Below are 576716 nucleotides of genomic sequence, written 5' to 3'. Positions count from 1 at the left end.
TGTTGCAGTTGTACAGGACATTGGTTTGGTCACATTTGGAATACTGCATGCAATCCTGGTCTCCATGCTACAGGATGTTTTGAAACTTCAAAGAGTTCAGAAAACATTTACAAGAATGTTGCCAGGGTTGAATGGTTTGAGCTACAGGGAGACTGAATAGGCTGGTGCTATTTTCTCTGGAGCGTCAGAGGCTGAGGGGTGATCTTACAGAGGTTTAAAAAATCATGAGAGGCATAGCATAGGTAGGGTGAGCAGCCAAGGTCTTTTCCACATGGTGGGGGGGTCCAAAACTAGAGGGCATAGTTTAAGAGGGGAAAGATTTAAGAGGGGAAAGATTTAAAAGGGACCTAAGGGGCAACCTTTTCAGGCAGAGTGTGGTACCTTCATGGAATGAGCTGTCAGAGGAAAGGTGGCGGTTGGTACAATAATAACATTTAAAAGATATCTAGTTGGGTATATGAATAGAAAGGGTTTAGAGGGATATGGGCCAAATGCTGGCAAGTTAATTTAGGATATCTGGTCGGCATGAGCAAGTTGGACCAAAGGGTTTGTCTCCATGCTATACAGCTCTATGACAGCATGACTGAATAAAATAATTATTTTAGCATCAGGGTGGGGAAGGTTTAAATGCTGAAGAATGGTCATGGAAATATTAATTCTGTTGACTTTTATGACTTTCTGTCACTAGGAATGTTTATAGAACTGGAGAGTAGCATTATTGATGGCCTTTCATTTAAGTCACCCATAAACAGGAGATCCAAATGGCACTGAAGGTTTGGTATAACTATACATATTTTCATATATAGGGTGAAGTGATAGCATAGTAGTATTATTGCTAGACTAGTAATCAAGTGATCCAGGTATGTTATGGGGACCATGTTTGAATCCCACTATCTGTTGCTGTAATCATGGATAAACTGGATGAATTTCATATGACTGTTACAGACTGTATAAGTCACAAATGAAGTTTAAAAATCAATTGTTGATCTATATTTGTTTATGTCTGGAACACAAAACATTTAATATTTTCATACCAAGTCTGTTGAATTCTTGGATTTTTTTGTCTTGATTTATGAGATCTTGTGGTTGACTTTGCTTTAATCTTGATATCTACATATACTGGAGCACATTTGTGATATATTAGTAGAATGTTATATTCCTTTTTTGCAGAAGCTTGATTAGAAAGATTATGACATGAAGTTGGCTGAGAAGGAGACACCATGTCCAGGAATTTTGGAAAGGACACAGAGTTGGAGATAAGATGATAGTTTGGTAGGATAAAATGTCCAAGACATTTTTTATGTGAAGTGCTGGACAACAATTTTGAAAGAGAGAGGGATGGTATTGATGAGAAAGAATAATTTAAGGGTGGCAGTGAATTTCAGCAGGAAAATTTATATTATGATCTCAGCCTTTGGTCATTGCTAGTTGTATTACTGAATAGCATCACAAAGGAAAGTATTAGTGTTTCCAAACAGATACCTTTAATAAACAAATTGATTCATTTGTAACTTATTCCATATTGTATCTGTTTGGACTCATACACACAAACTTTGGTACTTACGAATGTGACAATATTTGTAATGGAAGAGAAATAAACACTTGAATTTATATACTTTTCACAGCTTCACTATATCCCAAAACTATTTTACAATCAATGAGGTACTTCATAAATGTAGCTACAGTTGTATTAGAAGAAATGCAACAGCCAATCTGCACAAAGTCCCACACATAGCAATGTGATAATGAGCAAATAATTTATTCTGTGATGTTGATTGAAGGACAGATTTTGGTCAAGATATTGAAATAACTCACCTGTGAAATAGTGCCGTGGAATCTAAGAAAGCAAATGGAGACCTCAGTTTAACATCACTGGAAAGATGGCACTTTTCACAATCTAATATTCTTTCATTGCTGCATGAGAATGTGGCACGTGAACCCACAATTGTACCAACTGAGCTATGGCTGACACACTGAAGAAAACAGCTTAATTTTTCAACATGAAGAAAGTTGCACTTACTTGCTTTGCCAAGTTAAAAATCACACAACACCAGGTTATTTTCCAACAGGTTTATTTGGAAGCACCAGCTTTTGGAGTGCTGCTCCTTCAGCAGGTGGTTGATGAAGCATTCCGAAAACTGGTGCTTCTAGATAAGCCTAGTGTTGTGTGATTTTTAACTTTGTACACCCCAGTCCTACACTGGCACCTCCAAATCATTGCTTTATCAAGATTTTCAAAAAAACTCAAAGCAATTCATATGAAATTATTTATTTTGAAGTGCATTGAACATTGGTATGTAGTGATAAGATATGGGATGCAAGTTCTTTGTATTAAAAATGATCAACTGACTTACCACATAATCCTAAATGTATACAAGGAGGTAAACACTTCTGTCTCGCTGTCTTTCATACTGTATTTACTTTCTGTGTTGAAGTCAGTAGGAAAACAAGCAAAATAAATGTGCTACCACCAAAATACCTCTGACTCACTCATGCATTTAATTTAAGGGTTATTTCTGAAAAGAATATGTTTAGTTCCTATTTGATCTGTTTGTGCTTTTTGTCTGAAAAGATACAACAACTGAAAAAATTACATAAAGATAATTTACACCGTTTTCATATAGACTTCTGCCATCACACTAAACAATAACCAGGTGTAGTTTTAAAATAGATGTTAAGCACAAACTTGCAATAATTTAAATGTATATCTGGCCCTTTAGAAGCCACCAATATAAATTGGTTGAAATACATCAGCTTTCCATCAGATGTGTCCAATTAAAACAAATCCAATGATATCAGATAGATCTCAGTGGTTGATCTGAAATTTGTGACTCATGCTACAATAATTCCTAGTTCTTTCAGTAATAGCAGTTCATGAGATTATACTGTACTGTGGATGGAGAAGACTGAATAATTTTTAAGTGTTAATGATAAATTTGAAATTTATTTCTAATTGAAAATGCAGAATAATTTTTAAATGTAAATGAATAGTTGCACTTAAAATAGAGACATTGAGCTAAAATGTTATATACTTCATGAGATGTGATGCTAGCAAATATGAGAGAAATTGGCATACTATTTGCCAAATTACCAACATGGAGTCTATTTAATCAAATTAGAATTTTGTATTTCCTTTACATCTTGTGAACCCAGGCAATATGTAGAGTTAACCATTACGCTGGAGGCAGAAAATAATAGCAATCGCACTGACTTGTGAAAAGAACCAAACTGTGAAGTTGCCGCTTAAGTAGCAAATAACCTGTGAAATTCAGTGTAAAACTCCTGAAATAGTGTGATATTCGGCAGGTAATTTTGCATGAGATCACTTGGTGTAATCACTCTGGCTGTCATCATAATGAACTTTGTAAAACTCTAATTCTCCAGGTTTTGAATTACATCATGAATTGTTTTGTAAGTCTGGAATTAACAAAATATATTTACTGATGCCAGCAACCAATAATAAATTAATCAAAACTGATTTATGAGTAGAATCCTTTGGTAAAATAAATGTGAATTTGTATGCCGTTCCTCATATTATTAGCCCTCTTCATCTACTAAGAAGGTAGAGATATTTGACCATTTGCTATGTGGACTATTCCTTCACTAATAAATTAACTGAATTTAGAAAACTTCCTATATTCATTTTTGTTCAATTATTGTCCAGATGTAAGTTCAGCATCGAAATTATTGCCTTATATATAGCATTGATAATACTTCTGTGTACATTTGCTTAAACATTATGAAGATACAAGCCATTTCGCCTTTCTCTAGTGCATCAGTATTTCCTGATTTGACCTATTAGGAACTTTCAGTCAGTTTACAGGAATCAGTTTAGCTCAGTTGGCTGGATTGTTGGTTTATAGAGCAATGTGACGCCAACAGCATCAATTCCCATCATCAGTTTGAGGTTACCATGATGGACTCTCCTTCTCAATCTCTTCCCTTGCCTGAGGTTTGGTGGCCCTCAGGTTAAATCACCAACAGTCACTTGTTTTTAATGATAGAGTAGCTCCTATGGTCTGGTAAGACGATGGTGACACAACTTCATGTCAGTTTACAAATTCCATGGATTATATCAGGTATTAATTGCATGTTACAAATCCCTGTTAGCTCTTTCTTAAATAGCTCAAATTTCTAAGTGTACAGACACTGTCTTTAATTATAGATTCCATAAATTTCTATACATTTCACTAATTCACGTGGCAATTTAAAATCAATAACTTATTCCATATTTTCTTTCATCTTTCTCATTAAGAAAATACCTGAACTATGATTGACAGCTTCTAAATTGCAACCATTTTCAGATAATGTGAGCAATCTAATGTCCTGGTAGACATCATGTGTTTTGCAGGATAGGGATTCATAGCTCAATGTAAGATCTGGAATAGGTAATTATTTAATAATTAATTTCTCAAACATTCCTGTGTTAAAACTTGATTCCACATTGTTATTTTAGCTCTTCATATGATAAAATTGTACGTTTACTCTCACAACAAAATATTTACAACATTACCATAGCAACAACCCAACAGAAACTTTGATTGTCAGTAAAAAAGAGCAAAGTCACTTTCTTTGTCTACTGATGCAGTAGGCCACTGATGTCAAATCAAAATATTTATTAACGTGAATTCCAAAATAATCTCTTTGGGTAAGCAATCTATGTTAAAATTAGCACTTGACATGTAGAAGAGATGAGTGATGTAATCATAATTAAACTTTATTTTACTACATTTCTCATTTGTATGAGACAAAACATATAATGAATGTTCTTCATTACTTTTACAGGACCTGTTTAATGCTCTAAATGGCAGCAATGATGATTACCATGACAAAATACAAGACAAAGAGAAAGCCAACACTAAGGTAGTAGCAATGAACATAGGAAACATTAAACTGGAAACTTAAAATGAAAGCTATCTATAGGAATTGGAAGAAAACATGTGGCCTGTTTATTCGTATCACAGTAAAGTTTTAATTGAGTAACAATTCCATTATCTGTTCTTTAAAAAAGTAACTTTTAAGATATGCATTTTGTTTATTTAAAATACTACTGCTTCAAACATTTCAGCTAATCCATACTTGAGTAAAATATTATTGCTAACATTACTGAAGTTTCAGAGGGCAAGTGTAACTGTTAAGTTTAACACTGTGCACAAAGTGTTGATCAATGCCCTCTTGTTATTGTTATTTAAAAGAAGAGTTTTTACAAATCAAAGGAAACAAGCCTTTGTTTCAGTTCAAAAGGAGCAGCTAAAGTTAAATATAGTTAAAAATTGCGTCAAGTGAAATACAGTGTGACCAATTGATTGGGATACATATGAAAACCCCTCATGTCACTTGGATAAAAGGAATGGGCCATTTGTTGTTTTCTGTGATTGATAATCCTTCTTTGTGTTAAGAAGTAGTTGGTATGAAAACTCAGGACTTCTTTTTAAATCTTTAGATTACTGTTGAATAGTAGGAAGAAGATTATGTATCAAATGTATTAAGCATTACAGTATTTAAAAATTTGAATTCTTACAACTGATATAAACTAACTGAACTATAACTGTCAATTTCCCAGTGCCTAATTAGGTAAAGGCAGTAAGAACAGAAAGTGCTGGAAATACTAGGTCTGGCAACATGTGTGGAGTAGCAGAGGTAACTTTTCAATACAAATCTGACACTTCTTCAGAACTCAAACAACATCAGGTTATAGTCCAACAGGTTTATTTGGAAATAATAGCTTTCGGAGCGCTGCTCCTTCATCAGGTAGCTGTGGATCAGGATCATAAGACACAGAATTCTGTACTATAACTAGATCATAACTTGGTGTTGTGTGATTTTTAACTTTGTCCATCCTAGTCCAACACCGGCACCTCCACATCAGAACTTGGATAAAGGCTATATTCAGTGTAACTTCTGTAATTTACCAAATGTCATTGTTGGTGAATTCAGTGCCTAACAAGTAGGTCTCGCACAACTGAGAGTAATGCTGAAGCAAAACTGATGGCTTGAAAGACCTTGTCAGAAGAAGGAAATGAAATGGGAAAAAATGTTTTTTTTAAAGACTATGAACATTAATTTAACACCTATTGTTGAGTCCAGAAAGCAGTAAAGGGCTGAGTTGAAGTTTAAGGAGTTATTCCTGTGTGGTTTCGTTAAGTTTCATTTGAAGATTATAGCAGACCAAGAAAGTTAAGAGTGGGAGTCGGTGCAGAATTGAAATAACAATGACTTTCTAGGAGTGACAAGAATCAGACCTGGACAGACACATCTACGTAGGAGCTGGCTAAACTTGAAAAAAAAATCAAAGAATAGCATCAAAGGTAAACTGTATATTCATTTGTAAGTGAGAAATTACTGTTAGGGAGTGGCTTTAAATAGGCAAAAATTTGAAAAATGTTTTATCTTTAAAATATTAGCTACTTAGATTTAAGTAAACAAAGCCCATAAGCAATTTGAAATTAAATTTAAGTCAGGCAAAGTAAAATAAAGCATTGGAGTAAATCAAATTAAATGAACTTGACATAAGTGAAGTCAATATATAGTGGCACAGTCATGTGAAAATGATGTACTGTAGTATGTGGGAAGTCATAGATGCTAACAATCACTGAGGCAAAAACATAAAGTAAGTCTCACCAGATGCAGAAAATTGTGCTGCAAGTTTCAGAGCTTAATTGGTGACTGGAGTTACTGTGGTGCATCTGTGAGACTGTAGCTATGTGGATAGTACAAGAGGTTCAGAGAGGTGGACACACCAAAGGTTAGGCACTTGGAGTGAGCAAGGTACTGGGTGACTGCCAAGCAGAACAAGAGAACCAGACAGATAGTAGAGGAGTCTGGGGTCCTGCTTGCTAAGTGTTTTTTTTATTTTGCACAATACTGAGGATTTTGCTTCTTTTGAGAAATGCAATCAGAGCTAGGTTTTTGCAACATAGGTGGCTCTACTGTACTGGGGGACTTCAACTATCCTAATATGAGCTGAAATATGAGTAGAAGGAAAAGGACAGAGGGCACAAAATGCTTGAACTGCATTCGAGATAACCTTTTAGCCTGCATGTAACAAGCCCAACAAGTGGGGATGAAACTTTAGATTTAGTCTTAGACAATTAATCTTATGATGGCACAATAGTTAGCGTTGCTGCCTGACAATGCCAGGGACCCAGGTTCAATTCCAGCCTTGCAGACTGTCTGTGTGGAGTTTGCATGTCCTCCCCATGACTGTGTGGGTTTCGATTGGGTGCTCTGCTTTCTTCCCACAGTCCAAAGATGTTCAGATTAGGTGGATTGGCCATGCTAAATTGTCCTCTTGTGTCCAGAGCTGAAAATGTGTTGCTGGAAAAGCGCAGCAGGTCAGGCAGCATCCAAGGAACAGGAAATTCGACGTTTCGGGCATAAGCCCTTCAGCAGGAATGGATTTCCTGTTCCTTGGATGCTGCTCGACCTGCTGCGCTTTTCCAACAACACATTTTCAGCTCTGATCTCCAGCATCTGCAGACCTCACTTTCTCCTCTTGTGTCCAGAGTTACGCAGGCTAGGTGGATTAGCCATGGTAAAATTAGGGGGAGAGGGGAGGGGTGGTGGTGATTACAGGAATAGTGTGGGTGAATGGGTTTGGTCTAAACTCACCAAAATCTTCAAGGCACCCCTCAGAACATAGTGCTAGACCTTGGAATGTGCCAGTTTTCTACATTCGTCGAGGTCAACTCCTTGCTCTGGAAGACCAACAAGTTTTGGGCAGCCCAAAGAGCATTTTTAACTGAGTTGATGGTCCTCCAGAAGCAGTCAATGTTTGTCTCAGTGTGTGTACTGGGGAACAAACTGTAGAGCACAGAATTCTGCCTCATGGTGCTTCTTGGGATTAACCTTGACAAAACCCAGTGTGTCTCTCTTTGCAAAGACATATTCCAGAAAGAGATGTGTAACAGTCACTATCCCATGCAACCACTTACAGAGCAGCGTGCAGTGGCGCAGAGAGTCTGGGTGTACATAAAATGTCTTAAAGGTAGTACCCTTCTCATCACCAGCCAAATGATGTCTTGGTGCTTATTGGAAAGTTCTGGTGATGAGGCATTCTGCCAAAATACTTTAACAATCTGCTCAGGAACCAACCTGACAGGATCCACTCTTTCCTTTTCCCATAAGGTCTCAAGGACTCTACAGACTGACCACCTCCTGATGAATTTGTGGTCAAAGGTGTTTTCTTTGCAAATTTTTCCACTAAGGACAAGTGATACAGAATAGTCCAATTGCTTGGAGCGTTCCACAGCAACAAGTCCAGACCCATACTGCGCAACACGAGGGACTGGTAGAACCTTAGTATATAGTGACACTTGATGCTTTTGTACAAAGAGTTTATGCCCAGCTTGATGCAGCTGCTTACAAGGGTGGCCTTCATGATGAGGGTGGCATTGGATACATTCTTTCTCCACTTATCCAGAGCTTTGTACATGGTGTCCTGTGGACAGTTCATCTTAGGCCTCCAGATGAACTGGAAGATGGCTCAAGTGATTGCAATGGCGCACATTCTGGGAATGGGCCAGACCTGTGCAATGTATGACAACAAAGAGAATAACTCACACCTGATGACTACGTTTTTACCTGCAATGGAGAGGGAGTGGTGCTCACAAAAGTGATACACTCCTCCCAAGTTTTTGTGCATTCCCCAACCCCTCCAAACCATACTCCCAGCACTTCAGGTAATCTGTTCTGACAGTGAAGGAGATAAAGGATTAGTCGGCGTAGTTCCCAAAGAACATGGCCTCGCTTTTGCTTCAATTTACCTTGGCTCCCCAGACAAATTCAATCTTGTTGCTCACAGAACTACGCACTGACAGCAGATCTGAGCAGAAAATAGTAATGTCATCCAAGTAAAAGAAGGCTTTTACCTGCAGGCTTTACTGTCTGGAACAGTCATCCCTCTCAGGCTCGCATCATTCTTTACAGATGCACTACAGTTGATGAAATTCTTCTTCACTTCTTATAATATATCAACAAGGAAAAATGCCTCAGAGAACCAGAAGCTCAAATTGAGTCTAAGGTCATGGTTACTGGCAGAAGTGATCTGATATTGTTCTGGACCAGGCAGGACCCTCCAAAATATTTTGAGAGTAGCAAACCCTAAACCTTTTGTTATTTTAAAGGCAGGTGTGAAGTGGCTAAGTGGCTATTCCAGATGTGATGCAACAGGTCAAAGCACTCGGCTTTAAGCAAACAAAGCAGATTTCTTTTAAGCACTACAGTTGAAACATGAACAAAAGAAAGCAGAATTTAGAATAACTTAACTACTGGAAAACTTAACTGATCTGATACAGTAACTATTACTAATTAACTGTTTCAGTACAGTAACGTCCCATAAACACACCCCTTAGCAAAAACGTAAATTCAAACATAGATTCTTACAGGCAGAAAAGAACTGCATCCAAAGAGATTTCAGAGAGCATCAGAGCAATTCTCCTGGAATCACACATTTGTGATCGCTACAGCTCAGAAAAAACCTGAACTGGGAGAACTGGCCACTCCCCTTCCATTGTTGAACTAGATTCTTCAGCACCTCTGCCTTTATGACCTCACTTCAAAAAAAAAGCACAAAATAACCTTCTTAAAGTGACAGCAGCATAACACCTCCCCCTTAGAAAAAAAACCATCACTGTATAAAAATGGCTTCATTTTGAACCCCTTACTCTTACTCTATTAGGACACTGTAACACACCTATATTATGTTGACTGTAAGCATGCAAACATTCACTACTACATTCTATTTCAGTTCATTTACCCCTGCCGTGAATGCCTCCATTCTTCTTCATCCAAGTCTCAACAACTGGTTGGCAATTGAATTTTCTCATCTTGCCACATGCAATAATTTTCAAATTGAATGGGTGCAATAATTTTCATGGGTTATGATCAGTATATATAATTGTGTCAGACACATTACTGATAATATAAATATGGAAGTGTTGTAACACCAACACCAAGCTCAAGGTCTCCTTCTCAATTGTGGAATATTTCTGTTGATGAATATTAAGTTTCCTTTAGAAGTACCGATAGATCTTTCTATCTTTTCATCGTCTTTTAAGAGTACCAACACCCACATCTCTCGCATTGATAGCCACCTTGACTGGCTTTGCATAATTACGTGTGGCTAATACTGGGGCAGTGGTTAATGCAGCTTTCAGGGCGTCAAATGCCTTCTAACATTTCTCCATCCCACTGAAATTTCCTGCATCTCTTCAATATGTCAGTGAATGGAGCAGCCACAATGCTACAATTTGGCACAAATTTCTGATAAAACCCACTCAATCCCAGGAATCGTAGTACTTCTTACTTCATCTATGGAATGGTAAACTTCCCAAAAACCTTTGTTTTTACATTCTGTGAAGCCATCTGTCCATGTCTGTTAACATAGACCAGGAACATGACTTCAACTTTGGTGAATTCACTCTTAGTCAAGTTAATCACCAAGCCTGCCTCCAGAATTTGATTGAATAATTCTGTTAAATGCCACAAAGTTTCCTTCCATGTGACTAAAAATCACCAGGTTGTTGATGTATGCTACACAATTGAGTAATCTAGAAATGACTTTATTGGTTAGTCTTTGAAGTGTGGCTGGCGCATTTTTCATAACAAATGGCATGACTTAAAATTGATGCAGTCCATTTGGTGTTATAAGAGCTGAAATTGTCTTCACTCTTTCGGACAAAGATACCTGCCGGCATCCTTTGAGTAAGTCCAAATTAGAAATACAAGTTGCTTGTCACACTTTCTCCGTATAGTCTTCCAAATGTGGAATCAGATGTGAATCAGTTTGTAACTTTGCAATAGTCTACACATAATCATTGGGTACTATCTGGTTTTGGCACCATTACTATGGGTGACCTCAGTCGCTGCAACTCACTTTGATTTTGAGCATGAGTTCAATCTCTTTTTAAACGTGTGCCAACAATAGAGGGTTAAGTCTATATGGATGTGCCTTAATTCAACCAGCATTTCCTATATTTACATTATGCATAATTAGATTAGTACTTCCTAGCTTAGTCCCACATATCTCCCCATGCAATATTAATAGCTCTTTTAGATCAGTTCAATTTTCCTCTGGAAGGTAATTCAATAATTTGTCCCAATTTTTGAGAACTTCCTCATTGTCCAATTTAATTTGTGTCATAACCATTCTCCTTTTGCATTCCTTCTCTTTCAAAATAGCTTTTGAGCATATTCACATCACACACTCTGTGAGACATCTTTGATCTCAATTAATCTACTTTCAATTTGATAAGGTCCACTTAACCTTGCTTTTAAAAGTTCACATATCACTGGAAGTAACATTAACACTTTAGTGCTGTTAGCAAAATTGCATGTCATTGGTTTCTTATCTGCTTTCCGTTTCATCATGTACTGTGATATTTTTAAATGCTGTCTAACCAACTCCCATGCTCTGTTTAATCATTTTCTAAAATTTGACACATAGTCCAAATATGAGATCTCTGAATTCTGACTCATCAATATTTCCTTATTAATTTTAGTGGTCCTCTCACCTCATGCCCAAAAACTATTTAAATGGATTGAATTTGGTTGATTCAGTTAATGCATCCCCAATGGCAAAAAGTATAAACAGAATTCCTTTATCCCAATCATCTGGATAGTTTTGACTATAAGACCTTAACATGGTCTTTAAATTTTGATGCCATCTTTCTAACGCTCCTTGTGATTCCAGATGGTGTGCAATGGATTTGAATTATTTTCTTCTTAAGCTATCCTTAACTTCCCTGAATAATTTTGATGTAAAGTTTGACCCTTGATTTGATTGTATTTCTGTAAAAAATTTGAGTAACTCTTCTACAATCCTTTTAGCTGTGGTATTGCATAATGGAATGACTTCTGGAAATCTAGTGGATACATCCATTACTGTTAACAAATACCGATTTCCACTTTTTGTTTTAGGTAGGAGTCCTACATAATCAATTAAGACCCTTGTAGAAGATTCCTCAAATGCAGGTATTGGTATTAAAGATGCTGGTTTTATTATTGCCGGAGGCTTTCAAATTACCTAACATATGTTTGGCAAAAGTCAACCACATCCTTATGCAGTCCAAGCCAATAAAAACGTCTTTGTATTTTGGATCGAGTTTCTCTTACCCCTAAATGAGCTCCTAATGGTAATTCATGTGCAATTCACAACACATTCTTCCTGTAACCTGCTGGTAATACAACTTAATGAACCTCTGCCCATTTCTCATCTGCCTGAATATGTAATGGTTTCCATTTCCCCATTAAGACATCATTTTTAAAGTAGTAACATTCAGGGATACACTCGGATTCTTCTGCTGTGCAGGCCTTTTGATATAATTGCTTCAGTTATTCATCTTTTTGTAACTCAGTTAACTCGGAGCTAAAAATATCCACTTTGTTCCCCATCTATTATTGTTTTGGCTCAACCATTTGATCAAACATGATCTCTGATTATTCTACTTCAACTACTTTATCTGTATTCTTTGATTTCTCCTCCTGTTTCAACCAATGGCTTTGTGATCTTCTTATCACACAGTCAGGAAAAATCCCAGGATATACTTCCTGTAATACCTCAGTGACCTGATTTCCCACTGGCTTTTCAACTACAGTAGGCAACACTCCTACCTGTGATCTAGCTACTTCATTACCAAGGATAAATTGTATTCCCGGAGCTGAGTGTTTCTCCAATACCCCTACCAGCACTTCTCCACATTTCACTGGACACTCCAATCTCACTCTAGATAATGGAGCATTCCTTGGCTCACTGTGAATTCCATGTACTAGCACTTCTTAATGGCAATAGTCCCTCTGAATTACATGCCTCCTCATCTCTCAACTCCAAAAATTGACATGATCCCGTATCTTTTAATATTCTAACTTCTTTATCTACTGCTCTTGGCCTATGCGAGTAAACCTTACCTTCACAAGTAAATGGTTTAGAAAGATCTGACACTTCCTTCTCAAATAACCCCTGAACAGGTTGTGCATTCTGGTCAGCTTTTTAGCCTCCACTGTGCTCTCTTTTTACCACTTTAACAAAATTCACTAGCTTATCTGGTTTCCCTACTTCTGTCTTAGACTTAGACTTAGACTTACAGTGTGGAAACAGGCCCTTCGGCCCAACAAGTCCACACCGACCCGCTGAAGCGCAACCCACCCATACCCCTACATTTACCCCTTACCTAATACTACGGGCAATTTAGCTTGGCCAATTCACCTGACCCGCACATCTTTGGACTGTGGGAGGAAACCGGAGCACCCGGAGGAAACCCACGCAGACACGGGGAGAACATGCAAACTCCACACAGTCAGTCGCCTGAGTCGGGAATTGAACCCGGGTCTACAGGCGCTGTGAGGCAGCAGTGCTAACCACTGTGCCACCGTGCCGCCCACGTCTTCCCAAAAATATGCCTTCATGTGGCGTATTTTACTGCAGTGAAACCAGAGTCATTTAATTTATCTTTTCCCTTCATGAGTTTCCTTTTTACCCTGTGGTAAGCTATTATCTTCATTATCTACTATTTATTATCTTCAATGAGATCTACTTTTCCCTTTCCACACAAGGATTTCTCTTTGCCCCAATTTCTATCCTTCATGGATTGAAATAGACTGCAGAAGCCAAACCGTGTTTTATGGACCAGTTCATAATCATCAGCCACTTCAGCTGCTATTTTTGCTGTTTTAACTTTTTGCTCTTCCACATGAGTTCGTACTACCTCAGGAAGTGAATTTTTGAAATTCTGCAAAATAATCATCCCGCTAAGAGCATCATTTGTTTGGTCTATTTTTAATACCCTTATCCACCTATCAAAATTACTTTGTTTGATCCTTTCAAACTCAATGTATGTTTGACCAGAGAGTCTCCTTAGACTTCTGAAGTGTTTTTATATGCTTTTGCACAAGCTCATATGTACTTAAGATGACTTTCTTCACACTCGCCAAATACCTCCTCTGTCGGTGGTGCAAATACCTCAGTAGCTGTACTATTAGCTTCGTTTGGATCAAAAAGACCCACATAGTCACTGGCCATTTCATTGCTTAGCTACTTTCTCAAATGAAATGAAAAAGGCTTCTATATTCTGCTCATCAAATTTAGGCAATGATTGAATATATTCAAACATATCCCCACCAGGCCTTTGGCGACAATGGGTTTGCTCACCATTACTATCCTCCTCACTAAGCCTATCTTCTACCTTCACCTCCATCCTTTTAAGCCAACTTTCCTGTTTAAGTGCCAACTTCTAAAGTTCAAACTCTTTCTCCCTTTTTTTCAGAAACTAGGGCCTTCCTCTCCTTTTCTTTTTCCTCTGAATTTTACTGTAATTCAAACTGTTTCAGTTCCTTTTCATGTTCAACCTAGTTCATCTGCAATTGCATTCTAGCCATTTCCAGAACATTCTAATGGCATTTCTGGCAAATTTAAGTGTTAAACTATTGCTGCAATTACCTCTCCTTTCCTTACAGATGAAAGCAACCCCAAATCCAGCTTGTCTGCCAATACCAACAATTTTGCCTTGCTCACCTTTTGTCAGCCCCCCCCCCCCATTACTTCTTCCACCCCTAAAAAACTCTTAGTGACTCAAAGAGCCATTATTACACCAAGTAATGTTTAAACCCAGAACAAAGGATTCAAACAATCCAAGACAGAGGACAGGAGAAAATTGTGGCTGTAAGAGCTGCTGCCTTTTTGAGGTATTTTAGGTGTTGAAGGTGATTTCTTTGAATTCCAGGAGCAGTAATTATTGTTTTATAAGTGTTGCATTATTTTGGAACTTTGGAGGAAGAAAGATCAAAACAACAGCACTTTAAAAAGGAGGAAGAGACACCAAGGCAGAGACCACAGTCAGAGAAAGAAACCTACATAACTGAATCTGCACCTACTGCCTTTGCTGTTTGAGTTCAAGTATCTCTGCACATCAGAAATCATCTAAGAAAAATTAACAAACAGTGAAATTCATCAGTAAGGAACATGTGTGGGAGAGCTCACATCACAGGGGAAGCTAAATGCATAGTTTTTAAGCAAAACCTTGCTGTAAATCTACAATAATGAGTGGGTTTTTTTCAATTATACATTTTATTGAGTTCTGTCTCTTGATTAAATTTTAAGGATATAAAACATAGGTACTAAGTTAGCTTGGAGTAATGTTTTATTAGAGCAGTAAGATGGTGCTATTTTCTACATCTGTAGATTGTTAAGGAGCCTTTAGTAGAGTAATGTGCTCTTCCTGTTGCATATGGGAGATTAGGAAGATTTCCATGTTACTGATAATCCTATTTGCCCCAAGTATTTTTGATTGTGAATCCCATTAGATCACATGGATTGGTTGAAGCAGCAGTTAGAGACAATGAGGAATTTTAGAGGAGCTAGAGGGTGTAATGGATGGCATTATAGGAAAGGGAAAAAACACAGATAGTCAGGTAGATGGTCAGGAAAGGTAAGAGAGGGAGGCAGGTAGTGCAGAAGTCTCCTATGGCTATCCCCATCAAACACGTACGCTGTTTTAGAAAAGGTGGCGATGGACTTTTAGGGAATGTAGCACGAGTAGCCAAGTTTCTGGGATCGAGAATGGTTCTAACGTAATGAGGGGGAACGTCAGGTTCCAAGCAATTGTGCTGGTGGACCACCAAGTCAGAGGCACAGACAGACGTTTCTGCAGGTGGCAGTGAGAAATGAGAATGGTGTGTTGCCTACCTGATCCAGATCAAGGATATCTCAAAGAGTGTAGAATATTCACAAATGAGAGAGGGACCAGCAGGTCAATGTGTACATTGAAACCAATGACATAGGAAGGGAAAAGGATAAGATTCTGAAGGGAGAATTATAGACAGGTAGCAGGAATTTAAAAAGGAGGTCCTCAAGGGTAGTAATAGCTGGATTACATCTGGTTCTACAAGTTATGAGGGTAGGAATAGAAGGCTAGAGTAAATGAATGCATGGCTGAGGAGCTGGTGCGCGGAGAAGAGTTCACATTTTTAGCTCATTCAAATCTTTTCAGGTGGAAGTGACCTGAACTGGAAGGGTACTAATATATTGGCAGGGAGATTTGCTAGACCTGCTCAGGAGGATTTAAAATAGAAAGGTGGGGGGAGGGGGTGGAAGCCAGAGGGATATTGAGGAAAGGGATCAATCTGAGATTGGTAAGTTGCAAAAAAGGAGCAAGTAAACAGTCAAGGCAGACATGAACAAAGTAAGATTGATCAATTAAACAGTATCTATTTCGATGCAAGAGGCCTAACAGGGAAGGCAGATGAGCTCAAGACATTGTTAGGAACATGGGACTGGGATATCATAGCAATTACAGAGACATGATACAGGAATGGCAATTTAATGTTCCAGGATGCAAATGTCATTGGTAGGATAGATTGGGGGGTGTGGCGAAAGAAGGGGGCATGTGTACTGTGGACTCCCCAATAGGCAGCAGGAAATTGAGAAACAAATTTGTAAGGAGCTCTCCATTATCTCTGAGAATGATAGAGCGGTTATGGTTGGGGATTTTAACTTTCCAATCATAGACTGGGACTGTTAAGGGTTTGTTTGGAAATAAAATTTGTGAAGTGCATACAAGAAAACTGATTCAATATGTGGATGTATCTACTGGACAAGCTGCAAAACTTGACCTACTGTTGGGAAATAAGGCAGGGCAGGTGACAGAAGTGTCAGTGGGGGAAGCAGTTTGGGGTCAGCAACCATAATTCTATGATGGAAAAGGATGGATCGGTTCTAAAAGTTGAAGTTCTAAATTGGAGAAAGGCTAATTTTGACGGTATTAGGCAAAAACTTTCAAAAGTTGATTGGGGATGGATATTCGCAGATAAAAAGGGACAACTGGAAAATGGGAAGCTTTCAAAAATGAGAGAACCAGAATCCAGAAACAGTAAGTTCCTGTTAGGGTGAAAGGAAAGGCTGGTAGGTGTAGGGAATGCTGGATGACTAGAGAAATTGAGATTTTGGTTTAGACAGCAGAGATCGAGTAAATCCTTAGAAGAATACAAAGGCAGTACAAAGAACAAAAGAAAATTTACAGCCCAGGAACAGGCCCTTCAGCCCTCCAAACCTGAGCTGATCCAAATGTACTGTCTAAACCCGGTCAATTCCTAAGCATCTGTATCCCTCTATTCCCCACCTTCTCCTGCAGTTATCCAGATGCACCTTAAATGAACCTACCATGCCTGTCTCTATCACCTCTGCTGGCAACACATTCCAAACGTCCACCACCTTCTGTGTGAAGTACTTGCCACGTGTATCCCCCTTAAACTTTCCACCTGTCACCTTGAAAGCGTGACCTCTCGTTATTGAATCCTTCACCCTGGGAAAAAGCTTTTTTCTATCCACCCTGTTGACACCCTTCATGATTTTATAAGTCTCAAATCAGGTCTCCCCTCAATCTCCTTTTTTCTAATGAAAATAAACCTAACCTACTCTATATTTCTTCATAGCTAGCACCTTCCATACCAGGCAACATCCTCATAAACCTTCTCTGCACCCTCTCCAAAGTGTCCACATCTTTTTGGTAAAGTGGCGACCAGAACTGTACACAGTATTCTAAGTGCGGCTGAACCAATGTCTTGTACAATGTTAAGATGACTTGCAAGCTCTTATACTCAATACCCCATCCAATGAAGGAAAGCATACTATATGCCTTCTTGACCACTCTATCCACCTGTGCAATAACCTTCAGGGTACAATGGAACTGCACTCCCAGAACTCTCTGCAATATAACTTTTCCCAAGGCTCTTCCGCTCATTGTATAATTCGCTGTAGAATTAGTCTTGCCTAAATGCATCACCTCACATTTGAGAGAGTAAGAGCATATTTAAGAGGAAAGTCTAGAGGGCAAAAAGGGGACATAAGATAGTTTTGGCAAATTGGGTTAAGGAGAATGCAAAGGCATTCTACAAATACACTAATGACAAAAGGGTAACGAGGGAGAGAATACGGCCCCTCAAAGATCAGCAAGGTAGCCTATGTGTGGAACTGCAGGAGTTGGGGGGAGATACTAAATAAGTATTTCGCATCAGTGTATACTGTGGAGAAGGACATGGAAGATATAGAACATGGGGAAATAGATGGTGACATCTTGAAAAATGTCTGCATTACAGAGGTTGTGGTGCTGGATGTTTTAACACAAATTAAAAAGATGGATAAATCCCAAGAATCTGATCAGGTGTATCCTAGAGCTCTGAAAAGCAAGCAAAGTAATTGCTGGGCTCCTTGCTGAGATATTTGTATCAATAGTCACAGGTGAGGGTGCTGGAAGACTGAAGGTTGGCTAATATGATGCCACTACTTAAAGGTAGTGAAGAAAAGCCTGAGAACTATAGACTGGCAAGTCTGACATCTGTGGTGGGCAAGTTGTTGGAGGAAATCCTGAGGGACAGGATTTAAATGTATTTGGAAAGGCAAGGTTAGTCAACATGGTTTTGTGCATTGGAAATCATGTCTCTTTGGGTTTTTGAAGAAGTGATGAAGAATGTGAAAGGGTTAGCAGGTTAGATCACATGGAATACAAGGAGGACTAGCTATTTGGATCCAGTACTGGCTTGAATGTAGAAGATGGAGGGTGGTGGTTGAGGGTTGCTGTTCAGAATGGAGGCATGTGACCAGTGGTGTACCACAAAGATAAGAGCTAGGTGCATGGATTTGGATGTGAACATAGGAGGTATAGTTAGTAAGTTTGCAGATAACACCGAAATTGGAGGTGTTGTGGACAGCAAAGAAGGTACCTCAGATTATATAACAGGATCTTGAGCAGATGGACAATGGGCTGAGAAGTGGCAGATGGAGTTTAATTTAGATAAGTGTGAGGTGCTGCATTTTGGAAAAGCAAATCAGAGCAGTACTCACACACTTAATAGCAAGGTCCTGGGGTCATTGCTGAACAAAGAATCCTTGGAGTGCATGTTCCTTGAAAGTGGAATCACTGATAGATGGGATAGTGAAGACGGCTTTTGGTGTGCTTTGTTATTGATCAAAGCATTGAGTATAACGGTTGTGAGGTCATGTTATGGTTGTAAAGCACATTGGCTAGGCCACTTTGAAATATTGTGTGCAATTCTGGTCTCCCTCCAGTTGGAAAAGTGTTGTGAAACTTGAAAGGGTTCAGAAAAGCTTTAAGAATGTTATGGAGTCAGATGTACAGCATGGAAATAGATCCTTCGGTCCAACCCATCCATGCCAACCAGATATCCCAACCCAAAATAGTCCCACCTGCCAGACCTGGCCCATATACCCATCCAAATGTCTCTTTAATGTTGCAATTGTACCAGCCTCCACCACTTCCTGACAGCTCATTCCATACACATACCATCCTCTACATGAAAAGATTGCCTCTTAGGTCTCTTTTATATCTTTCCCATCTCACACTGAATCTATACCCTGTAGTTCTGGATTCCCCACCCCAGGGGAAAAGACTGTCTATTTATCTTACCCATGCCCCTCAATTTTGGAAACCTCTAAGATCACCCCTCAGCTTCTGACAGTCCAGGGAAAAACAGCGTCAGCCTGTTCAGCTTCTCCCTGTTGCTCAAATTGTCCAACCTTGGCAACAAACTTTTACAACAGCTTTCCAAATGGGAAGGAGACCAGAACTGCACGCAATATTCCAACAGTGGCCTAAGCAATGTCCTGTACAGCCGCACCATGACCTCCCAACTCCTGTACTCAATACTCTGACCAGTAAAGGAAAGCATACCAAACACCTTCTTCAATATCCTACCTACCTGCAACTCCACTTTCAAGGAGCTATGAACCTACACTCATGGTCTTTGTTCAGCAACATGTCCTAAGACCTTATCATTAAGTGTATAAATCCTGCTAAGATCTACTTTTCCAAAATGCAGCACCTCGCATTTATTTGAATTAAACTCCATCTGCCACTTCTCAGCCCATTGGGTCAAGATCCTGTTGTAATCTGAGGTAATCTTCTTTGCTGTCCATTACACCTCCAATTTTGGAGTCATCTGCAAACTTACTAACTGTACTTCTTATGCTCACATCCAAGTCATCTATATAAAATGACAAAAACTAGTGGTCCCAGCACCGATCCTTGTGGCGCTCCACTGGTCACAGGCCTCCAGTCTGAAAAACAACCCTCCACCACCACCCTCTGACTTCTACCTTTGAGTCAGTTCTGTATCCAAATGGCTAGTTCTCCCTGTATTCCATGAGATCTAACCAGTCTCCCATGGGGAACCTTGTCGAATGCCTTACTGAAGTCCATATAGATCACAGCTACTGCTCTGTCCTCAATCCTTTGTTACTTCCTCAAAAAAAATTCTATCAAGTTTGAGACACATGATTTCTCTCACACAAAGCCATGTTGGCTATCCCTAATCAGTCCTTGCCTTTCCAAATACATGTACATCCTGTCCCTCAGGATTCCCCCGAACAACTTGCCCACCATGAACATCAGGCTCACTGGTCTATAGTTCCCTAGCTTATCCTTACCACCCTTCTTAAACAGTGGCACCAACCTCCAGTCTTCCAGCACCTCACCTGTGACTTATCAATGATACAAAATATCTCAGCAAGAAGTCCAGCAATCACTTCCCTAGCTTCCCACAGAGTTCTAGGGTACACCTGATCAGGTCCTGGGGATTTATCCACCTTTAATAGTTTCAAGACGTCCAGCACTTCCTCCTCTAATATGAGCATCCTTCAATATGTCACCATTTATTTCCCCTAAATTCTATATCTTCCATGATGCAAAATACTCATTTAGTACCTCCCCAGTTTTCTGCAGCTCCTGCAGAAGGCCACCTTGCTGATCTTTGAAGGGCCCCATCTTTCCCTAGTTACCCTTTTGTCCTTAATGTATTTGCAAAAATACTTTGGATTCTTCTTAGTTCTATTTGCCAAAGCTATTTCATGTCCCCTTTTTCCCCTCATTTCCTTAAGTATACTCCTACTACCTTTATACTCTTCTAAAAAGGACTAACTCGATCTATTCTGTCTATACCTGGCATATGCTTCCTTATTTTTCTTAAGCAAACCCTCAATTTCTTTAGTTATCCAGCATTCCCTACACCTACCAGCCTTTCCTTTCACCCTAACAGGAATATACTTTCTCTGGATTCTCATTATAGCATTTCTGAAGGCTTCCCATTTTCCAGCCATCTCCTTACCTGTGAACATCTGCATCCAATCAGCTTTCCAGGGTTGGAGGAATTGACCTTTAGGGAGACGTTGAAGCGGTTTTCCCTTGAGCAGAGGCTTAGGGGTGACCTTATAGAGGTTTATCAAATCATGAGGGGTATGGCTAGGTGTGGGGAAGTCCAGACCTGGAGGGTATAGGTTTAGGACGAGGGGGAAAAATTTAAAAGGGGACAAAAGGACCACCTTTTCATGCAGAGGATAGTACATGTACGGAATAAGCTGTCAAAAGGAAGTGCTGGAGGCTAGTATAATTACAGCATGTAAAAGGCATCTGGATATGTATATGAATAAGAAGAAGGGTTGAGAGGGATATGGGACAAGTTCTGGCAAATTGGACTAAGTTAATTTAGGATATCTGGTCGGCCTGGAGGAGTTGGACTGAAGGGTTGGTTTCCATGCTGTACATCACTATGACTCACCAATCACCACATTGGAGTCCGACAACCCTCAAACCAGAGTAGAATGATAGCATCAGTTCTGACAAGAGCCCCAATCTGTTATTGAGCAGGCCAGACCTCCTCAAAATATTTTAAGGTAGCCTAGACCCTAATTTTTCTTAGAGGTAGATATCAAGTGGCTGTTCCATGTGTGATGCAACAGGTCAAACCACTCAGCTTTAAGCAAAACAGAAAATTTAATTGAACACTACATTTGAAACACAAAAGAAAATGGAATTTAGAATGACAACCATCCTGATAAATAATTATTAACAAATTAACTGTTCCAATACAGTATCATAAAAACACACCTTGGCAAAAAGGTAAATTCAAACAGATTCTTACAGAAAGAGGACAGCAACATCCAAAGAGAAATTTCAGAGAGCCTTAGAGGAATTCTTTGGTAATGCCTGCAACTCTCCTGGAATCACACATCTGGAGACTGCAGTGGCTCAAAAAAAAAGACTGGAACTGGGAGAACTAGTCGCTCCCCTTCCATTGTTAAACTAGACTTCATCACCTCTGCCTTTACCAACCTCTCTCCAAAAACAAACCAAAGGATAAAAGTGACAGCATTGTCACAATATAATCATCCTCAATGTGCCACTGACCATATATAGCAGGCACCTTAAAGGACTGGATGAATACCACTAATTGTACCACTGCAAGGTCATCTAAAATGCACAGAAGGACAGTTCAAAAAGCAGCACCATCAGCAAAGTTATTATGCACAGCACAAAAGGCACTAAATCATGCAAATCTAGCTGTTTTGGGACATATATAATGTGTGTGCCAGATAATAATGCAAATGCTCTACTCAATATATCACCATGGTGTCTCAGTGATGATGAAACTGCTCTAGGACTGAACTCAAATCACTGAAGAGGTGAAACATCCTGAAATCACGCAACTCCTGTTTTGTAATTATGCAACACGGGAGAAGTTAATTCGGTTCTTCACTGGATCTATTGAGAAATGTCTTCAGAAACATACAGGGGCAAAGTTGAGGATTTGGAGAATGCACAAGCTTCTCAACCACTTAACTAATTGACTGAGGAAGCACCATGTACATTGCATGTGGCAGAGTTTGCAAGTTTTCAGTTCTGAGTCTTAACAGACTCAATATATTATCAGTTTCTTTCTAGACTGATGCTACCAGACCTGCTGAGTTTCTCCAGCATTCTTTGTTTCAGATTTCCAGCATCTGCATTATTTTGCATTTGTCCATAATATTTATTGACAGTGCTCAAAAGATCCATCTCCATCCAGACTAACTATTTGCATGGACCAATGCAATAAACTGAAGTTACAATTACTAAAAAAAAATTATTGGTTGGCCCAATCCCCTCAGAGCCTAACATTTGTTGACGTAACATTTCCTCAAAAATGAAAAGCCAATGAAAATCTTGTAAAAGATTCAGAATTTGCATAAACATTTTGCCCTTTGTATGTTAATTCCAGGTGTAACTGAGAAATACATTTTAACAGACTATAATTAACCTGGAAGTAGGAGGCCTTGCCACAGTTGTTAGCACCTTACCTCTAAGGCAGAATTGTGCATTGGAGTTCCACCCTGGACTTGATCACCATGGGCTAATGTGGGTTAAAAAAAAAGTTAATTAATAAAATGTTAATCCTTCCAATATGCCAATTACGGGTGGCAAGAATGGTGGGGATGGAGTCTCCTGAGCATCTATGCTTGTTGGGAAGTGGCTGCCTTCAGGTCATAGAGTCTGGCAACCAGCTATTAATCTGTTCCACGAAAACCTAGCCATTGAAACAAACTTAAGCTTATGATTTGCAGCTTAGGGAATGGACTTTGAGCTGGCTGGCCAGCGTACCATGCACAAGTAAATAAAAGGGTGACTTGGACAGATACTGGCCTCTGAAGAGAAAACAAGGTGTAAGCTTAGGTTTTGTGCACTTTAGGTTTAACTAAGATATGGGAAAATGCTGTCCTCCTAATCAGAATTGGAAAAATTAGTACAAGTTAAAATATGGATAGGCTATTATTCAGCTGGCTTTATGAAGGTAAGGTAGGTGTGTGAGAACATGCAACAAAATCATGATAAAATAAATGAGTCAAAGTAGTGTGACAGCCAGATATAGAAGTGGCTACAATGTCATTTAAATTTTAATATTGAATTATTCATGGTAAATTATAAAATGAAATCATTTATACAGCATGAGAAAAAAAAAGTGTTTAATTGACAAAATCAATTCCAGTTGATGCATTACTGTGGAGAACCTGTGCACCAGGGAATTATTGTGCCTAAAAGATTTTGTTTATCCCTACACAATATTTTATTTTCCCCTGGAGAGAGGTCACTCTCTGAATATATAGCTTCTAGCAAGAAGTGAGCCATATTGCAAGTCCGATTGATAAAACTTCTAATTACCAATTTAAAAGTTGACATCATATGCTGCAAACAATCCTAAGTATTTTCTGCTGTCAAGTTAAAGTTCAATTTACCACACAAATGACCAATTTTACATGAATTTGTACAAATGCACTGCTAAGCATATGCACGCCAAGGATTGGTGGATTTGATCAAACAGCACATCATTTCAGCTGTTTAAATTAGCAGAACACTAATTGTCCTCAACCAGACTGCACTTGCAAAATTCAGAATGGAATGTCGAATGTTAAACTTGGTTGTGATTGTACAGCACTAGATTAACTACCAAGAACATTACATTATAATGTTGGAATTTATTGTTTGTACAAATTGTTTTGAAACTTTTGTAGTATGGCGATTGTTCCAAATATGCGCTGTGGAAGGGATCCTCAAATTCTTCAAGACTGTCACAAAATTGTGGAAAATCTGAATGCCTTTTTAAAATAGTACTTCCAGCACATTCAGTTTCTTGCAATCAAAGAGGAGAAGAAAAAGTTATTTTTATAATTAATTACTATTTTAATCAAGCATTCAAATGTTCTGGAATTTCAGAGAATCTAAATGTGAATATAAAGTAACCATACCTGAATGTAATATCTCTGACCATTTCTCAAATTAGAATCATTTTAAATGCTAGATTTAGCTTTACATTCTGCTTCACTTTGAAATCAGAAACATTTGCCAATTAAAAAAGCATACCTCATGGAATTTCTCAAAATTCCCACAAGTGTTGATTTATATGTTGTTTATTGGTAGATTGGATGGCCAAGGTTTCTGGACCTTGGTCCAGCAGCTTTACGTACTGTACATTACGGAGCAGCTTTTGGAAATCCAAATATGCTACATTCACTGGTTCCAAATTAGCTAGTCTAAATGTTACCACCTCAAAAAACATTTCAATTAGATTGTCTCTCAATTTCCCCTTCACACTACCATGCAGAATCTCTTGATTATGGTATGCATTTCTAAAGGCTGTACAATTAGATCACTTTTATAATAGCCTCCATTATAAAAGTGACAGGTCAAATAGCTTGACTTTTGTCATTAACTTTTTTGTTTCCCTTTTTAAATAAGGCAGTTTTGCAGGCCTCTGGAACTTTTCCCAGAGCGTAAAGGATTCTTGAAATATTATCTACTAGTGTATCCACTATCTACATAGCTACTTTGTTCAAAATCTTAGGAGGTAGCCTGCCAGATCTAGGGCATTTATTGGCCTTTAAACTGTACTTAACTTTTCCTCCACTGATTTCTATTTTCCTCAATTCCTTTCCCAATCCCCCATCCACCCTCAAGCTCTTTACCACCCCCCCCCCCCCCGATTTGATATTTTTCAAATGCTACAGTATCCTGTACTGTGAAGACTTGCAAAGTATTGATTCAATCCTTTGCCATTTCCTGGTTCTTTATAATAATTTCCCCAGTCTTAGCTGTAAGGGGTCTATGTTCACCTTGGCCTCTTCCATTTCATATACTTATAAGCTGCTTTAAAAGTTTGGTCTCAGTTCATTTTCTCCTTAAATTCTGGGTCATCTTTCTTTTTCCTTTTCAATTTGATCCTGTTGTTAACATATTTGCTTAACTATGGTTGGTTTGCTTTTCCTTTTGTGCCAGCTCAGCGTAACCCTCAACCCACCAATATTTCAAAAAGCTTAGTGAGTTTTGTGAATGACCTTCCAGCTCAGTGAGCGAACTTCCATCCAGAACCTCAACTTGAGCTGAAAATCTTCATGGAAACAAAACTTCCAGCTCAGTAAATTTACATCCAGAATTTCAAAATAAAAAATGGTCTATCTCCTCTATAAATACTTTATGATCAGGCCTCCACAATTCTCAAAAGATTGAGTGTAATGAATGGCTTGAATTCTTGGAGAATAAATGCCCTCACATTACAGCTTTAAAGTGTCTCCTTATTCTGTAATTACATGCCCTCGTTTGAGACTACCTCACTAATGGAAATATTTATCCTATTGAACCCCGTTGGAATCTTATGTTTCAATGCAATCGCCCCTCATTCGAACAATGAATAAAAAAAAACCTAACCTGTTTAGCTGTCCTTGATAAGTCAACCCCTTCATCCCAGAAAATCAACCCAGTGAATCTCTTTTCAACTCATTTTAAAACCAGTACGTAATTTCTTAATGCGAGGAAAAAAAACTGTACAAGTACTCCAGCTGTATCACTGACACCATACAGCTATGACCAGGCTTTAAAAAAATCTCCAACATATTAGCAATTACCAGAAAACAAACATTCAAGCCTTTGAATGGCAAAACAGGCTCAATGCAATCATAGCTGATCATTCAACTCCATATTCTGTTCCCAATTTCTCCCCATAGCATTTGATCCCTGTAGCCCCAAGAACTATGTCACTTCAAAGACAATGTTTTGACCTTAACTGCTTTCTGTGGCAGAGACTTTCACAGGTTCACTCCTCTGAAAACAAAATTCTCTTCATTTCAGTCCTAACTGAGCTATCCCGTATCCTTGGGCTGTGACACCTTCTTCTGGACTTCTTGATCAGTGGGAACTTACTTCCTGCATTTACCTTGTTATACAAACACGTATATTGCGGTTATCAATTTTAAAAATAATAAACCCCAATACAGTATGACTGCATCAGCACACTCCTGATCAACATTGGTCTTTGCCTGCAGCAGTACAGTATACAGGATTTCTAAACTTCTACTTGTGAATCGTTTAACGTCAGGCTTTTAATCCTTCCCTCCTCAAACGGTAAAGTTCCACAGACTCTAGATATCTCTAGCGCCTTTCAAGTTTCATTATACACGATATGCAAAAAAAATTGCAAATACAGACAAGTCATACCTGTGAAAGACAAAGACTGATTCATATTTCAGGTGTGTATCATTTATCAGAATTTTCAGTTATGCAAGACCTTCTAGATAAACTTGATCCTGTCCTTATCGCATATCCACCCATGTTTAAAACAAAGCCCAACAGACATCAGCATTAGGATACTAGGATAATTTCTCACTTTTGAGATACATTTAAAAGGTATTTGATGGGTATATGAATAGGAAGGGTTTGGAGGGATATGGGCTAGGTGCTGGCAGGTGGGACTAGATTGGGTTGGAATATCTGGTCAGCATGGACGGATTGGACCGAAGGGTCTGTTTCCTTGCTGTACATCTGACTCTAAATACTAAAACCAAGTATACTCAAATTATCAGTTTTATTTAAATTCTATTAGGAGCTCCTAAAACTTGTAATGAGTGATTACTTGTAATTCCTTCAATACAAGTGACATCGATAGTGCTTTTACATGAATTAAAGATTGCAGTATTTCATTTATGATAGCACAGTTATGATGAATTGGTTACGATTTGATCCCAAACATGCACGATAGAAACCAGAATATTCCTGATGAAGGGCTCTGGCCCGAAACGTCGAATTTCCTGTTCCTTGGATGCTGCCTGACCTGCTGTGCTTTAACCAGCAAAACATTTTCAGCTCTGATCTCCAGCATCTGCAGACTTCACTTTTTACTCTACGGATGGAGGGCCTATATCCTTGTGAGAAAGAATAAATTCATACTTTACCTAATCAAGTTAAAAATATATCCACAATTGACCGTTAGTCATGCATTGCTCTACGCTCGCAGCACGTTCGCCCTGAACTTGGAGAATTTGCACCGCAGTGGGCATCAGTCTGGTTGAGCCAAAAGCTTCAAGCCTCTCTTCCGGCCTTCTAACCAAGGATGGTGTGTTTATAACTTAGTTGATATCGAAACTCAAGCTAATATTTTTAAACATAACGGAATATCTTCTGTTCTGGTAGACATGCTGGAAATAAAAGGAGGGCAATAGTACATGTTGCCATAGCGACTCAATCTCCTGGGAAGGGGCGAGACGGGTGCCGGTTAGCTTCGTTGGCTCGATGGCCAGTGTGGATCACAGCCACCTAAAAAAGAATGGTCAGTAGTCTGGCATCCTTTACATTAAAAAAGTGAAATGAATAAATTGCTCAAAAATATAGAAACGTTTCTCCATTCGGAGACTGAAGGGAATTCAGGGCAGGAGGTAGAAAATATTCGTTAGTTGTGGTACAAATTTGTTTCGTTGGTGATTTTACGTTCAACACGAATGCAGCCTACACTATCGTTTCGTGTGCCACTGTACTGAGAAATTCCGCGCAATAAAACTGGCAAGTTCCACAATGGAATCCCAGGTGCACATGGTTATTCAATACGCTCAAATGCCAACGATCTTTTCAAAAACTGTAGCTAAAGTAAATTTTACATTGCCAGCAAGCTCACAGACAGAGGAGGGTAACATTTTTTTCTGCTCAACTTCAAAAGGAAGTTAAGTAGTATTCCTCAGAATAAATGAAAATTAATGACTTCTGCCGTTTTCCATTTCAAAGCGTACAGACAAGTAGATTTACCCGGGCAGTGCGTGCGTTTAAAAACGAGGTTAAACTTCGCCACTGTCATCCTGTTTTCATCGGATGTGTAATCAGCTATTTATTTGAACAAGGAAAAGTAAATGATTAAAGAGACAACTCATGGTTTTAATAGAGTGGCACAAATAAAATCGAATAGCCTGTACCCACTACCAACTGAACCAGTGATCAATTTTGTCATGATAGGATTTCAACATTTAGCATAGAAATGTACAGAACGGAAACAGACAAGTCGGGTCCAACTCGTCCATGTCGACCAGATATCCTAATCTAATCCCATTTGCTAGCACGAGGCTCATCTCTCCAAACTCTTTCTATTCATGTACCAATCCAGATACTCCACCACATCCTCCACCAGCTCATTCCATACACGCACCACCCTCTGCGTGAAAAAGGGTCAGCATTAGGTCCTTTTTGAATCGACTGGAAAAAAAATTAAGACCCAAATTGCACTCATTTGTGAACTAAGCGCCCAGCTATACTCATAACCTCTCTCGCCAGCAGCGAAGTTTCCTGTAATTATAAGTTGGAAGTGTCGTTAGCTACCAATTCTCTCGCCCCCTTGGCAACTGGGCAAGAGTTCACCACCTTCATGTCCTATTTAACTTCTAAAATAAGCTTAAGATGTCCATGTGTATTGGTGCCCATCTAATACAGCTGCTGCTCTAATCCACAGCCAGGTCGCTTTGAACGTTTAGTTATTTCTGCATTCCTGGCTGACACTCCATAACCTCATTCAAAACAACTGCCTATGGCCCGACTTGTACTCATCGTACAATAGCAGAGTGCAGCACCTGTTTAACCCAGAACCGAAAAAGGGAAAAAAAGGTCTCATTTTCAAACACTGGAGCACACCATACTGCCCTGCTTTCCCTCATTAAATAGCATCATGACTGATCAGCACTTTCTTCTCCCTCCATGTGGAGGTGCTGGTGCTGGACTGGGGTAGACGAGATTTAGATTTTAAAAAAAAACACACACCACCAGGTTTATTCGGAAGCCGGAGCTTTCAGAGCGCTGCTCCTTTGTCAGGTAGCCAGCTCCCTCCAGGTCATTTCCAGGAACGTCAAAATTTTTATGGAGCATCCATGGTTCTTAGGGTAGTAGTGAATTCCAGAGATTCACTGGCCTTTGATAAAACTTAATTGTATGCCACTGCACTAGACTTTCCATAAGGGGAAAGCCCTGGCAAACCCCTTCAGAATCTTATTTTTCCAATAATATCACAGTCTTCCAAATTCCTAGGAGCGTACACCCAATTTACTCATTTCTGAAACAAACTTTCTCTCAGACCTCACTAAAATCAGTCCCCGAGATAAATCTCTGATTATCGTCCCACTCTAAATCCATGACAGACCTTCACGTCCGTGATACTTAATTGCCCGATCATTGATGGGGCTTCAGCTGTCGAAGGGAAGCTATAGCGTTCTCCCAACTGTTCCAAGGGGAGAAAACCAAAAACAATACAGGAAGCTTTTGTTCAAAATTTGGAATAACGTGAGCAAGGTATGTCCGCCATCTTACAACCTCCATACCCTCAAGGAAGTGGGCTATAGACGGAAGTTATCCGTTTGACAGTGGCAGAATGAGTACTGTAGTGGTGGAAAGCCTTGTCTTCATCTGCTGCATGGATACTGATGGGATTACAGGCCTCCCTGCTTTTCCTAAACCTCGAGCTCGGGCAGCGCTCCCACTCATCTTGCACACCACTGGGATAGGCCATGATGTCTTAAACCTTCTACCTTCCATCTTCCATCGGAGCCGGAAACACAGAGGGACGCTAGTGCTTGGCGGTTCCCTATATTGGAAAACAGCAATTCACTTCAGCCCCAATCTTTTGCAAGAAAATACATATTCTAGGAAAATGGGAAGTGTAATTTTAAAGATTTAAAACATTGCATGACATTTTGTCTTCCAACCCCATTATATCGATAAAACTAGTTCTATACTAGGACTGGCTCGGTTGAAACTTGCAAGTGATATAATTTAGTTCGAGAAGGTGAAACTTTAAAAATTAAGCTTACAATTGATTAAAAACAACTTTATTGAAATACAAGCCAAATTTAGTTTCGAGACTATATTCCACCCAGTTACATATCCGGTGTAGATAGCTAAACAAAAGGAATGTTTCCCAATATTCAGTCATTACCTTTCTGGCCATATCGTAAACCCGAAAGAGGTGCTTCTAAAAACAAAAACTAGTAAATCGGTCCAGAGGTGGAAAAAGATTCGTTACAGCAATTTCTGATGCTATTATTTATCTAATTTCTTGGAAGTGTCCTTGTGCTCTCTCCATTACAGTGCGAACGTCTTTGATCGGTGCAAAAACAAGGTTATAGAAACATAAGTGCGCAAGAAAAATATAAACGGTGCAGAAAAAAATTCGAATGAAGTCCCACATCCACTTTCATAGAAAGAAACTGCTGGATTCAAATTTACAGCTTAAATGTTAACTAAAATGAAGATTACGAAATGTTATTTTAAATCCTAGGCTAGGTATAATTCAAAAAAAAAGTCCCTGCTTTAAAACTTTCAAAACGAATAATAAAACGTTTGCTTCTAAAATGTTGCGACTGGTGGAGCAGTAAGAGAGTCTGAAAGCAGGCCACAGATTAAGAACGCCTGGAATATAGCAACTTTTAGTTAACGATATAATTGAGGAATAAGTTGCTCAAGTCTTCGACAGATTTTTAAAAAAATCTCAATTTGGAAAAGTTCTGGGCTTACCAATTCTGAGCCCGATTTTTGCGCTTATTGTTGGAAGACCTACTCTTGTCTCGCCGAGAACAATAATGTTTGGTTACGATTTGCTTGCACTGCTCACATCTGACAGTACAACACCAGTGAAATTTGCAATTGCAACTGGTGATAATCTCCGTCTCCCTCTCCTCTGGCCTGAGCCCGCACTCTCCGCACAGTCTTCGGCAGCTCCTTCTCTCCCACTGGGAGAGGTTACCACTTTGGAGACATTCCCTTCCTTCTGTTCCTTGCAACCCCAGAGTAACATTCCGGACGCAATAATCAGGGGAGTCTTCCAGGTAGACCAGTTCCGTCCGCAGCACTGCTCTGAACGCTTCTGCGATCGCCGCACGGTTATCCGCGCTATTCCCTCCTTTCATACGCCTCTTCTCCAAGTCAATCTTTACAGCGTGTTGGTGTTTCACTTTCAAGTAGTTCCCAACGTCTCGAAAATCAACCAACTGGAGCCAGCAAGTCTGGATACTGCAACTTCCTGACACTCCGTGACACTTGCAGGTTCGCTTCATAGTCTCTTTGACAGCCTGGGGAAATCAAAAAGTATAATCCCATTACAATTTACGAACAGCGACTGTAAACAGTGTTCACGTTAGATGAAAGACTTTAGAATTTTGTTAACAAAGGTTTCTGACGGGAAATCCTAAGTGTTAGTTCCTTGTCATTTTGACCAGTTAAATGTTTCGAGTCTAGATGACTCTTCATCGGTGTCATCGAGATTGGAAACGTTTGCTTGCTTTTTGTACAGATCGCATCCAGGCAAGATCACAGATGCAGGCTTCTTGTTTCCTTTCCGGATCGCTCCTAAAGCGGTTCACCAACCCTACTCCCTCATATATCTTTCCTTCAAAAAGGAATTGTTTCGGATAAATTGACCCAACTCCTAAAGGCCTCCATTCAAACGGCTTTCGCCACACACTTAAACAGTACATATCGATCCTAAACGCTCGCTACACCTGTACCTCCATTTCGCTTGAGCTTCTTTTACCAAAATGTTAGGTAGTGTTATTTCACGTCCATTTCCGGCAAGAGATTGTTCCCTTTCTTAAAAAAGCTGGATTTGAAAAAGGCAATGGACAGATTTTTTTTTGGCGTGATCCAGACTAGAGTGCTATTGCATTTTGCAGGGACACTCTCTCCCGGAAAATTAAAATTAAAAGCTGAAAAGGACAATACTATTCCGCCCAACTCTCAAACGCCTTACTTTAGCATAGTTTAAATGTATTGCTCATCCCACAGTCAATCTTTGGACCGTGACAATGAAAGATCTCAAACATGGTGATAAAATAAACAAATTGGAACTAAAAAGATGCTGAATATTTGTGTCTCAACTTGAAAGAGGGAGAACAAAAATAAAGTCTCTTTCCAGGTTTCAGTATTACCAGGTGTTCAATTGCGCACGTTTAAAATAAATGCTATTTCATCCACTACATCATACAATACACAATTCGATATACTTGCCCTTCTTCCTGCTTCGTTATTATGGAGATTCATGGCAGCTCTGGAATCCTGCCCCGTCTCCAAAGCATCGACGAACTGTTTAGAAATTCGCTCTCCAAATTCAACATTGTCACTACATCCTCCCCAAACCCAGCCTCGTCCACCTGCAAGCAGATGTTCAGACGCATCAGCGCCGGAAGTTACAAAATCGATTTGAAGCAGCTGGTCTCACTGCAACGGATGAGATGCGTCAAATGCTTTCCCTTCAAAGCGAAGAACTGAATAAAAAGTTGTCCAACATACCAGCCTGTCCGCTCCTGGACTCATCACAGCCACAGTTATCGAAATTCCCCATACTGCAGTTTCTCGTCAGCGTGTACATGACGCCTGCAGAACTGATGGCATGCACGAAGGACGTTTCTCTCGTGGCTGATTTTTAAAAAAAATAAAGTTAGTGAACAGAATGAAAACACTCCCTGGAAACTCTCGGCTAAGTGAGGTTTGTACTGGGGATTCTTACCACTCCGAAGACCATTGTGTGTTGAGAGTTGTAGTGCGCTCTCTGGACAGTTCCAGCGGTCCCAGGTGAACTGGTGCTTACATTCATCAATGCCGGACTCGGCCCCAGCAGCAACACTACTGGAGTAGGTCAGGAACGCCTACCAGTTTAAAGAGACACCAAAATCTGCTCAAACGCATTAACACCACCTGCATACTACTTCTTACCATCGAAGCCCCAAATTTCTATTAAAACTTAAGAGTTTTCAGAACGGTACCAAAATGTTAACGCGTCTTATTTTAAGGATAAACAGCATTTCGATTTTATTTTAAAAATTTATTGTAAGTTGGGGAGTAGTAACTTCGCAAAACATTCCTAGCGACTTTTACTAGGATATCGATTGTTAAAAGTAATTAAGCAATCCGCGAATCAAAAACGTGAGAATAGCATTTGTTTCAATATACGCATAAAAACACAAGTTCGGTTTACCTTTGGTCCGGTCATCAGAAAGTTGTTCACGGACCTGTAACAGAAAACGTAACGAGAACGTTAGTACCGAACAACGAATATGCCACTTTACATCTAAAACTTTTCTATTCCAACGTGTATTTTTAAAAAAATATCAACTTACCACAACGTTGCTGGAGTAATGGTACCGTAAATAAGTACAAGGCAAGCAACTCCGTGGGCAAGATGCATGACAGCGGTTCCGTGTTCGCTGGAACAGCTCAGGACTCGATGGTGTGGGCCGAGGAAGGTCTTCCAACTATTTATATGAGCTGCACAGCATCCCGCGGGAGGGGGTTGGGGGAGAGAAAACGAGGACTTGTGAATTAACTAGTTGAGAGCCGGCTGAAGTGTAAACAGACATGAACCAATGTTATACTAGAAAGCGCTCATGAATTTCAAAGAATAGTTAATGATAAATGGCCACTGGCGATAAATGTTATGAAGTTAACTTTATGCATAGCCAATACAACATTTAGGAGAGGCTAATATTTGCCCCGGAAAATAATTCTATGGAAGATGGACTTTAGATAAAGTTTTCTATTGTTTACGATCGAGGTTGTAATAATTGGTAGTTCATTACTGTCTCCCAATTACCTTTCGGAGCACTTAATTGGGAATAATCTAGTATTGTATAGACGGATTATTTCACGTTGTTTCTAGTAAGTGATTAGAGTAGAGAGTTGTGAATTGCAGTCAGTATCTTTAGTTTCAATTGCGTTTCATGTCCTAACCGAGTGAGATATGAACAGCAGATTCAAGTAGTGGTGTCAGGTAAGGACTAATGCTAGAGTTTAGTTTATTTTCATCGTTCCTTGCATAGTGTTTTCCAGCACCACACTTTTCGACTCGGATCTCCGGCATCTGCAGTCCTCACTTTCTCTTTTTATATTATTGACCGTTTTAAAATGAAAGCTTTATGTAAAATTCAAAGACATCGTATATCCGTTCATAATACTGAATTTCGGGGCGGCACAGCGCCAGGGACCTGGGTTCGATTCCGGCCTCGGGCGACTGTGTGGAATTTGCACAGTTTCCTCCTACAATCCAAAGGCTTCGGAGGAGTTGGCCATGCTGTATTGCCCATACAGTGTTCAGGGACGTGTAAGGCATTAGATAGGAGAAATCTAGAGTAACAGGGGAGTGGGTCTGGGTGGGATACTTTTCAGAGGGTTGGTGTGGACTTGTTGGGCTAAAATGACCGGTTTCCACATTGTAGGGTTTCTATGAACTCGCCTGTACGTTAGGGAGGTTCTTGTTGGATCGGAACCAAATCCCATTGTCCAGTATATCTTTCACAGCCGAGGTTGTAAACTACTTAGATATGTCCTGGTCAGCAATGCTCTCAAATACTAAACACCAAAAAAGCAGAATAACTGGTATTCACTTAATCTAAGAGGAACCATAAAAATACAAAGTTCGAACTGCTTGGCCGTGTCAACAATAGGACCGTGGGCCATTCCATGGCAAGGTTTAGCACTTAGCAATCCGAACGTTTAAAAAAATCTCAATCAAAGGGCTTCAGTTTCAGAGGATGACAGGCAGGTGCAGGTTGTTGAACGGGGCTGGACAAGGTCAAAAATCACGACGCCAGGTTTAGTTGAAAACACAAGCTTGACCGAATTTATGAGGTTGAATTTCTTCCCTTAAAAGAGCTGCGTCTTCGGAACGCCTTGACACGGCTGTGCGGCTAGGGTCTGTGCATATCTAAGACGGGGATAGTAGGGAAAAATCAAGGGTTACAGGGCAAAGGCAGGCAAGTAGACTTGGGGGAAAGGGGGGGTGGAGAGAAATGTTAATCAGCCATGAAGCTTGAAGGGCTGAATGATTGTGTAGCAGGTGCTGCATGGAATGGAGGTTGATGCTCTATATTCAAGTCAAATTAATACTATGTTGAGCGCAATACTTAAACTATTCTAACTGGCCCTAGTCGATAGTGTGAATGCAATCTTGCTTTCTCTCTCCATTATATCAACAGCAGCGGAACATCTAACGCTGTCAAAGCGAGTGTGATCTAAACGTTCGCCAGTGGCGAGAGACTAATCCAAGACAGTCTCTCACTGACTTCACGCTGGTTATAGAATAAGTGGCTAGTGGAAAACCACAAAAACAAGACTTAGTTAAAACGAGTGTTGAGCAGCGAGAATAGCGACTTTTCCGTTAAAAATAATCCTAACATTACAAGTTCACAATATTCACGATCTAACCGGCATAAAGTTGGCGGAAACTTATACAATTCCCGCCGAAATAAATGGTCATTACTCTTAACATGAAATTAAAGTTGTGACGATAATTAGATTGGAGAGTGCGGCTTGAAAAGACCAGACCCGATGCGAGGTTTTGCGGCCGTGACATGCAAATGCTATCAGACCTGCTCAGACTTTCGGACTTGGCGTTTATTTCAGAGTTCCAATTGCTATTAGATACAGCCTCAGGCTGATCTGGCAACTTACCAACGGGATTCCAGTCGGCCTGTGGAGAAACGCCTTCTAATGAACTTTTTGCCAACACGAGAAAAGCGCTAAGTTTGCCCCGGTACAATAGTTTCGGGTTTACGAATTCACGATTCTACCAACCGACACCTGTCACCCAGATATCCGTACACATTACCAAAACGATAAACAATTACAGGGAATGCAAAGAATGTGCTAGAGAATCGACTAGCAATCGTCCAGAGCTAACGAAATCTTAAACGATTCAACCTCTTGCTCACCTTTGTTTTGCTTACTGACTAAGTGGAAGGTCGGTTTTGATGTCTTGTCACGCTCTGATGTCCCTGTGGTTAGAACTAATTCACACAATCGTGGTCAATTAAAGATAAGCAACTGAAGTGTTTAAAAATCAAACGGTACACGTGACGTTAGCTAAAGAGCTATTTAAAGGTAATAGACGCGTGACATGGGAATAATTCAAACACGGCACTTTCAAACCCTTGATAGTTTGTAAAAACTGAAATGTAACAAAAGCTTTTTAATAGCATAGTTAGGAAAAGCTATTCTCAGTGATATAGTACCTTCTACAATGGACCCTCTAAAACCGCTTTATAGTCAATTAGATACCGGTGATACACTTGCGATAAACGAAGGACAAAAGTCAGTATGGTTTTAGAAAATTACAACCAGCTCTGAAATGTCAGGACACCAGGGATTGAAGTTCCCAGTTCTTCAGCGTGTGAAGGGTTCCTTTTCATCCATTGCCCTAGCTCGGGGCCGCAGTATCTCCGTGTAAAGTTACCCTTACTGTCTAGCACTCCCTTAATACCGTACTGGAGTAGTAACCTTTATTTCTGCCTAAATTCTGGAGCGGTGCTTCACTCTACAACTAAACTCGAGTGACAACCGAGCCTAGTAAAAAACCGGCCAATTTGGAAGTTCTTACTCGGAGGAGCCGGTCATTTTTATCCTTCGAAACTAGCGATTCAATAGAGCAAAATAAAACTGCAGATGCTGGAAGGCAAAGTTACTGGGAAAAACTCAGCAGGTCGGCAACATCTGGAAAGAAAGCAGATGCTTCAGGTACCGTGACTCTCAGAGCTGAAGGCCCAGCTAACCACTCCACCGCTTAGATGCACGGGAAATGTTTCTAAAGAAAGCGTAACAGCAGTAACCCTTTGGAGGCAACTAGTTAATGGCTGGACTTAAGAAATTTTCTTGTGATGCTTAAGATTGTAATAATGGAACATTGCCGTCTCCTCAATACTGCCGTTTGGTGATTCATCCAAGTAAATGCGGCCTGTCAAAGACTAGAGATATCTTCCTCCCAATGTTTAAGCAACGCCGCATAGATGTGCCATCGTGACTATTTTACATGTTGATGTTTGAATCTATTATGCCGGACTTACCTTAAACTATACCAACAAGAATCGAACATCATCCTTTTGAATTCCAGTATCCACGTATTAACCTCCTAATCCATTGCCCGTTTCTCCCTCCTGTCCAACAAGGGGTGGCACGGTGGCTCAATGGTGAGCACTGCAGCCTCACAGTACCAAAGTTCCCAGGTTCAATTCTAACCTCGGACGACTGTGTGGAGTTTGCATACCCTCCCTGGGTCTGCGTGGGTTTCCTCCCACCGTATAAAGATGCGCAGGTCAGGTGAATTGACTGGCTAAATTGCCCATAGTGTTAGGTGTATTAATCAGAGGGAAATGGGTCTGGGTGAGTTACTCTTCAGAGAGTCTGTGTGGACTGGTTGGGCCGAAGGGCCTGTTTCCACACTGTAGGGAATCTATCTAAACCTACTCCAGGTCCCGCTCGACAGCCAACGGATGTGGAATGTTAGCTTTTAACAGGACCCTCATTCCTGACCTAAATGGGTCATCTCCTTTCATCCTTCCACGGTAGGACCTTGGTTAGAAATACTTTTACATATCAACTCGCTCCTTTAACACATGGATTTCATTGAGCTAGTTATGGACGATCAGAAGTCTGACTGCCTCTATACCGAATAGCTGACCAGGTTAAGTTTATCGCTTTAGTATGATATGGTCTAGATACGTTTGTGGACAAATCTTCGTATTTCAAAGACGATAGAATAGTTCAACAAAGTCTTGTTATTCTGAAAAGTGACCAAACCTTCACCCCATATTAAAACAAATGTAAATATCAGAAAAATGTAAGTCTTAAGAACATACCAAACCTAAATTAACTCGTACTTACAAGGACTTACTGATGCAAACGATGCCTCCTCTCTTGAGGCAGAGAAAATTTTGCAATTTCAAGAATGAGTAAATATCCCGACCCTCCAGTTGAATCTGGGGGTTTATGAAATTGACAGCAGCTTGTAATGCAGCACCTGGGCCGGATTCAGATACAACACATTCCACGTGCTAAGGCTGATTGAGGGCTGGAAAATCTTTAACTATCCCGTCGAGTTTAGAAATATTCTCCAAATAACCTCAGAAATAGAAGACTTTTTAAAAATGCTAAATGTTTGGAATTTTCAAATTTCTTATTAAATCAAAAATGAACCAACAGTCGAGTGAAAACATGACACTCCCATTCTTACAAAGTCGGTTATGCTAGGGTACAAAGATTGGGCTGAAAAGTGCGAAGCGTGATTATTTCCTGTGCTTAATGACATTTGCAAAGCTGTCCCGGAACGTATCGTGGATAATGATGTAAAATTGTGGTATGCTAGTTGAATAAACAAAGCTTCAACTGTAGATGCACAACGTTGAATTTAGGTAACTATTTTTATTGTTTTACAGAAAGTTTTCCACTAAAATTCAATCACCATTCACGTCGTTCAATCCTTTTGGAAGTTATTCCGTTTTATATAAAAGACGTGATCTAAGTTTTATTGTAGAACGTAAAGGAAATATTAGATTAACAAGACAATTAGACGCGATGGTGATTTAGTTGAACGCTAGGTTTGACCTAAGTTAATGAAGTTTCAGCAGCTGGGAAAGGAAACCTTGGATTAGGGTTGCGTGGCTTTCAAGGTGCATTCTGGAATTTTCAACTTTTTAAAAAGTGATTTTTCCTACAATGTGTATTGTTAGCGTATTTCTGCACAAAACATACAAGCGACTTGATAATGAGGGTTTATGAGTAGGGAGCTTGCCGTTTGAAGTTACCCCGAGGGTTCTAAACCTGTAAGATTTGATGCGAGTCGCAGAACTTGAAAGGCAGGAATGTCTCCTGAATCGCATTGTTTTTATAAAGGGAAAAATACGCGTTAATTCTTAATTTAATCCTGTTAAAATAATGTCTATATCCTGGCGATGTTAACACGCATTGTTCAAAGCAGAATTTGTGTTAAGAGATTAAAAAAAAGTAGACTGTAACCTATTTCAAAGCTAAAAATCCCACTACATTAGGTTTTATTCCAACAGGCTTATTCCGAAGCACTCAATTTCGGAGCGCTGGTCTATGGGTTTCCTCCGGGTGTTCCGGTTTCCTCTCCTTCAGGTAGCCGTGGAGCAGGACCATAGACGCAGAACTTACAGCAAAAGATTGCAGTCTCATACAGTTGAAACGCATTTCAAAGCTGACGGTTTTGACACGGTTGCCTATCTGCAGCGCCTGTTTTGAGCAGGGGTAGACTGTTAATTGAACGTCACAAGGTCTTTTCAGTTGAATTATGTGGGCCTAGACTTTCAAGTAAATTTGTTAAAATGCAAGTACGTGAGCGTTAAAACTATTAAACGGACCACGAAATTGACTCAATGTGTATGCTGAACTATCCCAGGGCTGTCACCTTTTTTTAAAAAAAGTCAAAAATTTAAATAACTGTTTTAAGTAAATTCGAGATGCACCGATAACCTAACATCATTAGATATACTATATTCATAACAGTAGTTGAGTGTGCAGAATTATGAATTGTGTTTTTTCGGTTTACGTAGCCTTGTGTATCAATGATATTGGTAACAACGATTTGGAGATGTCAACGTTGAATAGGGGTGAACAAACTTAAAAATCAGAACACCATTCAGAACTTTTTGGACTATAACCTGGCCTTGTGTGATTTTTAAATTGGTAAAAACAGCCTTTTCAATTTCTCGTTCACGTGAAAAGCTGGTGTTAACCACTGCCTCGGGAACACCTGAAAACAAAAACGGTGTGTGTTGTTTACGTGCCCTGTGTTTAAATTTTGTGCACTAAGTCAACTTGATCCCAGCACACAAAATCATATGCGAAAGCGCGTGTTTCACAATCGCTGTCTCTAAATGCAGTGATCTGTACAGAGTGGTGATTAGTGATGGGATCACGGTCATCCCTGGTCAAGGGGACGAACAGAGAGAAGGATGAGGTTTCAGCATTATGGGTTCTGTTTGTTCTGGATCTAGCCTATTTATTGCAACCTAGTGGAAGAAGGGTGCCATATTTGTTGATGTTTCTCCATCTTGCTTTGTAGCCCATGGATTATGTATAAAGACAGGCTGATGTAGCGTTTGTCTTTGTTCAGTGGCACTCATCTGTGGGAGAGGGACACTAGTTCATCACATTCGCTGCATAATCTGAATGGATAATTAAGTGCAATGTTGGAGATGGGATGGTTGACTCCCAGTTTGCACCGTCATATGGCTGTTAAGATTGCAGTGTACAATAAGTTCAAGAAGAGCAGAGAAAATATACTGATTCAAAAACAGAAATTGCTGGAAAATCTCAGCCGGTCTGTTAGCATCCGCGGAGAGAAATCAATGTTTCAGATAGAGTGACTCTTCCTCCGAACCTTACTCTGATTTCTTTCTACAGAAGCTGGAGACCTGCTGAGTTTTTCCAGCAATTTCTGGCTTTATTTCTGATTGACATCATCTGTAATTTTTTTGAAAGATACACTGATGTTCAACTTTGTATTTATCTCTCCAACCAACATCACTGTGCACTCATTTACCTCATTGCTGTATGGGAATGCTTGGGTTTGAACAATTGGACCACTAATAATTTACCATCTAACTGCAAGCTCCTACATCTCAGTCCTGATGACAGGAAGATGCAGTCAAAATTCAACATTTACAAAAACAAGTATTGTAGTCTAAGAATAGGAAGGAAAAAAATCCTATTAATATAGCCACTTTTTAAATTATCAAACCCCAAAATAATCTACCTTCTATGAATTACTTATTTGAAAATCAATTGTTGTTTTAATGTAGGGAAATGAAAAAATATAGGATTAGGCCATTTAGCTCTGAGAGACTGCTCCATCATTTACTAAGAACCTGGCTGATCTTGATTCAATTGATTGTCTTCAATTTCTCTATTCGTTTGTTTTAACCCTGACATATTTAAACATCATATTGAGGGCTTGATTATTTAATTCATCTTAAGTCACATTGTTTTGGCCAAACATTTTTAAAAACAAGTACTAGAATTGCACTGGAGTAATTTTTGGATCCTCTTGTCCTGCTGGTGTTTTGTCATCCTCCACTGTGTAAACAAAATCCAATTAAACCTATATGCCATTGTACATTATAATCTTGATTGCATCTGTTTTTAATGGGACCACATACCTATTAGTAGGATAAAAGGGTTTGGTGTATGATACGTACTCTTATCTACTGAGGGAGCTCACTATTACCATCACCACCTCAAGAGCAACTCGGGATGGGTAATAAATGCTGTCCTATCCAGGACACCCATGTTCTGTGAGCAAACGTTTTCTTTTAAAGTACATAGTCCGTAAGATTGAATTGAAAGATGAGGAAAGATTACCACTACATAGCAAGGGAAGTTGTCAGAAAAGCTCGTTAGGCAAATTTGAGATAAATAGCAGACAGAATAATTCTCATGTGAGCGTTCAATTGCTCCCAAACAAACTGACAGGATGAAATAATAAAGGGATAAAAGGGAATCATGTTTTTAAAGTATGTAAATTGTCCAGTGAAAATATAGGGGTAGAAATGAGAAAGGAACAATCACTTTGATGGGATTGTACCAAACTACCCCACCACAAATAATAAGAGGGAAGCTGCAAAACAAAAGTATAGGGTAATCTCCGATATATGTAAGCATAATAAAGTTACAATGGGAATTTTAATATTCCAAACATTGACTAGCGCTACCATAGTGCTAAAGGTTTGGATGGTGAAGAATTTGTCAAATGTTTCAAGAAAATTTTTCTTTATCAATATGGATGCTTCTACTAGAAAAGGAGCAAAACTAGACCTTTTGGGCAATAAGGCATGGCAGGTCATAGAGATGTACAGCATGGAAACAGACCCTTCGGTCCAACTTGTCCATGCCGACCAGAAATCCCAACCCAATCTAGTCCCACCTGCCAGCACCCGGCCCATATCCCTCCAAACCCTTCCTATTCATATACCCATCCAAATGGCTCTTAAATATTGCAATTGTACCAGCCTCCACCACATCCTCTGGCAGTTCATTCCATAAAGTTAAAATCCCACCATGACTACCCTATTATTTTTACAGATAACTGAGATCTCCTTACAAGTTTAGTTCTCAATTTCCTGACTGAAGTAAAAGTGGGGGCACATTTTGGGTCTAGCGATCATAATTGAATTAGTTTCAAAATGGTTATGGAAAAGGATAAGTCTTCCATAAAAGTTGAAGGTTTTAATAGGAGTAAGGCAAATTTTAATAGTATCAGAAAAGGACTTGCAATAGTTGATTGGAGTAGATTGCTCGCATAAAAAGGGACGTCTAACAGGTAGAAGGCTTCTAAGAGTGTGATGACGAGAGTTCAGAAGGAATAGTGTTCCTGTTAGAGTGAAGGGTAAGGCTGGTAAGATTAAGGAACAATGGATGAATAAAGATATTGAGGTTCTAGTCAAGAATAAAAGCGAATCTTATTTTGGATATAGATAACTTGGTTCAATTGAATCTCCTTAATTAATATAAAAAGTAATGTAGAGGTGCTGGTGTTGGACTGGGGTGGACAAAGTTTAAAAATCACACCAGGTTTTTGTCCAACAGGTTTATTTCAAATTATAAGCTTTCAGAGTGCCTCTCCTTTGTCAGGTAGCTAGTGGGGCAAGATCATAGGATACAAAATAGTCCTGTGATTCTGCTCCACTAGCTAACTGCCAAAGGAACAACACTCCTAAAACTTGTACTTTGAAATAAACCTTTTGGATTATAACCCGGTGTTGTGATTTTTAATAATATAAAGAAAGAAATCAGGAAGGCAAAGAGGGGGATATGAGAGCGCATTGCCAGATAAGATTAAAGATCATCCAAAAAGATTCTACAAATACATTAAAAGAGTAATATGGCCCCTGAAAGATCAAGGAGGTTATCTTTGTATTGAACCCCAGAAGATTGGAGAAATATTAAATGAATATTTGGCATCAGCATTTACAATGGAGGAAGAAATGGACTCTAGAGCATGCCGATTAATAAACTTTTGATGTTTTAAAAGCAGTTCACATCACAGAAGAGGAAGTCAGAGAGGTCTTAGAAAATATAAAGGTGGATAGACCTTTGGACTTGATCTAGTGTAACCCAGAACATTGTGGGAAGTAAAGGAGGAAACTGCAAGACCCCTTGCAGAAATATTTGCATCATCTATAACTGTGTGTGAGGTGCCTGATGACTGGAGGGTGGCTAATGTTATGCCTTTGTTTAAGAAAGGTTTTAAGGGGAAACCAAGGAACTATAGACCTGTGAGTCTGACTTTGGTTGTGGGTAAATTGTTGGAAGTGAATATAAAAGATAGGGTGATAGTCGGCATGGTTTTGTGCAAGTTACCAAAAAGATTGATGGCAGAGCAGTAGATGTTGTTTATTTGGAGTTTAGTAAATGAACTTCAGAGTAAGTGGACTGTACAACATGGAAACAGACCCTTTTATCCAACCAGTCCATGCTGAACATAATCCCAAACTAAACGTCCCACCTGCCTGCTCCTGGCTCATATCCCTCCAAATCTTTAGTATTCATACGTATATAGATATGACAGATGCTGTATAAATGCACATTTTTGTTTTAAAACAAATTTCAGATGTCATGAACCACTCTACTGTAGCATGACACAACATATTTGCTCCTCCTCTGTCCCGAGATAGATGCTCCACTGGTAGTGTCAGTCCTTTCACCCATTCTACTTATGTGAGGCTGCTACGGAGAACCAGAGTAAGGTCAGGAGCAACTGCAACCAGAATTCCTACCTGACAGAATTACTATTGCTGCAGGAAAGAATGAAATCAGAAATTATGGAAAATAATGACTACAATGGACCTCCTGGTGGCAGGCTTATTTGGCAAGAGTCGCAGAACAGATTCTGATCTGTCATCTTCAATGTTAGCATTGAACAGTTTTTTAATTCAACCATTTAAGGGTGATTCCTAATATGAAATACAAGTAATAATATAAGTTAACATGAATTTCTTAACAAACAGAAAGTAAATGTGTGACTCCAGTTAGAATATTCTCTTTGTCAACCTAGATATGCTTTCACTGATGTCTTCATCGATTATACTATTCTCTTTTTGCACAAGTGGATGTGATATAATCTCTTCAGAGGTGGCAAAGAACAAATAGGCCTGTGCATGTAAGACAGGCAGCCAAAGTATGCTTGACCTTTTAAAGACCAACTGTTTTAATCATAATAGGAAACTCTTACAGGGTCCTTATTTTTATCCTAAATTGTTTTCATGAGATGCGGACATTTGCTGGCTATGCAAGCGACATTTGCCACTTTATTGGCTAATTATCAGGAGGGTAGCTCAGTCAACCACATTGCCATGGGTCTAGACAATAAGGACGTTAGTGAACTAGATGGATTTTCGTGATGATCAATAGTGGTTATACGGTGACCATTTAAATTAGCTTTCTATTCCAGATTTTTATTGAGTTAAAGTTTCACCACCTAGTTCAATGATACTATCACTGTGCTACTGTTTAATGAACTACTTGCCACTTCTTTGGTTTAGACTAAGAAAGTATGGAGCTGAAATTTAAGCAAAGGTTTGAGAAGCAGCTTCTTCAAATAACGAAAGAAATGGTTGCAATGTCCCATTAAGCAGTCTTTGCCTCTGAAACACAAAGTTATTGGTATGAGTTCTACTCCAGAGCTTTGAGCTCATAATCCAGACTGAATTTTAGTGTATCTGAGAAAGTCGGCCTGGAGGTGCCACTTTTTGATTACATTCAATCTTGCAAATAATTTAGCAATCCTATGGGACAATTCCAAAGTAATGCAGGGCACTTCTCCCAGTGTCCTGCAGAGGTAAGTCCTCAATCAACATGACAATAACCAGAGAATAGAGTGTTTTTTGTTTTTAAAAAAATAATATTCCCTTATATGGAACTTTGCCATTTGCAAATTAGCTACATTTCCTATGACACAATAGTGACACCGCTCCCAAAAAAAATTTTGATTGCTGTTTTTAAAAAAAAACTTTCGATGTTCTGAGATGGTGAAAAGCATGCAAATGTAAGTCTGTTCTTTTAAAATGAAAACAGATGTCTTTAGGTTCTAAATGTTGCAAGTACCAGAACGAAGGCTGTGAAATTGATTACCTTTTTAAATTATTTACTTTGATTTAAAAAAAACCTATATTAGAGTATGCTAAATTGGTAGAGGCATCCAGTTAGTACCACCTCCCTTCTCTTCCCGATACTCCGAGTTACAGAGTTATATAGCACAGAAACCGACCCTTTGGTCCAACTCTTCCATGCTGGCTAAGTATTCTAAATTAGTTGAATTCTACTTGCCAGCAATTCCTCTATACTCTTACCAATCATATACCCATCCAGATGCCTTTTAAATGTTGTATTTGTACCAGCCTCCACCACTTCCTCTGGCAGCTCATTCCATACATGCACCACCTTCTGTGTAAAAAAAAAAAGTTGACCCTTAGGTCCCTTTTGAATCTTTCCCCTTTCACATTAAGCCTATGCCCTCTAGGTTTGGACTCTCTTACCCTTGACTACTCATCTACCCTTGCCCCTCATGATTTTATAATCTTCTGTACATTTTCCTTTCTAAGTATCTGGGCAGCCCAAAGGTTCGCACTACTGCCTCAGAGAGCCAGAGATCCAGATTCAATTCCAGTCTTGGCTGATTGTCCATATGGAGTTTACACATTCTCCCTGTGTCTGCATAAGTCTCATCCCACAGTCCAAAAATATGCAGATTAGGTAGATTGGTTGTGCTTAAATTGTATATAATGTCCAGGGACGTATAGGTTAGATGGATTAGCCATGGGAAATATACGGTTACAGGGATAGGCTAGTGGGATGGGTCTGGGCGGGATGCCCTTTGGAAGGTTAGTGTAGACTCAATGGGCCAAATGGCTGCTTCCACACTGTAGGGATTCTAGCTCTTCAATTCTCTTTTATTAAAAGTTACAATTGAATATGTGTATGTAACCCTACTGGGCAGTGCATACAAGATCATAATATACTGTGTTTTCTAAAATAAACTCGGTTTTAGCACATTTTTCTTTGGGAAGTCACCGGTGATTGGGATAAAGGTGGAGATTCTTGTTTTCAACATTTGTGTTGGTATAACTTGCAGTTTGAACATTTTTGAAGGTGATGAGTGTCACTGTCATTGAAATCAAGGCAACACTTGACTGAATGTGGCATTAAGGAGCCCCAGCACTGTTGAACTTTATGTGAATTCAGAAAACTTCTGCTTGTTAGTCTTAGTGAGCACAAAGGAAAATGGGTGTGATTGTTGGTCAGTCATTTTTGTTTTAGGCTATCATTGCAGAGTTTCTCAGGTTAGTTTCTGAGACCTAACCACCTTCGCTCCAATGTAAAGCCAACACAAGGGCTGGAAGAAGCTTAGATTCCTTTTCCTCTATACTGAATCAGTTGTGAAATTTAAACTGTCTACTTTTGAGTACTGCCGATCTCTTAGGCACCTTCTGCTTATCCATTTTCACCCTGTCCAATATCACTATTATCTCTTGCGTTACTTCCTAAATTGGAAGCATTATCATCTTTGGATACTGATGCAAAGTAACCACTTACTATTTCAGCCGTGACTTTGCCTCCAAAATATAAACTCTGTTTAGGTCATTGATTGCCCTCAAACTTCTTTGAAACAAAATAAAATTACTATTGTTATGACCCCAGATGATACTACTGGACCATATAGACCCTAGAATGATATTTGACTTGATAAATTATACATATACTTTTATTGTGGCAGTTTTTTTTGTTGTAATATCAGAGCGAATGACTGCAGACTTGGTTTTAACAATAAAACAGGTTTATTAGGCAAACAAAATAAAAATAACCTAAAATAAGCTCTAAAAATAATACATAATTTGAAAGATTTCAAACTACAGCAAAACAAAATTCTAACACAATCACTTTACAGTTAATCAAAATCCAAATAAATATTTCTTTGCTTATTAAATCTGTAGGTTTAATTTAACTGCTGTTTCTCTGTTTGACCTGTGAGCTGAGGTCTTTTCCCTTGACTAGTCACAAACTGACAGCTTAGACTTTCTCAGTTTTTTAATAATCTGTAGAGTTTTAAGCAAACACTCCTGATCTGAAAGTTTCAAAACTGTACACTTTCACCTCGGTAACTTATTTCCTTAATTGCTCCGAACAATATTCCTTTTTAAAGACAGATTTTTATTATATTTGATTTCATTTATGTCTTGCTTGGACTAAACCCAAAAGCTATTGAACTAAGTTTTAAAATCTTGCTCATTGTAGATTCTGCTATATCTAAAGACTTAAATATTTACTCTTTCCTATCACAAACTCCCAGACTATCAACAAATTTTCATACACAATCTAGGAGGCTTGAAATCTCCTACTGTTTGGCATATTCTAGTTTAATGTCACTGTTCCAGAAGGGCTAGCTGACTAACTCATTTTTAAACCCCTTCACAAAACTGAACTGTTATTCACACGTCACAAGTTTATGAAATCACACCATTCATACTATATATGCAGTTCCATTTTAGATATATCTATCTTAAATGCTAATTCATTAATTTGTTTTGGGATTTCTATTTTACATTCTTTAGTCGACTTGATTCTTTACTGTATTGTGAACATTAAATTGTTGTAAGCCCCCCCCCTTTTCTTTTTAATCTCTATGCAAGTTATGCAAAAAGCTCCTGTGGATTTTCTGATTCTAGCTAAATCCACTATTAGCCATTGTGATTGGACTAGCTGACTTCAATTTTAGCTTTCTTGATCTCCATGAACCTTTTTTGAATCAAAATGATGCATATATATCCAGTAGATTCAGATACCTACATTTAAATTATACAAACTCTTGGCCTTTCTTGAGCAGATACATAAAATTACTGTTTTTATAGTTATTGACAAAAATGTTGTATTTTCAACGTTTTTCATCTTGCACTAATCAGGAAATTTGCAAATATCCAATGTAAAGGGGAACAATTTACAAATTTTATGTTGCATGGAGCCAGTTAGCTCCAATAGCTGGACAGCTGGTTTGTAATGCAGAGTGATGCCAAAAGCATGGGTAGAATTTCTACACCAGCTGAAGTTACCATGAAGGTCCTGCTTTTTCAGCTTTGTCCCTTGCCTTAGGCATGGTGACCCTAAAGTTTAATTTATCACCAATTGTGAGAGAGCACTCCTGTAGTCCTCTGTAATTAGAATATTACAGTACAGTACAGGCCCTTCGGCGGCCTGTGGAACCAATATGAAGCCCATTAACCTACACTATTCCATTCATGTCCAAATGCCTATCCAATGACCATTTAAGCGCCCTTAAAATTGGTTACAGGCAGTGCGTTCCACACCCCTACTACTCTCTGAGTAAAGAAACTACCTCTGACAACTGTCCTATATCTATCACCCCTCAATTTAAAGCTATGAACCCCTTGTGCTAGCCATAGCCATCTGAGGATCTCACTGTCAACGTGTCTAACCCTCTGATCATCTTGTATGTCTCAATTAAGTCGCCTCTCAACCTTCTCTCTCACAGAAAAACCCTCCAGTTCCTCAGTATTTCCTTGTAAGACCTTCCCTCCATAGCAAGCAACATCCTAGTAAATCTCCTTTGAACCCTTTCCAAAGCTTCCACATCCTTCCTAAAATGTGGTGACCAAAACAGTATACAATACTCCAAATGTGCCTGCACCAGAGTTTTGTACAGCTGTAGCATGATATCATGGTTCCAAAACTCAATCCCTCTACCAATAAAAGTTAACACAGCATATGCCGCCTTAACAACCCTATAGACCTGGGTAGCAACTTTCAAGGATCTATGTACCTGGACACTGAGGTCTCTCATCTACACTACCACGAATCTTACCATTAGCCCAGTATTCTGCATTCCTGTTGCTGTTTCCAAAGTGAATCAACTCACATTTTTCTGCATTAAACTCCTTTGGTCACTTCTCAGCCCAGCTCTGCAGCTTATCTATGTCTCTCTGTAACCTACAACATCCTTCGTCACTATCCACAACTCTGCTGACCTTAATGTCATCCACAAATTTACTAACTCACCCTTCTATGCCATCCAGGTCATTTAAATAAATGACAAATAACAATGGACCCAAAGCAGATCTTTGCGGTATTGCACTAGTAACTGAACTTCAGTATGAATATTTCCCATCAAACACCACTCTCTGTCTTTCAGCTAGCCAATTTCTGATCCAAACTGCTAAATCGTCCTCAATCCCATGCCTCCATGTTTTGTGCAATAGTCTACCATGGGGAACCTTATCAAACTGCTTATTGAAATTCATATACGCCACATAAACTGCTTTAACCACATCCACCTGTTTGGTCAGCTTCTCAAGGACTCTAAGGTTTGTGAGGCACAATCTACCTTACACAAAACCATGTTGATTATCCTGAATCAAGTCATTCCTCTCTAGATGATTATAAATTCTATCTCTTATAAACTTTTCCAACACTTTACCCACAATTATGGCAACTTTACTTTAACCTTCCCTTGTACTGAATGGGAAGAGTATAATTGTTGGCAACTGGACTCTGGCAGAGATTTGATGTTGAGAATGCAATGGTTAGATGATGACTGACAGTTAACAACCAACCTTTTATAATAATTAAACCAGGAATATTGATTGGTTCACTCCTGATGACAACACTTTGACTAGAGGATGTACCTGTTATGATGTTGAAGGCGCGTACTGTATCTTTGAGAGAGAGAATGCTGTTCTGAACTGAGAGATTACACTGACCTGTGTATGCGACTGGATGGCAGTCCCAGAATGTACTGGAAAATTGAAAATGTGTGACATTTGACTGTGAAATGGATACGTGAGTTTTGGTTGCTATTTTGACAGCAATTTGAATTTAACTAATCAGTTTAAATTATGCCCCCAGGATACTAAACCCATTCAAATTTGAATTTATTGCTTTGACAACATTGAACTAATGATACAATCCAATGTTGCGGGTATGTAAATGCAGACATTTTGAAAATTGACCAGAGAGTAACTGCCTTAGAGAAAGAAACTGCCAGAGAGTTAAAGGTCCATCTAACATTGTGCTCTCAAAGAGCACGATGTTCTGGGGTTTACCTTCGTGTTGTAACACCTATTTCAACTTGGCAAAATAGGTGACTGTCATTTTGTGTACATGTTCTGAACAGTGCCCTGTGTGGTAATATGTGTAGCTTCCACTATGTGCAAGTGTGCCACCAGTTTTGCTGGCGAGTTTTGAGGAAAATTTGTAGCTCAGGTTGAGATTCTGGATGTAAGTTTGCTTGCTGACCTGAAAGGTTCATTGGCATAACATTCACTAAAGAGGAGGAAAACAATAACAAACTGTCATTCCTAGATGTCACATTAGAGCGAACAGCCAATGGAAAACAACACATATGGACCAAACATTGAACAACAGAAGCAAATGTCCCAACATCCACAAACGAAGCTGCATCAGAACATTATTTCAATGAGCCACCACACACTGTAGCACAGAGGAACTGTGCAGAGCAGAGGAAAGTCACCTATACAGTGTATTCAAAAAGAGTGAGTACCCAATTAACACTGTCTGCTGATTTCTCAGCAACAAACCCCAACAAGCAGACAAAATGTGTCCAGAAACCCTTGACACTCTTCCCTACACCAAAGACGTCTCTGAAATGACCATCAGACCCCTTGGCATCATGGTAACCCACAAACCATGGGTTACCTTGGACAAACCAAACAGAGACACGCAGGAGAATTCCTAGAAGCATGGCATTCAACCAGAACTCTATCAACAAACACGTTGACTTGGACCCCATTTACCACCCCCTGATAAAGAGAACAGGAAATGACATCACCACAGGAAATGACATTACAAACCCAAACATATAAATAGAAAGCAGGAATTGTCAGTACTTCGTCTGGAGGCTCACTGAAGATGTTACCTAGTTTGGTGATGAAACATCTGAAAATGAACCTTCTAGCTCAGCGAGCAAACCTACATCCACAAGTTTTGCTGTATACCATGCAAAATAATAAGTAGGCTATGGCCACAACTTTCAATCCTGAAAGGTGGTCATGTAAGAAACTGTGCATTATTATACAAACTGCTCAGAACAGACAGAATATGTGTGCACATTCTCCCATTTCAATTTAACAAATAGGCAACAGTGATTCTATGGTTCATCCCTAAGGACAATGCTTTGATCAATTAGTGTCAAACTGTCAGGTTTAAATTTAAACAGACCTTGGCAGTTAACTGTCAGTCATCTAATTGATGCATTCTCCCCATCAATGCTTCTATTGATGACTGGTCTGTTGAGACATGCACTATGTACTTTTCTCATATGGTATGAAATGTTTTCCTTTTCATTGATATTGTTGAGATGTTCTGATGAGAGCATGAAAACAATCTTTGACCCAATGCACCATTTTTCAGCAATAAATCTTATTACTACATAAAGGAGATTGGTCAATCAGACTTTTCTTTCTTAGTGACATTTTAGAAAAGGTAACCTGTATGATTTTGATCACCTCCAACAGCCATGTTAGCATCCCTGACAAACTGGTAAATTATACATCAGTATCTTTGCATGCTTGTTTTCTTTTGCCCCTAATATCTTAGATTTCGATTAAGTTAGCTTCTCAAGCTTTTTTTTAAAAAATCACTAATGGGACGTAGATGTCACTGTCTGGGCCAGCATTTTATTGCCAGTCTTAGTTGTCCTCGAGAAGGTGACAATAAGCTGTCATCCTACTCTACGATACATATGCGAAAGGTAGAACCACAAAATGAGGTGGGGGGGGGCGGAAATGAGGGAGCAAAGTTCCAGGATTTTGATCCAATGACGCTGAAGGAATGGAGGTAGGGTTGGATGGGAAGTTGCTTGGAAAGGAACTTGCAGGTCGTGTTGTGTCTGCTACCCTTGTCCTTCTAGACGGTTGTGTGTTTGGAAGGTGCTGTCCCAGTACCTTTTTGGTGAATTTCTGCAGTTCAACTTGTAGATTGTACACTGCTACTACTGAGTGTCAATGGTGGAGTGAGTGGATATTTGTGAATGTAGTGCCAATAGAATGGGCTGCTTTGGTCCTTTATGGTGTTAAACTACTTGTGATGTTGGACCTGCCCTCATCCAAGCAAGTGGGGAATATTCCATTATACTTCTAACTTGTGCCTTTTGTAGATTGAGGACAGGCTTTGGGGAGTCAGGAAGTGAATTATTCTCTGCAGTATTCCTAGCCTCTGGCTTGGTCATATAGCCACTGTAATTCTATGGTGAGTCCAGTCAGCTTATGGTCAATGACAACCCCTAGGATATTGATATAGAAAATCAGTGATGGTAGAACTTTCAAATATCAAGGGGCAGTAATTAGACGGTCTCTTTTATTGAAGATGATCATAGCCTGGTAATTGTGGAACAAGAATGTTACTTGCCACTTTTGAGACCATGGTCTAGATCTTGCTACATTTGTTCATGGCTCCTCAGATACTGAATTGTGCTAAACATTGTGCTGGCATCAGCAACAACCCTACCTCCAACCTTTAATAATGAAGGAAAATGTCACATTAGAGCGAACAGTTAATGGAAAACAATACATACGGACCAAACATTGAACTACAGAAGCAAATGTCCCAACATCCACAAACGAAGCTGCATCAGAACATTATTTCAATGAGCAACTTAAGGTGGTTGAACCTAGGAGACTATACTGAGGAACTCCTGCAGAGATGCCATGGAGCTGAGATAACCCATCTTTGACAACTACAAGTATCTTTCTATGTGCCAGGCGTGACTCCAACCAGAGGAGAATTTCCCCAATTTTCATTGATATTTTGTTAGGACTCCTTGATGACACGTTATCAAATGTGGCCTTGATATCGAGGGATATCTGTCTCATTTCACCCCTGGAATACAGCTCTTGATGGCAAGTACTGAGTAGCCCTGGTAGAACCCAAACTGGAGGCCAGTGGGCAGGTTGTTGCTGAGCAGGTGCTGCTTCATAGCACTGTTGATGACACCCTCCATCACCTTTTACTGATGATTGGGAATAGACTGGGGTGATAACTTGCTGGGTTGGATCATCTGTGTTTTGTGTATTCCACATTGTCAGCTGGATGCCAGAATTTTATTTATACTGGAATAGTTTGGCTAGAGGTGTGGCATGTTCTGGAGCACAAGTCTTTAGTAATAATGCTGGTCTGTTGTCAAGGTCAATGGACTTCACAGTATCCAATGCCTCCAATTATATCTTAATATCACTGAGTGAATCAAAATGGCTGAAGGCTGGTGTCTGTGATGCTGGGGACCTCTGGAGGACACCGAGATGGATCATACTCTTGGCACTTCTGGCTGAATGCTATTGTGAATCATTCAGCTTTATGTTTTTGCATTGATGTACTGGTCTGTCCCATCTTTGAGGGTGAGGATATTTGTGGAGGCTCCTCCACCAGTAATTGTCCACCACTTTTCATGACTGGATATGGGAGGAGTATGGAACTTAGATTTGATCAGTTGGTTATGGGATCATTTGACTCTGAAGTACAGGAGCCACATTTCTTATCTCTTGTATTAGTTTGAGTTATCTATGTCACTGCAGAACCTATGTAAATCATTGAATCCCTACAGTGTGCAAGCAGGCCTTTCAGCCCATTGAATCCTCACTGACCCTCTAAAGAGAATCCCAGCCAGACCAATTCTCCTACCCTATCCCTAAACTCTGCATTTCCTATGGTTAATCCGCATTACCTGCACATCCCCAGACACTATGGGCAATTTAGCATGGCCAATCAACCTAAATTGCACATGTGTGGTTTGTTGCTTTTCTGCTGTTTTTCACAAGTTAATCTTCAAGACTGTACACAAATAATTTGACTGAAAAATTCCTAAGGGCAATTAAAAATTCAGTTTCTCATTTTATTTTAAAAGAAACTTTCACTTATTACAAGCATTATTCAAATTTCCATCATTTCCTAATGAGGTTGGCTTCTTTTTATGCACATGCACTCCTTCTGTAACCTGGAGGTAGTGCTTGAACAATTTATAGCCAAATAGCAACTGCTTATGTTTCCTACACTTAGTTTGACTCCTACTCTTTTTTTTGCTCTCTTTCATTCTGAGGATACATTTAAGACAAATTAACTGTACAATTCTCCAAAAGACTAATGAAGAAGGCAGAGAATAATTAGTCAAAGGCAAACAGAGGTAATTCACTCATTATTTTAAATTGTCAACTCTCAGGGGTAGAGTCCGGAAATTGGGCCTTATTATTCTCAAAATCATCACAGATGATGTAAAGATGTTGAAACAAGTACACACAATTCCCCAATTTACCTGATTTTCAGATCCAAGGACCAGGATTTTGTACTTAACAAGAATTATTATTTATTACAAGAAAGTCGACTCTTTGCTACAAGTGAATAGTTATAAGCTGTTGGCATATCATAATACAAATCAACCTTTTAATCCCCTTACAAACACATACACTGAAAATGAAAGCTGGAAGGCAATTCAGTGGTTCCCTTTCATGAGGTGCTGAGATGATTCCATGATCCATATGCTGGTCAGAATGTTGCTTTTCAGTTTTGTCTTCAGATGCTTCCACTGGCTTGCAAGAAATATAAGGTGGTTAGTTTTCTTTTAACAGATATCTTAGCAGTTAAAAGTCACAGCTTAAACCAATTCATTTTTCCTTTTAGTTGGTTTTCTTCAGGTTTAAAATGGGTTTGACTGCAGAGAACAGAGACAGCTTCTGTGCCAGTGGAAATGAAAACACTTCCCACTATACCTTGTTCCCAGCCCCAAGCTACTCATATCTGAGAACCAATCACACAGTTGTTGGCAGGCAAATGGCCTTTGTCATCGAAAACGTCTCACTAGTCCATAAACCAATCAACTTGTTGCCATGCAGCTTCATCAGTACATAGAACTTCTTGGTTCCAATTCATCTCTAACCACTCCAATTATTAATTGTTCAAGCAAATGTTTGCTCAATTTTTGTCATATGTCAGGTTGCTTACTTTTCAAAACATGCAGCAATTCTTTAAAATACTTTTTATAAAAAAATCAGTTCTCATTTCAATCCACAATTTTAAAAAGTGCAAACAAAATAGATACCGTCTTTACAAATTATTTTTAGTTGTATATAATTTGTGTATTCATAATAAAACTAATAACTTTATTAAAATGGACTTAAGTATTGACATTTTTCCATAGTACTCGTTAAACAATGACCAGCTGCAAGACACAGGCACTGTATCACTACCTATTGTCTAAAAGGTATGATTGTAGTGTGTAAAATTTACTTGGGCAGTTTTCATTAAAAGTGTGGCAATGAAAAAATGTTGATGTAGTGTTTCACTAAAGATCTATCTTGTTACTTTTTGTAATAAGACTTTTTTTGGGAGCAATGCAAATGACTGAATTTGCAAAGAATACATTTGAAACAACTTATGTTTACTTCGTTTTTATTAATTTCCTGACTTGGCCATGGCTGGAAAAACTGAGGTTCACTTTTCTTGAACTTTAGTTATGAGGATCAATTGGAGAAGCTGGAGACTGTGTTCTTGGAGAATAGGCAACAAAGAAGATCTGATTTGAAGTTTTCAACATAGTGACCAGGTTGCCTAGAATAGATAGGGAAAAACTGTTCTTACCTACAAAAGGAACAAAAGGGTGTATATTTAAAACAATCTGCAAAAGAAGCAAGGGTGAAGGAAGAAATGTTTTCACTCAGCAAGTACTTAGTGTGTGGAATGCATTACCTGAAAGTATGGATAGGCATGTTAAATTGAGACATTCAAGAGGCCCTTGGATGATTATTTGGATAAAAATGTACAAGAGTAGGAGATTGGCATGAAATAATGATCATTTACCCGGTGCAGCCACAAGAGGCAGCCATTGCCCTACTGCACTATAATCCTTCTACAATACTGTATATACTATAGCGAAGGTTCTCCTGTAAAGTGTTTACCATATTCCAGATTTTTTTCTCATGACTAGAAAAAACAGCAATATGTATCCATGTCCGGCTGGTATGAGACTTGAACTATGAAGTTGTCTCCTGATGTACTTGCTACTACTGCATCATCTGGTTATTTTTGTAGTACGTAGTCAATTCATTTAACTGCGTAGGCCATTTTACATTTATCATCTTTGTAAGTGATGGAAAAACACAGGGGACCCAGAAGAGGAATATATAATTTCTGGCCTGCTTGAGCATTTTTCTTGGTGAGTAGCTCATTTCAGGATCTGGTCAATTCTGGGAAGTTACTGATGGGTTTCTTGTTAATGGTAATTCCTCTGAAATTTAAAGAAAGCTGGTCCCTCTTATGCTCTCTCTTATTGAAGCTTGTTATTGCCAGAGACTTAAGTGGCAATTTACATTCCAGCTCCTCTTCCACCAATCAGGAGATCAGCCACTTGCTACAGAATAGACAGTCAATGACCTGCACTTGCAGCTACGGTATATTTATTACTGGCACAGTTATGTTCCTACGCAATTGAGATCCCCAGCCCTGATCATGATGGTGAAGGATTCAATAACTGTAATTAAGGGGATGTGGACAGATTCTCTCTTAATGGAAATGGTCATTGCTGACCATTTGTGTAGCATAAATTTTTCTTGCCACCTATAACCCAGGACTGATTTATTGTCTAGTTTTTTTTTGTGTATGTATGAATAGATTGCTTTATTAGCTGAGGAAGTAGAGATGGTACTGAATACAATGCAATAATCAGCAAACATCACTGTTTCTGATCTTTATTACAGAGGAAAGGTCATTGAAGCAACTGAACATGAACAGGCCTAGGATGCTACCCTGAGGAATTCCTTTAGTGATATTCTATGACAGAACTTGTTGATCTCTACTAACCATAACCATTTTCCTTTTTTGTTCTTGTCATGATTCCAAACATTTGTGATTTAATCTCCTGCTGCTTAGTGCATTTAATTTCCTTGATGAGACAGTGACTGTCCTTAACACAAAGATAGCATTTGTTTGACAATAGCATCAAGGAGCCCTAGGAAAAACTGAAGTCAATGGGAATTGAGGAAAAATCTCCACTGGCTGGAGTTTTACCTAGTAGAAAAGAAGATTGATGTGGTTTTGGAAGTCAATCAGCTCAGTTCCAGAATATCACTGTAGATGTTCTTCAGGGTATTGCCCTAGGCCCAGCTGTCTTCAATGACCTTCCCTCCATTACAGGGTCAGAAGTGGGGATGCTTGCGGATGACTTTGCAACGTTCACCACTATTTGTGGTGATTCAGACACTGAAGCAATCTGTGCTGAAAATGTGTTGCTGGAAAAGCGCAGTAGGTCAGGCAGCATCCAAGGAACAGGAGAATTGACGTTTCAGGCATAAACCCTTCTTCAGGAATCCTGAAGAAGAGCTTATGCCCGAAACGTCGATTCTCCTGTTCCTTGGATGCTGCCTGACCTGCTGCGCTTTTCCAGCAACACATTTTCAGCTCTGATCTCCAGCATCTGCAGTCCTCACTTTCTCCTCACTGAAGCAGTCTGTGTTCACATGCAGCAAGGCCTGAACTGCATCCAGGCTTGGACTGGTAGGTGGCAAATAATATTTGTGTCCTACAAGTGGCAGGCAATGACCATTTTCAAGAAGACAGAATTTAACCATCTCCAATTGACGTTCAATAGTATTACCATCAAATGCATGGAGTTACTGTTGACCAGAAACTGAATTAGACCAGCCATATAAATACTGAAACTACAAGAACAGGTCAGAGGCTAATTCTGTGGTGACTAACTTGCCTCCTTTCTTCTCAAAGCCTGTCCACTTTTACAAGACGCAAGTGAAGAATGTGATGGAATATCCTCCACTTGCCTGGATGAATCTGGCTCCAATGACAATTTAAACTTGAACCATCTGGGACAAAACAGCGCACTTGGTAGATGGGGTGCCAATCATCTTGAATATTTACTCTCCCACCACCAATGTGCAGTGGCAGCAACATATATGGTCTGTAAGATTCATTGCAGCAACTCACCAAGGCTTCTTTGACAGCACTTTCCAAGTCAGTCACGTCTACTGCTTAGAAGGGCAAGGACAGCAAATGCATGGGAACACAACATGCAAGATCCATTTCAAGCTATCCACCATCCTGACTTGAGAGAAACTGTTGTTCCTTCACTGTTGCTGAGTTAAAATCCTGGAACTTCCTAGCAATACTACGTGGATGTTCCTGACCCCGACGGACTGCAGCAATTCGATAAGGTAGCTCACTGCCACCACCTTGTGGGCAATTACAGGTAGGCAATAATGCTGCTCTTGCCAGCAACACCCACATCCCATGTATTTTTTTTCAGACCATACTGTAAAATGCTGCCTTAAAGTTGTGGGTCATTATTCTTGTCTCACCTCTATTTAATCTTATTTTGTCTGTGTTTGGACCAAGGCTGTAATAAGATTTGGGTAAAAAATGAGGTCTGCAGATGCTGGAGATCACAGCTGAAAATGTGTTGCTGGTCAAAGCACAGCAGGCCAGGCAGCATCTCAGGAATAGGGAATTCGACGTTTCGAGCATAAGCCCTTCATCAGATTCCTTTCATCAGATTGCTTTGACCAGCAACACATTTTCAGCTGTAATAAGATTTGGACCAGACTAGACCTGACAGAATGTGAATCCAAAATGTTATGGTTGCTCAGCACTGCTTGATAGCACTACTTGTTGACTCCATCTTCCATTACACCGCTGATGAACCCAGTGTAAACCGATGTGGCAATAATTGGTTGCATTGTATTTGTCCTTCTTTCTATGGACCAGACATTCCTGAATAATATAACAGTGACTGGCAGATATCATTGTTGTTGCTGTATCGGAATAACTTGGCTAGGAACAGGGTTAGTTCTGGAATGTTACCTCTCAATTGTGTAGTTCTGAAGACTTGACATAATCTGTAGACTTTAGCGGTTTCTTAGCAATAAATGGAGTGAATTAAATTGGCTGTAATTTGCCGTTTGTAATCCTGAGGACTTCTGATATGCCTATGTTAAGACATGAATAACTTGCTTGGCACTTTTGGGTGAAGACAGTTTCAAACCCTGCAGCCAAAACTTTTGTACCTGAAATGCTAGCTTCACCATCAGTGAATGGGGAAATATTTGTGGAACCACCTTTTCTGGTTACTTGTTTAAATAGTTACTGCCATCTATATTGGATAAGGCAAGACTGTGGAACTTCAATCTGACTTGTTAATTATAGGATTCCTCCATGACAGCAACCACATGGTATGATGGAATATAAAGGAAAAATAATGGGAGCTTGTCAAAAACATACGATGATAATCGTGGAAGATTTTAAACTACATTTATTGACAGTAAAATCAGATAGCCTAAGGTAGCTATCACAAAGCTAGTCCTTTTGTTTTCTAAAAGATGTTCCTTGGCTTAAGGAGACTATTTTTTCGGGGGGTGGGGGGGGCAATAAACGGAGCCAGACTCTGATCAGTCTGGTTCGATACAGAGATGAAAGGGATTTTGAGAGGCCTTTTGTGTATATGTGAACAGATAAGACTTCAGGCTAAAGTGGTCATATTTTAGAAGTGACTTCATAATGAAAGGAGAGTGGCCAGCTCTTTAGCTGAGCTGAGCAGTTTTAGTTCAGTCTTGAACTGTTTGGAACTTCAACAGGGAGCAGTGTGGAAACTCTCTCTCTCTCTCTTCTTCCCTTCAACTTCAACCTGTAAGCATGTGTTCCATTTATACTGATTTTTAAAGGGAGTTTGCTTATTGGGACTGTTGTGTATATTCGGAACAGCATAAATAAGTCTAGCTGGATAGGTTGGGTTCAGTAGGAGTTCTTTATTCTGCTCTTTGTGTTTCATTGTGTAATTTTGTAAATAAATTTATTGTCTGTTTTAAAATCTAGTCGTCCACTTAGCTATCTTACTCTGGGTAATTTTCACTGTACACTTACCAAAACAAATTGCAAAGTTATGGTTGAATGCTGCCAGTGTAAGAATGTTTTGAGAGGTCTGGCCTAGTCCATAACATAGCCTTGAAGTGGCGGTTCACAGAATGTTTCTCAGTCCAGTCTCTGTAGCAAACCAGAGAGCAGGCTGTACTAGCCCATATTTTTAAGCAACTTATTCAGATATGTTATGACACACTTCTGGAACAGGCAGGAATTGAACTCTGGCTTTGGCCTAGAAGTAGGGACACTACCTCATAGAGATGTACAACATGGAAACATACCCTTTGGAGCAACTCATCAATGCCGACCAGATATCCTAAACTAATCTAATCCCGATTTGGATATGCCGGGGTTGGACTGGGATGTACAAAGTTAAAAATCGCACAACACCAGATTATAGTCTAATACGTTTAATTGGAAGCACTAGCTTTCGGAGCGCTGCTCCTTCAGGTGGTTGAGGAGTACACAATTGTAAGACACAGAATTTATAGCAAAAGTTTACAGTGTGATTATACATTTGGCCCATATCCATCTTCAATCCTTCCTATTCATCTAAAATTGCAAAATAATAGTATGGTCTAATGAGATGGGATTAATTAATGACATCATAGGGACCATAATATAATTGAATTTTACATTTAGCTTGAGTGAAAGAGTTAGTTCAAGAAAAGTATTTTAAGTTTAAATAAGGGCAATTATGAGGGCATGAAAGCAGAGTTGCCAAAAGTGAACTGGTCAGTTAGGCTAATGGATAGGTCAATAAAGATATGGTTGTATTTTAAGAGGACTATTTCAAAATATACAGATTAGATTCTTTCCAATGATAGAGAAATTGTAAGGAAGGGCCTGTCATATATGGAAAACACTTACAATTTTGTTTTTAATCACACTTCAAGGAAAAGCATGTAATTAGTCACAGTGGCAGGTCAGAAGATTGGATCGAATATAAAATACAACATGAATGAATACAAAAGTAAAAAGAGGGAAAATTTATAGTAGGAAGACAGCTAGAAATATAAAAGCTATGTAGTTTTATGAATTTAAATGAGTAATAAATGATTTTGGGGAATTAATGGAAAATAAGATGACAGATGAATTGAATAGTAATTTTGCCTGGCACCAAGACAGGTATCAGTTTTCACTATAGAGGATACAAGTAACATACTAGAATTAACTGTAAATTGGAAAATGGGAGGGAGAGAAGACATAAAGAACATTATAGTCACCAGGAGAGTGGTACCAAGTAAAACATTGTAGTTGCAAGTTGATAAGTCCTGATGGACTTTCATCCTAGCCTCCATAAAATAAGTAGTTCGTCAGTTTTAATTTTCCAAAATTGTCTAGATTCAGGGAAGGTTTCACTAAATCAGATGATTGTGATTATAACTCCTTTTATTTCAAGAGTGGGAGACAAAGAGCTGTAAACTATAGTCCAGTTAAGATCCTGAGGATTGTTGATAGGATGTACATGGAAAGGATATTTCCTAGTGTGGGAGATTCTAGAAATAGTTTGTTGGTTCAAAAATAAGGTATCTCCAAATTAAGACTGAAATGAGGAGAATTTTTTTTAAGACCTTGAGTTTTAGGAACTTTCTTTGAATGGAGGCAGAATCTTTGAATATTTTTAAAGCAGAGGTAGCTAGATTCTTAAGCATGGAGTTGGAAGATTACCAAGGCTAAGCAGGAATTTAGAGATGTACAGCACTGAAATAGACGCTTCAGTCCAACTTGTCCATGCTGACCAGATATCCCAACCTAATCTAGTCCCATTTGCCAGCACTTGGCCCATATCCGTCTAAACCCTTCCTATTCATACAATCATCCAGAATGCCTTTAAAATGCTGCAATTGTACTAGCCTCCACCACTTTTTCTGGCAGCTCATTCCATACCACCACCTGTGTGAAAAAGTTGCCCCTTACTTGCCTTTTATATCTCTCCCCTCTCACTTTAAACCTATGCCCTCTAGTTATGGACACATTAGATGACGTGTGTGAGGTGCAGGAAATTCTCTACCGGATGTGGAAGGATCCTTTGGGGCCTTGGATGAGGGGAAGGTGTGGGTGCAGGTTTACATTTCCTGCAGTGGCAAGGGAAGATACCGGGAGTGGAGGGAGAATTGTTGGGGGCATGGACCTAATAAGGGAGTCACAGAGGGAATGGTCTATGTAGAATGCAGATAGGGATGGGAGAGGAATGTATATCTGGTGATGGGGTCTGTTTTTATGTGGCAGCAATAGCAGAGGACAATGCACTGTATCTGGAGGTTGGTGAGGTGGAAAGCAAGGACCAGGATGTTTTGTCTTGTTGCGATTGGAGGGGTGGGGTTCAAGCACGAAACTGTGCTGGAGGGCATCGTTGAGCATGTGGGAGGGGAAATTAGTCTTTGCAGAAGGAGATCCATTTGGAATGTTCTATAGTGGAATTTGTTCTCTTGGGAGCAGATGCAGTGGAGGTGGAGGAGTTGGGAATAAGGGATAGCGTTTTTACAGGTAGTAGGTTGGGAGGAGGTGTAGTCCAGGTTGCTGTGGGAGTTGGTGGGTTTGAAGTAGATGTCCATGTTGAGCCAGTCGCCAGGAATGGCGATGGAGAGGTCCAGGAAGGTGAGGGAGGTGTCCGAGATGGTCCAGGTGAACTTGATGTCAGGGTGAAAGGTGTTCCTGAAGTTGATGAACTGTTCAACCTCCTTGTTGGAGCACCAGGTGGCTCTGATTCAATGTGGCGGAGGAAAAGGTGGGGAATGGTGCCAGTGTAAGTGTGGAAGATGGACTGTTCCACGTACCTGACAAAGAGGCAGGCATAGCTGGAGTCCATGAGGGTGCCCATGGCTACCCTTTGGTCTGGAGGAAATGGGAGGATTTGAAGGAGAAATTGTTGAAGATAAGGACCAGTTCAGCCAATCGAATGGTGGCCCTTACCACTGAAGTGTAAAACCTGCACCCACACTTTCCCTCTCATACAAGGTCCCAAAGGATCCTTCCACATCTGGCAGAAATTTTCATGCACCTCCACACACGTCAACTACTGTGTCCATTGCTCCTGATGTGGTCTCCTGTACATTGGGGAGACAGGACACCAGCTTGTGGAATGTTTCATAGAACATCTCTGGAACACAAGCACTAAACAACCCTACTGCCCTGTGGCCGAACACTTCAACTCCTCCTCCCACTTGGCCAAGGACATGCAAGTCCTGGGCCGCCTCCACTGCCAGGTTCTAGTCACTCAACACCTGGAGGAAGAATGCCTTATTTTTTGCCTAGGGACTCTCCAACCACAAGGGATCAATATTGATTTTACCAGTTTCCTCCTCTCCTCTCCACCCAACTTATCCCCTACCCAACCCTCCAACTCGATATTGACAGGTAGGACAGATTAAGAGGGCAATGTTCTTTCCCACCTATCCACTCCACTCACTGCTCCCATCTATCACCACCACCATCCACCCCCACCTCCATCTACCTATTACGTTCCCAGGTACCTTCCCTCCAGCCCCATCCCCCTCCCATTTTATCTCTCAGCCCCTTTGGGCCTCCCTCACACTTCTGATGAAGAGCTTATGCTTGAAACTTCAACTCTCCTGCTCCTCAGATGCTCCCTGACTGGCTGTCCTTTTCCTGCACCACACTTTTTAACGCTGATCCCCAGCATCTGCAGTCCTCACTTTCTCTGCTCAGAACTGCACACAGTACTCCAAAAGTGGCCTCACCAACATCTTGTACAACCACAATTTGACATGCCAACTCGTATACTCGATGGTTTTAGCAATGAAGGCAAGTTTCAAACGCCGCCTTAACCACCCTGTCTACTACCTGTGATGCAATCTTCAATGAACTATATACCTGAACCTCTAGGTCTCTGTTCTGCAGGGCCCTATCATTTATTGTGTAAATCCTGCCCTTGTTCATCTGACCTAAATGTCGACTCACATTTATTTAAATTAAACTCCAGTTGCCACTTCTTAGCCCAATTGATCAAGATCCTGTTGTAATCTTAGGTAACATTCCTTACTGTCTCCTGTACCTCCACTTTTGGTGTCATCTGCAAACTTCCTATACTGTCATCCAAAAAGTTTATATAAATGAAAAACAAAATGGACCCAGCACCCATCCCTGTGGAACACTCTGAACACATGCCTCCAATCCAAATAACAACTCTCCACCACCACCCTCTGACCCCTAATGCCACTTATGATGATAGATATTGCAGTCCTTCACTCAAGAATACTGAATTTTACACTCTTCTTGATGACTTGATGTTGTCTTCAATGTGGAGAAAGTGATTCAACAGCCAAGTAAACAGAGTGGATGGTAATCTGAAGATTTCATTGCCCAGTTGACCTGATGCTGAGACATATCATGGGGCCTGCCAGACTCATGTTTCTTCTCCCCTGTGCAACACTGTTCTGTCACTTTTGAAACACCTGTCCCACTGGACAGACATATCTAAGATTTGGAATTATGGGACAGTGAGTGTAAGATGTGATTCTGTGCATATGAATTGGGCTGCTGCTTACCTAGTTAATACTTGGTTGGAAACAAAAAAAAAGCTGCAGATGCTGGAATCCAAAGTAGACGAATGGGAGGCTGGAAGAACACAGCGAGCCAACATCAGGGGTTGGAGAAGTCAACGTTTCCAGTGTAACTCACAGCGGTTCAAATTTTGGCATTATACATAATAATGAAGAAAACATTTTGTGGTATTGGGGCAGAGGGAAAGGAGATTATTGAAGATGTGCTACAAGTCAGGTGTATGTACATATGTGTGAATTGCTACTGCACTCTGTCAACTCTCCCAAAATTAAGCAGTACAGTGAGTAGTAGTGGCTTGGATTTTCTTCTGCTGGCTTAGTGATTAAGTGTCCTGCATTGCGTAGTATTGATGTAGTTATTCTTGGCCTGTAGAAGGTAAATGTAGGCTGATATTTCCATTTCTGACCTTTTTTTGATCATTGTGGACATGAGGGGCAACATGATTGGAGTAACTGGAATGGCAGTTGACCAACCAGCACGAGTATGTGATCTCCTAATAGAATCATATAAGTGACAGCACTTGTACAAAATTGGATGAAGGGGACAAGGTGTGAACAGAATTAAAAACAAAAATCTGCATTATCTTTGTAATCCAATTCAAATCTAAACCAATTATTCATCTTTTGATTCCTTTTAAGTCGGAGTATTTTGTTCTTTAAAAGGAGCTGAGATCAGGGCTGCACCAGGGGAGCAGTCAAAGTAATGTTTGTTTGGAAACTGGGTGGAGGTGAGGGTGTGATTGAACAAATCAGCTGCAAAAATGAGGCTAGGGAGTTGGAATTTTGAAAGTCAGTGAACTGGGGTATAGACGTTTGCAAGGAACAAAAACACAAAGTTGTGTTGTGATATGGATAAAAGATGCAGATGGTGCATTTTAAAAAGTAATTGGAGAGGACCTTATTAATAGAAAGAATTAAATTTTACACTTTTTCTGTAATTAATTCCTACACACATTTTCTTTTTATAAAAGGTTACAGCACATTGCAATTTGGCCTGTCATTTTTATGCTGGTTCTCTGGAAGATAATTTAACTTGTGCCATTCATTGCCCTTTTTCCCATAGCTTTGTAATTCCTGCTCCCCCAGATGATGATTCAATTTCCTTTTGGAAAAAATTGATTTGAATACACTCCAACATAATCTTCAGTGCTTCATTCCAGATTCTAAATATAACTTCATCTGGTGATCTCTTCCCCACCTCCCCTTCCCCTAGTCCCCATTCCCAGCCCCGCACAGCTCGCTTTTACCTCCTTCCAAAAATCCACAAACAGGACTGCCCTGGCATTGTTTCATGGGGATATGGGTACTGCATGGGCTCCAGTTATGCTTGTCTCTTTGTGCGGTTCCTTGCAACATTCCTTGTTCCAGTCTTAGTCTGGCACCTACCCATAACTCTGTCTCCAATATATCGATGATATCATCATTGCTGATTCCCACCCTTGCCCAGAATTGGAAAAGTTAATCAATTTTGCTTCCGATTTCACTGTTGTGGGAGGAATCTCGCTTTTACCTGGTCTGTCTCTGATTTCTCCCTTCCATTCCTCAATATCTGTTTCCATTTCTGGGAACACAGTGGCCACTAATATCCATTGTCAACCCACCAACTTCCACATCCTTGCATCCTGTAAAGACTCCATTCTATTTGCCCAGTTCCTCTGTCTCTTTTGCATCTATTCTGATGAGGCCGAACTTCAACAAGGGAGCTTCTGAAATGTCCACCTTCTCCCTCAACCGAGGATTCCCCAGCACTGTTGTCAACCAGGCCCTCAACTGGGTGCTACCCATCCTCTTTACTTCTGCCTTCCCCACCCCAGCCCCCTTTTCCTCTTGCAACAATGATAGGGTTCCCCTTGTCCTTACCTGCCATCACACCGGCATCCACATCCAAAAGATCATCAGCCACCATTTCCACCATCTCCAGCAGATCTGTGCAGAGGTGGGACATGTGTACAAGGCCTGCCCAAGACCGAGGGGCTGCCACCTACGCACAGATGACCGGAGGTGGCAATGCGAGCCGTGGACCTCGAAAGGCCAGCAAGGTACCACAAACCAGCAGGGAAACTGTGTCTGGGGGCACCCAGAAGGAAGGACTGGCTGGAGCGAAGCGGACTGCAGCCAGCGCGAAGGTGCAGCAGCCAATCCAAGCTCCCACAGGACAGACAGAGGAAATGGAAGAGGAGTGAACCAAGGAGGCAGAGGAGTGGATTTCTGTTTTTAAAAAAAACAGGAAGAGGAAACCTCGCCAGGCCCCGAAAGCCATCCAGCAATGGGGGAAACAACACCAGCACGAGGAGGATACAGGCAGCTCTTTGGATGGTGAGGATGGGTGTAAGGAGGGTCGTCACCAGAGAAAGAGAGAGAGTGCTGCCAGGAGAAAGGAGGGCAGCAACCCCCGCCCCCCCCCCCCCCCCCCCACCCCCACCAAACAGGAAATGACTAACCCTCTGAGGGGACTGGTAAGGACCACCCCCCACCCAGTGAGAACCAGGAGGTACCCACCACCCTACAGCTCCAGGTAACTGGGAGCAGCGATCCTCTGACACCCTGGTCCCGACCCAAAGACACCAGAGTGGGGAAATGTCCGCAGCATGAAGCCGGACAGCTACCTCAGCCCTGCGAGTATCCAGCAGTTCTCTTACACCATAGGGAAGCAGACAGCTTCCCCAGAGAGGCAGAACCAGCAGCAAATGGACACTGGTAAACTAAACTGTTAAAATGGTGATTAAAAATTGCCACTATTAATGTGCGTAGCATTAAATCTGCTACGCGATGTGTCTCTACATTGGCCTTCCTGTTTCTGCAGGAGTGTGGGATACTGCACCTCAACAGCTACAGGAAATGGTCGAGCTTATGAACCCATGGGCCATCAGTTTGGTCGGGGAGGCAACGAAAGTCGTGTCTCCGGCCTGGGTATCCTGTTGCGAGGAGGCAACTTCACCATCTCCGATGTTAAGGAGGTGGTGGGTGGGCGCCTCCTTGTCATGGACGTCATGTACAAAAACGCTCTCCTGAGACTGATTTAATGTGTATGCCCCAACGGATAAGAGTGAACGGTTGGCAGTCCTGCAGCAGCTTCCACTGTTGCTGGCTATGTCCAGGCTGGTCATTCTGGCCAAAGACTTCAACTGTATAATTGATGCAGATGGATGATCCGCGGGGGGGACAGTAAACTGGAGGCCATGTCCAGAGTCCTGATGGAAACAGTCAAAAATGCCAAGCTGCACGATGTCTTCAGCACCCCTGCAGACGAAGTGCAGCGTACATGCACCTGGTCACTGGCAGACGGGTCTATACACTCAAGGATAGATTACCTGTTTGTGTCCTGAACGTTCTCTGTCAGATCCACCGACGTCAAGCCGATGTTCTTCTGACCACTGCCTCCTGCTGGCCGGCTGTCACCTACAGGACAGTCAGCGGGCTGACAATAGACAATAGGTGTAGGAATAAGCCATTCTGCCCTTTGAGGCTGCACCACTATTCAATATGATCATGACTGATCATCCTTAATCAGTATCCTGTTCCTGCTTTATCTCCATAACCCTGGTAAGGGAACGTGAAAGCTGAACCCCAAGCTGTTGACCCCAGAAAACATTGAGGAGCTCAAGAGGGATTACGCAGGTTGGAGAACTGTGAAGCCCCAAGTGGACTGGTGGGAAACAGTAAAAGGGAACATCAAGAGGTTCTTCATCCTCAAAGGTGTTCAGGAGGCGAGAGAGAGGCAGGGAAAACTGTCCCAACTCCAGGAAAGTATGCAGAACCTGCCTCCTGCAGATGATGGGGGTCGATGTCACGGAGGACCTCCAGGAAGTGAAGGACCAGCAAGCCTCACTCTTTGCCTTGGAGGCCTCCAAAATAATCTTCCAGTCCAGGGTCCGCTCTGTGGAGCAGGACGAGATGTGCTCACATTTCTTCTTCCAGAAGATGCACAAAGAGAGCTCCGTGTTCAGTAGCCTGAAGGAAGAAGATGGCTCGATAATGTCATCTCAGGCTGATGTCATGCGGATCAGCAAATCCTTCAATGCCAGTCTGTACGACTCTAAGCCAACCGACAGCGTGGCCTCCCAGTCGTTCCTGTCTTCTTCACAGAACACGGCAGAGGACAGACCAGCCGCTTTCTCTGGATGAAGTGACCAAGGCCCACGAGTCCTTCAAAAAGAATAAAACTCCCAGCAGCGACGGCTTACTGGTCGAGCTCTATTCTGCTCTGTGGGACTTGATTGGCCAGGACCTGCTGGAGGTGTATGTCAGTATGCTTCTGGTAGGTACCATGAGTGAATCCATGAGGAAAGGCATCATCACCCTCATCTATAAGTGGAAGGGGAAGAGGGAGGAAATCAGAAATTGGAGACCAATCTCACTGTTGAATGTGGACTACAAAATCTTGTCAAAGGTCATCGCCAACCGGGTAAGGTCTGCTCTGGAATCGGTGATCCACCCTGACCAAACCTGTACTGTACTGGGCAGGAAGATCAGTGAGAGTCTCGCACTCCTCAGGGATATGATCGCCTACGTGTGGGACAGTGGGTTGGACACCTGCCTGATCAGCCTGGATCAGGATAAAGCCTTTGACAGGATATCACATACGTATATGAAAGATATTCTCTCCAAAATGGGCTTTGGGGAGGGAATCTGCAATTGGATCAAACTGCTCTATACTAATATTGTCAGTGCAGTCTCGATCAATGGGTGGGAATCAGACAGCTTCCCAGTCAGATCTGGAGTCAGGCAGGTCTGCCCCCTCTCTCCTTGTTTTTGTGCTGCATTGAGCCATTTGCCGAGTCCATCAGGAAGGATGCGAGCCTGAGAGGGGTGACTATTTCTGGCAGCGGGGGCCTGCAGGTTAAGGCCTCCCTGTACATGGATCACGTCGCCGTTTTCTGCTCTGATCCACTGTCCATGCACAGACTCCTGTGCATATGTCACCAGTTTAAACGGGCCATGGGCCAAGGTAAATCAAGGCAAGAGCGAGGCCGTGCTCTTCGGGAACTGGGCCGACCAATCTTTCATCACCTTCACCATCAGGACTGACCACCTGAAGGTGCTGAATATTTGGTTCGGAGTGCTGGGGTGTGTGCCAAGTCTTGGGAGGAGCGTATCAGGAAAGTGAGGCAGAAACTGGGCAGATGGTTTATCGCAGGAAAAAAACCTGGTCATCAGGTGTGAGGCACTGTCAGTGTTGTTATATGTGGCACAGGTCTGGCCTATTCCCAGAACCTGTGCTGTCGCAATCACCTGGACCATCTTCCATTTTTATACGGAGATCAAAGATGGACTGGGTCTGACGGGACTCTATGTATAAAGATCTGGGCAAAGGGGGAAAAACACACCAAATGCCACCCTCACCCTGATGGCCACGTTTGTGTGTGGCTACATCAAGCTGTGCATGTATCCCCGGTACGCAATCACCAAGTGTCACTACATACTGAGATTCTACTTGTCCCCAGTGTTACAAAGGATGGGCCTGGCCTCGCTGCTGCGGAATGCTCCAAGTAGTTGGACCGTTTTGTATCACCTGTCTTTCATGGAGAAATTTTATGAAGAAAAACACCACCTTTGATCACAAGTCCATCAGGAAATGGTTAGCACGTCATGTCCCTGAGACCCTTTGGGAAAAGGAGAATGTGCATCCTGTCGAGCGGTTCCCTGGGCAGACTGTCAGTCATCTTGCAGAATGCCTCATCACCAGAACGTTCCAACAAGCACCAAGACATGGCTTGGCTGGTGGTGAGAAGGGCTCTGCATGTGAGATCCTTTATGCATGCCCAGACTCTCAGTTGCATCGCACGCTGCCCACTAAGTGGCTGTGGAGGGGATAAGACTGTCACACATCTCCTTCTGGAATGTTCCTCCGGAAAGGAAGTCTGGAGAAGAATGCAGTGGTGTTTGTCGAGGTTCGTCCTGAGCAGCCCTGTGACTCGGGACTTCATGCTCTACAATCTGTTCCCCCCGCTGCACTCCGAGACGAACATTAACTGTGCCTGGAGGATCATCAACTTGGTCAAAGACGCTCCTTTTGGTCTGTCCGAAACCTGTTGATCTTCCAGCTGAAGGAGCTGACCCCGGCTGAGTGTTGCAGACTGTCACAGTCCAAGGTCCAGGACTACGTGTTGAGGGACTCGTTGAAGCTTGGGGCAGCTGCCGCTAAAGTGCGGTGGGGAAAGACAACAGTGTAACGTCTGCCTGCCAAAGAACAAGGGGCCCACGCAGTAAGTGGGCTCCACTGACGCCTTAGCTAAATATATGGATGGTAAACGTACCTTTTTCCCTACCTTTTATCTTAGCCTGCTGGACACACTTTCCTCATGCCCGAAACGTCGATTCTCCTGCTCCTTGGATGCTGCCTGACCTGCACTTTTCCAGCAACATGTTTTCAGCTCTGATCTCCAGCATCTATAGTCCTCACTTTTTCCCATGGTAAACGTACAGTCCTATATATACAAATGATTCCCATTTCTTTAATTCTGATCTCTGTATGTAATGTATACATATGTATAGCACCACCAATTGTGCCGATCATCAAAATATTTTATGAATAAAGTACATTTTTGAAATTTAAAAAAAAAGAGATGTTGCTACCACCACACACTTATTCCTATTCACTCCTTTGTCCATCTTCCGCAGGAACCATTACTTCTGGGACAACGTGGTCCACTCTTCCTTCACTCCCAACACCCCCACACAGACCTGTGCTATATTCCCCTGTAACCGCCAAAGGTATAACACCTGCCCATTTACCTCCTCAGATTCCAATGCCCCAAACATCCATTCCATGTGAAGCATCTTTGGCCAACATCTCTGTCTCAGGCTTGTTCAAATGTTTCAGTGAACCTCAGCACAGGCTGGAAGAACAACATCCATTTCCTGCTCGGGGACCTTGCAGCTATCCAGAGCCTATATAGGGTTCAATAATTTTAGAGCCTGAAAGCTCCCGAGACCTAGTCCTGTACCACACATACCTGGCCTTGCTATCACACAATCAATGGTTAGCCACTAACCGCTTACATTAACAGGCATTTACCCTCCTAGCCAGATCATTATCCATGCCTTTGTCCAAATATTCTTGTCTCTCTTTGAGCTCTATCTCCATATATGGCTCACTTCTTACTGCCTTCTGCTTCCCAGCCACCCCGACAATCTTCTACGTATAAACTGACATTTTCCAAGCTGGCAGTTCTGAGAAGAGTTACTGAACATGAAACGTTACTTTGGTTTTTATTCTAAATACAATTTTGCTTTTTTTAAAAAAAATCCTCATTCCGATGTTGTTTCTTTTCCCACTCCCCTTAGTTAAGTGCCTTCTGCCTGTTGAACCTCCGAGTGATTTTTTTTGTCTCTCTTCTGTCGGGGCTGCATTCCAAATTCCAAGCCTCTCTAATCTGCCTACGCAACTGCCATCCCCCTGATGAAGCAGCGCTCCGAAAGCTAGTGCTTCCAAACAAACCTGTGATTTTTAACTTTATGCAACTGAAGCTCTTTATGTTCTAGTGGACCTTTTCTGCAGCCTCTTATGTGATGCCCAAAATTGGCCTTAGCCTCATCTGGAGATTAAGGCAATGCCATAATGCCTTAATGCAGATGTACTGCAAACATCTCCATTAAAACTGAGGTTGTGAGTTGTCTACTCAATGGGAAAATCCGACTCAGATACAAACTTTACCACGTAACCCAGGCTCTCTGAGGTGGGGGGTAGGGGTGGGGGCGGGGACAGGACCATTAGCCAATGAATGCTGAATATTTCGGCGGTCGATTGGGCAGGCCCAATGGGAGAAGTTGTTGTTGCGAGGTGCCTCGCCGGCCCCTATATAAAAGGCCACATGTCGGTAGTGAGTGGACTCCAGAGGTAGGAGCCGGCTATTTTTTGGGTAATTTTCTCGGTTTGGGACAGGCACTCAAACAGGGGGAAAAAAGACGTACATCCGCTTTATTCCTTTTCTTGCCAACTCGTCAGTTAATTTTTTTAAAAATCGGACGCCAGTGAGATGGCCGACGCCGGGCAGCAGTACGTGGAGGGATCGGAGAACGGTCACTACGAGGAGGGAGAGGGTCAGGCTGCCGGCGGCGGGCGGGGAATGGCGGCGGCGGTGGACGGAGTGGAACCTTCCTCCGGAGCTGACAGCGAGGGCTCGAAAATCAATGCCAGTAAAAACGAAGAAGATGCCGGGTAAGAAGTTTTTTTTGTACTGACGCGCCAAGCCGCGGTCTTCCCGCCGCCGGTAGGCCCAGGCTCAGGCTCAGGGCAGCATGCGGTCCTGCAGCGGAGCTCAGTTGGCAGCGCCCCTATGAACGGGAGGTGCTCGGCGGCCGGTTATACCTCCAGGGCGGTTGTGGTACCGTGCTCGGTCACATCGCCCGCGTTACGTGAGGCGATAACTCAGTAGGATGTGGGAGACCCCTTTATTTGCCTCTTTGTGTGAGAGTTTGGGGAAGCTGGCGGTGGGGCTGAGGAAGCAGCACCAGCTCCTGTTCGGGCTGTGTCGCCGTCTCTTTGTTCACGCTGCTCTTGGCGCCATGTGCTTCCCTGGGCTGGGGGGGAGGGGGAGAAACAGGAATCGGTAACAAAAGGTCTCCTTTTTCTCTCCCGCTCTGTCTCCCACAGGAAAATGTTCGTAGGAGGCTTGAGTTGGGATACAAGCAAAAAGGACCTGAAGGATTATTTTTCCAAATTCGGCGAAGTTGTGGATTGTACAATTAAGATGGATCCTGCAACCGGAAGGTCGAGGGGTTTTGGATTTATCCTTTTCAAAGACTCTTCATGCGCCGATAGAGTAAGGTTGAGAAGGGTTTTTGTCGGTAGACTTTTCTCTGACCCAGGCGTCTCGCAGCTATTGGAATGTAATTCAGAATTTTAATCTAAAATTGGATGGCAAAAAGGCAGTCAAATTTGGGGTGGGGGGGTGGGTGTGGAAGATACTGTATTTTCAGATTTTGTATTCGTTGCGATTATGGAAGTGAAGAAGTGTTTCGGGATGGCAGTTTCCACAGAAAAACTGATAAGCATTTGACCCTCGTATGAGGTGGCAGTGAGGAAGTGAGATGCTGTCATTTTAATATCTAGGCGCTGTGATGTTACTGTGCGTGGTCAGAATGCATAGTTGCCACGACTAACCTTGCACTTTTTAGAACAATGGGTCATTCAGTTCGTTCTGGCAAATCTAACCATTGCTCCGCACTCCTTGATGCCCTTGCTTACCTACTGAATGGTCTGGCTATAAGTTTAGTTGTTTACTGACGTTAGTTGTAAATTGCTAATTACTATTTGTATGAAATATGGAGGGAAAACAAATGAGAAATCAAAGGATTACTTCAGGGAATGCACACAAATGCTCTAAATTTGTTTGGAATTAGAGTGGGATCAGGTGTGCAGAGTTCAGAATCCTCTAATATTTCACAAGGTGCCTACCATTTTCGATGCATTTGGTTTACAGCTGTGAAGTAGCAGATTAAATGCTTTAAGTAATCCATTCTAGAGTAATAGCTTAGGTGCAAACTTTGGGTTGTATGCGATCCTATGTTTATTCACAGAGCAATAGGTAGACTTGGTCTTTATCTGGTGTCCTACCTGTGTTCTCATGCAGTCTGCCCAACACTCTCATTTACCCCATCTAATTTAATAGCGGAGTCTGCGTTTTTTGATAGTCCACAGCCCTATGGTTTTTTTTAGATTCCATTACTTACAGTATGGAAACAGGCCCTTCAGCCCAACAAGTCCACACCGGAGCGCAACCCACCCATACCCCTACATTTACCCCTTACCTAACACTACGGGCAATTTAGCATAGCCAATTCACCTGACCCGCACATCTTTGGACTGTGGAGGAAACTGGAGCACCTGGAGAAAACCCACGCAGACACTGGGAGAACGTGCAAACTCCACACAGTCAGTCGCCTGAGTCGGGAATTGAACCCGGGTCTCGGGCGCTGTGAGGCAGCAGTGCTAACCACTGTGCCACCGTGCTGCCCGCTATTTGACATGTCCCAAAGCAACTCAGTGATATTCCAACAATTTAACAAGTCACAAAAGTAATGAGATCTAGTTCAGTGGTGTTGGAGCATCTAGAAGGAGAAAAGAAGTTCTTAAGTACGTGGTTCTTCAGCTTAGGATCATGGCACCTGGGGTCAATGCAACCAAAGTGCAGTGACCCCTACATTGGAGGTTAGACTTAGAGGATACTTCCGACTGCAAGTCCATTAGAAATTGGAACAGGAGTAGGATATTCAGCCCCTTGAGTTAGCTTCATTATTCAATCATATGACTAATTCCACACTCTTCACATGTACTTTTGCTGCGCATTTTCCCATCTCCCTTTTTGCCCACTGATCAATAATCTATGTCCGCTTTTAAATATTCGTAGAGACGTTGCACCCACAGTTGTTTGTGGTAAAGTCTTCCAAAGATTCAACCATCGGAAATTCCTCCTTTAAATTCTTAAATTGATGTCCCTTCATTCTGCGGCTGTTCTTTGGTACTAAACTCTCCCACGAAGAGGAAACATTTTCTCTCCATGTTTGCCTGTCAGGCCCCTTAAAAATCCTGTATGTTTCAATGAAATTTCTCATTTTTCTGAATTGCTATATGTAGAATCCCAATCTGTTTGCTTTTTTTTCTTTTACTCAAAGGCAGTCCCTCCATACTAGGGATCATCTTGAACTGCGTACCAATGAAATAATTCTCTTTCTTAAATAAAGGGACTAAAACTTCCAAAGTTCCCCAGATATGGTCTTACTAGCACCTTGTACTCCAACCTTATGGAAACTTTACATGAGCATTTCTGTGGTGCCAAGGGAAATTACAGTTGCAAATGTGTAGCATCGACAGGTTTAGAAAATAATCTTTAAAGCCATATTTTGCTTCCTAATGTCCTATATATAACAGTTGAAAAGACCTTGGAGGTGAATGTGGTAATATTACATTATTTTGGATCATTGTTTAGAAAGCAAGGACAGTTAGTGGTATACTGAATTAGTCAATAATGAAAGTAAACCGTACTGGCCATGATACAGGATGCTATAAATCTCTGTTTGGCTTCCATTCGTTGTGTGAACTATCTGGTACAATGGACATCCGATGCAATACTTTATTTCCCTAAAACCCTTTGATTAGCAGGAGTTTAGTTGTGGCTGGTGGAAGAGTTTAAGCTTTAAGTGCTTTTCATAAAGTGAAAGGCTTAGTTTGTAACATTTTTGAATTATGTTTCCAGGGATTAGACTAGAAGGGAGGGCTGCAGGTGCTGGAGATCCAAGTCGAAATAGTGTGGTGCTGGAAAAGCAGTCAGGCAGCATCTAAGGAGTAGGGGAATCGACATTTCAGGTAAAAGCCTTTTATCAGGATTCCCAATGACTGGCTTATGCCTGAAACGTCAATTCTCCTGCTCCTTGCATGCTGCCTGACTGGCTGTGCTTTTCTTGCACCACACCTTTCAATTCCAGGGATTAATCTCAACCGGAGGAAGTAATTTCTCTTTTTAAGTGTAGTATTTTGAAATCTGATTAGATCATCTCCTAACCATATAATTTGTAGGTGATGCAGTGCAAGTTTGTGCAATCTAAGTTAATTTGTATTGGCATTCTTGTAAACTTGCGCAGCATTCCGTGCTAGTCTGATATGCTTCCTATGGTGTGTTGTCAAAATCAACTTCTGTAATTCATGGGAGATATAGAACTTATAGATATGAATGCAGCATTCTATATCTGTACTTCAGTTTGTCACATTTTATGTACCAGATCCTTGTGTCTGTAGTCTGTTGATATCTCTATCTTTTTTTTTAACCCCACTTTTGATGTTCTGTCCTTCATATTGGATGGCTATTCCTTTTCCTACAATGGGCTAATCTATTGCCATTAGTCATTTCTTGAGTAAATAATGCACTGGATGAACTTTATTTTGTCAGCTACCTTTTAATCCCTGGAATTGAAAGGTGTGGTGCTAGAAAAGCACAGCCAGTCAGGCTAGCATAGGATTGCATAAACTTTTTTAAATTGCTATCAAACTTGCAGAATTTGCATGATTTAATAGATAGTTATTGCTGAAAGTGCATAAGTAACAGTGAGCATATATGGATTTTGCTCTGCGTGCTTTTCTTACAAGTAAGAGGAAGCCAGGTTATAGACCAACGGGTTTATTTGAAATCAGTGCTGCTCCTTCGTCAGATGAAAGCAAACATGCACAATTCCATACTGTTGTTTTTTTGAAATTTCTACTTTTTATACATGTATCTTGTTTTTTTTTCTTAGGTGTTGGAACAAAAGGAGCATAAACTAGATGGTAGAGTAGTGGATCCTAAAAGAGCAATGGCAATGAAGAAAGAACCTGTGAAGAAGATATTTGTTGGAGGGCTTCATCCTGATACTCCAGAAGATAAGATAAGAGAATATTTTGGAGCTTTTGGTGAGGTACGTTTTTTTTGAGGAAGTGTGATGTATTAGATTACTTACAGTATGGAAACAGGCCCTTCGGCCCAACAAGTTCACACCGACCCGCCGAAGCGCAACCCACCCATACCCCTACATTTACCCCTTACCTAACACTACGGGCAATTTAGCATGGCCAATTCACCTGACCCGCACATCTTTGTGACTGGGAGGAAGCCGGAGCACCCGGAGGATACCCACGCAGACACGGGGAGAATGAGCAAACTCCACATTTTTAAAGTATTTTAAAGTACTACATTAAAAGGCAGAAGTGGGATAATGCTTGAGCTTATGTATTTTGTGTTTGGTGAGTTAGAATATTGTGTGCGTAACTCCTTACAGCCAGACCTGCTTGGGATTGAAATGATTGGATACATGTTTCGCATTAAAGTGTAAAACTGGATTGTGAACCTTCATTGTCCTGTACCCTATTTGTAGTATTGTCAAAAGTGAAATCTTGATGCAGGGCTTATGCCTGAAACATGGACTTTCCTCCTCGGATGCTGCCTGACTTGCTTTGATTTTCCAGCAACATTCTACTTGACTGACTGTCAGACATCTGTAGTTTTCACTTTTTTTTCTTTTAGTATTGGGCCTGATTACCCTGACAGCGTGCAACTTTGAGCTTTTTTAGTTTCATAAGGTGTTTTCATTCCCAGCCATGTCAATGGTACAATTAGTTGCTCTTGTGTGGTTGACTAGGTTAAAAGCAGAGAACATTTTCTGTTGACGTGCAGCACAGAAACAGACCCTTCGGTCCATGCCGACCAGACATCCCAACCCAATCTAGTCCCACCTGCTAGCACCTAGTCCTTGTCCCTCCAAACCCTTACTATTCAAATACCCAACCAGATGCCTTTTAAATGTTGCAATTGTACTAGTCTCCACCATTTCCTCTGCCAGCTCATTCCATACACGTACCACGCTCCAAGTGAAAAGGTTGCCTCTTAGGTCTGTTTTATATCTTTCCCCTTTCACTGTAAGCCTATGCTGTCTAGTCTGGACTCTCCCCTCGCCCCCCCCCCCCCCCCCCCCCCCCCCCCGGGAAAAGACTTTGTCTATTTATCCTATCCATGCCACTCATGATTTTATAAACCTCAATAAGGTCACCCCTCAGCCTCCGATGCTCAGGGAAAACAACCATAGCCTATTCGGTCTCTCCCGATAGCTCAAATCCTCCAACCCTGGCAACACGCTTGTAAATCTTTTCTGAACCCGTTGAAGATAAACAGATTACTGCAATGCCATAATGGCTGTTCGTCTGAGGTATTGTCTAAGATCAGAAGCTACTTTATTTAAATTAATTATGTGTAATGTACCTCCTGTATGCAAGACACTTTTTTTTTCCCCTGCTTCGGTTTAAAATATTAGCTTTGCTCTTACAAACTTTGAATTCAATTTAGGTGGAATCAATTGAACTCCCAATGGATAGCAAGACCAACAAAAGGAGAGGATTTTGTTTCATTTCATTTAAAGAGGAAGAGCCAGTAAAAAAGATTTTGGAGAAGAAGTACCACGATGTTGGAAATAGCAAGGTATCGGATGCAAGTAGCTTATTTTACAAAGCTTCAGAAAGAAGTCAGATTTTGTACACTAATTAGTTTTTTTTTATTACATAGTGTGAAATAAAAGTAGCTCAGCCTAAAGAAGTTTATCAACAGCAACAGCAGTGGGGAGGCAGAGGTAGCGTTACAGGACGCGGTAGAGGTGGTGGCCGTGGAGCTGGTGAGTTGCATGTTTACACTACTAAATGTGAAGGGGAAAATAATGTGTGAAATCAATCTTTTAGTACTTAACAGTATGTCTTGCTAAATTTTAAGGTCAAAGTCAGAACTGGAGTCAAGGATACAGCAATAATTACTGGAATCCAAGCTATGGCAGCAGTTATGGTTACAGCGGGCAAAGTGGCTATGGTGCATATGGAGGCTATGATTATACTGGCTATAACTACAATAGTGGTTACTATGGTGGATATGGTCAAGGATATGACTACAGTAAGTACATTTATTGCTGTACTGAAGCAAGGCTAGTTTGGATTGAGGCCTAATGTTTTGGAAATTCTATTTCCGTTTTAATGTTTTAGATTATGTGGCAGAAAATGGCCACATTTAAATGCCATTTGCTAATTCCTCTCCAACTAACAGATTTGACCATAAGTGCCATTTCATGAAATGTCTTGTTTTTGCTGTCGTGTTTCAGTGGAAAACTGTATTTTGTATATCAAATTTTAGAGCATCAACTTACCTATTAACTTGTTTTCTTCCAGATCAGAGTAACGGTAACTATGGGAAAGCGCCAAGGCGTGGGGCAGCTCACCAAGGTGGATACAAACCATATTGATATGGAATGTGAATGCGGGTACGTTGCCAGTTCTGCAATGAGTCTACTTCTGAACATTGATACCTTTTCGAATAACTAAAATGAGTGGTGAGATCTAACCAAGGTCAATATTTTCTGGTGCATTTTATGTTTATGTTTTTAAAAAAAAATTATTATTGGTTCCTATCTGATGTGGTAAAACAAATGAGGGACTTTCACAGGTGTTCTGCGCATGATTAGAACAGCACTGTATGATACTCGGAGCCTTTTACAGAAAACTGGAGATAGGAGGAAGACCATTTGTGATCCTTATTGAAGATAGGCAAAAGTGAAGACTGCAGATGCTGGAAACCAGTTTAGATCAGAGTGGTGCTGGAAAAGCACAGCAGATAAGGCAGCATCCAAGGAGCAGGAAAAACAAAGTTTCAGGCAAAAGTATGGAGACTTCCTGCCTCTATTCCTGATGAAGGGCTTTTGCCCGAAACAGCAATTTTTTCCCCCCTTTTTTTTTTCTTTCTGCTCTTCGGATGCAGCCTGACCTGCTGTGCTTTTCCAGCTCCACTCTGATCTAAACTCTGGTTTCCAGCATCTCTAGTCTTCACTTTTGCCTAGTTGATTTTAACCTTACTGCAAATCCTCTTACAAGGATGCATACCTTGAAGTGGAGAGAGGAGGAGAACAAGAATCTGTGAGCCTCTCACTGCAACCCTCAGGTCATCTCCTCTGCCCTGAAGCTCTTCATTCAGTTACTCAATGTGTCAATTAAGGTTGTTGTAAGCTAGCTGAGAACTATTATGGGGATTGGGTGGGAAACGACCTACCAAAAATTGCATCCCAGTCCATTTTGTTGATTCTACATTTACAATAGAACTCTGTTCTATTATGGAACAGAGCATATGGAAATCAAATGCTCCATATTTGATTTAAAGGTTCAATTCAGGATATTGCAAGGTAAACCCGATCTCCACAAATGTCTTTGTCTTTGTAGTTCCTAATTTTATGATCCAACTAGTACCCAGTTGCAATTACTAACTTAACATTGCCTTGAGGCACCTGCTAATTCTAATATGTACGGCCAGAACATGACTGGCCTAGGCATGAGCTAGTAAACACATTTTGATTGCTGTGCTTGTCTAAATTGAATGCATGTAGACTGAACGAAATGGGTTTGAACCCAATGTTCTGAAGAAATGATGTCACCCCCTTTTTTGTGGCTGATTTTTGGATGAAACTTGGGTTTGCTACCATTTCATATTTTTAATAAACATTCCCATCTGTTCTGTACAATTAGGTTTTTAAACTTTTGCTAACTCTTTGGATGAAGGATCCCACACATTCTCTCTAAAATCTGGAGAATGTCACATGAAGATTTAACAGTAAGTAAACTTCATGTAAAATTAATTGGACTTGTGATCCCTTGAACAATAATAAATGTTTTGGCTGTTTGGCAATACAAAATTCCATAGAAATTTAGTTCTAAAGGACAAATATTGCTGTGGGTCATCAACTTTCATCCATAGGAAATTGCAGATAATTGTGATCCGATTGTAAGCATAGAAATGCAAAGAGTACTTTTTAAAATTTCAAATTTTGAAGCAAGTTTGCTGATACTGATTTTCATAGGCACACTTTCTTTTCCCACATAAACTTAATTACTACTCGAGATTGCGATGTTTACACCTGTTCTAATGTCATGCCAGTGTGAGTCATAGCATGTGAGACATAACCTGAAGGAGTGGACAGGATTCCCTAAAGATGTATATTTTTAAAGCTAATTTTTCTTGCTCTTAGCTGCATACCTTGTGGATATTACAGGACGACAATATAATTGTCTCTTGCTGTACTTGAATTGACAAGCTATATTAAAGGTGGATTTTTTTCTTAAATCGCCATCCAACATGGTGTGCAATTGGTTAGCCTCCATTTGGGTGATTTAAATGAACATCAGGTTTAAAATGTTCAGTGCTGTCATAGTTTTAATCTTTGCCCTCTTTTTCTCTAATGGGTGGTTGACAAGAAAAATGATCTAGCCACATTTTACTTTGACCACTTACTTCATTTCAGTGAACTACCAAAGTGATCTTCCCAACACAGCTCCAAATTTGTTGCCTTTACTTCTATTAAAAGATATCTGTATGAGAACCATAATTGATTATTTTGTACTTTTTCAGGTCATCAAGCTGGCAAAAAATACACAGGTCCTCTAAATGCAACTGTGTTGCATTTGGGGACCTAAACTTTTCACTCCGGATGACCCCAAATGTACAGAAGATTGTTTTAGGGAAGCTTGTCACTTTCCAACTTTTTTTATTTTGTAGTCTGTCTTTTGTGTCGTACATTTCCTGTGATGGAAGTGGTTTTTACTGTACTTTTTGGTACCTAATGGATGCTAATTATGTAAGTTTGTATTTTACATAAAATTACTGGATTTGCATCAATACCTTTATTGGAGCAATCAGTTTCAGAAATAAAAGTTCCTTTGTGTATTTGTGTTGCATGAATTTTGTTTTGTATTCATTTCAGTTTACTTCTGATTTGATGTAAATTAAAGAAGATCGAAGGCATTCTGTTTTGAGTTAGTATTTTACATGTCTACTTGATGGAGTGTATTGCTGGACCATTAACTGGTATCTGCTTGTACAAGCTGTTTTTGGAAAATTAGGATCACTAGCACATTTTATAGGATTAGCTTTCGTTTTTTGATATGGTACTGTTTGTGTTATTACTGACTTACAAACAATCCTATGGATCTGCAGTTGAAAGCTAGTGCAGAAGCTAATTCAATAACTTCAATGCAACTGCTTTGCTATTTAATAAATTTTACTTTTGTTCTTTACTACAGAAACAGTTTCTGATAAAGATCATTTTAGTGAAATGGGTTTTTGATATGTGCGCAACTGTATTCTACATAAAATCATGAACTTTTTAAAAAGGTTTGTGTTCTTCACCTATTTGTATATTTTACTATTTTTAAATATGAAAGGGGTCCATATGAGAAGTGGTGGAAAGGAGGCTTTTCTCCATTTTAAGTCACAGATCTTTTAATGTCCCAACAGTCCAGCAGCAGTAATGTTTGTTAGTGCAGTATTCAACCTTGCATAGGCTAGATTAACATTCAAACTTCAGTACCTGGATTGGAATCTAGGACACTGATACAGATAGGTGAGCCCAGTGATACTGAAATGATTACTGGATTGATTGAGTTGTTGCTTGGAATGGAGAGTAATAGCAATTTTTATTTTTGTATGGGGTCTTTTTGTTAGAATATTGCAGATTATAGGGTGATGTGATGGTTCTGAAAACATGAAAGATAGACTGCACAAGGTGTCTCAAAATATTGTAGGGGCAAAAAAGTGTGCAATCTTGTCTGGAAAAGAATTACAGGAATTGGGAATGTAAAAATTAATTTCCAGGTTTACCAGCTGAACCAAGTTTCAGTTAGAAAAGAAATTTGAAATGACACTGATTAGGGTTTGCTGACGAGGAAAAAATGATCCTAAAGTAGTATGGCCATATCCTGTCTTCATGCTATGGCATTTATGTAGGCTTCATTGCTGCATCCATAAATTCAGTCTTTTGATTCACTTCAGATTTGCACGTATTGGCCACTTTCAAATCTGTGATACAAATATTCACAAAACAGTTACTAAAAATCCCACTTTTGTGCAACAAATATACTTTTATGTATTGATTATGATATTGTAATGGCAACAAATGTTAGGGAGGAGCATTGCAGTTGTCTCATCTCCATATTTAACAGTACTGCTATTCAGTAGTACTTTTTTTTTAATTGCCAAAAGAAGTCCTGAAATGCCTGTGATTCATCTGTTAAACTGCAAATCCCTTAACAGTAGTGAATGCATTGGGATACTGAATCTATTTACACTTGTTATACCATCTATAAGTGTCCTCCATAGTCAAACAATTACTTGAAATTTGGTTGATAACGGGTAAATGGTGCAGAGTACCATGCAAAAAGTATGAGGTTAATTGCGTTGTCATTCGTTGTGCTTTTGATGTTAGGGCCCATATTTATTGCTTATCTCAAGTTTGCCCTTTTGAGGTGATGAGCCATCACCATGAATAGCTGCATTCTTTTTGATTATGGATGCACCCATTAATGTTGGGGAGAGTCTTTTCAGGACTCTAGTGGTTGTCATTCCTTCCTGTCATTGCAAGTCAGAATAGTGGTATTGTAGGGCATATGTAGATGTTCCTGTTAATTTTTTTTTTTGTTCATGTAGTGGTAATGAATTTGGAAGGTGCTCTGTAAAGGGCCTTACTGATGGATGACACACTGCTGCTGGGGCTATCAGGATGAGGCAGATGGGGATCACTTTTTAGCAAGCATTTATCAATGCTTATGGCTGAAAATGTCCATGAGTATTCCTATGAGATCACAACTAGCCAGGCAATCTTTTAATCAGCTTTTGCAAACACTTACCAGTAAGTATTATGTCAATTTTTCCAACTAGATATTGAGCATCTTCCATGGTGAAGCACATTGGGGGTTTGAATTTCAGGACGTTTCTATCTGGTCCGTCATTGCTAAGTAAGATAAATTCCTTTTTCAACCTGACGGATAAAAAGTGTAAAACTTAGTTTTGTTCATACACTTTGAATTTATTTAAATAGCATAATTTCTTTCCTTCTGTCTGCATGAACCTGAACTTTCACTTCTTTCCATTCTGACATTTTACTATTCTCTGCCTCCTACATTGTTCAAATGAAGCTGGAGGAATGTGCTATTTGGATCTCTATTTGGATGCTTTTAAATCTTTTGCCAATTAAACTTTTGAATTCAATTAATGCAGTTTCTATCTTTCTGTTAGATGTTAGTAATAATTCTGCTATTGCTATATATACCTTGGCTAGGACTGACACCTGTCTGCTCACCCCTGCCATCCTCCTGAGAGACATCAAGAAGAGATGTGTATGTAATCAGCCTGTTTGGGGCTACTCCTGATTCTCTTCAGTTGAAGTATGGATCTTGTTTTAAATATTCACAATGTGCAGTGGTCTTAATCTACATCTAGTTTATGCATCTGTCCCTGATTTTTTTTTAAAAGTCCTTGCTGTAGGTCCTTCTAATTAATCTGTTTCACTCTTTGTCAATGTCCTTGAGCTAAATCAATATATTAAGGCATTATTTGGAGAGCTTCTACATAAAGGGGGTAGTTCAGTTGGTACATGACCTCATTGATTTGAGACCTACACTAGGTGATAATAAAAAAAACTTTGTTTTCTGAAATAATATTTTAATCTGAATCTATTAACACTCCATTCTCTTCTGTAGAAATTGAGAATTATTCACTGTTCTGACAACTTTAATTTGCAAATGAAAAGTGCTCTTGATTCAAGAACTTTCAATTGGTTATAGATTCCACAGACCTAAAAATAATTCATTATCTGTTCTCAAAAAAAACTTAGTATTTAATTTCAATGCAGACATCTGTGTAATAGATCTGCTAAGTGTTTCTGTAATTGTTGAGATTAATTTCAATATGATACATGAAATTGGTCCAGTCTAAGGATCAGTATTGGCTGGAGTTTTGATGGTCCTAGGCATTAAGTATTTACTGTCTTTATTTGATTGGCACTTGGTCAATATTAAATAGTTCTAGGTTTGAGCCTTCTAGTGAGCTAATGGGGGTTGTAGTTATTGGAGGAGGTTAATGTTGAAGAGCATGGGTGCAAGTGAATATTCAGTTCTATGGACAAGTTAGAACAAAATTCAACATCAAATTTTCAGCGTTGTTGTAGGCATAGGAAGAAAACTTCCAGTTTTACAACCTTGCAATTAAATATTGGGCTTCCTCTGTAGCAGGCGTCCTCTTCTGTCGATCTTTCACCAACTCTGCTCCGATAAATAAACCAACACCCCTTTTAGGTACAAAAGTGAAATATGTCAATTCAAAATCAAAACATTCAGAAATAGGTTTATTGGCAGATTCAATACCTGACATCTCCAATGATTGGGTGTTTGACCTTCAGTTCATTTAGTAGGTTCATTAAGTAGGTACCAACTTGTGTAGCACTCCCACACAGGTCTTCCTTCTCAATGACTTCCAAAACTGCAAGTCCAATTGCACAGGATACTGGACTTCCTCCAAACTGGAATACATCAATGACATAGCTAATAAAATTTTTCAAACAACCTTTTCCATTCTAGTGTCTGTTGCTTCCCTCTCAATAGTGTGGAAACAGGCCCTTCTGGACAACCAGTCCGAAGAGTAACCCACCCAGACCTGTTTTCCCTCTGACTAATGCACCTGACACTATGGGCAATTTAGCATAGCTAATTCACCTAGTAGCTTTTAAAATCCAAAAAATGTGCAGGTTAAGTGAATTGGCCATACTAAGTTGCTAGTAGTGTTGGGTGAAGGGGTAAATGTAGGGGAATAGGTCTGGGTGGGTTGTGCTTAAGCGGGTCAGTGTGGACTTGTTGGGCTGAAGGGCCTATTTCCACACTGAGTAAGTAATCTAAATTGTCATGAAATCTAAGTAAAATAATTGCTAAAAATACAGATTTTACAAATTTTAACAACTGAGCTTTTGTTTAACCCCATTTCTAAATTTATTTCCTCTTCCTTGCATTGCTGGATTCACACTTCAATGTCCTCTTGGGGATATATATAAAAAATGTACACACTCTCTCCCTGTCACTGTGTACAATTGTGCAATCTGGCTAATGGGCAGAAATGGGACTGAATACATGTTGATGCCTTGTAACAACAGAGTTTATTAGAAAGGAGAATTATAACACCATCTTCTACAATGCTGATTTAAGTATCTAAAACTTAGATTTTTAAATCTGCCAGGGAATTGAGCGTTGCCAAGAAAATATAGGAATGTGAAGTTGAGGGTTAGCAGATCAGTCATGATCTCGTGAATGGCAGAACAAATTCAATGGGCTGAGTTGGTTTACTTTGCTGTTAGATCTTAGAACTTATCATTCAGAGTTATTGGTACTTTTTAAAGTATGTTACAAAAAACACTTAATCTACATTTGCTTTTGCTTAAAAGTATTGGTTTGATTTGAAGATTTTCTTCGACAATCTCTTGTTTTTTTGCAAAGCAGCTACAGTCATTGTTCCTGACTTACTGTATTAAAATGCTCCACTCCGGTTGCAGCAAATGCACTTGCGATTTCTTTAGTTGTCACCACACAACCTAATGGGTGTCCATTTCCAATAGGTTTGCCCATAGTTACAATGTCTGGTAAAAAATCATCTCCTTGTAGTTGGAATGCCCAAAAATGTTTTCCAACTCTTCCAAATCCAACTTGGATTTCATCAGCAACAAACAATCCTCCAGCTTTGTGAATATGTCTGCAAAAAAGAAAAGCCGGTAAAGTTAATAGCATTTGATAATGTCGTTCCTCTTTGCCCCTGCACAACCTGTGGAAAAAATATCGTGTACCTTTTTTGCAATCTGGTTTCCATAAAATATTCTTAAATAAAAGGTAGAAATTTCCCATTTTCAGTTGGTGATTAGGATGTAAAGCATTTTGTGAAGTCTTAAGAATTACATGGGTGGCATGTTTTTAGATGTGATTATTCCATAGCTGAACGAAGTGCAGTCAGGGGAGGAATAGTTGACCATCAGTCAGATGAGAGGAGATAAGCAGGCCCTTAAGTTCATCTCAGAGAAAAATAGTTTTCTATGGATATAGGTTTGCTCACTGAGCTGGAAGGTTCGTTTTCAGACGTTTTGTCACCATACTAGGTAACTTCTTCAGTGAGTCTCTGGATGAAGCACTGTGGTGTAGCCTGCTTTTTATTTATATGGAATAGAATATAAATAGATATACAGATAAGTAATGTGTGTCTATTTATATTCTATCTATTTATCCTACATCCAGAACCTCAACCGATCTACAAATCTTTTCAAAACTCACGAACAGCTTTCTGTGTTGGATAATAGTAAGAGTGCAGCCATAGCCTAGCTACAGAAGGAAGGAGGAAAAGGAAAGCAAGAGTACTAGCTTGCTTGGTTTGAGATTCAATAGTATGGAATAGAGAAGTGTAACTTCAAGATGCATTCCCTCCCTGAGCCCAGGCCAAGGATGTCATTGAACAGCTGTTGGTCAGTCTGAAGGAGGCGGCTATGGTCGAAAGCGAGATGAAGTTCTGCAGTAATATTTTAGCAGCTGGGCGGCAGGACTTTGAGGATTAGCATCTCTGAATTACTCATAGTGCCATATGCTCTTTGAGTACAGGAATACACAGTGCAGATAAATATATGGCTGAAGAGTTGGTGCAGGAGGAAGGGCTTTAGATTCCTGAAGTTTCCTCACTAAGAACATTGTGGGTTTACTGACATATAGCACATGGACTGCAGTGGTTCAACAGGGCAGCTCACCAGCTTCTCAAGAATCAAAAAAAATTCTCCTGAACCGGCCTACATATCTACACTTCTATTTCTTCCTGACTGTTTCAGGGTCTATAGTGATTGCCCCTTTTTTTAAGTTCTCCTATATGATCTCAATTGAAGAACCATCTATGATATCAATCCTCCTTATTGCAGTATTTCATGCCTTTATCAATATTGTGACACTGACTCTTTTACAGCCTGAAGGTTCTATATTTCAGATATTGTGCTGTCAGCCTTATTGCTCCCTCAAACATGTTTTCATAATAGCAATGACATTATATCCCTATGTATTAATCAACACTCTCAACTCATCTGCCTTACTCAAAACGCTGTTGGGAAGGGATTTTCCAAGATTGTGACCCAGTGACAGTGAAGGAATAATGATGAGTGGCTTCAGTGGGAACTTGCAGCTGATGGTGTTCGCATGGATCTGCTGTTATCCTTCAAGATGGAGGTCATGGGTTTGGGGATTGCTGTCTAAGGATCCTTGTTGAATTCTGCAGTGCATATTGTAGACAGTGTACATTGCTGTTCCTGAGTGATAGTGGTGAAGGGGAGTGTATGTTTGTAGATGTGGTATCAATGAGGTGACTGCTTTGTCCTAGATGGTGTCAAGCTTCTTGAGCGTTGATGGATTTGCACTCATCCAGGCAAATGGGGAGTTTTCTATCCCAGTCCTGACTTGTAGCTTGTAGATAGCAGACAGGCTTTGAGTCCTTTTGCAGTATTCTTAGCCTCTGATCTCGTCTTGTAGCCACTGTATTTATATGGGTTCATGTAGTTGAGTTTTTGGTCAGTAGTAACCCCAGTATGTTGTTATTGGGAGATTCAGTAATGCAATACCATTGAATGTCATGGGAAGTGGGTATATTCTCTATTCAACCAGGACTTTTGTGAACTGAAACAAAAGCTTTCCAATGTGTTTTCCCATAAACAAAAAAAACTTCACCTTTCTAAAGAGAAAGCAAGTTAATGCTTTTCAATGTCTATTCTGTCTACTGGTAAAACTCTATGTAAACAAATAGCCCATAATCACCTCAGGGATTCCCTCTCTCTCACTGGTTTAAAAAAGAACAAGTTAATCATTAAGCCTCCGTACACAGACCAAAACCTACATGGCAGTAATTCAAAGTCCAAACTCTAAAAGAAATGGTATTAAAATATGTAAAAATCACACATTACATAATAGAGTCATTGCCCTGGCTACAGTCATATCTCACACAAGGAAGATGGTGTGGTTGTTGAGCTCAATTATCTCAACTCCACGATGTCTGTGCAGGTGTGCTTGAGTAGTGTCCTAGGCCTAACCATCATATATTTCCTTAATGACCATCCTTGCATCAGTTGGGATATTTACTCAATTGAATAGAGATCAGTACTTTTTGTGACACCTCAGCTATTGAAGCAGACTATGTCCAAATTTAGCAAATCTTGTACATTATTCAGGTTTGAGCTGACAAATGACATTCAAGCCACAAAAATACTAGGCAATGACCATCTCTAACAAGGAGGAACTATTATCCCTTGATGTTCATTGGCATTACCATTGCTAAATCCCAAACATGTAAATATTCTGGGGCTTAAGATCGACTAGAAACTGAATTGGTTCAGCAGCATCCAAGGAGCAGAAGAATCGACATTTTGGGCAAAAGCCCTTCATCAGGAATGAGCAATTCAGAGGCAGGTCAGAAGTCACCTGATGGGTAAGAAATGATAAAGGCAAAAATTTACATGTGGGAGTTGAGTACAGATCCCCTCACAGTAAACAAATGCTAGCAGTGGGTATCAAAGAAGAAGTAATGGGAGCTTGTTAAAAGCATACAGTGACATGTGAGATTTTAACCAACAAATAGACTGGAAAAATTCGATGGGGAGGAAAGGTAGTCTAGATGAGGGATTCAAATTTAGTCAAAAATACAAAAACAGATACAAAAAGCTTCTTTCGATTTTTGAAAAAGAAAACAGTTAATGGAAGTGTTCATCCAACAGAAAATGAGACTGGTGAGTTAGTAATGGAGGATAAAGAGGTGGCAGACAAATTGAGTAAAAGCTTTGCATTGTCTACATGAGACAGGATACAAGTTGTATCCTGGAAAGGAGGGAGGAACTCCAGAAAATTATAATTACCAGAGAAGAAATACAGGGGAAATTGTTGGAACTGTGAGTTGACAAGTCTCCAGATCCTGATGGATTTCATCCTAAAAGAGGTAGCTAGTGAGATAATTGATGGATTGGTTTTAATTCTCCAAAACACAGATTCAAGGAAAATTCCTTTAGGTTTCCATAGATAATGTAATTCCTGTATTCAAAAAGGGAGGAAGACAGAAATAAAGAAATTATATAAAAACTAAAAGGACTGCAGATGCTGTAAATCAAAGACAAACAAATTTCTGGAGAAGTTCAGGTCTGGCTGCAACTGTGGAGAGAAATCAGAATTAACATTTCAGGTTAACTGGTAATGCAGGGTTATGGGGATAGGGTGGGGGTGGGGTCTGATGGGATGCTCTTTGGAAGGTCAGTGCAGACCTGATGGGCTGAATGGCCTCTATACGCACCAGAGGGATTCTCTAATTCTCCGTTTGCAAAATATTCAACACCATTTGTGAATGTTCAGACAATGAAATTGTCCATGGCCAAATACAATAAGATTTGAACAATATCAAGTCTTGGGCTGATAAATGGCAAATGACATTTGTGCCACACAGATGCCAGCCAACAATTATCTTCACCAAGAAAGAATCTAACAATTGTATCTTAATATTCAATCGTATCACTATCCCAGATTCTATCACCACCAGCACACTGGGGATTAAGACTAAAAACTAAACTGGATTGGACTAGCCAGACTGCAATACTATGGCTACAACAGCAGATCAGATGCTTGAAATCCTACTGACTCCCCAGTCACCTGTGGTTCCACAATTTGTCCACCATGTCTACAAAGCACAAGTTGGGAAGTGATATAATACTGTCCACTTGCCTGGATGAGTGCAGCTTCAACACCACTCAGGAAACACAACACCATCCACGACAAGGCAGTCCACTTGATGGCCGATACATCCTTAAAAATTCAATCCATCTATCATTGACACACAGTAGCTGCAGTGTATTGCTGACGAGGTGCACTGCAGAAATTCACCAAGGCTCCTTCAGCTGCACCTTCCAAATCCATGACCACGACCATTTAAAAAGGACAGGGGCAGCAGATATGTGAGAACTCCACAACTGGCAAGTTCCTCATTCCTGCCCATTGTGGATCTGTCTAGTTCAAATGAACTGCATTTGTTGAAGAAGGCAGATCACCGACACTTTCTTAAGTGCAATAAATATTGGCCCAACCCCGCAATGCCCACTTCCTCAAAATAAATTTTGAAAAAACATTTACTTCATTTTGGTTTAATTTTTTTGAAATAAATATATTTAATATTAGTCTGTTTTGCTGAAGTCCTGCTTATAAAGTCTGGATTGAACTTTTATGAAGTGAAGGAAATTTCAAGGGGTTAAAAGCAATGACCAGATAGGGGGAGTTGCCATTTGCTGGGAAGGCTAAAAGAAATTTAGCTACTTCTGGAAGGGCAGATACTTTCCATACTGTAGAAACGCATTCAGATTAGAGGGCTAAAATAATCTAAGATGGTTAGAAAACAAAACTGCGACTGTAACTAGGATAAAATTCATTGGATTTAAATCTAAATAGATGTTTGGTAGTACAGAACTTGAGTGCTGTTGAAATTATTGAAGATTAAAATCTTGCACTGATCAGGACAGTTTGCAAGAAAAACTAAAACTAAAGGGAAAACAATGTGTGTAATGTAATAGAGAAGAGTGCTAATTGTTTGGCAAATGGAGTCTGATTTGTCAACATGTTCCCAAGAAAAATGCACCAATTAATGATGACGTACAGTTAACTTGCTAAGCATAGTTTAAATTTTAAACCAGGCAGGTTCATGCTGATCAAATACCCAGAGAATGCTGTCACCTGTTTTGTTGTTCTGAAACAGGTGTATTGTGTGCACGTTCCTTCTGTCTGCAAAGGACAAAGTCCCATCTATTAGTACTTTTTTTAATTTGAAAAATACACTTTATTCATAAAATACTTTGATCGTCTGTACAGTTGGACATGTCATACATATGTAAACATTCCATTTGTTTGCATACCGAAACAGAGTAATCATTCCTATTTACAGGTCTGTACGATTACATTTTTAGCTGAGGCGTCAGCAGAGCCCAAATGACTGCACGTGCCCCCTGTTCTTCTTTAGGCAGGCAGGTGTTAAACGGTGGTCTTTCCCCACTGCGCCCTGGCAGCAGCTGCCCCGAGCTTCAGCGCGTCCCTCAACACGTAGTCCTGGACCTTGGAATGTGCCAGTCTGCAACACTCAGTCGGGGTCAACTCCTTCAACTGGAAGATCAACAGGTTTCGGACCGCCCAGAGAGCGTCCTCCACCGAGTTGATGATCCTCCAGGCGCAGTTGATGTTAGTCTCAATGTGCGTCCTGGGGAACAGGCCGTAGAGCATGGAGTCCTGCGTCACGGCGCTGCTCGGGACGAATCTCGACAAACACCAGTGCATTCCTCTCCAGACTTCCTCTATTAGTACATGTTAACGTTTTTTTATTTCAAAAATATACTTTATTCATAAAATAATTTGATGGTCTGTACAGTTGGTCATGCCATACATATGTAAACATTTGCATACAGAGATCAGAATTTATCGTTTTTATATACAGGTCTGTATGTTTTTCAATCATATGCCCATATATTTAGCTGAGGCGTCAGCAGAGCCCAAATGACTGCGTGGGCCTCCTGTTCTTCTTAGGCAGGCAGACATTACACGGTGGTCTTTCCCCACCACGCCTTGGCGGCAGCTGCCCCAAGCGTGAGCGCGTCCCTCAACACGTAGTCCTGGACCTTGGAATGTGCCAGTCTGCAATATGTAGTCGGGGTCAACTCCTTCAGCTGGAAAATCAACAGGTTTCGGACCGCCCAGAGAGCGTCCTTCACCGAGTTGATGATCCTCCAGGCATAGTTGATGTTCGTCTCGGTGTGCGTCCCGGGGAACAGGCCGTAGAGCACGGAGTCCCGCGTCACGGCGCTGCTCGAGGCAAACCTCAACAAACACCACTTGATTCTTCTCCAGACGTCTTCTGCGTAGGCACATTCCAGAAGGAGGTGTGTGACAGTCTCTTCCCCCCTGCAGCCGCTTCGAGGGCAGCATGCGGTGTGGCTGAGAGTCCGGGCATGCATAAAGGATCTCACAGGCAGAGCCCTTCTCACCACCAGCCAAGCCATGTCTTGGTGCTTGTTGGAAAGTTCTGGCGATGAGGCATTCTGCCAAATGGCTTTGACAGTCTGCTCAGGGAACCTCTCGATAGGATCCGCCGTCTCCTTTTCCCAAAGGATCCCAAGGACACTATGTGCTGACCACTTCCTGATGGACTTGTGGTCAAAGGTGTTTTTCTTCATAAACTTCTCTACAAAGGACAGGTGATACAGAACGGTCCAACTACTCGGAGCGTTCTGCGGCAGCGAGGCCAGGCCCATCCTTTGCAACACAGGGGACAGGTAGAACGTCAGTACATAATGACACTTGGTGTTTGCGTACCGGGGATCCACGCACAGCTTGATGCAGCCACACACAAAGGTAGCCATCAGGGTGAGGGTCGCATTGAGTGTATTTTTTCCCCCGTTGCCCAGATCTTTGTACAGCGAGACCCTTCGGACCCAGTCCATCTTTGACCTCCATATAAACTGGAAGATGGCCCGGGTGACTACAGCGGCAGAGGTTCTGGGAATAGACCAGACCTGTGCCACGTATAATAGCAATGACAGTGCCTCACACCTGATGACCTGGTTTTTTCCCATGATGGAGAGCAACCGTAGCTTCCATCTGCCCAGTTTCTGCCTCACTTTGCTGATACACTCCTCCGAAGACTTGGCACGTGCCGCAGCCACCCTAACCATATACCCAGCACCTTCAGGTGGTCGGTCCTGACGGTGAAGGGGATCGAGGATTGGTCAGCCCAGTTCCTGAAGAGTATGGCCTCGCTCTTGCCTCAGTTTACCTTGGCCACCGAGGCCCGTTTGAACTGGTCACATATGCACATAAGTCTGCGCACGGACAGCGGATCCAAGCAGAAAAGGACAACGTTATCCATGTACAGGAAGGCTTTAACCTGCAGGCCCCCGCTGCCAGGAATAGGCACCCCCCTCAGGCTCGCATCCTTCCTGATGGACTCGGCAAATGGCTCTATGCAGCACACAAACAAGGCAGGAGAGAGGGCAGCCCTGCCTGACTCCAGATCTGATTGGGTGGGAATCAGATAGCTTCCCAATGATTGAGACTGCACTGACAATGTTGGTGTAGAGCAGTCTGATCCAATTGCAGATTCCCTCCTCAAAGCCCATTTTGGAGAGAACATCTCTTATATACCTGTGTGATATCCTGTCAAAGGCTTTCTCCTGGTCCAGGCTGATCAGGCAGGTGTCCAACCCTCTGTCTTGCACGTAGGCGATCATATCCCTGAGATCTTCCTGGCCAGCACAGCACAGGTTTGGTCAGGGTGAATCACTGACCCCAGAGCAGACCTGACCCGGTTGGCGATTCCCTTTGACAGAATTTTGTAATCCGCATTCAACTGTGAGATTGGTCTCCAATTTTTGAGTTCCTCCCTCTCCCCCTTCCGCTTGTAGATGAGGATGATGATGCCTTTCCTCATGGATTCACTCATGGTACCTGCACGAAGCACATTGACATACACCTCCAGAAGGTCTTGGCCAACAAGTCCCACAGAGTGGAATAGAGCTCGACCGGTAAGCCGTCGCTTCCAGGAGTTTTATTCTTTTTGAAGGACTCGAGGGCCTTGGTCAGCTCGTCCAGAGATAGCAGCTGGTCCAGCCTCTCGCTTGTTCGGTCGTCTAAGACCACCGTGATAGAAGACAGGAACGACTGATAGGCCGCGCTGTCGGTTGGCTTAGAGTCGTACAGATTGGCATAGAAGGATTTACTGATCCTCATGACGTCAGCCTGAGATGACGTTATCGAGCCATCTTCTTCCTTCAGGCTGCTGAGCACAGAGCTCTCTTTGTGCATCTTCTGGAAGAAGAAACGTGAGCACATCTCGTCTTGCTCCACTGAGCGGACCCTGGACTGGAAGATTATCTTGGAGGCCTCCGAGGCAAACAGCGAGGCTTGCTGGCCCTTCACCTCCTTGAGGTCCTCCGTGACATCGACCTCCATTGTCTGCAGCAGGAGCAGGTTCTGCATACTTTCCTGGAGCTGGGACAGTCTTTCTTGCCTCCTGAACACCTTTGAGGATGAAGAACCTCTTGATGCTCCCTTTTACTGTTTCCCACCAGTCCATTGGGGACTCAAAGAGGGGCTTCATGGTTCTCCAACCTGCGTAGTCCCTCTTGAGCTCCTCAATGTTTCCCGGGGTCAACAGCTTTGTGTTCAGCTTCCACGTACCCTTAGCAGCCCGCTGCTCATCCTGTAGGTGACAGTTGGCCAGCAGGAGGCAGTGGTCAGAGAAGAACACCGGCTTGACATCGGTGGATCTGACCGAGAACGTTCGAGACACAGATAATCTATCCTTGAGCAGATAGACCAATCTGCTCGTGACCAGGTGTATCTACGCTGAGCTCTGACACCGGAGACAGGTAGAACGTCAGTACGTAGTGACACTTGGTGTTTGCGTACCGGGGATCCACGCACAGCTTGATGCAGCCACACACAAAGGTGGCCATCAGGGTGAGGGTGGCATTGGGTGTATTCTTTCCCTCGTTGCCCAGATCTTTGTACAGCGAGTCCCTTCGGACCCAGTCCATCTTTGACTTCCATATAAACTGGAAGATGGCCCGGGTGACTGCAGCGGCAGAGGTTCTGGGAATAGGCCAGACCTGTGCCACATATAATAGCAATGACAGTGCCTCACATCTGATGACCAGGTTTTCTCCCGCAATGGAGACCAATTGTAGTTTCCATCTGCCCAGTTTCTGCCTCACTTTGCTGATACATTCCTCCCAAGACTTGGCACACGCCCCAGCCCCCCACGAACCAAATACCCAGCACCTGCAGGTGGTCGGTCCTGAAAGTGAAGGGGATCAAGGATTGGTTAGCCCAATTCCCAAAGAACATGGCCTCATTCTTGCCTCAGTAGTACATATTAACATCTAGTTCAAATAATGTAACACATTACAAGCCCAATTGACAATCCTAAATTGGTTATCAGCATAATTCTTTGCATACTCATTATATTGCAGTTGCCTATTTGCATGATTTAGGATTGTCAGTTAGGCTGACTGTATGGTGCACTTGTATATCCTGGAAACGACATACATTAACATACAGGACCCTATTCTTTGCAGATTCAAAGAACACATATACACATTGAGCTTGTTTCAATGTAAATAACCTGTGCTGTACCGGGCAGGAAGATCTCTGAGAGTCTTGCACTCCTCAGGGATACGATGGCCTACGTGTAGGACAGGGTGGTGGATACCTGCCTCATCAGCCTGGACCAGGAGAAAGCCTTTGACAGGATATTGCATACATATATGAGGGATGTCCTCTCCAAAATGGGCTTTGGGGAGGGAATCGGAAATTGGATCAGACTGCTCTACACCAACATTGTCAATGCAGTCTCAATCAATGGGTGGGAATCAGATAGATTTTAGATTTTAGATTACTTACAGTGTGGAAACAAGCCCTTCGGCCCAACAAGTCCACACCGACCCGCCGAAGCGCAACCCACCCATACCCCTACATATACCCCTTACCTAACACTACGGGCAATTTAGCATGGCCAATTCACCTGACCCGCACATCTTTGGACTGTGAGAGGAAACCGGAGCACCCGGAGGAAACCCACGCAGACACTGGGAGAACATGCAAACTCCACACAGTCAGTCGCCTGAGGCGGGAATTGAACCCAGGTCCCTGGTGCTGTGAGGCAGCAGTGCTAACCACTGTGCCACCGTGCCGCCCTGAAAGCTTCCCTGTAAGATCTGGAGTCAGGCAGGGCTGCCCCCTCTCACCCGCCTTGTTTGTGTGTTGCATAGAGCCATTTGCCGAATCCATCAGGAAGGATGCGAGCCTGAGAGGGGTGACTATTCCTGGCAGCGGGAGCCTCCCTGTACATGGATGACGTCGCTGCTTTCTGCTCGGATCTGCTGTCCGTGCACAGACTCATGTGCATCTGTGACCAGTTTGAACGGGCCTCGGGGGCCAAGGTAAACTGAGGCAAGAGCGAAACCATGCTCTTCGGGAACTGGGCCGACCAATGCTATATCCCCTTCACCGTCAGGACTGACCACCTGAAGGTGCTGGGTATTTGGTTCGGGGGGGCTGGGGCGTGTGCCAAGACCTGGGAGAAGTGGATCAGAAAGATGAGACAGAAACTAGGCAGATGGGAGCAACGGTCGCTCTCCATCGCGGGAAAAAACCTGGTCATCAGGTGTGAGGTACTCTCGTATTGTTATATGTGGCACAGGTCTGGCCTATCCCCAGAACCTGTGCTGCCGCAGTCACCCAGGCCATCTTCCACTTCATGTGGAGATCAAAGATGGACCGGGTCCGAAGAGACACAATGTACAAAGACCGGTGCAATGGGGGAAAAAACACTCCCAATGCCACCCTCACCCTGATGGCCACCTTTGTGTGTGGCTGCATCAAGCTCTGCATGGATCCCCGGTACGCAAACACCAAGTGTCACTACGTACTGAGGTTCTACCTGTCCCCGGTGTTGCGAAGGGTGGGCCTGTCTTCGCTGCCGCGGAACGCTCCGAGTAGTTGGACCGTTCCGTACCACCTGTCCTTCGTGGAGAAAGTTTTGAAGAAAAACACCACCTTTTGACCACAAGTCCATCAGGAAGTGGTCAGCACGTAGTGTCCTTGAGACCCTTCGGGAAAAGGAGTGGGCGGATCCTGTCAAGTGGATCCCTGAGCAGACTGTCAAAGCCATTTGGCAGAATGCCTCATCGCCAGAACTTTCCAACAAGCACCAAGACATGGCTTGGCTGGTGGTGAGAAGGGCTCTGCCTGTGAGATCATTTATGCACACCCGGACTCTCTGCCACACCGCACGCTGCCCTCGAAGCGGCTGCGGGGTGGGGGGGGGGGGGCGAGACTGGAATGTGCCTATGCAGAGGAAGTCTGGAGAGGAATGCAGTGGTGTTTGTCGAGGTTCGTCCTGAGCAGGGCCATGACGCGGGACTCCGTGCTCTACGGCCTGTTCCCCGGGATGCACACTGAGATGAACATCAACTGCGCCTGGAGGATCATCAACTCGGTGAAGGACGCTCTCTGGGTGGTCCGAAACCTGTTGATTTTCCAGCTGAAGGAGTTGACCCCGACTGAGTGTTGCAGACTGGCACATTCCAAGGTCCAGGACTACGTGTTGAGGGACGCGCTGAAGCTTGGGGCAGCTGCTGCCAAGTCGCGGTGGGGAAAGACCACCGTGTAACTCCTGCCTGCCTAAAGAAGAACAGGGGGTCCATGCAGTCGTTTGGGCTCTGCTGACGCCTCAGCTAAATATATGGGCATAGGATTAAGAAATGCACAGACTTGTATATAACAATGATAATTCTGAGCTGTGTAAGTAAATGTTGACTTATGTATGGCATGACCAAATGTACAGACCATCAAATTATTTTATGATTATTTTACGAATAAAGTATATTTTTGAAATAAAAAAAATGTTTTTCAGGGCAATGCCTTGGTCAATCAGATTCAACCTGTTTAAAATGTAAACAAAGATTTGCATTCAGTCATCATAACTAGTCCATCCTTCACAGTAATACCTCTACCAATCAGAGTTCACTTGCTGACCATTCAATTTTCCCCTCTTTCAGTATAAACATGATTTTTCTTTGCTTTTGTGTTTCTTGTGAATTGTTTTGATAAGTGTCAGATGAAAAGATTTGGCAATACACACTTAAAACAGTTAAAGAAAGAATTGTGTGATTCACAAATTTAGACAAAGTAATATTTGATACGTACTCTGCAACCTTCTGGAAATATCCTGTAGGTGGAATTATTTGACCAGCCACACTTGGTAAAGATTCAGCAAAAAATGCAGCAATCTAGGGACATAGGAAGATTGAAAAAAAATTTGAAATTAGTAGTGAATATTAACATGCTGGAACTAAAATCCACAATTTTCTAATTTCCCCAGTGTCTGGTGTGGACTGAGCTATTTGGACAGCAAAGGTGCCAAGTTCTCAGTCTAATATTTGCTGAGTTAGCTGATTGCAGCGCTAGTGTATATTGGGCAGTACCCGTGATCTCACTGCCAAGTAACTGGAGAAAGAATGGTGAGAGTTTACAAGGTGGATCCCTTTACACTGACCTCTGCTGGAATACTAGTCTAGATACTGCCTGACAGGACACAAGCATCCTCAGCTGTGTTACCACAAGGTAGAACAGCTTCTGAATTCGCACTAATATAAAAGAAAATAATACTAGAGATGTTGGACCACAGGAGTAAAAACAAAAGGAAGTACTTGAGATCATCGGGCAGGGTCTATGGGGGGCCAGCAGAGTTCGAAGTCTCAGATCTATCAAGTTATCACAATAGAGATATTTAAGAGATTTCTTCAATTACGAAGAATGGGAAAAGGGGGAATGTAGGCTGGAAAGAAGAATTGCGAAGGTCTGTGACAAGGTGGACGGTTAAGGAAGATTAAATTATATTAGAGCTAGTGGTCCAGGTTGTTAATGAGACAAAGAAAGAAATAAAAGATGGGTTGATATTCCAGTCATTGAATGCGTGCATCACTGTTTACAAAAGCATTTTCTGCCTGTCCTTAATTACCCAGACAGACTTTTAAGAGGCAACCACATTGTTGCACAACTAAACTGAAATATGTTGCCCAGCTTTAGCTGCCCTGGAGAAAGTGGTGACCTTCCTTCTTGAAATGCTGCAGTCCCTGCACTATAGGTGGGCCCACAATGCTGTCAGGGAGGGAGTTCCAAAATTTTGACCCAGCAACAGTGAAGGAATGGCAATGTATTTCCAAGTCAGGATGATAAATGACTTGGAGTTAAACTTGCAGGCAGTGGTGTTCCCATGTTATTTGCTGTCCTTGTCCTTCTAGGTGGAAATGGTCACACAGTTTTGCCTACAGAGACTTGGTGAAACTCTGCAGTGCATCTTGTAGATAGTACACACAAATGTTACTAAGCATTGGAGGCATGGAAGTTTTGGGGGTTGATGAAACTGAGCTATTTATTACTACCAGTCATGCTTCACTCGATACAAAGATAAACTCCCCACGATGGACAGCTATTGCAGATTGTATTAGGAAAACTGTGATATTTCTTCGCAAACAAAACATGACTTTGTTCATGATTATTGGATGGCATTTTAAGATTTTTGTCCCGTAACTCTACTTATTTGATAGACATGCTGCCAAATGAGTGGGCTGCTTTGCTTTGGATGGTGTGAGCTTCCAGTGTGATTGGAGCTGCATTCGTCCAGGTAAGTGGATAGTATCCCATCATATCCTGACTTGTGCCTTGTAGATTCTGGATAGGTTTTGGGTACTCACAATGTCATTGCAGGATTCCTAGCCTCTGAACTGTTCTGTTGCCACATATTTATATGATGAATCCAGTTCAGTTTCTGGTCAGTGGTAAGTTCCAGGTTGTTGACAGTGGAAGATTCAGTGATGGTAATGCCATTAATTTTCAAAGCAGGATGGTTAGATTCTCCCTTGTTGGAGATGGTCATTTCCTGGCATTTGTGTGGCCTGAATGTACTTGACACTTGTCAGGCCAAGCCTGGATATTGTCCAGCTTGCTCTGCATTTAGTATCTGAAGAAAGGATTCTGGGTGGAGGACAGGAAACATTTCTGGCTGTAACGGGCTGCTCGCTTTTTGAGGTATGTTAGGTGTTGGAGGGGATTTCCTTGAATTCCAGGAGCAGCAATTGCTGTTTTAAATGCTGTTCCCTTGTTTTGGAACTTTGGAGACAAAAAAGTCAAAACAACAGCACTTTTAAAAGGGAGAGGGACAAAGGCAGCACATGGTAAAGTCAATGCAGGAGAGAGAAAGTAACCCACACTGCTAACTGACACAGCAGTGAACCTGCGCAGTTACTGCCTTTGCTTTTTGAATTCATGTATCACTGGACATTGGAGTGTGCCTAGGAAAATGAACAAACAGTGAAATTCACAACTGATCTTGGAGGAACCTGTTTGGGAGAAGTCATGGCACAGAAACAGATAAGTGAATATTTTTAAGTGCAGCCTGACAGTAAGTCTGCAGTAGTGAGTAGAGACGTTTCTGTTGCCAGCAGCTAAAAATCAGAATGGTGTGTGGCCTCCCTGGTGCCAGGTTCAAGGATGTCTCAGAGAGATGGCACAATGTTCTCAAGGGGCAGAGGGACCAGCAGGAGGTCATTGTACACATTGGAAGGGAAAACAATGAGATTCTAACAGGAGAATATAGAGAGTTAGACAGGAATTTAAAAAGGAGATCCACGAGAGTAGTGATATCTGGATTACTCCCAGTGCTGTGAGCTAGTCAGGGTGGGAGTAGGAGGATAGAGCAGATTAATGCATGGCTGAGGAGCTGGTGTATGGGAGAAGGATTCACATTTTTGGATCATTGGAATCTCTTCTGGGGTAGATGGGATCTGTGCAAGAAGGATGTATTGCACCTGAATCGGAGGGGGACTAATATATAGGCAGGGAGGTTTGCTAGAGCTGCTCAGGAGGATTTAAACTATTAAGGTAGGGGGTGAGATCCAGGGAGATAGTGAGGAAAGAGATGAATCTGAGACTGGTACAATTGAGAAAAGAAGTGAGTCAAACAGTCAGGGCAGGCAGAGACAAAGCAGAGAACAAATTAGAACTGATAAATTAAACTGCATTTTTTCAATCCAAGAGGCCTAACAGGGAAGGCAGATGATCTCAGGGCATGGTTAGGAACATGGGACTGAAATATCCTAGCAATTACAGAAACGTAGCTCAGGGATGAGCAAGACTGGCAGCATAATGTTCAAGGATACAAATGCTATGGGAAGGACAGAAAGGGAGGCAAGAGAGGAGGGGGAGTAGCGTTTTTGGTAAGGAGAGCATTACAGTTGTACTGAGGGAGGATATTTCCGGAAATACATCCAGGGAAGTTATTTGGGTGGAACTGAGAAATAAGAAAGGGATGATCACCTTATTGGGATTATGTTATAAACCCCTAATAGTCAGCGGATAATTCTGAAACAAACTTGTAAGCAGATCTCAGTTATCTGGAAGGATAACAGGGTGGTTAGGGTCAGGGATTTTAACTTTCCAAATATCGACTGGGACTACCATAGTGTTAAGGGTTTACATGGAGAGGACTTTGTTAAGTGTTCACAAGAACATTTTCTGATTCAGTATGTGGATGTACCTACGAGAGAAGGTGCAAAACTTGACCTACTCTTGGGAAATAAGGCAGGGCAGGTGACTGAGGTGTCAGTGGGGGAGCATTTTGGGGCAGGCAACCATAATTCTATTAGTTTTAAAATAATGATGGAAAAGGCTAGACCTGATCTAAAAGTTGAAGTTCTAAATTGGAGGAAAGCTATTTTTGACGGTATTAGGCAAGAATGTTCAAAAGCTGATTGGGGGGCAGATGTTCACAGGTAAAGAGGTGGCTGGAAAATGGGAAATCTTCAGAAATGAGATAATGAGAGTCCAGAGACAGTATATTCCTGTTCAATGAAAGGAACGGCTGGTAGGTTTAGGGAATGCTGGATGATTAAAGAAATTGAGGGTTTGGTTAAGGAAAAGGAGGAAGCATATGTTTAGTAGAGTATAAAGGCACTACGAGTCTACTGAAGAGGGAAATCAGGGTGGAAAGAAGGGACATGAGACAGCTTTGACAAATAGAGTTAAGAAGAATCCAAAGGGTTTTTACAAACACATTAAGGACAAAAGGATAACTAGGGAGAGAATATGACCCCTCAAAGATCAGCAAGGCCGCCTTTGTGTGGAACCGCAGGAGTTGGAGAAGATACTAAATGAGTATTTTGCATCAATGATTACTGTGGAAAAGGACATGGAAGATAGAGAATGTAGGGAAATAGATGGTGAAATCTTGAAAAATGTCCCTGTTACAGAGGAGGAAGTGCTGGATGTCTTGAATCAGATAAAAGTGAATAAATACCCAGAACCAGATCAGATGTACCCTAGAAGTCTGTGGGAAGATAGGGGAGTGATTGCTGGGCTCCTTGTTGAGATATTTATATTATCAATAGTCACAGATGAGATGTCGGAAGACTGGAGGTTGGCTAACGTGGTGCTCTGTTTAAGAAGGGTGATAAGGACAAGCCAGGGAACTATAGACCAGTGAGCCTGATGTCAGTGGTGGGCAAGTTGTTGGAGGGGATCGTGAGGGACAGGATGTACATGTATTTGGAAAGGCAAGGACTGATTAGGGATAGTCAACATGGCTTTGTGCGTGGGAAATCATGTCTCACAAACTTGATTGAGTTTTTTGAAGAAGCAACAGAGGATTGATGAGGACATGATCTATATGAACTTCAGTAAGGCGTTGGACAAGGTTAGCAAGGTTAGATCTCATGGAATACAGGGAGAACTAGCCATTTGGATACAGAACTGGCTTAAAAGGTAGATGACAGAGGTTGGTGGTGGAGGGTTGTTTTTCAGACTGGAGGCCTGTGACCAGTGGAGTGCCACAAGGATCAGTGCAGGGTCCACTACTTTTCATCATTTATATAAATGATTTGGATGTAAGCATAAGAGGTATAGTTAGTAAGTTTGCAGATGACACCAAATTGGAGGTGTAGTGGACAGTTAAGAAGGTTACCTCAGATTACAACAGGATCTGGATCAGATGGGCCAATCAGCTGAGAAGTGGCAGATCAAATTTAATTTAGATAAATGCGAGGTGCTGTATTTTAGGCAAGTAAATCTTAGCAGGACTTATACACTTAATGGTAAGGTCAGGGAGTGTTGCTGAACAAAGAGACCTTGGAGCACCTTGAAAGTGAAGTCGCAGGTAGATAGGATAGTGAAGAAGGCGTTTGGTATGCTTTCCTTTATTGGTCAGAGTATTGAGTACAGGAGTTGGGAGTTCATGTTGAGGCTGTACAGTACATTGCTTAGACCACTTTTGGAATATTGCGTGCAATTCTGGTCTCCTTGCTATCAGAAGAATGTTGTGAAACCTGAAAGGATTCAGAAAAGATTTACAAGGATGTTGCCAGAGTTGGAGGATTTGAGCTATAGGGAGAGGTTGAATAGGCTGGTGTGATTTTCCCTGGAGTGTTGGAGACTGAGGGGTGACCTTATAGAGGTCTATAAAATCATGACGGGCATGGATCGGGTAAATAGACAAAGTCTCTTCCCTGGTGTGGGGGAGTCCAGAACTAGAGGGCATAGGTTTAGGGTGAGAGGGGAAAGATATAAAAGAGACCTCAGGGTTAACTTTTTTATGCAGAGGGTGGTATGTGTATGGAATTAGCTGCCAGAAGAAGTGGTGGGGGCTAGTATGATTGCAATGTTTAAAAGGTATCTGGATAGTTATATGAATAAGAAAGGGGTTGGAGAGATATGGGCTGGGTGCTGGCAGGTGGGACTAGATTAGGCTGGGATATCTGATCAGCATGGACGAGTTGGACTGAAGGGTCTCTTTCCGTGCTGTACATCTCTCTGACTCAATGACTTACAAATGCTGGTGCACATTGTGCAATCATCAGCGAAAAACCCCACTTCTGACCTCACGATGTAGGGAAGATCTTTGGTAAAGCAGCTGAAAATGCTTGGGCCTAGGACGCTTTATTGATCCTTAGATTTGAAGGAAGGGAGGAGTTAAAAGATACATCTTCTCTGTACAGACATATTTGTCCCTTCCCTTCTCCCGCCTCTGTACTGGGATAAAAAAACCATTACATCTCTAACATGTTTGAATGCTGATACAAGGTGATGGACCTTAACCACCTTAACTCATTCAAAATCTTTTCACTTTCCCAGAAGTAAAACTGGATCCATTATCTTCACAGGTTATATTTTCATTGCAAATACCTACTGTTTGGTTACTCAAATATAGTCACTATGAAAACAAAATTTATCCATTTGCTTAACTGTTAAGTTCCTAGACTAAAGTGAGAATTGCTAAGTAGCCACTAACAGCAGAATCATTAATCTATAGGTATAGAACGTTGGCCACGTAGTATTGTTTTAGGATTGCAGAATTAAATACAGAAATCCAAAGCTGTTCAGAGCTGTACCACTCTGTTATGTTCTCTTGTTAAATCTTTTGTTGCGAATCTCAGTCTGATAAGTGCTATTCAGGTCGCTTTTCATGAAGGACCGAATGTAAGACAGATTCTTGCTGAGAGGGGAGGATCCTTAACGTAAACTACATCTGTTTGGAGGAGTGAAGATACTGATTACTGAGTCCCATTTTATCAAGCCAAATTCAGTAAGTACCTACCTAAAACTATTTCAAAAAAGAATAGGCAAACCCAAAAGTATTTTCACCCATATTCTTGTGGCCTGATATGACAGTCTGTCAGCAGTTCATTCCAGAGTGGTCTCCCAGCCTAACTCGTGGTGGTCTGGAGACCAGGTGCCAGCATGGATCAGGTGGGAAGGACCATTCTAAAACTTCTTATTACCCTAGTTTTAAATTTATTGCTAAATCTGTAATACTGGCCTTTTGTTTTCTTTATGCTCTAATTGTTTTTTTCCTCAGAACTTGGACTGAAGAATCTGCACCTAGGTTCCCTTTCACCTAAGATGGCACTGTCAGTTGCAACTTGTAAACTTTTCACAAACCCAAATTTGAGTACATGACAATAAAGCTAATTCATTTCAATTCAATTTGATTCAATGTGTTCTGACATGTTATGATACATCACAATGCCGGGTTGGACTTAAACCAGACTTTCTGACTTACAGATAGGGACACTATGGCTACACCACAAGACAACAACAGTCTGCTGTTTAGCTTTGTGAACATGGCATCTCATTGTCCTTCTCACCACTGAAATTACATTTTGCCTTTTACCCTCTTCCATCAGGCAGAAGATATAAAAGTTTGATTATACGAACGAATAGAATCAAGAACAGCTTCTTCCTCGCTGTTATCAGACTTTTGAATGAACTTCTCAAATGTTAATTCTGATCTTTTTTTCTCTCTCTTTCTGCATCTTCTACAGTAACACTCTCATTCTGTTTTGCTACCCTGATGCACTTCGTATGGTACAATCTATCTGTATAGCACACAAAACAACACTTTTCACGGTCTTTTGGTACATGTGACAACAATGAATCAATCAATCTGTTTTATAAGGCAATGGTTCTAAAAGGGTTAATGTTGGAGACTGTATTAAACTCACCTAATCTAACAATGTCATCCAGTCTTGGATGGAGAAACAAACAGGTTATATGTGCTCCTGACCCTTGATATGCTGAGGTTTTATGTCTGACTCACCAATGTAACTTGTACCTTCGCTATCATGCAATGAACAGCATTTTGTCATTAAAACAAGAACAACATATTTTAATAGTCACAGGTAGTTTATCCTCTATCACTGGAACATACAAACCCTTAGACCCACTACAGCATGGAGAATTAGTGGTAGCGTCCTCCCTCAACCTTCCCTAACAGTATTATTGATTTAGCTATACCAAATGGACAGTAGCAGTTCAAGAAGGCAGCACTACCTTTAGAGCTACATGCGTTGGGCAATTAATGCTGGCCCAGCCAGTGATGGTCTTTTTTCCTGAATGAATTAAGAAAATCATTAATTGGTGGTGGTTAGATCCACAGCAATATACAACACAAACCTTATTTTTGACTATGATTTTTGCTTATCCCTTTCAGATGTCAATTTCCGATATTAAATTCTGCACGAATGTGCATACATATGTTTTCCAGGGTGGAATAACAGTCATGTAACTGGACTTGTAACCCAGACTTCCAGGTTAATGGTTTGAAGGTATGGATTCAAATCCCACCCTGGTAGCTGGTGGAAGTTAAATCCAATATGTAAATCTGGAATAAAGGGAAAAGGCTGATTGTGTAATTGTCAGCACAAAATCATTGTTAATTGCTGTAAACATCTATCTCGGTCATTAATTTTCTTTCTGGAAGGAACTGTATCATCTCTACCTGGTCTGGTCTACATGTGACTCCAGACCAAAAGTAATGTACGTGCATCGGTGGCACAGTGGTTAGCATTACTGCCTCACAGCACCAGAGACCTGGGTTCAATTCCCGCCTCAGGCAACTGACTGTGTGGAGTTTGCACATTCTCCTCTTGTCTGCGTGGGTTTCCTCTGGGTGCTCCGGTTTCTTCCCACAGTCCAAAAATGTGCAGGTCAGGTGAATTGGCCATGCTAAATTGCCCGTAGTGTTAGGTGTAGGGGAATGGATCTGGGTGGGTTGCGCTTCAGCGGGTCAGTGTGGACTTGTTGGGCCGAAGGGCCTATTTCCACACTGTAAGTAATCTAAATCATCTTAAATACCCTCTAAACTAATTTAGCAAGAAACTCAGTTCAAGTGTAATTAAGGGTAGGCAATAAGTGCTGGTCTTGCCAGCAAAGTTCACATCTGTGAACAAATAAAATAGATGTAAGCTGATAATATGACATCAGGTTTTTTTTTAACCATGTCTTAATCGCTGTTTGTTTGCATATCATAGATTACATTTGTGGCTAATTCCACCACAGTATCTCTAGACAGTGAGTTTGAATGGGCATTTATGGTGGTGTCACACCAAAACCTGCTAATTTCATACATCCACTTCCAGAAAAGCCATTAGACTGTCACTCGAAACTGAGGTGTAACCAAAATATTTTCGTAGTGTCTATTATTCCAAATGAAATAGCATAGATATTTATAAAACATCTGCAGCATCAAGGAATAAAAAAAAGACTTGAGGTTCAAAATACAGAATAGTTGGCAGAAAAACAATGATTTTCAGATTCTATACCAATTCTCCCTAACTACACATATAGTTCAATTGAAATTACAGAACAAATTGACCACTCAATCAAAGGGATTCTTGATAGCATTTATCCTTCATGTGAGCAACTGGATATAATTAAATGTAAGCACTCTTTTACCATATTCCTTCAATCTTCCCCTCGTTCACCTGTCCATTCTGATCTCAAACCCTCACATAGTTTCAGCCTTTACCACTAAACTTAGATGTCAATTCCAGTTTCGCAAATCTTTGTATAAAGAAACCTCTTCTGATTCCTATTTTAAATCTTTTATTCTTGTGCCTATGTTAATCAGTGACAATTTGGTAGAACTTCATCTTGCCCAATATTCATTGTGTTAGTGAGACAAAATCAGTTCCATATTCCTGCCTACAGAATTTCTTTCTGGATTGTTTCATTTAGAAATATGGCACAACATAGCACTGTACCTTACGATTTTTCTTCTTTACTTCATCAATGACAGTTTTCACTTCATTTGCATAAGCCAAGGCTGGATCAGGGTGATCCTCCCTGAACATGCCTCGGTATGTATCAGGAATAGGTGCCTGTCCAGAAAATAATATTTGTTTTAATTCAGAGAAAGGTCACAGAACAAATCCTGTGATAAACACTAACAGTTTAATTATGAGAATTCAACCTACCACATGAACCCAATCCTTCTGTGGTCTTAGACTTCGGAATTTATAAGGACTGATATCTATCAATGAATTGAGGTGTCCATGGTAAGCACTTTGAATACAAAAGCAGAATGTGGTCAGTAGCATTTACATTATATTAAGGTAGCGCCATATTTAATGCAATATAATCCTAAATATTGTAATACTATGGGATTGTCATCTTCAACGTAATACAGGTGCTGGCTACGGAATTCATGCAGGATACTACTGTTAAGAAAACTGATTAACGTCGAAAATTTGCTAAAGAAATAGGTTTTGAAATTTATGTTAACTCAGCAATTCACAAACTTTAAAATTTAAACTAACTTACTTGTCTAACACAACAATATCTTCATGTTGGGTATATTGTTGAGCCAGCCTGAGAGCAAGATCATTTGCCTCCGAACTGTAATGAAGTAAGAAATCTTATCATTTTTTAACTGTACATGAACAATTGAAAATATCAAATTTGTCTCCTCATTACCTACATAAGACACACTTAATATCCCCCCCCTAAAAAATCAATATTTTAACATTCTTTACACAGAGTGTGTATAAAGAAAATGCTAATTGTGGGATCCTTCTAAAATGTAAATTCTCAGTTATCTGATATTGCATTCACTATATACTTTCATTCTGAATTTCTGTGTGATTTTGCCATTTTTCCTGAGAAAAGTCAGAGGTTCTTTTTGGCTAGCAAAATGATATGGAAGCTGCACCAACATTTCTCTCAGATTTTTCTAACATAAGAACCTGATTGTGTAATTTTTCATCAGGATTCAAGGACAATCTAGTTGAGTCTGCTGTGGTATGCCAGCCAACTTATAATGAGACCTGGTTTCAAAATAACAACTCAGATTAGGAGTAGACTGTTGTCTGCTGAGGAGTTGTTGAACCCATTTTGATTTAAACAATAATCTGGAAGAATTCACTGTTATTTTCCAGTTCTGGCACAAAAAGTAACAGCTTCATTGGAATTTACATCTTCGTTGCTAGACCAGCACCAGAAACACTCGGCCACTATTTCCTTATAGGATAAATGGCAAATAATCATATAGAGTGGGGCAGGATATGTATAATTTAGTAAGAACTGACAGGGAGGGAGCAGATCTTTCTTTCATGATAATGTTCACCAGGCTCACAGGAAACACTTGTTATAAAGATTATATTTGGCCAACAGAAATGTACACCATGGCATATTAAGAGCACTATTACATTAAAATTTGGATAAGACTTACTGATTATTAAGAAAAAATACATGATTGTTTTTCAGTATTTTCTCTCACTAGTAGTTAAACATTCTCTTTGGAAGTTTGGAAAAATGCCCATGGCAGTAGACATGGATTAAAGAGTCCAGCTTTTGTTACACGGGAATTTTATTGTTTTAGGAGATGGGTCCTTAAAACTATATATTGACCAGGAAAAATAACTGCTTCCTTCAAAAGGTAGGCAGGATCTGCTTAGGAAAAAACAAACAGTAAAACTGAATACAAGAGAATATTTAAAGTGAACCAAAATTGGAGTTGACTGCCTATGTTTTCAGATTATATTAAAAATGGAGGGCTGATCACTATCAGTAATCTAAGTTTAGAAAATACTCAAAGTTAAAGAATTTCAGGCATTTTCACCTTGATATATGTCAGTGATTTGTATTTGTGTGCATATATATGTTAGAAAGAATTCACAGAGTCTAGATTAGAGTGGTGCTGGAAACGCACAGCAGTTCAGGCAGCATCCTAGGAGCAGTAAAATCAATGTTTAGGGCAAAAGCCCTTCATCAGGAATACAGGCAGAGTGCCTGAAGGGTGGAGAGATAAATGAGATGAGGGTGGAGGTCGGGAGAAAGTAGCATAGAGTAAAATAGGTGAGTGGGGGAGGGGATGAAGGTGATAGGTCAGTGGGGAGGGTGGAGTGGATAGGTGGAAGAGAAGATTGGCAGGTAGGACAAGTCATGTAGGTTTAAACAATAATCTGGAAGAGTTCACTGTTATTTTCCAGTTCTGGCACAAAAAGTAACAGCTTCATTGGAATTTACATCTTCGTTGCTAGACCAGCCCGAGGTCCTGGGCCTCCTTCACCGCTGCTCCCTCACCACCAGACGCCTGGAGGAAGAACGCCTCATCTTCCAGCTCGGAACACTTCAACCCCAGGGCATCAATGTGGACTTCAACAGTTTCCTCATTTCCCCTTCCCCCACCTCACCCCAGTTCCAAACTTCCAGCTCAGCACTGTCCCCATGACTTGTCCTACCTGCCTATTTTTTTTCCACCTATCCACTCCACCCTCTCCCCTGACCTATCACCTTCATCCCCTCCCCCACTCACCTATTGTACTCTATGCTACTTTCTCCCCACCCCCACCCTCCTCTCATTTATCTCTCCACCCTTCAGGCTCTCTGCCTGTATTCCTGATGAAGGGCTTTTGCCCGAAATGTCGATTTTCCTGCTCCTCGGATGCTGCCTGACCTGCTGTGCTTTTCCAGCACCACTCTAATTTAGACTCTGGTTTCCAGCATCTGCAGTTACTGTTTTTACCGAGAAAGGATTCACAGCTAAATGTTGTCAATGCAGAGAATACAATTTGATCCAAAATTATAAAAGCATATCTATTTTCTTTTTGAGAATTTTGGTGAACTGGAAAATATTCTGGAAATAATTAAAAACAATTCCATTGATTCCCTATTGTGTAGCTCATTCTTACAAACCAAGTGGCTACTGTTTGATTTTTGGTCAATGACCAGTTAGTTGATCCCCATGTAAGTGCTCTGATACTGCAACTAATCTGAAATACCTACTTTTAGGAGAGAAAAAAAAATACTTTTGGTGTCTATGCAGTAAACGGTGTCAGAATGAGGATTTGGCTCAACTTTTAACATAGTTCCATGCAAATCTAAAAGACTCCTAAAATTCACAGCCAAGGAATAAAAATGAATAATGGACACTTGGCTCTGGTACAAAATAGCAAACAACTGTTAAAATATATCTCACTATAACAAAGAATTGTTGCCTTCAGAGGAGGAGAAAAATTAATAAATCAAGCTATCAAACTATTTTTAATGTTAATTCTATGACAAAAGTTTTTAAAAAATCATGCCACGGGTTGTCCCAAGATTCATTTGAGTCAATTAATCACTTTTGTAATTTAGCCACTATTGAAATATAGGAATCTTAGCAGTCAATTTGCTCACAACAAATAATCCCACTTCAGTTGGAAATTGCAGCATCGGATTTTTTTGCATCTACCTGAGAAGGTAGACCGAGCTTTAGTTTGGAGTTTCACTGAGGAGATAGCGAGAAATGCAGATGCTGGAGAGTCAGAATCAATAACATATGGCACTGGAGAAAGCACAAGTAGCATCTGAGGAGCAGGAAAGTCGACGTTTCGGGCAGAACCCTTCATCACTTTATCGACTTAATGTCTCACCTAAAAACTGGCACCTCCAAAACTGCAGAACTTTATTAATGCCCAAGTGCCAAATGCAATTTGAGTGGGACTTAAACACAGAATCTTCTGACTCAGAGGTGAGAGTAAATCAAAAGAGCTACATCTGATAATTATGGCACCAAATATGTATTTTGAATCATGCTTTCCAATATTTTAAGTTTAATTTCAAAACACTTTGCATTTACATATAATGCTTAGGAAAAAACCATCAGATTACAGTGAAGTTCAAAGTTTATTTCAATTATGTGTCAAGAATAAATTTACTAAAAACTGAATTTTAAGCCAACTAGGAATAATAAGCACTAAATACAGCTATTATTTGAAATAATTGATATATAAAAATATTTAAGGAAAATATACATTTAGCAAATTAAAAGAATCAAATTTTACCCAGAATTCACAAAATAGAAAACTGATAGTTCCTGTGGTAGTGTCTCTGACAGTTTCTTTGCATAGTGGACTATATTGTCATGTAGAAAACGTGAATTTGTGTTCAATTTTTCCATTTGCATATATCCAGCTTTCACGACGTCGGGGTGACAATGTCCAACTATGAAAGGAAAAACATGTTCAAGGCAGGAAATTCATTCAATGCAGCTTCATATTTGAAAACCAATGACAATCATCCATCTAATGGAATCCATATTCCTTAAATCTAATTCAGCTCAGCCAGTAAACCAAATTCTCAAATTCAAATTGGTGTTCATGCAATTTCAGCACTGGGCCTCTTTGCAATTAATCACAGGCAGTAATCCCCAGTTGGGCAGAATCATAGGATCCCTACAGTGTGGAAGCAGGCCATTTCACCCACTGAGTCCACACTGACCTTCCAAAGGGCATCCCACCCAGACCCACTGTCCTTAACCTATCCCTGTAAGCCTGCATTTCCCATGACTAATCCAACCAGCACATTCCTGACACTATGGGCAATTTAGGATGGCCAATCCACCTAATCTGCATATCTTTAGACTCTGGGAGGAAACTGGAGCACATGGATGAAACCCACACAGACACGGGGAGAACATGCAAACTACACATATACAGTCAATCCGAATTGAACCCGGGTCCCTAGTGCTGAGAGGCACCAGTGCTAACCACTGAGCCACTGTGCTGCCCCAAGATGCTTCATAAAGGCTGGGTGGATGTGTTCCAGGTGTGAGGAACTAATAACTGATGGTATTCAGAGGGATTCAAAATGTTCTGATATGAATTAAAAAAAAAGAGATACATAGAGATAGAAATCAGCAAGAAAACAATATGCTAGATTGTATTGTAAAAGAGTTGGAAGTTTTGTTGCAACTTTAGAGCACTTTGGTGAGATCCCAGCCTGCAGCACTATGTCTAGTTGTGGCCTCCCAACCTAAAGAAAGATGCACTTACTACAAAAGGTTCACTAGATTTATTGCTGAACTGAGATGGATGTTCTAGGAGGATTTATTTGTAGTCACACTATACTCTGGCATTTAAAAGAATGAGAAGTTATTTTATTGAAATTTATGAAATTCTTAGAAGCTTAGCAGGGTAGATGCTAATAGCCTTACCCCGTAGGTGACAGCTCTAGAATTGGAGGTAATTTTTCAGGAACAAAGGTCAGCGATTTAGAACTGAAAAGAGGAGTGATAGTTTCACTCAGGAATTTTGAATCTTTGGAACTCTAAACCATAAATGACTGAATACATTTGATGAGTTTATTCAGGACACAGGAGATTTTTTCTAACATCAAGGGGAGTGGGGATTGGATGGAAAATGGAGCTGATATTAGTCACAATCTTCTTGAATGGAGGGGAGCAAACTTATTTCTGTTGCTGTTCCTTTGGTTCAAATGACATATGGTAAAAACAATGACTGCAGATGCTGGAAACCAGATTCTGGATTAGAGTGGTGCTGGAAAAGCACAGAGTTCAGGCAGCATCCGAGGGGCAGTGAAATCAACGTTTTGGGCAAAAGCCCTTCATCAGGAGTACAGGCAAGAGCCTGAAGGGTGGAGAGATAAGTGAGAGGAGGGGTATATGACATATGGTTGTTTCGCAAAATCTTGAGATAGAACAGAAATGCAACCTTAAATACTTCTGAGCTATTTTTCAGGAACCTCTCGTAGCCCATGAAACCACTATAGGCCCAGAAGAACTAATTAGAACTTGTACTACCCTCCACTTCATTGATGTCTAATTTCACAATGCTGTCCTACAACTGGCACAGGACTCCAATTTGAGTAACAAAATCAGGCAGTCACTTTGTAACAATTCCATTTTGTATGAGGTCCATTTCCACAGTTAATCTGTTGGGGAGACTGTGACCAAATCTTAGAAACACGTTATTCTCGAAAGACTTTTAAAAGGACTTTGCCAAATATTTTAACATTCTGAATAGAAGCATTACTAGATTCCTTTGACAATCTTATTTATTCCTTTGTTTTTTCTTTTGTCCTTTGTCAAACATCATTCCATAGGTTTGCAGTTAGATGGGTTCCCACTGGCTGTTTGAAGCTTCATAAAAAAATTGAGAATTCATTCAACCACTTAGCTCTCCCCAAAACTCCACAAGTAATCTATATTCTATAATGGATGATGATGCATTAAATACATGTTAAGAATGTTGAAAATTTCTGCAACAAAATTTCTAAATTTGGTCTAATTTAGGGCAAAGAAAAATGTTTTAGCAGATTACTTTTGTATTTGTTGGAAATCACAACACTGTTTGTCCCTTTACTGCATTAAAGTTCATTGTGTCTGAACAACTTTTTAAAAAATGTCAATAAGGCAAACAACAACTCAATTCAAATCAATTAATCTGCTCTGAAAATAAACTATGGTTGCAGTTTCCTTCGAAAAATGTCACAGTGCTTCTTCAAATATGTTTTGAGTAAAAACAATTAATTTTCAAGATATTCATAATTAATGACATTGAATAAAATGTTGTTTTAAAAAAAAATCATGTGAATTTAGGTTTTATGAGTTGAGTATCACTTTTCCACTTTCAAAACTACAACGGTCTAACTCTTAACCCATCATTCACCAAGACATGTCTGCAGCTATCCATCTGCTCAGCCACACTCCTTGATGTGCTAGCCTTCTTAAAACAAGTTTTTAAAATCCCTCTCCCATCTAATCCATCCTCACCATCAGTAACAAGTGTGATGAGCTCATGTCTTCTTTGTCATGAAGATTGAAATCATCCAATTAGCTGCCTCTACCACATTCCTTCCTTCTATTAGTCTACTGGGCTGAGAAACCTTTAAATGCCCCCCTGCTGCAGCATGAATTTACATCTTTCTCTAGGTGTTTCCAATCTCATCTTATGCTCTCTCTGAGCTCACCTTGCTTCTAAGATTATCTCCAGCTTTCTCAATGCTAGTCCAACATCCATGTTAATCGAGATTATAAACTGACCCCTCAGGTGTTGTTCATCTTTTCCTTAAAATCTGCCATCATTGCCCTCTTCAAAAAACCCTGCCCCTTCTTTGTTGTAAAACACTGCCTCATCTCTCACCTGCCTTTCCTCTTTAAAAGCCTTGGTCACGTTTTTGTCTCTTTTCCTGCAAATCATTGTGTGCATCCCTCAGATCAGGTTTTCTTCAGTACGAAAACAGCTGTCATCAAAATCCCAAATGGCATCATGTGTGATTGCTATAAAGGTGAAATCTCTGTATTCATTCTTGTTACCCATCTGCAACTTTTCACATAGTTGATCACACCATCCATCTGTCCAAAGTACAGCTTGACTGGAGGTGGGGAGAAGGAAGGTGCACTCTCCTGAATAAGGTTCCACCTTTAATTAATGTGCTGGAACTGTGGATTCAGCAGCAACAGAATCCTTTCTCACTCTCAGACAGTTACTTCTGGTGATTCACAAGGAATTATCCTTGGCCTCTCCTGTACCTCATTTACATAATCTGAAAACCAGTGTCACTTTCCATATGTATGCTAATGACACCCAGCCCTAAATAATTTTCCCCTTTGCTTTTAAATATCTCCCAGGCCTTGGCTCTCTGTAGCTATAAAGGATCTGAGGGGCAACTTTCTTATGCAGAGGGTGGTGCAAGCATGGATTGACCTGCCAGAGGAAGTAGTGTAAGCTGGTACAATCACAACATTTAAAAGGCATCTGGATGGGTATATGACAGGAAGGTTTAGAGCAATAATGGGCCAAATGCTAGCAAAAGACAGATTAATTTAGGATATCTGGTTAGCATAGACAAGTTGAACTGAAGAGTCTGTTTCTGTGCTCTACATCCGTCTGACTCTACACAACTATCTAAGAGATCTGCACTCCTCCAACCCTGGCCTCCTAAATAACCCTGATTTTACTTACTTCACGACCGGAAGCCATATTCTTGTATTAATGTCAGGAGTTTACTGCTCCTTTCCTCCTTTAAATTTCTTTTTAAAATCTACTGCTTTGATCAAGCTTTTGATAATTGTCCCTAAGCTCTCCTATGTGGCTCAGTCAACCTTTGTTTGATGATGCTTCTGTCAATCATCTTGAAACATTCTAATATGTTGACAGTGCTAGATAATTGCAAAATGTTACTGTTTCAGCAAGTTTAAAGTTGAAGAATGACTGCCTAAAATCATCAGAATCATGTTAATTGTTTTGAAAGAGATTTCTTCTTCCAAAAAGTTCAAAAATGCTCAAATAGCCTGTGCTGTGGCAGAGGGACTAATGATATGGTTAATCTATGGTGCACTAATAAAGATTACTTTAATCAGGCTTTACATTCTGCACCCCAAAGTTCTACTTCAGTATTATAAATAGAAAGCAGCAAGTTTCAGCATTGCTTTGCATAAAGTTCACTGAAGATGTTACCTAGTAAGGTAATGAAACGTCTGGAAATGAACCTTTCAGCTCAGTGAGCAAACCTACATCCAAAACCTCAACCTGAGCTACAAATCTTCTCAAAATTCGTTTCTACTTCAGTTGATGGAAGTTCTGTACATGCATATTTATATCTGTAGATGGTGCTCTGCTTCCAGCCACTTATAGCAATTTAGATATTTTGTCAATAAGCTCCGATGAGCGGGAAGTATATTTTTAAACCCTTTTCAAGTGGAGAATAGCCTGTAAAGAAAGCAGAATAAATTCAATCTGTTCAATTACTACCCCAACAGTCCAGCCTCCGAGGCCAAAGTAATAGAGGCTGAAGTGGCTGGGGCTATGTTCCTTGGAGGGGCGACCTTATAGAGCTTTACAAAATCATGGAGGGCGTGAATAGGGTGATTAATCAGACCTTTTCCCTAGGGTTGGAGAGTCCAAAACTAGAGGGCATAGGTTTAATGTGAGAGGGGGAAGATTTAAAAAGGGCAGAGGGTGGTGCGTGTATGGAATGAGCTGCCAGAGGAAATGATGGAGGCTAGTACAATTACAACATTTAAAAGGCATCTTGAAGGATATATATTAATAGGAAGGGTTTAGAGGCATATGGTTAAAATGTTGGCAGATGGGACTAAATTAATTTAGGACATCTGGTTAGCTTGGACAAGTTGGAAAAGGTAAAAAATGAGGTCTGCAGATGCTGGAGATCACAGCTGCAAATGTGTTGCTGGTCAAAGCACAGCAGGTTAGGCAGCATCTCAGGAATAGAGAATTCGACGTTTCGAGCATAAGCCCTTCATCAGGAATAAGAGAGAGAGAGCCAAGCAGGCTGAGATAAAAGGTAGGGAGGAGGGACTAGGGGGAGGGGCGATGGAGGTGGGATAGGTGGAAGGAGGTCAAGGTGAGGGTGATAGGCCGGAGTGGGGTGGGGGCGGAGAGGTCAGGAAGAGGATTGCAGGTTAGGAGGGCGGTGCTGAGTTGAGGGAACCGACTGAGACAAGGTGGGGGGAGGGGAAATGAGGAAGCTGGAGAAATCTGAATTCATACCTTGTGGTTGGAGGGTTCCCAGGCGGAAGATGAGGCGCTCCTCCTCCAGCCGTCGTGTAGTTGTGTTCTGCCGGTGGAGGAGTCCAAGGACCTGCATGTCCTCGGTGGAGTGGGAGGGGGAGTTAAAGTGTTGAGCCACGGGTTGATTGGGTTGGTTGGTTCGGGCGGCCCAGAGGTGTTCTCTGAAGCGTTCCGCAAGTAAGCGGCCTGTCTCACCAATATAGAGGAGGCCACATCGGGTGCAGCGGATGCAATAGATGATGTGTGTGGAGGTACAGGTGAACTTGTGGCGGATATGGAAGGATCCCTTGGGGCCTTGGAGGGAAGTGAGTGTGGAGGTGTGGGCGCAAGTTTTACATTTCCTGCGGTTGCAGGGGAAGGTGCCGGGGGTGGAGGTTGGGTTGGTGGGGGGTGTGGATCTGACAAGGGAGTCACGAAGGGAGTGGTCCTTGCGGAACGCTGATAGGGGAGGGGAGGGAAATATATCCTTGGTGGTGGGGTCCGTTTGGAGGTGGCGGAAATGGCGGCGGATAATACGTTGTATGCGCAGGTTGGTGGGGTGGTAGGTGAGAACCAGTGGGGTTCTGTCTTGGTGGCGGTTGGAGGAGCGGGGCTCAAGGGCGGAGGAGCGGGAAGTGGAGGAGATGCGGTGGAGGGCATCGTCGATCACGTCTGGGGGGAATCTGCGGTCCTTGAAGAAGGAGGCCATCTGGGCTGTGCGGTGTTGGAATTGGTCCTCCTGGGAGCAGATGCGGCGGAGACGAAGGAATTGGGAATATGGGATGGCGTTTTTACAGGGGGCAGGGTGGGAGGAGGTGTAGTCCAGGTAGCTGTGGGAGTCAGTCGGTTTATAATAGATGTCTGTGTTGAGTCGGTCGCCCGAGATAGAAATGGAAAGGTCTAGGAAGGGGAGGGAGGAGTCTGAGACAGTCCAGGTGAATTTCAGGTCGGGATGGAAGGTGTTAGTAAAGTTGATGAACTGTTCAGCCTCCTCGTGGGAGCACGAGGCAGCGCCGATACAGTCATCGATGTAGCGGAGGAAAAGGTGGGGGGTGGTGCCAGTGTAGTTGCGGAAGATGGACTGTTCCACATATCCTACGAAGAGGCAGGCATAGCTGGGGCCCATGCGGGTGCCCATGGCAACTCCTTTAGTTTGGAGGAAGTGGGAGGATTGAAAAGAGAAGTTATTCAGGGTGAGGACCAGTTCAGTCAGTCGAAGGAGGGTGTCAGTGGAAGGGTACTGGTTGGTGCGGCGGGAAAGGAAGAAGCGGAGGGCTTTGAGTCCTTCGTGATGGGGGATGGAGGTGTACAGGGACTGGATGTCCATAGTGAAAATAAGGCGTTGGGGACCGGGGAAGCGAAAATCCTGGAGGAGGTGGAGGGCGTGGGTGGTGTCCCGAACGTAGGTGGGGAGTTCTTGGACTAAAGGGGACAGGACCGTGTCGAGGTATTGGGAGATGAGTTCGGTGGGGCAGGAGCAGGCTGAGACAACGGGTCGGCCGGGGCAGGCAGGTTTGTGGATTTTGGGCAGGAGGTAGAAACGGGCGGTGCGGGGTTGTGGGACTATGAGGTTGGAGGCGGTGGATGGGAGATCCCCTGAGGTGATGAGGTCCTGGATGGTCTGGGAGATGATGGTTTGGTGGTGGGAGGTGGGGTCGTGGTCAAGGGGGCGATAAGAGGAGGCGTCCGCGAGCTGGCGTTTGGCTTCAGCGGTGTACAGGTCAGTGCGCCAAACTACTACCGCGCCTCCCTTGTCTGCGGGTTTGATGGTGAGGTTGGGATTGGAGCGGAGGGAGTGGAGGGCTGCACGTTCTGAGGGTGAGAGGTTGGAGTGGGTGAGAGGGGTGGACAGGTTGAGTCGGTTGATGTCACGGCGGCAGTTGGCTATAAAGAGGTCGAGGGCGGGTAGGAGGCCAGCACGGGGTGTCCAGGTGGATGGGGTGTGTTGGAGGCGGGAGAAGGGGTCGTCAGAGGGTGGGCGGGAGTCTTGGTTGTGAAAGTAGGCACGGAGGCGAAGGCGGCGGAAGAATTGTTCAATATCTCGCCGCGTGTTGAACTCATTAATCCGAGGGCGTAGGGGAACGAAGGTGAGGCCCCTGCTGAGGACTGATCTTTCATCCTCAGAGAGGGGGAGATCTGGAGGGATGGTGAAAATCCGGCAAGGCTGGGAGCTAGGACCTGGTGTGGGACTGGAGCTGGAGCTGGGGGCGGGGTTAGGGGCGGGGACAGAGATCGAAGTAGGGGCGGAGTTAGACGTGGTGACGTTGCTCGACGTGGGGGCGGGGTCATGCGTCGTGACGGAAATAAGCGTGGGGCGGGGTTACGTGAAGCGACGGGAGATGGCGTGGGGGCGGGGTTATGGGCGGGGTTATGCGTAGTGACGAAAGACGGCGTGGGGGCGGGGAAACCTGAGGATTTGTGCTCCTGCAGGTTAGTGATGTCAGTGGGGGCGGAAGTGGCACGGTCCTGTCCCCTTTAGTCCAAGAACTCCCCACCTACGTTCGGGACACCACCCACGCCCTCCACCTCCTCCAGGATTTTCGCTTCCCCGGTCCCCAACGCCTTATTTTCACTATGGACATCCAGTCCCTGTACACCTCCATCCCCCATCACGAAGGACTCAAAGCCCTCCGCTTCTTCCTTTCCCGCCGCACCAACCAGTACCCTTCCACTGACACCCTCCTTCGACTGACTGAACTGGTCCTCACCCTGAATAACTTCTCTTTTCAATCCTCCCACTTCCTCCAAACTAAAGGAGTTGCCATGGGCACCCGCATGGGCCCCAGCTATGCCTGCCTCTTCGTAGGATATGTGGAACAGTCCATCTTCCGCAACTACACTGGCACCACCCCCCACCTTTTCCTCCGCTACATCGATGACTGTATCGGCGCTGCCTCGTGCTCCCACGAGGAGGCTGAACAGTTCATCAACTTTACTAACACCTTCCATCCCGACCTGAAATTCACCTGGACTGTCTCAGACTCCTCCCTCCCCTTCCTAGACCTTTCCATTTCTATCTCGGGCGACCGACTCAACACAGACATCTATTATAAACCGACTGACTCCCACAGCTACCTGGACTACACCTCCTCCCACCCTGCCCCCTGTAAAAACGCCATCCCATATTCCCAATTCCTTCGTCTCCGCCGCATCTGCTCCCAGGAGGACCAATTCCAACACCGCACAGCCCAGATGGCCTCCTTCTTCAAGGACCGCAGATTCCCCCCAGACGTGATCGACGATGCCCTCCACCGCATCTCCTCCACTTCCCGCTCCTCCGCCCTTGAGCCCCGCTCCTCCAACCGCCACCAAGACAGAACCCCACTGGTTCTCACCTACCACCCCACCAACCTGCGCATACAACGTATTATCCGCCGCCATTTCCGCCACCTCCAAACGGACCCCACCACCAAGGATATATTTCCCTCCCCTCCCCTATCAGCGTTCCGCAAGGACCACTCCCTTCGTGACTCCCTTGTCAGATCCACACCCCCCACCAACCCAACCTCCACCCCCGGCACCTTCCCCTGCAACCGCAGGAAATGTAAAACTTGCGCCCACACCTCCACACTCACTTCCCACCAAGGCCCCAAGGGATCCTTCCATATCCGCCACAAGTTCACCTGTACCTCCACACACATCATCTATTGCATCCGCTGCACCCGATGTGGCCTCCTCTATATTGGTGAGACAGGCCGCTTACTTGCGGAACGCTTCAGAGAACAACTCTGGGCCGCCCGAACCAACCAACCCAATCACCCCGTGGCTCAACACTTTAACTCCCCCTCCCACTCCACCGAGGACATGCAGGTCCTTGGACTCCTCCACCGGCAGAACACAACTACACGACGGCTGGAGGAGGAGCGCCTCATCTTCCGCCTGGGAACCCTCCAACCACAAGGTATGAATTCAGATTTCTCCAGCTTCCTCATTTCCCCTCCCCCCACCTTGTCTCAGTCGGTTCCCTCAACTCAGCACCGCCCTCCTAACCTGCAATCCTCTTCCTGACCTCTCCGCCCCCACCCCACTCCGGCCTATCACCCTCACCTTGACCTCCTTCCACCTATCCCACCTCCATCGCCCCTCCCCCTAGTCCCTCCTCCCTACCTTTTATCTCAGCCTGCTTGGCTCTCTCTCTCTTATTCCTGATGAAGGGCTTATGCTCGAAACGTCGAATTCTCTATTCCTGAGATGCTGCCTAACCTGCTGTGCTTTGACCAGCAACACATTTGCAGCAAGTTGGAAAAGGGTCTGTTTCCGTGCTATACATCTCAATGACTCTAATGGAAGGTGTTGTCAACAGCTCCATCATGTGCTGATTGATTAGATTACTTACAGCATGGAAACAGGCCCTTCGGCCCAACAAGTCCACACTGACCTTCTGAACAGCAACCCACCCCCTTACATTTACCCCTTCACCTAACACTATGGGCAATTTAGCAAGGCCAATTCATTTTTGGACTGTGGGAGGAAATCAGAGCACCTGGAGGAAACCCACACAGGCACGGGGAGAACTTCCAAACTCCACACAGACAGCTGCCTATGGCGGGAATTGAACCAGAGTCTCTGATGCTGTGAGGCAGCAGTGCTAACCACTGTGCCACCCCACAAAAGTATAAAAAATTAAGAAAGGCATGGATTGGGTGGATAGTCAGAGTTTTCTTTCCCAGGGTGGAAATGTCAAAAATTTGGGGGAGAAAAGGTTTAAGGTGAGAGGGGGAAAGTTTAAAGATGTGTTTGCCAAGTTTTTTGCACAGAGGAGGAGCAGGTGCCTGGAATGCACTGCCCGGGGAAGTGGTAGAAGCAGATTATAGACATATTTAAGAGGCACTTAGACTGACACATGAACAAGCAAGAATATGAGAGATATGGACCACATACAGGTAGATGGGATTAGTTTATTTAGAATAGCATCATGGTTGGTGCAGACATGGTGGGCTGAAGGGCCTGTTCCTGTGCTGTATTGTTCTATGTCCTATTTGCTAAAACCCTCTAACAAGATGTTTAATTGCAGGGGTAGCAATAAACGCCAACTATAGTTTGTCAGTCTAACTACTAAGGCCTTTGGGAGTTAGTACAGATATATCTGCTCCCTTTGAAAGTGAGAGCAGAACCCATCCACAGACTGTATAAGACATCAATAGAATGGATGAACTAATGTAACATGGATATTAATCCCCTCAGAACCATTATCTGATACAACAGATGGGTGGGGCACTGATATAAAATGAGGGTGAGCGTTAATGATAATTGGAATAAGAGAAGGTACCTTTACAGAGATTGATAGATGCACCTACAAAGTATATTGGTTTCAGCAGTGACGTACAAGAGAAAGCTGGTGAAGGAAAAGTGAGTCATTTTTATTTCTCTGATCAGTTCATTGAATCTGTTGGAGCTCTGTACCCAGGAGCGTGGCAATTTCTAACTGCTGCCACTTTCTCACTGGGTGACTGGTGAAGAACTCCAGATATCCATCAGGCATTACTCCTGAACAACCTAGCTCTAAATTTATTGTATGCCTTTTTGATTATCTTAAACTCCTAAAATTAAGTCGCCTTTAAAATGTTCTAAAATTCAAATAAATGTATCGTCTATATACCCAGTCTTCATACCTTACACTGTTACATATCAGTCTGACGAATAGATGCTACATCCACTCCAAGACCTGTGCATCCTTTTTGGAGTGTAGTGCCCAGACTGACCACACTGTTCAAAATTGAGTATATCGAGAACTTTATGTAATTGTAACTCTATTGGAAATTCTATTCTAATCTAACATCGATGCTCTAAACCTTGAAAACCCCTAACTGGGAGGTGGGATGCTCAGTTTGAGTTTGAATCACTGTGACTATTTGGCTCCAGAACTCTAGCAACCATATTCCAAACTTGAATAAGGTGTGACAAGATTGGCTGCCCTTGACACCAAGGTGTAGCGTCAGGAAGTCCTAGTAAAACTGAAGTAGTTGGGAACTGGGGACAACTGTTCACTGGTTGAAGCCATCCAAAACCAGGGTTATGGATATTGAAGAATAATTATTTGAATATGTGGACACTACTGTTGGTGTTTCTCAGGATTGGGTCTTAGCTTTAAACATCCTCAGCTGCTTGATCAATGATCTTCCCTTCTACATTAGGTTAGAAGTAGGAATGTGGGTTCTTGTGGTGCAATGGTAGTGCCCTTACCTCTGGATCAGAAGCCTGGTTCAAAGCCCACCTAGTTCAAATGTCTATCATAACATGTCTGAACATGATTAACAATACTTAGAAGTTGGGATGATTGTTGAATACTAAATAGTTCACAACACTGCAAAAGGAATGTAGCCTAAGTTAAGGGATGACATAAGGGCATTAGTCAGTAAGGATCATGGCTCAGGAGATCTGGAAGTCATACCAGTATGGGTGAGATTAGAAAAAGCTTGAATTAGAAAATGCTGGTGCAAGTAGATCATAGCCCTAACAGTGAATTGCTGAAGCAGAGCAATAATTGTAGCTGACTTTAAATTTTCATATAAACCTGCCTAATCAAATTGATAGACTGCATGAATGAATGCTTTTGTCCCAGTTTCTGGAGCAATACAATGTGGAATCTGTAGTGATTGGAATGACGTCAGCCAGATGGATCTCATAGAATATGAGGGGCTTTAAACTTGGTCTAATCAGGAGTCCTACCTGACAAATATGAACAGTAGCATCAAGAAACTGGCTCTGAGCTAGCTGAGGTTAGTGACATGGACTATGCATTTGTAGATCAAGGGTGACATGGTGATGGGATACCGGCTTTCATGAAGTTATTTTGGCGGCGACCAGAGAAAAACACACCCCTGCAAAGATTTGCTCACAACAATCCTCTTTACATTGGAGTACGCATTACTCAAATTGTGCTGTTATTTGGCTCCTTTGATTCTGCCACTGGAAGAGTTGGCCAAGAATGTGCTATATTTTCCAGGCAAATGACACTGAGACAAATGAAGAGCAACAAGTAATTCTCCTGACGGCGTGTGAACCTGTAGCTTGTTTTGGTTATCAGGAGCCTAACTTTCCCCAAGGCACCAGATACTAAAACCTTTCAAGAGTTGACGGATTTAGCTAAGGAATATTACAGACCAAACCTCTTCCAATTCCGAGATGCCTTCAGTTTCAGTCAACAGTTTGAGAATGAGGGGAATTTGTTCTGGGATTTTTAATCAAGTTAAGATGACTGGCAAAAGCGTGTGATTTTGGTTTAATCCTAAGTGAGATGCAGAGACACCATTTGGTATGTGGAATTAATGATGTGACCATACAAAAATGCCTACTAGCTGAACCCAACTGGACTTCAAAATAAGTGCGACGATTGGCTTTATCATTGGAAAATGCAGCAAGTAGAGCTATGAGTTAGAGGGTATGCAGATGGAAATGGAATGAGCTTGTTAAATGAGAGTGGGGAGCACCATTTGAGTGAAGGCACTTGCATTGCCTCATTCAGCACATATCCTGAACAGAGTGATCCTAGATTAGATTAGATTACTTACAGTGTGGAAACAGGCCCTTTGGCCCAACAAGTCCACACTGACCCGCCGAAGCGTAACCCACCCATACCCCTACATTTACCCCTTACCTAACACTACAGGCAATTTAGCATGGCCAATTCACCTGACCTGCACATCTTTGGACTGTGTGAGGAAACCGGAGCACCCAGAGGAAACCCACGCAGACACGGGGAGAATGTGCAAACTCCACATTCTCCACATCCTAGGTCCCAGCAAAGCCCCAAAACAAAGACAAAGCTCAGCCAAACAGTCAATATTTTCTCGAGGATCTGGCCTGCCAGGCCATTGTAGTTGTTACTGTTTTGCAGACTCAAGACAATGAAAGAGTCTCACCAGATCTAAATTAAGTAAGAGAATTCTGAGGCAAGTATCCAGGAGAGTGGACACCCTGGAAAGTCGACCGACAGCTGGTTTGGAACAGTTACATTGCTTAGCACTATCCAAATCAGAACCAAAATAAATGTCTGGTTAAATGGTCACCAAGTCCTAATAGAGGTCGATACTAGCACGGCTGTATCAATGATTGCAGAACCAGTCTTTATCAAAAGTCGCTCTGGCCTCGAATCCTAAAGTTTGTGTAAGACCTCAGCCAGACTGAGAACTTATACAGGGGAACCTTTACAGCTTAAGGGTACAACTCTGGTTCTGGTCTCTTATGAGAGGCAGCCGCTTCAGTTACCACTAACTGTAAAAGGCTTGAGCCCAAACTTAATGGGACACAATTGGTTGAGAAAGATTCAACTTGATTAGCTCAACATTTCAATCAAAGAATGGCTGCCTAAGTGAAGTCCGAATGAAATACTCAAAGGTTTTCGGGGAGGTCTACTATCAAAAGGGGTCGAGGACATCTTGCAGATTGACCAAGGAGCAGTTCCATGATGCTGCAAGGCCCATCCAGTGCCATTTGCATTTTGGCCAAAAGTACAGGCAGAAATCAGAAAGATGGAATGTGAAGGAATCATCAAACCAGTTTGCAGTATAGGTTACACCGGGTTGTACCTAATGTGAAGCCCAATGGTTCAGTTTGCCTTTTTGGGGATTTGAAGCAAACGGTAAACTGCTTTTCACAGCTGGGTAAATACCCTATCCCTCACATGGAGGGATTACATGTAAACTGGCCCGGGGGGGGGGGGGGGGGGGGGGGGGAGGCTGTCCTTCATGAAGCTGGACATAAGCTGTGCATGCCTTGTGATTAGATGAGGATTCCCAGTAGTATGCTGCAATTAATACACACAAAGGTTTGTACTATATACGTAACCTGGCCTCCATTCTGGCATCCTTACATTTGCTATTGAAAAAGAGTCAGCCTCTGGAAATGATTGCGTAGACAAGATATAGCCTTCAGGCAAATGAAAAAGCAGTTATCATTGTCTAAGGTGTGGGCACACTATGATTCCAAGTGAGATGTGGTACTGACATGCAATGCCTCCCTCCACGATATTGAGTAGTTTTGGGTCAAAGTGGAACTGTGGAGAGGAATGTCTGATGCTGTATGCTGAATGAAAATATGTCCTGATAGAGAAGGAAGATTTGGCGGTATCTTTTGTGTGAGAAAGCTCCACCAAAATCTTTTACAGATGTAAATTGGAATAGTAACAGAACACAAACCACTGCTTGGGCTACTTAAAGAGGACAGGGCCGTGTTGCCAATAACTTCAGGTCGAATTCACTGGTGCATACAATTCCAAATTGGAACACCATCCGGGAGGTGATGTGACAAATACAGATGCATAGAGTCAACCAGATTGAAAACTTTCTGGTCCCAGCAAGACCAGACAAACACAGAGGATGTATATTATTATGGGGAGCAAGAGTGATTGTCCCGAGCAAAGCTCACCACCAGGTCATCTAGGAGTTTACAAAATGCAGAGGTTGGCGAGAAATTATGTCTGGTAGTCAGGATTGGATGCCAACATAGCCATGTTGGTGGGGCAGTGCTCAAAGTGCCAACAAGGACAAAAATTACAGCAAGCAGCTCCCCCACACTCGTCTGAATGGTCAGGTAAACCCTGGACTCGGTTACAAGTTGACTAAACTCCTCCATTCATGATCTCTATGTTTTTTAGTCACTGTGAATGTCCATTCAAAGTGGTTGAACGTACAAACATGGGATGACAATTGAAAAGTTGTGAGCATCTTTTACAACACATGGATTCTCAGGTATTGGTCACAGACAACGAGGCATCAATTACCAGCCTGGAATTTGAGTATTTCCTATACTCAAATGGCATTCAGCATACAAGGACAACCCCACTCTATCCATTATCCAATGATCTGGCAGAAAGAGCTGTCCAAACTTTGAAGGCAGGCTTAAAGAAACAATCTACAGATTCACTCAATTCCAAAGTGTTTTGGTTCCTGTTTGATTATAGGACCACATCTCACACAACAAAACAGATAGCTCCAGCAGAGTTGCTAATGGGGAAAGCACTCTGCAACAGGTTAAATCTGATCTTCCTGGAGCTGCTGCTGGTGGTGGTGGGGCCGGGAGGGGAGGGGTGAAACAGCATCAGGAATGCCAATGCTGGACACAAACTCCTCTAAGCAAGACAGGCAGCTTACTTCAGGGGACGAAGTCTGGTATAGGAACCACGGGAATGGCTCTTCATGGTTAAAAGGCATAGTTGACTCAAGATAAGGTTCCATGACATTCAAAGTTCGGGTACTGTGGCAGTCCTGAACAAGAATGTGGACCACATGAAAGTTGCAGCCTCGTGATCGGGGCGAGAGCTAAACATACCCAGTCCCTCAGAACATTTGGCAAAGCGGTCAGAACCCGTGGATTCTCCCCCTCCACCTAGCAACTAAAAAACCTCTGAGGATGAGATGGACACAGCAGATATCACAACCTAAATGGCATAATTGCTTGTGGAAGATGAGTTTTGGCCAAGATGCTCTGGGTACAAGAGGCAGGCTATAGTCTGGTACAAGCTGCTAGTGTCCGAGTGGCAGTGTCAGAGGAATCAGATCTGGTGTGAAGACGTCTCAGGAGAAGCTACAGGGAAAAAAAAATGGGCTCATGTCCTAGGATTTTGGGGGGGTGGGGGGATGCCATGATTAGAATGGCATCAGCCAGAATATGAGTTGCCTAATTGGGGCAATAAATCTGGTCAAATCAGGGAGTTCGGGCTGATAGATATAAACAGGAGTGTTTTTCCTGGTGGTGGAAATTAAATAAAGATTTGTGCACTTTATGTCTCTCACTGTGTCTCACAGCTGCACACACACACCATGGGTGCTGGGGTTAAAAATAATAAGCACTACCGCAGTTAGGCGGTAGTGTGGGGGTTAAAAAAAAGAAAAAAAGAAAAATAAACAGGAGTGTCGCAGCATCACCCTTTAGAAAAAAAAAGAAAAAAAAATAAACAGGAGTGTTGGAAATTGAATAAAGATTCATACACCTTGTGTCTCTCACTGTGTCTCACACCTGCACACACACAACATGGGTACTGGGGAAAAAATAAGCAAAAAAAAGACAAAAATAAACAGGAGTGTCAGGGATTCTGTTCAGTCTAGGAGCTCTGATCTAGCTAGGACAATGTCATGTACTATACATGTTTAAATAAAGGGTGACTTGGTGACAGGACACCGGCGTTTGTGGAGTTATTTCAGAGCCTCCTAGGGCTAAAGCTATTTTAGATGTAGTATTGTGTAATGAGACATTATTAATTAGTAATCTCATTGCAAAAGATGCGCTGGGAAATACAGTCATAATACAACTGAGTGTTTGAAAGTGACATGACTTTAAATAAAGCCAATTTAAAGAAGAGTGGCATAGTGGCTCAGTTAGCACTGCTGCCTCACAGTGCCAGGGACCTGGGTTCGAGTCCCACCTTGGCCAACTGTCTGCGTGGAGTTTGCACGTTCTCCCTGTTTCTGCGTGGGTTTCCTCCGGGTGCTCCGGTTTCCTCCCACAATCCAAAGATGTGCAGGGCAGGTGAATTAGCCATGCTAAATTGCCCACAGTGTTAGGTGCAATAGTCAGGGGTAGTTATAGGGTTGGGCAATGGATCTGGGTGGGTTACTCTTCAGAGGGTCGGTGTGGACTTGTTGGGCCAAAGGGCCTGTTCCATACTGTAGGGAATCTAATCTGATTCAAAATGTTCAGCAATAATAAATTCTACTTAAAAATAAAATAAAACTTAACAAAATAGATTCATCTAGGATTTAAGGATAGCATTTTATTTAAAAAGGAGGTTAATAATGTTGCAAGGAATAGTGGCAAATTTGAAGAATAAGAATGTTTGACATTCCAACAACTGATGATAAAAAGGTGATACCAGAGGCAAAAAAAAAGTAGCCAGGATTATATCAAATAAGAATTGTAAGAGGTATAAAAGTTACAAAGAGCTTCCCTAATATATGTAAGCTTTGTCATCTGTTTAAGTTATCTTACCATGAGCAACATTGTTAATACAGTCCAAATATTTTCTGCCCTTTTCGTCAAACATATATTGCCCCTGAGCTCTGACAATCTTGATAGGGTCATCTGGAAAAAAGAGCCTGCAAGAAGATCTGAAAATAAAATGAACAGATGACAATGTAACTAAATCATTTAAAGATTTTTGAAACTTTTATTCTTTCAATACTGCCTAATGGTAATTTTACTGCATTATACATTTCCATTAAAACAAAACTTGAAGTATTTGTAACAGAATGCTGTCTGAATGAGTAAAAACACAAACAAAAAGAATAAACCTATGTGCTATTCAGCTGTCCAATGTACAGGATTTTAAATATATGTTGATTGTTTCCATGCACTTGATACTAATTTCCCATGAATTCTACAACAGGGCCTTCCATGGATTCACATTGAGGAGAATGGGGCATTCGTCCGGGGTTCAGATACTTCAACCCAGAAGGTAGGATTCAAGCAGAGCTGTCTAATTTGTTTAATGCTGACAAGGCGCGTGTTTGGTAAAACGGACATTTTTCCCCCTTGGTCGATATTAAATCGCAGCGACAGCACGTTTGATTGAATACTTACGCGATGTACTTCTTTCGGAGAGTTAAGGTTTCTTTTTTGTCGTAGAGTTCAGTAGCCATGCTCGGCTGCCACTCGTTCTCTGGGTATACTTTGGGTAAGTCGGAGGACACGTCAATGCTGCGTTCTTCCTCCGCGGACGTCAGCGCTTGGTTTTGTTTTGCACTTCGTTCTGCAGCCGCCAGTTCCGGAGAACTTGGACATGAACCGGGAGAGGGGTGTCCGTGTAGAGAGCAGGTGTCCGGCCTCTCCGGGGATACTGGGTTCCCTCTGGCCCTGTGGAAATATGTACTGGAGTACTGATGCAGGGATGGGGGAGATAACCTGGAGACCAGAAAAATGCTCTTGACTTTTTAAAAAATATTTTTATTACATTCATAAGCGCTCTTCACGCAACCGAACTTTCTTGTCCATCACCAAATCACCTATATTTTTTCACCTATTAACCACCAACAGCAAAACTCCCGGGTTTTCCAATCGATCAATTGAAATGAAAAGTCCATTAAAGGCATCCGAAAACTTGTGGCTTCAAATAAATCTGTTGGGCTGTATCCCAGCGTCGTGTGATGTTTGACATTGAGGGCAATGCAGGCCAGAATCCAGTGAGATAGGGCATTGTAGGGTGTTAGTGGGATTAGTTTGGGATTTCAGCACGCAGAAAACATGTTGAAGTTGCACAGAGAGATACTCCGAAATGCATCAAAATGGCCAAAATGTGATAAGGTTCAAGCCATTGTTGTAGTGCCCTATAAGATGCAATAAGTCGTTGAAATAACAGTTGTATTATTTGGAAGAATGGGTGAACTTTATATCAGTCCAAATGACGTGTGCTATGGCAAGATGTGTACCAGAATCAGACAGTACATGTAGGGAGGCCATCTCAACGTTGAGATCATCTCGCTGCATCTTTTATGCTTTTCACAAGCATTGTGATGAGTTGCTAATTGATGGTCATTATTGAATCTTCACAGCATCGAAGAGCCCATCAAGTCCACACCGATCCTCCAAAGAGCATCCCATCCAGATCCATCCCATAACCCTATCCCTGTAACCCTGAATTTCCCACAGCTAATCCACCTGGCCTGTACATCTCTGGGCCCTCTGGGCAATTTACTATGGCCAGTCCATTTATCCTGCACACCTTTGGACTGTAGGAGGAAACCCACGCAGACACGGGGAGATCCATGCAGTCAGTCACCCAAGGGTGGGATCAAACTGGGTCCCTGGCACTATAAGGAAGCAATGCTAACCAATGAGAGCCACAGTGCTTATTAAGCACCTTCACACTAAAATTTACTTCAGTAATGTTCAGACTACCACCTTATCAAACTCCAAATGCCAAACAAACTAGCAACTGGGAGAACTTGACAAGGAAAACAAAGTGTGCATCTGGCAGGTACAACTTGCTGCTTGCTCTGAATAATGTACATGTTGGACACCAGGCACTGACATCAGGGGACACTCCATGGGCCCCCGGTCACACACATCCAACAACCACAGAAAGTGGCATCTGGCTTGCCAGTCTGTAAGAACCTTCATGACAAATCTCCGATTCACTCACAGGATGCTCTGCACTTTAATGCTGTACGGAGAAAGTGAGGACTGCAGATACTGGAGACCTAGGAGCAGAAAAGGGTGGCACTGAAAAAGCACAGCGGGAAAGGCAGCATAAGCCCTTCATGCCTGAAATGTTGACTCTCCTGCTCCTCGGATGCTGTCTGACCTGCTGTGCTTTTCCAGCGCCACCCTTTTTGACCTTAATGCTGTATGGAAAGCTGCACTCTCGACTGTCATGAGAATGCTGCTGCAAGGATACATTGTGCTCAGGAACATTGTTTTTTTTTCCTCTATGGTGCCAGGCATTCCTTCAGGTGGATTAAGACTGCACTGACCTGAGTAGCAACCTCGAAGTAAGATGTCATGTTCAGATATCATGGCCTCCACGGCTGGTCCTGGAAGAGGAGAAGGTCCTGTTACTGTGCCATCTTGCAGGATCTCCAGAGACCTGCACACAAGTGAGATGTCAATTTGACCCTCTCTACCATGTCTGGGGTAAATATCAGGAACCATGAAGGGCAGCTCTGGACTGATGGTGCTTGTTTGTGTGCGCAATTATCTTTGAAAGATGGCACAGATGCAAGGGAATACTGGTGAATTGTGGGATATCTGGTGAGTGACAAGTTATGTGAATGGAACATATGACAGGGTGGAAATCAGACATCAGAGACTCCATTGGGGCAGGAGAGATCATTAAACAGGCAGGTTTGGTGAGAGAATTCAACAGGAATTATGATGACAAACCATCCAAAAATACCTTAATAAAAAGAAAATATGAAAAAAGTTTCTGTCATTGGCATAAAAAAAATTGCTCTAGCAATTTTTGAAAAGATTTGTAGCTCAAGTTGATAGATTGGTGATAAGTATGCCAGTTGTACCTGTTATGCTCACGTCCAAATCATTTATGTAAATGACAAAAAGTAGAGGGCCAGCACCGATCCTTGTGGCACTCCACACGTCACAGGACTCCAGTTTGAAAAACAACCCTCCACCACCACCCTCTGTCTTATACCTTTGAGCCAGTTCTGTATCCAAATGGCTAGTTCTCCCTGTATTCCATGAGATCTAACCTTGCGAATCAGTCTCCCGTGGGGAACCTTGTCGAACGCCTTACTGAAGTCCATATAGATCACATCTACTGCTCTGCCCTCATCAATCCTCTTTGTTACTTCTTCAAAAAACTCAATCAAGTTTGTGAGACATGATTTCCCATGCACAAAGCCATGTTGACTATCCCAAATCAGTCCTTGCCTTTCCAAATACACGTATATCCTGTCTCTCAGGATTCCCTCCAACACCTTGCCCACCATCGATGTCAGGCTCACCGGTCTATAGTTCCCTGGCTTGTCTTTACCGCCCTTCTTAAACAGTGGCACTACGTTTGCCAACCTCCAGTGTTCCGGCACCTCACCTGTGACTATCGATGAATCAAATATCTCAGCAAGAAGCTCAGCAATCACTTCTTTAGCTTCCCACAGATTTCTCGGGTACACCTGATCAGGTCTTGGGGATTTATCCACTTGTAACCATTTCAAGACATCCAACACTTCCTCCTCTGTAATCTGGACATTTTGCAAGATGTCACCATCTATTTCCCTACAGTCTATATCTTCCGTATCCTTTTCCACAGTAGAGCAGAGAGTTAAAATGGCAAGGTTAGCACCTGAAGTGGCTGATGATTAAGATCTGGTCCATAAAATACAGCTTGGTTTCCAGAATCAATTTCAGTCCATGAGGGATAGAAAATGGGCCAAAGAGGAATCCTCACATGGAAAAGGAAAGGTAGATCTCAGTGAAGATCATAAGGAGAAATTACCATAGGATAAAAAGAATCCCTTGAGAGCGACAAAGCTGTTAAAAACCTCTGATAATTTCATTGTAATAAAGTGGACCACATGGAATCAAAGTATTGGTGGGCTAGGAGAAAGCCAGATGTAGGAAAACAAGACGAGTCTGGGAGTTTTATTGGACTAGTACACAAAACGCAGAAGGGAAGTTAGACAACTGCTTCAGAGTGTACAAGATGATCAGAGATTGATTAAGGAGGATGTACTTAAAAAATATTCATGTTAGGGTAAAGTTTATTCACATAGGCCATGAGTAGCAGATAGAGAGGTTACAATATTAAGAGACATAGGATCCTCTCAGTCTGTAATGCTGAAGGATGAGGAGATATGTACTCCTGAGGATCTATTGCTAGAAAAGATACTAGTAACAGGAATTTATGGAGACAAAAAGTGCTCAATTATGTAAAATGAGACTAGAGAGTCCAGAGAAGAGTGGAGAATTTGTGATAGGAGTACTGGACAACGCTCAGCTCCAGGAATACAATTTGTTCTTGCAAATGATATAGCTGATGCACCGGTAGGCATGCTGCCTAAACTAGTTGAAAAGCTTGTGGAGACACAGGCAACTAAAGAAATGAAGGATGTTTATCCAGGAATTTTCCCTGATTGTGTGGTCACAAGATCTCAGAGGCACAAGCTGAAAGAGGAGAATTCAAAGGCACAGATAAGGAAGCTGACATAGCTTTGTCCGAGATTTGTTTTGATCAGATAAGAGGGACAGAGCAGGAACAACTAGGTAAACATGCAAGTATCTTTAGCTCTGCTATGCTTATTGAGTTACAGTAGAAAGATGAGAATTTAAAACAGTTAGATCAAAAAGTATTTACAGAGAAGGAGAGTGAATGCATCCCTGTGTGTTATTACTTAACAAAATATGTCTTAATGAGGAAACGGAGACCATCACACATTCAAGCACTTGAGAAATGGGCAGAGATTCATCAAATTCTTTTGCCAGTGGGGTATGGAAAGAAAGGGCTTTTGCCTGAAACATCGATTTTCCTGCACTTCAGATGCTGACTGACCTGCTGTGCTTTTCCAGCACCACTCTAATCTAGACTCTGGTTTCCAGCATCTGCAGTCCTTGTTTTTAACTATAGAAAGAAAGTGCTGTGCGTGGCGCATGAGCTACCACTTAGACGTCATTTAGGGTGAGGAGAATACAGGCTAAAATACAAAAACATTTTTACTGGTCTGGACTACACAAGGATATGGTTGAATTTTGCCAGACGTGTCATACATGTCAGCTCATTGGAAAATCGCCGGCAGCAGTAAATCCTGCACCATTAATACCTGTTCCAGCATTTGACTCTTTCACAAGAGTCCCCGACCTCAAACAATAAGTTTGAATAAGTATTTATTAACAATAATGGTTGTGTCAACGAGATTTCTAGAGGCAACCCCATTATGCAACATCACAGCTAAAAGTGATGTAGAAGAATTAAATTTTTTTGCTAGATAAGGACTACCAATAGAGATCCAGTCAGACCAAGGATCAAACTTCACATTCAAACTATTCAAGGAGGTTATGGATAATTTGGGAATAAAGCAATTCAAATCCACTGCGTACCATCTGGAATCGTAGTGAGCGCTAGAGCGCATCAAACACTGAAGACCATGTTTTTTTTAGATTAGATTAGATTACTTACAGTGTGGAAACAGGCCCTTCGGCCCAACAAGTCCACACCGACCCGCCGAAGTGCAACCCACCCAGACCCCTTCACCTAACACTATGGGCAATTTAGCGTGGCCAATTCACCTAACCTGCACATTTTTGGATTGTGGGAGGAAAGTAGAGCACCCGGAGGAAACCCACGCAGACATAGGGAAAATGTGCACACTCCACACGGAGACTCACCTGAGGCAGGAATTGAACACGGGTATCTGCTAACCACTGTGCCATCGTGCTGCCCAACGTGAGGGCTTATGGTCAGAATTATCCAGATGATTGGGATAAGGGAGTTCAGTTTGTACTTTTTGCGATCAGAGATGCACTGAATCAACCAAATTCAGTCAATCTGAATTAAGGTTTGGGCATGAAGTAAGAGCACTGTTAAAATTGATTAAGGAGAAGTTAATAAGTCAGAATTCAGAGACTATGCATTTGGATTATGTGTCAAACTTTACAGAACAATTAAGTAGAGCTGGAGAGCTGGTTAGACAGCATTTTAAAAATATCACAGCATACAATGAAACAGGAAGCAGATAAGAAATCACATATTTGCAATTTTGCAGTTGGGGAAAAGGTATTGATGTTACTTCCAGTAAGAGGTGAGCCTTTAAAAGCAAGCTTTATTGGACCTTATCAAGTCAAGGAAATTGAGGTGAACTACTTGATAAGGACTCCAGACAGGAAGAAATCTCAGAGTGTGTCATATAAATATGCTCAAAAGGGAAGGAAAGCAACAGGAGAAGGTGTTGATGATTACAGCACAGAAGGAAGAGCCAAGTTCAGAGGATTCTGAATTGGACATTTGTCAAATCAAATTGGACAATGAGGAAGTTGTCAAAAACTGGGATAAATTATTGAGTTACCTTCCACAAGAAAATCAAAATGACCTGAGAGAGTTATTACTATCACATGGGGAGATGTACGGAAATAAACTGGAAAGTACTAACCTAATTATGCATGATAGGAGATGGCTATCCGATTAATCAACATCCCTATAGGCATAACCCTCAAGTTGGCACAGGTTCAGACAGAGATGGAGCACATGCTCCAAGATGGCATAATTAAAGTGAGTTACAGTGACTGGAGCTCACCCATATTTATGGTGCCAAAGCTAGACGGTACCCAACGATTATGGGTGGACGATTGCAAAGTCAATGCTGTCACAAAGACTGATGCATATCCAGTTCCAGGGTTGGAGGACAATGTCGAAAAAATGGGACAAGCAACTTACATTTCTAAGTTGGACTTGCTCAGAGGCTACTGGCAAATAGCCCTGTCAGAGAGAACAAAGGCTATTTTGGCTTTCGTAATGCCAAATGGACCATATCAGTTCAAAGTCATGCTATTTGGTATGAAAAACATTCCAGCCACCTTTTAGAGACTGACTAATAAGTTCATAACCAACTGTGTGATGTATATTGATGACCTGGTGATTTTTAGTCACTCACGGAAGGAACATTGACAAGCATTTATCAGACTTGTTCGATTAACTTCAGAATGCAGGCTTGGTGGTAAACCGAGCTAAAAGTGAATTTGTCAAAGCCAAGTCACCTTCCTGGGCCATGTTATTGGACATGGACAAATGTCCCCATGGAATGTGAAAATGAAAGTAATTGGGGAATTTCTCATACCATTGATGAAAAAAGCAGTACTACGGTTCCTGGGATTGAGTGGATTTTACTGAACGTTTGTGCCGAACTTAAGCAATGTGGCTGCTGCACTCATTGAATTATTAAAAAAAAGGCAAGAGGTTTCAGTGCACAGCAGACTTTCAAACAGCATTTGACGGCCTAAAAACTGTGTTACCCACTGCCCCAGTATTAGCCACACTGGGTTACATGAAGTCTATCAAACTGGTTATCAATGCCAGTGATGTGGATGGCGTTGCGGTACTCCTGCAGGAGGGTGACGAGGGGATAGAAAGCCCCATCGGGTATTTTTCCAGGAAGTTAAATGTTCATCAACAGAAATACTCAATGGTGGAGAAAGAGACTTTGAGCTTGGTGTTGGCATTACAACATTTTAGTGTTTATATTTCCAACAATGCATCCGAGACAACCCATTAACATTTGTGGAAAAATTTAAAGAGAAAAATGCCAGATTGTTTAAATGGCATTCAATTTGACAATTGTGCATGTGGCAGGTTGAGAAAACATGATTGCCGATGCATTTTTGAGGCTCGAATGAGGTAGAGGTGGCATGTGTGCCACAGGCTGAATTTGCATGTGGTTATGTATATTTGCATGTTTATAGATGGTGTAGTGTTTGTGTGCGTTTAGACGACTAACCAGTTTTTTTTTGAAGGGTTTTAAAAATGAAGCCATCTTTTGATATTGATTGTTTTTTAAAAAAGGGGGAGGTTTTTCTAAAAGCTGTTCCTGTTCTCAAGGATGCTGTGTCCTTGTTTCTTTTCAGCAGGGTCATATACTAGCTCCCCGATTCTGATTAGAATAGTTTGGTGCAGATATTAAAGGTTATTGACAGGCCAACGTGTTCATTTTTTCGAAGTGACATGTATAATGGAAAGGGAGTCGTCAGCTCTCTAGCTGAGCAGAGTTCAGTCCAGAACTAGTTGGGAGTTCAGCAGTGGACTGTGTGAACAAGTCGTCTCTCCTTCTGGCCTTCTAACTTCAACCTGTAAGCATCTCTTCCTTTTTTTTAAACTGTGTTTTAAGGAGGTTTGCTTATTGGGATTGTTGTGTATTTTTTTTTACAAAAGGCAATGCTGAGACACTCCTTTTTTATCCTTTTTTCTTTTTTTTTAACCCCCACACTACCGCCTAACTGCGGTAGTGCTTATTTTTTTCCCCCAGCACCCATGGTGTGTGTGTGTGCAGTTGTGAGACACAGTGAGAGACACAAAGTGCACAAATCTTTATTTAATTTCCACCACCAGGAAGAAAGGAAACACCCGAGTGGCCTGTGACAAGCAGTGCCCTTCACAAAAGGCAATGTTGTGTGATCAAACAGTGAAGGGAAGGGCAGGGACTAAATCAAAATAGAGTTGGAGAGGGGATTGTTGTGTATATTTGGAACAGCATAATTAAGTCTAGTTTAGATAGACTGAATTCTGTAGGGGTTCTTTATTCTGTTCTTTGTGTTTCATTGTGTAATCTTGTGAATAAATTTTTGTCTGTTTTAAAACCTGGTAGTCAACCTCACTCCAGGTACTTTTCACTGTTGGCTTATCGAAACAAATTGCAAAGTTATGGTCTGGGCTGCCTGCTTAAGAATGTTTTGACTGATTTGGCCTAGTCCATAACATGATTATTACATCAAAATCTCTGTGATTATCCTAAGAATCTTTAACTAGACCCTGTTCCCTAATATTGTGAATAACTCCAAAGAAACAACTGATTACTACAAAATAACTTTAGCTGTTGTTTTCACAACTGCACAACGAGTTAGGCTGACTGTCTCATGGTAAAAACAATGACTGCAGATGCTGGAAACCAGATTCTGGATCAGTGGTGCTGGAAGAGCACAGCAGTTCAGGCAGCATCCAAAGTGCCGAGATCGATGTTTCGGGCAAAAGCCCTTCATCAAGAATAAAGGCAGTGAGCCTGAAGCATGGAGAGATACTGTCTCATGGACTGAGATTTACCCGTTCCCTCCCCTTGATCATACTGGCATTGTTCACCTATTGAGATAATATCCTTTCGTTAATGAGGCTGTAATCAATCACTTGTCATAGTTTAATGAACTTGTGTTTATCATTAGGTGACCTCTTATTGAATGAACTCTGATGGCTGTATGTGTCGGGCCTCCCATTCACCTTGGAGTAGCCCTGTTCAAAAGATACCATTGTGTTTCACTTAAATGTTGGAGCAGGCATTTAATTCAGTTTTAATTACTTGTCCACCACGTGTGTCTTAATGCTGGAGCAGCTGTTTAATTCTGTTTATCCCTTGTTGGCCATTTTGTGTCTGTCAAATATGGGCAGCCCTTAGTGAGACCTCCTCAACTGTTACCATTTAGCATCAGCAATTCAATGGGCTTTGGTGAGAATTCTTGAATTCTCTGTTAGTCTTCAATTAATCATTCCAAATATTGGCCACCAAGTTATTGGAATCTTTTATAGACAACCATGACTTTTATAGACAACCATTGTGGTGAGAGTTTGCCTCCAACAGGTATTTTACTAGATGTGACACTCCATAGATTAACTCCTGTAACATAAGAAACAAGGTTTTACAAAGGTATTGAAAAATCCAACAAACATTTATTACAATAACCAGTGTTATGATCCCAGTTTTACCTTTACGATGTTATTAATGGCCTAGTCAGATCCCAGACATAAATTTGCCCGATTGACCATATTTGGTTTGTTTTAGTTTTAATAAAGTTGCCTTTGTCTGAAAGTTAAGCACCCAATGCTGTATTTTTTGATTTAATAGTAAAATAGAAGTTTTTTTTGAAAGAAGATAAAATAGAATAAACCAAACTATCTACCTATAATACAAATTCAAGCTTTTAACCACTGTGAAAGTATAATCTCATTAATCCCAAAACACTCCTTTATAAATTAAAAAGAAACAAAATTGATTTGTATTGTATACAAAACACACTAGTACTGTACACAAAGCCCCACTAGTATAATATTCAGACCAGTTTCACTGTAACTAACACCTTTGTGGGTGTTAAGTCACTTACTGCTTCGACTTTTATATACTGAAACTGCGGATAGCTCCAGGAAGAAGTCATCATACATCTGCTTAAATGTACTTAGTACAAGTAGCCTCTTCAGGGATTTATCCCATCACTTCTGATGTTGAACTGACAATAAGGTAAGCAAAGTTTACTTACAGCAGAACCTCAATTATCTGCATTCTGAATTATCTGAACAAGATTGAAAGGTCCCAATGCTTGGCTAAACTGTGTTATCCGGCATTTGATTATCCAAACAAAATACTCCCGCCCCGTGTCATTTGGATAATCAAGGTTCCACTGTATATCCTTCCCTTCTTAAGAACCATCTTATTCTAAGAATTTCACAGATCTGCTCCAACCTCAAGTAAAACTAATCACCTCTTCCTAAATTATGGTGTTCTCTTCAACTTCAGTAGATTCATTTCAGAGATGAAAGATTTATTTTACGGAGAGAGATTGAGCATTTTAAGCCGATACTTACTTGAACTTAAAGCATGAGGGGTGATCTGATAGAGGTACAAAAGGTGCTAAAAAGGATTGACAAAGTCAACATGGAACAAACGGTTTCTCTTCTGGTGCAAGCTAGAATGAGAGGTCATAGTTTTATGTTAAGGGGTGGAAGTTTTAAAACAGAGATGAGGTGGAATTACTTCTCTCATTCTGTAGAATTCACTAGCTCAGATTGAGGTAGACTCCAGGAAACAGAACAAATTTGAGGAGGAGATAAATGGATTTAGGTCAGTAGTAGGTTAAAGGGTATGGGCTGTGGCACGCAAGTGGAGTTGAGTCCAAGATAGATCAGACAAGATCCTATAAAATGACAGAGCAAGCTTGAGGGGCTGAATTGCCTACTCTTCCTCCTAGTTCTTCTGTCCTAAACATTAAAATAATCTTTGACCCCTTTAAACTAGAATTTTTCTTGTTCAGTTGTAAAATTATACCAATGTGCTCAAAAGCGTATTAATTCTATAGCCAGGTCTCAAATTGTTTTTAAGAGAAATTCTAGGGCTACAAAAATACAAGTTCATTGCTAAAATCAGACACACTGAAAAACCAATCAATTCCTAACACAAAAAATAGAAACCCATTTTAAATAATATCAAAACATATGAATCCAACAGTATGCAATCATACCTCCTCTCAACAAAGGATGAAGATGTATTTTCAAGAGGCATTTTCATTATTTAAAAGTCCTCTTCCCACTAGGACAATGATAATATGGACAATCATTAATTACTTGCTAGCATTAAATAGACACTGGGTTACAGAATAAACATTTCTACATATCACACAATCCATGGAATGCTTGCTTTGGATTAAGTGTCTGCAATGACACTTTCTTTTCCAGGCACATGGATAATTTTCTAATCATCCTGTAAAAGCCAGAGACTGCTCAAATGAAATAAAAACCATTTCTGGCAGGGAGGCCAGAAATACAGGCACAGCAACTGAAATAAACAAGGCATAAAAATGGGCCAAAAAGCAAAGTATGTTGAGAATGCCTGAGCCAAGACAGACTCACAAGGCACAATTCTGCCGAGGAACAAGTCCTTGCAAGATCTTACTCCAGACAATTGAAAACCAGAAAGGCATCAGAACACATTTGGAAGTGTGAAAGGCCAATTCAATCCTTCCTGACAAACAAACAACACAAGATGCATGGGGCAGACATGTTTCATTAAGACAAAGAGACTAGGTGTATGTTCTGGTACAAAATCAGTCATCCAGATCAAAAGCAGGCACATCAAAGGGTTCACTGTTAAGCAAACAATTAAGGGCAATTAGCAATATTTCAAGGTGCTAAAAGCAATTAATATGATACCTCTGATTGGTCAAGCCCTTGGAAAGTTCCAGAGGATAGCTAGGAGGGTATAAGAACCCACCCTGGCAGGACTTGGCTGGATCTTACTCTCCAGGCTACCTAGAGATATTTTGGGATATTGCAGTGACCAAGCAGCTCACTCACTGACCAAAGAGAGAACCAACCAACCAACGAAGAGAGGAACAGACTTGAAAAATGTGAACAACCAGCAAAGGTTACACCTATCTGTGGAGTAGTTCAAGTTTCTAAAGAATCTGATGGTTAGAAATAGAGTTGTTAAAATTACAAAATTTAATTCTTACCTTTGTTGTCTTCAAATAAAGTTGCAGCCTGTTTCACTGACAGGCTGTGTCATCTTTTCCTGATAAGTGCTCAGGTGCCTGGATAAATTAATATTGCATACACTAGTCGAGTAGTCTGCATGGTCTTAGAGACACCCTGTTCTGGAGAAGAGATTTTTATTTCACATGAGCAGAGCCTAGCGGGGAAGACAGTACAGCAAAAATGGCAGGAGTTTGTGGGTATAATTGGGGACACTGTACAGAGGTTCATCCCCAAGAAAAGAAAGATTATCCGGGGAGGGATTAGACAGCCATGGCTGACAAAGGAAGTCAGGAAATGTATCAAAGAAAAAGAGAGATCCTAAAAAAGTGGCCAAGAGCACTGGGAAATCAGAAGATTGGGAAGGCTACAAAAACAAAGAGAGGATAAAAAAAAGAGAGAAATAAGGAAGGAGAGGATCAAATATGAAGGTAGGCTAGCCAGTAATATTAGAAATGATAGCAAAAGTTTGTTTCTTATGTATTGAAAGAAACGACAGGCAAAAGTAGACATTGGGCCACTTCAAGCTGATGCTGGAAGCCTAGTGATGGGAGATAAGGAAATAGCAGGAAAACTTTGCGTCAGTCTTCACAGTGGAAGACATGAGTAATATCCCAACAATTAAAGGGAGTCAGGGGGCTGAGTTGAGTATGGTTGCCATTACAAAAGAGAAAGTGCTAGAAAAGCTAAAAGGTCTTAAAATTGATAAATCTCCTGGCGCCAATGGGATACATCCTTGAGTTCTGAGAGAGGTGGCTGAGGAAATAGCGGAGGCATTGGTTGAGATCTTTCAAAAGTCACTGGAGTCAGGGAAAGTCCCAGATGATTGGAAGATCGCTGTTGTAACCCCCTTGTTCAAGAAAGGATCAAGACAAAAGATTACAAATTATAGGCCAATTAGCCTAACCTCGGTTGTTGGTAAAATTCTAGAATCCATCATTAAGGATGAGGTTTCTAAATTCTTGGAGGAGCAGGGTCGGATTAGAACAAGTCAACATGGATTTAGTAAGGGGAGGTTGTGCCTGACAAATCTGTTGGAATTCTTTGAAGAGGTGAGAAGTAGGTTAGACTAGGGAAACCCAGTGGATGTGGTCTATCTAGACTTCCAAAAGGCCTTTAATAAGGTGCCACCCGGGAGGCTGATGAGCAAGGTGAGGGCCCATGGTATTCGAGATGAGCTACTGGTATGGATTGAGGATTGGCTGTCTGACAGAAGGCAGAGAGTTGGGATAAAAGGTTCTTTTTCAGAATGGCAGCCGGTGACAACGGAGTCCCGCAGGGTTCAGTGTTGGGGCCGTAGCTGTTCACATTATATATTAATGATCTGGATGAAGGGACTGGGGGCATTCTAGCGAAGTTTGCCAATGATACAAAGTTAGGTGGACAGGCAGGTAGTACTGAGGAAGTGGGGAGGCTGCAGAAGGATCCAGACAGTTTGGGAGAGTGGTCCAGGAAATGGCTTATGGAATTCAATGTGAGCAAATGCGAGGTCTTGCATTTTGGAAAAAAAGAATACAAGCATGGACTACTTTCTAAACGGTGAGAAAATTCGTAAAGCCAAAGTACAAAGAGATCTGGGAGTGCTAGTCGAGGATTCTCTAAAGGTAAACATGCAGGTTGAGTCCATGATTAAGAAAGCAAATGTAATGTTGTCATTTATCTCAAGAGGGTTGGAATATCAAAGCCACCGTTGTGCTACTGAGAATTTGTAAAGCTCTGGTTAGGCCCCATTTGGAGTACTGTGTGCAGTTTTGGTCCCCACACCTCAGGAAGGACACAGTGGCACTGGAGCGTGTCCAGTGGAGATTCACACGGATGATCCCTGGAATGATAGGTCTAACATACGAGGAATGGCTGAGGATCCTGGGATTGTATTCATTGGAGTTTAGAACATTAAGGGGAGATCTAATAGAAATTTACAAGATAATACCTGGCTTGGAAAGGGTGGATGTTAGGAAATTGTTTCCATTAGGTGAGGAGACTAGGACCAGTGGACACAGCCTTAGAATTAGAGGGGGTAAATTCAGAACAGAAATGCAGAGACATTTCTTCAGCCAGAGAGTGGTGGGTCTGTGGAATTCATTGCCGCAGAGTGCAGTGGAGGCCGGGACGCTAAGTGTCTTCAAGACAGAGATTGATAAATTCTTGATGTCACAAGGAATTAAGGGCTACGGGGAGAGTGCGGGTAAGTGGAGTTGAAATGCCCATCAGCCATGATTGAATGGCAGAGTGGACTCGATGGGCTGAATGGCCTTACTTCCACTCCTATGTCTTATGGTCTTACAATATGCTAGTGGATCTGGCTTTTTTGAAACAATCGTAAATGCTTGTCCTGAAAACGTTTCCAAGAAAATCAAATGATTATGGTCGGTGTAAATAACAATATTGTCCTCATTACTGGTAATGTATATGCTAAAATATTGATCAACTGGCGCAAGGTTCAAGTCTTTCTTTTGTAGTTGAATATCTTTTGTTGATGTAGTAATTTCTTCAAAAATAATATGCAGACCATTCAATCCCATGTCATCTTTGTGCAATAAAACAGCCCTCACAACAATGTTACAAACATCAACAGCCAGTTTGATCATCTTTGCATAATCTGGCACAATGTTGGTACAGCTTTCTTATTTTTAAAGGCAATTTAACACCCGTTCATTCATTCAAATTTCCTGCCTTTAGGAGTGCAACAACAGTGCTCGAGTTTAATAGAATCCACTCATGCCAACATAATGCATAATTTCACATTTTGTCTTCCACATGGGAAAATTAAAGTAGTCTATACTTTTGCTTCTCTAGGTATGACTTGACTTTGTCCCACAGTATGGTACAAAAAGTTACCTTGGGTCTGGCATATTCACTCTTAGCCAAATTTATGACTGATTTTGCTTTTTGTAGTCAAACAATTCAATCAAATTTGTAAATATTCTTCCCAGATTGGGCTAAAAGCAACCAAATATAAACAGGAGATCGACCAATCCTTCAATATCTTTTTTGGTTAACCATTGAAACATTGCTGGTGCATTTTTATGTTCCAATTGACACAACTTTGCATCAATTAAATCCATCTGGTGTAACAAATATTAAGATTTCATGGACCATTTGGTTAAAAGAACTTGCCAATTTGCCATTTGTAACTTGATTTTAGGAACAGAATAATTCGACACAATCCTCCAGTCTTAAAGGATGTAAGTCAATTTTCATAACCATTGACTTTACAATAATCAATATGGAATATTTGTGATTCATCCAGTTTTGGCACCATTATGATGGCTCCAGCTGCTTTGACTCAGTTTCATGAAGTCATTGTCCATTATCACATTTTCTTCAACTGAGCAAAATGCTCTGGATTGAATCTGTAAAGGTATTGCTTTATAGGTACTGCATTCCCCACATCAACATCATGAACAATCAAAACTGTCTTTCCTGGCCTTTGTATGTCACTTCCATAGTGTTCAGAAAGATAAGACATGATGCTATCTAATCTTTTAACTTTCTCAGTTTTTCAATTTGATTTTTGGGAAATTAACTTTTGAATTTTCTATTTCAGATTCATTCTTCCATTACACTAGTGTTTCTATTTCACTCCCTACTTTCTTCACTATTGTAAAGACAATTTCTCTCAATTGTCATCCTTATCAAAATATTTTTTCGATACGTTGACATCACATACTCACTAACATTTTCTTCTCTCTAAAGTACTCACTATATAATTCATACCATTAAGTCTCCTCTTAATTTGATAAAGTTCAGTGAAGCGCATTTTTAATGGTTACCCACAGACAGGCCACAATCTTCCAACAAAATCTCTGGCCTTTTTTGCCTGCACTAGTTTACCTTATTTGCTGACTTTTCTTCAGATGCTTTTTAGTCAACTCACGTGTTAGTCTGATTCTCTCTAAAACTTGAGACATTGATTGGAAGTGTTGTTTCTGAACTTTCTTTTATTAACTTTCTGAAATCAATTTAAGTGGTTATCTTACCTCATATTGTTTCAAAAAGACCAAATTCTATGGACTAAATTCTCTCATAGCAAATAGTAATAAAGGAATTCCCATTCCTGTTTTTGGTAGAGGTCCTACATAATCCATTAAGACCCTGCTAAATGATTCCTCAAAAGTTGATATTGGAATTAAAGGTACAGTTGAAGCTTGGGATGCCCGCACTACCTGACAATTACGGATATTGCTTTACTGTACTTGAACGTGTGATGCTTATCTAAATACTTTTTTAAAATGGCATGCATCTTACCTGTAAATTCTTCCATGATCACAATTTCCTTTACATTTTCCATTTATTTCCCTCTGGCTTGAATGATCCAAAACCACTGATCCCACAGCATTACTTACAAAATTCCACAATTCCTTGCAAATTCCACAAGTCTCTGACTCAGTTCTTTCTTATGAGTTCTAAATTTAAATTGATAAGCTTCAAGCACAAATTCATAAACATTGAGTATTACCTCTTCTACAGCTTCATACACTGCAGATTGTTTTTCTGACAAGGTCATACTTATACATGTCAAAACATTGTGGTCACTTCATATAGACAAAAATGAGGACTGCAGATGCTGGAGATCAGAGTCAAGATTAGAGTGGTGCTGGAAAGCACAGCAGGTCAGGCAGCATCTGAGGAACAGGAAAATTGACGTTTTGGGCAAAAGCCTTCTGTTTGGCTGCCATCTCAGTTAAGATAAAATATCTTTTGACTCCACCCTGATTAAATTTAGGCACTATCCTGTCTCTTCCACAGCCAAACCCTAATTACCCAACGCCTGGAGGAAGAATTCCTCACCTTCCGCCTTGGGACTCTCCAACCATATGGGATTAATGTGGATTTCACACGTTTCCTAATTTACCCTCCCCCCCACCTTATCCCAAATCCAACCTTCCAACTGGGCACCACCCTCATGACCTGTCCATCTTCCTTCCCACCTATCTGCTCCACCCTCCTCTCCAACCTATCACCATTACCCCCATCTTCATCTACCTATTGCGCACTCAGCTACCTTCCCCCACAGCCCCACCCCCACCCCTCCTCCATTTATCCCTCTACTCCCTTGGCCCACATGCCTCATTCCTGATGAAGGGCTTATGCCCAAAATGTTGATTCTCCTGCTCCTCTGATGCTACCTGATCTGCTGTGCTTTTCTGGTACCACACCCTCAACTCTGATCTCCAGCATTTGCAGTCCTCACTTCCTCCTACTAAAATCAAATCAAATTTAAATCAAATCCCTCATTGGAATGAGAATCATTTGAGTTACTGCCTCTTTCTTCTTCAATCTAAGCTTTTGTTTTTCAAATTCATGTTCTGTAATTTCCTTTTCTTTTTGAGTTCTAATTTTCTTTATTCCATGTCTCTCTGCTTTTCTATGTCCTCTTTTTCCATTATTCTGTTTTTCTTTCTTCTCATTTTCAGGTTTTAAAATTATTTTTTCATTCCTTACTTTATTTTAGCCAATTTCAGCCGTGACATCCCAATTCTAAATGTTGCACTTGAAGCTTCTCATACACATGAGATCTTGTTCTTATTTCTGCTGTCAATGTACCTGCTATAAATCAGTCAAAGATCTTAAGTACTCCTCTGACAAGTCGTCCCCTCCCAGAAAATGCTTGGAAACTTGAAAAACCATCTTCAAGTACTGTGCATATAACAGCTGCTATCTACAGAGAGCCACACTGCAGCCATTACTTTAACATGAAAGTCACAGATCCCTCTTAAATCCAATGAATTCAAAAATGCTGCCAAGAGCCCACACCTGTTATGATCCCAGCTGGTGTTCGAACCTGGTCTAATAGATCATATTTTCATTTGTTTTGGTTTTAATACCGAGGTCTCTTGCAGAAATGTAATTGCCCAATGTTGCAGATTTTGCTTTAACCATAAAACAGAAGGTTATTTACAAGCGAAATGAAGATAAAATAGAACAAACTAAACCATCTATTTATAAAATAACTACAAAAAAAACTTATCACACAATAAAAGTTTAATCCTATTAATCTAAAAGCAGACCTTTATGAATTGAAAATAAAAAAGTTTTATACAGTGGACAAAACACACCTCTGATACAGTACCCCAAATACCAATCCAATTAATCAAAAAACAATTTCTGAAGAAAAATTATAATGGCTACAGTTAGTTGTTCATATCAAACATGGAAAAACCCATTGGTTACCAACTCAAAAACCAGAAAACTAAATTTACAATAAATTTTAAAACATATAAATATATCCTACAGTCCAGAAAAGACTCATGTACAAACGACATTTCTTGGTCATATACATGTTTGGGCTGATAGTAAGATATTAGGTTACAATCATGGAGCATGCTTTTAGTTAGTGTCATACTTCAAGTGATTGGAGATGATAAAATATAAGATCTTTATACTCGCAGGATACATCTATCATTCAGTGAGGATATCATGCGCATATCTCTAAAATATATATGGACATACTGGCCATAAGACATAACAAAACAGGCTTCATAGAAGGTGGTATCTGTGGATTATTTTTCATCATGATTTCCTATCTTGAGCAAGTTGTTCCCACTTACAGACATTTTTATTGAATGTGATGTTTCAAAATCCATTAAGGCAGGCTCTACGTCTTGCCTGCTGGCAGACACAAAGTTTCCAAACTGTTACTGCACCAAAGATCTATGCGATCAATTAATCAGACAGTCACATTACCTGGCCTGATCAGTAAACCCAGACCTTACTTATCAAAACATTTACGCTTGGAATCTCATTCTTTTTAAGAACAGTCATGACCTTGACTTGAGACCTGATCTTCATCTGATGCCCTGGCAACTATTGTTTCCGATGCAGTCCTGAGATGGCCTGCTGGACAGCATGCCTGTTTCAGATTGGAAGTCACTTGTAATATGCAAATCAGAGTCCCAGAAAGTGCGGAGGACCCTGACTGTAATTTCAGTGTAGATATTAGCAGACCATATGCTGCGGACCCTCCACCCAACAGTGCACTGTCTAATCAGGAATCTTTAAAGGGATTGCTGGAGGCTGCTCTCAAAAGTATCTGTGGAAAAATATTAGTTCAAAACAATAACAGAAATACTCAGTAGACCTAGTAGCAATTGTGGAGAGAGAAACAAAGGATTGACATTTCATTTCAATGATCTTTCCTTAGAAAAACTGACTTGATTTCATTCTTCACAAATGCTGCCTGATCTGCTGAATGCTTTCAGCGTTTTCAAGTTTTAAGCAACCACAGTAGTTTTGTTTTTTATTATATATTAGTGAGGTGTGAAGTGGATCCTCTTATACTCCCAAGAAAGTTATCCTTTCACAACATGCTTTCTCCCATTCTGGCTCCAATTAGCAGCTGCCTGACAAAGGGAGTCAGCTGTGACTCATTCTTCGATGACTAATATGTGCAGCAGGACACCAACGTGATATGTTCATGTCACATTATAACTTGCAAAATGCTCAGGCCGAATGCGTGAAAGAACAGCTGCAATGTGCATCCTCCCTACTCTGTCACTTGTCTTTTCTATACCTTAAGCTAGAATCCATCCTAGTTATTTTGTATGTCTTGGAATGCTTCTCTGCAGATCCTGGAACCTCTAAATGATCACTCATATCATTGTTGTACGTTATCATGATGTTTAATGTTGAGGCTTGGTCACAACAAAACCAACACACATATTCTTTTTGAAATGACCAGTAACAGTTTATTACTTTGCTCTTCTACAAAACAGCCAGCTTCACAAATGGGAGTGTGTAGTTTTCTTCTCAGCTTGGAGGTGGATTACATTGCCTTCTTCCCCATTTGATTAAAATGGATAAATGTTTGAGGTTCATTGGAATAATATACAACTCAAAACAAAATGAGTCAGACCATGTATAAAATCATTTATAGGTTAACGACAAGGTTACATCTCAGATAACATGCAATGGCAGTGTAGCTATCAGCATAATTCAGTTCCATAGCTGATGCTATAGCTATTTTTAAGTCCAGATTTTTGTTCTAAATTCAAGAATAATATGTTGTTCCACACACTTCCATTCTCGTCAGATATGCAAGACTTAATATATTAACAGTGGAGTTTCTTTACAATATGTTGAAGCACAAAATATATCATTATCTACATTCTCCTCGCTTGTTGATTAGTAATCACTGCAAAAAAAAAGCACAACAGTTTAAATGTAAATTTCAGCAATCTGGCATGTGCAATTGTATTGATAATCACAAAATTTTTAAAACTATGAATTTGAAATGAAAAAATGATTGTGTGACATTACTAACAAAGCCAGAAAAATACTTATTTTATGAAGCTGAACAATGAGGTACGTGTAATTCTTCAATATGCTGACAGAAAGGATCTCAGATAGTTCAGAGTTGAGGCAAATGCAGTTACCCAATATTCATGAGGTAGGCAGGTTAACACTGGCAGAGGCTCTGCTCACATACCCTTTCCATTTTAATTAAACTCATTCATTTAATAAATTGGGAAAGGGTTGAATAAACATTCAATGATTATTCCCTTGTAGATCATTTAATAACATAAGACAAGGAATAGCATAAAAGCAAAAGAGAAAGCATACAATGTGATGAAGGTCAGTGGGAAACCAAAGGTTTAGAAAGCTTCAAAAGACCAACAGAGGGGAACAAAAAGAAGAAATAAGGAGGGAGAAGATTAAAATGGAGGGTGAGCTAACCAGTAATATAAAGAAAGACTTTAAGAGTTTCATTAGATATATGATATAATGATATTAGATATAACTGTGTGCAGTTCTGGTCGCCTCACTTTAGGAAAGATGTGGAAGCTTTGGAGAGGGTGCAGAGAAGATTTACCAGGATGTTGCCTGGAATGGAGAATAGGTTGTACGAGGACAGGTTGAGAGTTCTTGGCCTTTTCTCGTTGGAACGGCGAAGGATGAGGGGTGACTTGATAGAGGTTTATAAGATGATCAGAGGAATAGATAGAGTAGACAGTCAGAAACTTTTTCCCCGGGTACAACAGAGTATTACAAGGGGACATAAATTTAAGGTGAAGGGTGGAAGGTATAGGGGAGATGTCAGGGGTGGGTTCTTTACCCAGAGAGTGGTGGGGGCATGGAATGCGCTGCCCGTGGCAGTGGTAGAGTCAGAATCATTGACGATCTTTAAGCGGCAATTGGATAGGTACATGGATGGGTGCTTAATCTAGGATAGATGTTCGGCACAACATCGTGGGCCGAAGGGCCTGTCCTGTGCTGTATTGTTCTATGTTCTATGTTCTATAAATGGTGAAAGTAAACATTAGACCACTGGAAAATGATGCTGGAAAGACAGTAATGGGGAACAAGGAAATTACTAAAGAACTTAATAATTACTTTGTGTTAGTCTTCATGGTGGAAGACATGAGTAACATCCAAAAATTCTAGATAGTTGGGGGTGGAGCTAAGTATGGTGGCCATCACCGAGGAGAAGGTGCTAGAAAAGCTGAATGGCCTGAAGGTGGATAAATCACCTGGACAGATGGACTACACTGCAGAGTTCTAAGGGAGATATCTTAAGAGATAGTGGAGGCATTAGTGGTGATCTTTCAGGAATTGCTAAAGTCAGGGAGAGTCCCAGAGGACTGGAAAATCACTAACATGACACCCCTGTTTAAGAAGGGAGTAAAGCAAAAGACAGAAAATTACAGGCTGATTAGCCTAATTTCGGTCTAAAATTTGGAGTCCAATGTGAAGGATGAGATTCCTGAATATTTGGAAGTGTATGGTAAGATAGGGCAAAGTCAGCCTGATTTCATCAAGGGGAGGTCATGCCTGACAAATCTACTAGAATTCTTTAAGAAAATACCAAGCAAGGACAGCCAATGGATGCTATTGACCTGGACTTCAAGAAGGCCTTTGACAAGGTGCAATACAGAAAGCTGCTGAGTAAAATAAGGGCCATGGTGTTAGAGGCAAAGTGCTAGCATGGATAGAAGCCTGGTTGTCTAGCAGAAAGCAGATAATGGGGATAAAAGGATCTTTCTCAGGATGACAGTCAGTGACAAGTGGTGTTCCATAAGGCTCACTGTTGGGACCATAAATTTTCATTTAATACATTAATGATCTAGGTGAAGGAACTGAGAGCATTCTGGTGATACAAAGATAGATAGAGGGACAGGTAGCATTGAGGAGGTGGGGAGGCTGCAAAAAGATTTGGACAGGTTAGGAGAATGGGCAAAGAAATGGCTGATGGAGTACAATGTGGGAAAGTATGAAGTCATGCACTTTGGTAAGAAGAGGAGAGGCATGGACTATTTCCTAAATGTGGATAAAATTCAGAAGTCTGAAGTGCAAAGTGACTTGCATTTGTAGTCCAGGATTCTCTCCAGGTAAACTTGCAGGTTGAGTCAGTAGTTAGGAAGGCAAATGCAATGCTGGCATTTATTTTGAGAGGACATGAATATAAAAGCAGGGATGTACTTCTGAGGGTCCATTAGGCTCTGGTCAGACCTCATTCGAAGTATTGTGTGCAGTTTGAGCCCCATATCTCAGGAAGGATGTCCTGGCCCTGGAGTGGGTTCAGAGGAGGTTCAAGAGAATGGTCCCAGGAATGAAAAGCTTAATATGTGAGGAATATTTGAGGATCCTGTGACTACACTCAATGGAGTTTAGAAGGATGAGGGGGGATCTAATTGAAACTTACAGAATACTGAGTGGCATGGACAGAGTAGATGTTGGGAAGATGTTTCTGTTGTTAGGAGAGACTAAGACCTGAGGACACAGCTTTAGAGTAAAGGGAAGATGTTTTAGAATGGAGATAAGGAGAAACTTCTTCAGCCAACGTGGTGAATCTATGGAATTCATTGCCACAGAATTCTGTGGAGGCCAGGTCATTAAGTGTATTTAAGATGGAGATAGATAGGTTCTTGATTGTCAACAGGATGAAGTGTTATAGGGAGAAAGCAGGAGAATAGGGTTGAGAAACTTGACAGATAGGATTAAGTAGAGCAGACTCGATGAGTTTAATGACCATTTCTGCTCCTATGTCTTACTGTCTTATATGAATTTGTGGGACAACTAGAAGAAAAGCAGAAATAAGTGGTGAAAACATTAATTCAATTTCAGTGAGAACTCATGTTTAGTTCACCAGAAGAATATAATGGAATGTGTTTACGTCTATTGTAGAATGGTTGCCAGCTCAAACAATAAATGTTTTGTTGATTGCATTTGTTTATTAAAGATCTTAAGTTCTATACTTTTCTGACATGGACCATTTGGAAGATTTTAAACAATAAATGGTGACAATACATTCACTAATAGACTTCATCATACACACAGGTATGTTTAAAAATAATTAAAACATAACTGAAGTTGCTTTCTAACAGTTAATGAGATCCTGTGCAAAGGGAGTCAAGACCAGGTGAAGACTTCAGATGAAAGAGGCTTAAAAGCTGGGGAATAATTGGGCTCAAGAATATATATGTAATTCAATATGCACTAGAACATTGTGCTTTATGTTCTTATTTCTACATTAAAATTTTTTTATGGTTACTGCGAATTTACAACTCACGAGATTGTAATTTGGTCAAAGCTAACATTTATTGTCCACACAAACCTCTTTCCAGCTACATCATTTCACCCTATCAATATATCCTTGTATTCAATGCTACTTTGTATACTCTACTTTCACCTTGCTAGTTGCATGCATCAACTATTCCATATGGTACACTGTTTTAATTGCTCACCACTCTGATTAAATGGAGGTGCTTGTGTCTATCAATCAAAGGAAGGTGTAATTGAAGAATAAGTTGTTTACAAAGACACTCTTCATAATAAAAAGTGGAAGTACAGTTAGTTCTGCTATTACCCGATAGTGGTGTTCTTGTGCAACCCCACACTATATAAAAATCATGCAACAAAATCTTAAACACTTAGTATTAGCGATGCAATCACGTTATAGCCAACACACGTTTTTAAAGTTCACGCTCTAGAAACATTTGTCAATTGCGTTGCAGCCAATTCATATTGACGAAATGCGTGTTATAGTAGAACTACCTGTCGTCTATTTTTTAAATTGATAAAATTGTCAACCAGCATACATAGATGTGATTTTTGAATGTTTGCATTTCTGATAGATGGGACATTTTACCAATGAATTCTACAAGCAGAAATTGCCTCAGTTCAGGTTCTTCTGCACAACTGGGTTTTGCATTGGAAGCCCCATTTATGATAATACAACAGGACCAGCTTTGTGGACATTCCCAAGTTATAGGTAATCATGTATTCTTCAGACAGGACTATACATGAATATTCCATTAGTATCCTCCATCCTCCAGCAGAATGTTGAATTTCTACAATGCACCATGAAATCCCCCAAAACACACCAATTATGGCAACTTCAAAAACAATTAGCAAAACAGAATGTTGGAGAAACTCAGCAGTTCTGGCAGCAACTGTGGAGGGATGAACAGAGTTAACACTCGAGTCTGAAGGACTTTTTATTTCAGATTTCCAACCACATCTAATTTGTCTTTATTAATCTCACAGTTATAGTGTTGAAGACACATTGCTACGGATCCTGATCTTTCCAGTAAAGTAATAGTTCCATTCTGGACAAAAAAACAGTAGGAAAGCAAAGGAGATTAAAAGAAAATAAAGTGTAGCATTGACCAATCTGGTAAGTATAACTGAATACACATAAGTGTATTAAGTTTTGCATAAATACACATTAAACGCTAAAATCTATCATTCGTTGTATTTCTTGTCTGTGAAAGCTTATTTCCTAATGTTACATTTTTGTTGCACTTTTGTGTCAACGTTTCCATTATAAATTCTGTTGTTCACATTTACGTTGATGGCTGTTTACAGTAGTCATGCTGTAATTACAACATCCTACCAGTAAAGCCTCAGTTTTGCATCTACCCATCCTCCCAGCTTATGCTGCAGTGTAACCTCTGTGATCTCAGCAATTCTGCTCATCAGCTAATATTATAAAAAAATCTTATTTTAAACACCTTATGTCTGATCTGCTTCCTGCCAAAGTTTTCTCTACTACGCATACCTGTTCACAGCTGCATTGGAAACTGACTACATAAAAAGTTCAGACTTTAATTATTGCAGTTTTTCCAGTGAAGATAATATATTCACCACTGGCAGGAGAATGTAATCTCTATGTAGTAACATTGAAAAGTAATGGATCATTAAGCCCATTAAGCGTATTTTCAACCATTGAATTAGATCATAGCTGATGTGTATAATGATTACATAATAAGTATTGGTTGAGGAAATTATAATGGAAGTGTAACAATAATTGCAGAATATAGGGTACTTAAATTGTGAACTATATTAAATCTGTGATTTAATTCTTCTAACCCAGCTTCATAAGAAGACAACACTTGTTCGTTACTCCTACAATAACTCTATAAACCTACTTTCACATAGGCATTATTTAATATAGTATCTTATTTGCATCTACAGATAAACTCTCAGCATTGCAATCATGATTTATTTGTTGAAATGACTTAATTTAGCTTTTTGCTCAGTCTCCATTGCATTGTTTGAACAAATCTTGAACATTTGTTTATTAAGCCAGCGGAATCATTCAACAAATTAACACTATGTAACATTAAAATTGACTGTTCGCAGATGAATTAGGGAAGCATAAGTAAATTACCTTATGCCAACATCCTGGAATCGGCAGGCCATCTGGGCCCTGCAATGGACATAGATGCAAGAATTTAATAAATGAATGACGTTATTTCGCCTTGATCAACTCAGATTGTTTTTGGGTGGGGGGAGGGTGGGTCGTGCTATACAGTGAGGATTGTCTCACAGACAGGATATACAAAACCTAGAAAAAACTAAGCAGGACCACCAGAATCTGAGGAGGAACCAGTAAAAGTCGTTTCAAATCAGAATAATGAAGGTCCACACCTGAAAACACTAGCTTGCTTGCTTTCTGCACATGTACAGCCTGGTCAGCTGACTCGATAGAATTTTTTTGTATTTATTTCAAATTTCCAGCATTTGCTCCATTTTGCTTTTTGCGATTTTGATTTTGTTTCGTGGGAACACTAATAGAAGACCTATTATGAGTAAAAGTGACTAAACCATTTCTTATTCTCAATATTAAAATAGGTTGTGCAACTATTATGATATAAAGGGCTTAACAGAATATATGTTGATTATGCATGAGTTATAAAATCAATACTTTCCATTTGCAGCTTAATCAAATAATTGAGAAAGCACTAAATCACAGACGGAGCAGGGGCACCTCATTTAATTTGACTTTGAAATTCATCTTTGAAAACACAGCAATCCAATATCATTCCCGTGATATTATCAGAGATTAACAGCATGAACCTAAATGAAGATCTAACTGCATCTAACTTTATCAATAACTCAACAGAAGCAGAACACCTTCAACAATGTAGAATTTCCGTTATTTTAAAATGTTGTAAGAGCATAGCTTGATGTCATGTAATCTTGAAGGTTAATTGATTAGTTATTTAGAATAAAAAACATTGATTTAAATGTCATTACGTTGTCAAGTTTCATAAAATTGATATCAAACAATTATGTTTAGCAGAAAACAACAAAATTCTTCTTGTATGTCATAAATTACACATTCTATGATGCATGAGGTCAGTTATCACAGTTGGCTGGGTAGAGTGCAGTAATGCCAAGAATGTGGGTTCATTCCTGTGCTGGTTGAGGTTAACTTGCCCCCTCACCTGAGGTATGGTGCCCCTCAGTTTGAATTTACCACCAATTTCCTTACAATGAGAAAAAACCCATGGCCTTCTGGGACTAATCACTTTTACACAATGCATTGAGTGTACCTACTTAGGACAGATAAAAAACTAAATGACAGTTTAAAAAATGATATATTTCTTTTAGGACTGAAAAGGAGAAGAATCTTTTTTCAGCGAGTTCGTAAAAGTATGGAATTCTCTTCCCCAGACGGTGGTGAAAGCTGGGTCTTTAAATGTGTAGTTAAATAGGTTTATTCATAACAGAGTCAAGGATTATAGCATGCAGATAGTGGAGTTAAGACCATAACCGATCAGCCAGAATCTTACTGAATGGGCAGCAAACTCAAAGGGTAAAATGGCCTACTCTTGCCCCTTTGTCCAATTACAGGTAGCTTTGGTTATTTTTTTTACCAGATTATTTAATTTCACGATGCAGAAAGATTTTCAGTCTTTTCTAACTCCATACCAAATAAAGTGTATTTTATATATTTACTGGGTGCCATCAGAATCATTTACTGGATGTTTAAATATGGTAAATTCCATTTAATGGAAAACTAACCTTTTTTTCCACCAAATGATAGCATATTATTTAATGGGCTTTTCTGCTTCAAATCAGTCATCAAAAAACTGAACTTTGACCCTCTCATTACAAAGTGTCTACTTTTCCTCCATAAAACTTTTAAACTTTCAACAGTAACTAAATCTGTGTCTATCAGTCTCACAATTCCAAGCTTAAATCTATCCAAACACATTTCTGCTTCTACCAAAGCCTCAAAAAAAGTGACAAATGATATCCGACTTGGCTGTAATTGTGAAAAACTATCTATTCTTATCTGTGTCTGCAGTCTCAAATGTGGTTGACCATACCTTGTAGATGGTTAAAGCACAGCAGGTTAGGCAGCATCCTAGGAACAGGAAATTCGACGTTTCGGGCCAGAGCCCTTCATCAGGAATGATGAAGGGCTCTGGCCCGAAACGTCGAATTCCCTGTTCCGAGGATGCTGCCTAACCTGCTGTGCTTTAATCAGCAACACATTTTCAGCTCTGATCTCCAGCATCTGCAGACCTCACTTTTTACTTATACCTTAAGATTTTAGGGAAGGAAATTTTCCAGCTCCATCCATCTAGATGCTCCTTAAAATCTATGATCAAGTCCATGATCTAATATCTAATTATTTAACTAAATTTCTTTGATAATACTCCTTTGATAACATACTTAGTATGTTTTATATGTATTATCAAAGTATTATCAATACCTAGTACGTTTTAATATGTTAAAGGTACCATGCAAAACAAGTTTGAGTCATGCAGCATGGAAATGGATCATTCAGTCCAACTCATCCATGCTGACCAGTCTTCCAAACTAACCAAGTCCCACTTGTCTCTGTTTGGCCCATATCCTTCTAAACTTTTCCTATTCAAGCACCTGTCCAAATATATTTTAAATGTTTTAACTGTACCTGCATCCACTACTTCTCTGGCAGTTCATTCCACATTTGAACCATCCGCTGTATGAAAATGTTGCCCCTTTTAAATCTTTATCCTCGTATCTTAAATCAATGCCCTCTTGTTTTGATCTGCCCCACCCTAGGGAAAAGACATTAGCTGTCCACCTTGTCTATGTCCTTCATGAGTTTATAAACCTCCATAAAGTCACCTCTCAACCTCCTATACTCCAGTGAAAAATGTGTCAGCCTATCCTTATAATGCAAATCCTCCAGTCCTGGCAACATCCTTATAAATCATTTCTGCATCCTCTCCAATTTGATAATATCCTTCAGTAGCAGGGTACCTAGGACAGTACATAATATTCCTAAAGTGGCCTCATCAACATCCTGGACAACCCCAATATGACGACATCTCAATTTCTATTCTCAAAGATCTGAACAAAGGCAAACATGCCAAACGTCTTCTTAACCACCGTCTACCCGCAATGCAATTTTCAAAGAACTGTGTACTTGAACCCCTGGCTCTCTCTGTTCGATAACACTACCCAGAGCCTTACTATGAACTGTACAAGTCCTTTCCTTGTTTGTTTTACCAAAATGCAATACCTCTCATTTATCCAAATCTAACACTCCGCAGCCCAATGGCCCAATTGATCAAGGTCCCTTTGTAAGCTTAGATAGACCTCTTCACATTCAACTACACCACTAATATTAGTGTCATCTGTAAACTTACTAATCATGCCTCCTAAATTCTCATTCAAATCATTTATATACATAACAAATAATACCCTTGGGACCCAGTACTGATCTAATCTTCTTATAGCTATACACATTAAAAAATTCAAGGTTTCTGCGAAGATTTGTAGCTCGGGTGTTCGTTGTTGTGGTTCTGTTCGCCGAGCTGGAAGTTTTTGTTGCAAACGTTTCGTCCCCTGGCTAGGCGACATCATCAGTGCTCTGGAGCGTCCTGCAAAGTGCTTCTTTGATATTCACGAGAGAAGAAGAAAAGGATAGCCAACTCCCATTCCTAGACGTGATAGTACAGAGAACACCGAACGGAGAATTCACCACAAGGGTACACAGGAAAACAACACACACAGACCAAGTCCTAAACTATGAAAGTAACCACCCCAACACACACAAACGAAGCTGCATCAGGACACTATTCAAAAAAGCCACAACACACTGCAGTACACCAGAACTGCAAAAAGAGGAAGAGGAACACCTATACAAGGTATTCACCAAAAAAGGATACCCGCGCAACTTTATCAACAGATGCCTAAGAAACAGACCACGGAATGAGGACATGCCACAACCAAAAGGACTAGCCGCACTACCATACATCAGGAGCATTTCAGAACTGACAGCCAGACTACTGCGACCCTTAGGACTCATAACGGCATACAAACCAACAGCCACGCTCAGACAACAACTCAGTAGAACAAAGGACCCGATACCCAACATGAGCAAAACTAATGTAGTTTACAAAATACCATGCAAGGACTGCACAAAACACTATATAGGACAAACAGGAAGACAGCCAACAATCCGCATACATGAACATCAACTAGCCACAAAACGACACGACCAGCTATCCCTAGTAGCCACACACGCAGACAACAAGCAACATGAATTCGACTGGGAAAACACTACTATCATAGGGCAAGCCAGACAGAGAACAGCCAGGGAATTCCTAGAGGCATGGCATTCATCCACAAACTCCATCAACAAACACATCGACCTGGACCCAATATACCAACCACTACAGCGGACAGCTGAAACTGACACCCGGAAGCGGCAAGGACAGACCACTATAAATACCGGAAGAAACATCAAAGAAGCACTTCGCAGGAGGCTCCAGAGCACTGATGATGTCCCTAGCCAGGGGACGAAACGTTTGCAACAAAAACTTCCAGCTCGGCGAACAGAACCACAACATTAAAAAATGCACTCTTTTTAGAGGAATCAAAATAGTTCAGTCAAAGTAAGGTTACTATCTATAATTTCTACAAACTGTACCTTTTGGTATGCTCAGATAGTAATCATTATTGTATGAAACTGAGTAGGGCCTTATATTTTGCTAAACTGAAATAAGAATCTTTTGCAGAAAATGTTATATTTCAAAAGCAACTGGAACGTATTAAAAGTTCAAATCTATTTTTCCTTACGAAAATTTAAAATGCTGACAAAAAACTAGGATTACTTTCTTGAGACATGGAATTTGAAAGGGGCATTGTGTCAGGTTTGAGGGTCTAAAAGGGTAAAGACTTATGAGTCCTTTAAAGACCATTCACTTATGATAATATCATATGGACCTGTGGGACTTTTAGCTTGGGACCTTGAAGGAATTAGACCGAATATCCAGGTCTGCCTCAAACACTCTGTAACAATGTTGATCATATCAATGCAACTAGTGGCTAATATACAATAAACTAATCCTTGTTCAATACACGTGCCTCTTCTAGTTAAATCAATAAATGTTCTTTCTCTACCACATTAGACCAAGCAGATCCTATAGGTCCGGATTATTAAAGAGGACGATGACAGATTGTGAGGTGCAGACCTGGTCCAACTATACGTACAACATGAAGTTATGCTAAACTTATAAATGGCTTGAGTCAGGCTGTATCAGTTACTTACTGCATTTCTGGTTTTTATTCTCTAATGATTTTAACATTAGTTTCCCAACCCATTGGCTTCCACTTCCAGAAGCTGCTCGTAAATACAGACCTTGGAGTTCGGAGTGGAAATATAAAATCAGGGAACATGCAAGTAGTGTATAAATGCCAGCATAGACTAATTGTGCTGAATGTCTCACTTCTGTGCTGTGCATTATTTGTAAATTCAAGTGTCTTCTGTCAAATTGTTTCCTTTATTTCATTCTCTAATTTAAGTGTCATGGATGTTCCGTATAAGTCGAAACTTTACAAAACTTTAAAAAACAAAATGTGCTCTTTCCCCGAGCAGCAAAATTACTGGACATATTTCTAAGATAATAAAACAGAAATCACATACCACTGGACACGGCTGATCTAACCCAGGGGGTCCTTGTTCTCCCTTTTGCCCCTTGCTTCCTTTTTTACCTGGATAACTTCTCTCACCCTGTGGAGATAAGGGCGAGATAAGTGTTTCAATCCAATCTAATGTTGATGCAATATCAGCCAATGTTTATCTGTGTACAAGATACACATTTCTTTCTCTACCTTTTACAAAAATGCAGTGAAATTCAGTTATCAGTGCAGAACGCTACGTAATGCAGGAATAAATTCACAATCTGATAAAGCATTTAACCAAGTTTTACTTTTGCAGTTGCCTGCAACATTTAATGTATTTTTAAAATGCTACGCTTGATGGTTCCTCAACTATAGAGGGTGCACTTCCTGCTGCACATGTAGTTACAGTGACTGATAAGAACAGGAGTGTCTGACATCATATTCACTCTGAGGGAGCTGGATCAGTGTCAATGTAAATAAAAGATGACTTGGTGATGGGCTATCAGCCTCTGTGGAGTTACTTCAGTGGTAATAGGAGTGGGATAAATGTTGTAACCATGCAAAACCATCTACGAGCTGAAACCCAACTGGACCTCAAACAGGCACCACTATTGGCTTTATCATTGGAAAATGAGGCAACTGAAACATATGAGTTGCAGAGTATTCTGATGGAAGTGGACTCCCTCGCCATTCTGACTGAGCTTGGGAAACACCACTTGAGTGAAGGCAATTGTATAGCCTCACTCAGGGCATACTCTGAACGGAGGGATTCTAGGTCAGCCCACAGCAAAACCCCAAAACCAAGCCAAGCCTCAGCCAAACACGTAACATTCTCTTCAGTATCCAGGCTGGCAAGCCATTGTAGTTGCTGCTTGTATGCAGACTTGAGGCAAAGAGTTCCACTGGGCCTAAATTGAGTAAAAGAACCCATAGTCCAGTATCCAATAAAGTGCAGAGTCTGGAGAGAGTCCACCTTCATCTGGTTTGGAACAGTTAAATTGAGTAACAACATCAAAATCAGAATCAAAGTACATGTCTGTTTAAACGGTCATGAGGTTATAATGTAGGTCCATACTGGCTTGATCATTTCATTGATCACAGAACTAGTCTTTCACAAAATTCACTCTGGACTCTAACCTGTAAGTTTGCAAGACCTTGGCTAGACTGAGAACATTTACAAGTTCAGGGTGGCTAGCACTGCTGCCTCACAGAGCAAGGGATCTGGGTTCGATTCCTACCTCAGGCAACTGTCTGTGTGGAGTTTGCACATTTTCCCCATGTCTGCATGGGTTTCCTCCGGGTACTCCAGTTTCCTCCCACAATCCAAAGATGTGCAGGTTAGGTGGATTGGCCATGCTAAATTGCCCGTAGTGTTCAGGAATGTGTAGGTTAGGTGCATTAGTCAGGGGTAAATGTAGGGTAAGGGAAATCGTCTGAGTGGGATACTCTTTGGAGGGTTGGTGTGGACTTGTTGGGTTGAAGGGCCTGTTTCCACATTGTAGGGATTCTATGTTTCTATGAAGGGTACAACTTTGGTTATGAAAAGCAACTAGTTCAGTTACCACTGATTGTAGTTAAAGGTTCAGGCCAAGCTTGATTATGCAAATGTTGAGAAGGATTCACCCACATTGTCTTGACATTTTTTAAATTATAAAATGGCTGCCTGAGTGAAATCGGAATTAAATACTCAGATGCTTTTCAGGAAGATCTGGGGATTATCAAAGGAGCCAAGGCCACCTTGCATAATGACCAGGAAGCAATTCCATGATTCTGCAAGGCCTGCCTTGTGCCATTTGCCTTATGGACAAAAGCAGAGGCTGAAATCAGAAGGCTGGAAAATGAAGGAATCACCAAGTCAGTCCAGTCTGTGGAATAGGCAGCACTGGTCATAACAATTGTGAAGCTCCAACAGAGCTTTGTGGGCATTTTAAGCAAATGGTAAACTGCTTTTCTCAGCTGGATAAATACCCAATCCTTTGAATTGAGGATTTATCTGTAGAGCTGGTGGTGGTGGTTGGGGGTGGGATGGGTGGGGGTGCGGTTGTCCTTCATGAAGCTATGAGTACTTGCAATTACAACTGGATGAGAATTCTCAGACGCATGCTAAATTAATAACCAGAAGGGTTTGTATCAATATACAAGACTGCTATTTGGCATATTGTCTGTCTGCTCAAATATTGCACAGGCTATGAAGAACATTTTACAAGGTTGCCATTTATCTAGGTGATGTGCTAATGACAGAAGACCAATAAGGAGCACTTCAAGAACTTGGACATATTCCCACCTGGGAGAATCATCTAAGGACTATGTTTTAGGAGGGAAAAATGCGTGGTCCAGGCACCCCAAGTGACCTTAGGCTACAGAGTTGACAAGACCAGATTACACCTGTTGGAAGGTAATGGGAGGGCGATCAAAGGTGCCCTGGCTCCTACATCTGTAAGGGAGCTTAGGTCTTTCCTTGGGCTGGTGAATTATTATGGAAAGTTCATATATAACCTGGCCTCCATTCTGACAGCTTTGAATGAAACCTTAAAGGAAAAGGGCAGGTAAGCCTTGGAAATGGTTGCGTAACCAAAGCATAGCTTTCAGGGAAATGAAGAAACAGCCATCAGCCTCTCTGGTGTTGGTACACTATGATTCCAAACGAGATCTGGAATTGACATGTGATGCCTCCCCATACAGCACTGAGTTAGTATTAACTCCCAGCTAGCCCAATGAAGAGGTACACCTAATAGCATATGCATCCAGGATTTTGGCAAATGCAGAGTGTAAATACACCCAGATAAAGAAGGAAGAAATGGTAACAGGAATGCCGATGCTGAACACAAAACTCTACGTGATAGAGACAGTTTACTTCGTGGGACAAAATTTGGTATCAGAACTACAGGAATGCCCCTAAATGGGTAATGGGCATGGTCGAAGCAAGGACAAGTCCAGTGACAGAAAACGTTCAGGTTGGTGTGATGACCCTGAACAAGCACGTGGACCATATGAAAGCTGCAAACTCGCAAACATGTCCAGACTCTCGATAGACTTGCTGACCGTTCCAGAATCCGGGGGTTCTCCCTCTCCAGCAAGCATTGAAGATACCTCGGAATTGGAGATGGACACAGTGGAGGATGCCTTGGCTCCTTTGCCACCTGAAGATGAGAATGAATTTCTTTCGAGATGCTCCAGGCGCAAGAGACGAACTATGGTGCATTACACAATGCCTGTATCAGAGGGGGAATTGGAGGAAACTGACCCGGTGCTAAAACACCATAAGAGGAGTTAAAAACAAAAGGCCTATGCCCCAGACTCAGAGGGGGAAGGAATGTCGTGAGCGTAATGATGTCAGCGAGGTGGACTTCAGAGAATGAGTTCCCTAATTGGGGCTGTTAATCTGGTCCAATCAGAAAGTCCTGCTTGACATATAAGTACAGGAGTAGTGTTAGGGCCCGGGTGTCCTTGGAGAAGGAGCACGCGGTGTCCACCAACACCCTGGAGTTGTTCAGGGAGAGGTGGGCGCCGCAGGGAGTGGAGTGCATCATTTCCCCCTCCAACTCTATTTTGATTTAGTCCCTGCCCTCCCCTTCACTGTTTTGATCACACAGCATTGCCCTTTGATGTGAAGGGCACTGCTCGTCACAGGCCACTCGGGTGTTTTCCTACTGTTCCTGGTGGTGGAAATTGAATAAAGATTTGTACACCTTGTCTCTCACTGTGTCTCACACCTGCGCGCACACACCATGGGTGCTGGGGTTAAAAATAATAAGCACTACCGCAGTTAGGCGGTAGTGTAGGGGTTAATAAAAAAAAAAATATAAAAAGCTCTAAAAAAAGAAGGAAAAAAAAAGAAAAAAAAAAAAAAAACAGGAGATTTACATTAGAGCCCGGGTGTCCTTGGAGAAGGAGCACGCGGTGTCCACCAACACCCTGGAGTTGTTCAGGGAGAGGTGGGTGCCGCAGGGAGTGGAGTGCATCATTTTCCCCTCCAACTCTATTTTGATTTAGTCCCTGCCCTCCCCTTCACTGTAAAAAAAAAAGAAAAAAAAAAAGAAGAAAAAGAGAAAAAAAAAGAAAAAAAAAAAGAAAAAAAAAAAAAAAAAAAAAAAAAAAAAAAAAAAAAAAAAAAAAAAATAAGTACAGGAGTAGTGTTAGGGCTCGGGTGTCCTTGGAGAAGGAGCACGAGGTGTCCACCAACACCCTGGAGTTGTTCAGGGAGAGGAGTGCATCATTTCCCCCTCCAACTCTATTTTGATTTAGTCCCTGCCCTCCCCTTCACTGTTTTGATCACACAGCATTGCCCTTTGATGGGAAGGGCACTGCTCGTCACAGGCCACTCGGGTGTTTCCCCCTGTCAGGAGTTGGACCAGTGGCAGTGTTGTGCCTGGAGAAGGAGAAGGAGAAGGAGAAGGAGAAGGAGAAGAACAAGGAGGAGGTGGAGGAAGGAGGTGAGAGCTGTGTGTTCTGGGCCCTGTGTTTGAGCTGACCTGGGGCCCACTCCCACTGCTGGTCTCTGGGACCCCGCCTGGGCCTGCCTCCACCACCGCAGCCTGGGACTCGCCTGAGGCCCCTTCCCACAACCTCCACCACTGGTACGACCTGAGGCCCACCTCCACTGCTGGGACCGAGGGCCAGCCTGGGACTTGCCAGAGCCTGCCTCAACTGCTGCTGTCGCCTGAGGCCTGCCTCCACCACCACTGCCTGAGGCCACTCCCCAACCAAGGGCCTGCCTGGGACTCGACAGAGGCCTGCCTCAACTGCTGTCGCCTGAGGCCTGCCTCCACCACTGCAGCCTGGGACTCGCCTGAGGCCACTCCCCACAACCTCCACCACTGCTGCGACCCGAGGCCCACCTCCACCGCTGCTGCCCAGGACTCAATTTTGGGGCTGCCTGGGACTTGTCTTGGGGCCCCCCCAACAGGCCTGCCCCCAACACTGCAATTGAGGGCCTGCCGAGGACTTGCCTGAGGCCTGCCTCCACCACCGCTGCCTAGGACTCGCCTCGGGTGACTGGCCTCGGGCACCTCCCCAAGGACTTCATCGCTAATACTGCCAGAGGCCCACCTCCACCGCTGCTGCCGGGGGCCGACGGAGTATGGCGAGCCCGAAGGTCGCAGGGCCCAGCCGGACCTACGCCGGGGTAGCCGCTGCCTTGGGCTCGGCTGGCCCAACCCCGGCCGCAACCGCATCCCCCTTCAGGCACCTGACCAAACGCCTGGGGGTCAAGGCCTATCCCCATCCCAACATGACCATCGAGGCCTGCAGTAAGGCCATGGCTGGTGTGGTCGGCCCACTGGCCATCGTCGCTGCGGCCCGCATGTACGGGAAGGCCGTCTTCTTCCTTAAGACCGAGCAGGCGGTCCACCTGGCCGTGGAGAGGGGGCTCACTGTGGGCGGGACATATTTGCCAGTCGACCCCTTGGAGGTCACGGCCCAGAGAGTCGTGATCTCCAACGTCCCGCCCTTCATTGCCAGCGAGCTCCTTCTTCCCCACCTCAACACCTTGGGGGAGATCCGGTCAGGTGTTCAACCGCTCCTGCTCGGTCTTAAGGACCCCACCCTCCGCCATGTATACTCCTTCCGACGCCAGGTGTTTATTTGCCTGGCCCGGGAGGAGGTCACGGAGGGATCCTTCACCATCCTCCACGAGGGCGCGGCCTACCGCGCCTTCTGGACGGCGGACGGCGTGCGGTGCCACCTGTGCCGCGAGGTGGGGCATATTAGAAAAAACTGCCCCACCCAGAAGGCTGCCCAGCCCACACCAACGGCTGCGGGTGGTGCCGCCGCACCCATTCCCCCTCCCCCAAAGCCAACACCACAAGCCCCGGCTCCGGGGGCTAAGCCGGAGGCTCCTAATACCTCAGCCTCTGGCAGGGAGGGGGGTGAGCGTCCGACCGGACAGAAGGTGCCCAGAAAGACGCTACGCGTCAAGCCCGCCCACGGGGAGACCACCCTATCCCCATCCCCTTCCCCTTCCCCTTCCCCTCCACATAACCCACGACCTGCCCCGCCCCGGCACGACAATGCCCCTGCGGCCGTGCCAGCGTCACCCCGGCGCGGGAACCCTGACCCCCGAACCCCCAAACCCGTACCTGATCCCGGCCCCACTGACCCCGACCCCAACACCGACCCCCACCTCGTTAAGGAAACTCCTGGGGCTTCAACCCCCCCTCCAGAAACTGAGCCCCGCCCCACCCAGCCACCCCCTGGCACTAACCTGGGGGGAACCATCGCTGCTCCACTTCCTGCAGCGACCGTGTCTCTGGGCCCCGGAGAGGGAACTGGGCCCCTGCCCCGCCCGCCATCACCTGATATACCAGGGGCGGGGCAGGAAGTGACACGGCTGACCCTCTCCACCCTGGCCACGCCCCCTGCATTCCCCCAGCCAATCATATTCCGGGAAAGGCGGGGGGGAGGGACCTCGGGCCCCACGACCACCAAGGCGGGCGGGGAGGGGAAGACCCATAAATCCCCCCCTGTCTCTCTGGGGAAGAGGCGCCGGCCCTTGGAGGGGGGAGAAATCCCATCAGCGCGCCGGCGGCGCTGCCCCTCTCCAGGGGATGAGCCGACGGTGTCTCCCCACTGTCCTGCACCATGGCCTGACCTGCCCAAACCCCCAGGGGCGACAGCCGGGCCTTCCACCGCCATAACTCCTCCAGCCCCTGGGGAGGATTTTAATACCGTCACGGGCCATGGTGCAGGCGGCCGTGTTCTTTTTAACATTGGGTCGTCGAGCGGTGGAGGGGAGGAAGGTGTTATCCTCGCTCCTCCCTCCCAGACTGTTTTTCCGGGGGCCTTGGCCCTGGGGGAGGACCTTTTCCCCGAGGAGCCGGGCGTCCCGGTGTCGGGAGAGGAGCGGGGCCCCGAGCCTCTGCCGCCCGGCGACCCGAACTCGGGGCGTTCCGGGAAGGGGTGCGCCGAGGAAGATACGGAAGGTGACCCTGGGGGTGGGGTCACTGGAGGTTTGAGGCCAGTTGGCGGTGCCGGACCAGCCCCCATCCTCTCGGTGGGGGAGGGGTCGGTGACCGAAGGCGACCTCCCGGAGGAGGGTTCTGGATCGGTGGCGGACACCGGGGACGACGCGGAGTCCGTCTCCAGCGACATTTTCGAGTCCCAGGTGCCCCCCACCGATCTCCCCCTCATCCCCCTCGAGGAACTCCGGGAATTTGTCGAGGAAACTCGGAGTCGCCGGGATAGAGCCCAACTGGCGCTCGACCGCTGGAGCTCCTTCGAAAGAGTCTACTGGTCGGCCCACGCTGCGCGCCAGGCGCCCGGGCTTGACGTCAATGAGCGAAAGCGAGTCAGGAACTTCCTGGGAGCACTCCTGGTGAGGGCGAGGGACTTCTGTGCCCCTCTCTCGTCCTCCCAGTAAATATGTACATAGTTTAACTGTGTGTACTGGTGGTGGTTGCACTATACTTCCGACATGGAGACAACTATAGCCAGCCTCAACATCAACGGCAGCAGGGAGTCACAGCGCAGATTCCAGACCCTCTCGGTCCTTCGGGACGGGAGATATGCGGTGTGCTTCCTGCAAGAAACCCACACTACCCCGGGAGACGAAGCCACCTGGCTCCTGGAGTGGCGAGGGGGGGTCTACATGAGTCACCTCACCCGCAGATCTGGCGGGGTGGCTATCTTGTTGGCCCCGCATTTTCAGCCGGAGATCTTGGGGGTCAGGGAGCCAGTGCCAGGCCGTTTGCTTCACCTGACGGTTCGGCTGGGGGGCGCGGTGCTTCACTTGGTGAACGTCTACGCTCCCCTGGCCGGGCCGAGGCAAGCGAGCTTCTTCGAAGAAGTGTCCGCTCATCTCGCTTCCATCGACGAGAACCAGTGCGTTGTCCTCGGGGGAGATTTTAACTGCGTCCTCGAGGACAGGGACCACGGCGGTGCCCGCACGGGTTCGACGTCGGGGAGGAGGTTGGGGGACTTGGTCAAGTCCTTGGACCTGGTGGACGTCTGGCGGAATCTCCATCCTGACTCCATCGCCTTCACCTTCGTGAGGCCTGGGGTCGGAGCGTCCAGAATCGACCGCCTGTACGTTTCGCGGGCGTACGCCTCCTGTTTTCCGAAGGCCTCCACGCGGCAGGTGTCGTGCACGGACCATCACCTGGTGTGGGCGGAACTCCTTCCGTTCGGCGCCAGGTTGGGCTCCGCGTACTGGCACTTTAACAACCTGCTGCTGGAGGACGAGCGGTTCCGGGACTCGTTTCGTCGTTTCTGGGCCGGCTGGAGAAGGAAGTGGGGAAGCTTCCCCTCCCTGAGGCTATGGTGGGACGTGGGCAAGGCTCACGTCCGCGTCTTCTGTCAGGAGTACGCGAGGGGGTCGACGAAGAGGCGGAAATCCAGGATCGGGGAGTTGGAGAGGGAGATGCTCGACCTGGAGTCACGCCTCGGTCAGCCCGACGCGGACCCGGCCCTGCGCGGGGTGTACGAAGAGAAGAAGGCCGCGCTCCGGGACCTGCAGCTCGTCGGGGCTCGGGGCGCGTACGTGAGGTCGCGGCTCCAGCTCCTCCAGGACCTGGACCGCGGCTCCCCCTTCTTCTACTCGCTGGAAAAAAGGCGTGGCACCCGTCAGCAGCTCCTTGTGCTGCTGGCCGACGACGGGTCCCTCGTCTCGGATCCGGAGGGTATCAGGGCCCACGTCCGATCCTATTACACGGCCCTGTTCTCTCCGGATCCGTCCAGCGAGGACGCTCGCAGAGTTCTGTGGGAGGACCTGCCGCAGCTCAGCCCGGAGGACGCCGGAAGGCTCGACGCTCCCGTCACCTTAGAGGAGCTGACCGGCGCCCTCGACCGGCTCTCGCGGGGCAAATCCCCGGGGCTGGACGGGCTGACTGTGGAGTTCTTCAGGGCGTTCTGGGACGTCCTGGGGAGCGACTACGCACAGGTCCTGGGGGAGTGTCTAAATGCCGGAGAGCTGCCCCTTTCTTGGCGCAGGGCGGTCATCGTCCTGCTGCCAAAGAAGGGGGACCTTCGTTCTTTGAAGAACTGGCGTCCGGTCTCCCTCCTCAGCACGGACTACAAAATCTTTGCCAGGGTGTTGTCTTCTCGCCTGGCTTCCGTGCTGGCCCACATGATTCACCCGGACCAGTCCTACACGGTCCCGGGCCGGAGGATACAAGACAACGTCCATCTGGTCCGGGACCTGATCCATTTCTGTCGACGGGCTGGTCTGCCGAGCGCCTTCCTGTCTCTCGACCAGGAGAAGGCGTTCGACAGGGTCGATCACGAGTACCTGCTCGGGACTCTGCGGGCGTTCGGGTTCGGGACGCAGTTCGTCGCCCGGATCCGACTTTTGTACGCCGCCGCAGAGTGTCTGGTTAAAGTTAACGGGTCCCTGACGGCGCCCCTTCGCTTCGGGAGAGGAGTGCGTCAAGGCTGCCCCCTGTCCGGCCAGCTGTATTCCCTGTGCGTGGAGCCTTTCCTGCGCCTCTTGCGGAGGAGGTTGTCGGGGCTGGTTCTGCGCGGCGCGGGCGCGGGGGTGGTCCTCTCGGCCTACGCCGACGACGTGCTCCTCACTTTCACCGACCCGGCTGACCTGGGGAGGATGCGCGAGTGCCAGGCCGTGTACTCGGCGGCGTCTTCCGCCAGGATCAACTGGGCCAAATGTTCCGGGCTACTGGTGGGTCCGTGGCGGGTGGACTCCCTGCCGGAGGAGTTTCGGGGGTTCAGCTGGAGTACCACCCATCTCCTCTACCTGGGGGTCTACCTCAGCCCGACCGAGGAATCCTGGCCGGCCAACTGGCAGGAGCTGGAGGCCAAAGTCTCGGCTCGCCTAGGCCGCTGGACAGGACTGCTCCGAGTGCTATCTTACAGGAGCCGAGTGCTGGTCATAAACCAGCTGGTGGCCGCCATGCTGTGGTACCGGCTGGTCACTTTGGTCCCTCCTCCTGGCTTTGTCGCTGACATCCAGAGAACGTTGGTCGACTTCTTCTGGGACAAAAAGATGCACTGGGTCGCTGCGCAGGTTCTGAGTCTCCCCATTGAGGAGGGCGGTCAGTCGCTGGTGTGCGTCCGCACCCAGGTCGCGACCTTCCGCCTTCAGACCTTGCAGCGATACCTTTACGTCGAGCCTCCTCCTAGGTGGTGCGCCCTGGCGACGTATTTTTTCCGCCAGGTGCGTAACCTCAACTACGACACGCAGCTCCTGTTCGTCGATCGTGACGGTTTGGAGGTCGCCCTCAAGGTGCTGCCTGTCTTTTACCAGGACCTGATCACTGTCTGGAACATGGTCGAATCGCGTCGCGCCTACCCTCCGGCAGGAGTAGCGGCTGTCGTCAGGGAGCCGTTGCTCAGGAATCCGCACCTCCGTGCTCGCGGGTTCGAGTGGCTGTCGGAGGGGAGGGCCGTGGCGGCGAGGGTGACCAGGGTCGGGGACGTGCTGGGTGCCGGGGGCCTGGGCTGGACATTGCCGCAAGACATAGCGAGCAGGGCAGCGGTAGACGTCCGGTACGTGGCCACCGGCATCCGACGCCTTAAAACGGCGGTGCTCGGACCCGACGTAGTGCACCAGTTGGAGGACGCTCAGGTGTGCGGTGGGATCCCGTCCGCGCTCACCCCTGCCCGGACGGAATTTCACATCGGCCCCAGGGTCCCGTACTTCCCGCGGGAGCCTGTGCCCCACAACCTGAGCCGCCTCCGTAATTTTAGGTTTGTCCCGTTCAAGGACGTTAAAAGGCGGGTCCTGTACAGACTGCTGCTGCACACCGTCCACCTCTTCTCCCTCATCCACCGCCCGGACACGCCCTGGCGTGCCCATTTGCCACTGGGCGGTGGGGGTCCCCAGTGGAGGGCCCTCTACGCAGGAGTCCTCCCCCTTTCTCTCGGGGATCTGGGGTGGAGGGTGTTGCACGCAGCAGTCCCCTGCAACCGCAGATTGCGGTGGTTCACGGACTCCCAGCCCAACTGCTTGTTCTGTGGCGCTGTGGAGTCCGTGGACCATGTGTATATTGGGTGTGGGCGTTTGCACTCCCTTTTTGATTTTCTTAAAAACCTCCTCCTCTGCTTTTGTTTGCACTTCAGTCCCACGCTCCTGATCTTCGGGCACCCGGTGCGGAGGAGGGAGGGCAGGTCTGAAGATCTCCTCGTGGGTCTGCTCCTGGGCCTGGCCAAACTGGCCATAAACAGGTCCAGGCAGCGGGCCGTGGAGGGGGTCGTTAGGGCCGACTGCCTGCCCCTCTTCCGCGGTTACGTTAGGGCCCGGGTGTCCTTGGAGAAGGAGCACGCGGTGTCCACCAACACCCTGGAGTTGTTCAGGGAGAGGTGGGCGCCGCAGGGAGTGGAGTGCATCATTTCCCCCTCCAACTCTATTTTGATTTAGTTCCTGCCCTCCCCTTCACTGTTTTGATCACACAGCATTGCCCTTTGATGTGAAGGGCACTGCTTGTCACAGGCCACTCGGGTGTTTTCCTACTTTTCCTGGTGGTGGAAATTGAATAAAGATTTATACACCTTGTCTCTCACTGTGTCTCACACCTGCGCACACACACCATGGGTGCTGGGGATAAAAATAATAAGCACTAACGCAGTTAGGCGGTAGTGTGGGTGTAAAGAAAAAAAAAGAAAAAAAAAAAAAGTACAGGAGTAGTGTTAGGGCTCGGGTGTCCTTGGAGAAGGAGCACGAGGTGTCCACCAACACCCTGGAGTTGTTCAGGGAGAGGAGTGCATCATTTCCCCCTCCAACTCTATTTTGATTTAGTCCCTGCCCTCCCCTTCACTGTTTTGATCACACAGCATTGCCCTTTGATGGGAAGGGCACTGCTCGTCACAGGCCACTCGGGTGTTTCCCCCTGTCAGGAGTTGGACCAGTGGCAGTGTTGTGCCTGGAGAAGGAGAAGGAGAAGGAGAAGGAGAAGGAGAAGAACAAGGAGGAGGTGGAGGAAGGAGGTGAGAGCTGTGTGTTCTGGGCCCTGTGTTTGAGCTGACCTGGGGCCCACTCCCACTGCTGGTCTCTGGGACCCCGCCTGGGCCTGCCTCCACCACCGCAGCCTGGGACTCGCCTGAGGCCCCTTCCCACAACCTCCACCACTGGTACGACCTGAGGCCCACCTCCACTGCTGGGACCGAGGGCCAGCCTGGGACTTGCCAGAGCCTGCCTCAACTGCTGCTGTCGCCTGAGGCCTGCCTCCACCACCACTGCCTGAGGCCACTCCCCAACCAAGGGCCTGCCTGGGACTCGACAGAGGCCTGCCTCAACTGCTGTCGCCTGAGGCCTGCCTCCACCACTGCAGCCTGGGACTCGCCTGAGGCCACTCCCCACAACCTCCACCACTGCTGCGACCCGAGGCCCACCTCCACCGCTGCTGCCCAGGACTCAATTTTGGGGCTGCCTGGGACTTGTCTTGGGGCCCCCCCAACAGGCCTGCCCCCAACACTGCAATTGAGGGCCTGCCGAGGACTTGCCTGAGGCCTGCCTCCACCACCGCTGCCTAGGACTCGCCTCGGGTGACTGGCCTCGGGCACCTCCCCAAGGACTTCATCGCTAATACTGCCAGAGGCCCACCTCCACCGCTGCTGCCGGGGGCCGACGGAGTATGGCGAGCCCGAAGGTCGCAGGGCCCAGCCGGACCTACGCCGGGGTAGCCGCTGCCTTGGGCTCGGCTGGCCCAACCCCGGCCGCAACCGCATCCCCCTTCAGGCACCTGACCAAACGCCTGGGGGTCAAGGCCTATCCCCATCCCAACATGACCATCGAGGCCTGCAGTAAGGCCATGGCTGGTGTGGTCGGCCCACTGGCCATCGTCGCTGCGGCCCGCATGTACGGGAAGGCCGTCTTCTTCCTTAAGACCGAGCAGGCGGTCCACCTGGCCGTGGAGAGGGGGCTCACTGTGGGCGGGACATATTTGCCAGTCGACCCCTTGGAGGTCACGGCCCAGAGAGTCGTGATCTCCAACGTCCCGCCCTTCATTGCCAGCGAGCTCCTTCTTCCCCACCTCAACACCTTGGGGGAGATCCGGTCAGGTGTTCAACCGCTCCTGCTCGGTCTTAAGGACCCCACCCTCCGCCATGTATACTCCTTCCGACGCCAGGTGTTTATTTGCCTGGCCCGGGAGGAGGTCACGGAGGGATCCTTCACCATCCTCCACGAGGGCGCGGCCTACCGCGCCTTCTGGACGGCGGACGGCGTGCGGTGCCACCTGTGCCGCGAGGTGGGGCATATTAGAAAAAACTGCCCCACCCAGAAGGCTGCCCAGCCCACACCAACGGCTGCGGGTGGTGCCGCCGCACCCATTCCCCCTCCCCCAAAGCCAACACCACAAGCCCCGGCTCCGGGGGCTAAGCCGGAGGCTCCTAATACCTCAGCCTCTGGCAGGGAGGGGGGTGAGCGTCCGACCGGACAGAAGGTGCCCAGAAAGACGCTACGCGTCAAGCCCGCCCACGGGGAGACCACCCTATCCCCATCCCCTTCCCCTTCCCCTTCCCCTCCACATAACCCACGACCTGCCCCGCCCCGGCACGACAATGCCCCTGCGGCCGTGCCAGCGTCACCCCGGCGCGGGAACCCTGACCCCCGAACCCCCAAACCCGTACCTGATCCCGGCCCCACTGACCCCGACCCCAACACCGACCCCCACCTCGTTAAGGAAACTCCTGGGGCTTCAACCCCCCCTCCAGAAACTGAGCCCCGCCCCACCCAGCCACCCCCTGGCACTAACCTGGGGGGAACCATCGCTGCTCCACTTCCTGCAGCGACCGTGTCTCTGGGCCCCGGAGAGGGAACTGGGCCCCTGCCCCGCCCGCCATCACCTGATATACCAGGGGCGGGGCAGGAAGTGACACGGCTGACCCTCTCCACCCTGGCCACGCCCCCTGCATTCCCCCAGCCAATCATATTCCGGGAAAGGCGGGGGGGAGGGACCTCGGGCCCCACGACCACCAAGGCGGGCGGGGAGGGGAAGACCCATAAATCCCCCCCTGTCTCTCTGGGGAAGAGGCGCCGGCCCTTGGAGGGGGGAGAAATCCCATCAGCGCGCCGGCGGCGCTGCCCCTCTCCAGGGGATGAGCCGACGGTGTCTCCCCACTGTCCTGCACCATGGCCTGACCTGCCCAAACCCCCAGGGGCGACAGCCGGGCCTTCCACCGCCATAACTCCTCCAGCCCCTGGGGAGGATTTTAATACCGTCACGGGCCATGGTGCAGGCGGCCGTGTTCTTTTTAACATTGGGTCGTCGAGCGGTGGAGGGGAGGAAGGTGTTATCCTCGCTCCTCCCTCCCAGACTGTTTTTCCGGGGGCCTTGGCCCTGGGGGAGGACCTTTTCCCCGAGGAGCCGGGCGTCCCGGTGTCGGGAGAGGAGCGGGGCCCCGAGCCTCTGCCGCCCGGCGACCCGAACTCGGGGCGTTCCGGGAAGGGGTGCGCCGAGGAAGATACGGAAGGTGACCCTGGGGGTGGGGTCACTGGAGGTTTGAGGCCAGTTGGCGGTGCCGGACCAGCCCCCATCCTCTCGGTGGGGGAGGGGTCGGTGACCGAAGGCGACCTCCCGGAGGAGGGTTCTGGATCGGTGGCGGACACCGGGGACGACGCGGAGTCCGTCTCCAGCGACATTTTCGAGTCCCAGGTGCCCCCCACCGATCTCCCCCTCATCCCCCTCGAGGAACTCCGGGAATTTGTCGAGGAAACTCGGAGTCGCCGGGATAGAGCCCAACTGGCGCTCGACCGCTGGAGCTCCTTCGAAAGAGTCTACTGGTCGGCCCACGCTGCGCGCCAGGCGCCCGGGCTTGACGTCAATGAGCGAAAGCGAGTCAGGAACTTCCTGGGAGCACTCCTGGTGAGGGCGAGGGACTTCTGTGCCCCTCTCTCGTCCTCCCAGTAAATATGTACATAGTTTAACTGTGTGTACTGGTGGTGGTTGCACTATACTTCCGACATGGAGACAACTATAGCCAGCCTCAACATCAACGGCAGCAGGGAGTCACAGCGCAGATTCCAGACCCTCTCGGTCCTTCGGGACGGGAGATATGCGGTGTGCTTCCTGCAAGAAACCCACACTACCCCGGGAGACGAAGCCACCTGGCTCCTGGAGTGGCGAGGGGGGGTCTACATGAGTCACCTCACCCGCAGATCTGGCGGGGTGGCTATCTTGTTGGCCCCGCATTTTCAGCCGGAGATCTTGGGGGTCAGGGAGCCAGTGCCAGGCCGTTTGCTTCACCTGACGGTTCGGCTGGGGGGCGCGGTGCTTCACTTGGTGAACGTCTACGCTCCCCTGGCCGGGCCGAGGCAAGCGAGCTTCTTCGAAGAAGTGTCCGCTCATCTCGCTTCCATCGACGAGAACCAGTGCGTTGTCCTCGGGGGAGATTTTAACTGCGTCCTCGAGGACAGGGACCACGGCGGTGCCCGCACGGGTTCGACGTCGGGGAGGAGGTTGGGGGACTTGGTCAAGTCCTTGGACCTGGTGGACGTCTGGCGGAATCTCCATCCTGACTCCATCGCCTTCACCTTCGTGAGGCCTGGGGTCGGAGCGTCCAGAATCGACCGCCTGTACGTTTCGCGGGCGTACGCCTCCTGTTTTCCGAAGGCCTCCACGCGGCAGGTGTCGTGCACGGACCATCACCTGGTGTGGGCGGAACTCCTTCCGTTCGGCGCCAGGTTGGGCTCCGCGTACTGGCACTTTAACAACCTGCTGCTGGAGGACGAGCGGTTCCGGGACTCGTTTCGTCGTTTCTGGGCCGGCTGGAGAAGGAAGTGGGGAAGCTTCCCCTCCCTGAGGCTATGGTGGGACGTGGGCAAGGCTCACGTCCGCGTCTTCTGTCAGGAGTACGCGAGGGGGTCGACGAAGAGGCGGAAATCCAGGATCGGGGAGTTGGAGAGGGAGATGCTCGACCTGGAGTCACGCCTCGGTCAGCCCGACGCGGACCCGGCCCTGCGCGGGGTGTACGAAGAGAAGAAGGCCGCGCTCCGGGACCTGCAGCTCGTCGGGGCTCGGGGCGCGTACGTGAGGTCGCGGCTCCAGCTCCTCCAGGACCTGGACCGCGGCTCCCCCTTCTTCTACTCGCTGGAAAAAAGGCGTGGCACCCGTCAGCAGCTCCTTGTGCTGCTGGCCGACGACGGGTCCCTCGTCTCGGATCCGGAGGGTATCAGGGCCCACGTCCGATCCTATTACACGGCCCTGTTCTCTCCGGATCCGTCCAGCGAGGACGCTCGCAGAGTTCTGTGGGAGGACCTGCCGCAGCTCAGCCCGGAGGACGCCGGAAGGCTCGACGCTCCCGTCACCTTAGAGGAGCTGACCGGCGCCCTCGACCGGCTCTCGCGGGGCAAATCCCCGGGGCTGGACGGGCTGACTGTGGAGTTCTTCAGGGCGTTCTGGGACGTCCTGGGGAGCGACTACGCACAGGTCCTGGGGGAGTGTCTAAATGCCGGAGAGCTGCCCCTTTCTTGGCGCAGGGCGGTCATCGTCCTGCTGCCAAAGAAGGGGGACCTTCGTTCTTTGAAGAACTGGCGTCCGGTCTCCCTCCTCAGCACGGACTACAAAATCTTTGCCAGGGTGTTGTCTTCTCGCCTGGCTTCCGTGCTGGCCCACATGATTCACCCGGACCAGTCCTACACGGTCCCGGGCCGGAGGATACAAGACAACGTCCATCTGGTCCGGGACCTGATCCATTTCTGTCGACGGGCTGGTCTGCCGAGCGCCTTCCTGTCTCTCGACCAGGAGAAGGCGTTCGACAGGGTCGATCACGAGTACCTGCTCGGGACTCTGCGGGCGTTCGGGTTCGGGACGCAGTTCGTCGCCCGGATCCGACTTTTGTACGCCGCCGCAGAGTGTCTGGTTAAAGTTAACGGGTCCCTGACGGCGCCCCTTCGCTTCGGGAGAGGAGTGCGTCAAGGCTGCCCCCTGTCCGGCCAGCTGTATTCCCTGTGCGTGGAGCCTTTCCTGCGCCTCTTGCGGAGGAGGTTGTCGGGGCTGGTTCTGCGCGGCGCGGGCGCGGGGGTGGTCCTCTCGGCCTATGCCGACGACGTGCTCCTCACTTTCACCGACCCGGCTGACCTGGGGAGGATGCGCGAGTGCCAGGCCGTGTACTCGGCGGCGTCTTCCGCCAGGATCAACTGGGCCAAATGTTCCGGGCTACTGGTGGGTCCGTGGCGGGTGGACTCCCTGCCGGAGGAGTTTCGGGGGTTCAGCTGGAGTACCACCCATCTCCTCTACCTGGGGGTCTACCTCAGCCCGACCGAGGAATCCTGGCCGGCCAACTGGCAGGAGCTGGAGGCCAAAGTCTCGGCTCGCCTAGGCCGCTGGACAGGACTGCTCCGAGTGCTATCTTACAGGAGCCGAGTGCTGGTCATAAACCAGCTGGTGGCCGCCATGCTGTGGTACCGGCTGGTCACTTTGGTCCCTCCTCCTGGCTTTGTCGCTGACATCCAGAGAACGTTGGTCGACTTCTTCTGGGACAAAAAGATGCACCGGGTCGCTGCGCAGGTTCTGAGTCTCCCCATTGAGGAGGGCGGTCAGTCGCTGGTGTGCGTCCGCACCCAGGTCGCGACCTTCCGCCTTCAGACCTTGCAGCGATACCTTTACGTCGAGCCTCCTCCTAGGTGGTGCGCCCTGGCGACGTATTTTTTCCGCCAGGTGCGTAACCTCAACTACGACACGCAGCTCCTGTTCGTCGACCGTGACGGTTTGGAGGTCGCCCTCAAGGTGCTGCCTGTCTTTTACCAGGACCTGATCACTGTCTGGAGCATGGTCGAATCGCGTCGCGCCTACCCTCCGGCAGGAGTAGCGGCTGTCGTCAGGGAGCCGTTGCTCAGGAATCCGCACCTCCGTGCTCGCGGGTTCGAGTGGCTGTCGGAGGGGAGGGCCGTGGCGGCGAGGGTGACCAGGGTCGGGGACGTGCTGGGTGCCGGGGGCCTGGGCTGGACGTTGCCGCAAGACATAGCGAGCAGGGCAGTGGTAGACGTCCGGTACGTGGCCACCGGCATCCGACGCCTTAAAACGGCGGTGCTCGGACCCGACGTAGTGCACCAGTTGGAGGACGCTCAGGTGTGCGGTGGGATCCCGTCCGCGCTCACCCCTGCCCGGACGGAATTTCACATTGGCCCCAGGGTCCCGTACTTCCCGCGGGAGCCTGTGCCCCACAACCTGAGCCGCCTCCGAAATTTTAACTTTGTCCCGTTCAAGGACGTTAAAAGGTGTGTCCTATATCGACTGCTGCTGCACACCGTCCACCTCTTCTCCCTCATCCACCGCCCGGACACGCCCTGGCGTGCCCATTTGCCACCGGGCGGTGGGGATCCCCAGTGGAGGGCTCTCTACGCAGGAGTCCTCCCCCTTTCTCTCGGGGATCTGGGGTGGAGGGTGCTGCACGCAGCAGTCCCCTGCAACCGCAGATTGCGGTGGTTCACGGACTCCCAGCCCAACTGCTTGTTCTGTGGCGCTGTGGAGTCCGTGGACCATGTGTATGTTGGGTGTGGGCGTTTGCACTCCCTTTTTGATTTTCTGAAAAACCTTCTCCTCTGCTTTTGGTTGCACTTCAGTCCCACGCTCCTGATCTTCGGGCACCCGGTGCGGAGGAGGGAGGGCAGGTCTGAAGACCTCCTCGTGGGTCTGCTCCTGGGCCTGGCCAAACTGGCCATAAACAGGTCCAGGCAGCGGGCCGTGGAGGGGGTCGTTAGGGCCGACTGCCTGCCCCTCTTCCGCGGTTACGTTAGGGCCCGGGTGTCCTTGGAGAAGGAGCACGCGGTGTCCACCAACACCCTGGAGTTGTTCAGGGAGAGGTGGGCGCCGCAGGGAGTGGAGTGCATCATTTCCCCCTCCAACTCTATTTTGATTTAGTCCCTGCCCTCCCCTTCACTGTTTTGATCACACAGCATTGCCCTTTGATGTGAAGGGCACTGCTCGTCACAGGCCACTCGGGTGTTTTCCTACTTTTCCTGGTGGTGGAAATTAAATAAAGATTTGTGCACTTTATGTCTCTCACTGTGTCTCACAGCTGCACACACACACACACACCATGGGTGCTGGGAAAAAAATAAGCACTACCGCAGTACAGGAGTAGTGTTAGGGCTCGGGTGTCCTTGGAGAAGGAGCACGAGGTGTCCACCAACACCCTGGAGTTGTTCAGGGAGAGGAGTGCATCATTTCCCCCTCCAACTCTATTTTGATTTAGTCCCTGCCCTCCCCTTCACTGTTTTGATCACACAGCATTGCCCTTTGATGTGAAGGGCACTGCTCGTCACAGGCCACTCGGGTGTTTTCCTACTTTTCCTGGTGGTGGAAATTAAATAAAGATTTGTGCACTTTATGTCTCTCACTGTGTCTCACAGCTGCACACACACACCATGGGTGCTGGGGTTAAAAATAATAAGCACTACCGCAGTTAGGCGGTAGTGTGGGGGTAAAAAAAACAAAAAGAAAAAGAAGAAAAAAAAAGAAACAGGGGATTAAAATAAGCACTACCGCAGTTAGGTGGTAGTGTGGGGGTTAATTAAAAAAAACAGGAGTGTGAGCATTGCCCATTCAAAAAGAAAAAAAAAGTACAGGAGTAGTGTTAGGGCTCGGGTGTCCTTGGAGAAGGAGCACGAGGTGTCCACCAACACCCTGGAGTTGTTCAGGGAGAGGAGTGCATCATTTCCCCCTCCAACTCTATTTTGATTTAGTCCCTGCCCTCCCCTTCACTGTTTGTTCACACAGCATTGCCCATTGATGTGAAGGGCACTGCTTGTCACTGGCCACTCGGGTGTTTTCCTACTTTTCCTGGTGGTGGGAATTGAATAAAGATTTGTACACCTTGTCTCTCACTGTGTCTCACACCTGCGCACACACACACCATGGGTGCTGGGGATAAAAATAATAAGCACTACCGCAGTTAGGCGGTAGTGTGGGGGTTAAAGTTTAAAAAAAAAGAAAATAGAAAAAGAAAAATATAACCAGGAGATGAGAATCTCCTCAGTTCAGGGGGCTGACTCCGAGCTGGGTAGCCACAGCCAGTATACTGTACACGAGTAAATAAAGGGTGACTTGGTGACAGGATACCGGCCTCTGTGAAGTGATTTCTGGGCTGTATAGTACAATCCCAGCAAGGTGAGTATTCCTTTCTTACTTCTACTTTCAATTCATGTATTTTCATGGGACAATTTTTAAGAAATGTCTTTTTGTTAGAGCAGTAATGTTTTCTTCATCAAAAATACTACTCCCTGACCTATTTTGCCTCTTTTTTATCCTCCCTACAGCATCTGAAACCTGGGGCATTAAGCTGCCCAGTCCTGCCCATCCCTCAGCCAAGTTTCTGTAATAAATATGACATTCCAATCCCTGTTTTCAAATATGCCCTGACTTCACCGTCCTTACCTGTAACACCCCTTGCACTGAAATAAATGCAATTTAATTCTTCAGCGTTAATTCATTCTCTAATTTGCTCTTGTGTGTATCTTTCTAATTGAGTTGTTCTTTTCAGATTCAAAACTATCCTCATCTATCTTTCTATTTACTCTGCTAATGAGGATCCCTCCATTCTCCACCATCACCACCCCTAACCCACCCCACCACAAAAAAGGAAGTACAGGAGTAGCGTTAGGGCCCGGGTGTCCTTGGAGAAGGAGCACGAGGTGTCCACCAACACCCTGGAGTTGTTCAGGGAGAGGAGTGCATCATTTCCCCCTCCAACTCTATTTTGATTTAGTCCCTGCCCTCCCCTTCACTGTTTGTTCACACAGCATTGCCCTTTGATGTGAAGGGCACTGCTTGTCACTGGCCACTCGGGTGTTTTCCCTGTTAGGAGTTGGACCAGTGGGTGGGTGGGAAAGGAAGGGAAGGAAGGAAGGAAGGAAGGAAGGGTGTTCTGGGCCTAGCTTTGGAGCTGCAGTGGGGCCCACTCCCACTGCTGGTCTCTGGGACCCCGCCTGGGCCTGCCTCCACCACCGCAGCCTGGGACTCGCCTGAGGCCCCTTCCCACAACCTCCTCCACTGGTGTGACCTGAGGCCTACCTCCACTGCTGCTGCCTGGGACTTGCTTGGGAGTCCCTCCACTGCTGGGACCAAGGGCCAGTCTGGGACTCGCCAGAGGCCTGCCTCAACTTCTGCCGCTGCCAGAGGCCTGCCTCCACCAGCGCTGCCTGGGACTTGCCTGGGAGTCCCTCCCCAACTGAGGGCCAGCCTGGGACTCGCCAGAGGCCTGCCTCCACCACTGCAGCCTGGGACTCGCCAGAGGCCTGCCTCCACCACTGCAGCCTGGGACTCGCCAGAGGCCTGCCTCCACCACTGCAGCCTGGGACTCGCCAGAGGCCTGCCTCCACCACTGCAGCCTGGGACTCGTCAGAGGCCTGCCTCCACCACTGCAGCCTGGGACTCGCCAGAGGCCTGCCTCCACCACTGCAGCCTGGGACTCGCCAGAGGCCACTCCCCACAGCCTCCACCACTGCTGTGACCCGAGGCCCACCTCCACCGCTGCTGCCCAGGACTTAATTTTGGGGCTGCCTGGGACTTGTCTTGGGGACCCCCCCAACAGGCCTGCCCCCAACACTGCAATTGAGGGCCTGCCGAGGACTTGCCTGAGGCCTGCCTCGGACTTGCCTGAGGCCTGCCTCCACCACCGCTGCCTAGGACTCGCCTCAGGTGACTGGCCTCGGGCACCTCCCCAAGGACTCCACCGCTAATACTGCCAGAGGCCCACCTCCACCGCTGCTGCCGGGGGCCGACGGAGTATGGCGAGCCCGAAGGTCGCAGGGCCCAGCCTGACCTACGCCAGGGTAGCCGCTGCCTTAGGCTCGGCTGGCCCAACCCCGGCCGCAACCGTATCCCCCTTCAGGCACCTGACCAAACGCCTGGGGGTCAAGGCCTATCCCCACCCTAACATGACAATCAAGGCCTGCAGTAAGGCCATGGCTAGTGTGGTCGGCCCACTGGCCATCGTCACTGCGGCCCGCATGTACGGGAAGGCCGTATTCTTTCCTAAGACCGAGCAGGCGGTCCACCTGGCCGTAGAGAGGGGGCTCACTGTGGGCGGGACATATTTGTCAGTTGACCCTTTGGAGGTCACGGCCCAGAGAGTCGTGATCTCCAACGTCCCGCCCTTCATTGCCAGTGAGGTCCTTCTTCCCCACCTCACCACCTTGGGGGAGATCCGGTCAGGTGTTCAACTGCTCCTGCTCGGTCTTAAGGACCCTGCCCTCCGTCACGTATACTCCTTCCGACGCCAGGTGTTTATTTGCCTGGCCCGGGAGGAGGTCACGGAGGGCTCGTTCACTGTCCTCCACGAGGGCGCGGCATACCGCGTCTTCTGGACGGCGTGCGGTGCCACCTGTGCCGCGAGGTGGGGCACATTAGAAAAAACTGCCCCACCCAGAATGCTGCCCAGCCCACACCAACGGCTGCGGGTGGTGCCGCCGCACCCATTCCCCCTCCCCCAAAGCCAACACCACAAGCCCCGGCTCCGGGGGCTAAGCCGGAGGCTCCCAATACCTCAGCCTCTGGCAGGGAGGGGGGTGAGCGTCCGACCGGACTGAAGGCGCCCAGAAACACGCTACGCGTCAAGCCCGCCCACGGGGAGACCACCCTATCCCCATCCCCTTCCCCTTCCCCTCCACGTAACCCACGACCTGCCCCGCCCCGGCACGACAATGCCCCTGCGGCCGTGCCAGCGTCGCCCCGGCGCGGGAACCCTGACCCCCGAACCCCTAAAACCGTACCTGATTCTGGCCCCACTGACCCCGACCCCCACCCTGTTACAGAAACACCTGGGGCTTCAACCCCTCCTCCGGAGACCGAGCCCCGCCCCACTCAGCCACCCCCTGGCACTAACCTGAGGGGAACCACCGCTGCCCTACCTCCTCCAGAGACTGATTCTCTAGGCCCTGGAGAGGGAACTGGGCCCCTGCCCCGCCCGCCATCACCTGATAAACCAGGGGCGGGGCAGGAAGTGACACAGCTTACCTTCCCCACCCTGGCCACGCCCCCTGCCTTCCCCCAGCCAATCATATTCCGGGAAAGGCGGGGGGGAGGGACCTCGGGCCCCATGACCACCAAGGCGGGCGGGGAGGAGAAGGCTCATAAACTCCCCCCTGTCTCTCTGGGGAAGAGGTGCCGGCCCTTGGAGGGGGGAGAAATCCCATCAGCGCGCCGGCGGCGCTGCCCCTCTCCAGGGGATGAGCCGACGGGGCCCCCCCCCCCCCCCCACTGTCCTGCACCATGGCCCGACCTGCCCAAACCCCCAGGGGCGACAGCCGGGCCTTCCACCGCCATAACTCCTCCGGCCCCTGGGGAGGATTTTAATACCATCACGGGCCATGGTGCAGGCGACCGCCTTCTTTTCAGTATTGGGTCGTTGAGCGGTGGTGGGGAGGAAGGTGTTATCCTCGTTCCTCCCTCCCAGACTGTTTTTCCGGGGGCCTTGGCCCTGGGGGAGGACCTTTTCCCCGAGGAGCCGGGCGTCCCGGTGTCGGGAGAGGAGCGGGGCCCCGAGCCTCTGCCGCCCGGCGACCCGAACTCGGGGCGTTCCGGGAAGGGGTGCGCCGAGGAAGGGACTGAAGGTGACCCTGGGGGTGGGGTCACTGGAGGTTTGAGGCCAGTTGGCGGTGCCGGACCAGCCCCCATCCTCTCGGTGGGGGAGGGGTCGGTGACCGAAGGCGACCTCCCGGAGGAGGGTTCTGGATCGGTGGCGGACACCGGGGACGACACGGAGTCAGTCTCCAGCGAGATGTTCGAGTCCCAGGTGCCCCCCACCGATCTCCCCCTCATCCCCCTCGAGGAACTCCGGGAATTTGTCGAGGAAACTCGGAGTCGCCGGGATAGAGCCCAACTGGCGCTCGACCGCTGGAGCTCCTTCGAAAGAGTCTACTGGTCGGCCCACGCTGCGCGCCAGGTGCCCGGGCTTGACGTCAATGAGCGAAAGCGAGTCAGGAACTTCCTGGGAGCACTCCTGGTGAGGGCGAGGGACTTCTGTGCCCCTCTCTCGTCCTCCCAGTAAAAATGTATATAGTTTAACTGTGTACTGGTGGTGGTTGCACTATACTTTCGACATGGAGACAACCATAGCCAGCCTCAACATCAACGGCAGCAGGGAGTCACAGCGCAGATTCCAGACCCCCTCGGTCCTTCGGGACGGGAGGTATGCGGTGTGCTTCCTGCAAGAAACCCACACTACCCCGGGAGACGAAGCTACCTGGCTCCTGGAGTGGCGAGGGGGGGTCTACATGAGTCACCTCACCCGCAGATCTGGCGGGGTGGCTATCCTGTTGGCCCCGCATTTTCAGCCGGAGATCTTGGGGGTCAGGGAGCCAGTGCCAGGCCGTTTGCTTCACCTGACGGTTCGGCTGGGGGGCGCGGTGCTTCACTTGGTGAACGTCTACGCTCCCCTGGCCGGGCCGAGGCAAGCGAGCTTCTTCGAAGAAGTGTCCGCTCATCTTGCTTCCATCGACGAGAACCAGTGCGTCGTCCTCGGGGGAGATTTTAACTGCGTCCTCGAGGACAGGGACCACGGCGGTGCCCGCACGAGTTCGACGTCGGGGAGGAGGTTGGGGGACTTAGTCAAGTCCTTGGACCTGGTGGACGTCTGGCGGGATCTCCATCCTGACTCCATCGCCTTCACCTTCGTGAGGCCTGGGGTCGGAGCGTCCAGAATCGACTGCCTGTACGTTTCGCGGGCGTACGCCTCCTGTTTTCCGAAGGCCTCCATACGGCAGGTGTCGTGCACGGACCATCACCTGGTGTGGGCGGAACTCCTTCCGTTCGGTGCCAGGCTGGGCTCCGCGTACTGGCACTTTAACAACCTGCTGCTGGAGGACGAGCGGTTCCGGGACTCGTTTCGTCGTTTCTGGGCCGGCTGGAGAAGGAAGCGGGGAAGCTTCCCCTCCCTGAGGCTATGGTGGGACGTGGGCAAGGCTCTCGTCCGCGTCTTCTGTCAGGAGTACGCGAGGGGGTCGACGAAGAGGCGGAAATCCAGGATCGGGGAGTTGGAGAGGGAGATGCTCGACCTGGAGTCACGCCTCGGTCAGCCTGACGCGGACCCGGCCCTGCGCGGGGTGTACGAAGAGAAGAAGGCCGCGCTCCGGGACCTGCAGCTCGTCGGGGCTCGGGGCGCGTACGTGAGGTCGCGGCTCCAGCTCCTCCAGGACCTGGACCGCGGCTCCCCCTTCTTCTACTCGCTGGAAAAAAGGCGCGGCACCCGTCAGCAGCTCCTTGTGTTGCTGGCCGACGACGGGTCCCTCGTCTCGGATCCGGAGGGTATCAGGGCCCACGTCCGATCCTATTACACGGCCCTGTTCTCTCCGGATCCGTCCTGCGAGGACGCTCGCAGAGTTCTGTGGGAGGACCTGCCGCAGCTCAGCCCGGAGGACGCCGGAAGGCTCGACGCTCCCGTCACCTTAGAGGAGCTGACCGGCGCCCTCGACTGGCTCTCGAGGGGCAAATCCCCGGGGCTGGACGGGCTGACTGTGGAGTTCTTCAGGGCGTTCTGGGACGTCCTGGGGAGCGACTACGCACAGGTCCTGGGGGAGTGTCTAAATGCCGGAGAGCTGCCCCTTTCTTGGCGCAGGGCGGTCATCGTCCTGCTGCCAAAGAAGGGGGACCTTCGTTCTTTGAAGAACTGGTGTCCGGTCTCCCTCCTCAGCACGGACTACAAAATTTTTGCCAGGGTGTTGTCTTCTCGCCTGGCTTCCGTGCTGGCCCACATGATTCACCCGGACCAGTCCTACACGGTCCCGGGCCGGAGGATACAAGACAACGTCCATCTGGTCCGGGACCTGATCCATTTCTGTCGACGGGCTGGTCTGCCGAGCGCCTTCCTGTCTCTCGACCAGGAGAAGGCGTTCGACAGGGTCGATCACGAGTACCTGCTCGGGACTCTGCGGGCGTTCGGGTTCGGGACGCAGTTCGTCGCCCGGATCCGACTTTTGTACGCTGCCGCAGAGTGTCTGTTTAAAGTTAACGGGTCCCTGACGGCGCCCCTTCGCTTCGGGAGAGGAGTGCGTCAGGGCTGCCCCCTGTCCTGCCAGCTGTATTCCCTGTGCGTGGAGCCTTTCCTGCGCCTCTTGCGGAGGAGGTTGTCGGGGCTGGTTCTGCGCGGCGTGGGCGCGGGGGTGGTCCTCTCTGCCTACGCCGATGACGTGCTCCTCACTTTCACCGACCCGGCTGACCTGGGGAGGATGCGCGAGTGCCAGGCCGTGTACTAGGCGGCGTCTTCCGCCAGGATCAACTGGGCCAAATGTTCCGGGCTACTGGTGGGTCCGTGGCGGGTGGACTCCCTGCCGGAGGAGTTTCGGGGGTTCAGCTGGAGTACCACCCATCTCCTCTACCTGGGGGTCTACCTCAGCCCGACCGAGGAATCCTGGCCGGCCAACTGGCAGGAGCTGGAGGCCAAAGTCTCGGCTCGCCTAGGCCGCTGGACAGGACTGCTCCGAGTGCTATCTTACAGGAGCCGAGTGCTGGTCATAAACCAGCTGGTGGCCGCCATGCTGTGGTACCGGCTGGTCACTTTGGTCCCTCCTCCTGGCTTTGTCGCTGACATCCAGAGAACGTTGGTCGACTTCTTCTGGGACAAAAAGATGCACTGGGTCGCTGCGCAGGTTCTGAGTCTCCCCATTGAGGAGGGCGGTCAGTCGCTGGTGTGCGTCCGCACCCAGGTCGCGACCTTCCGCCTTCAGACCTTGCAGCGATACCTTTACGTCGAGCCTCCTCCTAGGTGGTGCGCCCTGGCGACGTATTTTTTTCCGCCAGGTGCGTAACCTCAACTACGACACGCAGCTCCTGTTCGTCGACCGTGACGGTTTGGAGGTCGTCCTCGAGGTGCTGCCTGTCTTTTACCAGGACCTGATCACTGTCTGGAACACGGTCGAATCGCGTCGCGCCTACCCTCCGGCAGGAGTAGCGGCTGTCGTCAGGGAGCCGTTGCTCAGGAATCTGCACCTCCGTGCTCGCGGGTTCGAGTGGCTGTCGGAGGGGAGGGCCGTGGCGGCGAGGGTGACCAGGGTCGGGGACGTGCTGGGTGCCGGGGGCCTGGGCTGGACGTTGCCGCAAGACATAGCGAGCAGGGCAGCGGTAGACGTCCGGTACGTGGCCACCGGCATCCGACGCCTTAAAACAGCGGTGCTCGGACCCGACGTAGTGCACCAGTTGGAGGACGCTCAGGTGTGCGGTGGGATCCCGTCCGTGCTTACCCCTGCCCGGACGGAATTTCACATCGGCCCCAAGGTCCCGTACTTCCCGCGGGAGCCTGTGCCCCACAACCTCAGCCGCCTCCGAAATTTTAATTTTGTCCCCTTCAAGGACGTTAAAAGGCGGGCCCTGTACCGACTGCTGCTGCACACCGTCCACCTCTTCTCCCTCATCCACCGCCCGGACACGCCCTGGCGTGCCCATTTGCCACCGGGTGGTGGGGATCCCCAGTGGAGGGCCCTCTACGCAGGAGTCCTCCCCCTTTCTCTCGGGGATCTGGGGTGGAGGGTGCTGCACGCAGCAGTCCCCTGCAACCGCAGATTGCGGTGGTTCACGGACTCCCAGCCCAACTGCTTGTTCTGTGGTGCTGTGGAGTCCGTGGACCATGTGTATTTTGGGTGTGGGCGTTTGCACTCCCTTTTTGATTTTTCTTAAAAACCTTCTCCTCTGCTTTTGGTTGCACTTCAGTCCCACGCTCCTGATTTTCGGGCACCCGGTGCGGAGGAGGGAGGGCAGGTCTGAAGACCTCCTCGTGGGTCTGCTCCTGGGCCTGGCCAAACTGGCCATAAACAGGTCCAGGCAGCGGGCCGTGGAGGGGGTCGTTAGGGCTGACTGCCTGCCCCTCTTCCGCGGTTACGTTTGGGCCCAGGTGTCCTTGGAGAAGGAGCACGCGGTGTCCACCAACACCCTGGAGTTGTTCAGGGAGAGGTGGGCGCCGCAGGTTTTTAAGAAAATCAAAAAGGGAGTGCATCATTTCCCCCTCCAACTCTATTTTGATTTAGTCCCTGCCCTCCCCTTCACTGTTTGATCACACAGCATTGCCCTTTGATGTGAAGGGCACTGCTTGTCACAGGCCACTCGGGTGTTTTCCTACTTTTCTTGGTGGTGGAAATTGAATAAAGATTTGTACACCTTGTCTCTCACTGTGTCTCACACCTGCACACGCACACAAAAAAAGAAGAAAAAAAAAGTACAGGAGTTGCGTTAGGGCCCGGGTGTCCTTGGAGAAGGAGCACGCGGTGTCCACCACCACCCTGGAGTTGTTCAGGGAGTGGAGTGCATCATTTCCCCCTCCAACTCTATTTTGATTTAGTCACTGCCCTCCCCTTCACTGTTTTGATCACACAACATTGCCCTTTGATGTGAAGGGCACTGCTTGTCACAGGCCACTCGGGTGTTTTCCTATTTTCCTGGTGGTGGAAATTGAATAAAGATTTGTGTGCTTTGTGTGTCTCACTTGCATATACACAGGTGCTGGGGACAAAAATAAGCACTACCGCAGTTAGGCAGTAGTGTGAGGGTTAGCAGTAAGAGAAAAAAAAAAGTACAGGAGTAGTCTGCTCCTGGGCCTGGCCAAATTGGCCATAAACAGATCCAGGCAGCGGGCCATGAAGGGGGTCATTAGAGTCAATTGCCTGCCCCCCTTCTGCGGTTATGTTAGAGCCTGGGTGTCCCTGGAAAAAGAGCACGCGGTGTCCACCAACACCCTTGAGCTGTTCAGGGAGAGGTGGGTGCCACAGGGAGTGGAGTGTATTATTTCCCTGTCCAATTCTATTTTGATTTAATCCCTGCCCTTCCCTTCACTGATCACACAGCATTGCCCATTGATGTGAAGGGCTCTGCTTGTCACTGGCCACTCAGGTGTTTCTTTCCTCCCTGGTGGTGGAAACTGAATAAAGATTCAAACACTTTGTAAAAAGGAAAAAAAAGCAAATAGAAAAGCGCAGGACTCTCTTCTTCATGGTGGTGGAAATTGAATAAAGGTTTGCACACCTTGTGTCTTTCACTGTGTCTCACACCTGCACAACATGGGTGCTGGGGAAAAATAAGCACCACCACTGTTAGGCGGTAGTGTGGGGGTTTAAGAAAAGAAAAAAAAAGGAGTGTTAAAAAAAAAGTCAGACATTCTGTTCAAAAAAAAAAGAGCAGGAGTGTCAGATGCCCTGTTCACTTTCAAAAAACAGGTGTATCAGGGATTCTGCTCCCTATAGTAGCTGGCTCTGTGCCAACTACATCAGTGTCATGTCCTACAGATGTGTAAATAAAGGTTGACTTGGTGACAGAATGCCAGCCTTTATATTTCAGTGGGGGGAAAAAAAAACTGGGGTGTCAGACATCCTGTTCACTCAGAGCTGGCTCTGAGGGAGCTGGATCAGTGTTAAGGTCTCTCCATGTACAGAGGAACCTCGATTACCCGAATATCAATTATCTGAATATCAGATTTATCCGATGGAGATCTCGAGGTTCCAATAGAAACATTACATCAAAGACTTGTTTCCATCACCGATCTCGTCTTTTGTTTACAGTGATTAAAGTAAATTCGGTTCACCGAGATGCTGCCGAGAACCGTCCTGGACATCGATGGGAGGCCAGGCACCATCTCCAAATGACTGACCTCCCGCTCTAGCTCTCTCCCCCCACACCTTCCCTGTAGTTCTACACAGGGGTGTACTGAAACCCCCCTTCCTCAGATAATCTCTTTAACATTGTCCTGTGCAGGGCAAAGGTGGAACCTGTCAAAAAGATGTGTTTGTGGCTGTGTCTGCGACCATTGCTGGGACTCTACGTTCAATATCCTGGGAGGTTATCATAGAACATAGAAAAGTACAGCACATATCAGGCCCTTTGGCCCACGGTCTTGTGCCGAGATTTAATCCTAATGTAAAATATAGTAACAACCTACGCACACCTCAACTCACTGCTATCCATGTGCATATCCAGCAGTTGCTTAAATGTCCCCAATGACTCTGCTTCCACCACCACAGCTGGCAACGCATTCCATCCATCCACAACTCTCTGCGTAAAGAACCTACCTCTGACGTCTCCTTTATACCTTCCTCCCCATATCTTCAAACTATGACTTCTTGTACCAGTCAATCCTGCCCTGGGGAAAAGCCTCTGGTTATTGACTCTATCTATTCCTCTCATTATTTTGTACACCTCGATCAGGTCTCCTCTCTTCCTCCTCCTCTCCAGAGAGGAAAGTCCGAGCTTTTTCAACCTTTCTTCATAAGGCAAGCCATCCAGTCCAGGCAGCATCCTGGTAAACCTTCTTTGCATCCTCTCCAAAGCCTCTGTATCTTTCCTATAGTAGGGCGCCCAGAACTGGACACAATATTCCAAGTGTAGTCTCATCAGGGACTTGTAGAGCTGCAGCAAAACCTCGCGGCTCTTAAACTCAATCCCCCTATTAATGAAAGCCAAAACACCATATGCTTTCTGAACCACCCTATCCACTTGGATGGCAACTTTGAGGGATCTATGTACTTGCACATCCAGATCCCTCTGTTCCTCCACACTGCCAAGAATCCTGTCTTTAATCCTATATTCAGCTTCAAGTTCGACCTTCCAAAATGCATCACTTCACATTTATCCAGGTTGAACTCCATCTGCCATTCCTCAGCCCAGCTCTGCATCCTGAATATGTCGCGCTGTAGCCTGCAGTAGCCCTCTATACTATCGACAACACCTCCAACCTTTGTGTCATCTGCAAAATTACTAACCCACCCCTCAACCTCCTCATCCAAGTCATTTATAAAAACTACAAAGAGCAGAGGCCCAAGAACAGTGCACTGTGAGACCCCACTCAACACTGACCTCCAGGGAAAATACTTTCCATCTACAACCACTCTCTGCCTTCTGTCAGCCAGCCAATTCTGAATCCAGATAGCCAAATCTCCCTGTATCCCATATTTCCTGACATTATGAATGAGCCTACCATGGGCCTATCAAATGCCTTGCTGAAAGCCATATACAGCACATACACTACTCGACCGTCGTCAACCTGTCTTGATACCTGCTCAAAGAACTTAATAAGATTTGTGAGGCATGACTTGACCCTCGCAAAGCCACGCTGACTGCCTTTAATCACACTATGCTTTGCCAAAAAGTCATAAATCCTATCCCTCAGAATTCTTTCCAAAACTTTGCTGACCACAGACATAAGACTGACTGGGTCTATAATTGCCAGGGATTTCCCTATTACCTTTCTTGAAAAGAGGAACAACATTCGCCTCCTTCCAATCCTCTGGTAGGACTCCTGTGGAGAGTGGAGGCGGCAAATATCCTCGCCAGCGGCTCAGCAACCTCCTTTCTCGCTTCCTGGAGCAGCCTAGGATAAATCTGGTCTGGCCCTGGAGACTTATCAATCTTAATGTTTTCCAAAATGTCTAGCACATCATCTTCATCAATCTTGATCTGGTCAAGACTGTATCCCAGCTCCTCTAAGTTTCCATTTGCAACAAGTTCCCTTTCCTTGATGAAAACCAAAGCAAAAAACTCATTTAGGGCTTCCCCTATCTGCTCAGACTCCATGCACAAGTTCCCTACACAATCCCTGATCGGCCCTACCTTCTCCGTGATCATTCTCTTATTCCTCACGTATGAATAAAATGCCTTTGGGTTCTCCCTAATCCTTCTTGCCAAACCTTTTTCATGCTCCCTCCTGGCTCTCCTCAGTCCAATTCTGAGCTTCTTTCTAGCAAGCCTGTAATCCTCTAAAGCTGTGCTAGGATTCTTGGTAATCCAAGATGGAGGACGGGAAAAATTTCTGGCTGTAGGAGCTGTTCGTTTTTTTGAGGTATTTTAGGTGTTGGAGGTGATTTCCTCAAATTCCAGGAGCAGCAATTGCTGTTTTATATGCTGTTGTATTGTTTTGGAACTTTGGAAAAAAAAGTCAAAACAACAGCAGTTTTAAAAGGGAGAAGGGCAGACAAAGGAAGCACATGGTGAGGACAGTGCAGGAGAGAGAGACAGAGAGAGAGACAGAGAGAGAGACACAGAGAGAGAGACAGAGAGGGAGACAGAGAGGGAGACAGAGAGGGAGACAGAGAGGGAGACAGAGAGGGAGACAGAGAGGGAGACAGAGAGGGAGAGAAAAAACCTGCACAGTTACCGCCTTTGCTGTTTGAATTCATGTATCGCTGCACATCGGAGTGCATCTGGGAAAATTAACAAATAGTGAAATTAACAACTGATCTTGGAGGAACTGTTGGGCAACGTTCACAGCACAGAATCAGATAAGTTAATTGTTGTTTTAAGTCTGTCCAACAGAAAGGCTGCAGTAGTGGGTACAGTGGATTCTTTCTTGATTAGATGTTTTTTGGAGATAAGTCGCCTGATTAAACTTAAAATATAAGCCATAGCTATTAATTTAACCTGGGGCAGTGTTTGTAGAGAAATAAAATGGTGTTAGTTTCAGGGTCTGTGGATTGTGAAGGAGCAAAAATGGCCTTTGCAGTGATATGTATTTCTTGTCAGATGTGGGAGTTTAAAGAGAGTTTAAGGGTTACTGCGGATTATATCTGCCACAAATGCTGTTGGATACGATTCTTATCAGATCGAGTGGATCGGTTGGAGAGACAAACAGAAGCGATGAGGAATTTGCAACAGCTACAGTATGTGATGGATGGCAGTTATAGAAAGGGGGGAAAGTCTCAGATACAGTCACATAGGTGGGTTAACTCCAGGATAGGTGAGAGAGGTCGGCACCTAGGGCAGGAGCCTTTTGTGGATAAACCCATTTCAAACAGGTTTGCTGTTTTAGAAAATGTAGGGGGTGATAGATTCTCAGGGGAACATAGCACAAACAGCCAAGTTTCTGGTATTGAGACTGGCTCTAATGCAACGAGGGGTATGTCGGCTTCCAAGAGATCAATTATGTTAGGGGATTCTGTAGTCAGAGGTACAGATAGATGTTTCTGTGGCCACTAGAGAAAAAGCAGAATGGTGTGTTGTTTCCCTGGTGCCAGGATCAAGGATATCTCAGAGGGTGCAGAATGTTCTCACGGGGGAGAGGGGCCAGCAGGAGGTCATTGTCCATATTGGAACCAACGACATTGGAAGGGAAAAGGTTTCGACTCTGAAGGGAGATTACAGAGTTAGGTAGAATTTAAAAAGGACGTCCTCAAGGATAGTAATATCTGGATTATTCCCAGTGCTACGAGCTAGTGAGGGCAGGAATAGGAGGATAGAGCAGATGAATGCATGACTGAGGAGCTGGTGTATGGGAGAAGGATTCACATTTTTGGATCATTGGAATCTCTTTTGGGGTAGAAGTGACCTGTACAAGAAGGACGGATTGCATCTAAATTGGAAGGGGACTAATATGCTGGCAGGGAAATTTGCTAGAACTCCTTGATTTAAACTAGTAAGGTGGTGGGGTGGGACCCAGGGAGATAGTGAGGAAAGAGATCGATCTGAGATGGGTACAGTTCAGAACAGAAGTGAGTCAAACAGTCAGAGCAGGCAGGGACAAAGCAAGGGACTTAACAGGGAAGGCAGATGAACTCAGGGCATGGTTAGGAACATGGGACTGGGATATCAAAGCAGTTAAGGAAACATGGCTCCGGGATGGGCAGGATTGGCAGCTTAATGTTCCAGTATACAAATGCTACAGGAAGGATAGAAAGGGAGGCAATAGAGAAGGGGGAGTGGCATTTTTGATAAGGGATAGCATTACAGCTGTGCTAAGGGAGGATATTCCCAGAAATACATCCAGAGAAGTTATTTGGGTGAAACTGAGAAATAAGAAAGGGATGATCACCTTATTGGGATTGTATTATAGACCTCCCAATAGTCAGAGGGAAATTGAAACAAACTTGTAAGGAGACCTCAGCTTTCTGTAGGAATAATAGGGTGGTTATGGTAGGGGATTTTAACTTTTCAAACATCGACTGGGACTGCCATAGTGTTAAAGGTTTAGATGGAGAGGAATTTGTTAAGTGTCTACAAGACAATTTTCTGATTCAGTATGTGGATGTACCTACTAGAGAAGGTGAAAAATTGACCTACTCTAGGGAAATAAGGCAGGGCAGGTGACTGAGGTGTCAGTGGGGGAGCACTTTGGGGCCAGTGACCATAATTCTATTCGTTTTAAACTGGTGATGGAAAAGAATAGACCAGATCTAAAAGATGAAGTTCTAAATTGGACAAAGGCCAATTTTGACGGTATTAGGCAAGAACTTTCAAAAGCTGATTGGAGGCAGATGTTCGCTGGTAAAGGGACGGCTGGAAAATTGGAAGCCTTCAGAAATGAGATAACAAGAATCCAGAGAAAGTATATTCCTGTCAGGGTGAAAGGGAAGGCTGGTAACTATAGGGAATGCTGGATGACTAAAGAAATTGAGGGTTTGGTTAAGAAAAAGAAGGAAGCATGTGTCAGGTACAGACAGGATAGATCGAGTGAATCCTTAGAAGAGTATAAAGAAAGTAGGAGTATACTTAAGAGGGAAATCAGGAGGGCAAAACGGGGACATGAGATAGCTTTGGCAAATAGAATTAAGGAAAATCCAAAGGAGTTTAACAAATATATTAAGGACAAAAGGGTAACTAGGGAGAGAATAGGGCCCCTCAAAAGATCAGCAAGGCAGCCTTTGTGTAGAGCCAAGAAATTGGGGGAGATACTAAATGAATATTTTGCATCAGTATTTACTGTGGAAAAGGATATGGAAGATATAGACTGTAGGGAAATAGATGGTGACATCTTGCAAAATGTCCAAATTACAGAGGAGGAAGTGCTGGATGTCTTGAAACGGTTAAGGGTGGGTAAATCCCCAGAACCTGATCAGGTGTACCTGAGAACTCTGTGGGAAGCTAGAGAAGTGATTGCTGGACCTCTTGCTGAGATATTTGTATCATCGATAGTCACAGGTGAGGTGCCGGAAGACTGGAGGTTGGCAAACGTGGTGCCACTGTTTAAGAAGGGTGGTAAGGACAAGCCAGGGAACTATAGACCAGTGAACCTGACCTCGGTGGTGGGCAAGTTGTTGGAGGGAATCCTGAGAGACAGGATGTACATATATTTAGAAAGGCAAGGCCTGATCCCGGATAGTCAACATGGCTTTGTGCGTGGGAAATCATGTCTCACAAACTTGATTGAGTTTTTTGATGAAGTAACAAAGAGAATTGATGAAAGCAGAGCAGTAGATGTGATCTATATGGACTTCAGTAATGCGTTTGACAAGGTTCCCCATGGGAGACTAATTAGCAAGGTTAGATCTCATGGAATACAGGGAGAACTAGCCATTTGGATACAGAACTGGCTCAAAGGTAGAAGACAGAGGGTGGTGGTGGAGGGTTGTTTTTCAGACTGGAGGTCTGTGACGAGTGGAGTGCCACAAGGATCGGTCATGGGTCCTCTATTTTTTGTCATTAACATATATGATTTGGATGCGAGCATAGGAGGTACAGTTAGTAAGTTTGCAGATGACACCAAAATTGGAGGTAAAGTGGACAGCGAAGAGGGTTACCTCAGATTACAACAGGATCTTGACCAGATGGGCCAATGGGCTGAGAAGTGGCAGATGGAGTTTAATTCAGATAAATGCGAGGTGCTGTATTTTGGGAAAGCAAATCTTAGCAGGACTTATACACTTAGGGAGTGTTGCTGAACAAAGAGACCTTGGAGTGCAGGTTCATAGCTCCTTGAAAGTGGAGTCGCAGGTAGATAGGATAGTGAAGGCGGCGTTTGGTATGCTTTCCTTTATTGGTCAGAATATTAAGTACAGGAGTTGGGAGGTCATGTTGTGGCTGTACAGGACATTGGTTAGGCCACTGTTGGAATATTGCATGCAATTCTGGTCTCCTTCTTATTGGAAAGATGTTGTGAAACTTGAAAGGATTCAGAAAAGATTTATAAGGATGTTGCCAGGGTTGGAGGATCTGAGCTACAGGGAGAGGCTGAACAGGCTGGGGATGTTTTCCCTGGTGCGTCGGAGGCTGAGGGGTGACCTTATAGAGGTTTGCAAAATTATGAGGGGCATGGATAGGATAAATAGGCAAAGTCTTTTCCCTGGTGTGGGGGAGTCCAGAACTAGAGTGCATAGGTTTAGGTTGAGAGGGGAAAGATATAAAAGAGACCGAAGGTACAACTTTTTCACGCAAAGGATGGTACTTGTATGGAATGAGCTGCCAGAGGATTGGTGGAGGCTGGTACAATTGCAACATTTAAGAGGCATTTGGATGGGTATATGAATAGGAAGGGTTTGGAGGGATATGGGGTGGGTGCTGGCAGGTGGGACTAGATTGGGTTGGGATATCTGATCGGCATGGACGGGTTGGACCATGCTGTACAATTCTATGACTCTATATCCTTGCTTCCTCCACCTTACATAAGCTGCCTTCTTCCTTTTGACGAGAAGTTCCTCTGTTCTCATCATCCAAGGTTCCTTAATCTTACTCCTTCTTACCTGTCTCAGAGGAACAAATTTGTGCATCACTCGCAACAACAGCTCCTTAAATAGTCTCCACATGTCTGCTGTGCCCTTCCTGTGGAACAATTGCTCCTAGTCTGTACTTCCCAACTCCTGTTTGATAACGTCATAATTTCCTTTTCTCCAATTTCATACCTTCCCTCGGTAACCGCTCCTTTCACCCTCCAAGGCTATGCTAAATGTGAGGCAGTTGTGATCACTTTCACCTAAGTGCTCTCCCACGCAAGATTCTTGACACCTGTCTTGGCTCACTGCAGAACACCAAATCCAAAATGGCCTCTCCCCTCGTCGGTCTGTCTACATACTGAGTAAGGGAACACACCTGAGAAAAATGGCTCCATCTAAACCATGTGCACTTAGGAAGTTCTAGCCGATATTGGGAAAGTTGAATCACCCATAACAACAACCCTGCTACTTTTGCATTTTTTCAGAATCTGCTCGCCTGAGATCTTCAATCTCTCTACTGTCCTTAGGTGGTCTGTAGAAAACCCCCATTGCGGTGGCTGTTCCCTTGCTGTTCCTAACTTCCACCCTTACTGACTTAGTAGACATTCGTTTCTGTAGCTGTGATGCACTCTCTAATTAGCAATGCTACACCCCCTCATCTTTTTCCACCCTCCCTGTTCTTTCTAAACGTTCTAAACCCTGGAACACCATTGACCAGAAATTGAATTAGATAGAAATACTGTCTACAAAAGCAGAGGCTAGGAATCCTGCAGCAAGTTCAGAAAAGATTTACAAGGATGTTGCCATGGTTGGAGGATTTGAGCTGTAGGGAGAGGTTAAATAGGCTAGGGATGTTTTCCCTGGAGCGTCGGAGGCTGAGGGGTGACCTTATAGAGATTTATAAAATCATAAGGGGCAAGGACAGGATAAATAGACAATATCTTTTTCCTGGAGTGGAGAGTCCAGAAGTAGAGGGCATAGGTTTCAGGTGAGAGGAAAAAGATATAGAAGAGACCAGAGGGGCATCTTTTTCACTCAAAGGGTGCCAGAGGAAGTGGTGGAGGCTAGTACAATTGCAACATTTAAAAGGCATCTGGATGGGTATACGAATAGGAAGGGTTTGGAGAAATATGGGCCAGGTGCTGGCAGGTGGGATTAGATTGGGTTGGAATATCTGGTCGGCATGGATGAATTGGACCGAAGGGTCTGTTTCCGTGCTGTACACCTCTAGGACTCTATGATTCTAAGTAATTCATCTTCCAACTCCCCAAACCCTTCCACCACTGGCCAGGAGTGTGATGGAACACTCCCCTCTTGTCTGGATGAATGCAGCTCCAACAACACTCAAGCAGCTTAACACCATCCACGACAAAGCTTGCTTGAATGACACCACATCCACAAAACCTTCACCCCTCTATCATCAATTCTTGGCAGCAGTACGGTAGCTACTAGCTGAACTGCAAAAATTTACCAAGGTTCTTTGACAGCATCTTCTAAACCCAATTCCACTACTTTATAGAAGGACAAGGAAGTAGATATATGGAAACATGGTAAGTTTCCCTCCAAATCATTCACCATCCAGACTTAGAAATACATTGCTATTCCTTCAGTGTCACTGGATCAAAATCCTTGGAACTACCCCTCCTAAATACATTATGGGCCCATCTATATCAAATGGACTATGGCAGTTTAAGAAGGCAGTTTATCAAGGACAACTTGAATGGACAATAAAGGTCCAATCAACAATGTCTATATCAGATGAAAACATTAAAGAAAGTTAACAATCACTTTTGTCTTCTTCTGACCCATTACAATCATAAATAAAAATGGTACAATTGACGAATTTATTCTCAATTTCACTTTTAAATTAATAGTTGTATTATGTCTCTTACCTTGACTCCTTTTTCACCTCTGTCTCCCTTCAGCCCCCTCAGTCCTGGGAAACCCTGAAAAGAATCGTTGTTCTGAATGTATGAGATAATAACTGCGCATAACTCTCAAGTGGAAAATAATTCTTAATCTAATAAACATATTTAGAGTTTTAGTACTGAGCTGTTAAAAGTGGCTTGAATATTTGGACTGGTTGGAGTTTTCATTCCAGAAACTTTAAGATCCAAGAATTTAGAAATGCTGAGTCCAATAATAAACTAGTGAGAGAACAAATATGCGATGCAATACACATGGGTCCAAGATGGCAGCAGACTAGGTAGACCGGGAACCCAGACTGTTGGCAGCGGCTCCCAGAGAGGGATCTCCTGGGAGTGGTAAGCCTGGAGCCTAGACTTGGGGAGGTGGCAATGGCAGCAGAGCAAGGGTCTCCTGGGGCATCTGTGTCATCATTGCTGCTCCCGGAGTGGGATTCCTGGAGGCCCAGAACACTTTGCAGAAGCCCTGGAGCCGTGTGTGAGACCCAATTTGAACAGAAGATGTACTCTTATCAAATAATTTATTTTTGTAACTCAAAATGCTTGATTGTGGTGACAAAACACTTTTCACCATATCTTCAAGATGTATGTGACAATAAATAAATACATTTCAATCTTTCCGTATTGAGCATCACCCAAGGTTCTAACATACATGTTTATATATATCAGTGCAGGCCCATTAGAAATACTTGAGGAACCAAAAGCACACACCAGCGCAAATGTAGTACAAATAGTTAATTTAAAGAATGCAGCTAGTATTTCCAGCATTTGCTTTTTAAAATTTGGATTCCTGACTTTTGTTCCAATTGGTCAAACAGTTTACATCAGGTGCAGGAAAATGGGAACCTTTTTATTTTGATGAAACAATTTCTGGGCCATGGACAAAGGAAGTATGTTTTTCAATGTTTAAAGGTACAGGAAATGTTATTTGATACTCAAAATCTCTATATGTAGGAGTGGTGGGTAAGTTTTTCTTTCAAAAAGGTAATGCACTCCTGATTTTGAACTGAGGAATTTTGTTTAAAGTCATATAGACATCTGAAGGTAGCAACGCAGGTTGGATACAGTGGTGAAGGCGGCATTTGGCATGCTTTCCTTCATCAGACAGGGTATTGAGTACAAGTGTTGGCAGGTCACATTACAGCTGTATAGGTAGGACTTTGGTTCAGCCACATTTGGAATACTGTGTACAGTTCTGGTTGCCACATTACCAAAAGGACATGGATGCTTTGGAGAGGGCGCAGAGGAGGTTCACCAGGAAGGCACTAGCTATGAAGAGAGGTTGAGTAGATTAGGATTATTTTCATTAAAAAGATGGAAGACCTGATTGAGGGCTACAAAATCATGAGAGACAGAGACAGGATGGATAGCAAGAAACTGAAATCACCTTTTACCAAAGTGATGTCCCCTGGGGGACAAAAAAAAAACTTGGGCCACTTTCAATTCAACGTGCAATGTTTGCTGGGTGGGGGGGTGGATGGTAGTTATAGGAAGGGGGAAAAGGCACAGATAGAGTTGGGTAGATGGGTTACCTCTGGGTAAGGAAGGGGGTGGGCTAGGCAGGAGGTGCAGGAGTCTGTTGTGGCTATCCCCATTTCAAACAAATATGCTGTTTTCAAAAATGTAGGGGGTGGTGGACTCTTAGGGGAATGATGTACGAACAGTCAGGTTTCTGGTATTGAGACTGGCCCTAATACAATGAGGAGTACATCAGGTTCCAAGTGATTGATCAATTGTGTTAGGAGACTGTCTAATCAGGGGCACAGACAGATGTTTCTGCAGCCAGCAACGAAAAATCAGAATAATGTGTTGCCTCCGTGGTGCCATGATCAAGGATGTCTCAGACAGGGTGCAGAATATCCTTCAAAGGAGAGACAAACCAGCCAGGAGATCATTGTACACATTGGTACTAATGACATAGGAAGGGAAAGGGTGAGATTCTGAAGGGAGAATATAGAAAGTTAAACAGGAATTTAAAAAGGAGGTCCTCAAGGGTAGTAATATCTGGATTACTCCTGATGCTATGAGCTAGTGAGGGTTAGAAGAGGAGGATAGAGCAGATGAATGCATGGCTGAGGAGCTGGTGCAGGCAAGAAGGATTCACATTTTTGGATCAAAGAGATTTCTTCTGGGGTAAAAGTGACCTGTATAAGGAGGATGGATTGCACCTGAACTGGAAGGGGACCAATATACTGTCAGGGAGATTTTCTTGGGAGGATTTAAACTAATAAGGTGGAGGGGAGGTATGACTCAGGGAAATAGTGAGGAAAGAGATCAATTTGAGACTGGTACAGTTGGGAAAAGGAGCGAGGTCAAACAGTCAGGGCAGGCAGGAACAAAGCAGAGATCAAGGTAGGACTGATCAATTAAACTGCATTTATTCAATGCAAGAGGCCTAACAAGGAAGGCAGATGAAATCAGGGCATGGTTAGGAATATAGGATATCATAGCAAGTACAGAAATGTGGCTCAGGGATGGGCAGGACTGGTCGCTTAGTGTTCCAGGATAGAACGATCGGTAGGATAAAAAATGAGGTCTGCAGATGCTGGAGATCACAGCTGAAAATGTGTTGCTGGTTAAAGCACAGCAGGTTAGGCAGCATCTCAGGAATAGGGAATTCGACGTTTCGAGCATAAGCCCTTCATCAGGAATGAGAGAGAGTAGCCAAGCAGGCTAAGACTTCCCCTGCAACCGCAGGAAATGTAAAACTTGCGCCCACACCTCCACACTCACTTCCCTCCAAGGCCCCAAGGGATCCTTCCATATCCGCCACAAGTTCACCTGTACCTCCACACACATCATCTATTGCATCCGCTGCACCCGATGTGACCTCCTCTATATTGGGGAGACAGGCCGCTTACTTGCGGAACGCTTCAGAGAATGGCCTCCTTCTTCAAGGACCGCAGATTCTCCCAAGACGTGATCGACGATGCCCTCCACCGCATCTCCTCCACTTCCCGCCCCTCCGCCCTTGAGCCCCGCTCCTCCAACCGCCACCAAGACAGAACCCACTGGTTCTCACCTACCACCCCACCAACCTCCGCATACAACGTATCATCCGCCGTCATTTCCGCCACCTCCAAACGGACCCCACCACCAAGGATATATTTCCTTCCCCTCCCCTATCAGCATTCCGCAAGGACCACTCCCTTCGTGACTCCCTCGTCAGATCCACACCCCCCACCAACCCAACCTCCACCCCCGGCACCTTCCCCTGCAACCGCAAGAAATGTAAAACTTGCGCCCACACCTCCACACTCACTTCCCTCCAAGGCCCCAAGGGATCCTTCCATATCCGCCACAAGTTCACCTGTACCTCCACACACATCATCTATTGCATCCGCTGCACCCGATGTGGCCTCCTCTATATTGGTGAGACAGGCCGCTTACTTGCGGAACGCTTCAGAGAACATCTCTGGGCCGCCCAGACCAACCAACCAAACCACCCCGTGGCTCAACACTTTAACTCTCCCTCCCACTCCACCGAGGACATGCAGGTCCTTGGACTCCTCCACCAGCAGAACATAACAACACGACGGCTGGAGGAGGAGCGCCTCATCTTCCGCCTGGGAACCCTCCAACCACAAGGTATGAATTCAGATTTCTCCAGTTTCCTCATTTCCCCTCCCCCCACCTTGTCTCAGTCGGTTCCCTCAACTCAGCACCGCCCTCCTAACCTGCAATCTCCTTGCTGACCTCTCCGCCCCCACCCCACTCCGGCCTATCACCCTCACCTTGACCTCCTTCCACCTATCCCACCTCCATCGCCCCTCCCCCAAGTCCCTCCTCCCTACCTTTTATCTTAGCCTGCTTGGCTACTCTCTCTCATTCCTGATGAAGGGCTTATGCTCGAAACGTCGAATTCCCTATTCCTGAGATGCTGCCTAACCTGCTGTGCTTTAACCAGCAACACATTTTCAGCTATCGGTAGGATAGAAAAGGGGACAAAGAGAGGGAGTGGCGTTTTTGATAAAAGATAGCATTACTGCTGTACTTAGGGAGGATATTCCTGTAAATACATCCAGGGAGGTTATTTGGGTGGAACTGAGAATAAGAAAGAGATGATCACCTTATTGGGATTGTATTATAGACCCCCTAATAGTCAGCAGGAAATTGAGAAACAAATTTTTAAGGCGATCTCAGTTATCTGTAAGAATAATAGGGTGGTTATGTTAGGGGATTTTAACTTGCCAAACATAGACTGGGACTACCATAGTGTTAAGGGTTTAGATGGAGAGGAATTTGTTAAGTGAGTTACAAGAAAATTTTCTGATTCAGTATGTGGATGTGAAGAGAAGGTGCAAATTTTGACCTACTCTTGGGAAATAAGGCAGGGCGGGTGACTGAGGTGTCAGTGACCATAGTTTTATCAGTTTTATAATAGTGATGGAAAAGGATATACTGGATCTAAAAGTTTAAGTTCTAAATCAGAGGAAGGCCCATTTTGACTGTATTAGGCAAGAACTTTCAAAAGTTGATTGGGGGCAGATGTCTGCTGTTGAAGGGATGGCAGGAAAATGGGATACCTTCAAAATTGAGATAAGGGTCTAGAGACACTATCCTGTTAGGGTGAAACGAAAGGCTGATAGGTGTAGGGAATGCTGGATGACTAGAAAATTGAAGTTTTGATTAAGACAAATAAGGAAGCATATGTCAGGTATGGACATGAGAGATTGAGTCAATCTTTAGAATATAAAGGCAGTAGGAGTATAATTAAGAAGGAAGTTAGGAGGGCAAAAAGGGGACATGAGATAGCTTTGGCAAATGGAGCAGATAAATGCATGGCTGAGGAGCTGGTGCCGGGGAGAAGGGTTCACATTTCTGGATCATTGAGATTTCTTCTAGGGTAAAAGTGACCTAATGGGATTTTATAAATACATTAAAGACAAAAGGGTAACTAGGGAGAGAATAGGGCTTCTCAAAGATCAGCAAGGCGGCCTATGTGTGGAACCACGGGAGATGGTGGAGATACTAAACGAGTATTTTGCATCATTATTTAATGTGGAGAAAGACATGGAAGATCTAGAATGTGGGGAAATAGATGGTGATATCTTGAAAAATGTCCATATTACAGAGGTGGTGGTGCTGGATGGCTTGAAACGTATAAAAGTGGATAAATCCCCAGGACCTGATCAGGTGAATCCTCGAACTTTGTAGAAAGCCAGGGAGGTGATTGCTGGGCCTCTTGCTGAGATATTTGCATCATCGATAGTCACAGGTGAGGTGCCGGAAGATTGGAGGTCGACTAACGTGATGTCACTATTTAAGAAAGATGGTAAGGAAAAGCCAGGGACAGGATTTATGTGTATTTGGAAAGGCAAGGACTAATTGTGGATAGTCAACATGGCTTTGTGTGTGGGAAATATTGTCTTATGAACTTGAGGTTTTTGAAGTAGTAACAAAGAGGATTGATGAAGCAGAGTGGTAGACATGATCTATATGGACTTCAGTAAGGCGTTCAACAAGGTTCCCATGGGAGACTGGTTAGCAAGGTTAGTACTCATGGAATACAGGGAGAACCTAGCCATTTGGATACCAAAGGGGCTTGAAGATAGGGTGGTGGTGAAGGATTGCTTTTCAGACTGGAGGACTGTGACCAGTGGTGTGCCACAAGGGTTGGTGCTGGGTCCACTGCATTTTGTCATTTATATAAATGATTTGGATGTGATCATAGGAGCTATAGTTAGTAAGTTTACAGATGACACCAAAATGGGAGGTGTAGTGGACAGTGAAGGAGGTTACCTCAGAGTACAATGGGATCTTGATCTGATGGGCCAATGGGCTGAGGTGTAGCAGATGGAGTTTAATTTAGGTAAATGCAAAGTGCTGCATTTTGGAAAGATAAATCAGGGCAGGACTTGTACACTTAATGGTAAGGTCCTGGTGAGTATTGCTGGAACAAAGAGACCTTGAAGTGCAGGTTCAAAGTTCCTTGAAAGTAGAATCACAGAGAGATAGGATAGGGAAGGCGACATTTGGTACGCTTTTCTTTATTGGTCAGAGTATTGAGTACAGAAGTTGGGAAGTCATGTTGCGGCTGTACAGGACATTGGTTAAGCCACTTTTAGAATGTTGCGTGCAATTCTGGTCTTCCTCCTATTGGAAAAATATTGTGAAACTTAAAAGGGTTCAGAAAAGATTTACAAGGATGCTGCCAGGGCTGGAGGATATGAGCTATAGGGAGAGGCTGAACAGGCTGGGGCGGTTTCAATGGAACATTGGAGGCTGAGGGGCTGAGAGGTTTATAAAATCATCGTTAGGATAGATAGAAAATGTCTTTTCCCTGAGGTGGGAGAGTCCAGAACTAGAGGGCATAGGTTTAGGGTGAGAGGGGAAAGATATAAAAGATACCTAAGAGGCAACATTTTCACACAGAGGGTGGTTTGTGTATGGAATAAGCTGCCAAAGGAAGTGGAGGAGGTTGGTACAATTATAGCATTTAAAAGGCATCTGGATGGGTATATGAATCGGAAGGATTTCGAGGGATATGGGTGAAATGCTGGCAAATGGGACTAGATTGGGTTGGGATATCTGGTTGGTATGGATGAGTTGGACTGAAGGGTCTGTTTCTGTGCTGTACATCTCTAGGACTCTATAATTAGGAGACAGGTCAGAGGATCGCCTTGTGGGTCTGCTCCTGGGCCTGACTAGACTGGCCATTAACAGGTTCAGGTAGCAGGCTGTGGAGGGGGCCATTATGACTGATTGCTTGCCCCTCTTCCGTGGCTACATTCGGGACTGGGTGCCCTGGAGAAGGACAACGTGATATCTACAAATACCAGGAAGGCCTGGCAGGGTGGAGAGCGTCTTATTTCCCTCTCCAATTCTGTTTTGATTTAATCCCTACCCCCACTTCACTTCTTTGATCACGTTGATATTGCCCCTAAAGAGTAGGGAACTGCTTGTCACTGGCCACTTAGATGTTTTTTTTCTTCCTGGTGGTGGACAATGAATAAAGTTTTCTGTACTTGATGTTTCTTCATTGTGTCCTCACCTACATGCAAAGACTTAAAAAAAAAACAGGGGATTTAGAATCTCCTCAGTGGAGGACTGACTCCGAGCTGGCCAGCTACAGCCAGTGTACTGATGCCTAGTAAATAAAGGATGATGGGACACGAGCCCCTGTACAGGTATTTCAGTCGTGTCAGGAGAAAACTGGATGTACCTGAAGAATATTCGCTTGCAACTGTCATCTTGGAATTGGGGTAATTCCTGCCATATGCCTCTATTTGAGAAGCCTGACTCATTTAGCCCTGCTGTTGAAGACTGGGCTCAGTATGTTGAAAGAATGAGATATTTTTCTGGGCAAATGACATTGGAATGAGTAATTCTCCTGAGTGCGTATGGACCTGTAGCATATTTGGTTACAAGGGACTTAAATTTCCCAGAGGCACCAGGAACTAAAACCTTCTAAGAGTTAAGAAATAGTATGACTCCAAACCTTCTCTAATTCTGAGATGCTATCGATTTTGTTCGGCTGTGAAAGAACTGGGGGAATCCACATTGGAATTTTTGACAAGGTTATGATGACTGGCAGAGGTATGTGATTTTGTGATAACCCTGAATGAGATGCTGTTTGGTATGTGGGATTAGTGATGTAACTATGCAGAAGCACCTACGAGCCAAAGCCCAACTGGACTTCGAACAGGCATTGCAACTGTCATTGTCATTAGTAAATACGGCAAGTAGAGCATGGGAGCTACAGGGCATCCCAATGGAAGTGGACACCCTCACCTTTCCGATTGAGCTTGGGAAACACCACTAGAATACAGGCAGTCACAGAGCCTCATGCTGGGCATATCCTGAGCAGAGGGACTCTAGGCCAACCACAGTAGAACCCCACAACAAGGACAAACAGTTCCTTAGGATCTGGGCCAGTGATCCATTGTAGTTGCTGCTGGTATGCAGGCTCAAACCAGCAAAGGAGTCCTACAAGGTTGACTTGAGTAAGAAAACTTGGAGACCAGTACCTAGGAAAGTGCAAACCTCTGGAAAGGTCCCTTACATGTGGGTTGGAACAACTAAGTTGCTTAATGACACCCAAATTGAAGCCAATTTAATTAATATTTGGTTAAATGGTCACCCAGTTCCCATGGAGGTCGATACCAGTGCAGCTGTATCTGTGGTTGCAAAATCTGTCTTTAAAAAGATTTACTTGGGACCCCAACCCTTAAACTTGTTCAGGACCTCAGTCAGACTGAGAACATACACTGGGGAACCATTGCAGATTAAGGACTTCAGTTCTGGTTTCCTATGAGAAGTAATTGGTGCAGTTATGACTGATGGTAACAAAAGGTTCAGGTTCAAGCCTATTGGGATGAAATTGGTTGAGAAATATTCACCTTGATCGGCTTAAACTTTTTCACTGGAAAATGCATGCCTCAATGAAGTCTTAGTGAAATACCCAGATGTGTTTTCAAGATTGGCTTGAGACAATCCAAGAGGCCAAAGCCACTTTCCATGTTGATCAGGAAGCAATTCTGAGACTTTGGAAGGCCTGCCCAGTGCTATTTGCCTGGTGGTCAAAAGTAGAGGTGGAAATCAGGATACTGGAGAGCGAAGGAATCTTCAAACTAGTGCAGTTTGCAAAATGGACAGCACCGGGTGTACCGATTGTGAAACCTAATGGTTTGGTTCATCTTTGTGAGAATTTTAAGCAAATGATAAACTGCATCTTACAGCCAGATAAATGCCCCCAATTCCTTGCATAGAGGAATATATGCAAAGTTGAAGCTGACCGTGAGCCACGCCTATTTGCAATTGCGACTGGATGAGAAGTCCCAGAAGTATGCTACAATTAATACTCATAAGGCTTATATCAATGTACAAGTTTGCCATTTAGGATATTATCAGTCTGCTCCCTTTTCCAATGGACCATGGAGAGTATTTTACAAGGGCTACCCCAGGTTGCAATTTATCTGGATGACTTACTGATTACAGGGAAGACCAATAAAGAGTACTTGGAGAACTTGGATATAACGTTTAAACGTTTCTTCCAGACAGGCACTAAAATGGAAAAAACGTGTCCTCCAGGTGCCCTAAATGACCTACTTGGGTTACAGAGTCAACAACACCAAGCTATGGCTGTTGGAAGAGAAAGTGAGGGTGATCAAAGGAGGTCCAGCTCCCATGTCCATACTGGAGCTTAGTTGTTTCCTTGGGTTAATTATTATAGAAACTTCATCCATCACCTGGCTACCATTCTTGGCACCCTTACACCTACTATGGACAAGGGGTTAGCCTTGGAAATGGTCACGTGGCCCAGAAGTAGCCTTAATGGGAGTGAAAAATCAGCTATTGTCATCAGCCCCTTACAATCAAAGTGAGAGGTAGTGCTGATATGCAATGCCTCCCCGTATGATATTGGGGAAATGTTGGCTCACCGGTGGCCAACAGAGAGGAACACCCTTAGCATACACTTCCCCGACTTCGGTTGATGCCGAATGCAAGGAGGAAGGTTGGGCAGTGATTTTTGATGTGAGAAATATTAAGCAGTACTTTTGTGGATGGAAATTTGCCATAGTAACAGATAACAGAGCTTTCCAAGGGCGACTGAAGAAAGACAAGGAGGTGCCACCCATACCTTCAGTAGAACACACTGAAGGACCCTTATTCTCAGCACAATTACATGTTAGAACAATGTCCAGGAAGCCAAGTGGCTAATGTGGATGCCTTGAGCTGCCTCTCACTGGTCTATATTCCACTGGTGGTGACTCCTGTGGAAGAGTTAGTCTTGGTTTTAAACTTTCTGGGTGTCCTTCCAGTCACCACGGACAATATACAAGTGCGGATACAAAGATCCTGTCCTAGCGAAAGTAGTAATAGGGATAACAGGCCATCGCAACCAGGATTGAAACCTTTTGGACCCGGCAAGACCAGATCACAAGAGGACGGCATATTACAATGGGGAGCAAGGGCATTGTCCTGAGTAAAGGTTGCTGCTGGATACTGGCTGAATTCCACCAGGGTCATCGAGAAGTTTCCAAGATGAAGATGCTAGCAAGAAGCTATACTTGATGGCCAGGGTTGGATGCTGACATAGCTGCATTGGTGAGGCAGTGCCCAGAGTGCCTACAAGGATAAAATCTGCCACCAGCAGCCCCCGAACATTCATGGGAATGACTAGGTAAATCCTGGACTCTGTTGCACATGGACTCTTACTGGTCCTTTTACGAGATCAAATGTAATTGGTCATTGTGGATGTCCATTCAGAATGGTGGGATGTGCATAAGGTTTGTTCAGAGAACTCAAGGATGACGATTGAGAAGCTGTGGGCACCGTTTGAGATACACAGATTCCCGGAGATATTGGTCACGGACAATGGGACATCATTTACCAGCGGGGAGTTTGAATATTTCCGAAAATACAATGGCATTTGGCATAAGGACAGCTCCAAACCATCATTCATCCAATGGTCTAGTGGAAAAAGCAGTCCAAATATTGAAGGCAGGCTTATAGAAGCAGCCTACAGCATCATTTGAGACCAACCTGTCCTGGTTCTTGTTAGATTATATGACCACTCCACAAGCAACAATAGTGATAGCTCCAGCGGAGTTGCTGATGGGGGAGAAGACTCCGCACCAGGTTAAACCTGATATTTCTAGACCTGGGGGTGGGGTGGGGAGAAGGCAAAATGGCAGCTAGAATGCCAATGGAGAAAATGAGGTCTGCAGATGCTGGAGTATCAGAGCTGAAAATGTGTTGCTGGAAAAAGCGCAGCAGGTCAGGCAGCATCCAAGGAACAGGAAATTCCTGCAGGTTAGGAAGGTGGTGCTGAGTTCGAAACCTGCAATCTTCTTCCTGACCTCTCCGCCCCCGCCCCACTTTGGTCTATCACCCTCACCTTGACCTCCTTCCACCTATCACATCTCCATCGCCCCTCCCCCAAGTCCCTCCTCCTTACCTTTTATCTTAGCCTGCTGGACACACTTTCCTCATTCCTGATGAAGGGCTTATGCCCGAAACGTCGAATTTCCTGTTCCTTGGATGCTGCCTGACCTGCTACGCTTTTCCAGCAACACATTTTCAGCTAGAATGCCAATGCCAGGCAAATGCCTCCTCTAAGCAAGAGATACAATTTTAATTCGGGGATAAAGTTTGGTGTTGGAACAATGGGAATGGCGATGTTTGGGTGCGGGGTGAGGTTTATTCAAGGTCAGGTCCAATGACTTACGAAGTTCAGGTAGGTGGTACCATCCAGAACAAATATATGGATCATCTGAAAGCTGTTACTCGCAAAATGGGGCAAGAGCAAAATATACCTGGTCTCTCAGAACATCCAGAAGGCCCAGCAGAAACTGCAGAAGCTCCCCCTTCATCCACCTCAGAGGGGAAACCTCAGAGTCTGAAATGGATGCAGCCTCGATGCTGTTGCCGCCAGAAGAAAAGGAGGAAATTGTCCCGAGATGTTCAGGATGCAAGTAATAAGCCATGGTCTGATACACGCTGCCCGTGCCTGAGTCAGAGTAATTGGACTGGGTTGGAAGAAATGCAAGAGAAGCTACAAGTAAAAGAGGAGGCCTACGTCCTCCTGAAAGACCTAGTAGGAAGAGAGATGTAGCGATTGGAACCAGGTGGGCCTTATTAACTATGAGGTTCTTGATTGGGGTTATTAACTTGTCCAATCAGGAAAGCCCTGACTGACCAATATACCAGATTAGGCCTTCTGTGCTGGTCTAGTAATTAGGATTCGGTGCTTTCACTGCTGCGGCCCAGGTCGATTCCCGATCAGGGAATGGGAGTTCAGCTGTGTTCGTTCATCATGCTGACAACATTCCGAAAGTGGCAAGTGAAGTGTGCAGCTGAGAAGTGATCACTTTTGTGTCTCACACCTGCACACACACAACATGGGTGCTGGGGAAAATATAAGCACTACCGCTGTTAGGAGGTAGTGTGGGGGAAAAAGCATTCAAAGTTTGGGAGAAGATTTGTAGCTCGGGTGCTCGTTGTGGTTCTGTTCGCCGAGCTGGGAATTTGTGTTGCAGATGTTTTGTCCCCTGTCTAGGTGACATCCTCAGTGCTTGGGAGCCTCCTGTGAAGCGCTTCTTGTGATCTTTCCTCCAGCATTTGTAGTGGTTTGAATCTGCCACTTCCGGTTGTCAGTTCCAGCTGTCCGCTACAGTGGCCACTCATCCACAGATTCAATCAACAAACACATCGACCTGGACCCAATATACCGGCCACTGCAGCGGACAGCTGGAACTGACAACCGGAAGCGGCAGATACAAATCACTATAAACGCCGGAGGAAACTCACAGAAGCGCTTCACAGGAGGCTCCCAAGCACTGAGGATGTCACCTAGACAGGAGAAAAAGCATACCCAGATTAGTATCACCTCAGTGGAAACAGCCAGTGTACTGTGTACAAGCAAATAAAAGGTGATTTGGTGATGAGACGCCAGCCTCTGTGCAGTTATTTCAGCCTCATTAGGATTTCTTTCATGAAGTTAATGTTGGTAGAATAAGACAGACAGAGTGAAAGGTTGGGAGAGGGAAAGGTATGATGAGAAGAAAAGAGAAAGGAGGTAGTGAGGGGCCAAATGGCAACAGGAAGAGAAGGCAGTGAAAGGATGAAAAAGATTGAGGTGGCACGGAGGAAGGAGAGCGCGTGGGAAAAGATAAGGGTAATGAGGGATCAAGTGGAGTGGGGGCTGCAAGAGAAGGAAATCTCAGGCTGAAAGTCAACTCACTTCCAACTTTCTCACATTCATATGTATTCCACTGAGGCCACCTTGGAGCATGTGCCAGAGATGGCCCACTATCAGCATTAGCTCAAGCTCACTCTTTAGCAGAGCCTCAGTCATCATTATATTCCCTAACGATGATGAATTTGAGCTGATTCACTTCCTTTCTCTAGCATCGGTTGAATTAATAATTTTACTTTCTAATCTAAAAACACATTTTAAATATTTAATCAAAAGGTACTTACATCTAATCCCGATTCACCAGGTTTTCCCTGTGTAAGGAACAGGGCAGAAAACAGATACTAAATTTCACTGTACAAAATCTGAATTTGAAATTTTGTCTCAGTAATTGGTTTTAAAATATTGTATTGCTTCTACATACATCACAACTAATACCAAAACTAGAATATCAAGCATTCATAAGTTAGAGGAGATCCGCTGATGTGTAATCCCAATAAGAAGGTGAGTGTTGAAGTGGGTAGGTGTACAGGGCAGAGGGCAGCCAAACTGCATATTTAAGGATGCATTTAGCAGCTTATACAGAGTCCCTATAGGGAGACTGGAGAAACTGTTCCCACTGCAAAAGGATCACGGATGTGAAGGCATAGATTTAAGGCAATTGGGAAAAGAAGCAATGGAGGCCTGAGGAGAAACAGTGAAGATCTGGAATGGACTTTAGAAGAGGCTCAATCGATGTCTAAAAGAGGCAACTGGAGTACTGTCTGGATGTGCAGAGTTATCGGGATAAGGCAAGCGTATGACACTTGCTGAATTTATCATTCAGGGAGCCAAAGATGGGGCGATACGGTGACTCAGTGGTTAGCACTGCTGCCTCACCACACCAGGGTCCCAGGTTCAATTGTCGAGCGATTGTCTGTGTGGAGTTTGCACATTCTCCCCGCGTCTGCGTGGGTTTTTTCCTGGGTTCTCCGGTTTCCTCCCACAGTCCAAAGATGTGCAGGTTAGGTGAATTGGCCATGCTAAATTGCCCGTAGTGTTAGGTGCATTAGTCAGAGGAAAAAGGGGTTTGGGTGGGTTGCTCTTCGGAGGTTCAGGGTGGACTTGTTGGTCTGAAAGGCCTGTTTCCACACTGTAGGGAATCTAATCTAATCTAATCAAATGGCCTTCTGTATTATTACAAATCTGAGATTCATACCTTTTCTCCTTTTTGACCGGGTAGACCTGCAGGACCCATGGAACCAGGATTTCCCTATAAAAGGAGAAATGGCATAATATTAACCAACTTTTAATTTCTATGGTTTGAAATTAATTTCTACTTACTTTGTTGGTTTGTGTTCATATTTGAATTAAGTCTTGGACACAGGATGACCAAGAGGAGCTTCCCAATCTCAAGTGCCTCAGGTAGTGAGTAACCAAGACACAAATGGCTAAAATGCATTTTCACAATTTGCACAGCAATTTGTAATCAGCGGAGTAAAAAAAAAACTGGGCAGGTTCTCCTCAGTGGATTGGTTTGATCCACCAAATCACTGTCCAAATGGTGAAAATAACAATAGCAGATGTGAAAGCTCAGGTATTCAACCCTCGGCTTTGACTGAGTGTACTGCTTTCACTCAGCAGAATGGTAGCAGTACAGATACTTCACTATCAAGGGTTAGGAAGGAAAATAATTCAGATACAATTCCCAGGCTCATCACTATCAGACAACATCTACTGAAAGTGTGTGGGAGGAGTATGTGTGGTGTGTCTGTGCATGTGTAAGTGAGTTACCATGTACAGGAGAGAATATGCGAAAATGTGTGCATGCATATGAGAGTGAGTGTAATTGTGTGAGATAGTGTGTGGTGTGTATAAGAGTGAAGTATGTTCATGAGAATGCATATGGGTGCGAGTGAGTGTGCACATGTGAGAATGTGCATGTTATAGACATGGGTGTGTGCAGTATGTCAGAGACAGTGTGTATGTGTATGTTTGTGTGGTACACAAGTGGGAGCATGTGTGTGGTGTACATGTGAGATTGTAGCTGTGTGTGTACGTGTGTGTGTACATGTATCCACATATTCGTAAGTTGGACAAAGGAAGGATTGGGTATTGTAAAGGAATGCAAGCAGATGGAAGGCATCATCAATGCTTAAAAGTGAAGAGTGGCAATTGTAGGCGTACTAGGTGATATCCATTCTCTTCTTTAATGTTCCTGTCAACAGATGATAAATTGGAGAGTCTTAGAATATAGCTCTATTATCCTGACAACAACTCTAATGTATACTGGCGCAGAAGGTGCAGTAATGCTGCAGCTCAACACAGTACATCTTCTCCCTCAATTACATTTCTTCTGGGTGGGTGGTCTTTCTAAGAATTTAAAACCAGTATGAAATTTGCACAAATTAAGCCCATATATCAGGTTTTAGCGTAATTATTTATAATTACGTGATGTGTTTAGTAGATTTCGCCAATATGTGGCACAAACAAAGAGAGATTTGATTAGAAATAAAGCAAGGACCATTTAGTGGATCGGTGACCAGAAAGAACTAGATCAATACGACTGAAAGGTATCCTTCCAAGACAAAAGGTAGAACTAGAGGACACAGCTTAAAAACACGGGGTAGATCATTTAGGACAGAGATGAGGAGAAACTTCTTCACCCAGAGAGTGGTGGCTGTGTGGAATGCTCTGCCCCAGAGGGCAGTGGAGGCCCAGTCTCTGGATTCATTTAAGAAAGAGCTCTCAAGGATAGTGGAATCAAGGGTTATGGAGATAAGGCAGGAACAGGATACTGATTAAGGATGATCAGCCATGATCATATTGAATGGTGGTACAGGCTCGAAGGGCAGAATGGCCTACTCCTGCACCTATTGTCTATTGATTTTCAGCTCATAAGTTAACCCTGGGTTAAAATAGTTTACAGGAGATTCTACCTCTGAGGAGTGCAATCCTCTCCAAACACTGGTCAGTTAGACACGGATGCGGTACATTGTAATTCTCCTTCAACAATGGCCTCGAAAGTTACAGCATTAACTTGAGAGCTATTGGCAGAAATGCCACACTCACTCACTCTCCTCAATACCGACAAGATCAGGGGAGCACAATGAAAACAGTAGTGGAAATTATAAAGATGGGATGTCCCCGAGAGCTTCAAGCATGAACCTCAAATAAGCCTTGGCAAAACATGACCACAGCCGTGCAGGAGGTGTCTGCTGTCTTGATCAGAATAAGACGTGATCTATCAGTGGCCTTTTAATTTGCGATTTTCACAAACTGCTCCCCAGTGGAATGATGCAGTGCTGGGTGAAAACCCAGAAGTCATTGGTCAAAATCACCCTAGCAGTCAATCTCATTCTCTGCTGAGGCCACAAAGTAGAAGCAGTAGAAAGCATATGAGAAAGCTAATGTAATTCACAAAGGGTATATACGTGATATTTGACAAAATTCCATGTTGTTAAGTTTCCTTGCTTTCTAATGGCACAAAGTGTAATGATATATACAATTTCTGCAGCTTTCCATTATTGTGTCCCATGTGCTAACTTGCCCTTTCAGATATATCACAATAACTGTCAATACACTAGAGATTACTGGGGGGATTTTGTTATGAAGGCTCGTCCATTATAAGTATTTTTTGACAACTAATGTTTCAAAGATTGTGAAAATTGTTTCATTTGTTAGACTGAGGAGGTATGAACTTTTTAAAAAAGATGTTAATGGAATGGAATCCTCCCATTCTCCCAGTTTCTCCAACTCTGTTGCAACTATTCTGATGATGGCACATTTCACTAGGCTGCATCTGACATCACCTCATTTTTCTTCAGACAAGTAAATCTACAAAAAAGAAGTCGGTTAAACACAAATTACCCTTTAGGCATCTTCCGAATCAATGCACCTTTCCCATGTGACTACAATGTTTATCCACAAGAATTATTCCTAGAAACTTTCCCAGCACAGAACCTAAACTGACTGGTCTGTAATTGCTGGACTTTGAGGAAGGATATGCTGTTTGCATTTCTCCAGACTTCTGGCGCTTCTGAAGAGTCGAAGGAAGACCTTACGATTACAGCCAATGGTCCTACAATTGCCACTCTCACTTCCTTCAATAGCATGAGATAGTTCTTGAATCTCCTCCAGTGAGCAGGCTTCTTGCATGCAGCAAAGTATATCTCCATTAATTCCAGGGTTGCTCACAATGCAGTCAGTTTATGGAACTGTTACAGTTTTAACTTCTCACATAAGTTTAACTGCCCCAACCCACCTGTTTTTGAGAATCTAATTTGCTGATGAATCGGTAGGTAAATGAAGATTATTTTCTACAGTTAGCCTCTTTGTCATTTTCATTTTAGCATTTTTAATAAAGTAATCATTGGTGAAGTTACATTCAGATAAAGCTCTGTGTTTTACTTTGGATTAAAGACATGGCATCTGTTCACATACCTGTATGCCAGGAAAACCTCTATCACCTTTTCTATTGCCATCGCCCTTTTCACCTTTATTACCATTCAATCCTGGTTCACCCTAAGGAGAAAGCAGAATTAGTTCCAATGATTTATCACAGATGCCATGGTATTGAACTTTTGGAAGCCTCACTAATGGCATGGCTATATGGTTTGTCCATCTCGGAGATTTAAACTGAAACGGTTCTACGATTTGCTGCTCCAATAGTAGAACCAAAGCTCATTTAAAAGGTGAAAGGTAAAGCCATGAAATAAATGCTTTGATAAGTCTTTGGCTGGCCCAGTACAGAGCTGTTGCTAATTTCAGGCAATGGGAGGTGTTCCAGGCTTACAGAGGGTGCAATTAGCTTGGCAATTCCCTGGATACCAACAGATGTCACAGTGTGTTGGGACAAGAGATGGAGAAATGTCCTCCCATTCTAAAGGAATTTAAAACAAAGATTAAATTGACAGAAATCTGGTGAGATTCTCGTGCAAATCATACCCCGTCCTCCAAGCAACTGTCTTACAGTCATAGAGTCATAGAGATGTACAGCATGGAAACAGACGCTTCGGTCCAACCCGTCCATGCCAACCTGATATCCCAACCCTATCTAGTCCCACCTGCCAGCACCCGGCCCATACCCCTCCAACCCTTCCTATTCATATACCCATCCAAATGCATCTTAAATGTTGCAATTGTACCAGCCTCTACCACATTCTGACAGCTCATTCCATACACGTACCACCCTCTGCGTGAAAAAGTTGCCCCTTAGGTATCTTATTTTATTTCCCTCTCACCCTAAACCGATGCCCTCTAGTTCTGGACTCCCCAATCCCAGGGAAAAGACTTTGTCTATTTATCCTATCCATGCCCATCATAATTTTGCAAACCTCTATAAAGGTCACCCCTCAGCCTCAGACGCTCCAGGGAAAACAGCTCCAGCCTGTTCAGCCTCTCCCTGTAGCTCAGATCCTCCAACCCTGGCAACATCCTTGAAAATCTTTTCTGAACTCTTTCTAGTTTCACAACATCTTTCCGATAGGAAGGAGACCAGAATTGCATGCAATAGTCCAACAGTGGCCTAACCAATGTCCTGTACAGCCGCAATATGACCTTCCAACTCCTGTACTCAATACTCTGACCAATAAAGGAAAACATACCAAACGCCTTCTTCACTAACCTATCTACCTGCGACTCCACTTTCAAGGAGCTATGAACCTGCATTCCAAGGTCTCTTTGTTCAGCAACACTCCCTAGGACCTTACCATTAAGTACATAAGTCCTGCTAAGATTTGCTTTCCCAAAATGCTGCATTTATCGGAATTAAACTCCATTTGCCACTTCTCAGCCCATTGGCCCATCTGGTCCAGATCCTCTTGTAATCTGAGGTAACCCTCTTCGCTGTCCACTCCATCTCCAATTGTGGTGTCATCTGCAAACTTACTAACTGTACCTCCTATGCTCGCATCCAAATCCTTTATGTAAATGACAAAAAGTAGAGGACCCAACACCGATCCTTGTGGCACTCCACTTGTCACAGGCCTCCAGTCAGAAAAACAACCCTCCACGACTACCCTCTGTCTTCTATCTTTGAGCCAGTTCTGCATCTAAATGGCTAGTTCTCCCTGTATTCCATGAGATCCAACCTTGCTAATCAGTCTCCCATGGGGAATCTTGTCGAACGCCTTACTGAAGTCCATATAGATCACATCTACTGCTCTGCCCTCATCAATCTTCTTTGTTACTTCATCAAAAAACTCAATCAAGTTTGTGAGACATGATTTCCCACGCACAAAGCCATGTTGACTATCCTGAATCAGACCTTGTCTTTCCAAATACATGTACATCCTGACCTCAGGATTCCCTCCAACAACTTGCCCACCACCGAGGTCAGGCTCACTGATCTATAGTTCCCTGGCTTGTCCTTACCGCCCTTCTTAAACAGTGGCACCACATCTGCCAACCTCCAGTCTTCCGGCACCTCACCTGTGACTATCGATGATACAAATATCTCAGCAAGAGGTCCAGCAATCATTTCTCTAGCTTCTCACAGCGTTCTCGGGTACACCTGATCAAGTCCTGGGGATTTATCCACCTTTAACTGTTTCAAGACATCCAGCACTTCCTCCTCTGTAATCTGGACATTTTGCAAGATGCCACCATTATTTCCCTACAGTCTATATCTTCCATATCCTTTTCCACAGTAAATACTGATGCAAAATATTCATTTAGTATCTCCCCTATTTTTTGTGGTTCCACACAAAGACCGCCTTGCTGATCTTTGAGGGGTCCTATTTTCTCCCCAGTTACCCTTTTGTCCTTAATGTATTTGTAAAACCCCTTTGGATTCTCCTGAATTCTATTTGCCAACACTATCTCATGTCCCGTTTTGCCCTCCTGATTTCCCTCTTAAGTATACTCCTACTTTCTTTATACTCTAAGGATTCACTCGATCTATCCTGTCTATACCTGACACATGCTTCCTTCTTTTTCTTAACCAAACCCTCAATTTCTTTAGTCATCTAGCATTCCCTACACCTACCAGCCTTCCCTTCCACCCTGACAGGAATATACTTTCTCTGGATTCTTGTTATCCCATTTTTGAAGGCTTTCCATATTCCAGCCGTCCCTTTACCTGCGAACATCTACCTCCAATCAGCTTTCGAAAGTTCTTGCCTAATACTGTCAAAATTGGCCTTTCTCCAATTTAGAACTTCAACTTTTAGATCTGATCTATCCTTTTCTATCACTATTTTAAAATGAATAGAATTATGGTCACTGGCCCCAAAGTGCTCCCCTACTGACACCTTTGTCACCTGCCCTGCCTTATTTCCCAAAAGTAGGTCAAGTTTTACACCTTCACTGAATCAGAAAATTGTCTTGTACACACTTAAATTCCTCTCCATCTAAACCTTTAACACTATAGCAGTCCCAGTTGATGTTTGGAAAGTTAAAATCTCCTGCCATAACCACCCTATTATTCTTACAGGTAACTGAGACCTCCTTACAAATTTGTTTCTCCATTTCCTGCTGACTAATTGGGGTCTATAATACAATCCCAATAAGGTGATCATCCCTTTCTTATTTCTCAGTTCCACCCAAATAACTTCCATAGATGTATTCCCAGGAATATCCTCACTAAGTACAGCAGTAATGCTATCCCTTATTAAAAACTCGACTCCCCGCCTCTCTTGCCCCCTTTCTATCACATTTGTATCTTGGAACATTAAGGATAATGCAAAACCTGCGCCCACATCTCCCCCCTTACTTCCCTCCAAGGCCCCAAGGGATCCTTCCATATCTGCCACAAATTCACCTGCACCTCCACACACACCATTTACTGCATCCGCTGCATCCGATGTGGCCTCCTCTATATTGGGGAGACAGACCGTCTACTTGCAGAACGTTTCAGAGAACACCTCTGGGACATCCGGACCAACCAACCCAACCACGTCGTGGCTCAACACTAACTCCCCCTCCCACTCCACCAAGGACTCCTCCATTCCCAGACCATAGCAACACATGAGAGCCTCATCTTCCGCCTAGGAACCCTCCAACCACAAGGGATGAACTCAGATTTCTCCAATTTCCACATTTCCCCTACCCCCATCTTGTCTCAGTCCCAACTCTCGAACTTACACCACCTTCCTAACCTGCAATCTTCTTCCTGACCTCTCCGCCCCCACCCCCACTCTGGCCTATCACCCTCACCTTATCACCCTCACCTTAACCTACTTCCACCTATCGCATTTCCAACGTCCCTCCTCCCTACCTTTTATCTTAGCATGTTTGGCAAACTTTTCTCATTCCTGAAAAAGGGCTCATGCCCGAAACGTCGATTCTCCTGCTCCTTGGATGCTGCCTGACCTGCTGCGCTTTTCCAGCAACACATTTTCAGCTCTGATCTCCAGCATCTGCAGTCCTCACTTTCTCTCACAGGTAGATAGGATAGTGAAGGCTGCGTTCGGTAGGTTTTCCTTTATTGGTCAGATATTGAGTACAGGAGTTGGGAGGTCATGTTGCGGCTGTACAGGACATTGGTTAGGCCACTTTTGGAATATTGCATGCAATTCTGCTCTACTTCTTATGGGAAGGATGTTGTGATACTTGAGAGGGTTCAGAAAAGATTTACAAGGATGTTGCCAGCGTTGGAGAATTTGCGCTCTATGGGCTGTTTATCTTGGAGCTTTGGAGGCTGTGGAGTGACCTTGTAGAGGCTTATAAAATCATGAGGGGCACAGATAGGGTAAGCAGACAAAAGGCTTTTCCCTGGGGGTGGGGGAGTCCAGAACTTGAGGGCATAGGTTGAGGGCAAAAGGGGAAAGATATAAAAGGGACCTAAGGGTCAGATTTTGTCACACAGAGGCTTGTGCGTATATGGAATGAGCTGCCAGAGGTAATGGAGGAGGCTGGTATAATTGCAGCATTTAAAAGGCATATGATGGGTATATGAATAGGAAGCATTTAGAGTGATATGGGCCAAATGCTGGCAAATGGGTCTACATTAGGTTGGGATTTCTGGTCAGCGTGGATGAGTTGGACCCAAGGGTCTATTTCCATGCTATACATCTTTATGACTCTAAGTACTGTTAGCCTAGAAGTTCTGAATGAGGCAAGGTACAAAAAGACGAGGTGGATGTGCAGTGAGCATCTGAGTAGGCGCAAAAAGAGAGCTAGCAAGGAGCTGAAAGATGCATCCTGCTCAGATTCATCAATTTTGCTTCTCATTATCACTCCTCCCTCACCTCCTTTAATGGGGAGTGATGATTTCATCCCTGACTTTTCTTTTGCTTTTCTTGTTAGCTCTGCAGATAAAGGTCTCTACCAATACTCATAAAGCCAGAATTATCTTAACTACACTTTCTGACACCCTGCTTCTGCAAGGACTTCATTAAATTCTCTGTTTTTCAATCTCCATTGCATCTGTTGTGATGATACCACCTTCCACAGGACAAGTGCTCCTTTTTGCTGAACTGAGGATTCTCCTCATCACCACAGCTGACAGACCACTCAGCCAAGTCTGGCTCATATTTTGCACTTCTGTCCCCAGCCCTTCCCCTCCTTCCCAGAACAATGACAGGCTTCCTGTAGACCTCACTTCCCACCTCATCCTTTGTCATTTCCACTCCCTCCAGCAGGAGCCATCTCAAAACACATCCTCCCTTCCCATGCAATCAAAGGCTAACACTTGCCCTTTTATCTCCTCCCTCATTTTCCAAGGCCTCAGACATAGGTGAAGCAGTGATTTACTTGTTCTTCTTGTACAATCTACTGTTCACAATGTGCATTGATGGTCTTTGCATTGATGAGACTAAGTATGGAATAGATGACTGTTTTGCAGAACACATCCATTCTGTCCACATGAATGAACTCTAACCTTACAGTTACTTACCATTTCAATAAGCCATCTTTCTCTCGTGCATTTCCATCCTAGGCCTGTTGCAGTGCTCCAGAGAAGCCTAACATAAGCTAGACAACAACACCTCAGTTTACAGCCTTCAGGACTTAACATAGAGTTCAACAACTTCAGAGCATGAACAATTCTAGACTTTGATTTCCCTCCACCACCACGTCTTGATCAAACTTCACCTGACGAAGGGGCAATGTTCCAAAAGCTTGTTATTTCAAATAAATCTGTTGGACTATAACCTGCTGTCACCTGAACTTTGACCTTGTCTACCCCAGTCTCACACAGGCAACTCCACATCATGACCATGTCTTGATGACATAGATCCTGTCTATTGAGAGTAAACCTATTTTCTGCTGTTCACAGCTATTGTGAACACATACTTTTACATCTCTATCTCTCCTTTACTACCATTAGTCCTCCTTTCATCCTTTGCTCCAGGCATCCTCACCATCAGTTGCTCTTGCTCCTCCTCTTCCTTTAGCAACAGCATTAATAAAAAATTTCTAGCCCTTTTCAGTTCCAAAAGAAGAATCTTGAAATATTAACTCTGTTTCCACTGCACAGGTGCTGCCAGACCTGTTGGCTTCTCCAGCACTTTCTGGTTTTAATCCCAATGCATGAGATGGGTGTCTTTACTGGTGTATAGAGACCTGGCAGCATCATTGCAATGAAAGATGTTGGTTTGCAAAAGCAAGTCATGCATGCAAATAGGTTTCTGCTGCTCACTAGGGAAGATTTGCATATCAGTGTTCAAACTGCAGGTGGAAAATTTGATTCTTTATTTATCGCTGTTGAGAATCTCGTCTTTCCAATGTTGCCATCTTTTCCCAAATGACTCACCATTGCTCACCTCATTCACTGGCTACATTTTTAATGAGACAAACAAAAGATTGATAAATCAATAAGTAACTCTGTAGTAAATGCAATTGAAACAAGCTTGGAATTTTTTTACATTTAAAAATGTAAATCTGTGTTTGTCTTGCAACAATAGTTAGTTGCTCTCTAAGCCTGCAATGGAGTCAGCGAGCTTGGGAGAATAAATTGTAAACTTCATGAACAGGATGAATTAATCACATGGTTTATGAAAAGTAAACATAGCACTGGTTGAATCATTCAAAGCATGCCACGTTGTCATAGAGATGGTTATTCAGGGTCCGGCTTCTGTTACAAAATTCTTTTGTTTAATCTATCAGCCTGTGTTTGCTTTCATAAAGCGGGTAGTTCCATTTAGGAATAGACACATAGCTGTACCTTTGTTTGGCAAAGTCCACTTCCCACCAGATTGAAAGCCACATTGATGATGATTAGCCTTGCAGTGATGGCAATTGACATTATGTGCCTGATGTGAAGGCTTCAGCCAGGTATGGCTCTGAAGAAAAGGATAGCAACTTATATAGTACATTTCCTGACTTCAGAATATTCCAAACTACTTTATACAGAATGTAGTTCTGAAGTACAGTTGCTATCGTACTGGAGGAGATGCAGTATACAATTTGGATGAAACAAGGCCCCACATAAAAACAATAAAGTAGGTAACCAGATAATCTGATTGGTCGAGCAGTTAGGAGTGATGCTGTTTCAGGATCAGTAGATTTGAAATAGGAGAAGTAAAGGTGGACGCGGAGAAGTGAACAAAAAAAAGATTAGAGCTGGAGCTACTGTCAATTTGTATGCTTCACTGGATGTCTTCATAGCTTTTATTTATTGATCTCTGACATCTTATTTACGTATCAGGATATACTGTCATCTTTAAGATAGACACTCACAGGTGGGCCAGAGGACCCAATGTCTCCTTTTTCACCTTTCTGTCCTGGAATTCCTGGGACTCCTGGGATTCCCGATTCTCCTTTAGGCCCAATTATACCCTAAAATATATGAAACATATATTTCAAAAAACACAATACTACAATTGTACGCTTATGTATAAACCGTCTCACCTTAATGCATATGCATGTTAAGATGATTGATTGGATTTTCATCCTTGAGGATACAGCAGTCGGGAAAGTTCCCAGTTTTGTGCCCCCTTTTTGGAAGTACCATCTCTGGGGATCCTAACTGATGGGGTGGGGGTGGGTCAGATGCCAGCCAACCCAGAGAAAGATCATATGCAGCCATGGGATTGGTGCTTGAGGAGACAGGCTGTTGTGAAGTCCCACCTCAGTGCTCAAGTCTTTGTCCCAGCTTTACAAAAACAAAAGCCAAGCCCTGCAGCTCTCATACACTACTCCATCCGGTCCACCAAACACTTCCTATTACCTATCATTGCCCCTCTACCAAGGCATGGCACCTTCCATCCACCAGACATCCATTGCTTTGCTACAGTGCATGGTGGCTGTTGGACGTGTAAAAGAAGTTAGAGAGCAGGCCACTTTTACTCTATTCCTTCAGTAAGTGGAGCAGGTCACCCATACCAAAGATGTTTTCATAAAAATTCTGAGATGTAGGGAGCAAGTGTAGTTATCTCATTCCAAATGATCTGGGACATTATCAACACATATCATATCATCACACATCACCTACACCCTAAATCACATATAATCATATACAGAAAACCGACAAACACTGACCAAATACTTAACTACACCAGCAATCATCCCAATACACACAAACGAAGCTGTATCAGAACACTATTCCAATGAGCCACCACACACTGCAGCACAGACGAACTTCGGAAAACAGAGGAGAATCACCAATACAATGTATTCAAGAAAAACGGATACTCAAAACACACAGTCCACAGATTCCTCAAGAACAAACCACAACAAGCAGACTAAACACAGCCAGAAACCCTAACCACCTTACCATACATCAAAGAAGTTTCAGAAATGACAGCCAGACTACTAAGACCCCTTGGAATCCTAGTAGCACACAAACCCACCAACACTCTCAAACAAAAACTAACAAACTTAAAAGACCCAGTACAACCCATGGACAAAACCAACGTCATCTACAAAATTCCATGCAAGGACTGCCACAAACACAACATAGGACAAACAGGAAGAAAGTTAGCCCTAGGATGCATGAACACCAGCTAGCCACAAAAAGACACAACCCTCTCTCCCTCGTAGCCCTACACACGGAGGAAAAAAAACGCCATTTCGACTGAGATAACACATCCATCCTGGGACAGGCTAAGCAAAGACATGCCAGAGAATTCCTAGAGGCCTGGCACTCCAACCACAACACCATAAACAAATGCATAGATCTAGATACCATCTATCAACCCTCTCAGAAAACGAACAGGAAATAACATCACCACAAACTCCAGGAACCCCATCCAGGACAAACATATAAATAGAAAGCAGGAGATAACAGCTTCGCTTCACTTGGAGGTAGCCACTGATGATGTTACCTAGCCAGGTAATGAAACGTCTGGATATCAAACCTACAGCTCAGCGAGCAAACCTACACCCTATATTATCATCACACTGGCATGTCTACAATGGTTAGCTGATGGTGTGTCTATGTGATAATGTTGCCAACTCCAGTTAGAGTTATTCCTTCAACTGCCCTGTTCACATTTATTACCTGCCTCCTAGCCTTGTTGCATGATACTTTCTTGTTCTAATTTGGAAAATAAATGGACATGTCATTATCCATTTGGATGGTCCTTGCCCAAGAGTCAAACACGTTCTACATTTTCATATCTTTTATCAAGGTTCAGCTGGGAAGGCTCATAGGCAGATTTCTTGTCCAGATGGCCCCTCAGTGACCTCTGAAGGACTAATCACGATCAGTGACCTACCATCGCTGATATTCAACCTGTCAGCTTTGCCAGCAGCTTCGTGGGTAGGGGCCCAGATTCACAGGCACTTAGTCTGGTTGAGGGTCTCAGTATTGGGGAGATGTGTGCTCCATAGGAAACCATTCCCTGTTTCTGATCCTGACGCTTTGTTCTGCAACCACCATTCCAATCACACACTATTCTGATAGAAATCTGTCAGCCATATCTACTGAAGGCCACAGATTGTGGTGGTGCTCCTGATGCCGGTGTTGGAGTAGCTGGCAACTCCCAGACGTGAGACCTCTATCTCTATTGTTCAATCTGACAGGAGACCCAATGCTGCCCGGCAAAACTTAATCATCTTGGAATAGCATTATTACCCTCCGAGAGAATCACAATGCCGGAGTCCTGCCAGTTCTCCAGCCAGTGGATGGGGCTCCCCTCACTCATTAAATTCTGGTCTCCTTAGTGCCAACAATTAATAACTTCATATTTTTAAACTAACGACACAGGTAATAAGTGATAATTAAAGGATCAGTTTATTTCCAAAATTCATTGCAATTATTAAAGCAATTGTTGTTGGATGAGGGTAGATATTGATTATCTATTTGACTTACTTCTTTGGAAATGTTGCTGGAAAAACACAATCAAAAATCACAATAGAAAATAAAAGGTTTGCAGACTGGATAGTTAATGACAATGATAAATGGTTAAAATAACTGGATGAATATGACATGCACACTCATGTATTGGTGTTTATTTAAAGGAAACAGTAAGAGCTTTAATATCAAAGTATATCATCAAATTCATTGAAATATTTTCTGTCAAACAGCATAAGTTCTTTTTTTTAGAAATCAAATACTGTACATTTGCTGAGCCCTGCCTACCACGGATATCTGAGGATTGGCCAATAATAGCAAAAGTTTGTGCTAATTTGCTTAAATTAAACCTAGGTTTCCAATGTATAACTGCTGCTGAGCTGCATCTTTGCAAATGATTGAAATTTTAGAGAGTTTTATAAATTGAACCAGTTTATTTAAGACATTTACTTAAAAAAAAGTCTGTTCTAGTATTAGAGGAACGTAACACAAGAAAGTATTCTGATCTGAATCGCAATAAACAATTTGATTTTTGTTGGGATGTTTGTATAGTGGATCAAATCAAAAGGAGAAGCTGGATAAAAAGATACCACATGCATCTATTTTAAAAAGACCTCAGTTTTCTAAGTAGCACTCTCACCCTGGAGTATAATGGCAGACACCTTTGGTAGTGCTGAATAGAGATCAATACAATAGATAAATAGAAATTAATACAATAAATGATGGCAGGGCAGGTGATGTATTGCAACTACAAAATGTGACAGTTCCTGGACAACAGTATGATCCAGGGCAAACATTGTTGGTAAGTGAATGTAGCTCAAGGACCCTCAGCTCAGTGTTTATGAGCTATAGCCTAAGCTGCAGACATCTAATGCAACAGAGCACAGGAAAATTATCTGGACACTTTCGCCCCCCCCCCCCATTCTTTAGGGAAGCATCTTCTGTCAGGGATAGAGAGTCTGACTGTGAATGAGATGGATATGGAGACCCAGGAGGTGGAGGAGCCTCAGCTTTTGCAGTTGCAGAACATTTTTGAGGTTCCTGCAGTCTGCCTATATGAAAGCAATGGCTGCAAAATGGACGAGAAAACTGAAAATGGCACTATGGTACTGCAAGCCATTGAAGTGGGAGAATTAGTAGGAGTGTAGTGGTAGTAGGGGTTAGTATAGTAGTCAGGGGCATGGATACAGAGATAGAGTGCAAACTATAACGTTGTCTGGCTAGTGTCAAGATTCAGGATATCTAACATGAATTCATAGCTAGCTAAAATGAATTAGAAAAACTATGTTAAAGGAACAGGTCATTGGAGATATAATGAAAGACATTTTTGGAAATATTTCAGAACACTCAAAGATACATTCCAATGTGAAAGAAAGATTTTAAAGGGAAGACACACCGTCCATGACTAAATGAGGAAGTTAAAGTAAGCATCAAATTTAAAGAAAAGATGTATAATTCTGCAGGTCACAAGACAGATCAGAAAGTATGGTTAAAAGATTAACAAGAAAGGGAAAGTTTGAGTAGGTAGAGAAAGCTAGTTAAAAATATAAAAACATATGATGTTCTTCTACAGGTATTTAAAAATAATATGTAAAGTATGGGAATTAATAATGGAAAGTAGGGGTATGACAAATAAATTGAACACATATTTTGTGTCTGTCTTCACTGCAGAGGATACAAGTAACATTCCAGAAATAATTGTGAACTGGTCCAAAGATGTGCAGGTCAGATGAATTGGCCATGTTGAATTGCCCATAGTATGAGGTACATAAGTCAGAGGGAAATGGGTCTGGGTGGGTTACTTTTCGGAGGGTCGGTGTGGACTGGTTGGGCTGAAGGGTCTGTTTCCACACTGTAGGGAATCTAATCTATTCTAATCAGAAGGGGAAAGAAAAACAAACAGCAGGGAAATGATTCCAAGAAAATCATCAGAAATAAAATCTGTCAAGTTCCCGGATCCTGATGGATTTCATCCAAGGTGTGAAAGGAAGTGACTGCTGAGATGATAGGTGCATTGGTTTTAATTCCAAACTTCCATGAAATCTGAAAGGTCCCAGCGTGAAAAGTAGTTCATGTAACTCTTCTAGTCAGGAAAGGATGGGGACAGAAAGAAAACACTGTTAAGCTAATATCTTTCATCAAGAAAATACTAAAATCCATTACTGGAAAGGTTATAGCAGGGCATCTAGAAACACTTACTCCAATCAGGCAGAGTCAACATGGCTTTGTGAAAGGGAAGTCCTATTTTACTCACTTTTTTTGAGTTATTTAGAGGAAGTAACAAGCCAACATGGACAAAGGGGAACTGGTGAATGTACTTAGATTTTTAGAAGGCATTTGAGAAGCTAATATCAAGATGTTCTAGAAAAAATAAGAATGCATGGCATTGGGTTAACATATTAGCATGATTATAAGATTGGCTGGCCAATAGAATGTAGAGTGATTGCAAAATATGTCATTTTTGGATTGTCAGATGTGATGACTAAACATACCACAGACCTGTGTAGGTGTTGCAATTATTAACAATTTATGCCAGTGACTTGGAGGAAGGCAGTGAATACATGGGTAGGTAGCAAAGTAAGTTATGAAGATGTCCATAAGGAGGCTACATAGGGATGTAGTGAAGTCAATTCAGTGGGCAAACATTTGGCAAGTGGAACTTATGGGAAAACATGCAGGTGTATTATCTAAATAGAGAGTGATTGCAGAATTCTGAGGTACAGAATGACCTGTGTGCCTGAGTACAGTATGAACCATAAAAAGTTAGCATGTACGTAGAAAGTGTGATTAGGAAGGCAAATGGAGTGTTGTTCTTCATTTCAAGTAGAAAAGAATATAACAGTACGGATATTTTGCTTCAGTAGCAAAGAGCATTGGTGAGGCCACATTGGGGATAGTGTGTACAGTATTGGTCTGCTTATTTAAGCAAGGATGTAAATTTAGAGGTGGTTCAGAGAAGGTACACTCACTTGCCACCTGGGGTGGGGGATTATCTTATGAGGAAAGGTTGAACAAACTGGGTGTCTTTCCATAAGAGTTTAGAAGAAAGAAAGATGATCTTATTGAGACATAAAAGATCCCAAGGGGACCTAATAAGATGGATGCTGCAAGGATATTTCTCCTTATGGGAGAGGCTAGATTGATGGCACATACCTTAGTGATCAGGGGTCTTTCATTTCAGACTGGAATGAGGAGGATTTTTCTTCTCTCAGAAAATTGTGACTCCTAACCCTACCCCCCCAGCTTCCACCAAGAGAGTGGTGGAAGATGGGTCATTAATTATGTTTAAAGTGGAAGTAAATAGATTCTTGACAAACAAGGGGTTAGTAGTTTTCAGTGGTACATGAGAATGTGGAGTTGGGTCACAATTAGACCAGCTATGATCATGTTAAATGGTGGAGTAAGCAAGAGTGGCAAATGGCTGACTCCAGCTCCTAATTCCAATGTTGGTATTTCCTTTCACACACACTTTTTCATATTTACTATGAAAACACTACCTGTAGAGCCTGTTGAATTTTTCCATCGTAGTCTATTATCTCTGTTGTTCCTGGTTCACCTTTTTGACCCTTCATACAAGTTGATAATAAATACACAGAAAGTATTAGTTAAGTGGCATGAGAAATTCAGTTCAAAAGACTTTCAGTACAAACATGGACAAGGTAGTTTCTAAACTCCCGATACACCCAAGAGATAGTGTTCATCCCATGCTTCTCTCAATGCATTTTATGGCCCCTCACCTTCCTTCATACCAGTAATACATCCAGAACACAAAATAAATCTGAAACTTTTCAAAGACTGAGGATACCAGTTAAAGTGGTAAAAAGCACTATATGTATTTATCCATGAAGTGCCAGGAAAGCCAATAGATGATCACGCAGTTTCATGGTATAGGTACCAAGCACCTCATTGTGTTCTACATGCTATTGGCAGGGAGGCTGGTTTGTAACTTTATTAATGCATTGCTGGAAAAGCACAGCAGGTCAGGCAGCATTCAAGGAGCAGGAGAGTCGACGTTTCGGGCATGAGCCCTTCTTCAGCCCTGAAGAAGGGCTCATGCCCGAAACGTCGACTCTCCTGCTCCTTGGATGCTGCCTGACCTGCTGCGCTTTTCCAGCAATGCATTTTCAGCTCTGGATCTCCAGCATCTGCAGTCCTCACTTTCTCCTTGTAACTTTATTAACTCAACTCTTCAGGATTCACCTCAAAAGAGTATTGTTGTAGAAAGAAATATTTGAGCACATTGTCTGAAAAATAACAGCGTTAGCAGATTCAATGATAACAGCTGCAAGGATATTGGATAAATACTTCAAAGGAAACAGAAGTACAAACCTATGAGAAAGATCAGTAGACTAGGGCTATTGGGAAAGTTTTTTCAAAGAACCAGCATAGACATAGAGTCAAAGAGATGTACAACTCAAAAACAGACCCTTCAGTTCAATCCGTCCATGCTGACCAGATATCCTAAATTACTCTAGTCCCATTTGCCAGCACTTGACCCATAGCCCTCCAAACCCTTTCTATTCATGTCCCTATCCACATGCCTTTTAAATGCTTTAATTGTACCAGCCTCCACCACTTCGTCTGGCAGCTCATTCCATACACATACCACACATTGCGTGATAAGCCAAATGGTCTGATTCAATGCAGTAAAATTCCCTGTTTCTTGGAAACAATTAATTGCTCAAAATTTTCTTCCCTGAAACATCAGTGACATCTTCTTTAATGTGCTTGCTTTGAAATGTAGGCAATATGTGAATTATTCATGACATTTGCAGCTTAAGACTAATGCTGGTCTTTGCTCAGCCACTGAATCTGAAGCATGTGTGGCCTGTTCCCACAACAGAGACTTCAGCACATCAACTATTTTTGCAATTTAAACCAGCAACAAAGTAATGCTACACAACTGAGGAGGTCTGTTCCCTCAGGACAGTAGAAATATATTGATATCCAGCCTCTTTTTCGCCTGGGAGTGATGGAAAGTTTTGGTGCGGGGGTATGTGGGGGAAGGGGGGGGGGGGGGGGGGGGGTGGTGCGGGGAGAGAAGAGAACTGGAAAGGAGGAAGAGAACGAGCACCAGAACGGACAAGGGAGAGAATGTGATTTGGAGATGCCGGTGTTGGACTGGGGTGTACAAAGTTAAAAATCACACAACACCAGATTATAGTCCAACAGGTTTAATTGGAAGCACACTAGCTTTCGGAGCGACGCTCCTTCATCAGGTGGTTGTGAACCTGATGAAGGAGCATTGCTCCGAAAGCTAGTGCTTCCAATTAAACCTGTTGGACTATAACCTGGTGTTGTGTGATTTATAACTTTGTACACCCCAGTCCAACACCGGCTAAGGGAGAGGACGACAGTGTGCGCACGTCTGCCTTGAGGCGGGAAGGGTGGAATGTTGCCAGACAGGTTTACTTCAAAACAAAATAATTACGCTTTATTTTGACATACAGGGGACGTTATTTTACATGCTGCAGCGCCTCTTTAGACAGGCGGCAGCTTCCTGTCACTAAAGAAACTCGACAAAACTATTACCATACTGTACTTACATCCAATCCTGAGCGTCCCTTTTCACCTTTCTCGCCAGGTTCACCCTAAAATGAATTCCATGATATTGGTTAAAATCTGTCAACACTGAATTAATTCAGTGCAACCATAGTTAAAAACAATGTTTCATTATGTAATTTTTGACAATCAAATTATGTGTCAGCTTTTAACCCTCTTAGGCCCAAAATGCTAGCCTCCTTTGATTTGTAAGTGGTGCAGAAATATAAACCAGAGCAGCAAAATCATTTTGTCAGTAAATACTAGTAAGGCGCCAAATCAATTTCTTTGGCAAATTTGGTCTTGGGAACATCTTTACTGGGTTTTCCCGTAGCAATGTTCGGATCCATTCCTACAACAACTTTAACATAACGAAACATTCCTGGGTGTATTGCTTAGGATATGGAGCAGAAATCCGGGCAACCAAGTGTGATTGAGAAGCCGTGGTCTCCAGAAAGGTGGTATACAATGACTAAAGGTTCACCTACTTTTGGCAAGTTGTGTTTGGAGAGTTGTGTTGGAATACAAACTGCGACTTTGTTCTGGAGGCATTTACAGAGGCAGGGTAGAGAGAGGCCTTAATAATAGATAAGGACAAAAATTTTGAAAAGAGGAGGCAGTGCTGGCCAGGAATAATACGATGAAATGTCTTGCTGTAGTATAGGAAATTGAGAAAATGTTGATTCATCTCTTGTTTTCACTTCTACTTATCAGCGACATTAATTGAAGTTTCGTGTTAGAGTTTCTCATCAAAAATTCTGCTCATCCCATTTGACATTGTGGTCTGTCTGAAGCACAATGAGTCAATGGTATCCCTGCTTTTCTCTATAATTGAACTAAATTCATTGAAAGTGGACCAATATGAAAGATATAAATTGAGCATATCTCCTGATAATTATTAAATAAAATCCAATTTAATTAGTTATGTCACACTGATTTATTCTTCCTGATAATATAGACAGTATTTTAACTTTTTATTGTAAGCATTCGAAGGATAATTAATTGTTATTGCTTTAAGGAGCAACTTTTGTCCTCTCCTGCCCCCACCTGGTCTTAAGACGTAGTCCCACTTTAGAGATCTGCTAGCAAATCAGATATCAAGCAGCTCTGTAATCCTTACAATGCCAGGTGGGAGTAATAGCCATGATGTGACAGTTCGCAGTAACTCAGAGCCCCAGGGACATCTGAATTTTGGTGTTCGAGGGTCTGGGAGAGGGTTAAAGAGGGAGATGAACGGGGTGGATGAGCTGGGAATAGCCACAAAAAGTTGGATTCCCTCTTGCCTAACCTCACAATGGACAGTTAAAGCTACTGGGCTTCAGGCTGACGTGGGTCCTCCTTCCCCTCCCTCCCCTCACACACCACGCCACAGTCAAAAGAGTAGCAGGGGCAGGACAAGGTCCCTCATGGCCACTGTACCTAAAATGACCCCAAGGATGGGTGGGTCATCTGATGCCTCTTTTGCTTGTTGTAAAGTTGCTGATAGATCGTCAGCAGGTGGCTAGTGGGAAGACCAGCTCCTGGATTTTAGAGCACCCCTACACTGAAACCCACTGATGGAGGATCAATCCAGCTCTATCCCAGATCTGTTCACAGAACACACTAAATTTATAGTTTACCTTTAATCCCATTAACCCTCGTAATCCCGGAGGACCTGCAATGCCTTTTTCTCCCTGGATAAAAGAACATGCAAGTACCAATCACAAACTATTCAGCAAACAAACATACCATCAAACTGACCGCTTTCATAGTTTCTCAACAGTAGAAAGATGTTTGTATTGAATGTACATATCAAGGCTGAAAATATTTTTCAAGTGCTCAGAGATTTCTCAAAGATTACTTTGATTTGTGAGGGCTGATTTATAGTTTTCATGTTCCTTTTTCAGTCTCACTAACTATTTTTGTGATGGAGTCATTTAGTAACAATATCTCCTACATTTGTATTGATTGTGGGGGCGGGGGGGAAGGGGGCAGGAGGGTTGCACGCACAAGAAAGCAGAATTGATCAAAGTTGTGAATAGCCTGATAACCTTAGTCTATGAAACATAGAAGCACAACACAAACTGCATGTTTTGTTCAGAAACCACAGTATTAAAACTGCAACAAAATAGGTAGCAACAAGTGCTTTTGGAAAACAAAACTGGCATAGGTAGGAAGAGGGGTGGGGAAGTCATTCAGGAGCTCAGGGAGTTAGGCTGGAAGCTAAAAGCTAGGATGGACAGAGTATTCATCTCTGGGTTGTTGCTGGTGCCATGTGACAGTGAGACAAGGAATAGGGAGAGAGTGCAGTTGAACACGTGGCTGCAAGGATGGTGTAGGAGGGAGGGCTTCAGGTATTTGGACAATTGGACTGCATTCTGGGGAAGGTGAGACCTGTACAAGCTGGACGGGTTGCACCTGAACCAGAAGGGCATCAATATCCTGGGAGGTAGGTTTGCTAGCACTCTTCGGGGGGAGGGGAGTTAAACTAATTTGGCAGGGGGATGGGATCCGGACTTGTAGTCCAGCAAGTAGGTCAGCTGTTTTTCAGGATGTCCAAGAATGTAGGGAGGCTGTGGAGAAGGTAGCACTGACCGGGAATACTTGCGGACACAGAGATGGGCTCAAGTGTGTATACTTCAACGCAAGGAGTATCAGAAATAAGGTGGGTGAACTTAAGGTGTGGATCGGTACTTGGGACTACGATGTTGTGGCCATCACGGAAACGTGGATAGAAGAGGGACAGGAATGGTTGTTGCAGGTTCCTGTTTACAGATGTTTCAGTAAGATTCGGGGTGGGGGGATGGGGAGAGGTGGTAAAAAAAAGGGGAGTGGCGTTGCTAATTAGAAATGGTATAATGGTTGCAAAAAGGCAGTTCAAGGGGATCTGCCTTTGGAGGTAGTATGGGCTGAAGTCAGAAATAGGAAAGGAGAAGTCACCTTACTATAGGTCCCCCAGTAGCAGCAGAGATGTGGAGAAACATATTGGGAATCAGATTTTGGAAAGGTGCAGAAGCCACAGGGTAGTAGTCATGGGTGATTTCAACTTCCCAAATATTGATTGGAAGCTCTTTAGATCAAGTAGATTGGATGGAGCGGTGTTCGTGCAGTGTGTCCAGGAAGCTTTTCTAACTCAGTATGTAGATTGTCCGACCAGAGGAGAGGCCATATTGGATTTAGTACTTGGTAACGAACCGGGACAAGTGATGGGCTTGTTAGTGGGTGAGCATTTTAGTGATGGTGACCACAATTCTGTGACTTTCACCTTGGTTATGGAGAGTGATAGGTGCGTGCAACAGGTCATGTTTTACAATTGGGGTAAGGGTAAATACGATGCTGCAAGACAGGATCTGAGGAGCATAAATTGGGAGCACAGGCTGTCAGGGAAGGATATTGTTGAAATGTGGAACTTTTTCAAGGAACAGATACAACGTGTCCTTGATGTATATGTACCTGTCAGGCAGGAAAGAGATGGTTATGTGAGGGAACTTTGGTTGACGAGGGAGGTTGAAATGTCTTGTAAAGAGGAAGGAGGAGGCTTACATAAGGTTGAGGAAACAAAGGTTCAGACAGAGCGTTGGAGGGATACAGGATAGCCAGTAGGGAGCTGAAGAAAGGGATTAGGAGAGCTAAGAGAGGGCATGAAAAATCTTTGGTGGGTAGGATCAAGGATAACCCCAAGGCCTTTTATAGGTATGTGAGAAACATGAGAACGACGAGAACGAGGGTAGGTCCAATCAAGGACAGTAGTGGGAGACTGTGTATTGAGTCGGAAGAGATAGGAGAGGTCTTGAATGAGTACTTTTCTTCAGTATTTATAAATGAGAGGGACCGTATAGTTGAAGAGGAGAGTATGAAACGAACTGGTAAGCTAGAGGAGATACTTGTTAGGAAGGAAGATGTGTTGGGCATTTTGAAAAACTTGAGGATAGACAAGTCCCCCGGGCCTGACGGGATATATCCTAGGATTATGTGGGAAGCAAGAGAGGAAATTGCAGAATCATTGGCAATGATCTTTTTGTCTTCACTGTCAATGGGGGTTGTGCCAGAGGACTGGAGAATAGCGAATGTTGTGCCCCTGTTCAAAAAAGGAATAGGGATAACCCTAGGAATTACAGGCCAGTTAGTCTTACTTCGGTGGTAGGCAAAGTAATGGAAAGGGTACTGAGGGATAGGATTTATGAGTATCTGGAAAGACACTGCTTGATTAGGGACAGCCAGCATAGATTTGTGAGGGGTAGGTCTTGCCTTACAAGTCCTTGAGGAGGTGACCAAGCATGTGGATGAGGGTAGAGCAGTGGATGTAGTGTACATGGATTTTAGTAAGGCATTTGATAAGGTTCTCCATTGTAGGCTTATGCTGAAAGTCAGGAGGCATGGGATAGTGGGAAGTTTGGCCAGTTGGATAGAAAACTGGCTAACCGGTCGAAGTCAGAGAGTGGTGGTAGATGGTAAATATTCAGCCTGGAGCCCAGTTACAAGTGGAGTTCCACGGGGATCAGTTCTGGGTCCTCTGCTGTTTGTAATTTTTATTAATGACTTGGAAGAGGGAGTCGAAGAGTGGGTCATTAAATTTGCAGATGATACGAAGATTGGTTGAGTTGTGGATAGTGAGGCGGGCTGTTGTCGGCTGCAAAGGGACTTAGATATGATGCAGAGTTGGGCTGAGGAGTGGCAGATGGAGTTCAACCCTGTCAAGTGTGAGGTTGTCCATTTTGGAAGAACAAATAAGAATGCGGAATACAGGGTTCACGGTAGGGTTCTTAGTAAGGTGGAGGAGCACAGGGATCTTGGGGTCTATGTTCATAGATCTTTGAAAGTTGCCACTCAGGTGGATAGAGCTTGTAAGAAGGCCTATGGTGTATTAGCGTTCATTAGCAGAGGGATTGAATTCAAGAGTTGTGAGTTGTGAGGTGATGTTGCAGCTGTATAGGACCTTGGTAAGGCCACATTTGGAGTACTGTGTGCAGTTCTGGTCATCTCATTTTAGGAAAGATGTGGAAGCTTTGGAGAGGGTGCAGAGGAGATTTACCAGGAGGTTGCCTGGAATGGAGAATAGGTCATATGAGAATAGGTTGAGAGTGCTAGGCCTTTTCTCAATGGAACGGCGAAGGATGAGGGGTGACTTGATTGAGGTTTATAAGATGATCAGGGAATAGATAGACAGTCAGAGACTTTTTCCCCGGGTACAACAGTGTTACAAGGGGACATAAATTTAAGGTGAAGGGTGGAAGGTATAGGGGGGATGTCAGGGGTAGGTTCTTTACCCAGAGAGTGGTGGGGGCATGGAATGCGCTGCCTGTGGACGTGGCAGAGTCAGAATCATTGGTGACCTTTAAGCGGCAATTGGATAGGTACATGGATAGGTGCTTAAGCTAGGACAAATGTTTGGCACAACATTGTGGGCTGAAGGGCCTTTTCTGTGCTGTATTGTTCTATGCTCTATACACAACTCACTGTGTTTCTAACACAGCTATTGTACCTCAAGAAATTCACAGTATTACAAAAAAACTGAAGTGGGACAACACAAATGTAATCTTAATGAAATAAAACCTGTCAATATTATACAATTGACAGTGTTCATTTCATCTACTACATTCTTCTCTCTATACCTGCACATTAATTCTTCAATCGAAAGATTCCATGTTAATTTACGAGAAATTAATGAGCTGTTTCTTGTTCCCAGTTAGGGAGCTGAAAAGGTTGGAACTGGTTTTTTCCTGTTTTGTAGCCTTTTGCATTTTCTTTGAAACCCCGCTTCCTCTTTTTAGTTTCTCACTCCCCCTCTGCATCCCCTCACTGCTTCCTACCATGGATCCACTCTCCTACTTTGCAGCAGAACATCACATCCCCCGGCCAGCTGCTTCAATTCCCAGCCTCACTGACCTCGTTCATCAGTTTTACCCTTCTGTCCAGGGAACATGCATCCCATTCCTGCCTCCTCAGAACTTGCTGATTGTTACCAGTCACCCTGCTCATCCAATCAGACGCTGTTGTTTTTTCCCACTCACCAAGAACAAGTGTGGGAGAGAACTCGCCTCTGGTTGGAGGAGCAGTTCCTCACCGATTCTTTCCATCCTGATAAAGGGTGTCTTTCCACTGAATGGCCACCTCATGAGGGAATTTTCCCAGGTGATTCTGGGATTGAATTCTCTTGCTGCCCACATACCCTGCATATTTTGAGCCTTAATTTGCATTATGTTGGGTGATGACTGACAAGTTCTGCAGAAAGAGTTGATCAATAATAGATGTATTTTCTAGTGTTTGTTAGTGTCAAGGAAAAATAAGTCAATTTAAATTGGCTTAATGTGAGGAAAAAGCAGTTATAATGACATTCAACCACGTATGGTACTGGTCTGAGATTCTCCACCCTTCCAAAAATGGGAAAGGAAAGGGTACAAAAGCCAATCTTTGCTTATTATTAAAGTTGTTACTAATGAATTCCAGCAGATGAAATGATTGTGACCTGTCAAGCATGTAATGCTGGAAAAGCACAGCAGGTCAGGCAGCATCTCGGAGTAGGTGAATTGATATTTCGGGCAATAGCCCTTGATCCTGCCTGTGTCAATCTTTTTAAAAATCTGATATTTCTTGAAAATTTGCTTATAAGTTTCATCCTCTTTGATGTTCAAAAGAAAACCATAGAATATTACAGCACAGTACAGGCCCTTCAGCCCTCGATGTTGTGCCAACCTGTGAAATTAAGCTGATGCCCATCTAACCTACACCATTCCATTATTATCCATTTGTATCATTATTAGCATGATGTGTCATTAGCAATTATTGAAGGCTGTCAAATGTCCACAGGAATAATACAGAAAGATGTCCTTCAGGATACTCAAATTGAATAAATCTGTCTTTGGTAATTAAATTCAATTGTTGAAACATTTAAGAGGTTGTTAGGCTTTATTCTAGCTAATGAACATTATTTTATTTGAATTACTTACACAATAAAGCAGACAAGAAAGCAAGACTGCAGTTAGCAAATTAAATACTGGGACTTTGCCCTAAGCATCATTCTGCTAGCCTCAAATAGAAAGCAGGGCCAATTTTGAGAATGGGGTAAGGAGCATGTGGCCAATGGCCAACAGGTTGTCGATGGAAATCAGGAATTTCAGAGAATCAGCTGTTGGGCAGGCCATCCAGCTTCTGGTTCAGCAAGATGTAGATCCAGGGGAACAGGCGGGCTGTTCAAGGGTTGGGACCTGAGACACTGAAGGCTCAGGTAGATTTTTTTTTAAAAACTAGGAGCACTCCTGCTCCTCTGAATCCAATAAAAATAAATTAATTTTTTTTGGACTTTTCTTTGTCAGGACCATCAGATGTAACAATGCAGAATTTATGTAGTACATATGCCATCTCATTTACATAATAAAAAAAACATACTGGACTGAGCTGGGCCTTCCCTCCACTCAACTGTTGGCCTGTTAAACTATAAAGTCAGCCACACTGTTGGAGAGAACTGGGTGTTAAGTCACACGCACTTTTTGTTTGAGATTCTGCTGTTCACCTTCCATTCAGAATGCATTGGGAGGTGGAAAAAGAAGGCATTTCTCCCCACAGTGGTTAGCACTGCTGTCTCACAGCGTCAGAGACCCGGGTTCAATTCCCGACTCAGGCGACTGACTGTGTGGAGTTTGCACATTCTTCCTCTGTCTGCGTGGGTTTCCTCCGGGTGCTCCGGTTTCCTCCCAGTGTCCAAAGATATGCAGGTCAGGTAAATTGGCCGTGCTAAATTGCCCGTACTGTTAGATAAAGGGGTAAATGTGGGGGAATGGGTGGGTTGCGCTTCGGCGGGTCGGTGTGGACTTGTTGGGTTGAAGGGCCTGTTTCCACACTAAGTAATTTAATCTAATCTAATCCTTCAATTCTCCACTCCAATATAAATTCACTCAACCAATGTCAGTTTGTTCCCAGTGAAGGAAGGGGCTGATCAAACAACACCCAAAATGGAAGCAATATCAGAAACAAAACATATTTACTTTGTTCTGTTTCAATATAAATACTTTCAAAAAACATTCTATTCTCAACTGTGCAATGAACGGTTGAAGCCTTTCAGGAGGATGCCTCCTTTACCCCAAACCTCAAACTTTATTACTGGTGTTGACATGATTCTACTCTGATGAACTTAAGAGGAGAAAGAAAATATTAAAACAGTGATGTTAACAATGATATAAGTTAGTCCAAAGTATGGTGTGCAAGAAGCACTCATGAGATAGTGCAGATTCCAAAACACACTATCAAATGCAGAGTAAACTGGTGGAAACGTTTCACTTTTGCAGCTTACATAACATTTTGTGTGATAAGCCACAATCACCAACAATATGCACTAGAATATGCTAGCAGTTATCGCATTAATTGTAGCTTCAATGCACCATTTTGTTAAGCTAGATGTATTGTGTTGGACAACATGTAATTATGAATCATAGAATTCCTACAGCATGAAAGTAGGTCATTTTTCTCATTGAGTTCACACCAAGCCTCCTAACAGCATCCAATCCAGATCTAATCCCTTCCTGATCCCTCTAACTCCGCACTTCCCAAGGCTAAACCACCTAGCCTGCACATTCCTGGATACTATGGGCAATTTAGCATGGCCAATCCACCTAATAATTGAGACGGAGAAGAAAAACAGGAAAAGTATTGTGGGGCAATCCAAAACCAGAAGTCATAAATATAGGATAGTCACAAATAAATACAGTATAAAATTCATTGAAACTTAAAGCAAGTGTGTCACAAAGACATTGTGAATAACAAAAGAAAACTGCAGCAGACTATAGTGGCACACTGAAGCACTGAAACTCAACTGCTGACTCTTTGGAAACCCAAAGCTGCAACAAACAAAAACTGCATACGGAAGTGAGAGAAGTGAAGGGCTTGGAGTTGCAACATGACACCGGTGTGGTGATAAGACATGAGGTTTTGAAGGACTAGCGATATCACAGGGAGACTGGAAAAGGAGTGATAGAAGGCTTGCGGTCGTCAATATTCTCAGATATATGCTTGCATGGTTATTGGGATATTAGTCAATCATGAACTTCTGCACCCTTCCGAGTACAACCAACCTGATGTGGAAGAGACACATTAATATCGTTGCTATCAAATTATCAACATGTATGCATATCAGAAAATAGAATGATAAATCACAATACAAATGTCAGACAACTGAAAAGAAGTCAGTTTGAAACATATGGACTAGATTACTGATCAATTCATGGTCAATAGGCAGAAAGTTTAGCCCACGGCTATCCTAACAGAACTAATAAAAAATCAGGTTTATATCTGTATTTCCTAAAATTCAAATATATATTAGACTTGTAACAATATTGCTGCAGCTTCCACTTCACATTGACAGAAAAATAATGTTTAATGCTGGAGTTAGGTATATATCTGATTCCAAAACATTGCCATGAAAGATCCCCTCAGAGAAACTATCTCATACCACTTGGGCTCATCAGTGTGTTGTCATGCCACATTTTAGTAGTTCTTGGTGGAATCTAGGCCAGTGTCTTATACACTTGGATGGAATTTTTATCAGATTTGAGAGCAGAGATGAAAAATTCTTATGCAAATGAAAACAGAAACTGTTGGAGAAAGTCAGCAAGTCTGACAGCTTCTGTGAAGAAAAAACAGTTAATGTTTCAAGTCCTATTACCCTTCTTCGAAACCAGGTGTCAACTGAAGAGATAAGGGACTGCACAAAACTAAAAGGGCTTATAAAACACAGCACAAGTCCTGTTGAATGGGAAACCTGTAAGGGACATCAAGATCAATAAGAAGAAATTTTATAGTTATATAAAAGGGAAAACGGCAGTATTGACCCAGAAAAAGAGTGAAACATAGGAATATTGTTAATGACTATAGGAAAGTGGTGGACGTTGATCAGTTACTTTCCCTCAGTTTTTAGTTTGGAGTAGAAAAGGAGGATAGCTTGCCCACAGTCCCAAGGAAATTAAGTAGTGGATTAGGGACAGGCACTGAAAAAAAAATTAAAGAAAGAAAGATATTGGTAATGAGGAAATTAATGGAATCAGAGTGACAAATCCCCAGGGCTTGATGGTTTCTATCAAAGGAAGTAGGGGAGCACATCAATGACACCGTAGCTATAATTTTTCAGAGTTCCCTAAATACAGGAGTCATCCCTCCAATTTAAGATGAGTGAAAAAGGACAGCAGAGGAATTATAGACCAGTTGGCCTATCGCCTGAGTTGGGAAAATTGTTGGAGTCTATAATCAAAGATGAGGTAACTGAAAATCTTGAACATTTTCTGTTAATCATCAGGGAGAACCAGCATGGATTCATTACAGGTAAGTTATGCCTGAGAAATCACATTGCTTTTTTTTGAAGAGGTGACTAAGTTAGTCAATGGGAGAATGTCTATAGACGTTTATGTGGACTACCAGAAAGCATTTGATGAAGTCCCACATAAGAGACTGTTAACAGTGTAGAGACCCATGGAACGGAGGACAGATTATTGAAAAGGCGGGGGAATTGGTTGAGTGACAGGTAACCGAAAGCAAGAATAATGGATAGGTACTTAAATTGGCTGGATTGACCAGTGGTGTCCCAGAAGGAGCTGTGTTAAGCCCTCAATTATTTACATAATTTATTAATGACTTGGATAATAGCATAGAAGATCCAAATTTGCTAATGACAAAGTTAGGCTGCATTATAGACAGTGTAGCATAAAATTACAAAGGGATATTGATAAAGTAAGTGAATGAACAAAACTGTGGCAAATAGATTTCAATGTAAGCAATCCATTTTAGACTGAAAGAGGGTAGATCATGATACTTTCTAGATGGTATGAGGTTAAATACAGTGAATGAGCTGAAAGTGTGTTGCTGGAAACGCGCAGAAGGGCTTATGCCCGAAACGGCGAATCTCCTGTTCCTTGGATGCTGCCTGACCTGCTGCGCTTTTCCAGCAACACATTTTCAGCTCTGATCTCCAGCATCTGCAGACCTCACTTTCTTCTTAAATACAGTGAATGTCAAATGAGATTTGGGAGTTCAGGAACATCAATGTTTAAAATGTCACATGAAGGTGCAAAAAATAATCAAGAAAACTAATGGAATGTTGGTGTTTATATCTAGAGGACTGGAGTACAAGGATGAAGTCATTATGGCTGCAGTCATACAAAATTCCTGATAAAGAACTTATGCTCAAAACATCAATTTTCCTGCTCCTCGGATGCTGCCTGGCCGGCTGTGCTTTTCCAACACCACACTCTTGACTCTGATCTCCAGCATCTGCACTTTCTCTCATAAAATTCTGGTTGACACACAGAGTAGTGACAGCAGATCTGGGCACTGCACATTAGGAAGGAATCAGCAGTGGATGCTGGAATTTAAATCTGAGATAATAACACTTTTGGTTCAGCAAAATAGACCAAAATAGTCTGGTTGACTCTTAACTGCCCTCTGAAATAGCTTGACCACCCCTGAAATACTGATTTGTGTGCTAGTGACTGGATCTATCCTAATCCTGCACAGCAGGAGCAAGTTTTAGCAGGGTCCTTACAGGTTTCAAAACTCAAGAGGACTTCAGTGAACAGCTGGACAGAGATATGAGCAGCCTGTTGAACTACAGAGGTTGTACCATGTAAGAGTAGCTGAAAAAGAAAAAAAATGTAATAGTGTAAAGGTACGCATGCGTGTAACACAATATTAGATGGTTAAATTCATGCTTTGCTTACAACAAATAAATGTTATCAATCTGCACCAATTTCCTGCCTGTGGCATTCTCACCTGCTGACTGGCAAGTGACATTTCCACTTGTGAACGGTAAGACCAGATATATTGCCAAGCAATGGGTGGCTGTGAAAGTGATGTTTGGATGATTACAGGATTACACTGTTCGGGGAAACGGGCTTACATGTGGCTGCCAGATGGATGCACTGGCACAGCTTAAATCTTAACTAAATTGTGCAATTGACATGCTATTGACTTCAGTACTATTAACTCCCCACTTACTCTTGTAAATTAAAGGTTCCCCATTATTTCTCAATTTTCTCCCCAACCTGTTCTTTAATTCAAACCTTTGTGGACACGTTTTAGAAACTATGAAGTTCCCCTAATAATGAGTGCCACTCTGCTGCTGACCACACTGTGGCAGCATTTAGTATCAATTTCTGTTACTGATAAAAAAAAATGCTGGGTAGAAACTACAGCCAGCAGCAAAATAAAAGCAGATTTGTGTTTGCTTACTTAAAGTAACAGTGGATATCATTAACATAATCACCAAAAACATCCTCCAATTTCAATAATGTCAGTCTAGGTTACATGAAATTCTACCCTTCACATTTGGGTGCATGTTTGCTCCTGAAACAATCAGGGAAGACACATGGCTATAATTTCTTTAAATTATTTGAACCTTTAGGATATATTCTCAATTTGAAGGGGCTCAAGTGAATAATTCTATCAACAAAAAATGTTTGCACATTTTGACAATTTTGAGTCAGTTGTCAATAATCAAATTATCCTTTCAGATGGTGATTTAAAATATTAACCATATGTAGAAGACCACTTTTGCTGATATACTGAAATAATGTTTTAGAAATTCTGATTAGAAGGGAACAGAACAATAAATATATTAACAGGTTAAATGATTTAAAAGTTTTAATTTTTGCAACTCAAAATGTGAAAATGAAACGTTATTATAGGAGTTTAATAACAAATCGACTGGTGAAACGTGGTGAATTTTGGAAGTGTAAAACAGAAAACCACAATAAGAAAGCACTGAGGGTGGTAAGGGCACAGAATGCAGAGGAACTTAACGTCCACCACCAAAGAGAAGCTCAGCAGAAAGCAGCATTACTGACTAAACTGGTGAAGTTCTAAAGGAAGTTGAATTAAACTGACTCTGTAGCAGATGTTGAGGGAACCAACAAGAGGAAAAAGCACACTTGACCCCAGACTCCCCACATATGCCTGCTGCAGATGTAAGGGTTCATGACAAGAGTGCAGAGTGCATGTGAGGAGCAGCAGCAGGCATACCTGAAAATGAGGTGTCAACTCAATGAGGTTACACAACTGGATTGATTACTTGAATGTCAGACAGCATAATCAGCAAGTGGTGGATAGAGCTAATTGATCCCACAACCAACAGATCAGATCTAAGCTCTGCAGTTCTTTTACATCCAGTTTGAAAGGTGGTGAACAATTAAACAGCTCACAGGAGGAGACGGCCCCACAAATATCCCCATGATTGCAGAAACCAGCACAGCAGTACTCAAGATAAAACTGAAGCATTTGCAACAATTTTCAGCAGAAGTGCAGATTGGATGATCCATCTTGGCCTCCTCCAATGGTTCCCACATCACAGGTGCCAGGTTTCAGCTAATTCAATTAATTCCATGTGATATCAAGAAACAGTTGGAGGCATTGGATAGGGCAAAGCCAAGGGCCCGGACAACATTTTGGCAATTGTACTGAAGACTTGTGCTCCAGAACTTGCTGCCCCTCTAGCCAAGCTCTTCCAGTACAGTTACAACACTAGCAAACATCTGTCAGTGTAGAAGATTGTCCAGGTATATACTGTACTCAAGGAGGACATAGCCAAACCAACCAACCAAAGCTCCATCAGTCGACTACTGATTATCAGTAAAGTGATGGAAGGTGTCGTCAACAGTTCTATCAAACAGCACCTGCTCAGCAATACCCAGTTTGAGTTCTAGGAGAAAGTGAGGACTGCAGATGCTGGAGATCAGAGTTGAGAGTGTGGTGCTGGAAAAGCATTGTGAGTCAAGCAGCACCCAAGGAGCAGGAGAATCAATGTTTCAGGCATGAACTCTTCATGAGGAATCCTGTTGAAGGGCTTATGTCCAAAACGTTGATTCTCCTGCTCCTTGGATGCTGCCTGACCTGCTGTGCTTTTCCAGCACCACACTCTTGTCCCTGTTTGGGTTTCCCCAGGGCCAGTCAGCTCCTGGCTTCATTACAGTCTTGGTTCATACATGGAAGAAAAAGTTGAATTCAAAAAGCAAGGTGAGACAGACAACCCCTGACATCAAGGCCACATTTGATCAAGTGTGGCATCAAGGAGACCTAGCAAAACTGCAGGAATCGGGGGCAAACTCTCCGCTGCTTGGACTCATACTTGACACAAAATGAAGATGGTCGTGGTTGTTGGAGGTCAGCCATTTCAGCTCCAGGACATCTTTGCAGGAGATCCTCAGGGTAGTGTCCTAGACCAAACCATTTTTAGCTACTTCATTAATGAACTTCCCTCCATCATAAAGTCAGAAGTGGGGACATTCGCCAATGATTACACAATGTTCAGCATCGTTCACGATTCCGCAGTTACTAAAGCAGTCCATGATCAAATGCAACAAGATCGGGACAATATCCAGGTTTGGGCTGAAAAATGGCAAGTCAGATTTATGCAACACAATGACCATTTCCAATAAGAGATAATCTAACCAGTGTCCCTTGACATACAATGGTGTTACCATCACTAAATCCCACAATCAAAGTCCTAGCAGTTACAATTGACCAGAAAGTGACTTGGAGTAGGTATGTCAATACAGTAGCTACAAGAGCAGGTCTAAAGTTAGGAATACTGCAGCAAGTAACTTACTTACTATCTCCATAAGACCTGTTTATCATCTACAAAGCATATGTCAGGAGTGTGATGGAATACTCACTACTTGCCTGGATGTGTGCAGTCCAAAACAATTAAGAAGCTTGACATCATCCAGGCTGCTTGACTGGCACCACACCCACAAGCATTCAGTCACTCCATCACCAGCAGTGTGAACTATCTACCAGATGCACTACAGAAATTCAAAGATCCTTAGACAGCACCTTTCAAACCCATGGCCAATTTCATCTAGAAGGACAAGAGCAGCAGATCCATGGGAACACCATTACCTTCAAGTTTCCGTCTGAGCCACTCATCATCGTGTCTTGGAAATAAGCGTTCCATCCGTGTCATTGGACCAAAATCCTGGAATTTCCTCCCTAATGGTATTGTGAGTCTACATACGGCGCTTGGATTGAACGTTACCATTTTCCCAAGGGCAATTAGGGACATACATTAAACATTGGGTCAGCCAGTGCCACCCACCCCCTCCTAGTGAATTAAAATATTTGGTTGCTGGCAATTTTAATGGTGACACAAACATGAAATATGCTAAAGTAGTTTTATGTATAATTAACACATATATGGAAATTTAGACAATTTTGCCTATATATAGATGTGGTCATGCAGCCAGCGTATATTTACCAGGCACTAGCTGGTACACCAAATCTCCAATATAGAGGCAGGAAGCAGCTGCACATTTTTGGGCGATAGGGATTCATCTTCTACACAGGAAAAATTATTAATCCATGTCAACCTGAAACTTGAGTTGGAATAGCATGTGTAAAAGAGCAATGGCCTGTTTAACTTTGCCCTTGAAGTTCAGTTTGTTCTGAACACTCAAGAACTTTTCCATTTCCCAACAATAAAAAGGTCAATTTCAGAGATTCTTAACTGATGGTGGAGCAGGAGGAGCAGAAGTCCATTTCCCATCCCTGTGTTGAAAAAGCTAAGGTTTACACTCCCCACATAATCACCTGCACTTTTAGCTGGCTTCTGTTTTCATTCTTAACCAGGCCTGATTCCCCTCATCATCCTCCTCTAATCCCCTTCCCCAACTTCTGAACCTACAGAACAAGCCTCCATTTCTTCATGATGGCCTATTGTTAAAGCCATGGATCGGTTTGTGGTTCAGTCTGGCCTAAGGGGAGTCTCAGACCAAGAAAGCAGGATATAGCCCTTACCCCAGTTAGGAAGCCATTTGTACAGAGACAATAGATTAGGATGGAGAAGCTGCAGTACAAAAAGGGTTGATGCAGATACTTAGACTGATGGTGCAGATCTACCTCAATTCCCTATACAAATATGTAATGGCATAATGTGCTGCAGCAAAGCACTTACCCACTGCACATTATGCCATTACATGTTTGCATAGGGAATTGAGGTTTTAGCACAATCCACCATATTGAACACTTTGCTTCTGCAAGCTGAGCTGTATTGAATTAATTTGAATTGTCTATGGAAAAGGTGATGAACCAGTCTGCTCTAAACAGACATGACATCAGTTCCCAGTTTAATGCATAATCAGAATGTTCACTGACTGATGTAATCAATAATCTCATGGAGTTAGACATAGGAGAGTTGCTTTAACGAACTGCCTCGACTTTATTACCAATTGGCTGCAGGTCTTCTTGCAAGAAATAAATCCTTGGTAGCTTCTCTGCAGAAACTTGCCCCCTTCTCGGAGAGCTGTAGGCCTGTTGTTTAGGTCTTTTAATGTGTTAGGAGGAGGAAAATCTTTCCAGGAACACTTCCTCCTGTTTGATCTCTGCTTGCTACTGTTTCACCTCATGGGAGGAGAAAGTGAGGACTGCAGATGCTGGAGATCAGAGTCAAAAAGTATGGCACTGGAAAAGCACAGCAGGTCAGGCAGCATCTGAGGAGCAGGAAAATCGACATTTCAAGCATAAGCTCTTCATCAGGAATATTCTGAATGTTCTTCATGTTAAGTTTATGCTCAAAACGTCAACTCTCTTGCTCCTCAGAAGCTACCTGACCGGCTGTGCTTTTGCAGAGCTGCACTTCTTGACACGGTTTCACCTTGCATCTCAGTGAAATTACAAGAAGCATTTCCATGAAGATAAAACTGCCTTCAGAATTCCCCAATGAATATTCCATAGGTACTGCAAGCAATTAAAAAAGTAGTTGGAACTGCATGTAATGAGCACTTAATGTAAGCAAGGTGCCTTCCAAAAACTTTCTGCATTCTATCTCAAAGGCAGATGATGATCCCTTCAAATAACATTGGCAATTTCTGCCTCCTAACTGGCACCACCCATTGTTTGTGGACAAAATCAAGAACTAAACATCAAAAGACAGAAAACGAGCACTGGGAGTTCTGACCACAGCATCTGATTCAGACTTGTGTTTATAGTTTTTCATCTATTTCCAACAGATGCTGTCACTGCTTAAACCAATGCTGGCCCATTATAATAAAATGAGCAGACAAATTCTGTTTCTTATTCAGTTTTGGTTCCATCACTGCCCTGTTCTTATGTGTAAAGACCTTAGTTGTGCTGATCAGTACACAAGTTTCCTCCAGAGATTTATAACATGCAGGTACATAGCTCTCCACAACTCATCTGGCCCTTCAGCTTGGACTTTCATCCAGTATTTCCAACTCTTCCCTGGTCTTCTTTACCATCACAGACCTCGTCTTCCCATCGTCATGATCCACGATTACATAAGGCTGAGACAAATAGATTTTTGATCAGCCATGAAATTGGGGGTTATGGAGAAAATGCAGGAAAAGTGGATGTGAGAAATGTCGGATCAGCCATGATCCTATTGAATGGCTGAGCAGGCTCGAGGGGCTGAATGGCCTACTCCTGTTCCTATTTCTCATTAGGTAAAAACAAGGACTGCAGATGCTGGAAACCAGAGTCTAGATTAGAGTTGTGCTGGAAAAGCACAGCAGTTCAGGCAGCATCTGTGGATCAAGAAAATCGACGTTTCGGGCAAAAGCCCTTCATCAGGAATAGAGGCAGGGAGTCTGCAGGGTGGAGAGATAAATGAGAGGAGGGTGGGGTGGGGTGGGGAGACAGTAGCATAAGGTACAATAGGTGAATGGGGGTGGGGATGAAGGTGATAGGTCAGAGAGGAGAGTGGAGTGGATAGGTGGAAAGGAAGATAGGCAGGCAGGACAGGTCAGGACGGCAGTGCTGAGCTGGAAGGCTGGAGCTGGGGTGAGGTGGGGAAGGGGAAAATGAGGAAACTGGTGAAATCCACATTGCTGCCATGGGGTTGAAGTGTTCCGAGGCAGATGATGAGGCGTTTTTCCTCCAGGCGTCGGGTGGAGGCGGCCCAGACCCTGTATGTCCCTGGCAGAGTGGGAGGGGGGAGTTGAAATGTTGGGCTACAGGGCGGTGGGGTTGATTGGTACGGGTGTCCCGGAGATGTTCCCTAAAGCACTCTGCTAGGAGGTGTCCAGTCTCCCCAATGTAGAAGAGACCGCATCGGGAACAATGGATACAATAAATGATATTGGTGGATGTGCAGGTGAAACTTTGATGGATGTGGAAAGCTCCTTTGGGGCCTTGGAGGGAGGTGAGAGAGGAGGTGTGAGCGCAGATTTTGCAATTTCTGCAGTGGCAGGGGAGGGTGCCAGGATGGGAGGATGGGTTGTTGGGGGGTGTGGACCTGACCAGGTGGAATGGTCTTTGTGCAAAGCGGAAATGGGTGGGGAGGGAAATATTTCTCATTGCCTACTGTCACAGTCCTCCAGCTCTCCTGCCGCTGTGGTCCTTCAGCTTGCTTTTTTTTTTACGATTACCATTAAACCTTGAAGGACTGGCAGCTAATATATTTGTTTCTTTCAATATGGATACCGACTAGCACTTCCCCAGTTACATATTTCCTAAGTCAGAACTTCAAAGGAATTAGAGATGAGCAACAAACACTGCCTTTATCAAATACACCCTCACCAATGAAGGAACTAAAAATTGGCCAAAAATCTCAATTTCATTCCTACCTCTCGTACGTTTTCTACTCCTATCCAAGCATAATGGTGCCAAAGTGGACTGAATTTATGGCTCCACATTTGAATAAATGTGCACTGATGGCATGACTGGCAGTGACTGTAGCAAGGTGGCTGATGGAAATTTCACTCAAATGGACTTTCAGTGGCACACTGGCTTTTGTATCACTCCCTACACTGTCAGGCAATTTACTCTGAGCTTTTGATCCCCCCACAAAGAAACCTGGAATTTTATTCCAAAAGTTTATCAAGAAAACATTTTAGAGGCAGACAAATTATAGGCAGCTATTTTATATTTATCTGAAAATTTCTGAATTGGATCTGAAAATATAAACACAGCAACATGGGCTGTCTACAGGCAGCTTTCCTTTCTTGATGCTTTTCAAATTAAAAACACTTCATAAAATTGAGACTGTCAGACATCCCCTTCTGGAACGTGCCTTTGCAAAAGGAAGAGGCAGTGGTTTTTGTCGAAGTTCATCCTGAACAACTCCGTGACACAGGACTCTGTGCTCTCTACAGTCTGTTTCCACAGACACACACCACGACAAATATTGATTGTCCATGGAGGACCATCAACTCCATGAAAGACTCATTTTGGTCTACCCAAAACTTTTTCTTCCAGAACAAGGAGTTGACTTCAACCAAGTGTTGCAGTCTGGCACATTCCAAAATCCAGAACTACGTGCTGAGGGATGCACTGAAGTTTGGGGCAGCTATTACTAAGGAGAAGACCACCATCTAATGTCTTTCTGAAGTTAAATGGGGCTCCATTCAGTTATTGGATCCTCATAGTGCTTCAAATTTATGTAAATATAGGCTAGTTCAAGTATGAGATGTCTTTGCTTTTGTTTGGATAGAGTCAAATTCCAATGTTTGTATATGCTACTGTACAGAACCAAACTAAGGTTTTTTTTAGCAAATAAAATACTTTTTAAATAATGAAAAATGGAACCCAGGACTACAATGAAATACTGTAGAAGGGAAAGAAAGAGGTCTTTTGACGGAACACTGGATTCAGCACTAAACAGCAAGGCAGTAGACTAGTACTAGTAGAATAAACTCTGGTTAAGAGGATAAAGGAAATCAAGGCAGAGTGATGAGAGCATCCAGTTAAACATAATGCGAGTTAGCACTCAGTGAATGAACAGCCCCTGGTTCAGTCTTTAAGTTGGGTGCCTGTCCAAGCACGCAAAATGTCCACACAGTTACCTTCCAACGATAGCTGCCAGCATGCATCAAAATAAAGCATCAGAGTACAGAAGTACATGAAGTGGATCGGAGGAGAAGCTGGCACGTGTTGGATGTCAATGTCTGTGCACATGCGGTGTACAGCTAACGTCCATGGACTGTGGCCTGAATCGTTTGTACTGTGTTTCCACAATGATGATCGGGAGGAGTAAAATGGTGAGCTGGGAATCACCCAGATAACGTTCATGCTGGGAATTCATAGTTCAAGTCTCTATCCATCTCATGGTATGATGGGAGTCTACAAGAGATGATATCCCGTGTTAATGAGTGTAGTGGCAAGCAATAATCCTTGTTATTAGGCCTCTGAGCTCTCCTAATGAGAACTGTGTATTGACATGGTTAGAAAACGGACCCAGTTGCTCCTGATGTTGAGAAAGGCTTTGTTTGACTGCTCATGCGAGTTTTCCAGATTTCTTGCCAAAGCCCATGTTGTTCAGAACCTGAGAAGGCTCTGTCCTGACAAAATGAATTCTATCACACTCTCCTAATATACATCCCACCCAAAAATGTTTTGACAGCTGCTGATTTGTTCTAGCCAATCATAATCTTTCAGTGAAATTAACCTACCATTCTTAGCTGATCTAGCCTACTTGTGACTGTATTACAACTGACTCAAAGTAATCCAAATGATTAAAAACAGAATAGTAGGGGAAATAGTCAATAATCCAAACATTAAATTAGTATAGCACCAAAAGATATTTTCCCTCATAAAAAGCATAGCCAAGGAAAACAAATTGTGGAAAAAACTACAAGCAGTTACTTGTTTACGTTGAAATCAAGAAAAACACCCATCTCAGAAACATTTTGCAGCTAGAAACAGAGGTGGCTTATTTCCAAAATGGTCAAAAGTAGGTGAAAGCATGAAATATCTTTTGTTTATTAGTAATGGTGTGATATTCTTGAGCTCCAAATTGAGGAATCTCAGACAGCTTAGCTTAGTGTATCTAGAGCATTGAGATGCACATCATTTTCAATAAATTCAGAACCACTTAAAATATTATTGTGGATTTTGTGGTCAGCGATAAAAATTTTGCATAGCATTTGCATGGCTGACAGCTGCCGACAGACTTGGAGAGCTCTTGAATGTAGACATGGATTAATCCAGTATCTGATCAGAGGTGGTGCCTTCTACAGAAGATCATTGGTGGTCATGAGTAGGCCAAGTAACTGCAGGGCCCTCAACCAAATTGAACAAATCTCAAAGGCAGAGGGGCAGAAATCTGGTGCAATATGGGTAGTATTAGGATGATTGTCCCTTCTGTACATTACCCTGGTATTTAATTTTATGGAGTGCAATGTCAGATGCTGTATATAATGGACAACCAATCTGATATCACGTTTTGCATCATTGTCAAGTTGACTTCTCAGTCTAAACCAAAGCAGGAAGTGTTTAAGATTTTACATACAAGCACAAAAGTGAAATAAAAATTGCAAAAGACACTGACACTCAGAGAGGGATAAGAAAGACAGACTGAAAATATTAAAAATGTAAATTTATTTTAACTTCTGTCTGTGGAAATTGCTATTGCCTCATTTACATCTTTTAAACCTATTTTATTTTTGTTTTCTATACCCTGACTCAACATTGAACTCAATATTCTAACAATTGTTATTCCAATTCCAGACTCTACCCTGCATGTTTATGATCCTTCAATTTGACTGGATTGGAAAGTATACAATTGCCTCTTTTGCTTACAGAAGATATCAGTCCTCTGTAGGAAGGCTGCAACATTTGGGAGGTTCATACAGCAAGCTCCAGTGCAAAATGCCACAGAGAATCGGAGAAAAAGTGTAATGAATGTTTTGGTGCCATAGTTCATTTCTGAAAGCAAAATCTAGCCATGGCGTTGGAAGAGATACTATTTACACAATAACTTAGGAGCTGTTGTAAAAGTGGCTTCAGAATTGAGGTGGTAACATGGGTTTGGACTAGATATTTTCTTGGGATCAACATTGTTCGTCACTTACGTAATATATAGACCTTGCAGTCTGTGTAATCTGAATTCAAAAAACTCACATATGCCACCATATGGACTCAAAACCTTTTACTCCAGTCTGTTATAAATGAAGAAAATGTGAAAAATATGATGAACCATAAATGCGAATTCTTATTATTTTATATAGCTCTAATTCATTTTCCTAGACATCACTGACTGGTACTGATTTTGTTTTGGTAGGACACATGCATTAGTACTGTGGACTATAATTTCTCTGCTTTCTTTAACTGGCAAGAATGCAGAACTTCTCCAGATTCCTTATCATTTTACACGAAAACTGCACTCATTTGTCTGAAAAGACATCTGTAGACAAAGTTGAACCCCCTGACAAAATTGATAATTAATTTGCTGATCTATTAATTAAATATACGATCTTAAATTTATCACCACTTACAACTTGCTTGACAGTCAAAGGAAATAACCTTACCCTACGCAAAAACCTTTTATTAAATATTCTCTTAGCCTTCTGCATTTCAGTGGAAAAAGCCATAGTACAGTAGCTCCCATTTCTCCTGACTACAATTTCCCATCTCTTGCACTTCACTGATGAATCTGTGCCACGTGTAAATTATCAATCTTTCATTTGGGATTGAACAAATACTTTGCACAAATTTATTATTACTTCTCCATTCTTGTGGTTTATCCTACAATTTATGAACCCTAAAATGTTATTCTGGATGTTCCTACCTGCACGATCAGAAAATAACGGATTTGATCTTTCCAGCCCCTGAATGACAAAATCAATGGTAAGAAAGGAGGGAGAATTAAGAGCGGTTGCCAGCAAGGAGCTTCCTGATGACCAGAGCTAAATGCCCCAGTTTTGAGTTGAGTGTTGAATAGGGAGAGAAGCTTCTCATTAAGGAGTGGCGAGAGTCCAATTATTCATTCAACCATATCCTTCAGTGTCTTTTCATTTTGTATACACCCTACTCCTCGTCTTTCATCCCAGAATATATTAGCTCACATTTATCCAGATGATATTGTTTCTGCCAATTATTTGGCCATTACTTTCTCCAACCTATGTCTTCCTGAAAAATGTCACATCTCGATTTTTATCACCACAAGAAATTGTGGCCCATATGCCCAAGTGGAAATCAACTGGGGGTAGCGGTGAGAGTGGTAATATCACTGGATGAGTAATCTAGAATTCAAGGCTAATGTTCTGGCCCCAGGGTTCAAATATCACCATGACAGATGATGAAATTGGAATTAAATGGGGGAAGAAAATCTCTGAGACAAGAAAAAAAGCTTGTCTAACAGTGACCATTAGACTGTCAGTTGTTTTAAAATCCCATCTGGTTTAGGGAAGGAAATCTGCTTTTCTTACTTGGTTTGTCTTACACGCAAGTTCAGATCCATTGCAATGTGATTTACTCTTACCTGCCCTCTGGGCAATTAGGAATGGGCAATAAATGCTGGCCGAGTCAGTAATGCCCACATCCCACGAACAAACAAAGAAAAACGACAAAGCCTCCAATGAACTCCACTCCATGTGCTTTCCCCCCCATCTACTTACACAAACTGTTCCGTATTTTTCTAAGAATTCTCTTATGACTTCATTCCTGTTGATAGAGAATATAAACATTCTATTCTCAAGTTTGAAACTTATTGGAAGCAGTTGCAGAAGTAAATTTGTAATTGGAAATGTCAAAACTTACCCTCTCATAACACTAATCAAATTTCTATCAGAGATAGGGAAAATATTTATGAAGTGTTTCAAGAGGTTAGTCACGGTTCACATCAGCTCTAGCCTTCCCAGCCTGCTTCAATCCCCTGCAGTTTACTTACTACCACAACAGATGGCATTTACTTTGTGTAGAACTGGGGTGGACAAAGTTAAAAATCAACAGACCATTGTTCGCAGCAAACTGCCCTGCCTTCAAGACAACATCGAGCACAACACTGTACAAACCTGTCATGTCAACCACTGCAAGATGTGTCAATATCAACACGGATACCACTATACGTGGGGACACCTCCCATCATGTACGTGGCAGGTACTCAAGTGACTTGGCCAACATAGACTATCACATATGCTGCAGGCAAGGACGCTCAGAGGAGAGACCAAGCAGATGCTACAACAACGGATGAATGGACATCACAGAACAATCGACAGGTAGGAGTGTTCCCTCCCAGTCAGGAACACTTCAGTGGTCAGTGACACTTGGCCTTGGATCTTCGGGTGACTGTCCTACAAGGCTGACCTCAGGACATGCAACAATACAAAAGTGGCTGAACAGAGGCTGATAGCTAAGTTCCGTACCCATGAGGGTGGCCTCAGCAGGGATCTTGGGTTCATGTTACATTATAGGTGACCCATTACACTATACACTCACTCACTCAAACACACGCACACAGTCTCTCTCTCTCTCTCTCTTAGACACACACACATACACCATCCAGCCCTCCCCCACACACCCTCTCACAGGCTTATACTCCAGCACACCCACACACACACACTTTAACCAAGCTTTCACACATGCAAACACACACACACCTGTGCATTCACTCTTACATGTGCACACATATACACACTCTCTCTCTCATTCACGCACACACACAGGTCTATAGGGTGATTTTGTATTTGCAGATGCATTGTATTTTGCTCAAAAAATGTGCAATCTGCAAGCAGTCAATGCATGTAATATTTTGTAAATTTCACTTTGGAAATAAATCCAGACTGACTCAAGTTTGGGATAGACAGACAGACTCTGACCTCACATTTTTAATTCATTGTCTGAGCTGAGATGTCACCTTTTGTTATAAAAGCTTAAATTATCTTGAGAAAGTGACTTCAAATAAGTTCTGGAATTTATATATTATGAACTGAAACTTGAAACCCATTCTAAAAGATGAAAGAGTTAACAATCCAGGTTTGTTCAATATATCACTGAATGACACTGTCATCTTCTGCTATAAATTCTGTGCCTTATGATCTTATACTCTACAACCACCTGATGAAGGAGCAGCGCTCTGAAAGTTAGTGCTTCCAAATAAACCTGTTGGACTATAACCAGTGTTGTGTGATTCTTGACATTTCTCTAGCCCTATACTCATCCATGGAACATGTGGATAATAATGGTACCTATGTCAGGTTTCTACTTATTGACTGCAGCTCTGCCTTCAACACCATAGGGGCAGCAGGTTGGCTCATTGGTTAGCACTGCTGCCTCACAATGCCAGGGAGCAGGGCTCGATTCCAGCCTCGGGTGACTGTCTGTGTGGACTTTGCACATTCTCCCCATTTCTGTGTGGGTTTCCTCCAGGTGCTCCAGTTTCCTCCCACGATCCAGAAATGTGCAGGTTAGGTGAAGTGGCCATGCAAAATTGCCCAGTGTTCAGGGATGTGAAAGTTAGGTGATTAGTTGGGGTAAATATAGGAAAATAGGGTAGGGGAATGTGTCTGGGTGGGTTACTCTTCAGAGGGTCGGTGTTGGCTTTTTAGGCCTAACGGCCTTTTCCACATTATAGGGATTCCATAATTCCAACCAAACTAATCTCCAAACTCTGAGACCTAGGTGTCTGCTCAGTCTTCTGCAACTGGATCCTCAACTTCCTGACCTATAGACTGCAACCAGTGAAGACAGACATTAGCAGCTCCTCTATGATAATCCTTAACACTGGTGGCCTAGAAGGATGCATATTGAGGTCCCTACTGAACACTCATGTGTGTGGCCAAATTTCATCTGAACTCCTTCTACAAGTTCGCTGACAACACCACTGTTGGCCGGATATAAAACAATGATGAGACTGAATACAGGAAGGAGGTAGAATGCCAGGTGACGTGATGCAAAGATAACAATCTCTCCCTCAACGTCAGCAAGAGTAAAGAGCTGGTCATCGACTTCAGGAAGCAAGAAGGAGTATACACCCCGAATTACATCATTGGAGCAGAGGTGGAGATGGCAGAGAGCTTCAAGCTCCTGACCATGACAATCACCAATAATCTGTCCTGGACTACCCAATTAGATACAATGGTCAAGGCGGCACAATAACGCTGCCTCTTCCTCCAGTGGCTAAGGAAATTCAGCAGGACCCTCACCAATTTTTAGAGACGCACATTAAAAAAAAAGTATTTATATTGATGCGTGATTTGGTACAGCAACTACTCTGCCCAGGACTGTAATAAAGTACAGAAAGTTGTGAACATAGCCCCAACCATCACACAAGCCAACTTCCCATCCATCGACTCTATCTACATTTCTCATTGCTGCAAAGGTGGCCAACATCAAGGACCCCCCCCCACCCACCTCCCCCACCCCAGTTATAATCACTTCCAACCTCTTCCATCAGGCAGAAGATACAAAAACTTAAACACACCAACAACAGGTTCAAGAATAGCTTCTTCCTTGCCCTTATCAGACTGCTGACTAAACCTCTCAAATTTCAAACCCAGTGCTGATCTAGCTTTTGTATCTAAAAACTAAAAAATGGTTTTTAAAGTAATCATCTGGGACCATCAGGATAATCAGTTTATTTAAAATGCACTTGTTTGGCCACACAGTAATTGTTTTTATTATTAGCAGTCAAGACAGTAGCTGCTTAATGAGACCATACTTCAGTGTCATCAGCTGATAGCACCTGACACTGAAATGGTCGTGGCTTCACCTTTTGTGCAGTGTAACTTTGCATGTATTGCTCTGTTCAATCACCCTATAATCTGTGTTCGATGTTACAATCTGCCTGTACTGCAGGCAAAACAAAACCTTTTCATTGTACTTCGGTGCATGTGACAATAATAAATCAAATCATATTTTTGTGTCTTTGAGTAGTAACAGTCAGATGATACCAGTGGAGGAATTCTATTTTGTGAACTTTCTTAAAATTAATAAAGTTACCAACAGATAATTAAGAATTTGGATGGTGAGGTCCATCAGTAACTATGATCAAATCGGCTTTAACCTTAATCCCCTTCCCGAATCAGCTCCATAGTTCTCACTTATTGTATGAAAATGGTGATGGTTGTGGAACCAGGTCCTGAGTAGATTCTTTCTTTCTTTCCAGCTCGGGGAACATGTTGGATGACTGCAGATCTAGGGCTGAGGGGTAGAGAGACAAATTCTGATGTTATCACCAAAATTTGGCAGATGCAGAAATCAGTTCTGAAGACAACTCATACCAGTCTCAGAACATTAACTCTGTTTCTCCCATCATAGATGCTGACAGACCTGCTGAGTTTGTCTGACAGTTTCCAGTGCTGTCCTACCTGACTATCCATTCTGTTCAGCTCATCCAAAAATATTCTGCTGCCAAAATACTATCTAAGAAACACAGAAGATAGGAGGAGTAAGCCATTGGGCCCTTCTAGCCTAAGTTACTATTCATTATGGTCATGGCTGAACATCCAAATTCTTGATGAAGTGGTGACAATCTTGGACAGGGGTGGAAAGCATCAGGAGTCACATGACACTAACTTATAGTCCAATAGGTTTAATTTGAAATCATAAGCTTTCAGAGCACTCATCCGTCAGGTGAAGCGAAGGGAAGCACATAGGCAAAGGATCTCTGAAAGTTTACCATTTCAAATAAACTTATTGGATAATAAGCTGGTGTCATGTCTGTTCTGACTTCATCCAAATTCTTGGCAGTTTCCATTTTCTTTTCTTACACCATGGTAAAGCACCTTGGGACATTTTTCTAACTAAAATTGTTGTTTAAAGCAAACTATAGGCAGTTAATATTTGCAAAGTTTGTAAAGAATATTTAAAAAATCAGTTATCTCAAGGTCCTTACATGAGACACATCTGTACTACTTGGAGAAAAATTGCAATATCACCACATGTTCTTTGCAAGAAACCTCAAATGTTGGCAAGGAATGATAACTACCCACAACACAAACAAGACTGTGTTCAATTTAGCCGTGACTGTGACCAGTCAACAAGTCCTTCTGGAACACACTGCTTTATTCAGTTAAGAAACTTATGTTGATAATTATATTATGAAGTTTCTGTAGGATGCCTCTTCAAAATAGGATTCAGATGTGTGGAATTACTGAAACAAGTTCAGGAAAACAAGTACAGCAATGGCACGCAAGACTTGCAATCGTGTGACTGAAATTAGGCCTGATCTTAACTCTAGCCACCTAGTAGAACAGCTGGTTAACATAGTGATTATGTGCTTATCTATGTTCCTGCTCATTGCCAGCCTAGCCTCCATTTCTTAGATCTTTGACAGTGGGGTGGAGATGTAAGTAGAACCTCAAAGTTATTTTAAATAAAAATTGTAGATGTCTCACGCAGTTCCTCACCTACCAATGAGGTCAGTGAAATCAATGTCTCGGAATCACTGAAGTTCTATACAAAATGGGCACTTAGCTGTAGGTTCATGAATCATGTTTTGTTTGCAGTCTGATTTCCCAATGACGATTCCTGTTTCCAGATTACTTCTTTCAGTCTATTTTTGGCATTATTGCACTCAATAAGCTTTAATTACTTATCATGGAGATTATCATTGCTTGGTTATTTTGGATGAAGGAACATTTGAAGGATGAAGTGCCATCAATAGAATCAGTATCTGGCTGCAGCTGCCTATTATTACAGGCAGAGTTATTTCGGAGATCTATTTGAAGCGTTAAGCCTTAGGCAATCATGATCTGCCTTTGCAGGTATCGGTATCTCTTGTAAGGCGACCTGCTGCCTGTTGGAGCAGGGCTTCACAGAGTAGGCAGGTTTCTCTATTTCTTTGACACTGGTTCTTTCAGTTTGTTACAGGAGGCATCAACCACATCTTCCAGTCTATGACACACACCTATGTTAAGCAGGTCACCAAGGCTATGTGACTAAGTTTCAGCAGATGAATTGATGTCAACAAGCAACATAACACTGGGGCTTTCACAGCAGTGACTGGCTTCCTTTGCATTTCAGACAATATTGACTACACAAATGTTGCAGTTGTACCAAATGATGTCAAACAGCAGCAGTCACTGGAAAGCTATACAGTCCATTAATGCCCAGCTAGCAGCTGATCACAGAAACAATGATTCAAGTTTTTTTCCAGATGTGGTCTTACTAGCACCTCATAATTAAAGCATAAGCTTCAAGTTTTTGTATTGTGAACGTAATAACTAGGAGTATGAGTAGGCTGTTCCACCCTTCAAGCCTTCTCCACCATTCAATAAGATCATGGCTGGTCTTCTCATGGACCCACCTACCTGCGGCTTTCACCCTATCCCTTAATTCCTTTATTGTTCAAAACAATATCTACCTTAGCTTTAAAAAACTTTACTGAAGTAGTGTCAACTACTTCACTGGGCAAGGAATTCCATAGATTCACAACCCTCTGGGTGAAGGAGTTCCTGCTCAATTCAGTCCTAAACCTGCTTCCTCTAATCTTGAAGCTATGACCTCTTGTCCTAATTTCACCTGTCAATGGAAACATCCTCTCTACTTCTATCTTATCTATTCCCTTCATAATTTTATATTTCTATAAGATTCCCCCTCATTCTTCAGAATTCCAATAAATATAATCTCAATCTACTCAGTCGCTCCTCATAAGCCAACTCCCTCAACTCTGGAATCAACCTAGTGAACCTCCCCTGCACCCCCTCCTGTGCCAGTACATCCTTTCTCAAGTATGGAGACCAAAACTGCTTACAGTACTCCAGGTGTGGCCTCACCAGCACCTTGTACAGATGCAACATATCCTCCATGCTTTTAAACTCAATCTCTTGAGCAATGATGGACAAAATTCCATTTGCCATCCTAATTACCTGTCGTACCTGCAAACCAACTTTGTGATTCATGCCCAAGGACACCCAGGTCCCTCTGCATAGCAGCAAGCTGTAACTTTTTACCATTCAAGTAATAATTCTTTTTACTATTATTCCTACCAAAATGTATGATTTCACATTTTTCCATTGTATTCCATTCCCAGACCTTTGCTCACTCACTCAATGCATTTATGTTCCTCTGCAAAGTTTTAGTCCTCTGAAAACTTTGTTCTGCCACTCATCATAGTGTCATCTGCAAACTTTGACACACTACACGTGGTGCCCAAATCCAAATCATCTTTATAAATTGTAAATAATTACAGTCCCAACACTGATCCTTGAGGCACATCACTGGTCATTGATTGCCAACCAGAATAGCACTCTGCCCGAATAAGCCTATGCCCGAAACATCGATTCCCTTGCTCCTCGGATGCAGCCTGACCAGCTGACTTTCCCAGCACTACTCTTTTCAACTTTAAAAATAAACGTGAAGGACGCTGGAAGAAATGAAAGGATTTTGGACAATTTCTGGATTGAAGGTGATTTATCACATAACATCTTGGGACTGAAATGTCCACACATTAGAGTGTGGTGGTTCACCTACTGTTTTCAAATGTCAGATGAGATGGCAAGCCAAACTTTTACAAGATATGAAAGGTGGATTTTATTGGATTTATTTTAGTTACTTTACAAATCTAGTTTGGAAGAGATGGAGTTCAATTGCTGAAGGCTAACAAGGTAAGAGCCCATGGTGTTACAAGGTAGTATATTCGTATGGAAAGACAATTGGCTGACTAATAGGAGAAGGAGGGTTAGGAAAAAGGAGACATTTTCAAGATGGCAACCTGTAACTAATGGAACAGAGATCAATGCTGGGGCCGTGACTTGGATGAGGAAAGTGAAATTACAAAATCCAAATTTACAGATGACGAAAATAGGAAGACAGATAGTCAGGATGAAAAGTCTGCGGAGAAATATAGACAGATTAGGCAAGTGGGCAGAAACTTGGCAGATGGAAATATAATGTGGAAAATTGTGAGGTTATGCACTTTTGGCAGCAAGATTGGAGAAGCTGAATGTTATTTAAATGGGGAAAGACCATAGAAAGCAATAGTATGGAGGGATTTGGAACTCCGTGTGCACACATCACAGAAAACTAGCATTGACGTTCAGGTAATATGGAAGGCAAATGGAACATTGGCCTTTATTTAAAAAAGAATGGAGTATAAAAATAGGGGCGGGGGGGGAGGGGGGGAGGGGGTCTTGCTAAAATTATACAAGGCAATAGTCAGAACACAACTGGAATACTGTGAAGAGACTTGGTCCTCTTTTCTTACCAAAGACATATTGTCACTGGAGGCAGTCCAAGGGAATTTCGCTAGGCTAGTCCCAGGGATGGAGGTACTGTTTTAGATTAAGAGGTTGGTTAGGTTGGACCTTTAGTCATTGGAGTTCATAAAAATGATAGGCAACCTTATTGAAGCATAGAAGATTCTTAGGCAACATCAGAGAAAGATTATTTCTCCTTGTGGGAGAGTTCAGAATAAAGCTTCACCCTTTTAAAAGGGAGATGGTGAATTTCTTCTCTCAGAAGGGGGTGAATTTGTTGTTTTTTTTGGGGAGGGTGTAAAGTGTCTGCCAATGTTTGATCACCTGCTTTGTTTTACTATCAATGCTAATATCCTTCTTTAGTTATGCCAAAGTAAGCGGAATAAAAACTGGAGTGTATGGAAATTAATTACACAATTTATTTTATAGCTTACACATGCTACGTTACTGAACGGTAATAAGTCTCCTTACAGTTGCACCTGGAGGTCCTTGGGCACCTTCTTTCCCTGGGTCTCCTCGGGGTCCGATTGGACCTACAGGACCAGCAAGACCTGGTGGTCCAGGATTGCCTTGACTACCCTGTGCATTGAAGCATAAAACAGAGTAAATGTTGAACAAGTCATTCATTTTGGAAGGAGAACATGATCAAGGAATACAAACTAAACGATACATTCCCAGGTATCTGTTCCAGTAAGTACACATATCTCTGAACGTAGCAGGATAAAATGAGAAGGCAGTTAAAAATGCTTTTAGGATCCTTAACTTATTGACAGATATAAAATACAAAAGCAAGGAAGTTATACTAGACCATTCCAAAACAATGGTTAGGTTTCAGGTTATGTTCAATTTCATAAATTACACGTCAGGAAGAACATTAAAGCCTTGGAGAAGATACATGACAGACTTACTAGAATGATATTGAGGAGGAGGACCCTGTGCTACATGGAGAGAAGCTAGGGTTCTTCACTTTAAAGCAGCAACGGTCAGGATGATATCTGATAAATGCATTCAGAATCATGAACGGTTTTGAGAGAGTCAATAAGCAGAAACTGATTTGAGTAACAGAAAGATTTACATTCAATGGCATTACAATGGCTGAGCAATCCTCCTCCTGACCATCCTGGCAGTCATCATTGATCAGAAGCTTAACCTGTTGCCATATAAATACTGTCAACACAAAAAAGGCAACTCACCTCCTGACTCCCCAAACCCTCTATCTATAAGGCAGAGGTGAGGTATGTTCTTCAGTGCAGTTCTAACAATACACCTAAAAGCCAAAGAATCATAGAGATATACAACATGGAAACAGACCCTTCGGTCCAACTTGTCCATAGTGACCAGATATTCCAATCTAATCTAATCTCAATTGTCTGCACCTAGCCCATATCCCTTGACATAGTTGCTGGCTGATCCCATTGTGAACGGCAGTGACCACATCTGCAGCAAATGTTACTTGCTGGAAGAACTTCAGATCAGAGTTGATGATCTGGAATCTGAGCTTCAAACACTGTGGCACATCCAGGAGGGGGAGTGTTACCTGGATGTTTTGTTTCAGGAGGCAGTCATACCCAGTAGATTAAGTAATTCAAATGCAGTAAGTGTTTGGGGAGAACAGGGTGTGACTATAACAGAGGCAGGTAGGGGGATTCAGAGTGCAGGAGCCTCAGTCCTTGACCTTGTCCAACAGGTATGAGATCCTTGCTCCCTATACGGATGAGGGAAAGGGCTCTGGACAGGATGAGCCAGCTGACCAGGGCACCATGATGCAGAAGGTCATTCAAGAGGGGGAGCAAAAAGACAAGTAGTGGTGGTGGTGGTGGGGAGCAGTGGATGGAGGGAATCTGTACCTTTGGGGATTGTCTCCACCTGAACCAATATGGAGCCAGTGTTCTACCAAAAAGAAGTATAAACAGAGTAGTCAGTATGACTTTAAACTTGAGTTGTGGGGAAGGGAAAGTGAAAGCGACAGGGAGCACGGAGTTAAATGGAAAGACAAACAGTAGGCTAGCATGTGTGCAGGTGGGTTTAAGGTCAAGTCAGACTAGGAATGCAGCAAAAAGGAAGGATAACTTAGGACATCTTATGATTTCCAATATCTCTAATAATGATAAGTTAGCTAGCACTAAGGCGCTTTACCTGAATGCTCATAGTTACCGTAACAAAGTAGATGAATTAACGGCACAAATCATCGTGAATGATTATGATGTGGTAGGCATCACAGAGACATGGTTGCAGGGGGTTCAGGACTGGCAGTTAAATGTCCAAGGATTGGATTGATAACTTATCAAAAAGACAGAAGTGGGCAGAGGTGGGGTTGCCTCATTATTTAAGGAGGAGATTAAATCTATGGCAATGAATGACATCGGGTCAGATAATATGGAGTCTGCGCAGGTGGAGTTGAGGAACCACAAATGCAAAAAAAACCATAATGGGAGTTATGAACAGACCTCTTAACAGTGGTCAGGACCAGGGTGCAAGGTGTACCGGGTAGTAGATAGAGCATGTCAGGAAGCCAAGGTCACTGTGATCATGGAGGACTTCAATATGCAAATGAGTAATGTTGCCAGTGGGGGGGGGGGGGGGGGGGGGGGGGGGGGGGGGAGGGGGGTCAGCCATGGCTGACAAGGGAAGTCAGGAAATGTACCAAAGGGAAAAAGAGAGCCTATAAAAGTGGTCAAGAGCACTGGGAAATCAGAAGATTGGGAAGGTTACAAAAACAAAGAGAGGATAACAAAGAGAGAAAGAAGGAAGGAGAGGATCAAATATGAAGGTAGGCTAGCCAGTAAAGTAGACATTGGGCTACTCCAAATTGATGCTGGAAGGTTAGTGATGGGAGATAAGGAAATAGCTGAAGTACTTTATGTCAGTCTTCACAGTGGAAGACATGAGTAATATCCCAACAATTAAGGAGAGTCAGAGGGCAGAGTTGAGAATGGTAGCCAATACAAAGAGGAAGTGCTAGAAAAGCTAAAAGGTCTAAAAATTGATCAATCTCCTGGCCCCGATGGACTACATCCTAGAGTTCTGAGGGAGGTGGCTGAAGAAATAGTGGAGGCTTTGGTTGTGATCTTTCAAAAGTCACTGGAGTCAGGGAAAGCTCCAGATGATGGGAAAAATCGTTGTTGTAACCCCCTTGTTCAAGAAAGGATCAAGACAAAAAATGGAAAGGTATATGCCAATTAGCCTAACCTCAGTTGTTGGCAAAATTCAAGAATCCATCGTTAAGGATGCGATTTCTAAATTCTTGGAAGTGCAGGGTCAGATTAGAACAAGTCAGCAAGGATTTAGTAAGGGGAGGCCGTGCCTGACAAACCTGTTAGAATTCTTTGAAGTAGTAATAAGTAGGTTGGACCAGGGAAACCCAGTAGATGTTATCTATCTAGACTTCCAAAAGCCTTTGATAAGGTGCCTTATGGGAGGCTGCTGAGTAAGGAGACGGCCCATGGTGTTTGAGGAAAGCTACTGGCATGGATTGAGGATTGGCTGTCTGACAGAAGATGGAGAGCTGGGATAATAGATTCTTTTTCAAAAATGGCAGCTAGAGACAAGTGGTGTCCTGCAGGGTTCAGTGTTGGCTCAGCTGTTCACTTTTTATATTAACAATCTGGACAAAGGGATTGGGGGCATTCTGGTGAAGTTTGCCAATGATATGAAGTTAGGTGGACAGGCAGGCAGTACGGAGGTGGTGGGGAAGCTCAGAAAGATTTAGGTGGTTTAACAGAGTGGGCCAGGAAATGGCTTATGAAATTCAACGTGAGCAAATGTGAGGCCTTTGACTTTGGATAAAGGAATACAGGCATGGACTATTTTCTAAATGGTGAGAAAATCCATAAAGCCAAAGTACAAAAGAATCTGGGAGTGCCAGTCCAGGATTCTCTAAAGGTTAATTTGCAGGTTGAGTCAGTGATTAAGAAAGCAAATGTAATGTTATCATTTATCTCAAGAGGGTTGGAATATAAAAGCAGCGATGTGCTTCTGAGACTTATAAAACTCTAGTTAGACCCCATTTAGAATACTGCACCTAATTTTGGGCCCCACACCTCAGGAAGGACATACTGGCACTGGAGTGTGTCCAATGGAGAATCAAACAGATGATCCCTGGAATGGGAGGCCTAACATGTGAACAGCTGAGGATCCTGGGATTGTATTCATTAGAGTTGAGAAGATTGAGGGGAGATCTGATAGAAACTTACAAGATAATGCACGGCTTAGAAAGGGTCGACACTTGTTTCCGTTAGGTGGGGAAACTAGGAAGCATGGGCACAGCCTTATAATTAGAGGGTGGTCAATTTAGAACAGAAATGAGGAAACATTTCTTCAGCCAGAGAGTGGTGGCCTTGTAGAATCCATTGCCATGGAGTGCAGTGCAGGTCAGGATGTTAAATGTCTTCAAGGCAGAGATTGATAAATTCTTGATTGCACGAGGAATTAAGGGCCAAGGGGAGAGTGCGAATAAGTGGAGTTGAAATTCCCATCAGCCATGATTAGATGGGGGAGTGGACATGATGGGCAGAATGGCCTGACTTCCACACCTGTCTTATTGTCTTATGGCCTTATCAAAGCAGCACAATTGATCCACCACCATAAACATTCACTCCTTCCACTGTGCACATTACAATAAAGGCACTGAAGTAGTTTGACAGCACCCAAAGCCCACGGCCTCTACAATTTTGGAAGAACAAGGACAATAGGTGAATGAAAACACCATCTACAAAGTTCCTTTTCAAGCTGAACCCCATTCTGATTGGGAAATATATCACTTGCAATGCCAAGGCACATAAGACTATGGGCCAAATGTTTAAACAATGCGGTTAGGACAGTTAAGTGCTTGCTTTTCACCAGTGCAGGGTCAAAGGGCATTTTTCTGTGCTGCAGACCTCTCTGGCTGTGATTCTTCAAATAAGGAAGTGGGCTCTTTGGCGCTGGTCTTCTAGAATTACATGGAAGGAGAGGCTAATATGCTGGTCACTTGCTAGACCTTCCACATTCAGATCACTGGTACCACCACTTTTAAAGCCCACCACTTCAGATACTGCAAGCCAGGGACTACCATTCACATGATGGTACCCATCATCACGGAGGACATGGCCCAGATGGAAAGCTCACTCCCTTTTCCCACACTTCACTGACAGTGGATCCTGGAGGTGCCGGTCGAAGGAGTGAACAAGAGGTGGAACGTTCTCTTTCCTGCTTACAGCCACAGAGGCCACACCACATCAGCAGATACAGAGTTAACATGGACCTAAATAGCAGTCTGGGGTCAGTGCTGTGTCCTGGGTGGAGCTCAGTAAGAAAGAGTCAATGAACATCTGAAATAAAAACAGAAATTGCTTGAGAAATTCAGCTGGACTGACAGCATCTGTGGAGAGAAAGCAGAAGTGTCACCAGACTTAAAATACTAACTCTGCTTTCTCTCCATAAATACTGACCGACTATGAAGTTTCTCCAGCACTTTCTATTCACGATGCAGATTTCCAGCATCTGCAGCTACAACTCCCACCACACTTTGCTTTTGGGAGGTGGGATGTGTTATTGGCCTTGAGATAGTTGGCATTCTTCTCTCCAGGTTCTCTTCCATACTTCCTCTTACAAACGGGTGTTCTCAAAGAATTGTGTCCCTTCATACAAGAGTTTCCTCAAGTCAGTTTCTTCTGAGTGAGGGTATTCCAGGCATCAAGGCTTACATTGCAATTCTCGAGGGAAGCCTGCAGGGAGACTTTGAAATACTTCCTTTGCCCTCCTCTCATTTAAGCACTTTCCTTGATATAGGCAAAGATTATTTGCTTTGGTAGTTGGAACTCTGTCAACTGAAGCTTGCAGCCAGCCCAGTGGAGTCAGTTTTGGATGACCGTTGTGTCAATGTTGGTGCTATTTGGTCCTTCAGTGTCACTGATGTTACTACACCTGTCCTCACAGCTGAGGCAGGGAATCTGTTTCAAACAGTATTGGTACAGGTACTTCTCCAGGGCCTTGAGCTGGCGTCCTTACGTAACCCAGAGTTTGGAGCCATATAGAAGAACTAGAAGGATGGCTGCTTTATGCACAAGGTTCTTGGTATCAGGACAAATGTTCCAGTCAAAGATTCTCGTTCTTAGGCATCTGAAAGCAATGGTCAATCTCGACATCGATATCAGCCTTAAATAAAAGGCAGCTCCCCAGCTCCCACATTTGGGAGGATTTGTCCATTGATCTTAATGGAGGGATAGATCAGAACTTGCCCTGAGACATGTTCGTAAAGGACTTGAGTCTACCTGAGGTTGAGGGGGAGACCAATGCTATGATATGTTTCTACGAAGGTGTTAAACAAGGCTTCAAAATTCTCTTCTGAGAGAGTGGAGATTACATTGCCTTCTGTATACTGAATTTCTACAAGCGATGTCACTGATGCTTTCTTCTTGGATTTCACCTGGTTGAGATTATAAGTCACTATTGTATGCATTTCATCTACTCAAAGGCTCATGTACACCCCTTCCTGGCCTCTGCACTTCCTACTCACTCACTAGGGATATCTCACCTGCTCCGACAGAACTACTTTTTCATCCGCTTCCATCATGCTGAAACTCCCCCTGTGTGTCATTGCAGGAAAAAATGGCCCACATCCATCAGACTGGTTGCTCTGTCCATGCTCCTTAGACAGGTTATACTTGACCTGAGGGAAAACTGTAGCCCAAACACCAGACTGCAAGGACCTGAATCCCTGAACGTGGGAGAACATCACACAACCAGCCTTTAGAGGGCAACTAGAAATGGTCATAAATCCTGACCCAGCCAGTGTCTCCCACACTCAGGAATAAATTTTAAAAATGCCTGAACATTGATAGACTTCCTTCTGTGCTGTATCATTATTAGCAGAGATGGGATGCAGCTTTGACTGAGGTACAAACTAATGGACTGGCCACCAATAGTCCTTACAGTTGCCAAAATTGGTTTTTGCCCCGAGTAATTTCAGAAATTAATTAGTATGACCCATCTTAAAATATTAAGTGTAATAACTATTAATTTCTTTATATTCTAATAGATATGATTTAGTGTAAATAAAATGAACTTCTCCTCAAATAATTTCACTTAAACAACACAGGGGATAAATTTGAAAGTAAGTTGCACTCCTCTGTCTGAAACCAGCCATTAAACATTCATCTAAAAAACTTCAATTATCCTGAAGATAAATATCCAGAAATTGGATTGGATCTTTAAATGAATTCATTTTATTTTAGGGATAGTAAAGTGATGAAAGGGACCATACATGTGCTTTATGCAATTATACAGCATTATCTCTATTAAATGCCATCATAAAGGCACCAGGTTATTCTGATATTTGTCTAGATGTCTTGTTTTCTCTTCCTTTTTTGCTGAGAACATGTCCTAGCCTTCTTCCCTCCAGCCTTGATAAATGTTGTTGAATGGCTTCAGATTGAATATCTGGAAAGATTCAGAATCTGAGTTCTGTTCTCCTTTTGGATTCCCTTCCTGATTGTCTCCTTTAAACTTCGGATTCCTACGATTCTCTGCTGTCAGTTTTATAGTATTTCTTTGCATCAATCCACACCTGTGCCTGTGCACCCACACATTAACTTATTTACTCTAAAGATAAAGTGGCTATAGCCTTACCATACCTCAGGGGTGCTATCTCAGTACAGAGAGATGACTGGTGGTGATTTAACCTGAGGGTCACCAAGCCTCATGCGAGATGAGATGTTGAGGAGAGTCCTTCATAGTAACCTCAACCAGTGCAGGAATTGAATCCATGCTGTTGACATCACAGTGCATCACAAACCAGCCATCTAGCCAACTGAGCTAACTGACTCCCTTCACTAATATTTCTAAACCATTCATTTATAAACTGCTTTTGACTATGACTTGACAATTCTAAGAGATCAGAAACTCATGGAGTTTAATTTAGATAAATGCGAGGTGCTGCATTTTGGGAAAGCAAATCTTAGCAAGATTTATACACCTAATGGTAATGTTCTAGGGAGTGTTGCTGAACAGAGACCTTGGAGTGCAGGTTCATAGTTCCTTAAAAGTAGAGTCCCAGTTCAATAGGATAGTGAAGGCGGCGTATGGTACGCTTTCCTTTATTGGTCAGAGTGAGGTTATGTTGCGGCTGTACAGGACATTGGTTAGGCCACTTTTGGAATATTTCATGCAATTCTGGTCTCCTTCCTATTGGAAGGATGTTGTGAAATTTGAAAGGGTTCAGAAAAGATTTACAAGGATGTTGCCAGGGTTGAAGGATTTGAGCTATCGTGTGAGGTTGAATAGACTGGGGCGGTTTTCCCTGGAGCATCAGAGGCTGAGGGGTGACCCTATAGAGGTTTATAAAATCATGGGGGACATGGATAGGGTAAATAGACAAAGTCTTTTCCCTGGGGTGGGCGAGTCCAGAACTAGAGGGCATGGGTTTAGGGCAAGAGGAAAAAGATATAAAAGAGACCCAAGGGGCAGATTTTTCACAGGTGGTGCATGGAATGGGTTGCCAAAGGAAATGGTGGAGGCTGGTACAATTGCAACATTTAAAAGGCATCTGGATGGATATATGAATAGGAAGAGTTTGGAGGGATATGGGCCGGATGCTGGCAGGTGGGACTAGATTGGGTTGGGAACAGGTTGGACCAAAGTGTCTATTTCCATGCTGTGCATCTCTCTGACTCTATGACTCTTAAATGAAAGGAAATGAGTATGTTCTGTATTAACCCACACCAGGAATGCTGATGTGGTTTTAAAGGACCTTGGGATATTTTACTACATTTAACGTGCTAACACAAATGGAATTTGTTGTTAAATGTTGCTATTTTCAATTTTCTTAAACTTCCAGAACAATGTGAAAATCAGTGGAAAATTCACAGCAGTGCCAACAATAAACAAACAATCTCTTTGTTAGTGCCTTGCTTAATTATTTGCAGATTCACTAGAATATTTACAAGAATGTCGCCAAGACTCAAAAACTGCAAATAAGAGGAAAGTTTGGATAAGCCGAGGACTCTCTGCTTGGAACAAAGGAGAATGAGGGCTGATAGAACTGAGGAGACTAAATAACGAGGGGTTTGGATAGGGTGGACGGGGAACAACTGTTTCTCCTGATGGAAAGGTGAAAGAGGGCACACATTTATGGTGATTGTAGAAAGATTTCAGAAGGTGTGGAAAACATTTTCTTCCAGAGGGTGGCGGGTGTCTGGGATTTTCCATCCAGTTTGGTGATTGAGGTTGAAAAGTTCAGCTCATTCAAAAGGAATCTGGATCTGCATCTGAAGTACTGTAAGCTCCAAGCTACAGCCTGGGTGCTAGAAAGTGGGATTAAAATGGGTGGCTAGTCTGTTCAGCGATAACTTTTCTAAGGTTTCCTAGTCCTAATAAATAAATCTCTTTATATTGGTTCTCCCAGGCATAGTGCTTCAAGATCCACATAGGTAGGTCATATCTCTATACCTCTGCTAATGTGTCCTGAAATGACATGCAATGGTATTGCCTCAAGGAAGTTATTCACTCATGTTAGTCATCGCTACTTGACAGGGAGCTGAAACAGGGAACTGCTTAAAATGAGAATTAGTAGCAGGTTGCATGGTATCTTGTACAAGAGATAACTCACTTGCCATTTTTCCTTTTACAAGTTTAAGAAGAATGAAAAAGGAAAACCAGTGAATTACAGCCCAGTTGGCTTCACGTCTGCGGTGGGGAAAATTGTTGGAGTCGCTTTCATGGTTAGGGCCACTGAACATCTCAAAAATTTTCAGTTTATCAGGGAGAGCCAGCGTGGATTCATGGTCGATAGGTCATGCCTTACAAACCTTACTGAACGTTTGGAATAGAGACCAAGGTAGTGAACACAGGAAGTCTAGGGATGTTGTTTATGTGGACTTCAATAATTGATTGAGTGGCAGGCTACAGGAAGTATGGATAATGGGTGGGTACTTAAATTGGTAGGATGTTGACCCAGTGGTGTCCTGCAAGGATCTGTGTTAGGGCCTCATTTATTACATTACTTACACAAATTATTTCACACCACTTGGATAGTGGCATAGAAAGTCCCATGCCCCAAATCTGCTGATGACAATGAGTTAAGTGGCACTGTATGCATATAAATGAAAGCATAAAATTACAAAGGAATATTGATAGACTCGATGATTGGGCAATAACTGTGGCAGATGGAGTTCCCCAAGTGAGAAGGTATACATTTTGGACTGAAAATGGTAGATCAAGGTACTTTCTAGATAGTATTAAGTTAAATACAGTAGATGTCCAAAGAGACTTGGGGCTTCAGGTGTATCAATCTTTAAAACATCACAAACAGATGCAGAAAATCATCAAGGAAGTTAATGGAATTCTGGCCTTAAATCTAGAGGACTGGACCACAAGGATGTAGATGTTATGCTGCGGTTACACCAAACTCTGGATAGACCCAACTTGAGGTTTGCGAACAGATATGGGCACTATACCTTAGGAAGGATATATTGACCATACAATGTAGGCTTATAAAAATTATATTTAAAATTCTTGGATTATGAGGAAAGGTTATTCAAATTAAGCCTATTTCTTTCTTAAACTTAGAAGCTTAAGCGGTTTTCTGATCGAAGTCTTCAAGATATCTCCCCAGCCTTTTCCAAGTAATAACAATAAATTATTTCGTCTTGTTGGAGATTCTAGACTAGGGGCCATAGTCTGAAAACTAGGGCCAGACCATTCAGGAAAGATGTTAGAAAGCACCTCTACACACAAAGGGTGGTCGATATTTGGAATTCGCTTCCATCAACAGCAGTAGATGCAGGGTCAGTTGTTAATTTTAAATCAAAGATAGATAATTTTTTGCTAAGCTAAAGGTATGAAGGGATATAGGCCAAAAGGCAAATAAAAGGAATTAGGCCACAGATCAGCTGTGACCTTATTGAATGGTGGAACAAGTTCAAAGAGGTGAATGGCTATTCCCGTGTTCCTATTAATTCTTCAATTTTTAGATAAATACTACATCCAATGATGTTATGTTGTTTGGTTTATTATTTGTTGGGCAGCACAGTGGCTCAGTGGTGAGTACTGCTGCCTCTCAGCGCCAGGGAGCCGGGTTCGATTCCATCTTCGGGCGACTGTGTGTAGAGTTTGCATCTGCATGGGCTTTCTCCAGGTGCTCATAGTCTAAAGATGTGCAGGTCAGGTGAATTGACCATGCTAAATTACCCATAGTATTAGGTGCATTAGTCAGAGGGAAATGGGTTACTCTTCGGAGGGTTGGTATGGACTTGTTGGGTAGAAGAGCCTGTTTCCACACTGTCGGGAATCTAATCTAGTCATTTATGTTTAGATTGGTGAAAATCTTTGGTACAAGGCTACTTTTATTTTTTTCAAAATGCTTAAGCCACATGTGATGATAATGATCTTTAAAATATGGAAGAGAGAAATCATTTTTGATTTAAAGTGCTTTCAAACTAAGGAGAAATTATTCTCTATCCAAACTTGAGGGTGACCCATTGTACCATTAAACATTTTTAATACAAAACATATATTGATTAAAAAGCAAATTGAAGACTACAGTAATGAAACGAAAACAAGGATCTTCATTTCAACTCCTAGGATTAGAGTAATCAAGACAAACAGCAGTTTATTTAAATAAAGAACACTTCTTCACATTTTGTAGCATCATGCAATAAAATTTGTTATGCAGCCTTTTCCTATATTCTGGCTATACTATATTCTAGGGTTTTCTTTGGGGAGGGTGATAGACAGTGGTAATTGAGTAAAGACACAAAGAAAGAAGAACAAACAGCAAATATAAATTGTCCTACAAAAAGATGGTTAGAACAATTACAACTTCACTAATAACAGCAGCAGTTATCTACCTTTTCTCCTTTTGGTCCAGGTTGGCCCTAGAAAATAAAACAATGAAAGATTGCTTTATAACTGAAGCAGATCTTATGAAATTCTTCATTGACTTACTGTTTTCTTACTTTCCTTTTTGAACAATTTATAGTGATTACTTGTGTTCAGCAAGATGATGCATAACGACACTGAAAACTAAATGTACTTTCTCCTTTTGCCATGCAATGTCAACATCAAGTGTCATCTGGTAAACTGTTATTGGGTAAAGAACAAATGTTTCTGTTATTCTGCGCCCAAATAGCTTTGGTCAGAACCTTAGAGTAGTCCTAACTTTATTCTTGCCAATTTTTTCTAGCTTTGCCCTTAAGGATTATGAATAAACTGTAGTCAGTCAGTCCTGGAGAGTTTATTGCATAAAAATAGAAAGTGCTAGAAATGCATGGCTAAGTTCCAAGACTGACTAATGGACTCAGCCCAGAAGTTCCTTACTCAGTTACACAGATAATCACTAGCATTGTTTGATTGACAACCTTAACTTGATCTTTATTTTTAAGTGTTTCTTTTGAAATGAGTGTTGATTTGGCTAATGGGAAATGCAATGGCTTTGTTTGAATGTCAGTTCTAGAAGAAAGTAACTTTTTCTACCTCTCCCCTCCCCCAGCAGTAACATTAAATGCCTGATTGATTGGTTCACAATGCAGAGTAGAACTCCCTTTGGTCCACAACTCCATGAGGAGTTGTTGACTCTGTCCTCTGCAGAAGTCAGTCAGCTTCATCAAAATTGAGGAGACCTGAAACAACCCCTGCCTAACATAATGAGCAAGGTTGGAGGTGCCTTGCCCAGACTCATTTCTCACACCCTTACATGCTGGATATAAAAGTTTGCTTGCTGAGCTGGAAGGTTCATTTTCAGATACTTTGTCACCATATTAGGTAGCATCATCAGTGAGCCTCTGGTGAAGCACTGGTGGTAGTGACCCAGTTTTTATTGATATGTTTAGGTTTCCTTGGGTTAGTGACATAACTCCAGTGGTGAAATTTTCCTATTGGCTCTCACAATGTTATTTCCTTTAGAGTTTGGCAGGAAATATATTGGGGTGTGGGATGCTTCAAATTACCATTCATAATGGAAACCATTTTTTGATTGAATTATTCACTTTACTTACCCCTCTTTTTCTTCTTGGTTATTAAAGTGAATATGATGAATTTGATTTAACTGGAGATAAGAGGTTAATATTGTCTATTCATGGCAGTTTTACAGTTTGGTGAGTGGGGACAGAACTGAATCGTTATGTTTTCACAGTTAACACTGGCGTATCTGCAATTAATTACTTTCATTTACACATCATTTTGATGAAATCATTACTGAAACTTTAATTCTGCTTCCTGATTTTCAGATTCCAGCTTGCTTACTATATTTGTCAGCATTTTCATTTTAGTTTTTTTTATATACTTTCCTTATTACCTATAATAATTATTAGGAAACCACAGGGATGTTCTGCAAAATATTTACAAAGAAGCTGGGCTGTGAACCTCATCGAATGCCATGTAACTTTTAATAATTTTTCAAGGCTCTGTTTCCCATGAGAGTGGCTTAGAAAATACAGGGTGCAATGCTATTGACCCACCTTCACCATGTAAGATCTGAAGGTGGGGCTGGGCATGTTCAGGGAATTCCACAAATTTTCTTTTTGTTGCATCATTTCTTATTTAGAACCATCTTTGATCAATTGGAAGCACATAGAAAGATAGGTTTTCTTCCGAAACTAGTTGGAAGTTAACACAATCATTCAAAGGAAGCCAAGCAATGAACTCAACCACTAAAGGACAAATGAAAGCAAAATGCTGCAGAATGCTGGAAATCTGAATTTAAAAACTGGAAGCCCTGGAGAAACTCAGATCCAGAAGGATCTGTGGAGAGAGGAACAGTTAACATTTTGAATCCAACGACATTTTTTGGATCAGGTCTGAAGATGAGTCATTGGACCTGAAATGCTATTACTGTTTCTCTCCTCACAGAAGCTGTCAGACCTGAATTTCTTCAATGCATGCTTGTTTCATTTAAGCACAAGACTGTATAAGTTCTGGACATTGACTCTAATCTGTTCAAAAGACTAGTCATCCAATACTAACTTATGTTGGCTCCCTTAACAGTGAACAAGTTAATCAGAACAATTACATAAATTTGACATTGACTTTAATGATATTGGCAACTTGATTATTTGGAAATATATCTCCGTTTCTTCACCGTTGCTGGGTCAAAATCCTGGAGCTCCTGCCCTAGCAGTATTGTGGGTATCCCTACACCAGACGGACTACAATGGTTCGAGCAAGCACCCTCACCATTACCCTTTCAAGTGCAATCATTAATGGGTAATGAATCCTGGCCCAGCCAATGATGCCCACATCTCCTTAATGAAAACATTAATGAAGAAACTTTGCTGTTCACTAGTAGTGAATGCTTCAGATCTGCCAAGGTCACCCTTAATTTCTTCCCAGACAGTTGGTCACCTTGATGAAGATTAACTAGAGGGGATAAACCTAAAATCAAATTATACAGGCCTGGGCAGAAAGAACCATTCAAGTAAGAAACAGGGAGAATATGTAGAAGGAAAAAGAAAGAAAGAAAATAAATCTGAAAACATTGAAGTCTGATATTTTTAAATCTTCTAAAATACTTCACAACCTACAGGAATGATACTTGACAATTGATTGTTTACTTTTTAGGTATGAAAAGATGCTTGGTTGTCATTAACTATTATCATACTACTAAAGACATATCTAAACAGTTAACTACTAGACTTGATTTTCTGTGGTTGTGTTTAATGGGCAATTAACACAATTGCAGCAAGTTCATGAAAATCCAGGTTAAAATGCCTTGTGTGTGAAGCCACAACAGAGCTGCAGAAATTGGCAATCAACTTAGCGATTCTAAATTCATGCAATATTGCTTTCTCACTACAAACTATTGATTTTTGCATTACCAACAGCATACATCATTCAACCACCATTAGTTTAGTAACTGGTCCCATATCAAGAAAAGGGGCTGAGTTTTCAGAGGTGGGAGTAGAGAAATTATCTGCAAAGGCAGCACATCTTCAGGTGGGGGTGGAGGAAGTTATGCTAAAAGGCACAGGTCTGCCACTCTCAAAGAATTCAGAAATACTAACAAGGCTACTGGGGATATAGGCAGACTGTTGAAAGAACTTGACTCATTACTTGGGAGCTCACCTCTGTTTAATAAAAGCAACAAAACTGACACCTCTCAGGCCTTCATGCTTCACACCTTCCACATTCCAACCCTATTGCCACAAATGTCACTCCACTCGCCCTACCATGGTCCCCATTCTCTCCATGCCCAAATCACCAAATATACATGGGGTACAGAGCCAATGAACACCATGTTAACAATATCATTTGTGGAGAGGTTTTAGCAACAAAAACAAAAAATCAAATGTTCACAGTTTAGTTGGGAAGATGTAGATTTAAAAGCACTTTTTAAATTTTCCATAAAGCAAGATTCTCTGGAAATTAGTGAAACATATCACAAAAACAGCTTAATATTAACCTCAATTACATTTCTGATCAAGTGGCTGCATTACAAGCTCAATAACAAGATGTTCGATTTTCACATTACATCACAAACAGTTATGTTAATCTATTAAAATCCATTTTTCGCACAGAGATAACAAGTAATACCAGGCTTCTTTGGAATATGCACATGCCCAAAAAAAAAACACTTACTGGCTTTCCATCCAATCCAAGTGGGCCCTAGAATCCAAAGCCAAAACAAGGTTTTAGAATTGTAGAATTATTAAATTGGCAGGAACATATAAACATGGCTACATACCCAAAGTAATAGGGTTTGGAAATGCGTTTCATGTACAGGCAGTGTGTCATCAGAGTGGAATAAAAGGTGCTCTATATACAAACGTGGGATTTGACAACACTCAGTCCATGGTGCTAGTTCAGACAAATTCCTATCCCCGGGAATCTGATGTATGTTACAGATTTGTGAATGATGAATGCATTCTTTCAATGGTGTAATTTGATATGTATTATAGCAAAATTATGTACAACAACAAAGACTTAAAATACCTTCATGCACAGTTTTGCAGCCAGAAAAAAAAATGGTTATACGCCCATTTCACAGCAATGTTATGTATAAAGCAACACCAGCATGGAAGGTTATTACTGCATTTGTGAGAAAAAATTGCAATAGCATTATTTCTGGCATTAACTATATTTTCCTTTAAAAGTATTAACTTTAAAATTTTAGAATGAGCAAATGCAAACAAAAAAAAATCAAGGAAGAAAAATCAAGGAGGATGTCATAAAATTTGGTGACTGATCTGATTTTAATACCAGTGACCTTTACGAACTAAAATGGTTTTTCAAAAAAGGAAAATGCACTCAAAAATGGCCACAGCAATCTGCTGACCACGTCAACCATGCTTCATGGAACTAATGTGAAATAATCAGAATCATCTGTACTGAAATTGCCAAAAGACAGTGAAACTAGTCAGTCTTTTAAAAAAAAAAGACTCATGCCCCTATTTTAGTTGATACCTGTATGATAAGTTTCACATGTTGAAAATGAAAGACACCACCTGTATTTATCAAGCTTGGAAACAAGGACCTACATTTCAAGGTATTGCTTTTGGCAGAACAGAAAAGCTGAATGTGTGACTAAAAGCAGTTAGAAACAATATTCCCTGACCTTCTCAATGGCAGAGCTGATTAAAATGTAACATTAGAACACTAAGAACTCAAAAGGACAATTAACTTGAATGTTACTAAGGACACAAAACATCAATTAAATAACCAAAATTAAAACCTTTACACCACAATGATACTGCAAGGACTTTAAAATTGCATGTTCCTTTCATCCTCCTTTCGAGGATGTTATACCTTTTCAACTTTGTGCCCATGTTTGTTTCACGTATGTGTTATTTTTCGTCAATATTAGTAGGCAATAAAATTGCTATTTCTTTTATTCAGGAAAACCTTGTAATTGGCTCTGCATTGGTTCTGGCAAACTAGCTAATTACATCAATTGGTTGAATCAGCTTCCTACTCTAAACATCACAAAACCTTTGTGGGGGTCAACGGAGAAGGTTGACAAGAGGAGAACAGATTCACCCTTCCTTGCCAGCGGAGAACTAGCCTTCCCATTTCCAGGAAAACCCACTCGAAATAATTGTAAATATTCAGCTTTCCATTCTCACAGGAATCACAGAGGTTGTCAAGTAAACACTAAATTGCAAATATTCAGAGATCGATACAAAGAGATATAGGGCAAAAATCAGAATAGTCTGTTCAAGTGTTCTTGAGTGCAACTGTATGGAAATCCATAAACATAACTGAAAATATATAGCAGAAACATAATAAAGAGACAAATTAGTTTTTAACCATTCCCCACTACATCAGGCCTTTAGCTGGCCTGATCTGCAGTAGAGTATGAACGTTCTGGGATTCCTGCATTAGCTAAAATTTTCTGAAAACTATATAACTTGAATTATCTTTCATTCATTACTCCATATCAAATAGACAGTTTCCTTTGGACATCCAACAAGACACATTCTTGCTCTAATGACGATATGACTGAAAAATTGCTTTACAAATACTTTGCATAGATGACAATATCCATCGCTTGTGTGACAAATAAATACGAAAACAATTGCAATACTTGTTAGACATTGGAACATAAACACTAAAGCCTGTTAATCCCTACATGGATTATGATTCTGTGGTACTGAGAATTGTAAAGTTGCACAAATAAACATTTCTTCACATGTGATTAATGTGCAGTCGTTTATTTTTTTTGAGCAACAACACTTGGAAAACTATTTGCTGACTGTACTCTGGTAACCCATTCAAGTGGCTATTATTCTTGATCTGAGTGGTGGCATGGTATTTGACCTTGGTGCCTTACAGCTGAATACAAAGCCTTCCCATAAGATTTCCACAATTGCACTTGCCGCAGGAATAATTGAATAACAATCAGGTTTCAGGAAACATGGGCAGTTTTTCTTTGTAATGCAGGTCCCTGCAGCAATTATAATGAAAATGTCTAACTCAGCACAAGTCAGAAATTGAACCTGGGACCTTCCTGGTCTGTACAGCTGAGCTTCACATTGGATATACACATGTGTGAGCTATGAGAATCAGTAAAAATCTTTTAGCTGGGGAAAATGCATCTGACTTTCAATGCTTAGTGTTAATTTTGTAAATTGTGCATTATCGAATGAGAAGATGAATACAAATAATAAGTAATAAACATTAAACTGGCTTATGACTAAAATACATATCCTAATAGTAAGTAATTAGGATAGGAATGTTCTACCCTGAAGGTATATTTTCAGGAAATGTAACTAATTTAATACAAAGATCTTGCGTTTTACAAAATCCATAGTCATGGTGCAGATAAGTAAAATACTCTATGGTAATACAAATAACATAGGCATCATTTAAGGAATAGCCAACACTCAATCATACCAAGCAAATGCAACGAAACAGCTATTGCAAATATGAACCCTCACAATCTGGGGTGAGTTGTGGGTGGATAGGATGTTAGGTTGGTAGGGGGGATCATTTTGTACCACATTACTCATCCCAGTGATTAATTGAACAACAGTGAGAAAAAGGAATGTCACCTACCTCAGAGGAAGGGGCCATTTTGGATGGTTATTTAGTTTCTCTTCCAGGTGGCATTAGCCAATTTCAAGTGAACCATTTCCTGGTTCCTCTTTCAACAACAGTATCAGACAGTGGAACAACAATTGCTAGACCAAGTCATTCTAATCAGTTTAACAGCCACAAAAGAGACTTCGATATTAAAATCAAAATGGGTTCTACTGGCTAACCATGTCTGAGAGATCAAGGAAAGGCACATGGAAACTTTCGTTTTCATTTTTTTCGAACACATTCAAATGCCATCATATTCTAGGAGTGTGTGCTCTGTCACATAATGGGGAAATTGTCCCTTGGGAATCAAATCCACATTGCTGTTAGTCTCAGAACTGAGAGGGAATTGGAGGGATCAAGGAGCATTTGTTAGATAACATCGCAGTTTACTTTGAAAATGAACTAAAAGCATGTGAAACCTACTTCCTTTGAGAAATTGAGATGTAATATTTGTTATTCACCATGACATACATAGTTTGTGGTTCAGTTCAGCTTCCTTGGTGGACAAAATACCATACTTAGTGTCATATTTTGAAGGCAAAAATGTAGCCTTTAAACCATAAGTCTATGGTATGATTTTAGCAAATGGTTCTATAGAAATGTAGATATTCAGCCAGTGTATTGTGAAATTATTTGCTATACTTTAACATTTACCAAATGTATGCTATGGAATTCCCAGCAGCATTTTAAAGTCTCACTTCAAACACAATTAAACAGCCCCAGTCTATTCAGTCTCTCTCTGGAGTTCAAATCCTCCAACCTTGACAACATCCTTGTAAATTTTTTCTGAACCCTTTGAAGTTTCACAACGTATAAAATCATGAGGCATGGATAGGATAAATAGACAAAGCTAAAAGTCACAACACCAGGTTATAGTCCAACAGGTTTAACTGGATGAAGGAGCAGTGCTCTGAAAGCTAGTGCTTCCAATTAAACCTGTTGGACTATAACCTGGTGTTGAGATTTTTAACATTGTACACCCCAGTACAACACCGGCATCTCCAAATCATAAATAGGCAAGATCTTTTCCCTGGGGTGGGGGAGTCCAGAACTAGAGGGCATAGGTTTAGTGTGAGAGGGGAAGGATATAAAATGGAACTAAGGGGCAACTTTTTCATGCAGAGGGTGGTATGCATATGGAATGAGCTGCTAGAGAAAGTGGTGGAGGCTGGTACAATTACAGCATTAAAAAGGCAACTGGATGGATACATGATTAGGGAGGTTTGGAGGGATAAGGGCCAAGTGCTGGCAAATGGGACTAGATTAGTTTTGGATATCTGGTCGGCATGAGTTGAACCGAAGGGTCTGTTTCCATGCTGTACATCCCTATGACTCTAAATGATGCTTACCCAAACAAGGAGATTATTAATTAGTATTAAATTCCAGTTTTGCTATAGATAAGCATTGTAACTCCAAGTATAAACATTGATAATTCCTTAAAATCCATTAAAATGTGTTCATTTATGAATTAATGAATCAATGTTAACCAATATCACAGTAGGTAATCTGGAACTAATCCTTAAAAATTATACTTCTATTGACGGCAAGATGTAACTTCACATCTGTATCATGATTTATAAATAAATTCTTGTGTTTGGAGCTGGCCTTATCCATTTTGAAAATCATGATGGAATTTCTGGATGTCAGATAATCAGATGTTAGTAAAATTTTCTTTCAAAGAAAAAAAAAAGTGATTTTCACTGCATAAATTAGATTAGATTAGATTCTTTACAGTGTGGAAACAGGCCCTTTGGCCCAACAAGTCCACCCCAACCCTCTGGAAAGTAACTCACCCAGACCCATTCCCCCACGTTTACCCCCGACTAATGCACCTAACATTGTGGGCAATTTAGTATGGCTAATTCACCTAACCTGCACATCTTTGGACTGCGAGGAGAAACTGGAGCATCCAGAGGAAATCCACGCAGACAAGGGGAGAATGTGCAAACTCCACACAGACAGTTGCCCAAGGCAGGAATTGAACCCGGGTCCCTGGTGCTGTGAGGCAGCAGTGCTAACGACTGAGCCAACGTGCCGCCCTTTAAGTATTAACCTTGGATTCATAGAATCCCAACAGTGTGGAAAGACGCCATTCAGACAATGACCTAAGGCTAGAATTGAACCCAAGTCCCTGGTGTTGTGAGGCAGCAGTGCTAACCACTGAGCCACTGTGCTGCCCTGATTCCTGATTTCTAACTTGGGAATTTATTCATGGCAACATTTGCCTGAAGTCAGAAGTGAAAACCTCCTTCAAAATGATTGAAGAGACCTTAGAGGCCTCCCTCATGGCCGACTAAAGGAAAAGTTAGAGTCAGTGATTCTGGAACTTTCTCAGGATCTGCTGCATTGAAACACTCTTGCCTTTTCACGTTTCTCTAGCTAACTACTTTGAATAACCTTTCTTCCATCACGTTTCTTTTCCTTCCTCCATTTCTGCTTTTCACTTTCTTTGTTCTCTTTCTTCACTTACTTTTGTCTCTCTCTTTCACTTCCGCTTCCCTCTCCTCCCTGACTTCCATTTTTTCTTCTCACCTTTCAGGTTTGCATTTTTGATCCTGGCTGCCTCCTTCTCTCTTTTGCCTCCAAGTTGTTTCAGCGTTGATGGGTTATGCAGATTGATTCCCAGATTACCAGTCTGTTTACTCTACTGCTAGCCACTTAGACTCTTCAGATTCATCCTTTCCATATGTGGTACTCTTCAACTTCATCATGTTCATGGATTCTGTTTTCCTCAAGGCTATCCATTCTAATACAAGCTGTGTCGATCAGCCTCTCCTGGTTGCTGCTTTCCTGCACTCAATATTGCCTCATTACCATTACATATTCTGGAAAGGGGCTTTGCGTGCTGTGCCCTGTAATGTTTTTCTCTTCCCCTTTAGCCTGAAACATTTGCTGGAATGAGCTGATTGTAGTCCATAGAACTGGGTTTTTGTGAATTTTAAGACCAACAGCTTTAAATCGGTGAGCTCCAAGGGTACAGGAAGGAAGAGAAGAACAGTAGAGAAGACAAGAGTGAGTTAGAGGCAAGTAAGATTTTAGAGAGAATTAAAGTTTGGATTGAGAGAATGTAAAAGCATTACATTATTTAAAAATCTGTAGGAACATTTTACTTGCTAAAGCATGAGACTTTACAGTTTCATCTACTCAAATTCTGTGGCTAGAGTCATTGAATGCACTGGAGGAACATTAAGAGTGTGTCTTTGTCATTGTAAGGCAAACAACACATACAAATCAATAGTAAAGTTTCTGTATTTACAATGGATACCATTACTTTCTCCACAATGCAGCAACACTTGGGGGAGAAGCAAAAGCATTAGCATTGTTATTCTGAAGTACTAGTGGCAAAGTCCACAATTAGTTTGAAAATAAAAAGAAGGAGCCATAATCTGCAAGTGGGACAAGATTGAACAAGCAGGGGATTGAGAGATCAATTTGGTTCAGCTGAGCACTAACTTACTGTTGCTCAGTGCTTTCAAATTTCAATCTTACCAGAATTGGCTGATGGGTCAAAGATTGGGTTGGGCTGCTGATGTTTTGAGTTAGAGTACAGTGTAGACCATAAATAACAGTAGGATTTGGACTTTGCCTGGGGTGGGCTTCTGAACCAAATCCAAAAACGGTGTTAAACTGGTGGTAACAGCAGAAGAGAGTAGTGCACGTAGGGTGTAAAAAAAACTGCAGATGTGATTTTAACTCTTTTGTCTTTTTGTTTAATCTTGACCCTAATTCACTGTAAACCCTGGATGAAGTGCTGATGGGGACTTGTCCTGGCTGTCCTAGATGCTGGTTGCATTAGTGCCAGAGGTGGGAATAAATATTTCTCAGTTCATTGCTGAATAGACAGATTAATTGTGACCACACTGTAGCTTTTGAAGGCAGAGAGCCTGCATCTGTTACATCTATGTCAAGCTCAGACTGTTAGAAACATGCCATATAATTGCAAACACTAAGGATACAGATATTACGATGATGAAATCAGGGAACATCTGACTGTGACTCACTACAATCTCTACTGCCTCACGAAGAAACACTGTAAAGTCTTGTTGGCACAAAATTGAGACTTGTCATATCAAGTATGAATCCACAGGCAAGATTACAGACTAGCATCATACCACTGCTAACAAGGTGGTATTCAGCTCATCATGTTGTGCTGGTTTTTCTAAAAGTATTGATTTTTGCACTGTTGATATTTTCCTGTAGTCCTGCAAGATTTCATTTTCAAGTTATAATAAGATAAGTAAAGATGGATTACCAATATTCAACTTCCATCAACTGATTTTACAGTCAGAGAACTTCATGGGCTAAAGTAACTTTTTAAAAATGGACAAAAGCTGACATTAAATAGCTGTAATGATGACTTTACCAAGTTGAACCAAGTCACAAAACCATCAACAATCATTTTGAGCTGAAATTAACATTGTAATAGAAGGCATTGAAACTCAGATCAGCATTTCCTGGTTGAGTCACACCATTCTGGAAATTACACATTAAGATGAAAGTCACCTGAAGAATATTCAACATGAAGACAACGATACCAGACACTGGAATCCACAAAGGAACCAAATCTCAGGAAACAGCTTTTGAACGAAAAAGATATGAATCAATAAGAACAAGAAGCTGGAATTCTCTCTCAACTTCAAAGCTGGTCCCAGTGAAAAAGCAACTTGGAGAAACAAATCATTTACCAAGAATTCAAGCACACAGATATCTGTAAATTTCACTATTGCTGAAGAAATAAGGTGACAGCTAAACAATCAAGTTATGAATGTAACCAGATATCTAAGTATTCGAAGAACTTTAAACCATAATTGTCTATATTTTCCCCTGTCTGCAATAGGCATACTGTTCCTCTTTCTTTTAAGCTGATTATCATGTATTTGGAATTGCATTTTGTTTTCTTTTAAGAGTAGTAATAAAATTCGTCCTTTCAACAAAGAAAATCTTGTAATTTAGCTTCTTCAGTTGGTTTAAGCAATTACATTTTAATTAAAATGTGATAATTGTGTTTTAACAATGAAATAATATTTACTGTGACTGACCTAGGTAGGTGGTGGTTAAAGAGCCAACTTGCCTCCTCACTGGTCATAGCAATATTGAATTCTATTCTGAAGGCTACTATTAAACTTTCTTTCACCGGCTTTCTCAGGTAGTATATTCTAATCCATAAACTTACTTCGTCACCTCCCCTCTGGTTCCCTTGTTTCAATCCACACTTACTTAGCAAATCTACCACAATTACTCAAAGGGAATTGCCAACATAAGTGACAATTTAGACACTTAACTTTCATGTACAAGAGACAAATGAAATGTGAAAGAAAGGAAATAATTTCACTAAGTAAAATTACAATTTAACTGATTCTAGGAGGGAGATTTCCGAGACTTGGAAAATTTAGTAACACCAGACAATCTTCCCTCAACACCATCAACAAATCTATAACAACCATACTATGGACAATCCTCAACCCAACAACACAATAGATCAGCTATTTTAGGGATAATGCAAAAAAAAAACTTAGGATAATTAACTCTCACTTACAATTTGTATCTCATAGAAGCTGGGCAGTTCAATTCAAGGATTATTTGTGAAGCACAGTATAATTTCAATGTGTTTCAAGCACAAATGGAGACATACATAGATATAGAATAAAGTCATTGCTCCCATCATCTAGTAAATTTCTGGACATGACATGCTGGTGCAGTGCATCTGTGCTCACTTAATATTTGTAAAATAAGTAATTAATTGCTCATCTGAGTCATATTATGGTGGTAGAATGCTGAGAGGGAACTCGAGCCAAGAGAAGGAAAATTGAATTCTTATCTTAAGAGTGAAATTGGCAAATTGCCTGTCTATCTTCTTGGCTGAAGAATGATGTAAAGCCCCAGGACATATCAAGAGAAGGGGAAAAATAAAATGCGATATAAAAATGGGCCAAAACATAAGAAGTAGCTTGCATAAGTTGGTGACATACAATACTGTAGGACTGTTATAATACATTTGTAACAGCCAAAAAAAAAATTTCTCATCTTGGGATTATCCTATTCATAGCTGTGGGTTTTTTTTACTGACATGAAATATTGATTTAAATTAGGGATATCATAAGGCGAAGGATTGACAAAGTCTCTACAATTGAAGTTGATTCATATCGCATATGCTTCTTTGCTGTTAATGCGCTACATCATAGAAAATAAATTCCCACAGATAAGAATCGAAGTTGATGGAATGAAGGAAATCAAATCAATCAGTTCAATCATTCACTGCCAGCTACTTTGACTACTTTGCTACCGTGATAAACGAGCTTATAATATTAAACTCCTTCTTCGAGTGGAGTAGTAGTGTTGAGTAGTATTCCCAAAATGTTTAAGTCCTTGTTTTGATTCCCAAACTTGGCAGCGGTAATATATTTCAACAAACAAGATGTAATACATAGCTTCCAAGAAATTTAGAATGGATTTGAAACTAAGCATATTGTTTTAGATGTGTTTTTAGGCATGGTATATCCCCTCCTTCCCCGTTGTCCACTGTTCAAGTTTGGGCACAGTGCCTAGAATTGTAAACCATCTCAGACCTAAATGCGAGAACAAATCAAACTAAATTTGATGTAATTGGAATGTGGATTTTGTGGCCATTCTTATTCACTTTCTGTGGCAGATTACTAGTGCGCTAAGCAGATTTAAATATTAATTTTTGAAGTTAGAGAGCATCACAGATTTGAGAATGATTAATACAGTTTACTTTATAGCCACTGAGCTCTTTAGAAGCTCGCTCTGCAACTCCAAATGCATGTATCTGCACAGCTTTCTCAAAAAGATCAGAAATTTTGAGCTAATGTCACAAATTCATCTAGCTAATAGAAGACTTTGCCATCCATAAACCTGAAGTCATCCTAAACTCTACTGCCAGTGTCTCACCTTGCAGCAAGTCCTATTTCCTTATCAATCCTGTATTCACTGACTTAAATGGATTCTCAGTCAAGCAATATTTTGATCTCAAAATTCATTTTTAAAATCCTTCCATCGTCTCCACCTCCCACCTCTAGCTCTGTAACCTCTCATCCCTACAACCCTTTGAGATATCTGTGCTCCTTCAATTATGACCTCTTTTGCATTCCCAATTCTAACTGTTTCATCATTATTGGTGATACCTTGAATTGCCCAGATCCCAAGCTCTGGGATTTCCTCCCTACATCTTTCCACCTTAATTCGCTGAACTTTTTGACTATAGGGCAGCTCCAATATTGACAAAGCTTTTGGTCACCTGCCCTCATACATCCTTGCATGGCTCAGTATCATACTTTATTTCCTAATGTTCCTGTGCAGTGGCTCGGGATATTTCATGATGTTATCGTTGCTATACAAATAAATCATTGTTGTTAAGATCCAAACTGTCCACTTACCATTCTGAATTGTCCATAATCCTTTTAACACTGCAGTTTACTTTGGCTATTACTAATGCCTAATTTAGACAGAAGACTTGATAATACACATATATCACACAAATTGTGATAGCAATGGGGCTTCAATATTGTAATGTTTCACTGAGCAGTGCACCTCTGAGTAAGACCTGATAGATACCCAGTAGGTAACCATATTTAAACTGAACCAGTGTTGATAGACTGCCTATGGACATCAGTTTTCAGCAGGCAATTGATCAGAGGGATATTAATAAGTCTCAGTCATTAGAAGGACTATGCTCCTGCAGATGGCTAAGTTTATCCTGTTGTGTCAGATCCATGTGCTGTTTTAATGGCTTCTACCTTCATGCCTAGAATCCAAAAGTAACCAGAGGTCATCTGACACAAGCCTGTAGATGAGCTAGCTGCAAACGACTTTTAGCATTCTTCAGTCCTTGAAACTCTCAACACAAGAGAGAACATCATTTGCATTCATTCTGAATTAATACAATTACTCCTTAAACAGCAGGTCTCGAACTGAATTGGATTCTGGGAAGCCCATGTTAACCCATCTTCTTAACCTCCTCTCCTCCTGAACAAAAATCAGAGGTATTGCCCAGGATTCTTCCTCTTCCTTGCTATGCAGTGAATTATAGAGGAATGTGAGTGCATATTTCAGGTAAGTACAATCTAGTTTGAACATGGTTAGGTTGTTCCTTGATATCACACAAGAAAGAAGGAAAACCAGGAGGGATTTGGAAATGCCAGAAGGTAAGGTGGCAGAATTGTTCAAGGTAGAATGTATGTCAATTTCAAACATGTTCAACAAGATCACGAGGTATTGCTGAGTAATTCACCAAGCTTATAGCAGCTGCTGGAAACTCAAGGAATAGTCAAATAATTCTTTGTCTGTACTGTCTTGGCATTAATTTTACCCAGGTAGGATAGACAGTAGAGCAATAAATTGGGAAGGGATCACATACAAAACAAGACCAGATCAGTCTTATTTTGCAACTATTTAAGTTCTTGGAAAACATTGACTACAGTCTGGATATGTAATCCTGCTCATTATTTTCTTCAGACATTCTACCACAATGCCTTCATATTGAACAACGTAAAGCTCATGAGTGTAACTTTTCCTGTACTTCTAAAACAATTGGCATTGCCAATGGAACCAAAAGACATGTTCTTCTTTCAGGTAATGGCAGAAACTAATTTCAGCCAACATTTCATTAAACCATTTCTTTCTAATAAAATAGAAATAAATGCTTTTCATTTATTTGGCAACTAAGGGTTTAATTGATAGTTACGGATCACAATATAACAGAACCATAAAACAATATTGCAAAGGAGGAAGCCATCTGAGAGTGTCTGGACAGACTCTTTAGTAAAGGTATCCAACCAATCTTAATTGTCTGCTTTTTCCCCTAGCCCTACAAACTTTCCTCTTCAAATATTTCAATTTGATTCTGAAAGTTACTATTGAATCTAATTCCACCATCCTCTTGGGATGGTGTCTTTTTAAAAAAAAATTGTCTCAGTCATCTTTGGTTCTTCTGCCTGGTATCTAAAATCTGTGTCCTTTGTTGACAACCATTTGTAATGAGAAATTCTTTTTAATTTAATGAATCATAATGGTTCCTGATTTGTACACTTCTATTGTAACTTTTCTGAACCTTCTCTACTCCAATGAATGGAGTCCCAGGTTTAACTCCTTCATTCCATTCTGGTGAATCTCTTCTGCACTCTCTACAAGGACTTAACATCCTTCCAAAAGTTTGGCACACAGAACTAAAGACAATATTTCAATTGAAACCCAACCAGTATTTTAATTTGCCCTATCCCTCTATTTAAACAGAGGAATATTCTTCAACCCTTTTTAAACAGCCTTTTCAACTTGTGCTGGCACGTTCAAAGATTTCTGTACATTTACACCAGTTCACTGTTCCTGGGGATTTGAGGCTTTTGCATTCTCACAAGATGAGAAGTTGGAGCTCCAGCTAATCAGTCAGGTTAATGGTAGAAGTGCTGTTTTAATGACAGTTCCAGTGTACTGGCTGCTGGACTGGGCAAGGAAGGAAAAGGAAGCTGTACAAAGTGGTAAAATATTGTGTGCTCTGCTGAAAGTGTGGAAATTCTTGTGGCACTATTCTGTAGTCCCCAAGTGAAGAAGTTGGCAGCCGACTGTCCCTCTGCCGAGGTTGAGACTTCTAATTCTGGTTGACTCTATGGACAACCTGAAGTATATCTGATCAACCTTCAAACAAGTGTTCTTGGCCAGCACCTTTAATGTTTTTGAACATTCAGCATTTAACTATTAAGACATCTAAACTTCACAATTACATTTTTTTAGGCCATTTTTTTAACAATATGGTTTGGAGGTCACTAAAGTTAGTCTTACGATGAAACGATTATTAAAAAAATGTATTTCTTCCACTAAACATTTACATTCATTGAACTAAATATTGGCAAGATTGAAGCCACTGAATTCCCCACTCCCACCAGCTATTGATGTCACCCTCTCTTTGAGAAGTGATTCAGTGTAAGCTAGATTTGCAATTTTGGTATCATATTTGTCTCCAAGGTGAACTGCTAAACACAAATGGCACCATTACTAAGCCTACTTCCTTCCATCTCCGTAACATTGCCTGACCTCCTCTCTTGCTCAGCTCATCTGCTGCTGAATCCCCCTCTCATGCAGGCTGATTTCCTTTTTACACATTTTCCTATCAAAAAGGTACAGTGTAGATAGAACATAGGGTTTTAGAAATGCTGTCAATGTGGATCCAAAATTGCATTTTATCCAACTGAGTACACTAAATTACCAAAGCTACAAATGCACACAATCTGAAAGTCAAAAACAAAATGTTGTGAATACACAAGTCAGTGGTTAATTAGTGTTACACTCAAAACTGGTGGGAAGTGGTTGCTATGCATTTTGATTTAAGGCATGGTCAAAATTCAGCAGCCTTCAGGTGCTAAATTGCAGTTGTATTAAAGAAATACATTCCTCCATTACAAAAAATGATGCAAAGGATCAAAATGAAAGGAAATCTAAAGACAATTTGAAATCCCACAGCATTTTGTTTTGCTTTGCAAATTTGTGTAATTACTGAACTATTGAAAACCTACCACAAAATTGAGGATTTATAATATATATTTTTATAATATAAAAGATTTCATTGGCAATTAAAGTCTTCCTTTGGAAATCCTTCAACCAAAATTCTTACAAAAGTGAAAGCAACAGAGTCAAAATGATCATGCTGAGTCAATTTTTAAAAATGATGTTTTCTGGAAAAAGACAAGATTTTTTTTCAATTATGTAAAATCGATTTTTATTGTGGCACACTGTTAGTAGGAATCTTATTTTATAACTTTGATTCACCACCTGAAAATGAATACTTTTAATGACATTGGAAATGCAAGAGAAATAAAAAGGGAAATCAAATAATTATAAAGTTAATTGCCATTTACCGGATAACCATCTCTTCCTGGAGGCCCCTGTGGGTGTGGAATGAATGAAACAACAGAAAATATATATTATTGCAAAGCCATTTTTTCTGTATCTTAATAATCATTTTATTTAACTACATGAGAAATAGTAAATGTTAAAACTCATTAAAAATAAATAACTTACAAACTACTAGACAGTGGTATCACAAAAACAGAACTAGCAGAAAACCCCTCTCTCTTTCAGTGTACTGCTTCTCATCCCACTGTTGTGCACTGGCTGAAGTTTGATGAAATGCACTGACGACTATTTATTTAAAAAATGATTTACAGTTTAATTCCTTTAGCTTGTTTAGGGCAGAGGTGCCTGAGAGACTATATAATTGTGTGCCCATGTCCCCTTAAGGGTCAGATTTGAAATTTAAGTCCATGCTCACTTGGTTAATTTGCAGTTATCTACAATTCAGGCTTATGCCCGAAACGTCGATTCTCCTGACCTGCTGGATGCTGCCTGACCTGCTGTGCTTTTCCAGCAACACATTTTTCAGCTCTGATCTCCAGCATCTGCAGTCCTCACTTTCTCCTAGTTATCTACAATTGCAGATATTAATAAATTCTGAAATTGAACATCATTTATGTACTAGCCGAGGTAACATTGCTTACAGAAGAAAACCTCACTATCACCAAGCCTTAAAATGTAAACAGTAAGAAAGAAAAATAAACTCATAGGAACGGACTGCCTAGATTTCAAAACCCAGAATTCAAGAGCTCAGCGTACAAATGGTCCTCAGGCTGCAGACTGGACCACACTGTTTCATGTTTAGTCAGTCAATCTTTTTATATTGCTATAAAATAGGCAAAAACAAAATCAGTAACAGTCTAACCAAGTTGTACAATGAAACAAGAAATGCAAATCTCTGGGACTAAATATATAAGTGAAAAGAAAAATAAAAGAGAAAGAAATAAGCTTTCTTAACTCAGTGGAACCAATCCGCTTCTACTATTCACAGTACATTACTTACGGAGATTCCTGAAAAAGAACAAATGGGATAAAAAAAATTAGCTGAAACATCACAATTTGTCTGTGACAGGTCTTCCACTGAACATACATTGCATAAGCCTGACTTGTAAGGACCTATACTTACAGAACGTGTTTCTCATACAAAACATCTTTATACATTTTACTAAAATTGGAGCAGCCCGTTTTTTAAAAAATGCAGCACAGTTACTCATACTTACCCAAGTCCTAGCAGCACAGTTATGACAGATTTTATTATATTTTGTGATTTCATTTATTAAAAGGAGGGAAACAAAATTCACAGTAGGAGCTACTTATATTAATTACATAATATTAAATCGCTAAAAGCCTGCAATGTTAAGTTGTATAATGATAACAAAATTACAAATGGCTCAACTAAATTTAGCTTGAATCTAATACTACTACGTTAGTATTGTGGATTGTAATCAAATGCGGAAATTTAAAATGTAGAGGCCACAGTTGAAAGTAGCCTGGAAACTTCTGTTATATAGTGTATTCTCTCAGAGGATACCAATGCAAACCTGCTAACATATTTGACTTAAAGGCAAGTATGCAATTTTCTATTCTCAACAAAAGAAAGTACAGCATGTTAACTTTAGCCATCCAGATTCCGGTTGTCAGAGATTGTCCCTGAAAGCTGTAGTATTACTTTCCTCTTACAGCTACAAAAATTAAAAAAAGTTATAGATGTTATCTTCACTATCAGTGATCTCAACCAGCATCAGGAGCGAATTTAGTGCCCTCACCAAAATACTACCAAATGTGGTTAGAAACCTTGCACAGCTGCCTGGCAGTAATTGAAGAAAGGTATCCCTTCAGACTTTAGAAGAAAGTGATCAGAGGGGTGTGGAAGGAAAAGTAGGAAGTACTAAAGGAACCCATGAACAATCCTTTTTGTTACATTGGTTCATGGAATTTGGACTTCACTGACCAGAAATTATTGCTTATTCATAATAAACTACAGCAAATTTAAAAATCAACTGTATTGCTGTGTTTCAGAGTCTCACATAGGCCAGACCAGTAAGGACATCAGATTTCCCTCCCCAAAGTCTCTCTTGCTTTCTAGAGAAATTTCTGTCCTGGCTACTACAATATTCCAGCAAAGGTCAATACTATCTGGAGGAAAAGCATTTCATGTTTTCCACCTAGGTATTTTAGTCTCGTCTGGGCTCAACATGGAGTTCAAATACATTAAACTTTGTCCTCCTTTTCTATTAGTCCTTCCCTCAGCCCCTCCTCCAAAATACTCATTTGTCTTTGTTGCATGGGTTTGTTCTCAGTCCAGCTGATCAAATTTCAGTTATTAATACCCACTCCTTACCTTTTGAAAGATTTTTCTACTTGTATTACTACTCCCTTTGCCTTTTGCTCTGGGACACTTTTACCATCTGTTCCACTTACTCATCCATCCATATTTCTTTTAGCATTAAGTCCACCACGATTCCAGCTGCCTTTAGTTTCAAAGAAGAGTCATATTGGACTTGAAAATTTTAAAATTCTTTTTCTCAGATTTCGCCAGATCTGCTACACTTCTTTAGCACCGTGTTTTTATTTCAGATCTCCAACATCTGCAGTGTTTTGCTTTTATTTCAGTTGTACAGATGTGCTTCAAGCAATCCTACAGCCATAGTAATAATAGAGACAGCAGTTTCAGAATCAATTATAGTCTTTAACTTCTGTACACTTAGATGATCTACAATAAAGATAAGTTTAGCTGGAAAGCTATCTGCAAATTCTAAAGAATGACTCTGCTCTGGTAAGGAATGGACAGAAACAAAGCTTACAAACAATAGCCTGGATATTACAGGGGAAATAATAGTGAACCTGACAGCTTTCACCATCTTTACAATACTCCCCAACTTTGAAAATCTATGTGCAGAATAACACTTTTCCAAACCCTGAGTGTTGAGGCCTCCCAGAGTGTAATCAGTCAGTTGACAAAAAAAATCATTTTTAATGCTGTTATCTTTTCTAAAAATCCACAAAATATTACACTTTTCGACTGACGTGTAATTGTTTTTTTTTCTTAAAATATGAGTGCTTTTTTTGCAATTGCTGTTACCTCTATAATCCTGAAAAGCAATTGTGTTTTAGAATGTCAGATGGGGAAAAGACACTTGCTATTCAGCATATCTATATCCCCATGATTCTATAAAACCTCTACATGATCACCCCTCAATTTCTATATTCCATTGAAAAAGGTCCCAGCCAATCCAGCCTTTCCTTATATTCAAAGCCTCCATTCTCAGCAACATCCACGTGATTTTTTTTCTGAACACTCCAGTTTCATAATATCCATCCCATAACTGGGTGACCAGAACCGAACACAGTATTCCAGATGAGGACCTCACCAGCGCCCTGTGCAGCCTCAACATGATGTCTCAATTCCTATACTCAAAAAAGGTGAGCAATGAAGGCAAGTGTGCTAAATGCCTTCTTAACCACCCATCAATGTGTAATGCAAACTTCAAGAATTACGTATTAAAGATCTTTCCATTATGATTAAAAAATACAATTCTAAAAGCTTGTTCTTTATTTTAGCTTTTATTTTAACCTGATCTTTTACTTTGCAATCTGAAAATAGGACTTAAAAGAAGTGAAAGGATTTTTTTTAAAAAAGAAGTCGGAGAATAATTGCATATAGATGACTGCTTAAAATTGTTTAAAGATGTCATTGCTGCTGGATAACTCTGATTTGGCACATATGGATCATACAGTAAGGGCTGACCCACTGCCAGTCCCTGGGAATCAATACCATTTATACCTTGGCATTGTGAATGAATTTTGCCCCCAACAGCACTCACTCATTTAAATGTATTTTTTTCAAAATGGTTTCTACTTGTAACTTACAATTAGTTTATGTATCTGCTTTGCTAGCCCTTTCTATCCAACCACTGAAGAGTTTTACTCTTCACTGTATGCTTCCTCTCATTGTGAGATTTCCCCAAAATTATTACTCCACATTTCTCAGCACTACATTAGCATCAACTGTGTTTGTTCACTATGTTAGTCTGTTGAGGTCCTCCTGTTATATTTCTTACAGTTTGTAATCTCATTTGCTCCTGAAAAAAAAAGAGACAACAGCAAACATTCCAGGGTATGGATTCTATTTTGCTGAGAAACATCAATTTACCTAGAGTCTGCTTTCATCTGAGTCCTACCAATAATATGAATTCAGTTAAAAAATCACAGAACACCAGGTTATAGTCCAACAGGTTTATTTGGAGACACTAGCTTTCAGAGCACTGCTCCTTCATCAGGTAGCTTTGGAAGATGATCATAAGACACAATTTATAGCAAAAGATTACAGTGTCATGCAACTGAAGTGATATACTGAACAAACCTAGATCGCTGTTATGTCTTTCATTTCTAGAAAAAAAAAGTTACAGGTTTCAGTTCATTAATATGTAAATCCCAGAAATTTCTTTTAAGTCATATTCTCGAGATAACTCAAGGTTTTAGAAACAAACAAGTGACATCTCAGCTCAGACAATGCATTAAAAGGTGTGTGGTTAGAATCTGTCTGTATTACCAAAGTTGGAATTTATAAAATATTACATGCATTGACTGTGGATTGCACATGTTTTGAGCAAAATAGAATGTATCTGCAAATATAATTCTGCAACTGTAAATTCACCCCATAAACAAGCGCGTGTGTGTGTGTGCGTGCGCGTGTGTGCGTGCGCTGGTATGCATGTACGTGTAGTTCTGTTGCTTTGACTGCTTGGAAGTGTTGCATAACTGTACTCTGTATCTGGAGTGCAAGCTGAGAGGGTGGACTCCCTTGATTTCAAAGGTTATGGTGCCTGCTGTAGAGTTGGTGAATGAGATGATGGAGGAGTTTGCGAGAGGTGTGGCAAAGTCTCTCAGCATTGTCTGTGTTGTAGGTCAGCTTGAACATATGAATTCAGGCTGCAGCACTTTACTGTTACTGACCTTAATTTGTTTGATTACCAACAAGTAAATTTTCTAAACAATGAACTTCCTTTCATCAAATCCATTTTTAGTATTTCCTAAGTGTTTACAGATTTTAACTAATAATTAATGGATTAGAGAATCACTTTTATAAGATTTTACTGCTGTCACAAGGTTATACTTGGGATGAAAAGCTATTGTAAAATTCTACATCTGAGACAGTATGTGAGCTTTAGTATGAAAGACAATTTGGGCTCTGGGAGAGGATGTAACACAGGTAAACATGAAATTCATTAAAGGCACGTCCTTGGGATCTCCAAACAATTTCATAAAAGAACATAAGAAGTAGGAGTAGGAATAGGCCATCTGGCCTGTAGAGCCTGCCTCGTCATTCAATAAGATCATGTCTGATCTGTTTCTGGACTCTGATTCGCTTATCCACCTGCTCACCATAACCCTTAATTCCATTACTGTTCAAAAATCTTTCTTTGCCTTTAAAAACAAACATTCATTGAGGTAGCCTCAACAGCTTCACTGGGCAGGGATTTCCACAAATTCACAACCCTTTTTGTGTGAAGAAAAAAAAACAAACACACACCGGATCATCAACGCCACACTCACAGGCATCCGATTCACGAGAGAAGTAGAAAAGGATAGCCAACTCCCATTCCTAGACGTGATAGTACAGAGAACACCGAACGGAGAATTCACCACAAGGGTACACAGGAAAACAACACACACAGACCAAGTCTTAAACTATGAAAGTAACCACCCCAACACACACAAACGAAGCTGCATCAGGACACTATTCAAAAGAGCTACAACACACTGTAGTACACCAGAACTGCGAAAAGAGGAAGAGGAACACCTATACAAGGTATTCGCCAAAAACGGATACCCGCGCAACTTTATCAACAGATGCCTAAGAGATAGACCACGGAACGAGGACATGCCACAACCAAAAGGACTAGCCACACTACCATACATCAGGAGCGTTTCAGAACTGACAGCCAGACTACTGCGACTCCTAGGACTCATAATGGCACACAAACCAACAGCCACGCTCAGACAACAACTTACTAGAACAAAGGAGCCAATACCCAACATGAGCAAAACTAATGTAGTTTATAAAATACCATGCAAGGACTGCACAAAACACTATATAGGACAAACAGGAAGACAGCCAACAATCCGCATACATGAACACCAACTAGCCACGAAACGACACGACCAGCTATCCCTAGTTGCTTGTTGTCTGAGTGTGTGGCTACATGAATTCGACTGGGAAAACACTACTATCATAGGGCAAGCCAGACAGAACAGCCAGGGAATTCCTAGAGGCATGGCATTCATCCACAAATTCCATCAACAGACACATCGACCTGGACCCAATATACCAACCACTACAGCGGACAGCTGAAACTGACACCCGGAAGCGGCAAGGACAGACCACTATAAATGCCGGAAGAAACATCAAAGAAGCGCTTCGCAGGAGGCTCCACAGCACTGATGATGTCTCCTAGCCAGGGGACGAAACGTTTGCAACAAAAACTTCCAGCTCGGCGAACAGAACCACTACAACAAGCACCCGAGCTACAAATCTTCGCACAAACTTTGAAGTTTCTACTCCACTCAGTCCTAAATCTCCTTGCCCCTTACTTTGGAGACTACGCCCCTCATTTGTGTTTCCATCTATAGGTGAAACTATCTATTCCTTTCAAAATTTTATACATCGAGAAGATTCTCCCTCATTTTTCTAAATTCCATTGATTGTAGTCCCAGTGATTGGAGTCGACTCAATCGCTCCTCATAAGTCAACCCTTTCAATATGGTGTTACATTCGAAAGTTAGTAATGACAGAATCATTGAAATTGAATTCTTAAAGAGAGACTGCTATTGTAAAATATATTTTTATACTTATTGCATTTGGCTTTCTTCATTTATATTTGTTGCAAGACCTTAACATTTGTAGCAGCTCTCTTTTGGCAATGCTTTCTTGGAGCATTCTTAATTGCTACAATTGAAATGAGGATTAAGGAACTGAAAGTTAGTCACTAAAGACATGTTGAAACAGAACCTTTCTATTCTCCTCCCCGCCCAATACTCATCTGTGCACACTTTGCCGAAGAGATGCATAAAATATTAGAAATATGGCAGTCATTATTAAAATGTTGCACCCCCTTCCTGCAGAGTAACTGCGATTCTTGCTATTTAAGCATTCACCTTCAGGTGTAAAGCATTACCAAGACAAAAGAATAACAGGATAAAAAAGCAGGCAAATGAGGAAAGCACAGGAAGAATAGTCAGGATGGCTTTGTTGAGGGCAGTCATTCTTCTGCTCACTATTTCCACTCTATGCCTTATCCAAATGGTAGGAACGATGCACTACAAAAATGCCAACAAGGTAAACTTTGTTACACAAATTCACATTTCTCTTTGCGCTCCATTTGGTTGAGATTTTATAACATGAGGTAGCTTTATATTTTCTCTGCCTAAATAAAATGTGTGCATCACAATTAGTAACTTAATAATCAAATTGGCAGACAAGTTAGTAGCCCGTCTTCTGACAGCTGGCTCTCTGCATATACCGGTTAGGAATTGTGGCACCACAACATACAATTCCTTTTTGGAAGTAAGGTAATTGTGTATAGACATTAATCGCACTTGGCTTTAAACTTAATTTATTGAATCTTCAGAAGATTGTACATTTCAGAAATGCAAAGGTTGACTACATTAACATCTGTTATGGGACAAGTCTCAGTTTCCTTTTTCTGAAATTACTTCTCACTATTTAAAAATATCAGCGCTTTCCATTATCAAAGAAGAAATTTGACAGCAATCTCATAGTGAGCACACATATACAGGGAAACACAATCAGGAAATTGCTCAGCTCCTTTGGAAGCTGCACTATATAAGTACCTCACTGAGGTACTTATGTAATAGATGCTCACTAAAAATACCAGAAGATGATAGGTTATAAGAGTAAGCCCTCAATCATTTCCAAATTATTATCACGTATAAATAGACACCAGCAAGAGTAACAATATACAGAATATGAATACTATACGTTTGAATTGTTGTACTAACAGGGCTATCAAAGCACAGCAGGTCAGGCAGCATCAGAGAAGCAGGAAAATGGGCGTTAAGCAAAACCTGCATTGCTTTTCCAGCATTACTCTAATCTCCAGGATCTGCAGTACCCACTTTCACCTATACTAACAGGGCTATCCAATAGAAGAATTCTCACAATATCAATGGCAATGATTTCACATCAGTGGGAAAAATAACTTAAAAGGAGAAAGGAAGTTATAAAGTAGCTCTTTCTTTAAAAGTAATTCCAACTCTCAACAATTTTTTTTTGAAGTATCACTTGTAAACTTTCACATTAAATTGCAATTGTTCTGAAAGTTAGAGAGAACTGCTAAAGTCACTGCTCCATTTTGATTGAGCATATCAGTATACTTCTGAGAGGAAGATGTCATTGATAAGGAAATTAGTACCTGAAAGGGTTAACTGGCATCATGTAACAAGCTCTGCCCATGAGGATATACTGTAAATGATTGTTCCTGGGCAGAACTAATCATTTTATTACCAGCTGCTCCTCTATTTAGCTGCATGACACTTAGCAGTAATATATACTTACTCTTAAGCCAAAGCTAAAAGTTCACAAGAGACGATGGTGTAGTTAAAATGTTATTTAACTGTTAAGTACTACGTAATAAACCTAATCTGTTCAACACGACGGAGTCTCCGTTTGGCCAAAGACCAGCAGTGGGCACCCTTGCAGCAGTAAGTTATTCAAATACAATTAAAGGTGTGATGGCAGAAAATCTGCTTAAGGCATCTCCGATAATTCTGGTGAACATTACCACAACATATACCAGATACCTGTATTTATTTATTTTTTAAAGCCCAAATGTGGGGACAATTTGTAAACCAGCAGGAAGTTTCTTGTGGGTTTAAAGAAGATAGATAATTTAACATTTATTTATGGCTATTTCAGCACTTATCCCAAAACACAGCAATGATAATACAGTCTTGTGTAAGGTGACATCCTGAGAGTGCAGGCCAGTGAGGGCAAGAACATATTACTTTCATCAAGTGGGTGATGATGACTCTTTTGCTGACTACAGACATCATTACAAAAAATTTCCAATATCATGGTGCTCATGCAAAGAACAGACTCCTCTAGTCACTTTCTGGTTGTGCAGAATGCAGCTGAAAGAACTGACTGAACTTTATACTTTTCACCACTCCAGAATTTTTTTTTGGATTATTGATATTCACAAACAGGCACCCACAAGAGAAGTAGTAGCACCCTTTTACAAGTTGTAAACAAAGTGGTTAGCACTGCTGCCTCACAGCACCACAGTCCTAGGTTCAATCCCAGCCTTGGGCAACCGTCTGTGTGGAGTTTGCACATTCTCCCAGTGTCTGCATGGGTTTCCTCCGGGTGCTCCGGTTTCCTCCCATAGTCCAAAGATGTGCAGGTCAGGTGAATTGGCCATGCTAAATTGTTCACAGTGTTAGGTTCATTAGTCAGTGGGGAATGGATCTTGGTGGCTACTCTTTGGAGTGTCGGTGTGAACTTGTTGGGGCGAAGGGTTGTTTCCACACTAAGGAATCTAATCTAAACAGTTCATAATTTGTGTGATTGCTTGTTGTGGAAAACATGCCGCCTGCCTCAAAAAAAAAGTTGCCTTCATCCTGCAGCACAATTTATGAGAATTCAAAAGCTGAAGTCAAATGCTGAAGAGATGGGATTTTTGCAGTCCACAAACAAAATGACCAACCACCCAGACTGGACAGAACAGTCTCATATTTGAAGAGGATTGTCCTGTAATGTTTGCCATTGATAGTTTGTTTTGGATTTGTTACTCACGGGTGTGAGGAATGCACCTGGATGTGTGCATTATGTTCTCAATCCATTGACCCTTCAGTCCAGCAACACCCACAAACCTCCACAGGTTCAACAGAAAACCCCTCCCCCAGTCCCAAAGGCTAATCTGTAGTGTTTCCTTCCAACCCCACTCTCATTGGTGCCTCATAATCCCAACAAATCACCACCCTGCTCAGACGTCAGTGTCCCAACATTGATTCCCTGAGAGTTGGTCATCCTGGCCTTCACTGCTTTGGAGATATTTTTCAAAACCTTGGTGTTCACATCTACTGTCTTATAATCTTGTGCATCTGATTTGCAATTCTCACCATTCAAATATCTGTGCTGCAGGGAGTTGGGGGCAGAGATGAGAAATGAACAGTTTCCATTCACAGGCTTTACAGATCCAGAGTTGGTTACCTGTACATGTCGGAACAAACAGAGCCTCAGGGTATTGGGTTCTGTGGTTATTCGCTGGAAGACAGTCTCCTGCAGTTCCAGTGGTTGGAAAAGTGAGTACCACTCTTCACTTTTTTGCTTTTGATACCTCCTAGGGACCTACAGGGATATTTGCAGGAATTTGCAGTCTGCACTCTTCGGTTTTGGATCCTATCAAGATAATCAACAGACTGCTCCATCTGCATGGCAGCAGACTTGACCATCACCACAGAATGCAGCATCTGGAGGGAGGGGAGATTTGGAAGCATTTTAAGTAGAATCACCATTTTCACCTTTTACCCCCACACATATCCCACCAGCACTTCTGTATTCTACAGCTCTGAGCAAACAGTATTAAACAACAATGAAGCTGTGAAGGATAGAGACCAATTACCATTCAATTATGCGCAAGATAATAACCTGGGTGTGCAGGGCATCAACTAGGGCGAGAACACATTGTAATGATGTGTGTAACCAACAAGAGTCATAATCATCCTCATGAGGAAAACAAAGAACAGTCTCCTCAAATTGTTTCCCAGTTGTGTGAAATGCAGCTGAGTGTTTTTTGAGGAAGTAACCATGAAGATTAATGAGGGCAGAGTGGTAGACATCATCTACTTGGACTTTATCAAAGACTTTGACAAGGTTCCACACAGATTAATTAGTGCAGTTAGATCACATGGGATTCAGGGGAACCTGCCAATTGGATACAAAATTGGCTTAATGGCAGGATGGTGGAGGGTTGTTTTTCAGACTGAAGATCTGTAACCAGCAGTGTTCCACAGGCATCGATGCTGGATCCATTTTTGTCTGTCAGTCAGTCATTTATATAATTGAGAATATTGTCGGTGAATGACACCAGGATTGGTGGTATAGTAGACAGTGGATAAAGTTCTCTCAGATTACAAAGAGATCTTGATCAATTGGATCAATGGGCAAATGGAGTTTAATTTGGATAAATGTGAGGTATTGCCTGTGTTTGTTTTACCAAAATGTAAGACTTATACAATTAAAAGCAGGACCTTGAGCAGAGTTGTAGAACAGAGAGAGCTAGGGGTTCAGGTACATAATTCTTCCATCATATATAGATAAAGGTGGCTAAGGTGACAATCATTTCACTTGCTTTCGTAGCTCAGACCTTTGCATATAGGAGTTTGGACTGAATGTTGAAGGTGTACAGGACACTGTGTCCAGTTCTGGTTACTCTGTTAGAGGAAGGATATTATTAAGCAGAAGAGATTTACCAGAATGTTGCCAGGAATAGAGCGTTTGAGTTATAAGGAGAGATTGGATAAGCTGGGACCTTTTTCACTGGTGCATAGGGGGTTGAGAGTTGACCTTATAGGAGGTTTATAAAATAATGAGAGGTATAGGGAAAGTAAATAGTTGATGTCTTTTCCCTAGGATGGATGACTTCAAGGCTAGGGGGCATTTAAGGTGAGAGAACGATTTAAAAAAGCCAAGAGGCAACTTTTTTCCCCCAAGACAAACTGGAGGGTGGTTCATGTATGGAATGAACTTCCAGAGGAAGTGGTGGATGTGGCTACAGTTACAACATTTAAACGGCATTTAGATAAGTACATGAATGTTTGAACAGACATGGGCCAGGCGCAGGCAGATGGGATTACTTGAGTTTGGAATGGACTTGCTGGACTGAAGGGTCTGTTGCCATGCTGTACGACTCAACTTCAAACTTTTTACCACTCCAGAATTATTTTCTTTATTGACAAAGGTTTGGCATCTGCATCCACCTAGGCAGATTTGAAGCTCCTGCACACTTCGATACTAACTTAACGAACATTTAAGCATCACCTCACACCATTATTGGCATTTTCTCTGTCGGGGAGGCTTACACCACACAGGAAACCCAGCAGCTTTAGCGGGGAGGTGGATGCTAGGCAATATTCTTTTGGTTCACACTACTATAATAGTCATCGCCCTTCATTTTGAACGCTTTGCATTTGCATTCTGAACTTGAGCCCCAGCTCCCTCATCCAGACTTGCTTAGCAGGCCTTAGGCAGAGTCCAGGTTGACCCAGGTTCCTCAATGTGATAGGATTGCTTGTAATCCCTACTGTTGGCTCTGGCACTGCTGGGAATACAGAGCTGCTCCTACTGCTGTCTTTACACTGGGAGTTGTGGGGTCGTGGGGTCATAGCATCCATAAAATCCAGCCTGGTGAATATGCGCTCCTCCCAGAGAGCACTACGATAAATTTGTAGTTTCTGCCTGTAGCTAAGTCTATTATTTTCCATTATAAGAGGTAGGCGTACTTTGAATAAATTTTATTCCCTTTGACTTTCCCACACTAGCTCTAGAAGCTGGAAAAAATTAGGAACATTACATAATTCATTGATGTGGAAGATTTGTTAAGTTTAGTAATTGATGACACAAGCTCACAGTACAAGTATAGGGGTGTTAGATAACTCCTCCCATGTTAATGCTTCAAACTGGAAAGGTGAGTGTACCTGGTCCTGCATTGTAACACATTATTTTTCTTATGTTCAGAAAGGTTCTCTCATCTTAGAAGTTGATCCTGTGCATTTGATCACTGTACAAATAACAAGCTCCTGCTATCAGTCGCAAAATTATCTCAAGGCTAGTTTGAACTTGTGTCCCTGAGTTCTACTCATAGATTTCAAGTCACAGTAATTCAATATTTTGGATTAAGCTTTTCTAAACATGTAACATATCTTAAATAATGAGTTGATTTTTATTAAAAGCCCATGGCTATCCACTCTTTCCTCATAATTCAAAAACTTGACACAGGGAATCAATGCATTAATTTATCTCTGCAATGCCTCCAGAACTTGAATGCCGATCTGGTTTCTTGGTAATCAGAACTGGAAATAGTATGCAAGGTCAGAGCACTATATAGTTTGATTTTAACTTCGATTTGTTTTCTGATGTTCTGCCCATGTAGTTCAGTGTCCCTTTGCCTGGTTGAATGCTATTCTGCCTTGCTACCTCAGAGGCACAGAGGCCCTTCCTACTTCTTATTTCACCATTTCAGTCTTGTCAGCATTTTAAGTTTCATCCGTAAGCGCTCTGATTAACACCTCAAAATGAGAGAATAAGTAAATTGAATTCAACGTGAATTCAAGTGTGAGGCTATTCACTTTGGATTCCAGAAAAAACAAATTAGAATATTTTCATTTAAAAAGAGAGATAAGTAGCTGTCGAAGCATATAGGATTTAGGAGACTGTGAAACAGAATCACTAAACCTGGAGCGCAGACTCACTTTGACCTTGTTTAAATGTTGATCCATTGAGCTTTCTTTTGATATCATGTTGCCAGTGTAATGATGTATCCTTTTAAAGATGCAATGTTTGCTAGTACGTTACTCCTGACTTCCTTCACAACCAGATCACCAATGAACAGAACATTACAGCATAAAGAAAGACAGATGTACAGCATGGAAACAGACCCTTCGGTCCAACCCGTCCATGCTGACCAGATATCCCAACCCAGCCTAGTCCCACCTGCCAGCACCCAGCCCATATCCCTCCAAACCCTTCCGATTCATATACCCATCCAAGTGTCTCTTAAATGGTGCAATTGTACAATCTTCCACCACTTCCTCTGGAAACTCATTCCATACATGTACCACCCTCTGAAAAAGTTGCCCCTTCGGTCTCATATCTTTCCCCTCTCACCCTAAACCTATGACCTCTAGTTCTGGACTCCCCCACCCTTCTGAACCCTTTCAAGTTTCACAACATTTTTCGGATAGGAAGGAGACCAGAATTGCATGTAATTGGCCCACCATGTCTACGTTGACCATGATGCCATTCTAAACCAAATCATATCTGCCTACATATTATCTGTATCTCTGTTTCCTGTCTCTTCAGGAGTCTGTCTAAATGACAGATCGTATTTGCTTTAACCACATTCCCCTGGCAGCACATTCCAAGCACCTACCACCCTTTGCATAAAAAAAAACTTGCCTTCACACATCTCCATAAAACTTTCCAGCTAACCTTAAACCTATGCCCCTAGCTTTTGACATTTCTAGCTTGGGAAAAAGACTGATTATTCACCCTATTAAGGTCTCTTCATTTTATATACTTCACTGAGATTGACAGGCAATGACCAGAAACAGTCTAAGTTTGTCAAACCTCTTTGTAGCCAATACACTCCAATCTTGGCAATGTCCTGTTAAACCTCTTTTGTACCCTCTCCAAAGTCTCCACATCCTTCCAATAGTCTAGCAACCAGAATTGTACACAGTACTCCAAACATGCCCAAAGTTTTATACAGCTGCAACATGTCTTACCAAGCTTTATACTCCATGCACTGACCTCTCTACCCTACTAACCATCACACTCAACTTCCACACCATTCACCCCTTGCTTGCTGCCTTGCTCTAAGTTTCTAAAGAAACTTTTGATTCACCTTTCTCTCACCTAGATAACAGACTGGGGTGAAGCTTACTGGGGACTGGGAGGGGTCTCACTAAGGAATCAGTGGAGAGGCTTACAGTGGATTGGAAGGGAAGGGTGGGAAGAAGTTGCCTAAGGAACCTCAGGGAACAGTGCCTTGGGATCAGATAAATACTCTCTGGAAAATGTAACTTTAGTTTTGAAGTAATTCTTAAGGGAAAATTTGATTCACTTAAGTGTTGTTTTGCTTAAAGTTGAATGAGTAAAGAATGAAATTAGGACATTGTGACATATTACTGTACAAAAACAAATATTCTTGTAATGTTGCCCTTTACTTCAAGAGTGTTAAAATGCCTTAGTTATACAAAATCATTGTCAAATCCCATCTGGAACACTGTTCGAGTTCATATGTTTCAAACCCCCATATATATTGGCCTTTGATAGGCACAGTCAGAAGTCAAATGGTACCAAGTTATAGTCCAAGAGTTTTATTTGAAATCCCAAGCTTTCAGAGTGCTGCCCCTTTACATGACAAAGGAGCAGCACTCTGAAAGCTTGAGATTTCAAGTAAATCTAGTGAAGTATAACCTGGCAATGTGTGACTTTGATCTTGTCCACCCCAGTCCAACACCTGCACTTCTACATCATTTGATGGATAAAGTACAACGTCACCAGAACGAGAGCAGGCTTAAAGAGTAAAATTACGAAGACAGATTGTCCGAACTTGATTTGCATTCCCTGGAATTCAGAACATCGAGTGATGATCCAAAGGTAAGGTTTAGAATGATACAGTATATACATAGAAACAACTTTCTCTGGTGGGAATCCACAGACAGTGGAGTATGAAACCAGGGAGTTTCTTTTTCACTTAAAGAATAGTAGCCATCTAGTACTATATTCTCAAAAAAAAGTGGATACTGAGTTAAATAACATTTTCAAACAGAGATCAATAGATTTTTGTTCACGAAGGCAAATGAAGAAAGAAATATTGACAGCAGTTGAGGTACAGATTAAATATAGTCTAAGAGAATAATAAAAACAAAGGCTAATTACTCTGCTTCTGTTCAGTGTGCTCATCATAGCAATTTAATTGTTAAAAAAGAAACACTGCTTATATAAGCTTACTAATCATAATATTATGGACTTTCCCTCTCATTCTATCACAAGCCAGTAAACCAGTTAGTCAAAACTGATGAGTGACAACTAGAAGCAGTAACAAATATTATGACTCAACCGAGTGGTGTGTGTGTACTGCTGGTATCTTTGGCCTTTTGGATAATGATCCCTCCTGTTTCACTCTTGGTTTACAGGTGTAGCTGCCAAAGAATGGTCCATCAGTAGCCGTGCCAGGGAGGTGTCACCTTCTCAGGTCAATGGTGCCATATCCAGGGAGTACAAATCTTAGAGGCCTTCAAGCTGGATGTTTTAGGGACATGTCACATTTTCCTTCCCTTTTAGAAGCCCTCTGATTGGGGTATGCTGCACACCCTCTCTCACAGGTAATGTGAATTACCCTGCCTACTGAGTGAGCTCGCAGTCTTTTACATTGCATTGTGCACTTTTGATTTTCAACACAACCAAAAAAAAAGGGATAATTAGCATGGCTCCTCCTCCAGTAACATCTGCCTCAGCTTGACCATGCCAGTAACCCCCAAAATATCTCCATACTCTTCCTAGGAGTCCATCCAGTGGCCTCCTAGGTTTCACACTTCCACAAGACCCCCACCCAGTCTGTCTACATTCTCCCACACCAAGCTGCCCTTCCCATCCTGATGTGAAAGGTGAACATACCTGGGTGTTGCCATCATTCACACCTCTCCTTCCACTCACCAACCCTTGAAACCAGGGCACTTGCTCTAACAGTGGAAGAAACATTTCCCAGCAACCACCCTCCACCCCCCCCAAACCTTTCCCATTCATTCCTTACAGTTTGCCACCCTTCAAAATCCTACTGCCTTCCTTCACAATTGTACTGCCTTTTGCCCAGGGCAGCAGCCCCAATCCCAAATTCTAAAATACTGGGGTCAGTGCTCCAGCTGTGACCACTATTTCATTCTCATCTCCCTGATCCCATAGAAACACAATGTAGAAAATAGATGCAGTAGGCCATTGGGCCCTTAGAGTCTGCACACCCTTCAATATGATCACGCAATTTCAGCATCCCACTCCTGCTTTCTCTCCATACTCCTTGATCTCTTTAGCTGCAAGGGCCATCCCCACCTCCCTTTTGAATTTATCTATTGAATTGGCCCCAACACCTCTGTGCAAGAGAATTCAACGGAGTCACAACTCACTGGGTGAAGAAATTCTTCCTCATTTTAATCTTGAATGGGTTATCCCTTGTTTCTAGACTGTAACCCCTAGCTCTAGACTTCCCAATATCAGGAACATTCTTAGCCTGTCCAGTCCCATTAGGATTTTGTGTTTCTATGAGATATCCTCTCATTCTTCTAAATTCCACTGAGTACAAGCCCATTGATTCAGACACTTTCTTCAACTGTCAGTCCTGCCATCTCGGGAATCAGTCTGGTGAATCTTTGCTGAGCTCCGTCAATAGCAAAAATGTCCTTCCTCAGGAAAGGCAACCAGAACTCCATACAATACTCAAGGTGCAGCCTCACCAAGGCCCTGTGTGATTGCATCAAGACATCCTTACTCCTGTACTCAAATCCCCTTGCTATTAAAAAGGAACGCATGTCATTAGTTTTCCTCACTGCTTGCTACGTCTGCATGCCGACCTTTAGCGACAGTTTCATCATGACACCCAGGTTTGGTTGGACCTGGGGCAGCACGGTGGCACAGTGGTTAGTACTGCTGCCTCACAGCGCCAGAGACCTGGGTTCAATTCCCGACTCAGGCAAGTGACTGTGTGGAGTTTGCACATTCTCCCCGTGTCTGCGTGGGTTTCCTCCGGGTGCTCCGGTTTCCTCCCACAGTCCAAAGATGTGCGGGTCAGGTGAATTGGCCATGCTAAATTGCCCATAGTGTTAGGTAAAAGGGGTAAATGTAGGGGAATGGGTGGGTTGCGCTTCGGCGGGTCGGTGTGGACTTGTTGGGCCGAAGGGCCTGTTTCCACACTGTAACTAATCTAAACTAAAACCTTTTCCTAAACTGACACCATTCAGATATTAATCTGCCTTCCTGTTTTTGTGACCAATGTGGATAACTGCACATGTATCCACATTAAATTGCATTTGCCAACCACTTGCCCAGATTTGAATGGTGCTAGAAAAGCACAGCAGGTCAGGTAACATCAGAGGAGCAGGAAAAATTGATGTTTCAGGCAAAAGCCCTTCATCAGGAATGAGGCTGGGAACCTTGGGGGTAGAGAGATAAATGGGAGAGGGTTGGGGCTGGGGAGAAATTAGCTGACAGTGCAATAGGTGGATGGAGGTGGGGGTCATGGTGATAGGTCAGAGAGGAGGGTGAAGTGGATAGCTGGGAAGGAAGTTGGACAGGTGAGACAGGTCATGAGGATGGTGCTGAGCTGGAAGGTTGGAACGGAGGTAAAGGGGGTGTGGAAAAATGAGGAAACTGGTGAAGCCCACATTGATGCCCTCAGGTTAAAGGGTCCCGAGGTGGATGATGAGGCGTTCTTCCTTCAGGCGTCGGGTGATGTGGGAGTGGTGATGGATGCAGCCCAGGACCTGCATGTCCTTGGCAGAGTGGGAGGAGGAGTTGAAATGTTCAGCTATGGGGCTCTTAAGGTGCCTACCACATCCACCAAAGTTTCACCTGCACTTCCACACATCATTTATTGTATCCATTGCTCCCAAAGCGGTCTCCTCTACATTGGGGAGATCGGATGCCTTTTCACAGTGCTTCAGAGAACATCTCCGTGATACCTGCATCAAATCAACCCCATCGTCCCGTGTCCGAACATTTCGACTCCCCCTCCCATTCTGCCGAGGGCATGCAGGTCCTGGGCCTCCTCCATCGCCAATCCCTCACCACCTGGAGGAAGAACACCTCGTCTTCTGCTTTGGAACCCTTCAACCCTATGGCATTAAATGTGAACTTCACCAGTTTCCTCACTTCCCCTCCTCCCACCTTACCCCAGTTTCAACATTCCAGTTCAGCAACACCCACATTATCTGTCAATCACCTTCACTCCCACCTCCATCCAGCTACCTTCCCCCACCCCCCTCCCCATTTATTTCTTCACCTTCAAGGCTCCCAGCTTCATTCCTGATGAAGGGTGTTTTGCCCGATACTTTGATTTTTCCACTCCTGGGATGCTGCCTGACTTGCTGGGCTTTTCCAGCACCACTTGAACCTGGACTCTAATCTCCAGCATCTTCAGTACCACTTCCAACTATTTGACCACTCAGCTAGTCTGCCCAAGTCACCCTGCAGCCTCTTAGCATCCTCCTCACAGCACTGCCTGCCACCCAGCTTGGTGTCATCTGCAAATTTGGAGATATTGCATTTAATTCCTTCATCCAAATCATTAACATATATTGTGAACAGCTGGGGCACCAGCACGGAACTCTGCAGCAACCCATTTATCACCGCCTGCCACTCTGAAAACTACTTGTTTATTCATACTATCTTCTTCCTGTCTGCCAACTAGTTCTCTATCCACGTCAATGCATTACCACAGAGTTTGAATCTTTTGTACTAAATCATGAGGTACCTCGTCAAAAGCCTTTTGAAAATGGAGGTGCACAACATCTGATTCACTTATCCACGGTCACATGCCCAAAATATTCCAGAAGATTTGTCATGTGTGATTTCCCTTTAGTGAATCCATGCTGACTTGGACCAATTCTGTCACCGCTTTCCAAATGCGGAGTTATTACATCCTTAATAATTGACTCTAGCATTTCCCTGCCTATAATTCCCCACTTTGTCTTTCCCTCCTTCTTTAAAAACGTGGGATTAAATTAGCTACCATCTAGTCCATTGGAACTCTTCTAGAGTCCACAGAATGCTGGAAAATAACCACCAATGCATCTGCTATTTCTCAGGCTTCTTCCTGAAGTACTTGGGAAGCAGAGCATCAAGCCCTAATCAGACTTTAATCCCAATTTCCTCAAAACCATTTGACTAATAAGGATTTCCTTCAGTTGCTCTACGTTTGACCCTCTGTCCCCCAGCATTTCTGGAATGTTATTTGTGTCCTCCTTTTTTTTTTAAAAAGATATTTTTATTAGAAATTTAATATTTTGACAGATTTACAAAAATAAACAGAACTTTCAAGCACAAACATTAATATAAAAATAGATCTTAAATATATAATCAAAATTCAAAGGAATGATACTAAAGAAGAAAGAAAAACAATGAAACTCAGTTAACTACTAATCTAATCCACAATTATCCAGAGTGTATAGTTGAGTCACTTACATCCTTCAAACAAGAGAAAATGTTCTCTAATACACTCATAACAGTATAATAAAAAGGAAACTATTTCCAAACAATAAGAACAAAAAACATAAAACATGTTTGAATGGAGATCCTCCCCCTTGTTCTCAGGGGGCCTTACTTCCTTTCTAAAGGTCCACCATATCCTCTCCCAAACAGTGTCCCACCCTTGACCCGGGCGCTCCTTAATAGGATTTAGATATAATACCGAGCTAGAGTTAACAGTGAGCGCCCCACCCATACCTGAGTATATCTGATAGCATCAATGCCATGTACAAACACACATAACTATAAAATTACAACTCCAACAGATTACAGTTAAGTATAATAACATAAAATAGCAAGGGAAGACAACCCTGCTCCCAGAAGCAAAAGTAAAGTATCCACTTCTCCCCACGGAGTGTGGAAGAGGCAAGCCAACATAAATTGTCTCTTACGATTTATTTAAACGAGTCTAAAAGTTCCTTAGCCTCTTCTGGTGATCTAAAATTATACTCGGATCCTTCGTGGTTAAAGCATAACGTCGCTGGGTAGCGTAAGGTGTATTGAATATTTAAGTTCCTTAGACATTTCTTCACCTCATCAAACGCCTTCCTCCTTCGTGCCAAAGCCGGGGAGAAGTCCTGAAATAACAATCTTGGATCCTTCATGAATCATAGCTTTAGGATCCTTTCCAAGATTTCTGGAGGCATCCAGGAGTATCTGCCTCTCCCTATAACTCTGCAGCCGGAACAGGACCGGGCGTGGGCGCTGGTTTGGGCCAGATCCGCGTACTGCGACCCGGTAGGCCCACTCCACCCTTACCCGGTCAGTTTCAGCCCCCAGGTTTAAAAGCTGGGGCAGCCATCGCTCCAGAAATGCTGCTAACTGTCCTTTCCCTTATTGTTCAGGGAGGCCCAGAAGACGGATATTCTTTCTCCGATTTCTATTATCCAGGTCATCCATGTAGATTTCAAAGGCCCGGACTCTCTGCTCCAGAGCTCGCACCTGTTCTGCAGCTGTTTGTGCTGCAGCCTCGGAGGTCGTGGCCTTTAGCTCCGCCCCCTCCACTCGGCCCTGCAATTCCTCGAGAGCCTGGCTGTGTTTCTGCAGCTTTTCTTCGAATGAGTTCCATCTCTGTCTGGATTCTGCAATGAAATTGACGAGTGTCGTTTCCAGCCTGGCAATCATCTCTTCAAGGCCTGTTTTTACATCATCTGCAGCCGGAGGAGGAGAGGAGGGTGGGGGAGGGGTCTTTGTTTTCGGAGAGCTGCGGGATCCCTTTGGTTTACTCATTATCCACTTAATATTAAACTGCTTAAATATAATAGTAAGCAGCTAATTAAGGTTAGAAATTTTTTTTGGGTGGTTTGGTAAGTGTGGTGGGGGTGAGTAACTCACTTTACCCAGGTTTTGGGAAGAGCACTGTAAACTCAGACTTGCTGAGTCGCCGCCATCTTGGATCTCCCATTTGTGTCCTCCTTAATGAAGACAGATCCAAAGTATTTGTTCAACTGGTCTGCCATCTTTGTTGTTATTGTGAATTCACCCAATTCTAACTGCAAGGAACCTACATTTGTTTTGATCAGTCTTTTTCTCTTCACATATGTATAGAAACTTTTGCAATTGGCTTATATTTTCAACAAGTTTACTTTCATATTCTATTTTCCTCTTCTGAATTAAACCCTTTGTCTTTCTCTGCAGAATTTGAAATTTCTCCTAGTCCTCAGGTTTGCTGTTTTTCTGGCCAATTTCTATGCAACCTCTTGGGTTTTAACACGATTCCAGATTTCGCTTGTTAACTATGGTTGTGCCACCTTCCTTTTACCCTAACAATTGTAAATCTTTGTCTGGTGTAAAAGATCACCCATGTGGTTCTTTAAAAGTCTGCCATTGCCAATCTGTCAACCCCCTAAGTACCCTTAGCCAGCTTATCCTAGCCAATGCAAGTCTCATACTATCAAAGTTAGCTTTAAGTTCAGGTCCTTAGTCTCAGATTTAACTGCATCACTCTATCTTCATGAAGAATTCTACAATATTATGGTCACTCTTCCCCACAAGATCTCACACAAGGTTGCTAATTAATTCTCTCTCATGATAATGCCTAGTCTAGGATGGCTTTCTGTCTAGTTGGTTCCTTGACATATCGGTCGAGGAAACCATCCAACATACATTCAATGAAACTCTCCATCGTGTTGCTGCTAGCTTGGTTAGTCCAATCAATATGTAGATTGCAGTCATGCTTAATAACTGTTGTACCCTTACTGCATGCATTTCTAATTTCCTGTCTGAACAATCCCCAACCTCTCAACTACTGTTTGGTGGTCTGTACTCAACTCCCATGTAACGTCTTTTCTCCTTTGGTGTTCTGCAACTCCATCCATGTAGATCCCACATTGTCCAGGCTAATGTCCTCCCTTACGGTGTTAATTTCCTCCTTAACTAGCAATGCTATTCCACCTCCCTTTCCTTTGTGTATCATTCCTGAATATTGAATCATCCTGGATGTTGAATTCCCATCCTTGGTCACCCTGGAGCCCACTCTCCACAATCCCAATTACATCATATCTATTATGAAGTGTTTATGTAGTTAATTCATCAGCCTTATTGCAAATGCTCCTCAGAGAAGCACAAATACTTTAGGCTCACTTTTTTAAAAAACATTATTGCCCTTTTAGAAAAATGGTGCAAAGTGACCCTTGTTGATTTGTGTTTGGTTTCTCTGCTTTCCACTTTCACTTTTCCCCTGACTGTCCTTTGTTTCTTTCCCCACTTTTACTTCCCTCCAACTTCCTGTATTGGTTCCCATCCCCCTGCCATATTAGTTTAAACTCTCTCCAACAGCACTAACACATAGCCCCTAAGACATTGATTCCAGTTCTGCCCAAATGTAGACTGTCCAGTTTGTACTGGTCCAACTTTGCGTAGAACTGGTTCCAATGTCCCAGAAATTTGAATCCCTCTCTCCTGCACCATCTTTCAAGCCACATATTCATCTTAACTATCCCGTCATTCCTATGATTAGCACATGGCACTGTCAGCAATTCCAAGATTACTAACTTTGAGGTCCTACTTTTTAAATTTCACTCAACTCCCTAAAATTCAGCTTGTACGACCTTATCCTTTTTTTGTAAAACTTATGGTTGATGCCTATATGCACCATGACATCTGGCTGTTTACCCTCCCCCTCCAGAATGTCCTGCATCTGTTCTGAAACATACTTGATCCTTGCACCAGGGAGGCAACATACCATCCTGGACTCATTTGCAGCCTCAGACAAGCTTATCCATTCCTGCTAAAATGGAATCCCCCATCTCTACAGCTCTGCCACTCTTTCCTGTGCAGCAGAGACAGCCACACTGCCGCCTCCCCCTGGTGAACCACCTCCCCCTGGTGAACCACCTCCCCCCGACAGTAGCCAAAACAGTTTATCGGTTTTGCAGGGAGATGACTATGGGGAACGCCTGCACTACTTTGTCTATTGGTCATCCATTCCCTTTCTTCCTCTAACTTTAGTCTGCAATGTGATAGACTTACTGAATGTGCTATTCACAATTTCCTCAGCCTTTGCAGATTCTCAAAAACAAATCCTGCCACAGCTGCAGAGTTGCAGCTGGACACCTCCTGCACAAGAAAGAGTCAGGGACATGTGGAAATTCAGGGACTGTTCCAATGACACAGGAGGAGCATGACATGGGTCTGGGATCTCCTGCTGTGTCTTAACCCCCAAGTTATCTTAATAACTACCAGTAGCAAAGCCAAGAGAAAACAAGAGAAGAAAAACTACCCAGTCACTCCCCTGTTGCCTATGATGTCATGGTTCAAAAACTTCCTTCTATTTCACCTTTAATCTTGTGCCTTCTCTCCCCTTTCTCCCTTGGCTTCTGATCTGATGACCCGACTGTTGCCCACCCTCCCGATCAAGAAAACCGGACAGCAGTGGGTGAAACTTGCCAGGAGCCCTAACTGCTGCCTCTACATCACCCTGACTACTTCCCAGGTTAGTCTCTAAAGCAACAGACTGACTGTGGTTCACTCTCTAGATTGGAGAGGCATAGACCTTCTAACCAAGACATCAACCTGACTGTAACCCCACCCCCTGGATTACTATGGGAGGCTGTCCATGACCTATGACAGGAACTCTTGACTGTCAGTTGCCTCCAAGCTCTTCAACGAGGATTAGTTTGCTTAGAGATGTACATAACTGCCTACTTGCTGCATAACAATCTCAATGTCAGCAAAACAAAAAGGAGCTGGTCATGGACTTCAGGAAACGGAGTAAAAGACACACTTCTATCTGCATCAATGGCGCGGACAGAGAGGTAGTCAAGACCTTCAAATTCCTTGAAAACAAATGTCACCAACCTGTCCTGGCCCTTCCACATCAACACTACAGTCAACGTGGCACACCAACCCCTCTACTTCCTCAGAAGGCTAAGGAAATTCAGCATTTTCACAATGACTATTACCAATTTTTGTAAATGCACCATAGAAAGCATCCTATCCAGATCTATGATAGCTTAGAATGGCAACTGCTCTGCTCAAGACTGCAAGTTACAGAGAGTTGTGAACACAACCCAGTCCCGTCTGGTGCACTGACCTCTATACCTCTTCCTACTGCCCCCTTGACCATGACCCCACCCCCCATCACCAAACCATCATCTCCCCGACTATACAGAATCTCATCACCTCAGGGGAACCCCGCACTGCCCGGTTCTACCTCCTTCCCAAGATCCACAAACCTGACCACCCTGGCTGACCCATTGTCTTAGCAGGCTCCTACCCCATTGAACTCATTTCTACCTACCTTGACACTGTCCTATCCCCTAGTCCAGGAACTCCCCACATACGTTCAAGACACCACCCATGCCCTCCACCCCCAAGACTTCCATTTCCCCAGCCCCCAACACCTCATCTTCACCATGGATATCCAGTGCCTCTACACCTCCATCCGCCATGACCAGGATCTCCAAGCCCTCCATTTCTTCCTCTCCCGACGCCCCCAACAGTGCCCTTCCACTGACACTCTCATTCATTTGGCCGAACTGGTCCTCACCCTTAACAATTTCTCCTTTGAACCCTCCCATTTCCTCCAGACCTAAGGGGTAGCCACAGGCACCTGTATGGGCCCCAGCTATAGCTGTCTCTTTGTTGGCTACATAGAACAGTCCATCTTCCATAATTACAGCAGCACCACCCCCCATCTCTTCCTCTGCTACATTGATGACTGCATTGGCGCCACCTGGTGCTCCCGCGAGGAGGTTGAGCAATTCATCAACTTCACCAACACATTCCACCCTGACCTTAAATTTACCATCTCAGACACCTCCCTCCCCTTCCTGGACCTCTCCATCTCCATTAATGACAACCAACTTGACACCGACATTTTTTTTTAAAAAGCAAACCCACCGACTCCCACAGCTACCTGGATTACACCTCTTCCCACCCTACCTCTTGCAAAAAAATGCCATCCTGTATTCCCAATTCCTCCGCCTCCACATCTGCTCCCAGGAGGAGCAGTTCCACCATAGAACACACCAGATGGCCTCCTTCTTTAGAGACTGCAATTTCCCTTCTCATGTGGTTAAAGATGCCCTCCAAAGCATCTTGTCCACATCCTGCACCTCTGCCCTCAGACCCCACCCCTCCAATCGTAACAAGGACAGAACGCCCCCCTGGTGCTCACCTTCCACCCTACAAACCTTCGCATAAATCAAATCATCCGCCGACATTTTCCGCCACCTCCAAACGGTGGGGAGGATATATTTCTTTCCACCTTCCGCAAAAACCGTTCCCTCTGTGGCTACTTGGTCAGGTCCACGCCCTCCTGTCCTGTCACCTTCCCCTGCCACCACAGGAATTGCAAAACCTGCGCCCACACCTCCTCCCTCACCTCCATCCAAGGCCCTGAAGGAGCCTTCCACATCCAAAGTTTCACCTGCACATCCACTAATATCATTTATTGTATCCGTTGCTCCCGATGCAGTCTCCTCTACATTGGGGAGACTGGACTTCACTAAAGCGCTCTGCTCGGAGACTAACAACCACACCGCCCTGTGGCCCAACATTTCAACTCCCCCTCCCACTCTGCCAAGTACATGGAGGTCCTGATTCTCCCTCATCGCCGCTCCCTCACTACCCAATGCCTGGAAGAACGCCTCATCTTTCACCTCGGAACACTTCAACCCCAGGGCATTAATATGGACTTCAAAAGTTTCCTCATTTCCCCTTCCCCCACCTCACCCCAGTTCCAAACTTCCAGCTCAGCACCATCCATATGACTTGTCCTACTTGCCTATCTTTTGTCACCTATCCACTCCACCCTGACCTATCACCTTCATCCCCTCGCCCACTCACCTATTGTACTCTATGCTACTTTCTCCCCACCTCCACCCTCATTTATTTCTCCACCCTTCAGGCACTCTGCTTGTATTCCTGAAGAGCTTTTGCCTGAAAAGTTGATTGTACTGCTCCTCGGATGTTGCCTGAACTGCTGTGTTTTTCCAGCACCACTAATCCAGAGAATCTGGTTTCCAGCATCTGTAGTCATTGTTTTTACCCATCATGAAAACCAACCAACCAGGAAAGCAGCCAGCATAATCAAAGACCCCTCCCATCCTTGTTATACTCTTTTCCATTGGGCAGACAATACAAAATGTTTGAAAACATGTACCCACAGAATCAGTAACAGCTTCTTTCCTGCTATTATCAGACTTATGATTGGATCTCTCATATTAGAGTTGACCTTCCTCTGTACCTTCCCTCTAGCTGTGACATTATATTCTACATTCTGCTCTATTGCCCTGATGTACTTATGTAAGGTCAGATTGGTCTGGTTGACACGTAAAACAATACTTTTCACTAGATCACGATAAACAGAAATCAAATCAAATAATGGAGGAGTTTGCAAAGCGAGCTGACAGATTGACATAGCATACCTGCTGTACAGAAACTTGCCTGTCTCCTTGACTGAAGGCTGTTTAGCAGCAAGACAAGCTGCCTGATTGAGAGAGTGCTTTTAAAAAAAAACTTGGCTTGGCAAGTCAAGGCAAAGCGGGGATACACTCATGCAAGTAGGCGTTAGTACAGCCAGCGAGCATCATTAAGCTACAGCCTAGGCTGCTGTGTGAGGTGGGGTCCTGATCCTGTTTGTAAAGTGTTCCCACTGCAGCCTTTCATTGCAAATTGCTAGTGCACCCTGCAATGCAAGTCGATGCTTCTAGAGCACTCTGCCAAGCATAGAGCAAAAGTGCCAGGATGGTCAAGGTGAGGTGACAGACATCAGATGCCAATGTCCATAGAGCAGTGAATGTAGCTAGTGCCTGTATTTCTTGTTCAAAGCTGCAGTCACATACATCGTGGTGTTGGTTTGGTTTGGAGCTTACAACGAGCAGAATCTATTAGGTGCTCACTTAGGTTTTTTTTGTTAAGTTTTTCCCAATGTTGAGCTGGTTTGGTAAACTGAATGTGTGAACATTAAATAAAGGTAAACTGTAGTTTAACAAAGTGTTTAAAAAGTAATAATGACCATCAATTGGCATCTTACTGCTGCCTAGTGAGACTCTTGCAACAACTCTGGTGAAATACATAAAAGATAGAGAGATGTTCTCAACACTAAGATGGGTCTCATCACTTTCTCACAATTCTGCCATACATTTTGCCAGAACCCACATTGTTCAGATTCCGGCAATATTGTCTCCTTGTCAACACATGTAAACAAACAAACAAACAAAACAAAAAAGTTGCTTTTATATTGTTGGTGCCAAGTTACACCCAAATTCATTGGCAAGTGCCCAATTGTAAAACTGACGTAAATCGGCAAAAATCAGCATAAGTAGGCAAGGGCCATAGTAACACTAACCTTGCACCAATGTACCTCTTGTTGAATCTTAATCTACAAGTTTCAAGTCCTAACTCTAATTCATGCAAGGTATCTTCACCTTGAGCTTTTGCCAGACTGTGGTGGTTAACTTCTACACACAATTCTTTCAAAAATCATCCAAACTAGTACAAAAGTTTAAGAAAAAATAATTCAGATGCATCACCCAGCATCCAACTATACTTTAGAAAGATAAACAAGGGCAAAAATAGCCCAACCATGAAAATCTTTCCATATTAATATCTGGGGGTGTGGGGGTGGGGTTATGCTAAAGCTTGAGGGCTTCTCCATTCACTGGAGAAGATGAGCCAGCAGTCTGAGATTGTCATAATCTGTAAAGTATTATTTAGTGAATACGTCCCAGACACTTATTATCGCCATTGCTTGGCATTTCCCCACCCACTGGCTGAACAGACCTACCGGATATGGGGCCAGTAGGAAGGGGATGCATTAGGTGTCCTCAACATTGACTCCCACCCTTATGATGTCTCATGACACGAGATTAAAGATTGGCAAAGAAACCTTCTGTTGATTAGGACATTTCCCCACTCACGGCCAACCCTTCAGATTGTTAAACAAGTCCGCAGCAAATGGTGGGGAGAACCATTAATAGGGAAAAACCTATTTGAACACATCCTCAACCCGTTATAGATGCATCTATCCATGACAGGATTGGTAAGAGTAACCATTGCATAATCTGTAGGGAGACAAAGCCAGTCTTAACTCTATGGATACTCACCATTGCTTTGTGAGACCCACCTATTATATGAAATAGAACAGATTTTGAATTGATCTAGCAACGCAAGACTGAATATCCATCAGGCACTGTGGGCCATCAACACTGGCAGATTTTCTTCAAACAATTTATAATGACTCAGCATGACCATCATTCTACCACTATCCTTAAGCCAAAAGTTTAATGAAGGTTGCAAGAGGGTGTCCCAAGCACAGCTTGATCACAATGTTGATCTGGTGAAGCTACAATACAGGAACAGGACCACTTAGTGCCAAAATAGTATAAGCAGCAAAGTGACAGACAAGGCCAGGTGATTCCACAACCAACGGATCAGTTTGAAGCTCTGCAGTCCTGCCAAATCCAATTATGACCGAATGTGGACAATTAATCAATCAACGAACAGTATGAGTAGGATCATTACCATTCTCAACAATGGGGAAGCTCAGAACATCAATGGAAAAAGAGAAAGCTCAAGTATTTGAAGACATCTTCAGCTGGGAATGCTGAGAAGATGATCCATTTTGACCTCCTCCAGTGGCCCCCAGGATTTCGGATGCCAGTCTTCAGCCAACTGAATTCACTCCACACAGTATGCAGATCTAGCTGAAGGTACAGAATACTGCAAAGGCTACAGGTCCTGACAACATTCCAGCAATAGTACTGAACGTGGGTGCTCCAGACGTAGCCATGCACCTAGCTAAACTGTTCTTGTACAGTTACAGCACATCTGTACAATATGAAAAATTTCCCACCTATGTCCTGTTCACAACATGTAGAACAAATTCATCTCAGCCAATTACTTTCCCATCAGTGTATTCTCCAAAGTGATGGAAGGTGTCAATGGTCTGTCCTTTCAAATGGCATTCTGAACAATATCTGCTCAATGGCATTAGTTGGAGTCCCACTGAAATGGTTCAGCTTCTGACCTCATTACCATCTTGGTCCAAACATGGACAAAAGGAGCTGAATTTAAGTCGCGAAGGAGTGACTGCCTAGGATGGTAGCAATCGACAAGGGAAACGTCAAAGAGTCTTAGCAAAACTGGAATCAACAGGAATCAGGGGAAACTCCTCAATGATCAAAGTCACACCTGGTGTAAGAGAAAATTAGTTGTGTTGCTGGAAGCTAATCATCTCAATCCTGGGACATCTCAGGAGATGCTCAGGATAGTGTCTTAAATCCAATTACACTCAGGTATATGGAAGAAAAGAATTATTTCAAAAAAAGAATGGTTTAAAAGTAACTCATGTCAAACATCATAAGTAACTACAACTGCAATAACTACAATTTTATTCACTATTTCTGGGACCAGGAGTGTGCCAGTTGATCAGATATATCGGATAATCAAAACGTACGCATAACTGCAGTAAACTCTGACCAAGTGAAACTTCAAGACATCAACATCCCTCAAATAAAACATTAATAGACTTCCTAAAACCAATGTAAAACCACACAGTAATAGAAGTGTAATGCAAAGGGTATACACATCACATTTTGTTGGAAAGAAATACTTGGATATCATGGTGGATCACAGTATTGGAGTTATATTATTTTTGCCAATTTATCAAGACGGGTGTTGACAAGATGCCAGTTAAAACAAGGCTTGCTGTAGTTGAAAAAGCTGTGATTGAAGTGGTTGCAGATGAACAGATGTTTGATGACAAACAGACGAAGCTCTTATTGGAACAAGATCTTAATTGGACAATGGACTTGTGACCAGTTACTGATGACAAGGGCCTTTTACATGCCAACAACGATGTGATTAGTTATCAGGAAATAGAATGGCTTGGGGCTAGGAACAAGGAATAGAGAAGTGTTTTGATCTCTTCCAATGCAACAGTAGTTTCTGCAGTCAAAGCCCACTTGAAAACCCAAATAAAAAAAGTTAAATCTTTAGTGGTTGCTGTGAATTTGAATTGATTCTACAAGTGAGCTACCCATGCTGTGCCTCTTGCAAATCGAATCGTTAATAAAAGGAAATCCAGGAAGAATCTGTTCAGTAAGAACCATCTCACTAGAAATTGCAAACAAAGATTACTGAACAGTTTACCCAGTTCTTCACTTCGGTTTTTCACTCCTGCCTGTCAGTGTGAGAGTTTGTTAGAGGGTTAGAGTTTTAAGTTGTAGCGTTTTGTGCCAACAGTTTCTAACTATTTACTGGTAGCTAGATTCTAGTTACTTGAAATAAATAGTAATTATTATTTAGTAGAGAGATCTGGTCAGTGTGTTTTTACCAATCTTAGTTTTGCAAATCAGGAATTTTGTGTATTCATTTTGAAATCTTTAACTTTTGTGGCAACACCAGGAGTAGCGTGGCATTACCCCAATCAGCTATGACCTGCTTCGTCAATAAACTTCCTTGCATGATAAAGGGCAGAAGTGGAGATGTTTATTGATGAATGCATAATGCTCAGCATCATTCACAGGTCCTCAGAAATTGAAGCAGTCCATATTCAGCAGGACCTGGACAACATCTAGGCATAGGCTGATAACTGCAAGGCAATGACCATCGAAAAAAGGAAAAAGGAAAAAGAAAAAAATGGAAAGGAAAAAGAAAAGGAAAGGAAAGGACAGGACAAGAAAGAAAGTACGAGCAAGAAAGAGCGAAAGAAAAAAAAAATTAGCAGAATCTAGTACAGCGAGGGCAATCTCAGTGTTGGGAGCAATTGGTCCCATCTTTAATATGTTTCACAAGACATGTGGCAAGCTGCTCGCTGGGCACTGACAAGTTACTAATTGATGGTCAATAACAGTTTTTAAATGCCTCATTAACTGCCTCCAACTCACTACAAAATTCAGCAGATTCAAGTATTTGCTCCAAACACTTTAAATTGGAAACCAGACACAATCTATAGATACCTTATGTCCACAGAAAATGGCAGCCAATAAGTACCACCCTCTAACTCCTCGCATGGCACATCTGATTTACATGCCTGCACCTTGGGCTGTGATCATGTGTCTCTGCTACAGCAGTACAATCAGGATTGGGTCAGGATGAAACTCTAGCTCTTTGCTTTCTCTCATCATGTTCTCGCACTCTGAGCCTATCTGGGTGCTTTGTGCTTTGGCACCTCAGCCAGAAACACCAGGTTTATTTCACTGCTGTTTTGCAGTGCTATTTAGCACAGACACAAAGCTACAAATATGTTTGTCAAAAGTTATCAGAAGACTCAAGTCAAGGAGATGCTTTTGTTCAGGGGTGTCCAGGCACAGTAAGTCCATGTTAGCCTCAGATACTAGTCCAGGACCTTCTGGAGGGAGTAGTCAGAGTTGGGAGTGACAGGCAGTACACCACCCATCTCAACTGTTTCTGTTCCATTGCAGACTGGTTTCCTCTTGGAATGAGACAGGGCCAGGCACTACAGCAGATGAAAAATCACTGGCACAGCTATTGGTGGAGGTGGGGTGGTGTCCCAGTTGGGTAAGTAGGCAGCACAGAGGGCAGGCAGGATTCATGGAGGTCAGGATGGGCAAGGGCAAGATATTGCAGCCAGAAGTGAGAATAGTAGAGCATGATGATATTTGGTGGGAGCAGGATTCAGAGCAGAGATAGAGTGATAGGTATTGATTTGAATGTCACGTGTACCGAGGCACAGTGAAAAGCTTTGTCTTGTGAGCAATACAGGCAGATCAGGGCTAAGTAGCATAGACAAGTAAGTAATAGGTAAACAGCGACAAAAACACAAACACAGGTACAGGCGAATGTTAAGAGTTTGAGAGTCCATTCCGTATTCTAACAACAGGAGGGTAGAAACTGTTACGAAAATGACTGGTGCATGTGTTCAGGCTTCTGTACATTCTCCCCGATGGTAGATGCTGTAGAAAAGCATTGCCAGGGTGGGATGGATCTTTAAGAATGCTGGAGGCCTTTCCTCGACAGTAGGACTGGTAGATGGATTCCATAGATGGGAGGTTGGCCTTTGTGATTAACCAGGCCGAGTTCACCACTCTCTGACTGTCTCAGATCTTGAACGGTACAGCTGCCAAACCAGGTAATGATACATCCAGACAGAATGCTCTCAATGGCACAACTATAAAAGTTGGCAAGGGTATTTGCCATCATGGCAAATGTCCTCAGCTGCTTGAGAAAGAAGAGGCATTGTTGGGCCTTTGTAACCAGTGCGTCCATATGAACAGTCCAAGAAAGATTGTTGTGGATTACCGCTCCCAGGAGCTCGACACTCCACTCGTTCCACCTCTGCTGTTAAATGTGTAGGGGTGGCATGAGTAACATCCCACTGAAAGTCAACAATGCGTTCCTTGGTTTTACTAGGTTGTTCTCAGGTCATCATTTTTCCAGGTCTTCGACCAACTAGGATGGTGTCACCAGCAAACTTGTAAGTGGCATTAGTCTGGTATTTGGCAATGCAGTCATGGGTATACAGTGAATACAGTAGGGGGCTGAGTACACACCCCTGGGGGGGCTCCAGTGTTGAGTATTAGTGAGGATGAAATATTGCCAAATCTTCACCGATTGTGGCCTTTGGGTCAGGAAACTGAGGATCCAGTTGCAGAGAGTGGGGCTTAGTCAGAGATCACCAAGTTTAGTAATCACTCTCGAGGGGATAATAGTGTCGAAGGCTGAACTGTAGTCAATGAGAGGATTCTTATGAAGCCATTCTTGGTGTCAAGATATTTTAGGGAGGAGTGAAGGGTAAGTGATATGGCATCTAACGTGGATCTGTTGGTCTGATTGGCAAATTGGAGTGGGTCAACAGTAGTGAGAGGCTGGAGTTGATTAATGCCATGACCAGCCTTTCAAAGCACTTCAAAGTTAGGGCCACTAGGTGGTAGTCATTGAGACATGGTGCATGACCCTCCTTAGGTATAGGAATGATGTTGGTCCTCTTGAAACAGGCAGGGACAGTGGCCTGCTGCAGGGAGAGGTTGAAGATGTCAGAGAAGACCTCTGCCAGTTGACCTGCGCATGCTCTGAGTGCACGGCCCGGTACTCCGTCTGGTCCCATCGCTTTCCTTCGATTCAGATGAAAGAAAACTGATCTGACCTCTTATGCAGCGACTGTTGGGATAGGTTCATCAGAACTTGTCGGAATAGGTGTTATCACTCAGCCAAAATCCTGCTCAAAGCCAACATAGAAGGCGTGGAGACAATCTGGGAGGGATATGTCATCGTCTGTTATCACACACGGTCTCTTTTTAGAACCTGTGTGAGGTCATTCAGTCCTTGCCATATTTGCTGAGTATCTGTCTGGCTCTCTAGTTTGGATTGGTATAGTCCTTGGCTGTCTTAATGGCTCTGCAAAAAAAATCATACTTGGATTCATTATATTTGAGTGGGTCTCCTGATCTGAAGGCCTCACGCCTTTATAGCAGGTTCCATATGTCCTGATTCATCTAGGGTTTCCTGTTGGGGAACACCCGGATTGACTACGTCGTATACAGTCCTCCAAAGGATGTGGAGAGAAGATGGTGTAGCTTACCCAGGCAGAGTGGAGAAAGACATTAACCTTCTTCTTACAGTGCTAGCCATTCAACCAGGCAGTCTTGCTGCACAATGGGCTTTTAAATATGGTGCAAGCAGAAGGAATACTGGTGAATTCTGGCTAAGTGTTGAGTTGTCTAGAACCACATCATAAGCTAGGGCTGGAATAGATGTGACGGACACCATAGCAGTGGGTAAAGAATTAATGAGGCTAGTTTACTAAGATACGGTGAGAGAACGCATTAGAATTTACAGTGACAAACCCTCCATAAATTCAAAGCAATTCAAACTTAGCCACAAAAATTAAAGATTAAGTTCTACATGCCTGCAGTTGTACTATTTTGTATATAATAATAATTAGCTATGGGACTTTTCAAAAGTATGATATCCACACCTAGTTTCTTTTGATACATGCGATAATGTAGGCATGCCACATCAGATCAAATACCTTGCTGCAGGCAAACCCATTCTAGTTAGTTAATGCTAGCACCAATTTGGCCACAACTTGTACCTAAATTAGTGGAAATGCATGTTTAATAACCCATAATTGAGAAGTCTTTTCAATCCAAAAGAAACAAACTTATACCAAAAATGCATTAACCCAAGCAGAAAATACAAGGCAGGTTTCAGTGGTGATACATTTTTCTAAAAACTCAACTATTGCAAATTAAAAAGGAGAAACTGAAGGATGCTCATGTTGGAAAATTGAAATATTGGTAAGCCTTGAGATTTTGATGGACTAGTGTAAAATTAAATGAGACTTCATACTGTACCAAGGCTGCTACCTTTCAAACAGTCAGAGATGTACGGCACAGAAACAGACCCTTCGGTCCAAATCGTCCATGCCGGCCAGATATCCCAACCCAAACTAGTCCCACCTGCCAGCACCTGCCCATATCCCTCCTCCCTATTCATATATCCATCCAGATGCCTTTTAAATGTTGCAATTGTACTAGCCCCATCACTTCCTCTGGCAGCTCATTCCATACACATACCATCCTCTGCAGGAAAATGTTGTCCCTTAGCTCTCTTTTATATCTTTCCCCTCTCACCCTAAACCTATGGCCTCTAGTTCTGGACTCCCCCACCCCAGGGAAGAGATTTTGTCTATTTACTCTAACCATGCCCCTCATGATTTTCTCAACTTCTAAAAGGTCATCCTTCAGCCTCCAACACTCCAGGGAAAACAGCCCCAGCCTGTTCAGCGTCTCCCTATAGCTCAAATCCTCCAACCCTGGCAACTTCTTTTTTGAACCCTTTCAAGTTTCACAACATCCTCCCTATAGGAAGGAGAGCAGAATTGCATGCAATATTCCAACAGTGGCCTAACCAATGTCCTGTACAGCCGCAACATGACCTCCCAACTCCTGTACTCAATACTTGGACCAATAAAAGGAAAGCATACCTAACACCTTTACTTCAGCCAAGATTAAAACTATCTAATGCAGAGGAACCTGGAAACTATACAATTGTTTGTGTGGTGTGTTTAAGAACATTAATCCAAGTTTTTTTTACAAAAGTAGTTGTCATTGTATACAACTGGACAATAATTAATAGATATTGACAAGTTGCTTAGTTAGGAGCTTTCACATGAGCATTGTCTTTAACACAGGCTAGTTTGTTTTTCTAGTCGACATAAATACATGTGTTCATTCATAATGTTTCCTAATATGAAACAGGAAAGTAATAGTAAACATATCAGTGTTACTTATTTTCAAATAATTACCTACAACAGCTCATGCTCAGGGAAAACTCAGACAGACAGTCACAACAAAACAACTATAGATGACAAAGACAGGACCAGGCCTAACTTGAACAGGTTAGAACTGGCAACTGGGCTAATCAATCCTGATGAAGGGCTTATGCTTGAAATGTTGATTCTCCTGCTCCTTGAATGCTGCCTGATCAGCTTTTCCAGCACCTTGCTCTCAACTCCAATCTCCAGCATCTGCAGTCCTCACTTTCTCCCTAATAAATCTACAATGCCAAACTGAATTAGTCATGATAGGAGTTCTGTCAAAGATGATTCACCTTGCATTAAGAGGTTTGCACATTGCATCACTAGATGTCTTCACCACATCAATGGTTAACTCTCTAAAGCTGGAGTAGGGAGAATTTTAGCCTCAATAAGTCTGCAGATTAACTGCATGTGTGTGCAGCAATCTTTATGATTAGTAGCGCAATGTCTTTGAAATAACTTAAGTAAATCCCAGCTATGATAGATATTTAATCTCATACACTTAGAATCACTTTGCAATGCAGTCAGACTGGCATGGTAAAATACAAAATCACAAATCAAATTCTAGTTCAGGAAGACAACCTGTCCCTTATCTAGACAGTCTGTCTCCCTCCTTTAAAGGTGTGCCTTTAGTCCCTTATTTCTAGTTAAATTCTGTAAGAGACTGGGGCTCAGGGGTGAACTTTAACCTTTAGCCAACAAGTGTAATTGTGTGAAGTTTCATGAAGGGTTTCACTCATGGGACCTAATAGGGTCTGCTCCATACATGGCAGATAAAGGTATATGGCACATCACTTTGCAGACAAGCACCCAGCAGTCCTGATGGATGAAGTTGTACAGAGGAGGGATATCCTTTTTCTCCCAGGACTGACAAACTAGACCCTATCAAATCAATCTGGTCTGGAGACTGCCACTGGGCCATTGTTTTCCATCAGAAGGCAATGCATTGTAAGGATCAGCCAAGGACCTTCTTCACTGGGCCAGGCTAAGTGCCATCATCATCTCTCTGCTACCTCACACTCACACCAAGGCTCATGCTCTGTCCATCACACATCTTCCTTTACCTGCTCTCTATCCACCTCTCTCCTAACCCTGCACGACCTCCATGCTATATACTCGTGTATCAAAAGTATTATCGAATGGTATTGGAGATTGCCTAGAGGTCAACCTGATGCAATCCATGAGCTGGCTGCCTGGTCCTGGGATGGGGGAGAACAGTCAGTGGTGTGGAATGTCCCTAGTGATGTTGTTGGGTGTCTAAGAGCAAGCAGAAGCTGATATCTGCTAGGACTTTCATGTCAGGAATGTTTAGTATCTAATTTCCTCAGTGGATGGTACGATAGGTGACTGCATATTAGTGAGGTGAAGATGTAGTAAAATGAGACTGATAACAAGGAATATACCCTATATATTGGCATATTGGCTGTTGGAGTTACCTACTCATTCTGGAACATAATTGGAAAATGCAGTTGCTGATCATTGAAAAAAAAAAAGGTCTTGCTGGACTTCTGTCACATTTCTCCTGCCATCCCCTGGTTGTCCAGGTCCTATAAGACTCCATCTGAAGTCTAGGGTTCTCCCCTTATCTTTGTTTATGGGAATGTCAGCCACCAGCTTTAGTTTTGGTCACCAGCTCCACTCCACCCTCCCAAACCCTGTCCCACAATTGAACTGTCCTGTATTTTATACTGAGTGTGGGACAAGGAAAGAAAGGCTGAGCTGACAGGAGCAGGCCTGCATCTTGTTAACAGAGTGGACAATTTTGTTGTCAGTAACCAAATTGGTAATGCAGCTACCACAAATTGTTTAGAGATCTCATGGCAATTTCAAATTGCCCTATTCAAAAAAGAATAGTTTCACCCAGCAATTCTGCAACTGCACGGATTTCAAATTTGCAGAAGAAACCAATATTTATACAGTGAACTGGAACACTAACACCATCTAGAATCAGTAACCAATATGGTTTCTGTATTGTTGAGTGATTAGGTGTTCAGTCTTTAAACTAATTCCACTATATTTTTATTTTATTGTGCTGTCAACAAGTTTTGGGAGCTGGTCTCACAGTAATAACATGATCACAGGCATATTTAATACATCCAGAATTGAAGGCTAAAACATGCAATCAACTTGTTTTACAGTGTTCCCAAATGTGAACTGTTCCGAGATGTCATGTGGTGACAGGACTGCGCATGAACCAATTCTTCCCCATGTTTCCTACATGTAAACATAGGTACAGATTTGAGTCCTTGCCAAATCTTTACAGAAAGATAAGAAAACTGATCTAAATATTTTTGGTTTGTTGGTTGTGTTCTTGCCATGCTAAGACTCATCTATAACAATGCTGATGGTGCACCACTCCTCAATACTATGGCTATGACAGAGACCAATTCTTCTGTGACGTTTATGAAATTATTGCAATCTGTATGGGAATAAGTGGGTCAAACAATAGGTTGAAGAAACCAACCTACTTCTAGCCAGTATTTCTTGTTCCCAAATAGTTTAGGAATACCCATGCATAGATTGCCAGTGAAGGTAGTTGTGTGGACAGTAGTAACAAACTCCTGGCAGATTTCTCAACAAGTACATCAACAAAAGATGATAATTTCACTACCCTATTTAACAAGTTAATTTGGGCACGTTGAAGAAATTCCCATTTGTGCACATGGAAGCTAAATTGTAATACATAGGGCTTTGTTCTTTGCAGAAAGAACTTCATACCTTTCTGGGAAATTACACATGGGGCTAAAAGTCACCAGCAGATCATCCAAGTTTTTAAAAAAAAAACAACAGAACTAGTTTCTGGAATACGCACACTTGTATTTCAACAGCTACTTGTGAATAACGGAGGAAGTTAAATGAAGAATTGATTCTCTCACTTCCTCTCAGCCTCAAAGTTAGCACCCAATAAGAAAACAAACCATTTGATGAGAACGCAAGGATATCTGCAAACTGCCCGAGACACAAAATACTAAACAGTTGGGACGTAGAAACAACTGAACAAATAGACTCTCACCAGCTAGTGGGAGAGATCTGCAGAGGTCCTCACACAGAGCTTAGAGGTATAGGACTTTTTCTCCAAAAATATTTGGAATGAACAGTGACAAGGCTGGTGACTGCTCCACTCATACATGTCTGGCACATGAGCAGTTTCCATAATGTCACTGCCTGTGCACAAACTCATACATAATACCAGTATAAAAAAAGGTCACACTGCTTTGTAATGATGCCACTATAGAGTTATAGAGATGTACAGTACAGAAACAGATCCTTAGGTCCAACCCATCCATTCCAACCAGATATCCCAACCAGATATCCCAACCCAATCTAGTCCCACCTGCCAGTACCCAGCCCATATCCATCCAAACCCTTCCTATTCATATGCATTTCCCAACCAAATGCGTTTTAAATGTGGCAAGTGTCCACCACTTCCTCTGGCAGCTCATTCCATACATACACTACTGTGTGAAAAAGTTGCCCCTTAGATCTCTTACATCTTTCCCACCTCACCCTAAACCTATGCCCTCTAGTTCTGGACTCGCCCACTCTAGGGAAAAGATTTTGTAAACCTCAAAAGGTCATCCCTCAGCCTCCAACGCTCAGGGAAAAACAGCATCAGCCTGTTCAGCCTCTCCCTACCTGGCAACTTCTCCAACCCTGGCAACTTCCTTATAAGTCTTTTCTGTACCCTTTCAAGTTTCACAACATCCTTCCGATCAGAAGGAGACCAGAACTGCATGCAATATTCCATCAGTGGCCTAACCAATGTCCTGTACAGCCGCAACATGACCTCCCAACTCCTGTACTCAATACTCTGACCAATAAACAAAAGCATACCAAACGCCTTCTTCACTATCCTATCTACTTGCGGCTCCACTTTCAAGGAGCTATGAACCTGCACTCCAAGGTCTTTGTTCAGCAACACTCCCTAGGACCTTACCAGTAAGTGTATAAGTCCTGCTAAGATTTGCTTTCCCAAAATGCAGCACCTTGCATTTATCTAAATTAAACTCCATCTGCCACTTCTCAGCCCATTGGCCCATCTGATCAAGATCCTGTTGTAATCGGAGGTAACCTTCTTTATTGTCCACTACACTTCCAATTTGGGTGTCATCTGCAAACTTACTAACTATACCTCTTATGCTCACATCCAAAATCATTTATACAAGTGACAAAAAGTAGTGGGCCCAGCACCGATCCTTGTGGCACTCCACTGGCCACAGGCCTCCATTCTGAAAAACAACCCCCCACCACCACCCTCTGTCTTCTACCTTTGAGCCAGTCTGTATCCAAATGGCTAGTTCTCCCTATATTCTGAGATCCTAACCTTGCTAACCAGTCAAATGTCGTTCTGAAGTCCATATAGATCACATTTACCACTCTGCCCTCATCAATCCTTTGTTATTTCTTCAAAAGCCTCAATCAAGTTTGAGACATGATTCCCCATGCACAAAGCTGTGTTGACTATCCCTAATCAGTCCTTGCCTTTCCAAATACACATACATCCTGTCCCCCAGGATTCCCTTCAACAACTTGCCCACCACCAACATCAGGCTCATCGGTCTATAGTTCCCTGGCTTGTCATTACCACTCTTCTTAAATAGTGGCACTACGTTAGCCAACCTCCAGTGTTCCGGCACCTCACCTGTGACTATCGATGATACAACTATCTCAGCAAGAGCTTCAGCAATCACTTCTCTAGCTTCCCAGGGTTCTAGGGTACATCTGATCAGGTCCTAGGTTAATATCCACCTTTATCCATTTTAAGACATCCAGCACTTCCTCCTCTGTAATATGGAGATTTTTCAAAATGTCACAATCTATTTCCCATAGTCGACATCTTCCATGTCCTTTTCCACAGTAAATACTGATGCAAAATACTGGTTTAGTATCTCCCCCATTTTCTGAAGCTCCACACAAAACCCACCTTGCTGATCTTTGAGGGGCCCTATTCTCTCCCTAGTCACCCTTTTGTCCTTAACGTATCTGTAAAAACCCTTTGGATATTCATTAATTCTATTTGCCAAAGTTAGAAGATGTCACTTTTTTCCCTCCTGATTTACCCCTTAAATATACTCTTACTGCCTTTATACTCTAAGGATTCACTCGATCTATCCTGTCTATACTTGACATATGCTTCCTTCTTTTTCTTATCCAAGCCCTCAATTTCCTTTAGTCATCCAGCATTTCCTATCCCTATCAGCCTTTCCTTTCACCCTAACAGAAATACACTTTCTCTGGATTCTCGTTATGTCACTTTTGAAGGCTTCCCATTTTCCAGCTGTCCCCTTATCTGTAAACATCTGCCCCCAAACAGATTTTGGGAATTCTTGTCTAATACCATCAAAATTGGCCTTCCTCCAATTTAGAACTTCAACTTTTAGATCTGGTCCATCCTTTTCCATCACTATTTTAAATCTAATAGAATTATGGTCACTGGCCCCAAAGTGCTCCCTCATTGACACCTCAGTCACCTGCCCTGCCTTATTTCCCCAGAGTAGGTCAAGTTTTGCACCTTCTCAAGTACATCCACATACTGAATCAGAAAATTTTCTACACACTTCAATTCCTTTCCTTCTAAATCCTTAACACTATGGCAGTCCCAGTCTATGTTTAGAAAATGTTAAAATCCCCTACCACACCACCCTATTATTCTTACAGATAGCAGAGATCTCCTTACAAATGTGTTTCTCAATTTCCCCCTGACTATTAGTAGGTCTATAATACAATCCCAATAAGGTGATCATCCCTTTGTTATTTCTCTGCTCACCTAACTAACTTCCCTGGGAGGATATTCCTGGGAATAAATCCTCAGTACAGCTGTAATGCTATCCCTTATCAAAAATGCCATGCCCCCTCCTCTCTTGCCTCCCTTTCTATCCTTCCTGTAGCATTTGTATCCTGGAACATTAAGCCGCCAGTCCTGCCCATCCCTAAGCCATGTTTCTGTAATTGCTATGATATCCCAGTCCCATGTTCCTAACCATGCCCCGAGTTCATCTGTCTGCCCTGTTAGACCCCTTGCATTGAAATAAATGCAGTTTAATTTATTAGTCCTAACTTGTCCCTGCCTGCCCTGACTGTGACTCGCTTCTGTTCTCAACTGTACGAGTTTCAGATCGATCTCTTTCCTCATTATTTTTCGGTGTTCCACCCACCCCCACCTTACTATTTTAAATCCTCCTGAGCAACTCTTGCAAATCTCCCTGCCAGTATATTACTCCCCTTCCAATTTAGGTGCAATCTGTCCTTCTTGTACAGGTCACTCCTGCTCCAAGAGAGATTCCAATGCTCCAAAATTCCAATGCTCTTGGTGACCGGCGGCACGGTGGCACAGTGGTTAGCACTGCTGCCTCACAGCACCAGGGACCTGGGTTCAATTCCCACCTCAGGCGACTGACTGTGTGGAGTTTGCACGTTCTCCCCGTGTCTGCGTGGGTTTTCTCCGGGTGCTCCGGTTTCCTCCCACAGTCCAAAGATGTGCGGATTAGGTGAATTGGCCATGCTAAATTGCCCATAGTGTTAGGTAAGGGGTATATGTAGGGGTATGGGTGGATTGTGCTTCGGCGGGTCGGTGTGGACTTGTTGGGCCGAAGGGCCTGTTTCCACACTAAGTAATCTAATCTAAAAAAAATGTGAATCCTTCTCCCATACACCAGCTCTTCAGCTGTATCTGAGACTTCTCCCCCCATCCTATAACTGCCATCCATCACATACTGTTGCAAATTCCTCATGACAGCATGACAAAATATAATGATGGCACTGATTTCAAATATGATATATTGTTGGAATTTAAAAATTACCTATTAAAAAGTTAAGTTCTATTCATGGAGTGGCAGCAGTAATGAGAGAGCACCTGAAACCGAGGAAGACTTTAGTGCTCTAAGCCTCACCTTTATTTCTGAAATAGCAAAGGGAAGAGTTCAATTTCCATTTTCTGACATTCTTTACTCACCTTTATTTCTCAGAGTAGAATGACATCAAAAAGAATAATATTCATGTCGTTTGTGGGAATTGCATTTTTTCCCTTTTCAGTAGTGGAATTTGCCCATTAAGTCCCACCCAGCCCCTGCCATTTCACAAGGTTCTGTGAGGGAACTTTGTTTGATGTTTCTCTCCATCCCAGTTTTTATAAATATATTGGTACTTAATGTTGCTTGTTGTGCAACTTTGCCAACACATTTGCATGTGTTGTGTTGGCAACAAATGCAGTCATATTTTTGGGGGTGCAGGGGATGGTGCTGAAATATCTGCTAGAATGTACCCTCCTGAATGCAGGGCGACATTCCTTCACTCCATTTAGTTATAGAAAAGCATATAAAGGATGTCATATGTACTCCAAATGAAGGTTGGACTGAGGGGGCAAAAGAGGGCAAACTCCCTGCAATCTTGAAGCTTAAATTTCTTGGTGACAGAAGCTACTTGGCGCTTCTGCTCTGCAATTATGAATTAGATCATTCAGAGCTGCAAACCAACTGTCCTTATCATTATCTACTACAATGAAGTAGCTAATTTGGTGGAAAGGGTTCACAGCATATCATGACTAATGGGAGATCAACTTTGAACTGGGAAACCAATGGAAACATTTTGCTACCCAAGAGAAAAAAGGGATGGAACAATTTTATCCTGCAAAATTAAACAGCATGGAATTTCAAGGTCATTCTTGCTTAGTAAATGGGATGTTTGAGGGAATCCGAATTATCTAGGCCCTACAGTTATTTCAGAGAAATGTTTACAGCCCTGAAAATACATCTTGCCATGCACCAGATAAAATCTTTTTCCTACATTGATGGCATACAGATTGCTGCACTGTAAGAGATTTTAATGGAAACTGATTTGTGCAAAAAATATGAGTTAATGCATGGCTACAATCTTGCTCAAAAAGAAATTTTTCTATTGTTTTAAGTTGCAGTATTAAGAATTTCAAAACGTCTTTGTTCAAGTTTTAACATTTGGGGCTAATTATTTTTCTGCATGAAAGACGATGCAGAAACATACACTGACTTTAAGGTTTCTTTTCACAAAAATATTTTGTGGAAAGCAATTTTCACCATGATAATATAATGTTCAGTAGCTCTAGGCTTTTCTCAAATGTTGTTTTTGGAAACCATTTGTTTAGTCTGTTGTAGGGATATTTGAGAAGGCACAAATAGGAGTATTAACTTCATAGGCTCAGGTGACTGGTGTATATTACTTATTTTTATTAACTAATCTAAAATGCAAAACATCAAATTTGTATTTTGAAATGTTTTTCATGCAGAGAGGTCCTAACACATTAGCCAGTATGGTACGGAGGTTGGTGTCCTTAAACCTGCACTGTATTCTATATTACGTTAAACTGCTAAAAAATTAGGACTATAATTAAAAGATTATGAAGAGAATAGATAGGTTAGGGCTGTTTTTCTTGGATCAGAGAATGTTGAAAGATCTGATTGTGGTTTATAAAATCATGAAGGGCATAAATATAGGGTCAATAGGAAGAAAGCTTTCCTCTTAGTAGAGGGTCAATTATTTCTGGCAGCACGGTGGCTCAGTGGTTAACACTGCTGCCTCAGCACCAGGGACCCAGGTTCGATTCCAGCCTTGGGCAACTGTGTGTTGAGTTTGCACATTCTCACCGTGTCTGCTTGGGTTTCCTACAAGTGCTCTGGTTTCCTTCCACAGTCCAATGATGTGCAGGCCGGGTGAATTGACCACACTAAATTGCCCATAGTGTTAGGTGCATTAGTCAGAGGGAAATGCATCTGCAGGGGGTTACTCTTCAGTGTGTACTTGTTGGGCCGAAGGGCCTATTTCCACACTGTGGAGACTCTAATGTAAACTAATTTTAAGGTGGGGCAGAGATTTAAGTTGAGCAGCAGGCATTTTAAAAGGAAATTTAAGAAGAATTTTTCTTCAGAGGCTGGTGGGTTTCTAGAATTCATTGTTTGAAAGTACAGAAGGCTATGGACCAGAGTTGGGAAGTAGGATTGGATAGATGCTTGATGACCAGAGAGATCCAAACAACCATCTGATGAGGGAGATGCACTCCGAAAGCTAGTGCTTCCAATTAAACCTGTTGGATGATAACCTGGTGTTTGTGATTTTTAAAATAGATCTAAACAAATAATTCTATAAAACAGCACACTAGCTTCAAGACAGAAAACAATTGTTACTAGTTTTTAATCATTTATACCACATGCTTAGCTTTGCTAATTTGAGTTGGACTGCTCATTATACTTGAAACAACACCATTTGTCATTAAGCATTCATTTCAAAACTAAATGCCTTTCACAAGAAGCACTAAAGCAAAATTTGACAGCAAGGAGATATTAATGCAGCTGGTCAAAAACTTAGTCAAAGAGACAGGTTTTAAGAAACATCTTAAAAAGGAATATAAAGATGTGGAGAGACAGATTTAGGGAGGGAGTTCTGGAACTTCTAGCTCACCTAGTGAACTATTCCAGAAAACCTGTGAACAAAAGGATAGCACTGGAACCAAATCTTACTGAGTCTTATAATGTGAAACTTTACAAACATAACCTCTCAACTCAAATTAGACCAGATGAAAGGCTCCTGCCCAAAACACAAATCATCCTGCTCCTCAGATGCTGCCTAACCAGCATGACACTCAACTCTGATCTCCAGCATTTCAGTCCCCACTTCCTCCTCAACCAGAGCAGAGTTTCAGGAAGTGCCTCTTTGTAGATATTTTTACGAAATTTGTTCAGAGGTGTTATTACACGCCTCTGGAACAGGTAGAACTTTAATCTGGGTTTCCTATATTGTACCACATGGGGTGGGGTGGGTGTGTTCAAGATCTAATTATTGCTATACCCTCAACATTACTGGACAGCTGAAGGCAGGAGTAGTCAAGCAATCAGAACAGTGCAAGAACATAGATTAGTGGATGAGGTGCAAAGTAATGTGGGTGAAAAATAAAGTTTAGTTTGTGCATTGGCATTTCTGGATATTTAAAGCAGAAATGTGCAGCAATCTGAGTTAGAGCTGGAGAAGGTCACAGATATGGACAGGCAACACCATGATGGGATTTGAAAAAGGTGGATGAGAATTATAAATCAAGACATTGCTCATCTGAACACCAATATGGATCAGAGAACAGGTCTTGTACATGTAGAGGATGAAAGAAACAGCAGATTTTGGCTGATTTCAAGTTTACACAGGGTAAAATGTGAGAATTGACCAAGAAGGTGTTGAAGTCATCAAGTCCAAAAGTGTCAAAAGGGGATAGGGGATTACAATAATAGATGCACTGAGGCAGGGGTAGAGTTATAGAGTTGGAGATAATGTCATCACTAGGACTGCCTAGGTCAATGGATGCACATCTTGGGATGAAATATTGGGTGGGGATAAGGAAGGTGTGTGTGTGTGTGTGTGTGTGTGTGTGTGTGTGTGTGTGTGTGTGTGTGTGTGTGTGTGTGTGTGTGTGTGTGTGGGGTCCTTGGAGCTTGAACAGCACCCTACCTGAAGTTACTCATCCACCACTTTCCTTGTCATTTCTAAATTTTTCTTAAAAAGTGCTGTCAGTTCCCATCTGCCCAAGCCAGCCATATTGATATTTTCTAAATCAACCTGTTCACAGATGTTCTTACATATCTCTGGATCAACTGGAACTTGAACCTGGATTCTTTCCTCAGAGGTAGGGAGACTAATCTTGAGTCACATGAGTTTTTGATCTTAAAAATTAGCTCAATTGACTTGTAAGCATATATTTAAATAAAAGCAAATGGGTTGCTGATTTCAGTACATGCCTGTCCACTGTGCAGTGGATGAGCTTGGAGGTACATGGGAAGGTGGGAGCTAGGCATGTAGCCTAACATGAACAACAGATCAGCAACTCACTAACTTCCTAGCAATGAAGGAATGAGAGGGGTGGTGCTGAGGTAGAGCTAAATGCCATCAGTTTCCATGTACACATTGTCAATGTGCCTTCAGACGATGTCACCTTGCAGTAGCATGAGGATGCTAAATAGGAGGGAGACAAAAGTTAGGACATAAGAAACAGTGTGGGAATGAAAAAGGAAGCCAGTACAGCTGACTATTGACTGGATTAAATAGATAAGAATCAGATGAAAGCAGACCCATTGAGCTGAATGGCGAGATGGTGGAGGATATGTAATTAAACAAGTCAAAGACTGCAGACAGGATAAGGACTAAGTTTACCTTTCCTCTATCGCAGTCACATTAGATCTAATTCATGACTTTATAAAGCTGATCTGGTACTTGGTAGCAGAGGTCAAAATCATTTTTTTTGCTGAGAGCTCTTGTTGAGATTTTCCTCAGACTATTTTAGTTTCTCAGGGACTAGTCAGTTTTGAAGGGCTTTTGTTCCCCCATTCTCAGTAGTTCCTTTATTAGATGTTGCAGAGAAAGAGAAAACACAACACACAGTCTTACACACACAAAGCAATACAGGGAAAAAAATTGGGTGGCCAGTTTATTGGGAATAGAGTTAATGGAGAAGGTGGATCTCTTAAAATGAGAGCTCACAGTCAGCGTGAGGAGAGAGTTGAAAATAAAAAGCATCTGTTTTCTTTATTTTGCTTTAGGAAACAATAAGTGAAGAATCAACATTTTGGTCTCTGCATAAACTATTTAAGAGTGTTTTGACCTTTCCAATTCTGATAAAAAAAATGTGACAAACAAATGCAAGTTATTCACACTTACTGACTACATAAGTAGCAGCTTCTCAGAATGCAGAGAACTTTCTGGTGTTGCTTGACACATTGAGGAAAAGAAAAAAGGCCCTGTTTGTAACCTTAAGGACAAACTGTGCACTCTGGCTCAGAGCTGTTTACATGTGAAAGCAGCAATAGCAGTCGTTTGGCTCACTACATGTCAAAGGTCACTTACAAGGAAATTGTCTGTATAAAAATATGCATCTGATCTTGGCAAGACTGATACAACACTTACCATTGACTCCTCTTCTTCCTGGTTTGCCACGTTTTCCTGGTGGGCCTACATATAAAGAAGAGATGGAATTATTTATTTGTTGTCTATTTAAGGATTTGGAAAAATCCAGCTGTAAAAACCAATAGCATTTCTGATTTTTCTGCAATATTGAAAACTTCACTCAGGAGCACATACAATCTGGTCTCTGCATGCTGTGGTACAGTTCTTCTGTTGTTAGCACATTTCTATGACTAAGTGTTTATGGTTACAAATTACTTTGTTCCTCTAATGGGTAATTATCTTGAAATGTGAAAACACAGAAGTTGTGATTGAAGTGCTGCTCAATACATAAATCACATTGAATTATACTTATTATTTGTTTTCTGTGCTGTCTAGTTTGCCTTTCAGCTTGAAGGATGTTGCTGTCAATGCACCACATTGCAAACAAACTCATACAAGACGACAATCAATTTCCTAGCCAGGATAAGGAGACAATAGAGGAACCTTCACTGTTGAATTCCATTTTATTCCCAGTTGAAGCAAACTCTTCAAAGTACAAATTACTCATGCTCTGGCAATTAATTTCTTTGCAAATTATGACATTATTATAGACTCCTATTTGAGGCCAAGTGACTGATCACAGCCAAAATAGAACCATTTGTTAACATACAATGTTAATCTAAAAACTATTATTGACATCTCTACAGAATACATGTATTGAATAACAGCTTTACTGTAGGTGATGCATATTCATATTCCATATGGATTGAAATTTGTTAGCTGACGATTTTTCTCAACTGGTGGTTTGCAGAGTTACTCCCTGGAAGTGATTTCCCATTACACTAGATCATATCATACAGGAAAAGGCAGTCGTTTTGAATGACTTGGAATGCCTATTTACATATAAACATAAATATATCAGGGCTAGCCTGCAGTGGCCACAGACCTTTCACAAACTGAAAACTACCACAGAGGGCTGTTTCAAACCATCCCCCTACTTGCTAAGTGCTGCTGAAAAGTTTTTATTTTAGTTCTTCTGTGCCTTTAATTCTTTCAATTTAACCATCTAATGTCACAATGACTAGTGCTATCTTATGGGATTACTTAGGCACAGAAACGGGCCATTCAGCTCAAGCAGTCCATACTAGTATTTATGTTCCACTCAGAATCAAGCAAGCTCGACAGTGCAGAAGGCAGCGATTTTGCCTTTGGGTCTGCACTGTCACTCCGATGATCATGGCAAAAAGGGAGAACTGCAGATGCTGGAAATCAGAGCATCACTCTAATCTACACTCCGATGATCATCCCAACTAGACCCAGCCCCCTACAACCCTGTACTAACCATGGCTAACCCATCGAACCTGCACATCTCTTGACACTACAGGGCAATTTAACATTGCCAATCCAACAGATTGGCAATCTTTGAACTGTGGAGGAAACCCACAGACATGGGGAGAACATGCAAACTCCACACAGACAGTCACCAAAGACTGGAATTGAACCAAGTCTCAGATGCTGTGAGGCGGCAGTGTTAACCATTGCACCATTATGGTAACCTCACGTCTCCTTTCCTCATTTCTCATCTGACTCGAACAGAATGATCCTCCACCTTCTTCATTTACCGATCTAGCCTCTCCTGAAGTGCATTGATATTCTCCATTTGGACTGCTCCCTGTTGTAGTGTGTTGCACATTCCAGGTAAATGGATTCCCTATTTGATTTCTTGGTGACTACCTTTTAATTGATGGCTTTTTGTTTTGCTCATGATTTTTTTTAAATACCACTGCACTTCTGCTTTACAGCACCTGTGAAGGTATATAACTAGACAATTAGTGTCTCCTTAGTGAAGAAAATAAAAGACCTTTCACAGTTTTGAAGACGTCTCACAAGTAACTCAACCTTTGACAAACTTACCAGTTATTCATTTAAACTTGCAAGCATATCTTTTTACAAGTTATTTTTTCTAAGTTCTTATTTGCTTCTTGCAGCCATGTTCTGCAGAGGACATTGCTTGATGCCATTCATCATATTCTCTATGCAAGTTTTCAATTAGTTTCTGAGGTGGGAGGTGGAGCACAGCTTTCTCGGCATTTTGTAAAATCCTTTTATTAGATTTTTTTTCTTCATTGCATTTATTCCAAATGAGTGAGTTATCACTTACCTGCAGGTCACATGTAAATTTATGTTCCATTGACAACTCTAGGCAAACTTATTTAATTGTTGCAATCAGAATTTTAAGATTTAATCCACATAGGGGATCACTTTGTATGAAAATCTCTTAATACATCTTAAAATTAACTGTATCCAGCTGTGAACAAACTAGGGGCAGGGTTTTGTCCTTTCAGTCAGGACCTTGATTCTGGGACCAAATGGATATACAACCACATGTGTGTGTGAACAGTCCCTCAGTTGTGATTTTCTGCAAATTGGCCGGTTGGTCAAAGAGTGGTCATCATTAAGGATGGTGGATGAGAGCTCTGAGCTGGATGGTAAAGAGAGGCCCTCTATTATGGAAACATAATCCTAGTAGGAGAGGGAGACAAGATGGAGACACCCTCTCTCCAACCTCAAGATTTCTAGAAAAAAATTCTGTAGCCCCACCCCAACCCATTCACAGACCTACCTAATTGGCTATTCACCATCTGACCACCTCCATGCTTCTCCCCAATAGGGCGCAATAGGAATATTCCTTTTTGAAGTGTTCAAGCATAGTCCTAGCATTGACAGTTCCGTAAAAGACATGTACGATTTTTGAAGATATCCAAAAAGGATGTGGCATGACCATCAATTGAATAAATATCCTGCTATGTACCTGGAAAATATTACTGTAAATTCCCATTACACTGAACTACTAAAACTACAGCTAAATACATTATTCCCCACAAAAAACAAAAAACATTAAAGTCTACTATTGTTTTGACAGAAGGACTGCTGAAATTCTCACACTTGGGCTGTTCAAGTTCTTCATAACCAATGACGTATTTTTGAGTGTTGCGATTCTGTCAAGTTCCCAATCATGAGGAAAGTGGATATGAAACAAAAATGCTGCTGTTGAGAGAAAACGAGTCTCCACATCCAGCTGGACTTCATTGTAATGTGATGTAAGGCATGCAAATTACATTTCATTTATTTGAGATTGGATTTTTGTATTTAAAATAGTGGCATAAGGTTTCCAGTGTCATCCAATCATTAACATATATCCATTTCTATAGCAGTGGGGATTTATTTTCTTAAAAGTCAGGTTTTGGAAGTTAGTGGGAATTTGTTTACATCGGGAGAGTGTGATGCATAAAACTTTCAAACATAAAATTCTAGGATTTTGAGGGGTTGGGCGCTAGTGAACTTAAGGGAACATGAATAGTTTTTTAAAAAAGTTTTCTTTTGAGTTTAAGTCTGAGCAGTTCTGCAGACTTTGAGGCAGTATTTGGTAGTATAAAAGCAGCTTTTTTGAGAAATTAAATCATCCTAGAATTGTTAAAAGTTAAAGTTAAATTTAAGGACTTCAGTTTAAAGCTCCATACCAGAAGTGTTTGGTTAAAACCCTAGATTATGTGAAGCGGAAAAAAAGTCAGTTATATGAATCAGAGGAGAGATCATCAGATGATCATGACCAAGAATTGAAGCCACGTCCAAGCCAAACCTTGAGTAAAGGCCATTCTCTCTAGTATTGGAGTACGTAATGAGATGCTATTGGGTTTAATGGGATTATATTTTTAGCACAAGTTTCAAAACCTTTAAACATCAGTTATAAGAAAATAGTTTAAGTTAATCTATACTATATTTCATTTGCATAAATAAGCTTCTGTTTGTTATTAAACTCTAATCTGCAGTATTTTGTGCCGGTATTCAGCGAATGAATATCTTGTAAAACCAAAGAAAAATAATATCTTTCAAGCCAGATTTCAGTCATCAATCAGGGATAATAAAAGCAAAATACTGTGGATACTGGAAATCAAACACAGAATGCTGGAGAAACTCAACTGATCTGGCAGCATAGATGGAGAGAAATGAAGTTAATGTCAAGTCTGGTGTGACCCTTCTTCAGGGTGAAGACTGGAAATTAGTATCTACACAACTCCTCTCTTCCAGGAGGAAGGAGAGGAAACAAAAATCTATAGGCCAGTTTGCTTTGTATCTGAGTGTAGGAAAGATGGTAGAATTAATCATTCGAGCTGAGCACTGAGAAAAACAAGGTGGTAATGGGTACGGATCAGCAAGGTTAGTGAAAGGGAAATGTTTGAAGGTTTTGAAAGAGTAACAGATTGTGAATAGATGGGAGCCTACAGATATACAGTACTATAATTGGATTTCCAGAAGGTATTTGAAAATGTGAAGGTGACTGCAAAAACAAAATAGTGGGGTAAATATTATAGGGCATAACTAAGACAGAAGACAGGCATACCCCATTTTCTGCCTAAAGCCAAAAAGACAGTCTTTGCCGGAGTGGCAGGATGTGGTCAGTATAATCTCACAGGAGTCTGTGCGGGGGCCTCAACTTTTTACATCAAATGGGGAGGGGAGGGGAAGCATGGTAGCTAATTCAGATAACACCAAGTTAGGTAGGCAAGTACCTTGTGAAGACGACAAAGTTATAGGCAGATTTAGATAAGCTGAGTGAGTGGAAGTTGTTAACTTCGGCAGGAATAAAATAAAAAGCAGAATATTACTTAAACAGATAAAAAGTACAGATTTCAGGAGTGCAGAAGGATTTAGATATTCTAGTGCATGAGTCATGAAAAAGATAACATAATCAAGTAGTGAATGGATTGCTATTCTTTAAATGAGAAGAATTGCACGTAGAAGGATGGATGTTATGTTTTGTTGGACAGGGCATTGATGAGACTACAATTCAAATACTGTGTGCAGATTTAATTTCTTATTTAAACAATGGATATAAATACATGGGAGATAGTTCAAGTTGGACCAACTAGTCTGGTTTCCACTGTAGTCGAGAAGGGAGCGGGGAGGTGACATGACTGAAGTATATGAAATCCTGAATGGTCTTGACTAGGTAGCTTGAAAAGGCTAGTTCCTCTAGAGTGTCAGTCTGGAAAAAAGGGACCACTGTGTTCTGAGTAAAACACAGATTAAGAATTTTATTCTTTTAGGGGGCAAAGTTTCGAGCTTTCTGCTTCAGAAAGCAGTAGAGGTAGGGCAATTGAACATGTTCAAGACAGGGGTACATAGATTCTTGTTAGTCAGGAGAATCATGGGTTATTGGAGGTAAATATAAATGTGAAATTTGAAATCAAACAGATCAGCCATGATCTTATTGAATGGAGGGGACAGGTTCAATATTCTGATTGGTTTACCTCTGCTTTGATTTCACATGTATGATTTGACATTTTCAAATTTAAGTTTTTTTTAGGAAAAGGTACCATCTCAAATTTACACAATGCATATGTCAGTTGTCAGCACATGTAACTGGGAGAAAAGGTGGTACTATGCTCCTTCACCCAGTACTCATGTGTGCTGACCTACGTGGTTTTTCCTTTTCCTGGTGTACAAATTTATCTCCCTCTTCTCTGTAGCCCCCGACAAGAATTCAAATTCCTCCAATTTTGGCCTTTTTTGCATCTTTCCTTCCATTGTGGCCAGAGCTGCAGGTTTCAAAGTGTGGAATTCCCACCTTTTAAAATGCTCTACTTCACATTTTTTAAAAAAAAGGTGCTCCTAAAAGGCTCTTTGGTAAAATCTTACTCATCTGTCCTAATGTCACATTAAATGGTATTATACAATGCAATTATCTTTTGCTTTTATCATTGGTGATTTCTTTATACACACACCAGAAGACAATGCTTTTTTGAGCAAAAAGTAAACATAATAGAAAATGCTCAGACGTATTAACTCCATGGATGTGCAGAGTTAGAGTCTGAGAACAATTCATTGGCACATTTCAGCAATCAAAATCAATTTTCCTCAAATATGGATAATTAGTTCCCAGAGTATCATGGCCAAACATTTGCTTTTTGAAGATGCTTTCAAATATACAATTGAATTTGCAATTATAAATACAATTGGACTGAACAAGACAAATTGCTTGCACCTGCTCAGCTGACTTGGCAGTGAAACAACAAAAAAGAGGAAAATATCTTCAGTAAGTTGAAAGCAAAGTCAAATGTCAGTTTGCTGAAACAAAGTATTGGTTTAAAGATTAAGTCAGAAATCACTTGGTAAACTTGTGGTATTACTAACAAGACTGAATCCAATGGAAAGATGAAGTTTTGGAGTCATAAAGAGGACACTTCAAAACACAAATGAAATAGATTACATCTATTAGCAGTCCCAAAACCAACGAATTTGGTCAGGAAAAGAAATTCACTGCTATTTCATCTCTAATTGCAATGAAGAGCACTACTAGCAGTAGGCTGATTAAAAATGTGCTTGACTAGGAGTTATCAAATAGAAATTGAAGATGTAGCATTGTTTCTTTCTCACTTAGTTTTTTTTATTTTAAGCACAACTTAACACAAGCATTTAACACCAAATAAAATAAATGTGGTTTTGTTAGAAGCTGCTGCTTTCTACAAATTGGATTAGTTTTAAGTACTGCATCAGGCAAACGGTATTGCATACAAGTTCAGCAATTAAGCACAGCATGATTCCCTCCATGCTGTACGGTTTAGCATACATGAAAGATAACAGAAGTTGTAAGTAGTAAGGCCTAAAATGGAACATCAGATTGTAGGTATGATAATTTTGGAATTAAATTTCGATGCCACTCACTGGGAAGTTTAAAGATATTGAACTCAACATAGATGGAGTTGAGGTACGTGGAATCGATAAAGCTATTTTGTCTAGTTTAGAAGTCAATGACAAAGGGTCAATTAAGCTAAGTTTTTAATAAATGGAGTTAACACCGATTAAGAAAACATTCTTCATACAGCCCTTTCAGACACCATGGAATGCTGTTACAGGAAATAATTAAGATCATTTATCTTTTAGGATAAAAAAATGTGGCTAATAGGATTTGTATCCCAAATCATTTTGCACTTACTAGAAATTATTGTAAATCAGTGAAGATAAAGAGAATGAACAGACATATTGGAGAACTTGAAAAATGAAACAAGAGCAGGTCCTTATGTTAATAAGCACAGTGTCATAGCTTAAAAGAATAGGGAGGGGAAACAGGTTATTTTGAGCAACTGCAGGGCAATATTGACAGTGTTGTAAGTCAGTTTTGGATGAGATGATAGAAGGCCATCAACTGGAAGACGACCTGGAACAGGACCTGGACTGGTGGGTGGGTGGGGCAAACATGAGTGGTATTATTGCTAGACTACTAATCTAGAGAGCCAGAGAAATGTTCAGACACTGACAAATGGTGAAATTTGAATTGAATAAAAATCTAGAGTTAAGAGTCTTAACGATGACCACAAATCATTGTATTGTGTCAATAATTGGCATCTGGTTCACGAAGAGAGAAGTCCTGGTTTGGCCTACATATGATTTCAGACCTACAACAAAAGTGGTTGACTTGTCTATCCCTGGATCGCCCCATAGGGCAGTAAATGCTGACCCAACCAGCACTGGTGACAACTTGCTAATGTATTTAAAAAATAAATCACTGACAAGCCAATGTTTACCAAATGAAAATTGCCCAAATAAAAAAGTGTTTAAATTTTGATTTTTGTTGTAACTTCAAAAAAAAGGGTTTCCCAGATCATGTCACATTCAAAAGAACATTCAAAACATTTTTAACATGTTCTAAAATTAGTCAATTTACCATTCACTGTGCTGCATATAAGAATTAAGACATACTAGAATTGAAAAGTTATCTGGATGTACCCAAATAATGTGATGGCACCACTCCCTAAAAAAAATAAAGTTACGACTATAACAATAGGTTAAGAACTTGGACACTGAAAACTACAGCACAGGAACAGGCCCTTCAGCCCATCATGTCTGCACTGACGATGATGCCATTCCAAACTAAATCTCATTTGCCTGCATATAGTCCAGATCTCTTTATTCACTGCCTTTTCTTCATGTATCTGTTTAAATGCTTCTTAAAACATTGCTATTATATCTCCTTCTACCACCTCCCCAGCACATGCTCCAGACACCTACTACCCTCAGTATAAAGACTCGCCTTGCACATCTCTTAACTTTTCCCCTTCTCGCTTTAAACCTGTGGCGTAGTATTTGACACTTCCACACTGGAGAAAAAAAAAACTCAGACTATTAAACATAAAAGAAAAAAAAGTTGGACAATTGAAATCAATGCAGTATGTAATTAGTTTGCCCTTGAATCCACAGAATAAAACGAGTACATCATCAAGATATCTATACTGCTTTCAAATCAGTAGGTCACCAAGATCTATTCAGATTCACGTGGCAAAACCTACAAAAACCAAACACAAACCACCTGTATCACCTTAGAGTTACAAACTAACATTTCTCTCATTGGTACCAAATAAAAAAAATACATAGATTGGATGAATGCCAATAAACTGATCAATTGTCCCAACAGCATGTCAGCACATAAATAAAGTGAATGGAGTAGTTGCATCAGCCAATTATAATGTCACAGACTAGTGGATGCATTTATAAATCAAGAGGGAATAGTACAATTAGTGCAATAACTTGTCACTGCATAGTGGGGAGAATTAAGATAATAACCCCTAGCCAGCTGTGTCCTGGCAGTCATGAACTTTCAGTAGTTTTACCAGCAGTTAATATTTCAAAGTATTACAGGTGATTAATGAGTATTTGCTGACTACAAAGGCGAGTCAAAACTAAAATATTCTGTAGTTAAAAACAGATGTTTAATTTGCTAAAGAACCTTAAGCAGTTAAATATGTGGGATTTGTTTCGTGTACACACAGTCCTGGTTGTTATCTGTTGATTCACTACTGGTGGAGCTTGGTGCTCAAGGTCAGCCCAAGACTCCACCTTTTTCCTTTTGTCATATCTGGTCTGCCTTGGTAAACGGATTGCAGTCCTTCATGGTACAGAGCAGAGGCAGTGTTTATTTTTATTATCTACAGGAATTCTAGGCTTCAATCCTCATCTGCAAGGGACAGAGTGTATGTGTTTAAATGCATCTAAAAGAAAATTTGGAATTTCCAATGCAGTGTTGGCACAGCCATTATGATCAACCACTTTTTGTTCAAAGATGTGGTGAAGATAAGGAAGAAGAAGTGATGCAGAGGGGAGACAAAGATGAAAGTGCACAATTGCAGAGTCAAATATCAAAACAAGCTAAAAAAGGTCCAAATGTGATGACTCAAAAAGTCATCATGTAAGGACTGAAGGCCTGAAAGCAAACAAAATCTTAGTGGATTGATATGCCTAGCCTGCATCAGGTGATGAGAAAGCAAGCTAGCTGGCATTCAGGTTGGTTTTAGAATGAATTCTAGATTGCTGCCAGCCAGCCAGCCACTCAACACAACAAGTTGCCCTAAGAATACGCAAAAGACTCCCGTGCGCCTTCTGTGATATTGAAAAAGTCGGAGGGCTGGTCATCCTGCTTCTTTCATAAGGAGAGTCCTGAAATTGCTCCTATAAAGCATGCATTTGTGTCTGATATACAGGAATGCACCAAAAAGGTGACTCACTTTACATTTATCATTTGATATAGCATGACATTTAAAAGCCCGACAGAGCCATAGTCATCTTCAGAATTGGATGAGAGCACAGATCGTCGCTGCCTCCCTCTTGAAACAGGGCCATCGTACACAGTTCCTAATTTAACAGGACTGAATGTTCCTGTTCTCAACTGAAATGGAGCAAAACTGCTCAAGACCACTCCTCCTTCACTGCCTATTCCATGGAGCAGAGGTCTTTACTCTTGCTTGCTGACCTTTGTCCTCTAGATCCTCCAAAATCACAATGATAGACTCCGCCATATCCCCATGTCACCAGAAGTCTGTCTATAGTATCTGAGAAATATTCTCCTAGCATTAAAAAAAAGAGGCAAGCTACAGAAGCCTACATGGTTAAAAACAAAAATCCAAATGCAAAACCAATCAGCATTAAATCAAACTGTGGTTGGGGAGCCTTGCAACAACAATAGCGAGGATGCTGCCTGAACTGCTGTGCTCTTCCAGCACCACTAATCCAATAACAATAACACCAGTGCTCAAATCCAGTGTTAAGGAGGTTTCTAACAGAAGCAGAATCCTGAAACAAGTGTCGTTCCTTCACTTTTTACTGACTGGGCAAGATTCAGGTACATGCTCACCTCTGAGAACTACAATACACCCCAGACAGACTGATGTTGGGCACACTAACAGACATTGGATGAGTGACATTTAAGCAATACATCCTCAAATTGTAATGAACATAATACAACCATGTACATTGTGAATGATGCCCATTTTGGAACAATGTAGTGTTGGAATGAGGATTTCTGGAAGAATCGCCAGACATCAGATCCAAAAATCTCAATAAGTGATGGTTACTTAATTCACATCTTATTTGAAGACTAATTATATATCTGAAACTTGGCAAGACCAGCGGTTGCCCTATGATACAAAGAATGACAAATACAAACTGCTGTAATAAAGTAGTAAAATTGTTTAAATTAAATAATTGCTCTGTTTAAGGCTGTACTGTTTTATTCTTCCTGCCAAAGTAAATAACATCATATTATCCCCTATTAAACCCCTCTGCCAAATGTTTGCACACAATTGTTTTGCAATTACCCTTATGTATTCCTCACGTCTTCCATGACTTCAGCTACCATGACTTTGCTTATGTAAGGCATTGACGTAAATTTTAAAACTTGAGGTCCCAGCACAGATCTCTGTGGAACACCACTTGTGATGGTGAATAAAGATCCATTTATGCCTATTAATTCCTGTCAGCCAGTCTTCAAACTATGTTATATATAACATGGATATATGTTACCCCCATTCCATAAGATTTTACTTTGTGATGGCTTGTGTATTTGAAGAAGTGGGTTGAGCTTGTATTTCGAGAGCCATGACATTTTTAGAAACCAGTGCAAGGGAAAGATTTCCTGGTGTGATAATGGGAATTTGCTTTGAGAGAGTTTGAATGAGTGCAGAGTAAACCTTGAAAAAAAAGGAGTATAGCTTGCTTTACGTTACATCAATTATAAATGAATTTCCTTTCTTTGAAAATAAAAGCTTGGAAAGCTTTAGTTTTCAGTTTGAAAAAGTGTCCTGGTTGGAGTTAGATATCAAAACTTAATTCAGAATAATTAGGAATCAAACTACTTCAGTGTAACGTGTTCCAGACCACAAACGTTTGGTCGGAGCCTGAAGAGATTAATGCTGAGAAAGTTGATATTTGGTTGAAAAGTGATCAGGAAAGAGATTTTTGAACTCTCAAGATTTGCAGTTGGAAGAAACTATTAAATTAAACCCATTAGAGAACTGTTTGAGTATTGCAAGATGACACTTATAATAAATGGGATTGTGTTTTGAAACTTTCAAATTATGTTAATTACATAGAACATGGATTATTCTACTTTGTTTAATGAACTTCTGTTTTATTGATAAAACAAAATATGTAGTATCACATGCTGCTGTTTTAGTAATCACCTTGGTAAACAACAAAAAAAAAAGCTTGATCTATTTAGCCAGATTTCAGCCTGGTATGTAAACTGTCTGGAAACAAGAGCTGTGATCATATGACAAATTGGCACCAACTCACGCTAGCCAATTTACCCAACCCACCATCCTTTGTTCTTGCACGTACCATGCTAACTCATCTAATATCTAACTTAGGAAGACCCTAGGACCCAGGACAAAATAAAATTTAATAGATTTAATTTTTCTATAACTCACCATTTTCAGAAATGACATGCTACCATCATATTACATTCTTTTCCGATATAAACATATCTGATCACACACAAAGACAGGTGACACAATAAATGATAGTTCTCGATTTAAAACTTGGACCACGTCCAGAATACATTCATTGGGAGTGAAGTAAAATCTGATCTCTACCACCTGTAGCTTCAGACTGCCCAATAACTCATGATTTGTGACTAACAGTGGTTTATGATATGCCTCCATAACGATGGATGTTTTACATCACAACAGTATATTCAGTAAAGTGTTTGAAGTTATGTTTGAAGATAAATCCACTGATGAGTACTTGTTCAAGATCACTTAATTTTTGGAGTGTGATCCTAAGAATCCTATAAACAATACTAAAAGTTAACTCCCAGACCCTAAATTCTCTTACCCTGAAACTATAAAGGTAACTGATTGCTCTTAATGCAAACATAAGAACTCTTTGTTGTGAACTCCTGGATGAAGACTCGCAACACTGCACTCAAAAGAACCCAGTCCTCTCTTTGGCCTGCCTGGTAGTCCATTTACAGCCTTTTTCCACACAAAATACATACTGACACTGCTACACCAGCAGCTAGAAGCATCTCTTTTAAAAGCAGCTTGCTCCAAGAAGTGCAGGCTAGAAGTTCAATTTGATACCCATTCATTTTTCTGGGTCAGTTGTGACCTTTTAACATTTTGATTAAAATGTCAAGAGAATCCCAAGGAATAATCCCCATTTTATATCAGAGAATCTTGAAGTCTACAAAGCAGAGTTTTACGGAATTGAATAAAATGAAACAACATTTTTCTTAACCAATATCATTATAGATCCTGGAAGCGTAAAGTTAAAGAATGAAAGTAATTAAGTGGACAGAACATAATTAGTTTGCATTTCCTTAAATGCTTTCAAAAGATGCTTTTCATCTTTAAGCAACACAACTAACTTGCATTTTAAAAGAAATGGACATTATCTTTCATTTCCAAATTAACACGAAAACTGCAGCATCACAAAAGCAGTAATGTGCTTTACTCAGTCAAACTAAAATACTGAATTATTCAGGCACTCGGACTAAGAATATAAGCTAGTGCACTCAGGTATTACATAAAAATGAGTTCATTGAGACAACCAAGAAAGTAAATAAGCAGCTGCCAATCTCAGGTGAAGATTTAAAGCACCACTTTCAGAAATAACTGAAAATTAGTCAGTGCAAATTGGATTGGTACAGGAGAGATGAGCAGCATCTAAATGAAGCAGGAACATTGACATTTACGAGCAAGGTTGATGTAATTAAGAATTATTGAACATCAGTGGAAAGGTATTCAATAGGCAACCACACAGAGCCAAAAACAACAGGAGCAACAGAAGGTCACAAAATTAAATGAAGTATATGCATTTATCAGATAAAACAGAAGCATGTGAAAATATGCCAAAGTTAGTGGACGATGCAAAGAAAGCAATGATGTAGTAGGAATATCAAAAAGTTGAGAAGGGATAAATGTCAACAGAAGAGAGGATGATAGAGCCCTCAAAAAGAAATTAATCCTTTTCAGAGATGGAAAGCTACACAATGAAGTTCACTGGTTAAGTACCCTTGATGTGAATATGATATAGATAACCCAAAAGCACAATGTAATATGGAGTGTTGATTCACCTTAAGAATGACAGTAGTTTGTGCAAAAATAATAAAGATGCGCAAATAGAGGAAAGTCATTAATGCAAAAATTTCCATCTAACAAAATTATAAACTGGAAGTGCCAAGTGATTGTGTGACCTTGGATTGCATCAGTGATTTATTTGGTTCACTTGGACACTCCCTATATCTGAGGCAATAGGGAGTGTCCAAGTGAACCAAATAAATCACTGATCAATTACAGAAGAAATTGAAGTCTGCCCCCTTTGCTGATACTGACCACAGGGTAATTTCAACAAAAATCAAAAAGATACAAAAATGGTGCTAAGCATTAGATAATTATTATTAGGATAAATTCTTTGATATATTCACAAAGGAATGTTTTTCCTACTTGGGGATAGCATAAGGGGAAGTAAGAAGTTCAATGTGACAACTGAAGATTAGTTGATCAAGAGGGCGATACTATTATTTTGAAATAGTTTGTGATGTCCAGGTCCTAAAAAGACGACAAAGCAGAGACAAAACAAAAATAAAACCCTGAAACCAGAATCAAAACCAGCAATTGCTGCAAAGTCTCAGCAAGTCTGGCAGCATCTGCCGACAGAAATCCGTTAACATTTCAGGTCCAGTGACCCTTCCTCAGAACAAAGCAAAAGTAAGACTCCTAGGTCTTGGTAAGACTTAGATTGTCTAAAATACTGCAGTTAATTACCCAGGGTAAGCTTGTGGTTTTTCTGTACAAGAAAACAAAGTTGAACAAAGACTACATGGACTTAGAGAAAAGGGTGAAGGAAATGGGGTTTCTGCAGGGTCAAGCTGCTCACGAAAACAAAAAAGAAATCCAGGCCTCAATACCAATTGGTAAATTGTAGAGGTAAGTATTCAAAAAGTGACAGTTGAAGCAGACTTTATGGGCAGAATCTAGGAGGTAGTGAGACTCTCCAGCCAGTGGCAGAAACCCAATGGACCTGCACATTGAGAAGTCCCACCCTCAACTTGTGCCAAAAGAGACAGACAATGAGCAGACCAGCAGCAGGCCCTTTCCTGGGACCCCAAGGACAGAGGTCCCACCTGGGAAATTGTGGCTGCTGTCAGCATGACACCCACTCGAGGTACCACAGCAAAGGACTTAAGGGCAGGTTAGTGATGATGGGTAGGGAGGAAGGCCCCAAGGGATGGGCACCTTAGGGGAAGTAGGGTCATCAGCAAAAAAGGTGGAGGACATAGAACATAGAAGGATACAGCGCAGTACAGGCCCTTCGGCCCTCGATGTTGCGCCGACCGAATCCTACCTAACCTATACTAGCCCAATAACTTCCAAATGCCTATCCAATGCCCGCATTGGAGGAGTTTCAGTAGCTCCTCCTGTTGAGGACAGTTCACATGACCAGACATTGAGTGCCTTTAAATAGAGGGAATCCCACCAAACACATTTGCTCCCAGCATTGTGAGGACAGTTGGCTGCTACTGGGTCAATATACCAATAATGATAGTAGCCAATTAAGGGCCTCATTCTAACTCCCCACTGAATGGCCTCAATTGGTGGCTGGGTGGGAAACTTATCCATGGGCCTTCCCACAGTAGACTTAACTGGGAAGGTGATGGAGTTGCTATCAACGACTCTCCTGCCACCAGGCTTGCCGCGGAGGCAAGGCCCAACATCCATGAATCAAACGTTCTTCCAGCCCATTTTTGTAATACTCTGGAACATTTACCAGAGATCAATAGAACAGAGCGACAGGTATTCTTGTATCAATCCTAGTTCCTTAACTGCATTTACTTTAATTCTATATCCCTGTCATATTTCTACATCTCTTCAAAATATTCAATTAACAATATCTGCCTCAAATGTCCCTCATAGTAAAATGTATTCAAAGTTCTAATATTCTCTCATGTGAAAAATATTCTTGAATTCTTTCATTCTACGATTGATAATCTGCAGTTTGCTTATATTCCTCCCTCCATCAATACTTTGATAACTCAAACAACGGAATGGAAGTCACAAAATTAGCACAGTGGTGAGTAATTTTATGATGAGATGGTCCATGTCTAATGGGTTTATACAAGCTAGCAAGTGATCTAAATGCATCAGCTAACTTGTATTTTTCAGGTATCACTGGTGGCCTCCTGAGTCAGCTGATAGTTAACTGTGTGAAAGATCTGAGAGAGTCATCACCTGGTTTAGTTGTCAGCGATGTGCTGAGCCCTGTGTTGCTCGGATTCTTTGGGGGCTGAAATTTACTTTCATCATTAGAAATTGAGAAATGATAGTGAGTCATGAGCAAACTGCCCTCCAATCCCACAGCATTAACTTCTCCAGTTTTCTACTTAGTTGCTTCACGTGTCATTCTTTTCCTGTGCATATGGTCTCTCGTCTCTCTCCTATTGTGTTCATCAAGAAATGTCTTCCATTTCTCCATGAAGGGTTAATCCTGAAATGTTCAATTTACCTTTCTCCATAGATTCTGCATGTCTCTAGTATTTTCCATTTCAAAAATTTTATTCCTGCACAGAAAGAAATTCTTCAGGACGTTGGTTAATCTTGCCCTCCTGGGTGAAACAATAGCTAGTTCAGGCTATTTAATTTTATTTTCTGATGATTGTGGTTTGTCTCTCTGGGAGATCCTGATACAGTGGAGTGTACACTGCGTGAATATTGTTTCTGATGTTGTTGAAAAAGAGCAATTATATCCTGCACATACATTTTGCTTTGGTATACATGCTGCAACAATGAACTCAAAATTAAAAACAATTGTTTATTGCACAAGACGACAAGATTAAAGACCAGCTGTTGGAAACACTCAGTAGAATAAAAAAAAAGAACATTTTGAAATACTTAAGTGTAATAACTGAAATAATAAGCAAGATTCATTGCCAGAAGCTGAGGTGGAAATTTCCCATGACTTGAGTGACATGGGCAACAGCAAGAAATATAGGAATTTAATAGTGAGAATGAAAAAGAATCTGATTCTGGTCACTGAGAAAGAAGAAGTTTTTGATTTCCTTGAGGTTTCAGTGGGAAGGTCAGGATCTTACTGAAAAGTGGCAACCACCTTATTTCCATGTATTTGCATCTCATTAGTACCTTGATTCACTTCACTTGTAAGAAGTTTGCCATTTTTCAATCCTCTCTGGAGAAGCTCAATAGTGACAATTCCTGACTTGGAAGTCCAAGAGGTTACCTATTGGATGCTGCTCACATCTCCAGGCCTCCATTTTAATGTCCCTACACAAAAACATCCTGGAATGCTATCGGCCAGCATTTTTTCTATCCTGCATCCACCAAGATCAGCACGAGCAAACCACCACCCTCACCAGATTAACACAGCTCATTTTTAAAATCGATTTGGAGTCCACTTCAGCCCATGGGAAATTCTCTTTGGAACTCAAGGATATCTGACTTGCATTATTCTCCCATTTTCCATGTCACTTTGCACATAGACATACAGCCATCTAGTGCTTTTGGATAGATGCATTTTATGGCTTTTAGCTTAATTTCCTGTTAGTCATTCACTTTGTGTTTACATAGAGGCCTCTGTGGATTGCATAATATTTTAGCTGGAGGGTAGGAAGTTAGCAGCTGTTGCACTGGTGGTGGATCAGAGCTGTTAAATGGTGGAGCTGCATGCAATGGTCATGTTGACTATATGAACATTGATGAATTTGCATGCAGTAGCAGAGGTAGTGAGCAGCAGAGAGATATTAGATGGTGGATTGCTGGAAATCCTGAGCTTACTCATGCGTTGGTGTGCATTCTGTCTGAGCCTGGAGAAGCACTGACTGGGCCACTGTGTCCAGGCAGTTGGGTTTGGTGCATCCTCACATGGCCTGCTGGGTAGGGGTTGGCCCTCCTCTTAACAGTCTCATCGATGAGGGCCTCCAAGCCCCTGGAGGAAAGCTGGCTCCCCAGCTTTTCCGAGACTTTTCCATTTCCTCAGAGGACAATGACAGAGGTCATTCCTGGCTAAACATCTAACATTGGTCTGCCACCAGTTTGTACTTTAGAAGGTTCAGGCAGCAGTGGGCGTTTCTTTCATCTTCCACATGATCTGCACACGAAGGAAGCCAGAGAGGCTGATGGCATATGTATGAGCAGAAGCTGGAGTGAGGAAGGTTGCTCTGAGCTAGGAAGGTATACCGGCTATAAAACCAAAATTAACCAATAAATGCAAGCCCAGTGCCAAACTTCACCACGACAGCTCCCAGTCTGGTGCTCTAAGTGTTGTTCAATGTTGTTGCTCAGAATTAAATACTCAGTTAAACTTCCATGAACAAGGTTTTACTTTATATGGGTCTAACATGAAGGAGAGAAAGTTAAATTCACAGATGGCTAGTTGTGGTGGCATCCATGCAGAGTTCATCATGTCCTTTCATCTGCAGCTTCCATCAAATCCTGAAGTTGCCGTCAAACTTAGAGGGATGATGGTAAAAACCTTAATAAAATCTGCTTCATTGTTCTTAAATCATAAAACCTGCATTAGTCCATTCCCTACATCACAATCAGTGACTCTACTTCAAGCAAAGAATCATTGGTGTAAAGCGCTTTGCGACTGGAAATCCTGAAAAGGCAAGTTTTTTTTTTAAAAAGATAGATATTTCACTAAATGTATTTACCACAAATTCTCCAATTTGACTGAATTAGTGCAAAATTCAGACATCACTATTCAAAATTTTCAGCTAAAGATTGGTCATAAGTCATCAAAATCTCAGAAGCAACATATTGTAGAATTCAGAATGTAGAAGCCTTCTCTCACAGTAATCATTTATCATTACTTGACTGGGTTACATTTTGAACATAATTGAACCATTTTAAAATCAGGTTGGTGTAGAGGTAATGTCACTAGATTAGTAGCCAGAGACCTGAACAAATGCTATGGGAATAGTGGTTCAAATTCTACCATGGAAGCTGGTGGTAATAATTAAATTAGTAAATTCTGGAATTGAAAGGTGGTTTTTTTTGGGGTCACCATTACCGATATGATCATTGATTGTCATAAAAAGCCATTCTTTAGTGAAGGAGATCCACTATCCTCATCTGATCTGGCTTACATGTGATTCTAGAGCCACAGTAATATGACTGACTTAGCTGCCCCCTGCAATGACAAAGCACTTAATTCAAGCGCAATTACAGATGAATTTCTACTTTTCTTTTAAAAATCTGGATAAATGAAGTCCACGTGCAGAGACGTCTATAGCCCAAGAAAAGGCCTTTCAGCCCATCAAGTCTATGCCAGTCAATAAACAAATCATTTATCAATTCTAATCTGATTTTCTAGCATATGGCAAAGGGCCCGCATCCCAGCCATTATTAGCTCGTATGGGGGAACAACTTTGAGGAATTGAATAGCTTACTCCATTTCTTGCATTCTTACTACCAATTAATGCCAAAGTTGACACTGAAGAGGGCAAATGAAATGAAAAACACTTTCCTGGAGTGATCGATCAATGTTCTCCAATGAAATATCAGTTTGTGTTTTGTAAAAAGATTAAAATCAAGCAAAAACCCAAGTATTTAGCTCCAATTCATAACTATTTTTGTTCATACTAAGCACAAATACTTTTAAATGTTGTTATCTGTAAAGGCATAAAACAAAGAGCAAAACGAGCTTGCATCTTTGACAGTTGAGCTAAGCTCAAGGAAAACAAACAAACAAACAAACAAACAAACAAGGAACAGTAAATATTACTGAAAACAAAGAGTGCTGGGAACCACTGCAGCATGCATAGAAAGAAAGCATTGTCGAGATCACTCTTCAGAGCTAACATGAAGTGTGGAGGGGACAACATTTCTGCAACAGTTTGAGGGTGGGGGGCGGGTGGGGGGGGTGGTGGTGCTGTGGAAGGAAGGGTATTGATAGTGATCAGGATCAGGATGTGAGAATGGCAGAACAATGTGTCTGACTCCTGAAGAAATGTTACACCCAAAATGTCAACTTCTGCACCTCCTAATGCTGCCTGTCTTGCTGTGTTTTTCCAGTCTCCTGCCTGTCTACTATGCTGGACAGGAAAGAACAGATAGTTTCACTGGACTATGGAGGGGGAAAAAAAAAAGAGGACACGGTAACAGTAAAGCTAAAAGAAAAAAGGGAAAGAATGGGGGTGAGTTCACAATCTATTAAGTCCAGAAGGTTATATAGTCTGAAGAGGAGATGTCATTCCTCCAGATTGTGCTGTGATTCACTGGAGCACTGCAGCATGCCAAGGACAGACAAGTGGGCACGAAAGCAGGACGCTATTTTTAAAATGGCCAGCTACGGGAACGTTGGCGTCACGTTGCACAAGGACCTGCAAAGCAGTCACCCAGTCTGCATTTGCTACACCCAAATGCAATACACAAGATTGGAGGTGGTACAGGTGAAATGTTGCTTCACCTGGAAAGACTTTTGGCCCTTGGAAGGTGAGCAAGGTTGTGTGAAGGAGCAGGTGTTGCACCTTCTGTGGTTACATGGGAAGGTACTGTGGAAAGTGGAGGTGGTGTAAGCAGTTGAGGAATGGATTAGGGTATCCCAGAGGCAACAAGCCCTGTGAAATGCAGATGGGGGAGTGAGGGGACGATCTGTTTGGTGGTGGTGGTGTTCTGCTGGACTTGTCTGAAATGGTGGCAAATTCAAATCTTTTGAATGCAACAGCTAGTGGGATGAGAAAAAAAAAGGAGAGGACAAGGGGGACTCCATCACGCTGTTGAGAGGGATGAGAAGGGGCAAGTGCAGAAGCGTTGGTGATAGGTCAGATATTGTGTAGGGCATCGTCAACCACAGTGGGCAGGAAACCATGGTAACGGAAGAAGGAAGCCATGTCACCATGTGGCATCATTTGCATAGATATGACATAAGTGAAGAAACTGGGAGAATGGGATGGAATCCTTACAGGACATGGGGATATGAAGAGTTGAGATGAAGGTAGCTATAGGCGTCAGTGGGCTTGTAGTGGATGACAATGGACAACTTATTCCCTTAAATGGAGACAGAGGTCAAGGAAAATGTCAAAGGTGGACTGTGTGGAAGTTAGAGGGGTGAAAATTGCAGGCAAAATGAACAAGTTTTTATTGGTCCAAGCAGGACCATGGAGTGGCATTGAAACACTGAATAGTATTAGTTTATTAACAGATTATTAATGGTTATCATAGACTTTATAGAATTTAATCTTGAATGTGTAAATGTTCAGATGTACATAGCTCTATTCATGACATGCTCCCGAAGACATTGCAGCCCTCTGCCAGATTATGGATATAAAATTGCATTGCCATATTTGTTTGTAAATACAATTTAAATACCAATGATCATAAATAATAACTTTAAAAGCTGACAAAAGGGATGATCTTTCATGAAAAGTGGCTCTAACAAAAATTTTGTAAGAGTGAAACAAGGTTAACCAAAATACGATAAATGCTTATGTGGAGTGAGTGTTAGTAGCTCTTTAAAGGTTGGCCTCCTTGACATGAAACATAGGAACAAAGAAAGTGAACAGAAAAGAATGGAGGTGAAGAACAAAAAAAAAATGTTGAAATCTATGCTGGGTAAATAGAGTAACGAAACAAAATTGTTTCAGCCAACATCTTTAAATTACCTTGTAATTTTTTTTTGTAAAAAGAAAAACAACATAATTCATATTCTGACTTACCAAAGCTGAACTAGCTAATTTCATAAGGCCAAGTATTGACTTCGGCCAAAGAGAAAATATTTATCATTCCAAGACATGGTATTAATAAACAACAAATCAAAAACATACAGCAAACTCATCATTGCTCCAATGTCACTTGACTTGCTTATAGTTTGCACTTGAAGTCAAATTATTCCTCAGTTGGAAGCTCTCAATCTTGATCCAAGTACCTGGTCATTCAATTACACAGCACAAGTCAATTTTTTGGAAGCAAAACATAAAAAGAAGGCTGATACCAAACATCTCTTCTCTTCCCATCCACTGTCAGTATTCTGCAGGGACTATTCTGTGATATACTGGTCTGGTCTTCCATCATTCCTAGAGCTTCCTTGCTCCTCATACACCTTCTCCTGCACTTGCACAGGAAGGTGTTAACAGTTGTTCTTTCAGCTCCCCCCACCCCCCCAATCCTCAACATCCATGTTCCCTAAAACACTTAGTGTTTTAGGTGTATTTCCTTCAATATTACAGTCATTGCTCAAAATGATGCTTTCCTATACTATAGCAAGGCTAAAATGAAGATTGGAGGACTGCTTTGAGTAACATCTCTGGTCTGTCCATAGGAGCAGACCCAACAATCTTACCACCTCAATAAACCAGCTCACTCCCATGCCCTCATTTTAGTCCTTACTTTGCTTCAGTGTTCAAAAACAGAAAAAGCTCAACACAAACTGAAGGATCAGCACCTTCTTTTCCACAAAGGACTTTACAGCCTCAAAGACTCAATACTATGTCCCATAGCTTCAGAGTATGATCTCTGAAGAAGATTTTTCTTACATTCCCACCTTCTCCAGCCATTTCTTGTCTTGTTGGATTTACTCTTATCACAGTTGACCTATTTTCTCCTTATCACAGCTAACATTTACATAGAATTTTACACATCTACCACTCCTCTACCGCCATTAACATTATCTTTGTCTTTTTCTGAGTACTCACACCATCTGTTTCACTTGCTTTCCCCCCCCCCCCCCCACCCCGCCGCTGTCTGTCAAGGCTTTTTCCGGTTCTGAGGAGGCGGAGGAGTTATACAGGACATGAAGCATTAACTCATTTCTCTCTCCATTGATGCTGCCAGACCTGCTGAATTTCTCCAGCATCAAGTTTATTTAAAGCAAAGCTGTTCAATCATTAATCACATCTGTTGTTTAAAAAAGTCATATTAACATGTAAATTTGTTAAACTGCATTTTGTGCATGTATATAAGTAACAACCAACCAGCCAAATGACTTGTAGTAAAGAATTTGAAGTCTAAATTTCTTGAACCATGAATTCTTTAAAAAAAAGTGATAAAAAAAACAATATTTCTATTAGAATATAAAGTTACCAAACCATAAATCTGACATGAAATGGTAGATTTTGTGAATGATGATCCACTATTTGTACAAATAAATTATACATTTACATTTGGCATTTTATTAAAACTGATCAAAGCACAATATTGAAAGTAAATATTTCAATGTGTAATTATATTCACAAAATGAAATGACAAGACATGTTTTGTCAAAAGTATGTTTAGATTATACTTTGGAGATAGAATATACATATCGTGTATCACTATTTCCACCAGTTCCTTTTTTTGTTTAAGTAACACATCTGAAATACCAACAGCATAAATATGAACATAAAGCATGAGTTAGAAGCTGGAGTTTGTCCCTCAGCCTCTCAAGAATGCTCCACTATTCAATGTAATCCAATTGCTCTACACTTTCATCTAACCCCAACGACTTTCAACGTTTGAATATTTTTAAAAAGCAGAGGTAAGCAAAGATTCTGCTTCCACTACATTGAGGAGTAGAATGCCAAAGATTCCTAACAAAAATATTCTCATCTTTTTCTTGAATGAAAGCTGCCAATTATAGATTCTTCAACAATAGAAAACATCATCTCCATGTGCACTCTCTGTCTAGACCCCTCAGGATTGTATGTTTCAGACAATAGTGTCACAGAGAATGTACAGCATGGAAACAGACCCTTCGGTCCAACTTGTCCATTCCAACCAGATATCCCAACCCTATATAGTCCCACCTGCCAGCACCCGGCCCATATCCCTCCAAACCCTTCCTATTCATATACCCATCCAAATGCCTCTTAAAATGTTGCAATTGTACCAGCCTCCACCACTTCCTCTGGCAGCTCATTCCATACATGTACCACCCTTTGCGTGGAAGTTTTGCCCCTTAGGTCTCTTATATTTTTCTCTTCTCACCCTAAAGCTATGCCCTTTCATTGTAGCATTTGTATCTTGGAACATTAAGTTGCCAGTCCTGCCCATCCCTGAGCCATGTTTCCGTAATTGCTATGATATCCCAGTCCCATCTTCCTGATCATGTCCCAAGTTCATCTGGCTTCCCTGTTAAGCCCCTTGCAATGAAATAAATGCAGTTTAAATTTATTAGTCCTACCTTGCCCCTGCCTCCCCTGACTGTTTGGCTCACTTCTGTTCTTGGTAAAAACAATGACTGCAGATGTTGGAAACAGATTCTGGAGTAGAGTGGTGCAGGAAAAGCACAGCAATTGAGGCAGCATCTGAGGAGCAGGAAAAATTGATGTTTTGGGCAAAAGCCCTCCAACAGGAATACAGGCAGAGTGCCTGAAGGGTGGAGTTGGGGAGAAAGTAGCATAGAGTACAATAGGTGAGTGGGGGAGGAGATGAAGGTGATAGGTCAGGGGGGAGGGTGGAATGGATAGGTGGAAAAGAAGATAGGCCAGTAGGACAGGTCACGGGGACAGTGCTGAGCTGGATGTTTGGAACCGTGAGGTGGGGGAAGGGGAAAGTGAGCAAAGTGGTAAAGTCCACATTGATGTCCTAGGATTGAAGTGTTCTGAGGCAGAAGATGAGGCGTTCTTCCTCCAGGCATCAGGTGATGAGGGAGCATTTGGATGAGTATATGAATAGGAAGGGTTTGGAGGGATATGGGCCAGGTGCTGGCAGGTAGGGCTAGATAGGGTTGGGATATCTGGTTGGACCGAAGGGTCACCTCCATGTCCTCAGCTGAGTGGGAGGGGGAGTTTAAATGTTGGGCCACAGGGCGGTATGGTTGATTGGGGAGAATGGATGCCTCGCAGAGCACTTTAGGGAACATCTCTGGGACACCCGCACCAATGTAGGGGAGGCCGCATTGGGAACAACGGATACAATAAATGATATTGGTGGATGTGCAGGTAAAACTTTGATGGATGTGGAAGGCTCCTTAGGGGCCTTGGATGGAGGAGGTGTGGGCGCAGGCTTTGCAATTCCTGTGATGGCAGGGGAAGGTGCCAGGACAGGAGGGTGTGTTGTTGGGGGGCCTGGACCTGACCAGGTAGTCACGAAGGGAAAGGTCTTAGTGGAAGGCAGAAAGGGGTGGGGAGGGAAATATATCCCTGGTGGTGGGGTCCATTTGGAGGTGGCGGAAATGTCAGCGAATGATTTGATTTATGCAAAGGTTGGTAGGGTGGAAGGTGAGCACCAGGGGGTTCTGTCCTTGTTACGGTGGGAGGGGGTGGAGTTTGAGGGCAGATGTGAGGGATGTGGACGAGATGCTTTGGAGGGCATCTTTAACCATGTGGGAAGGGAAATTTCGGTCTCTAAAGAAGGAGGCCATCTGGCGTGTTCTGTGGTGGAACTGGTCCTCCTGGGAGCAGATACAGCGAAGGTGGAGGAATTGGGAATACAGGATGGCATTTTTGCAGGAGGTAGGGTGGGAAGAGGTGTAATCCAGATAGCTGTGGGAGTTGGTGGGTTTGTAAAAAATGTCGGTGTCAAGTTGGTCGTCATTAATGGAGATGGAGAGGTCCAGGAAAGGGAAGGGGTCAGAGATGGTCCAGGTAAATTTAAGGTCAGGGTGGAATTTGTTGGTGAAGTTGATGAATTGCTCAACCTCCTCAACCCATGCAGGAGCATGAGGTGGCACCAATGCAGTCATCAATGTAGTGGAGGAAGAGATGGGGAGTGGTGCCGGTGTAACTACAGAAGATGGACTGTTCTCAACTGTACCAGTCTCAGATTGACCTCTTTCCTCACTATCTCCCTGGGTCCCACCCCCCAGATATTACTACTCGAGGACCTCCGTTTTAAATGCCTGCCTAACTCTAATCTCCCTTCAGAATCTCAACCTTTTCCCTTCCTATGTCAATATTCCAATGTGGACAATGACCTCTTGCTGGACCCTCTCCCCCTTGAGAATATTTTACACCCGCAGACATCCTTAATCCTGGCACCAGGGAAGCAATACACCATTCTGTCTGTACCTCAGACTAGAGAGTCACCTAACACAATTGATCTCTTGGAACCCGACGTACCCCTCATTGCATTAGAGCCAGTCTCCATACCAGAAGCTTGGCTGTTCGTTCTACCTTACCCTGAGAATCCATCACCCCGAGAATCCATCACCCCCTACATTTTCCAAAACAACATACCTGTTTCAAATGGGTATAGCCACAGAAGGCTCCTGCACTAGCTGCCTACCTCTCTTGCCTTTCCTGGAGCTAACCCATCTATGTGACTGTATCTGAGACTTTCCCCCCTTCCTATACTTACCATCCATTACATACTGTTGTAAATTCCTCATCGCTTCTAACTGTCTCTCCAACTGATCCATTTGATCTGATAAGATTTGAAACCAACAGCATTTATTGCAGATATAATCCTCAATAACCCTTAAAAAACTCTTTAAACTCTCACATCTGACTAGAAGCGCATATCACTCTACTAAAGCCCATTTTTGCTCCTTTAGAGTCTACAGATCCAGAAAATAAACAGTCTTATTTCTCTACAAAACACTGCCCTAGGTTCAAAAAAAAAGCCATAACTATTTTAATCAAGAGACATCTACAAAAAACATAAATCAAGAAAGAATCCACTCTACTCACTACTGCAGACTTTCTGTAGGCCACACTTCAACTGTTCACTTATCTGCTTCTGTGCAGAGATCTCTACCAGACAAGTTCCTCCAAGATCAGTTGTGAATTTCACCGTTAGGAGTGCATCTGGGAAAATTAACTATGTCCACTGATACATGAATTCAAACAGCAAAGGCATTAACTGCACAGGTTCACTGTGGTGTCAGTTTGTTTTTCTCTCTCTCCTGGACTGACCTCACCATATGCTTCCTTTGCCTGTTCTATTCCCTTTTAAAATCTGCTTGTTGTTTTGACTTTTTTTCCCCCCAAAGTTCCAAAATAATGAAACAGCATATAAAACAGTAATTGCTGCTCCTGGAATTAGAGGAAATCACCTCCAGCACCTAAGATACCTCCAAAAAGGGCAGCTGTTACAGCCAGAAATTTTTCCTGTCCTCCATCTTAGATTACCCAGAATACATGTCATCTCTTACTGTTCTAAACTTCAGTGGGTTCAAGTCTAGACTGTCTAATCCTTCTTCACAAGACAACCCACCCATTTCAGATATTAATTTTATTAAGCTTCTCTGAACTGCTTCCAACACATTTATATTCTTCCTTAAAACAAAAAGGAGACTGATGATGTGCACTGTATTCCAGATGTGATCTTGACAATGACCTATGTAGCTAAAGCATAACATACCTGACCCCCACCCTAATTCTGTATTCAATAAACATTTTAATAGCTTCCCCAATTACTTGCTATTCTTGCAAATTAGCCATTTTCAATTCACACACCAGGACACCCAGATCCTTACACATCTCAGAGCTCTGCAATTTCACAACATTTAAATAGTATGACTTTTTAATTCTTCCTGCCAAAGTGGACAATTCACGTTTCCCCAATATACTCCATTTGCTAGACCTACACTCACTCCTAAACCTACCAATATCGTTTTGCAGCCTTATGTCACCTTCACAACCTCCTTTCCTACCTATCCATGTTGTCATTAATATGAACTGTAAAAGTTAACGTCCTGCATTGATCCCTACAGCACTCCATTAGTTATATCTTGCCAACTATAAAATGATCCAATTTAAGTCTCCTCCCGGTTAGCTAGCCCATCTTCTATCCATACCCAATGTTACCCACACAAAAACTTGGGCATGGAACCAGGTTCCATGCGGAGTATGATGGCAGCGAGACCATGTGGAGGCCCCTCTGCTGCGAAGAGCCATTGGAGACAGACTGCAGTGCTTGTCTTTTTAACTTGCTTCTTCTAACCTATGGTTATACCGTGCACAGCTGTAATGCAACTTTTGTCCTTCATTTTTCTATTCTATAAATTAAAGGATTGTAACTAGGTAGTCTGTATCTAAGATGGTGCCGTGTGTTGGTGACATTGTAACACTAACTGAAGCTGTATCTAGATACCTTTATACCTAAGATGGCACCGCAAGTGGCAACTTATAAACTTTTCATTGTACTCTTTTGATAATAAAGCCAATTCAAAGACTTTTTTAAAAAATGTTCCATAATAACTTTGATGCAGCACCTCTTCCATGTCTTTTAGAAATCCAAATACAACACATCCACTGGCTCCCCTTCATTTACAGCATGTTACTTCCTCAATAAATTGGTTAAATAGGATTCCCTTTTCACAAAAGGATTTAACTCCGATTGCATTGAATGTTTTAAGTCTCCTATCATAATGTATTTAATAGTCACATTTTTTAACATCTTCTCAACAACACAATAAGCTAACCAGCCTATTGTTTCCTGCATTCAATCTCTCACACTTTTTGTAAAGGAGTTACATTCACTAATTTTCCAATCTAAAGAAATCTTTCTCAAATGGAGGGAGTTTTGGAAAATTAAAATTACAGCAGCTGCCTCATTAAACATTTCCTTGAAGATCCTAAAAGATGAAATCCTTCAGGACTCAGGGAACCATTAACCTGCAACTCTAACTTTTCTCAGAACCACATCCCTGGAATGGAGCCAAAGGTTTGCTTCTCTTTTCATTTCTCTTGATCCACAATTAGGAGGAATGAGGATAAACTGAATTTAGAACGTAAGATCAGAATTTTAGCTGTTTGACTATTTGGCTTGTTGCTATCAGTAGCTGAAACATTTAATCAAAAATTAAGACTTTTATTTCTATATGTTTTTTTTTTAAAATGAATTTTAATGGTTAACTACAAAATAAGGGTTTGAAACATCAGAGAAAGATTGTTGTCATGTATAGAGGAGAGATTATTATGTGTAAGAAATGCCTTCTAGTGGCAGAGAGTGGTGCTGTAGGTTTAAACTTTCTACCAGATTGAATTTATCATTCATAACAATCCAACAAAACACAATATATTGTATTATATTGCAGAGATCAGTAACTACACTAAGTGTCTGCTACAGACAAAATGGAGGTCATTGTGATCCACATTGAATGGGCAACAGGAGGTGGTTTCAGTTTGTGGTGACCAAAGATACAAGCACAGCGCCCAAAGAAGTTTTGTGATGAAGCCTTACCTACCTTATAATTGATGAGTTACCATCATCCTAGGAGTGTCAACAGTTAAGTTGTCACTTAGGGGGAAAAGAACCACTTCACATCCTGCAATAGTTATAATCCTTTCTGAAGGGGAGTCATTTTTGTACTCAAAAACCTTACCTCTGCTTTTCTCTCCACAGTTGTTCCCAGATCTGGTGAGTTTCTCCAGCAGTGTCTGTTTTAATTGCAATTATGATTAATTTGGTTAGAGCCAGCATTTGGAAGTTACCTAGGAGCTGATCTGAAGCCACTTGGAAAAGGAAAGGTTATTACTAGCTGATTAGTGTTGCTTAAAATATCCCAGCTGGATAGAATTACATTATTAAGATCATTTGTTCATCTTTCACAAATTAATAGATAAATGGAACCTCTCTACAGAAATTACTTTCCTTCTCTTAGTGATACTTTTGTGTGTATTGTGGTACTTTTTCTTTGCATTTTTAAAAATAACCAAACTTTATTTGCACAGGACAAAACCTATCCTATTAATCTCCCCTTGTGCAAATAAGCTATTAACACACCCTTGGGCTCTCATTATGTGATTAAATGTCATTGAACAATTAGTTTCAGACTTGGCCGAAAAGTGAAATCACTTGTACCTCAACTGAACGAGAGGAAAAGAAATTGAAAATGTGCTGATGGCAAGAAATTAAATCCTGGTTTTGCTCAAATACAAGTCATACCATTCTTATTTCAGATTATCACAATAAATCACTGTCACTGTCAGAATTAAGCAGCATCTGGATTGCAATTGGTTCCACATTGATTTGTATATAAAGTTCACAAAAAGGATAATGCAGATTTTCTTATTCTGCTTCAGAAATTGTTCTTTTTCTTTGGACTATTATTCTCATTTATCTGTTCAATCTTATAGCCAAACAATCATCATAGAACAATAAGCACACATTTAAGAAGAAGTACCTGTGCGAAAATACAATAGATTTACCAATATTCTTTGTTATCACTTCATTTAAAATAAAGCATTATAATGTACTGAAAATGTCTTGCTGGAAAAGGGCCTGAAGAAGGGTTCATGCCCGAAATGTCGATTCCCCTGCTCCTTAGATGCTGCCTGACCTGCTGCGCTTTTCCAGCAACACATTTTCAGCTCTGATCTCTAACATCTGCAGTCCTCACTTTCTCTCATTATACTGTACTTTCAAACTTGAATGATGATTACCTTGAAATATATCATAACAATAATAGTTAATTCCTGATGCAAATACTGTTTTAGATTTAAGAATATTAAAAACTTATTGGATTTATTTCTCATTGAAGACAACAGAAAAATAGAATTGTAATGAGTAATCAGCAGAAACATGATTTAATGGCTCCTCACTGGCACCCTGGAGCTCAGCATCAATAAGCAGTAAACCATTCAGTTTTGCCAACTTTCGATTTGAAAAAGTGTGTTCTGGCCCTCTTCAATTCGCGAACAAGTTTCTCAAGCATTCTAATAGGCCAGAGATTGGAGACGAGTGGGTCACAGACTCCTCCCGTCACAGTCCTTATTCTGAAAATAGCAGCGTAGTCCTGACGTGCCATCAGGCAACTCATTTTCAAAGCGCACCCACAACTGACCTCAACCCCATTGCTGATTAAAAGTCAAATCCGCAGTTGCCATATATGTGATTTGCATTTCTGTCTTATTTTGGTTTTACATTAATCAAATGTTTCCTCTTTGACCACTACAGAGGGAAAAAAAAGAACTACGATTTAAGAGATTGTTAACTGGATTATCTTGTCTCCTTTAAAATGAACTAGGTCTTGAGTTAGAGCCATTTGGATATTTTCAAATCTTATTGATTATTCAAAGTTTGGGAGAAGATTTGTAGCTTGGGTGCTCGTTGTTGTGGTTCTGTTTGCCGAGCTGGGATTGATAATCTTATTGATTATCCTTTCTCTAAATATCTTATTCCAAGTCCAGCCTGAAAGATAAGAACTAGTTGGAACTAGAAGGAAGCAAGCAAGAAAATTAAGATTCCTACCATGTGGATTAGAAGCAGTGATTGTGGTGAAAAATCCTGAAAAACTGAGAATGTGCAGGGATCCAAAGGATCTCAATAAAGCTTTGAATAGATCTCACTATCCCATGCCAGGCATTGAAGAAATGTTGTCCTAACTTCCTCTAAGGCAAAGATCTTTACTGACCTCAATGAAAGTGAAGCTGGGTGAAAGTAACCATTGTCTTGTTATATTTGGGATACATTTTGACAGATATGGATGTTTGTTTGGGCTGTTTGGTATTTTCAGTGATCTAGAAGAGTATCAGGGCAGTTGGCTCTAATCTTCCCAGGGTGTAAGTTATTGTGGATGATCTATTAGTGTATGGATTTGGGAACATGGTGGAAGAGCACATCACTGACCAGGATCAAAATCTAGTGGGACTGCTAGAGAGACTTTCAGATGAATTTGAAGCTGACCAACAAAAAAATGCAATTAAAGATGCCTAAATTCAATAGCTCATTTATAAGCAGCCAGAGGACTTCTTATTCTGAAAAGGTATGAGCTGTAGTAGGGATGCATAAGCAACAGATGGGAGAGAAGAACATGGTTGGTTGGATTTTTAAACTATTTAGCAAAGTTCTTGGTTAATTTTTCATCAGAGTGTAAACCACTATGGGAGCTCATTACGAAAGACATACATGAGTTTTAGGGCACAGAACAAGTTTTCTCTAGAATCAAATAACCAATGACAAAACCACGGCTGAAGTACTGTAACGCAAATCATGAAGTGACCTTTCAGCATGATGATAGCTGTTATAGGGATTGTCAGCTCTCTACACTGTATGAACTACTGCTCCTGATGAAATTGCTGCTTTGTCCAGAGGATAAACATTCGTGGTTTAACTAGATGGGAATCTTGTGGTTAACAAGATGTTGTTTATTGCATGTACCTAGATACATGTTACCACAATTTGATATAGATTGTTAAAGAGACTTTGAGGAGGACGAGATATTTGTGTTTACATTCAGGACATAAATCAATTTGAACAACTCTGCTCAGTTTGAGAAAGTGCCTGGCAAGCAGTTTAACCAATATCTAGTTGGGAGAGATGAAATGACAATGCAATCTAACCACAAAACAACCCACTTGAAAGTATCATTCTCAAGCTGCTTCTTTTTGTTCCAAAGCATCTGCAAAGAATTTTACTTCACTTGCAAGGATATCATCTGGACATGCCAGACACACAAGGGAAGCAGATGTACATTGCTAACAAGCTGACAGGAGCAGCACTGCCTCAGAAAAGAGTTGAGGGTAGTAAGAGTGTGAAATCTTCCAGATTTAACAAGAAGCAGCATTAATGTAGCAGGGGCGTTTAAAGCCAAATACCTTTCTTAAGTTAGGGAAACGACATGACATAGTGCATTTCTCCAAGCACTGCAGGAAGCAGTGATGAAAAGATGGCATGTAGCCATCGAGGAAACATTTAGAAACATGGAAAATAGGAGCAGGATCAGGCCATTTGAGCCCTTGATCTTGCTCACTCATTGAATGTGAGCATGGTGGATCATCAAGCTCAAATCTTGCCCTCCACCCATATTCCTTGATCCTTTTAGCCACAAGAGCAATATCTAACTCCTTGAAAGCACAAAGATTTGGCCTCAACCACCTCCTCTGGTGAATTTCGCAGGTTCACCATTCTCAGGATGAAGAAATTTCTAGTCTTCTCAGTTGTAAATGGTTTACCCCTTTACCTTAAGGTATGACTCCTGGTTAAGTGGGCTAACATTTTGGATCTAGCCATCATAATTCTATTAGTTTCAAAATGGTTACAGAAAAGGATAAGCCTTGCATTAAAGTTAAAGGTAAGGTAAATTTGCATGATATGAGACAAAAACTTTCAAAAGTTGATTGAAATAGACTGTTCACAGGTAAAGAGACATCCGACAAGTGGGAAATGTTCAGGTGTATGACATCAAGAGTTCAGAGGCATTTTGTTCCTGTTAGAGTGAAGGGTAAGGCTGGTAAGATTAAGGGACAATGGATGAATAAAGATATTAAGGTTCTACTGCAGAATTAAAAAGAATCTTATTTTCGATATACACAAGTTGTTTCGATTGAATCTCTTCATCATTTATAATGAGTGTAGGGGCAGTCTTAAGAGAAAAATCAGAAAGGCAAAGAGGGGATATGAGATAGCATTGACAGATAAGGTTAGGAAAAATCCAAAAAGATTCTACAAATACAATAAGAGGAAAAGGATAACAAGAGAGAGGGTAGGACCCCTTAAAAGATCAAAGTTGTCTTTATGTTTAATCCCAGGAGCTGGGAGAGAAACTAAATGAACATTTCACATCTGTTTTTACTGTGGAGAAAGAAATGGAGTTTAGAGAATGCAGAGGAATAAATTTTAATGTTTTAAAAACAGTTCACATTACAGAAGAGGAAGTTCTCGGCATTTTAGAGAATATAAATTTCCGGGACCTGATCTAATGCATCCCAGAATATTGTAGGGAGTAAGGCAGGAAATTATGAGACCCCTTGCATAAATATTTGCATCATCTATTACTACTGGTGAGTGACTGATAACTGGAGAGTGGCTAATGTTGTAGACATTTGTTTAAGAAAAGTTGTAAGGAGAAGCTAGCGAAATATTGACCCGTGAGTCTGACTTTGGTTGTGGGTAAATTGTTGGAAGCGATTATAAAAGATAGGACTTATGGACATTTAGAGAGGCAAAAAAAATGATTTGGGATAATCAGCATGTGTTTGTGCAAGGAAAATTGTGCCTCTCAAACTTGAGTGAGTTTTTAATGAGGAAGTTACCAAAAAGGTGGATGATGGCAGAGCAGTAACAACTGTTAGTTTGGATTTTAGTACAGCCTTTGACAAGGTTCTGCATGATAGACTAATTAGTAACGTTAGGGAATTGGACTAACGTTGCCAATTGGACACAATTTGCTGAACAACAGGAGATGGACAGGGGTCGTAGAGGGTTGCTTTTGGAATTGGAGGCCTTTGACCAGCGGTGTTCCTTGGGGATCGATTCTGGGTCCTCTTTTGTTTGTCATTACCATAAACTAGTTGGATGAGAATAAAGAAGGCATGGTTAGTAAGTTTGCAGATGACATCAAAACTGGTGCATAGAAGATAGTGAAGAAGGTCTCTAAGATTACAGAGGGATCTTGATCAAATGGGCGAATGGACTGAAAAATGGCAGATGGAATTCAACCTGGGTAAATGCGAGGTATTGCATTTTGGTACAACAAACAAAGGGGAGGAAATATACAAATAATTCTAGGGCCTTGGGTAGTGTTGTAGAACAGAGGGAATGCAGGTACATAATTCTTTAAAATGTGTCACATTTAGACAGGATGATTAAAAAGGCATCTGGCATGCTTGCCTTCATTACTCAGACCTTTGAATATAGGAGTTGGGATGTTGTTTTGAGGTTTACAGGACATTAGTGAGGCCTCTTCTGGAATACTGTGTCCAGTTCTGGTCACCCAGTAATAGAAAGGATGTTATCAAGCTGGAGAGGGTTGAAAAGAGATTTACTAGGATGTTGCCAGGTATGGAAGGTTTGAGTTATAAAAGAAAAGGCTGGAATGTTTTTCACTGGAGCATAGGAGATTGAGAGGTGACCTGATAGAAGTTTATACAATAATGATATCGATATAGAGTTGATGGTAGTTGTCTTTTCCCTAAGATGGGGAATTTCAAGATGGGGGGGGGGGTATATTTTTAAGGTGAGAGGAGAGAGAGAGATTTAAAAAAAGACATGAAACTTTTTTTTGTAAAAACAGAGAGTGTGGTTTGCATGTGGAATGAACTTCCTGAGGAAGTGGAGAATGCGGGTACAGTTACAACATTTAAAAGACATTTGGATGGATACATGAATAGGAAAGGTTTGGAGGGATATGGGCCAGGAGCAGGATGGTTGGATTAGCTTAGTTTGGGATTACGTTCAGCATGAACTGGTTAGACCAAAGAGTCTGTTTCTGTGACGTATATCACATCACATCAAAATTACTCTTGAGTCCAAAAATTATTGAAGCCAGAAATAGTAACAGAACTGAGTGCCAAAATCAAGGGGAATGTCAAATTTCATTTTGGTAAAACTGTCAAATTATTGCCAAACAATGAACGTTCTGAGTATAAATGTTCAATTTTCTCACTAAGAGTCAACCCACATGGCAACTTGGAACCGATGTACAGTCATCGTCACCTTGATCATATGCAAAGAGAATGAACCATCAAATGCCAGATCACACTGTGCATGTATACCACTTGAAGACCTGCATGATTTAAAAGGATTATATATACAATGCATGTGCATTACTAAAGTTACTTACTAAAGTGGGTGGGACTAACCAAAAAATGCTAATTTTCTTTGTTGATTATGATATTGGGGACTTGTAGTTACAAATGGTAGCGAATATGTTTTTCTTCAATGGGTGGGGGGTTGGGGGAGTTTGGATTCAAAATGCATTATTTGCTTACTGTATCATGATCTTTTACTCCTGCAGTTTGATTTTCCAACCACTGTCCTGAGGTATTGGTGGGAAAGCCCCAACAGATATTAATGGACAGAGGAACTCTGTAATGGGTCACTTTTTTATCCCTTTCTACTTTACTGCCTCACTTGTTTGAGGCTTCACCATTTGCAGATGCTATCTTGAGAGCCTGATTTGAAAAGCAAATGATCCAGGTAGAGGACTTGTGGAATACTTTAAGAATAGTTGAAAATCTTACTTTGCCACCAAAGGAGTATCAATCCATTTCAGCTACAGTAAGGAGATGCATGCAAACTTCAGGAAAAATCTCAAGTAAATGCGACAGAAGACTAATATACTCACCAGGTGGACAGAGACATTCAGATGTAGCTTCTCTAACTGTTCTAATTTTTGCAACTCCATCAGTCAATTCCTATGAAAAGAAGGTGATTTATCAATGATACGGTAAAATTAATTTTCAGGTGATTGTAACTTGTGATCCTATAGATATAGCAGTCTCCAGGTTGTGAACGGGTTCAGTGTATGAGTCTGTTCGCAAGGCAAATTGTTCATAAATCTGATCACAATGCAGAACAACATAAAATGGTCATTCATAACTACAAAGAAACATTTACATCTAAGATCTTCACAATTAATATTAATACACACTTGTATGGGATCACATTCATAAGTATGGACATTCCTAAGTCAGGCATTCATAAATTAGGGAGCCACTGCATAACACTTAAAGCACAGCATCCAAGTTATAATTTGAGGTTTAGCTTTATCTCACTAAATTTTTAATGTACTAAATAGTACAAAATTATTTATGGTACTTGATTCAAATTTCTTACGCCATTCACTTTAGATTTGGTACGTTTATTGCTCACACATCAGAAACCATTTTTTCTCCACTCCTTTGCTGCTCATTTATTCAATCTTCTATACAGCATTGCTATAAAAGAACAATTATAAAGTTTCAAAGCAGTGTTCATTACTCCACTTACAAGGGTTTAATATGTGATGTTTATTTTGGTTATTGTTGATTAACACCAATTGATTAGTGTGGATTGGGTTTACTTGTAAAGCACAGACAAGTTTATTAATAGCAGACTATAACTTGTGACCTCTTGCCTTTATCATTCCTCATCATTGCCCAGAATATTTCTTGAATATAGGCCAACACTTTTCATTGTTCTAATATCACCTTTAATTAACAGAGCTAATCTTCTACTTTCCTCGCTTCTTGTCCTCTCTAAATGCCACATATACTTCAATCTTCCAAATCTAGGTCATCCTGCAGAAAAAAAATCTTATTAATGGACATGAGATTGTACTTATTACCTCAACTGTACATCAGGCATATTACTGCATTTTGCACTAAGTTTTGTCCTTTAGTTATTTTCATGAGGGCTACTCATGTCTGATAATTTGCATTTTGATCTGTATTCTTTGTTCTTTCCTGTCATTGTCAGTTTGTTATTTCCTTCCTCAGTTACCTTTACCGCTTTCATTAGTTAGACATTAGTCAGTCAATTATCATGCTGTGGGAGGGTTGTAGACCTGATTTAGTGTAACTCAAAAGAAAAAAGTTAATTTAATCCTAATTTCAACCAGTTATTCTTGATTTCATTCCTTCCTGAATGAAGGGTAATTTGCAATGAGTAGAACTATACTGATTTGTGGAGTTGATTTACTGCCCACGTAGCATATTTATCAGCTCAGTCTTACCCTTTCTAATAAGATTGACTGAAAACGTTAGAATTACATTGATAAATTTATGGTGCTTTCCACGTTGATCAAAAATTAAATACCGTTTTGCCATATCCCCTCTTTCTGCTTCTTAGTCATAGAGTCATAGAGAACTCGTCCATGTCGATCAGATATCCTAACCTAATCTAGTCCCATCTGCCAGCACTTGGCCCATATCCCTCTAAATCCTTTCTATTCATATACCCATCCAGATGCTTTTTAAAAGGCTGCAATTGTACCAGTCTCCACTTCCTCCGGCAACTCATTCCATACACGCACAAGCCTCTGTGTGAAAAGGTTGCCCCTTAGTTCCCTTTCAGATCTTTCTCCTCCCACCCTAAACCTATGCCCTCTAGATCTGCCCCCCCCCCCCACCACCTATCCCTCATGATTTTATCAGCCTCTATATGGTCACCCCTCAGCCTGTGACGCTCCAGGGAAAAACAGACCCAGCCTGTTCAGCCACTCCCTATAGCTCAAATCCTCCAACACAGGGGAACAGCACATCCTGGTCTACTTCATTATTGTTCCATGTATGCTGGCAAATATGTAGCTGTTCTTTATCATGCATTCTTATATCATTCTACTATGTTATTTAAATAAATGTTAGTAACAAATGACAGAAACATTTCTAAAAGGAGAGTAAAAGTTGAAGCCTTCCATCTTCACTCAATAGAGTCTGAGCATAAGGAACAGACTGGAATAAGAGACACCATTTTATACAGGATGAGAAGAGGATGCTGATTGGTTGGGCCATTATTGGCATGGAGCTGCAGGAAGAACAGGTAACGGTCATGTTAATTCTCAGGAGGCTGGAAGAACACACCAAGTCAGGCAGCATCAGAAGGTGGAGAAGTCAATGTTTCAGGTGTAACCCTCCTTCAAGACTGGGGTTGAATGTAAGGGGAATTGCAGATAAAGACGAGGGGGGTGGGAAAAACAAGGTGGTGCGGTGCGGATAGGTGAACACAGGTAGAGGGTACGGCCTGGTTCAGACCAGGCAGGGAGGTTCCAATTGGTCAGGGCATTACCATGGGGATACAGTGATGTTTAGCTGTCTCCGTGATACCTTTTTATGAAAGACGATGCATTGTATGTATAAATTGCTTATTGTTTCATAACATAGCATTACAGCTGTGCTGAGGCAAGGTATTCCCAGAAATACATCCAGGGAAATTATTTGGGTGGAACTGAGAATTAAGAAAAGGATGATCACCTTGTTGGGATTGTATTATAGACCCCCTAATAGTCAGAGGGAAATCGAGAAACAAACTTGTAAGGAGATCTCGGCTATCTGTAAGAATAATAGGGTAGTTATGGTAGAGGATTTTAACTTTCCAAACATCGACTGGGACTGCCATAGTGTTGAAGGCTTTGATGGAGAGGAATTTCTTAAGTGCGTACAAGGCAATTTTCTGATTCAGTGTGGATGTACCTACTAGAGAAGGTGCAAAACTTGACCTACTCTTGAGAAATAAGGTACGGGAGGTGACTGAGGTGTCAGTGGGGAGCACTTTGGGGCAAGTGACCATAATTCTATTCGTTTTAAAATCGTGATGGAAAAGGGTAGACCAGATCTAAAAGTTGAAGTGCTAAATTGGAGAAAGGCCAATTTTGATGGTATTAGGCAAAAACTTTTGAAAGCTGATTGGAGGCAGATGTTCGCAGGTAAAGGGACGACTGGAAAATGGGAAGCCTTCAGAAATGAGATAACAAGAAGCCAGACAAAGTATATTCCTGTCAGGGTGAAAGAAGAGGCTGGTAGGTATGGGAATGCTGGATGACTAAAGAAATTGAGGCTAAATAAAGACTAAAGAAATCCATTGCTCCCGATGCGGTCTCCTTTACATTGGGGAGACTGGACACCTCCTAGCAGGCCGCTTTAGGGAACATCTCTGGGACGCCCGCACCAATCAACCACACCGCCCTGTGGCCAAACATTTCAACTCCCCCTTCGGCACAGACAAGGACATGGAGGTCCTGGGCCTACTTCACCGCTGCTCCCTCACCACCAGACGCCTGGAGGAAGAATGCCCCATCTTCCACCTCGGAACATTTCAACCCCAGGGCATCAATGTGGACTTCTCCAGTTTCCTCATTTCCCCTTCCCCCACCTCACCCAGCTCCAAACTTCCAGCTCAGTACTGTCCCCATGACTTGTCCTACCTGCCTATCTTCCTTTCCACCTATCCACTCCACCCTCCTCTCTGACCTATCACCTTCATCCCCTCCCCCACTCACCTGTTGTACTCTATGCTACTTTCTTCCCACCCCCACCCTCCTCTCATTTATCTCTCCACCCTTCAGGCACTCTGCCTGTATTCCTGATGAAGGGCTTTTGCCCGAAACATCGATTTTCCTGCTTCTCGGATGCTGCCTGAACTGCTGTGCTTTTCCAGCACCACTTTAATCTAGACTCTGGTTTCCAGCATCTGCAGTTGTTGTTTTTACCTAAAGAAATTGAGGGTTTGGTTAAGAAAAAGAAGGAAGCATATGTCAGGTATAGACAGGATAGATCGGGTGAATCCTTAGAAGAGTATAATGGCAGTAGGAGTATATTTAAGAGGGAAATCAGGAGGGCAAAAAGGGGACATCTTACAGCTTTGGCAAATAGAATTAAGGAGAATCCAGAAGGTTTTGACAAATATATTAAGGACAAAAAGGTAACTAGGGAGAGAATAGGGCCCTTCAAAGATCAGCAAGGCAGCTGTTGTGTGGAGCCACAGAAAATGCAGGAGATACTAAATGAATATTTTGCATCAGTATTTACTGTGGAAAAGGATATGGAAAACATAGACTGTAGGGAAATAGATGGTGACATTTTGCAAAATGTCCAGATTACAGAGGAGGAAGTGCTGGATGTCTTGAAATGGTTAAAGGTGGATAAATCCCCAGGACCTGATCAGGTGTACCCGAAAACTCTGTGGGAAGCTACAGAAGTGATTGCTGAGCTTCTTGCTGAGATAGTCACAGGTGAGGTGCCGGAAGACTGGAGGTTGGCAAATGTGGTGCCACTGTTTAAGAAGCGCAGTAAAGACAAGCCAGGGAACTATAGACTGGTGAGCCTGACCTCAGTGGTGGGCAAGTTGTTGGAGGAAATCCTGAGGGACAGGATGTACATGTATTTGGAAAAGCAAGGACTGATTTGGGATAGTAAACATGGCTTTGTGTGTGGGAAAACATGTCTCACAACCTTGATTGAGTTTTTTGAAGAAGTAACAAAGAAGATTGATGAGGGCAGAGTAGTAGATGTGATCTATATGGACTTCAGTCAGGCGTTCGACAAGGTTCCCCATGAGAGACTGATTAGCAAGGTTAGATCTCATGGAATAAAGGGAGAAGTAGCCATTTGGATGCAGAACTGGCTCAAAGGTAGAAGACAGAAGGTAGTGGTGGTGAAGGGTTGTTTTTCAGATTGGAGGCCTGTGACCAGTGGAGTGCCACAAGGATCGGTGCTGGGTCCACTACTTTTTTTCATTTACATAAATGATTTGGTTGTGAGCATAAGAGGTACAGTTAGTAAGTTTGCAGATGACACCAAAATTGGAGGTGTAGTGGACAGCGAAGAGGATTACCTCAGATTACAACAGGATCTGGACCAGATGGGCCAATGGGCTGAGAAGTGGCAGATGGAGCTTAATTCAGATAAATGCGAGGTGCTGCATTTTGGGAAAGCAAATCTTAGCAGGACTTATACACTTAATGCTGAAAATGTGTTGCTGGTTAAAGCACAGCAGGTTAGGCAGCATCCAAGGAACAGGAAATTCGACGTTTCGGGCCAGAGCCCTTCATCAGGAATGAGGAGAGTGTGCCAGGCAGGCTAAGATAAAAGGTAGGGAGGAGGGACTAGGGGGAGGGGTGATGGAGATGTGATAGGTGGAAGGAGGTCAAGGTGAGGGTGATGGGCCGGAGTGGGGTGGGGGCGGAGAGGTCAGGAGGAAGATTGCAGGTTAGGAGGGCGGTGCTGAGTTCAAGGGAACCGACTGAGACAAGGTGGGGGGAGGGGAAATGAGGAAACTGGAGAAATCTGAGTTCATTTCTTGTGGTTGGAGGGTTCCCAGGCGGAAGATGAGGTGCTCTTCCTCCAACCGTCGTGTTGTTATGTTCTGCCGATGGAGGAGTCCAAGGACCTGCATGTCCTCGGTGGAGTGGGACAGAGAGTTAAAGTGTTGAGCCACGGGGTGGTTGGGTTGGTTGGTCCGGGCGTCCCAGAGGTGTTCCCTGAAGCGTTCCGCAAGTAGGCGGCCCGTCTCCCCAATATAGAGGAGGCCACATCGGGTGCAACGGATGCAATAGATGATGAGTGTGGAGGTGCAGGTGAATTTGTGGCGGATATGGAATGATTCCTTGGGGCCTTGGAGAGATGTAAGGGAGGAGGTGTGGGCACAAGTTTTACATTTCCTGCGGTTGCAGGGGAAGGTGCCGGGAGTGGAGGTTGGGGTGGTGGGGGGTGTGGACCTGACGAGGGAGTCACAAAGGGAGTGGTCTTTGCGGAACGCTGATAGGGGAGGGGAGGGAAATATATCCCTGGTGGTGGGGTCCGTTTGGAGGTCGTGGAAATGACGGCGGATGATACATTGTATACGGAGGTTCGTGGTGGTGGTAGGAGGTTGAACAGTTCATCAACTTTACTAACACCTTCCATCCCGACCTCAAATTCACCTGGACTGTCTCAGACTCCTCCCTCCCCCTCCTAGACCTTTCCATTTCTATCTCGGGCGACCGACTCAACACAGACATCTACTATAAACCGACTGACTCCCACAGCTACCTGGACTACACCTCCTCCCACCCTGCCCCCTGTAAAAACGCCATCCCATATTCCTAATTCCTTCGTCTCCGCCGCATCTGCTCCCAGGAGGACCAGTTCCAAACCTACAGCCCAGATGGCCTCCTTCTTCAAGGACCGCAGATTCCCCCCAGACGTGATCGACGATGCCCTCCACCGCATCTCTTCCACTTCCCGCTCCTCCGCCCTTGAGCCCCGCTCCTCCAACTGCCACCAAGACAGAACGCCACTGGTTCTCACCTACCACCCCACCAACCTCCGTATACAGCGTATCATCCGCCGTCATTTCCGCCACCTCCAAACGGACCCCACCCCCAGGGATATATTTCCCTCCCCTCCCCTATCAGCGTTCCGCAAAGACCACTCCCTTTGTGACTCCCTCGTCAGGTCCACACCCCCCACCAACCCAACCTCCACTCCCGGCACCTTCCCCTGCAACCGCAGGAAATGTAAAACTTGCGCCCACACCTCCTCCCTTACTTCTCTCCAAGGCCCCAAGGGATCCTTCCATATCCACCACAAATTCACCTGCACCTCCACACACATCATCTATTGCATCCGCTGCACCCGATGTGGCCTCCTCTATATTGGGGAGACGGGCCGCCTACTTGCGGAACGCTTCAGGGAACACCTCTGGGACGCCCGGACCAACCAACCAAACCACCCCGTGGCTCAACACTTTAACTCTCTGTCCCACTCCACCGAGGACATGCAGGTCCTTGGACTCCTCCATCGGCAGAACATAACAACACGACGGTTGGAGGAAGAGCGCCTCATCTTCTGCCTGGGAAGCCTCCAACCACAAGGAATGAACTCAGATTTCTCCAGTTTCCTCATTTCCCCTCCCCCCACCTTGTCTCAGTCGGTTCCCTCGAACTCAGCACCGCCCTCCTAACCTGCAATCTTCTTCCTGACCTCTCCGCCCCCACCCCACTCCGGCCCATCACCCTCACCTTGACCTCCTTCCACCTATCACATCTCCATCGCCCCTCCCCCTAGTCCCTCCTCCCTACCTTTTATCTTAGCCTGCCTGGCACACTCTCCTCATTCCTGATGAAGGGCTCTGGCCCGAAATGTCGAATTTCCTGTTCTTTGGATGCTGCCTAACCTGCTGTGCTTTAACCAGCAACACATTTTCAGCTCTGATCTCCAGCATCTGCAGACCTCACTTTTTACTTATACACTCAATGGTAAAGTCCTAGGGAGTGTTGCTGAACAAAGAGACCTTAGAGTGCAGGTTCATAGCTCCTTGAAAGTAGATTCTTAGGTAGATAGAATAGTGAAGAAGGCGTTTGGTATGCTTTCCTTTATTAGTCAGAGTATTGAGTACAGGAGTTGGGAGGTCATGCTGCAGCTGTGCAAGACATTGGTTAGGCCACTGTTGGAATATTGCATGCAATTCTGGTCTCCTCCCTATCAGAAAGATGCTGTGAAACTTGAAAGGGTTCAGAAAAATTTTACAAGGGTATTGCCAGGGTTGGAGGATTTGAGCTGTAGGGAGAGGCTGAACAGGCTGGAGCTGTTTTCCCTGGAGCATCGGAGGCTGAGCGGTGACCTTAATTATGACGGGCATCGATAGGACAAATAGACAAAGTCTTTTCTCTGGGATCGGGGAGTCCAGAACTAGAGGACATAGGTTTAGGGTGAGAGGGGAAAGATATAAAAGAGACCTAAGGGGCAACTTTTTCATGCAGAGAGTGGTATGTGTATGGAATGAGCTGCCAGAGGATGTGGTGGAGGCTGGTGCAATTGCAACATTTAAAAGGCATTTGGATGGGTATATGAATAGGAAGCATTTGGAGGGATATGGGCCGGGTGCTGGCAAGTGGGACTAGATTGGGTTGGGATATCTGGTCGGTATGGACAGATGGGTCTGTTTCCATGCTGTATATCTCTATGACTCTATATGGTCCTGAGTGTTTATGCGCGTAGCTTTTAGCACACACAAATACATCACTCTGCCAGCTCATGATCTAAAACTGTTTCTGGTTTAACTCTTAGCAGACTGAATTATTATTTAATAAGATGATTTGCAACAGCAGAATAACATCTGATGGTGGGTGTACTGTTTGAAGACTTGCTGGCCTACTGTTCACTGCGAATGGTCAACAGGATGTATTGTTTGATATAGTACAATCATTGGGATGTATGGCCTATACATGTAGCATCACACTATCACTGGAACTTATATTACACCACTTATTGGTTGCGTAGGAAAATGCCTTTTTAGCTTAATGCCAGAATATTGATATTTAAGAAGTACTTCATGACAGCATAAGACTGCTGCTTTCATCTGTTAATCAAATTTTTGAGACATCTTCCCTTTCTAGGATAACCTGGAAACTGGGTAGCACATGGAGCCAAAACAGCGGATTCAGGCCCTTTGACATTTTGCGACATATGAGTGATGATTTTATCTTGGTACTGTTATCATGCAGGAAGATTTTTAAAGTATCCTATCTCAGCATCAAGATTGTACTGAGCAGATAGTTAGGGCCCTGTTCACTTGGCTGCCAGGAAGGTTAGACACAATCCTACATGCTATAAAATCTTACTAGTAAATCTCATGCAACTATGCAGATGATTAGGCCTTCAGAAGTGGGGAAAGAACATTGGTAAAAGAAAAGCTATTAAATAATATATTTTTAAAAAATTAAATTATTTCCATTAATAGACGGAAACTGCCATAGTCATATTTTTTTAGGTAGGGTCAAAAGCTCCCATCAGCAAAGACCACCCAAGATTTGACAGTACAGTGGCATACAGTCAAGTGACTGTGGCTCTCAACAATGATTTTGAATCATAAAGTCTCATGGCCTAAAGATGGGCAAAATTACCTCCTATTCACCACTATTTACTGCTGCCTTCTGTAAACTGGTGAATCAGTTGTCCTAGGTTTGAACAGGTAGTGAGAAAATATTTAAACTTCACCATTATTAAATCTTCTCTTTACAATGAGAATGTGTCTCCATGTTTAGTGGAACTATGTAAATGTCTAGTTAATCATATTGTTACAAGTCTGAATGTTTTTATTTCAAGTTAAGAAAAAGGAACAGATGGTGGCTATTAATTGTGAAAATACACGTGTATAAATGGAGCACCTGTAATATGTGTATGGAAGCAGCCGTAAGATGGGTAGTCAAGAAACTTTACCCATAAAGGAAGACATCTTGGTTTTCTGTCTCACTGGGTGGCTTGCATCAAAATTGATACTACTGCTGGGATATATTAAGAACAGACCGAGCAGTTCAAAACTGATTATCCATGGATCACCAACTGCAGCAGAATTCCACCACAATTCATGACCTTGTTGTCCTTTATATTGCTTACATGACCATTATGATCAAGGTTGAAAACTAATTTGCCTCAACAAAGAGTAAGTGAGCATTCAGAAGTACCATGCATACCCGAAAACAACTTTATCAAGCATCGGAAGCAGCAAAACAGTATGTATTGGCAATGTTAACAAATGCCATACGTAAACAACCCTGTCACATCAATTTTGAGTAGTACAGTTAGCTCAGTTTGCTGGATGGTTAGTCCGTACTGCAGAGTGACACCAACAACACAAGTTCAATTCCCACACCAGCTGAGGCCACTAGAAGGTTCTGCCTTCTCAATGTTGCTCCTCACTGGAAAGGTGGTGACCCTCAAATTAAACTCACAAATCAGTCATCTCTCTCTATGAAACAGTGGATCTATGGGAACCTCACGTTTCCCTTTGATAAGGGGTGTATGAGCTCCATTATTTTATCCAAAAAAATAGAATCAGAGGACATGGTCTGCACTTGAAGACTGATAAACCAACATAAATTTTAGACACAAGGGTGAGTAACTAATGTATTGAACATGAATGTTAAGAGTATTTCATGTATTGATGCATTTTACTCCAAATTGGGTAGATTTCTATCTAATTATAGAGAATGAATAGATTATATGTATGTGACTGCAAATCTGTCCTTTAGTATGTATATCCTCATTGGGTGAAACGTGCAATCTTGGACCTGTGGTGCAGGGCCCAAAATTTCCATGACTGATGATTTTCTGACCTTATTTCTAGGTCTGTTATAAGTTCATTGATCATGATTGATTGTAATAAAGCTGTTGACTAATTATAACAGTCATAATACAGTAATAGTAGAAGGCAAAATAGACAGATGCTGTTCTTTTTTTCTAACAATTCCGATATTTCTGCATATACCATGTGGGCCATTTTTACAATTATAACGTTTATATAATTGTTTGTTACTGTGCCCTTAAAATGAAATGGATAAAGTCTGCCTCACAGCAAGTCTGGATGCCTTCATTGTTAGAAATTAAAAAGGGGTCCAGATTTTTTAAACTGCGAATAAGTGAAAGGTGTTTAGACTTGGAGACATTGGTAGCAGCCTGTGTGAAAACAGTTGGTAGAATGGGAATCTTCAAAGTCCTAGAAAAGCGTAGATAATACTGGCTTTTTATACAATATTGTTTTACATTGTCCATTTGCTTCCAAGATCAGACAGAGTTGGGATCTCAAGCATAGCTAATCAGCATTTGTATCTGTATACAAGGCTCATACAATTCATGCTGCTACAGAGAAGAGATTGAGAGAAGCAAGGGCCTAGCCCTGAAAACTTTCTGACAAAATTAATCTATAAAGATTTAAGTAAGAGAGAGGAACTATTGGCTGCAAGATACTAAGGTTCATCATGGAGGAATGTGGGGATGGGAACTCATGCCAAGGAAGTTCAATCTTCCAATAAAATAATTATCCATTAGCTTGAACCCCCTGAAAATGTCCCCAGCTCAGAGGTGTAGTTGGAGACTTTGGGGAGTTCCAACAGTCTTGTCTCAATAGATATCCAGAAAAGGTTAGAGGAAGTAAAACATGCTCGAACTCCTGGCTAACTATAAAACTGAACCCCCTCACATCTCCACCCAAATCATTACTGCATTCCACTCCAATACTCACACTGGCACCCTCCCCGGATGCTGATTGTCCTCTCCCACACCATTGCACTCCAGCCCTAATCTAAAGTCTCCCTATTCCAGGCTTGACCAGGGTCTTCATCTCTTCCATTCAGACCAACCAGACTCTCTCCTACTGATTCAGCACTTGGTCCAGACCCAAATGTTCTGGCCCCAAGTACATCCCAGCCCCTCAAACTTAAAACAGTCAACAACTGTTCCCCCACCCCAAACGCTACCACTCTGAACTAACTCCTCCCAAACTCCCAATTCCCAAGATGACTCCCCTCAACTTATCCTAAACACTCATCAACTTACCTGTCACCCTACTCCCCACCCATCTGTCACCCTGCCCCTCACCCAGTTGACACTCTACTCACACTCCCACTTACCTGACACACCTTATCTCAGATCTATCAAAGTGGCTTTGGAATTTTTGAATCTTGGAATGTGGCAGATGGTATCAAAAATAAAAAGGAGGCCATGTTTTCAACTTTGACCCACTCTGCTGCTGGCTGTAAGGGTTCTTGGCTCAGACAAGACTATTTCAGCTGAAAAAGGTTCCCGGCCCAAATCCCACCTGTAATAAAAGTGTCTCTTTTTTTCTGTCCAACCGTATGGAAGATCTAGACTGTAGCTTTTATTCTTTTGTTTCTATAAAAATGTGAAATGTTTTCTCTTCAACCCTTTAGCTGAAAATTAAAATTTCTTTCTAAAGCAATTGGTCTACAAGGAGATTGTAACACTTTACAATTCTTGAAATGATTTCCAACATATTAATGAGCCAGAAATTATTAATATCCAAATCCTTTTGCACATGAGGTTTGTTAGGTAGAAAATTAATTATAGTCCCTTTAGTGAATATTTCTAGAAAATACTTGTTTGATATTTCAAACATTTATTGTATCTGCTTCATTTTTGCAATTATTTATAACCTCAAGGACTCTAACATGTTTGACAACTGTTTGTAAGCTAGCATTAAGCTTTTTCATTTTTGTGTTCAACATCTTAAATATAGTTATCAACTTCCAGTTACACCTCCTGTATTATTTTTAACCATTTCAAAACATTCCTATGATTACTTCATTTTCCATATTTGGTTTTACTTATCCTTCATTTTTCTTTTCTTTGAGTTGACACACTCATTCATTTAGAGGCTGAATGATTTTTTTTTTCTTATGTCTTACTACTGGCATAAATAATCTCTTTTTTTTGTACAGGAGTCTAACGTGTTAACTGCTTACTGCTAGCACTTGGCACGGTAAGACCTCTAGCAGCATTATTTGATGCCAGACTTTGTTCATTTTCTTTACAACAATTTCAAAATCATTTTAAATGTTTTTCCAATTATAAATGATTATGCTAAAGAGTAGGAAAGCCTTTTTGGTTTATTGAAAATGATTTACTCATTGTGTTATACTTGGGGAATGCTGTTGTTAAAACAATGTATAATGAAAATGATTTCAGTGGAAGTGGTTCATATTATTGTTAATGTAGCTATTTAAAATTAAACCTTGCACTCACATAGCAAAGTTTAAAATCGTTTAACATGCTCAGGTCTGAAGACTGAATCAGGATTCAAGACATTGTCAAATTCCTAAGGCAGAACTATGTTAATCTGAACTTTTGAGGTTAAGCCCATAATCATGTTCAGGAAAATAATCATCTGTTGCATGTTCAATTTAGCTAGTTAGAAACAGACCAGCTCTTACCATATCATTGTATGTCAAGCTTTGTATTTCATTAAATATGTAACCGCTTTATTGAATACATATGTTAATTGAAATACATTGGAGATCTCAGAGCATTTGGTTCCAAAATATTTTTTGGTTTTATCAGTACAACTGTGTAGTAATTTCAACAATTTGTTTTAACTAAGGAAACATTTGGAACAAAGATTGACTGCCCAGAAACTATGATAACATGAATTACCTGTTGTATTTTCTGAACAAAATTATTCTGATTTTACATATACTTTACTTGCCAATACTTGGGCACTATATTACATAAGGATTGACAATATAGACATTCAGTTCATCAAATCTATGCTAATATTATGAGAGAAGATGCCCCTAGAGCATGTTAGTTAATTTCACCATTAATGAACTAATGCCACAAATACTAGTATCTCATCACCAAGTCACCCTTTATTTACATGTGCATAGTACTGGAGACTAGTCCAGCTTGTTCAGAGTGAACAGAACCTATGACACTTGTGTTTATTTATTTATTTTTTCCAACTTTCGGAGTGAACAGGATGCCTGACACTCATATTCTTTTTTTCCTATTTGTTACCCATGTTGTGTGTGTGCAGGTGTGAGACACAGTGAAAGACACAAGGTGCGACACTCGTGTTTATATCTGTCAGCCAGGGCTCCCTGATTGGACCAGATTAACAGCCCCAATCACGGAACTCATTCTACCTGGTTGACTTCATTACAATCACTACAGTCAGCATATTCATCCATTCCTTTCCTCATGTACAGATTTAACTTCCTTTAAATGCATCTGTTCTCACCATTTCAATATCCATAAAGTAGCAAGTCCAGATTTTGAGTAAAACGTTTGTTCCAAATTCATTGAATTATTAGTGATTCTCATACATTTATGGTCCCCGGTTTTGCCTTATTGCAATAGGAATAATCTTAATGATGAAACTGATTTATGCCAGATGAAACAGACCAATATATTTAATTTAAGATGAAGTAACATGGGCGGTGAGACCAGAAAATACACAAGAACATTTGGATTGGGAGCAGGAGTAAGCTATTTGGCACTGAGTTTGTTTCACCATTCAGCTAAGGTCAGGCTATTTGTGGACTCAACTCCACATTAACAGAGCCTCCAAATAACTCAATTTCATTGTCAGTCCAATATCTTTCTGCTGAGAGAAAGTGAGGACTGCAGATTCTGGATAGCCAGGGTCAAATGTTGTGGCATTGGCAAAGCACAGCATGTCAAGCAGCTTCTGAGGAGCAGGAGAGTCAACGTTTCAGGCATAAGCCCTTCATTAGGAATGTGTGGGGTAGCGGGGGAAGAAAAGGGATCTGAGAGATAAATAGGAGGGTATGGTTGGGCCTGGGAAGGTGATAGGGATATTCAGGTGGAGGTGATTGTGATAGGCGAGTGGGGAGAGTGGAGCAGATAGGTGAGAAGGAAGATGGCCAGGTGGGATAGAGCAAGAGGGGTTGAATCTGGGATGAGGTGAGATTTGTAAACTAGTCAAAGTTGATGCCATCTGGTCAGAGGGTCCTAAGGCGGAAGATGAAGCGTTCTTCCTCCAGACTTCGGGTGGCATGGATTTGGCGGTGGACGAGGCCCACGACTTGCGTACCCTTACTAGAGTGCAAGGGGGAGTTGAAGTAGTTGGCCAGAAGGTGGTGGGATTGTTGGGTGCTTGTCCCAGAGGTGTTCCTTTAAATGCTCCAAGAATTGACATTCTGTCTCCCCAAAGTAGAGGAGACCATACCAAGGGCAACAGACGCAGTCCATAAGGTGGGTGGATGTGCAGGAAAATCTCTACCAGATGTGATAAGGGCCTTTGAGGCCTTGGATGGAGGTGAGGGTGGGGGAAGTGTGGGCACAAGTTTTACACCTCTTGCGGCAGCAAGGGAATGAAGAAGGATATGGGCCAAAGGATATGGGCAAATGGGACAAGATAAATTTAGAAGCTGGTTGGCACAGATGGGTTTGACCAAAGGTGTCTGTTTTTGTGCTGAACAATTCCATGACTCTCTCCATGCAAGTTTCCCACCAAAAAACTCCCACCCTGACTTCAAAATACTCATTCTTTCATTGTCACTAGATCAAAATCCTGGAATTCTGTCCTTAAGTGAGTGTCTCACCAAAAATGAATTTTAAATAGTTTTCCTAACATGCAAAGGGAAACTGGACAAATCAACCCCCGTGTGATTTAATAACATGTCAGTGCAGGTTTAACATAACTTCTGATTTTAATTTTTTTTACTTGAGAAATTGGCAATAACTATTGCTTTGTTATCCTGCATTCTGAATCTACTGATTTGTGAATTTACCCTCAAGTCATTTTGTTCTGTTAGCTCATTTAAATAGCTGTTGTTGGAGGAGTTGGTGGCCTCTTTCTTTCCTCACCTCCAAACAAATGTAATAGCTTGTTCTACATCGAGAGTAATTTGCCATTTACATGGCTATTTGGCAAGTGTATTTTGTCAGTCTTCCATGGTATTAATGGCACACCACAATGTAACTTTTGTACTTCCACAAGTTTAATTCTTAATTTCCTTTAAACAATTCCGACTTAACAATTTTGGTTGTTTCAAATCTTGTGTAAGACCACTTCCTGCCTTCTATCAGTCTGTTTTCTGCTTTGTAGCCAGTTTACTGTGCATTCTGCTGCTTGTCCCTAATCCCTACAGGAATCTATTATGTGATGTCACAATTGGTATGGTCAACAAATAATTGTAAAGCTAATAGTTCATTCTCAAAATATAGCAAAATGCTGAGGGCATGCTTCTCTAATTGCTAAAAATGTCAACCAGGTTCTCTAACATGGATTCTTACCGAAATATTTACACAAAATATTAACCTTTTAATAGGATTGGAAAATGTAAATGTGTGAAACAAAGTATCATAGAAAAACTGTTTTATTTATTTTCAGTACTTAATTTTGTTTTAACAAACCTTACTGAGACAAGATGACAGTCTCCTGAATAGATGCAGGACAAATGTAAGTTAAACATCAATGAAAATGATGTTTCAAGCGATGACAATTATATACACAGTAACGATATACTCAAATGAAGCGTACAGTGGATTTTGTTTCATTGAAAGTGCAAATGTGGCAGAAAGTGAGAAAAATAATGTTTGAAAAATCCTTACTTTAAGGCAGAAATCTGGTTGCAACCCAAGTCTCGGTAAGTAGATATATTTGCTACACTATCAGTCACTCTATAGAATATGATTATTTACCTCTTGAAGTTCGTCGATTCTTTTCTGTAGTAAGGGCAGTAAATTTGCATCGTCCCATAAAATCTCCCGCACTGCTTGCAACGAAAAGCTTCCTTTTTGATTTTCCAACAACTTTACTCTATCTTGCAATCTCGCAGTTTTAACATTGAGAAACAGGCAAAACACAACAGAAACGACTGATAGCAATAAACTGACTACTGTTGGCAGTGTCCTTAAACAATTTATAGGTTTTGATGTTAGCATCGTTGTTTCAATTTTCCCAGCTTTAGGTGGCTGATCATTCTTGACCATCTTACAGAACTTAGCAGCGCCACTTGTGAAGGCGAGTGTATACCAGCATTAAAATAAAAGAGCCAACCAAAATTAATCAAGTTTTGTCGAAAACAGAATAATCCGGAATTGAACGAGTTCTGCAATATCAAGTGTTCACACACTTTGCGTAAATTCCTGACGGTTGCTTCTCTGTTCTATTTCGGTGTGGCAGTCGTTAATATTCTCCCCTGCTCATTAAAACCAGTAATGCAGTATTTAAAAGAGGAAAAAAAGGTTTTGAAGTGTGAATCAAGTCCTGACAATAAACAACATGTCTGTGATTAGCCAACATTTAGAGTAAATGCTGCAATAACTTCCCCACCTCTCATTCCCTCTCCCAGATCTTGGATATTTACTTATGCAAAGCCAACTGACGTGACCCCGCCCACGCTACACTCAACAGGAAACCGCATGAAAACCACAATCATTATAAAAACGTGGAACAACTTTGAAGAGACAATAGAAAATGGTATGTTCGGGACAATCAGCTGAGCCCAAAGTATCTCTAATATTCTAAGTAAAACAATAATAAACAGTAATGGTGAAAGGTTGTGCTAGATCTCACATCCTCTAAACATCACCAGAATCCATGACCCTGCGACAATAATTAAACTCACAATAAATAAATAAGGGAACATGTGCTGCCCTCGCGTCGGCTTCGACTCAGGATACGTTGAAATATTTATTTATACCATCGCGATCTAGAAGAAACACAAGAAAATGATATCATGAAGGCTGGCTCCAATTGCTGAAATTCAACATACTTTTGATACTTTGGGTCTCCTGATTATTTGGTTGTCTTTCTATCGCCCTCCGGCGGCGAGTTGGCGACACTGAGGGTGGAGACTGATGTCTTGTCCTGCTCAGTCTAACTTTAAGTCGGAGACTTGGGAGGGTCGAGACTAATTTACCTTTGCAATATCCCAGGAAAAGTTAAAAGAAATAAAACCTGCTCTAACTCCTGGTTAACTACAAAATTGACACCACTACCACACCTGAATAACACAATTCCACCTTTCTACCCACATACCTGTCATCTATACCCCGTCGACAACCTATTTTCCCCTCCAACTCTATTTTGATTTTATCCCCACCTTTCCCTTCACTTTTTTGATCATGCAGCATTGCCCTTTGATGAGAAGGACACTGCTTGTCACAGGCCACCCTAGTGTTTCCTTTCTTCCTGGTGGTGGGAATTGAATAAAGATTTGTACATCTTGTCTTTCACTGTGTCTCACACCTGCACACACACAACATGGGAGCTGGGGAAAATATAAGCACTACCACAGTTAGGCGGTTGTGTAATAAAAGAAGACAAAAAAAATCCACCGACAAACCTATCTCACCATTCACAGACCAATAGCCTGACTGCATTATGCAGTGGATTTTTAAACGTTTTACGAAGTGGAAAAATAATATTATTGTATCTTTGAAAAAAAAGGCTTCTGCAGAGATCGGCTCCAATGATACCTGTCGAGCTTCCACCTCTAGTTCAGCGACAGCAAACATATAGACTAACACCCTAGCCCTCTAAGGCCATTATAGTTCCATCCCTGTCACTGGCTGTTGAGCACTTCCAGCATTTTCTTTTTTAATGTTCAACACCTTTGTTTATTGACTCAGGGAATGTTGGTGTCACTGGGTAAGCCAGCATTCATTGCTCATTTATAAATGGCTTTGCTATTGCATGGCGAAGTGTCTTTTTGAATGATTACACCTACCGTGAGATGTAGGTATGTCCTACTGTTCTGAAGGGACTGGCTTAGGTACTCAGGATATGAAATTACTTGATGCAGAAATCCCAATCTCTGATCTGCATTTTTAACCATTGTACATGTGGTTGGTCCAGTTAATAGTTTTACAGGCTTTAAAATACCGCAATATTACCTACTACAATATTCATTCATGTTTCTTAAACCCTAAGTCATACTGGAAATTCTGGTGTTAACCCTAATTGTCAACAAAGATTACAATAGTCTGCATTTTATACACCCAAGCAAATCTTGCAAAGGCAAGTTTGATAGTGGAGTACTCGGCCAATTACAAGGTTTTGAGTAAAAGAGGAATTTAATTACATACTAACCCAGAGATAAATAAAACATGACAAACATGCACATACTAGTAATTAAGTTTAAAGAGGAATGTCTAGTATAAGGAAGATCAAGAACAGCCAGTTAGTTGTGTTTTAACCTGTGGTTGTGTTTTAACCTGAGGCAGCACTTGTTTAATTAATATTTTGTACCTGCAGTCGTGGCAAAGCTTGTAGATATCCAAGTTCAGAGAATGGATGCTTCTCAATTTGCTTTTTACTCTTATCATTTTTTGTCAAGAGGCTTAGAAAAACAGCTAGACTTCCAGTTCTGCTGTAAATTCATTTTCCTTTTCATTGTCTGTCCAAAAAGTGATAGGTACTGAAGGCTGTACTGCCTGCCTGATGCCCGCATTCAGGATATCTACTCTTGACTGCAGTGGAACCTGGGAATGGGAGGGAAAAGGTCCAGTTGTCGTATTCCACAGAAGTGCAAATGATATAGGTAGAAAGGGGAATGAGGTTCTGCTGAGGGAATGTGAACCAAAAAGACAATAATACCTGGACTATTATCAGCTATAGAGTCAATAAAATTAGAGGTAAATGCATGGGTCAAAGGTTGGTGTGGGTGAAACAGGTTTGAATTCATGGAACTTTGGCACCAATACTGGGGAAGTAGGGAGTTGTTCTGATGGAGTGGGTGTGCCTAAATCATAATGGGAACAGCGTCCTGGTAAATCACATAATTGGGGCTATGGATAGGGCTTTAAATGAAGGGATCAATTGCATGGAAAAAGTTGAGGGAGGTTGGGGAAGCATGAAGAATGAGGACTCAGCAGGGTTATTAAAACTTCCAGAACAATAGGACAGAAATCTAACTTCAGACACAGTAGATAAGGGGACAACTATGAGAAAGAGGCAATCAACACAGGACTGAAGGTGATGTACTTAAATACACACAGTAGATGAACCAATGTAAATAAGTTAGTAGCACAGATAGGGGTAATTAGTGCTAGGAAGTAAATATATAAGGATGCATTGCCTATCAAAAAGACAGGCAAAGGGGACATGGTTGCCTTGTCAGTAAGAAATTAAATTATATTGAAAGCAAGCATTGATATAGAGGCAGAAGGCATGTAATGTGTGGGTAGAGTGAGGAACTGCAAAGGAAAGAAATTATTAATGGAAGTTGTGCACAGGCCTCCTAGGAGTAGTCAGGAATAAATCAGAAGATAGAAAGGCACTGGGTGTAAGTTTGCTCGTTGAGCTGGAAGGTTTGTTTTCAGACATTTCGTCACCATACTAGGTAACATTATCAGTGAACCTCCAGTGAAGCACTGGTGGGGTGGCCCACTTTTAATTTATGTTTTTAGGTTTTCTAGGGTTGTTGACATAATTTCCTGTGGTGATATCATTTGCTGTTCTTTTTTTAAGGGGGTGGTAAATGGGATCCAAGTCAGTGTGTTTGTTCATAGAGTTCCAGTTGGAATGCCATGCTTCGAGGAATTCTCTTGTGCATCTCTGTTTGGCTTGTCCTCAGATGGGATGTGTTGGCCCAGTCAAAGTGGTGTTCTTCCAGCTCTGTGAGCAAACTTACATCTAGAACCTCACCTTGAGCTACAAATCTTCTCAAAACTTGCTAATACCTTTGTGCGCAATATGCTAAAACTGGCCAGAAAATGGGAAACCAATGCCATCTGACAGAGCGCCACCCGCAAATAGCTATACTTTCTGCACGAATGCCTAAGGAAACAGGTACCTAAATGTCTTAAATGCAAACCTCCCCTTAACATCCCACTAGCCAAAAGAATAGCAGAGCAAAATGGCTGCAGGATGCTGACAGAAATGATTAGATGCCCATAACAGACTCCGTAAATACAACCGGGAAATCTCACGCCAACAAACCTTACTCACTAATGCAACAGACCCTGAATAAACAGACACAGTACAGCAAACCATAGGCATTAGACAGCGACAAACACAGAAAATGGAAAAAACTAGACCTGCAGGTAAAACTAGATAAACTTACACAAAATAACAACACTAACAACACAGAAGCATGGATATAAAACTTATGTGACCGACCCTTAAAAGACACTGAAAAAGCTGTCTTAGAGGATTAAATTACAACTTCCAGGATGCAGACAAGAAAGATTTCTTAGCAGCATTGAAAGATGACAAACTCACAGAAGAAATCCAGCAAACCATCAGACAGACAGTCACACCAACATTAAGCAGGAAACACACTCAATACACAAGAAAGAAAAGCACTAGAGGGACTAAAAAAAATTGTTATCCTACCTGCTGACACAAAACGCTTGACAGTCATTTTAAATCAAAGAGACTACATTGAGAAAGTGAATGCACTGCTTGCAGATAGCAACACTTACCAACAAGTGGCGATAGACCCGACCCCACAACTAGAGAACGAAATCGTAGCCTGACTCAAAGATTTTCAGAAATATAGAGAAATAAATAAGACTGACTTCCAAGAAATGAAATCAGACAGATCCAATGCACCATGTCTCTACAGATAACCCAAAATTCACAAACCAGGAGCTCCCCTCAGACCCATAGTCTCGCTACCTGGAACATAAACTTACAGATTAGCCAAAGAGCTACACACCAAAGACTAAAACACTTAGTAGAAGACACACACCACTCCATCCATTCCACCCAAGAATTCCTGAAGACCCCAAAGATACCAGGATAGAACACAATGAAATAATGGTCTCTTTTGATGTAACAGCCCTATTCACATCCATCAACATCAACCTGGCCAAGGAAACACTGACTACACTATTAGAAGAACCAAAGACACAAACACCAAACAACACCAAATTCATCAGCAAGGTCAGTATCATCAAACAAGTGGACCTATGCCTTACCAACCATTCACCTTCAATCAGACCTACAGACAAACCAATGGAACACCCAATGGGATCTCTGATATCAGGGTTCTTAGCAGAGGCAGTAATCCAGAGACTCGAACAAACAGTTCTGCCAACCATCCAACCCAAACTTTGGGTCCGCTACGTGGATGACACCTTTCTCATCATGAAACAAATTAGAGGAAACCTTCAAGACCATCAATAATATCCTTACTGGCATAAGACTCACTAAAGAGGAAGAAAGCAACAACATACCACCAATCCTAGATGTCGCAGTAGAGCGAACAGCCAATGGGGAACTTCAAACCAGTATCTACATGAAAAGAATCTACATGACCAAATACTGAACTATAGAAGCACTCATCTCAACATCCACAAACAAAGCTGCAATAGAACATTATTTCAATGAGCCACCACACACTGCAGCACAGAGGAACTACGAAGAGCAGAGGAAAATCACCAGTAAATTGTATTAAAAAAGAATGGGTACCCAATGAACGTAGTCCGTCAATTTCTCAGCAACAAACCCAAACAAGCAGACAAAGCACATCCAGAAATCCTATTCACTCTCCCCTACATCAAAGACATCTCGGAAATGACTGCCAGTCTACTCATAACTCTTGGCATCATGGTAGCCCACGAACCACCAACACACTAAAACAGCAGCTAATGAACTTTAAAAAACAATACAGACAAGCAAAACTAATGTTATTTACAAAATATTTTGCCAGAATTGTAACATGCACTACATTGGACAAATAGGCAGAAAACTAGCCACCAGGATACATGAACATCAACTAGCCACAAAAAGACATGATCCACTCTTACTAGTATCTTTACATACAGATGAGGAAGGATACCATTTCGAATGGGACAACACATCCATCTTAGGGCAAGCCAAACAGATACATAGAACATAGAACATAGAACATAGAAAAATACAGCGCAGTACAGGCCCTTCGGCCCTCGATGTTGCGCCGACCAAATCCTACCTAACCTACACTAGCCCAATAACTTCCATATGCCTATCCAATGCCTGCTTAAATGACCATAAAGAGGGAGAGTTCACCACTGCTACTGGCAGGGCATTCCATGAACTCACAACCCGCTGCGTAAAGAATCTACCCCTAACATCTGTCCTATACCTACCACCCCTTAATTTAAAGCTGTGTCCCCTAGTAACAGCTGACTCCATTAGCGGTAAAAGGTTCTCAGTGTCTACCCTATCTAAACCCCTAATCATCTTATACACCTCTATCAAATCTCCCCTAAACCTTCTTTTCTCCAATGAGAACAGGCCCATGTGCCTCAGCCTTTCCTCATACGATCTTCCTACCATGCCAGGCAACATCCTGGTAAACCTCCTCTGCACTCGTTCCAATGCCTCCACATCCTTCCTATAGTATGGCGACCAAAACTGCACACAATACTCCAGATGAGGCAGCACCAGAGTCTTATACAACTGCAACATGACCTCAGGACTCCGGAACTCAATTCCTCTACCAATAAAGCCCAGTACACCATATGCCTTCCTCACAGCACTATTTACCTGGGTGGCACATGCACGAAAATTCCTCGAAGCATGGCATTCCAACCGGAACTCTATCAACAAACACATTGACTTAGATCCCATTTACCACCCCATCACCACAGGAAGTTACATCACCAGGCCAAGGAAAACTAAACAGATAAATAAACAGCGGGCCTTGCCACCAGTGCTTCACCGGACGCTCACTGATGATGTTACCTAGCATGGTGATGGAAAATCTGGAAACAAAACTTCTAGCTCAGCAAGCAAACTTACATCGAGAACCTCAAACTGATCTGCATATCTTCCTGAAACTCGCTAATAGAAAAGGCACAATTACAACAATCATGGGGACTTCAATTTGCACGTGAACTGGAAAATTCAGGTTGGTAGTGCATCTCAAGAAAAGGAATTTGTGGAATGTCCACAAGATGATTTATTGGAGCAGGTTGTGGTACAGCCCACTCTGGAACAGGGAATTCTGGCTTTGGTGAGGTTTTACGAAGCAGACTTGATGAACTTAAGGTGAAAGAACACTAGGGAGCAGATACCATAAGAACAAATCCATCCTGCAGTTTGAGGGGGTGATGATTGAATCGGACACAATAGTGTTACTTAAGACAAAAGATAACTAAAACGAAATGAGAGAAGATCTGGTCAGTTGATTGGAATGGGAACCTAGGAGGGAAGACAACAGAGCTTCTGGGAGGGTCATTTGGGAGGCACACCTCCTCCCACTCCACCAACTGTAAGAACACCATCCCTTATTTCCAATTCCTCTGCCTCCATCGCACCTGTTCCCAGGATGACCAATTCCACCTCAGAAAATACCAGATGGCCTCCTTCTTCCAAGATGGCAACTTCCCTTCCCATGTGGTTGACAATGCCCTCCAGCGCATCTCCTCCACTTCCCGCACTACCGCCCTTGAACGCCACCCCTCCTAATGCAACAAGAACAGAATCCCCCGGTCCTCACCTTCCACCCAACCAACCTCCACATACATTGATTCATCTTCTGCCACTTCTGCCACCTCCAAACGGACCCCACCACCAGAGATACATTTCCCTCCCCACCTCATTAGCGTTCTGGAGAGACCATTCCCTCTGCAACTCCCTCGTCAGGTCCATGCCCCCCCACAAGCCCACACCCCACTTCTAGCACCTTCCTCTGCCACTGCAGGAATTGCAAAACCTGTGCCCACACCACTCCCCTCATCTCTGTCCAAGGCACCAAAGGATACTTCCATATTCAACAGAAATTACCTGTTCCTCTACAAATGTCATCTACTGTATCCTTTGCACCCGATGTAGTCTCCTCTACATCTGATAGACAGAACATCTTCTTGCGGATCATTTCAGAGGGAACATCTCTGGGACACCCGCACCCACCAACCCCACCATTCCATGGCTGAACACTTCAACTTCCCCTCCCACTCTGTCAAGAACATGCAAACCGTCAAACCATTACCACCCGACACCTGGAGGAAAAACGCTTCACATTCTGCCTTGGGACACTGCAACCACATGGGATGAATGTGGATTTCAACAGTTTCCTTATTTCCCCTCCACCCACATTACCCCAGACCCAAGCCTCCAACTCGGCATCACTCTTCTGACCTGTCCATCACCTTTCCCATCTATCCATTCCACCTGCCACTCTGACCAATCATCTTCATCTACCCATCGGTTTCTCAGCTTCCTTCCCCCCAATGCATTTATCTCTCACAAGCCTCATTCCTGTTGAAGGGCTTATGCCCAAAACATCGATTCTCCTGCTCCTCGGATCCTGCCTGACCTGCTGTGAGACTCTGAAACTTCATCCAAGGATGGGAAATATTGCAAATTGCTGTACATTTCAGAAAATCACTGGCAAATTTCTTTTGGTCTCTCTAAGACAGTCAAACAAATTCCAGAAGTACATAATTATCCATGCCACATCATTAGATATACTTAACTAATTCCTTGAAAACTTTTATTGGTTCTGGCTGTGGGCTAATCTTTTGCAACGTTTGCTCCAGAAACCTTACCCTTCTATTACTTTACAAATTGCGTCCAACAGTCACGTTAGCTGAGTGTGTTCAATTTAACAGAATCTATCTGAAGGCACTTGACCAGACCTTCTGAATTTTTCCAACACTTTCTCTTATATTTCAGATCTCTAGCATCCACAGTATTTTTCATTTATTTGTGATACGTTGTTTGTCTTGATCATTTTTTGCTTCCAGAGACTCCAATACCGTAGAAGTACAAGGCTACTTCTGTAGAAGTGCAAGAAAAACAATTTCCATTGTTCTCTTGCAGTAAATCAATTCTGAAACTAAACAACAGTTTTAAATCTATCATGCTCCAGTATTACACTCCAATTTAAGTCAAACTCTTTCAAATTACTGCTTTTTTAATTCTCCTGATTCGAACACAAATATCACTCGAGAATAATTTTAAAAAATAACCAATTCAATACATTCAACCAATACTCTCATTTTTTCATCTATGGCTGTCCCTCTATTTTAAGTTGTTGTCTACAAAGTGTCATGAGTTTCTCCACAAGTCTTCTTGCAAGTGAATGGAACAATTCTTCATCAGATCAAATGGTAATTTTAATTTAATCTTTACATCTCAAAATAACAGTTCACTTGTTAGTCAAATCCTCTTCTACTGTCTTCTGACCTTTTTAAAAATTTAACATTATAATTATCTAGAAATCATCCAATTTACCACTGAAATCTAAAGGATATTATATAATTATCACCGAGGTCATCCCACAGGAAACATGGATTTAATTTTTCAAGGTTAATGTTCCTGTTTAGCTCTAATAGAATAAAGCCTACAAACTCCTGCTATGGTGCTAAACTGCAAAATATACCATTTTCTACAAATAACTATGTATTAAATTTGGTATAAATTATATTCTTCCATGAAAATAACCAAGCAAAGTCACCTTCCTGGTAGAATTAATAGCTGTACTTAACACTTACACTAATGATCTCCTTATTCTCTGAAACACATTTGTAGTAGTTCTTCATCTGTGTGGAGATAAGCAAGTTTTCAAATGTTGAGGTATCTGACATGCTGCCATCAAAACTTCAAGAGAATCAGGGGGTAGAACTGAGTGTAGTGAACATCAGCTGAAAGAGCTGAAGATGGACAGATCACCTGCTCCAGATAGACTATACCCGAGTCTTGAAAGAGATAGCTGAGCAGATTGTGGAAGCATTGGTGATCTTTCAAGAGTCAGGGAAGGTCACAAGGAACTGGAAAAGGCTAATGTACAGGGATGGCTTGGTGGCTAGCTATGCTGCCCCATAGTGCCAGAGACCCGGATTCGATACCCATCTCGGATGACTGTCTGCATGGAGTTTGCATTCTCCCAGTATTTGTGGGGGTTTCCTCTGGATGCTCCAGTTTCCTCCCACAATCCAAAGATGTGCTGCTCAGGTGAATTGGCTATGCTAAACTATCCAAAGTTTTAGGTGCATTCGTCAGGGATAAATACAGATAGGGGAATGGGTCTGGGTGGATTACTCTTCGAAGGATCAGTGTGGACTCGGGCCGAAGGGCCTGTTTCCAGACTGTAGGGAACCTAATCATAACACCCCTATTTCAGGGAGGCACAATATGGGAAACTACAGGTTGGTTAGTCCAGATTTTAGAGTTCATTATTAAGGATATTAAAGAGTACTTGGAAATGCATGGTAAAGTACATCTGAGGCAGCATGCTTAGTCAAGTGGAGGTCATGCCTGACAAATGTTAAAATTTCTAAGAGGCAATGAGCAAATTACACAAAGGAGAGCCAGTGGATGTGACCTATCTGAATTTTCAGAAGGTGCTGCACAGGAGGCTGCTAAATAAGAAAAGATCCTATGTAGTTAGCTGCAAGATACTAGCATGGATAGAAGATTGGCTGACTAGCAGAAGGCAAAGAGTGGGAATTAAGGAACATTTTTCAGGAGGGCTGCCAGTGACAAGTGGAGTTCCACAGGAGAGTGTTGAACCATTACTATTCACCTTATACATTAACAATCTGGACGCCTTGGCAAAGATTTTGAGAACAGAGATTAGGTTGGATCCAGCGTCACTCCTTTTGGGCTTTCCTAATTTTCCTTCTCTAGATGCATTTGGGAAAAAAACTGCTTACTATCCCCACTCCATTTGTGTGAGGAAAACATATTTTAGCAAGCTGGGTATTGGAAAGTCCTCCAGGACTTTTTCATTGGCATAGGATAGATATGGAACATATTTCCCTGGGCTGTGCCCGTCTTTTTGTCAGCTGTGTGGAGCGGTCCATCTTCCGTAGTTACACCAGAACGAGAGGGCATAGATATATGGTGAGAGGGGAAAGACATAAAAGAGACCTAAGGGGCAACTTTTTCACGCAGAGGGCGGTACGTGTGGAATGCGCTGCCAGAGCAAGTTGTGGAGGCTGCTACAATTACAACATTTAAAAGGCATTTGGATGGGTATACGAATAGGAAGAGTTTGGAGGGATATAGGCCTGGTTCTGGCAGGTGGGACTAGATTGGGTTGGGATATCTGGTCAGCACGGACGGGTTGGACTGAACGGTCTGTTTCCATGCTGTACGTCTCTATGACTTCCTTACGAACATAGCTCACCAAAAACCCAAATTGTTTTATAGAACATGGTGGCTCTTCTTGAACTACTTGATGTTTATTGGTTTTGGGGCCTCTGGGAGGAAGAATCCCATATAAATACAGATCTTATGACTTGATATAATTTTATTTTGAATGCATATTTATTTAATTACTTTTGTCATTAGTTATATATATATAAAAACTATATATAATACACAAGAGTCTTCTTTCTTACATCTTACTGTGTGTTTCGGTAGTCTGTAGATTAGTTTTCTTAATTTATATCGATGCTGTTATTATATTGCGACACTATTTTGAAACTAGTTTTGTAATTTTGTAAAAAACCAAAAAATGTTGTCAATAAAAATATTTATTTAAAAAAAACAATGTGGATGAAGGCACAGAGGGCATTGTTGCTAAGTTTGCAAATGACACTAAGACTGGTGGAGAGAACGTAATGTTGAGGAAGTCGGGAAGCTGCAGAAAGACTTGGATAGCCTAAAAGAGTGAGCAAAGTGGCAAATGAAATGCAATACGGGAATGAGAGAGAGGTGATGCACTTTAGTAGTAAGGAAAGAGACACAGACTGCTTTCTAAATGGGGAATGTGCTTCAAATTTCTCAAACCTAAGGGACTTGGGAGTCCAAGTTTTCTCTTAACATGCAAATTCAGTTAGCATTCATTTCGAGAGGGCTAGAATATAAGAGCACAAATGTACTGCTGAGGCTATATAACACTTGGTCAGATCACATTTGGAATGCTGTTAAGACTTTCGGACCCCATGTCTAAGGAAAGATGTGCTGGCATTGGAGAGGGGTCAGAGTAGGTTTAAAAAGAATGATCCCAGGGATAAAGGGCTTGACACATGAGGAGCAGTGAGGACTCGGGAGTCTACACTTAGTATTTAGAAGGATGGAGGGGCATGGCATCTCATTGAAACTTAGATTACTGAGAAGCCTGAATAGACTGTATGTGGAGATGTGCCCTTTAGAACTGAGGTGAGGAACAATTTCTTCAGCCAGAGGGTTGTCTACCCGTGGAACTCATTGTCACAGAAGCATGTGGAGGCTAAGTTATTGAATGTATTTAAGACAGAGATAGTTTCTCGATTGGCATCGGGATCAAAGGATATGGGGAGAAGGCAAGAGAATGAGGTTGAGAAAGCCATGATCAAATGGTGGAGTAGACACGATGGGCCAAATGGCCCAAGTTTTCTCCTATATCTTAGTCTTATCGTATGATCTAGTACATTAGTGAAATGCAGTCTGTTACAGCCAAATCACTACCTGTAGTCAAAAAGAAATCTTTCATTCAATATATTTGAATACAATAAAATCACAACTTTATTGCACAAAATCAATGTTTACATTACACGTTGAGGTAGTATAATACAAAAATCAGTTTTAGAAAACATTTTTAAACTTTTCAAGAATTGTATCATTGTAAAGCAATAGTGGTTCAAAAATTAGCACATGCCCACATGACAACACCAAAAAATGGTATTTTTAGTAAACTTTACTACATAATATGGACATAATTTTAAATACACTTAAATTTCAAAACTTATGATTTGAATTCAGACTGACACAGTCTAGTTATTCTCCTATGGAGAACTTGGAATTAATTTACATGTTGCACAAAATAGTTCATTTTGTAAGCTGTGGTCTCTATTCTCAGTGTGAAAAGAATGGATGCTGCAATGCTTGATCTAGTCGTATCCTCTTTGAAGGTTCATACGTCATCATCTTTTCAATTAAGTCAAAGAGATCCTGATGTTCAGAGACCTGAGAAGTCATGTATTCCTGAAAATAAACCACAGAAATAGAACTTCAACAAAAATTTTCACTTAGCCAGCCTACTCACCAAGTGATGAATGGTGCTGTCAACAGTGTCATGAAACAGCACTTACAGAGTACCGAATTCAGTACTCACTCAAGGGAAATTAGAAAACTCACATTAAACAAGGAAGTAGGAGTGCAGGTTAGCAATGTAGCAGATGGTTACCAGGCAATAACGGTGAGGGACAGAACAGATAAATGTTAATACACCAAGAAATAATTTTTAAAAAGTAGGGAAATTTACAAATGGAACAAATTTAAAAGCTTTATATCTAAATGCATGAAGCATTCGAAACAAAATGGATGAACTAACTGCGCAGATAGATTTAAAGAACTGGTACAATATAATTGGGATTATGGAGACAAGGCTGCAGCATGTCCAGGGATGGGAACTGAATGTCCCAGGGCATTCAGCATTTAGGAAGGATAGGCAAAAAAGGAAAAGTTGGTAGAGTGGCATAGCTGGTTTAAGAGGAAATTAGTACAGTGAGAAAGAACATTAGCTCTGCCAACATGAGAGTCTGTTTGGGTTGAGTTAAGGAATAACAAGGGACAAAAAAACATTAGTGGGTATCATATAAACCTCCAAAATGCAGTGGTGTTGAACAGGAAATTAGAGATGCAGGTGATAATGGAATGCCAGTGGTCATGGATGATTTTAATCTGCACATAGATTAGGCAAATCAAATTAACCACAATGCCATAGAGGAGGAACTCGAAGTGTATACGGAAAGGTTTGCTTGACTGAGGAACTGACTAGAGAGTAGGCACCTTAGACTGGGTACTGTGTAATGAGGAGGAAATCATTGCTAATCCAGCTGTGTAAGACCCCTTGGGGATAAACAACCGTAACATGATATAATTTTTAAAAAATCAGAATGGAGAGTGAGATAGTTGATTCGGAGACTAGAGTGCTGAATCTTAATAAGGGAAGCTACAAAGATGAGGCATGTGTTGGCCTTGATAGTTTGGGAGCGTTACTTAAAGGGATGACAATGATAGGCAATGGCAAAGATTCAATGCATGAGGGAATTGCAACAAATGTTTATTCCTGTCCAGCTCAAATGCAAAATGGGAAGAGGGCTAATCCATGGATTACAAAGAAAATTAGAGATAGTATCCGATCCAAGGAAGCAGCATACAGATTGCCCAAGAAATACAACAGCTCAGAATTGGGAGCTTAAAATTCAGCAAAGAAGGACCAAGGGATTAAGAATGGAAAAATACACTATGAAAATAAGCTTTCAGGGAACATAAAGACTGACACTAAGAATTTCTACAGGTACAGGAAAGGGGAGTGTGCAGCAGGACCTGGGTGCACTTGCGCACCAGTCACAAAGTAGGTATGTAGGTGCAACAGGTGGTAAAAAAGGCAAATGGTATGTCAGCTTGTGTTGCAAGAGGTCAAATACAAGAACAGGAATGTGTTGTTGCAGCTATATGAGGTCTTGGTGAGGCCATACCTAGAACATAGCATGCAGTTTTGGTCTCCTTTTCTGAGAAAGGATATTCTTGCTCTCGAAGGGATGCAGCAAAGGTTTACTAGGCTGATTCGAGGGATGGCAGGACGGATATATGAGGAGAGATTGACCAGGTTTGGATTGTTTTCACTGGTGTTCAGATAAGTGGGGGGGGGGGGGGGGGGGGGGGGGGGGGGGGGGGGGGGGGGGGAGGGGAGTGGGGTAAAATTCTAAGTAGTCCAGAGTGGGTAGATGCAGGGAGGTTGTTCCCAATGGTAGGTGCATCGAGAACCAAGGGTCACAGTCTGAGGATTCAGCGTGAACAATTTAGGATGGAGATGAGGAGACATTTCTTGGCCCCAATGGTGGTAGGCCCACGGAATTCATTGCAACAGGTAGGAGTTGATGCCAAAACAGAGTTTATTCATGCGGCATCTAGATTTAACGTTTGAGGCAAATGGAAGCAAAGATTATGGAAAGAAAGCAGGTTTAGGCTATTGGGTTGGATGATCAGCCATGATCATGATGAATGGTAGAGCAGATCTGAAGGGCCGAATGGCCTCCTCCTACTTCTATGTTTCTACGAATTCTACATGAGATGAGCATAGCATTTGTTTGTTTGTGCAGACAAACCAAGTAAAATCTGATGTCCATGCAGAAGAGGGAATACTCGACTGGGTGGAATCACACCGAGCACAAAACATGATTGTGGCTGTTGTAGGTCAGTTATCTCAATCCTGGAACATCACTATGGAACCACTGGCACTGTCAGAGTAGTGCCCTCAGCCCAAACCATCTTCAGCTGCTTCCATGACCTAAACTCAATCTTCAAATCAGGAGCGGGGATGTTTATATGTAACTGCAGGTCACTACCCTTTGCAATCCCTCATATACTGAAGCAGCATGTAATCAAACACAAAACCTGAATAGAAGAATTCAGGGTTGGGCTATTAAATAGCAAGAAACATGACCAACAGGTGTTCATGTAAACAGAGCATTACACTCAACTGGTACTGCTTTCAACCTCCCCTTCATTCCCTACACCCCTGACAGTGACAACAGTAAACACTGACATAATACACCACGACCCCATGACAACTCCTTTGAAAAACACAATATCTAGATGTACAATGGCAGGAAACATACATGGACATTATCACTGGCAAGTCCCCTCCGAGTGACAGGCCGTTGGAGTTGGAAGCATAATTACTGTTCTCACAGTCACTGGGTCAAATGTCAGCAAATCAGAGCGTACCTACATTACAGTGATTATAGGTGCTAAAATTAGCTCACCGAGATCAAGTTTCCAAGAGCAATTAGGGAAAGGCAACAAATACTGGCCTCTCCAACAAATGCTCATTCACCATGAATAAAATAAAGTAGAATGTCACTAATATTCTTACCTTCAAAGGTTTGCAACGTTTCCTAATGTATCTACCAGCAGAGCTGTTTTCATCCCAATCTAATCGCTCATGATGAAAATACTTGCTTTTGCTGAGAACATGATGAAATCAGTACATCACCCAATGTTGCACATGAAAGCACGTATGACTAATATATTACAAATTCATAAATAGTGAAATAAATGGCACAAAAGTTTTAACACTTCTAACCAAATCCAAATGTGAATATGAATTTGGTTATCACACAGCATCTCAACATTTAGCAAAATGTGATTATGTATATTTAATTAAAAGTACTGCATCAGAAAAATGAAATTTTGATTTCTGGCAAGCTGACACTGCCAAGCAAACTAAGAAATATCCAGAGATATTTGTTCATTTCCTCAAACCAAAAGAAGCCAGATTTACATCGCAGTCATATCTTAAAGATATCTAGTTATCATACCACTGGGTACATTTGGAAATCTGTTACTCTGGGTGGGAGTACCTCATTATAGTATAGTGGTTTTCATTTCAAATTGAAGTGACAAGATTTGGGTAAATTCCCAGCTGCCAGCAATATCAAACATCTGAAATTCTTTAATGAGCTCAGACTAATGTAAGCCATCTGCAAGTATAAACTTACAAGATCCAGTGTTCTGCTGAAAGGTGTCAGATTTGAGTCTTTAACTTATTACTTTAACCTCAAAGTCAATTCTCCCGCTCCTTGGATGTTGCCTGACCTGCTGTACTTTTCCAACATCACACACTTGACTCTGATCTCCAGCATCTGCATTCCTCACTTTCTCCTAACCTTATAACCAGTTTGTCTCTTCCAATATTGTCTTACCTGCTAGTCCTAACTTTTTTTTTAAAAAACTAAAGGAGGGTAGGACGAAAGATACTATTTATATTAACAAAAGGAAAAGAATATTTCAGATAAACCTGAAATCGTTAAAAAAAAGTGTTAGCATTACGTGCACCTTGCTATATCCTGATTCGAGACTGCTAGTTGGTGTCACTGGGAACCAATATGTTTTAGAAAAACAGTTTAAGGTCTTAGGCACTAAGTGAATAAACTCATATGATTCCAGTTTTGAATGCACAACAACTTCTGGATACAACTTAGAGTAAAGCAATCTATGATACATACACAACAAACTAATATTCAGGATTACAAGGCATGGAGTTACAAAAACTGTGGTCAAACGGCCTTCAGACAGACAGCACTTTAAACAGCCAATGTGACGAATACAGATCCCAAAATGATACTAAGAGTCAACAAATCTCATGAAAATAGTTTCCTTAAAGGTATTTCAAATCTTCCCTTCTGAATATGTGGCTTTGGAAAATAGTCTCCGACTCCAACTGCCTCAATCACTGCTCACGTCTTGGTACTTCAAAATCTTCCGCAACTTAATTCTCCAGAACTTCTGACACAGCTCCCAATTATAGCTTTTATATAAGGACTAGCTTCACCAAGACCTTTTTTTAATAAAACATTTTCTCAGCTATATCAAGAAAATTCTACTGCTTCTTCATGCCTGCATGAGCGCACAGGGTTCCCTGGAACCCTCTTGCTAAAAACCTGGAGCCTGCTTCCTGGAACGCTTTCTGCTGACAGCTACCTGTTTCAGCACTTTCCCAGCTCTTACCTGCAACTAACATTTCGAGCTTTGCTCACCTCCACGATAACATAGCTTCCATCAGGCTACTTAAGTTTATATTTAGGATTTGCTGAATACCTTTGAGCTAGCTAACTCCTGCTGGATTGGCACTACCACAAAGTTAACAGACATCACATCTCCAATAAGTGACCCATTTACTGCTTTTATAGCTCTACCTTTTTTCAATTCTCATTCTATTAAATAGACCTGGAGTAACCATTTGAAGTGCCATTAATTGCAGAAATGCTGCCCAGCATTTCAGTTACCTTGCTGTCCTAAAATGCTAACCTTTAAAAAGATAGAATTTTTAAAAGAACGAATGATCATGATGCTACAAAAAAAAATTGTCATATTACAGTTTTAGACAGCTAACCTGGATATTCCAACACAATCGAGAGGGGAAATAACTGCAAGTGCAAACCTATAAAATCACAGCATGGTAGCAGATATAGGCCATTCAGCCCATAAAGTCTGTTCCTCTATTTATTGATATCATGGCTGAACTGATAAACCTCAACTCCATTTTCTTAGCTTTTCCGCATAACCCAAAATCCTTTACTAATTAGCCTCAACCATCTCCAATCCACCACCAGTATCAAGATTTAGGTCATACATTTATCAAAAGAATCACTGATGGTGACTTCGTGACTGTTTTAGTTGTGGAGTTACCCTGGGTTGATGTCAGGGACATGGCTTCAAAGTCCATCACATCAGAAGGTAGAATTTAATTTTACAGCTGACCTTAGTAATGACGACAAGCTAGAAACTGACCACCATCTAATTCACTAATGCCTTAGGGAAAGAATTCTGCCATCCTTACTTTGTCTGCTTTACTTGCCTTATCTTAGCAAGTCCCATTTTTCTTAAAATTCATTCACAGGCCAGCATTTATTAAACATTTCTAATTGAGAGGGGGCAGTTGGGCACATGTAGGCTAGACCAGGTAAGAACATCAGTTTCCTTCCCAAAAGAACATTAATGAACCAGATGGGCTGCTTCTGACAATCGACATTGGTTTCAGAACATTACCTGAGTGTCTGAATTAATAGTCTTAGCAATGATACCACTAGGCCATTACCTCCCCTCTCAGAGTTACAGGGAAACCATTAATGAAAGAATTAAAAACTAACTTACCGTGTTCTAACAATCATACTGGTTGGAATGGGTCCAAGCACTCTTTCCATCATAGCAAGATGTTCCCTGCTGTCATGTGTCTGAACGAGAGAAACAAGAAAGAGTAAAATGCCACCCCTTTGACAAGTGTTACAAGTAGGTGATGAAAGCAAGAGCCAAACTCTAAGGTGGATAACTATGCAATTTAACAACTTTGAGGGGGATGGAATAAATTTTAAGCATACTAGTATAGGGCAATGGACACAGACATAATGAAAACTAGTCAAATTCAGAAACCAACATACTTAAGAGCAAGAAAAACTGGACATTACTCTACATGATCAGTGTGACATTACCTCAAATAGACAGGAAATTGACTAGTCTAAGAAATTTGGAGTTACAGATTCAAATTTGCTTCAGATGGGCTTTCCAAGGAAGGCTGTGAATATCACATTCAGAAGAAGAAACTATTACAACACTTTAGCTACAGAAAATATATTACCCAGGCAGATGAAGACACTACATAACCAATCAGCATATTCTCAACAACTCTTGAAAGGTATACAGAAATATTAGTCCTTACCTGAAAGAGTGTCAAACCAAGGTAATATTCAATTAGTATACATCCTATACTCCATACATCGCATGGATGTGACCATCCCAATTCTGAAAAAAAAATACAAGTAATATTTAAAGTCAGTTCATAACATACTTAGCAAAAGCAAATAATTCTCTTTACTAACCTAATATGACTTCAGGGGCTCTGTAATGTCTTGTAGACACGACAGTACTGTGGTGCTCATCATCAAATGTGGCACTGCCAAGATCAACAATTTTGACATCTGCATTGAGCACTGTTCTATCGTCATGTTTCTAGAAAACAAATTAATTTACACAATTAGTTAACAGCCTATTCAGTTGGGAAGGGACTTTTGTAAATTAAATTAGGTTTATTAGAAAGGAGCAACCTTACCGTTTTACTATTATACTCAATGCTATATTCAGAATTCACAAACAGTATATTTTCAGGCTTGAGGTCTGTGTGAGTAAGCTTGTTCTGATGCAAAACTGATGAGAGAGAATAAACTATTATCCAAACATATTTGCATTGAGAATTAAGTCAAGCAGCAACCTTAACAGGGTACACTCCAATTAAAATAATAAGAGCCCTTCCAATTAAGGGATCAAAAGGAGAATCAGACAGAATAGCGACAGCTTAGAAGGAAAATATAAATGGGAAGAGACACAAAAGTGTACAAGACTGGCAGGTAACAACAGGGATAGGAAAGTTTTGTAAAGACATCTAGTGGAACATTGATATTCCGAGGGACACAGGCGCACAGTATTTTGTTCAGTTAACTGGATTCCGGATAACATTGTTTAGCCAAGCATTGGGACCGAACAATCTTATATTTGGATAATTCAATGCAGGATAATTGAGGTTCCTCTGTATATAGTAAACAGGCATTGCACTTTAAAGGACTAATTAACGATCAGTAAAAGGATCCAAGTATGCAGATAGGTGTGGCTGAGGTGATGCTGCAAAGATGGTGCTATTAATGTCACAACATAAGGGGTATCAAAATAGTGGCTGGATGAAAAATTGCTTAAAAAAAAAGACCCATAAAGTGGAACGGCATCATACTTGGAAGGATGCACCCAAGAATGATGACAGAACTGCAATTAATCATTACGTTCACTTTGGATACAAGTCTGGTACCAAAAAGCTGGAAATCCATTTTTGAATAAAAGCATAACGGCACAGTCAACAATTGTGTACCAGTCAGCTTTACCTCAGTAGTGGGAAAGCACTGATGGAAAACCATTCAGACAAAGTTAACACTTGGTTAAGGGTAGATTCATTAGGGAAAAAAAAATCATGGACCTGTAAAACAAATACTAATTTTTCATGAACTGGATTGATTTTCTTGATGACGGTTCGTCCGTTGGTGTATATGTGCGCTTACAAAAGATGCTCGATAGTGATCACACAGTGCTATTGGTCTGGAAACAATCATAGGCCAGATTAGATAAGGAATACAGATTTAGTTCCCTAACAGACACCAGTCCATCGGATAGGTTCTAACAACAATTCATGATTGCTGCAGTCACCAGAATATAGATTAATCAATTGAATTTAAGTTCTACCAGCTAATATGCTGCAATTTTCACCCGCATCCCCACAGCATTAACATGGTTTCTGGAGTACTGGTCCTGTGACATAACCAGTATAGATCATTCTGCTATAATTTATGTTTCATAAGTGTGAACTAGCTATAACACAATTGACGAATTATGGACATTTGGATAACACAAACTTTCTACTGAACAGATGTAGCAATTTTATATTAGCGATCTTCCACAGCGCAATTTCTGCAGTGAAAGGATGCAGAGGAACGCAACTGTCGCTTTAGAGCAGAATGACCTGTACAGCAGTGTGCCCTCCATAAGACTACCGATGAAAATAATTGATCTTGTGCATATTACAGCAAACTGTACTTGGTAACTAAGTTTGTTAACAGTAAGAGTGGGCATTCTGTTCGAGGCACAACCAAACGATACCATTCAATGTAAAGTTGCCATGTATTTAAGATAGACAAAGATATATACGTCATTCTTTCAAATCTTCAAATATTTCACTAATTTTTAAATTAGTAACAATACTCACAGTTCAGGGCATCACAAATTTGATAAGCCATGTGTCTGATATGATGCATTGGAAATGGCATAAAATTATTTTCCTTTAAGAAGTCATAGGTACTGAGTCCCAGGAGTTCGAAACCAATACAAGTATGTCCATGATGATCGAACGAATCCAGAATTTGTACACACCCACTGCAAATTAGAATTGTTTATATTACCACAATTTTGTAAAGTAACCACATCATAGCACAACAATGTGGCATATGATTCATAAAATAACGTTCTAATAAGAAAGAACAAAATTAATTCAGTTTTGAGCAGCCGACTCTAAAGATGTATTTTCCCACAAACTGAAACTGGTACGAATTCCAGATTACTAAGCAAAGTAAGATGTGCAAAGAGGATAAAAGCCCTATGGACAGACGATAATATAATAATGTAGGTGATTCCGATGTCCTTTTTCAAGTAAAAAGCATGAAAACGATAGTGCAATGATCCTTCCTTCCTTTGCTGTCCAACAAAGAATGAAAACAATCCTGCCATTATTCAATGTAGAAGAGCATTTTTTAACTATGAATGCTCCTAAGAATGGATGTAGAATCTATGTTTACACAGAAACTGCCTGCTTTAAGCAGAATAACCATGGAAGCCTGTGTCTTAGCTTCAACTTTAGCAAAATGGTAGTGTCTCTACCTGCCAGAAGGGAGGTTCAGGGCCTCCCTCCTCTAGTGAAGTATAATATCATCTGAGCAGGTAAATTAGAAAATATCTAGATTGATGAATCTCTGTTGGGTTGCTGCTCCCATTCACTATCCAAAACAATACTCATATTCCAGGTGCAAATGAAAAATGATCAGAAGCACAGCAAAAACCAACTGTTGACCATATAACCTGAAACTCTTGTTTTACACAGTCAAAGAAAACTTTCAAAACAGAGGACCGCATGTCTCATCAAATCTAATTTATATAAAACATGCCAATTGTGGGAAATTCACAACAATTCGAACTTATTTCACTTTTTGGTCTATAATGAAAGAAATCTGAATACTCTTAACACAAAATTAAGTTATTGTATTTATATGCAATTACAAAAGGTGGAAAAATTGCATACCCACATAAGCCAAACTTGCATCACTTGATAGGCAGCTGGGAAAGAGCAGGTAGGTTTAAATGACTACAGGTAATAAATAGAGAGCAAACCAGCACTTTTAGTAACAAGATATATTCATTAATGGGCTTGATTAATTGTTAACTACGTCATTCCTTCTCTGATGGTCAAACTTCTGGAACTCATTTCCAGCAAGACTAAATACAGTATACCTGCACCAAACAAAGTACAATGGGTAAAAAGTGATTCAAAATCAAGGGACATTAGACGTTACATTTCCAGGGAAACACATTCCATGGAAGAAAGGTGAAAATTTAAGGGATGAAACCTCAAAGCTCATGTCAAAATACTCACCAAGCACTGGCACCTTTGTTCTTCAGTTCTTCAAGCACACGTATTTCAGAACGAGCTGCTTCACGGTACCTAGCAATATTCTTTATGATCTTCATTGCAACATATTCGCCCCTGAAGAACAGTAATATCGTTTAAAATGTTGATCTACTGTGCAATGATTTAGTTGGTTAACACAATGATTTGAGTGACTCATAGGTTACATAAAGAATAAAAATGATTGAATCTTAACAATGGCTTGCTTTATACGGCCCCTAATCAGGAAGCCAATATTACTGCAGAAAAATAAAGTCAAACCATTAACATTTCCCTCAATCTTTTTCAAGCTAAGATCATCCCATTGTTAAATCATGAAGCTACTTTCATAAAGAATTGCATTTACAAAGTCCTTTTCCATTACATCAGTTTTGCATATGATATTTTAAACACATTAAGATTCTGAGTGGGAGAAAAATTCAGAAGGATTAGCTTAGATGCTGCGCTCATTTGAAACTCAGTGCTTAATCAACCTGTCAGACAGGTAGCTGGGGCATGAACAGAGATGGGGACATTACCAGTGTTCCACAAGACCCATTAAGTGGAAAAATACAGATTTTCAACAAAACATGTTTTGTTAATAGAGAATGGAGTAGCTACATTGGAAATAGTAGACAGAGGAAAAAATTGTATCATACAAATCAATTAAGTTACAGTTCTACCAAAGGCAAAAAGGGTCGGCAATTTCTACACACCAGTGGCCCTATAAACAATTAATAAAGCAGCTTTTGTTAAAAAAATGGTTTTAGTTCCAAGGATAATATGGTTGCAAAACCCATGGTTCTTTAAACAGTGCCACGGTATCTTAGGGCACTCTGGAGACGAGAGTCTCAAAACTGGCCATACCCCCATATCAAATTGAAGACTTTCCACTTTAAACATCTGCTTGCAGATTTTGGAATAGGCTCGTATAAATTTAAACACTGAAATTGCTTCAGAACATGAACTATCATGCATCAATGAAACTAATAAATGTTTAGCAAAACTTAAGTCATTTCAGTTCTTTAATAATCAGAGAACAAGTTAACTTATAAGAAAACAAACCCATTTACTTCTGCACACATTAGTATTTTTAAATATAACAAGGAGTAATACTTGCTATCAAAAAAAGTTTTTAAAAACGATGCTTCAGTTTATGGATGATTTCATTTTACGATTATGGAAATGAGTCGCGAAACTGGAGACATTAAATCAATTCGGAAAACGAACATTATTTATGCCCAGACTGTGGACTCCACCCAAAGTAGAAACCACAAAATAATATCATAGTCTCCTTTCACATAAACATCCAAATTAAGGCCTCACATTTTACACACACAATCCTGTTCTTACAACAAGTAGAGATGATAAAGAGAAACAGGATGATATCGTATATCTGGATTTTAAAGAGATAGCATGCTGTCGCAGCAAGTAATGAAGAAAGCAAATTGATTTTGGGCATTTAATGCTAAGGGGTCAGAGTTTACAAATAGAGGTGTCTTACTTAAACTGTACCCCTGTAGTACTGTGTACAAAGTTAGTTTCCACATTAAAATAAGCTGTCAGTGGATGTTGTTCAAGAGATTTAACTAAGCTGATTCCTGGGATGAAGGAGCTGATTTTACAGCTAAGCAAGTTAGGCCTTTATTCATTAGCATTTAGAAGCATGAGAGATGATATTAAAACATACAAGACTCGAAGTTTGAGAGGGATAGTGAGAAGATACTACCACTAGCGGGGGAGTCTTAAACTGGAGGACAATTACAGAATAAGACGACATTCATTTAAAATTCAGATACAAAGAAATTTTTCTCCTGGATGGTAATGAATGCCTGGATTTCTCTACTCCAGAGATTGGTTAAACCTAAACCATGAAGAATTTAAAGGGCAGATAGATTTTTTTGAAATAGCAAGGAGCTAATGAATTTATTGAGCTGGCACAATAAAGAAATTGAGGTCTGAGCTAAATCATCCACAATCTTACTGGGGCAGGCTTGAAAGGGCCAAACGGCCGACTATTTCTTATTATTTTATTTGACTAACTTTTTTTTCTCCATTCATGTTGATTTGCATATTCCTATGATCCTAATTTTTCCATTTACTGACATTCCCATTGCTTGATTATTGATTAGACGTGGGGAGAAAGTGAGGTCTGCAGATGCTGGAGATCAGAGCTGAAAATATGTTGCTGGAAAAGCGCAGGTCAGGCAGCATCCAAGGAACAGGAAATTCGACGTTTCGGGCATAAGCCCTTCATTCCTGTTCACTTTAGTGTGTACCACACAGCTCATTAATTCACTTGCATACAGGCAGCTATGCATTCATCAGTATAATGCCTTCACTGTTAAGTGAGTCAAAATAAAGTGATTTCTTTTTGCTTTTTAAGGTTGCTTGCTCATTGTGTTTGTATGACTCCAAAAGAGTCCCTCCTGTTCTTTAACAAATCCCTACAGTGGCTTCTGATATCTACTGTTTCAGTTAAGTGGGGAACACACTAAACGTTTAAGATCCAAGGTACAATACCACTAATGAGCAACTTAGATAAAGGAAAGAAGATCAAGACATTGGCAAAATTACTTACTTTTTAAGATCGAAGCATTCTACCACCTTTCCAAAAGCTCCTTCTCCTAGGCTACAAATTATTTCATCTGAATAGAAAGAAAAACTCTTTAAGAACTTGCACACACACAAAAAAAAACTCATTTCTGTATAATTACACAAATCTCAAAAGATTGACACATCCTAAATGACTAAGACTTAAATGTAAGCGGTTTTATACTAAAATAGGGCCATGTTTAAAATATTTACTCAAAGGGCATTCCTGATGCTAAGATCCTATACAATAAACTCAAAATAAATAACCCATGATTCAATTAAGTGGAAACATCACCACCCCACCATTCACCAAAAGCTAGAGAAACCTTATTTTCAAGGTTTCCTCAACTATGTGTTTTCTGCACAAGATTAACAAGCTAACAATGCTGTAAGATGGTATAATTTTTAAATTACATGTATGCCTTCAAACATAAAAACTCATTTTAGAATAGTGACCCAACCACCCCCTCCACATTATGTCCTCCTCCCTCCCGTTATGTTCCCAATCTATGGCTTTAAAGTGTTCTGTAATAAGTTGTTACAAAAATATTCTATACATCTTGCTTTCAGTTTGTCTCCAGTGTGATATACCAGGTGACCCTCCTCATCATCCTCAACATTGGTTCTCCTGTGGCGGTGGCTCTTCTGCACACGATAAGCAGTCAGCAACATCATCCAGCCATTGAAAAAGGATAGTATTTCGGAACAGAACACACCATTCCCCAGCAGAGGATTCAGGTATTCATATACACGCCAATCCACGAAAGGCCACGGTAGGTTGACGGGTGCAAATTCAAATTCAATCCCCAGAAATTCACATGGCACACAGTGTATGTTACAGAAGAAAAACATGGCAAGGAACAGATTTTAAGATAAGATGCTTCTTTAAATTTTCAAAGCAACAAATGCATCAATACAAAATTCACCAAATCAAAGATAATAAAAGACATCAAGATTCAAAGCATGTTGGGAATTATAAATAAAATATGGAAAAAGCGCATTCTGAGGGGTCAAAGACATTGCGTATCTTTAAAGGCAATATATTGTTGGAACCAGGGTGTTTATGAATAAAGGAGGAAATGAAAAAGTTAAGAACTGCAGGATAAATTATGTTCTCTCTAACATGATCTGACATACTCAGGAATGAAAACATAGGTAAGGCGAACATTGGATTTTCAAAAACAAGGAGTCAATGGTCATGTTGGAAATCAGTTTTAACAGTCTGCAAGGCTAGCCAACAGAACTGTAACTGAAATATGTGGAAAGTAACATTTTTGAGCAGTGTGGAGGCAGAATGGTGGCATTCAACAGATTGCCAGATTATATCAACACAGCAGTTATGATCCATGGATCATTAACACCGGTCGAACCATTGATTAGATAAACCCTTCTCAGAATGATTGGCATGACATGAAAACTATCAAGATTAAATGTGCTATGTTAACGGTCCAAGTACACATTATAAGCTGTTACTTTACCCTGAGGGAATCCTATTAATAAAACAAATTCAGCAAATAATTGGTAATGGTCTTCAAAAATCTGGACTTTTCTAACATTAACATGATTATCAAGATACTGCCATCAATAACTGTATGCATGAATCTATACATTATCTGTGACACCACTTCTAAAAGTTAAACAAAATACTTTCTGGAGTGCCCACCTGAAGTTGACTGCTTAGATTTTAACATGTTTGGTATGCCTGCCCTATCCCAAACAATGCCTAGACTATTTAAATAACAAGTAGTAAATACCCCAAATCTGTCAATTTCAAATAAATTTGTTCTTACCGAGTGTGAATGATTACTTGAACCAGAGTGATGTTTTTTAGGCCTATGCCTTTCACGGCTACTTTTTTGACTCCTTCCACTATCAGGTTTCCCTGACTTGCTGTAATTTTGATGACTATAGTAGTTGCGCTGGTGTCGACATTCTCTGTTGTGACAGCCATTTCTATATTCCATTTTGTACCCATCTCTGTATTCATGCTTTCCGTCATGGCAATCCATGTGCTCATTAACAGATTTTGTTTCCAAGTAATGGCTATAAAAAAAACTTACTAAATTACCAATCTTCACTATTGCTGCATGGGGTTCATATCTCATACATTTGCTTTACTCACCTTTCTGAAGGCTTTGAGTGATGGTGGCGCCTTCGCCGTTTATTTTCTCTTTCACTGCTATGGGAACGTTTTTTGCGTTTATGACTGCTGTAATAATCTCGGTGGTCCCAACTCTCTCCACTGCTCCAATCACAGCTCCGTGTACACTTCAAATGAGGCATCTATTAAATGTACATTGTCGACGTCAATTTTATCAATCTTGAAAGAATATATCTTTAGATGCAACATTATGCCTTACAACAGGGACAAGAGTCAAAATAATTATATCTACCGAAGCAATTTTTAATTTTAAATACTTATTACCTTAAAATTAGTTACAACTTATAAATATGGATATTTTTGTCAATTTTGCTTGGTCATAATTCTCAACAAAAAGCACAAAATATCAAAACTAGCCTTTTCATCACCCAATATAAACTCACTCATCCTGATTTCATTTCATTCACCAGCTTTCAAATTGAAACAGATCATTCAAAATTCTCATCGTAATTCTGACAACACTCACTATTTCAGACGTGAAAGCCCATCCATTCTTTTCAAACCTTAGTTGATTACTGAAATGCTCTCCCGACCTTTCTTCCAACCACATACCCTGCCTCACTCCATAAACATTTAAAATGCCATATGCTGTTACTGTCAACTTATCAGCCACCTTGCTGATGTACTGAGGTCCTAACAGCTCCAATTTAAAACTGTGAATTGTTCAAATACTCCAGTTATATTGCCCATGCCTTAAGAATGCATTCCTCCAACACCAGAGTGACTTTTTGACACGCTAACCTCAGGCTCTTAAATTCCCTAACACTTTTCATCAAAAGGTTCTAGAGGGTGCTGCAGAAAACATTAGTCAATTCACACTGATAAGGCCAGTTAGCAAGGTGGTCTCATTAATGCTTAAATATGAACATGAGAAACATCTATATAGAAAATAGGAAAAGTTGCATTTATAAAGCACCTTTACTATACAGTGAAATACTTCTGAAATAGTTTTTTTAAAATGGAAAAAGACTTAATTTCTTAATTTTTTTGCATATACACAAGTATTACAATAGGTCTATAGTCTTTGCAGATAGAAAAACAAACATTGGAATTTGACATTTCCTGCAGTTGCAAACAAAAGCATTTTCCACTCATGTAGGACACAATTTATGTAAAAGTGTTGTCTTGTACTTTTGCCAGAAAGACCTTAGATGATGTTCTTTCTACTGCTGAAGTATAGTCTCTTTAATAGCAGACAACAGAGTTACACACAGCAAACACCCACAAACAGCAGAGCGATAATGGCCTGTTCAGTGACAGAGACTGAGACAATATATTTTGATCAGGGCATCAGGGATAACTACACTCATCTCTGTAAGTGTGCCATGGGATAATTTACACTAAAGGATCAAGCCTCAGCTTCAGTCACATTTAAAAAGGTGAAATTGTCAACATGGAACACTCAGTACTACTCTTCCATTCTGAAGTAAACTTTGAAACGACGTCAGAGGAATTATTTCACCTGTCTGCATTCAACAGCTATCCCTGAACTGCAATTTTCATGATCCAACTTATTCACGGATTGGTCCTTTCACTGAAAGTGTTTGATTTAAGAGAGACAGCGAGGATCTTTTAACAGTTTGTATGTTAGGCACTAGTGCAGTCCAAAAGTTGAAACTTGGCATGACCTTGTTCCTAAAGGTGCTCCATTCTGAAGATCATAAATTCATGTTTAAGAAGCCATAAACAAAAAAAAATCAGAAATCGCTGGAGAAACTTAGCAGGTCTGGCACCACATATGAAGGGAAAACAGTCTCAATGTTTTGAGTCCAGTGACCCTTCTTCAGAACCCAAAATCATGGTTAACACATTCGTACTGCACTGAAGGCATGCATGACAGCAAGGTCAACAAGTAGCTCCCAAGGCAAACAAAATGGAGTCCACAAAAGTAAAATGCTGCCTTTATTCAGATTATGTGGATAGCGCAGGAATGTGTTAAGTGAATAATCAGCCATTATGCAGAATGGTAAAGCATGTTCATACTGAATGGCCCACTTCTACTCCCATATTCCAATCAGTCAAATATCTCAGTGCTGAGTCAATTTTGTCATAAATTAGTTACGATTAAACTTCAAGAACATCAAACTGCACATTGAAGAACTTCCGGTCCCACAGCAAAAATGCTGTTCACATCGACGTAATTTTGTTGCCTTAAAAACTTTTTGTATTCAATTATGGGACATGGGAGTTGCTGACTGGTCAGCATTTATTGCCCATCCCCAGTTGTCCTTGAGTTAGTGCTTAACTGCCTTCTTGGACTGTTGCAGTTCAAGTGCTGCATGTTGATCCAGGATGGCCTTATAGAGGGACTTCCAGGAATTTGATACAGTGACAGTAAAAGAACAGAAAGATATTTCCAAGTAGGGATGGTGAGTGGCTTGGAGGGAAATTCTCCTGCCTTATCCGTCTAAATGAAGGTTGTCATGGGTTTGGTAGGTGCTCTCTAAGGATCATTGATGAATTTCTGCAGTGCATCTTGTAGCCTGTACATACTGCTAACTGAGCATTGGTACAGAGGGTAGTGGATTTTTTAAAAATTCATTTGTGGGATGTTAGCATCACTTGTTGGCCAGCATTTATTACCTATACCTAGTTACCATTGAAGCTTGTGGATATTATGCCAATCAACTGGCTGCTTTGTCCCAGATTGTGTCAAGCTCCTTCAGTGTTGAGTGACATCCAGACAAGTGGGAAATTCAAGCCTCTGTCCTACTCTTTTAGCTACTGTGTTTATATGGAGTCCAGTAGAGTTTCCAGCCAACAGTAACCATCAGGGTGTTGACAGTAGGGGACTCAGTGATGTTAATGCTATTGAATGTCAATATGTGGTTAGATTGTCCCTATTGGAGATGGTCATTGTTTTGACATTTGTGACAAATTACTTGCCACTTATCAGCCCAAACCTGGATATTGTCCACATTTTGTTGCATTTAAACACAGACTGCTTCAGTTTGAAGTGTTGCGAATGGTGAACATTTTGCAAATGTCAAACATTCGCACTTCTTACCTTATGATCAAGGTCAGTGTGAAGCAGATTAAGATGGTTGGGCCTTGGGATATGACTCTAACCAGTGGAGAGTTTTCTCTCCAATATCAGTCTTGCTAGGGCTCCTTGATGCCACATTTGGTTGAATGCAGCCTTAATTCCAAGGGTTGCCACTCTCACCTCATGTCTGGAATTCAGCTGTTTTGACCATGATTAAACTAAGGCTGCCTTTGGGTCAAGAGCTAAGGTGGTTCTAGTGGAATCCAAACTGTACATCACTGAACAGGTGACTGCTGACTAGGTGTGCTTGACAGCACTTTTGAAGACAGCTTCCATCACCTTACTGAATGAACAGTAAACTAATGTGGTATTAATTGTACCAAGTTGGATTTGTCCTTTCGTGTATGCAGAACATAATTGGACAATTTTCTGTATTGTTGGGTATATGGTGCAGCAAGTTCTGGAGCACAATTGCTGGAATTCCGTCAAAGCCCAGAGCTTATGGTGTATCCAGTGTCTGCAATGTCAGCTGGCCACCGTGTTTCCTCTGTAGTGATTTACTCCAACCATAAAATGGCAGCCATTGTGCATCTCTTATGTTGCGACATGATATGGCCGATAATCAAAATAGCTGACAGCACCACCTACAGGAATAAAGAATTTCCCCACACAACTGAATAAGAGTAGGTTTTAAGCTGTGGGTTGAGAAGATATTTTCGATCCACATACTCCAAAGTATGGCAAGCGGCCTGACACCACTGCGGAACATTAAAAAGCTTTTGTTCTTTTATTGTGCATACAGCCCTACTCTCTGAACCTGGTACAACTACAACCTACAGAAATATGTCGTTACCTCCCCGCCCTGGCAAGCACCGCACTAATCGACATTCTCTTCCCTCTCCGCCCCATTGACTAATACTGAATACGCCCAGCACTACAATCTTCCAAAGCTTTAGTCAGTAGCCACGAAGTCTGCGACATTAAAATGAGGCTACTTCCGGAACAGGTCTGGGACAAGGTATTTACACTATCTGAACATTACTATTCCGTAGCACAAACATGCACAAGATCTGCGTTCCAATGGCTGACGTTTCATAATTTTAGAATGACCACGTATACGACATTAACGCAATCAAGGGCTAAAACATGCTAGCTTTCCCCGGATAAAAACCACAACGAATTGCAAACAAAAGCTCTGGATAGTACTCGAATCAAAATATGGAGTACGCTAATCAGACAATGATATTTGGAAATGTATTAAAAGGTGAAATTCAGACCTTTCTGCAGCAAAGGAGGGATGTATAACAAACAATTCTAATGCTCTCGATATTATTCCTGAATCTTTCTCATTTCCCACCGGAGAGAACAACCCGTACTGCCTGTTTGCCTTCATGCCCCATTGGTTGCCTGATCCACCATGAACGGTGTTATTTAGGATCCAAACGCAGTGGAGCCACTTAAACAGTCACTGCCAAAAAACTCCGACAAAAACAAGGTCCAAACGGACCATGTGTCGGTCTATAAGCAGCCATCGGGGAAAAAAATGAACATAAACAAAAATCAAACACGCACAGGGAAAATAGCAACTAGACAAAAGAAATTAAGTCAACTGACGCGGAAAATATTTTCTTGGAAATTTTTTTGGAGCTGGGCGAGCGCCGGTCGCCATTTTGTTGGCGTGTTTACGACAAAGGTCTCCGACTTTTAAAATAAAATTCCCCAGTCAAACATGACCCGTGAATCACAGAATTAAGAGAATATCTTGACAGTAAAAATCCTGCCTGCACACCGAGGTTTCACCATAATCCCAACCATCAACCGAGTTTATCAGAATAAACACAGGCAGGAAACGGCGTCGAGTGAAACACTGGAAAACACAGCCGCCGACATATTTTTCAAAAAAAACATTCATAATTTAAACATAATAAACTCTGCTAAAAGTGGATCGTTGGGCGATAATTCTACCGAAAGCAAAGTTGTTCTTACCTCGACACGTCTCGAAATCGCATCAACTAAACAGACAAAGTAAAAAACTCAGCTCCAACACAAAATGGCGGACCGAGCTGCAGCAACAATGGGCGCTGACGCCAGCCCTTGGCGCATTTCCGGTCACGTGAGAGGAGAGGAGGCGGGGTTTGGGTTTGACAAGCTTCTTTGTTAAACCTAGGCCACTATCCAGTTCGAGCATTCAGGATGTTACACAATCTTCATCCAACCACTTAGTGTGACAACTCCCTGCAACTGTTTCTGAATGTTTCTTAAATGGTGACGCATTTTCTTTGTCTTGATTCTCAGTGAACAAGAAGTTTCTGTAGTCAAGCCTAATGTCTTTTGACCAGGTTCACAATTACTCTGTTCTGTCCATGAAGTGCAGGACTATGAAGTAATATTCTGGCTATTTATGAGCCTTATCATTACTGCAACCCCTTTTTATGCCATTCCATCCTTCCTTCATCTCTCCCTCCAGATCAATTTAACTTCCCAAGCCACATCCATACAGTTCTACACTTTCAAGAATCCAAGTGTCAAGCCTTTGTACATCAGTTTTTCGTTAGCTACTGAATCTCACCCTCACCTACACTGTTGAAACATAAGTCTGCATTAACAAAGACAATTTACATTTAAATAACCGCTCTAACATAATTAATCACACATAGACACTTCATAAGAGCATTTTAAAACAAAATTTGAAACCATACTGTATAAGGAGATAAGAAAGATTACCAAAAGTTTCACCAATAAGGTCGCTTGTAGGTAGCATCTTAAAGGAGAAAAATAAGGGAGTGAAGCAGAAAGTTAAGGAAGAAAATTCCAGAATTTAGAGCAACTGAAAACATTACCACAAATATTGGTGTGATTACAATTATCAAGAAGGTCCCAAGAACCTAATGGTAAGATTCTTGGCAATGTAGATGACCAGAGGGATCTCTGTGTCCATGTACAGTACATAGATCCCTCAAAGTTCCCATCCAGGTTGATAAGTCTGTTAAAAATGCATGTGGTGTGTTAGCTTTTATTGGTAGGAGGGATCGAGTTTCGGAACCGTGAGATAATGCTACAACTGTACAAAACTCTGGTGCAGTCGCACTTAGGGTATTGCATACAGTTCTAGTCACCATATGAAAGGAAGGATGTGGAAGCTTTGGAAAGGGTTCAGATGAGATTTACTGGGATGTTCCCTGGTAAGGTTACCTCAGATTATAACAGGATCTTGATCAGATGGGCCAATGGGCTGAGAAGTGGCAGATGGAGTTTAATTTAGATAAATGTGAGGTGCTGCATTTTGGGAAAGCAAATCTTATACACTTAATGGTAAGGTCCTAGGTGCTGAACAAAGAGACCTTGGAGTGCAGGTTCATAGCTTCTTGAAAGTTGAGTCGCAGCTAGATAGGATAGTGAAGAAGGCGTTTGGTATGCTTTACTTTATCAGTCAGAGTATTGAGTACAGGCGTTGGGAGGTCATGTTGCGGCTGGGCAGGACTTAGGTTAGACCACTGCTGGAATATTGCTTGCAATTCTGATCTCCTTCCTATTGGAAGGATGTTGTGAAACTTGAAAGGGTTCAGAAAAGATTTGCCAGGGTTGGTGGATTTGTGTTATAGAGAGAGGTTGAATAGGCTAGGTCTGTTTTCGCTGGAGCTCTGAGGTTGAGAGTTGACCTTTTAGAAGTTTACAGAATTATGAATAGGATAAATAGACAAAGTCTTTTCCTTGGGTTGCGGGAGTCCAGAACTAGAGGGCATAGGTTTAGGGTGAGAGGGGAAAGATATAAAAGAGACCTAAAGGGCAACTTTTTAACACAGGGTGGTACGTGTATGGAATGAACTGCCAGAGGAAGTGTTGGAGGCTGGTACAATTGCAACTTTTAAAAGACATTTGGATGGGTATATGAATAGAAAGGGTTTGGAGGGACATGGGCCAAGTGCTGGCAGGTGGGACTAGATTGGGTTGGAATATCTGCTTGGCATGATCGGGTTTGACCAAAAAGTCTGTTTCCGTGCTGTACGTCTCTGACTCTGACTCTGAGTACTGATATCTCAAGAGGGTTGTGAGCTGTAGATTACAGAGGTAAGGAGCATTGAGGCTGGGATAATTTGAAACCAGGGTGATAATTTTAAAGTTCAGGGATGTAGCTTAGGTCATAGAGGCTATTGCTTACAAGTTAGGACATGGGCACCAGAGCTAAACCATTCATGTATCTCATTTCTAGATGGACAAAATCAATGTGGCTCCTATCTCCACATCTGCCTCTTTTAAAAGCTGAGGATGCAGGTTATTGTGTCCATGCATTTGCCACATTGCAGTTCCATTCTTGCTGCCATCAATGATAATGTCTCTTGAGTTAGACCATAATAAGATCATAACATATGGGAGCAGATTTAGACCATTTGGCTCATCAAGTTTGCTCTGCCATTTGTTCACGACTAATATGTTTCTTAACCCCATTCTCCTGCCTTCTCACTGTAACCTTTGATCCCCTTTCCATAACCTTTTCTAAAAATGGAATTGATTGCAGTGATATAGTAGTTTGCCTTCCATCTATTTGCTAATCTTTAACTTTACCTTATTATGTAATGAAACCGTGTTATGTTGTTTACATCTCAAAATATTTGCCTTCTGCAATGGAACAATTGTGTTCATTGAAAAGTCATCTCCAGAAGTATAAATCTTTCAATTTAAGTTACTCAGTTCTACTGTTATCTTCTTTATAGGTCGTTACATCATTGTTTTTGGGGATTATATCTGATTCTTCTGTAACTGATGAAGGTAGTAGGATTTCCATGCCATTTAATGCTACTGGCTAGCACAGCAGAAGATCGAGGGATGCTAGAATATAGAGTGAATGAAATATTAAAACCATGTGGAATAAAAGTGTAATAATGATGAAAGTATGAAGATCGGAAGAAATAATAGCACAAAAGCAAATGTCAAGATGGAGAACAGCTGGAACAGATACCACAACTTAAGTACCTGGCAAACATCTTGTCAGTTGATGTTACTGCCATAAATAAATCAGAGTTAGAATAGTAAAAGGAAAGAATGCATTCCCCAAACATTAAAAAAAAACAGCAAAAGAATACAGAGCTTATGAAAATAAATATCAAGACTGATTTGCAGGGTCTTGCTGTGAGGGGATAAAACTTAGACATCCAAAGACTAGATAATATTGAAATGTAATTCTGGAGAAGGATAAAGAAGGCCATTTGGAGAGATGGAAGAGCAATGAAGAAGTTCTCAGGATTGGGAGGAGGAAAGATCATTTGTTAACATATGAAGAAAGGCAAACAAGGTTGGATTGAGTATAGAATATTCAAGTTGAAAGTGTGGTGCTAAAAAAGTACAACAGCTCAGGCAGCATCCAAGAAGCAGGAGAATCGACGTTTCTGACAAAAGCCCTTCATCAGGAATTCCTGATGAAGGGCTTTTGCCCGAAATGTCGACTCTCCTGCTCCTCGGATAATGGGAGAGATAGGTAAAGTGATTGGCTGGTGCCTTTTCCCTAGGGTGGAGGATTTCATGACTAAGGGAGCATACTTTTGAAGTGAGAGAAAAAAGATATAAATATATAAACGAGGGGCAATTTTTTTACACAGGAATGGTTCATGTGAGGAATGAATTTCCTGAGGAAGTTGCAGATGCGCGTATAGTGACAATGTTCAAAAGACATTTGGATAAGTACATGAATAAGTGTTTGGAGAGATATGGGTCAAGCGCAGGCAGGTGGGTTTAGTTTGAGATTATCAACGGCATGGACTGGGTTGGACTAAAGGGTCTATTTCAGTGTATGATTCTGACTTGCTGAATAAGCTGATTAAAAGCTGATTACAGCAGGGATCAAAATATATTTTTTCAAAGGCTGTTTTTGAGATTTTCTTCAAGAGCTACTTCTTGTTTTCCCGGACTAATCCCCTTGATTTTCAGCTGCTCCTTTTTCCATTCTCATTATTCTATTATTAGGTGATGCAGTCATATAGATTCACCTTCTGCATTTGTTTTCAAATTTTCCAGAGTTTAATTCGTTTCTTAGATAAGTCAATACAAATATCACATGGAAAGATAGCAGCTCATCCAATCTCAAGCTACAGGTTAATCAATTCAAAATAGTATGTCAACCATGTGTCAATGTCATAAAGACATGTGCTGTTGTCCGTATGAATTTCCTCTAAGTAGCTGGTGGTGTCTTCTTGAATACAACCATGTGGTTTGCTATGCTATTTTGGAGTGCAATTAAGAGTCAACTACATTGTAGAGAGTCTGGAGTCACATATAGGCCTGACCATGTACTATCTTTGTTCTGTCTCTTCTATGGACAGGGTTTATTTTTCTGTCATTACTTATGCCTGTCATATATTTTCACAGGCTTGTATTGGGCGCCTAATGGTGAAGTTGCTCAATGCCCCAGTGTATTTGAATCCTCGATTAGAGTAATATGGGCCAAAAGTGAAAAAGAGATTGATGACAACTTAAAACTGAAAATGGAAATTGCAAGACTGTGAGGTGTGTAGAAATGTCCTTAATTTCTGCAGTGTAATTTCTTTATTCAAATTTATTTCCTTAATTTCTTCTTTCTTACTATACATTATCTCCCAATTAATTCCAGAATGAAGCATAAATCCTTGTATTAATACTGAAGTAACAAATCTGCTGCTTGCAAATAAATTTGTTGCCCAACATTAAATTAATTAAAAATGATGAGTTCAAACTCAGTTGGGATCCTGTTTCAGGTCTCTTGCATTTTAACTTCTGAAATGACCCCAACCCACCCATTTTTGAGAATGCCCACTCAAAAATACCTTGTAAAAGAGGTCATGATTTGGAGATGGTGTACAAAGTTAAAAATCACACAACACCAGGTTATAGTCCAACAGGTTTAATTGGAAGCACACTAGTTTTTGGAGCGACTAGTGTGCTTCCAATTAAACCTGTTGGACTATAACCTGGTGTTGTGTGATTTTAAAGTTGTAGAAGAGGTGTACAACTCACTCAGTTTGCACACCATCTAGTGGAAACTTTGTATAATGACATCCAAACAGGAGGTTTCTGCTTTTAACACAGTGAAAGTGTTTTATGGTCTGCACGAAACTTCATCTTGCAATGCAAAGAGTTCTTCTCGACCGAGTATTGCAAACTGACACATTGCTGAGGGATGCACTAAAGCTTGGGGCAACTGCCTCAAACGTGCAGTGGCGGGAGTTTGTTAGCTTTGAATCCCTCATAGAATGTAGTGGAATGGAAATAGTTTCTTGTCATATTTGGTAAATGCTCCAATTTTGCAATTGGATGGAGGTAAGAGTGCAATCTTCCAATGCTCATTTATTAATTTCAATTGGAGAATTCATCTACACTTTTGAATTTATGTGCCATTCTTCTATGAACACTTTTTCAACATGATTGTCCCTCTGATGATTGAATTGTGGAAAAGTTATGAACATTATAAGTCTGACCTTAGGAAAGAATCAGAAAGAGTTAAAATAACTTAAAATGTACATTGAGAAAAGAATGTTCTGCTTCTTGAGCCAGTTAGAAACATAAAGTCTTGTACACCTTATCTTCAAATGAATTCCAATCCACCCCTCATCTTCTCAAGAACAATCATCTCTTTTGATCCAGAAGATTATCAATTAAAAGACAGCATGACTAATATATTGTAAACATTTTTTTTGCTGGAGAAGAATCTATTTTACCTCCAGAGAGTGAAATGGAAGCCACAGTGTTTGTAAATGGGATAAAGTACAGAGTCTATCCCAATTACATTGTAGAAGTATGATTGGAGTGTGACTTGTCCAAAACAGAGTTGTTAAAAAATTACCTATGAATGGATGGACTTTCTTCTGGGTAATGATTTGATTGGGATAGTTGATAGTTGGTAAATCACAGAAAATCTGAATGAGGCTACAGAGATAGAAAAATTACATGAAAATATCACTGAAGAGGAGAGGGAATGGTGTTTTTGATAAGGGATAACATAATGGCTATACTTAGGGAGGATATTCCTGGGAATACATGCAGGAAAGTTATTTGGGTGGAACTGAGAAATGAGAAAGGGATGATCACATTATTGGGATTGTACTATGGACACCCGAATTGTCAGCAAGAAATTGAGAAACAAATTTGTAAGGAGATCTCAGTTATCTAGAAGAATAATAGGTTGGTTATGGTAGGGGATTATAACTTTCCAAGCATTGACTGGGACTGCCATATTGTTAAAGGTTTAGATGGAGAGGAATTTGTTAAGTGTGTACAAGAAAATTTTCTGATTCAGTATGTGGATGTACCTACTAGAGAAGGTGCAAAACTTGACCTCCTCTTGTCAAATAAGGCAGGGCAAGTGACTGAGGTGTCAGTGCAGGAACACTTTGGGGCCAGGGACCATAATTATATTTGTTTTAAAATAGTGATGGAAAAGGATGGACAAGATCTAAAAGTTAAAATTATAAATTGGTGGAAGGCCAGTTTTGATAGTATTGGGCAAGAACTTTCAAAAGTTAATTGAGGGAAGGTGTTTGCTGGTAAAGGGACAGCTGGAAAATGGGAAGCCTTCAAAACTGAGATAATGAGAGTCCAGAGACAGTATATTCCTGTTAGGGTGAAAGGCAAGGCTCATACGTGTAGGGGATGTTGGATGACTAAAGAAATTCAGGTTTTGATTAAGAAAAGAAGGAAGTGTATGCCAGGTATAGACAGCAGAGATTGAGTGAATCCTTAGAAGAGTATAAAGGCAGTATACTTAAGAGGGAAATCAGGAGAGCAAATAGGGTTAAGGAGATTCTAAAGGGATTTTATAAATACGTAAATCCAAAAGGGTAACTAGAGAGAAAATAGGGCTTCTCAAAGATCAGCAAGGCAACCAATGTGGGGAACCACAGGAGATGGGGGAAGATAGTAAATGAGTAGTTTTGCGTCAGTCTTCACTGTGGAGAAGGACATGGAAGATATACAATGTAGGGAAATAGATGGTGACATCTTGAAAAATGTCCAAATTACAGAGCAGATGGTGTGGGATGTCATAAAATGTATAAAGATGGATAAATCCCCACCACTTGATCAGATGTACCCTAGATCTCTGTAGGAAGCTAGGAAATGATTGCTGGGCCCTTTGCTGAGGTATTTGTATCATTGATATTCACAGGTGATGTGCTGGAAGACTGGAGATTGGCTAATGTAGTGCCACTATTTAAGAATAGTGGTAAGGGAAAGCCAGAGTTCTATAGACTGGTGAGCCTGACATCAGTGGTGGCTAGATTGTTGGAGGGAATCCTGAGGGACAGGATTTACATGTATTTGGAAAGGCAAGGACTGATTAGGGATAGTCAACATGAAAAATGGGAAATCATGGCTCACCAACTTTATTGAGTTATTTGAAGAAGTAATGAATGGGATTGATGAGGGCAGAGCGGTAGAAGTGATCTATTGGACGTCAGTGAGGCGTTCAACAATGTTCCTCATAGTAGACTGGTTAGCAAAGTTATATCATATGGAATACAAGGAGAACTAACCATTTGGATACATAACTAGCTCAAAGGTAGAAGACAGAGGGTGTGGTGGAGGCTTGCCTTTCAGACTGGAGGCCTGTTATAGTGGTGTGCCACAAGGATTGGTGCTGGGTCCACTACTTTTCAACGTTTATATAAACGATTTGGATGTGACCATAGGAAGTATAGTTAGTAAGTTTGCAGATGACACCAAAATTGGAGGTGTAATGGGTAGCGAAGAAGGTTACCTCAGAATACAACAGGATTTTGATCAGGTGTGCTAATGGGCCGAGGAGTGGCAGACAGAGTTTAATTTAGATAAATGTGAGGTGCTGAATTTTAGAAAGGCAAACCAGGGCATAACTTATACATTTAATGGTAAGGTTCCTGAGAGTGTTGCTGAACAAAGAGACCTTGGAGTGCCGGTTCATAGTTCCTTGGAAGTAGAGTTGCAGATGGATAGGGTAGTGAAGAAGCTATTGAGTATGCTTTCCTTCATTGGTCAGAAAATCGAATAACGGAGCTGGGAACTCAGGTTGCGGCTGCACAGGACATTGGTTCGGCTATTTTTGGAATATTGTGTGCAATTCTGGTCTCCCTCCTGTCAGAAGGATGTTGTGAAACTTGAAAGGGTTCAGAAAAGATTTACAAGGATATTGCTGGGGTTGGAGAATTTGAGGTTTGGAGAGAGGCTGAATAAGCTGGAGTTTTCCCTGGGGTTTTGGAGGCTATGGGGTGACCTTGTAGATGTTTATAAAATCATAAGGGGCACGGATAGGGTAAATAGACAAGGTCTTTTTCCTGGGATAGGGAGTCCAGAACCAGAGGGCATAGGTTTAGGGTGAGAGGGAAAAAAGTTAAAAGGGACCTAAGGGGCAACTTTTTCACGCAGAGGGTGATATGTGTATGGAATGAGCTGCCAGACGAAGTAGTGGAGACTGGTACAATTACAACATTTGAAAGGCATCTGAATGGGTATATGAATAGGAAGAGGTTACAGGGATATTGCCCAAGAGTTGGCAAATGGGACTAGATTAGTTTAGGATATCTGGTTATCATAGACGAGTTGGACTGAAGAGTCTGTTTTCGTGCTTTACATCTCTATGACACTTAGGGTGGAGACATGTAAGGATCCCATTTGTTTGGACTGTGGATTAAAATGGGAAAAATACTGCGTTGAACCAAGGAAACTGTGGCAGAAAGTGTTGCAGTTTTAAAATGAGTTATTGGAACTCACTGAGAATTGATTCTACAATATTATCTCATTCAAGCAGTGGGGGAAAACACTTGGTATATTAACACTTTGAGTATGAATTTGGGGCCATTTTGATTGCTTTTTCAATTGACCAGTTAGTTAGTGTGAGCTCAGGAATGCTCAGTGTAGAAATAACTTCTAAGTAGTTTCTTGAGCAAATGACTAGCCTTTTTTATGGACAGTAGAGCTAGCTGTGGACAATATACAGCTGACAAAGAAAAAATACACCAATCTTTCTCTTTCCCCTTTCTGTGTGGAGAAGTAATAGAAAATCTCTTGGTAGCGGTTTTCACTCATCGTTTCCTGGAAATTGCTGGCTTTGCAAACTCCCTTGTTGTAACAGAAAAAGGGACAAACCATCCTGAGAGAAACTGGTAGGGTTAAATTCTCAGCCAGTGAATAAAAGATCACATTAGTATGTAAATAACCTCATTTCTTCAGCAAGAAACCAAGAGGAAGTGAAGGATCTGAAAGAGAACAACTCAACAATGTGTATAATCTGAACTGGTGCCAAGAGCTGTGCTGTTTTGAATCTTTTCTTCCCTTCTCCAACTATAGTGCTTGTGTCTTAAGACCATAAGACATAGGAGTGGAAGTAAGGCCATTTGGCCCATCGAGTCCACTCTGCCATTCAATCATGGCTGATGGGCATTTCAACTCCACTTACCAGCGTTCTCCCCGTAGCCCTTAATTCCTTGAGACAACAAGAATCTATCAATCTCTGAACAGTCTTGACTCTTGTGTGTCTGCGTGTGTATGGGAATTTTAAAAAGGGTATCAGCTTATGTTGTGAAAATATAGGTTAGCCATTTATTTCTCTTTGTTTCCATTGGTCAAAAATTTTGATGACAATAAATTGTTACTTTCTTTGAATGGGAAATACCTAGTGCACCATATTCTTTTTACCTGAATTGGCAGTTATTCAAATTGGGTATTATGTTCAGTTAAACAGATTTTCACATTTGTTTTCACTTTGGGAATAGTGAATAATGAATCTATACCCCTCATCCTAAGAATTAGTGAACTTACTCAACTGCTTCTGATGCAACTATTGTCCTCTCTTAAATAAAACTAAAACTCAAATAAAATGCAGGATTCTGTCCTCTATGGGCAGTTCCCGGGATGCACACTGAGACAAACATTGACTGCACCTGTAAGACCATTAACTCAGTGAAAGGTGTTCTTTGATCTGCCTCTTTGAGTGTAAAGAGGTGACCTCGACTGAGCATTGCAGACTGGCACATTCCAAAGTCCAGGACTATGTACTGAGGGATGCATTAAAGCTTGGAGCAGCTGCTGCCAAAGTGGAGATAGACTGCCATCTAAGATCTTTCTATCAAAGTACAACAAGGGTCTGTTCAGTTGTCAGATCCTCTCATTGTTTCAAAATTAATGTAAATAGTTTCCCACAAGTAGAAAATGCCTTTATTTTGCAACTGCAGGGAAGCCTAGCAGATGTCAAATTCCAAACTATTGTTTTTTTTCTATTCAAAACTGTTTCAGGATCTTCTATGTAATTATATATTTTAATGAATAAGGTATAGTTTTGCAATAAGATAAACAGAACTGTACATAGCTGAAAATGTGTTGCTGGAAAAGCGGAGCAGGTCAGGCAGCATCCAAGGAACAGGAGATTCGACGTTTTGGGCATGAGCCCTTCTTCAGGAATCATTCCTGAAGAAGGGCTTATGCCCGAAACGTCGAATCTCTTGTTCCTTGGATGCTGCCTGACCTGCTGCGCTTTTCCAGCAACACATTTTCAGCTCTGATCTCCAGCATCTGCAGACCTCACTTTCTCCTCGAAGCTCAACATTTTCTTTTGATTTACAGCACAACAGATCAATGAGCAATAGGAGTGTTATTATCCATAGTATCTATTGGACATATTCAACAGATTCCATCAATGTTAGAGGAAAGGGATGGGATCTGTACTGTTGTGTCTGAACTAGTCAGTGAAAATAATCTGAAGAGACTTAGTTTGAGGCAGTAATCCCTGTGTCAAGAGGTGCAGAGCAATTGGAAATCTTCTCTCGATAATACACATTGCTGCCATTGTGCTTAAGAGGCAAATGTTTAAGATGAGTTGCCAATCAATGAGGCTGCTTTGTTCTCGATGGAGTTGTGCTTTTTGAATATTGATGTCCAGGGAAGTGGAGAATATTCCATCATATTCTTGATTTGTGATGGTTGGAAGGCTCTGAATCAGGAGTAAGTCACTTTCTGGAGAAACCCCAGACTCTAACTTTGTCTCCAGTATTTGTAGATTTTACTTAATCAACTTGTCCAGACAAGACAAATCTCTGGAGTAGGTGGGACTTGAACCTAGGCTGTCTGGCCCGGAGGCCAGGACACTCCCATTGCACCACAGTGCTTCTAAACTACAGTACTAATAGTAAGTCCAGGTCAGTTTCTGGTCACTGGTGACTATCTCTGGATTTTGCTGATGGAAGACTTGAAGATGGTCATGTCAGAAAATATTGAGGTAGTCTCTTGTTGGTGATGATTATCAACTAGCATTTGCATGACACACATGTTGCTTGCCATTTATTAATACAATTCTGTCTATGTCTTGCATCCTGACAGTATGGACTACTTCAATGATTAATGAAAATACAAGTCAAGAAGGGTGACTTGTATGTTGTGGTTCTGTTCGCCGAGCTGGAAGTTTTTGTTGCAAACGTTTCGTCCCCTGGCTAGGCGACATCATCAGTGCTTTGGAGCCTCCTGTGAAGTGCTTCTTTGATGTTTCTTCCGGTATTTATAGTGGTCTGTCCTTGCTGCTTCCGGTCGCCTAGCCAGGGGACGAAACGTTTGCAACAAAAACTTCCAGCTCGGCGAACAGAACCACAACAACGAGCACCCGAGCTACAAATCTTCGCACAGTGACTTGTATAGATTCAAGTAATAAAGCATTTGCATATTTCTTTCAAGCAGGTGTAATGGACAGATTATAATAGGGCAGTGCTTGAACACATGCCAAGCAATTTCCCCCTGTGATTCATTATTGGTCTAGAGCACTTCTCCTTCTATTGTCAGTTCGCTGAGCCTTTATCATTGCAATAGTGGTCAGAAAGATTCACAAATAGCTATTGCCAATTTTTCAAGGTTGCTGATGCAGCCATTTTCACTGTCTTTCTTCACAGCCTTAGTTTACCTAAAACGCACCCCACCTAAATATCTGTTAGATAGTGACTCCTTTTCTTCCTCCTACCTGTTATTTCCTTTAATCTCTCAGATTCCTCTTTTCAGGGTCTCAGTTCATTTGTGCCGAAGGACTCCAAAATATCTTCTACAAGTTTTGTTCAAACTAGATAATCCTGAAACTTTTCAAAGACCATCTGTATTTTCACTAGGTATACCTAAGATCTGCCCCAACTACCTGGCATTGCAATCCCAGTAGTGTTAATGTAAAACTTGAAATGTCAGGACCATGGTTTGAGTTTGTCACTTTGGCAAAAGTTATCCACATAGGATAGGGTAACTCATCCTCAGTGAACCTTATCAACCTGCTTGTGAAATGTTATTTTTAGGAGACTGTTGGAAATAAGAATGAAATGAAACAGAGAAGATAACATTAAATTTTTCAATTTGTATCATGGTTATTACTGTTTGCATCATTTATTAGAAGAATTTAAAACATTCACAATGGGTACAAAAATTAGAAATTGACAATGATTCAGCCAAACTGTTAGAACACAGTATAAATTACACATAATATATAAATTCTATGCACAGATAAATTAGCCAGAATATTATCAACAATATTTCCATTATCTCATACAGCAGTATAAAAGTTCAATTTTCAAATACCACAGCAATAATTTCATCTTTTTAACCAAATAAAGCATACAACTAAAAAAAAACTGTATAAGGAATCATGCTTTCTAGGCTTTTTACAAGAAGCATTTGACCACAAAACAGATTTTTGAGAGTAAAATGTCAGAATGGTGATTATATACCAGCACAACATGGAGGACTGTACACATTTTAAGCCTCATAACATCTGTGAAGCAATGTATCCAATTAATGCCAGCATCTTTGCCAAATTTGCCACCATTCAGAAACAGATAGATATCGGCTCTAGAATTATGAATGGTCATGGTTATCCTTGTTGGATTAAAGTAATTAACAAACAATTTACAAAAAACAGGAACTTGGTCATGACTTAGCACTTCATGAGCTAAGCAAGGAGTCTAAGGGTCTTTGGGGGCAACTGACTTGCTGCCTTCATCAGTCAGAAAGCCCTCCAGGTCAAACTCCAATCAACCACTGAATAACTGACCAGCGAGTATCTTGACAGGTATGAACCTCGATACTGAAATCTCACTGGGCCAGAAGCTGCGGACAACTTAGAGGCAGGCAGCCTCTGGCTTCTCGAGATCATCCTGGAGGTCTAAGCTGTAGGGACTCAAACAACATGAAGTATAGTGCTTTTCCGTTAGAGTCATGCATTTAGGGTGTTGGAGGCAGAGGTAAGGGCTTTCGTGAGCCATACCTTTGCCCCTATCCTCCCCTTGCATCTGATTTGGTCAAATAGAAGAGTTACTTCAAACCAGCAGGCTCATCATCCCATTTGTCCATTTGGAAACCAGCCACTTTGCTCGTCTTTGGCAAAGCAGGTAATTGGGCAGGTGATGAGGTGAGGCCCTTAAGTAGCTGTTAATTCACTAATTGAAATCTTAAATTGACTTCTTGCCCATAACGTTTCTCATCAAGCACGTAATGGCTAAGTTGGCAAGGTGGCAAGGATCTCTCAGGGGTCAGTCTGCACAATTATTTGATCTATTCACCACCTGCCTTGCCACCTCCAGTGCAGGGATTATCATGCCCAAAATGTTTGCAAAACAAGTGCTTATAAATGGATGCAGGGCACAGGTGACCAACATGATATACATATGACAAGAGTCATATAATACTAGTTTGGCTAATATGTAACACCATTTACAATATTATTATGTACTACAAAAATATCCTGTACTTAAGTAACAAGTAAATGCCATTATATGTGTCTGTTATAACTACGTGCATCTTCAATGGCTTTAATTTCCTGAATTTCAAATACCTGTGGGATTGTACACAGCGATCATATAGACTTAGTTCTTCCTCATTTTTCTTTATCACCATGACTACTCAGATTGAAGTTAACAATAATAATCTTTTTTTACTATAAATTAAGGTTAGTATATGTATGTGAAAATCATATTTACATCATAAAATTATCCAATTCAGAAGGAAATATTATGTGCCTGCCAGATATAAACCTCATGTAATAATATTTATAGGGTTTAACAGATGACTGTTACATAACTCACAGATAGTATAACTCCAACCTGTTTAGTATTCACCCGCTTTTGTTATGATTGATCAGGTTAAATCTGTTGTCTTAATTTGTTACTTAGTATGAACAAGGCATACTGACAATTAGCATTTTATAGTTCAAAATTTGTTCCATTTCACAAAATGCACATAAGAAAGTCAGATTTATATTTACATTACATTTTGCTATATTGTTTAAATAATGTTAGTGATGAATTGTATCATCTAAACTTGCTAAGTAAGCAAGTGAAAAATGTCACAATAATTCAAACTTTAATGAGACATTTTAAATGCATGCACATGATGGGATCAGGTACCCACTGAGTAAAATATTACAACACAAAATATGTGCTCTACAAAATTATCAAGTATTGTACACAACTGAATGTCAGTCTAGTAGAATCTTCCTGCAAACGGAAGTATTTCTTTCAGTTGAGATAAAGAGCAGTTACCTTGACACAGTGAATCCTGAAACTTGGCTTCTTGAGTTCAGTTCGTATGTTCAAATCTATATCAGGTGGAGTTCAAAACATGAACTATACAGTTGCAGAATATTTTAATAAATGAAACTATTTACTTTCAGATCTTTAAATGTCTTGCAGTCTAGTTTGTCTAAATCAGTCACAGAACATGTACTAACTGAGATAGAGTATTTCAGTTTCTGAAATTTAATGTTATCCAGCTTTTTATTGATTAGATCTGTACAATTTAAAAACTGCTTGTTTAGAGAAGGGTTCAAGTGAGGAATATTTTTTCTCTTCATATTTGTATGACTCTGACTGATGAATCCTGCTCATCAAAGTTCACAAGAAAACCTATATCTCTGCTGGTTTCTGAAGTCAATAGTGCAAGCTATGATATGAGTAGATTTGTATTCTACTGCTTCAGTACACTCATGTCTTTCCTAAGAGTGTTGATCTGAAACAAAAGACAAACAAAAAAGAAAAGTAAATATTCCCATCAAATTTATTGAGGTATTTTGTATCTTTTGAATTACCTAAAGCAGTAAGACCATTTTGCAGGGAGATGTTGAATATTTAGTAGGTGAATATACTAATAAACAATATCTAAATTTAACAGATAAATCCACTCATTCAGATCATGGTAAAGACAGAAATTTAGTAGCTTCCAATTTAATATTGTGAAATCTTGAAAATGCAACTCCCAAATGATCAATGATCTCATCTACTGAATTAGGCTCTCCAATTATGTTTTCACTTAAGTGACTTCATTTTAGAATAATTCTGCATGTGAAATACTTAGCAACAATTTTGATGTGAACAATGATTTGCAATATACATAGAAATACTTTTTCATTTGGTTGAATTGGTGTCAACCATTTGTAGGAAACACAGCCTTATATTCATAAAAGGTTATTAAATATGAAAACACATTAGAATTGGAGTTTACCTTAAAGTTTTCCATCTGTCTTTTTCAAGTTGGTTTTCTGGACTTTCACTTTCATATGACGCCAAATACAAACCTTAGTGTGGGGAAAGAATGCAGTTTCTGTTAACATATAGTATCACTGTTACATAGATCAGTTTTATTTACTATTCCTTTCAAGTGGAAAATCTAACTTGTGAATATAAACAATGAAAATTACAATTTTAGGACTAGATTAATTAAAGTTAATTATTATGTGAAGGGTTGTGTATTGGATTCTAAAAGCAGGAATGGTTGTGATAAAAGATATTTTAAAATATTTTTAAACCACGATATTGCAAATCTAGGTCAATTGTAGCACTGCAAAGAAACATACATGGTGCAAAGTGTAAAGCTGAGATTTAATTCTGAGCTTTAAAAGAGACTCAAACATGGGAGTGATTACATAGTCCTTTCACTTATAGATTCAAATCAAATCCAGACTAATAGAATTTCTCAACTTAATCAATTTTGAGGTCGTTTATAAAATAGGCTTAGGTTCACAGTACACAATTCAATAACAAGGGGATGAAATGCACTTGAGGATAGGCAGAAATGTGGAGTTGAGATCACATTCAGATCAACCATGATTTTATTCAATGATGAAACAGTCTCAAGGGATCAAAGGGCCCACTCCTACCCCTAATTTGTATCATATTTTTCTGTATTTTTTTCATGGGATGTGGGAATTGCCAGCAAGGCCAACATTTGTTATCCATCCCTGATTTCCATGAACTGAGGGCAGTTAAGAGTCAATCACATTGCTGTGAGTTCAGTGACATGTTCACACCAGATCAGGTAAGAGTACCAGACCTTCTTCCCTAAAGGACATGAGTGAACCAGAAGGGTTTACATAACAATCAATAATAATTCCATAGCCACAATCACTGAAGGCCAGTTGAAATCAGCTTTCAAATTCCGATTTATTCATTTAATTCAAATTCCATCAAGTGAATGATTTTAACCCATCTCCCCAGAACATAAACCTGAGATCTATAGATTACTGGTCTAGTGACATTAATACTACATCACCATCTCTCCCTTGCATGTTCATATAACTACATTTCACAACAAACTACAAATTTGAAGGATGGATTTTCCTTCTGGTAGCCAAATGGAAGGAAATGGCATTTGACCATCACTTATTTTGTCCCCTAAACTAAACTGATTTGTGTTGGACCCATTAAAGATACAAAGCAGACTTCTGATTCCCATGGCCAAGAAGGAACCTATTACTGAAAGACTCCAGCATCATTTTGGTGCCGCAGAGAGATGAAGCATTTCAACACATATTTGGGCCAAAATGGAGCAAGATGAGGATGTTACAAAGCCCTGTTCCATCATTAGGATGCTATGGTGACATTCTACTCTTGCCCAGGAACTATTCCATCTTTGGATATTACTGTTATGAATCAGTTAGTAGAAAGTGAGGATTGCAGATGCTGGATATCAGAGTCGAGGGTGTGGTGCTGGAAAAGCACAGCAGGTTAGGCAGCATCCGAGGAGCAGGAGGATAGATGTTTCAGGCATAGAGGGCTAGCCCCACCCCCCTCCCATTTATCCCTCAGCCCACCGGCCCACAAGCCTCATTCCTGATGAAGGACATATGCCCGAAACATTGATTCTCCTGCTCCTCAGTTGCTGACCTGCTGTGCTTTTCCAGCACCACGCTCTCGACTGTTATGAATCAGTGGCATGCTAGATCACTGTTGCACAATGTCTTAGCATGCAATTCCAGATTTCAACTTCCTGTCAGCATTTGTAAATGGTGAATGAGGAAGGGAAATTGATATCTCTGCAGAGGTCATCGGAGAAAGGTCAGATTTGGTTGGAGAAGACTGTGCCTTATGAACTATAATGCTTTTCTTAATATATCCATTTACATCCTGCAAAATCGGGAGGCAAAAGCAGAGGAATATTTAAACCTAAACATCATTCAAAATTTGCTTGTAAACTTCGGCTCTCTTTAGGGGAGTGATGTACAACCATTTTGAAACTCTATTTCAATCATGTAACATAAATATGACTTCCTGAAATGATTAATGAAACAAAAACTTACCATCTTCAGAGAAGACAGGGGCTGTATGAAGATAATGAATGATATTTTGATCATCTTCAAAAGGACATGTAACCTGTTTCCACATCATAAATTCTCCTACTTGTTTGGCCAATTCTAAAAATTTCTATTTAAATAAAAGAAAGTTATTCTTCATGGCAAAATATAAATTCTTACTTGCAATTTCTTATAACTTAAGTATTAAATAGTTGAAGTAATAGTATTAGGTAGTAAAATATATTTCCACCTGATTATTTGAAATTGGCTTCATTTAATTTATTCCAATATTTGACTTCTTTTGAATGTTAAAAAATAGAATTTGTAAATGTTTAAAAAGTAATCTTGTAGCTGAATTAAAATTCATCAAAACTTCTACTTTAGTATCACATTATGATGAAATCTACAAAATGAAATATCAGAATAAAGGTATTCAATGTGTTCAACATATTTTCTCTCATATTTCTTTGGCTAAACAAAAACTGGGGTCAAAGCTTTTGGCAAATGGCTTGTTCATGGGTATTTGTCAATACCACTCCGAGCTTAATGCTATGAATGCTTCAGAATTCTTCTGGCTCATTTTCTGTTTGCCCATAAGTTTCCATCTCCTCCATCTCTTAACCAATACTTAGTGGATTCCCACAGGAAGGATATATGCCTCCTATTCTGTAGTGATACATTGTGTTGGAGCTTCAAGTGTAAACACATGCTCAGCAAACTTGGAGCAGATAATGGTAAGAGCTGTGGGGTGTGTGAAGTAAAAGGTTACATGTATCTTTGCTTGAAATAATAACTTCTGAACATGTTTACGGGGAGCTCTGTCACAATGATATCAAACCACAAGAAACTGGAACATGAGTCTATAGTGTGTTGATGTTCCCTGACATGGATGCACGCTGCTTTCTATTAACAAACCAGGAACGATCATACTAAAGTGTGTAAAATGTAATATTCTAGACGACTAAACAGCATAAGAGAAATTGGTTTGTGCTGGTGAGGGCACAACTTTTGCCTGTCATATTTTGAAGGTTTACTCCATTTATGCCCTCATCTTTGCTTAGTGTCTCCACAAATAGAAGCAAAGCACCACTCAATATACCAACAGTCATCGCAGTAAACTACTGCTCTTTCTAAAGTTGTTTCATCTAAGGTGTGGTGAATAATTTTCATTTTTAGAAACATTTTATTATTCCGTTTCTGTAGGAGATTTTTGTGCATTGCAATGTAATTCAACATTTTTATGCCTAAAAAAGATTGCTAAAACTTGGTAATTTGCTAAAACTTCTGCAGATAGCATTGGCACTCCTTGTAATAAGGTGTTATACGTGAACTTGCAAAAAAATGATATTTGATAAAGTGCCACATGATAGACCTGTCAGCAAAGTTGAAACTCATTGAATAAAAAGGTCAGTGGCATAATAGATATCAGGTTAGTTATGTGGCAATAAACAAAGATCGGTGGTGAATGGTTACTTTTCAGACGGGAGAATTGTACATGGTGGGGTATCCTATAGTTTGGTATTAGGATCACATCTTTTCTTGATCTATATTAGTGATCCAGATTGGAGAGTTCTGAGAGAGATCCAGTGTGCAGCACGCATTTTCAAAATCATAGATCGCACAAACATTGCAAGTATTGTTAACTTTGAGGAGGATAGTGTTAAACTTAAAGAAGATTTCATGGATACATATTAATATGAAAAACAAGAAAAGGCATTTATAAAATAAATAACAATTAACTATCCTCTGGATATTGATATATGCACAAATCATTGAAGGTAACAGAGCAGATTAAGAAAGCAGTTCACTGGGTGTGGAGGATCCTGCGGTTAATGAATAGAGGTAGCGGGCTGAATTTTGTTTTGCCTAAGTTCAAGTTGCATTAGGTTTTTTTGGAGGGATTTTCTTCAGAGGTCTAGTGAGTTTTCTTCTTATGGCTTAGCAAATTCACCTCATTAACTATTTAGCCTACACAGAGGAGGAGAAAGTGAGGACTGCAGACTGAAGATCAGAGTGGAAAAGTGTAGCACTGCAAAAGCACAGCGGGTCAGGCAGCATCTGAGGAGCGGGATGTAGGCTCCATGCAGCCCCAGATCCATGGCCAGCTCCATCTTTGGCTCTGTGGTTGCAGAGGCATCAGCATTGGTGGAGGAGGAGCTTGGACCACGACCACAGCGGCAGTTTCTGGAGGAGCATCAGAGTAGGAGCAGGAGGTATGACACCAGGCCCATGGCTCCAGCTCGGATGCAGTGGGGTGCAGGAGTGGCAGCGATGGTGGAGGCAGGCCCACAATGGAGACCCCGGCCGATGTCAAACCACAAATGGAGGAGTAATGGAGGGTAATAAGAAGGAAAGGGAAAACTGAATTCTACTGAATAAATTCGTGCATTATATTCAGTGTTTCAAGATGGTGCTAGAGCATGGTGACACTGTGTGTTGCATGTGAAAAACACTTTTTATTGCATTTGTCTATACATGTGACAATAAATGTGAATCTATAAAGGGTCATTAACAGAGCACTTTGAATTAGGGATTTGGCAAAAGAACTAAAGGCAGCATGAGGAATTCATTGAATTAAAATGAATGATTAAGATATGGAATGCACCTCTTCAAGGTGGCACAGTGGTTAGCACTACTGCCTCACAGTGCCAGAGACCCGGGTTCAATTCCCGCCTTAGGCGACTGACTGTGTGGAGTTTGCACATTCTCCCTGTGTCTGCGTGGGTTTCCTCCGGGTGCTCCCGTTTCCTCCCACAGTCCAAAAATGCGCAGGTTAGGTGAATTGGCCAAGCTAAATTGCCCGTAGTGTTTGGTGTAGGGGAATGGGTCTGGGTGGGTGCACTTTGGTGGGTCGGTGTGGACATGTTGGGCCGAAGGGCCTGTTCCCACACTGTAAGTAATCTAAGAGTTTAGGAGGCCATTCAAGCTTGATTTCTAAAAAGGAATTAGAAAATTATTTAATCAATAAAAGCATGCAGGACTATGCCAGGGGAGTGTGAGTAGCTGAATAAGTGTTGGAGAAAGCTAAATGAATTGGACAAAGCTAAATAATTCCTTTATTAGGTAGGAACACAATACAGATGAGTGATCCTGACATGAGCCCTTTCCCTCAATTTCAATTGATCTTATTTTAACACACCTTGTGCAACTTGGGGATGGCTCAGCTAGATGTGACAGTCATGATATGAAACCTCCTGGAATACCCCAGAGTTGGCAACCTGAACTGACAATGCTGCACAGTGAACACAAAGTAAAACCTCAGAATTTGTACCTGATGAAATGTGATAGTTGTGTACAACTGCATTTGAGAGTCATATTATCAACCTGAATATGGTACATGGTCTTCAATGTTTGTAAAAGTAAGCATCAAGTGAAAGTTGGTCTTCAAAAGATTCTAAGTATATTTTGACCATTAAAAACTGGACATTTCTTTGAACTACCTAAATCTGGTAATATGTATGATACCTACCTCAAAATTCACATGACCATTAGGAAGACGATTTGCACATCCCTCATTTAGGAAATAAATATCTTTGATCAGTAGGCTGAAGAAAGGGATAACAATCTGGAAGAGACCAAGTTTTTTATTTATCCTAGTTTTTCATTTATATTTTCTTCACAAGAAGGAAATTGAACTATTTTTTGCTGTTTACTTTGTTAGTATAATAAATGTGAAGATCATCAACACAATTGACTGGAGACTAGTATGTGGATCAGCTTAACACCAACAGCATATGAGTTTGATCACATTTCTGGCTGAAGTAGGCATGGCGCCTGCCTACTCACCCTACCCATATGAAAAAGTCATGGTCCTTTGCTGAGGTTTAGTGAATCATTGTCAAGGACCCATGTTTGGATAGAAAACTCAAGAAGGAAAAGCACTGTCATAGACAAAGAAGTTCCAAGAGAGCTAACACCTGAAGGATCCCAAAATTGTGGGAAATGTACCAGAAATGGATTGTTACACCAGCTTGCAAGGATAAGATCAAAATTCATATTATTCACACCACTTGCACTAAACAGAATAATCTATTCAATAATAAAAATAAAGAGGCACTACAGTCTTCAAGACTCAACATTGAGTTCAACAACTTCTATCTTCCATTTGTTTATTTCTTCCCCATTTCCCCCTGTGTTACTCCAGCACGTTTTGTTTGTATATTCAAGTAATGTATATTTGAGCAAGTTAAATTAATTTAGATTTTGAATTTTATCTTTGGTGTACATGTATTGAAAATTTTGCAATAAATTGTCAATACTGTTAGAATGTTATCAATATGATTAGAAAACAAAGATCAAGACCTGAATCCTAAATCAGATTTGGATTAGAGTAATTGTCTAACCCCACAGCTAGGCCACTAGATGGGTTATCCAGTCCATACATTAACAAAAGAATGGGATAATAGAAAACATGATGTGGAGGTGCCGGAGTTGGACAGGGGTGGACAAAGTTATATAAAAAACACAGGAAGTGCTAGAGAAATGGTACAAATCTGGAAACATCTGTGGAGAGAGAAACACAGTTAATGTTTAGAGTCCAAAAAGACTCTTCTATGGAATTGAAGGGACTGGAGAATTATGACTTTATGCTGTCGACAACTGGGGAGAAGGCCCGCATGGAACAGATGGTGAGAGTGTCCACACCAAAAGGGCGAAGTGAATGCTAATGGTAGTAAAGGAGATAGAGCTGAAGAATAGATGTTGAATGCATTTTGCTTTTCAATGAAATAGAACATAGAACATTACAGTGCAGTATAAGCCCTCGATATTGCACTGACCCTGTGGAACCAATCTGAAGCCCATCTAACCTACACTATTCCATTCACGACCATATGCTTATCTAATGACCACTTAAATGCCCTTAACGTTGGTGAGTCTTCTACTGTTGCAGGTAGTGCATTCCACGCCTCTACTACTTTCTGAGTAAATAAACTGCCTCTGACATCTGTCATTTATCTATTACTCCTCAATTTAAAGCTACGTCCCCTCATGTTAGCTATCACCATCCTAGGAAAAAGATTGGACAGGGAGAGCCTATCTAACTCTCTGATTATCTTATATGGCTCAATTAAGTCACCTGTCAACCTTCTTCTCTCTAATGAAAACAGCCTCACCTCATAAGACTTTCCCTCCATACCAGGTAATATCCTAGTAAATCTCCTCTGAACCCATTCCAAAGCTTCCACATCCTTCCTATAATGTGGTGACCAGAATTGTATGCAATACTCCAAATGTGGCCACGCCAGACTTTTGTACAGCTGCAGCATGATCTCATGGTTCCGAAACTCAATCCCTCTAACAATAAAAGCTAACACACCGTATGCCTTCTTAACAACCCTATCAACCTGGGAGGCAGTTTTTAAGGATCTATGTACCTGGACGCCAAGATCTCTCTGCACATGTACACTACCAAGAATCTTACCATTAGCCCAGTGCTCTTTGTTCCTGTTACTCCTTCCAAACTGAATCACCTCACACTTTTCTGCATTAAACTTCATTTGCCACCTCTCAGCCCAGCTCTGTAGCTTATCTATGTCTCTCTGTAACCTACAACATCCTTTGTCACTATCCACAGCTCTACTGACCTGAGTGTCATCCGCAAATTTACTAACCCATCCTTCTATGACCTCATACCTGAACTGCTAATTCACCCTCAATCCCATGTCTCTGAACCTTATCAAACGCCTTACTGAAATCCATATACACCACATCAACCGTTTTACCCTCATCCACCTGTTTGGTCACGTTCTCAAAAACACAATAAGGTTTGTGAGGCATGACCTACCCTCCACAAAATCACGTTGACTATCCGTAATCAACTTATTCCTTTCTCAATGATTGTAAATCCTATCTCTTATCACCTTTTCCAACACATTACCCACAACCGAAGTAAGGCTCACAGGTCTACAATTTCCAGGGTTGTCTCTATTCCCCCTTCTTGCACAAAAGAACATTTGCTATGCTCCATCTTCTGGCACTATTCCTGTAGACAATGACGACAAAGATCAAAGCCAAAGGCTCGACAATCTCCTCCCTGGCTTCCCAGAGAAGTCTAGGATAAATCCCATCCAGCCCAGGGGACCTATCTATTTTTACACTCTCCAGAATTGCTAACACCTCCTCCTTATGCACCTCAATCCCATCCAGTCTAGTAGCCTGTATCTCAGTACTTTCCTCGACCACCTTGTCTTTTTCTAGTCTGAATACTGACGAAAAGTACTCATTTAGCACCTGCCCTGTTTCCTCTGACTCCATGCACAACTTCCCACTACTCTGCTTGATTAGCCCTAATCTTACTCTAGTCATTCTTTTATTCCAATATAGCTATAGAAAGTCTTAGGGTTTTTCTTGATTCTTTCTGCCAACAACTTCTCATGTTTCCTCCCAGCTCTTCTTAGCTCTCTCTTTAGGTCTTTCCTGGCTAACTTGTAACTCTCAAGCACCCTAACTGAGCCATCACATCTCATCCTAACATAAGTCTGCTTCTTCCTCTTAGTCATAGAGAAGGTACAGTACGTAAACAGACCCTTAGGACCAACTTGTCCATGCCGACCTGATATCCCAACCCAATCTAGTCCCACCTGCCAGCAACGGGCCCATATCCCTCCAAACCCTTCCCATTCATATACCCACCTAGATGCGTTTTAAATGTTGCAATTGTACTAGCATCACTTCCTCTGGCAGCTCATTCCATACACGCAGCACCCTCTGCATGAAAAAGTTGCCCCTTAGGTCTCTTTTATATCTTTACCCTCTCACTCTAAACCTTGCCCTCTAGTTCTGGATTCCCCCACCCCAGGGAAAAGACTGTCTATTTATCCTATCCATGCCCCTCATGATTTTATAAACCTGTATAAAGTCACCCCTTAGCCTCCAATGCTCCAGGGAAAGCAGCCTCAGCCTATTCAACCCCTCTCCATAGCACAAATCCTCCAACTCTGGCAACATCCTTGTAAATCTTTTCTGAACCCTTTCAAGTTTCACAACATCTTTTCGATAGGAAGAAGACCAGAATTGCACGCAATATCCCAACAGTGGCCTAACCAATGTACTGTACAGCCGCAACATGATCTCCCAACTCCTGTACTCAATACAGACAAGAGATTCAATTTCCTTTGTATACCACAGCTCCTGCGTTCGACAACTTCCTCCCTCCCTGACCGGTACATACTTTTCAAGGACCCGCAGTAGAAATAGTTGCTGAATTGTGCTGTAACTATCATTTCCCCCTATTCCTTAACACCTTTGGTTAAAAAAAACTATTAATCTAAATTTCAAAATTTACAACAGAACTAAAATCAATTGCCATTGGTGAGGAGAGTTCCAAACTTCTATCACTCTTTGAAGTGTTGCCTAAGTTCACCCCTGAATGCTGTAGCTCTATTTTTTAAGACTCTGCTCATGGACTCCTTGGTGAGTCAATATAGTTTCCCACTATCTACACTGTTTTCCTTACATTTTTCTATTTATCATGTTCTTTCGAGGCATGTACATAATTTCTTTGTGACAGCAACAGTTGTTCACTTCTTATTCTAGATAGCAGTTAGTGAGCAATTGACAGCGAGATGAGAAAAGAAACAAATAAATACAAAAAACAGAATTTCTTCAGTGCAACTCCATAAACTCCCAAGTGTATTTGGCAGTTATACTCTAGTAAGACAATGATTAAATGTTAAAATGTTTGTCCAACAGGTAAAAGCCATCTCCTGTTAAAATTATATTAACTGTCCCATGCTACTGTATTGGTAATCTTACTTTTTCTCGGTTACTGTGTGCAGTTAGTGACCGATGAGCTGCCCCACGGAGAGCTGTTCTGTAGTTGTAGAAGTTACCTGTAGGATCCATTTGATGCTGTAGATCAATTCAGAAAGGCCATTATGTTGAATAGCTGAACAAACATACTGGGTGATTTTACAATTATGTAAATTTCTGTCAGTATGGTACTAACCTCAAGAATGTAAAATTTTGCTGTTTTAACCTTCCCCCAAGTCTTTTTCAACCTAGAAACAGCGCTCATGTTCATACCAGCTGCAGAGAGAAAACAAAGTTTACACTTTATTTATTCATAGAACTTATTTCCCTAAGGATGCAAAAATGTAATCATGACATTTTACATTCTATTAAAAGTTATTTTTGCAAATAGTTCAGGTTAAAGATTTTTAAAAAGTAGTGACCAAAAATCCTGAAAGACTGGCTTTTGACTTTATAATTACATGACTCAAATTAAACTAATTATATTTATTAAGATGTTTGATTATGCTGAAGTTCATCAAAAACAGATTTCATGAAGTCAGACAGAAGCACTCTTACGCACTTAGGGAAAAGAACATCTTATATCACAAAACTAGCTGTAAGGGAATAAAATATTTAACTGTATAAGTGTATTCATCTTGAATTGTTTAATTCAATATCCATATATCTTTATTTTTAAAAAGGGGTTATGTCATACTTACATATAATTGCCATCAAAGAATTAAAGTTACCAATATTAAAGCACTCTCGAGCAACATCAATAAAAAACTCTATTACTTGTGCTCTGTGTTTCTTCTTTGCGGGCTGCAATTAAGCAAACATTAAACTAATTTCCAATTCTAAAAACGTGCAACAATATACAATGAATTGTGGAATTATTTTAAAAGAATTTTGAACCAAGTATCATCAAAAAATAAATGTGCAATACATTATAAAAAGGCACTTACCATACAAATTTCGGTAGCTACTAAATAGCAGAGTCTGTTGAACCATTTGACATAGGCTTCAAGATTGTCTGTTTTCTTTTGGTCACTGAAGCAAGACTTTAGTTAAAGAAAGGAAAATCTAAGCATTTATCTTGAACTAATGTAGAGGTAATGATAAACTGATTGGCCTAGATTTTGTAGTCAGTGGTGAAGAAATAACAATTGCTATTCACTAAGTGGAAGCTACTGAAAGATTTGGTAGACTTGAGTGTGTCAGTAATCAGGCATTTGATCCAATATGCTTCCCTCTGTGGAGATCTGCAGAGCCTCTGAACAGGACAGAGATCAGTAAGACTTTTCAACCAATTAGATAGAAAAATCTTCATTGAGTCAAGTGGAGCTAACTGGCTAAAGAGCAGTGTTAGGATTGAAGGTGATGGGTCCACAATTTCAATCACTGGCATACCATTTGTGGACAAGATCTCACCTTAGGACAAGAGCCTGTTTGGAGAGAGGGATAACTACCTTACATATTAACTTCACGTGGAAACTGCTACCAAATTTAATCCAGGATAATGGTGAGTACTGTTAGCCTCACAGTTGTTCTGAATGCAAAGCCTGGGCCAATGTCTTCTGAATAATGCACTATGAAAAATGATATGCTACTACACCAATAAATGAAAAAAAAATGTATTTGACAATTAAATGCAGTACTAAGACAGCACCTATGCTGCAACCTTGTAGATTTTTATGATGAACCCAATGCTGATACGGCATACACAATATGCCACCAATATAACAATGAGCTATATTTATCCAAGATATATGAATAAATGTTTTTCAGCTAGTAACTATAAGATATGATCAAGTAGATCAATTTTAAAATGGCAATACATGAGCTGATTAAAACATCACGTTGTCATCTTCAATTCTAATCAGCTTTCTGTCCTGTGCTGTGGTGCACAGCATCATTAAAGTTTTAATAAATAGTGCAGATATCGATGTCAACATGTTTTGATTAATTTTATTTTTCTAGGAAGTTTTAGTATGAAATAGAGCACTGCCTGAATACTTGAGCAGATCAAAAATAATTTAAGCTTTGGATGCTGATTTTGCTTGTCCAGTGTGCACCTATTTACAGTTATACAACAAATTGCGCACACGGAGGATACTGTCACAAAAAAAATCTGAATTTGACTTTGAAAAATAGAGATCTGAATTTGAATTCCAATCAAATTCCGATTCAAGCATCTTCACTGAAGATCACCAATGTATTCAATGATGTTACTTCTCAAATAGACCACTAGGTGGTATAATGCTAAAAAGTTATATTTTACAGGAGAATATCATGTATAAAAAGTACTGCTGTGACTGATTTTGCACATAAATCATATAGAATGAAATAATAGCTTGTCTTACAAACTGAATAACATGAATATAATATTGAGAGAGAAAGTACTTTGTACACAAAATATCTGAGAAGTTGTACCTTTGGGTTTTCCAAAGAATCCTTGTGTACAAATGCTTGTACAAATTCTTCAGGACCAATAAAACTCAATCTTTCCTAAGGGTAAATAATAGACATGGATATGCTTAAAATAAAAAAAAGAACAGAACTATTTTATATTGTTTTTAAAAAATCAGATGCATTTTTGCTATATTTTATCAACAAGGCATCAAGTTCATTTGTATGTGCATGTATTTGTTCACATTATTCAGAAACCTAAAATTGCACTAAAATTCATTCTGCTAGATTTTTATTGTGTCAGTCAATGTTTAATTCATTGTTGTGCCACATTATGTTTATTTATTTATGTGCAGGCAAATCCCATTAAAGTAGAGGCTTGTGACAACATATATCCAGTTGAAACAGCGAATAATTTATTGTTCTAGTCAGCACTCAAATAGATTAATTGTTTGCTTTTGATTATTCTTGATAATAAATATTTAATGTAACAGCTAATAATTTAAAATGATTGCTTTCTGGGAAAATACATTTCAGTGAGATTACACTGAATATTATTATAGTCAAAAGACCTGATCTAAGACATTTTTTGTATATAATTTCCCAAAATAGATATCTCACACTTGCCCATGTGATCAATAAAAGTAACTGATATTGTGTAATAGCTAGCAAACCTTGATAATATTTCACCTCCTTTAACTAATGGCCATTTCTATGTGTATTGCTGGCATGTACTGAAAATGTAATAATTTCTATTTGATCATTTTAATGTAGTTCATCATATAGAATAACTTTGGGTTTAAGATTTCTTACTAGTATCACAACTTCTGAGAGAGAAATATCTATAAATAAGTCAATAACTTTTAAGAGAATTTGTAGGCTTTGAAATTGAAATTGAACTCATTAGTTTTTAAGGAATGTAAGGAGCACTAAAAATCCTAGCCGGTGGTTAATGCAAAGATCATCCATCATATACTGAATTAGTTGTGCCAATAGACATCAATCTATTCACATGGGACATTATTATATTGAATGAGGATCCTACGCTATTTGTGGGACTCTTTCTTATGAAATTGGTTAGACTAATACCTGGCTCATCATGTCATAAACTTGCCCAACAACTTATAGTATCAACAGCTAACAAGAACCCTCAGGAGTGATATTTGAAGCACTCATCTGCTCTATGCAAATTAGCGGTCAGTTTGTTCTGGTAGGATGCTGGTTAACGTTTGAGTCATTTTTCTGTTATTTTCTCCACTTATTTAATGGCTTGTAATGTCTGGGAGCACTTTTTGCTATTGGATGCTCTTGTCTATCTTGCAAATGTTTCATTTGATTCATGAATGATTTGTACATCTGCCCTTGTCACTGGAGAAAGGACATCAATCTGATTATGGAGTAATATGTAAGATATCTGAACTTCAGCAAAGAGATTGTAATAGACTTCTGTTCCCAGCAGCAGCCTTAACTGTACCACAACAGTGGGATTGGACAGTATTGTCAGTGGCTACTTAAGGCTGCCAAGACCTTTAACTTTTATGCCATGGGGCTTTTCCAGGCTGCAGCAAATGACAGTAGCAACATTTCACAATTTGCTTTACACTGTCGCATCGAGCAGATTGTGAATGTTTTCAACTCCGGGGAACATTGACTTCATGCTATGCGTGAAGCCATGACATAAATTGAAGCTAACTTCCTTCATGCTCTTAGCCATTGCACACAAGCTCACTGGAAGGTCGAAGTGTATAACATTTCCTGGTCAATGGCATGATTTTGCTTTGATAGCCTGGGGTACCAAAGTCAATTTTTGAGTCCTCCATGGCTGAACAACAATAGAATGTCATCAACCAGCAATAATATCCTTTCCTCCTGCACACTTGTGTCCAGTATTCCTTTTAAGAAGATCCCTCCTCCAGCCTATTCTTTAAGGTACATGTAGTGACAGAGACTGTGCTGGTGCTTGCCAAAGTCAGAATGAGTGGTACTGCATCTTCAGGAAAGCTGTTTATTTCCTAAAGTGCCCCAGCTGTCTCAACATTTTCTGCACCTGAAATGAATGAGAGGGACAAAGGTTAACTTTTAGTGTCAACAGTAAGTGCAGATAGATGAGTGGCTGTGGCTGCTGAAAGCAACTGCAGATTGTCGTATGGTCATAGAGTCATAGAAAGTTAGAATTGAGCAGGGAAAGTACAATGTGAATGAATCCTGTGTTGCAACCATAACTATTTGCATTTATGTAGCATCCTTAACATTAAAAGATCCCTTCAGATGGTTTGCTGAGGCATTAAAAAAGCAAAATATGACACTGAGTTACGTTTTAAACTATTATTGGTGGATAAGCAAAAACATGGTCAAAGAGGCAAGTTTTAAATGTGCCTCGAAGGATGCAATTGAGGTAGAGAAATAGAAACAGAAAATAGGAGTAGGCTACTTTGCTGTTTGAAGCTGCTCTGCTGTTCAACATGATCATAATTGGCAATCCCACTCAATATCTTGTTCCCGCTTTCTCTCCGTACCCTTTGATCTCTTTACCTATAAGAACTTAACCTAACTTCTTGAAAACAGTCAATGTTCTGGCCTTAACTCCTTTCTGTGGCAGAGAATTCCACAGGCTCCCACTCTTGGAGTGAAGAAATCTTTCCTCATCTCAGTTGTAAATGGCCTACCCCATATGTTTAGACTGTGACCCTTGGTTGTCACATCCTTGCGTTTACCTTATCTACTCCTGTTAGAATTTTACAGATTTCTATGAGCTCTCTTCTCATTCTTCTAAACTCTAGTGAACAGAGATTAGATTCTATTCCCTACAGTATGGAGACAGGCCCTTCGGCCCAACAAGTCCACACCCAAAGAGTAACCCACCCAGACCCAATCCGCTTCCCTATATTTACTAATGTACCTAATACTATGGGCAATTGAGCATGGCCCGTTCACCTGATCCGCACATCTTTGAATTGGAGCACCCAGAGGAAACCCACGCAGACATGGGGAGAATGTGCAAACTCCACATAGACAGTTGCCCAAGGCAGGAATTGAACCCGGGTCCCTGACGCTGCGAGGCTGTGGTGCTAACCACTGAGCCACCATGCCACATAGTCCTAACTGATCCAGTCCCTTGTTATATGTCAGTTATATCATTCCAGTAATCAGTCTGGTAAACCTTTGCTGTAATCCCTCCATTGCCAGAACATTTTTCCTCATTTTTCCTGTGTGGGCAGCACGGTGGCACAGTGGTTAGCACTGCTGCCTCACAGCACCTGAGACCCGGGTTCATTTTCCCGACTCAGGCGACAGACTGTGTGGAGTTTGTACGTTCTCCCGTGTCTGCGTGGGTTTCCTCCGGGTGCTCCGGTTTCCTCCCACAGTCCAAAGATGTGCAGGTCAGGTGAATTGGCCATGCTAAATTGCCCGTAGTGTTAGGTAAAGGGTAAATGTAGGGGTATGGGTGGGTTGCGCTTCGGCGGGTCGGTGTGGACTTGTTGGGCCGAAGGGCCTGTTTCCACACTGTAAGTAATCTAATAAGGAAACTGAAATACTCAAGGTGTGGTCTCACTGAGGCCCTGTGCAATTTCAGCAAGACATCTCTTCTCCTGTATTCAAAATGTCTTACTATGAAGGCCAACAAAACATTTGTTTTCTTCAGTATCTGTTGTACCTACATGCTCACTTTCATTGATTGGTGTACAAAGACACACACGTCTTGTCTATCTCCCTCTTTCCTAAACTATCATCGTTCAGATAATAATCTGCCTTTCTGTTTTCCCATTAACGTGGATAACCTCACATTTATAAACATTATACTTCATCTGCCGTGCATTTGCCTACACACTCAACATTTTCAAACCACATTGAAGCATTTCTGCATCATCCTTATAGTTCACTCTCCCACCCAGCATTCTGTCATTTGCAAACTTAGATATTTAGTTCCTCCATTTAAATCATTTCCAAATATTGTCATTAGCTGGTGTTCATGTGTGGGTTTCCTCTGTGATGCCCCATGAAACATTAGCTGCCAAAAAAATCTATTTATGCCTACTCTTTGTCTCCGATGTGCCTAGTACTGAATCCATGTCAGTATACCATCTCACTCCCATGTGCTTTGATCTTGTATATGGAAGCTCATTGAAAGCTGTCTAAAAGTCCAATTAAACCACATCCAATGACTCCCCAATCAACTCTGAATTGCATAGTATGATGGTATGAGGCTTGAACTGCCTATGATAAATTGGGGAACATTACTTTAAGGCATGGTAGTGTTTGGCAATGGCAAACATTTAAAGAATGTGTGGATGAGCTACAATAATTGCTCATTCCTGTCTGGCACAAAAATAAAATGGAAAAGACAGCCTGACCATAGCTAACAAAGGAAATTAGGGACAGCATGTGATCCAAGGAAGGGCATACAAATTAGCTAAAAAAGTGCAGCACCTCTCTGGATTGGGAGCAATTTAAATTTCATCAAAGGAGTTCAAAGGGACTGATTAAGAAAGGGAAAATAAAGCATTTCAAGGAGTATATAAATTAGTTGTAAAAATTTCTAGAGATATTTAAAAATCAAAAGATTAGTGAAAACAAATGTGGGTTTTTTATAGACCGAAGCTGGGGAAGTTCTAATGGGAAACAGAGAAATGGCAGATCAATTAAATGCATATTTTGCTCTGAGTTCACAAAAGAGGACACAAGTGACATCCCAAAAATATTGTGAATACAACACATGAGAGGAAAGAACTGAAGGAAACCACTAATGACTACAAAAATGGTGTTGGGGAATTGATGGGATTAAAGGCCAGTGAATCCCCACAGTCCAATAATCAACGTTCCAGACTACTTAAGGAAGTGGCCCCATAAATAATGGATGCATTTGGTGGTCATTTTTGAAGCTGGAACAATTTTTATGGAACAGAGGGTAGCTATAGTACTCTACTATTTTAAAAAAGAAGTAGAGAGGAAACAGGGAATTATAGACTGGTTAGCCTTATATCAGAAGTGGGGAAAATGCTACAATCTCTTATAAAAGATTTATTAACTGAGCATTTGGAAAACTGTAACATGGTTGGACAGAATCATCATGGATTTCGGAAAGGGAAATTAAGAATGACAAATCTGCTAGAATTGTTCGAGACAGCAACTACTTGATTCAATAAGGGATGAGACTGTGGATGTGGAAAGGTTTACAGAGGAAGTTAAATTTCAGGCCTTGGATCCCAGGCAACTGAAGGAATGGTCCCAACAATGGAATGATTGAAATACAAGATGCTGAAGAGGACAGAGTTGGAACAGTGCTGATAACTTGAAGGGTTGGAGTGCTAGAGGAGATTACAGAGAGAGGGTGGCAGCAGACTGTGGCAGGGTTTTTAAACAAGGAGGACAACTTTAAAATCTGGGCATTATTTAACTGGGGGTCAGCATGGGTGAGTGAACACAAGGTTGTTAGATGAACAGGATTTCATGCTAGTCAGGATATAGACAGCAGAGCTTTGGAATGACCTGAGGTTTACAGAGGGTACAATGTGGGAAGCTGATCAGGTATACATTGGGACAGTCAAATATAGTGGCAATAAAAGTCAGAGATGCTTTCCCATAGAAGATCAGCTCAGGCAGATGAAGGGCCAAGATCAGGTGATTTTATAGGAATGTATGTAGGAATAGGCAATCTTAGTGAATGCCTGGATACATGGTCAAAAGATGATCCTGGCATCAGATATGACACAGATTCCCAACACATTCTGGTTCAGCCTCTGATATTTGCCAGAGAGAGGGATGGACTCAGTGATGAGGGTTCAGAGTTTGTGGCCAAAGACAATGGTCTCCAGCTTCCTAATATATAATTGCAGGAAAGAAGTTGAAAAATGTGTTGCTGGAAAAGTGCAGCAGGTCAGGCAGCTGCCAAGGAGCAGGAGAATCGACGTTTCAGGCATAAGCCCTTCAGAAATGAGGAGGGTGTGCCAAGCAGGCTAAGATAAAAGGTAGGGAGGAGGGACTTGGGGGAGGGCATTGGGAATGTGATAGGTGGAAGGAGGTTAAGGTGAGGGTGATAGGCCGGAGAGCGGGTGGAGGCGGAGAGGTCGGGAAGAAGATTGCAGGTCAAGAAGGCGGGGCTGAGTCTGAGGGTTGGGACTGAGATAAGGTGGGGGGAGGGGAAATGAGGAAGCTGGATAAATCTGCATTCATCCCTTGTAGTTGGAGGGTTCCTAGGCAGAAGATGAGTCGCTCTTCCTCCAGGCCTTGTGTTGCCATGGTCTGGCGAAGGAGGAGGCCAAGGACCTGCATGTCCTTGGTGGAGTGTGAGGGGGAGTTAAAGTGTTGAGCCACGGGGCAGTTGGGTTGGTTGGTTGGTGCGGGTATCCCAAAGTTGTTTTCTGAAATGTTCCGCAAGTAGGCGGCCTGTCTCCCCAATGTAGAGGAGGCCACATCGGGTGCAGCGGATGCAGTAAATAATGTGTGTGGAGGTGCAGGTGAATTTGTGACGGATATGGAAGGATCCCTTGGGGCCTTGGAGGGAAATGAGGGGGGAGGTATGGACGCAAGTTTTGCATATCTTGTGGTTGCAGGGGAAGGTGCCGGGAGGTTGGGTTGGTGGGGGGTGTGGACCTGAAGAGGGAGTCACGGAGGGAGTGGTCTTTCTGGAACGCTGATAGGGGAGGGGAGCGAAATATATCCTTGTGGTGGGGTCTGTTTGGAGGTGGCGGAAATGACAAAGGATGATACGATGTATCTGGAGGTTGGTGGGGTGGTAGGTGAGGACCAGTGGGGTTCTGTACTGGTGGCGATTGGAGGGGCGGGGTTCAAGGGTGGAGGAGCGGGAAGTGGAGAAGATGTGGTGGAGAGTATTGTCAACCATGTCTGAGGGGAAATTGCGGTCTTTGAAGAAGGAGGCCATCTGGGTTGTTCGGTATTGGAATTGGTCCTTCTGGGACCAGATGTGATGGAGGCGAAGGAATTGGGAATATGGGATGGCGATTTTACAGGGAACAGGGTGGGAGGAGGTGTAATCTAGGTAGCTGTGGGAGTCGGTCGGTTTATAGTAAATGACTGTGTTGAGTCGGTCGCCCGAGATAGATATGGAGAGGTCTAGGAAGGGGAGGGAGGAGTCTGAGACGGTCAAGATAAACTTGAGGTCGGGGTGGAAGGTATTAGTAAAGTGGATGAACTGTTCAAACTCCTCGTGGGAGCACGAGGTAGCGCCGATACAGTCATCGATGTAGCGGAGGAAAAGGTGGGGGGTGGTGCCAGTGTAGTTGCGGAAGATGGACTGTTCCACATATCTGACGAAGAGGCAGGCATAGCTGGGGCCCATGCGGGTGCCCATGGCAACTCCTTTGGTTTGGAGGAAGTGGGAGGATTGGAAAGAGAAGTTGTTCAGAGTGAGGACGAGTTCAGTCAGTCGAAGGAGGGTGTTAGTGGAAGGATACTGGTTAGGTCAACGGAAAAGGAAGAAGCGGAGGGCTTTGAGGCCTTCGTGATGGGGGATGGAGGTGTATAGGGACTGGATGTCCATGGTGAAGATTCACCTGCACCTCCACAAACATCATTTACTGCATCCGCTGCACTCGATGTGGCTTCCCTCTACACTGGGGAGACAGGCCGCCTACTTGTGGAACATTTCAGAGAACACCTCTGGGACACCCGCACCAACCAACCCAACCGCCCCATGGCTCAACACTTTAACTCCCCCTCCCACTCCACAAGGACATGCAGGTCCTTCGCCTCCTCCTTCGCCAGACCATGGCAACACGACGCCTGGAGGAAGAGCACCTCATCTTCTGCCTAGGAAGCCTCCAATCACAAGGGATGAATGCAGATTTCTCCAGATTCTCCCCTCCCCCCACCTTATCTCAGCCCCAACCCTCGGACTCAGCCCCGCCTTCTTGACCTGCAATCTTCTTCCCGACCTCTCCGGCCCCACCCGCTTTCCGGCCTATCACCCTCACTTTAACCTCCTTCCACCTATCGCATTCCCAACACCCCTCCCCCAAGTCCCTCCTCCCTACCTTTCATCTTAGCCTGCTTGGCACACCCTCCTCATTCCTGAAGAAGGGCTTATGCCAGAAACGTCGATTCTCCTGCTCCTTGGACGCTGCCTGACCTGCTGTGCTTTTCCAGCAACACATTTTTCAGCTCTGATCTCCAGCATCTGCAGAGCTCACTTTCTTTTTTCTTATAATTGCAGGAAACTTTGGCTCATTCTGTATTAGCTGTCAGACAAGCAGGAGGACAATTTAGAGACAGTGAAGGGACTAAACAGAGTGGAGGTGAGGTAGAACTGGGTGTCATCAGCACATAGATGAAAACTGAATTACTTTCAGATGATGTTGCCAAGTAATTGAGAAAAAAGCGCGAGTCATAGATAGATCCTTGAGGTACAGCATTTTGGTTGGGAATTAAAAAACAATTGATAGTGAATCTCTGGCTACAATTAAATGGATAAAAATGGAACCAGGTGAATTAGTCTAACTTACCTCATCAACAGTGGAGGAGGATGGTGTGATCAACTTTCTGATAGGTTGCACACAGATCAAGATTGAAGAAGGGGGTTACCTATTCATAGAGAATATGATTCTTGACTTCAATTAATGTCATTTCAGAAATATTGTCAGATGGATATTGGAGGGATTCAAACATAGAGTTCCTGGAAAGTTGGGAATAAATTTAGGAGGTGATGCTCAGGAAGGCTATGACTCAGTTCCTACCTGCTACTCAAGGACTTTCTCTTCAGTGAGCAAAGGAATTGTGGGTGGATTTGATCTCCACCTGTTCCTCATACTGTGCTGTGCTATTTATAGGCAAATAGTGCAATGTTTAGAAAACAGGGATTTTCTCTCCGGGCTAGAGAGCTGTTGAAAGCTCTATGTTGCTTCTTTTTGGAGTGGTGCTTTGAATTAAATGTGAATCCAACACTTTACTGAGGAGTGGACCTTCCTCAGGGTCCAGGACACTGGAGTAGATGTCCTGCCTGACTGTTGGTGGCAAAACAAGGCTGGTAGTTCCTCAATGCTTGAACTGCAACTGGGATTGTGCTGTTTCCTGCTGGTAATGCATCCACCTGAGACCCCGGATCATGGAAGGACCCAGGCCATAGGCAGGTGATGGTAGAGTGCAGGTTACAGGTTAAGGGAGCAGGAGGCTGGCAGCAAGGACATGTGCTGGCTGTCAGCAACCAAGCCCATCCAGCCACTCCTGGAACTCTGGGAGACACCCAATGGAGTGTGCTGTTGAGGCTTTTTCCATGGGAGACTCCTGCATGCTTTGGGTGTATATGGAGCCCTTAAAGTGGCATTCAGTTCTCAGTTTGAGATATCCATTGGCATTGTGGCAGATGGGCTATCCTGCCCACATTTTATCAGGGGAAATGCAGGAAGATGGCAGGGTCCCCGCTAGTATTATATTGCCCAATTAAATGACCCCTGTCAAGATCACAATCTGTTGGATGCAAGATATGAGATATGGTGAGGGTTCTGAAGAGAGGAGTACAGAATATGTGTGTAGGAGGACAAAGAGGTGGAGTGTAATACAGCACAAATAATTGGAGTGGTGAGAGGAAGTTGAGGATGGAATAGGTCATAGAGATATACAGTATGGAAATAGACCGTTTGGTCCAACTTGTCCATACTGACCAGATATCCTAAATAAATCTCATCCCATTTACCAACACTTGGCCCATTCCCCTGTAAACCCTTTCCATTCATATGCCCAATAAGATGCCTTTTAAATGTTGTAATTGTACCAATTCCTCTAGCAGCCCATTCCATACAAGCACCACCCTCTGCATGAACAAGCTGCCCCTTAGGTCCCTTTTAAATCTTTCCACTCTCACTCTAAATCTATGCCTTCTCGTTCTGGACTCGCCATCCCAGGGAAAGGACCTTGTCTATTTACCTAATCCCTGCCCCTCATGATTTTATAAACCTCTATAAGGTCACCTCTCAACCTCCAATGGTCAGGGAAAATAGTCCCAGCCTATTCAGCATCTCCCTATAGCTCAAACCCTTCAACCCTAGCAACATCCTTGTAAATCTTTTCTGAACACTTTCAAGTTTCACAATGTCCTACTGAGGGGGGTGACCAGAATTGCACACAATATTCCAAATGTGCCCAAACCAATGTCCTCAACATGACCTCCCAACTCCTATACTCAATGCACAAACCAACAAAGGAAAGCATATCAAATGCCTTCTTCACTATCCTAACTACCTATGACTCCACTTTCAAGGAACTATGAAACTGCACTCCAAGGTCTCTTTGTTCAACAACACTCCCCAGGACTAATGTTGGACGGAATGGAACTGGAAGTGGTGCAAGTATTGAGCTGATTTAGGACTCTTGCCTTGACAATATGTTGAACATCAGAGAAAGTCTTTCAGAATTACTTGCAGATACTGGGAGCTAGTGTATTCAGTTCTTTAGCCACTTTTTTCTTGCTGTCTTCAGACAAATTATCTGGATGGTTTCCTATTGGGGAAAACATTAAAATCCCCTCCTTCTGTAACCATCTGCACCCAGATAATACTAGGTACCACTCTCTGCAGCTCTTGTAGCCATTTCGGTCAGGCTACAATGATTTTTTGCAGCCCAAGGGCAAGTCCCATTTAAGAGGTGGAAGCAGCTTCTAAGTAGCACCAACAACAGACTCTTACTTCAAACAAACAAACATCCATAATAGGCAATATGTGTGTCACTGTTCCCATATTTGATTTACTGTAACATAATTTAAGATACCCCTGAGACCACACCAACAGGTATATTCATTCACTTCCACCTCCGGCTGACAGCCATGGTCAAATTTCCAGGCCAAAATATTACTTCTGTATTTATGGTACTTCCCCTTCTTGGTTCTTCCTTTATTGTGGTCATTCAACTGCCTTATCAAAATTTGGATATATTGCATAACAATAGCCTATGTGTAAAATATATTAATCAAGGATAAAATTGAATAAAGATTACATGCAAAATTCTTCTGTCAAATTTCAAACTAACTTAAATCTCTTAGGACAGTTTATGATAGCTGATAATTTAAAAATCCAACAGGATGTATCACCGAGCCAATGTAAAGAGTTAACTGAGTTGTATTTAGAAGTTGTCATGAAATCTAAAATCCCAGATCAATTGTGCAGTCCATCTTCAATGGTGAAAATTGTCTTCGATTGCCATGTGAGCAATGCGGAACAAAATCAGGAAGTGAGGGAAGTACAAAACCTGTACTTAATGTTGTATTTGAATTTCACTTTAAATTGCAAGTTGTTGATAACTAGCCTATAAAATAGTCCTAGTCATTTTCAGAATAAAGTCATTCATTGCAGCTTGTTTTTAATAAATCTGAACCCTGTCTTCTTTTGTTTGTCTGTTGCTCAACTCACATGAATTGTCTATGAGTCTGAAAGGGCTAATGCTCATTTGGGTGCAGAAAGCATCATTCACTGTGATAATGTCTTGAGAACCTTGGTCAGTATCAAATAGGAGCTTGAGGACACAGATCTGAGGCTAGTGTTTTCCCAACAATCTCTGAAGCATGTACATCATATTCATGTAATGTGTAAATAGTTGCAGGTGTGCCATAAACTTTATCTTGTTTATTCAACAAGATACTTCCAGTTAGACCTGAAAGATGGCATTCATGCTCAACCACTTTGGACTTGAATAACTCACACACACAATACTTGTCTTTCTATGCCTTTCCGCTGATCTGCAAGCTTTTAAAGCAGAGGCAAAGAGATCAGTTCATTTTAGTGGAGCTTGTACTATCATGGCCTTCCTAATAATATTGAATCACACTATAAATGTAATAAATGCCAAATAAACTATAATACAATGACAGTTGATCTAACCTAAAATGGAATTGAATACTGGTGTTAAAATAATACATTAGATATTACACCTTAATCTGAAGTATCATCTTTCTTAGAGTTGAATTGTATTTTCTGAATTGATGCTGGATTAAACAAAATCTCTCCAGGAATTAAACTCATGCCAGTATAGTCAGACTAATTGTAGTATCATAATCTTATCCTTTTGATGGCAGCTGTATTTTAGCTTATCCTACGGTTTCCTCAATGCCATTTACTGCGTTTGTACCAGATATCATTGAAATTATTCACACCAAAAGTTATTTACCATTCAAAGGCTAAGTTATATGATGGTGATGATAAAACTTGGAACAAATTAGTTATCCAACTTACCAGTTCTATATGAGTTAGCTGTTGTGCCAGGGTATATGGATCATTGCAAATACTCAGTACATCTCTTTGAATGGATGGAGGCTTGGTTTTGATGATAACCAATTTATCGGACACACAAGCATTGAGCTTCACTATGTTTTCTTCACCTTGATTTAGAGTTGTCAGTTTTTGGTCCAGTGTTTGTAAAAGCTGATTCATTGTCTTCCAATAACTCTGGGGGAAAAAAGAATATGGTGGGTCATCACACACAGACTCAGTAAATGATTATACATTCTTTATGTATACTTCCAGTACATATGACGAGTCCACAAATGCTATACAAATGCAAAATACAGGGAATTGTGGATTCTGAAAATCTGAATGAAAATAAAAGTGCTGGATATGCATAGGTATGGCAGCATCTTTGGAGAAAGAAAATGTTTCAGGTTGATGACCTTTCTGATGAAAGAATGATACGTGGGATGCAACTTAATGGCCTCTCTTGGACCATATTCAGAAACTAGAAGGGTATTATTTAGGTGGGGTGATGGAGTACCTGAACTCACCTGCCATCAGGATTGTCAGGACGGGTAAGTCTATGACCGAACTTCCCACCTTGCCATAAATTGAAGCCCATCAATGGACAATTAGTGACTAACTCAGTGGTGGAGGCTTTACGTACATGTGACATGTGTGACATGTAAGGACTGTGTGTCCTGATTGTCATCTCTCAGGGATGTCCTTCATTCAAAGGCTCAAAGTGACATTAAGAAGGGGGTGGGGCCTGCTGATAACCAACATCATACCCTTGCTGCTGAAGTACCTATGCTCCCTCTCCCAACCAGTACACCCCCCACCATTATTTATCTAAGGCCTGGGTCACGCCTCAATTCTGGGTCTCTAGTAGTTGCTGTCCCAGCAGTGGTCTTGGACTCCTGGTGGTGTGGCCTTTCAAGAAAATTGCAAGCCTCTGCTTGGCCAGCAGTTCTCAATTGGCAAGTTTCCAAGGGGTCCTGGATCTCAGGAAAGGTCTGCCAATGATTACTTAAGTGTCTGAGTGGCACATAATACCATCTGGCCTTACTGGAATAGATAATGTGGCTCCCACTGGCTTTTCAGCCAGCAGGCAAGACCCTACCACATCTCATAAAATCAAGTCCATTTACTCCTGTTCCTTTCCACAGATATATTCAATGCCATACTTGTTTCATTTCCAAAATAAATTGAACATGCACTGAAATGCTCAATCTCTCACAGTGAGACTGTAATTAAAAATGGAAAAGCTAACTGATTTCCCACTCCTTGAACCTGGAAAAATCATCTGAAATACAATTTCAAATCATATTTGCATTGAAGTACCCTACAAACTTTTACATATTTTTATTAATGTAAGTATTTGCTTACATAATGCATTCTGTAGATGTTGTATATGGATCAGAAATGTCAATAGTAGATTGAGTGCAGTAAGCATGGTGGTGTCATGGAGACTTGGTTAGAGTCAAGGAGGCGCTTACTGGAGACAGACCTGAGACTGGTGTGCTCCTTTCAGGTCTTGATTATTCTGTATTGTGTAAACAGCTGCAGTAATGTACTAATGTACTTAGTAAATAATATACTAAATAAAAATGTACTAAACTTCATATTGTTTATTCATTAGGACACTTAAGTTAGTTGAGAAAGGTAGCCTAATCCATGCAAGAATATTTTGGCTTGAAGGGACAACCCACACAACATGGTGACAATGTGGACCCTTGCCACAAATTAGTGAGCAGCGGTGACCAGCACTACTTCTAAAGAATGTCAACTAAGATTAACTATAATTTAGGCTCTTAAGAAAAACCAGGGAAGAAAAGGCATGCTGGTGAGCCAGAAAATTTCAAGAGCTGCTGCTGATCATTGACAGCAGTGAAGCCCACAAGCCTCCTGACAACACTCAACTCAGAAGAATACATTCGAGAATGACCAAGAAGCATTCCAGGCCTGACAGAAGTTGCTCATCAGCAGAAGAAACTTATAGCTCCAAGGAGAGCAGGTGAGCAAGCCAGACCACGAGAATTACGGAAGTTAAAATCAAAAACTCATGTTCAAAGGGGAAACTTTAAACAGTGTGGGAACTTAGGGTGAAGGGCAGAAATAGTTTTAAAAAGCTTTTGTACCAATTAAAAGGAATCCTAACTTCCTCTCTGGCAGCCTGCAAGACCCATATATCAGGTGGGAAAACAAGAAAACAATAAGTTAGCTGAATCTAGTGGACACAAGACTGATTCAGACTTCAGTTATATTGCCACTCTCACATCAATGTAAAGGCATCATCCAAATTAATAGAAAAGCTATGGAGAGGTCCCAATCTGAATCTGAAACATACTGAAACTAACAATACATGACCCATTAGGGTCATTTTGATTTAGAACATGTGGAGAATAATTCCAGTGCGATATGGAAATAATTTTGGAAAGCTGCACTTCTTGGATATGTTATCAACTTAATGCAGAATCTTTAAATATTATCTTAAAATATTAAAAAATGTATTGGCAAAGAACAGAGCTTTCTGCATTTACTTGAGTATGCATACACAATATACTTTTTTAGTGGACAGAATGAAAATTACAGCTTGCAGTAAAATACACAAGGTGCTGCCTATGATGCACTTTGTGACTGCCTATCGCAAACTCAAAGTACAGTATTAAAAATTCAGTCAAGTCTTGACCACTGCTTCATTTTAAATAGGTGATTCCAGGATTGATATTTAGCACTGATAGAAAGGAAGATATTGATTATGAATTCAATGCAGTAGAGTGGCAATCATCTAGCTATGAAATGTAACAGATCTATAGCACATTGTCAGGAAGGAAAGTAAAGTGAGGTTGGTTTGAACATTCCATTAGGTTTTGAGCTATTTATTGTTTTTGTTCTCAATCTTCATTAAACTTTAAATTATTATCTAATTATTTTCACATTGGAAATGTTTGATCTTAATGCAATCACAATAACATTTGCAGGAGAATGATTATGTATTCTTTGCATCTGGAACGTTTATTTCCTGGTAATGTTGTTCTATTAATCACTAGTCAAATAATTTACTCAAACAAATATATTAATTAGGATGAATTTATCCTTAATACATAATTAAACTGTTGTCTGCCAATTACTTTCCACTTACATTAGCTTTTTTTTCCATAGATAACTCGGCAGCATTAATAATTTATTGCTAAATTATTTTAATACTCTGTTAGAGATTTTCAATTATGTTTATATCAGACTTTATACCACAGGGCTTTCTATAATAATCAAAAGTTAAACAAAAACTAATAGGTTAAACCAGTACTCAGCAAAATATGGGAATAACCTGATTTCGTGCTTGCAAAACAAGCATACATGCAGAAATTTTAAATTTTGAGGTTTCATTATTTATAAAACTCACCTCATCACAAGGAGCTATCCTGTGGATCATGTCCTTTAGATGCGCAATCATTCTGTCATCCCGAAAATCGGATGGGAAAGTCTCTGTCCATTCTGTCAGCAGCTGCATTATCTTAGGTCCAAACTTTTTAATTCGTGCCTAAAGACCAGTAAAAAAATGATATTATTATAGCTGAGACCTAAAACAAGTACAGAGCTCAAACATCTAAATGCCTTTAGTGCTAATCTAAGGCCCAGAATGATATCTTACAACAGTGGCTAGACCAAAGTTACTTTAATAGCTGTAAAGTGCTTTAAGATGGCCAGTGGTTATGAAAGGTACTTATCTGAGGAAAATTTCTTTCACCCAGAGAATGATAGATATATGGAACATGCTGCCCGAGAGGGTGGGAGAGGCATGCACTATTGCAACATTTAAGAGGAATCTGGATGAGTACATAAAATGCCAGGACACAGTCAGCTGTGGATGAAGTGCTGGTAAATGGATAAGTGCAATTTGATGTTTGTTGGTCAGCATAGATATGACAGGCTGAAGGGCATGAATCTCTTCTCTCTGACTCTCTAATCTATGCACAAGTCTTTCCTTTTTCTTTTCATCCTGTTAGCTTCACTATTTAAATAAGATTAGAATGTCAGCCTCACTGAAGTCTCTCCAAGGAGTTCCCACAACATTTCCACTTCGAGTCATAGAGTCATACTTCACTGAAACAGAGCCTTCAGACCAACTCCTCCCCACTGACCAGACATCCTGATCTGACCTAGTCCCATTTGCCCGCAATTAGCTCATATCCCTCTAAACCGTTCCTATTCATATACACATTCAGATGCCTTTTAAATATTGCAGTTGTATCTGGCTCCACCACTTCCTCTGGCAGCTCATTCCATACACACATTACCTTCTACATGAAAGGATTACCCCTCGGGTCCTTTTTAAATCTTTCCCCTCACACCTTAAATGTATGCCTCTAGTATAGGACTTCCCCACTCTAGGAAAAAGATCTTGGCTATTCAAGCTGTCCATGCCCCTCAAGATTTTATAAACCTCCAAGTTCACCCCTCAGCCTTCGACACTCCAGAGAAAAACGTCCCAGTATATTCAGCCTCTCCATATAACTGAACCCTCTACTCCCAGCAACATCTTTGTAAATCTTTTATGCACTCTCTCAAGTTTAACAACATCTTTCTATAGAAGGGCGACCAGAATTGTACACAGTATTCTGAAAGTGGCCTCACCAATGTCCTGTACAGCCACAATGTTATGCCCTAACTCCTATACTCAATATTTTGACCAATGAAGACAAACATACCAAATGCCTGTCTACCTGCAACTCCACTTTTAAGCAGTTGTGTACCAGCACCCCTAGTTCTCTTTGTTTGGCAATACTCCCCAGGACCTCACCATTAACTGTGTAAGTCTTGCCCTGGTTTGCCTTACCAAAATGCAGCACCTCACATTTATCCAAATTAAGCTCCATCTACCACTCTTGATCCATTGGCCCATCTGATCAAGATCTTTTTGTACTCTGAGATAATATTCTTCACAGTCCACTGAACTTTTGGTGTGAGAGCCAAAGGGACAACTGAAGCAGTTTATAGGGCTAGATGGTTTGGAGGATTTGAAATACTTTCAGCTTCTAATAGAGTGATATGCCAATGCAGAACAGCAAATCTATTTTACTTCATTTGATTTCCATTCCTTCTTAGAGAACTTTAATCTTTTTTGACCACAAAATGAATAATTGGTTAAACTGAATTGAATTGAATTGAATTGAATTTATTGTCACGTATACCGGGACACAGTGAAAAGCTACAGTATTTCAAAGAATATTAATGTTGAAAGAAATTCAAAGTGACATTTGTACGGAATTGAACTTGAAAGGGATCTGTCACAATTATATTTGAGTATTTCTGAAAAGGCGTATTCTGTTGAAACTTTATGTCTTGCATATGAATAAATGAGTCTTTTTTTTCAGCAGTACTCAAGTTCTGTACTTCCAAATGACTTCAATTATATACAGTATCTGCAATAGATAGTAATTTTCTGAGATAATGCACTGGATTTTTGTGTTGGGGTTGAGACGCCAATGCTAATGTTGTTCGTGCGTCTGATCCCTACATTCTGTTAGTGTCAAATTCCCAACATGATTTCAGTAGGATCTGACCAATTAGTATTTAGTGAGGATGGGGGATTGGTTCCTCATGCCAGAAGACTGATAAACACTACAGTCATAGAATCGTACAGATATACAGCACGGAATCCAACTCGTTCAGTCCAACTCGTTCATGCTGACCAGATATCCTAAACTAATCTAGTCGCATTTGCCATATCTCTCTAAACACTTCCTATTCATATACCCATCCAGATGCCTTTTAAATGCTGTAATTATACCAGCCTCCATCACTTCCTGTGGCAGCTCATTCCATACATACACAACCATCTACATAAAAAAGTTGCCCCTTACGTCCCCTTTATATCTTTCCCCTCTCACTCTGAACCTATGCCCTCTAGTTCTGGACTTCCCCACCCCAGGGAAAAAACTTTGTCTATTTATCCAGTTCATGCCCCTCGTGATTTTATAAACCTCTATAAGGTCACCCATCAGCTGCTAATGTTCCAGGGAAAACAGCCCCAGCCTATTCAGCCTCTCCTTATAGCTCAAACCCTCCAAACCTGGCAACATCCTTGTAAATCCTTTTAGAACCTTTTCAAGTTTCACAACATCCTTCCAATAGGAAGGAGACCAGTATTGCACGCTAAGACCGACATCTGGCTGATGGATGTAAAAGAGACAGGTGCCTCCATTACCAATGACAAATTTTAAAATAAAATTACATAAATAAGGCCATGGTTTCCTGTTCATCATTGTGATGAGTAAGCTCTCTGCTGAGCAGCCAATGGCTGAAGCTGTGATATGACTACTAGGTTAGGTGTGGGGGGCAATAATGGGATAATGGCTGGCCTCACTTCCCGCACCCATGTCTGCTGCTTAGAAACTGCCAGCAGCCTTAAGTGTTGTTTCAACCTCAGTGAGAGAAAATTCCAGTTGGTCTCTGCCAAGTTGCCTCAGTAGGCCTTTTAATTAATCTGATACAGTATGGGCTGCTGTGGGTGAATTGTATTCAATACTACGTTACTGGACTGAAAAAGGACCAGAGGGAAGAACTTGCTAGCAAGCTAACATGCTGAATCTAAAAGCAAAGTTTTGGTCTTTTCCACATCCAGTCCACTTCTGATGGGAATTGAAGAGTATGCCCAAATGTCACTGCTCCCATTTACTTGTGCTTCTTTTTTTGAATTAAGTTCCTCTGATAGCAGTCCTGACTACTTGTGAATATATCAAACAGTAAGGAATGGAGTATCCTGTCTAGAAAATGATGGAAAATATTTTGTGACACCATGATTTTAATATACTGACTGATGGTCGAACAAATACTTCAGAATCTCCAGCTACTTCTGATGGGAGTATATGGCAGCAACAAAATGCTTGGGGATTCACAGTAACATATTTACACGTAACTTCCAATTCTACCTGCTCCATTTAAGTTGAAAATGGCCAGCAAATCTAACCTCATTCAGACTGTAAGAGCTGACAGTCTCTTACATTTGGACTTCTGAAATTAAATCTGAATGATGCTGCAAATGTTTAGTTAAATTTATTTGTGGCATGCATGTTGGAAGGAAACCCTTAACAGAAGGAGTGCTGTCAACAATGATTTAGAGTGGGCTACTGTCCCCCATGACTCCATGGCTCATTTTCTTGATTCGTCAATTGTATACCAAAAAATTCCTCTAAGTCCTATGATACCCTTTGAGAAGGTGACCTGTTGTCACCTCAACACCATCTGTCCCTCTCTGCATCCAATGGCTGTAGTTGTCATATGAATACTAGGTTAGGTGGTGGGAGGCATTAATGGGACAATGGGTGGCCTAACCATATCTAGTGAGAAACTGTCACCAACCTTAAGCCTTGTCTCAGCCTCAGTGAGGGAAAGTTCCAGTTGATTTCTGCTGAGCTTCCTCAGTAGGCTATTTAATCAGGCTGATAAGATAGATTGAAACATTTCTTTAAGTCTTTGTCACCTCCAAACTCAATTACTGCAATGCTCATTTCTGCCACCTGAGCACACTATACCAGATCACCATTCGAAATCACAACATATAAAATTCCAATGTCCCAATTCCATATCATTCAGTATTTGCCAAGCCTTGTTACCTCCACCAAACCAAAGACATTGCTTGTGCCACTTTTGCAATACTGTGTTTAATTTAGGTCTCTCAGCTATAGGAAAGATGTTGTTAAACTTGAAAGACTGCAGTAAAGAGGGATTTGGGCCAAATGCTGGCAAATGGGGCCAAATTAATTTAGGATATCTGGTCAGCATGGATAAGTTGGACGAAGAGTCTGTTTTAGTACTGTCTAACTCTGACTCTATGACTTTATTAATGTTGTATATGGGTTTCAAGCCCATTTCTGATTTAAATAGAAGAGTCTTGATGAATAAATAAAGTGAAGTTTATTGCATTACTGCAACTATTTACACATTACATGAATATGACCAACATTACGACAGAGACTGTTAGGAGCATACTAATCGCATACTGGTCTCTCCTTCTTTACTCTGACCAAATAGGTGGCACTTACAGAATTCAAATCAAGTGGTAACTCTTTCAGACCCATATACACCAAGAAGAACAATTAGAATCACTCCAAATGCATCTCATCAGAATTTTAATTTGTGTAAAACTGGCATTGAATGTTAAAGAATCACCTTAATACTTTTAACAGGCTGAAGTTGATATCAGAACTTAGGGTAAATTTCACAAAACCACAGTGCTAGCAGATGAAGCTTCATGGAACCAGATATCTGCAACATTGACCTTACCATCTGTACATCGACAGAGTAATTTGTTTTTGTACTGATTGAAGATATAGTTTGGCCTAATGGAGCTTATATTAGAATTGGTGTGTAATTGATGATATCCTACTGCTTTGAGAAATTAAGAGTGTCAAGGAAATCTAGTTGCCTGGGTATCTGTTGTTGCTGCTCAGTGCCAAATGTCTGTGTGTTAGTAGACACAGGCGATGAATCACTGCACTGAGAAATGGTTCCTGTCAAATCATTTATGACTGGTTTGCAATGACCTCAGGGCATATTAATTTAAGTTGTACTCATTTAGGAGTGACAAACATAGCTGTGCAGAATGCTCTTATAGCTCAGTTTCAATGACATGATGACTAACCATATTTCTGGTTAACTGCACGCCATGCATAGAGATCTGCTGTGAGGCCACATTCAGTAGTAAGTGGTTCCAAGATGCTAGACATGCCTACATCAATGCCTGAAGCCAGAGATTGACAGTTTGTTCATGGTCTGCAATCTCTTAACCTCTATATATATGTGTACTACAATTTTATTTGTAAAGAAATTATTTTAGTTTCTGTACTTTTGCTTATGACTAAATTGGAAAATAGGACTATTTGAAACTTGACAGATTGTGGAAGAAACTGCTGCACTTCTAAAAAGAAGTTACTAAAACTCATTGTGTGCTGTGTTTACAGTGCTGCTTTGTTCAAGCAGTGGGGAAAGATTGTTATAAGCAGCATGCCCCCTGAATGAATGAATGGACTGGGGGGAGGGGGGTTGTTCTGCATGGTGAGAGTTGACCAGCAATGAGAAATTGATTGGATTGTTCAATAGTAACCAGTTGTAGACACTAAAAATCATCCTGATTTCAGATTGGTTCCTGGGTAGCTGAAGGCCACAGTGATTCTTTAACATACAATGCCAGTTGCACACAAATGAGAAGGTTGACTAACATTGGTGATTCTAATCGTTCTGAGTATAAACAATGCTGTGAGAAGCCTTTGGGCTGCAGGAGGGGAAGGTAGTATGTCTGTCTCACTCTCACAATAAAAATAACTTAAACTGAATTTGAAGAAAGCCACTTTTTTTACTCCATCCAGTTCTTTAAGCTGTTATCTTTGAGCAGCACCTAAAAGATTTTGTAGCTAGTGTACTAATCACCCTTTACCTCCTTCCAAAAAAAAACCTGGCAACAGGAGACGGAAGAACAAAAGCAAAATGGTCATCTCAGCGAACCCTGTCGATGGTGCTATTGAACTGTGGTTCCTAGTTTCTTTCCCCTCCATCCATAAAGCCATTTTTTGTTTATTTTCTTGACCTGTCTGAGTATGTGTGTAGGAAATTTAAAAGGAATTAGAATTTATCTAGTAGAGCCATATGTTGATAGGTCATAGCTGTTTATATTTGACTAGAATTGAGTTATTTGTAACAAACTTGTTAAATACAGGACCCTGGCCAATCGTTTCTGTTCATTCAATTTGAACAGATAGCAAACCAGGAACTTTGTATGACTTGATTTAATTGGGTCATTAACTTTTGGAGTGACCCTGGGAGTAGGAAGCTTGAGAATCAGTGCATTTTCCCAACGGAGTTGTAACACATTCCACATGTAATCCTCTGTTACCTTTATTTTAAAATCAGGATATCACTCCAGGAATTACTTTGGGTATTTTTCTTTAATCAACCCTTTCACACACACTGTGACAAGTCTGGAGCCAATGGGATTTGAACATGAACCTTCTGGCCTAGAAGGAAGGAGACCATTGCTGTGCCACAAAAGCCAATAATGTAGGGCATTGCTCTAGGCTCAACATTCTTCAACTGCATCAATATCCTTCCTTCCATCATAAAGATCAGAAGTGGGGATTTTTGCTGATGATTACACAATGTTCAAATTTGGACTGATAAGGGATAAGTAACACATATGCCACACAAGTGCCAGACAATGATCATCTGCAAAAAGAAAGAATCCACCCATGTGCTTTGACATTTTATGGCATTAGCTTTGCTGAGTTCCCCCACTATCGACATCCTAGATTTTACCATTGTTCAGAAACTGAACTCGACCAGGAATATAAATACTACAGCTTCAGAAGCAAATCAGGTGCTGGGAATACTATGGTAGGTAACTCATCTCTTGTCTCCCCAAAGCCTATTCACCATCTGTAAAGGTACAAGACAGCAATGTATGAAATACTCCCCACACTTGCCTGGATTAGTGCAGCTCCAGCAATCCAGGCCTTGACAGCATCCAGGACAACATCTGCTTGATTGAAACACATTCAAAATTCACACCCACTACTACTAAAAATTCAGTGACAGGAAGGTGCACTGCAGTGACTCAACCTGCTATTACCCTAGTGGGCTGTAATTTTGTGATGATGAATCAATGATATTTGATTGAATACTTCTTGCAAATCAAAAATACAAAATCCTTTGACCATTCTTTTATGGCAGCATTTTCTAAACAGATGAAGGACACAGGGCAGCAATGTATGGGAACATCTGCACCTGCAAGTTCCCTTCTAAACCACATGCCATCCCTTCTTGGAAGTATTTCAGTATTCTTTTACAGTTGCTGGGTCAAACACCTGGAACTTCCTCCCTAATAATTGTGGTAGTACCCACAAGATTCAAGAAGGCAACTCACAACCAGCTTCTCAAGGACAGTATTGAAGGACAATAAATTCTGGCCTAGCCTGCGACATTCACAAATTTAAAAAAAATTGAAAAACCTGTTCTTTTTCTGTGCACAACCCGTTGGTTTAGCAAGATTAAAGCCCCACATATTACTGTTCTTTGATAACAATAGCAAACCTAGTTAAATCTCACTCTCAATATCTAGAAATCTTTCAGTTCATAGTATTAGTAGCGCATGCACGATACTCATGATTATTCATCCCTTAATTTTTACCAAACAGGAAAATTGTACTTTTATAATTTTCTATAATCAGGGTTTTCTGCTACAGGCTCACATTTGTAAAACACAGCTATTTAACAGACTCCAAATATAGTCATAGATCTCTCATTATTTCATAATAAGACTTCATCTGAGCACAACCATCTAAAAGAACCTTCATATTTGCAGAAGATTAGCTTTGCATCAAAAGCAGTAAATAGTACCAATTAACTCTTTTACAAAAGATCTGACGAATGTCTGGCAGAGAATGTAATTTAAGGATGGTTGGCACAGTCAACTGAATATTTTTGTGCCATGTTATAATTTATTTCTGACATGAAAATAAATATATTTGGAATGTGTCTGTGTAGGTTTCACTTCTTGTAGCACTTTAAACTTTTAATTAAAAAGGTTGAGAGTTCAAATCCTATTCCAGATCTGTATGTATAATTTTAACTGATATCAATGCAAATACTGATGGAGATCTGAGTCGAGAGTGGGATGTTGGAAAAGCACAGCAGCTCAGGCAGCATCCGAGGAGCAGGGGAATCGACATTTCTGGCATAAGCCCTTTATCAGGAAAGGCTTATGCCTGAAACTTCGATTCTCCTGCTGCTCGAATGCTGCCTGAGCTGCTGTGCTTTTCCAGCACCCCACTCTCGACTCAGATCTCCAGTATCTGCAGTCCTCACTTTCTCCTAACTGATGGAGATCTGCATTATCCAATATACTGCTCTTCAATTTGGGCTTAAACTATTTGACAACTCTTACAATTGAAGTAGACATTAAAGATCCTAAAACATTATCTGAGGGATAATTCTCCTTAGGAACATAGCATGCATTCCACCTTAAAACAGTCACCACCAAAAAGAATAATTTATCTCAGTAGTATTTATGGATCTCACATGCAAAATAGCTCCCACATTTGCCTATATAACAGTCACTGCACTCGTTTTAAAATAATTCAGTGCATGTGAAGTATTTGTAACATTTCGAGGCACATGAGAACATAAACTCAAGTCTTTCAAAATGCAGGTTTAAATGTGAAATCAATAATTTAGACTTTTCCTTGGTTAACTTTGGCAGACAAAGTGAAAATTTACTAAGATCTATCTTATTGGCAGATTATCTGTGTTTTGGAAGTTAAAATGGGACTCCATGTGGCTTCAGCATAAAATGTTCAGGAGGAGTGGGCACAATGGCCCATAAGAGTTTTTCTCATTCCACCCAAGTTGTTCTTTCTCTTAACAAGGTATTTTACTGGAGTCAAATGCAAGGTAAGCTGGAGCTAGTGAGCTTCTGGGTCTCGGTGGGGAGGGGAAGTGAAGTCAGGGGTCAGATTGAACAGGGTGTGAAGGGATGGGAAATGTGAAAGAGTCTTCTGGAATTTGGGGGTGACCTTGGGTTGAAACAGGGGCTTGTAAAGGTAGCCTAACTCTTCCCGAATAGTATTGTAAGTATTATTGCAAACCTCAGCCAGCCACTTATGATATAGAGATGGAGACTGGAAGTAGCTGTGGCCATTTTAGGACCTCAGTTGACATAAAGATGGATGGACTGCCTGACATCTCCCTTAATATTCATAAAATTGCTGTGGCCACTGGGACAGGTGGGTTGATGCCAGGAAAGGCATCGATGGCTGTTTATAATCCTCTCCCGCCTGCAAGCCCATCTGTCTAGGAACATAAAAGTCTGCTGTTAGGATGTATGAAATCCAGAATTATAATTGTAACAAGCGTGGATCCATTTGGATGTAGGAATTGAAAGGCAGGAGTACAAGAGCATTTAATGACATGGACTTGACTCCAGTTACAAACGTACAGGAAGTCCTACTGTTAGACTCTTGGTAATGTATTGTTATGTTTCATAAATGAGATTCTCTGTATTTGCATTTGGAATTTGCTGTTTTGTGTTGCAATCTGTTTAATTAGACCATCTGTAAATAGATACACATTTTAAATCCCTCAAAATGCAGAGATGAACTATTAATACCAAACTGAAGTTTTAAAGCTCCAAGATTTTCCCAATAGGTTGAGGTGAACTGCACTGCTTTTACATCATTAAAATGTTTATGCCTGATAAGGGTTTGGGAAAGATTTACACATGGATTTCCTACATCATCACTTGCAAATCTATTGGAAAAGTGATTTGTGTAAATTCACTCTGAGACAGATGCAATCTGCTGGAGTACATGGAAAATAGGATGTAACATTTTAAAAAGTGTTTCAGCTGAACAGTCTTTTGGGCAAACAGTTAAGTACAGAACAATGCTTGGATAATACATTTGGCTATCAGCTAATTTCATGTCTTAATTTATGTTTTCTGGCACTTTTTTTCCTCCGACAGGATATTAGTTACTGGAACAGCTGGCACAAAAAGTTAAGCAAAATAGCAGGCTACATAACTCAGACAAAGAAGATGATGCCATAATTTCACAGATTTCAACCTGGAGAAATCCTTGAGGAAAACTACATCTGGAAACACAGTCTGCTGGATGTCTGTGGCAGTAAACCTGTCAGAAATGTCTTGTGCCACCTGGAGGCAGAATTGCCAAATCTTTCATCCTAAGGACTGCAGACCAAAAGTGCAAAAAGTTCAATAACTTTACCAGTATTGGCAAGTTAACATAATGACCACTGTTTTCCCTGAGCAACAGGCCACTCCTACTTCTAATAGGAACAGATGTCTAAGTAAACACTAAAACATTTTGATTAAAGGATCTTATGACTTGGAAACCTGCACTATATTCCAAATGCAGTTTGCACACATGCACAACCTAAAACCCCCTCCTCTAATACACATACATTCCTTATTTCAGCTTATCAATGCCACTAGATACATTCCACAACTGCTATTATTTTCCACAATTATTCAATCTTTTTGGAAGAGAAAGATGCACCTAGATAAAAACCAGTCATGGAAGGAGATAATCATGTCTTTTAAATTCCTTTTCCTCAATAAGAAATTTGTCTTGATGATTGCGGGAAGTAACTCTACTCTTGTTGCAGGGGATAATGAGGTCAGTGTCATACTGTTACTACCAAGTTAGTATCATAACATATCCACTCTGTAACCCTCCAAAAGTACCATGTAAACAGAACTATCCACTCACTTTCTCCATGTCCTAAATCCTGGGAAAATAATACTTACCCACTCCTGTTAATACCTTCCAAGTCCATAATGGCAAATGCAGAAGATGGAGGACAAAGATGGTGAATAGAAGGAGAAAGAAGAGTCTTAACTATCCCCTAGTCTCCTAATTAAAATGATGAATAGAGGGAGTTGATTGCAGGCTGATGCTTTTTGTTTAGTTCTAGCACAGATGCTCTGGCTCATTCTGTTCAATTTACTTCATCCATGCAGAATTGGTTTCACAATAGTTAGTTCACCAAATGCCATAGGACAGTTATTTCATCTGCTGTGAGGGCTGGCACATTCTATCACTGTAATGGTTATCTACAGCCTTGAGCTGGACGCTACAAATCTGCTGGCAATCTGCTGTACTGACTTATGGTTGATGTGGAGTGGAATTTATGTTAATCGTCTTCACAAACATCTCATGTTTCACCTTGAATTTAGTAGCCATTAAACAGTGGATCAGTTACTGAGTTGCTTTCTTGACTATGATTGATGCTTACGTCTTTTATTTTTGTTCCCTTCAGTTTGACTAGTGCATATCAGTACTCTCTCCATCAACCATAACTAAACTTGTTATTGAGTTTTCACAAAATCTTGGAAGTATTAAGGCACAGGGCTGGCTATGTGCACCATTGAATTGCAACCTGCTCTCCAAATGAGCATCATTACTTAAAGCCATTCTCCTGTCTTTCTCCCCATACCTTTGGAAATTTTTTCTGTTTAAATAATCATCCAATGCCATCTTGAATGCTTCAATTTAACCTGCCTCTACCACATTTTCAGGCAGTCCATCCTAGAGCCAACCACTGATTATATTTCTCTTCAAAGTTTGTAAGAAGATTCGTAGCTCGGGTGCTCATTATTGTGGTTCTGTTCGCCAAGCTGGGAATTTGTGTTGCAGACGTTTCGTCCCCTGTCTAGGTGACATCCTCAGTACTTGGGAGCCTCCTGTGAAGCGCTTCTGTGATGTTTCCTCCAGCATATATAGTGATAAATCTCTGCCGCTTCCGGTTGTCAGTTCCAGCTGTCCACTACAGTGGCCGGTATATTGGGTCCAGGTCGATGTGCTTATTGATTGAATCTGTGGATGAATGCCATGCCTCTAGGAATTCCCTGGCTGTTCTCTGTTTGGCTTGTCCTATAATAGTAGTGTTGTCCCAGTCGAATTCATGTTGCTTGTCATCTGAGTGTGTGGCTACTAAGGATAGCTGGTCGTGTTGTTTCGTGGCTAGTTGGTGTTCATGGATACGGATCGTTAGCTGTCTTCCTGTTTGTCCATGTTGTGTTTTGTACAGTCTTTGCATGGCATTTTGTGCACTACATTGGTTTTGCTCATGCTGGGTATCGGGTCCTTCGCCCTGGTGAATTGTTGTCTGAGAGTGGCTGTTGGGGTCACAGTAGTCTGGCTGTCAGTTCGGAAATGCTCTTGATGTATGGTAGTGTGGCTAGTCCTTTGGGTTGTGGCATGTCCTCATTCCGTTATCTTTCCCTTAGGCATCTGTTGATGAAATTGCGGGGGTACCTGTTTTTGGCGAATACATTGTATAGGTGTTCTTCCTCTTTTTGCAGTTCTGGTGTACTGCAGTGTGTTGTGGCCCTTTTGAGTAGTGTCTTGATGCAACTTCTTTTGTGTGTGTTGGGGGGTTGCTTTCGTAGTTCAGGACTTGGTCTGTGTGTGTGGCTTTCCTGTATACCTTTGTGGTGAATTCTCCGTTAGGTGTTCTCTGTACCATCACGTCTAGGAATGGGAGTTGGTTGTTCTTTTCTTCCTCTCTCGTGAATCGGATTCCTGTGAGTGTGGCGTTGATGATCCGGTGTGTGTTCTCTATTTCTGTGTTTTTAATGATTACAAAGGTGTCATCCACATATCTGACCCAGAGTTTGGGTTGAATTTGCGGTAAGACTGTTTGTTCTAATCTTTGCATTACTGCTTCTGCTATGAGTCCAGAGATGGGTGAGCCCATAGGTGTGCCGTTGATTTGTTAATATATTTGGTTGTTGAGTGTGAAGTGTGTTGTGTGGCACAGGTCCAGTAGTTTGAGTATGCTGTCTTTGTTGATAGATTCAATGTCCTGTTGTCTGTTCTGTATGTCCAGCAGTTGGCTATTGTTTCTCTGGCTAGGGTTTTGTCGATAGAGGTGAATAGTGCCGTTACATCGAATGAGGCTATGGTTTCTTCCTTGCCTAGGTGTATATTTCTGATTATGTCCAAGAATTCCTGTGTTGATTGGATAGAGTGTCTGGATCCGCTGATCAGGTGTTTCAGTTTCTGCTGTAGATGGTGTCCCTGGTAGTGATACTATGGGTCTGAGTGGGATGTCTGGTTTGTGCACTTTAGGTAGTCCATAGAATCTGGGGGTGTTGTTGCTTTCAGGTTTCATTCTTTGTAGGTCAGTCCTGGTTATCTGTCCGTTTTTTTGTAGGCTCCTCAGGGTCTTGTTTATCCTATTGGTGAGCTGTAGAGTGGGGTCAAACTCCCTCTTTTGGTCAGTGTTGATATCTGCAAGTAGTTGTGCTTTTTGGATGTACTCTGCTTTGTCCAGGATGACCGTCATTCTGCCTTTGTCTGCTGGTAGTGTGATTATGTTCTTATTGTTTCTTAGTGATTTTAGTGCTTCCCTCTCCTTGGTGTTGAGGTTATGTGTTTTCCTTGTTATCAGAGGTACAATACTTTGTCTCACTGTTTGTTGTGTCTCTTCTGTCAGTCCATTGTTCCTGAGTGTGCATTTTAGTGCTGCTAGGAAGTCTGCTGGCTTGGCGTCCCTATGGTTGTAGTTGAGTCCCTTGGTCAGCATTGTTCTTTCCGTGTCTGTGAGCTGTCTATGGGAGAGGTTTCTAACCCAGGTGTGTGTTGTGGTGTCCTCTCTGTTGTGTGTTAGTTTGGCCATTTTTTCTTTTAGTGCCTTTTTTTGCGATGTGTCGTCCTGTTCTGTCCTATGGTGACGGCCTGTTCTGTGGTCCAGGTCCATTCCTGATTGGTGGTTTTTGAAATTAATGATTTTTGGCGTGCAATTTCTTGTCTGTGTTTGTGAAGTCTGTTGTGAGCATCTGTAATCATTACCTGGATCATCCTGAGTCCGTTCTGTCTGGCTGTGTCCCTGGCTTGTGGATTGTTGACTGGTGGTCTGTATCTGACACATGGTGGAAGGATTCTATTCTTTCGGCATTCATGCAGGAACCGGAGTTGTTCGTATGTGGCGCTTAGGCGGTTGGCACAGGATTCCCATTTCCTGGCTTGTCTTAACGTCTCTCGCCCATAGGTGTTCAAAGTTTGAGAGAGGATTTGTAGCTTGGGTGCTTGTTGTTGTGGTTCTGTTTGCCAAGCTGGGGAACTCCCATTCCTAGACGTGATGGTACAGCGAACAACTAACGGAGAATTCACCACAAAGGTATACAGGAAAGCCACGCACACAGATCAAGTCCTGAACTACGAAAGCAACCACCCCAACACATACAAAAGAAGTTGCATGAAGACACTACTCAAAAGGGCCACAACACACTGCAGCACACCAGAACTGCAAAAAGAGAAAGAAGAACACCAATACAATGTATTCGCCAAAAACAGATACCCCCGCAATTTCATCAACAGATGCCTAAGGGAAAGACAACGGAACGAGGACATGCTGCAACTCAAAGGACTAGCCACACTACCATACATCAAGAGCATTTCTGAACTGACAGCCAGACTACTGCGACCACTAGGACTCATAACAGCACACAAATCAACAGCCACTCTCAGACAACTCACCAGGACGAAGGACCCGATACCCAGCATGAGCAAAACCAATGTAGTGTACAAACTCCCATGCAAGGACTGCACAAAACACAACATAGGACAAACAGGAAGACAGCTAACGATCCGCATCCATGAACACCAACTAGCCATGAAACGACACGACCAGCTATCCTTGGTAGCCATACACTCAAGCAACATGAATTCGACTGGGACAACACTACTATTATAGGACAAGCCAAACAGAGAACAGCCAGGGAATTCCTAGAGGCATGGCACTCATCCACTGATTCAATCAACAAGCACATCGACCTGGACCCAATATACCGGCCACAGCAGCGGACAGCTGGAACTGACAACCGGAAGCGGCAGAAACTTATCACAATATATGCCAGAGGAAACATCACAGAAGCGCTTCACAGGAGGCCCCCAAGCACTGAGGATGTCACCTAGACAGGGGACGAAACGTCTCCAACTCAAATTCCCAGCTCGGCGAACAGAACAACATTATATTTCTCTCTCAATACATTTGTTTCTTTTGTAATTCACTAAATCTGTGCATTTTTTTGTTAATCCTTTTACCAGCAGGAGTCATTTCTCCCAATCTACACTATCCAGCTCTCTCACAATTTTGAAAACCTCTTTCAGATCTCCTCCTTGCGTTTTTCTCTTCAAGGAGAGCAGTCCCAACTTCTCCAATTTATCCTCATAAGTGAAGTTTCTCACCAGGCTTGTGAATCTCATCTGCATTCTTTCCAATGCACTCATATCCTTCCTATTGTGTGACACCTGACACTGTACACAGTACTACAGTCGAGATTCAACAAGTGTCTTATACAAGTTCCACACCACCTCCTTGCTCACATACTCAATGCCACTGTTAATAAAACCAAGGATATTGTATGCTTTACTTATTGCTTTCTCCATTGAATTGTCACCTTCAATGATCTGTGTACGCATAAACCAAGATTCCAATGCTCCTGCACCCCCTTTAGAATTGTACCCTTTATTTTATATTGCCTGTCCATGTTGTTCCTACCAAAATTCAGCACCTCACACTTCTTTGCTTAGCTTTGTCTGCCACCTGTCTACCCACTCCATTTGTGACATCCTTCTTGAGTTCTACACTGACATCCTCACAATTTTCAATACTTCCAAGTTTTGTATCAACAGCAAACTTTGAAATTGTACTCTGCAGACCAGGATTAAGGTCATTAGTATAAATCAGGAAGGGTAGGGCTCCCAAAACCATGCCCTGGGGACCTCCACTACAAACCTTCCTCCAGCCTGAAAAATATCTATTGACCATTATTCTGTTTCCTACAACTTAGCCAATTTTGTATCAACATCTGAGCCTTTTTTTCAGCCTTGATCCAGACTTCTTTTAAAAAAAAATTGGATTACTAAGTTACTCAACTTTCACCACACAAAATATCTACATGGAGGATGTATTGAAGGAAATCTTTAATAAGGAAGGATACTGATTTATTACTTGAGGGTAGGGTAGGAGGAGGGATTGAGCTGGCAGTGTCGCTAGTCTTGTTTGACCCAAGACCAGGAGGCCGAGCCATGCCCAGCCCACTATATACACCATTATGCCTCAATGGTTTATAGATCTATCCCATCAATGGGATAGAGGATATGGAGGGATGGTGATGCTTGGGTCAGGTAATTTGGTTAACAGCTACATAAAATTTACTGCATTGGCACAGGCAATTTGGTTAAACAGATTGTTTAACCCTCCACTCCCTCCGCTCCAACCCCAACCTCACCATCAAACCAGCAGACAAGGGAGGCGTGGTAGTAGTTTGGCGCACCGACCTTTATACCGCTGAGGCCAAACGCCAGCTCACGGACGCCTCCTCCTATTGCCCCCTTGACCATGACCCCACCTCCCACCACCAAACCATCATCTCCCAGACCATCCATAATCTCATCACCTCAGGGGATCTCCCATCCACCGCCTCCAACCTCATAGTCCCACAACCCCGCACCACCCGTTTCTACCTCCGGCCCAAAATCCACAAACCTGACTGCCCCGGCCGACCCATTGTCTCAGCCTACTCCTGCCCCACCGAACTCATCTCTGCGTACCTCGACACGGTTCTGTCCCCTTTAGTCCAAGGACTCCCCACCTACGTTCAGGACACCACCCACGCCCTCCACCTTCTCTATGATTTTCGCTTCCCCGGTCCTCAACGCCTTATCTTCACGATGGACATCCAGTCCCTGTACACCTCCATCCCCCATCACGAAGGACTCAAAGCCCTCCGCTTCTTCCTTTCCCGCCGCACCAACCAGTACCCTTCCACTAACACCCTCCTTCGACTGACTGAACTGGTCCTCACCCTGAATAACTTGTCTTTCCAATCCTCCCACTTCCTCCAAACTAAAGGAGTTGCCATGGGCACCCGCATGGGCCCCAGCTATGCCTGTCTCTTTGTAGGATATGTGGAACAGTCCATCTTCCGCAACTACACTGGCACCACCCCCCACCTTTTCCTCTGCTACATCGATGACTGTATCGGCGCTGCCTCGTGCTCCCACAAGGAGGTTGAACAGTTCATCAACTTTACCAACACCTTCCATCCCGACCTCAAATTCACCTGGACTGTCTCAGACTCCTCCCTCCCCTTCCTAGACCTTTCCATTTCTATCTCGGGCGACCGACTCAACACAGACATCTACTATAAACCGACTGACTCCCACAGCTACCTGGACTACACCTCCTCCCACCCTGCCCCCTGTAAAAACTCCATCCCATATTCCCAATTCCTTCGTCTCCGCCGCATCTGCTCCCAGGAGGACCAGTTCCAATACCGTACAGCCCAGATGGCGTCCTTCTTCAAGGACCACAGACTCCCCCCAGACGTGATCGACGATGCTCTCCACCGCATCTCCTCCACTTCCCGCTCCTCCGCACTTGAGCCCCGCCCCTCCAACCGCCACCAAGACAGAACCCCACTGGTTCTCACTTACCACCCCACCAACCTCCGTATACAGCGTATCATCCGCCGTCATTTCCGCCACCTCCAAACGGACCCCACCACCAGGGATATATTTCCCTCCCCTCCCCTATCAGCATTCCGCAAAGACCACTCCCTTCGTGACTCCCTCGTCAGATCCACACCCCCCACCAACCCAACCTCCACTCCTGACACCTTCCCCTGCAACCGCAAGAAATGCAAAACTTGCGCCCACACCTCCTCCCTTACTTCTCTACAAGGCCCCAAGGGATCCTTCCATATCCGCCACAAATTCACCTGCACCTCCACACACATCATCTATTGCATCCGCTGCACCCGATGTGGCCTCCTCTATATTGGGGAGACGGGCCGCCTACTTGCAGAACGCTTCAGGGAACACCTCTGGGACACCCGGACCAACCAACCCAACCACCCCGTGGCTCAACACTTTAACTCTCCCTCTCACTCCACCGAAGACATGCAGGTCCTTGGACTCCTCCATCGGCAGAACATAACAACACGACGATTAGAGGAAGAGCGCCTCATCTTCCACCTGGGAACCCTCCAACCACAAGGGATGAACTCAGATTTCTCCAGTTTCCTCATTTCCCCTCCCCCCACCTTGTCTCAGTCGATTCCCTCGAACTCAGTACCACCCTCCTAACCTGCAATCTTCTTCCTGACCTCTCCTCCCCCACCCCACTCCGGCCTATCACCCTCACCTTGACCTCCTTCCACCTATCACATCTCCATCGCCCCTCCCCCAAGTCCCTCCTCCCTACCTTTTATCTTAGCCTGCCTGGCACCCTCTCCTCATTCCTGATGAAGGGCTCTGGCCCGAAACGTCGAATTTCCTATTCCTTGGATGCTGCCTGACCTGCTGTGCTTTAACCAGCAACACATTTTCAGCTCTGATCTCCAGCATCTGCAGACCTCACTTTTTACTAAACAGATTTACACAAATGTTTATGCTTCACATTGCTTCATCTCATCTGTTGGCTTAAATTCTATTTCTTTCCCCCTTACATGCCCTTTAAATCTCGTTTCCACTTAAATGCATCTGTGCTATTTACCTGAAGATTGCACATTCCTTATTCTAACAGCTTTCTTGGTGAAGACGTTTCTCCTTAATTACTTATTGGATTTATTAGTGCCTACCTTATATTTATGGGCCCTACTATTAGAGTTCTTGGAGATCGATTATGCACAATCTGCTTCTGCGTTTCTTCATTATGATAGCACTTCAAAATGTACTTTATTGGTTGGAAAATACATTGTCATGTGGTCATGTGTTTTGTCTCTGTCTTCCTCAGTATTAACTATATCTTCAATTTCTCGCTGTCTGTAAATTTTGAAACTGAACTCAGTTGCTGTGTCCAAATTGTTCATGCAAATAGTGAAAAATTATGGTCTCAGCCCTGATTTCTGTGGACTACCACTTCCTAGCTTCCATGAATCCAAATTTAATTTTGTAGCTATTCTGCTACTTGATCCTGAACTCCACACACTCTGACCTTAGCCATGACACTACTATATGGAACTTATCAAAAGACTTTTAAAATCTAAGTATCTACACTGCAGTACCTATATCCAATCTCTCTGTTACTCCTTCAAAGAATTTAGGAAGGTTGACCAAACATCGAACTTTGCTTTTGCATTATATGCTGGCTATGTTTGCTGTTTGTTTAATTTCTGCATTCTTTATTGTACTTTTGAATAAAGATAATGTTAATTTTCCTACCACTGATTGGTCTACAGTTCCCTGGGCTCATTTTTCCTCCATCTTAAATATTATTAGATGTCCTCTGGTACTCTAATACTATTCACTATTTTAATAAACTTGTATCATGCATGGATACAATTTGCACGGATCAGAAGTTTGACCACATATTGAGGGACCAGTACTACATACAGTGGCGTATTCTCTTCATTGAGGCACATTTGTGAATTGATTGATTGACGATCTGGAATTGTCACAGAAAACACCAAATAAATGGAATGTGTTTCATAACTTGCATGGTTAGACCTGAACTCCTGTCCACTGATTTGCTAATGCATTCCCATAAACACTAGGCTACTGTACCAGATTACGGAGTTCTGTTTTACCCAGAAAACTTAAAACTGGAATTCTGGAAGAGCAAAGAAGAGAAGCTGAGAATAATGGATAGATGTGTTCACACGAATCCATTTAAAGCCTGGAGTCACAATATGCTAAATCAAATAAAATTTAAGGTTAATTGATGGGTCAAGAAAACTGAGCAATGGATGAGAAATTGTGATGTATTTAAATTGCTTAAGTGCATAAATTTTAATTAGCAACATCTCCCTGAACAACTATGTTAATTCTCAACTACATCTTGCAATAATATTTATTACATTAACTTGTGTATCAATTAAATGAATTGTTTTGTAATAAAACCAAAATAATGTGGATGGGAAGCCAGAAACGCAAACAGAAACTGTTGAGAGAATTTCAGCAGGTCTGGCAGCATTCGTATCAAAGAGTGAGATGGAGTGGGGTCTTAACAGACTCAAAACATTAACTCTGCCTCGCTCTACAGGTGCTGTCAGACCTGCTGAGTTTCTCCTCCAATTTTTTGTTTTTCTAATTAGCTTTATAACTCTGGTTAGAAATGAACTCATTTCAATCAGGATTCGGTTGTAATTGTGTGATGGGCTCTATGTAATTATTAAAATGCTTTTAATTCTAAGCACAAAGATTAAGAAGTATGCTACTTTGAGTATTTTGTAAAGCATATCTGCAACTGATTGTTTCCAGGTAAATGACTGCAGATGCTGGAAACCAGATTCTGGATCAGTGGTGCTGGAAGAGCACAGCAGTTCAGGTAGCATCCAACGAGCAGCGAAATAGATGTTTCGGGCAAAAGCCCTGCGCTTTCAGGCTCACTGCTTTTATTCCTGATGAAGGGCTTTTGCCCGAAACGTCGATTTTGCTGCTCGTTGGATGCTGCCTGAACTGCAGTGCTCTTCCAGCACCACTGATCCAGAATGATAGTTTCCAGGCCTGTTTCATTGTGCTGTGTTATAAAATAATAATCTGAACAGCAGAATATCAAATAATGACTCCAAATTTTGTCATGATAAATTTCTTTGCAACAAGACAAGCTGAATTGCAGTCACAGATAATCTGGAGAACTGTTTGCATCAGAATTTCAGGGATCTGCTTACTTGTGTTTCCATGGAAGAAGTCATCCAAATACCATGTAAAATGGAAATATTGTGCTGGGGTATTTAGAAATTTAACTGCAACTTTTAAAAGATCTGTTCTGGGTGAATAGCAGATAATAGACAAATTGCTTGGTTCACTTAAATCATGATTAAATGGCAGTCACACTCTGAGTAATGGTGCTTTGATAAAATGGAAAAGCTAACATCCCAGTGCAATTTTTAGTACAGGTTCAGTTCATATGCAGCATCAGCTCAGGTAAGGTCACTGTCACCAAGAGCAGCTTTCTGAGAAGAAGAGGAATATTCTGCTAGTGCCACACCACCACCCAGAGAACTTGGAGGTGTTGTTTTAATGACCAGAGATGCCTCTCTCCAATTTGAATTGTTGTTTTCATTAAAAATCCCAACCAAGCGGCAACCTTCTGTAGGTGTGTGCTGGGAGCATGAAGGAAGGAGAGAAGTCTACTAACAGGAAATCAGCATGCTTTCCATCTTTTTCTGGGACCTACTGCCAGCCTTGGTCATGGCGGAAGTGGTTGCAGCACGGATAGACTGCAAAATAATTGGCCACACACAGTCTTGCCAGCAATTACAGTGGAGAGGCCAAAAAATGGCCAGAAGCAGTTGCAAAAGTGGGATGCTGGTTTAGCATGATCATTTTAGGTGGGATCAAGAACAAGATTTCAAATGATCTATCAGCCAGAAAATGATGCACTGGAGGCACAGATAAGAGTTTACAATTTAAATGTATTATACTTGCAAATGCCACTTACTGAAATGAAGCAGAGAAACAACAAACTGCTGGGAAGCTGTGAGATTACCTGGCTGGGATTATGTAGCTGTTGGTGTTAAGCCTCCATAAATAAAACTCTTCCGTCCACATGCTACCATGTAAAGATTGCATCATTTTATTCTTCATTGTCAGGGATTGTGGACCAAAATGGTAAAAGGATACTATTGTAAACCAAGGACTGTCGAAAGGGTTGTTGCATTTTTAAAATCAAGCTACTCAAACTCATTGTGAGTGTGTTTACATTGTAGTTTTCTTCAAGCAGTAGAGGGGAAGATGTTTGAGACCCAAACAGGACTGTGGGTGTCTGTTCAGAGTAAGATTTGCCCAGTGATAGATTGCTGATTTTTTTTTTGTTTAGGATAGAGACCTAAGGGGCAACTTTTTCATGCAGAGGGTGGTACGTGTATGGAATGAGCTGCCAGAGGATGTGGTGGAAGTTGGTACAATTGCAACATTTAAGAGGCATTTGGATGGGTATATGAATAGGAAGGTTTGGAAGGATATGGGCCAGGTGCAGGCAGGTGGGACTAGTTTGGGTTGGGATATCTGGTCGGCATGGACAAGTTGGACCAAAGGGTCTGTTTCCATGCTGTACATTTCTATGACTCTATGACCAGGACCTAAAAGCCAGGAATTATTAGTGTGACAACAACTCTGATTGACTACTGGGTAAGTAGACAGCTTGTGTGTGAACACAGAGGCAGAAGGTTTCCAGGCTACAAGATTCAGCATTGTTCCTTTTTCTCTCTCTATAGCAAAGTAACCAAAATTGGAAAGATAATAGCTAATCTCGATCACTATTTGCTATAAGATATTGCCTCTAACCAATGACTGAGAAAATGAAAAATTGAGATATCAATTCCCCCAGTGTTTTCAGCAAAGAACTGAAATGATGTGGATGTGAAAATCAGAGAACTGAAGGATTTGAAAGAAGCAAAAGGGGTACCTCATTAAGTCCTGTGAGCTGGTGCTATTGAACTGTGTTTCCCAAATGTTTTCCCTCTCCCCATTGTATCCATTCATGGTTTTTTTGTCTGCCTCCATCTGAATGTGTGCATAGGGGTTTAAGAAGGAATTAGAGTTTCAACTAGTGGAGTTATATGTTGAAAATTCATGTTATTTGCCTGTGATTAGATTGATTTCTTTATAATAAATAGTAGCTCATGTTAAGAGACCTGGTCAGTGTTTTCTGTTAATCTGAGTCTGTCAGACAAATACATTGAATACTTTGTAATTTAATTAAATCTTTAACCTGGAGTATGCGGCTTGATTATCAGTCCACTTTCCCAAGTAGGTAGTGACAATTGGTAATAAAAGGCAGCCATTTCATCTTAGAACTACAAAAAAAGTACTGCAAGAGATTTACTGAGCAAACTAAGATTGGCGATATAATTCACTAAGTGCTCCTCTTTCCTTCCTTAGGCACTAGCACAGTTTTTCTCCTCTAATATTAAAAGCTGCAGAAATAAACCTTCACAGTACATTCTAGTTAATGGAGGACTGCACTCTTTGCCATTCTGACTAAATGGATACCCATTCTCCACAACACAAGTTGAAAAATTAATGCTAAAACCCCTTCCTCTATTTTAACTGGATGATATCATCACATCTCTTTCTTCAATTGCTGCCAGACATACAGCTTCACTGAATTTACTTAGTATTATTGCATAATTTAATGAAATACAGGTCTCTTTGGGGGGGGGAAGAGCTCTGACCCTAAATAGCTCATTATTTACAAGCAACAGGCCACTGAAGTTATACCATTGCCAAGGGAGATAATGATAATAGATGCAGACTAGAAATGTATCCACTGAAGACCAGTACAGACACAAACTTCCACGTTCACTCACACTCTGACTCCCAGTGGGATAATATGTAACCATTCTTAGTTTCCACCCCTCTTTCCTGCAGGTTCAACACTGTATCTGTGGTTCATGTGGATGACAAAGATGAGGAGAAACACCAATAAAAATATCAGAGGCTTTTTGTGAATAATGATGATAATATAGTAGCAATATGAGCAGAACTAGGTATGATGACCTGTTGAGTTTACTCTGCAATTTAATCATAATATGGCTGAAATTCTGCTTCAAGACCTCTTTCCTATTCTAAATCAAAATCTCAAGTTCCTTGATGCTTAAAAACCAATTAATTTCAGTTTTGAATTTACTAATTGACTGAGCACCAACAGCACTCTGAGAAAGAGATTTGCAAATTTTTGCAATCCACTGGGATAAGAATTTTTTCCTCATTTTATTCCTAAATGGTTGACCCACTATCATGAGACTATGATTTTGATCTCTAGACACTGTTACAAGAGGAATAGCCTCTCAGTATCTACCTTGCCAAGCTCTTCAACAGCTTCGTACTTTGGAATCTTGGGAAATAAACGTCCCCTATTCAATTTCTCAAAATGACAACCCTCGCATCCCGTGAAGCATTCTAATTAATCTTTGCTGTGAACCCTCAAGGTATTACCCTTAGGTATTGGAAAGAAGAAGTAGGTAAAATCAGATTAAAGCCTTGATTGTGAAAAACAGGTAAAACATTTTATGCTTTGAGAACATTCACACCTGTGGTTGTATAAATTACAGCTATTACAGTTCTTCAAACTCTTCATTTAGGTTCTGCCCCATTGTATAAATGATAAAGTTACAACAGATTATTGTTAACAGCCATTGGTATCAAGTTAAAATTAAATTAGCAACAATGGAAAAGTGAATTGGCAATGAGAATCATTTTTGTTATGAGCTACTCATTTATTTGGATTGTACAATTAGCAAACTGTTAAAAGGAAATGCTTTATGTGTAATTAAATATGACTCTGACCTTGTCAAGCACTGGCTCATCTAGACTTTGCTGCTCTATACACATGTGGCATACTTTTGATAATAGCTCATGGGGTTCGATGAATAATCGTGAACTCAGTAGAAATGTAAATATGTATGCTTTCTGTAAAGAGAAATACACATTTGCAACAGTTCAAATTTAACATGAGACCACAAATGTATTGCTATTTGTAGTACAATTTCTATACTTATGTTATTGAGTAAGTGTACATCTGCTTTTTTTAAATAGAATATCTTTAATATATTAAACATTCAAGACACATAGTAGACAAGCAAAAGTAATATAAGAGTTGCGGGAGGTAATTCAAAGAAAGATATGCCTGGAAGAGGCTTCTAAAATCAAAGAGAGAAATTGCAAAGTACAGAAAGTGTAGGAAGAGAGTTCATGCAATTGAATTGAGACAGACGAAGGTTCTACCAACTCTGGTGGAGTGAAAGGAAAGTGGGAAATCAGAGGCAGTGACAGAAGGAATTGGAAGTAGGGATTCTAATCTGATCAAATTCTTTGACCATGTGGAGATTTGAAAATAAGGATGATTATTTTGAGTTACTGTTTAGAATTATGAGTGAGTGGAGGTTGAGTATGGCAGGAATAACGAGCAAGCAACATTTATTAGAAGACAAGGTAAAGGTGGCAGTGTTTATTATAATTTGTATTTTGTAAAATGGGAGATAGAAGGCTTGGGATATCAAAATTGGAAAAAAGTTAAATCTAGAAATACCAAAAACACAGATAGGGATATAAATAGAGTGGTGCAGAGGTTGAAGGTAGCTGGTTTTGAAATGTTGAAGCTGGTCATAATAATGGATAAAAACACAGACCAATTTAGTTTCATGCATTTACAGTTGCCATACTTGAGGAGGGATGTTGTTGCACTAGAGGCAGTCCAGAGGAATGTCACACAATTGATTCCAGAGATTAAGGTTTTGTCTTATTGTGCAGTTTAACCCCAAACTGTCCAGGGTTTAGAAGAATGAGAGGAGCTAAAAAGGATGGATAAGGTAGACTGTGAGGCGAGGTTTCCTCTGTTGGGTAATTTAGAATAAGAAGCCATTTAGGATAAAGGTAGCATATTTAAAACAGAAATGAGGAGAAATTATTTCTCTCAAATGGGTGTGAATCGGTGGAATTCACTACCCCAGAGTGCAGGAGACATTGAGTAAAGGTAAGGAGGCAATAGACAGATTTTTAACTAGTAATGGGTTGAAGGGTTATGGAGAGCAGGTAGGAAAGAGGAGTTGAGGCTGAGATAAGGTCAGCAATAATAGAATTGAATGGCAGAGCAGGCTCGAAGGGTTGAATGATCCATTCCTGCTTTTAGTTCTTAAGTTCAATTACAACCAATAATGATTAATGTATGCACTGACCAAGACAGGGTCCTTGTCTGCTGATCCTTTATCAGGTGTTGGGCAATCAGGAGGCAAGGTACTTACAGAATTCCTTACTTCTTACCTATTCTTGTAGCCAAATATATGACAGGTTCAGTTCAGTTTCTTGTCAATACAATTCTGATGATGTTAATAGTGGGGTTTTCAGTGATAGTAATGCCATTGAATGTCAAACATAGATGAATTCTCTCCTGTTTGAGATTGAAATTGCCTGGCACTTACATGCCATAAAAGGTTACTTGCCAGTTATGAGCCAAAATCTGGATGTTGTCCTGTTCTTGCTGGACCATTATCACAGACTGCTTCAGTATTTGAGGGGTTGCAAAAGGTGCTGAATGTTTCTTACTCATTTATGAGCTGTGGAAATTGCTGGCTGTGCCAGCATATATTGCCTATCTTTATTTATGAAGGTGGTGATGAGGAGTAAGGAGTTACAAGGATTATGACTCACTGATAGTGAAGGAATGGCAATATACTTTAATGTCAGGATGGTGAGTGGCTTAAAGGGGAACTTTATGCTGTTTTTATATGTCTGATGCCCTTTTCCTCCTAGATAGTAATGGTCATAGGTTTGCAAGGTGCCAAGGAGTCTAAGGAGTCTAGCTAAATTTCTGTAGTGCACCTTGTAGATGGCATACATTGCTAATATGGAGTATTGCTTGGAAGGAGTGAATGCTTATGGATGTGGTGCCAATAATGCAGGTTGCTTTGTTCTGGATGGAGTCAAGCTTCTCAAGTGTGGTTGTAGTTGCACTCATCCAGGCAACTGGGGAGTATTACATCACAGTCCTGACTTGTGTCTTGTAGATAGTGGATAGGCTTTGGGAGTCAAGGGGAGTTGCTCACTGCAGTATCCTTAGCCCTCTGATCTGCTCTTGATTTGATTTGTTTTAATTTATTGTTGTCACATGTACATAAGTACAGTGAAAAGTTTTGTTTTGTATGCTGTACAGGCCGATCATAACATAGCAAGATCATAGGGTGATTGAACAGAGTGAGGAAAACAGAGTTACAGCTGCAAAGAAGGTGCACAAAAAGCAACATTAGTTTTAAAATTTGAGAGGTCCATTCAGAAATCTAATAACAGTGGGGAAGAAGCTGTTCTTAAACCTGTTGGTACCTGTGTTTAAGCTTTTGTATCTGCTGCTTGATGGAAGAGGTTGGAAGAGATTATAACTGGGGTGGGAGGCGTCTTTGATGATGTTGGCTGCCTTCCCATGCCAACAAGAAGTGTAGGTGGAGTCAATAGACTTCTAGCTACAGTACATATATGGCAAGTCCAATTTGGTTTCTGGTCAATGGGAACCTTTAGGATGTTGATAGTTGGGGATTCATTAATGGTCTTGCCATTGAATGTCAAGTGTAGTAGTTAGATTCACTCTTTTTGGAGATGGTTACTGCCTGGCATCTTTGTCATGTGAATGTTACTTACCAGTTGTCAGCCTGAACCTGTATATTATCTAGGTCAGGGACATTGCCTGCTTCAGTATCTGAGGTGGAGACTGTTTGAATTCAAAGTCTTAAAAGTACAAGTTTTGTGAGGGGTTGCTTCCCCTGCAGAAGTTTAAAAAAAATTAGACTGTGATCCATAGTGTATGATGGCTCCTCCCGAAGAAGTCTGCAATTCTAACAATCATTTGTCTTGGTCTCAGAGTGTATGTATCAATATTGATATAAGGTGCAAATGCTGTTGCAGTGTGAACAAGTGATTATTAAGATAATAAACATTGCAAAAGCATAATGGCATTTAAAAATATAGATACAGTGCTTCAGTGAATTTTCTTATAATTTTTGAAACATTGTTTCTAATTGCAATGGTACTGTACCAGCAAAAATGAATCACCTTTTTAAAAACAAATTATTAAGCAATAAAAGTGGTTACACTTACTTCAGGATAATAGTCAACTGTAGGTATGAGGTGTTGGATCAAAGCTTCTAAAGATGCTGAGATAAGGTTACCATCCTGAAATGTTAGCCTTTCATGTTCGTTTTCTTTGGTTGGGTGAAGTTGATGGCTAAAGCCACTCGTGTTAAACATACTTGTAGAAGTCAATGTTTGTGGCATGCCTTCCTGTGAAGAGAGACAGAAAGGCTCATCAGGAACAAGTGAAAATAGTATTTACTGTATTTGTGTAATTGCATTCAGAGAAACCCCATGGAAAATACATTACGTTTCTTTCAGAAAGATTCATAACACAACTTTGTCCAATACTCAATCTTCCTCAAGCTCAATTTTTAAAATTGGACTGAATTTTCATGAGCGTGGAAATGGGATGGGAGTCGGACAAGGCCTCAATTTCATGTTCCTGATTAGTGGTCACCCCTCTGACCCAGTGCCACCTCCTGTGAATTTGGAAGACAGGACAGGTTCTGTAAACTGGCAGGCAAACTGAATGTTCTGGTAACTAATTAAATCCTTAAAGATTTAACAAAGGGCACTCTTGCAATCCTGACTTTGTTTTCAGTCTGACGTATGAGGTGCTATTGTCATCAGGAAACCATGGTGGCTTCCCAGCAGAAAGCTTTAGAACTGGAAAGTCCAAATTGCTTGGAAGACTACACTCCAAAAACCAGCCACCTCCTCGGCAGAGCCCATTACTGTGGAGCAGTATTTAACCCACTTGTATGAATTCCACTGGCAAACCCAGAGGGAAACACGATTCCCAAGGTAGAGGCCAGCCAATTTAGGAAGATGATATGCAGAGCTTGTCCACTTGTGTAATGGGGACAAGGCCCTTTGCTGTTCTTGCCTCTACTGTGCCTCTGATGTCAGCAGGCACCTTGCTAAGCATTGCTCCTCCCCTGCTCATTGATCCACCAACATCCTATATTTAGTCTGTGATCATCATGGGCCTGGTTTTAGCCCTTCCAATGGATTCTGCTGCTATTTTTAAAAAGCCTATCTACGCCCTTTTGATTGTATCATCTGGTCTTCACTCTATGTACTGCCTCTTAATATGTACCATTAGTCCCTCTCCCTCTATTTATATCTATATCCCCTCAGTCTACAACTTTCTGAACTCTTTCTCTCCTCCTGAGGAAGACAGCTACAAAATGGCGACCTTCCCAATTGGAGAGCTATCTCACATCAACACCCTCAAACATCAACAGTAGGGAATATGATGATGTGTGATCCCTACTTGCCACTTGCAAAATCCCATCAAATTGCATTCAGCAAATATCTCTGCTTTCTTAATGGTCATATTTGGCTTCCCACCATACCCATGTAAATTCACTGCCCTGGAACTTTAATGTCGACTGCTTCATTCCAATGTCAGGTTCCTACTTGCCCACTCCACGTGATTCTCTCACCCCTCTCCACTACCATTTCTTGAAAATCTATTTTTTATCCTTCATCTAATATAATATGTTAGTTGCAGTAAACAAATAATCTGTAGATGATGTGAGTGAGCTTTATTATAGCAGAGTCCCATTATTTACAGATTTGGAAAGCTACCATCAAACTCTACCACTATGATATAAAGAACAATGGCAGATAGAAAGCCAAAGGTGGAGAGAGGAGTTCATAGACCTTACTGAGATAGGATCAGACCACTTCATTCAGTTAACCAAATTAGCACAAATGCTTTGGAGGATTCCTGGGTTTGTGGGGCCATATGTTGAAGAGCCAAGCAGGGTTTGGTCTATTTTGGATGTGGCGCTATGCAATGAGAAGGGCTATATAACATCCCTGCTGTAAAGCAACCTTTGACAAACAGGCACCATAATATACGGAACTTTACATGAAATCTGAAGGTGACATAGTTCATTCTGAAACTAATGTCTTAAATGTGAGCAAAGAGAACTCTGAGTGTATGAGGCAAGTTGGCTAGGGTGGATTGGGAAAATACACTACAAGATTTTATAGTAGATAGGTAATGGCTAGAATTTATAACACAGTGCAAGGTCCTCTAAAGCACAAAGAGATCACAGTTAGGATGGCAGATTTCTCCCAGTGGGGTATCATAAATCATGGAGTCATAGAGATGTACAACATGGAAACAGACCCTTCGGTCCAACTCGTCCATGTCGACCAGATATCCTAAACTAATCTAATCACATTTGCCAGCACTTGGCCCAGATCCCTCTAAACGCTTCATATTCATATACCTATCCAGATGCCTTTTAAACATTGTAATTGTACCAACCTTCACCACTGCCTCTGACAGCTCATTCCATACACACACCATCCACTGCGTGAAAACTTTGCTCCTTAGGTTCCTTTTAAATTTTTCCCCTCTCACCCTAACCTATGCCCTCCAGTTCTGGATTCACCCACCGCGGGGAAAAGACCTTGCCTATTTACCCCATTTATGCCCCTCATAGGGTTAATAAACCTCTAAAAGGTCACCCCTCAGGCTCTGACACTCCAGGGAAAACAGCCCCAGCCTATTGAGCCTCTCCCTATAACTCAAACCCTCCAACCTTGGCAACATCCTGGTAAAGTGTCAGTCATAAGTCTACAACTGTTCACAATCTACATAAGTGATTTGAATGTGGGGGCCAATTATAATATATCCAAATTTGCTGAAGATAACAAACTGGGTGAGAATGTAAGTAGTGAGGAGAACACATGGAGGCTTCAAAAGGACTTGAACAGGCTAAGTTAATGGGCTAGAACATGGCAGATGGAAATAATGTAAATCAGTACAAAGTTATTCACTATAGAAGGAAAAAGGCAGAATATTTCTTAAATGGAGTGAGGTAGTGAAGTATGAGTGTCCATAAGGATCTGGTGTCCTTATCAATGAGGGACTAAAAGCAGGCTTGCAGAGGTGACAAGAAATTAGAAAGGCAAAAAGTATGGTCGGCATTCATTTCAAGAGGATTTAAATACAGGAGTAAAATATCTCACTGTGATTGTGTAGAGCCTTGGTGAGACTGCACTTAGAGGATCGTGTAGTGTTTTGGACTCTTTATTCAAGGAAGAATATTTCGCCATTTATTTAGTGTAATGAAGGTACACCGGATTATCCCTGGAATGCTGGATTAATTTATGAGGAGGCATTGAGGAAACAGGGTCGATATTCTATAGAATTTCAAAGAATGAGACTGGTGCATTGAAACTCACAAAAATCTTACAGGGCTGTAAAGAAGGATATAGTTAGGAATATTCTCCTGGTTGGTGGCTCCAGCACCAGTGATATCATCTACAAATAAGGGGCAGACCATTTAAAACTTAGATGAGGGGGGATTCCTTCACACAGAGGGTGATGAACCTTTGGAACTTCTCCTCCAGAGAGCTGTAGAAGCTCAGTCGTTGAGCAGACTGAAGAAGAAATCAATAGATTTTTGTAGACTAATGACATTAAATGAGATAGAGTTAGTGCAGGAAATTTGCATTGAGGAGAAAGTCAGCCATGATACAGTGGGCTGAATGGCCCACTCCTGTTCCTATATTCTAGCCCCCACCAGCTTCTGTTGCTTGTCTTCTCATGTGCTTATCCAGCTTCCCCTTATAGGCATCTCTGGAACATGCCTTGTGGTTTGCGAGTTCCCCATTGTCATGACTCCTTTTGGTAAAGATGTTTATTCTAAATTCTCTAAACAGTTAACGGGTGATGAGCTAATATTTATGGCTTCTGGTTTTGATCTCTCCCAAGTAATGTTAAGAGGCTAGCTTAGTTGTACACTTTGAAAACTGATGCAGCAAAATGCAAGCAACACTTAATGTGAACATGGGATTATTCAGTGTCAAAGCATCTCTGTTGACCGAGTAAATTTTGCACCTTATTTGACATAAAAGGGAAGTCCTGTAAAGAAAATATGATCACTTCCTTAATTTGGAAACCAGACCAAACTACTTGGGAACATTTCTAATCCTGTATTATTTTAAAAATAGCTCATGATTATATCAAAAATAAAATATAGTTTCGGTATTTAAGATAGGTTTTCTCTCCAAGAAGGCAGTTGGAGAATCTGATAAAAAAAAGTTAGTTCTTCTATATCAGAGACAGAATTAATGGTAAATAATATTAAAATGGAATTTATCTCCTTTCAAAATATCTTCCCACCTTAATTTGTCAACCTGCTGGAAGCATCAATAAGTTATTCCACCTTGCAAAGATTTATATGGACCACTGATAACAAAAGTGATTTGCTGACCTGTGAGAAGACAAGCAGTATTCCCCTCACGACTCAAACTACAGGCAGCCATTTCTGTAGAGTGCCTCCATTGGCAAGCTGTTGGGCACTGATAACATTAGAGATGGCACTGTCATTGGTTTTGAGGGTTGAAGCCACTTTTTCTGGTGGTTCTTACTACCTGCAAAGACAAGATCATTATTTTGAAAGGAGAGAAAATAAAGACTTGCGTTTACTGCCAGTCAGCCTCTCATTTCTGTGGTAGCTCTCCGCAAGAGAATGAATCCGTCCTTCACACTCTCAGGAAGTACATTCAGGATCCTAACTACTCGTCACATTAAAAAAAAAGGCTTTTCTTCAAGACACCACTGGTTCTTTTGCCAATTATCTTAAATTGGTGACCTCTGGCTCTGGGTCTTTACACCAAGAGTAACAGTTTGATTTTTTTTAATCTAGTCCATCCAAACTCATAAAGATTTTGAACACCTCTGTCAAATCTTCTCTCATCAAGGAAAATAGTTCCAGTTTCATCAGTCAATCCACTGAAATCTCTTATCCCTGGAATAATTCTTGGTAAATCTTTACAGCACCCTACTAATTACTTCACATGCTTCCGAAACTGCAATGCCCAGAATTGGATACAATACTTCAGTTGAGGTCAAGCCAGTGCTTTTTCTCCCTACACAGGTTCACCATAATTTATTTGCTATTTTACTCCATTTCACTTTATGTAAAACTCATATGTGTTATTAACTGTTTTCCATATACGTTATTAACTGCTTTCCATATGCGTTATTAACTGCTTTTGCAACCTGCCTTACCACTTTCAACAGTTTCTGCACATATAATTCCTTTGCCCTCACTCTATTTAAAAACTGTATAACTTATTCTATACTGTTTCCTGTTATTCTTCCTACTAAAGCACACCACTGATGCTTCTTTGATTTCATCTGTCATGTCACCCCCATTACCGCTGCTCACCTATGCCCTCTTGAAAGTTATCTCTAACCTCCTCAGAGTTCACAATACTTGCACTAACTGAAAATTTTGAAATTGTGTCTGTACATAGCGGTCCTAATTCCAACACGCCGAGAACCTCACCATCAGATTTTGTCCAGTCTGGAAATCAATTCTTCTTCTTTATCATGCATGCTGGGAATCTGAAATAAAAACAGACAATGCTGGAAATACTCAGATAGTCTATGGAGTGAGAGAAAGAGACTAAATGTTCACATTGTGGCTTTTCTTTCAGCATTTTCTGTTTTTTAATTTTTGTTCACCACTGCTCTGTTTTCTAGCACTCAGCCCTGCTTGTATCCCTGCTACATTATCTTGTCCTCATTAGACAGTCCCTTGGCACTGAAGAAGGCTTGTTTTCACTCTGATTTGATGGGTTGTGAAATAGCGGATAATTATGTTCAATGTGTAATCTGCAGACTCTGTCGCATGTGAGTAAGCTGTTGAAGTGTTGGATAAATAGATTGTTTGGAGATTTGTGTGCTTCTTCTGACACCTCTACTTGACCTCTGTACATTCTCAATAAAATCTCTCAACAAGCTTTGTGCCTTCCTGAATAAGATTTTTCCATTTTGGTTATTCACAAACCAGGATCTCCCACTAATCTGAAGGAATGTTTGTCTTCTTCAGGGATGTTTTTGAGGACATCACTAAAACATTTCCTCTGTCGTTGTGATAGTCTCTGACTTGACCAAATTCTGAGTAGAGCAGTTGCTTCATTAGCCCAGTATCAGGCATACCAACAACATGCCCCATCCCGTGGTGTTGGTTCAGAGTGAGGAGCAGTCAGTTTGGGTGAAGACAGTGCTATTAGACGACGGATTTGGAGGATCTTGCACAGATATCGCTGCTGGGACTTCTCCAGTGCAGTGAAGTATTTCCTGTAGGTTGTCCAAGTCTGTGAATTGTACAGGAGTATGGAGATCACTGCTGCCTGATAAACCATGATCTTAGTTGCAAGGAGCTCCTTCCAGACTCACAATGCACTTTTCACCTTGTGAGAGGCATGACAGACATAATCTTCACTTCTCAGCAAATTCAAAACAAAAGGGCAAGGAACAGCACCAACTGCTGTATGTGACCTTTTTCAACTGCATAAAAATTATTCTATCTCTGCTCTTCTTATCCCATTGGCTTTAACTTTCTGGCCAACTATGTTATTTAGCACTTAAATTAACCCCTTTGGAAAGCCATGTTCACCACACCAACTGTATCCGTTACCTCATCAAACACCTAAACCTACACAAAAACCATACTGGCTCTGCTTAATTACTCTACATTTGTACCAATAACTGGTAGTTTTGTCCTGGGTCATCATTTCTAACATGTTAAAAAGTTTCCAGACCACTGAGATTAAATTGACTGACCTGTTCTTGCTGTGGTGATTCTTACATCTTTTGAATTAGGGTGTAAAATCCATTAGCACCACTTCTGTATCCGAGATGGATTGAAAAATGGCAGCCTCTGTAACATGCACATTTATTTTCTTCAACTGCGTTTCATGCAATCCTGATGGTTCATTAACTTTAAGTATAGACAGTCAGTCATTCTAACTTCTTCTTTATTGGTTTTTTACTCAATTATTATTCTACTTTCACTATGGGCTGAATTTTATACGGTTCCCTGGGTCACGCTTGCTGGTTAAAAAAGTTGGTGGTGAGCTAACTGACCTATATTCCTAATGCTTGAAGCAGCATTACTTGTTTTTAATGTAGAATTCTAGTCTTATCTTAGAAGGGTGCTCCATATTAGAGAGCTGTCAGCTAATCAGAAGGCTGGCAGCTCTGTGTGACCTCCATGTGGCGAGGTAAGTCAGAGTCATGATCCTGGTGATTGGATGCTAGGGTCTAGATTCAAGAGGCCACAGGAATGCGTTGAAGGGGTTATGATCTGGTGAAGTTACTTACAAAGGACACAGGAGACGACCATAGGATGTCCCCTACTCTTTGCTTGACAGCAGCCTGCACAACTAAAATTGCTGAACATCTTGAATGGTGCGGGCAACCTCCATCAACATCTTGCTATGGGTAAAATACCAATGGTAGGTCAAGTTCAATTAATATCTACTTAAGTACTTTAAAAGGCCCAAGTCTAGGCAGGTTGTGTGATACCTCCATCATCTCTTGTAAAATTTGAGATAGGTCAGGGCAGACTGGTTGGTGATGGGCAAGCTGTCTGTCAGATTTTGAGATCCCTGCTCCTGCTTACCTTCAAACCCATGGCTGGTGGAACACAATCCAGTCACATGATTTTGTTAACGTCTTTCATGGGTGAGAGAGATATTACTACAGTAACTAACTCTTTCTCTCTTCACAAGTGCTGTCAAACCTGCTGAATTCCTCCAGCATTTTCTCTTTTCATCTTCACAGCCTTTGTCTGCCTCATCTTAATCCTTATCTCTTTCATCCAGGTATTTCTGGTATTATCTATCTCACCCTTTCCCCCTTAGGGAATGTATCTGAACTGTATCCTTTATAAAAAGGCGTCCACTGTTCTCTTACAGTTTTGTTTGTTGATCTTTGATTTTAATTTATCTGCGTCAACTCTGAAATTAGCCCTCCCTCCAATAGTTAGCTTTACTCTGGATTGCTCCTGGTTATTTTCTGTCGCTAATCTAAATGTAATGATTCTACCAATGCTCCATACACATTCCCCATTGACTTTTGATCCACTTGGCTGCCTCTTTTTCTGGGATTCAGCAATGCCACCTTTCTCATGGAGTTGGAAACATACTAATCTGGAAATTTCTCCAAATGCACTTCAGAACTCTTCTCCCTTACACTACTTTTATTCCAGTCCATGTTTTAAGTAAAGGACCCCATTCTAACAACTCAACAACTCTTTCACTTCCCTGTAATCTCCCAGCAAATTAGTTTCTCTACATCTTTCCCACTAGTTCTTGAGTGAATGGCACTTCAATTGGTCCTTAGCTCGAAGCAAATAAATTCTGTGCTTGATGCTTCAATCACGTCTTTTCTCTCCAGCTCTGTCATGCATTTCTTAATCAATCCTGCCACTTCTACTCCTTTCTTTCCTGATGACTTGGTCTCCAGGAATATTTGTTGTCTTGTCCTTTCTTAAGGAATGTTTATATCATCATCATGACATCGTAATCCCACAAAACTATCTGCTCCTGTAACTCACCTCAACGAAAATATTTGTCTTGTCTCTGTTCAGGTGCACTCTCCCCCAGAACAAGTTTAAACGTCCCCAGAATCTAAAGGCCTCCTTCCTGCACCAACTAAGCATCCATCTTATTATTCTCCTACTTTGAAACTCAATGATACAGTTCATTGGGGATAATCCAGAGATTGCTAGCTTTGAGGTCCAGTTTGCTCAAAATGTTAAATCTGCATTCTCTCCACAGATGCTGTCAGGCCTGTCAAGTTTTCCAGGCAATTTCTGTTTCTGTTTCTCATTTCCAGCATCTTTGGATTGTTGGATTGTTTTTCTTTCCTATATCCTGAAAATCTACCTGGATCTGCTACATAAAGCCCCCTCAATCTCTTCCACATTGTATACATCGTTTCTCCAGTCTTGCATTATCTACTGTATTTCCTATTTCTATTCCCTCTAGCACATGGCACGAGGACTAAACTAGAGATTGCTACCTTTGGAGGTCATGTTGGCTAATTTCAATCCCAACATCCTAAAATCTGCAACCGCCACCAAGACAGAACCCCACTGGTTCTCACCTACCACCCCACCAACCTGCGCATACAACGTATTATCCGCCGCCATTTCCGCCACCTCCAAACGGACCCCACCACCAAGGATATATTTCCCTCCCCTCCCCTATCAGCGTTCCGCAAGGACCACTCCCTTCGTGACTCCCTTGTCAGATCCACACCCCCCACCAACCCAACCTCCACCCCCGGCACCTTCCCCTGCAACCGCAGGAAATGTAAAACTTGCGCCCACACCTCCACACTCACTTCCCTCCAAGGCCCCAAGGGATCCTTCCATATCCGCCACAAGTTCACCTGTACCTCCACACACATCATCTATTGCATCCGCTGCACCCGATGTGGCCTCCTCTATATTGGTGAGACAGGCCGCTTACTTGCGGAACGCTTCAGAGAACACCTCTGGGCCGCCCGAACCAACCAACCCAATCACCCCGTGGCTCAACACTTTAACTCCCCCTCCCACTCCACCGAGGACATGCAGGTCCTTGGACTCCTCCACCGGCAGAACACAACTACACGACGGCTGGAGGAGGAGCGCCTCATCTTCCGCCTGGGAACCCTCCAACTACAAGGTATGAATTCAGATTTCTCCAGCTTCCTCATTTCCCCTCCCCCCACCTTGTCTCAGTCGGTTCCCTCAACTCAGCACCGCCCTCCTAACCTGCAATCCTCTTCCTGACCTCTCCGCCCCCACCCCACTCCGGCCGATCACCCTCACCTTGACCTCCTTCCACCTATCCCACCTCCATCGCCCCTCCCCCTAGTCCCTCCTCCCTACCTTTTATCTCAGCCGGCTTGGCTCTCTCTCTCTTATTCCTGATGAAGGGCTTATGCTCGAAACGTCGAATTCTCTATTCCTGAGATGCTGCCTGGCCTGCTGTGCTTTGACCAGCAACACATTTGCAGCTGTGATCTCCAGCATCTGCAGACCTCATTTTTTACTCGAAGGGATCTGCCAGGTAAAACTTCACTATTTCTTTCACATTGATTACTGAACAAGTCTGAACTCAGCAAATTTAATGAAACAGATTTTTAAAAATATTTTTAAAAATAGTGTTAAGTTATAGATTTGAAAAATGTACTATAATGCATAACAATATTTCATTCTACATGCTTTTAGCAATATGTGTGGTCTATGTATGTAGAGAAAAGTGAACTGGAAATTACCAGAGAATGTTATGCTTTCAAAAAGGACCCTTATAGAATAAAATATGATTAACAAAATTTATTATAACACTTTGCATATAATGGTGAAAGTGAGGACTACAGAAGCTGGAGATGAGAGTCAAGAGTAGTGTGATGCTGGAAAAGCACAGCAGGTCAGGCAGCATCTGAGGAGCAGAAAGTTTGACGTTTTGGGCAAAAGGCCTTCATCAGGAAACTGCTTTTCCAGCACCGCTCTAATCTTGAATTTGCGTATAATGTCTATCATTAGTGTGATCTGATGAGCTTTGAAAAGAAACCTTGAATATGCCATTGACTATTAATCCAGATACCCAGGTAATGTTCTGGGTTCAAATCCTAGAATAGCCTCTGGGAAGATCTCACCTTGCTTCTTACTTTATGACAATAGTGCCTTGCATTAGTGATTTGATAATGTGCTCCAAAATGATTTATTTAGCACAAAGAAAATAGTTGTTTCTTTTGAAAACTGCACTACACAGTGTCTTCATTCACATATCTACCTGCTCTTATTTAAATAAGAATGGAAGCTTAACTAAATCATTTGATAAAGTATTGTGCCACTACAGGAAGTGCCTTCTAACATTTTTGTTTTCAAGCACAGTGATTATTTGTGTTGGTGATATCAATCCATTTTTCTCTTGGTTTTCTGTAATTTAAAAGGAACAACTGTCAACTTGCAGAATAGAGGCACAATGCATTGCTACATAAACTTGTCTTGATAGTTAACATATCACATCCACATCAGGGTATTGTTGCTCTTGGACATACTATACCCCAAATATCCATAATGTGGCAATAATTTCTCTTTATTGTTGTCGAACCTATGATGGTTAAAATGATGGGAATCAAAAACTTGATCAGCATCAGCCATATAAATACTGTGGCTACAAGGGGAAGTCAGAAACCTGGCATTCTTCAATGAATAACTTACTTCTTCATTCTCCAAAGTATGTCCACCATCTACAAGGCATAAGCCACGAATGTGATGGAATATTTTCCAATTGCCTGGATGAGTACATCTCCAATAAAACTCAAGAAGCTCAACACCATCCAGGACAAAGCATATCATTTGATTGCCCCCCCACCCCATCCAATCTCCTTCAATATTCACTCCCTCCATCATCAGTGCACAGTGGCAGAAACATGTTCATTTACTCCAAGGATTACCAAGGTTTCTGCAAAAGTACCTTCCAAATTTCCAATTACAATTACCTAGAAGGACAAGAGCACCTCCAAGATCACTGCCAAGTCACATCTCATCCTGTCTTGGAAATATATCACTGTTCTTTTATTGTTGCTGGGTCATGTTGCAGCCAATGTCAATGTCTAGAAGTGTTATGAATTTTTGTTGAAGGCTGAAGCCTTGAATGTGCTACTGATTATTAATCCAGAGACTCAGTTAATGTTCTGGGAATCTGGATTCAAATTCTCCCATAGCAGATGGTAGAATTTGAATTCAATAAAAATCTGAAACTAAGTGTCTAATAATGACCATGAAATCATTGCTGATTGTTGGAAAAACCCATCTTGTTCACTCATATGCTTTAGGAAAGGTAACTGCCATCCTTAGAGTGGTGCTGGAAAAGCACAGCAGGTCAGGCAGCATCTAAGGAGCAGGAGAATCAACATTTCGGGCAAGAGCCCTTCATCAGGAATGAGGGCTCTTGCCTACAACATTGATTTTCCTGCTCCTCGAATGCTGTACCCACTTTCACCAAACTGCCATCCTTACCTGGTTTGGCCTATACCCAACGACATAGGAAAGGAAAAGGTTGAAATTCTGAAGGGAGATTACAGAGAGTTAGGCAGAAATTTAAAAAGGAGGCCCTCGAAAGCAGTAATATCTGGATTACTCCCGGTGCTATGAGCTAGTGATGGCAGGAATATGAGAATGGAGCAGATGAATGCACAGCTGAGGAGAGGGCGTATGGGGGAAGGATTCACATTTTTGGATCATTGGAATCTCTTTTGGGGTAGAAGCAACCTGTATAAGAAGAACGGATTGCACCTAAATTGGAAGGGGACTAACATACTGGCAAGGAAATTTGCTAGAGCTGCTCGGGAGGATTTAAACTAGTAAGGTGGCGGGGGGGGGACCCAGGGAGATAGTGAGGAAAGATATCAATCTAAGACTGGTACAGTTGAGAACAGAAGCGAGTCAAACAGTCAGGGCAGACAGGGACAAGGTAGGACTAATAAATTAAACTGCATTTATTTCAATGCAAGGGGCCTAATAGGGAAGGCAGATGAACTCAGGGCATGGTTAAGAACTTGGGACTGGGATATCATAGCAATTACAGAAACATGGCTCAGGAATGGCCAGGACTGTCGGCTCAATGTTACAGGATACAAATGCTACAGGAAGGACAGAAAGGGAGGCAAGAGAGGAGGGTGACTGGCATTTTTGATCAGGATAGCATTACAGCTGTGCTGAGGGAGGATATTCCCAGAAATACATACAGGGAAGTTATTTGGGTGGAACTGAGAAATAAGAAAGGGATGATCACCTTATTGGGATGTATTATAGACCCCCTAATAGTTAGAGCGAAATTGAGAAACAAACTTGTAAGGAGATCTCAGCTATCTGTAAGAATAATAGGGTGGTTATGGTAGGGGATTTTAAACTTTCAAACATAGACTGGGACGGCCATAGTGTTCAGGGTTCAGATGGAGAGGAATTTCTTAAGTGTGTACAAGACAATTTTCTGATTCAGTATGTGGATGTACCTACTAGGGAAGGTGCAAAACTTGACCGATCTTGGGAAATAAGGCAGGGCAGGTGACTGAGGTGTCAGGAGGGGAGCATTTTGGGGCCAGCGACCATAATTCTATTAGATTTAAAACAGTGATGGAAAAGGATAGACCAGATCTAAAAGTTGAAGTTCTAAATTGGAGAAAGGCCAATTTTGATGGAATTAGGCAAGAACTTTCGAAAGCTGATTGGGGGCAAATGTTCGCAGGTTGATCGCAGGATAGATCGAGTGAATACTTAGAAGAGTATGAAGGAAGTAGGAGTATACTTAAGAAGGAAATCAGGATGGCAAAAAGGGGACATGAGATAGCTTTGACAAATAGAATTAAGGAGAATCCAAAGGGTTTTTACAAATACATTAAGGTCTAAAGGGTAACTAGGCAGAGAATAGGGCCCCTCAAAGATCAGCAAGGCGGCCTTTGTGTGGAGCCGCAGAAAATGGGGGAGATACTAAATGAATATTTTGCATCAGTATTTACTGTGGAAAAGGATATGGAAGATATAGACTGTAGGTAAATAGATGGTGACATCTTGCAAAATGTCCAAATTACAGAGGAGGAAGTGCTGGATGTCTTGAAATGGGTAAAGGTGGATAAATCCCCAGGATTTGATCAGGTGTACCCGAGAACTCTATGGGAAGCTAAAGAAATGATTGCTGGCCCTCATGTTGAGATATTTGTATCATCGATAGTCACAGGTGAGTTGCTGGAAGACTGGAGGTTGGCAAACATGGTGCCACTGTTTAAGAAGGGTGGTAAGGACAAGCCAGGGAACTATAGACCAGTGAGCCTGACGTCAGTGGTGCGCAAGTTGTTGGAGGGAATCCTGAGGGACAGGATGTACATGCATTTGGAAAGGCAAGGACTGATTAGGGATAGTCAACATGGCTTTGTGTGTGGGAAATCATGTCTCACAAACTTGATTGAGTTTTTTGAGGAAGTGACAAAGAGGATTGATGAGGACAGAGTGGTAGATGTGATCTACATGGACTTCAGTAAGGCATTCGACAAGGTTCCCCATGGGAGACTGGTTAGCAAGGTTAGATCTCGTGGAATACAGGGAGAACTAGCCTATTGGATACAGAACTGGCTCAAAAAGGTAGAAGTCAAAGGGTGGAGGTGGACGGTTGTTTTTCAGACTGGAAGCCTGTGACCAGGTAAAAACAATGACTGCAGATGCTGGAAACCAGATTCTGGATTAGTAGTGCTAGAAAAACACAACAGTTCAGACAGCAATCGGGAAGCAGGAAAATCGACGTTTCGGGCAAAAGCCCTTCATCAGGACTACAGGCAGAGTCAGATGGAGGAAGAACGCCTCATCTTCCACCTCGGAACACTTCAATCCTAGGGCATCAATGTGGATTTCACCAGTTTCCTCATTTCCCCTTCCCCTACTTCACCCCTGTTCTAAACTTCCAGCTCAGCACAGTCCCCATGACCTGTCCTATCGGTCTATCTTCTTTTCCACTTATCCACTCCACCTTCCTCTCTGACCTATTACCTTCACCCATCCCCATCCACCCATTGTACTCTTTGCAACTTCCCCCACCCTCTCCCCTGACCTATCACCTTCACCCCCAACCTCACTCACTTATTGTACTTTATGCTACTTTCTCCCCATCCGCATCCTCCTCTCATTTATCTCTCCACCCTTCAGGCAGTCTATCTGTATTCCTGATGGAGGGCTTTTGCCCGAAACATCGATTTTCCTGCTCCCCGGATGCTGCCTGAACTGCTGTGCTTTTCCAGCACCACTAATCCAGACCTGTGACCAGTGGAGTGCCACAAGGATTGGTGCTGGGTCCTCTATTTTTTGTTATTTACATAAATGATTTGGATGTGAGCAGAAGAGGTAAATTAATAAGTTTGCAGATTACACCAAAATTGGAGGTGTAGTGGACAGCAAAGAGTGTTACCTCAGATTACAACAGGATCTTGACCAGATGGGCCAATGGGCTGAGAATTGGCAGATGAGTTTAATTCAGATAAATGTGAGGTGCTGCATTTTGGGAAAGCAAATCTTAGCAGGACTTGTACACTTAATGGTAAGGTCCTAGGGAGTGTTGTTGAACAAAGAGACATTGGAGTGCAGGTTCATAGCTCCTTGAAAGTGGAGTCACAAGTAGATAGGATAGTGATGAAGGCGTTTGGAAGCTTTCTTTTATTGGTCATAGTATTAAGTACAGGAGCTGGGAGGTCATGTTGCGGCTGTACAAGACATTGGTTATTCCACTGTTGGAATGTTGCGTACAATTCTGGTCTCCTTCCTATCGGAAAGATGTTGTGAAACTTGAGAGGGTTCCAAAAAGATTTACAAGGATGTTGCCAGGATTGGAGGATTTGAGCTATAGGGAGAGGCTGAACAGACTGGGGCTGTTTTCCCTGGAGCATCAGAGGCTGAGGGGTGACCTTACAGAGGTTTACAAAATCATGAGGGGCATGGATAGGGTAAATAGACAAAGTCTTTTCCCTGGGGTGGGGAGTTCAGAACTAGAGGGCATAGGTTTAGGGTGAGAGGGGAAAGATATAAAAGAGACCTAAGGGGCAGCTTTTTCACAGAGGGTGGTACGTGTATGGAATGAGCTGCCAGAGGAAGCAGTGGAGGCTGGTACATTTGCAACATTTAAGAGTCATTTGCATGGGTATATGAATAGGAAGAGTTTGGAGGGATATGGGCCAGGTGCTGGCAGGTGGGATTAGATCCGGTTGGGATATCTGGTTGGCATGGATGGGTTGGACCGAAGGATCTGTATCCATGCTGTACATCTCTATGACTCCAGACCCACAACAATGTGATTGACTCTTAAGTATCCTTTGGGCAGTTAGGGAGGGCAAAAAATGTTGGCCCAGCCAATGAATCCCAAATCACTTGAATGAATTTTAAAAATGCTTACAACTATGGATTTTTTGTAAGTTTAAGCCAAGTTCTGAAATATTTATTTTAAAATGTACCATCTCCGTCAGTCTGGTCCCAAAATGAGAGGCAACAGAAGTAATACCACAGGAAAATTAATTTCGAAGGCCTCAAAATTCCAACCAGGTCTTCCCTTCCCAATCAGTCAGCACCTGTCTACCTGTCAGGCTCCTGCCACCAGGAGCCACGATGAGCCTAAAGTTTACCAAAACAAAAATCTACAAATATTTCTCGCAACAAGGAAACATTATGACTGGTTTGATGAAAGTGACCAAGAAATACAGTACCTATCCAAGAGCTGTTACTAAGTTTTCATTGACTGGAAATGCCACCACAGGAGAAGAGAAAAGCAGCAGTATCACAAGTAGTCGAAGGTTGTGGTACTATATAAAATGCATGTCAAAGAACAAAGAGTAGAAAGTGTGTAGAAAGAGGATAGAAGATCCAACAACTTGAGGATACCAATGACATATATGGTTTCTTCAGCACGGTCAAAAATTATCATGGTCCAATCCGTCAAGGACTCACCCCACCAAGAGACAAGCATGGAAGGGAGCTCATCATGTACAGGGATACAATCAGCAGTTGCTAGAGAAAACATTTTGAAAATCTCCTCAATCAAGACTCTGTCTATGACTCAAACATTCTTAACTCCATTTCTCAAAATCCAGTCTGGTTCAGTCTTGACATTCCCTTGATCTACAGCAAAGTGGATGAGGCCATTTGACAACTGAAAAACAGTAAAGCTTATGAAACACAGCAGAGTTATGCTCTTGGCACAGCTGAATAACCTCCTGTTCTTCAGCTGAAAAGAACAACGCATGTCGAGGAGTCTTGGGAGCGCTGTGATTCTGACAAGCAAACAAGGAGACCAGCCTGATTGCTATACCTTTAGTGAAGTCACTCTGCTGTCTTCCAAGGGAAGATCGTTTCAGGAATACTCCGAAACGTTCTCCTTCCAGTGGTGGAGGAACTTCATCGAGAGTCGAAGTATAGTTTTAGTCCATCACTCCATCCCTTCAAACAGCGCCTGTCTCATATGTGACAAAGTCTGCAGATAGCACATTGAAATGGTTGGTAATCAATCCCAATAAAATCAGAATGGAAACAAGACATCCTTGATCCTTTGGGACTGCCTACGAAGAGTAAAAGATCACTTTGGGTATATTTGTAATAATAATAATTGCTGGTGTATTGATAAAAGTTAATACAAAATGTGTTGATGTAATGCAGTAACTTTGTTAGACAGAAGTTGAATATCCAATATTTCATCAAATGTGAAAAACTGTATAAATTATGTTTGAGAAAGGAATCTGATTTTTTTTCTCTGACTGTTGAATTAATGATTAGAATGCAAATCTTTTTTTCTAATTTAAAAATCATTCTCAGGAATCGTTCAATCATGAAGTTTAATGAAAACAAACAAGAATAAATATTGCTCCTTTGTTCAAAGAACTCCACAAGGGGATTAATTAACCGTAAGCAGCTTCTTCGCTGGGTAGTTTGCTTCCTTGTTATGATTAAAATATAGTATTGTACCAAGTCAGTAATCAGTAATCCAAACCAATATCATAGGGCATTAGAGGAGATCTGATCTCTTGCGTCTCTCTCAACTTCCTCCCCTACTTAATGGTTGCACATGAATGAGTGAATGGAGTGAGTGATACCTTTTCACATTTTTCCTTGTCTGATGTTTGTTCGAAAAACAGAAAAATACTCAGCATTTCATTCAAGCCTGATAGTCATCAACCTGAAAAGTTAACTTTCATTTTATCTCCACATAGCTTGTCTGCTGAGTATGTCAAAACATTTTATTTCAGATTCTCACATCTGAAGTACTTTGCCTTTTTTCCAATATTTGATTATTCAGTCCCTGTTTATTTCAGTAAAGTTGCACCAATCCTTACTGCATTTGTCCTTTGCTCTCAGTGCATGAAATATACTTGAGGGGAGTGTGGGTGGAGATAATGGGTGGGATCTGAGCAATGTTACCATTGTGAGATTTGTAGCAGAATCAGATAAGTTGGAGAAATCAGTCTCTACATCAAAAGCAGGTCGCTCCATCTTTTATGCTTTTGACAAGCAGCGTGGTGAGTTTCCCACAAGTCAGCAATGAGTTACCAACTAATGGAGATTATTGTGTGCTAAATGCCATGTTACTGGCACGACTTGTCTTATTAGTATTTAACTTCCTACCTTACCTATTGTGCAAAACCAGCTGGACATCAAGAAGACTGAACCTGGAAATTAGAGCAGGTACATAGTGAATTCATCATGCCAATTGCACCAAATGACTTTCATAAAGGCCTATAGCACAACAAAAGACCTTTCAGCCCTTTAGGTCTGTGCCAGTCAAAAAACAGCTTAACTATTCTAATCCCATTTTCCAACACTTGCCTCTTGCATTGCAAGTGTACATCTAAATAATTCTGCTTAAATGTTATGTGGGTATGTGGGGTCTTTTTGCCTCTACCTGAGAGTTCCAGATTCCAAACACTCTCTGAGAGAAACTATTTTCCCTTGTACCCTCTCTTGACCTCCTGTACTGTCCCCTGAAATCTATATCCCCCAGACATTGATCCCACCACCCAGGGGAAAGTTTCTTCCTTCATACCGCGTCTACGCCTCTTACAATTTTACAGATCTCAATCATGTTCCCCTCAGTCTCCTCTGCTTCAAGGAAACCAACTCCAGTTTATCCAATCTCTCTTCATAACTGAAACTTCCCAGTTCAAACAACTTCTTGGTAAATCTCCTCTGTTCCCACTCTGGTGTAATCACAGCCTTCCTATAATGTGAATTCCTGAACTGCACACAGTACTCTAGCTATGGCCTAACCAACTTTTCATACAGTTGCAGCACAATCTCCCTGTCCCTAATAAAGATAAGCAAGTATACCATTTGCAGCAATAAACCAGAAGAACTTTCAGGCCATTGAATCTGCTCCACCATTCAAAGAGATTGTAGTTGATCAGAATATCCTCAACTGCACTTTCCTGCCTTTTCCCAAAGACCTTTGATTCACCTACTGATTAAAAATGTGTTTATATTAGCTGTGGATATACTTAACAGCACAGACTTGGCAGTCCTCTGCAGTAAAGAATTCCATGGATTTGCTATCCTCTGTGAGGAGAAATTGCTGCCCACCTGTCTTAAATGTGTCACCCCTTATTCCGAGATTAGGCCCTCTTGTACTTGACTCTCCCGCGAGGGAAAACAACGTTTCCATATCTACACCGTCAAATCCCCTAAAAATTTTAAAATAAAACAAAGAACTATGGATGTTGAAAATCTGAAACAAAAACAGAAATTTCTGGAGAAACAAGTTTAGCAGCATCTGTGTAGAGAAAACATTGTTAATGTTTGGAGTCTAATGACCTTTCTTCAGGTTCCAAAGAGTAAACTTTCTCTGCCAGAGGTATGAGGCTCATTACTTCTAACTTGCCTTACTGGTTATTGCCAACACAAAAGAAGGAAGCTTGATATGATTGTCAGTAATCCTCGGTCAAGACACGGATCAAAGACTCTTGGCACAATAATTCAAGTGCAGGCTCCGATATTAGTTTAGGGGCTTAGAAATGGTCATTTAGCCGATTGGGACAGTTAGAGTCAGGATGCTCTCGTCATAGTGGGCAAGGAGACAAATATCAGGCAGCCTACTAACCGTCTTCAGTCTTTCTGCCCAACTGGGGGCTTCTTTCTTCCTGGAATGAGAATGGTGCAGGATTTAAGAGAGATGAAACTGGGTGCCACAACTAGAATTGTGGTCCAGGTGGGGATGTGTCCCAAGTGAGTGAGTGGGCAGTGCAGGGGTAGCATTGCTGGAGGCTGGGTGGGTGACAGCAAGTGATGGACAATGTTGCAGGCAATAGGGAGAATGGTACAGCATGCCACTTGCTGGAAATTGGGTGCAGTAGCAGAGACAGAGTGAGTGCGATGTATCAGGTGGGGATACATACCCTGACAGAGTGAAGAAGGTCATTGACCTTCATGCAGTGCTGAGCATTCTTTGAGCCATTTGAGAGATTGTTTTAACCCAGGTGGCAAACTCGGAGTGAGTTGGTATTGCCTGGTATTGTGGCTTTCACTGTTGGCCCTGGGACAAGAGGAAATCCTGCCGCTGCACCAGCCTTCCCTCTTGATTATTTTTCTGGCTGTGGGGGCTTCTGAGGCACACCTGCATCACAGACCTTTGGAATCTGAAGTCAATGCCATGATCAGTGTTTTGACGATGATCACCATGCATGGAACATTGGAGTGGCTGCATTTGTGCGCAGCCATGCAGAGTACCACCCCTTCCTGGAGGATCTTCTAGTCCTTGCCTGCAAAGCAGGATAAAGTGAGGACTGCAGATGCTGGAAACCAGAGTTGAAAAGTGTGGTGCTGGAAAAACACAGCAGACCAGGCAGCATCAGAGGAGCAGGACAATCGATGTTTCAGGCATAAGCCCTTCTTCAGGAATGAGGCTGGTGTGCCAAGCGGGCTGAGATAAAAGGTAGGGGGGAGGGAATTTGGGGGAGGGGTGCTGGGAATACGATAGGTGGAAGGAGGTAAGGGTGAGGGTGATGGGCCGGAGAGGGGATGGGGGCAGAGAGGTTGGGAAGAAGATCCTTATAGAGGGAGGAGGAGAGCTTCTTCAAGGTAGGCATCCTTGCAAGAGGATTTGCAATAGGTTAAGCTCCTTCCCAACCTCTCCGCTTTCCGTCCCCCGGCCTATCACCCTCACCCTCACCTCCTTCCACCTATTGTATTCCCAGCACCCCTCCCCCAAATTCCCTTCCCCCTACCTTTTATCTCAGCCTGCTTGGCACACCAGCCTCATTCCTGAAGAAGGGCTTATGCCCAAAATGTCGACTGTCTGTTCCTCCGATGCTGCCTGGCCTGCTGTGTTTTTCCAGCACCACACTTTTCAATTCTGCAAAGCAGGATGCCAATTTCCCCTTCTTGAACTGTCCAGGACAAAATTCAGAGACTATATAGGGCAGAACTGACAGGGCGTACCCGGTAACAATTCAGGCTTTTACAGACAGCACTGGCACAAGGAATACTGTTAAATTCTTGGCTATCTGCTCAGCAGCGAGTTGTTGCAGGAACAATGTGCCCTAAGATTGGGCTGGAATCAGATTTGGCAGGTGCCATAGGAGTATATGAAAGTTAATGAGGTGAGTTTAGTAAATCATGGCACGAAAATTCACGAGGTCTGTGGCAGTAATCTTAAAGATCACTGGAGCAGAATTAAGCCATACAGCCCATCGAGTCTGCTCCGCCATTTGTTCTTGGCTAATTTGTTTCTCAGGAGAAAGTGAGGACTGCAGATGCTGGAGATCAGAGTCGAGTGTGTGGTGTTGGAAAAGCTCAGCAGGTCAGGCAGCATCTGAGGAGCAGGAGAGTCAACATTTTGGGCAAGAGCCCTTCATCAGGAATGAGGGCTCTTGCCCAAAATGTCAATTCTCCTGTTCCTCGGATGCTGCCTGACCTGCTGTGCTTTTTTCCAGCACCACACTCTCGATGTTGATATGTTTCTCAACCCCATTCTACTGCCTTCTCCCTGTAATCCTTGATCTCCTTACTAAACAAGAACCTATCTATCTCTGTCGTAAAAACACTTAATGACTTGGCCCTTAAAGCTCTCTGTGCAATGAATTCCCCAGATTCAGCACCCTCTGGCTGAAGAAATTCCTTCTCATCTCAGTTCTGAAGGATTGCCCCTTCACTCCGAGGCTATGTCCTTAGGTCCTAGTCTCTCCTAGTGGTGGAAATGTCTTCGCCATGTCCATTCTATCCAGTCCTCTGAACATTCTGTCGGTTTCAATCAGATCTTCCATCATTCTTCAAAACTCCAGCGCGTACAGACCCAGAATCTTCAACTGTTCCTCAAATGATAAGTCCTTCATTCATGGGCAAAAGAAAAATCAACATAAAACAGACAGCCAATTAAATGTAAGATTGAGCCCAGTGTTCTGTACAGTGCTGATATTCTTTCCTTTTGAATAGGATTCCTTGTTGATCAAACAGATTAACATTGTAGTTTTTCAATATGCTGATCTGTCAACTTGTCTAATAAATTTGCAATAGCTTCAAATCTATGGTGAAAATATATATAAATGAATGGAAATTGGTGGAGTTGTGTACTAAAATAGATTTCAATTATTAGAATGTCAGTCACACTTTTATTAACGGTCGAATCAGCGAACAATGATTAAGATTCTTAATTTGTAATCCAAATACTCATGGAACCAATTTTAGACAACCAGTTTTATTACAAAATCACTTATCCATGATTCATTGCATTAAATGTTACTTCCTTGTTGGCTGCTGAGTGCCCTGGCAGCATTGTAGTAGACCACATACCACAAGGGTAGCTTGACTGCAATTGTAAATCTGATTGTAGTGCATGAGGACAGACATCTCTGACTAGCCCAAGGACACATGCAGTAGGACAAAGTCCTCAGAGTGACTTGCTGGCACTGCCATAAGAGAAGTTATGTTTGAAGCACACTTTCAACTAAAATACTAAAGACAAATTCAGGGAATTCCAGTCATTATTTTGCTTTCAACTTCCTCATAGGACTGAATGGCCAACTTCTTACCAAAAGGACCAAAATTAAATTCTGACCTAAACTGATATTACTGAAGATGCCTTTCTCTCTGAAAAGAATGTAAATTTCCAGTATTGACATATATATATTAAAAGCTATGCATATGTAAAATATTTATTTGAATAATTGCACAATGTTCTTTCTCCCCCTATGTAGATAGCTGACCAATCTGAATTCTCACCCATTGGGGAAGGTGACATAATTCAAGATAGAAACTATACTATGACTATAATTAATGCTGAGTTGCAATCAAAAAGCAGAAAGAGCTGCTTGAGAAAAACAATGAAATTGGAACTCAAAATAATCTGAACTATTCAACGTATTCCTTCTCAAAATTAGAATTCTGAGACAAAGCCCTCAGGAAATCTTTAAGTAAACAAACTGCAAATTGAATACTTTCAAAATTTATTGTGAATTAGAAATATATCACATTTTCATCTGATGTTGTGATTTTTAACTTTGTTCATCCCAGTCCAACACTGGCACCTCCACATCATGATTTTCATCAAGAAGATTTTTAAAGCAATTTTTTATAGAATTTGCTAATTATTTTAAAAGTATTATGGAAATATGTGATAAACTTGTAAAATAATTTTGAGTTTAACTAAATTGTACAATAAAATGGTGAATTGTTCATGTGCTCTATCTTTTTTCCCTTTGGGCATATTTGTGGAGAACATGCAATTATTTCTTTGTTTGACTAAATTATAGTGAATTACCTAGCATATTCATTGGATTTTCATCGTGGATTATTTTTCATTTTTCTTTCTTTTAATATTTTATCCATTCCAGATTTTTATGAAGCAGTATCCTGTCAAGACAACTGCATATCTTTACTCACTCGTTAGGCTCGTCAAAGATTGAAGATGATAACTGAGAGCATGCAGGCACTGGCAGGCTCCAAATCATCAGACATGGCTTCAGCTATTGCAGAGGCATCACAAAACCCTTTATGCAGAGTCCGAACTGCAAACATCTCATGCTTCAGTTTATAGAAGCCAACTGCCACCTGTCACCATAGGTACTCTTCTCATTTTGAATGCTTTAGCTCAGCTATGAAACTGGACAATCAAACCAATATCAGCAAGGGGTGTTTGTGTGTAAGATTTATATAACATTAACATTGTAAATTTCACACATTAAACATTAATCTTCTCATTTCTTTACTAAATGGTTAATACTTGTAAGGCTGGCCAATAAGAAAAAACATTGATATATGGTTCCAATATTTTTTATTTCTCTCATTATGGTAAGTCTCACAAAACTGAGTTCTATTGACACATTTCCTTATTTTATAAAGGAAAATTCAAGAAATGTAAGAGAGTTGGAAAACTAGAGGAATCATTACCAATTCTACACTTGTCTATCAGAATTTAGTTAGATCGTACAGGTTTCATTTAGATATTTTACTCCTACAGCTAATCATAACCAAAAACATATATTGCTCCAGCACAATATTCAGAAAAGGGATGTCTTACACAGTGACAAAATATAGATAAAAGCATTTCTTTAGACTGACGGAGAAAAGTCAAAGAGTTGAGATCATCATCAACCTCCACTATTCTTAATTAAATTCCAAATCTTCATGAAATTGGCAAATCATTGCTCTTGTATGTTTATATCAGAAAATGACTTGAGTCTAGTCAGCCTTTTGAAAATTATAACTCATCCAATTTAACTACTCTTCATTATATACTTTAGGTATAAAACTAATTATACTATGTGAATTATTTTTTCCACAATATTGCTGAAATGGTCATTCACATAATTGCTTTCTAAAATAAATATTAAAAGTCTGTTGTAACTAATAAAATAATATTTAACTGAACCATGCAAATACCCGATTTATATAATATTATTGTGTAATAGAGTCACAGTCATAGAGATGTGCAGCACGGAAACAGACCCTTCGGTCCAACTCTTCCATGCCGACCAGCTATCCCAATCCAGTCTAGTCCCAACTGCCAGCACCTGGCCCACAGCCCTCCAAACCTTTCCTATTCATATACCGAAATATTACATTAATAGGCCAGATTATTAGATGGAACTAATACAATTTCATTAATGGCAATAATGGCAAAAGGTTGCCCACAGATTTGGAATAAAAAGTCAGAAGAAAATTGTGCTGAGATTATTCTGCAAATCCCAGTGAATATTATTAAGCAATGACAATGCAACATCGTTCAAATTCAGCTGAGTGTTGACTATGGTTGACCAATAAAATCGATAGAACACCTCTCATCTTGAAATACTCAAAATTTGGAGTGTCTACATCTTAGAGGCTGGTGTTTGAGTAAATTCAGCGGCAAATTCCAGCAGCCTTTGACCTAGATCTCCATAGTGACCACTGACTGCTTTTCTTTATGGTAGCTTTCATCTTTATTATCCCTGTGCACATTTTTCCCTCAAGGATTTCAATGGTACGCATATTTCGACATTTTATTAAGAGTTGATTTTCGTTTTAAAAGGCATGTGTGCATTCAGTGAAAAAGTATTCAATGTCCCGCAGCTGAACAGATTCCTCCTCGCTTTTTTGCTCACGGTTGCAAATAATACGCTGATCTGAATGAATCAAAATGGGGAAGTCTTATTTTGGTTCCGTTATTCTATTAAACCAGTTCAACATGATGAACATATGTCAAAAATGTCACATTCATGAATTTAAGAGAAGATTCGTGATAGTTGTTGCTATGAATGTACACTATTGGCCTAACCCTGTACTTTCTTTCAACACGGTAAACTAAACCGAATAGAAACCAAAGTTCTAACTGAATGTTTTGCGGGAGGTCATACATGTGGGGTGTGCAGCACGCACAATATACAGGCTAATACCTTCACACTTAAAACTTTGGATCAGAAATGTAATTGTTCTGATTTGTGCCAAAGAAATAACAGCAAATCACAGCAAACGGCGGAACAAACAGCCAAACTCTAACCGTGTCCGTACAAGACAAGGAAGAGGGCGCAAAAATTCAACAAGAAAATTCAAAGAACCAAATTCGGATGAGGTCACAGCCTGGATGGAATGGCAGCCTGCAGCAACCCAGTCCATCAACATTCCGACTCCCTACAATGGCATCCCTACAGCTCCAGTGCTTGTTGGAGCTCTGTCAAAATTTCTTCCCGTAACAACTTACATTTCACACACAGTCTCCCAATGGAGAGTAATTACAACATTAACCATTAAAACTGCTGCTTATCTATTTGCTCAATGCTCCCTGTAAACTCTTATCGTAGTTATGGCAATGACGAAAGTCAGGTAGTAAAGTCGACTTTAGCTGTACCTGGATTAACAAATCCTCTGATGAGGCTTCCTGAACAGAATGATCCAGTTCCAAGTCCAGTTTTGTTTATTAAGGACTCCGGCTGTTTAACGCTGACGATCCTGTTTTCTGACAGTCTTTGGGTTCACATTCTTCAACTTGCCGTTCTACATTGAGCACTTTCTCATTCTCCCAATCTCCCAGCAATGCCTAAAATGGCTTACTTAATACAATGGAAGGAGAAGCAGCTCAAATTTGCGGAAGAAGGAGTGAACAAACACACCTCCAGGAGACAGCTGAGTTGCATGAGCGACGAGGCAGACCTCTGAAACAGGATACCAGGAAGGGAGGGTGAAGCTCGGGGCTGGTCTTCTCGCCTATGCACACAGCCTTAAAGCAGAAATATTCACGTGTGGGTGCTGAAAGGACTACACCGACCTTTCGGTAGCTGACAAAGAGATCGCGCCGCTGAATAGTCCATTAGCTGGGAACTGCTGACTGTCTTTTCGAAGGCAGGTGCAATTATTCCCCACACCATCAGCTGGCAATCCACACAGACTTCCCTCACTGTCTGCTGTCCTACTGAAGCATGCATTCAAATTAGCTCATGCCTTCGGGGCAAAGGTTGCTTCACAATGGCTGTCTCGCACACACACATCTCCGCACAATCGCAGAGTGAAAGGCAGGCGAAAACAGATTATACCAAAGCACTGCGTTCAATGGCTGGGCCAGACTCCCATAGAACAGATGAAATCAGGAGCTGTCCACAAGATGGTATCTGATTTTCTGGGCTAAAAGCAGTTGTTATGAATAAATCAATATTTCAGTTGCTTTAACACCTTTGTATGCCAGACATACAGCAAACTGCTCTCGCGAAGTGAAAATGTGTGAATTGCTGAGAATTATCCTGATAATTTCGTGAAATCCAATGTATTAAATTATACTATTTCCTTATAAAGCAATTGGGAATTTCATTCAAACTAGACAAGAATATATCGGAGTGTTCACTCAGAGCAAATGACCTACATAAAGATCTGTAAGTAAATCTCATGTGCCTGTTTGATTAAAGTTTAACACTGCCATTTCCTTTCCCGGCAGACATCTGCACATGCTCAGATCTCAGTGAGAGAAACAGGCGGATGAGTCATTCACTGAAGCTCTAAAGCCTTTAAACGGTTACTTCAGCTGATCAGTACCTTTGTAGGTGTGTGTAAAAACAAGAAGCTAGCTTTATAATTATGACCACAATCATAACACTAACCAAATATTGATTTGTATTTTGCAAATTATATTGACACAATATTAACTGCAGTAGAAATTTCAAGTAAACAAAAACACATTTCTCATATTGCAGAGAAGACGATTTTTCTTCTGATCAATTTATGTTAATAAGAGAGGAAATTCAAGACACACAATCAGTGCCGACTTTAGTCTCAAGCCACTTACAAAAATGAAATCTGAAAATAGTAACTTCCACGTGCTGACCCCAGTGATGAACGACCAATAGTCATTAGGTCAACTTGTGGGCTGCTGGCATTTTCTTAAAGACCAAGGATACATTTGGTTTTAAATTGTGTTTTAAATCTGATTGGCAGGAGTTTTAAGTAGAGATAACAGTAACAAAGGGATTTTAAAAAAATAGGATGGCAGATGTTGGAAAACTGAAGCTGACCAGAAAGTGCTCGAAACAGCACAGCAGGCAGCACTGGTGGAACGAACGGCTACATCAGAAAAGAATCCCGAACGAAACTTAAACTTCTTTCGCCGCTCCCCAGAAACAATGCAAATATTGAAACTGCTATAAATAAGAGTTTACAAATTGCAGGCATCTTCCTTTGAGATTTTGAATGCCCTCGAGTCGGCTTTGGAACAGTGCTCACATTTCGCACTCGCAAAATTCAGTGCAAGGACAATTATCTTTAATTATTCTTGAAGCTTTATTTTGATTATGTGCTGTTGGAAACATAAGATTTGGGCAAAGATGATGTTCTTAGAAGAAAGACATGTAAAAACTTTAACTTGTAAATCTAGCATGAAGCTACCAATAACAATTATCAACATTAATAGGATGAAGTTAGCAATTCTCTTCCCAACTAGCCACTTCAGGTATTTTACAAGAAAGATTTAATAACTGTAATTACTGCACAATATGCTCAGTCATCGGCTTTCTATTTCCAGCTACAAAATGCTTAGATCTGCCAACACCTTCAGATGCTTACTAGCCATAGTTATTGCAATAGGCGAAAGTGAGGACTGCAGATACTGGAGATAGAGTCGAGAGTGTGGTGCTGGAAAAGCACAGCAGGTCAGGCAGCATCAGAAATTCCTGATGAAGGGCTTTTGCCCGAAACGTCGACTCTCCTGCTCCTCGGATGTTGCCTGACCTGCTGTGTTTTTCCAGCTCCTCCCTCTCGATAGTTATCGTAATTCTATTTCCAAGTGACAAATGAAATAATAGCTTTTCTCAAAATTGGTTCTAAAACATTACAAGATTATTTTGTATTTGGCATTGCAAAATCAACCATAATCCTTGACCTGAAATGTAATACAATGCTGCAAAAGCTCACTGGCGTGTATAAGAATAAATCTAAATGTTTTACACTTACCTCATATTGTCAATGCCTTATATTAAATATCCGAGCATTAAGAGCATGTTATTAGCTTGAAAAAATGTCATGCTTAGTCCTGTAGTCATGTTATCAGTGTTATTTGTCAAATTACTTACGTGACATATTTCATGTCTTAAGAATCAATATATTAAAGATGTTAATATTTAATGAATAACATTAACTGTTGTTATTTATGTGCAGATTTTAGCACAGTAATGTCATAATTAATCTTTCAAAGGAGTATTTAATTACAATATCAATATAATGCCACTTTGTATTTTCAGTTTCATTCATTTCTACTGAGTGGAAAATGGAATTATCATGTTGCTTTTTTATTTGTCACATGTGAACTCACTTATTATTGGCGACTCCCTTTGGTTTGTTTAATGATATGATTCTTATACAGTTATGCTCTGAACCCATGAATCCTATTGCAATCACAACCTAGCTTGTGTTTATTATTCAAATTTACTGACCTGTTTGACTTCAGTAAGGTGTTCAACAAGGTTCCTCATGGTAGACTGGTTAGCAAGGTTTAGATCACATAAATACAGGGAGAACTAACCATTTGGATACAAAACTGGCTTGAAGGTAGAAGACAGAATGTAGTAGTGGAGACCTGGACTGGAGGCCTGTGACCAGTGGTGTGCCACAAGGATCGGTGCTGGGTCCACTATTTTTCATAATTTATATAAATGATTTAGATGCAAACATTGGAGGTATTGGTTTAGTAAGTTTGCAGATGACACCAAAATTGGAGGTGTAGTTGACAGCGAAGAAGGTTATCCCAGAATACAACAGGATAAGATGGGCCAATGGACCAAGAACTGGCAGATGGAGTTTAATTTAGATAAATAAATGGGGTGGCACGGTGGTTCAGTGATTAGCACTGCTGCTTCACAGTGCCAGGGACCCGGGTTCAATTCCAGCCTCAGGCGACTGTCTGTGTGGAGTTCGCATATTCTCCCCATGTCTGCGTGGGTTTCCTCTGGGTGCTCTAGTTTCCCCCCACAATCCAAAGATGTGCAGGTCAGGTGGATTGGTCATGCTAAATTGTCCATAGTGTTAGGTGCATTAGTCAGAGGGAGTTGGGTCTGGGTGGGTTACTCTTCTGAGGGTTGGTATGGACTTGCTGGGCCAAAGGGCTTGTTTCCACTCTGTGGGAATCTAATCTAAATGTGAAGTGCTGCAGTTTGGAAAGGCAAATAAGGGCAGGATTTATCCACTTATTGGTAAGGTCCTGGGGAGGGTTGCTGAACAAAGAGACATCGGAGTATAGGTTCTCAGTTCACTGAAAGTGGCTTTGTAGGTAGATAGGATAGTGAAGGTGATGTTTGGCATGCTTGCCTTTTATGATCTGTGCATTGAGTATAGGAGTTGGGAGGTCATGCTATTTCTGTGCAGGACATTGGTTAGGCCACTTTTGGAATATTGTGTGCAATTCTGGTCCCTCTGCTATAGAAGAATGTTGTGAAATTTGAAAGGGTTCAGAAAAGATTTACAAGGATGTTGCTATGGTTGGAAGGGTTGAGTGTAGGGAGAGGCTGAATGGGCTGGGGCTACTTTTCCTGGAGCATCAGAAGTTGAGGGGTGACCTTATAGAGGTTTATAAAATCATAAGGTGCATGGATAGGGTGAATGTATAAGGCCATTTACCCGGGATGGGGAAGTCCAAACCTAGAGGGCATAGGTTTAAGTTGAGAAGGGAAAGATTTAAAAGGGACCTAAGGGGTAACTTTTTCATGCAGAATGTAGTGCATGTATGGAATGAGCTGCCGGAAGATGTGGTGGAGGCTGCTGCAATTACAACATTTGAAAGGCATCTGGATGTGTACATATATAGGAAGGATTTAGGGGATATGGGCCAAATGCTGGCAAATGGGACTAGATTTATTTTGGATATCTGGTTGGCATGGACGAATTGGACTGAAGGGTCTGTTTCCATGCTGTACAGCTCTATGAGTCTTTGTTTTAAAAAGGGCTTGACAGGAAAATCTCAGATTTTGTTTGGACACATTTATACAGCAGTGAACTGAAAATCTACCTCTCTAGATCAGATTAGTACATTTTGACTGTATACTGTTTCTTTTTTTAAACAAATCATCTGAATTCTTTCAATTACCTTTTCTCAAAAATAATTACAGCTTAAACACTAATTAAACTTAACAGCAAAGCAACTACTAACTGTACAAAGAGGTGAATGCATTAGCACAATATGAAATCGATGTGATGGAGATGTTGCTTAAAGGGAAAAATGACAAAACCATAGGAAAAAGGGTGAAGGACTCAGCAAGATAGTGGAATTAATTTTGGGTTCTTAATTGCAAAGGGCTAGTACAGACATGATGGGCATAATACTCCACTCTTGTGCTATATGTTATTGCTATATAACCAACTTAATTTCTATTGCCCATATTTCCAAAACACGTAATAAAAACATGAATAGATAACTAGATTATTCTGTTAAGAATACACCTCCTATATTTCCAAACAAAATCATTGAACTATTTCTACAGAAATTCGTCTTTCATTTATTGAAGAAAGGGGTTACGGAACAGTTGGTGCTTTGTTGCTTGTTGGCATTTCTCCATAATGTTGGGGCTGAAGCAGACCTGCTGTGCACTTTCATGTCTGTTCAATCCTAGCCTAGGGGTTCCACTTTTTTTAATGGACCATTTAGCTGCCGACATGAGTGACAGATAACCAAACATTGAGTCTGGGGAATACTTTGAAACATAAAACATTCAATTTAATTGACAACTCAAGAACACAGTCTTAAAACATGAACCAAGTGAGTTAAACATTAAAACACAAATAAACCTTGGATTTTGGCTGGAAATATGTATGGAGTACACCACTTATGCAGAATTGAGGAAGGCTTTTAAAAGGAACATATATAGTTAGGAAGCAAAGTTATTTTGGGGTGTGGAGAGCAGCTATGGCTAACAAAATGTGAGTCAAAATAACTTATCTGTTATCTTTTCTGACATTCCCCTAGAGTATTTAATGACTACATAATCTTTGTGGTCAGTATTAACCACACCAGAGACAGGACAGATGAGCTGCTAAAATTGAATGTGTCACTTTTTCACTTTCTATCTTCAATTTTGAACTATTCACTTAAACAAGCAATAAAGGCATCTGAAGTTGTGCAATATGTTTGCAGGCATGCATGTTGGATCTCATGACCTAATTGGGATCGCCCACAATTTAACTTTGATGCATCAGCTGAATTGATTGATTATTGAACCAACAGCAGCACAGCCATACAAATGGTAAGTAATTAACAATCTGATGGCAAGAGAGAATCTTGCTAATAGTGATCATTATACCAGCTTTGATATCAAGTTGGAATAAAAGTCACAAAACTATATTGTAAATTTGACTAAATCAAATTTCAAAACAATGAGAAATGAATTGATTAAAGCAAACTTGGGTAGCAGAGATGGTGATGCAATGGTAATATTGCTGGACTAAATGTCCAGAAGCTCATACTGATGCCATGAGGACATGAATTCAAATTCCACCATTCGAATTTGAATTCAATTAACAAATTCGTAATTAAAAACTCATATGGTGGTGATTAACAAACTATCTGTAATTGTTGTGAAAACCCATGTCAGTCTCTAATGCCTGTACGGAATGAAATGTGCCATATTTATTAGGTGTGGATCACAGAAAACCCACAGCAAATTAATTGATTCTTAACTGCCTCTGAAATGGCCTAGCCAGTCATTTAATTCAAGGGTATTCGGGATCAGATATAAATGCTGACATCACTCACAATAGCCAAATGCCATGAAAGACATTTTAAAAATATGGTTGACTTTTAACTGCTATCTGAAATGACCAAGTGATCTACTCAGATGTATTTCGCTGCTGAAGATAGAATGGAACCAGATCGACCACCCAGCACTGAATTGGGTACCGGAACGACAATAACAAAACCAGCCCTGCCATCCCTGTAAAGTCCATCTAACTAAAAGCTGGGCTTTGTGCCAAAATTATGAAAGCTGCTCCACAGCCTAATCAAGCGAGAACCCCTGACGTGGACACACACTCAGAATCATCCATTATAGACAATATCTGAGACATCACCATCACCATCACCAGCCATGTCATCTTCCACTGGCAAGACAGACCCAGTCAAGGTGGCAACACAGTGATGGAGGATCAGGAGGGAGTTGTTCTGGGAATGTTCATCAATGAATCTAGATCTCAACATGTTTTGTGGCATCAAGTCAAACAGAGATAAGGACACATCTTGCTGATTGTCACCTACCATCAACACCCCTTGGCTGATGAACCAGTGTCCTTCCATGTTAAACACCAACTGGAAGATGCATGGAGGCTGTGAAAGACACAGAATGTGCTCTTGGTGAGGGACTTCAATGTCCATCATCAAGAATGGCTCAGTATCACCGTTACTAATTGAGCTGAATCCATCCTAAAGGACATAGCTGCTGACTGGGTCTGTGATGGGTGGTGAGAGAACCAATGAGTGGAAAAAATTCTATTTTATGTCAGCATCAACCAATGTACCTGTCATAGATGTTTTATTCATTATGGTATTGAAAGAGTAACCACCAAGTAGTACTTGTGGAGAAGTGTAGTTTTCAAATTGAAGTTACTCTTCATCATATAGTATGGCATTACTATCATGTGGAATGAAAGAGATTTCAAATTGTTCCATCAACCTAAAATTTGACATCACGAAGAGGTGCTATCAGCAACAGCAGAATGTATTCAACCACAATCTGTACTCTCACTGCCCAGTGTACTCACTCATCCACCTTGGTTTCAAAATTGGGGAACAACCCTGGTTCATGAATAGTGGAGGAAGACACTCCAGAAGTAATACATGGAATACTTAAAAATGAGATGTAATCTCACTGAAGCTATAAAACAGAATTACTTTCATGCCAAACAGTAAAAGTTGTAGTGGAAGTTAAATCTAAGCAACCCCAAAACCAATAAACCTAATCTTTGCTCTGCAGTACTGTTACATCCAATTGTGAGTGGTGGTGGACAAATAAACAACTAACAGAGATGGAAGGTCCACAAAACTCCTTCAATGATGGAGGAACCCAGCACATCAGTGCAAAAGAAAAGGATGTAGCATTAATATCTATCTTCAGCCAGAAGTGCCAAGTGGATAATCTTTTCCTGAGATTCCCCACTAACACAACTGCCAATTCAATCCATTTAACATGATACCAAGAAACAACTGAAGGCTCCCAATACCATGGGTCCTGAGAATATTCAGGCAATTGTATGGAAGACTTGTACTCTAGCTCTGACATAGTCAAGCTGTTCCAGTACAGTTGTAACAACAGTATCTACCTGGCAATGTGGATAATTTAGTTAGGGATGTCCTATCCATAAAATGTATGAGAATTCTAATCTGGTCAATAGTCACCAAATCAATCTACTCTTCACCATCAGCAAAGTGATGGAAGGAATTGTTCACATGCTCTCAAATTGCACTTAGCAAGAACCTGTCCATTGATGCTCTGTCTAGGTTTTTCCAGGGCCACTCAGCTCCTGATCTTATTATAGTCTTGTCAAACATGGACAAAAGAGCTTAACTTCTGAGGTGAGATGAAAATGACTGCCCTTGACATTTACCAGCATTTACCTGAGATATGGCATCAAAGACCCTCAGCAAACCTATAATTAATAGGAATCAGTGAATAAATTCTCCACTGGTTGGAGTTATGCCCAGTTGGTGCAGGTTAGTAATCTCAGTCCAAAGGCATATCTCCAGCAATGTTTCAGGATAGTGTCTTTGACCCAGTCATCATCTGCTGCTTCATTAATGATCTTTCCTCTGTCATAAGGTCAGAAATGGGAAGATCTCCAATAGTCTATTTCAATTTGCCAAACATTGTGCAGCTTTCATCTTCTTCTATTTTATATTTCACAGATGTTCTACTGGTACAAATCCAGATTCTAGTTCAATTGAAGGAATGTGCAACTCTGGCCTAGAAACTAAGTGCAGTCTGTGAACAATGGCTTTTCAGCCTGTGAACTTAAATCCTAAAAAGCAGGTTAACTGGTCATTTAGCTAATTGCTAAAGATGGGACCACATTCTAAAGAAATTGATGCCATGACTTCAGAAGTAATTCATTTGTCACAAAGCACATTGAAACAATGTGATGATATGGATAATGTTATATGAATGCAAGTTCTTTTTATCTTTTCAAATGCTTACAAACCTACAATGTTTTCCTCTGCATTCATTTGTGCTGTGTTCAATAATGACATTTCCCACTGATGTGAGATGAATACAGAACTGGTTCAACTCCTGCCAGAATGCTTAAACTTACAGACTGCTCTTGTTATTTAGTATGTTGTTGGGATAGAAGTTTGCTTAGTCATTGCAGTAGATGCAGACTCATTCTTTATCCATGTCTGGTGCAAAAATATGCTTCCCATTAATATGACATTAATAAAATCAGCCCCACTTTTTGAAAATTTCTGAATGGGATGATCAATATAAACAATTTTTCCCTCAGTTCTTGATCATCCTGTATGAACCACTTATTTTGGACTTTAACATCAAATGCTAAATGTATGTAGTAAAGAAATTCCACATTAGTAAAGTATGTAGGGAGAACCTAATAATCCAATGTAACTATCTGGAGTGCATATACTGGAATATAGTGCATTACACAAGTATTTATAAATAAAATGTGTAGTTTGATTGTAGATAATGAGATAATATGTATATATAATAGAGGAATTCTGTGATTAATGATCTTTTAAACATTAAAAGTTTTTGACATTCATGCATTTATTACAAGTTTTAAAGCCAACAAGAATACTGGTAAAATAGCTATAATGCTAGCATTTAGTCATTTTCCCCCATTTAATAATGTGCCAAATTGTCAATATCACATTTTAAAATGGATGGAAACTTTGGAGAGATGCAGTGGAAATATAATGATGCCAGGGTTGAGGCTTACGTACGACTGATTAGATATCTGTGTTCACCTTAGAACAGAGCAGGTTAAGATTGACTGTCAGTGTTAAACATTGAGTGATTGACAGAATAAATGAAGAACTGTTTTTCACTAGCGGAAGGATCAGCTACAGAAGTTTGAGGGGAGACGTGACAGAGGTTTGTAAAATCGTAAGGAGCATAGATAAGGTGAATAGCAAAGGTCTTTTCCCTAGAGTGGGACAGTCCAAATCTAGGGGGCATCATTTTAAGGCGAGAGAAGAAGGATTTAAGAGACCTGAGGGGGAACCTTTCTCTCACAATGGGTGGTTTGTATGTGAAGTGAACTGCTAGAGGAAGTAATAGATGCAGGTACAATTTTAACATTTAAAAGACATTTGGACAGGCGCATGAAATCGAAAGGTTTAAAAGGATATGAGCCAAATGCAGGCTAATGGGACCAGTTTAGTTTGGGAAACTTGGTCAGCATGGATGAGTTGGACTGAAGGGTTTGTTTCCGTGCTGTATGACACTACGCTGTACAAAGGTCAGCGATTTAAGATGATGGTATGTTTTTATCACCACCTCCTATTTTTAAGTCTAGGCATTGCTTTAACATAATGTAGGAGAAGAACTCTTGATAGGTGGGCCCTTAAATGGAGAGTCTGCTTCCTCCTATATCTCCGCACAGCTTTTCCTATCTGGGGCCATGTGATCATTTTGAAGAGAGAGATGCTTTAAATGCAGCCTCATGGCCATCAAATCCCATGTTCTCCCTAATTTTGAGCATCAGCTCTCTAAAAGATCTCCAAAAATACAGCACAGCACTTCTACAAATTCTGCCTAAGTGGAATTAAGACGTGGAGGTGCTGGTGTTGGACTGGAATGGACAAAGTCAGAAGCTACATGACATCAGGTTATAGTCTAGCAGATTTATTTGAAATCACACGCTTCGGAGCATTGCTCGTTTGTCAGTTGAAGTGGAGGGAAGTGCACAGGCACAGAATATATAAGCGGAACAATAATGGCAAGATAATTCCAGGGAATTAAGAGTGTCAACAGTTAAGTAAAAATACTGTAAGTGGAGTATCAACAGGTTGAATAACAAGTCTTTGCAGGTGATCACAATTATCAAATAGTGTGAAAAAACAGCTAAATAGCAAATGAAGGGATGGTCTATGAAACAATTAATTAAAGCAGAGAGATAACTACAAAAAAAATCAAAAATAAGGATCAGACACTGGTGTGTGTGTGGGAGCCTGTACCCCAGTGAGAGTGTGTGTGTGTGTGTGTACATATCCCAATAAGAGTCTGTGTATGTGTGTGTGTGTCCATACACCGATGATAGTCTGTGTGTGTTGGAACCCGTACCCCATTGATGTCCGGATCTTGCCATTATCTCTTTGCCTATATATCCTGTGCCTGTGCACTTCCCGTCAGTTCACCTTACAAAGGATAAGCGTTCCAAAAGCTTGTGATTTTAAATAAACTTGTTGGACTATAACCTGGTGTCATGTAACTTCTGACTTTAAACAGAATGAAGCCAAAACAACTTATAGTTTGTCTCTTTAAATCAGACATTTTGGTGGAGTACTTATCAGCTTGTGCTGCTGAGCAGCTGATTAACTGGCATTTATTACCACCCACTTTGATTTGACATCTACAAACAAAGTTTCTCAAACTAATAACAAATCAACTGAAACAGTGCAGATCGGACAATGGAGTCCAAATCTGCAACCAATACTTTTAATCCTGAGTTAACCTCAGATGCACAGGATTTCCTTTCAAAAATTGCCAAACTCTCAGCTTCAGCAGGTGAATTTTAGATTTAAGATTGGAATTGACTGATGATAATGCTTGATCGAAGAGGCCAGTTGCTCGATAGCGAGCATAGAGTTCAATAGATTACGTAGGGTTCAAGTCCACTCCACCCGAAGCAAAGTCAGGGTCAAACTCCATTGCAATCCATACTGAAATGTCACAGAACCATAGTCTGGTGAATAATCACCAGGAACCTGTCTTCAGACAGAGAACTCGAGAAGATTGTTTTAAAGTATAAAATTCTGATTATCAAGTTGCAGTGCTTCAAAAGGTCTCTCATTTCTGATGGTTGTGATATTGTCTTTTAGCAATTGTATTTTTCTTTCATATACATTCTGGAAACAAGGGGCAGGGAGTTATTGTTACCAATATTGTAGATAATCACTTGACCCTGAACTGCCTCAAACAAATAATGATGTCTCACAAACCTTTTCAATGATTTGGCTGTATTGAACAGTTTCAGGACATTGCATGCAAGATGTTATCAGTTCTTACAGCGCTGGTATAACACAGACACAAAAGCAATATGACTGTGTACAGCATTCACAATCCATGGCCTATACAAATCAACTTCTGCATTGTTGGTTTGCTGGTGGTACTCAATTTTCAAACTAGTCTTGGATACTTGAATGTTGTTAAAATCTTCCTTCACCCTAATTTCTGTTTCTTGTCTTTGATTCCTACAGATTGGCCAGAGGCATAGAATGGAATTTTCTTGGTTAGTCTGAAACATTTCGAAAGGCAGGAGAAAGAATTTAAGCAGGTGACTCCCAACATTCAGTTTCCTAATATCAGACTAAATTTTTGATATTAAATTCTCAGAATCTCTTTTGCATTCATTAACATTCCATGAATATGTATTAGTATGATATCCTACTGGAGTAAAATTCATGGACACAATCTTATTAGGCAAAAGGAGGAAAGCATTTATTCATTTACCTGATTATATAAGGGAAGGATAATAAATGCTGACCCAGCCAGTTCTAACCACATTCCATGAATAAGGAATGTACCTGGTGGGGTAAATTTCTTTCTGTAACCTCCAGTGAGTGCACTGTTCTGCAGTGATATACATTCATCATACCAAGATGACTGGAAAGGAAAAAGAGGTTCTGCAGACTGGCACATTTCATGGTCCAGGATTACCCACTGAGAGATGCATTAAAGCTTGGGACAGGCACACTGGGGGCCCGTTCAGTTATCAGATCCTCCTAGTGCCTCAAATGCATATAAATACAGACTTGTTCAACAAGGAGATGCCTTTGGTTTGTATGGATAGAGTCAAAATCCAATGTTTGTTTGTGTCCATGATATGCTACTGTACAGAAGTGAACTGTGTTTGTGACTATGTGTATACATAACAATTCTTTTATGGTCCACCCAGCTCTTGGAAAGTCTCATACATAAGTGAATTTGCAAAATAGTACTGTTGTCGACTGCTATCAATGTAGTGGATGCAGAAAGTGCAGTTTTAACCAGCCTGTCTAAGTCAGGAAGTTACAATGGCTAATGCCAGCAAACCTGATCAGGGCAAACATGAGAGCTTCACAATAAAAGGGACTCGAAAGGAAAACAGTGCAATACAAAGGGCTCAACAGAAATGTTACAAATGAAGGCCAAAAAATTACACATAATGGGTGTGGTTGATAAAGGTGCGGGAGGATCCTGCAAGAGGCAGGAACTGGGAGGCAGTGAGGAATCTTAGTAGGACTTATACACTTAATGGTAAGGTCCTATGGAGTGTTGCTGAACAAAGAGACCCTGGAGTGCAGGTTCATAGCTCCTTGAAAGTGGAGTCTCAGGTAGATAGGATAGTGAAGAAGGCGTTTGGTATGCTTACCTTTATTGGTCAGAGTGTTGAGTATAGGAGTTGGGAGGTCATGTTGCAGCTGTACAGGACATTGGTTTGGCCACTGTTGGAATATTGCGTGCAATTCTGGTTTCCTTTCTATCAGAAAGATGTTGTGAAACTTGAAAGGGTTCAGAAAAGATTTACAAGGATGTTGCCAGGGTTGGAGGATTTGAGCTATAGGGTGAGGCTGAACAGACTGGGGCTGTTCTCCCTGGAGTGTCGGAGGCTGAGGGGTGATCTTATAGAAGTTTACAAAATTATGAGGGGCATAGATAGGGTAAATAGGCATAGTCTTTTCCCTGGGGTTGGCAAGTCCAGAACTAGAGGGCATAGGTTTAGGGTGAGAGGGGAAAGATATAAAAGAGACCTAAGGGGCAACTTTTTCACGCAGAGGGTGGTACGTGTATGGAATGAGCTGCCAATGGAAGTGGTGGAGGCTGGTACAATTGCAACATTTAAGAGGCATTTGGATGGTTATATGATTAGGAAGGGTTTGGAGGGATATGGGCCGGGTGCTAGCAGGTGGGACTAGATTGGGTTGGGATATCTGGTCGGCATGGACAGGTTAGAGTGAAGGGTACTTTTCCATGTTGTACATCTCTAAGAGTCATAGAGTGAGAATGAAAGAGGCATGAGAGATGACAAAGGGTGGGAGCTGTGTATTGAGAATATGCATTGAGAATGGGCAACACAATGAGGTGAATAAAATAAACCTTGCACTATTCATAAGTAGAGAAGCATAGGGAGCTGGTCATGGGAAATTGTGACTGCAACTGTAGTTTCAGGGGAAATTGAAGCCTGACAGAAGGGGCGGCATAAGAAAGGAGAAGATGGTTTAGTGATCAAAGGAGCAGTGTAGGCTTGAACGGGAGGATTCAAGATGAAGGAATCGAAATAAAAATTTACACGCATAATTCTTCTCTTCATTTGGGACAGTATAGAGTTCTGTGCTGAGGACTTACAGAAGAAATGGGAAGAAATGAGATCTGTTTGCTCAAGTTCTGACACAGCTCAACCACCAAAAATGTGTTAAACAAAACAGAAACCACAAAAAAATGTGTGAGCACTTATTTGAGGATTGTACCCTGAAATGTGCACTCCCTGGAGCATAAGGTTAAACATGCTAACTGCCATATCATTGATATCCCACCCAGATCCCAGAGCACAAAACCCTGAGCTGAAGGACAACTCTCATTCAATGACCATGGTAATGGGTGGTTGGGTCAGTCTGACTGTGTGAAGCTGTATGAGAGCCTCCATTGGCCTGGGTATCTAAATCTCAAAGACATAGGGACAAAGCCATTATACAGTGAATGTTTGCTTTAGCATTACTGGTGAGAACACTGTAGGTTGGGAGTTTTGGTTCTGATTAAATGGTGTTTCTGTTTGGTCAAAGAGTTAAAAGTAGTGATAGAAAATAAATAATTCTCTGATAATGTGTGTGTGTGTGTTTAAGATATCTCTGAGATGTTCTGATTGAGGTCACCTTTTATGGTTGTGTCATTAATGCAACCCTTTTGGTGAGAACATATTGCAGAATCACAAGTGTTATTGTGCAAAAGGAGGCCATTCAACCTACCATGCCTGCACCCAATTCTTAAATGAGCATTATTAGTTCATATCAATGTCTTGTCTTTTTGCCCATATCCTTGTAAATTATTTTATCCAAATAATCATCCACTTCCCTCCTGAATGCCTGGCAGATGTATGAGAGCCAGTACCAGTGTGATGTTCTAAGTATTGTGACATTGGTAGCTTGAATTGAGACATATTCAGGCTGCAGTAGAAAACCTACAATGCTATCTCACACTCCTAGTGGCATGAAGCATCAAGTAGACAGTGGCACTTCCCCTGTCATTGAGCAGCAGATCAGTCATCCTGGTGATCCAGCCTCTCTTGAGACACTCATATATGCTGACCTCCATAAACATCTCCGACCAGGCTGCTTTTGTCAGTTGAATGGTTCCTTGTTACTCTGCTTCAGAAATAAGATGCTCCTTCTCTCCCCTATGGTCTGCAGCAGAATATCTTGGAATGGGGGTCACTGAAATGTGGAACCACTTTACTGTCTGGTGTCTGGTCCAGGAATGGATCTGGGCAATCAACAGAAGTTGAGTGACACTTGTGGGTTGCAGAAAATGAAGTGCTGCCTGGGTCCCTTTTATATTTGGTGCACTGAAGTTGGAACCCAAGAGGCCTAGGTGGGCTTCAAATATTCCTGCCCATAAGATTTCTCATTTATCTATAAAGAGCTGAGAAAACTCTAAATATGGGCAACATCCCCAGACAGTCCAGAGTGGAAAAGCCTCTTGCTTTAGGTCTGAAGCTACACCTGGTCTGAAAACTTTAGAATTAGGCCCATAAATTAAATTAAATTAAAAGATGTGGGCAAATGTGGAGTCATTCTAATTCAACTGGAATTTTATGTTGCTGCAGTGATGGTGAGGTTGGGAAGTTTGAAGGTCTAAATACATACTTGCAAAAAATTGAGAGAGACACACACAGACTTAAAAGATTGAAACACTCCAATCAAAGGTAACTTTTCATATGAAACATTTTTCCAGTAAAAAGAAAGAAGATGACCCAGGGAAATCTTCAGTCGGAAGAAGGCAGACAATGCAGATGACAGCCACTGTATGGTTTTGAAATTGAGTTGATGTAATTTTAATAAGTATTTTTATTGGAATAGTATATTGTTATAGAGTTGGAGGCAGATAATAAGAGAAAGGGGAGCTTGGAGTTGTGAATAGTTGTTTAATGTTCACTTTTAAAGTTAAAGAATAAATTAATATTAATTTCTTTGAATAGTGGAATTTTGGGGTTCTCTGTCATTCATATATTTTAACAGATTATCGAGTGAGTTGACCTCTTCTGGGTGTTTGACTTAATTAACAGAGGGGTTCTCCACCGTGTCGTAACAACTTGGGGGCTCAGGTCTGATTTGGACAGGTTTAGACAGATCCAGTCTGAGATTTGGACAGATTTGAACAGATTTGGGTTGCAAAAGATCCCAGCAGATTTAAACACTTGCCGATTAGTGTCATAGATCTTTTAAATAATATGTAGGTAAGATAATTTGTTTAATCTTGGTTACTTGTAGTTGGTTAAATTGAAAGCAAGAGAAATAGCTCTTAAAATTACTAAAGGTTAGTTTGAGTGCTTAAGAATTGGTACCAGAAAATGTAGACAGTGGTTCAGAAACATAAAGAAGAAGCCAAGTCAGACTTATGTTGAGTTCGACAGAATTAAACATAGTAATTTTGATAGTTTGGTATGGACCTTGAAAGGAGAGGCTCTGAGAGATGTTATTTTGCTGAAGGCATTTAAAAACTCACTTCCAGAGATGGTAAGAATGCATGTGGATGAACAGAAAGTTCAAGAAGTGGGAAGACCAGCAGAGATGGCAGATGAATATGCATTGGTGCATAAGGCAAAATTTAACTTGCGGTAAGAATTTCATCCTGTGAGAGATAGAAATTGGGAGATGGGGAGATCCTGCACTGCAAAATGAAGAGTACAGCAGACTGCGAATAGTTTAACATGGGTTAAAAAGAAGCCCAAGAGGGTGAAAAAGGAAGTGAAAGGCCTCAGATGTTTTCATTGTAATGGAGTGGGACATAGAAAATTACAGTGTCGATGATTTAAGGAAGGGACTGGGAAAAGGTGGTTTCACTGCCAGAAGGTGGAACACCTAAAATTGTAGTTGAAGAAAGGCACTGGGGAAAAGATGTGGTAAAGAGGCTAAGCCAGTGTCGTTACTGAACTTAGACAAGGAAACCCCAAGAAAAGTCAAGGAGCTGCAGAAGAATGCACAGATTAGGCAGGGGCTGGCTATTGAGTTAGTGCCTGATCTCTATAAAGACTTTGCCTCTGCGGGTAAAGTTTACTCAGAAAGAACAGGGGGAAAAGGGAAAGAAGTTATAATTTTGAGAGATGCAGGATCTAATCAGTCTCTAATAGTAAGACTTGAATATTTTGCCTTCTTTCAGACCTGTTACCCAAGACAGTGGTAATTTGTGGGATAGATGGACAGAAATTTAGCATTCTCCTATCTAAGATCAGGTTGGAAAGCCAACTCAAGACTGGGGAAGTAACAGTGGGAGTGATTGACAGAGTGTCAGTTCCAGGAGTACACTTTGTTCTTGGGAATGATTTAGCAGGATCCAAGGTAGGAGTGACACCCCTTGTTTTGGAGAAGCCAAAGGAAGACAAGGGAATCGAGGAGTTAAAAGAAAAATACCCAAAATTTTTCCAGACTGTGTAGTAACAAGATCCCACTATCATAAGTCATAACACAAAGCAAAAATGAAAGAGAAGAATGAAGGAGTTATGGTTCAGTTAGCAGACACCCTGTTTGATTTAATGGTGCAGGAAAAACCTGAACAGGCAGAGAATCAGGCAAAAGCATTTAGTCCTGAAAGGCTAATGGACTTACAACAGAAAGACGAGACAATAAAATATATAGATGCATACTCAGAAAAGGAGTCAGAATGAATTCCTGTGTGTTATTATCTTAAACGTAGACAAACATGGAGACCACGGCAGGTTAGTACAGAGGAGGAATGGGCAGAAGTGCACCAGATTATGTTGCTGGTAGCGTACAGACAGGAAATGTTACAGGTAGCACATGACCTACCAGTAGGAGGTTACCTGGGTGTAATAAAGACTCAGGCTAAGGTACAAAAGCATTTGTATTGGCCTGAATTGCACAAGGATGTGATTAACTTTTGCTGTACGTGTCATACATGCCAAAAAGTAGGTAGGCCCAGGTAGTAATAAAACTAGCACCTTTGTTGCCAATTCCCACATTCAAAGGACCTTTCATGCGGGTTATGATTGATTGTGTCAGTCCCCTTCCTAAAATTAAAGATGCGAAGCAGTTCTTGCTAACCATAATGGATGTGTCTACCTGATTTCGGGGCACCCAGAGAGATTCAATCAGGCCAAGAGTCTAATTTTGCTGCTAGGCTGTTTCAGGAAGTCATGGATAGCTTATGCTATCATCTTGAATTTCAGGGAGCTTTAGAAAGGTGGTATCAGACTCTGAGTACCATGTTAAAAGCATACTGTCAGGAGTATCTGAATGATTGGGATAAAAGTATCCCATTCGTATTGTTTGCCATTAGAGGTGCCCCAAATGAATCTACTCAGTTGACTCCCTTTGAGTTAATATTTGGACTTGAAGTGAGACAGCCTTTGAAATTAATTAAAGAGAAATTGACTGGACCAAAGTCGTGATCTCACACTTACATTATGTACCTGAGGTGAAGGAGAGATTAAATCGGCTAGGTGAGTTAGCTAAACAGCACCTGAAGAGGGCACAACATAGAATGAAGCAGGTGGCAGATAAAAATTCTGAAATTCAGACATTTTCCCATGAGGATAATGTATTCGTATTGTGATCAGTAATAGGAGGTCCCTTCAAAGCCAAGTTTTGTGGTCCCTATCAAACTGAGAAAAAGTTAAGTCAGGTAAACTGATAAATATGCCAGATAGAAAAAAGTTGTATTGGGTATGTCGTGTGAATATGTTGAAACCTTACTTTAATAGAGACAGGGGACTGGAGAAACAGGTGTTAGTTACTGCCCCGCAGACTGAGGAATCCAATCCAGATGTCACGGAGTTTATGTACCTCAAAATACATTAAACAATAAGGAAGTCCTTGAGGAGTCAGAATGGTTGATGAACTATCTGTCTCAGGATTCCTGAAGAAGGGCTTATGCCCAAAACATTGAATCTCCTGTTCCTTGGATGCTGCCTGACCTGCTGCGCTTTTCCAGCAACACATTTTCAGCTCTGATCTCCAGCATCTGCAGACCTCACTCTCTCCTATCTGTCTCAGGAGCAAAGAACCCAGTTGAAAGGTTTGTTGCAGCAGTATGAGAACACATGCAGGAATAAGTTGGGGAGGACTAATACTATTGTGCATGAGGTGGAAGTAGTGAATGCTTTTCTGATATAACAACACCCCTACAGACTTAATCCTTTCAAAACCACACGGGTCCACAAAGAAGTGGATGCAATGCTCAATGAAGGTACCATTGAACTGAATCAGAGTGAGTGGAGATTGCCGATCATGTTAGTTCCCAAACTTGACAAGATTCAATAATTTAGTGTGGACTGTTGGAAGGGCAAAGATGTAACAAAATTGGACTCATACCCAATACCAAGATTGGAAGACTGTGTAGAGCAAATTGGACAGGCCAGTAACATCACAAAGTTGGACTTACAGTGTGGTTATTGGCAGGTACCATTATCAGAAAAAGCAAAAGAAGTTGAATTGATACAACCCCAAATGGGCTGTATCAATTCAAAGTGAAGCCTTTTGGAATGAGGAACGCACAAGCCACATTCCAAAGACTCATGAACAGAGTTGTGGCTGGGTTAACAAACTGTACAGTTTATCTGGATGTTGTAGTGATCTTTAGCGAGTCATGGAAAGATCACATGGTACAGTTGGCAAAGCTCTTTGAACAATTATGAGAAGCAAAACTTCAAAAAAACAGAATTCGCAAAGGCAGAGGTGATGTTCTTGGGACACATCAGTAGTCATGGAAGGTTGATCCCAGGGAATGCCATCGAAGAATTTCAATGAACAACCTCAAAAAAAGAGGTGCTTTGATTTTTGGGACTAAGTGGATTCTACCAGAAGTTTGTTCCAAACTTTAGCAGCATGGTGGCACTACTAACAGATTTACTGAAGAAGAACGCAAAGTTTTGGTGGACAGAATGATGCCAGGAGGCATTTGAGAATTTAAAAGCATAATTAACCACCACACTGGTTTTAGCTACACCAAATTTTTGAAACCCTTCAAAATTGCAATTGATGCTAGAGATATTGGAGTTGGAGCTGTACTGCTACAGGAAAATGATGATGGAATTGAATGGCCAATTGGCTAATTTTCATAGAAAGCCAACCAGGGAAAATACTCTACCATCGGAAAGGAACTATTGAGCATGGTCCTGGTCTTACACCATTTTAATGTTTATGTGATGAACAATGTGCCTGAGACAGTTATGTGCACGAATCACAATCCTCTAACATTCTTGGAATGATTTAAAGACAAGAATATGGGACTATTTCATTGGAGTCTTATGTTACAAACTTCAAATTTACAAATTGTATGTGTTGCAGGTCATAAAAATGTAATAGCAGATGTGTTATCGTGGATTTAAAGGACAAAGTATAAATAAGATTGAACAGATACCAATGTTATATATATGTGTGCAGTAATTAATATGACCTACATTAATGTCCTTTGTATTTCATTGTAATGGGATTAGGAACTAGATAAAAAAAAATGAAGCCATCTTTTCATTATGACGGTTCATTTTTTTTCTTAAGGGGGGAGGTGTTATGAAGTTGAAGACGTGTGCAGTACCTTTAAGAGAGAGTGAATGCTGTTCTGAACTAAGAGCTGACAAGCACCTGTAATGACTAGCTAGCAATCTCGGAGTGTACTGGAAAATTGAAAATATGTAATATTTGGCTGTGAAGTGGATACCTAAGTTGGTTGCTGTTTTGACAACTATTCAAATTTAACCAATCAGTTTAAATTATGCTTCAGGATACTAAAATCCAATCGAGTTTGAATTTACTGTTTTGCCAACATCGAGCCAATGAGACGATCAGATATTGAGGGTATGATAAAGCAGGCATTTGAAAGTCAGACTGCCATTGAGAGAGAATGAGGCAGACCTAAAAGATTGAAACACTCTCTATCAAAGGTATCTTTTCATATAAAATATCTTCACAGTAAAAAGAAAGAAGATGATCCAGGGAGATCTTTAGCTGGAAGAAGGCAGACATCACAGATGACAGTTGCTGTATGGTTTTGAAATGAAGTTGATGTAACTTTAAGTGTTTTTATTGGAAAGTATATTGTTATAGAGTTGGAGACAGATAATATACAGTTGAGAGAAAGGGGGCCTATTTGACTAAGAAATAAATCTTGGAAAGGAATGTACCAGTGTTATACAAATTGCAATGAAGCTCAAATTAAAAATCATTTGCAAAGGCATAGAAAGATGTGATAATGTTAGTTGTGCAGCATACTACCTTTAAGTTCTCTTCTGGAAGAAGACCACCACCTGCAAGTTCTCCTCCAAGCCACACAACGCCCTGATTTGGAATATATTGGCGTTCTTCGCTGTCACTTGGTCAAAACACTTGCACACCCTTCCCACCAGCACAATGGGTGCTCCTACAGCCAACTACAATAATGGTTCAGGACGGTAGCTCACCACTGACCTCCCCAGGGAAATTAGGAATGAGTAGTAAATGCTGGCCTAGCCACTGACTCCCACATCCCATGGACGAATTAAATAAACAATTGGTATAGCTGATGTCTGTCTGCAAATAAGAAACAGGATGTTTCTGTGAGCACGAGGTTTGTTACTCTATTTGATAGCATTTTTCAGTGTGTTGTCAGTCTGCCTGCCTTGAGAAGAACAGTCTGCTGCTGTTTTTTTTTCAATGAGGGTTGAAGAAGAAGAGCCATCTGGCCCCCGCACAAACTGCCTGGGTGAAACCACATTTCATTTCCAGAAGCTGAATGGCTGCAGACACAAGACAAAAACAGACTATAACAAGATAAAAAGGCCCCTTCTGCCAGAAATTAAATGCAGTGTGAAATGTAATATGCACTGACAAAACTTACAGGGAGATTTAGTGCAATGTGTGAATGTTAGTTTTTTGTAATATGTGCAACTGACAAATAAACATTGTGGATGCTCTAATTCACAATATTAAAACTTCCACATGTATAAAATCAGATTTTCATGTTTTTTTCTGTATATGAAACAATGGTTCATTTAATTCAGGTATCAGAACAAGTTCTGAATTAAGATAGAAAAGGAAAAGCCTATACATGCTTCTCACGAGTTTACCTGGAAGCATCCATCACTTTTATTCTTGGATTCTCTATCCATTGTAATGTTGTTGCCTTGACAATAGGTCCCTGGGGCTGAATTTGGTGGCCAGCCTGAAGTCAAAAACAGGAGCAGGGACGTGGGAGGGGTTTAACTGGTAGGAGAGCAAAATACCGCTGGGTGGCCTGTCAATTTCATGTACTCATCTCAATCTAAGTAGTCAAAAGTAGCCTGGGAATTGGGGTTTTGTTCTGTCTTCAGTTCAGGCGAGTTACTTAGCTTGATGTGAACTTGTTGAAGGCAAGATTGGGATATTTGAAAGGATAAAGTGAGGACTGCAGATGCTAGAGATCAGAGCTGAAAATGTGTTGCTGGAAAGGCGCAGCAGGACCTGACCTGCTGCGCCTTTCCAGCAACACATTTTCAGCATATTTAAAAGGATGTGATGTTTTAGGAGCTGTCAGTTTCAGAGCAGTTGAGGAGGGGAACAGCCAATCAGGACATCACCCTGTCCCCAAAAGAAGGTCAGCAAGGCAAAGAGGATCTGCACTTAACATGTGGACGCCTTGGTGCTGCATAGATGGCAGGGTGAGTGAACACTCAGCTCCTGCCTTTGAACCTGGTTGGGATCATAGTAGAACAAGGGCAATTCTGTCCCAAATAATTGAATGAACATTTGCCCAGAAGAAAGATTCCAACTGGAAATTGGGGCATTACTGTCAGGTTTGGGCTCTGTGGCAAGAAGGAGCACCACCCCTCATAGGAAGGACAAAGCCCTCTGCCAATGGCTGTTCAACTCACTATGGCCTTAAAATTCTTCACTTTGACCCTTCCCAGAATCATCTGAGTAAAATTTCAAAAAGGGCTGTATATCACTGCATCTTATTGGGCTTTCTTTGCCATCGTCAATTGTATTGGCCACCACATTGTGTAAAGGATATAGAGGGATTTGAAAATGTAGCAAAAAAGATTTGAAAAGACATTACCAGAAATATGTGGGAAAGGATTGACAATCTGGGATTCTTTCATCTTCACAAAGGAAAGTGAGGTGTAAGTTAATAGAACTCATTAAAATGGTGAAAGGTTTGACAGAATGGATAGAGAGCAGACATTTCCACTTGTGGAGAAGAGCATAACTACTGGCCATCAATATGAATGGTCACCAAAAAATCCTACAGGAAATTCAGAACAAACCTTTTTACCCAAAGAATGTTGAGGAGGTGGAACTCATTACCATGGAGAATGGTTGAAGCAAATATTATTTCTTCATTTAAGGGGAGATTAATTAAGCAATTGAAGGAAAGGGAATAAAAGGTTACAATGATAGATTTAAATAAGGAAATATGGGAGGAGAGTCAAATGGGGCAAAAATGTCAGCGTTGTGTAGTTGGGTTACATAGTCTGGTCCTGTGCTGTAAATCAAAGCTGTGTAATCATTGGGCCATACGACCCGGGAGTAGGGTATTCAGCCTATTCAGTCTGTTCTGCCATTCAATGTGATCAAGCATGATCTGATAATCCTCAACTCTATTTTCCTGTTTTTTTCCCCATAATTTTCTTACAGATTAAAAATATGTCTATCTCAGTCTTGAATATACTTAATGAGCCATCCTCAACAGTCCCCTGCAGTAAAGCCTTCCACAGATTCACAATCCTCTGAGAGAAGAAATTCCTCCTCATTACTGACTTAAATGTGCACCCCATTATTCTGAGATTATGTCATAGATTCTCCCACAAAAGATAATAGAGCATCCACATTTGTCTATCAAGACCCCTAATAATCAATAAGGTCACCTCTCATTGGGCCTGTACAGGAACTTAAAACAATCTCTTCAATCTCTCCTCTTAATTTGGAGGTGCTGGTGTTGGACTGGCATGGACAAAGTTAAAAGTCACACAACATCAGGTTATAGTCCAACAGGTTTATTTGAAAGCACGAGCTTTCGAGGTGCTGCTTCTTCAGGACAACCACCCGATGAATGCTAATGCTTCCAATAAACCTGTTGGACTATAACCTGATGTGTGACTTTAATAATCTCTCCTTATAAAACATCTCCCCTGTACTTGATATCATCTTAGAGAATCTTCTCTAGACTGCTTTCAATGTTAGTATTTCTTTCCTTAGGTGAGGGGTCCAAAGTTGTTCATAGTATTTCAGTTGTGATCTGATTAACCATTTGTGTAGTGAAACGCCTCTATTTTAGTACTCCATTGCCTTTGAAATAAAGCCAAACATTTCATTTTCCTTCGCTATTACTCACTAAACTTGAATAGTACACCAAAAAGAAATTACTGGAAAAGCTCAGCAGGTCTGGCAGCATCTGTGGAGTGAAATGAGAGTTAATGTTTCAGGTGTAGTGACCCTTCTTCAGAATTGGATAGTAGTTTTGGATGGTGCTTGCATAGTAGTTGGTTTGTGATTTCATGGATAAGCACTCTCAATATGTCCTCGTCCTTGAATCACAAAATGTTTGCATCCAACTTCTGCAGATAATCCAATGTATGCAGGTACCCAGTGACTCATCAATGAGATTTATCCCCACTCTCTATTCCACTCCCTCAGCATTCAACTTGCCTACAAACACAATAAGATCCTCCACAGATAGCACGACTCTTTCATTGTCTGCCAGTTCAGTGTGTCTCAGAACTTCATGCCACACCAAATGTGTGTTGCTAGATCCTGGTAGATGGGAAATCTGTTGATGCCCTTTACTTTGTTCCTGTCCCCACGTACCTGAAGTGTCTCTGTATCTAATATCCCTGTGAAAATATGAATTTTAATCAGTTTCCCATCAAAGATGCTGCCCAAAAAACAAACCAAGTTTCTGTTTGCCATCTCCATGCTGAAAGTTTAACCCTCATGTCTGCTGTTAATCCGACCACATCATTTAAAGTCTTTCTCTCATACAATTTACCAAGGGCCAATTCTCATCTTTGTTCACTCATGAGAGATGATTCTTGAGCTGCAATTAGTTTTATCATGCTTTACTGAACCTGGCTAAAACACATAAAGAATGAAAATGCTTCAATATTTTAAGCCCAAACAAACTACTGCGCCTGAATTATTATGTAGGGCAAAGACAATACAGTCCCCTGTTTCCACACTCAGTTGTCTCATTTAATTCCTCTTTGGCTTCACTCTATTTCAAGAATGGAGTGTCCATGAATTTATTTCTGTCTAAGATTTAGGTTACTAGCACAGCTGCCTCTATTGATATCTTCCCTCTATATTTTCCTGTTTCACAACTTTTCCATCTCTTTCACGAGGTGCTCTTCCTGATTTTGTTTTGCACACCTTGACATCCAAAATCTTGATCACTCAATTACCCACCTGGGGTCTATATTAAGGGGTTGCCTAGTGGGAAGGCCATTTTAGTTGTACGTTCCTCCTGAATTCATGGGTGATGCTTGGAGGCCAGGAATGTTTGGGCGCATTGAAACAGCTAGCGTGATGATTATACACAATGCAGTTCCAGCAGATATTCAAAAGAAATTTTTCATCCGCCCCAGAAATATCCAATATATTGGCATTAGTTAACTTTGATCCATGCTAATTCTAAATCTATTATCAGTACATTGTTCACATAAACCTAGGTCTTTTGCATGGCTGGTGTGAGATGGGTAGGGCAGTGGGGTTCAGGAGATCTTTGTAAATGTGCAGCAGTGGGATTCAGCAGATCTATCTCAGAAGCAACGAAAATAATCAATGGGTTGCTGAGCCATGCTTCAACAAAAACCTGCAGGAAAATAGTGACAAACAAATTTCCTGGAATAAATGGTGCAGCACCACTCTTCCAACACAACTACATCTTGTTTTGCCTGGATCACAAATCCTAGATTCTAAATCAGCACTGCTGGACACTTAGAGTCATAGAGGTGTACAGCATGGAAACAGACCCTTCGGTCCAACCCGTCCATGCCGACCAGATATCCCGACCCAATCTAGTCCCACCTGCTAGCATCCAGCCCATATCCCTCCCAACCCTTCCTATTCATATACCCATCCAAATGCCTCTTAAATGTTGCAATTGTATTAGCCTCCACCACTTCCTCTGGTAGCTCATTCCATACACTTTCCACCCTCTGTGAAAAAGTTGCCCCTTAGCTCTCTTTAAATCTTTTCCCTCTCACCCTAAACCTATGCCCTCTAGTTCTGGACTCCCGACCCCAGGGAAAAGACTGAGCCTATTTATCCTATCCATGCCCCTCATAATTTTGTAAACCTCTACAAGGTCACCCCTCAGACTCCGATGCTCAAGGAAAATAGCCCCAGCCTGTTTAGCTTCTCTCTGTAGCTCAGATCCTCCAACCCTGACCACATCCTTCTAAGTCTTTTCTGAACTCTTTCAAGTTTCACAACATCTTTCCGATAGGAAAGAGACCAGAATTGTACGCAATATTCCAACAGTGGCCTAACCAATGTCCTGTACAGCCGGAACATGACATCCCAACTTCTGTACTCAATACTCTGACCAATAAACGAAAGTATACCAAATGCTTTCTTCACTATCCTATCTGCCTACAACTCCACTTTCAAGGAGCTATGAACCTGCACTCCAAGGTCTCTTTGTTCAGCAATACTCCCTAAGACCTTACCAATAAGTGTATAAGTCCTGCTAAGATTAGCTTTCCCAAAATGCAGCACCTCGCATTTAACTGAACTAAACTCCATCTGCCACTTCTCAGCCCATTGGCCCATCCGGTCCAGATCCAGTTGTAATCTGAGGTAACCGTCTTCGCTGTCCACTACACCTCCAATTTTGGTGTCATCTGAAAACTTACTAACTGTACCTCTTATACTCGCATCCAAATCATTTATGTAAATGCACACTGGCTTCTGTCATATGACAGGATCCACATGGAAGTGCCGTTATGAAGTTGCTTGATCATAAAGTAACTGATTGATTGATCTGTTGAAAACATAGAACATAGAACATAGAAAAATACAGCGCAGTACAGGCCCTTTGGCCCTCGATGTTGCGCTGATCCAAGCCCACCTAACCTACACTAGCCCACTATCCTCCATATGCCTATCCAATGCCCGTTTAAATGCCCATAAAGAGGGAGAGTCCACCACTGCTACTGGCAGGGCATTCCATGAACTCACGACTCGCTGAGTAAAGATCTGTTTGGGAAAGCTGACTTTCAGAGTTTGATTCAGCAATCTTTCAGAGTCTGCAGAGTTTGCAAAAGGACTGCCTAATTAGGTAATTAATAGTAAAGGCAATTCTTTCAGAATTGGAGCATCCATTTACACTGGTTCCCAAATTTCCATGACAGAATACAAATATTCAAACATCTACAGCTTCAGGAAGAGCCTTGGAAATTCAGCATAAGTTTTATCCTGCATACTAAACAGAAGTTCTATGAATTACCTGAAGTCTGTAATTCTGAAGAGAATCGATGGGTGGGAGTAGAGCAGTCAACTAATCCCCCATTCATTGACACAATAGAGAGGAAATCAGATGAAGATTAGAAGTGGTGTTGATATGCTATTTTCTATTTTGCACCTCCATAAAGGATGAATTTTACCCCCTTACAGATGAAAAAAGATGGAAAGAGTATTAGAGGGACAGGATATATTTCTTTTACTGAAAATGCATCATCAGCAATAATTTGTTTGTTGGGACATATTTGCTGCATGTTACATTTTATAAATATAAGTATCTATATACCAAAAAAATACTTGTGAGGATATTCTCACTCCCGCTATCTCAAAGTAGCAGAAGTCCAAATGTAGTACTCCTGTTGGGACAGCGGAGGATTTATTATCCTTGATTGTCCAATGGCAATGTTGTCTAAGGAGGCAGGTAATTGAAATACAGTAAGAGTCTTCTAGGGTCTGCAAGTGCATGCTGTCTAGAATCTGTTGGATGGTGGTGTGGGCGGCACGGTGGCACAGTGGTTAGCACTGCTGCCTCACAGCACCTGAGACCCGGATTCAACTCCTGACTCAGGTGACAGACTGTGTGGAGTTTGCACGTTCTCCCCGTGTCTGTGTGGGTTTCCTCCGGGTGCTCCGGTTTCCTCCCACAGTCCAAAGATGTGCGGGTCAGGTGAATTGGCCATTCTAAATTGCCCGTAGTGTTAGGTAAGGGGTAAATGTAGGGGTATGGGTGGGTTGCGCTTCGGCGGGTCGGTGTGGACTTGTTGGGCCGAAGGGCCTGTTTCCACACTGTAAGTAATCTAATCTACAAACATTAAACCTAAACATCCTGGAAAACACACTTGAAAAATCACTTACCTTTGAAGTCTTGCTTGCCTTCCAATTGGCCAGATTGTGCGTTTGTGGCTAACCCTACATCTCCTTCAGCAGCCTGGCAGGTTAATGAAGTGAGAGACCATAAATGGCCCATTCTGCCGTTTCCTCACAGTAAAGTCATATCTTAAGGCAAGGCTCAGAAATTCGAAACCAATCAAAAACAGGGCTGAGACTTGGTGAAATGAATTTCTGCTCCTTTTATGATCTTGTGTCTGAAGAAACTGATGTTTTTAAGATCAATTGCCAGAAAATATACCTTATGATTTATTTTCTATTATATCTTAAGCAGCACAGTGACCTAACAGAGTTTATTTTGGAAATGATTCAGAAATGGAGTCAAAATGTCAAATTGAGATTTGTAATGATTGTGAACAAGGTATTTATGTATAGCAAAACTGGTAGAAATCAATTTACAAATTATTTTAATGATTGAGCATCAACTGCAAAGTAGAAATCTAATTAATAATACACATAAACTGTTTATCTGCTTACTATGTAAGCTTTTGTGCTTCTCCATAATACCAAACATAATTTGCTAACCATAATATTGCTTGGAATCCTAGTCACAAAAATTTACTTATGATTCACAAAGAACAGTGGCAACCTTTGTGGAAAATATTAATGTGGGTATTTAGTCTCAGACTCCCATTTTCTATGGAGCTCAATTGGCATGTATGTACGGCACACCATAAAACATTCTGAGTGTAACCTTCAATGATTTCAACTTCTATGTTATCTTGTTGAATGATTTCGTCCCATGATTTCCTTCTACAATTACATGGATGACTCAAGTTGTTTAATCTCTGTCAATTGATAAAGAAATCAGTCAGATTTTCCTTTAACTAACATCCTGTTTGAAAGGTTTGTCAGTCAGTGAGTGGGGAACACTGGGATGCTGGAGACCAGGTATGTTTGATCGGGTTGTGTTCTGATACCTGACCCCTGGGTTACAGGATGCTGAGGAGGAAGTTGTAAAGGGAGACGTTCAATGATTTAGGAGCTTGTGGCATAGTGTTGGGGTCTAAGAGAAAGCATCTACTCTTATGGCACATACGGAATGATGTAAAGGAACCTATGTTCTCCCCAAGGTGGCCTTCACTACATTAGAGATGGAGAAACCCTAGCTGGTGACAGCTAACTCTGCAGAGTGGGCTAAAGCTTCAGTTTCTGTGCTATTGACATATTTACAATGCCAGCCTGCCTCCTGTGAGTAGGCTGATTAAAGCCCCCTGCCCCTTATCCATTCTCCCCACCTCTCACCCAAATGATAGCCAGAAATCAGCAAGTTCTCACCACCTTGTTTTGAGGATGTTAAACCCTTCCTCTGAAACAATTGCAGTCAATTCAATCTGCTCTCAATGTTAAAGTTTCTCTAATGTCTGTTTCCAGTCCCTGTGGTCTATTGCCTCTTCTTCAACATGTTGTGTGTTTGTCTGTAAGTCTGGTTTCAATATCTCAAACATGGGAGAAAATCACCAAGAAAAAGAATTGGACAGAAATATCTGGGTTGATTAAAAATGAACAAGAATGCAGATTTTAAAGAAAAGTAAAATTCCATCAAATAAGCCAAGGAATTAAAACAGTACACAAACTAAAATGAGAGCAATTACTTACACCAATGAATGTTATAATTTTATAGTTTCTTTTAATCTGGAGAGAATTTAAAAAATAAAAAATTAAATGCAAATGAAAGAATTTAACCTAGAACCTCTACTCCTTCATCAAGTCAGGTTTACTGCCAAAAAAGAAGCTTGAGATTGGAATGGAATCCATATCTTTTGGATCTCCGCTGTTTGGAACCAGCCATAGCACATTTTAGACAAAGAACAAAGAACAAAGAAAATTTACAGCCCAGGAACAGGCCCTTCAGCCCTTCTAAGCCCGAGCCGATCCAAATGTACTGTCTAAACCTGTCGGTCAATTCTTAAGCATTTTTATCCCACTGCTCCCCACCTACTCATGCATCTGTCCAGACACATCCTAAATGAATCGACCATGCCTACCTCTACCACCTCTGGTGACATGACAACGTGTTCCAAATGCCCACCAGCTTCTGTGTGAAGTACTTGCCGCGTGTATCCCCGTTAAACTTTCCACCTGTCACCTTGAAAGCATGACCTCTCATTATCGAATCCTTCACCCTGGGAAAAAAGCTTGTCTTTATCCACCTGTCTATACCCTTTATCATTTTGTAAATCTCAATCAGGTCCCCCCATAATCTCCTTTTTTCTAGTGAAAATAAACCTTACCTACTCAGCCTCTCTTCATAGCTAGCACCTTCCATACCAGGCAACATTATCGTAAACCTTCTCTGCACCCTCTCCAAAGTGTCCACATCCTTTTGGTAATGTGGTGACCAGAACTGTACACAGTATTCTAAATGCAGCCAAACCAATGTCTTGTACAATTTTAACATGACTTGCCAGCTCTTATACTCAATACCTTGTCCAATGAAGGCAAGCATACTATATGCCTTCTTGACCACTCTATCCACCTGTGCAGTAACCTTCAGGGTACAATAGACCTGCACTCCCAGATTGATGGAGATGGGTGCAGTATAAGACATCAGTTGTCAATAGGAACACTCAGTGTGAAGGCGGACTTTCTCCATGATAGAACTTCATAGGATGCAGTAGTACTTTAGCTCAGTTGTGAACCTTTTTGCATGAATACATATAGATCAGGGTTGAACTGGATGTCATCCTCTGACCTTTTGTAATTTTGAAAGGGAAGACACAAAATAAGTCACTTTCCCATCATTCCTATCTTTTGTCCAGTCAGGTTCGAAGTCAGAGATAACTCTCAGGAGGTTACAAACAAAAACAGAAATTGCTGGTGAACCTCAAACCTGTGTGGAGAAAACAGAGTTAACATTTTGGTGACTAATGATCCAATCTGGATGAAGAATCTCAAGACTTGAAACATTAACTCTGCTTTCTCCCCAAGTTGGGTTTTGCCTGCAACTTCTGTTTCAGTTTCACTTTCATATCTCCATCATCTGCAGTTCTTTGTTTACTCCCAGGAGATTTCTTTCCTTTTTTATCCAGCCCTTTGAATTTTCCTTGACACCTAGTCAGGTGTGACATTTCAAGATCTTCCCCTCTCCAGACAAAGTCAAAAATCACATGATATCGGGTTATAATCCAACAGGTTTATTTGAAACTGCAGTTTTCAGAGATCCATTCCTTTGTCAGACAGATAATGAGAAAAAAACACATCAGACACAGAATTTATAAGTTAAAGATCAAAGGGTCATACAACTTTTGCGAATGTATTGAACAAACCTCGATGGCTATTAAGTCTTTAATCAGTTAGAATGGAGGTGCAGGTTTCGATTGGTTAATATGTAAATTCCAGAATTTCTTCCAAGTCACTGCCCCAAGATAACTTCAGGTTTTATCAGAATAAAGGTGACACATCAAGTCAGACAATGCATTTTAGGTGTGAGGCCTCTTTGTATCTCAACCTGGAGTCAGACTGGTTTTATTTCCAAAGTAGGAATTTTTAAAATGCCACATTGACTGACTGTCTACAGATCATGTACTTTTTGAACAAAATAGAATGTATCTGCAAATACAATTCTGTAAATGCAAATTCACCCCATAGATTTATATGCGTGTGTGAGGTGGAGAGAGAGAGTGAGAGAGATAGGGCATGTATGTGAGATTGTGTGTGTGTGTGTGTGTGTGTGTGTGTGTGTGTGTGTGTGTGTGTGTGTGTGTGTGTGTGTGTGTGTGTGAGAGAGAGAGAGGGAGACAGAAAGAGAAAGTGTGGGTATGCGGGGTTGTGTATGTGTGTGAGTGTGTGCTTGAGAGGGAGCGTGTGTGAGGGAGTATATGTGTGGGAGAGTGTGCATCTAAGTGTGTATGAGAGTTGTGTGCTTGAGAGAGAGTATGCTTGAGTGTGGGGGTGTAAATGCCTGTCAGAGAGTGTTAGTGTACGTATGTAAGAGGACGTGTGAGTGTGTGTAGGTGTTTGTATGAGAGATTGTGTGTATGTGTCCATGTGTGTTTATAATGCACTTACGTCTACAGTCATTTGTTTAGCTGTAGCAGTCCTCATTTAAAACACACATTGGCACTAAAAACACCAATAGATAATTCAGAGTTATGATTCATACTGTTGATACATGCTAATGATAGGAAAATGTGAAAATGTTTATATGAAAGACATAATGAGGTACAGTTTCACTTGGGTGAGGTCTAGTGTAATACAGCAACTGTCAATAGGCTAGCTGATAACCTCACAATAAGTCACCTTATGTGACACCCAGTATGTGGAAAGACTCGCTTCATGACAGACTTGCAGGGGTCTCTCCTTGCTCTCTCTGTAGAAATCCCTGCTCTCTATGTAATGCATTTAGTTCAATAAACACTCTGGTCACCAAGATTACACTACACCCAAATCTAAGCATAGTTAGAAAACTGCTGATTGGAAACTGAATTTAGGGTCAAATGTGACGCCAGTCTGTAAACAGACTTCATTGCAGGTTGCTGGCAGAAGGAGAGATGGTGTCAGCAGCCAAGGAATGAAATCAGGAGCAAGGACTGAAACAATAGCTTCAAATTACCCAGCACTTCATTGGATAGGACTTTTGCTTATCTAAGGAGGAGCAAATTACTGCAGATGCTGGAATCTGCACCGAAAACAACAAATGCTGCAGATCACAGCAGGTCAGATAGCATCAATGGAGAGAGAGCAAGCTAATGTTTCGAGTCTAGATGACTCTTCGTCAGACTGACAATTTTGCAGAGGTGGATAAATGGAGAGAGGGAGTTGATGTGGAGTTGGATGTCATGTAAATGTTTAAACTATCTTTATGTTATTTAAAGATGTCACTGAGGGTCAGCACATACAGAGGGTGGTAGGGATAATCTTTTTTGGGGGGTAGATTACTTGCAATAATGATGAATGGTATTCCAAGTAATATTCTAGGTATTTTTAGACAGGGAAATATGGGACAGGTGACAGTACTCTCACACACAGCATTCAAGAGTCCCTTCCAGTGCAGTGGTAGTGTTCCTACCTTTGAGCCTGGAGGCCCAGAGGTGTTCCATAATATCCATAAATAGGTTGATTAGAAAAATATATCAAGAGGCTTTGGACAGGGCTCTTGTGGTACAATGGTATTATCTATACTTTCAAACCAGGTGGCCTGGGATCAGATCCCACCTGCTTTAAAGGTGTGCCATAACACCCTGGAACAGGGTGATTAAAAATACTCCAGAGGCATTGGAGGAGGGCAGTGTAGTCAATCGCATTAAACATTGTGCAAGGTGGAGAGAAAGGTGTGAATGAATCTGAGAAGCATCACTACATGCAAGAAATTTTGAGAGAGAACGGAGGTAGGATATGGGACAGTAATTTGCATGGTCAGTGAGGTCATGCATTATTCTTTGTTTGAGAAGATCTGTAATAATAACAGATTGAAAAGGAGTGGTGACTGCATCTGAAGAAAGAGAAAAATTTACAATAACAGCTAACAAGGGAACCAGGAATGAAAATTGGTTGAGAATACAATTGAGGGAGTAGGAGGTAGGTCTCAGGGCCAAAATGACCTCTGATTGGGCACAAGAAGAGAAAGATGAAAGTCAGGGCTATGGCAGGAGGAGTATAGAAGGAAGCGGACTATTGAAGGAGAGACATGCAACTGAAACAGCTCATTGGGATGGTCTTGATACAAGTGAGCTCTTTGTATTTACAGTTGGAGATGAGGGTGGAGCAAACAATAGAAAGGTTTTAAGAAAATGATTTGCTCTAGTGAAACAAGCTGGACATTTCTTTGTGTTCCAGGATAATTATGGAATATCTTAACAGATGAGAGTTGGACCCTATTATGTTTTAAACAGTCTAGATAGATCTGGCAGTGGATGATTAAAGCTTTTGTCCACCATATTCTTTCAACTTTGTATCCCATGAATGTAAGCAGGCAGAGGTGAGGCCATTAGAGAAGGAAAGGTCAACGGTGAGAGGGAAGAATGGTTTCATTGTGGCCAGGACAACTAAAGGTATGAATGAGGGTGCAATATGGAAATCAGGAGCTGCAGAAATGCTATGGCGAATTGAGGGCCAGTTGCTAAACAGTTATGAATTTCAAAATCCATTTGTAAATGAATTGGGGGATAATTCCTTTTCCAGTAGGGATATGGGGAGGATATGGTTGGGGCATAGAAGGGAGTTGTGGGTAATGAGTGATAAACAAAGCAATCAGAAATGGCCTTACATCAGATGGCCAGTTAATTCACTTGGCTGGATGGCTGGTTTGAGATATAGAGTGATACCAACAATGTATGTTCAATTCCCATATGGGCTGATGCTTCAATGAAAGTCACACCTTCTCAATCTTGCCTCTTGCGTGAGGCATGGTGACCCTCAGGTTAAACACACCATCTGTCATCTCTCTCCAATGAAAGTGGAGCCATATGGTCCTCTGGGACTGTAGTGACTTTGTCTTATTCAGCTATTTATCCAATGGAACAAATAAGAATGCATTACAAAATTTACAAGGATGGATAGTTTTAAGGAAGATAAGAAGGCAATTAGCTCCAAGGAGAGAGAAAATGATGAGTTGACATGGAATTTGACATTACTAAGAAAGAGTAGTCATTCAAAGCTACAAGGAAGGAGGAGAGGGTTTGAAGAAGGTGAGATGTTCAAGGGAAGAGGAAATATCAGAGGAGTAAGCGGTCAGGTTAACGAGTAACCTGGTGATAAGAACTACACCACCACAATAAGTGTCAACATTCCTCAGTGTCTTTGAAGTCATTACATTGATACAATCAGCCACAAAAAGTTAATAGATGGCAGATGTCTTGATCAGGAGTGAATGGACATACTGTAGGGAGATGTATAGAGGGCCAGTGAAAACTGATCCACTGGCAACTGCATAACGTATGTATTGGGAATGGTGAGTTGAGCAGGAACAAGATTGAGATGACCAGCCCACAACGGGAGCACTGACTGAGAAGGCCAATGGCAGAGTGGATTAGGGAATTGGGGTTGCTGGTCAAAATAAAGCAGTCTTTCTATGAGCCTAGTGAAGGACGCTGACAAAGGCACAGAGGGAAGCTATAGGCTTGTCGAACAGTCAGGAGATGTGGCAAAAGAGCAGGAGGGTGAAGCAGTATTGAAGGAGCAGGAGAGGGAATTGGAAATTTAGAGTACCCAAGAGAGAAAAACCGAAAATAGATATGACAGTAGAGGTGTGGGGGACTAGGAAGGGTAAAGAGCAAGAAATCTTTAAAACAAAAAGCAAAACTGAAAATAGCGACATTGTAAGGCCAAAGCAATTGCCAAAATGGATACTTAAATGGACTCAGTAAGAGTTTAATTTATACAGATCTGGCATTAAAGTTCTGGGTGTATAAAAGCATGATAGTAAATAATAAATAAGAAATGGATAACGGATAATAAGAAAGAGTCTTAGTTAAAGCTGAAAGTTCTTTGCTAATAACTAGAGCATTTGCTTTACAAACATCCAGCCAGCAATCCTGGTAGTAATAAACAGCTTCTGTTTCGGCTGTTACCAAGGTCATCGCTTGATGAACTTACAGTAAAAGTAAACAGTTGCCATGAAGAATTTGATTCACTGACACCATTGATTCTGGCAGAATGGATTTTCTGATGAAGCTTCATGACACTATTAATCGCAAAGGGAAAACAACATATTAATTCTATCCACTGGAAATACAACGTGTAGTACACAGACTCTTTTAGATTCTGTCAGTTGTTGTAATTACCGAGCGATGAAAGAGCACTTTGTTCAGCAAAATGCACTTCAATGCTCAAGGCCATAGTTCAACAGGGAAGCTCTTGCTGCATGAGAAATTTGTCGAAGTTGTGTGGTAAATGCGTGGGAGAACACAATTTATATCCGGTAAGGACTCCATTTCATCTGTACTGGAATTGTTGCCTGTTTTTGTTTGATGGATCAGGAGACATTTCTCGTCATGCTGCAGCTCAATTATCTTTTATTGAGTAGTAAAGCCCTGTCTCATCCTGTTGTCTACTTGAAGTATTTGTTCAACATGCATAACTGTCTCAAAGCAGGAAAACTGACCCACATCATCATCCATTAATAGTAACAAAACTAATGCACAATCAAAGGTTCAGTCCCAGCAAGTGTTTCATGCTCACAAGATGATGTGTTGACATCCATACTCTGAAATTATGTTACTATGTTGTGATATCCTTTCATTCATGCATTGCCCAGAAGCTTTGAAAACAGATTGATGCCTGTAATGATTGGAACAAGGTGGATCTTATTGACTATGAGTTCCTTGATAGGGACTGTTAATGTAGACTAATCAGGGAGCCCTGGCTGACAGATAGAAACTGGGGATTCAGAATCTTGGCTTTCAGGGACTGACTCCAAGCTGACTGGCATCAGCTAGTGTACTGTGCATATGTAAATAAAGGGTAACTTGGTGATGGGATACCGGCCTCTGTGCAGTTGTTTCAATGCCCTTCAATTACATACGCTGAAAATGTGTTGCTAGAAAAGCGCAGCAGGTCAGGCAGCATCCAAAGAGCAGGAGAATCGACGTTTTGGGCATAAGCCCTTCTCCAGGAATCTGCATCTGCAGTCCTCACTTTCTCCGCGAAGATTTTAACCTACTGCAAATCCTCTTGCAAGGATGCCTTCCTTGAAGAAGCTCTCTTCCTCCCTCTTAAAAAAACACTCCAGCATTTGCAGTCCTCACTTTTTCCCTTCAATTACATATACAACATTCAAAACCAATATCTCAACGAAGCTGAAATGAAGAAGAGTCACTGGATTCAAAATATTCACTCTATTTTCACTTTAAAAGAGAGTCATAGAGTCACAGAGATGTACAGCACAGAAACTGACCCTTTAGTTCAACTTGTCCATACCGACCAGATAACCGAATCCAATCTAGTCCCATCTGCCAGCACCCAGCCCATATCCCTCCAAACTCTTCCTATTCAAATACCCATCCAGATGCCTTTTAAACATTGCAATTGTACCAGGCTCCACCATTTCCTCTGGTAGCTCATTCCATATACGTTTCATACTCTGCATGAAAAAGTTGCCCCATAGGTCTCTTTTATGTCTTCCCCTTTCACCCTAAATGCCCTTTAGTTCTGGACTCCCCCACTCTAGGAAAAAGACTTTGTCCATTTATCCTATCCATGCTCCTCATGATTTTATAAACCTCTATGAGGTCACCCCTCAGCCTTGACTGAATGCAGGTACAGATTATGGCAGTTTGAGAATATCTTTTCCATGTTCACATTGCTAACAATTTTTAAGAAACGTGTTCGTGGCAGCATTTATTGTCTGTTCTGAACTACCCAAAAGCCGATGGTAATGAGCTGCCTTCTGGAAATGCTGCAGTCCTGTCATGTAGTTTGAAGGAACTGTGATATATTTTCAAGTCAGGATTGTGTATGGCTTGGAGAGATTCCCATTTGTCAGTTCAGGATCCTGGGTAATTTGGCAATTTGTATCCAAATTGACTGAATGGCAGGAGATAGAGGGTGGTGGTAGGAGTCTGTTTGCGTGACTGGAGCCCAGTGTGCAATTGCACACCACAGGGATTGGTGCTGTGTCCTGTATTGTATAAATGATATACATGAGACTTTGGGAGTGCTGATAAGATTTGTGAGGTTCACAGTGAGGAAAAGGTCTTTGTTTACTGAAGGATAGAAATGGATTGGTCAAATTGGTAGATCAGTGGCAATTGAATTTAACCCTGATAAGTGTGAGGTGATGCACTTTTGGAAGGTGTAACAAGACAAAGGATGGTAGGACACGAGGAAGTTTAGGGGAACAGAGGATCTTGAAGTGTTTGTCCACAAAACTCTGATGGTGGCAGGATAGGTTAATAGGGTAGTTAAGAAGGCACAGAGGACACTTGTCTTTATCGGTTGAGGCGTGCATTATGAGAGCAGGGAAGTTATGTTGGAACTGTACAGAACATTGTTTCAACCATACACTACTGGAGTAGTGTGTGAAGTTCAGGTCATTACACCATAGGAAGGATTTGGTTGCACAAGAGGGAGTGCAGATGAGATTCACTAGGATGTTGCCTGGGATGGGGCACTTTAGCTATGAGTAGAGGTACCTGGGAGAAAATTATGTGTGGCATGGACAGAGTGAGTAGAAAGCAACTGTTTCTCTTAGTTGAAGGGTCAATGAAAAGAGGCCATAATTTTAGAGTGAAGAATAAAAGGTTTAGAGGAGATTTGAGGAAAAATATTTTCACCGAGTGATTCTGGGAGTGTGGAATGCACTACCTGTCAGGTTTGGTTAAGCAGGTAACCTCACAACCTTTAAAAATACTCGGATAAGCACTTGAAATTTCATGGCATTCAAGACCATGGATCCAGTGCTATAAAGTGAGACCAGAGTAGATTCAATGTTGCTTTGATAGTATAGACTTGATAGGTCAAAGGGCCTCTTCTGCACTGTTTGTTTCTATGATTCAGTTGCTCTTGACCTTCTAGGTGGTAGACATCATGGTTTGGTCTGAGATTTGATGAATTGTTTCAGTACATTTTTCCCATTTGTACACATGGCTGTCATTGTTGATTGGTGGTGGATTGGCTCCAGTCAAGTGGGTTGCTTTTTCTTGGATAATGTCAAGCTTCTTGAAAGTTGTTGGAACTGCACCCATCCAAACATGTGGAGAGTAGTCCATCACATTCCTGGCTTGTGTCTTGTAGATGGTGGATAGGCTTTGAGTAGATACCATTTTCAGGCACTAAAAGGAACATTGACCTTTTAAGCATATATCTCTGATGTTAACTCAGGAAATTCAAAGAGATTGTATGTCAATGTTACATCCATGTACTGATATTAGCTAACAAAGCTTTGGTGCTATTTTGTTCTCAATAAATTCAATTATAATCTATTACTTTAAGCCCTTGTTCTATTACAAACAAATCAAGCTGAATTTTCATGGATTAGATTAGATTCCCTACAGTGTGGAAACAGGCCTCTTCAGCCCAACAAATCCACATTGACCCTCTGAAGAATAACCCACCCAGACCCATTCCCCTACCTTATATTTACCACTGACTAATGCACCTAACACTATGGGTGATTTATCATGGTCAATTCACCTCACCTGCACATCTTTGGATTGTGGAAGGAAACCTGAGCACCCAGAAGAAACCCACACAGACACAGGGGGGATATGCAAACTCCACACTCCACTGTGAGGCAGCAGTGCTAACCACTGAGACACTGTGCCACCTGAATCAGTTCTGTTGAAGTAAATCTGAGGAGTATCAGAAACTCAAGTAAATACGGTAAGCCATTAGTACTGTCCTAAAATTTATTCTAATTTTAGCAACAGATATTTATGTCTAATGGGTCAATGTTTTATTTTGTAGAATGAACAGCAGATGAAACACCTTTACTAAGCATCATTAATCAATTGCATAAGGCATACCTGAAAAAAATCTCCTAATTAATTAACTCTCACTTAAGCCATCAATTAAATTAAGAGTTATGCAACAACAATATCTGGAAGAAAAGAACAAAAAATAAAAATGACTGCAGGATGGTACTTTCCTAGCCCTGGGTATTACCAGCAGTAGCTAAGTTGGAAATTCTACAGCAGTTCATATATTTGTTTGTTCACATACAATTTTGAACAATTGGAAGTGCAGAATTAAACTGAAAATTCCCATACTTTTCCTTTCAAGTAGCTATATAATTCTTCTTTGAAATTTATTATTGAAACATCTTCCATGACCTTTTCATATCATCCATTCCATAAAAGCTCCCTAGTTAAAAGATATTCGCATATGCGGGCAGCATGGTGGCTCAGTGGATAGCACTGGTGCCTCACAGCACCAGGGACCAGGTTTGTGTGTGTCCATGTGCATGTGTGTGTCCATGTGCGTGTGTGATTTCAACCTCAGGTCACTGTCTGTGTGGAGTTTGCACATTCTTCCCATGTCTGCATGGGTTCCCTCCGGGTGCTCTGATTTCCTCACACAATCCAAAGATGTTCAGGTCAGGTGAATTGGCCAAGCTAAATTGCCCATAGTGTTAGGTGCATTAGTTAGAGGTAAATGTAGGGGAATGGGTCTGGGTGGGTTATTCTTCGGAGGGTCGGTGTGGACTTGTTGAGCCAAAAGGCCTGTTTCCACACAATAGGGAATCTCCAAAAAAAAAATCTCTTCTGGTTCCTTTGCCAGTTACATTATTGTTGTGTCCTCTGGTAATTGATTTCCTGCCACTGGAAACAATTTCTTTTCCTTTTTCTGGGGAGAACGGTCATAGTTTTCTAGTCTCCACACATCACTGAAGTTCCACATTTCCAGTACTATTTCAGTAAATCATTTCTGCTCACTTTCTAAGACCTTGACAGTCTTCCTAAAGTATGGTGACCAGAGTTAGACACAGTACTCCAGCCAGAGTTTAGCCAGTGATTTATAAAAACTTAGCGTAAATACTTTTACGTTTGTACTCTTTGCCTCTGTTTATAAAGCCAAGAATCTTATTTGCTCTTTTTACAGCTTTCTCAGATTATTATGCCTTCTTTCAAAAAAAATGTACTATCTGTTTATCAAGCCACAGAGGAGACGTCAGGTTAGGTAAGCATGAGAGGGATCGGATCAGGTAAGGGGTGGCTCTTTGGTCCAGTAGGGTCATGTGGGATCCAGGTGGCTGGGTGGACTGGTTGAAGGATTTCTTGCATTTTGACGATTTGGAAAGCACTCCAGGTCCTTTCAAAGCTCCCCATGAAATGACATCAAATTGCAAAAGAAGAATACGTTTTCAGTAATTAATAGAATTGTAAGAATGTCCTTCATTGGTTTGGGGCCAATTTTTGACTGATAACACTCCTGAGCTGTGCCCCATGTTCTGGATGCCAGTGCAGAATACTAACACATAGAGATCTTTCGTGGGGTCACTGCACAAATTTCCAGGAGGATGCACCACAAGGAAAATGCCAGACTTTGGGATTTCATCATTATCTTATTATATGCATGTACGGCCAAGTTTACTCAGAATCATTTTGGAGAAAATCCTTTGCACAATTTCTACTCCAAGATGGCATCAATGTCAGGCTCCTATGGTGGAGCTCGCCCACTTCTTTCACCATTTTTTTTAAACTTACCTTGCCCTGAGCTTGGACAACATCGGTGGTGGTGAGAGTCCAGCATGCGGACCTCAAGCGGTCTCAAGCTAGATCCAGGATGCAGACCTTGGAAGGGCATACTACAGACCCTGAGTGGTCTTGAGTTGGGTCCAGGGTGTAGACCATGAGCGGACCAGGGTGGAGGAGAGTGAGCCCACAGCAGACCTCGAGTGAGCCCTACTCACTTTTCCAGAGCAAGTACAGGATCTGGAATCGATGATGCAACATCGACAGATGCAAAATCGGTGAGGTATGCCCAGTAGCAAAAGATGGTGCCTGAGGATTGGCGACTTGGTTATTGGGTGGGTGCAGTGTTGGTAGCGGTGAAACATTGGTGGAAGGTCATCGTGCCAAGTGGAGATGGGATTCTGATGTTGGTTGGCCAGATGGAGTTCGTGGCAAGGAGTATCTGCCCAGTGACAAATCTGGTGCCTGAGTAGAGACCACTTCAATGTTGGTTGGGTCTGGTATAGTCAGCGGCAAAGCATTGGCAAATGGACGGCAGTGCAGGTGTCATTGATGATGGTGATCTGGCTCAGGACTGATGGACTCACTTTAAGCTATATCTTTTTCCTTATACTTAAATTATTTAAAATAGCACCATTTTCTGGCAACAAATGAAAGCTTTTCACTGTATTTTATTATATTATTACATAAAATACATGTGACAATAAAATCAAAATCAATTTTCTAAAACAGCTACTTTTTGAAATAATGCTGAAAAATTAATTCAATATCACCTATTCACTCTATCTTTCAGTATAATACTTTGCTTATTAAACTACTGAACTAAAGATTCTCAGAATTTGCCCACAAGTTAGAATCAATATTGCAATATCAATCGCATGTTATACATTGGGAGATTTGTTTGTCACTTGTTTACAATAAAAAATGGAATGTTATTGTGAAATAAGTAAATGTCAAAACTGCTATCAAAGGTTTCGCTACAGATTAATGTGACAAGTCAAATGCTCCACTGACGCCAGTTAGCTTACTTGGAGAGAGAGCTGAGTGTCCAAGTAGCTCTTGCTAGTCCCCAGCCTCTACATCACCAAGATCCACTGCAATGCCCCCTTGTGGTGACACACACCAACTAGCTATCCTGTGACCCTGCGTTGAACTGTAGTGGATGTTGGATTCAATAAACATGGCGACCAGTATGTGGAAACACCCTGTTACCCATTAACCATGTCCCAGTCATGGGTCCAATAGCACACAATCTGTTGTGGGACTATTTGTGGTGAGTTAAAGGCAGTGGAGGGGAGTCCTATAGGCCATCTTATTAGTTTTACCAAGCACCTTCTGGCAACTTCTCCAACTGAGTGGACTCCAGGAGTAATGGCTTACATCCTTCCTGTGGAGTCATGCTAAAAGTTTGGTACTAATTTACGAATGCTAGGCAAGCCTGTGTCTGCAAATCCAGCTCTGGCTTTGCAGCCAAACATAAAAGACCAATACTTAGTTGTCTTGTCTGTGTTCTGGAACAAAAAATAAACAGAAACAAACAAAAACAAAATCTTAGCAGTAACTGCAATAAATATATTGGAGAGGATTTCTATACACATGGAACATGCACCATACAAATGCTGATGATATTGTGGCATTATCAGTGTTATGGTATTGCTTTGACAATAAAGCACTTTGTTATTCTCCAGTGCCATTTTGTTAGAATCCATTCTCATTTTTGGAACCAAAGTAAAGCTGCTGACATCACACTGAGCTGAGTTTCAATGCTGCTGATAGTTCTACAACTCATCAGCTCCCTAGAAATGAGCTTTCAATTAAACCTGTTGGACAATAACCTGGTGTTGTGTGATTTTTAACTTTGTACACCCCAGTCCAACACCAGCATCTCCAAATTATGTTTAGAAGCATTTTCAAATTATATCATTTCTGCAATGAAGAAATATTTAGCTGTTAATGTAAACATTTTAAGTGGGAAACATATTCCTTAAAAATGTAACCTCAGTTGTGATGAATTGGACTGCAAAAGATTATCAGAGACTCTTTGCCAGATAAATGGACTTTGAAAGCTAAAAAAAGGGAAAGGCAAAGGACTGTAGAATCTGTAAATCAGTATGAACTCTACTTTCTCTCCACAGATGTTGCCAGACTTGCTGAGTTTTTCCAGCAATACCTATTTTTGTTACTTATAAAGCTGTCATTTTTGATCTAGCCTTGATTAGTTAATGAATGGCAAGATTTAGACCAGTTGCATCTTTGAGATTTTTTTTAAAAAATCAACCTGTTCAGGCACATTATGACACCTGTCTGGGTCACGTAGCACTTTAGCCTGGACCTTCTGTCCTAGTAGTAGGGACACTACTACTGTGCTACTAGAACCCTCCACTTGCACATTTTAGAATGACACAGATGAGTCCAAATGTAATACAATCAGTCCAGGAGTTGCACACTTTTTACTTTGTTTCAAGAGGGCAAAATTTAGATTTTTGGGCTGTAGCCAATTTAATATTGGCACATCTGATGAGAAATCACCCAACTTCAGCAAGCGCTTGCCCTCAAGTAACTGGTGGAAATTAAAGAGCCGTGGAAACAATTTTATGGTACTGCACATTCAAATGAACATACCGTGCCAACAAAAAGAACTCGAAGGAACATTGGTTATATGCAATATAGATAATATCTTTACACTTTCTTCCACATGAGAGATGGTAAAATTGTAACAGAACTTACTATGGGTATACAGCGGAAACCTTTGCCATGCTAAAGCTATTTGTTACATTTCTACTATTACTTCATCTATAAAAGAAGTTTTCAATTACTGAAAATAACAGAAAAGAATAGTAAGCAATATATTTTGACAACGATGTTCTGATCTTGGTCTTCATAGCGTTGACTGTTTTAATGGCACTTTTGGAGCTGTCCTAAAGACTGCTCAAGTGACAGATGCATTTGGCACAGCACAAGAGAACTGCATCAGCAAAGCTTTGACTAATGCTTCATTATTCATCTTTAGAGACATACCAACTGCTGCTTTGCATTATATATTCACTTTGATTAAAATAAACTGGTTAAAATACTATGGTAGTGAGCAAAATTAATTAAATGTAGCAGCTTTATCCTATTATTGAAGAATATTCCTGAGGCAAATTTATATTTTACCACTCAACCTTTGAGAATAGTTGGATTTTTGAGTCTCTAAATAAATTTCTAAAGAAGCTCATTTTAACACATTTGGCAAAACTAGTGGAAAATCTGGCAACATAGAAACAGGAGTAGGCTATTTAGCTCCAGTCAGCCTATTCCACCATTCATTCAATGAAATCATGACCGATTTCTGACCTAGCTCCATATGCTCACTCTTCCTCCATATCCCCTTAATACTATTGGTTAACAAAGATAATTTTCTCAGATGAACAGGTGATCACATTAATCGTTATTTGTGAAAGTGAGTTAAAAATCTCTACTAACCCTTATGAGTGAAGCAATTTCCTAATTTCACTCTAGAAAATGATGATAGCTGTAGATAGATTATTTCATTCTCTTTCTTACTGATGTTTAAAGTAAAGCTGAATAGCAGATGTTTACAGTGATACTGAGATGCGAGTATGGCAGCAAACTGGCAATGTGCCACTAGCCCATATGCTTTTATGGAACCTGAACAATCTAACAAGGAATGACCCAGCCACAATGTCATTATTTCTTTATACAGTGCAACTGGTTTTTTTAATCTCCTGTCTATGAATATTCAATAAACATTCAAGTACCAGATGGTATTTTGGGAACTTTAATGTCCACTGAAATCACTGGTGCAGGCAGACATCTCAACTGAAGGATGACACATCATCACAATGACACATTTTGCATTAGACCATTAGATTCTGTCCAGGACTCAAATCCACGTCTTTCTAACCCAAAGGTTAGTGTGCTATCCACTGATCTGTAAAGAGGAAAGCATTCCAATATTTCAGAAGTTAATCCTCTTTTATCAGAAATGAAATAAAACACTGTAATATCATTCCTCAAGTTCAGGTTCCACAAGCACTTTTAATTACTTTTTTACTATATTTATAGATTAGCTTTTCATAACTAGTGTACATTGGCCCTGAAATTCCTTTACTCCTCCACAGCTCCTAGATGTACGCAATAAATAAATAAATTAATTAAATGGATGATCCTAAATTTTGTATCTTTTTTCAATATTTCAGCCAAGTTTCATGGAGACTTTTTCTCTGCATGTTTTCTTTGCTATTGTCCCAAACTCACCTTATTAACTATCTGTCACCATGTCAATGTCTAGTCCAACATTAGCCTAATTTCACCACTCACCATTGTCAGATATATTCACCACTGTGTAAATAATCTGAGATATTACCATGTTTAAAAATGCATAGTGTACCTGGTGAAAATACCAGCATGCCAAAGGTACCAGATATGGCTGCATAAACTCTTAGAGACCATGGCAGAGTAAATAAAATTGGTGCCACAATTTGATCACAGGGACCTCAATGTCCTGGTGATGGGTGGCTCCACCAAGGTCTGTCCTTTACTCCTATGATTGCCAGAGGAGGTCATGACAACAGATCATGCCAAACTGGTCTGAGGTTGCCACCCAGGTTAGTACTGTGTCAGCTGTCCAAAGAACTGATTGCCAGGGTAGGAAATGATCAATAAATTGATACATGGCACCATTTTCTTATTTCTATCTCACATTCACTCTATCTCTGCCACTTCATGAACCTTCCACTAAGGTCCATTTTCTACTAATTGCAATCCTGCATGCAACATCCACCCTTACTCACTTGCACCACTCCAATTCTCCCACACTACTAAGTCTGCCTACTATACTGCCAACTCATGCATACGACATCTCACCAACTATCCAATGCCTGCACCAGCGCTAACAGCTGAGCCAGCCCCATTCATCTTATTCAATCCTTTCTTTTCTCTCATTAAGAAGAAATCAGCCCACAATAGGGCAGCAAGTGCCAAGATAGGCATTGGAGTACCCAAAGTCCATCTCCTCAACCCCTGCGAGGAAAGGATCTTGGTATGGACTGGAGAAGACTGGAGAAGGTCCTATGGAGATGGTGGGATATCCTTGCCCCACCAACCAAGTAAGTAGCAATCTTCATTGTAGTGCAATTTTCACATTAAGGTCACGCTTAATATTGATTTCAGCAGACACATTTTCTAACCCTTGGATGTGCTGCTTTCTCATTTCTGTATCTACAGGTACCTGCAGTATGTCCACAGTTTCTAAGGGCTAGAGTGTAGTGCTATAACACTACCCTGAGGGCTCTTGTGATAGAGTGGTAGTATTCCTACCTCTGAACCAGAAGGCCCAGGTTCAAGTCCCACTTACACCAGTGGTGTTTGATAACATCACTGAGTAGGTTGATTAGAAGATAATCTTTTGTTACAACAGAACCCCTCAAGCACCTCTGACGATGGATGCCTCAGAGATTGTACCAGCACAGCTGCTGAGTTCTGCACCTTCTACCACCTCAGACACTGGACTTTGGTAGGTATTTTTTCTGGATTAGAGTTGGGAGCACCTTCTGGTGAGCACGTCAGTGCCATGTCTCCTTAGCAGGCCGAGAAAGAACTCGGAAGACCACCAGAGACCAGGAACTTGCTCATCCTCAGGCAGGAGAGGACTCCGTGGTTTCAGCCATCAAGAACATCATTCATATGCACAGACAGATACAAGAGCACAAGCAGACATGTTTGGTGATGATGCTTCTCATAGATTTGATTTTTTTGATTTATTTTATTATTGTCACATGTACTTAGGTACAGTGAAAAGTTTTGCCTGCAACACAGGCAGATCATACCATACAATATCATATCATACTTTATCATAACTATTACAAATGTTTTATTGGAATCCTGCTGTGTCAGGCATGCAATTATCTGTCTGTTTCCAGGGACAGGTTGACAGCTGCCATGGGGACCAGGTCCAGCACCGTCAGAGTTTGCTGGAGAAGCTCAAACCCTACACTCCATCGTCCCAGCTCTTCGTCCTCAGCATTATTGAAAAGGTGAGAGGGGAACAAGATTAGATTAGGTTCCCTTCGGCCCAACCAGTCCATACCGACCCTCTGAAGAATAATCCAACCAGACCCATTTCCCTCTGATTAATGCACCTGACACTATGGGCAATTTAGCATGGCCAATTCATCTGACCTGCACATCTTTGGACTGTGGGAGAAAACTGGGGCACCCGGAGGAAACCCACGCAGACACAGGGAGAATGTGCAAACTCCACACAGACAGTCGCCTGAGGCTAGAATCGAACCTGGGACCCTGGTAGTATGAGGTAGCAGTGATAACCACTGAACCACTGTGCCGCCCAATAGGGTTATTTCAGTGTTCTCATCTTGAAACCTTGAATGCGAATATTGTTTGCACAAATGATGTTTAAATCAACTTCTATTTGTTGCATAGAATGAGATAGAATTCAATGAAAACCAAAACCACAGAACAAATCCCATTCCATTTTCTGTGAATAGAACTTTATTCAGATCTTGCAAAATAATATTCTGCTACAGTAACATGATGTATAAGGGAACATGTGAGAACAAAGTGTAGACAGACTTTATTTATAGAACTGTACAGTAGATAAAAAAGTAAACTGTATTCTCGTGCTATTCACAGGGACAATGCAACAGTGCTGCTGTAGTATTTGCTGACTGAGCGGAAATATTGTCATTTTGCTGGATGGATGTTTTCCCTTAGGTACAATATTTTTGGTGCATATAATGGTTTTATCGTCATTGCACTATCTTTCTAAATGTATCAGCATGTTGAATGCAACTAGAGTACAAACAAAAGGACATATATTCCAGTAGGGTTAAAATTGTCGATCAAATATTGGATTTGAATAATGTCTATAACATAGTGTAACCAGCTCAAAATATCAATGACGAACTGTGCCAAAGGACTGAAACAGTTATGAATAATCATTTAAACAAAAGGAAGTGCAGGAATGTGCAGCTGGCAGAAACCTTCCTACATGATCTGAAAGTAAATCTTAAAGGAGAGCTCAGTCCACTGCTTGCACATCTCAAAATCATTGGGTGGAATCTCATAGGGGTCTGAGTGATATGGGCTATGGCGAGATTTGTAGCAGAATGGCAAGGGTGTAGTAAAGGGAATTCATTCACGGTCAGGAGCAACCTGGTTTCAAGGGTGGGCGTGGACAGTGTAAGATGCCATCTGACCTGGGCACCTCAAATGCCAAGGCTGATGAGGAAAGGTGAGTAGCTGAAGACTCAGGTTGGGTGTGGACCTGGGGATATGTGAAGCCTATGAGGTTCATGGGAAGGGTTGCTAGGAAGGGGATCTGAATATCTGGGAATCCACTGACACCTAGAGGCAGAGCCAGGAAGCCTCTAGCCAAACAGCGCTCACTGTCACTTTGTTGGAAGTCAAATGTGTGAAATGGAAATTAAAATAGCAGCAATGACATCCAGAGTGGACAGAGAAAGTCATATAGTCATACAGCATGGAAACAAACCCTTCAATCTAACTTGTCCATGCCAACCAGACATCCCAATCTGACCTATCCTATTTTCCAGCACTTGGCCCATATCCCTTTAAACCCTTGCCAATCATGAACCCATCCGGATGCCTTTTAAATATTATAACTGTACCAGCCTCCACCACTTCCTCTGGCAGCGTGTTCCATACATGCACCACCCTCTGCATGAAATATTACCCCTTAGTTCCATTTCAAATCTTTCCACTCTCAGCTTAACTCTAGTTTGATCTCTGCCACTGTAGGAAAAAGACCATGTCTATTTACCCTATCCATGCCTCCCATGATGTTTTGAATCTCGATAAGGTCACACCTCAGCCGCTGATGCTGAGGTGTGACCCCAACCTATTCAGCCTCTCCCTATAGCTCAAACCCTCCAGTCTCAGCAACATCCTTGTAAATCTTTTCTGCACCCTCTCAAGTTTAACAACATCTTCCTATAGAATTGCACACAGTATTCTAAAAGTGGCCTCACCAATGTCCTGTACAGCTACAACATGACATCCCAACTTCCATATTCAATGTTCTGACCAATGAAGACAAGCATTGCAAATGCCTTCTTCACCATCCTGTTGGTCTGCGATTACACTTTCAAGGAACTATGCACCTGCATCCTTCAGTTTCTCTTTTTGGCAACACTCCCCAAGACCATAAACTGTATAAGTCCTGCCCTGATTTGTCTTACAAAATTGCAATACCTCATATTTATCTAAATTAAACTCCATCTGCTGCTCCTCAGCCCATTGTCCCATCTGATCAATGTCCTGTTGTACTCTGAGATAATGTTCTTCATTGTCCACTGCACCACCTGAAACTTTTGGTGTCATCTTCAAGCTTATTAAACATAGCTCCCATATTCACATCAAAATCATTTATATAAATGACAAAAAGCAGTGAACCCAACATTGATCCTTGCGGCATACTGTTGGTCACAGTCCAAAAAGCAATCCTCTACCAATACCTTTTGTCTCCTACCTTCAAACCAATTTTGTATCTAATTGGCTAGTTCCCCTGTATCCCATGTGATCTAACTTTACTAACCATTCTACCATGTGGAACCCTGTCAAACGCTTTGCATGTAGGCAATGTCTACCGCTTTGCCTGCATCAGTCTTCTTTGTCACCACTTCAAAAAACTCAATCAAGTTAGTGAAACACGATTTCCCATCCACAAAGCCATGCTGACTATCCCTAATCGATCCTGGTCTTTCCAAAAGCATGTAAATCCTGTCCCTCAGAATCCCCTACAACAACTTACTCACCACTGATGTAAGACTCACCGGTCTATAGTTCCCTGGCTTTTCCTTACAGTCTTTCTTAAATAATAGGATCACATTAGCCAATCTCCAGTCATCTGTTACTTCACCCGTGGCTGTCGATGATACTAATATCTCAGCAAAGGGCCCAGCAATCACTTCTCCAGCTTCTTACAAAGTTCTGGGAAACACCTGATCATGTCTTGGGAATTTATTTACCTTTATATGTTTTAAGAGCTCCAGCACTTCCTCTTGTGTATTATGAACTCTTTGCAAGACATCACAACAGGTATTTATTTCTCCAAGTATCCTAGCTTCCTTTTACCTGAACTTCTCTACAGTGAACACTGATACAAAATATTCTTTTAGTATCTCACCCATCTCCTGTAGTTCCACACATAGTTCCACATTAATCTTTAAGGGGCCCTATTCTCTCCCTAATTACTGTTTTGCTCTTAATGTACTCATAGAATCTCTTTGGATTCTCTGTAACTCTTTTTGCCAAAGCTATCTCATGTCCCCTTTTGCTTCCTGATTTCTATCTTAAGTATACTCCTACTATCCTTACACTCCTCAAGGGATTCACTCGATCCCAGCTGTCTATACCTATATATGCCTCTTCCTTTTCCATGACCAGAGTCTCAACTTCTGTCGTCATCCAGCATTTCCTACACCAACCAGCTTGCTCTCCACACTAACAGCCACAAACTCTTGTTATCTCATTTCAAGGCCTCCCACTTCCCAATTGTCCCTTTACCTGTGAAAAGTTCCTGTCTAATACTGTCACAATTGGTCTTACTGCAAATGTGTTGCTGGTCAAAGCACAGCAGGTTAGGCAGCATCTCAGGAATAGAGAATTCGACGTTTCGAGCATAAGCCCTTCTCCAATTTAGAACTTTAACTTATTGATCGGTTCTATCTTTTTCCATAACAATTTAAAAATTAATTGAATTATGATCACTTGCTCCAAAGTGCTCCCCCACTAACACTTCAGTCACCTGCCCTGCCTTAGTTCCCAACAGAAGGTCAGGTATTGCTCCTTCTCTAGTACGTACATCCACATATTGAATAAAAAGGTTTTCTTGTACATAAACAACTTCCTCCCCATCTGAGCCCTTAACAGTATGACAGTCCCAGTCCATGCTTGGAAAGTTAAAATCACCAACCATTACAGACCTATTATTCTTCCAGATATAGAACATAAAACATAGATCATTACAGCACAGTACAGGCCCTTTGGCCCTTGATGTTGCGCCAACTTGTGCAACCAATCCGAAGCCCATCTATCCTACACTATTCAATTCTCATTCATTTGCCTATTCAATGACCACTTAATGCCCTTAAAGTTGGCTAGTCTACTACTGTTGCAGATAGTTTCTTTACTCAGTACATGGGGCGTGGAATGCACTATCTCTGACATCTGTCCTATATCTATCACCCCTCAATTTAAAGCTATGTCTCCTCTGCTTTGCTTTTCAATTTAGCACTGACTTTTGCGGGTCCTATATACAATGTCAAATTACTTGACTAATGAAGAAGCGGGCTGGAAGATCCACTCACATGAATTTTTTCAAAGAGAAATAACTTTACACACAGACCCATGCTCCATACAGGGCCCAGGCTTGCAGGGCCCCTAATTCCTGGCCATTCTAATGTGTCAGCTCCCTGTTTACTACACAACTTCCTTTCCCAGATATTACTCACCATTTCACTCATACCAACACTTTCCAATACACAGGCCAGAGAAAGAGCAGGGAAATTGTAGGGCAAGGGACAATGGTTTCAGCAAGATTCTCTGTATGTTCCTCTTGCTTCCACAGACTGCAGTTGGCTCTCAACATAGACATCAATCCATGGTACATCCTGGGTGGACATAAAGATAGGCATCATGCTGGCACTGTGTGTGTTTTTCCTCCTCTGACTGTGTGGTCCCTGGCAATGCCCTGTGTCCTTGTGATGAAGGGGTACCTGAAGCACATGCCACCTTCCCCACCGCCCCTTTCGTCACCATGTGTTTGGTTCTGCTGATCAGTGGCTGGGAGTGGTGGAGAGTAGCTGTGTATGCCTCTCCAGCAGACATTGATGGTGATGGTCCTAGCTCTCCATGGCAACCAACAACCTGCCCGTGGAGGTAGCAAGACTGTTGCATGATTCATAGCACTGCCATTGTCTCTGGGCCATTGCCTCCCACATCCCTGTCTGATGCCATGTTCCTCCCTGCGTTCATGGATAAAGTCTCTGATTGGTGATGCTGCAGGCTCCTCTTTTGCCTGGGGCTGAGCTGGTGCCTGATCTCAGGTAGTCCTCTGAGTGCCAGCGCCCGGGTTTTTTTTCCCTCTGCCACCTGTGGAGCTGTTGTAGTGAGGTGATCACCAGAGTGTGCTCCCAAACTTTCTAATGCTAGGGGTCAGTCTCTAACGTAGGGTGCAGGAGGCAGCCTTGTCAATGAGACCTCTGAAGCCTCTGCACTCTCATCCTCAGAGATTGAGGAGATGGTTTCTGTCAGAGCTGGCCATTTGTTGTGTTATGGTAAAGAGAGAAGATGCCACTGCGAATGGTTGGAAGTAGTGCATAATGAATAACTCTGATAATGGGTCATGTTAGAATTGCAATGGAATGAAGAATGGTTCTTACTCGGTTGGCAGGACATGCATTCCTTGGCATCATCACAAAAGTGGTCCTTGTCTTCTCCCGCAAGGCTCATGACGGGTGGACAGCGGAATGTCAGGTACCTATTCAACTGTCTGGGCCCTTTCTGCCTTGTTATGGTCTGTTTTCTCCTAGAATGATAGAAAGGGAGGAATTGAGTCAGGTAGAAGTGGGTGGCACAGTTGTTTGTGCTGGTGCAGAAGAAGATAAAGTGGGAAGGTGTCCAGGGCAAGTGAGTAGGCAATACAGATACCAGAGTCTAGATTAGAGTGGTGCTGGAAAAGCACAGCAGGTCAGGCAGCATCTGAGGAGCAGGAAAATCGACGTTTTGGGCAAAAGCCCTTCATCAGTTCAGAGACCATGAAGGTTTGGTATTGTGGGAGGTTGGGGTTGCCGACAGCGAGTGACAGAAGATCTTGTAAGTGAGGCCTTCTTGTGAGAGAAACAGAACTTGGTGGGAGCTGGATGCTAAGAGATAGAATAAGTGTGAGGTGGTAGACACAAGCATGTGGCACATATCCTGGTGGAGCAGAGAAGGTCACTGACCTTTTTTACTGCTGACTATTTGTTTGCTCTGTGGATAAGGCACTGTCCTGGGTAGCAACCTTGGACTAGGTTTCCAGGCTCTGGTAGCATGGCCTCATCTGCCTTTACTTTGACACCTCTCCTCTCCACTATCCTTTGACCAGGACCTCTAAGTCCCTGTCGGAGAATCAAAGTGCTATCATCCAACTTCTCCAACATGTTCAAACTCCATCTGTGGCCAAACAATACAGCTTTAGAATGCCAATGTTGAACCAGCCTTTTAAATATGGTATGGGTCTGAGGGATAGTAGTCTTGTGGCAGATATACAGTGAATGGGTATTGTTCCAAGAATAGTGTGTAGAAGACCGCCTAGAATCAAATATAACAAACACCATAGGGTTTGAGTGGGTAGTTAATGAGGTGAGATTGGTAAGATAAATGTCAGATATCTGGCTAGGCCTCATGGTGAGAATCCATCCAAAAACTTATGCTACTCACTCTGAGGCAAGAAAAACTGTAAGGTGTAGCCCATTGTCTTTCTGAAATCATCACTTATGCCATTCTTTATCTGCAACCATTTAGCTGACATAGCTTACATTTAAATTTTCATTTTCCAACAGTTAACTAATACATAGAAAATGCAGTCAGTGAGGAGACAGAAAGAGCTTTATGCAGTCCCTAGACTATATTTTTATGAGTAACTTCAAAAGAAAGCAAATTAATTAGCAGATTTGTGCTGAAGTGCTGACAGCATGATCCTATGCTGAAGTTAAAGCAGCAACAGACCTCTGATTATGAAATTGCATTGTAGCATAGCTGCAAAGCAACTAAAAAATGATCTGCTTCAACCTGTCCACTCAAATTTGATTGGTGAATCTGCATGACAGTGTGAAATTGTAAAGCTCTTATAAGAGACATAAAAATCAAATTACATTACAAAAGTAAGTAGTTCTGAGCTCTCAGATGGCTGACTGGGCTATGACTTTGTACTCTCCAGATAACTTAACCGTGACTAAAGTCAATCAGTATTCTGGAGTCAATTTTGCTGAAATGCAATGACAAAATACTCTATGATTTTATTGCTTTCTCACCAAGCAGAACAAATAAGAATCAAATTATCATTAATGTTGCTCTAACAGACTAGAAATGGGATTGGTAGATATATTGCTGCATTAGCATGGATTCTCCATCTGCTACCATTTCATAAAAGGGTCTACAGCTCAGTAATGTATGTACCTGCTTGTTTCACAGATTAGATATTTATAAATATACAATATCAGTCTCTATCTTGCCTTTTGTGAAAACTGCGATGAGTCTTACTTTTGGAAAAGCTGCACAAAATCCAAAAAAAGTTTTAAAGTATTTTTCAGAGGTTAGAAGAAGCAAGCACATTCCTTCAGGACCCACACAAGTAATCTAGGATGCTGCGGAACTACACTTTATGGTTTATTTTCAGATCAAATAGTAAGGTTTCTGCCACTTTCATATTGTTGCCATCTCTTTCCTTAAAATAAATTGTTCCTGACTAGGTCAGTCCTTTGGCACAGCTATGGTTGAGGTTTTGTGCTGTTTACACAGGATCTGAATGTTATTTGAATAACTTTGAACACAAGCCGTCCTCATAGTTTAACTTGCTGAATTGGCCTGAGTGTGACATTCAGTCCAAAAGCAACCAAATGCTGAGGCTGAAAGTCTGAAATAAAAAGATATGAGGAGTTGCTGGTTGTCTTTTAAGTATAAGAAGAGGTCTCAGTGAAGGAGCCAGAGATAGGAAAACTGAGAGCTCAAAGCTGGGGGCATCGATGAGGTGAGAAGGTTTTATGTGTTTTAATATTTTCTTCCTGTCTCTACTGGGACCGAAGTGATATGTGGTCTATTAAACCTGCAGCACAACTAGTTAAATTCAATAATATAATTGCAAAAATTTGTTGAGTAATATTTCCAACCTGAAACCTGATTGTTCAATAAAATGACCTGTGGACCCAAGTCTGAGTTTCATAAGACCATAAGATGTAAAACTAGAAGAAAACTAGAAGTAGGCCATTCAGTCCATCCAGTAGGAGAAAGATGCTGCCTGACTGGCTATGCTTTTCCAGCACCATACTTTTTGACCCACATTCAGCCCATCAAGTCTGTTCCACACATTCCATGAGAACACAGTTGATCCAATAATCTTTAACTCTATTTTCTTGCCTTTTCCCTTTAGTCTTTGATTCCTTTATTGATTAAAAAATTGTCTATATCAGCCTTCAATATACTTAATGATCCAGCCTCTGTGGTAAAGAATTCCATAAATTCATTACACTCTGAGAGAAGAAATTCCCCTCATCTTTATTTTGAATGCGTAATTCCTTATTCTGAGGTTATGCCCTCTGATACTAGACAGAAAACAAAGGTTGTTTCAAAGAAAACAACATTTTTGTATCTATCCTCTCAGTCACCTCAAATACTTATGTTTCAATAAGATCTACACTCATCCTTCAAACTTCCAATGAGAACAGGCCAAATCAACTCAACCTCTTCTAATTAGATAGTCCCTCCATACTTGGTATCAGCCTGGTTATCCTTCTCTGGACTACCTTCAATGCCAGTATATCCTTTTTTAAGATAAGGGGCCCAAAACTGTTCATAGTATTCTAGCTGTGTTCTGACTACTGCTGAGTATAGTTTTGGCAAAGCTCCCTACTTTTAAACTCCATTTCCTTTGACTAACATTCCACTAGCCATAGAGTCATAGAGATGTACAGCACAGAAACAGATGTTTCGGTCCAACTCATCCATGCCGACCAGATATTCCAACCCAACCAGAAATCCCAACCCATCACCTGGCCCATATCCCTCCAAATGCTTCCTATTCATATACACATCCAGTTGCCTTTTAAATGTCGCAATTGTACCAGCCTCCACCACTTCGTCTGGGAGCTCATTCCACCCTCTGCGAGAATAGGTTACCCCTTAGCTCTTTTTTATATCTTTCCCCTCTCACTCTAAACCTATGCCCTCTAGTTGTGGATTCCCCCACCCCAGGGAAAAGACTTTGTCTATTTATCCTATCCATGCCCCTCT

General features: G+C 41.8%; 6 protein-coding genes across 12 annotated transcripts; 1 reads left to right on the top strand and 5 right to left on the bottom strand.

Moving 5' to 3' along the window:
- Positions 1 to 31123: 31123 nt before the first annotated feature.
- LOC132823072 (protein Wnt-8-like) lies at positions 31124 to 34464 on the bottom strand. The gene is made up of 6 exons (XM_060836613.1): positions 34442 to 34464; positions 33583 to 33616; positions 33115 to 33253; positions 32898 to 33023; positions 32616 to 32758; positions 31124 to 31681 (listed from the first exon to the last, which is right to left on the bottom strand). Exons 1-6 carry the CDS (start codon positions 34462 to 34464, stop codon positions 31124 to 31126), a joined length of 1023 nt encoding a protein of 340 aa, XP_060692596.1.
- A 38189-nt stretch (positions 34465 to 72653) lies between these two features.
- On the top strand, positions 72654 to 82065 carry LOC132823406 (heterogeneous nuclear ribonucleoprotein A/B-like). 2 transcript variants are annotated; one of them, XM_060837213.1, is made up of 8 exons: positions 72658 to 73013; positions 73449 to 73617; positions 77084 to 77242; positions 78664 to 78795; positions 78880 to 78985; positions 79081 to 79254; positions 79527 to 79618; positions 81751 to 82065. In XM_060837213.1, exons 1-7 carry the CDS (start codon positions 72832 to 72834, stop codon positions 79598 to 79600), a joined length of 996 nt encoding a protein of 331 aa, XP_060693196.1. In that variant the 5' UTR covers positions 72658 to 72831; the 3' UTR covers positions 79601 to 79618; positions 81751 to 82065. The 2 variants fall into 2 exon arrangements, with proteins under 2 accessions (XP_060693197.1, XP_060693196.1); XM_060837214.1 differs by lacking the exon at positions 79081 to 79254 and having other exon boundaries at positions 72654 to 73013.
- Positions 82047 to 130654, bottom strand: phykpl (5-phosphohydroxy-L-lysine phospho-lyase). Of its 2 annotated transcripts, XM_060837212.1 has the most exons (12): positions 130391 to 130654; positions 129800 to 129918; positions 112406 to 112565; positions 108903 to 108977; positions 108557 to 108644; positions 108344 to 108460; positions 98955 to 99037; positions 86685 to 86910; positions 85539 to 85693; positions 85373 to 85462; positions 84024 to 84154; positions 82047 to 83196 (listed from the first exon to the last, which is right to left on the bottom strand). In XM_060837212.1, the coding sequence occupies exons 1-12, from the start codon at positions 130447 to 130449 to the stop codon at positions 83117 to 83119; spliced, it is 1383 nt and encodes a 460-aa protein (XP_060693195.1). In that variant the 5' UTR covers positions 130450 to 130654; the 3' UTR covers positions 82047 to 83116. The 2 variants fall into 2 exon arrangements, with proteins under 2 accessions (XP_060693195.1, XP_060693194.1); XM_060837211.1 differs by lacking the exon at positions 85373 to 85462 and having other exon boundaries at positions 130391 to 130547.
- Positions 130655 to 149915: 19261 nt separating this feature from the next.
- Positions 149916 to 391630, bottom strand: LOC132823071 (collagen alpha-1(XXIII) chain-like). The gene is made up of 19 exons (XM_060836612.1): positions 391006 to 391630; positions 374931 to 375000; positions 339732 to 339776; positions 293051 to 293058; positions 292053 to 292079; positions 278245 to 278271; positions 274521 to 274547; positions 263167 to 263274; positions 233491 to 233544; positions 231877 to 231921; positions 229828 to 229896; positions 223774 to 223872; positions 216595 to 216675; positions 213371 to 213424; positions 212460 to 212486; positions 199500 to 199553; positions 161410 to 161496; positions 155866 to 155904; positions 149916 to 150387 (listed from the first exon to the last, which is right to left on the bottom strand). Exons 1-19 carry the CDS (start codon positions 391294 to 391296, stop codon positions 150385 to 150387), a joined length of 1215 nt encoding a protein of 404 aa, XP_060692595.1. The 5' UTR covers positions 391297 to 391630; the 3' UTR covers positions 149916 to 150384.
- Positions 391631 to 403675: 12045 nt separating this feature from the next.
- Positions 403676 to 423767, bottom strand: LOC132823403 (dual specificity protein kinase CLK4-like). 3 transcript variants are annotated; one of them, XM_060837204.1, is made up of 13 exons: positions 423662 to 423767; positions 418651 to 418811; positions 418319 to 418571; positions 417086 to 417173; positions 416515 to 416581; positions 413922 to 414032; positions 412485 to 412651; positions 410790 to 410884; positions 410560 to 410689; positions 410400 to 410482; positions 409838 to 409917; positions 407058 to 407148; positions 403676 to 404158 (listed from the first exon to the last, which is right to left on the bottom strand). In XM_060837204.1, the coding sequence occupies exons 2-13, from the start codon at positions 418809 to 418811 to the stop codon at positions 404030 to 404032; spliced, it is 1455 nt and encodes a 484-aa protein (XP_060693187.1). In that variant the 5' UTR covers positions 423662 to 423767; the 3' UTR covers positions 403676 to 404029. The 3 variants fall into 3 exon arrangements, with proteins under 3 accessions (XP_060693187.1, XP_060693189.1, XP_060693188.1); XM_060837206.1 differs by lacking the exons at positions 417086 to 417173; positions 418319 to 418571; positions 423662 to 423767 and having other exon boundaries at positions 418651 to 418733; XM_060837205.1 differs by lacking the exons at positions 417086 to 417173; positions 418651 to 418811; positions 423662 to 423767 and having other exon boundaries at positions 418319 to 418405.
- Positions 423768 to 436081: 12314 nt separating this feature from the next.
- On the bottom strand, positions 436082 to 520733 carry LOC132823404 (ras-GEF domain-containing family member 1C-like). 3 transcript variants are annotated; one of them, XM_060837207.1, is made up of 16 exons: positions 520258 to 520733; positions 499920 to 499978; positions 498840 to 498999; positions 494623 to 494805; positions 491326 to 491448; positions 466914 to 467051; positions 463514 to 463726; positions 451365 to 451439; positions 449897 to 449992; positions 449651 to 449753; positions 449146 to 449225; positions 448953 to 449048; positions 444667 to 444762; positions 441204 to 441327; positions 439130 to 439202; positions 436082 to 438637 (listed from the first exon to the last, which is right to left on the bottom strand). In XM_060837207.1, exons 4-16 carry the CDS (start codon positions 494797 to 494799, stop codon positions 438613 to 438615), a joined length of 1419 nt encoding a protein of 472 aa, XP_060693190.1. In that variant the 5' UTR covers positions 494800 to 494805; positions 498840 to 498999; positions 499920 to 499978; positions 520258 to 520733; the 3' UTR covers positions 436082 to 438612. The 3 variants fall into 3 exon arrangements, with proteins under 3 accessions (XP_060693190.1, XP_060693192.1, XP_060693193.1); XM_060837209.1 differs by lacking the exon at positions 499920 to 499978; XM_060837210.1 differs by lacking the exon at positions 436082 to 438637 and having other exon boundaries at positions 439126 to 439202.
- Between the last annotated feature and the right edge of the window lie 55983 nt (positions 520734 to 576716).

Source organism: Hemiscyllium ocellatum, chromosome 16 (assembly GCF_020745735.1).
Source record: "Hemiscyllium ocellatum isolate sHemOce1 chromosome 16, sHemOce1.pat.X.cur, whole genome shotgun sequence".
Lineage (NCBI taxonomy): Eukaryota > Metazoa > Chordata > Chondrichthyes > Orectolobiformes > Hemiscylliidae > Hemiscyllium > Hemiscyllium ocellatum.
The sequence above is the reverse complement of the archived record's forward strand: the minus strand, read 5'-3'. Positions and strand labels throughout refer to the sequence as shown.

Excerpts from the sequence above, each read along its gene's own strand:
- LOC132823403 (XM_060837204.1), bottom strand. The coding sequence starts at position 418,811 with ATGCCTCATTTGAAGTGTACACGGAGCTGTGATTGGAGCAGTGGAGAG. Across the intron at positions 410,885-412,484 it reads AATTTGTGATGCCCTGAACT|TTTTGCATCAGAACAAGCTT; the intron begins GTGAGTATTGTT and ends CTCTCTCATCAG. Across the intron at positions 410,483-410,559 it reads AGCCCCTGAAGTCATATTAG|AATTGGGATGGTCACATCCA; the intron begins GTTAGTAAAGAG and ends TTTTTTTTTCAG.
- LOC132823404 (XM_060837207.1), bottom strand. The coding sequence starts at position 494,799 with ATGCCACAAACATTGACTTCTACAAGTATGTTTAACACGAGTGGCTTT. Across the intron at positions 439,203-441,203 it reads CCCTGTCTTCTCTGAAGATG|GTTTGTATTTGGCGTCATAT; the intron begins GTAAGTTTTTGT and ends CCCCACACTAAG. Across the intron at positions 438,638-439,129 it reads GACAGATGGAAAACTTTAAG|ATCAACACTCTTAGGAAAGA; the intron begins GTAAACTCCAAT and ends CTTTTGTTTCAG.
- phykpl (XM_060837212.1), bottom strand. The coding sequence starts at position 130,449 with ATGGCTACTGAACTCTACGACAAAAAAGAAACCTTAACTCTCCGAAAG. Across the intron at positions 99,038-108,343 it reads TAAAGAAGAAAAATCGTAAG|ATTGCTGCATTTTTTGCTGA; the intron begins GTACAGTGCTAT and ends CTATGTCCCTAG. Across the intron at positions 83,197-84,023 it reads AATTGACATAATACTTACTG|ATTTGAAAGTGGCCAATACG; the intron begins GTAAGTGTTTGC and ends TTTGTATCACAG.
- LOC132823071 (XM_060836612.1), bottom strand. The coding sequence starts at position 391,296 with ATGGTCAAGAATGATCAGCCACCTAAAGCTGGGAAAATTGAAACAACG. Across the intron at positions 229,897-231,876 it reads AGGGACGCTCAGGATTGGAT|GGTCAAAAAGGTGAACCAGG; the intron begins GTAAGTACAGTA and ends ACTTGTATGAAG. Across the intron at positions 199,554-212,459 it reads CTGGTGAATCGGGATTAGAT|GGTTTCCCAGGACTGAGGGG; the intron begins GTAAGTACCTTT and ends GATTCTTTTCAG.
- LOC132823406 (XM_060837213.1), top strand. The coding sequence starts at position 72,832 with ATGGCCGACGCCGGGCAGCAGTACGTGGAGGGATCGGAGAACGGTCAC. Across the intron at positions 78,986-79,080 it reads AGGTGGTGGCCGTGGAGCTG|GTCAAAGTCAGAACTGGAGT; the intron begins GTGAGTTGCATG and ends CTAAATTTTAAG. Across the intron at positions 79,255-79,526 it reads TGGTCAAGGATATGACTACA|ATCAGAGTAACGGTAACTAT; the intron begins GTAAGTACATTT and ends GTTTTCTTCCAG.
- LOC132823072 (XM_060836613.1), bottom strand. The coding sequence starts at position 34,464 with ATGCCGGAGATCCGAGTCGAAAA. Across the intron at positions 33,024-33,114 it reads ACACAATGGTCTTCGGAGTG|CCACGAGAGAAACGTCCTTC; the intron begins GTAAGAATCCCC and ends TTTAAAAATCAG. Across the intron at positions 32,759-32,897 it reads GTCCAGGAGCGGACAGGCTG|GTGGACGAGGCTGGGTTTGG; the intron begins GTATGTTGGACA and ends ATCTGCTTGCAG.